The sequence below is a fragment of the Pelmatolapia mariae genome, linkage group LG20 (genome assembly GCF_036321145.2).
Source record: "Pelmatolapia mariae isolate MD_Pm_ZW linkage group LG20, Pm_UMD_F_2, whole genome shotgun sequence".
NCBI lineage: Eukaryota > Metazoa > Chordata > Actinopteri > Cichliformes > Cichlidae > Pelmatolapia > Pelmatolapia mariae.
In genome coordinates, this window is record NC_086244.1 from 25,887,346 (window position 1) to 26,429,867 (window position 542,522).

Below are 542,522 nucleotides of genomic sequence, written 5' to 3' on the forward strand. Positions count from 1 at the left end.
TTTATTTATTCGCAACAGCCTCTGCACTTCAAACATACCTCCCCTCCGCTAGTAACTTCTAGTGCAAATGAGTTCCACAGGGTACTGTCCACAGCAGAGGTGGGCCGTCTTGCTGCACACTGCACAAAATGAGCGTCGGGGGAGCTACTGTGCAGCTGTGGTGAGGAAAGGGACTGCAACAGTGGGGCCTCATCAGAGTTACAGCTTGCTCAGGGATGCCACTAAAACGACAAACAAATAAACGTGCGCTCGTGGAGATAACGTAAGCACAAAAAGAGGAAAGATTCACCTTCTTCTGTCAGTCTCAGCAAAACTATGAAAAATTGTGGGGGAAAAAAACAAGACAAAGCGTCGTGAGTCACAAGTATCACACAGGCCGGTGTAATTTGATGTGGCCTTTACTTGTGCTGTGATCATGTAGACACAGCTGCCCAACAGCTGTGCCTCCTTGTTCCAATCAGATAAAAATGTCTGCAGTGACGACTGCATCAGCGTCGTCTCGAAGCGCACTGATCTGTGTGAAGGTGATTGCGGTGTGATGCTCTAATTTGGGTGCCCATCACACTTAATGTGCAGTAAAGCACCACAGACAAAGCTTCTTCGTTCTAAATGCCCCCCCACCCGTGTGCTGCTCCACAGCTCTCACCACCAACCTACTGCTGGCTGTGTTTCCCCTTCACCGCCACCACCACCCCTTCACATCCCCTCCCCAACACTCCTCCCTTCATCTCCTCTCCCCACCAGGGGGAAAGAGTTATAGCTGCCATAAAAGGCAGGTAATGCATTGTTAACTAATTCTGTCTGCTCAGAGCTGATATATCCTCTGCTCTAAATCTCTGTTCCTCCAATAAAATGCAAATGCTAATGCTTGCCCTCCATGAGCTGATATCATTTTTAACAGGCCAGAGGTAAATGCTGGAGAAGGGTGGGGTAAGCCAGAGGTAGTCGGTGACATGGCAGGGCTTTGAGCTTTCAGGGTACACGGCTTGTTATAAAGGAGACCTGCTCCGCATACCTCCGACCAGCAAGTATGCTGCACATGTGGCCACAGGTACCACTGTAAGACTGCAGCGGTGTGGTGCAGTGCATTGAGAGGCCATGTGCATGCGTCTAAGCAGCAGCAGCTAAGCTTCTAATAGTTTAAAGCTAGTGTTGCATCTTTGTTATTTAGAAGCTTATCAGTCAGTACTCACTCACCGTCAAATAGAAAGAGGAGCCAATTTGCCTGTGGATGTAATGCATCATATTTCCATGTTAATAGTAGTGTCATACTTCGTGTAACCTTGGGCTTCTAAATATTGATCCACTTCTAGATTTTCAATTATCCTGTGCCGTTTTTCTGCCATCTGGTAAGGACCAGTGATTTGTGTTCCTTCATATCTGGAGGCTTGTCCTGTAATTAGACCATAAATTAATTTGCAGAGAAGAGAGAGAGAAAGAGAGAGCACAAAAGATTGAAGGCATTAAGTGAGTCCTCGGTTGTTGGAGACAGAAAATCATAGGAAACCACAGCACAGTGTTTTATCCACTATAGAATAAGACATTTATTTATTTATTTATTTTTTTTTTTTTGGGGGGGGGTCAGGCATGTGTCACTTTTTTTTTCTCAGCTTTTTAAAAACCATGCTGTGGCTAATGATTGCTTGTAAGTCACTCCTTCAGTAAACTGCTAGAAATCATCCACTGACATAATTATGCCTAATTGCTCGCAGTGCAATAGCAAAATAATAAGGAAAAATTGAGTGCATTACTGTCAAAATGTGTGTGAAACTTTGAAGTGAAATCTGCTGTGAACCCATCAGTGGATTGAAAATGACCCCCTGTGAAGGCAGGCAACAGTTACGTGCTTCGAACTGAGTTCTTATTTACAGCACAGCTTAAGTGGAGCTCCTAAAAAAAAGAAAGAAAAAACTGTGCATTTTTATTGATTTTAAATTGGGAGTATAGGCTCTCCTGCAAGATTATCTCATTGTCCCCTGCTGCTAAATTACACATAGAGATTGTGGCTGTCGCTGCAGAGTGTTTGAGCAGTGCAACAGCAGCTCTTTTTGCCGTGCAGAAATTCACATTAGACAAGCCTAAGTTACTCGCTTGAAGCAATTAAGAGAAAAATTGCGTAACACAATGGGCTTCACTAGGGGTGGAAAGTGCTGAATCAGCAGGGTCTGAGTTTAAAACACTGTATGAAGACATAATCTTAAGCGGTTAAGGGTAATGTGACAGTAGGCTGTAGAATACTGCATTGCTGTACCTGCTCTACATGATACCTTGGGTGCTTTAAAGCAAGGCCACAGCTGCCGGCATGCTCTGATCATATCTTGCGGGGCTCGAGAGGCAAGGTCAGCCAACACAGAGCCCACCTGCTCCCCCATTCTCCATCACAGAGTCCCTCAGCCCTGGCCTCCCGGAGGGAACATGCCTGACTGCCGTGGTCGTACAGACAGCATGTGTCCCTGAATTTATGATGGCGACTTATTGGCGGCCTTTCACGTAAAAAGTCATCTTGAGTTTCCCAGTCTGGCTGTATGTGTGGTGAGCGTTAATCCATTAACATTCAGGGCAGACACGTACTGAGTCTGGCTTTCTGCCAGCTCAGAGCCCTGACAGTCTTTGACCCACCGCTGACCACAACATTCTCTCAGCCTTAGCCAGTCTTGACATAATACAGAGCCATAAACTATCTAATGTTACCATGTATATGAATGTGAAGCATTATATGCCTGAGGTAACAGTATGCAAGGCTTATAACCAAGTGAGAAAGGCCCAGCTGCAATAGGCTCATTTTCTTAGAGTAAAGGAAAAAAATCACATTTGTCTACCGTAGAAGTTTACACATATTACAGTGAGCCAAATGATCATGAAGTTTCAGTCCTTTCTATTTTCATCAAGGATTAGAGTTCAGAGAGGCCATGAAATCCCCACAGTAGTATTTATTTCAGCAGGAGATGTGGAGGTTCGTATTAACGGATCCACAAGGAACAGTTCTGGCAGAACTTAAAATGCTGCGAGGCTCAGCCGGGCCTTAGAATTGAGAGCTTTCAACAACACGGGCTGCTCTGCTGCTGGAGGTGGCTCCTGAACTGATTATAATTTTAGTGGCTTATAAAGCCTTGATAAATACTTTATAAAGCCGCGTTCCATAACAAATCTAACATATAAAAGAAGGCATAGATGTTACTCCACACAGGATAAAGGGGCTCTTGACAGGTTCTTGAATAGGTTTTATAATTCAATATTACAACCACCATCCTTGTAAGGACCCTGTCATCTCCCAAGGCTCACAGAATATATAAGTTAAACACACATTCAAGTGCTCACGGTCCAGTCCATTACACTGATTAGCAGTAAACACATTTGTAATAAAACTAAGTGAAATAGAGGTGGACAGACTGCACACTGATTCATTGCAGAATCTTAGTGAAATATAATGTGTCCCGGATGTCGTACTTCTGAGGGCGCAGTGATACAGGGCTTTACTTGCGGGATCTGTAACGTGCACGGGACAATTTATCCAAACAGCTCATGTCTAAACATTGAGTCCTTCATCTCAACTGCTGGCCAGAAATAAACCCAGGCAGAGCAGTGTGACGGAGGTCCAGTCGATGTGAGAGATTCTAGAGCGCAGAGCAGACCAAACAGATGTCTCTCCACAGCATAGGCTCTTTTTTCTGTCTCCCTGTCTGTCCACCACTTTACCACTTTACACCCCCCCCCCCCCCCCCCCCCACACACACACACACACACACACACACTCACACACACAAATTCACTGTGCTTGTGTTGCCTGGTTTGAAATCTGTTCGCCATACACTGAGCTACACATTACATAAGTGTTGTTGGAAGGTTTAATGGTCCATTTTAGCGCAGATGGTCTTTCTTTCTTTCTTTCTTTCTTTTAACCAGGCAGCAATCATTAATGGAAGAAGAGCAGGAAAAAAAGAAAGAAGAAAGCGTGGATCACGTGTTCCCACTTTTTGACCTCTCCACTGCAGCATGTGCACACCTGGTTCAGTTTAGATTGCTGTTTCTGTGGAATAGCTGCCGGCTAGTGGTTTCATCTGGGGAGCGGAGGTCTAAAAGTCTACACTATGCTTGCTCAGAGGTTATTTTGTGAAATGTTCAGTTGTCATGTCTGACACGACCTGAGATGTAGGTGCAAAATCAAAGGTGTGTCAGTGCTAAGCCACGAAACCAGTGGTTAAGCGTCAAAGCTGAACTCTGAAAAGAATGGCTTCACCTTAGGTAATCTTCTTTTAAAAATGGTTTTGTTTGGATTTTAACAAGCAATGAAAAATAACTTTTGATAATGTTTGTTAATAAGGCTGCATTACTTAAAAATGACATCTTTAAAGGCATGTTTTAGCCCCAACTATGTGAAAATCTATGTCAGATGTGTTGCCTTGATTATGGGAAGGGCAAATCACGGCCACCTCAGACTCTGAGCAACTCATCTGTTTCCTATTGGAGGAAGTGATCCTGGCAGGAAGGTAGAGGCAGTAGATGAAGGCAGGCTGGGATAGAAAGACAGTAAAAAGAGAGCAAAGGGGTAGAGAAACAGGAAATGACAGTGTGACCCACAGGGCCCACTTACTACCTTGCCAGAACCCCCTGGTCACAGCCAGCCTACTGGGCCAGTGGTTTCCATCACCTGCTGCTTTTGGTTCCTCCACATAAATCCAGGTGCTCCTAAATAAAGCTCTCTTTCTCCAGGAGCCACGGGGAGCCAGAGAGGAGGCTGAAGGCTGGAGGGGCTGTACCACTGAAACAATGAAGCCCTGCCTCCCTGTGAGAACATGGCATGGAAAATACTGCTCCAAATAAGGCCAGGCAGAGAGAAGTAGCGAGCTGGGAATTTTTTTTTTTATCGGTCTCCTGCAAGTTAAAAGCTCCATTTCATTAAAGCTGTCTTCTAATTAAAAGAAGGAAGACCATTCAATACAAAGTTGCTACATTTTGTAATTTTTTATTTATTTAAATACCTGCATGATTATTAATATAAGCCTAGTCCAGTGGGAAGGAGAATCTCAGCACTTTCCAGCTCCTCACTGCCCCCTGGCAAGCTGAATGGACGCTGCAGCCACTGAACTGATAAACCTAGAAATCATTTCCGACTCCAGCCAGAGCTCTTTACAGTACCTTCAGCGCTCCCTGGTGATGGATTAATGCACTGTTGTTGTCATTTTATTGCCATTTTATTGCCCTGGTGCAATTTACCAGGCTTTATGTGCCTACGATGGCCGGAGAAGCAACGCGCAAGCGCAGGCGACCGACATTCCGAGACAAAAGGCCACCTCTCACCCGATATACGCGCATGCGCATTCTCCTCGCCATGGAACACACACACACACACACACACACACACACACACACACACACACACACAATAAAAATAATAAATAAATAAAACACAGTTCATTTGTACCTCACATGTGTGCCTCACTATGTGAATCATTTGCAGCCACTTGGTGGACTTCACATTCACTGCTGCTGTGTCCTACTCTCACCAGCTGGGGGCAATGTCACTCAACAGCTTCAACGTGAAGTAACAGCACCCCTCCGTTAAACAATACTACGCATTAAAATATAATAAGAATAAATGTTTCTGCGATTCAGAGCGCCTCTGTGCTTTCCGTTGGTGCAGATTTAAGTGTCACTGCAAAAATGCAAACAAAGCCTCATTTAAGCAGCTCAGTTTATATGAAGGAAGTTTTGACGTTTCAAAACTCTGCAGTGATTTTTTTAAGCTGTTAACATTTTCATCGGCCACCATTGTAAAACACAACAAAACACTTTTCACGTGTTATTGCTTCCCAGCTTTTTAAAGTAAACACGCCCGCCCACAGACGCACCGCACAGCAGCTGCTGATCGTAAGGTCCTGTTCAAACATGTGGAGAGAGGCTTTGTGAAGTCTCCTGCCAAACTATTCAATTATCTCTCATGCCCTGGAAACCAGCCACAGCCAGGTCGCTTGGATGGGAAAGGCTCGTGATTTGCATTCTGTCTCCTCTGTTGTTATTATTGGTGTAATTACATTGTTGTTGTTCCACTTCTAGCAACGGTCTTAAATCAGCACTAGATAGATTTTAATAGCTACAAATTGTTACATTTGTCACCTGGTTTGTTGTTATTGTCACCTGTTGTTTGATACAACAAACGGATCGAGTGTAAATCAAAATTTTTAAGAGCTACTTTTAAAAAAACCCCAGAGTTGCACGTTGTTTCAGAGTCGACATTATTATGCGATCATGGCAGGTAGCGGCCACCAGAGGGAGCACTGATGCTGTCAAATTTAAGGGGGGCTACCTGACAAATAAGAGCATGAAACTGCAAGAAAAGTAAATGCGTACTATTACTCCTTTAAATCAGTGTCAGGTGTTATAAAAATATTTCAGACACTTCCATTTTCCCCCCTTCTGTGTCAATCCCTGCCGTGGAAATTTACTCATGTTGCATGTTTGGTGTAAGGTTGTGTGTATGCCTCTCACATTTGCAGTGTGGAGCACAATCTACACAAGGACCTGTAACCTCAGAGTCTCGAACGCCTTGAGAGCTACTGATCCATCACCCTTAATGGAAGAGGATAAGTTTCAGCCAGTGAAAGAGAGATCAGACAAAGGCAGGACGATTTATGAGAGACGCAGAAGTGGAACTCCTGACTGTGGGCCTTGATCTGAGCTGGGTTGTGGCTAGGCTAGTTTAGGCTACGCCCTAGGCCAGGGTCACACACACACACACACATATTAGTAGAGATCAAGAGAGCTTCAGTCTCCATACCGCATCCCCAAATCCAAACCTTTCTCCTCGGCTTTTGAAGTTCTCTTGCCCCCTTCTTCTGGACTCACTTTTGCATGTCCGTCTTTTCCAGTGAATGTCGAGCTCTGGGTGGTGAAATATGGAGTGGAGACCTGTTACATGTTAGCTTAGGAGATAGCCAAGGTATAAATTATGTGGGAGTCTCTGGTCAGCTTTATTTATGAGAGGCCTGTCAGGTGTTTAGGTGTTGGAGTGAGATGTGCGGCTTAAATCGTTTACTCCGCTGTAAATCAGGTCACACAGGCCACATCTGTTTGGACAGTGTATGTTTACGTGTGTGCGCCTGTGTTTGAGTCCTTGTTTTTAGCTGGAAGACCAGGCTGCGTGAGGCCCGGTTGTGATAATGTCAAGGCATAGGTGTTAATGTGTTGTTGTGAACGTGAGAGTGTGCGCATGTGTTTTTAAGTCTGTTTTGTCTGGAGGCCATCGGGGCTATGGTACAGATGGTATGAAGCACTTGCTATTGTTCGAGTTATTAGGCTGTCAGACTAACAAAGATACCTTTTATAGATCCCCTCAATACACACACCTGCTGTCGCCATTTTTAAATTGTGAGCAAATATGAAACCTATTCAACACGTTTCATGCTTCTTTTGTGATGTCCCCTGTTTGCTTTTATCCCAGACATATCATGTAGAGGTGGATAGACCATGTGAATGTAGCCCATCTGAGGACATCAGGTATCAGTCAGCAGGTAGTTAGACCTGTCACTGGATGATGTATACAGGCTCTCAGACAGAAGAACTGCAGCAAACAGGTTGCATAGACAGTGTATTCATTACCATTATTCCCCCAAAAGGCGATGCATAGGCGTTGCAAAGCGAGAGCTTTGTGTACCCCTCTGGTTGAGCTATTGTCTGTCTCCTGAATCAGTCTCGTCTCAGCCCAACAATGGCGTTTGGGCTTGGCTGAAGGGTTTTGTTCGTCCTAAGTGGGAAGAGATTCGCTTCTTAAAGTGAGACCAAAGGGGAAGGGAGTGTAGAAAGTAGAGTGGAGGGGAGATGAACTGAGTTAAGGTTGAAAGGGGTTAAGAATATGAGACAGAGAACTCTGGAGAGAGATCGAGAGGATAAAAAGAAGGGGTGGAGAGGAGCAGAATGAAGGAAAGGAAGAGGGACAGAGGATGATGTGCTGGAGGCAGGTACATCTGCATTCTCTCCAAACCCAGCATAGGCCTGTCTTAGGTGTCTCTATCCCAGCAGTGCTCACTGGCAGATTTATGGCATCCCCTTGTGTGTGTGTGTGTGTGTGTCTGTCTGTGTGTGTGTGTCTAGCATGCGTGTGTGTTTGTGTGTAGGAGAAAGAGAGATAGGCTATGTGAGCAGAGGCGAAGGGCGGCAAGCAAAATTTCAGCAATGTTGCATTCCATCGATATCGCAGTCCCGGTTTCTGCCGTATTTCATCCTTCCTCTCTCCCTTTATCCTTCCCTTCTTTCCCTCTCCCTCTCTGTTTCATCACCCTGGTCTCCACTCACTGCTCTTGGACCCTTCCATAGCTCTGCTGGGTCCCAGGCATTATAGCCTTCTCAGGGGGAAGGGTGTAAATCTGTCTCCCTGTCTCTGGAGATTTCCTGGGGCTCAGCAGACTCAACAAAGCCGAGCCAGTGTGGAGGACCAAATGTTACACAGACACACACACACACACACATACGCACAAACGCTCGCACTTCCATCTTTTCTCATTGACATAACAGCATTCTGTATCCCCTTACCCTAACCTTAACCTAAATGTAATTCTATCCTAAATCCTATCACCTCAGACAACACTTTGAAGGTGTGTCGCACAGGCAGGAACCAGCCTAAAATATCCACACAAAGGCCTCACTCCCACTATTTCAAACTCAGATTGGTCCTCACTGAGATATGCACATACACAAACGGGCAGAAAAAAGTGATATTTGCTTGGACAGGCTTGCCTTGTTTGGAGGCTCCCTTGATAACAAACAGGTATGGCTCTTCCTTGTCTAGCCAAGCGCCTGGGAAATCAATGTTTGTGTTTGTGTGCATCCACAGGAGACCCTAACACCCCCCCCCCCCCCCCCCCCGAAAAAAAAAAAAAAACCTTTTGTTTGCAGGCGCTGTCCAGACGAGCTTGTTGTCTCTGTGTTTTCTTCCCCCCCCCTTTAGTTCCCACTTCCCTCCCTGCTTTATTGCACTTGATTCTAAGCGCGTCCATTCCTGAGATGGCTCAGATAGCAGCTGAAGCTAAATTGCCCATCATAAAGCATCTGCAATAGCAATGGAGCTCTCGGGGAGGGACCGCTGCAAAGGGGGTACGAGGCGGTTAGGGCTCACTATGAAAATACAAGGTCCTCTTTTTAATCTTTAAATGTGGAATATGAACTCTGTTTCAACATCCACAAATCATAAGGCCCTTCCTTAAACATTAAACGATTCTGTTGCATGATCGATTTCCTGAGTGCCTCCTAAATCAGTTTTATGCATATAATTTTCAGGAACATTTGGCCATTTGAGTGTGTGGGTTTTGGAGAAAAGTGACTGAAAATCAAAAGGAAAATGATCTAATGGTATTTCGGGACGCCAAAATGCTTCTGCATGATACTACTAATTACTCATACAAGACAAGCTAGTTAGAGTGAGATGCAGTGATTTATGGGGGAGCCATATATTTGGCTGTGCTGTGTTCCTGTCAGATGGTTGACAGATAGATGACTGCTGAGCCGTAATTGGCCTTCCTGTTTGTATCTTTTCTCATGTAACAACAAAGGCACTTCCCGGCCTTGACTGTAGAGGGTGCACATGTGAAAGTGCAGCCCTGTGTCAGTGTGACAACAGCAGATTTTTTTTTTTTCCCACAGGAAGAAGAAACAAAAGAGAAAGGAAGGATGAGGAAATTGCATTTAGGTGGGGAAGACACAAGGTTATTGGAGTTCTTTTTCTCCCTTGCCTTCCCTGCAAGCAGTGTGTGTGTGCATGTGTGTGTGTATCCTTGAGAGAGAAAGCAAGTCAGATCAGCTATGTTCCTGCAGGCCTTTGTATTGAGTCATATCTGAAGCAGAGCATCTGTGTGTGGCATTTGTAGTGAGAAATGTCTCACCATCGAGCCAAAAATAATCTCTAGAGATGCCAGATTGATATTAACAAAGACTTTTCTTTTTGCAATCAACACAGCCCCATGGCCAAAAGATGAAGCGATAAACACAGAGAGTTGCACTGTAGGCATATCGAAGTGGGAAAATCCCTTTCTCCTGCATAATGCCTTGTATTCTATCACAGCTGTACTATTATTGCTTCGTGAATGACAAGAATTCCGTGGGACCACACGAGCAAGACAGGGCCAGCAGCCTGCCTGGCATGAGCTCCGGTGTGATCATCATCTATGGGCGGAGTGCCGCCCCTCACTCCTGCCTCCCAGCTAGCCCTGCCCTGTGACAGATGAGCCCAATGACAGCAGGACGCAACAACCTGCAATTGAACATTCCCCTGCGATCTGTCAATGTCCGTGGTGGTGTTTCACTCTCAGGAAAGCACACAGAGACATACGCACCTTCACACACACCCTGGCATTAAGTCATGCCGCAAGTATTAGAAGAATCAGCGCCAGAAACGCCTCCTGAATGGTTGTGAAATGCTTGAGATACCTGTTGCAGGTGTCTTTTGAGGTCTGGGTAGTGGCGTGCACGCCTTATTTTGCTGATCTGCATCAGATTCTTTTGCTCTGTCTGAATTTTCCGATCTGTTTCTGCAGTACGGAACTGCCTGGATTGCACATTATATCAGCTGACCTTCGTTAAAAAAAAAAAAATCTCAGTTGAACTGGTGCTGCAGTTTCCAAGTTTGACCACAAGGTGGCACATTGCTCACAAAGAGCACTGTAGCTTCAAGCCTGATGGAGGGTTTATTTTCCGCTTTGGTGGCAGTGCCGTGGTGTATCACGGCAAAATGAAATAGGAAAAATGAAAATAGGACATAAATGTGTTTGCCGCATACAGAGCTTAATGAAGTCAGCCGTGCCAGTACATTAGGAACAAAGGCAGCAAAGAGAAAGGCACTGAAGGACAACTCACAAACAGTTCCAAAATAAAAAGGGAGATAAAGTATGAATGGTGAGTCTCCTCAATGAATAGTAGCTTAGTGCTTGTCAGAAGTGGAGATTTATTTTCCAAGCAACTGGCTTTTTATGGTCAAGCTCCTCCATACTGGCGAACAGCAGTGCGTTGTAATATGGCATGTAAAGAATGGGATTCAATAGAAGCAGTCATACATTTGTCATATTTAAGGGCATAGAATAATGACCATTGGCTGCTTTGTGCTTGAATCGCCCAAGTTGGCTTATTTTGTGTGTAAAATGGCAGATGAAGACAGATGGACTTTATACATGACAGTCTGAGTTATCATATTATGTATAACTTAAACCAATAGCCGGTAGCTTATCATTATCCTAAGCCTGGAGCAGTAGTTGGTTCTTTGCAGTGTTTCTGTGGAAATTATGAAACAATCCAGCTGTCCTCACTTGCTTGTTGCAAACTAATGATCACTTGGCTTCTCAGCCATAAAAGCACTGTGCAAAATTAATTGTTTCAATCAATCAATTGGTCAATTTCATAGCCATCAAGCTTTGCCCAAGATCATGTGCATTCTCTACCCTTCTCCTTCAGGATGGGCCTGGAGAATGCCAGATGATTTATGGCCTCTGCGTGTGCTGCATACATATATGAGTACTATACACACACACTGACAAATGTACACGCTTGAGAGGCAAACACACAGAAACGGATGCACCCACGCACACATGCCACATGTGCACATAAACATACATGTTAGCACGTACATACCCACATTCCAAGAGGATGACTCACAGCAAGGGGTGGATCATGTGAGGAAGCACAGAGGATGAGCACAGAGGGAACTCTTCACTGTATGCTAAGTATGCTGCTGACACATACAGCTAAACATAGCACATGGAAGACAATCAGCAATATGAGAGAACTCTCTTCAACGTATCATTGCATGTGGCTCACATGTGTGAAGCAACAAGCTAACAAATATACTAAAGCGACACATCCCTCTGTCTTAAGGCAGACAGCTATGCATGCCACCTGATGTTTCTGCATACATGCATGAAGTTTGCACATGTATGCAGATGGCTGCATGTTTACAAAAACACGCTCATGCATGCATGCACATATATGCATGCACAGAGCCGAGTGCAGAGGCTTGTTGTTAGCGTGTTGTTCCTGTGCTGTGGCTTGTGGGCCTGTCTGCAGGGCTGATCGATGGTCTTTTACTGCTTCCCCAGGATTATCGGTCGAGTTCACCGGGAGGGGAAGGCAATTCATCAGAACACAGCGGAGAGAGAGAGAGAGAGAGAGAGGAGAGCAAAAGAGAGAGGGGACAAAAAGAAAGGGAGAGAGGGACAGAGGTAGAGAGAGGTGCGGAGGGGGTGTCAGTATGAAAATGGAAAGAAAGATAAGGGAAGACAGAGGTAAAGGTGTGAGGAAAAACATAAGGAGGGGGAAAGAGAGAAAGAGGCTGAGAGAATAAGGAAAGCACGATGAAGACAGGAGAAAGGGAGGAGATGCACAGATGTGATACTGCATCATCTGGAAATGTATGAAAAAGATAGAGCGGCAGACATAGATGAATATCACAACATAGAACGATGGAGTCGCGGGGCAACCTCAGATTGAACCCTCCTTTTACTGTATATTCAACATCAAGCAAATATTTGACAGCACACTGTCTGCAGCTATAAGAACCAGTCGCACAAGTAAAAATGTGAGAGCTGTTGTGCTTTTATTGGAGTCGGATGCTGTGTTTTGCCTCTCGATTTATTTATTTCACAGTGGAAGAAAAATGGTCATTTGAAACCGCAGTAGCTTTTCGTAGAGTTATTGTTCTTGTGGTTCTTGAAAGATTGTGGAAATAATAATAGACTATGTAATAGTCTTACATCACGTGTATCAAACCTTAAATTAAACAATCAACCTATAGCTGGCACGACATGATCGCTGCTGTCATTTAAGTTCACATTTAAAGCACTACTGGAATCACCCCATGGAAGAAATATCACACAGATCAGCCCTGTGCAGAATCTTGTTTTGCTTGATTAACAAGGTTTCTAAGAGGGAATAATCTTGCCACACTGGATGACCTGCAGGAAAAAAATGTGTAGCCTTCTGATCCAGTTCACTTCCTCACAGAACTGCATTACTACTAATCACATTACTAACCGATAACAACAGTAGGGAGCATGTATATACGCATCAGTAACACTGCATAGAGAGTACCATTTATTCCTATATAAACCTCAACATGTGCTCGAGCTGCCTACGTGCATGTGCTGTCTAAGACAGGTTTTTAATATTCTTCTCTTTGTGCCTGTCTAATGCCTCTTTCCCCTTTGGTTTAAGAGGTTCATGTTTGCAAGTGACGACCCATGCCAATTTTTCTCCTTCTCCTTGCGTCTCTATCTCATCTCTTCGCAGATAGACTGCCATTTCTCTCTCTTTCTCTCTCTCTCCCTCTCCCGATTGATGGATGGACAGATCATGTATATCCAATCTAGCAGTGCTCCTGATGCGGTTAGGGGCTGTGACAAGTCTCCGGGCGGGGGAACCGAGTAGAGCGGAGCAAAGGAACGGGGTGACGAAGAGGACACGACATCTGGAGAAAACGCAGAAGAAAAAGAATGCAGCAGAGAGGGGGACTGCATGAAGTGCCTGCATAGCGCTGTGAGTGTGCGTTTGTGTGCGCGCTTGTGTGCGGAAAGCAAACATACAGCCTCTACCCTGCCTTCTAGGCAACAGTGTAAGTCTCTCACTGACAGTACTAAAAAGGCTCATGTGCTTCATGCCACCCAAAGATAATGATGGACAAAAAATTAAACAGGCTGCTTGCTCCTGATAGCATTGACATATTGCATCTATCCAATGGAATAGGCAGAGTGTTAGATCCTCTGCTCCATAGCTACTGTACGGACCACAAAGTGTTATGGATGGAGATTGATTGTGCTGGTGTCTGTTGACATTCACTCATGAGTTTCAAAGTGCAGTTGCAAACATTTGCCACTGGGGGGTAATGTTATCCTCACAGTATTCAAAGGAGCCACTGTGCTCTCCAGTGAAACCATGGCACTTATCTGAGGCAGAAGTGAATGATTTCATGGTTCATATTGGCAGCAGTGTTGATGAAAATGTATTACCACAGGTGGCAATATTGCAGCTTATGGTGATGTGCGCCTGGGCGGTGGTGGGTGGAGTGGTCATCTCCTCTGGTCCTCTGTTCAGTGTGCACTGTACTGTAACAGCATGCTAAATCTGAAAAGTTTATTTATTAAAAAGAATTCCTCCACATTCAAACTTAGGTCAACATAAATAAGTGTAAGTCAAGTGAAGTTTTCCGGTTCAGTGTAAAATGGTTAAATGATGTCAGCAGATTTTTTCACACTGTTGAGCAATGTAAAACAACTGTTTTGAAAGGCCCCTAGGTATGAAAGGACACAACTCATCAAGGTGAGGAAGTGGTGCTCTGAGCTAACCTGTCTGACCTCTCAAAGGCAAAAAGGCCAGGGGTCAACTCACTTGACCTCCCCAAACCATATCAACCCCTTTGACTACATACTACACAGAGGACTCCTTTCCCACATATCTTTACTCTCCCCACACAGGTTGTGCACAGTCAAGGAGAGAAACACTTTCTCCTGTGACCCCAACACACCCACAGAATCAATAAACAAAAAAAAGTGGAAGCATGTCAGACTTTCACCTCCCTTCCCCTCCCTCGCCTCTCTCTGTGTCCCCCAGCCCCTTAAGCCCCATCACCTCAGAGCACACTAATAAGAAAAACCCACAATAAACAAATGCTTCATATTTCAGAGCAAGAAAAGTCAACGTCATTTGTATTCCAACTCCATTCCAAAGACACTGGGCAAAACAGCAGTCATTTTCTAAAACGTGGAATCGCCACCCCACCCTCCCCACCTCTTGATACTAATCAAATTTGGTCTCATCTTTTCATTTTCTCATCTCTCCTCCCCATCTGTGTGGTGTAACTCCTCTCATTCTCATTCTCTCCCTCATCATCCCTCACTGTCACTCTGCAGCTCTGAGCCATTGACCTTCGACCCCTAGGCAGGTTCACCAGCGGGTCAGGAGCCAGGCGGGGGGAGACAGGGAGAGAGGAGGGGGCAGGAGGTCTGTTAGTGGGGGATGCCAGCTTCCTCCTTTGGCCATGGATACAGCCTTCACTGCTGCTGCCATAGCAACGGGACGAGACGGCAGAGAGAGCAGACTGCAGAGAGCCGCTGGGATGGAGCTCTCGCTTCTGTGATCTGGCTGTAACCTCCATGGGCACTTGCTCATGTTCACACACACACACATAGACACTCTCATATTTTTCTAGACATTATGACAAACTGGCACGCGTACACAATCCCATACGTGCCTGCAAAATTTAATCAAATTTCTTATTTGGACTGCCAGGCTGTGCTGCTGGAAAAGACTTTTTCAAGTTGGAAGATTGATGGGCTTTCTATGTTGGCTGCAATTAATTGCTGCATAATTAGACTTACAAGTTATTTATTGAAGCAATTTGGAGAATACAAGAGCCTGGGGATATATAAAAACCATTTGATCACGAGCCGCATAAACTTTAAAGATGTCCTCTTACAAGCATTATTTGGATAGAAATTAGCGATCGGATCTCCCCAAAAATGTTTCCCATGTTAATAAAAAGATAAATGGTAATAAATCTGGAGCGAAGTGAATGACACGCCCGAAGTCTCAGCAGGTCAAATAAAGGTGAAAGGCAAGCGATGCAGATAATAAAAATAGCGCAATGGAAGAGGAAAACAGCATTTTTCTGCACATTTTTGGTATAGGCAGGTGTGTCAAGCTGTGAACCAGCATGCTGAGCTTGGAGAGCCTCGGGGGCTACAGGGCCTCGGTCCAGGTGGTGTCCCACTACAAACAGAGGTGTTAAGAATCTCTGTTGCTGCTTGCTATTAATTTTCTCTCATTTGGCACGACTACTTTTTACACATTCACACCCTCTCTTCTTCTCATCTGCCTGTCGCTTATATTTGTACACTCGTCCGTCTTTAATGTCTGTATTTCACTCTGTTTATTTTCTATATTTTCATTCCTTTAAAGATGAATTTACTTTGCCTAACTTTTTCTCACAGCCTCCTCTCTCTCTCTCCGGTGTCTTCCCCTCTCTCTCTTTTTTTTAACATCTTGCTTCTCTCTGTCTTTCCTTGCTCAAACAAATATGATAAATGAGGCTATTGGTGTCTCTTTCAAGAATGAGCTGTGATCAGAGAGCCTTTGATGTTTGACAGCTTAAATGATGTATCTTGATGAATCGATATACAGTAATTTTCACTTCATGTGACACACTGTTTTGCTATTGAGCACATTCTTGTTCGGGGGCTGTGAGTGAATCTCATATGCCTGTGAGTGTGCGTGTTTTTTCACCATTTTTCTTGACTTCCACTCCTGCGCCTTGCATGTTTGGTGACAATGTCAGCGCACTTAAGCCAGCAAGCTTATCTCAAGTGCTTCAAGAGGCTCTTATCAGTTTTCTTTGTAATAACGGGATGAATTACTTTCAGCGGCGCGCGCACACTCACTAACATACAAGCTGGCTGGGTACATACACACACTCACTTGCTCAACAGCATACCTCTAGCTCTATGCAAATCATTGTATGTGAATGTTGGCATTTTCTCACACGTATCTAAATGCATGTTAAGACATAGCATGAGAAAAAAAATTATGAGATATGTCCATTTAAATCTTTCCCGTTTGACACATGACAAAAATGAAAAGCATTTGGATAATTGTATTAGCAATTTCCATGAATACTGTGTTACCTTTCACCTGCAGAGAAGAGTGTACAGCATAAATAGGAATAGGTGTGTGGTTCAACTGCGGTCTGCTTTGTTAAATGCTGTTTGATCTGGCCCAGAAGCTTAATCCCAAACAAAGTGTGAGTCATGGAAGTTAGGTTTGTTCTGCTCGCTTATGTGTTATGCACTGACTTCCCCAATAGGTGGGGCTATATACAAGAAACAGATGAGGTTGCTCTGGTCAGACGCCCTCAAGCAGCAGGAAGAGCTAATCAAATTGCCAGTGTGTCTGTGTCAATTACAGGAGGTCAACTTCATAAGAGGAACAGGCCAAAATCATATTTGCACCTGCATTCTCCGAGCAGTTCCCGAACCAGAAGCAGAATAGAGACAGAGAGGCCAGACAAGCCTCTTAGTATGGCAGTCAGATGCTCTGGTTGGTAATGATATGGAAATGGTGGGTTTCATAAGCACACATTCTTATGAGATATTAGCCATTTTTAAAATTCTTTAGATAAAGATTCTGTGCGGCTGCCTTGAGGGATGAGCTTTGCCATTTGTAGATCTTGGTGAGATGAATAGCGGAGTGAGGCTGATACTCTTACAGTGCCAAGCCACTATCTTATCACTTCCTTTTATCGGACTGATAAAGTAAATGACTTTGCTATAGGTGTGCAACTCTTCAAATTCATTATGAGCCTGCTCAGCCAGGCGACTATCGACATGGCTGGGACTGTGTGATGAATGCACGACTGTGAAATGTGTGTGTAGGCCACGGTAGTGACACACTCCAAAAAGAGAGACTGATAGGAGATAAAGATATTTCTAGGGGTGTGAAGTGGAATAGGCACCGGTGGCTGGAGAATCCTTGAGCCCCCTCAAATTGAATGAAAATGCAAATTTTAAAGACTTGTTGAGGTTAATATAATGCTCAGGGAAGCTGGGATGTTAAACCAGTCATTTACATGTTTTTTAATCAAGGAACTTGGAGGGAAACATGCATAAATGAGCAACAGGACTTATTTGTGGAGCATCTCAGGAGGGAAAACATCACTTGCTTTTTAGTCAGAGGGAGAACAGTTAGGGGGGGGGGGGGGACAGATTGGTTCCAGGCTTTCTAATTCAGTACCAATACTTAGTAGCACCCATGAGGGTGTTTTGCAGGTACCAAGGGAGTGAGAGCTGTAGTCACAGTTTGGCACAAAAACGCACACGAAAACACTAACGTTGCCCCTCTTTGAAAGCGCATGCACTCACCTCAGTGTTGTTTTCAAAGGTAGTTAGATCAGCAAAACAGCTTAGTCAAAGAACAAGGTTTGGAAATGTCCCAGGAGAAGCATCCATCTCCATGGTGAGCGGCAGGTCTGTCAATGATCAGCAGGGCAGTAATGCACTGGTATTTGGAGCCCGGGGAATGTGTAAGTGTGTGCATCTTCACCATGCAGACATTTGGCTCTCTAAACTGAGGGATGCTGTTATGGAGGATGTTGTTAAGTATAGCTGAATGGGACTGTGTTGCACCCCAATTAGAGCTCTGTCTCCTGTATTAACATTATGTGGAGCCTGATTGCACTTGCCTTCCCTGCCTCTCCACTTTCCCTGCTCTGCAACTTGTAGAGAAGGTATCTCTGTCTCTGTCTCCACTCTGCTGATAATGGTCCATAATCCCTGCTGAGCCGACCTGGCGGTATTGCCGAATTTACAGTAATAATGAGGACTAATAGAAGCAATATCCATCCATTTGACCACTAAATCAGAAATGTAGCTGAAGCAGGTGATTAATGTCGTGTCCCCCCCCCCAGTTTTCTGAAGCATAGATGATGGAATAAGTCTCTTAGATCCAGATTAAGCTCCAGTATGGGCTTGAAATTCATGTCCATGTGGAATCCTTTTTGAAATACAGTCTTGAATCTTTCAGTTTGCCTCACATTTTTGGCATTTTGCTGACTCCTGCCATCACTAAGAGTAAAAAAAAGCAATAATGATTATAAAAACTGAATATTTGACAATTTATTTTTGCTTGGATTGTAGCAATCTTGGAGGTGGCGGGGATTCAGTGCTTTGCACAAGAACATACCAGAAGACATATGTTTATTAACACAAAACCTTAGGTTCAACGTGTCTTTGTGCATTTGGTAAAGTACAGTAAACGTGTGATTTTTTTTTGGAATACTTTAATATTCACAAAACTATAAGCAGAAAAAAAAATTAATTAAATACTTTTTAGGCATTTATATTTATACTAATACCCAGAGTAAAACTAGACATTTAAAACAGTAGACAAATGCTTGGTATTATTTTGATATTTAGTCAGTCATGAATTTTAATCTTCAAGTTTAGTGATTAAATATACAGTAACTTTGGTCAACTTCATAAAGCCTATGGAAGAAGGCCTCTTCAACAGAGGCCTTCTTCCATAGTGAGCGGGTTGCTGTTGGTGCTGAAACATTTAGTTGAGTAGAAAATTCTGAAGTCAGGCCTTTTCTTATCTTCTTCTTCTTCTTTTTCAGGCTCTACTTTAGAGGTTATCACAATGGATCATCTATCTTCATCTAAGCCTATCCCCTCCATCCTCTTCTGTCACAACAACCCTCTGGATGTCCTTTTTCATTACATCCATGAAGCTTCTCGGTGGTCCTGCCTGGCAGCTCCAGCTTTGTCCACTATATCCACTATTATATTCAAACCATCTCAGCCTTGCCTCGGTAACCCATTTCTGTTTTTGCCCAGTCTGCTCTGCCATCTCCAAGTCCACTTTGTGTCCTGTTTCCCATCTCCGTCTCACCACCATCTTGTGACACAGATCTTTTCTTGCAATGAAGCATCTTTTACAAGGAAGAATTTGTAATTATAGATGAGTGAAGGAATGAACCACTGCTAAGCTCTTGGCACTCATTATTACATCTTACTGCCCAAAATGAGGGTCAACAAGTCCTAATTCAGATGAAAACTGCATTCCATAATGGATGCATGGTAGACTTTTGTAAACCTCTGCAGGAAAGTCTCTCTTGCTGATTATTTTCTTGGCTAGCACTCAGACAGCAGAAGCGCCATGCCTGCAGCAGAATGTGCCCTGCAGTGTAGAAATCCCAGCCAGCCTTCTGCATTAGTGGTGCCCCTCTGCCCTGTGGCTCCACTAAGGGTTAGGGAGGAGACAAACATGGCCATGGGTTTTGCACGGCTGTCTGCAGGCCGCAGCCACATGGTCGCACTGTAGACGCTGATACTTCCCAATGAGTGAGTGAATAGGAGACATTAGTGTAGAGGCAGACACATAAGTGGCACCAAGATGAAATCAATTAGACTGAGAGGAAGGTCATTAGGCTCCTATATGGCTAGTGGTCCAAGTGCGATGCTTGAATGCTGTGTTGTGTCAACTGTCAGTGTGCCAGTGTGTGCATTTGTCTTTACTGTGGCTCTAAGAGCAAATGCACATGTAAACCCCAATGATATACAGTCACTCAGCACATCCTGAAGTGAGTGTAAACTTGGCAGGGTCAAACCTGCTGTAATACCTTGTCGTGTTTGAGTCCCCGGCGCTGTGACGGTGGTGGTGAGTAATCACGCCGTGTCTGTGCATGCGTTGCCATTGATTTTGTCTCGGCTCCTAGCTCCCCCAATTACCTCCTACTCCAGGCTGCCAGTCCCTTTGCTGTCAGGGGGGAGGCTGGAGACTGGGGCCTCAGCGAGCTGTTTGTTTACACTGCTAATTGCTCCTGTTGTTTCCTTTCATTAGCCCAGGCTGAGCTATTGGGCTGCCTCACACAACCAAGTGCTCTTAGCCTTCTGGTCCCCATGTCTATAGTAAATATTGGTGATGTATACAGCTCCTCCTAACATATGGCTGTAAACTGGAAATGATAGGCTCTCCTGGTGCAGTAGAGTGTTTGAAACAAAACCCCCATGGAGCACTGTGCTGCTCCACTTGTGTCTGACTTACAGTGTGGTCTAACTGGAGAGCAGAGTTGTCTTTATTGATGTAAAAAGAGGCAGGGAAATCCTGCTTCACCATACTCTGGATGACCCTTAAAGAAATTCCACAGAGTATACCTGCAGGAAATTATGGGACACATTTGGTGTACATGCATTTATAATCACACTGTATGCGTGTTTGCATATGTGCTTGTGGGTCTGGTATAATGATGTGTCTTCCTATTTGCTTGGCCTCTGTGAATTATGAATCAAAGGGTTGCACGCAGGAGTCAGTCCCTGTGTCTGCAGTGCCCCCTCTCTACATCAACCCGCCCTTCTATCTGCACGCATCCACCCCCCGAGTGCACACACACACACACACACACACACACACACACACACACACACACACACACACACACACACGCACGCACGCACGCAGACATGCACACACGCGCAGGCACACACACAAACAACCGTGCAGAAGCCCACAGCATCTCAGCATACACAGCCATGGCTCCTTAATGACTGCCATCCCTCTCTGTGCCACATTATTAATTAGCTCAATGATCCTTGCCGATGGGACCTGCACCGCAGATTAGAGCCCTCAGCACCCGCACCCCTGGCTGCTGCTGCTGCCTGTCCAGGATAGGTGAAGTAGGGCTGGGGTGGGTTGGGAAATCTGTGCATACATGTATGCTTCAAGGTAAAGCATGTGTTTCACAGTAAATTTAAAATTCTTTTGTTTGTCCCTTTGTAGTCTTTGCACATCTGTGTACACGTGTAGCCAGGAAGGATCAGGAAAAATAATAGGAATTGTGAGAGAGCGCGGGGATTAATCATGTGACCATGGAGCAGGAAGAAGGGTGGGTGCCACCTGGCCCAGCTCTGTGTGCAGCATGTTCAGCTCCCCAGTGCACCACAACTCCCAGCACCACCATACTCAGCAGCATCACAAGATTCATGGACTGGCGTAGGTTCCCAGTACCAGTGATCTTGGCTATATCCTGACTTGCTCTATGTAATCTATCTAAAAACAGTAGACTCCATTGCAGTCCTTATTCTTCTTGCCATGTGTAATTGCAGAGGAGTTTTTCCTCTGTGTGTTCCCAAAAATCCAACTGTTCATCAAGGGCTTAGTCACTGTGGCATGCAAATGTGTATTAATATTTTTGTCAGGACAGAAAAAAAAGGAAAGAGGTGAGAGAGGAGGGGGAAAAAAAGAGATACAGCCTCTCCAGATGCTTCACAATTGCACAGAGCAAATGAACATAAATGTCACTGTCAAGCTGAAATGAAGAAAAAATGTGTCACGGCAGCAAACTGTGCTGGAGTTGGAGGACAGCAGGACATGTTTTGCATATGAAGAGGTGAATGCCCAAGGAGAGACAAGGAGGCTCTGCACCTGTAACAAATGACTGCCCACAATTACCCCCCGCCACCACACCCAAAAAGCCCATCCCCTTCAAAAAAAAAAAAAAAAAGTGGAGGGAGCAAAGAGTAGATATGATCTTCTGTATGGCAGACTTTTACAGAGTAAGAATAAGAATACTTTTGGATTTGGGGATGGTCCAAACTCACTTATTACCCAACTCATTTAAACAGCAGGTTCTTTGGGTCCACATTCTTCTGTTTGGACCACCAGTGGAGCAGAATCACCTCTTCCTCTACCTTGCATGTTTCTTACACTACTGCTTTACCTCTGGCCACAGCTTCTACCTTAGCGACTGTGCACAGTGCTGGTTACGAAGCAGTAAAGTCAATGAGCAGTTTGGGCATACATGAGAATAGATATGCAGGGCATGTAGTCGCTCCAAGGTGACAGTGAGGTGTGTTGTGATTATTGACTGTGTGACCTCGCACTGACCCCGGCTGTGAGCGAGTAAAGGGCAGGGAGTTAGTGTGTGCCGCACCGCCTGTCATGCCCGTCAATACGCTGATGAATGGAGCTGGCGGTTATTAAAGCAGAATTAGAACGGGGAGGGGGGAGCGGGATAAATGATGGCGCAAATGGTTGTGCAGTGGAGACTGTGGAGCCGGATGGCACAGCATCAGTGTCATCAGTCTTTATTACCCTCCAGGGAACAGAGGGGGAGAGAGACAGGGAGCGGTCAGCGCCACGCACCCCCAGCCTCCACAACACCTAGGCAGCACTTGCACATCACTGTGCTCACCAAACATCACTAATCTTTAGCCTTATAACTGGATAAATACCTGCATGCTGACTCCAGGCCTGAACAGACTTAGTTAACCTTCATTCTTTCCAACAAGAACACATTTTACAGACCTAATGAATATTTATATATATAGGCCCACATATGTACATACATGCGTACACAAATAGTGCTTCTGTTTCACTTTACCCATCACTGACTCTCTCCAGGCTTCTTTGCTTTCTCCTGTTTTCGCTCCTCCATTTTCACTCTCACCAAGGGAGTGGAGGACCCCCACCACAATCAATCATGGTGAAGTCACAGAGCACAGCAGCACACTCAGGGCACTGTGCAGATAAGCTGGTTAGAGAGAAGAGAAGAGAAGAGAAGAGAAGAGAAGAGAAGAGAAGAGAAGAGAAGAGAAGAGAAGAGAAGAGAAGAGAAGAGAATGTGGAAACACTGGAGCACCTAGAGGAAGCCTTGGAAGGAGGGGAGGTTGCACACTGGGTTCACTGCACAGTCAAAGAGTGGGCACGCTCTACACCAGGGCAAGATGGGAATGGATGGGTGAGCCAGTGCCATTGGTGAAGCCCCTGTGAGGCCCAGCCCCTCGCCAGAGAGCTGTGCCTGCATACAGATGTGAACGTCCCATTGATATTCTCCCCCCGTGCTGCTGCTCCTGCTTCGCTCTGCTTCTTTTTTCCTAATTAGAGGTTTATTTATTGATACCCCAGTTAATGTCTCTCCTAATTTTGTGATAGTTTTGTCTCCATTACCCAGGAGATTCATTTGCCGCAGTGTTCAGAGCAGTGCCTTCCCTAGTTGTGGGCACCTCCAAGCCAACCTTTCTCCAAAATCTGGGCCGTGCCCCATGTCATCCTTTGGGCGACTACCTCCTACATTAGTGCAGCACATGGGAGGCAGCAAATCTGTGGCCTGAGGTTGTGTGGAAATTGTAAATACAAGGAGCTTAAGTCATTAGATGGCTGCCTCCTATGTAGTAACTTCAAATTAAATGGGAGTAAAGATATTTGAATGTGTAGTTTGAATTCTGCTTTGCCTTTTAGCACTAAAAGGTTTCTGTGGTTTTTGTCTGCATGTGCATGAGTTTGCATGCCCCTGCGTGTCTTTGGTAAGCTTTAAAAGCTCAGAAGTACAAATTTTAGTCAAGCCATTGCCCATTTTCTTGCAGAATGCATGATGAGAACATAGTAATACTGACAGCAGACTGAAGCTTTGCATGTCAGCTTCATTGTTTTGTTCAAGCTTTTCAGAGTACCCCAGCAATGCTCACTGAAGCAAATATTGACAAATGAGGTCCAGTGTGAGCGGTAGATGACAGTGATGCTTTTCCAAACACGCTGGATGTAATGCATTTAAGTACATCCAACATTTTATCAAATAGGCTTATTGTATTACTTACCCAGAGTCAGACAAACTCATCTGTAATAATCCCATCTCTTTGGCTTCTGTAGAAAAATAGCTGTTGCGGTGCCGATAACTCCCTAGCATATTAAGAGGGGAGCTACACTGAGAGCAGCTTCATCCCTGTAGTGAGGAAATGGTCCTTCCAGCAACTTCAAGGTTGGATGGTCGGTCATTAATTTGCTTTACGTGGCCTTACATGTTATGCATAAATTATGAGTTCATTATTTTCTCTTGAATAGTGGTTCCTAGAGTGTAGGCTACCTTGTTGTTTTGCTGTTTTTGTTTCGTATGAGGTGTGGATGAAACACAGATCTCTGCTTGATTTTGTGCATTTTACAGCTTGTTTTGTGAAGCAATAAAAGTCCTACAGTTTGGGGATAAACAGGTTTTTCTTATGTGATGTTTACTCCTTTGGGTTTAGTGTTAAGTGGCCTTAACACTAAAGTTCTAACTGAAATTTGACCTGCATTATCTGGCAAATCAATCGTTGGCTCAAAGTGGCAGTCCTTTGAGTCTGAATTCTGAGGTGTTTATGTCCCACAGGTTTAGTTTGAGGTAAACCTAACTATGGCTTGAGAAAAAGCTCCTTTGTTATCACTTGCCGGGTGTCTGAATAGTTTCTTTTTGTTCCTTTTATGTATTTTTATTCATAGCTATAATCCCTTACTACACTGTCAAAGAGCAGAAAATAAGGAGTGGAAGTCAAATGTCTCTTTTATTGTGGAAATAAGTTCCCAGTAAGCTGAATCCTCTGCTTTTCAGCCATCTTTATTTACACAAACACAGGGAGGCTGTAGACAGAGCTGCAGACTATGCCAGAAAGACACAAGACCTCTTTGCACTATTTATCTCAACTTCTTTCAATTCTGGAAAATTCAGAATTTACTACTGAAGAAGATACCATTATTAGACTACACCATAACATCAATATTTCCCAATGTCCTTAACTTGCACACACTTCTCAAACCATGAAAACACAGTCATACACATAATTCAATTATAAAACACACTGAAATAAATATAAATAAAGCAAGTGAGATCACAACACTTGTTTGTTTTCAGATTTGATTTATTCTCGACTTGTCTACTTTCATGGAGTCTTGCATATGAATGTATCTGAAAGGTATAGTTTATATGAATAAAGTTTTGGAAAGCTGCCTTTAATATTTAAAAGATAAGCTGTGAAAAAGAAATCTACATAACTATTCCTTCCATAAAATTCACATTTCTATTTTGAAGGGTTACATTTGTATTTTCTAATGCTGGCTACAACCCTTGCTTGTAAAAAAGCTGTCTAAAAATTTAAAACCACCAACTACACCTCACCAAGCATGTCAGTATGAGCTGATGGTATCATCCCTCTCAGTTTGAACCCACCCTGTGTCTCTGTAAGCTGCTACTCCAAACCCAGGTGCTGCTACACTGACTAGCTCATGGATCACAATCAGCCCCCTCGTTCAACCTAGGAACATCCCTGTCAGTCTCTTCTGTCTCCCTAGGGCTCAGTCTGATCCCATTTTAGTCATAACACTGGCTACAGCTGCCTCTGGCGCCGCACTGGAATTGGATGGTCTGATGACTAGTGCGAATGGTCGATAAATGTCCGTGCAAAGTGCACACAAGACAATGAAATGGACAACCCTGGATGTAATTTTGTGGCAGGGGCATATGGTTGGTTTTCCAAATTTGCCAATAGATTAGGAAAAGATGCTAACAAGATACAAAAACACTTCACCAGGTCTCTTTGTCATAATGGTCTAATGCCCTTCAAATAGGGAGGATGAGCTTTTTGTGCACCAGGCATCGACACCAATGGGTTAACTAATGATGGCATTAGAGTGTGTGTTGGTGTGTGAATGACTGTGCCGATGTGCACATGTGGCTTTGTGCATTAGTGTCTGTGTGCTGTCATTTGTGTGTATATGTGTACATGTGCCTTTCACAGGTGATCAGTCAAGGCTATCCACTCAGCCTTTCTCTTGCAGCCCCCTCATTACAGCCCACTATCTCCTCTAAACACCTGCAGCCCCACAGCCCACCTTCAGCTCCCGGGCCCACACGTTGCCTCTTTTTTGTCCCAGTGTAGAAAGAGCCTGCCCATCACATCAATCTACTGCACTGTTTATATTTATGTACAAGAGAGAGGCTAAAAAAGGCCCCTCTTACTGTGGGCTTTATTGACTAAGCATTAAGCGGACATTATCAGGCGATAGCCTCGTTATTTATGAGGCGGTGATAAAGCCTGCAGGACTGAGTTATGTGAGAACCAGGAGCAGGATGAAAGCTGCTCATACAGAAGCACAGATACCCGACACTTGCCTCTCTCAGTCTGGGTAGAGAGGCACTGCAAATGCGCCAAACAGAGCTGAAACTCTCAGGGATTTATGGGTGGTAAATTTATGCTCTCCATAGGTCAAACGAGGGGCTGTTTATCTGAGTTTCATTGTCACTGTCCTCGTGGCACTGCGCCGCAGGTACTGAAATTTTCATATTTGCTTTAGGCATGTAGCCAAACAAGAAATGGGAGGGAAAGGGAGGGCAGGGGGGGACCTCTAGGTGCAATATTCCACTGACCTTCTGAACTTAGCTTTAATTTTTCACCTTTGAGATGTTGTCATAAATTATGCATGACAGAACATACTCCTCGGTGACTGTGCATGCCAAATGTGTGTGTATTTTAGTGTTGCATGCGGTAACCTTGCACATGAGGTCTGTGGCTGTCTTTGGAGTTCTGTGCAAAGGTTGTAGATCTGTTGTTGACATTTTGTGGCTAAATACCGTTCCACTTTTATTTTTGTGTTAAGAAGTGCATTTGTGGTACAAAACCAGTCTAAAGTGACTTTGTATCTTGCCACATTTGTATCTCCTCCTGCTCACAACTGAGGTACACGTCCTCTCTCTCCTGGCTTACATAAATCTCTACCATGCAATGACACCAAAAAAATTTGACATACATATTATTGTCACCTCTGTATACTGTACATAGCACCATCTTACCCAGCCAAAGCCATCTTTCTCCTCAATAAACCAGGTCAACAAACAAAAAGCAATTACGTTGGGCAGCTGCCGCCTGGGAGTGGGTAATTACAGTGCGGTGTGGACAGCTTCATTCTAAACAGGTACTAAAAGCATCATTAATCATCCTCCCTCTGACGCCTCACACTGGTCATGTGACACAGGCTGCCGAGGAGCTGGGGAGGGGGATCCACCTTAGGGGGGAAGGAGCAAGACCCGATTGGCTCCTTCCAGAAGTCCTTTTAGAGGTCAGCCAGTCAGCAGAGATGACCTGCCAATGACCTTGTATCACTTGACCCCTGAGGGCCCAAGGGTCACTCTCTCATATCAGTTGGAGAGCAGGCAGCAGAGGGGCAGAATGGAAGACGAATGACACAGAGAGGGAAGAGGAAGAGAAGAATGGTGTGAGGGTAGAGGGAAGGCACACAGAAGGTTTGTGCAGAGAAGCACTGGGAGGGGTGAAGATGAAAAATAAAACAGTGGGCGTGAGGTTTGATTGAGCACCTGGTCTTTCCCTTTTGCATAAAATGTCTGATGAAAAAATATGTTTTTACAGCACCAAGGCCAGCCCTGATGGCCGCTGCAAACCTAGACCCCTTTCCTTTCACTCTCTCTTTTTGAGTTCCCTTTCTTCTCCCTTTCCTTGTCCATTGTCAAGCTGTCCTCAGGTTAGCCGAAAACATCATCCAAATCTAATTAGTGAGATGCAAAAACATCTGTATGTTTGTTTCCCTAATGCTCATTAGTCATTAGCGTAAGCAACAAAATGACAAGAGACTGCAATATGCGGACACAAATTTGCAAGTCAATTTAATAATGCACATTTTGTTGCCTCCACACGTAGCCTATCATGTTTTCTTTTCTTTCTTCTTCTTATTTTTTTGGGGGGGAGGGGGGGGGGAGCTGCCTGAAAATCAATCCCGTCCCCTGTGAAATACAGCCAAGATGGCGTCTGGCAGAGTAAAAGTTCATGAACTGTTCACTCGCCGAGCACAAACTGCCACGGATGGCTGATTGACAGATGAAACACAAAGACACATCTGAAAGACAGAGCGCCAGCGTCCTCAAACCGGTACCCATCCCCTTCTCCTCTGTCTTCCCTCCACCTCACCCCTTCAGCCCCACCCCTTCAGCCAAGCTCCTCTTCTCCTCTCTCTCCATATGTCTATGAATCTGTCACTATGGCAACCTCACCCCAAGGGCAGAAGAGGAGGGTGGGGTGGGGGGTTACTTTCGCTCAGACAAATAAGCATGGCAGGGCTCATTTATGATGGTTTGTTTAGGGATTATAATACACTGATGAGAGGTCAAAATGTGTCTTCTCGCATGCACAAGTAAAAGTGTATGCTTGTGTGTGTTTGAGCTAATGGTGTGCAGCATATTGATGAACATATGTGGTAAAGCTGCACTGTAAATATTTTGGAATGGATGAAAAGGGCACAAAATATTTATTTAAGTGCAAAATAATATTGTCATTTTCATGAACGATCTCAAGAACTTACGTTTAGTGATCTTTTTAAATAAATATTAAATGCTACTTTTCTATAGAAGGCAAACAAAAGAGAGCACGGGTAGCATACTGCCACAGGACCAGCACCTTTAAATCAATGCATTATATCGGTGGCATCATTAGCAGAACTGGTCCCATGCTGTAGCTGATGTCTTAGATGCAATATCAGCAATATCTGCGGCGACTTATTACATTGTTTCCCCCCTTTTTCCCTCCATTTTATGCTTGTCTGCAACTTTTCAAAGGGCAATCCAAACTAGTGAGCAGACAGAGCTGCACTGGAGAGGTCATGTAGACACAATCAGATATGTAGCTTGATTTTCCTGATGATGTCACACAGGGGTACTAAGTATACCGGCCAGGATGCTGCCCTGCACTGCTTCGACACACAGCAGCGCATGTCTCGGGAAATTGGGGGGACTTTCCTATGCAAGCCACTTGTAACCTTGACACAGTTTCACCTCTGCGTGTACCCTCCTTCTCGCTCTTTTTGCCCCTCTCCACCCATCCTCATGATACCTTACAGTGACTCAAAGGCCACCCCTCCCCCTACTTCAAGAGCACATTTCCCATTGCAGCCAGAAGTGCTGAGTGCTGCTGTTTGCTTTGTACACAGAAATTCGCTGAGGCTGTAAGCTGTCCCCAAACATCTGCTCCCTGGAGTGGAGCAAGAGAGGAGAGGCAAGGACTGGACTGGTGTGCATGTTGTTCAGCGTCGCTCTGTCAGAATGTGTTATGTATGGATTTGTATGCGCGCGTGTGTACGCATGCGAGTGAACAATTATTCAAATAGGTGCTTTGTATCTTTTTTGAGCGCATTATTAGCAGCACCTAGGAAACCAAACACATATTTGTGTAATTGTACACAGAACATCCAAACATGCATTGGCACGCGCTCGTGCACAAACAGGTGCGCTTCATTTCTACTTTTCTTGATGTACAAATTGTTTGGTAGTCAAATATGTGAATAACGCCGATCAAAAAGACTAATAGTGCATGAAAGTCTTTGCAAATAAAGAAAAACAGTAAAATCAGACAAGCAGAAAAAAAAACTAAAGGGAGGAGAGCATTCAAATGGCCTATAATTAAAACAACAACCAAGCTATCTGTTCTGTAAGTGCTTCACATAAAGTTAGAAAAAGCTTAACGTGATCAATTGATTTTATTCCCCCGAGCTTGGTGAAAATATTACATGCATATTATGCATTAAGTTAATTTCAGGTTAACTTAGCATTAATTAGTGCAAGCTCAGAAAGAACCCACTTATATATGTTCATTTTAAAAAAGTAGTGTAAGGTATTCTGTAAGGCACACATTGCTCATGCCTCAGTGTTCCTCGGGAGGATTGTAACAGCTGCCCACATCAGCCAGCTTACAATAGAGAAGAGAAGAAATGAGAGACTGCCAATAGCCTCATTCATTATACACTAATACATCAGTGGATTTGCTTTAATATCTCAGTTGTGTGTTTTCTGTTCAGGAATACTTTAACAAAACAAGTGGAACTATTCATTAAACAAATGATTATACTTATTTTAAATATAAATAGCTTTCTTGCTGAATTAATGAGAAGAATAAAACTGATTTTAGATTGATTTTCATCATGAGAAATAACCACTGTATATAAAGAGGAAAAAAATGAAGGTGAGGAAAGCTTGCTCCAAGATGATGATGATGCTGGTGCTACCTGTGGCAGCAATATATCTGGATTTGAGTAATTTTGGCTTTAACTTTCTTCCCACTTGCCACGTGTTTACGTGTGTCTAAGCACAGCACAGCTGTCAGTCTTCCGAACCAACCGTACATCTTCAGGAAGGAATTACAGGAGAGTACAAATTCATCAGAGCAGTCACGCTCAAATGCTTTCGAACTAAATGTCAGGTCTGAACAAACAATGCAGTTCTGCTTTCATCAATTGAGACGCAAACACAGAAGCTGCCACACAATGAAATGAAGGTGATAGTTCAAACAAAATAAATCAGCCCTTTTTTCTACATTTACCTCTTCTTTCTAATTTACATTAGGTTTTTCCCTCTTTTCTTTTCCCTTTTCTTATTACTGAGCCCGCTGTGTGTTTTAGGTGTATCTATTATGCAGAAGAACATGCGATTAAGTAAGTTTGGATTTAAAAAAAAAAAAAAAGTCAGCATGCACACCTGCTGCAAGGGTCTGCTGTGCACATTACAACCTGCTACATGGAGCCCTGTCACTACATGATAAGAGTTCCTAAAAAGGTCAACATAAACAACACATTGCTGTAATAACAGTGGACATTTTTATAGTTGCTGGCTTTAAACTGACATGATTCCAACATCGCTGTGCCCATCATTATCCCTGTGACCTTCACATGCGCGCACTTTGCATTAACGAGACAAACACATTTGATGGTTTTGTTAAACATTCCAATTTGTGCTATTTTGTTTAGAGAAAGGCAGCCTTAATGGTGTGTGTTTTGTTTAAATGCAAATTCTAGATAAATTGGGCTCAACATATTTTGGCCCTGCTTACATGTAAAATCATTCATATCAATTCCGAAAAAAGAAAAGAAAAAGAAAAAAAAAGAAAACTTTTAAATGTTTGTAAAGTTGGCCCCTCTTCTTTAACTTTAAACTTCTTTTCTTTTCTGGCTTTCACTAATGAGATGCACATTAAAAACATATTGTTTGGGGGTTGGAGAAAAATAGGTGTGTGTAGGGGTTTTTTTTGTAATTCTTCAAGCAAATATGCATAAAATATATAAACTGCAAACTTCTAATGAATAGTTGTTCCAAATATTGTTTATGCTGGCTCTGACATGGAATCATATTAACTGTTGAGCATGCTCAAGTAACTCTAATATTTCAACTTTGCTATTAAAAATAGGTCTGTAGTTTATATCCAAAAACTTATTGGGTGAAAAGACTCTTTCATCCGGTTTATAAACTGAGCCAGTAGCATATTTTTTTGGCTTATTAAAATAAGAGACGGGGCAAAAATTAGGTTACCTCTAGGTGTAGGAGAAAAAAAAATCCATTATCTGGCCTGGTATGGAATTATAATATGAACAATTATCATATGGCCTACTCGCCCTTCTATTCAGCTCGATGAAATATTGTTGTGTGGACACACACACCTCACACCAGAACAAAAGCATTTGGAGTTGCTTGTTGAAAAAAAAAGAAGAGAAAACGAAAGAAAGGAAGAGAAAAGCTCAGACTTCGAGGTCACCCAAATTAATGGTGCATCTTGCTCTCTCTGAGCCGCTGACCGGGTCATCGTTGTTCCGAGGCAAGGCAAAGGTCAGGAGGTGAGAGGTGAACTCTGGTGTAACTGCATATATTAGCTTGGCCTTGCAGCCTCCATGTCTACTCTTGTGCCCTACAAAGGCGCAATTGTATTACTCTAAATGAGTATTACCAGTAGCATTTTACTTACATGACAAATTCAAACGAGAACGCTTGTCAGAGGTTTGAAACCGACCCAATTTCTTCCTCCTCCTCTTCTTCTTCATCTTTTTTTATCCTAGCACTTTATTTCTAATCTCCAACACTCAAGTTTAATTCCTTTGTTATGATTAATATCCGTTTTGGATCCAGTAACCTTCATATCCAGTGCAAACATGCTAATTGAAAGCTAAACAAAAATATTCCCTTACACAAAATTAATGTGCCTGATGGCCCATATCTTGATATTAAAGTAGACATTAACATGATAGAAACGCAGTGTGATACCGGAAACATAACAGTGTTTAAGGGCCGTGTTTACCATCATTTACTTTATATGAGATGAGATGTGAATCTGGAAGGAATATTTAGCTGCTCGAACTGCTGGGGCCACACAGTTTATTGGTTGATCTGCAAAACAGCACAGGCACCGTTTTATTGTCTCTTCTCCCGCATGAGTCTTTCAGCTAAATTATCATTTTCTGATGCATATATAGAAGCAATAAAAGACGCAACAGCTCCCGATCGTGACGTTTCTACATTCCATTAACATGCAGTTACACATGCATGCAAATGCTCCCATATTTGTGCCTCAAATGGATGGATCACCACGGATCAATACTCCAATACGAGCCCGTCAATAAATCTCTCCATCAATCATGGCATTTTAATCGTTCCGTGAATAAAGGAAACAGTGGGAGTGGATAAAACACACGACACGAAGGCAGGATTCAACGCGAAGCTAAATTAGCTTGATAAATGTTTGGTAACATAACGCGTGGGCTCTGCCTACAACAGGTGTATCTCCCCCTGTCCTCAAATGTGAGCCGTCAGAAGCAAACAGCTTAAACAGAAACAATTCCACATAATTGTGGACTTTAATTTGTCTGAGACGGCAGCTAGTTCATTTGATGGGATAATGTGAATAAATGCTGTAAAAATATCAAAATAAATAATAATCATAAATAGATCTTCAATAAATAGAAATAATACATTTTAAATAGAAACTGGGAAGCATGAGTTAAATAAATGTGTTCAGGTTTGCCGAATAAATTGTCCAAAAAAAGAAAAAAAAAGAAAAGAAAAAAAAAGAAACACAAAACACACAAAAAGAAAATACGCAAATGGACTTCCACAGTTTCTATGGGCAATTAATATGAGTTTGTATCTTCGTTTACATTGTGTAGATAGGAGCGCAATGGGATGAGTTGAATTTTAATATTCAAATCAGAGCACCAGTCTGAAGCCGGAGAGAATGACAAATCGTCTCGGCCCGTTCTTGCATGAAGAAACTTGCCTTTGCGCTTCTTGCGTTAAGCATCCATCGTTGTAAGCAAATAAAGGTGAAGCCTGATTGAAAACGATGCAAACGCCAATCAAAACATTTGCAGGCTTGCCGTGTAACGCACGATGCAGTTCAGGAGTTCAGGGGCAGGTGTTTGTTTGTTTGTTTTGATTTTTTTTTTTTGTTCTTTTATTTCTTGGCTAGGTCGGTCCGTGGAAGGGGCAGGTGTCCAAAGTGTCGGCGTGTGAGTGCGGAGCCGCGGGCCTTGGGTCGGAGAGTAGCCCGTCTCTCTGTAATTTCTTCTCCTTCATGCGTCTGTTCTGAAACCAAACTTTCACCTGGGTCTCGCTAAGCTGCAGGGCGCCGGCGACCTCCACCCGCCTGGCCCGCGTCAGGTACTTGTTGAAGTGGAACTCCTTCTCCAGCTCGGTCAGCTGCTTGGTGCTGTAACTGATCCTCGGGGCTCCGTTCATCGTGGGATGGCCGTCCGCGCAGATGCTGCGATTTCCAGCCTCCACCACACCGAGGCCCGAGTCAACAATACTGAACCCACAGGTCATGCGCGTCCTGACTGGGGAGAGAGAGGACATGAAAACCTTCTTTAGCAAGATCAATGAGGCTACTAACAAAAGAAGCACAAAACCTTTCTGAATTAAATTATCCACGCCCATATCCTCGATTTAAGCTGAACCCCAAAGCTGAAAAAGTGAAAAGTTCAGTTTGTTCGGCTATAGGTGAAGTCATAACTTTCTGTTTCCAGAAAAAAATAAATTCAGTGTTTACTGTGGAAATAAATGATATGCAGTCCAATCTCAGTGATAATGGAGAATAAATAAATAATCGTTATTTTTTTTTTTTACTTAAAGAGTAGTTCAGTATTGAAGCATTCACTGGGGATAAAATGATATAAAACTCATTTACAGGAATTGGCTCTGTGCCAGTCTAATGATTTAAAGTGCCCCCTGTATAATAAAGATGTATTCATCAGAGGTATCAGCTTTACCAAAAAGCCTATAGGCAGGGTGCAAAATCCTGAGCTGCTGTAAAGCAGAGAGGCTTGAAATTTTGTGCTATCTGCATGGGACATAACAACACAAAGACCTGTGCAGCACATTGCAGTCCACAAGCTCACAGCTTGGAAATCTATCAGATTTAAAGTGAAACTTCTGAGTGTGAGAGTTTGGATGTTTTGCAGTATTACTGGGCAGTATTATATTTTAAAAGTGTGTTCATCAAAACATTCAGCGAGTTCATTAAAAACCGTATAGAAAATAATATATGCCATATATTCTGATATAAAGCAGTCAGATGTTTGGCGATTCAACACAACTTTGTAGCATTTACAGTCCATTAACTGTATTCATCAGAATCATTAATTATTTGCCTTTGGGTCTTTCTGTGTCAATGACAGTTTAACAGTTTACAAATCCTTTCGAACGCTGCATTAATGACAAATGTCTCCATTTTTGTCCTCTGAGGTTTCTGGGTTACACATTAAAGTATCATCTGTGCTACTTATGTGCAATGAATGACAGGAAGTGCAGCTATATCTGGATTTTTCATTGCTGACATTGTGGGTAGTCGTCAGTGTGTCTTTGCCTCTGAGAAAATGGGCTGCTGCTTCTGCATAATGGAGTCAGTGTGCCAGGTGTAGAGCAATGCCTCCCACCACAATTCATAGAGAGGAAGGTTAACAGGCCTCCAGCCACTTGGAAAAGCATAGCAGATGGAAAGGTCAGTTATAGGATAAATGTCAACATCTGTGTTTTAAGAAAATGAATGCGAAGGTGACCAAGCCTGAGAATTTGAGGCCAGTGAATATGAAGAACCAATGCAGAGAAACTGTACGTAATTAAGAACTTTAGCTTTGTGGAGTGCAAATCACATGCACATTCTGATTAATGGCTCCAAAGATAATAGAATTGATGCCGGCCAGAAGGCATAAAAGAATCAAACTAAATATTTGAGGAATGACTTGCATGCTTAAAAATAGCCAGCCAGCAAAGGGAATGGAAGGCCTTCCAAGCCAAGGAGAGGGAAGAAGAAAAGGGATAGATCAATACACATTGCCTCAGTCATCTGGGCATCCAGCCCACAGTAATTCAGGTGCTGTCAAAGCATAATTGAAGAATGACGCACTGGGAGTATATACACTGAGCCAGGAGATCAGGTTACAGCAGGTCTATGGAGGCCTTTCAACATGGAAGAATACGCAAGACTTTTTTTTTTTTTTTGGTGCCAAAACCAATACAACCTCCAGAGGAAAGCATACTTTCACTAATGACTCTTTTACAAGTTACACAGTAGTCCTAATGAGTTACTCCTACAGATGATCTCCTTCAGAGAGATACAGAAAGAGGTTACAGAGATACAAACAATACTGGCAGGAAATGTCTTTTTGCGTGGGTGGGTGTGAGCAAATGGTTTTCTCAAGCACATGGATTTGGATCATGTGAGTGTGTCTCTAATGTGTTTGATGGATAAAATGACTTTGAGATCAATCAGCAGTGTGGCTGTCACCTTCTACCTTCCTCGCTTTGGCAATATATCTAGTCTAAAGAACATGAACTGTAGGTTTTTCTATTTGTTTGTTTTTGTTTGTTGGTTTGTTTGTTTCTTACACCATTTCATTTTTTATAATAAATCAGCTGTGTTTATGCCACATTTCTATTTCTGTCACAGCGGCATCTTTAAAAGAATCTGCAAATGCAGATCAGTAGCTAAGCCACTAATGTAACCAAGGATTTTTTTACTGTATTTTTTAAAAATGTAGTTGTTATTTCATTAGTTTGAGCTTGACCCATTGCCACATAGTTTTTTATTCTGCGACCGTCCGGTAGACTAATCTGAATATTGAGCAAACAGTTGGGTTCTACAGATTTTATGTTTGTTGAGTCACAAAATGATCAAAATTAAAATCAAATGTGATGTCTCTCCTTTTTTGAGAGCATACAAAGGTAGCAGAAAGATTATGACATTATTTTATGCTCAGATTGTTTGTTGCATCCCTTAAAAGAGAAGCTGGGGCCTTCTACCACAAATAGTTTTTTTTTGTTTGTTTCAGATTTGGTCACTGGATATTTGGGTCAGCAGCATTCTTACTGCAGACACAGACTATTAAAAAGAAAAGAAAAAAAACAATACTGGACCACCGCTGTTGTAAATCTTCCTCCATGTAAAATTTATGAAACCCAGCCCAAGTACAGTGGCCAGTCAATCAAGTGACATTATTGATCAAATGAAGGATCTACATAAGATACTATAACTCACATAAAATTGAGGATTGATGGGCATTTTTCACATTAGTATGCTCCTGGTATTTTTTTTTAAAGTCTGGGATATGTATTCTTCTGTGGGCTCTCTGCCCAGAACTCATCAGTCAGTGAAATGATGATCTGTGACAGCAATTATGTTAAAAAGGTGGACACATGTAAAGGTGCTGCAAACTGAAATCAATACACAAGGGCTTTCATTACAAACAGACAACTAATCAATACTCAGGGAGCACTTCAGCTTACAGGAGTAAGTTTTACTCAACTTCCTGTGAGCCTCGACAGGCAGTGGTCTGTTGCATTATTCAAAGTCTGCTGGTTAGTAAGGGCAAGGGTAAATAATTGATTGTTTTCTGGGTTGAATATACACTGAGGCTAAACAGGCTTCTCACTGTACTTCACCTTCTCCCTCTGTGCACAGTCTAAATCCGGCTTGCAACAGTAGGTGGAGCAAAAAAATGTTAAATAACCTAACAGACATATTAACATGAAACCGTTAAGAAAATTGTAAGCGACTCCTCATGAGCATATTCAAATGTGGCGTCGAGTAAGAACAGCTATAGCTGCCTTCGAAGCGTTTTGATTTGCTTTTTAAGGTGGGAGCATTTATCTTTGAAATTCATCTTTTGTTTGTTGGTGACGGAGGAAATCGTTCACTGTGACGCATCACACACGTCAGCTTTCCCCCCCTTTTTTTCTTTTCCTGCTCGAATAGAAAACTTCGATCAAACTTTCTCAACTATAAAGGGAAGTTATTTAAAAGCTAACAACCGAACAAAATAAATTCACAAATTATCCCAAATTAAATTCGCGGTTATTTCATCCCTCCCTCTCTCGCTCAGTGTCCCTGAACACACACACAAAAAACTTACCCGCCCGGTGCTGACTCCTCTTTACTCTCATCCACTCAAAAGTTTTACTCCTTTCATCCGTATCAGCTCCTTTACAGTCCGGGCTCGTGGAGCTTCCCACGGCGACGTGAATCTCGGGGATATTGTGAGGGTAAATTTGAATTTCCTCCGTAAGTGACCCAAAGCGCTGTGGCTTCTCTTTATCTGACGCGCAGTATCCACGTCCTGGAGAGCCCTGCCCCTGCGCCCTGCACCGCCAGGGGACACGGGATGAGTGGGGGCAGGCCAGTGTCGAGAATCCCTCCAGAGTCTCAAACCCTGGAGGAGGAGGGCTGTCCGAAGAGGTGCACAAAGTCAGACGCGGAGAATAAAATCCCGAGGCAACTTCCACCTCCACTTTCCCCTCCTCATCACGACCACCGAGTTCAGGATAAGACCTGCTGCCCAGGTCCTGGTTTATGACCTCTTTTGCTCGGCAGCAGCCCGTTAACAGAGGGCTATTCTCCCCTTCGGCCGTTAACTCTTGATAGGAAGTCATTATCACCTTTCCCCTGCATAATCATTGGACGGGCTTGCACTTCATGCCCGGCCTCTCATGCATGGTCAGGCGGCTGGACGACCGTGGGGACATTCCTCAGAGGAGAAACAGCAGTCCCTGATTGATGGAGATGACGTGCCCTCCCCTTCTCGGCCAATAGCTGGACATCTCTGTCATCAGGCTGGACAAAACTGATTAAGCCGAGCAAGCAAGTTGCGAGACTCGCTTAAGGTCAACATTTTTAATGGTGTCCGAGCACAACAAGCAGGCCCACAGAACAAAACTACAAACATCCTTAGAAAGCAGCAGGAAAGTCAATCATCATCACACTGAGGGCCTCTGTGGGCCTCTCACCTTCAGACAGGTAGGACACGACGCCAAAAAACACAGTTTTTGTCCATTTAGACAAAGTCATATTCTTCCTCACTGGTTATTTTTCAAGATAACAATAAAAAACTTTTTGTCCAAAGTCGAATTAGCATAATATAAGTCTACACTGATGTAGTTAATGGATTATGTAAATTTTTCAAGGCTTCTTAAAAAACCCAGGGCCCTCTTTAGCAAAGGGCTTAGGTCATGTGAAAGACACACTTGACGGGTTCAGAGGTCGTGACAGCTGGTATTTAGAAGTTCAGTGGCAGCAGATTTGTAATTAGTCTCGAACAAATACAAAAAATGGCTCCGCGTGAAGATCAAGAAGCTGTAAGTGGGAGAGAGGACGTGTTCAGCTCAAGTTTGACGTGCTCCTCAGCTGGGTTAGCAGCTTATTTTACGACTGTACTTTTCTCGTGTTTAACCGGAAATGAACTGCTGTGGGACAATTTTCGCGCATGTGTAAACAGGGTTACATGGCTGAAAGTTGAAAGAGTGACAGAAAATATATTTATATATTAAGAAGCGCAAGAAGCTGCTGGGTCTGCACTGCCCTAAAAGACATTTGGTGCAAAAGCAGATCTACAGGCACACAGCTACAGCAGCTCAGTATTTTTCACTCACAGATCAAGGAGCTCCACAGTGCAGCTGTTTGGGGTTTTTTTGTTTTCATTTATATATTTATTTATGTATTTATTTCTGGTGACCTACTTTCAAATTCACGCATCACTGTGACGCTCAGCTTGGCCGCATACATTTAAAACCATGGGAATTAATAGAGCTGATAATGCCCTGATGCGCCAGTGCTAACTTCTAATATTCATTTGAAAACCACATTTATTTTCGCTTTCACTTTGATCCCACTTCACAGCTTCTATATATCCAATATTTTGCGAGGGTATAAAAAAAGAATGACAAAAATTAAATAGCTAGCTTGTTATTTTTAAGTTTCAACGATCATGTGATTGGCACTTTTATTTATTATCTCTGTAAAAAAAATGCTGTGATCCTGCAAATAAGTTGAAGACGTGTAAAGTTATTTAATAATTTTAACACCTGTATTTTTGTTTCCCACGGACTCTTAGTTTAATTAGTTTAAAAAAAAACCTATTAATTAGTAAATTTAATTTTTATATATGCATTTTATTACTACTTAAATATAGCAACTTCACGGTTATATTACCTTTTTATTATTATCATCGCTAGTGGTAGTAGTAGCAGCATAACTGTTATTAACATTATTAATATTAGTATTATGTGCTATCTAACAGGTAACATTTAATTAAAACCCTAACCTATAAAATATCTGCCTCCGTTCTTATCGCGTTATTTTAACTATATTTCCTATGTCTTTTAAGTCTGCAGTAATTACAAAATAATTCAGCGTAATGAACAACTTCTAACTGCATTCTTACAACACAGAAATATGGTCCCAGCTGTGGGAGTTAATGGGATTCTACAGGCAGCGATGTGCTGAATGACTGAGTGCAATATATCCCTTCTCTCCATGCATTTGCATGGTGCACTGATCCATCTTCATGTCAGCTCGGAGGTTACTCAGGGTTCACGCGCTAGCTTGTTTCTCTCCTCCACACTCTAAATAAATCTCTGCAGCTTTCTGTTTACCGCCTGAATATAAATTTGTTTGCAGTCGATCGAAGACCTGTGCGGAGGTATTAGAAATTGTATTTCTGTAATGGCTTTCAGCAGAGGGAGGCGGGGGACGGGAAAGGGTTGCAGAGAGGGGAAAAGAAGAGGAAGAGGGAAAAAAAAAAAAAAAACAGGTGCGGGCAATCTCGGTTTTTACATTTGCAAATGATTTTTTTTCCTTCCCTTTTTTTTTGCTGCAGCCACAGACTATTGCAGCCTTTGGATGCATTCAAATTGCATTCAAAATCAAGTAACCTTTTTTTTTTTTAATCTCATAGAACAACAACAACAACAACCCATGTTTTATTCCTAGAAGTGCCATATGTTTGATTAGCATATATGAGGTGTTGTTCCACATCACTGCCCGGTGGAACAGAAGTTGCATGATTTTGTTTAGCTCAGACTCCTTCCTCTGGACAGCTTGTGTCCCCTTAACCACAAATTTTGCACAAGATTTAGAAAGAGTATAATCTCTCTGTTTAAATGAAATGGATCCTGCAAATACAATTCTGAATTTTAATCCCCCTCAAACCAAACTCTGCAGTCTTACACACATACCAGGAATGGGAATATTCTGCCCATAAACACCTGAAATACCCTCTTAAAACTGAGTGCAGACATTTTTTTCCTTTTCATCATTATCCCCGTAGTCTCTATTGTTTTGACTGGAGGTGAGGTAAACATGGCAGCACTTAGGTGGCTGTGTCAGGAGCCAGGAGGAGGTGGGGGGAGAATATTGACTGATGTTAATTTGTTTTGCGTCCATGTTCTGATGTGTGTCAATAGGCAGTCAAGGCCCTGGGATCAGTGCGGCCATGCTCAGATTACCTCCTTGGTTTTGAAGTGAACTCTCATCCTGCTGCTGCTGACATAATGCTGCGACCGCGGTTGACACCAGACCCTTGTGTAGCCCTGCAACACTGTCAAGTCTCATTATGTGTCAGCTCTTGACCCTCACAAGGCTGAGAATTAACCAGCGCTGACAGACGACTGCCACCACCAGCCAGATGGGTCACTGCTGTTAATGCAGTTCCAAGATGGGAAGATGACAGCTATCTATGCCATGTTTATGGTGGGAAGGCTCATCAGGCATCATGATAGAGCTGTAATATGGCAGAGGGACAAAGAGAAATAATTCAAGGTACAGAGAAAGGACTGAAGAAGAAGCACACACAGAAAGTGTGGCACACTGACCAGTTGAAAGATGGCTATCTGAGTGATTGATGGAGCCTGTCAGCTTTTTTTCCCCCCAAATATTGACATTTTTGAAAAATCCTTAGGTCAGAAGTAAGGTTTATCTTAGCGTATACCCAGACCACACACACAATCCAGGGAATACCAGCTGAAAACAAAATAACCCATCCGCTCAGTGTGAAATTCTAATAATTGTTCTTGCTTCATTGTTGAATAGCAGAAATCTGTCTCGGCACATGAGCCATAATCATAAATCCAGTGCAACTACTGTGCAAATGGCCAGGGACATTACAGATAACTGCATTCTGCACAGGCTCAACAGTGTGACAATGAAGCAATACCTTACTAATACCAGGACTTTTCAACTATAGCCTGTAGTATGTGCTGCAGCGCTTCACAGCTTCAGTGAGCCAGGAGGCTTCGAGTCGGCAGAATCCCAAACATCATGACAACAAGCCATCAGTCATCTTCCCCCCAAGCTGCTGTGCACACTTGTGTGTTTCCGGAGTTCTTACTGTGGGAAATGAGCAGGGTTAAACATGAAACAGGAGGAAATGTTCATCATTGCAGCACACTCTGTAATATTCTCCCTCATACAGCATTGTTTTAGCTGCAGGGAAAGAGGAGTTGCTTTTATTTATTTATTTATTTTTTACTTAAACATCCCCTGCTTGTTCACAGCACAAATCAGTAGTCTACTGTGCATGCTAAGCATGGTTAATAGCAAAATGTTGATAGAACAGCGATGCCATATTAATAAAACACTAATCCTCTGTTTAAGTTAAAGATAGATTATTCTTTTAGTCTTAAGTAGGAAAATGTCAGCAATGGAAAAAACGTAAAGGTTTGAAAGAATGCTGGGTTTTTAGAATATTCATATATTAGTTATATGTCTTTGTTTCTTATTAAGTAGTTTTAAAGTAGTGAAAACAATTTGTGTCGCCATGTCTGCCAGTCTGTGTCAGCTTATTCGTGCATTTAAGAAGATTTAGGTATTCAGACCTAAATCATATTTTCGTGGCTCCGGTTTTGGATTTTCATGGATCATGTTAAACAAATTTCCTTAACAGTAACCATGAAATATGTGGAAAAGTTTAATTTAAAGTTCTGTTATGAAAATTACATCAGCAACATTATTACACTGCAAAATTAATACTGCAGTGAAAATGAATGCCTGTCTTTTTGAAGTATTGAATGTTTCATTAAAGTTACTTTCTGATGGTTTCTGATGGTTTCATTGTCCCACAGTGCTCACATAAAAATAATACGTTTGCAAAACTAAACAAGCTACATGTCTACTCAATTTTCCTTATCACAATTCAGGATATAGCCATTAAATTGGTACACCCGAAAGCCACTTTATTAGGTATTCCAAGTGAAACCCAGTTGAAATAATACAAGATAAATCAAGCTGAAAAAACCTTTGGCTCAAACTGTTTTAGAGATGTGTTGACAGAGTTTTCTGGTTTTAATTATGTAAACCTGCTGTTTGTGCTGCTGTTAATAATATTTTACTGTTTACAGGACTGTGTTTTACACTATTTTAATGTATTTGCTAATGAGAGTCCAGTGAAATGGAGCTGTAAAACTTCTGGAATATCTGTTGCTATCCAGGTACTTCAGCTAAACAACCTAAAAATGAACTTTACCTTAACTCGTATATGTCCGTATTATGCATTATGTAATTGGGATATAGCAGCATAAAATCACACTGTCGACACCACCTATAGATGTAGCTTATAGGATATCTGAGAATCCGAGCCGAGTCTCTCCAATCTGAAACCCCTTTCTGTGTGTGGCAAAGGTCTAAAACATTACGTCAGTTTGCAAACTGTGTGTGCAGGCTGATAGGTAGCACTATAAAGTATTAAGGAAAATCAATTATGTTTATTTTCTTGTGCTGTTACAGATGGTCCCCTGTCTCCAGGGGAGACAAGAGACAAAACAGTGGGATTTGAAGCTTACATATAGTTCATATTTCCAGCAGCCTGATATCACTATTCTGATAACACTGCAAATCCTTTTATGTTATGAATATTAAAATGCGTTTTTATGTGAGAACAAAAAAAAAAATAGTCAATTGATTAGACCCTGATGAAGTCATTGGGTGTTGAATAAGTCTTGGATGATCAATAATGGTCAACATGTGAGATTTAGCAGGGTGACTGTTGTGATTACAAGTTCATTCAGTTACGCAGATCTCGTCTGGGGGTGAAGCGAGCTGCAGTAGGTGACTCCCTCACTGCGCTGAGTGCAGCTCACCACAGCAGAGACAGTTTCATCACCAACTTACCTTTTTATTGTCACCGATCATCCTTAACTGGGAAGCATTTAAAATGCCATTGATCTTGATAATGCTGTGCCGTAATATGACAGTAACAGTTGTATGAGATTCAGGAAGTCAAATTTCCAAGATTGATGAGTCGTAGCAGTTGAGTTATAATCCATCTACCTGAGTGATGCTCAGGCACTGTTCCACAAGAAGGAGCAGACAAATAAATAAAACCCATAAAGGTGACACAGGAAATTGATACTTAACAATCATCTTGAGCAACAAGCACCTGGAGAGACTGGTGGGCAGCACTTACTACTGTGGAGGGAGAAAGCTAAGAAGGTTAGCGGGTCATAAAAAGAACAAAACCTCCTAAAGGCCAATCATAAAAGTTCCGCGTTTTACACCAGAACTGAGCAAAGTTGTGTTTGTGACATTCACAAGTTTTTATTTTAGTGATTTACTTTAAAAATTAAAAGGAAGATTTCCCAGTTTGGTCATAAACCCTACCATTATGCTTATACAAATTATTTTATAAAAGTAGATATTAGAGTCTGACCATAAGGGTGTGAGAAAACTAGGAGAACATGCAATGCGTACCAGAAATTTTAAAGATTTTATTTAATGAAGCAGTAATTCACAGAAGCCAGTCTGTAGAACATATCCCCACCAAAGCGGAAATGACTTCTAGGACTCTGTTGGTTTTTCTCCTGCATGTAGTAGTAGTAGCAGTTTTTACCTCTCTGCTTTTTTCACCAAAACCTTTCCAATAACGTCTTTGTTGTTGAGTGGCATTTTCTTACACTTAACTGTTATTCCTGAGTCTTTTATATGTTCTTAAATATGTGTCAGTTATAACACACTTCCACATTATCGACACCGAAATCTACGAAAGACATAAATGACAAAAATAAGCCTTTTGATGATATTTCATGTCTTTAAATAGTACAGCTATCCATCTGAACTCATTTATGTAAGGAACAAAAGCAAATTCACACAAATTCCAAAGGTGTTGTTTGTTGTCCAATGAAAAGTTTTTTAACATGAATTTTATTTCTGCAGGATGGACATCGATGCATACACGCTTTTGCACAAACTTGGTTTCATGTTTATATTGTAAAGTTTTATGTCAGAATAAACAGCATGAAGAACAGTACTTTGGCACATGTATTCATGTTGTTTAAGAGACACACATACTTGTGTTGTTGTTTTCTTTTTTTTTATTATTCTTTATTCCTTACTCGAGCTCGCCTTATGATCTGAACTCATCGGTGATTGAATAAGGCCATAAATTCAGTAAATATTGAGGGTATATGCCTACTTAGAAACTGTGCCTACAGAAATATTTTCCTAAGATACTGTGTGATAATTTCAAAAGGGGATTTGAACATTTTTGTTTAATGACTTTTAAATGTAAATAATGTCCATTGTTACTACCCCTGGAGATGTTTTTTTAATCGCTATATAATGAGGAGGTTACCTTTCTTTGTGTTCTCTGATAAAGGATTGTTTACCAAAGCAAAAACCTCATAAATAAATCAGTGCTAAATAAATGGAGGTCATTGTACTGAAAAGACATCGTGCTTTTCGGTGGACACCAAGCCCAGCTTATGAAATTTTAAAGCAGGTTAGTCATTGGCATTAATTACTGATGTAAATAACCGCATGCATGGATCGTGGCCAAGGATGGGAAAACAAATTAGCAAATGAAGAATAAACTGAGGGGAAAACCTCCTAAATGGAGCTTAGAGGATTTTTAGTTACTCTCAGGCTTTAGGAATCTCTGATTTAGGCTGCAGGCCAATCAGAAAATAAACTGTTTATGGAAATATATACTAATAAGCGAAAGGGTTGACTCATAAGCATTAATTATTATCATCATCATTTATTTGCTTTGATAGAGCCCCATATAATGAATGGAATTATCACTTCTCCAATGGACAGCAGCAGCTTATGGGATGGTAAAATAAGAAGCAGCTGGCATTTGTTGATTATAGTGAAAGATACTTAAAGCAGCACATCTTTGTTAAACTTAGAGCAGTTTTGTTTTCACTGCAGCTTAAGAAAAGTCTGGATGCAGGGAGCATTTTTCAAATCTAAACCCCAAATCAGTTACACAACAGCTGCAAATTGGACAGTTGCACATCAGTCACTGTAAAGGACATAATGCAAAATTTTGAAATTAATGATGGACCGTAACCAAAGCTGGTTTCACGGTACCACGGCTGGGATCATTTGTCACTTCAAAGATCTACTTAAGGCAAAGCCCAGAATCTGGAAAAACATGTAAGGATTTTTTGGCTTTCCTGATCCTCGCCCCCTAAAAACACATGTGATCAAACGGGGCAAAGAAGTCAAGTGAGTGAAAAGGAAATAATGACTTTATGCTGCTAACTAGGAGTGACCCAGCGTGTGAACAACTGGCTAACTTAATGTTGAAATGGAAGCAGTCTGTTCGCCCTTGCACTGGGGCCCTTGGGGGAGGCTTTCTTTGACCCTTGGGGACCCCCCCTCCTCCTTGACCTCATCCACAGAATTACTGCACTTCAGTGTGTGGATCCTCCAGCTTTCAGTGGCTGGAAAAAGATCATGTAGAGGAACCAGAGGTAAAAAGTCCTATTGAACCTCAGCACCGTTAAAATCATAAATCACCCAGCATATGGAAGAATTTCAGGAATCCAGCGCTGTCTGCTTCTTCTTCCTTACACTCCCCTCCCCTCTTTCTGTCTCTTTGTAAATGAACATATTTTTTCGAGGAGAACTTTTCTTTCCATGTGTCTTTCTCTCTTTTGCCCTTTATTATATTTCTCCTAAATTACCCAGCTGTCACCACCTCTTCTCTACAGATGTGGTGTGGACGTGGCTTTATTTAGATCGAAATGTTCATAGACTTATAGGTGCTATATAACTCCCCTGACACCTACTGAGGCGTGCTGCAAATGGTGTCAAATATTTACCAAATGCCAGCTGATGAAGCAATGAATTAGGAGCAGGAAGGCATTCCATCCAGAACAACTAGGGGATCAACTTCCTTGTTACCTCCCCCATTTCATAGCTGTCAGTAGTCATCTGTGATAGCTCATTTACAGCAATACAACTCTTATACATCACATTGCATGCTTATAACTCATGCACTGTATCGACACCAGGCCTCACATTATCAAGAATAAGACAGGAATTGCTACCTTTGGAAGTTGCAATCTATCTGATAAACTCTGGAGATTCAGGAGAACATGTGACCCACTTCTGTCAAATGCGTGCATAACGCCCACCCCCCCATTGAGAGTCGTCTTTTTAAAATCAAAAATAGATGATTAAAAATAACCCTTCCATGACTCTGTTTACATTTCAGAATCCGCATGTCACAGTGACACAGTGAACGCCATTTAAAAAAGAAGTCTTCTCATTGTTCTTTAAGATAATATGTTGTCATAAGTGATTGAATGCCACTGGTCTCTGGTGCAGCCCTATGGGATGTTGGAAGGGCTTCTACGCTACACAACTAACATGCCCCCTGAGCGGGAGGCCAGCCCCAACTTGCAGCACTACAATTTGGCTATTGAAAAGGCAAAGGCTGGGAAGGAGGAGGCAAGAGATCTTGTCATGGTGCCCAATGGGTTCAGAGCTTGTGGTTGGAGTGCTGGAAAGACTGCCTTGTCTCAGTGATTAATGGTGGGGAACTCATAGGCAGAAGTGAGGGAGAGGCTTATGTGGCGGGACTGTGCAATGTGAATGCACAATACTATGGAGTTTTCAGTGAATCTAAAGCACGCCTTAATTTGATTACAGAGTCGTTCTCATTTTTTCCATTTGGGATCTAATCCAGGAATCTTTAATCATAAAAATACTGCTGGAGAAAAAAAAATGTAAGTCTAATCAGCGATGAATAGGGTAAACATTGCACAAGAGCTACAGTTTTCCCACATTCATTTATTAAGCCTGTACAGTATGTGACATCTCAATTAATCAATAGAAGTATCAAAGACTTGCCGTATCATTTAATAGTTTTAACAAAAATATAACATCATTCAAAACGAACATTAATTTGCCCATTTAACACTTACTAATATTTCACACAACCTGCTATTTAAATGAAAACAAAAATCCTAATGTAACACTTAGAAAATGACAACCACTTAGCAATTGTCTGACAACAGGAAGGCAATGGAAAACTCACTCAAAGTCTACATCATGCATGCATTAACCATGCGACAATACACCCGTAAGATTACAGAACAAAAACATATAATTATTACTTCATGTCTTGTGCATGCTGTGTGTATGTACAAAAAGCACAGCAAGTTTGAGGCCCTGCAGTCTTCAGTCACTGTGTTTGAGAAACACAAAAGATATCGCTGTAGGTTTCCTTTAATTAAGATGTGTTCATATGGTTTAATTAAAATGTTCCATGAATGCTGAAAGGGTGTGTTGAGGGAACTTCAACCCTGCTGATCAGACTCATCCTCCAGTCTTTCATAAGTAAGTGAAAGTAGATGTATCATATTGAGATTTTGATGAGCACAGGAGGAGTTGGCCATTATGGGGCCCTAGGGCCACTTTGAAATGCCAACATGGTGATGACTATCTATGCCTGTAAAGGAGGCCGATGGACCATTTGCAACAGATGGAAGTATGCAGTTCAAATGGGCCAGGTCTGATGGGTGAATATACTGACCACTATTGCTGTTACTGAAAGAGCCAAATAGGGAGGCGTGCAAGTCTGAGGAGGAGGAGGAGGAAGTTCTAACAATGTTTGCATCTGGAAAATTCAGGTGGTCTGCAAAGGAGGTTGAGCTGGAGGACAGGTTGCAGGTGGACAACTGAGATAAACTTGTCATCTTTCCATACTTCTGTTCCTTCTTGTACCTCATTCTGCGGTTTTGAAACCAGATCTTAACCTGACGATCAGTGAGCTGGAGCCCAGCAGCCATCTCCAGCCTCCTAGGACGACACAGGTAAGGGCTGAAGTGGAACTCCTTCTCCAGCTCCAGCAGCTGGTTGTTGGTAAAGGCTGTCCTCTCCCTCTTCACACTTTGCCTTCCTCTACCTGATAGACCAGCTGCCATGCCACTGCTGACTGATGATGGAGGAAGCACATAAAGAAGAGAGGGTGTTAAAAGGAAAAGCCACACATCTAACAGTTCTATCCTGAAATGTATAACCTGCACATGGAAGACTTCAAGTGCCAGGGAGGCCCGTGTTAATCCTCAGATAATCAACCTGTGACCAAGTAAGAGCCCTCAGCTCTTCCTGCGCATTCAGTCATGGTTGAGACACTATACAAGACTGGCTGTCTACTGTGTCATGTGTTCAGGGAAAGTTACCTCCCGAAGAAGCAGTCTGGGGGAAACATCTGACGCCACTACGGCTGCCTGACAGAACACATTAATCAGAGCTACACACGGAAGCAGACCTGTCAAATCCTCATCTCAGTCACTTAAAAGGTACCTTGGGACCACCACTGAAAATAACCACCATTAGGGATTCAATTTGACATGTATATGAGCAGTACCAGGCTCTGTTGATAATAATGTAACATACCAGGGTTAATGGATGCTTAATAAGACCTATAGTGAAAACTATATAACAATAATCTGCTGCACTGGAGGACTGCTTCCTTGTTATATGTTAGCATGTCGACACAGCAATGTTTAACTATTTCAAAGATTTAAAAAGAAAGAAAAAAACAGCATGATTAGAACATTAAATTTAAAAAAAAATCAAAAAGTTTTTTTTCCCCTTTTTTTTTTTAAATATATGGAGATTTTGCTCTCAAAATAAACACACTCGCCTCTATAGTCATGATGTGATAGAATTAATGAACTGATACAATCCATTTTGAGACCGTGTCAAGAGATGACAGATCGCAGAGTGCTGATTTTTTCTTTTTTTTTGTGGCTTAAAAGAAGTGTTTGTGCAGCATTTGTGCTGCGGCTTGTCTGTTTGGAACATCACTTTGCCTGCAGGACTGGAAAAACAGCCCCGTATGCTGTGAGCATGACAGTGACATTTGGTTAACTGTTCAGTAACACCAGCACTCATTCATTGACAAAGCAGAAAGAGCGCTCACATTAGAACAAAGTTCTCTTAAGTGTGATCAAGCAGATGACTTTGACCACTCCTGAAAAGTTACTTTGCTGTAGCTGTTCTGCTTCCAAGGAACGGTAACAAAGACAGTGAGTGTTTGAGTTACATATTCAGTAGAAAAAAGAAACATTTAAAAAGAGGGAAAAACGTGTGATTTTGTAAAGAGCCTAATGAAGCTTCTTGTGTCACAAATATTTTGAACACTCAGTGTTAGCTTTAAAAAGGCACAGATAATGAGCAAAACCAGTTACCAGATTGTTCAGAGCCAGTGGTCCGTGGATTCATCCAGGGAAAAATTACTTCTGAGCGGCAGATGGTGAGTAGACTGCAGCTCCTGCTCTTGATGTCCAGCTTGCCCTTGCCATGGCAGTGAACCACGGGCTCCAGTGGGCACTCAGATTGTTCATCTGGGTTCAAGCTGGAACTGACACGAGAAGAGGAGGTCATGTTTTGCTGATTAAGTTCTGCTTCTTGGCCTCCTCCTCCTCCTCCTTCATTGTATCCCGCGCTTAATTTTGGCACCTGTCCAGAGCTCATAGCAAAACTGTTGCCATGCAGCTGCAGTGGGAGGGCAAACTGTTGGGGGTCCATGGACCCAGCTCATCAAACTGTTTCAAATAAAACCAGGAGTCCCTCAACAGCAGTAAAAGGCGAGGACGTGTGTCTACCTAATATTCGATCACAATTAACCTGAATGTAAAAAGGCACGCAGGAAAGTGCACTTTGAGTAACCATTTGGAACAATTGAATAATATTTACCAGAAGGGTGCCGTGGTCACGTGTGGCAGTCCTCCAATGACGGAGCTTTGGAGTTGGAAAGTAATCCGCCGGCAACTTGGAACCCAGAGGAAGCTTCTGCCATATTTCTTCAGACATTTCTATGAGCAGCCTGCATTTCTTTACCTAGGATATTAAAAAATATATATAATGGAATATGAAAAGACGCCAAACGACTGTGTAATCAGTGTAAGAGAAAGAGGGAGATGTGTTTAAACGGAGAGAAAAACATTAGGAGAAAGGGGGGGAGACAGACAAAGCTTACACGTGCGGTGAGGAGCATTTCATTAGAAACTGGGCGCAGATTTCTTGTAATATTGTAACTCTTTTGACAGGACTCATTTTCTCGTTTTATTTTTGAAGGAACCGCCGCTCGCAGCCACACATCCTGAACTTTTTGGTGGTAGGTTTGAACAAATACGATGCGAGGATTTTTTTTTCCTCTACGCTACAATACGCGTCTGTGAGGTGGAATAAGAGATGGTTAATAACTGATTATGGATCACAGCTCATTATTCTGCTGAAGCTTTTCTAGGTGTAAAATTATTAAAAAGAAATTGCGCTCCTTGTTTGCTTGTTTGTTTGTTTGTTTTTTCCCAGTCAAACGCTATTATAAATAATGGTGCTTATTCGCGAATTTTCATTCTACTAGGGGCACTAACTGGAGTAAATCTGTTTTAAGTCTGTAAAACGAAATCATTACGCTTATTTTGGATAACTTAGTCTGAAACGTATTTAAATACCTATTATAAATCGGCGGGCTTTATAAACACACAGAGCGTGTGTTTACAACAGTGTAGCTTTGGCTTAATGGGATTCACTGGGAGTGGTCAAACAAAGACATGACAGTCATTGCCACACAAAGACAAAGGAGGCAATCGTCAAAGATTTTTTTTCTATAGGACAATTCAACGCATTTGCATTAATCAGGCATCACTGTACAGCATCGAGTCCACTGACGGTGGCTCCAGGAGGCAACACTCAAACACTATGGACATGTTTTGGAGGGGTTAAATTCCTCCTTCTGCACGAAGGCGTGAACCCAAACATGAGATGCTCAGTTAAAGGCTCTTGCGCGCCTGTTTGCAGCCACAGTGCCAAACATCCAAGACACCTGGGACTTAGCTATGAAGGCGTAAAACACCTAAATGAAATATGAATTTTTCAACTTCATTTTAAAACCCATAATAAATTTTTTTTTCTAGGAGAAGTTATTTGGGATAAAAGCTACATCAATTGTGGCCTAACTGAGTTATACTGTAGGGGGAAAAGAACTCATAAAACGTGTTTGTTTAATTCCAGCAATGCGCAATTTTATGCAAAACGGCCACATAACGAGAATAATGAATCTATCACAAAATTCTAAATAGTGCTCCCTAAAACATGTTCTAAATGAGAAGGTTTGGGAGACTATACTGAATATTCCAAGCCAGTATTAATCTTAGCTGAACCATGTTTTGGATGTAAGCTCCTTCTGGTGTTTCAGTACAAAGCTGCAAAGCTGTCGAGAAAACCCTCTTTAGATGTCTCAGAGGTGATGGATTATGCACTCAGGGTTGCATGGAAAGAGAGGAGCCTTCCTCCTTCTCCGTTTCACCCCTGCTGCCACTATCACCGATGTTTTACCTGAACCTTTAGAGTGGTGTCACATCCTGAGATTTTTTATTTTAATTTTATTTTATTAGCTGAATTTATTTTTACGTAATGAAATATTTTATATGAAATCAAGGACATGAAACAACTGCTGCCATAGCACAATGCTTACAACATTAATATAATTTCAAATTGACTGCTGTGAGGCATTAAAAATGTTTGTTGACACTAAAAACTATAGTGTTGATATTTCTTTCCCCCCCTTTTGAATTGTAGCCAGTTAAATAAAGACTGTGGAAAGGTTTAGTACTTAAATTTAAATTGGCTAAAGGTTAAATTTGTCATTTTCACTGTGAGGTAAATGTGGGCCAGCAAAACTAAATAAACTGATAAAACCCTGACATATGTTTGTATTTTCGTCTCACGCCTAAATAAATCTATTATTAGTAGTAAAAGCAGCATTAGTGTTATTATCAGCTGAATAAGGCAATGTACATCAGGACTGACTGAAAGTGGGGAAAGTAATTAAATTCGTTTTGTTTTCCTTACCTCACACCCTTGAACATACTCTCTGAATTGGAGATAGAATCTATGATATACTAGCTCAGCAAGACCATAATTTAGCTCCTCCGCGCCTCCACCACAATTCTCCGTGAACTCTGTTTGAACCGCCTCAGTGGCAATAAATCATTTTTCTCTCTCACACAAAAGCGCGCCGGTCGCTCTGGGTGTCAACCCTTTTACAATTCCTCCTTACCTTCTCCGCTCTCTTGCCTGCTGACACAAACAACCAAGGAAATTGTCTATAAACTTTTATTTTTCACAACAATAATGCAGACAGAAAAGGGTACTGGAGAATATCCGCAGCTGCGCACAAACGGTGAAATCCGGCAGATGCAACACAATTACGTTTTTCTTTTTTGTTGTCTTTCCCCATATATGGGGAAATATATATATATATATATATATATATATATATATTTCTTCCATATAAGAAAAAAAAATCTATAAATAGCTCACAAAGCACAAAGGAAGCACGGATCAGTTAATGTATTTCCAGGGGACAGAGCTCCGCAGATAAAGGGAGACTGAGAGAGAGCTGGGGAGAAGACGTTAATGGGCAGAGGATGCTGTCGGTTAAAACGGTGCATACAAATGGCGCTGTCTTGGCAGAGCAAGGAGAAGATTTATGGGCCCGGTGCCCTATATTGCTGTAAACAATGCAGAGTGAAATGAAAAGACTAGAGTTTGCAGACTGCACTTCATAAGTGAGTAAAAGACAGACAATGACAATTTCCCAAACTAGTCCCGACCTTCCTATAAGCGTGTGCATTAACATGAAGTATTAATTTGGGCCTAACTCTGATGTAAATCGTGGCCAGTCTGGAGAATAGAGACAAACCTCAGTACCGTACTGAAAAGGTGCAATTTAAAAATGCAATAATTAAAATAACATTCAAGATATTTTTGCTTGTTTTTGAGTGTTTAGGCCTATCTATCTATCTATCTATCTATCTATCTATCTATCTATCTATCTATCTATCTATCTATCTATCTATCTATCTATCTATCTATGTGTGTGAGAGAGAGAGAGTGTGAGAGTGTTCAAATAATGAAAATAATCCGTATAATAATCTGTACACTGAATGCACACTCAATTGTAAGTTAGCAGCTGATTTGTTTCTCAGGTGATCATAAACGTATATACAGAACAACCTAAAACCTGAACCGTTAACCCCTCCAGTAAGAAGATCAGGTGGCTTCGAGCTGTGGGGTAAATTTTACTGACATTGTTTGGATCCAGTTGTTACCTTAGAAGGAAGTGTGCAAAAGTTGTCCTAAGTAATCATCTTTATCCTTTGATTAACAATTTCTACCCCAATGGGGTTCTTCCAACAAGATCATTCACCCATCCACTGGGCACAAGGTCACTGAATGGTTTAGTGGGTATGAGAATGGTCTGACTCAAACTTTATCATATCAGAGCTCAAATCATCTGAAGACCTATGGGAGATTTTAGTGACCTCCACCATCATCCTCAAATCAAAAACCGGGGGGTATTAGAAAAATAGTGTCTTATCTTTCCAGCAGAGTTCCGGACAATTGAAGGATCAATGCCAAGTTGCATAGAATCTGTTCCGGCGACTAGTACCTTACTAAGACATTTTATGTTGTTTTTGTCCTTTAATTGATAAATATACATGCTTTACGCGGTATTTATTTGATTATTTATTGTATAGTTTATTTTAAAGTCCTGCATCTTAGATAACAGAGGTGATATGACCCTTCGCGTTAACATCCAATCAAATACAGTACACACAAAGTTAAACTGCAGCAGCAGCAGCTGTCAGAGTGCTCAAAGTTCTGCATGATATGCAACTGGTGGTCACACAAATACACCGGATAATCATTTTCAGAGAACAAATCAAATAAAAACCGCATCTCGCTAAACTTCTACATAATCGTGGATCTATAGTCTCAGGATCGCATATTCAGAACACTTTTGCTAATGAAAAGCGAATAACATAATCATAACTCAATCTAGTGACTGTCTGGGTCCCCTTGTGACACCTCTAACGGAAGAAAATGACTGTAATTTCGAAGGTCCTCAACGATGCAGCAAATGGGCTAATTAAATATTTCTCAGCGAGGCGTTATGATGACAGAAAGTATACTCGTAAGTTTATCCAGGCCATCATTTCCTGTGCGATGTCAACTCTACAGTGGGACACCAGTCCAAGCTGCTTCGTCGTCTCCTGCTTGAAATGTTTGCCAGCGCTGACACTAAATCATTTTTAACATTTCTGATGGCTTTTTAAAATCTAGTTTTATGTAAATTAATCAAACTCTATCTCCACCACGCATGCGCGCACACACCAGGCCGACGCATTTGCTCCCTTGAGTGAACGGATAGGAGAGAGATTTACGGATTTATGACACACCCACTGCTGGTCAATGTGAGACAGCCTCTCTATCCCTGGAAAATAGCAGCATGACCCCTGTTTCAACTCTCAGCCTTTATGCAGCTGCCATGGCTGCCGTTTAAACACACTACAGGATAACAATGCACCGGCCCCGGACCTTTTATGACAAACCAAAGTGACTGAAGAAGACACTCACCTGAGACGAGTTTGAAACAGTTTGCACTTAACCCGGCGCAGACAACAAAAGCAGGCAATCAAGCGCGCAAGCGTCAGAACAGAGGCGCTTCCGTGTTTCGTATTTGGTTTTGTTTAAACATTTCGATTGGTGTTTGTGTGCAAAGTTCTTCTTTTTTTCATACATATATCTTCACAGAGAAAGTCCTCGCCCGAGGTGCTCGTAAATCACATGCAGCCTGCAGCAGCGCAATGTGAGCTGAAATTCATGTGTGATTCAACAGTCTCAAGTCAGAGACGAAACCAGTTAGCTGAGTAAAGACTGAGGAATTTATACACTCAACTTCAAACACACAAAATGCACCAGATCCCTGAAAGGCGGTGAGTTTAAGAATAACTCATCTCAAATTAATTCTTCAGATTCAGCCCGGGGGGCGGGGGGCAAAATAAAAGTAAAAATGATCTACCATGACCTAAAAAGCTGAATGGAGTGAAACCAAAAATACTTCATTCTAAACTTAAAGAGTTAAACTGCTATCAATTTGTGCAGATCTTGTCACAGGTAAGGCCGTATCACTTTGAAGTTTATAGAAAATTATTTACTGAGTTACGCTCTTTCTTAGATCACGTGAGAAGAGAAAACGAAAATATTTGTGTACACGATGATTCATTTTCTATCGTTAAATTTAATGCAGTTAAACATTTGTGTTGCTATGAGGAAAAGTTTCCATTCTGTATTAGAACAAAGTTAAAAAAACAAAACAAAACAAAAAGCAGCAGAGTGACACTGATTTATGACTGACTGGCCTTTTGTTTGAATAGCAATAATATTAAACCGCACGTTTTGTTTATTCCCATAATAAATCAGACAACGCCTAATACAGGTGTATTAGTTAAATCCCTGGCAACGCTAAGTCAAATTGTGCCTCATACACTCTCATTCCATTTAACGCAAATCTTCAGTTACAAGAGCTCAAACAAAGAGGGACATGTCGTCATTGTTCGAAGTGTAATTCGAGCTGCACCTGTACAGACACGAGGAGGAGGATGAATTATCACATAAACAACTGACAGACGGTGAGATTAGTTTGGCTTTCAGTGTCAACTGTTTATCCTGGAAGACGGGCTGTCGAATATTTTTCCATCAACGTTGAATATTTGGTTCACACCAGAAAGATCAAAGCGCTCTAACACGCTGAAATCTGCCTGCAAAACCGGATAAGAGTTTCCGAATATCATTTAAAAAAAAAGCGGGTAGTGATTTGCCCCATCAATAATATCTCAAGGGTTGACATCATCGCTTATATTTTTGAGCATCTTCTACTTCTAACAAAACTTAATTAGTAATCTGTTGTGAAGTTCGCTCTCCTCAGTGTCAGGGAAAAAAATGCATGTGGCTAAAAATACAAGTTTGGGGAAGTGCCGAGCCTCCATGGGAAGTTTGAAGGTTTTTGAAGGTCTTTGTCCATAAACTAATCAAAATGACCAACTGTCCCAGTACTGTCAGAACATCTATAATTGGCAGCTCACTTCTGAATGTAAGTGCTGACCGGAGACCAGCTATTCTCTTAAGCCACACAGGAGTCATGTGACTGCATCAAGAGACACTCTTTTTAATGCTCCTGTTTGGGTATGGGGTCTTCAGGGGACTAAAAAGGTAGTTTTGTTTACATCGTATTTATAATTTCAATTTAAAAAATACCATTTTAAATACGTATATCAAACAATATTTCTTCCTTTCCTTCTTTTCTCAGACAGACTTAAAAAAATATGTTGTAAATTTATATATGTATGTTGCCACTCCATTAACTGCAGTAAAGTTTACCACAAAACTTTGCCACTTTGATTTGGAAACGACTTCACGGGAGATCGAAAGATTGTTAAATTAAAGAAGAAGGTGTCTGTGTGGAAATCCTGCAATTCTGCTGGGTGCAAGGAAGAGAACTGTCTGAGAGTTCAGCCCTGTCCAGTGTCGTCGTCGTCGTCCCCCGATTAACAAAGGAAGAAACACATTGAGTGATCCCCCGCAGCAGGCCTCTCTATCGGCACAACGCAGAAAAGAAAGCCGAGGCCGAAGGGGACCAGCGAGGGCGCACACAGAAGGTACACGTATAGAGAGTGAGTTGGGTCACAGGGTTGGAGAGGTCGGCCATCCAGACTGAAATGAGCCTAATGGGACAGAAAATGTGTCCCCGAGGTGAACTCGGCCTTCTACCATTTCGCCCCCAAACTTCAATAAAGTACCTTTTCAGCTTCGCGACATGGAGGCGACAGGGCCTAGAAAGAGGCTGGAGGGATGCTGGGACTGTGGCGAGCACATTAATTTCTCTAATCTGTCCAGCAACATAAAGGCTTCTGGATTCATTTTTCAGCGCCGTCTCACCACTATTCTACTGCCTATCCAAAGCCCTGTCCAAAAAGTAGGTTTGAACCTCTTTGGTCCAGCTTAAAGTCCAACTTAACTTTCACATTTGTGGGAAAAGCAGTCAAATAAAAAGAAAAGTGGCAGAGGATGCGACCCTGTATACATAATATTTGATAAGATCAAAACTGGTTGTTGTCAGAGCTGTTTTCCAGAACAGAACACAAAGCTCTATGGGGAAAGATTGATGATGGAAAATACCTCATCCTTTTGTGCTCTTTTGCCTCCCACTACGCGAGGCATTTTATAAGGCCTATTCATGTCACAATTTCAATAATCTATCAAATTCTTGCGCGTCTTTGGACTCAAGCCATTTTTAAACCGAAATCCTTCTTCCCAAAATTGTTCCAAAAAAAAAAATGGGAGGAAGAATGGGAGACAAAATGAAAGCACTTCAGGCACTTCAGTTGATGATTCAGTTAAAAAGACTTTCTTCAAATTATTGCATCAGTCCAGCAGGTTTTCAGCAGCAAAGAGTCCTGCAGTGAGTTGGTCCCCCTGCCAGATGAAAGTCGCACGATGACGTTGCACAGAGACGCCTTAGCGCCGTTTTTGAAGTTTCTACAGTCTCGCGAACTGCAGCATACTACGGAGGCAAACTGCCCACTGGGGAGTCAGCAGACAAATGAGCCAAAGTGTTTATACAAGCAAGAGTCAAAGAGTGAACAGACAAGAAAACAACAGCATTCCTTTTTGTGGAGAGGGCACTGCTTTAGATCAATTAAAAAAAATGTTTAAAAAACAAAAACAAAGGTAAGCTAGTGTACTTCATCAGCATCTTCACTCAGATATTTAACGAAGACCACACGACGCATTATACTGAATCTATCGGCAGATCACGACTTTATTTTTTTTATTCATTTCACATTTGAAAACCCAGTCGCATGGCGCAGATGACTATAGAAAAGCAGGGCAACCACTATTGATACAAAATGAATAATTTCACAACAATCTAAAATCTCTAACACATTGCAAATGTACTCTAAATTAAACGCATGCATCTTTGTGTTCAAGTCAGGACGAAGGAAGCGAGTAGCTTCTTTTGTGGCACTGGCAGAGGCAGTGCAGTGTGGACTGGAGGGCCTCAGTGGCTTGTCTAATTGAATGCCCTTCAGACTGATGAGGTTGCACGTATACTGCACAGCGCAAACTATTTCATTTTCATATTTTAGAAATAACTTCAATCCATTATGAGTGAAGCTTTAACACACACACACACACACAGACACACACACACACACACACACACACAAACCATACACACACAAACCATACACACACAAACCACACACACACTCAGTGTCTGTACACATTGCAAATATAAACACGCAAAAAAGGGAGCTGCAGGATTGACAAACACAGTTTAAAAACACAGTGATTTTTGTTTCCCTCGTGAAATGTCCAGTATTCACACATCTGTACACTTTTAAGGAGCTCCTCCAATTTGCAACAGTAGACCTCACCTTACCTAAAATGAACTTGGAACAAACGTATTTAAAACTAGTAGACACTCACTGTTTTATTGACCAATATGATTAGCACAAGTACACTAAACTCCGTTTATTGCATTTCACAATAATCTGCTTTGAACGGTCTAAAACACAACATCAACACCACAAAACTAAATTGCAAAATGAAAAAGAAAAAGAAAAATCCTGTTTCTGAAATACACGAGGTAATTCACACATTGTTATTCTCCTAAACATACAAGTTCAAGATCAATGGTGTGTTCCAGCTTTCTTTTTTTATATACCAAAAATAACTATTATTATAGTGATTTCCTTCCAGTGTTGTTTGAAATAAATAGATTGTGCATTTTACCTTGGGCAGCAGGGCAAAAGAATGGCCCACAATAACATTTTGATAAAATGTATATTTTTTTCTACTTTTTCTTCCTTCATTCAAAACATTTTTTAATAAAAAACATCATTTTAATTGAACTTCAAATAAATTAAACCCTGTGTCACGTAAAAATAATTCATCGGTATTCGCAGTAATCCATGCTATATAACATGCATTTTATATAACTTTGGACTTAAAGGAAACCGCACAAGATAGCTACGAAAACAAAATATATAAGTGTTCTATAAATAACCAGTTCTTATTCTACCCCCAGTAATGGTTCGTGGTTTTATAACCTGGTAATATCCTCGCCATGCTGAGCTCCGGTAAGTTCGTCGGGGGCCCCGGTGTTAGTGGCCGAGGCAGCGGCAACAGCGCCGGCTGCTGAGCTTGTGTTGGACCCGGAGGAAGAGGAGGAGGATCTCACTTTGGTGTTCGGGAGCCTGTGATCCTTTTTCCATTTCATCCTGCGGTTTTGAAACCAGATTTTAATCTGCCGCTCGGAGAGAACCAGGGTGTGTGCGATCTCGATGCGCCTCCGCCGAGTTAAATATCGGTTATAGTGGAATTCCTTCTCCAATTCTAAGACTTGCTGCCGGGTGTATGCTGTCCTAGACCGCTTGGGCTCCGTCCCATTGTAACCAGAGTTCACTGGAAGAAGGAGAAGAGGAGAGAAAGGGAGACAGAGAAGGGAGGAAAGGAGGGGTAAACAAGAATGGCCTCAACTGAGATATGGCTGGAAAGATTTATTGGTTATGAATGTTTAGCTGTTTGAGAAATTTAAATGGGAAGTTAAGAACTTCTCAGCGTAATGAGAGGACACTCACATCCAACTATGAGCTAAATTATTAATGCAAGATTACAAAGCTCAGATTTTTTTTCTTATTCATTTCTCCCCCTCTCTCCATCGCGCAATACATAACAGCAGAAGCCACATGGTGATACGGCTGCCCTGAGTATACCTCGGCTATAAAATTTATGGTGGGTGTAATTACCAATGCCGAGTCGTAAATCCGCCTCAATTGTGCCATTTCAAAGGCTTCCCTGCTATCGGAGCAGGGGCTGGCAACGAGATGGGAGTCAGAGGGACTGATAAAGGGAGGGAAGGGGAGAGAGGAGCATGAGGAGTGCAGGGAACATAAACACACAAGTTGCCTACCAGTGCTGACGTGAATTTTCTTCATCCATGGGTACACCACAGGCTGTTTGGAGGAGGCTGTGCTGTTTGGATGCTCCGGGGTAGCTTGGTTGCAGGCGGAGGTTGCGGCCGGTGGGGTGGCGGGGGACATGGACAACTGTGGGGTTTCACATGAAGCAGGTTGCCCTTTCCCTGTCAGTAGATGCGCAGAATGGGGTATTCCATGTCCCCTTGGCGTGTCAGGTTCAGGGATGCTTGCACAGTTAAACTGGCGCTCTTGGTAGCTCGCCCGCGGAGGATATAACTCCTGATGGTGATGCTGGTAGCCAGTGTCCCTTGCGCGGCTGTAATATTCTGGACTATGCTCGGGGATGTAGTTATTTTGCGAATATTCCTCGCATGGAGGAAATTTCGGATCAATGTAGTTAGACTCCATCAAATACGAGCTCATGATCATTAATTTCTGGAGTGGAAAATAATTTTTCTAGCTTTGTCGTTTTTCTGCTCCATAAAGCCCTCCTACTTGCGAGCAGCCCTGTAAAGTTACTTTTACCACGTGACCCAATGGCCCAATAGCAGGGTAAGAGGTAGTTCCCGGATAAGGAACCAGAGGTATTTAGCATACCTACAGTCGCCATTGTGGGCACAAATCTTTCTCTCTCGCTCTCTCTCTCTCTCTCTCTCTCTCGCGCTCTCTGGCTGCGTTACCAAGGCAATTGATCTTGGGGACAAAACTAGTAGCTAGTTGCTGACCAAGGAAAAAATATAACAGGCAAATACAGTGGTCTCAATTATTCAAAGGGACAAGGATGAGGTACAACAATGGCAAACCAGTCATTGTGTTAGTTATAACACCTTATATAAAGATGATCGGCTGATTAACAAAAACTGTCTCTGACAACAAAGCTTCAGCTGTGACACAGCCCAGGGTCTCTTCACAAGACTAAGAATAAAGTCTGGATTGCGTTCTTTCTTTCTTTCTTTCTTTCTTTCTTTCTTTCTTTCTTTCTTTCTTTCTTTCCTATAAACCATTTCAGCAGTAACATAGGTAAGACATCGTGACTATGAATGTCAGTGGAGAGGTGGAGAGGTGAATGCTCTCCAGCTTTGGAGGAGATGAAGACTGATCATTTGTGGTGCTGGACAGAAGTGGACAGAGAGAAACAATTTGCCTCAGTGGCAGGTTCTTCAACAATGAGAAATTTAGGTCTATCTATTTCGAATCCATATTAATTTCTTTAAGACTACACATTTGTATGGATTTTTTCAGCTTTTAAATGAAAATTGGTAAGAATAATCAGAATCAGAATGCTTTATTAATCCCTGCGGAAATTATGTGGCCACAGTAGCTCCAAGACAGTAAGAACAGTAACTAACTAAACTAAATTAAATAATACAGTATATTACAAAATTACAAAATATAACAAAAAAGATTTAAAAGATACAAATGGCTCAGTTATAAATATCCCAGTATATAGCATTAAGACTGGGACTGAATTACAGAAGGATTCTGTATCTGAGGTTGCTGCTTTAAAGTCACAGTAGCCAAAATCTGTTGGAAAAGCTGCGAAATGCTTTACAACATAAAAGATTTTAAGAGTGCATCCATGGTGCTTCTATTCTATCCTACAGAAAGACAAAGCAAAACTCTTTTAATCTTTAACCTTTGCTTCCATAAGGCACAACACAACAAAGCAACCATAGAAAACAAAACATTGCATAAATCCAAATTTGAATATAAACCCTGACATGCCACAGACGAAAATGTCATAGACACAACAAAACTGCAACACAAATGCGGACTAAGCAGGCGTCAAACATCCAACTGATCAAACTTACATAATATCACTAATATGATGTCACAGATCAGGGGCACACAACCCTGCAGAGAAGCATTCACCAGGAGCTCACAAACCAGCCAGCAGTGAAACTACATCACTATTATGTCACAGAGCAGAGGGTGTAATGAGCTGCTGATTTAACTGCAGGACCAGTATTGTGTCACTGTGAAGTTGCTGCAGACAAGAGAGTCTGCCGTACACACTCTTGACTAAGTGAACATCTGTCCTAAATGCAGGATAGCAATTCATGACACGTGTAAATAGAAATCAGCCACCAGTCCTTGTGATCTTGAGTGGTGCTAATTCCCTCTTCTTCTGACTGCAGTTTTACAGCTTGAAAAAGCCCTTATCTGTTACTTGGTGCACATGTTTCTGAGCTTTGTAATGGCTCAAATAAAAGCGCAGGAACAATCAATGAACAGCATCTATGTGAGGAAAAACAACACTGTTAGGCAGATGAGACAGGCCATTGAAACTACAAGAAGTGCTGAAGAAGAATTGCAGAATGCAACATCCCGATGATTAGTAAACAAACATGGTTACATAATGCTTCAAACTACAATTTAAACCGTAAAATACAAACACTGAAAGTATTACAACATTTTCTTTTGTTCAGCAGCCTTTAGGAAAATCCACCCTGAAAATGTTGCATGCTAACCCTGGCTGAAGCACTGACCATGAGCCAAGGCATACAGCACTGGTGGTCTGTTGTTTTATTGTAAACTGATACTGCCTGGGTGTATAAACTTGTCATGTGCTGGAAGCTTCCCATTGTTTTCTCAGAGTCAGCTGTAGGCAGACAGAGTGAAGTTAACCTCCCTATCACCTTAACACCCCCATGTTTCACATATATGTCTTCAGGTGGAGAATAATAATAATAATAATAATAATAATAATAATAATAATAATAATAATACAAAGATATATTTCCATTCAAACCATCACATTGCAAGTTAAGCATCTATTTTCACAGCAGCAGTTAAATAATACGGTTAAAAACGACGTGAAATTGCTTATCATAATTCCGGCTGTACTGTTTGTAAAGAATGCGCACGACATTTCTATTACCCCTAGTGAGGATGTTAGAGGCGTTTTATAGAGCAATAAAAGCCGTAAATCAGTCACTTTTAAACGACCCCTGGTTCCTAACGTGTTTTACAGGGTCTGACACAGTAGTAGCCGCACACTGCACGTTCTCTGTGGCCTACCTACACAATCTGTGGCTGTCTGAGCTATGAATACACTTTGTGACAGCGTTATTGCACTGCCAGAGCCCGTGGATGAGGTGGATGCAGGCTGTATGTATCATCGTTGATGCTTGTATATGCAAAAGCAGGAAGAAAAAAATGCCAGAGAGATGTGAAGGGAAGCAGATGCAGAACAATTCATCGACTGGCGTGGTATTTCAGTTGCCCATGTATTCCTGTAGAGACGTATTTGCGACTGCTTGTACTTCACACAAATTCGGTTCTACAGGGTATACATATAGACAACTAATGTGTTTTAGGTTAGACACTGTAAAAGGTCATCTGCCGGGCAAATATCTGTGGCAAGCAGGTTATCGTGCATTTCACAGTCGTGTCACAAGAAGCATCAGAGTGGAAATACCACAGAAAGCGTGCGTCAAAGCTGATTCTGTTTATCAGGATTCAAGAAGCAAAGCCACAAACAACCCCACTCCTGCTATGGATACATGTACAAGCAAGGGAAAACACACATTTTACGTCCTTTCTCTAAAAATAAAATATCCGTGAGTGCACACGTATGCACTCACACACACACACACACACACACACACACACACACACACACACACACACACACACACACACACACACAAAGCATAAAGACGCCGTATGCAGAGAACAGAAAGGGTCTCTTTTCTCAACATTCAGCCTCTGCCTTTGAGGTGCCTCCTATATGAATATTCAGCTACAAACACGAAGGATACAAAGGGACGGCGTGACAGCACACATGAAAAATAAGTTTCTATTGTTCCCAACCATTTCTTCTGCTTGCTATTACCATACTGACCGCTCGGTAACCTTTCTTGCTGCCACTCTGGAAGCTAATGAGAAAAGCCTCGGATGAAAAATGCAATATCAGACATGTGACCTGTTTCGGGGTTATTAAAAACAGCAAACATGCTCAGATTGTGAATCAATGGAATTGATTAGAGCGGTGATGCACAGGGTGCTTCAAACACTGTCAAAAAACATCTCAATCTACATATTTCTCCGCCAGCATCCCGCGCATCAATTTGATTTTTTAAAATTGATTAACAAAGCCTCCCGCCCCAACACACAGTGAACTCCCGAGAAGTGGTAACAAAAAAAAATCTAACTCATATTCATTTGGATTTTTTTCATATTCTCATCAAAAGACATGCTGTTTGTCGTGCACACAACCAGTGTGAAAGGAGCTACATGCACACCACCTACTCCCTCTCGCCCCATGCGCTCTGGCGGACGCATTTTAATATTAGTTAGACAGCCTGACCCGCGTTTCACCCCTCGCGTTTGACTGGTTCCAATAGTTCACTGCCAAGGATTATTGATGGAGAGACAGCAATGAATTCTTTCTCCCCACAAATGGCTTTCAGATCGTGCACCTAGTTCAATAACTAGTTATAATGTAGAAGTACAAAAAATGAGGCCCTCAGGCAGACTAATTTGATGTTTCATTTGTTCATTTGAGAAATTAAGCTTTCCCTTTTCCTCCCCTGCAAAATAACAGCCTTACAAGCGTGTTCACACATGTACATATGTAAACAAAATAAATCTGTGCAAAACTATGTGGAGGTCGTTCTGTCCACGCAGTGCTGCTCTTTTTCTTTTTTCTTTTTTTTAATTTGGTGGCCGAGTACCTGACCTGGATGCAGACAGTGCAGCAATATTGTGCTCCCTGATGAAAACGGTTACGATGCGCTTTTAATCAAACTCTTAACCTAATAGCCTTTCCACGTTTACTCTCCCCAGGTGTAATAACGTTAAGCTGTATCGTCCAGTTAAAATAAAAAGTTTTAATGAAGTGCAGACAGACTGGAGACTAGTTGGATATGAATACTCTTTAAAAAGCAGCAGCCAAGGGAGCAGAGGCGGTTTCAGAAACTAGATTCCTCACATAAACAGTTGGTTGGTTTTGAAGCAATGATGTGGTTCACAAGACTCACTGCGCAGTTAAATCGGGCTAACTGGCACTGCAAGAAGTTGAGAGTATAGGATGGTAATTCCATCTTAAGTTGGAGTTTTTGTTTAGGCGTCCAATGTTTGAAATCGTAAGAAACGAGACAAAGAACATAACGCCAGAGTGTCTGAATAAATTAATTGGAAGTGCAGATATTAAGGTGGTTGCTGTCATTGAAAAAGCAACTCCGCCAGACAAGCTTTACTCTCAAATAAAGGTAGGTAGATAAGCGTGGGGCAATGCGTAACACTTACTATTAAATCCGCAGTCTCACTCACTTTGGCTCGTTGAAATGCCTGAAAAATAGAGAGAAAGAACGAAAAAATTAAAAGGGTAATCATGACAAAATGGTTCATAAAGGTCCATAAAAAATTTTCCTCATTAAGTGACAAAATGAATTTTTGCACCCAAACTGCAAAAATAAAATTCTCGAGGAAGAAATGAGCTTTATAATTTGTTCAATTAATATTTTATTTTTAAAACATGTATTAGACGCCCCCCCCCCCCCAAAAAAAAAAGAATAGAAAGAAATTGTTACTCAGTGTTCTCTAAATTAACGAAGCAGCCTATTTGTCACGGATATCACGCATTTGAGGATGGCATAAACATATGCGGTGTCCGTACCGTATTTCCGGTTTTTTGCTCCAATTTTAAAAAGCCACAGTATAATCTAAAAATAAATCTAAATATATAAATTGGCCACATATGAATATGAAAAAGAGATGATATAATACAATCGAAAGCCACAAATTTACTTCATTATAATCATTTCCTTCGTGTTTCCTACAGTAAATCACTCAAAGTTCAAATACAGAAAGAAACTGTTTGCATGTGTTTCCTTTTTTCCTAATGACCCGTCAGTCCGTCCCTTTGCCTCTCATATCCTCTGCTATCTACTTAAGCGAGGCTGTCCTAGAAAAGCTCTGACATGTGTAGGGCTGCTGCAGAACTGGGACCGAGGGCGAAAATTTAGGACGGGTCATTTTCAGACAGTAAAAGTAAATTTACAACCATTTTGGTATTTCCTTGGGCAAATTTTCTAAGAATAGAAATCCCTGGACTTCCAGAGCCCTGTGGAATTATGGCGAAGAGTCAATAATAATTAAAAAAAAAAACCAAACCCAAAAAACAACTAGTTTGTCTTCACATTGTAAATAAATTCTTGCTGAGTTAAACAAAAAAAAACCCGATGTAATAGGACTTTATGGTTTTTATTTGGGCTCAGACAAAAGGATGTTTGTGTTCACCCGGAAATGACCTCCGAGGTTTGAATGATGACAATGTCAGCTCCACAGGTCAAAGAAAGGAATACGACAGCTCAGAACATGGCAGTGAAAACGGATGTTTGTTCCGTTTCACTTTTATTGTGATGCTATTAGAGTGTTTTTGGAAAGGTCTGTCCTAGTTTTAGTGAGGTTAAACCAGGTCTTTAATTCAAAGTGACTAAAAAGTACTGAGAGTAAAATTATTTCGATTGTAATAAGCGCCCTGTAGCCCCATGAATGTGCAAAACACACATTAATATTTGTTTCTAATTTATTGTAAAAGAAAAAATATATTTACTTGTCATTTCTGCAGGAAAACAAATATTTCCCTTTTGTTTTGTTTCATTTTAGTGCGAGAGTTATGGGAGTTAATGGGATATGACAAATGTCTGTATTACGTAAAAGAGCAATGAAATTGCTTGGGAAAAAAAGGAGGAAATAAAAAGTAATAATGAGAAGAAAGAGGAACTAACAATGCCCTGACTTGGACACGTTGCCCCCGCAGTGTATCACTCACACAGCAGCGTGTTATACAGTGCCCCCTATTGAAAGTGTATAATTTTTTCCCCTGCACACCTGAAAGCAAACCAGGACAGACTTTACGTATTCCACATAAAGAAAATATTAAAAATAGGTTTGTAAAGCCAGCACTGGAGAGATGCGGTAAGTGGTCAGCCTTCAGTGCATTTGTGCACAACCTAAAGCCTCGAAACTCCTCATTTGGAAGAAAGCTGACTCAAATACTTTGTTTTTGTGATTTTTAATTCCCACATTATGCAGCATTTATAGCCTGTAAATCCCTGCTTCACCTTGTGCCTAACAGCATAGCTGAACACACCCAAAAAGTCTTACTGTTAGATTCATCCATTTGCAGTTTCACACATTGAAGAAAGAGCAGCTTTTCTAAGCTGAACTACTTTCTAAGACGTTTTTAAAATAATGTAGCCTAAAGAAAAGCAGAAACTCGTTTAGGTTATAAGATCACATAGTTTTAAGACTGATAACACAGTGCAGAAAAAAGAAAAAAATATATAGAAAGATAAATTTCTGCAAAACATGCACATGCACGCCTCGAGCTAACACTAGTGCTGCCTTTCGTAATATTTCAGTTTGGATAATGGCATATTTGAACTGCAAAAATGCCTTTGACTCAAGCCTGTTCCTTTGGCCCAGACATGACCCTAAAACAATATGAACACCGGCTGATGAGTGCAAACAGTAACTTCGAGTCATGGTAGTCAGGTGGTTTTGCATTAATAAGCCTCTTCTTGTGGACTAATGCATTCTTTTAACCATCAGAGCCACCTTTTAGCACAACACAGAACAGCACAGAACAAATGTCACAAAATATGCTTCAAAACGCTGTGTATATTTTCAAAAAAGCGCATTTTCTTCCATCCAAGCGTCTGAAACCACGGCGCTTTTATTTAGAATTTCCGTATGTCACATGCAGGTAAGAGTACGAGGGGGATATTGGAAATGAGAGGGAGAGAGAGGGTGTAGTGGTTAGTGAGACGGGACACCAGATTATTTTTGATAGTTCTGCCTGAACTTTGCATTTTCCTCACAGTCACCTTTCTCTCTCCCTCTCTCTCTCTCTCTCTCTCTCTCTTCTCTCTCTCTCTCTCTCTCACACACACACACACACACACACACACACACACACACACACACACACACACACACACACACACATATATATATATTTTTCTCACTCTGACATTAAGAAGCAAACTGTTGAATCAAATCACATCTACCGCATGAAAATATGCGTAGGCCTATATTCTGTTATTTGCCAAGAATAAAATGCAACAGCCTTCAAATAAAAGGTTAATAATGGTTTAAAATGTGGCTCCTTAACACAAAATATCAGTGATCGATATATCCATACGAGACACTTTTTGAATATTAAAAAAGAGCAAAGATACAATAAAACGTGTGAAAACAATCATTTTTTCCGGGTAACTAAAAATATGGCACAGTTTCATAAATACTCGCTGCGAATTAGTACATAGCGTCAATTTTGGCGCTAATCTGTTTAACAGTCACACATTCAGTTGCACTGATATAAAACAAAAACTACGCAGTTCGGTACAGCTCGCAGGCCTGTAGACAAAGTAAAAACCAACTTACTGCAACAGCTCTCAGTCCTCCGCACCACTCGACTACACAGTCCAAAGAAAGGTACTGCATCCTCACTGCCACAAAGCCCTTTCTTCCTCCGATAAGGGGAAGCAGGCAGCTGCGATTCCGGACAGTTAAGATTATATATGATGTGTATATATCGAAGGTTTGTCAGCTCTTCCAGGCCATAAAACCCACTTAAATGACACCACGTGCTTCCTATGCACCATTCACAGGCCCTGCTTGAGGCAATTGGCATATGTAACCTTGTAAACTTTAAAATACCCTAAAAGAAAGACATACAAAAAGGGATTGAATGCGTTGTCCACGTATAGGTTAGGCCCAACAGAGCGCAGAGAAAGTGGACGCTGCGCTGACCGGTTCTCATAACCGTCAAGGAAGTCAATAGGAAGCTATTAGTTTAAGAGGTGAGTTGATTTTTATTTTCTTTAAGTAGTGCTAGACAGAATTACCTCATAACCTTGGGCTATACTGCATCACACCACTTCTTCTACTAAAACTGCCGCTACATTCAACAATGGCGTGATTTTATGTCCGCTATGCTACCACATAGCGATGTTTTAACAGCAGTGTAATGATAGCAGGATTAAAGAGCAAGGCGACATGACAAAAGTAGCCATATGGCCTCAGCGGTGATGACGCGCCAGTGTGCGGTCACAGGAAACCAAAGTTTTGCATCCACGTTGTGTCGTGGGCGAGTGTTATCACAGGCAAGTGCGTCCCTTCCTTCCCTGAGAAAACAGGAAACGGAGTGTGCGTGCGGTGGAGTGCTGGAGAAGGGGGCAATAAAGTTTTATGGGGGCCTTAGACTTCCGAGCGCGTTTGTGAGTCAATGAAAATCTGTTGATTTCGTGGCTCAAATGGGACAACGCATTTATAAATGGCTTTGCTTAGTGAACTGAATTCCGCCAGCCAACCCTCGAAATGTGTTTCAAATAATAATAATAATGATAATAATAATGATAATAATAAATAAGAATAATAATAATAAACGTGCATGCTGACAGCAGGGAATTCCCTTACTTTTAATGAGTCTTTATTGGTTACAATCAACGAACAGGCCATCTATCAGTTATTGTAGGCCCAGTGTTAATCAGGCACCTTAAGTTTACAAAGGAGGGAAGAGAAATTGTTCCATTGCACATTACAACATTATCACAAACAGCCACTGAATTGTACATAATGATTCAAGAGTCACAAGAATATGACAGACAACAGGGATGGTGTCTTCACACGAAATCCACTCACGAGGACATTGCTTATTGAACACACATTCAACAGCATCCTAAATGCAACATGTCACAGAGTAAATTTCAAAGAAAAAGAAAAAAATGGAGAGAAGTAGTATTTGTAAGACAACTTAACTGTTGCTAAGGATTTTCAGATAAGTCAGAATTATTATTTATTTTGACTTTATTTGATTCACTGACCCCTTTGATGCATGGTGATATAAAGTTGGGAGCTATTCAGGTTATCTCTCGCTTACATAATTTAAAAACATTTTATTTTTTTCTTCTTTTAGTATTTGTGTGCACCTTTTCAGTGTACTGCAGACCAAAGCTTTGCAGCGGGACGGTTCCAGCTCACCCTCGACCCCCTGTTCCTCTCGTGCAGTAAAGTGAGGCTATCATCGCATGGGCAGCAAATTAATTTAGAAATGTAAACCGATTGATCAAAGTGAGCGATATTCAATACATTAGGTCCCAAACTGCAGCAAGTGACACATAATTGGTGATGAAGCACACAGAGCGGTGTCATGATGTCATTGCTCCTAGCAGTTCATCCGAAGGTCAGGCGGCACTCCAGCATTGTGCAGTGAGGGGCTGAAAACGTGCTGCATGCACCGCGTTCGCTGATGCCATTTTTACTCCTTCACTTTGATTTTTGAGTCCTTCTTCCACTTCATTCGTCTGTTCTGGAACCAGATTTTGATCTGCCTCTCGTTTAGACACAGAGTGTGGGCGATCTCTATGCGCCTGCGGCGGCTCAGGTACCGGTTGAAGTGAAACTCTTTCTCCAGCTCCAGAGTCTGATAGCGGGTGTAACTGGTCCTGGACCGCTTACCCTCCGATTCTGAAGTGGTATTAAAATAAGTTAGCTTTCAGCAGCATTAGAGTGGAAAAAAATAAGTGGAATATAAATAATAGGCTAATAATATCATTACATTCATTACTATTACATGTTATTACAAAGCCTGGAAACCCATAAGCACTACAAGCAAGGATCCATTAATTTAAATCCCCTTCAACCCCCATTTAAAAGATCAAAAATCTTTATATAACCTAATTTTAACCTGATATTACTTACTGTGGACTTGTGCAATAAAAATTTATGTTCATGCAGATAAGGATGGTTAACTAGACCCTTAATATAAATATACTCAGTGCAGGGGAAGAGGGCCCACTTAATCCTTTCACAGCAAAACATAAAAAATACAAAATATTACTTAATGCATCTTATCATGATTTAATGCTTAGAATTTGATAACTAAAAATATGTGGGCCTCTCGATAAAACCCTGGCCTCGGTTTAATAACGATGCACTGGAGTAGGATGTTGTGGGGGAGAAGCAGATATGTAAACTATAAAAAAAAAGAGAGAGAAGGGGGGGGCGGGGAGGGGGGGAAGAAAAAGTGGGATGAAGAAAGTGATGTTTTCCAGATACTTTTTTCAGATTTCCGTGGGTACATGCGTGCAAAGCAACAGAGTTGTGCTTTTGGGAAAAAAAATAATTTCAACATCCCTGCAGTGTGTTTCTAGATATTTGCATATGGAGGCTCATAATAAAAACAGCTGCTTTTGCAGCAAATGTGCTCCTTGTACGTCTCGTTGCCTCAACAGTACGCCAGTGGTTTGAAGGCATAGAGAAGAAGCATGCCTATTCAGATCTTTTAGAGGTGAAAAGTTCATGATTGGGTCAGGGCATTGGTGTTTCACAGAGTTCAATTTAAGGCTAAAGCTTCTCTCTCACAGTGTGTGTGCTGATGCAAAACACATAGCTAGACCAAGTCTATAAACGAAGCATGGCAAAAACTAATACTTAATGCTGCATTTGTAATATTATTCCATAGTTTTATCGCATTTTTGTTCTCTTATCCAATTATGCCACCATAAATCACAGCGCAGATCACATCTTCACCGTAACAGAGCAGGTTTACGAGCAATGGATGCCTTTGTCATAAAATTTATGACCGCGAGTTTTTATTATTTCCTGCGTTTGGCCTATAAAACTCAAGAGGGACACTGGAACGGGCAAAAAGAAGTGTTGTAGCGTTAAGAGTGAATAAGGGAAAGCATCTTAGCTGCACTTTAGAAAATATGCAAACTTTACCGTGGCTCATGTGCAGTTTTGTCATCCATGGATAAATCTGTGGTCGCTGCTCACTGTCCTCAGGCTGATTCACGTTTGTGTTTCGTTTCACGGACTGCGTGTTATCCGCGTTTCTGTCGCTCTCCTGGCCCATGTTGCCGCCGGATTTTGCGCTTCTCTCCGGGTCTCTGCCAGCCCCACGTCCGAGCAGCTTACTGCTGCCGTAGCTGAGCCCGCTGGCGTCCACGGACGAGCTACTGGAGACCATGGTTATTTGTGGTCCTGACGGGAGTGGAGTATCCGTATTGCCACGCAGGCTAGTTTTCATCTCCTCCCGTTGAACAGAGGTCGTGGGGACGGGACAAGAGAATATCCCGTTCACATTAACACCCTCATAATGGCTGGACACGCGCCCAGATAGATCGAAACTAAACATAGTGTTAGGAGAACTTGTCTCGCTTGTTTGCCTGAGACTGGAGCTGTCAACAGAGCTCATTTCAAACTACCACCGACACTTTCTTTTTAAACTAGACAGGGCTGCGGGCTACACGTTGCGGGTATTTCCTTGTTTTTGTTGATCATTGCTTTTCTTTGTTGCCGCTTTTGGAAAATTCACAGCTGTCTGCCCTAAAAAATAATCCAGGATTTATAGGTGGAGTAGGCTTTGGTATCTTTTTTTAATTCTTGATCCGACGTGGGCTGCCCAAATATGGGGTATTTGTACGGGATCACGTGCGCATGTTGGCCAGTCATAAATTGGCTTTGATACTCAATGGGGATATTGATGAATAGGAGAAACGTGTCCGGTAAACTTTGAGCTGTTGGTTGTTGAGGACCAGGCAGGGATCTTTAGCGCAAAAAGGGCAGGACAGTAAGACAAGAGCGTCATCTGGTGTCTGGTATGGGGCAAGACGGTCAAGACCGGTCAGCTCTGTGCCCTGGACCCGCTGCCAGTCCACCATCACCAATAATAATAATAATAATAATAATAATAATAATAATAATAATAATAATAATAATAATAATAATAATAATAAAGCTAGGCTAAAATATATCTACGCTGATGGACTTGAAACTTGAACGTTGTTGGGAGTTTATATTACTACAGCTACGGGGATGTTATCGTGTTTAACAGTAGCTTAACAGTAGCTAATTCCTGTGCCATACCAATATCGGCGTCGAACAAACAGGTCTCATGTTTTGGAGAAAAAGAAATTGCTTAAAAATATATGTTTAACGTCAAATTCTCCCTTTCTTGCCTATACAGCCTCCTGACCAAACAGGCCACGACAAAAAAAATTCTTTAAAATTTAAAGAAAAGCAAAAGAAGAAAGAAATAGCAAACTTTCACAGTCCAAGTTTAGTGCGTATTTAGGAAATCTCTTCGTATTTTTATTACGTATTTAAGGGACCTGTCTTCATCTGACTCATGAAACAGACAAGACGAAGGTGAAAGTTTTACAAACATTTTATTCCGTGATACACAGTTATGACAAAACATTAATGTTTGACTCTCAAACAAAGGTGAAGAATTACTAGTGTACAAATCTATCTCACGAGGAAGCATGTTGTGTCAAATGATCAAAAAAGGGGGACTAAAGCGCAATCTTATGTTATGCAGCGTCTACCAAAGCGGCTAAATGCACATTACGTTTCCACGGGATTTACATTATATACCGTTACTTTTATCATGTACAGACATTATGAGTTTTGTTTGTTTGTGTGTGTTCGCGCGCGCGTGTGTGTGTGTGCGTGTGTGTCTGTATGTGTGTGTGTGTGTGTGTGTGTGTGTGTGTGCATGTGTGTGTTCGGACTGGAGACTATCCGTGCAACTTTTAGTTTGATGCAGGGCCCATTTTCCTGCGGACGATTCAAGTAATAGATTACATTGTGATCAAGTGTCCGCCCGCTCTTTTGCCTCCATGGAATGCGCATGTACAGTAATGAGTTTAGTCAGATCAACACTGTATTATAGTGAGGTGATCAGAGAGTTTCACAGTGATGGATGGGGTGTGTGTGAGGGGGGATAGGTAAATATACAGATTTCCTGGCATAGGAAGAAAGGTAGAAATTAATACTTCTTTTTATTTCCACAATACAAGTGTGATATTTGCAATAAAAAACAAAACAAAAACAAAAAACCCTCAGTTCTCCAGACAACACAGCGGCCAAACTGTGGCTGAAATAATTTTGGATTTCAAAGGATCAACACTCCTGTGGTTCAACACGAAATAAAATTGTTGAGAGCTGCGTGGTAGCAATCATGCGGTGAAGTCGCTCTCGAGTCCATGTAGAATTTTAGGTAGTTATGTTGGTTTGTAATGGTCATCGTGTGATTTTTATATTTTTTTTATTATTATTATTTTTAGCTATTCTTTCTTCTTGTCTTCATCCTTCCCTTCTTCCATTGCGCCATTGCGTTCCTGCTCTTGAGACGCTCCTGTCTGTTCAGTTCCTGTCACCGTGGAGGTCAGGTTGCTCTCTTTCTTCCATTTCATGCGTCGGTTCTGAAACCAGATTTTGATCTGCCGCTCTGTTAAACAAAGCGCATTCGCGATCTCGATGCGTCTGCGCCTGGTCAGGTAGCGATTGAAATGAAATTCCTTCTCCAGCTCAAGCGTTTGGTAACGAGAGTATATTTGTCGTCCTCTGCGTCTGTCTGTCCCGTAGCCGACTCCTGCTGGGAGACAAAGTAAAGTCACTCATTTAAGCGTTAACAGCGCGAAGTCACGTTTGGATTTCAAATAAAACGTGCCTCTGCCTGGAGTCTGTTCATACTTGGAGGCAACTGAGCATAAGTTTATTTTATTTTTTTTGCCTCGTTGTTAGATTCATAATTGCAATCTAAATCCACAGAGAAAAATAAACGCATTTTAACTGGAAAGGAAAAATATATCTCAAAGGATATCTTTGCTGTATTATCTAAAATTATTAAAGCTTCTTAAGTAGTCTCTCTATCTCACTCTACTGATTATGACTACTATATCATTCTTAAAATGAAAGCTGTTTGTTTGCACATGTTAAGGCCCATCTACAAGTCGAGGGGATACAGTAATGTTTTATGGGGCCATAAAAAGTAACTTGCTCTCTTGGTAAGACATATCGTAAAACTGGCCCATTTCCTTAATTTATTTGTCGTAGTAAAACTCACCGCTGTGTGAGTTCATTCGCTGCATCCACGGGTAGATCGGGATGTTACTTTTCTGCTCCTGAGCTGCTGCTCTTCCTTGATCCAGACTGTACTCTTGAGCAATGTGGCTTTGTGTATTGAGTCCCATATTTGTTTGTCTGCAGCTGGGAAGCACGTCCTTGTCTTGAAGAAACACGTTTGATCCATACTCATACTGTGCCCTGCCAGACCCAAACACCACATTATCTTGAGGAGAGTAGAAAGGTGCATATATCCGATTCTGGGTCACAGCGGCACCGTACGACGAAAAATGTCTAACTGTGTCATAGGTGGTGGAGTTTAGGGGTACGTTAGGCAAAACATCTTGACCACCGGATAAATGGCAGGAGAGCGACGGGTTTGCGAAATAAGAATTCATACCTTGCTTGTAACCCTCTCTCCAACTCTCCCCACTTCTTTATCGGTCTCTTTTCAATCTCCTTCTCAGTAAATCTCCTTCCCCTCTGTGTCAACCAACCACACCTTTCTCCAAGGTCTTCTTTTTTTCCTCGACTTTCTGCCTCTGTAACTGGACGTGAGCTACTTTGAGGATTCAATATTATTAATTTCCAATCTCCGGTTAAGACGCACAAACCCGAGTGTTATAGCCGAGGCTTGGCTCGGTGAGAGACAATATGACAATGTCAGCTGACCATTCTCAACCAATTGAGAGGCAGGAGTTGAGGAGAAACTGTAGCTTTTAGCTCAGAGCTTGAACATTACTGCTAAATGTCGATAAACACAACGTAGACTTGGAGTGGCACACTATACAGCTTGGCTGAGTGAGAAGTTTTTGGCTTGAAGTTTATGAGCATGTGGCGTTTAAGCAGAAAGCAAGATGGAAAGCGTGGCCAATGTCATTCAGGACAGAGACCACATTCAGAGGAAGGAAGGAGATGGAGAATTCTGATTAAAAACACGTGAAATATTATACAAAATGCCTATTCATTAGTGACCATTAGAAAAAATAACACGGATATTAAAGATGTTTACTAATGCAAAGCCATGAACTGTCATACTAAGTTCTCGTGTGAGTGATCGTGTGTGCGCATGTGTGTGTCCTATACCCAGTTTTATTCCATAATACAACATACACTGCTGTTTATCTCAGCCATATCAACGACTTTCCAATTTCCATGCTTTTGCAGTGAACTGGGGGAGGGTGTCGGTAGTAAGAATGCGTTTATGGTCTCTCTTCTGTGAGGGCAATAAAACAAGTGACGTTCCCCAGCTCACCAACAACTATCTCTGCAGCAAAGCCTTGAAACACAGGCAGCAATCTTTCCCGCTAAGAATCAAAAAAGCACTGCACAGCATGTGGAGGCAAAGCAAAGACAAAATCGCGTGTAGGACAGGTATGGCACAGAAAGGGGAAAAAAGAATGAAAAAAAATGCTCCTGTGAAGATGACTTCTACCACCATCTTGAAAAAAGAATCCAATCAGTTGTGCGATCGTGCAAACCTGCTTATCAATGCTCACTGCTATTTCTCAGGTATAGTCTGTTCAAACTCACAACAAAGAACACTTTACTTCAAATTAATTAAGCAAAAAAATGTAATAGGCAACATGTTAAAATGCTTATGCAGATGTTCCAGTCTCTTTTTTTCTCTCTCTCTTTGTGATCGTGCTTTGACATTCCTGTGACACACACAGAGGAAACGGGAACCGATTATTATCTCAGCACCAAATGATGGGTTTGGAAATTACTTTAGAGGCGTTTTGCAGAATTCTAGAAAAACTTGATCACGTGTTTTGACCTAAACGAGCTGCCTCCAACATCTGCATTAGACGAGATCGCAATGCGCTAATTTTCATTTTCATTTTATAAAAACTTTTCAGATGAATTAAAACTAAAACGCCACACGTGCTTTCGAAGTAGTTTTCCAAATTAATGTGGCCGGTTTTTGTTTTGTTTTTTAATTTAATTTAATTTAATTTTTAAAAACAAGCCGCATCAGATAGCAATATAATAATAATAATAATAACAACAATCAATAACGCTATTGAAAATGTCTGTTAAACGCAGTCCCACTGGCTGCAACAGCCTATTGGTTCACCTCATTGATTTCTTCAATGGAGTGAATTCGTGCAGCCTAAACGTGCAACACTGTTTGGTCTGTTGTTTGGGATCCTGAATAGCCCATAAAAGAGACAAGAACAAAGAGAAGGAAGTAGCTGGTGCAGTAAAAGTTTCCCTTCAACTATTTGTGACCATATGTGACATCCGCGTCGCACAGATTTGAGGCAAATAAAGCGCAAAAGTTGGAGCCTGCAGTTTTCCTAAATTTCCGTCCTGGGACTGTTCTTTTCCCCCTCTTCTTTTTGATATCAAGAAACGAAATCACTTGATGACGGAGGTTAAACCAACACTTATAGCAGGAGTAAACTACTCGGGGTCCCAGTTTGTTTAGTAAACTTCTACCCTTTAGTGTGGTGTAATTTCAAAGGAGACCAAATTGTTGCAAACATTAAAAAAGTCAGTTCCCCCACTTTGACTGGAACTTGAATTCCACCAACGTAAATATGAACAAAAACGCAAATAAAATTGAAGTTTGTGATATCATATTTTTAGTCAATCCGCCCTCATGATGGCAGAAACGGAATGTGCAATAGATTTGTGAAAGCTTTCCTTTGTTTAACCATTTCTGCTGTCGTCACCAAGTAGTCGGCATAATTTATTCCACACTGCAAAGTGTTTCAGATTAACACAATTTTCAGCAATCTCTGTTCCATCAAAATCCACTCGAATTATTTGAGTTCCCAACCACAGATTTTCCTTATTGTTATTTACAGAGACGCGCACACACACAGACACACACACACCCACACACACACACGCACGCACACACACACACGAAGAACAGAGCGGTCTGTAAACTTTGGGTTGTAAATAAAAGCTGAACAGTAAAGCCAATGTGTGGACTGGAGAGACTGGAATGCAGCAGAGCTTGTGTCAGTGTGCAGAATTAGAAAGGTCATTCTTTCCCTTGTGTTTTAGTGTTTTATTGCGGCCCGTGAGGCAAATTACGCGCACGGCATTTGATGCAGGGAGGAGAGGAACCGTTTGGTGCGCGTTTCCACAATTTTTAAAAGAACATTATGTCCAGCGACGAATGCGTGAACCAGGAAAAGTAAAAATATAAATTACTATCAATACCCTAACATCCTGTTTCTAACCATGGGAATTAATAAAGATCATTAATAATTAATTCCTCAGTGTTATATGCCCTGAATTTGTAGTTTTATATGGTGATGCGCAACGAAGGCATAAACTAAGCTATGATTATTATTATTGTTATTATTATTATTATTATTATTATTATTGTTATTATTATTATTATTATTACACTGGTTTAATTCTTACGCTTTGATGTGTTCTTGTGCTGAAGGCCTAACTTTGAATGCCCGCGCTCTGCAGCACAACATGGCCCATCAACATCTACGGTTGCTTCTATTTTTTTCTTAAACACAGCTTTCAATATCCAACATCACAACATCACTCAGCATTAGTTATACGGGACCCTTAAAATTTCTACATTATCAGCCATGATTAAAAACGCAGCAAGAGGGGCAAAGTCTGGTCATCCTCTGATGCTTTTTCCTCTCCCCCGCTTCTAACCTTACTAATAAGGAGTAATTCACATACTAACAATGTAAAGCCCTCTATAAGCACTTTACCATCGCTGGCTAGCCCAATTAATGTCCGGAAGTGTTCGACTTTATGCTCGTTAAGCACTCAGGAAGCTGTTGCCCAATGAGCGCATGTTGATCCACACATCATAAATTATGGCCATTAGTAGGCAAAATTTTGGTCCTGTCGGGATTTGTAAGTGAGGTTCTAAATGTGGTGATGCGGACAGATTCATGACTTCATGGAGTTTAATGCGAGCCTATCTCTGGGTTTAAAAAACACTGCAGGGCAAAACAATGGACTGTGGTTTTCCCTTATTATTTCAACCAAGATTTACCTAACAACTCAAATGGCATCTATTAAATGGGCCCTCTTTCGCTCTGTCCCTCTCTCTTTCTCTCTCTCTCTCTTCTGCAGGCATAGTGCTGGGCAGCAGCGGACACGATCCATTGCAACAGCAATGTTTCATAAGGGAAAAGCAAACAACGTGTTTAACAGTAGGTTATAAGAATTTAAAGGCTTCCACAACGAGGCTTTGCCAATAATTGTATTTTACAAGATTGAAACGCTGGACTGCTGAGACAGAAACAGATCACGTCGCTTTATTACATAAAAAAATATTTAGTCTCTACACAGAGAAGAGAGGACAATTCCTCAAGCTAAGCTTTGATGAAACAACATCGCCAAACTTCAAATGCACAGCCTGCAGTCTGACACACACACACACACACACACACACACACACACACACACACACACACACACACACACACACACACACACACCGTGTTATTTAAGATGTCTTTGGATACTTGTGCAATGGATACACTTTGTATATATTTTGTCTTACACTGATACTCCAATTCATTATCCTTCTCTTTTTTTACCGAGGCTTTCGTGGTTTCTGTCTCTCCCACACAAACACACACACGCACACACTTGACGAGTTTAAGCCTCATGCTGTGTTTTTTTTCATATGAAGTCCAGAATAACGTAAAATAATTGATCTGGATTTATTTTAATCAATGCATTTATTTAATTGTTTTAGTATTTTTAGACGAGTTTGAAAGAAATTTGGGGAAGTGAAATGTATATGATGCAATGTCCCACCATTCATGCACAATATGCTATAAACAATGCACTGTATAAACTCATTCTGTCTCACTTATGACGCCACATTTACTACTATTAAATGTCCACTGCTGTTGCTCTTGGTGTTGTTGATATTGTGAATATTTGATACAATTTTGAACTTATTACTTACTCGTCCTATTTTATTTTTTTGCCGGTGGTGTAAATAAAATGAAATGTTAACTCTCACGAATGTCGTGGCGTGCTTATGTGACAAAGCAATATCTTCTACAAATCACTTCATCTCATCATGCTAAAACGAAAACAATAAAACAGACGAATCTCATTCTCCAAAGTGACAACAACAAATCAGAAACACTCCTCGGTGTCAGGTCGAGCAGTTACTCGCTGGCAGCAGTGTATCAGCTGACATCCGCAGTGAACCGCCGCCGAAAACCAGCAGCCATAAACAACAAGCCTCAACACCCGCCCACTTCCACATATAACGCCTCTTGTCGCTAGGGGGCACTGCCGGGAGCCACCAGTGTGTCACTGTGTACATACTGTGAGCCTATGTGTTTCTCGTGTGTGCGTGTGACATAGGAGTGTGTGAAATTGCTTATAGATGTTATGCAGGCTTCTGGCAGAAACTGGGTTAAACGTGTGGCAGCAGATATGGAAACAAACCATAATTAGAGAACATCAGCCAGAAATTAATATCATTCGTCACTGCCTGGTGAGAAGGGCCTATGTGAGTGATGAGAAAGTTTACTATCACAAGGCAATCAATTACATCGGGTTGGCACAGCGCCTTTAAAAATACACACTGGATGTAGGCTGAAGCAGCCACTATCCACACAGGTGCTGCCACACCAGCCAGAAAGAAATAATGACAACCGCCCCGGGCTTCAGCACCCTCCCAGGCTACAGGTCAGGTCACAACTACACTGAATAGACATCTTCAGTTCTCATGATCTCACACGCTCATAATTTTCACAATCATTTCAACGCCACAAGGACCAGCCGATTGAGAAACAGATCATTAAACAGTTAGGAAAAGCAGCTAGTAAAGTGTATAATCTTACCCCCAGCAGGCTCTCCACAATTTCGAGCGTCACTCTGGTCCAACAAAGCAGCTGAAGGGTCACTATGGCGAGTGGGATATATCAACACAACGCACATCTCCTCTGTGCTTCTGGCTGTGTTCACATTCCGGCGATAAGCAGCTTATGGAGACAGGGTGTCTGCCGGGAAAAGTCTTTTCTAGCAGGCTTTCTTCTTCCATTTGCTGTCCCAGTGGTTTTATTGCCTCCGGTGGGGGAATAAACGCAGGCAGCGGCTGGTAGAGGCGGTGACTGTCCCGAAGATCGCTCTGTCAGGAAGTCGGGAATCGGGTGAATAACACGCGCGGCAGTGCCAAGATGACTGTGCTGCATTTTTTTTCTTTAAATATTACAATAAAGGGAAATAATATGTTTCTACGCCCCAGCTTAGTCTGCTGCTGATACAGGGGAAGGACCAGAGAATAGACAACAGCATAAAGTTCATGTTCATAGCGCCTGTGCCACGTGGCTCGCTTCAGCCAATGGCAGAAAGGATTCAGTCGTAAACTTTTATTACTCAGCTGTAAATTTCTCCTTTTAACAACCAGGAATGTTTGCACCCATCTTGTCTTTCCTCTCTTTTTTTCTTCTTCTTTTTTTCGATTGAACAAAACTAAACCACCAATAATATAATACGTGACAGCGAAATTCCCCATATGTCACATATCAGACATGTGTCAAAATATGACAGTTCCCCTGGTGGATGAGCTGTATGCCAAGATGTCCCCCAGACCAGTTGGGAACGAGGAAATAAAAGTGTGTGAGTGCGAAGGCGAGGTAGGGGAGTTAGAAAAGGACAGAAAGCGACAGAGACGCAACTAATTAAACTTCAATTAGGCTAAACTCTACTTCCATATAAGGGCCTGTGCTTCTCATATGGAAGCAAACAGATGTCAGGATAGTCTGCACCTCACATCCAATATCAAATACGCAGACACACCAGGTGCAAGCATAATATCAAAAATTATGCCTGCTGTAAGTCATTTGTAACAAAATATACATTTTAAAAAGCAGTTGAGATTTGAGCTTGAAAAGAGAACACTCTCTTATGAAAAGAAATATACATACACTGCAAATGTTGTGCAAACTTTTAACGAAAGCTAACATCAGCACACGCAGAAAGAAAACAAATTATCTAATCGTTGCGCGTAAAATTCCTTACGCATAAAGAGTTAGGGGGTTAGTTGTTTTTTTCTTGACCTTCAGCAAATATACTGTATCCTAATACTTGCGTAATAACAGAGAGACACGGATCAAGATGAAGAGAACAACAGCAGACGTATTATTTAATTTAACACCAACACGCAGCTTTGTATCTCGTAAATCCTTTTACAGGAAGTCCTCTGGCTTCGCCTTGAAATAATCACCTGATATGTCGTCTGATGACGAGTAAAGCGCATTTTCTACAAGCTAAATAACCAACAAAATTTCGCTCACTTACTAGTTTGAGTGGTGCATCTTGTCCTTCATCGCCACACGGAGCTGAGGCACACAAAAGATGCAGGCCGAGCCGCGTCTTTACCACCGCCAATAAAGTTTACAGCAGGTACACTTAACTTTATTGGTAATGTCAACCCTCTGTTAAAACTACACACACACACACAGAAACACACACACACACACATTCACACAAAGGGGTAATACGGTATGCTGGATAGCTGTGACTAAGGGACACTTCCGGAAATTTTCTAGAGACAAAGCGCACGTAAACAGAGAAATAAACACCCTGAATGAAAAGGTTGCGCTTTGGCGCAACATTGTTTGATCCGAGAGAGAGAAAGAGAGAAAAAAGTCACTGCTAGGGGGAAAGCCATAAAAAGAGGAGACGTGAAAGACTCCGACAGCTTTTGGTCTCAGTCTGGATTGAGATGAAATGGGAATGTTTGATTGAAAAATAAGTTTCCAGTTAATGTGGATAAGTTTGCGTTTTTGCGAATAATGTTCACATAAAAAGCCTTGAACACTGCTTTCGTTCTGTCTTCCTTCGTTAGGCTGTGTTATGTTGTTACCCTTTAATACTATTTATTTATATTTATTAATTCATTTTGTTAAAATAGAAGAGGTCTGAAGCACAACAAGAGGTTAGTTCGTTTTTTGTTTTTTCCTTTTCTTTACAAAAGAATTCTTAGATGAGTATAATTTTCCAATTACGAGTGTGGGCTTAAATATAAATAGTTTGAATCGCATATTTCAATATAGACACTTTTTAACTACACATTATAAAATCCCCTAACACTTACTCCTTGGCATTGCATTGTGATGTATTTGCGTCCACAATGTTCCATATATGCACTGAAGCTTATTTGAACCGTTTATAAGTGAGCAAATAAAAAGCAACAGACTTTGAATAATTTAGCTGCCTAACGCTGAAATTCGGCAGCTAAATTAAAAGTCTCGGGTCATGTTATGGTGTATTTACTAGTATTATTTACTTTGAAAATACGTCTAATATTGCATTAAACTTGCAATAAATGCATTTTTTAAAAGAAACAATATGTTGAAAATCATTCTGTTCTCAATTTGAAAAATTCAGATCCGGTTAAAAAAAAGGGGGTGAGGGGGGGAATCAAACCGAGAGAAGGGTGAGGTCGAATTTCATGTTTTGAAATAGAGGGTTCAAATTTCTGTTGAGGGCTAATATGATAGAGCAAGTACTGGTATTTTACCCCGTTAACAGCACGTTCAGAGACCCACATTGGTGTACCGTTTGATACTTATCGCAGTTTAGTCCCACTTGAGTGTGTTACTCAGATTTCACGTTGTCTGCTCATGTCCTCTGTCTGTTCCAAACCGTCATCATGAAAACCAGCTGGACTGCCAAAGAGAGATGTTACCTGTTACCTGCACTTGGCCTCCCCCGTTCGCTTTGATTTCAGCGCTCTGGTGCTTTTCCGGCGGATTGTCTGGACACAAGATTCACGCAACACCTTGCAAATGTATGGCCTCTGACAGATAAAGCCTCCCTCAAGCTCTGCCATTACTTTGTTTGATTATTAACATAGCACGTCAAATGTTTGCTCATCTCATCTCTCAAACAGCCATCAGTCATCCCGAGATTCATTAAGGAAAGCTTCGTGTCCTCCCCGAAGAGAGGAAGTTTCTTATTAAGAGGATGAATCAAATACGACTCAGGCTTTGGAGAGTAGGCCTGCTGTGAATGGGATTCGCTGTCTTTCCTTAAAAGGTAAAGGGATACATCCGCAAACGCGTGTCTGGCGCTTTTTTAATCGAACAGTTCTGAAAGTTTAAATTGGGAAAACTTTATTTAGGAGGCTTCTGCACTATCTTCCCTCCTGCCGAAGCACTTTTTGGGTGCACAGGCTGAAAATCGAGGCATCATCAAATCATCAGTTTTGAATTATTCAGGGGGCTTTTCTGTTGCACGTTATCTACTTATTGTTGTCCGTGCATGAAAACAGGGGTTCATATTGAACTCTTTACAGTGTGTAAAAAAGAAAATACTACCCTGCATATTTTCACTTCACCTATGTCTGCATTGCATTTGCTTTATGTACACGGAGAAAGGGTGGTGATGATGTTTGTTCTAACAAGAGTGCGCAGTCTTAATAAAACCAGAAATGATAGTGAGCCATCTTGTTTATTCGTGATTTTACATCAACAATGGCGGGGACACACAATTCCGTCTTTCACAGGAGAAACACCAGAAAACGAGCATATTGTTAACATCAATATATAACAAGACGTACATAAAGATTATATTCAGTGCAAAACAACTACGCTATATCACCAGCACATTAAAATAAAAATTCCCTTACTTTAAAATCGTTGTAATTGTAGCAGTTGTTATCATACACAGTACATGTGCGTTATAGGCAGTTTTAGTTGTTGGGGAAATAGCTTGCGATCAAATCAGAGCGATGCCATAAATGTGGAATATAAATTCTGCAAAGGCAAAGCTCTGAGTTTTTAGGTAGTGCTGTGGTACAATCTCAAAAGTGTTTGCTTGGCTTTGAGCTAAGTGTCTTCCCAAGACTCGCAAATTGTCTTCAACAAGTGTATACTGTTTGTTGGGTAAATGCTACATACATAACTTAATAATATAAGGTCGATATAGAACACTTTAAAATTAAAACCATATGAAATCTCTATATTCAGAAATCTCTATTGCAATTTCCCCAGGTTTAGGTAGCATCAAAGGATTCCAAACGATTGCATTTCCCTGGTAATCCTAGAGAAAGATGTCTGAGGAGCTAATGGCTGTCACATGAAAACGAGTAAAACAGTAACAGTAACAATTATAATAATAAAACTTGTGGTTTATACAGAGGCTGCTAGCCAATGCAACTGTTGCGATGATGTTTTAACACTTACTACTAAGTTATAGGCCTACATTTTTTTTACAATTTCAGAAAGGCTACTTTGAAGTGATGTCTTTTTTTAATGTAGGCTATAATCTATTTACAACACAGGTCGGCGTTGGTCATGTTTTGATCTTATTTGGCTACGTTTTTGATACAATTATTATTAAAAGCAAATTTGTAAAAAATAGCTAAGCCATTTTCCATCCAACATGCGTTTTAATTTACCCTCCCTTATTTTTTTAAAACAATGGCCAGAGTTCTATGGAAAAAAAACCGCTACAAGCGTTTGTAGCTTCTACAGAAAAATCCAAATGGTAATGCGCATCATGTTAGGATAAACGAGAGAATGGAGAATTTTGTCTATTTATGACAGCAATATTGGTGGGATTCCTGATCCCTCTTGACAAAATAGAAGGGTGGTCATAAAGTTGACGCTCTCTGCCTCCTTGTGACTCTTCGTCTGTTTATGGGACCTCTCCTTTTTTTCCTCTTTTTCACCCATATAACCATAAAAGGACCATAAAATCACTCCTTGGTCTCTTCTTTCTCTTCCGCTTCTTTCTCTTCTGCCTCTTCCCCTTCACCGTCCTCGTTCCCCTCTTCTTCGGCCTCGGCTTCGGCCTCTCCTCTTTGACCCGGAAACTTGTCTTTGTTGTTCTCTTTTTTCCACTTCATCCTTCTGTTCTGAAACCAAATCTTCACCTGTCGCTCGGTGAGGCTCAGGGCGTGAGACACCTCGATCCTTCTCTTACGGGTCAGGTAAGGGTTGAACAGAAACTCCTTCTCCAGTTCAAGAGTTTGGTAGCGACTGTAGGTTTGCCTCCCATTCCGTCTTCCTGGGGCTTGAAATATGAAATAAAGCCAGAGGTTAACAGGGCTCACCACGATTTCCCCATAAAGACATTCAGATGGCTGATAATTCTTTCTGAATTTACTCATTTCCTCTGCACAATCACTAACCCATTTCAGCTCTCACACATGCCAGATCACACTCAATGAAAAGAAAGAGCGAGTAGATGTCTTCTTGCAGTGTTAAGCTGGGTAAGTTAGATTTTCCATTAGCAGGAACATATATCAGTGTACACACATACCACCCACAATAGAGTCGGTAGTTTGCTTGGGATCTGTAAATAAATGCCTTCAAAGTAATAATAATTTACACACATGTCTGCTTCATTTACAGTTCATTCTGCAGGTCTGATGCAACTTTACAACCACATCCCCCAAGAGTTAGTGGAGTAAGATATAGTATTATTACTTTGATGTTCAATTTTTAATCTGTACATGAAGGTAAAATTGCCCTAGATCCCCCATCAATTTAATGATGTTAAAACTCTACAAACAAAATCTATATACTCCTCCATGTCAGATTGGGAGGGGTGTTTACAGAAACTACACTGTTTCCTCTTGCAGCAGAGCCCATATAAACTTGACTGACATTTTCATTCATACTCATACAGGAGGACAATAACTAGGCAGGTAAAAGTATGAGAAGACAGAGATAAAGTTGGGGACAATATTAGGATGCATGTCTCTGAGCAGAAATGAAAAATGAAGCGCACACCTGTGTGGAGCTAAAGTAGCCTTATAGCTTGGACAGAGAAATCCATGAATGGAAGGGGTAATATCTACAAAGCCCTTATGATTATGGCTGTATGTGTCTGAGCCTACAGTGGGCCTGTGGGTCAAATTACCCCCAAAACTCTAAAACCCGGATTCTGGATAATCGTGGTATGTTGTGTTTTAGCTAACCCCCCTGTCACTCTGCATGCTGCTAGTGTGTGTGGTATTATCGTATTTTAGACTATGACTTATCCATCCATTCTCATAGCACTATTAGAGTTTGTGAAATATCTTATGTGAACGATAATTGACTTCAAAGAGCGTGTCATGTGGCTGTAATCAGCAATTCAGCGTTTAAAGGCACTTTGGAAAGCAACCATTCAGCCCTGTATGGGCATGTGCTGCAGAGTAACAGCAGCCTGCACTTCAGGTTCTATGTGCCCCATCATGTTCTCTGACTTATTTCGTTTTATAGTTTAGAGACATACTCTTGTACACCCTACGTATTTAGCACACATGCACAATCACACACACATACACACACACAGGCGGATACACAGTGACACGCGCGCACCACACGGCAACACTGAAAGAATAGGAAAAATTTGTATGATTCTGACCGTGGGGTCTCATCCAAGGAAACATAAGACTGGGAGAGGAGTTTTGATTTAAGTGGCCTTGTCCTTCTCCGGGGTTAGAGCTGCTCGACGATTTACAGTCTGGGTATTGCGCTAGGCTTGCGTCTTGTTGGGTACCATAAAGCGTTTGCCTTGGAAGAGCTTCATATCCATAAAATTTCGTTGCGTCTCCGTGGCAAGCCAAAGCGCAGGGGTTTTGCTGGTATCCGGGGTTGGAGATCCCCGTGGTCCCGTGGTGAAAAAAGTCCTGCACATGATGGGATGGGTGCTGAAAGCCCGGTGCGGCTGCTCCGGGTCCGTAAACCAGCGTGTGGCTGCGGGCAACGCTTTGTGGAAACCTGCAGTCGTAGTAAGTTGGCTCCAGTGACTCGCTGCCTTTGTATTTAGAAAAAAGAGGGTTAACAAAATAGGAGCTCATGTTTAGTTAGCATCAAGCAGACGGGCTCTCTCGCAGTAGAATATCTCCTTTAGGATGATGGCAGCCTTTTGTTTAGGGTCCCAACTCGCACAGCGCACACAAGCAGACAAACCGGAACTAGGAGAAACGCTGCCCCTTTGGACAATCTACGGCAGCTCACTCTCTCTGAGCCGTTCCTCTCATCGGATTTCTCCTCGCAGTCGTGAGTGGGGTTTTTTTTCCAGGTTTTGCAGTCTCAAACCCGGCTCATGGCATGTGCTTTGGATGTATGTTAGCTAAGGTTACAGCTGGCTCGCTCGACCGGCACAGTCACAGGCGCTGCTCTTTTCTTTCTTTTTCCTTTTTTTAGATTCCCACCCAACCACCCCCACCACAGGCTCCCTCACCCTCCTCCAACCTCGCTCCCCCCCCCACCCCTTCATCTTTCCATGACCGGTCAGACGTGGGCCCTACGTATATCCACCTTGAGAAAGGCTTCACTAATCATAACCAACAATCTAAGAGGCTGTAAATATGATCAATGTTAAGTTTATCACACAAAAAAACCTTTCTTACAAGCTGAACAATTCAGTTGTGAAATGGTTACGATATAAAGACGATGAAGCATGATACATTTCCTGTGTAGTTTGAATTTATAGTTTTGCTTCTTTGTATGGAGGTTATGAGGTGTTTAAAGCAGGGAGGATTTCCCCCCTTTCTAAGCGGATTAAGCTGCTGTGATGAGGTTTTTTTATTTTTATTTTTTTTCTATCATGGCCTGAAGGTTATATACAAGTTCCCAGAAAACAGTTGGCCTTTCATGGGCTCCATTGGGTCGGGATGATATTTGGGAGTTTATCAACAGCATTAAAACGGTATTAAAAATAAAAACAACACAGATTCGGAGCTATTCAGTCCCCCGAGCAAAACACCGAATTGAAGACAAAACATTCCTCGATGCAAAACCGTGTAGAGGCCAAGGCGACACATTTGCGCCAGGCGCTCCAAAGCACCGATGCACGCAAATATAAACACGACCTATGAATGCTATAGGTGCCATTTACTGACCCCGTAAAACCGACGAGGATGGGCAGTAAATCTCACACGGGGGAGTTCATAAAATTTAACATTGAATGTTTAGGTGCAATCAACTCGCACGATTCCCAGCTCAGTACTCGCGTGGTCTCTCTCTCCAAATATGCCTGTGTGGGTTTTTGTGGGGTTACTGACGGTTTCTACACATCATCGTAAAATGTGAAAGGCGCACTGGACGAATTTATAGACCTTTCACACTCTATAAATATGCAGATTGCCAATCACTTGTTGGAGAATTTGAATTGTTGGTACAGACGTTACAACCGACACGGACTGAGGACTAAAATAGTACAGGTAGCCCTTTCTTTACTGGACATATTATTATTATCATTATTATTGTTATTATTATTATTATTGATGCAGCGGTTTATGCTGTTGTTGATTTTGTTATCGATGTGTTGCTTTGTTGCCATTTATTTATTGCACTGATTTTATGTTACAGATGCAACTGTTTAAAAACTGCTAATAAAGTAGTCTCTGGTTGAATGTGATTTTCGGCTTTTTATTAATTGTGGATTTTTTAAATACTTTTTTTAAATAAAGTGTCTCAGTCTGGTTTGAATTTACAGCTTGAAAAGCAGAGGCAGCAAATATAAAAAAAAAAACCACACAGATTATGCATTATTATGTATTATGCTTAATTAAGTTTTTGTAAAAGGCTATGAACATGTACTGCATGTATATTGCAGATATAATTTTGCGTTTTTAGAATTGAGCACACAACTACCACCCACAAAACAGCCGTATTAACTCATAAATTCACAGACAATGAAAGAAGCTACAAAAAAACGAGTAAATAACAAAAGCATAATCTTTTTTTTCTGAAGTGAAAAAAAGAATACTATATTTGCACAGATTGTTTGGCCAGCACAACAACCAGCTGGCTGCATTCCGGATTGCTGTTCTGTGGCCTATTACACAAAATGTGGTTGGTGGCCATATCTGTCATTTTGTCATCGATAGGTTACTCTTCACTCTTCAGCCAAGCCACAGAGCTGTAGAAAAGCTCTTCAACGCAGACACACTCCTCAAAACGTGGACCTACAGCGTCATCTAGTGTCGAAATGTGTCATTAAACCTGAATAACTCCACCAATCAGCGACAACTGCTATGTGGCCAGAAAGGGTTGAATGTATAGAGGATGTGTGCACCCTGTATTTTTCTTTAAATAAAGTTAAAGCAGTTAATTACTGTGGAATCTATAAAACACGTGCCTTCTGTCTTCGTCTTGCTTGTCTGCAGACTTGAAATAGTTGCTGTGCTGTCGTTTCCTGTCGTGGCAGCTGATCACTTTTATACAAGAGATAATAGCGCTCTGCAGCACTCACATTTATGCACAATGGTTATTGACTTTTCCCATCTAATTGTAGACTAATAGACGACTCATATGATGAAGTGCAGGGGGTTTTGCGGCTGGCCCAGTCAGGCAAAAGTCCCCAGAACAGTGCGCATGCTTCTCCTTTGAACGAGTCCACCACCAGCGTCCATTAAAACCATAAAGTAATTTAGCCCAGACGTCTAGCCAGTTAGTCGAGTTTGCTTTGTTGGTCTGCATTTGAGACAAACAGCCGAGCTCCAACAGGGGCTGTAAAACTGGCATTTTTGTCCAAGCAGAGCGGAAATGCAATGGATTGGGCTTTGAAATTACAGCATCCTGCCCGTATTGTTTGCCACCACAAAAAGGCAATTTAGGTCTATCCCAGGAAACAAATGCGAGACATGGGAAACTGTCTCTCGCTTAAAACGAAACTTTTCAAATCTGGTCTCAGATTTTCTGATCGCCAATGAGCCTGGCAATGCAATTAACATTTAGTTAGAAATTGTGTTTAATTGCCTAAGTGGTTAATGGGTTTTTTTTTAGTATTCTTTCGGAAACTGCACAAATGTGGTTGATAAGCTAGTTTCAACTCATAGGGCATTGACCTAATAAAGAAATAAATATGGTAAAAACCTCGTGCATTCATCTCTGTCCCTATAAGAATATTATATGAACAATTTAAAAAGGATCACTTATTTTAAGCCAGCATTTAAAATGTTTTGGTACATTTTAAAACCTTAAAGAGACGTGCTTTTGGGAGAAATTTATAAAAAAAAAAAATACTATGTATTTTGTTATTGATATAAAACATAATTAATTCTGCGTGAGTTTTTTTTTTTTTCAGGTCTACTTACTCTCCTAAAATGGATAACGTCTAAAACGGTATGAATGTGAATGTTTGCGACTAAGAAGCTGTAATTAAGACACAAGTGCAAAGCGATGCCAAGCAAAATTAAAACAATGTTGTCCCAGTAAAGCCTTAAATAGGCTACGCCAAACTTTCTATATCGCCATTATTTGTAATGGCAGAGCTCATTTAGGCCTTTAATGTAATGGGGGCACACTCAGCGGCCAAAACAGTGCGTACTAAAAAATGTGAAGGAATAGTTATTAATAAATCAACCGTCTTTTGCGTCATGTAGTTTTGGTTGGGTCCGTTTTCCTGTTGTTTTGAATTTCAGAAATTTTTGTATCCATTTACTTATTTTCTAGTACGGGGTAATATTGTTTTGGATTCCCCTGTACAGCCGTGTAGTCTGCTAAATCCGATCGCAAATACACAGTCTGCAAAGCCACAATAAACACAGAAAACAAGAGCTTGGGATTATGGTTATATTTGCAGAGGTCTATATCTACACTCTATAATTAAACTCGTAGGCTACAGTCAAAAAAAGGAGAAAGAAAATGTGCACAAATACAGCTACAACTATCACAAAAATACAAGACAGACATGTCGACCGCAGATGTTGCTGTACAAAATACTACACCTGCACAACAGCGTACAAAGGAAATAAACATGAAAGAAAACATTCACAGCATAAATTATGGTTTTTGTGAAATTCAAAGGAATTCAAGTATTCTCTTTCTCCGGACAGTTTAAGCGTATCCAAACTGCGCTTCTTTAATTTCTTTTACAAAACCACATATCTCGAAGTGAAAGCAGAATGTAATTCTCTCCTTAGAAGTTTTCCTTTTTCTTTTTTCTTTCTTTTTTTCCTACTTAAACGCTCGACACATAAATGTGCACTAAAAAATAATATTCGGCATCAAACAGTCTGGAAGTTAAGGTTAATACAAAAAATTCCAACAAAAGTGATAAATATAAGGAGGAGAGGGGCGCTTGTCGTGTGTTTTGGTACATCTGTGCTGTCCATTAGACTAGTGGTTATTGTTGGTTGTTTTGTCACTGTAGTCCACATTATTGGTCTTTGCTGTCGGTCTTTTCTTTGTTCATCTTCTTCATCTTCATTCTCCGGTTCTGAAACCAGATTTTGACCTGCCTCTCGGTCAGATTCAGCACTCTGGCGACCTCGTATCGGCGGTCTCTTGTAAGATACATATTGAACAGAAACTCCTTTTCCAGTTCGAGAGTCTGGTACTTTGTGTAAGGACATCGCTTCTTCCTTGTGGAGCGGGCGTGTATCCAATTTGCCACAGGGTTATCTGCAAATACAAACAACAACAATAATAAAGACAGAATAACAATGCAAAGCTAAATTGTGAAACAGATGACATCCGCATTAACTGTTCGGCCTTTAAAAAAATAAAATGAATGAGCCCCTGGATTTATAGGAAATCTGTGGACTCATCAGAAAGTGCAACAAACTGAAAACAGTGCCAAGGCACACACAAGTTTGGGTGTACGTCGTTAAAGCTAAACTGCCAGTTAACATTTTAAGGAAAGATTCTCAGTCTTACACTTTCCAAGCCTCCACTGATTTGCTTCCTTGTCCCCTTAACTTGTGAGTAACACCGTCGTAAAATACTCAATGCGCTTATTCACTTTATTGGCCCATAAAATGGCCCGTGGTTCAAGCCTTTACAGGTCCGTGGTGAAAGTCCTCGAGTATGTCCCTACATTCCTCAAGTTGTCTGAAAAAAAGAGTCATGTGAATTTGTTTTGGACCCAGAGAAGAGAGCAGATAGTCATATGCATCCATACACATGTATGTAATCTTTTCACTATGTGAGAACCGTTTTTATTTCATTTTATTCCATCTGGGGGTCAAACAGAGCCAGAATGTGGCTTTTCCACACAGGAAGGGCCCTCTAACAATACAGGACTTAAATTCGGCTTACAGGGTTTGCTGTGCCTTCTTTAATAGCACGGGGTCAACATAAAGTCGTAACAATTCACCATACGACGAATATGGATTCTTAAGTGAGTTTAGGCCGTTCACTTTAGAACACCTTGCATGTGTTTTAAGCTTATGCAACATCCTCCCAAATTCAACGTCTTCCTGTAGGTTTGAGTCCATGTTTACAACCCCGTCTGGTTTTATTGCCCCAATATTAGCCCAGAAGCATTTGTCTTTTATAGTTCCTAAAGCTTGCTCCCTATAGCAAGGGGCGATTCAGAGCTGAGCTGAAAAGGGAAGAATGTAGCAGTTTATAATTTTACTTTTAAGCAGGACGTTCAAATGGCTCTGAGCAAAAGCATATTTAAAGCTATCCCAAAAACAAAACACCTACCGGGCTGTAAAAAGATCGTATAGGCGCTTGAACTTACTCGGATCTAGCTCCGGTTTCTCATCTTTATGTTTTCCTGAAGCCATGAGCTCCGACTCAGGAGAGGGGAGATTCTGCTGCGTCTTGTCTCGCATGTCAGTGGATGAGCAGTACAGATAATCCGTGTAGGTCCGTCCGCTGGAGCCGAGACACTCGCCGGCTCTGTGTTCTTGAAATGCATCGGGCTTCAGCCCGTAGTGCCTGTTGTTCCCCGGATAGCCATGGAAAGGCACGGCGCCTGATATCGGCTCCAGCCATGACCGCACATATCTCGAGTCTGTGCCTAAGTGAGGTTGGTGACTGTATGGATGGTAAACCACTGATGACTGGGAGTGTACAGGGGCCCAGGAGGTGGAGAAGACGGGTGGCTTGGGTGCGAAGCTGCAGGAAGGATAGTCAGCACACTCCGGTACTAGCGACGTCGGACGAGGACCGGCTGGGTGCGAACCGGGCGCCGAAAAACGAGTTGCAGTAAGGACATCCTCGTTTTCATGGTTGATCAAGGAGTCCACATAATAATTACTTATGGGACCCGTGGTCGACATGTCGAAGCTTCACCGACTCTTTTACATGCATCCGATTATTATATGGAGTGTATGTGTACTTTTTTTTATCTAGCCATAGAACAATCAAGGCAGGTAATTATTTCTCAACGCTTCCCTGGCTGCTATTGGCTGCCTCACCAACACGTGATTATATTTACCCCCACAAAAATTGTACAGTGGATCAATGCGCCACTTATCTTGGGATACCAGTGCACATAAATCGGATTAAAGAATATGATCTTTTACTATTTTTTCTCGGAGGCACAGAAGCAATTCCAAAAACTATGTTCTTCCATGAAGAAAATACGCATTTGTAGTTCTAGTAGTGGATCTACCTCTAGTCGCACAACAGACCTGCGCACATTACGTCTAAGAGCAAGGCACTATTTGATGGTGTAATCAATCTTTGTCTGGCAAAATCTACCGTAGCGCCATGCTGTTGCAAGGGATAGTATTACAGCAAAGTGTTTACCGAATCGTTTACTCTTATATCTTTATCAAACCACGCTTTAAAGCACGTTTGATAAAGCGGAGGTGTTAGAGTTTCCTGCGGCATGATGTTTATTTCTTATTTAGGAGAAAAGCCTCCACGGTGGCTAGATATAGCTGGATTGGATATTGGAGAGACTGAATCAAAAATACGAGGATATAGCATACGCCACTAATAAAGTTTGCACTGTTTTAACGAGGATACAGCAAACATTTCCTAAATGGGATCTGCAGAGATAGGAGAGGAGGGGATTCAGATTCTTGACAAGCAGCCCACTACGGCGCGCTATATTCGGCTAGTGACCGTTCATGTTTTTATGCCCATCAATAATTTTTAACGAGGACCATTTGATTGTTCATAAACGTGTCGTTAATAAGACTGCATCCGAGTTCCTCGCTCAACATTAAACCGGCACCACCAACACCACCACCACCACCACTATGAGTATCTGAAACAATTCATATGAAACAAGAAGGGCCGAAGACAGCAGAGCGGACTTTGGAAGCAGAAGAGGTAAAATGGTTCATTAAAAGGCTAACTATGAAAGCTTTAATGACAGGGGTAATGTTACTGTTGTATCCAGTGGCATGAGTCTGCTGTTTTTGCCCTGCAATGCACATGGGTAGCTTGTCAGTTAGCAGGCAGTGAAACAAGAATTGATTCTTAAATAGAGATGCAGAGACACAGCAAATAGAAGAGGATCAACTATATGGCGATACAGGAGCAACTAAAGTAGCCACCGGCGTCATACAGAAGAAAATATAATGCATTTGCGGAGGGTGGATGAGGTAGATAATATAGATGATGAATTATTAATTCCTAAAAGCTGCACACGTTCCTATGTGCCTGCATGTGTGTGTGTGTGTGTGTGTGTGTGTGTGTGTGTGTGTGTGTGTGTGTGTGTGCTTTTACCCACAGTGTTATATTTTGCCCATATGTTGTATTTGGGCTATTTAATCTGTTTTATGTAGTATTTATTCTTTTATGTGCAACTGCAGGTTTAATGTTTCAGATAATATCGTTTCTGCTGTGGACTAGTTGTTTATAAAAGGAATTGAACTGGCAAAAAAAAAAGGTTAACTGATTGCAACCTTTAAGACAAGAAATCCATTTTGGGACGTGCAAAGCTGACAGTTATGTGCAAACGAGAAAATATGTGGTGTGGAAGAACAAGTCACACTTCACTGTGGCAAAATTATCTCAAACTGGACTAAAATACAGTTTCATGCATTGAAATATACGAAATAAGAGTTTAACAACAAAGAAAGAAAGAAAAAAGAGCGAAAATAATGATTGTACTAAAATGATAATTATCCCAATTTGCAACATCTGTAGCGTTGGCGTTTAAAAACGAGCCTTTGTCAGCGCCAGGCTAAGGAATAAATGATGCCGGTAATTATCCTAGATCAGCTAGAGTCAAAATACAGTTTTACATTTGTTGATTAACCGACACGATATTCAACATTTTAGCTTCGTGGTGTAAAACAACGTGCATCAAATCATGTACGCAGTAGGAAGTCCTACGTTTGTCCTCGCTGCTGAGTTCAGATTCAACCATGAAATTTAAAAGACCAGACGGCGGACCTTAACCCGGATAACTCCAAACGGTGTCCTGGTGTGTGCTGATGAATGCGCAGCTCTGAGCCTAGTTATTGTCCACCCACAGGTTAATCAAGACAAAGAAATTCATCAAATGTGCTAATCGGTTATTTTATTCATTTGTTTTTCTGGAGGTTTAACATTTGCAGTCTGCTGATTTCAGATATTCCAAGTATAATAAAATAGTACTCAATGAGCAATTATTACAATCTGATCGTAAAGACGGATTAGAATATATCCTGTATCGATGTCTGCAACAATGCACTAATATCATTTTTATTGTTTTGAAGTGTGCTTTTGTTTCCGTGTGTGTGTGTGTGTGTGTGTGTGTGTGTGTGTGTGTGTGTGTGTGTGTGTGTGTGTGTGTGTGTGTGTGTGTATGTGTCATTAATGAGAAGTAACTTCTGTTCAATTATCTCCCATCATCCATTTCACTCTTGTATCCGTCTTATTTTGCTATAAATAAAAAGACTGTATTTTTTTATATAAACCATTTGTTGTTTGTCGTTTCTTTTTTCTTTTTTTGAATGTCTGTCCTTAATCTCTATTCTTCCAGGGCACAACTACACTTGCAGCTGAACCAGCTGATAATATACTGTCGCAGAAAATCCCCTTTTGTTGCATGACCAAACACCGTCCTATTTTATTTCCATAACATTATATAGAGAAACACAACCTCGTGTAGCAGAAGTGACTGTTTTCGTTGAACACATGCACTCTAAAATCAGCAAATCAAGAGTGAAACTTGACAAATCAAAAGTATACGGGTATAAGTTTAACTGGAGAAAAATACAGAACCGTCTGTTTGGCTTGTTTATGGGATTTGTAGTCGTCTGTGGCACAGTTGGTTTTATATCTGAGGTTTCAAAAAATCTCATATTGGTCTAATAACGATTTGTAATCTATGCAATATATGACACTCTCTATCCACAGACTCTGTGAGATTACAGCGAGCCTACGTTTTCATTTTACTACAGTCGTTTGTCCTGCTGACATGCAAAATAATTTATCCAAAAAACGGCTTCTTGAATCAATGATGACAATACCGCAGACTAACTATAACTCCGCCAACCTATATGTACGTCAGATTCTGACATGTATCACTTACACACATTTCCCATGGACAAAAATACACACAAATACAGGTGTTGTTGCAATTTTCAAAAGGCCTATTTGTGCCGCATGAACCAAAGCGTGTGTTTGCGCGACTGCAGTGCACTGATGCTTCTTATTAATACGGACTCACAGGCATGTAATCAGTGTTTGCTCCGTCAAAATAATCTTCGCGCCCGCGTTTTTAATTCAGCATCCACCTTTCACTGTAAAAAATGATTGTAGATGAATACAGCAAAATGCTTCTCATGATAATATTAGAAGGGGAACTTCAGCTAAGATCATTAGTACACTTGCATGAAAATCGCCGTGTGTGCAGATTGCGAATTTCTCTGTAAGTGTATCTTTATAAACCCGCAAGGCTACTCAAGCTGATATTACACCCTATGCTTATTCAGATAAAATGACTCATCTTGATTGTCAAGTGAGTCAGAACTCTGTATCTGAGTCTGCTTTTATCAGCAAAACCAGTCCGGGGAGATAATAAACAAGGATACGAGGTGTGCGTTGGAACATGACTTTCTTTTATTAGACATGCCCGTTTAGTGCCAGAATGAAAGTGCATTATTTTTCCTGTTTAGAGCAGAGATACTGAAAGTAATTATTCTGTCAAATGAATGGTAAGAGCAAGATAACTAGTGCAAAATTGACAAGACATCACAAGATATCACAAGTTCTCCTTCACACGCGCGCGCGCACACACACACACACACAAATACGAAATAAACGCGCCTCATTTCCCTTTTCCAAAATTAGTTAGTCACGTTCAAATACGACATCTAGGCTATATTATCTGTTTAAACTACAAATAAAGATAATTCAAAGAAACGTTAACACAATGTGTTCATAACGCCCCAAACGCTGAATATTAAGGACCACAGAGTTGCACTATGATCTACTGAAAGGCCAAAAACTACAATAGCAAAATATATATCTGTATTTCTCCTCCTGTATTGGATGGAAATCCCAAGATAACCGCTGCACGCCAGTGTTTCAGAGAATCAATAACTGACATTCTTATTCTAATAAATTAGCTTTAAAAATGTCTTTCAAACGCATTTTGTGTCAAAACAGCCCGTAAAGTGATCAGTTCTGAAGCTGATCAATTACAGTGCTGGTGAGCAGGCCTGTGACAGTTTGAATTTTTCGCGCAGTTTATATATAAAACAGTGTGAGTCTCTTTCTCTCTCGCTCCCCCTTTTCCTAAGGCCACGAGTGTCACTTATTTACAGAAAAATTCTATTCTTATTGAGGCTTTCCTTTATAATCCATCCTGAGGCTGGAAAGCGTTCTCAGTTATTAAATGTCATTCAACAAATCCAAAAAAGGCGCATTTTAAGAGTCATTCCTGCACCGCACAAATTGGCAATAGAGCAGTCTTCACATTTTCCATTCCAAAGAAAGAAGGATAACGCCCCTTCTGAATTCAAACCCTAATCAATCTTCTTGGTAAAATGGTAAAAAATAAAATAAAATAAATTTCGAAGTGCTAATTTTTCCTCTCTATCATAAAATAAACATAATGAATGTGGAAAATGACAGTAGAAAAAAGGTAAAGGGGGAAACAAAGAAAGAAAGAAAAGCTGTTAGCATATTTGGTTCATGTCTGATCATGCCAGTAGCAGTGAGACATCTTGAGCTGTCCCAAAGGAAGCGGCTGTGTAAAGGCTTCAGTTCCTGTGCGCAACTACAAAGTGGAATAAATTACTTTATGTGTATATGGTTTTAGGGTGAATCTGTGCAGCTCTCGGGGCTGTTTTCGGCGCTGTAAAGTCTTTGTCAGTGGTGCATTCCAAGGGAGACACTCATTCACTGAGCTGAATGAAAGTGACTTTGGATTCCAGACTGTCTCTTCCACTGGTGCTACCGCTACAAGGAGGGGGCTGAGAAAACAAGGGGAGATAGTGACTAGCATAAACACTGGACTGCCTTTCCGAAAAAAAAGTGCTTGCAGAATAAGCAGCTCTTTCATCAATAAGTTATCGTGTTTCATTGACCGCTGACGTAAGCTAAAACCCCTTTCCTGACAGATATCTAGTCATTTTTGAGAGTTTCTTTTCTATTTTCCTTCTCCCCCTTTCATTAATTTTAACTATAATAAAACAATATTTATTGCAAGACATAAAGTTTTGCCAACTATCTGTGACCGTCAGTGAGTTTAGATTCAAACATAAATATCATTCATTTCTAAACACGCTAGAAATGAATGGTAACTCTGATAATTTAATTAATTTAAGTGCCATTAGTCCAAAAATTTACACTGAAAGTGTTGCAGGTCGACTCCAATAAAGATATAATGTGTGCCCATTATGTTTTGGACTTAGCCACAACACATAACAGATGAAACAGTGTAAAGCCCAGGATATTCTTCCGCATAGTGGTCCGTGGAAAGACAAAATAAAGTTTCAAACATTTAAGTAGAACCAGAGGAAACACAACTGAAAGACATAAAAGACCCAAGTTCTTTAATGCACCCAAACACACAAAGATTTTTGTAGGAATTTGTACTAAAAATGTAACATTTTGAATATTCAATGCAAAATGTGGCTAACGGAGCGATTGTTGTTTGTGTGTGTTCTAATGTTTTCTAGTAAACAGTCATCAGTAGCTATTGCTGGAAATGACAAAGTAGCTTTTTGTGTTGACGTTAGGGAGTCTATCACTGCAAAACTTCCTAGCAAATTGGAAGTTGGAACTGAACGGCCTTTTGGTTTTAAACACTTAAAAGAAGTTGTGCATTAGCAGAAGAAAGAGCTCAGATGAAGTCATAGAAGTGTCATTAGCATAAATTTCCTGTTACACATTTCTCTGATAATTTAATGAGTTAAATCCGCGACATATCCAGCCACCTATGTATTCATGTCTCTTTCTATCTCATCATAAAACAGCTGAAACAACGAAACCTAAACGGACAGCCAGTGATGACAGATGCACCACTACGCAGTCTAAAACTTTACCCCATGTTGTTTACAACCTATTCTCCTTCTGAGAGCCTCTGGGAGGTTTTACAGCCCACCACAAAAATAACAGCAAAGAAAGAAAACGTCTCTGTCCAAGGTATTGCAACTCAGTTCATTTACAATGCCATTTGCGGGGACCTGTGTGACTATAGGGGGTAATTCAGCGGAAATTGTGCCCTTGATGAAGACGAACTGACGTAATCAAGGCAGTTTCTTGTTGCCGAGCCAGGAAGCCAACCCCAACAACATGAAACTACCTAAACCACGCTTCAGCTTCGCGCAAAGGGGTTTACAAAAAAAATCCATGGAAAGGACAATGCATGAAAAGCCAAGTGGGGATTAACACTATCCAGCACTAAGGGAAAAGGCGAGTATGATACACACTGTGGTCTGCAATCATGCTGCTTTTTACACTGCCTGTAGACACATTAGATGTGCCATGACTTTTAATTGTATAGTCTCAAAAACCGCATCCATGTAATTTTGCTACTCTTCTAAATTCATAAATATTATTGTGTCAGCGCAGCGTAAATTTAGTCCATTCGTTAAGTAAATCCAGTCCAGCAAATCTCCAGAGCTAATCCAAAAAACAAACAAACAAACAAAAAAACAATCAGCAACCAGCATCGTGATTCGAGAAAGAAACTGAGTAGCAATCAGCAGCACGCTGAAACAACTTCATTCAAACTACGGACGCGAGCAGGCGTGCACCGTGCGTGCCAAATGAGCTGTCAGGCAAACTTCTCTGACAGATGCGCCACACTTCCCGAAACAGGAAATAAAAATATTACGTAAAACCGGGTCCTACCTTCACTTGCCTTCGGTAGACGCCTTCCAGATGCGCTTTGTTATCCACGTGTTTGCCGTGACGCTTGTTATTATTGTCACTGGAGCCGTCGCGGTCGCTGTCCCTTTATCCACCATCCTCCTTATCTCCTGCGCCCATGAAGCTCCACTATCCCCGGGGTGGAGGCGCCTGCTCCTGCCAGCCCAGCGCCTCTCGGCTGGGTCCTGCACACTGCAGTCTCTGCTGTGTGGATTAGCCCTCCTCCACACACACCTTTAAACGCATCTTTACTGCTGCAGCACATTATATTTGCAGATCATAAAATCCACCCCCAACGCTTTCCAGGGCGAACCTGACATTAGAATTTTATGACCTTGACTTACTGTGGTCACCTGGATAATATTTAAATCAACGTTATGGTCTCTCACTTCTATTAAAACTGCCATGATCTCCTTCTCTCATCCGCAGTGTCTCTCCCTCCCTCTCATTTTCATTACTATGCTAGGGGAAGGACAAAGTTGGAAATAGCTTTTTATCTAATTCGCCCTCCTTTCTTTCTTTTTTATTGTTTTGGAATCGTTCGCCATGACATAGTTTAATATCATCGCGCGCATGCACATTACACACCAAGGAAGAAGCAGCAGCACAAGTGGCATTTCATTCATTGAAGCTCAGCAAAATGAAACCGCTTACATGCCACTAGTTATTTATAGACTGCGTGAATGTCGCCTCCTCCTTTCCTTTGGTTCATGTTATATTACAATTAAAATTACAAGCTAATAGCACCTTACTGTTCCAGTGTCGCTACAACTGTTTACCTGGAAAACTCAGGTCTGGTCTGCAAGTTGCAGCGTTTAGATCGTTCATATAGGAAGGCACGATGTGTGCACGTGTGCTTAGTGTGCACATAAGGAGAAAGATCACTAAATAATTGCTGGATGTATCATTCATAGACACATGCATGTCTGTTGATATCTTTGCCTGGGCTGTCTATGTGCGTGATTCGGATGTAATGGATGTGATGCATGATGTGTGTGTGTGTGTGTGTGTGTGTGTGTGTGTGTGTGTGTGTGTGTGTACGGGTTCGTACTATCCTGGTGGGGACCAAAATCTGACTTTTACTATCCTGGTGGGGACTTTCTGCACCGTGGGGACCAAAATCCAGGTCCCCTCGGGGTTGAAAGCAATTTTCACACTCAAAATGCGGTTTTACTGTCAGGGTTACAATTAGGTTATGGTTAGGTTTAGGGTAAGGGTTAGGGTTAGGCATTCATTTTTAATGGTTAGGGTTAGGGTAAGGGGCTAGGGAAAGCATTATGTCAATGGGATGTCCCCACGAGGATAGCAAACCAGACATGTGTGTGTGTGTGTGTGTGTGTGTGTGGGTGGGTTTGTTTTTTTGTTAAATATCTGCTCAGGAGTAGTTGTAGACTGCACTCTGTTCCCTTTCTCGGCTCTCCCTGTTGAGCTTCTTGAGCTTCATGCGTCTGTTTTGGAACCAGATCTTGACCTGTCTGTCGGTCAGGTTGATACTCCGGCTGATCTCCAGGCGGCGCTCCCGAGACAGATACATGTTGAACAAGAACTCCTTTTCCAGCTCCAGCGTCTGATGCTTTGTGTAGGGACAGCGCTTCTTCCTTCCACTTTTGGCTTTTAACCAGCTTTCCGTTGTCTTTTCCGCGGACAAATCATCTATCGGAGCGAGAGAAATAGGACAGTGAGCAAACAGGCGGCCAAATCCCGACATTTTGCGCGGAGATCTTCAAGGCGTTGATCAGTACAGTAGATGCTAGGTACACGCCCACATCTTCTAAATGCACATTCAATACCGTTCAAAGAAATCCAAATTAGTAGTTTAAGAGAACAGCTTCACCTGGGTGCTTCACCTCCGCTCTTACTCGAACAAATGAACTACATCGAGCATCGCACCTTTTCTAACAACTCCTACTGCTTGCAAATTGCTTCTGTAAGATGTACAACTATAATTAGATCGAATCAAACGAGGGTGTGCAGGCACTTCCTTTGTCTATGTTGGACCTCAGACTCCCATAAAATTTTATTACCTTTGCACACCGGAGCCAGATATTTTTTTTATTTATTTATTTTTTTAGCTTCATCTTAAAACAAGAGGCGGTCTCTGCAGCATGATACCAGATTTAGGGGGGGAAAGGACAAAGAAACAACGCATCGAAGTACCAGCAGTGGGAAAAATCACACTGCTGCTCTGCACACTCACTTAATTTCTTGATTAGCTCGCAGACTCTAGGGAATAACGCCCCCCCCCTCCCTCCCCCCCACGCCACACACGTATAAACACAGGCAGATTATTTTAATAATTACCCTAATGTGAACAGTCGCTGTGTGCCCTACGTTTAATCATTACCAAAACATTTAATTCCGTAATTTAATTCTCACAAACACGCGCAAACACACAGACAAACACACCCACCCACACACACACACACACACACACACACCCACCCACACACACACACACACACTCTCTCTCTCTCTCTCTCTCTCTCTCTCTCTCTCCCCCTACAACCCTACAACATTGTCCAATTAAATTAAAAATAAAAGCATAGTGTTGATCTTCATCTATAAATAACAAGGTGAAATTCACTTTAAATAAGCTAATGAAAAATATGTAATAACTTTAAGATTCATTACGGGTGTTATACCAGTGCCACTACGACTAATACTACTAATACTAATGCTGCTGCTATTGCTATAACTACTAATACTACTACTAATAATAATGATAATAATAATAACTAGAAATACAAAAAAAACGATCAACAGATTGTGGTCTTACAGAATTAATTTACCTCTGCATATTTTGTCAAATATAACGTGTCAGCTTTCTTTCCTGAAAAAGTATTGTCCAACGTGTTCTTTTAATTTAAATGTTTTACGTACACCGTAAAATTAGTGGCCTTTCATTAGCTTACATTCTGTATATTTTTATTTTTATAATTATTATTATTATTATTATAATAATTATTATTATTATTATTATTATTATTATTATTATTATTATTATTATTATCATTATTATTATTGTTGTTATTATTATTGTTATTATATCCTCGATACGCTGACAAGACTAGAATTTGGGTCGAAAAGTTTAAAACTTTGGAGACAACAATTTAATACTGGCTCAATGCCAGTTTTGAGGTATGAAATGGTGCTGTTACTTCTTTCAATAAATAACCAGAGCTTGTATGAAAGAGAGAGCGGGGGGGGCGTGTTTATTCTAATGATAACTGCCCATCTCACGTTGTCACATTAATGGAAAGGTGTTAAATGCCACGAGCACCGTACCCCTCCTAGGCCAGGCTATCAAATCCCCATACAGACCATATGACTGATATCAAACACAACGCTACATTAAAGTTATTAATTATTGCATCTGTGCAATCCTTTTAGTAACACCGTCAACAAACCGCCTGCGTGTGCGCGTGAGCATTGTACTGACACATATGCACGTGTCTGAGTTAAAGTTGGGGGTGGGGGATGAGGTGGGGGTGGGCGTAAATTAGCATTCTACCTTTTAATTCCCCGTCCGAGATATCTGTGCAGCTGTCACTCTTGGCCTTCTCTTCCTTCCTGCTCTGACTCTCCTCTGTTTTGGAAACCTCTCTCGCTGTCTCCTTCGCTTTGCTGCGACTTATTGTCGATTCTGCTGATGGTTCAACAGATGTCGCCAAGTGGGTCAGAGAGAAACTGGAGGGGAACTGCCGACCATCCTGTGGCGGCCTCTCTCCGCTGTACACCTGGAAACATCCGCTGGAAGAGGAGGCAGTTTGCTGAGGCCGGCAGCTATTGTCCCCAAGCCGGATGTAAGTGGCTGACTCTGTTGTCTGTTTCCCCTTATTGCTGTCATCCTGGTAGAGGCAACAAAACGCCTCCTCTTTGACGCTACCCATTGGAAATGAGCAGGGTTGTAAACACTGGGCAACAGGTTGCTCGTCCCTGGAGGTTTTGGAGCCTGGGGTCCATGTGGCCAGTTGTGTTGACAGGTAGGCCTCATCCTGGAAGCCGCTGAGCGACACACCGCCCGGAGTAAGAATCTCGTCTCCCTTCGAGAGTGAAGACAGTCCAACCTTCCCACTGTTTCTCATCACTGAATATCCGTACTCTGCAGCTGAGTGGATGTACATTCCGGGGTTGCTGGAATAACTCTCACCCCTGAAGGAAGATGATCCTCCCATTAAGGAATCCATGAGGAAGTTACCGGGAGCTATGTTATTCGGACATGACATTTTTGCATTTGGCAACACAGTAATCGTTTGGTGTGTTCCACTGGTCTAAACTACGGGATTCTCCGGGAGAAAAATGACAGTAGGATGCTGACATCTTTTGGAGGGGGGTGCAAAAATATCAGTAACATAATTATGGATGCTCGGAGACATGTCATGTGAGTTTCAGACCAATAGCTGCGTGGAAGTGGCCTTGATGCTCCAGACTGATGTGACGTCAGCGCGGTCAAGTTGGGAAGAGTAAGGGGTTTTTGGTAGAGCAAGAGCGCCACCTAGTGACCATCTGGGGGTGAGACCAGCAGGCCCATACCAGGAAGAACAAAGGACGGCAGCTCTTGCTGCAGTGATTTTAAAGGCTCTTACTACGTGGCTTTTGGATGTTTTATTTCTAGTTTAGCACAAACCTTTAGATGCTTCAAAGCAAATTAACTCAGCCATGCCTCGAGTTTCTTTTCGCCTCGGAGCTTATGCTGTGGAGATGAAGCCGCCTGGATTTGATCCAAATGGTACAATTTGTGTATTTTCTTTTTGTTTGCTTCTTTTTAAAACTCCAACCGCTTTGTTGTTGTTACAGGTTTAGCGAGAAAAGCTGTAAGCGGGTAAGAAGATGTGTTGTTTTCTTAAACAAAGCCTCAGCAGGAATGAGGACATTTTTTTACGGTTGGAAATTTAAAGAAATAGTACAGATGAATGTGTGGAGCAGCCCAAAAAGTAATTGGCCAGTAATTTTTTGCTTTTTGCTTTTTTTGCCTTTTTTCTTTTGACCTGCTTAATATAAAACTGTCATCTTTTGGGAAAAGACTTTTACTGATTTTGTAGCATTACCACCATAATTTGGATTCTCTGATTATTAATTTGGATTTGTTTTTGTATTACCATTGTGCTCCAGCTGAAATGCACCAGAATTCATTAGACTAATCATAATAATAATGCCACATCTTTTTAAAGCAATTGGTCAACTTTAAGTAGACTGAAATACCCAACGAAGCAGCACTTAGCTGTTTAACGGGGTGTCGCCTTATAATGGGTTCAACTGTACGGGGAAATTGCAAATGGATGGCCTACAAGGATATTTATGTTGTGGTGTACAGAATTATATTAAGTGTCTTTTACGTATATATATAGCCTAATAAATAGGTATTTGCTTACTTGAGCACATATAGTATTTCTATAAATGTTTCAATTCCTTTGCACATATTTGGGTGTGTTATTATTAGTACTTTAACTGTTTTTTGTTTGTTGTTTTGCTTTGTTTTTTATTACCATTATTATTGTCATCATTATTTCACACGCAGAGTAGCAGTGGAAACAAGTATTTGAAAATAATTTCCTCTATTCAAAATACGAGCTTTGAAAGTGTTTACGCACAGAAAGTTTTTTTAATGTGATTTTGTTTCTTCTGTCCTCAAAGCTAATTAGATAATGTCTAAATTATAATAACAGTTATCATGTAAAAAGCATAAAAACATGGGGAAAAAAACATGCCGTTTTATTCAACAAAGTAGAATAAAACGGATATAAAACAAAGATAAATGTAGGCTGTTGTGCAACTTTCATATCACGTAATTTTAAGCCTACACTAAAAGTCAGAAGAACAACAGCGTTATATTTTATACCCACTCGATTGAAACTAAACCGTAGTTTAGCTAGACTGGTTAATGTTGTTGAATTTTCCTCGTTAACATAAAAAAAGCTGGCTAAAACGAGTTAGACCTCAGCATATTTTGTATTTCAGCAACTGTAAAACTTGGCTGCTAAAGCAGGCTATGTTTAAACGCTTTAAAATGTTTGTTAAAATGCTTTAACCACGGAGAGGGTTAGCCTGCTTGTTTACTCTGTGAGAGCAAATGCACGCGAGGCTGTGTTTCCAGTTCAGAATCATTTCCAAAGGCAAGGGCAACATATTTTGTATCACTTTGCGCTTTTGGTTATGTGTGTAATGTATATAAAATGGTTGTGCGTCAAGGTGATATAAAACCTTTTGTTTTTACACACACACACACACACACACACACACACACACACACACACACACACACACATAGTCAATGTAGGTGAAATAAATACTCAGAGTAAATGATGGTTGTCTTGTGTTTTTTTTTTCCAAACACGCGCCGTAATCATGAAGAAAAATTACACTGGTGCAAGACAAAACTCTTGGCTGTGTGGATACATTACTGTAGTGAACGTGTTCATCAAACACCACAGCATAAACAATACCCTGGTGTTTAGCAGTGAGGAGACAATATAGACAATATAGAGAATGAATAGAAATGTAGCCCATTTTCACACCTAAAAATTGTGCAACAAAGGCAGGTTTTTGCTTCATAGAAGGACACAATACCTACACGTTATATTGTCAGCTCATTTCACAAAGTCACACCACTGACAAACACGCACAAAAATGCTTTATGACACATTCCCACCTAGCCCGCAGGCTAACAGCGACTCAGCACAAAGCCTGAAACAGTCACGAGTAAAAGCAAATTATATGCGCACTAGTTAGATTTAATAACAGACGCATTTCACAAAAGACACAAAGAAACCTCACAAACCTGGCATTGCAGAAGAGTGCATACTGGAGTGATATGTCTGAAATGATAAAGTAAAATGACACAACGCCTGTTGTTATGGTAGTACCCAAAATGTGTGCTGGGGTGTCACAGATGGGACAGTAATGTGCTGTTGCAGAGCTGCCAGCAGCATGGAAAATGTGCAGTGATTTCACAAACCAGTCATGGAAATTGTGTTTGAGGCTATAATAACATAAAAAACACGAGCGTATGACTTGATTGTTTTTTTGTTGTTTTATTTTTTCCTACAACAGAATGCACATTGACCCTGCACATGATGGCAGAAGAGCTCCACTTGAAACAATCAGATTTGCGTGACTGTGATTATCATAAGCTAGAAGTGAGGGAAGCTAACTGTTGTGAACTACTTGCTGTAGAGCCCAAAGATTGCGGTAGTTAAAGCATAGCTATGTAGCAGGGTTATTATCCCCACATTTATGCTTTTCTTAAAAAGAAACTGAGGAAAACTTTCAATGGGCATTCATTCTTCTCTGCTTCCATAACAGAATGTTGTTTGTTTATACAGATCCATTTCTCCCATGGAAACGCGAGAACCACCTTATTTCCCAATAAGTGGTCCCTGAAAATTTCAGGATTTTTTCCTTTTTCTTTTTTTTCAAATTTTTTCTTTTTTGCAAGACGCCTAAAGCCAGCTTTGTCGTCTGGCTAAACATTTTGAAGAAAAAGCTGCCCCCCACCAAACACACACACGCACTTTACTGGCACTGTTTTTTGTTTTGTTTTTTACCATGGTCTTTACACTTGTCTAAATTTCAGCCAGCAACCAACACTAAATTATCGTATAAATTATTGCAAACCTGGAGGTTGTTATGATAATACCAGCAGGTATGGGTGTTGAATGCTGCGAGACAGCCTACATGGTAGCGGGTTTCCTGCACTAATCAGGAGCCACTGGGGCGACATAACTAATTTGCTCCTGGCGGCCACTTTAAAATATCTTTCCAGTTGCAAGTAGGCAGGCTGTGCTTTGTGAGCTCTTTCATGCTGTTGTCCACTCCGTGCCTAACTTCAAATTTATGGTGCCAGGATCACGCAAGCGCTTAATTAAATAGCAAAGCGATAACCACCGTCAAAGTACAGCAGGATTACATTATTACCTTTTACCGAATACCTTACACCAGATGCCATGTGCATGGGATTTAAACTTTCGATAAGTTTTACCAAAACCAATTTTGGTGACAACAATCCATAAATGGCAGCCTACAAAAGCGCTAATGTAAATGAAGGCGCTTTGCAAGCTAGTTGGTTGCAGCAATAGGGGCTCGTTTTACAGCGACGAACTGTTTTATGGCCCAATAGAACCGGTTAGGTGCTGAGATGTAAGTACAACATCGTAGTATAAAAGCATTCAATAGCCTATAATCACTTGATTAGAATTTGCAGGAGGCGGGTAACAAAATACCGCCAAGTATACTTACAAGAAAAATAAAGCAAATTTAAAGTCAGAACAGTTTATAGATGAAAACAGCAAAAAAAAAAGCAAATGGCTGCCTTAAATTTGTAACAAAATGGAAGAAAAAAATGAACCAAAAAAGGAAAATGTAACAGTTTTCCCCTGTATTTAAATTTTTTATTAACTTTTTAGTTTTTTACTGGTGTGAAATGTTTTCTTTTTTCTAAGTTTATGAGGGGAAAAGACACACACACAAACACACGCACAAGACGAAGACACCCTCTACCCGGTGTTATTTTATAATTTAGTTTTTGTGCAGAATAAATAAAAACATGATCTCATTACCAGTTTTCTGGCACAAAAATATTACTTATTATGTAGGCGAATTAAATAATTTTCCTCGTGCATAATAATGGACCCAGGTTACATCGTCTCAATTCTCTTTCCTCTGCTCTAAATGAAACAAACCGCCATGTTTTTCTTCACCGCAACACCCAAGTGCACAAGCCAGACTGGCGCATGGCAAGAGCCGCATTCCAGCACAGTGGACTGTCCTTCTGTCACACATCGCCAAAACTGATGTCTGCTACTATTACAACTAATAATACTACAGTGATGTCACCGAGGCATCTATATCAGGAAACGTTTTCAAGATCCCGTTGAGGAAACAAAACAGTTCAGAGGCCGGGAGAGTCCTGGCCCCCGTGTGGCTGAGAGACAACATCTGCAGGAGACTCTGCAGCACTCTCTGTTAGTGACGTTGGGTGTTTGAGAAACCTACAAATTACCACGTCACTGTCCCAGGGCCAAGGTTGGTGGGTGTGGCGAAGAGGGGCTGGTATAGCCTTGATCTGGTCGGCTAGCGTGCTTCGTCTTTCTTGAGTCAGAACAGCCCCCTGTCATCCCTGATGATATACTAAGACGGGCAGATTAAGTCTGATTTCACTTCATGCAGATAAAATACATGACTTTCTAAAGAGATGCACAAAAAAGCGCCGGTCATCTCTTTTACTCCCCCCACCCTTTTTCCCACTTTAAACCGTTTTTAACTTGAAGAAAAACCTTATTTCCGAATATAACCAAAATTACACCAATGGGAGGAAACACAACAACATGCAAACGGTGCTGTAATATTTCTGTTGACCAGAACAGCCCGTGCAGTCTTTTGTTAAGTCAAGAATCAAAGGGTAGACTGACTCACAAGGACCACACACCCACGCACTCACAAACCGTCATGTTTGCACTTACAGAACCTCCCATTACGACAAATACACTGGGACAGCCACACACCAGCACGTTTTCTTTTCTTAGAGAATACAAATCCAGATCTACAGTTTACACCAAAATGTTTTAAAACGCCTCATGCGTGAAAACGTATACATTTTACAAGGACAATAAAGTGTATTTACTGGACGTGCTAAAGCTGGCAAAGTTACCTGCTGTAGTTTAATGCGAGGGGTCAAAGTTGTTCTCTGTACACATTCCATTTTCTGTTCCCACTCACTCTTATTGGCCCATTCCGCCGCTGCACACATTTCCGGGCTAAAGGGGCTCCTTGATTCCACTTTATTGCATCGGGTTAAAGGTGAAGGCCTTGACATTATGGAAGTTCAAAGACTACATTTAATTATAAATTGTACTTAATGCACACGTGCAATCATCATGCGCATATGTTTAGCGAACACGCACACAAACTAAACACACATGAGCTCACATAAGCCACACACCCGCAAATATATATATAGCAGTTTAGCATAGTCTGCTCAATGCAGGGGGATATATGTTTCACAGACATGAGACAGACATAGACCGAGTTCACGTCGAAACCTCTTTGCAATGTTCTTCGGACATGTAGTCCTGCTTGTTTACTATTTACTGCGGAAGTGAACGCCATTTCCCCCGAACAGACGGTGCAATTAAGAGAAAAAAATAGGCATTTAGTGCCTGTGTCTTTATGGCAGTGTCTAGACTACAAGAGTGGCGATTCCATTTAGTGGGCACTAAAAGAGGTTATCATTGAACCCTTCTTCTCTACATTTCTAAGATCTGAGCTTTACCTCTCTTTTCTTTTTTCTAACAGTTGTGCTAAAATTCAAACATAATCCTTTTTACACCGGTGTAACCTTAAAATTGTCAAAAAGCCCTCAAGTGTAGCCCCTAGACACTATTTCTTATTTTCCCAATCGCCACCAAATCCACCGCACCAAATGCGTGTAGACTCGTGAGCTGGCAATTAACAGAGGTTTAAAGTGTGCACATGTTATGTGTTCAAGTCAGCAGCGTTAGGTTATACACACATTTATGAGCAGTTGGTATTTCCAAAAGGTTTTGACTCACGACCAAGACAAAGTAACAAATATTGCGCCTGTTACGAATAAATGCACACAGAACCACTGGTAAGGGTAGTAATTAAAAAGACAAACAGCACAAAGTCATTGTGATTTGCCTATAGGTTTTCTGTTTATTTCATAGGTATTATGTTAATGATACACAGGCCGACAATCTGCTCCTCCTCTCTGGAATCGAAAGCAGCAACGTTTTAAGCAAATAATTTAACAAGTGTTGGCGTTAAAGCTGTTAGAGTTGAATGGGCACTGTACTGAAAAAATAGCAGCAGGGATAGCGGAAAGGAAATTCAACATACGGTTATTTACAGTCATGATAGCACATTGCATAGGCTACTCTGTACAGGGGGATATACTTTTTTTCACAGATTGGACGTCACAGTTCTCAATGGCGAAATATGCAGCTTAATTAAAGATTTCCTATAATTTGTTCGTACTCCGGTAAAGAAATAATTAGATGGGGATAAGCTATATACAAAGACCAGAGCTGGAGATAAGAGCTAAAAGTTGTCTGCGCAATAAAGGATTCAAAATGCTTGTTATATTTCATATTGTTTTTAACAAATATTTGAACAATAGAATAAACACAATGAAGAATCATGATAAATAGAGGGACATATTCAAGAACAGCATATAAATGATTATTCTAATCGTGTAGGCCTTTTCTGGGGACCAGCTAGAAATTCAACGCCGCCCGTAGGGCTATAAGAAAATGGCGATTTTTATCCCATGCAGGCCTATTTCTGCCACTGTCCACTTTAGCATTGCACTGTTGGTGATGTGGGCTGCCTTAGAAAATGGGTATGCCCACAGTGACAACTCAGTGAGATAAGAGGGGGCCTAAATGCCACCGTCCCAGACTGTGACACTCTCTGCTCCTGCTCACAATAGGGGATTTCCAGAGAAGTACTGGAGGCGATCTCTGCTCAGCTTCTTCTCTTTCATTCTTCTATTCTGAAACCAAATTTTAACCTGGCGGTCGGTGAGGTTTAACATTCGGGAAAGTTGAAGCCTTTTCTCTTTGTTGATGTAAACGTTAAAGAAGAATTCCCGCTCCAGCTCTCGAATCTGAAACTTGGAATATGGACACCGCTTCTTCCTTGTTCGAGGAGCGCCTGGAGAAGAAATAAAAGTGAAAAATAAAATTCAAAATAAAGTCGAGCTGTCACGGAAAATTATCAGCGGTGTTACATTAATTAACAGCAACAGCAATGCGTTTTTAAAGGGGGTCACAGGAAGCTTAAGTGCTGAAGAGGCGACAGACTTGCCAGATGCTAAGAATTCAGTTTCAGTGGCATTAGTACTGATAAAATTTCAGTCAGCATTCATCTAGTGAACTGGCTGAAGCTATCAGATAAACCAACCATAAAGAGTGTTAAATATCCGAATCGCTTGGAGTAAATAATATCAACTTACAGCCTTTAAGTACGTGTTTATCTGTTATAAATATACAACAACAAAAGTATTTCACCGCATTATGTGCGCCACATTCCCCTGGAGCTAAACTAACAATTTACACAATCTTTTGGCAGTGGGTTTAAATGCACTGCCCTTGCCTGCAATGCTATACCAAGACCTCTGTGGCCCTGTAACGTCTTATCAAACAGGTGACCAGGGAAATGTGTGTGTTTTTTATTGTTTTTTATGTGTGTGTGAAAGAGGGCTAAACACGGGTCTCAGCTTGTGTTTGTTCCCTAGCTGAGCTAAAACAATGCACGTGAGGCTAAATATGTTTTGAACACAAGCACCAAATCTCTAAAAATTTCCTTTTAAAAACAAAATCCATTTTTAGATTTTTTTATTTTATTTTTTTAGATGAAGTTAGTCATTAATAGAAATGACAGGCGACCTCATGCAAATCATTAGGAGAAAAGAAGCCTAATGTGCGGAAGGAAACATGCACATTAATGAATTTAAGCTTTTTCCAGCGGATTGTGGGGAAGTGGAATAATGTGCAACCTATGCAATCTCCACATACAAGGGAAAACACGATTAAGTGTGCTCGTAAATGAAGGAAACGCTTCTAATCTATCATCAGATAGATAGATAGATAGATAGATAGATAGATAGATAGATAGATAGATAGATAGATAGATAGATAGATAGATAGATAGATAGATCGCACGCATTTAACCGTAAAGTGTGTAATACTCTTCGCAGCATGTCTTTTGCGAGCAAACCCTGTACTAAAAGAAAATTCACAAGACGCCAAAAGCAATGTTCTGCCCAATTGGTTTTTACTCTCGACAGCCCAACGAGAAAATCCCTTAAAATGCCCAACGCAAGTTCATGATCAAAGTTAACATTTGTCACAATAGCTCTCTCTTAAAAATTTCACAGACTCTCACCATAGAGGCGTCTGTGTATAACATCCCCTTTTTTTCAAAGCGCTTTCCCATCGTAAAAATTCTTCTCGTTGCAAGAAAGAGCTTTGTAGGGTTATAATAAAATCGTTTGAATGCTTATAAAACTCCACATAAAATCTGACCGACAAAACACCGGGCTAGTCCCCTTAACCTTCCCCCATTTTACAGCTCGGTATACCTACTCGAGTGGCTGCTCTTGCTGGCGTTGCCGTCCTTGGTTGTTGCAGAGGAAGACGTACATGAGCCTGAATTTGTATGTTCCTCCTCATCTTCTGGGTCTTTTTCCTGCTCCGCGGCTCCGGGTACAGACGCTGTGGGCTGCTGTTGCTGTTGCTGCTGCTGTTGGGAGTCGCTTTCCAGCTTCCCCCCTTCGCCCTTTTGTAAACAACTGTCTGACTGATTGTCCGTGCTGCTGCAGTACGCCGTCTCAAAAAAGCGATCGAAACCTTGCGGGAGGACATTGTTTTTCCCCACGCCGGAATAAAAACCTGTGGAAGGGTGATTGGAGCCCGGATGGGTGTGATGGTGATGGTGGTGGCTGTACACACTCTCGTTCTTCATAAGCATTTCTGTCATGGTGGATGGTGGAAGACAGTCTCTATGCACCAGATCCTCTCCCGAGTAGCACGACGCATAGTTGCTTCTGTGGTGCCATTTACTAGCAGGGTCCAAGCCGTATGAAACTTCCCGTACCGGCTGCACTTGAGACAGATTTGTGGAATAGGGGTAGCTGATTTGTCTGGAAGGGGCCTGTGGAAGAAACGAGGAGACGGCAGAAAACTCGGGGACGTAGTAGGTGCAGCTGGGGAGGTAGATATTGGACGCACAGCCCGTCCTGTCCCCAAACTCGGATGTCCGGTCTTTGCGCGTCTGGGAGCAGAAGTTGCCCAGATTCACCGAGTTAAACATCTTTCTCTCTCTCTCGTGCTCCGTACTATAGATAGATGTTTTGGATAGGAGCTGCAGCAGAAGGGAAAAATTTGGGAAGGCGAGATGACGCGCAATCCGTCTAAGTCGCCCCGCAGACACGTGATCGAAAGTAGATATTGTCATATATCAATTTGGAAGAGTTGGATGTGTAGGAGTGGTTGGCTTTAGGTAAGATCGAGGAGGTTCAAACGAATAATTTCCAAACACCACGGGACCACTAAGAAAACCAGTAACAGATTCCTGTTTGTTGGCTTATGACAATTAGAAAGATATGTGCTGTGCATGTTTATGTTTATGGGCTGCTGGTAGGCTAGCTAAACAGCTACAGCTCCTTAAAAAGGCATAGCACAAACTGCAGAGTCCACTCAATGGCATACTTTTCATAGTGTTATGGCGTTTTACAGGTAAGATTATTACAATTAATATTATCATTGCAATAATTACGCTCACTCTCACGAGTGAGTACTACTGGATTAATAGCAATGTAAAAGTGTTGACCAATGAATTGCAAATTATGAATACTGATCTTGCACACAACACAAAAGAAAGGAGGATAGTGATTAGCAATCACAGAGAATATAGCCCATATAAAGCATAAGCCCGTTAAAAAGCAGCCCCATGAGCTCAGTCAGCGCTTCAGTATTTATAAAAAGTTGCACAAATCACAGCAAATGACTCGTCTTTTTACGCTTTTTAAGAAGATTATGAGCTATTATTTATTTTTGATGCATTTCCACTCGTAAGTGCTTATCCGAGTTCGCTGCACATAAAATCGTGATTAATAAACAGATGTGTGAATCATTCATGGTTATGTTTTTAAAATTATGCAGCAGCCTATTGCATTACTTTGCCGTTCGGTTATTTAAGGTTCATCAAATGAAAAACGGGGAAGGAAACCGTAATTACACTGCAAGGTGAAGCATGTTGGTTGAGCAAGTTATTCGGTCCACACTAATTATTCCATTTGACTCTGGATAGTGACAGAGTTCATAGAAGACAATCAGACAATTCAAGACCTTGATCCTGGAATCCCTGCAGGACCATGGGCCATGCATCTAACCCAGACCAAAAATGTGCCCCAATATATATAAAAACACACACACACACACACACACACACACACACACACACACACACACACACACACACACACACACACACACACAAATAATTAGTACCTCAAATGACTGGCTTTAGTATTACTCCAGTTTGGAGTGGTTATTGGCAGCACTCCTCAGAATATTCAATGTGTTGAATAGCTTACACTTTCAAAATGTTCTGATTTATAAGTTTGGAAAAGGTGTGGTTGGACTTTATTGGCATGAAAATCCTTCTATAAGTATCTATAAGATGCAGAGCAGAGCAAGTATTAGTCTTTTCACTAATGCGCTGCGCTACTTAAAGGCCTATTGACCGAGTAGTAGGAGTGCATCCGACGTTTCCCTCTAAAATTAAATAAGTCCCAGCTGATGGTCCAAGCTGCTCTGATTATTTTATTTTCACCAGGATGTCGACATTCATCTGTGCGTGACAGACAGGGACGTGTTCCTCGAACTTTAAAAAAATTCCAATAAAATGAATTGTTTGGAGAAAAGATGCGCCTGCGTGTGATTTCCTGCGTCATTGTAAACTTTTAATTGTACTGTTGAGGGCCATCTCAGAATCTTTATAGACTAACTGATACTATCTCAAGGTGAAATTAATATGATGGCCCATTGTTTATGATTATAGGCTGCTTCCTAAACGCTGCAATAGACTCTCAAATTATTACCCAATTTTCCAATAACACAATATCGTTCTGTTGCAGTATCTTAGGGGACACCTGTGTTGCTATACATATATAATTTCAAAGAAAGTTAGTGACTTCGGTGATTCCCGACAGCAATGGGAAGAAGAAGCAACATCATCCGACCCCAAGCATTGGAAGTGAGATTCCACTGCAGGCGAATTTGTGAAAACGTGGCAATGGCATTAGCTTGTTTACTACCCCTACAGACAAAAGGTTGCCTCACATGATGCATCCTGAATCCAAGTACAAAGAAAGCAGACAGCTGTCCAGACACAGCACTTGAATTTGACCACTAAAATCCTCTCTACGTCCACCATAAAACTGCGAATGGCTGTAGTAACGCTAAATCCCTTTGTTCCATAGAAAACCATAAACGCTGAGAATGAGAGGAATCTGCATTTCAGGAAGTGGATATTGTGCAACCTTTCTACAAAGAGGCAGTGAGATTAATTTTAGTTTGATTTTTTATTTATGTTTGTTTTTTTGTTTTTGTTTTTACTTCGAGCCGGCAAACGCACTTAAGAAATATTTAAGAAATCTGGTCTTTTGTTCCACGAATATCGGAATAAAAGTTTCAAATCTGGCGTTTGGGACGTTTGCGAGGCAAAATATCTAATCAAAATTACTCAGAATAAAATATACTGAGATAAGCAAAAAGAAATAGACAATAAGAATTTATTTGTGATGCGTGAAGCCCGGCTACTGTATTTTTTTGTTTTTTTCATTAACAATCACAGCTCTGGAAATATTTGTGTAAACACACTGGCCCTGTGGCCTATATGGACACATGTTTGACACATGCTGCTCCATTACTGTTGTGCTGCTGTGCAACAACAATAATAATTCGCGCATCAAAATGTCATTGCCAATATTAACACTATGAAATATACAGTGCACTGTGTGATTAAAAATAATAATAAAAATAAACCCAAGACTTGCATTTGAAGTTGAATTTCTAAAACCCGAAAAGCCGCCATACTAATTGGCCTTGGCTGTAATAAGGGTTCTGAATTATGACATTTAAAATGCATCCTTATGTGAGCATCGCTCTGATCATAATATCATCCAAGAAATAAAGAATAAATAATAATTTAAAAAAAAACAATAAATAAATACTCCAAACTTTCCTTTCAGCGGGCAATAACAGAATCGAGGCAGACAGTCCAAAACAATACTGTCAATTCATTTCCTCATCATAATCATTTCAATGATGCGTAATAGCTCGGCATAAATAAGTAATGCGAGGGTATGAATAAGCGATGCACTAATAAAATTTAAAGGTTAAAGCTGCTGATCACGACAACAGAAACACAGAAAGGCTTCTCTGGACTCAAGAAGTATTTCTACATTTAAACAAATGGAAAATAGCACTCCTGGTTGCATTTAAGTTGCGGTAATTGTCATAATATGGAAAAATATGACCAGCCAGCGTCCATCACTTGGCAATATCCGCTTCATGAGGGTTCAAACAGTAACTGCTTTCACCTTGGTGCGCAAGGAACAAAAGTGAAAGAATAGGATTTACCATGTGTTTATTTCACTGGATGTGGGAGCCGGAGCAGAAATTCCGCTAGCAGTAGGACCCAGGAAAGTTTGATAAGGCTGCACCAAATGAGCAGGCAAAGCGTATGCAGAGTTTTAAAGCAAAATGGCCTGTATCCCAGATATGTCTCCTTATAATTCTAATTAAAAATAACTCAGACAATGAAAACATTTTAAGTGCACGTTCCAGTAGTCTTCAGACATAATGTTCAGTTTGGTGCTTTACTAATACTCCCTTAAATATCACTGTCAAAGCACTGTTATAGCTGTGTCTGAGGAATTTAAGCTATGTGTTGCTACCTAGCACCAAAATTACAACTGTTAGCCTAGGCGTCACCTTTTTGTAAAAAAAGAAAGAAAGAAAGAAAGAAAGAAAGAAAGAAAGAAAGAAAGAAAGGGGTTGCGCCAAAGTGTCGATAAAGCCATTGCCAAAAGATGCAAGTTTCACCACAGACACAGAGCTACACACACACACACACACACACACACACACACACAAATACACAATGGGTGCAGTTTACCAGGACACTGCTCTACAGTTAGCTGAAGTCAAGGCTAAATGTGGGAAGCCTGCGTAATCATATTACTGTCCCCTCATGGCCTAGATAAGTTTAATTGGATGTAAGCCGGGCAGTTAAACTTCCCTGTATGAGCTGTGAAGAGTTCCAGGCAACACTAAAGAGGCTTGTTTTTCTTGTCTCTCTCTCTCACTCTTTTTTCTTTTTTCTTTTTTTTAACTAAGATCTCCGTGAGTGCACCTAGTGTAAAGCGTTTGTGGTGACAACAATAGCTGACAAGATAAGGCTGTGTGTTGCTGTTACATTTAGAGCAATCTCCAGAGTGTATTTCACTTTCAACCACAAGGACATAAAGCTTTCACAACAATGTGTTAACGCTCTTTTTTTATTAGAAGTATTAAATGATTGCACATCACAAGAAATCGCTCAGTATAGTGACTACTGGATTCAGCTCCCATGTGTTATTTCGACGCCCTAAAAAGCACAGAGAGAGAGAAAGAGAGAGAGAGACCTGGAAACCATTTAAGCAGAGGAACAGTGAATCGTGTCTATCTGAACAAATTCTAGAGGAACTAAAAGTGAGCTTCTATTTGTGTTTTGCTAGAGGGACCCTCGGCTTCACGGTTAATACTATTCTACAAAAGTCAGAATAAAGAGCATTTTATTTGAAGAGCCTACTTGAGGCTATGGTCTGTCACATGCTGATATATTTAAAAAGATATTTTTAGGCTCGGCGTGCACTGGAATCTTCTATTTACTAGAGTTAATCTTCTAAAATACCTAAATTACCTTTTTTAAAATCACATCATATAATAAGAAGGGGAATTTACAAAATCAAAAAATGAATAAATACGTTTTCTTTCTTTTTTTTTCTTCTTTTTTTTTTTACCACGGTTACAACATTACGCATTGGACGGACCCAAGCATGACGCATGTGTTTATTTTGAATTTGCTGACTTAAAGATAATGCATTTTGTTTGGTTTCGTCATATTTTGACATAACTTTAGTGTAATAATTATACTATTTTCTTTTATTTATTTATTTATTTTCAAGCGTTACAAGCAAATTCCTGAGGTTATTGGGTTTTTAAAACAATATTTGATCTAATCTTTTCTGATGTTACCAAGCCCAACTGAGAAAATGTACATATCCACGCATACAGCAGGGTAATAGTGATAAAGTTTTGAACGTTAATGCAAACTGAGACACGGGTGGCTGATTTCTGCGTGGGTGTCAAAAGTCGGTTTTGTTTGCGTTAGTCTTGCGAAAAATGGTTCAGTATGCCCAAACTAAAAGCGACGACCTTCCTGCTGTCATCTCAGATATGTTTGAAATACTTGCTTAAACTTGGTGCTAATGTTGTGTTAGCTCTGATATATGCTTGCTTTTTAAGGAGCCCTTACATTTACACCGTGCCAATGCATATAAAATAATAGATGGTAATATAGCTCAAGCTACACCACACATGACTTGAACCGACGCTGATCAAACTTGAACAGGTGACACAAAATTTTTCACCATATATGAAACAGTTAATGCAGTTCCATGCTTGCATACTTGACCTTCAGTGGGCACTTTAAGGCCCTTGGAAAGAGTCGCCCTTAGAAAGACCAGTCCTCTATCAAAAATACGGAATGCCAATTAAAACGCTTTAAGTGTCCTCGTCAGAGAGAAAATCAAACAATTTGTCAAGAAAAAAGAAAGAAAGTTCAATCAAAATACCGGCATTATATAGCCCAATACTGCATAAACACGAGCTGACCAGCGCTGTGCACAATGTTTACATTCTTTATATTATTGCGAAAATATAACATAAAGCCCTGCCGTGATAATATAACTGGTTGATCAAGAACCATTACAATGACTTCAATCAATTCTGAAATGCTTTGCCTTTCTTTACACCAGGGACAACTGGTCTAAAAGGAATTCGGCTCTTTTGAGACAGCAATGAAACCTTCACACCCCGTATTAAGGGCTGTTGGAGGCGCGATGCTATTGAAAAACAAATTGATACGGGCGTGCATTTCAGAAAAAAAGCAGCTAGTGGCGAACTCATTTCAAATCATGTCAAAATCAATATATAATAGTTCTGAAAGACGTAAAACGATATAGATCTCTTACGTTGAGCATCCTACCTATCTTCTCTTTATCACATTAACAGTCTCCTTTAAAACACACACATTCACACTCACGCACGTCCACACACTCCACACTCCCCCTCTGCCACACACTTTAGTAGGAATAACAGAGTTTTCTATTTCTCAGGCCAGCTTTGTACCATAAACGACAGTGGGGTGACGGGGGACGTAGACCACACTCCACACAAGTTCTCTGCGAAGGGCACTGTGAAGCTCAGTGACCTTTGGGACGCGGAGACAGGCTGCCATAAACAGATTTAGCCAGTCTCAAAGTCAAAAGTGCTCAAGAGCTGTGAAAGACCTATTGTAAAATCCTGCAAAGCCAAATATCACCAGATTGTCTGGAAACGCAAAGTATATCTTTGATTGTTTTTGGTTTTTTAAACTCACCATTTTGTAGAAAGGGAATTCGATCACTTTAGAATGCAGACAAGACATGTAAAGGCAAACTAAAATTAGATATTACGCAGTAATCATTTTTAGCCTTAGAAGAACAGAGTGGCAGGTAATGGCGTCGTGAACTGGTGTTTCTGGACGTGGAAAACCTTCCAAGCAATGATAAAGTAAAGCAAAGATCCTCTGTCTAAATAAACAAGTTACAAAAAAGTAATAAATAATATTAGCAGATAACTCTGGCTTGAAGTTCAAGTTAAAATTCCGTGTTCGGCATTTGATTCGACACAGTTCAAAGGCCTGATTGTCAAGTTAACGAGTCCCAAAAAATCCAACCATTTTACAAATGACGCACTGAACTAGCCTCTAAATACACACGAGTGTTTGTGTCATTTAGTCATGACACTAAACGCATTCACGCTGTGCTGAAAGTAGACTTGTTTGGGTCCTTAGTCTAATTACGTAGCTGTCAAAATACATTCGAATTAACGTGTTATGCAAATTGTCGCTGCTGTGAATTGCACTTTACTCTTTCTTTGTTAAGTGAGCGTTAATCTACCGCAGTTTGTTACAAACCATGGATCCTGGTTCATATCTATTGCTTCTCGCCCTCGTTTTCATGTCAGTAGGTTGTTTTGCGGGTTATAGAAGCAGATCCATGGAACCTTAATGAGTTTCTGCTAGTGTTGTCAGCGCTTCATGGCAGGTTTTCCTGAATCCTTCTAAAAATATATTTTGTAACATAGTATGGCCACGAAGGTTTGCAATTAAACAAAGCAAGAAAGACGATGGTGCTTTTTCCGTATGCCATTCTCTTCTTACCAATTTAACAAGGCAACGCACAAACATAAGATACAATTTTATCTCCTTTCATGGTCAACAACGCGTTTGATGACCTGAAAAGGCTGGAGCTGTTATGAACGACGTCCTCTCGGTGATCAAATTCAATAAAGCCACTTTAAGATCACCTGGCATTATTTCATAGTCTTAGTTAATTATTGCAACAAATACTAGGTGCGCTTAACGAGTAATGTTTTGCATCAGATTGGCGTCGCTTTGTGAATATGATGCACTGTGTATTCATTAAAACATACGCGGACATATGCGTGTTGTCATCGCTGCGTAAAAAGGAAAATATGAGAATATTACGCAGTGCTTTCTTGTTTTAAAGGTAAAGAAATGATTCAAATTCCGTTGCCGTGATATATCGAAACGATTTCAAATCACCGTTTTATCAGGTAGGCCTAAGCAAAATCTACATGATGCCAGCATGTGCCTTTCATTTACACCTTCCCTTGAAGTGTCATGTATTTAAATTCATAAACAATTGGAGAAGTGTTAATTACATTTACTAGGGTTACTTAAAAAATCAGCATTTAGATTTTTTTTTCATATCCGCAAATACATCGTGCCCTTTTTGAAGCAGTGTGTACAGACAACCTCACGGAGGACCGTACGGCCGTTATATTTATTAAATCATATGTAGCACATAAAAGTACAAAAATAATTCTGAATTGATGAAAATATTAGAAGGGCTTTTGTTGCGGTTTAAGATCCGCCTAACTAAGGAAGGTGGTTGTCGGTATTAAGGTAAACAGGCACACATATCAGCTTCTTTTACTTGCATAAACAGCAATATGATATAGCTCCGGTAACACTCCTGCAAGACTTTTATCAACTCAAAATAAACGTTTCGAAATTTCAAAAGCTCACTGATATATCTTAAATCATAAATATCCGAGGCAATAGTTAATCGAACACCAAGGGGATTGTGCCAAGTAATGAGCTCACGCCATCTTACGTTTGTACATGTATGCCTGATCACGCACAGACCAAGTCAGGAATGTCATTCAGTCAGGCGGCTGCAAGGAGCAGACGTTCACAGTTCACTGAAATGGCAACATCTGATTCCAAATGCAGACAGCACAGCAGTTTCCAGTGAACATAGCCTACTTCACCATAACTCAGACTGCAAACTGTTGAAGACAAACGTACAATTGCATGTTTAGATAGCTGACAGGACAACGCTGCACTGCCGCGCATTGCTTTACACTAATTTGCCAGTAGGGAGAGCCTTGAGGATTTTAGAAACGGTTCATTGTAAAGGAGTGTGTGCGTACTGTGCATGTCATTTAAGGGAAGAATGTTTATTTGGTCTGCGTGCATGTTATAATGAACTTTACTTTGATATATAATTATCACACTTATAAATCCGCACTGCAAGGCAGAAGATGGGATACACAAGGAAAAGGCAGTCCAAAGGGCTTGACTATATGGAGCACTGGGGTGTAACCCCATTACTGCTTTACAGAGCTATTGCGTGTTTAGCTGCGCCGTTATAGGCTTGTAGCATACCAGTGACATTGATTAGGTCGAACTTCAAGAGAAACCACAAGGACGGAAAAGGGAATTTTACTTTAAACCAGTCTAGGTGTTTTGTAGTTGTTGTTGTGTCCCAGGCTTTATAAACATAATATTCAGTGTTAGTTTAAAATATGCACCTGGATGCAATTCTGCATTTTAACCTATTTGCCTATAACCTACCTTTGCATCTGTTGCGGCAACAATAATAAAAAAAAAAAAAAAGCTCCCCCTGTGTGGGCTCTATTTTCTTACGTTTCACAGCATGTGCAATTAATGTGCCAACAAAACACTCTTTCAAATGCTTTCAAATGTCCTATTAATGTTCAAATCTTTATTTCAGTGTGGTGGACGCGTGTAGCTTTTAAACCGTGTTACAGGTCACGTCCAATAAAATAATCCCCACAGTTATCATTGGTGTTGAAGCAGAACATTCAGATAAGCAACATAATAACAGGCTAATACCAGTAACCTTTTCAGTACTGTGTTTTATTGAAGACCTTACGCATATACATTCATATCATTATTACTTTTACAAGACAACGTTGCAATCCTTACAAGCGCAAAGAAAGGAATGCAATCGGAGTGACATAAAATAACGATAATAAACAACTACTACATTGAAACGTCGTTTCTTTAAATGTCATGAATGGTAAAATAATAATAATAATAATAATAATAATAATAATAATAATAATAATAATGAAAATTTTTAAAAAATTGTAAAATTTTAAAAAATTAAACAAATCTTACATACCATTTCTTACCATTCTTGACACTATACACTTTTGGCCTACATTTCCAGCCCTTACAACCACAAATAGGCTATAGCCTATGGAATGCGATATTGTTACAAGACGGTCAATAACATAAAGCACTAGCCTATTACATAGCGATAAGGCCTCCTCAAATAGGATGCAAATACCAACATATGTCATTTCATTGAACAAGGTTGTACACAAGTACAGGGTAAAGAAAGGGACAACACTGAGCACATTGCAAAAAGCAAGTACATTAATAGGTCTAATAGACCGTCCTCTCTCCCTAATAATAATAATAATAATAATAATAATAATAATAATAATAATAATAATACATTCTTTGAAGACGTTTGAGTCCAAAAAGTTTTAGTTTGTTGGCTTTTGTTTGGAAGAACAAATATAAAAGTCACCTACAGAAAAAGTGTCCTGCAGAACATGACTTCTGATTATTTCACATCAATAACATGCTGAGAACATTTCACTGCTATAGCTTACTCATTGTACATGACGGATAATGCACTGCATTCACTCTGAGTTAAGGGAGCACACACATAAGCCTATGATTACATTTTTTTTTAATTTTACATATTGATTTAAAAAAAATCATAAGCACCGAGTTTCTGAAATGCGCTTTCCCCAAAAAACAACTTATTCTCCCGCTGTTGCAACTTTAGGCGGGTCCCTCGCTGTAACCGAGTTGGCCTTGAACACAGTTATGTAGTACTGTTGAATCTTTCCATTACAGGTCCTCGCTAGTTCATTGTAAAATACACTTTGTTTGACTGGTACAGTCTGGACTTAAACTTTTTATAGCAGCTCAAACCCGTTTTCTAACGGTGACCTCACTAAACGAAAGAAACGCAACCCATGCAGGATTCAGTGGTTGATGTTAAGACACGTTTAAAAGCAATAAAAGTAGGGGGGAAGAGGAAAATACCTTCAGAAATCTATTTGCACATGAACAAAGTCATGGCAATCAATTTTCAATGCGCAGTCATAAAAACATTGATATGAAATACACTGCGGTTTTAGTTCTCGCCTCCTCACGCAGACTCCCAGACTTCCAGATCTGCTGCCCGTGACCGTGAACGTGCCCATAAACGTGGCGAAAACTATGGAGACAAGATAAAGGCGTTGTTCCTCTTACCTAACAAAATATGGCATGTGGAGGTAAAGGCGACCGAAACCGAGATTCTTCTTTATCACTTTATAACTTCAGACATTTCTTTTTGCACTGATTCGCTCCAGTCAGGCTACCCTGTCTGACTTCAGTATTATTTTTAGGCCTATTTCGAGGGCTCGCCGACTCTCCCGCCTTATTTTCTCTGACTAAAACGGTAACAATCCTGATGTCGTCACTATGTGTCAACCGAAAAAGATGTTACACTAAAGACACATTTAGGCCGTACACTAATGTCATGACAGATCGGGATAAAGTAAAACACACGCACACAAACACATTCTCACAGCTTCTTCTGTGCGATTATGCCAGAACGTGAAGACTCACTGACGTGTATAGCTTTGGATGCCAGACAGCGGCTTGTTTAGGGTTTTTGCAACCCGCACCTTTGATATAAAAATATTAGAAATAAAGTAGGGTAATAAATGCTTGCAATGTAAAAGATGGATAGATGGTTGCATGCACTAAAAGAAGACCTAAGGGAGCGTAGAAGGCTTGGCTTTTTCTTTTCTTTTCTTTTTTCTTTTTTCTTTTTCTTTTTGCTGCCTATCGATTCACCTTCTGCCGCATCTCTAAAAGTAGGCCAAAGCTTGCTCCCTCAGCATGAGTCTCTTCTTCTTCATCCTGCGGTTCTGGAACCAGATCTTGACTTGTTGGTCACTGAGGTTCAGACGATCGGAGAGTTCCCTCCGCCGCTGCCTGGTGATGAATTCATTCAGCATAAATTCACCTTCTAACTCAGCCAGCTGAAGCTTGGAATAAGGTTTGCGCTTCTTTCTGGTCCGAGTGTGCATCGGGTACCACGGGGCACCTGGAGAAGAGGGGAGAGGAGGGGAGCACACAGTGGATTAGTCACCACGGTTGCAAAATCACGGTCACCTCCAAGGTTATGGGGAACCTACTGGGGCATCAGCTGTCCACGTCAAGTTGCCTCCCTAGTTAAGTCAGTATGCAATGCGCCATGTTAGAGCAAACCTATTAAATAGCATTGTGATAAGGCGCTTTTCTAAATATGTATATATGTAAATAAATGTATTATTTTGGTTTAGCTGGAGTAAACTGATGTGATTTGCTACACATCCATGATGTAGGGCTTGTGCTTTATCTTAAACTGAGAAAACTAATGCCCCTGGAAGCTGTCATTCCCTGCACATGTACCATGAATTTGTTTTGGTCTCTGACTCAAATCCCAATATTTGTAAATAAGGACTTGTCCAGTTTCGTTTCATTTTTGTTCCCCACGTTTAAAAAAAAAAAATCAGCCACCTTTATGGAGCCCACCAATATACCGCGGTTTGTGTCACAGGAAGTTTTATTGTTGCAGTTAAAGCAGCATTAATGTGATAATTGAGCCGTGCTTGCAAATACCCCGTACTTATTTGTGACTTTCAAAGCATATTAAATGACTCCTGAGTCTACAGCGACAGATATTAATTCTGTTTACGAGTCATTAAAAAGAAAACTGTCTCTGTTCGATGCAGTCAACCAAAGCGACTCACTTCTTTAAATCACTGCACTGATCTGTGTGAGTGCGAACAAAATAGACCAAAGTCAACCGTTTATATGTCTAAGTAACAGAACCTCGCCTAAGCTATAAAAAAATAGAAGACGGAACTAAATTGTTTACTCAAACGCTGCTGGTGATATGGATTGTTGGGGGTTATCTCTAACTGTACACACACACATGGCGCATGGAGTATTTTAGGGCAACCCCTAGTGGCGTTTGCACACCACGCAAGTACCCTGCAGGCTAACCTAAGCTGCATGTTGTGCATCAAGATAACGAGCTCTAATGACGGTTTAATACCGCAAATGTACGCTGTGCGCAGCCTGTTCTTTCTTATAAATAATGTGAAGGTGCGATTGTTTGAACTGTGGTTAAAAACAAAATACGCTCACCTCCGCCTGCGGCTATGTTGCTGGAATGGCTTCCCGGTGACACCAGGGTCTGTGTGTCGCTGGATGAAGGCTTGCTGCCCTCGTTGAGCAGAGAGGAGCTGGAATCGGACTCCATTGACTGACAGGATGGCGGGTCTTGCGTTAGCTGCTCGGTCCCATAATCGTATTTAGAAAAGGCAGCCGTGCTGCCAATTCCACTGTGCATCCCGTGGTCAGATGTTAGGGATGATGTGTCTCTCGCCCTATCCTCTCGTTTGAGACTGCTGCCACCTGAACAGGTCTCCCTATTCCCGTTGCCATTGTTGTAATAGCATTTGCCTTCCTCTGGTCTGGTAATTTCACACGACCGATTGAAGGAAGGGTTAATAGACACGGGGCTGCTAAAGTAGGATTGAGAGTATCCATTGCACGGCTCCGAAGGATTCCACGGGAGGGAGCAAACGTTGTCCCTTCTCGGGTACGAGAGAGACGGTAGCCCCGCCAGTTGTCCCCCTGAGGCTCTAAAATTCGGAAAGTAAAATGTGTCTCCAGTGTGGATGTTTACTAAAGGTCCCACAAACCCTGGATTAAGGAGATTATGCTCGCCCATTTCCGCGGGCCCGACCAACAGCTTCTAGTTTATTGCAATCTGACATTTAACATAGTTAAACCTGGAGGAGCGCCTGATTGGTCATTCTCAGACCACGTGTCCAGGCTAAGTTCTGCTACACATGGTACCACCCACTTGGTCCATCTCAGACAAAACAAAACATTAACTTCTGTATTACTGAGGTTTATATGCTTTTTAAAAATACTATAAACCTTTTATTAAAAATGTAGAATCTTGTTTTTGCTCACTCGAGCAACGCCGAGTCCAAAAGGAGTCCAGACTGCTTCTCCTTTTACACTCGTGGAACTGTCCATGGCCTCGTTTAATATCTTTATAAGCTGGCAAAAGTTTTTTAAATGCTATTTCTTATGAAAACTATTTTTTCTTGAAGGAGAGAGTGCATATGACATCTTGTTTTCTAGCAAATTATGGTCGAATTCCGTGTCATATAAAGCTGTGATGTCCCAATTTTACAAGCTTGTTTTAAGAAAAGACTGATGCTCATTGCCGCACTCTACTCATATTTACAGTAACGGGGTCAGCAGGTTGAAGCCACTGGCTCTGTAAAGGAGGACGATATTCTACAAGGTTACTTTAAGAGGGTATATTTCACATAATATTCTCTAGTACACCTCACATGAACAACTTTAACAGATACCGCCAATAAACGTTCGCAGCCAAACTCTGGTGGGATTGTTATACCTCTCACAATTCTTTTATATGAATTTTACAAGATATCAGAGGGCCCTTAGCTGATTCAATCAGCCGAGAGCCTCTCTGCTTTATATCGCACTAATTAGTTGATTTGTGGATGCAGCTCGGAAGACACTGAACAAATATGAGATATTCTGTGATACCGTCATCCTATTTTCTGACAAAAGCGCTCTCTTTACGCACGCGCACACACACGCAAACTTTTCAGACTCCACCAAAGTGCAGTTTCTTTCAAAAATAATAAATAAAAAAATCACTATCATATGCACATGATTTAGGCATTCTGCAAACAGCTGGCCCAACTATTTCTAATGTGGTCTATGGTCATCAAATTACCATAATCCTCGTACATATTCTTATAATTGATCCATGGCTTTTGCATTCCCCTCAAGGATACACAGGCTTCTTATTCTTGAAAATAAATAAATAAATCTAAGAAGACTGCACAGTCGTTTAAACTCTTTCAGTATTATACGGGTCCAGCAACAGTTTATTGCAATCGCCCTGCAAATTCAAATTTTGCTACCACCACCACTACCAAAAATCAATTTATATAATTACTAAAGTTGTCATAATCCAGTCTCCGCTTATTTCAATCAAGGTGGTTTAAAAAGTCCGACGACATATATTTAAAAAAAAATCATAGCTATAACATAGCCCACTTATGTCATCGTCAGCCTACTCAAGTTCACGACACAAGGTGGGATGAACTTGATGTTGAACTTTAATACTCCATTAAAATAAAGGAATAGATATGAGGTTCAGCAAACTTCAGTATGTATTGTGAGAGTTGATATCGCCATTAAATTTAAAGATATATAATCCGTATATTTGATAATGCACCGAATTCCATGTTGCTTATTAAAAACAAATGTAAATATATCACCCTTATTAACATAGCACCAAGAAAAGAAAATCTATTGTAAAGGTCCAAATATAAAATATATTAATATTCCTTTTATTTATTGACAGCAGCACTATGAATTTATGCATTAACAGAAATGCGCCGGCTTACAGAAGCCTGCACATGCGTGCTGAATGTCGCTAGTTGCCAATTAGAAATTTGCCAATGAGGTGTTATGTGAGAACATTAGCATTCACTTAAACACTGGTTTGGGAACGATTTGCAAGTCAGCCGATATCTGATAGCTGTGTCCGTAACTTGTGACCATGTATCCAATCTAACCGAAAGGCACCGGGCCTCGCTCTAGCCTTAAATAGAAAGAACAAATATCAAATGTTTAAACTGGAGAAGCTCTTGGGGATCTGTCGGGGTTTATCTCTCTCCCTTGGTCTCACTGCCTCTCCTATCACTGCACATTCTTGCATCTAGTTAGGGAGTCTCGCAATGCAGCACAACATCAATCCAGTATAATATCTTAGGCCTCGGTCTTATGAAAAGCATTTGGGTGCCTCGCTATCACTTCACAGCTCCTCATGTTATTATAACAGTTGACAAAAGCAAAACAGCACAGTGTGATGTTTACAACAAAATGTCCCGGACGTCCATGCGTTAAGTAATGTGCAGGCTTAAGTCGCCACTTTACCTCGGAGAAAGAGGCCATGTGTTGCGCCTCCTTGCCTCGTCTCTCCACGCCTCTGATCCAAAGTCTCCCACAGATCCGGATTTCACGTGCAAACAACTGCCCGTCTGTTCTGTGCATCTTTAGCTCGACGATGATGTCATATGTGACCGTGGGTTATAGGCCTTGTGCTCTAGCATAACGAAAATCTATTATTTAAAAAAAAGAACTTATAGCATATAGCACTGTCAAGGTCACTGTCTAGTACACTGTCTGCTCGATATTGAAAACAGTCCCGTGCAATCCCCGGGTCCCTGTCCAGACAGGGCAATAGCCTAAACAAAGGGCTTTTCTTCCCCTTTTCTCTCTTTGATTCTCGGCAGGCAGGTTGCCACAGTTATAGCTATGTGCAACCCCTTAAAAGCTTCCTTCAAGAAAAACTAACCACCAAGGGAAGTATAAGGAACCACAAAGGCGGTAACGTTTTAGATGAAAGGTTTTGGAAGAGCTTTTTTTGTTTGTTTGTTTGTTTGTTTGTTTGTTTGTTTGTTTGTTTACAGCAACACACTATGTTTTATGCGGTTTTCTTGCAAAAATAACAATATCCATTCTGACTAAGCTTTTGATAAAATACGAATTCTGCTATATCTAAGCTACTTGTATCTCCAAGAACAGCGCATATCATTCCGAGGCAAAATGATATTATTATTATTATTATTTTGAATTTCAAATTAAGGAAGCTAAAAACAACCCAAATAGAATACGTATTCATTATAATTTAACCCGGAGATTGTTGTGTGAAAATAAAAAAAATAAAAATAAAAATACGCAAACTAAGGATCAATAGCAAAGCTTCACTTTATAGAAATCAATATCTGAACCTGCCCGTCACTTTGTGCTTAGCTGTATCGAAAGAAACTGTCAAAAAATGTTAAACAAGAATATTTTTTCTTTGATTTCTTTATTTTATTAGCTGGTTTAATTTTTAATCCAAACTTGACAACTTTAGTATCCTGTGCGCCTGTATAGTAAAATGTTTAATCAAAAAATTTGACTATAAAGTGTTAATTAACTAGGGCTGTTTATGACTATTAGATTATGAATTTTCGAACAAAACTTGGCTTGTATGCCTAGCGAGATTTAATTCACTTGTAACATGTTTGAACAGTGTGCAGCTTTTTAAAAAATATGAAGTCGCCTTTTTTTCCAGTGAGGTCAACAAATAAATGCATAAATAAATAAAACAACTAAGCGCTGAAAGTCTCGGTAGCCTTCTGCGTCTTACATTGATCGGACATATTATGCCTAGAATACATCAAATAACAGATTTACAGACATCAAATAATTTTGCACTGATGGTATAATATAAGGTTTAATTCAGACAGCAGTGTCCTTGCAAAATAACTAAGATAGAAGTGGCATTCTGTCAGCTTTAAACGTCAGGCTTCAACTTTAAATGCTGACAGAAAACTTTCCTTTTTTATCTTTTTTACATTAAAATAATTGGACAAAATGAAACAAAGGTAAGCTCCGTGTTCCGCAAATATTGTCAAAAGCACTGAAAAAAAATGTCAACCAGGCGCTAAAACTAGACATGAACGAAAACACATTAAAAAAAATGCTGTTGCAACACTTCCTGATATTTTCCTCTGGTCACCACCAGAGGTTATCAGCCCCCTTTTTCATAGCTGACGGTGGCCTGCTGCTTTCACACCTCCACATACAGCAAAAAGCAAGGGCTGCTTTTTTCTTTTAGTTTTGAAGCAGTTTTGTATGGTTTAATGAGATTATATGCTGCATAATTCCCCGTTTGGCACATAAAATACTAATCTGGCTATTTAACATATTTGGGATAGATGTCGATTTGGGCCTAAAACTGAGCAGATGAAAAAAGGGGAACCGTGTAGCTTATTGCGACGCTGATACATTTACACATGAGTTGTATGTACTGTACCATTTCTCTTTCTTCATATATGTATATGTATAACGCTTTAAAAACATGATTGTTACAGCATTACACACGCGTATGTTTTAAAGCGCATTTTCCGCTCGTCTCACTGCATTTTGCTGGTGTAGATTAGCCAACTTATGTGGCAAATTACTGGTCGGACTTTAAATACACAGCTAAATAAAAAATATTTAGCGCATATTTTTGTTCTAAAACAAAATACATATAAACAGACGTGCATTTTTACATATGAAAACGTTCACGTCGTCGCTGTACGAAGTGTAGCTCATCGACAGAAATAAACCACATTTAAAAATTAAGGTTATGCTTGTCACAGCATATTTTTCCTTACTTTTGTTTTTTCAGTGTACTTTTTTTTTGAAAGCTACAAAATGTCCTAAAACAAAGTCCATGTAGGCCTACTGCCATATTAGGAAGAAAACAGCCGTACCTTTAATTGTTTTATTGTGGGCGACGTCGTATAATTATTTCCTCTTGCTGTGTAGGCAGTATGGCTGCTTGCTGAGGGTTACTGATGTTGGTGTGAGGCGTCAAAAGTTCTACCTGTCCTCCGTGGTCAATAACACACACACCTCATGATGAGTGCATGAAACCATTGGTGGTTTGGGAGGTATGGGCTAGAACAAGTACTTTTAGATGACTTCTTTAAAAAAAGGGGGGGGGGGGGGGTGAAAGAAAAGAAAAAAACAACTGAGCCAAAATGTTAATGCACAGCTCTTAGAGATGGTCAGAGTCGCAGGTCAGAGGATATCGCTACACTTCCCCTTTTTATGTATTTATGGCATGTCATTAAGCCCGTCTGTCTAGACTGGGAAATAACACCTTGTTTGCCTACAAACAAACCGTCAGCAGTGGTGTCCAACCCCCTATTTATTATTCACAATCCGCTGTGATGTCAAGGTCAAAGTGACTGCATAGTCATGGTCAAGGGTAAAATAGAGGAGCCGGAACTTTCTACAGGGACTGAAAATCCAGGAAACGAACGAACAAAAGTTGAAGTCTGACGGCTTAGAGCCTCAAGTCTGACACAGCGCGCCAGAAATTTGCACATAAAGAAATGAAAGTGAACAGCAAAACTTAGACTAATGATAAATTAGCTGGATTTGTTTGTTTGTTTTTTGGGGGATTAGCTTTAACGTTAGATTTAAAAGGAAAGGCCTCAGACGTTAAATGCTAAGACTAAAGAAAGGCACAGAAACCGTTTTCATGCTTTACATCTCACATGAAGAGTCATATACCTTGGTTTTAATTCAGATAAAACATTTAATCACAGACTTGATATGGGCTAGTCACCAGGAGCTTAAAATAAACTGACCGCATCTTCAATTATTCTCAGGACACTCGTGTCTAACCGTTTATGTCCGCGTACTATTTTTCTCCAGTCATTTCCTGTTGCACAAGTAGCATAGCCTAACTTACCTTTGAGAAATTCATGACTAAAGTCTGCATGTGAAACAAGTGGGCGCATGTAAAATACAACAAAACCTTCCCTTTAAACACATAAAAAACATGTACATAAACAAAACCACACAGACTTGTAGCATAATGCTGCCTTGGTGGGGAATTGTGTTTTTAGCGTCAGTGCGTAATTGACCTACTATTAAGACGCAGATAGACTGTGTGTGTGTGTGTGTGTGTGTGTGTGTGTGTGTGTGTGTGTGTGTGTGTGTGTGTGTGTGTCGGGTGAAATGGCTCCTCAACCTAACTACAACTGCAACCTGCGTATAGGCTTACCTGTAACAACTCCGTACTGCAATTACAGCAGGCTCGAGCCTGTACACCGATTCCAGCGAAGATCCAGGACTAAAACTACATTTACCAAAGCAAATGCTTTGCCTTTTAAATCTACTCAGGTTTTGTCAGTATGTTGGAAAATATTAATCAGCAAAATATGTTATGAATAAATACTCTCAGTACAGATGGTGTCTAATTAAGACAAAGGTTGCCGGTTTTTACGTTTCCGTTAGACCCACAAAACACTTTTGTACCTGTGGACATAAAATAATAAGGATTGAAAATGATAACCCGCTAAATGTTCGCGTGAGAGGGGGTAGATAAGCCATTTGATTCGTTGAATGTCAGCTATTCTGAAACTTGAACGAATGCTAAATAACAGAAAAAACAGCACTGCTTTTAACTTTGATGGAAATTGCGGTGGAATTTTACGGTACAAACTTCATGAGCACATTTCTCCGTTTCTCAGAGCTGATCTATGTAAATAAACGGGTCCTGTAAGTCTCAACATTGTAGTTCTATGTGGAAAAAAGAAGTAAATTCCAGCATAGTTATTCATTTATGTTTTTCTGACTTTGCAAGTGCCAGTATGCCTTGTTGCGCACTAATCGTGACTAATCACCGTATCATCCCTGCTTGCCAACAAGATGACTCCGGGTTGCCCAGTTTTTCTTAATCGAGTATTGTGCGAAATAAAAATCTGGACTCGCCCATCCATTGCTGGGATATTGTAGAGGAAAAGCGATAGTGGTCTGGGTCTCTGCTACTTAGTAGCACCGGTGTAACTTGAAACGAAAGGAAATGCTGCGAGTAGGGTGGCTGATTGACTTGGATATTTGAGCATTTTTATAATCATCATTTATTTATGAAACACGTTATCAGTACGTAATTCAACACCACAAAACAGTTCACATACTGCACCAAAGTAGAAATTACAGGCGTCGTACAAGGCGTGTGATCATCTCCAATGTTACACTAAAGAAGTCAAAACAAGATAGAAACGATTGTGCATTTATGTGTAATACTCACTGACTTTAATGGTTTACAATCATTCCGGTAGCATGACAGAATCCTTCACTGATAAAAGGAAAACATACAGGTTTGGGGGATATTCCAGTTTACATTTCCGCCATACTAGATAATGTGAATTAAATAAGAAAGGCATTGCACTGTACAGATTAACGACATAGCAGCCTTTGTTTTACCCCAGGCTTAACATATCCCACACACATAGCTTTTGAAATTCAGACGGAACATTTTTTTTCTTTTTCTTTCTTTTTCCCCTTTTTATTTAAAAAATTATTCTTTCTTCCGAAAGTCTTTTGTTGAAGACGATAAAATCTCAAGTTCAACACGTCTTTTCGCCACCGCAACCATTGTCCATGCGGCGATTACAGTTCAAAAATGACATTAAACCGTGTCCTCTGTTTTGATCAGTTGCAAGTATTGAAATATCATCAGTCCTTTTGAAATCTTAGAAAAAGGAAACAGAAAAGGAAACACACAATACTTGTCTTTGAAATACTAATATCGTTTTAAATATTATATATTTATATATGTACATTCCTATAAAACAAAATGTGAAGTGAATTTTTATATTTTCACAGTTTTTAGAGCATTATCTCTAAATTGAAATCGGAGACCTTGGTTGCGTGGTCGGTGGAGTTGATGATGGAAATTAAATTAAAAATACAAAAGAAATTTCTTCAACTACGATTGGAAGAGGTAAATATATGGCAAGATGATTTGGAAAGTGTGACTTGCAGTTTCAAGAAAGTCGCTCATCCATTCAAGTGGTGTGCATATGACTGTTCTTGGATTTACTGACAAATTTCTTCTCCTTGACTCGTCGGTTTTGGAACCAGATGGTGACTTGACGCTCTGAAAGGTTGGTGGCGGCCGAGATGCGCCTTCTCTTGTCTTTGGTGATGAACTTGCTCGCTGCATACTCTTTCTCCAGTTCCTTGAGCTGGATTTTGGTGTAAGGGACACGCTTTTTACGCCCTCGACGATAACTGCTGACCTCGGGCTGCAATGGCACAACATCTGCAAGAAAATAGGAACAGTTCAAGGAAAATATTAGTCGCTGTGCAAAATAGCACAATGTTTCATTTCACAAAACCAGCAATGCTGCGTTTGACAAGGCCGGTCAAATTTGGATGGACTCTACTGGAGTGAAAATAGGAAAATACTTTTGTTTTCACAGTCTCTCTGAGTGTGTGTGTGTGTGTGTGTGTGTGTGTGTGTGTGTGTGTGTGTGTGTGTGTGTGTGTGTGTGTGTGTGTGTGTGTGTGTGTGTGTGACGGGGATGGGGTACAGAGTTAAAATTTTCTGGAAGTCAGAATCTCTGGTGTGCTGCACCTGACATGTTGAGGGGTGACTGAATAACTTAGAGTTGTTTCTGCAAATGATCTTTCAATGTCAAGTGACAGTTATGGTTCATGCTAATACTTAATCTGATCTCAATGATAATCTGTGGACCAACGTAACTGCGGTTATTGTTATCTTAAACGAATCTCCCGTTGACATGTAATCAAGCTGTGGGGTAAGACTGATAAGTGTAATTATATTTGGTCCTGTTGTGTGTGCCGTACACCAGTCACCAGTAAGACACATGAATCACAATGTGGCATCTAACTTGAAGACAGCTGGCAACTTTAAGTTTTTAATTTTTACAATAAAGATAGGCTTTTTTGAAAGATTCTACGTTTTACTCATATTATAAAGCAGTTTTCTTTTTTATATTCTATTCACTTTTTTTTGTTAATTCCCCATAGTGCTTTTTTTAAGTTAACCTAACTTTTGTGACTAGTCCCTTTCGTCAAGAGTAAAGCTAAATGCAAAACAACCGTGCAAAAACATGACAGGACAAGTATGGCAATCTTAACACAAATACTGGCAAGCTGTAATACATGCAGTTTTTCACCCCCTATAATTTGCAGCAAGAGATTGTTACGATACACTATTCTTGTGTAAACATGAAATGGGGAAAAAAATCCACATTATTTAAGCTAAAGGATTTTAAAGCAATGTCCTAATATTTGGCTCACTGTCCTCAATCATTCAGTTATATCTTGTCATTAAATTGAGGATAACCGACTGGATATGAGAGTCACTGCATGTGTTTTTAGCTGCAAGCAAATCAGTTGATGCGTGTGAGAGGACATCAGTGTATGTGTGTGTGGCTGAAACAGCACAGAAAGGCAGCGCGCGCTTGTGTGTTCGTGCATGTGGGTGAGCGCGTAACTGTCTGCGTGCCCGTGCTTGCGTGGCTCGCTCTTGTGTATTTATAATATTTAAAAAGCAATGGGGTCCCTACCAGAAATTAAAAATAGCTACAGATTTCAAAAAGATAATAAAGTCATAAGCTAAACAAAGTAGCCTAGTAAACACTCTGTAAAGTGCATACTGGCGCATGCTGTTGATATGAGGCATGCTGTGTGATGGCAAACAACGTAAAAGGTGAGCCTGTCCGTCTTTTTGAACCATTTATACGACATGATGCAAAGATCTGTATGTAATGCAAATGTTATAAATGAATCCTAATATATGCAAAAGACGCACCACGGGGGCGCTAAGATTTATTGGCACCATCCAAACGCAGCAGGCTAGCTAAGCCACTATATTGTCATACAAGGGGCAAAGGTATGCAGTGCTGTTCCTTTCTGTTCTACGTGACGAAACTTAACTATTGTCATCATATGACTGTCAAAAGCAAATACTCAGAAAGGATGGGCTCCAGAAAACCCACCTTAACGTGGGATTCCAATTTACTTTCAATTTATGCATATTTCAAAGAAATGCATGGGGATTTGTTGAACTTCAAACCATAAGAATATCTCCGAATAAAATGAGAGATGCAGGAAAATTACACGTGATGACAGACACAGGAATTTATAGTTGTGTGTTTATTTATCAGATTTAGTTTCCCGTGGCTCATTGGTAAGTTGATACGGAGACTTTAACACAATAAAATTAGATGACCACAGTACTTTAGATAGACCACAGTAAGAGAGCAAAGTAAACTATCTGCCTGCATTTTAATAGCCCTGATGCGGTGACAAAAGTATTAAAATACTGCAAGCAGCTGGACTACTACAGAAATTCCAATCTACCAGAACACTTTAAAAATCATTATACTTTTCCATACCTGGGAAAGGTGATTTCCAAATATGAGTTGGCTGTGTTGGCTCTTTGTAGCCATCCCAGCTATTAGGGAGAGCCCAGTGCTGGTAGCCCTCCATGGGAATCAAGGCGTCGTGGCGCGGTTCAGGGTGGGCACTGATACTGGGCACCACCGACACGTCGAGATATCCGGGAACAGCCTGATACGAGCTGGCGAAACTCGGATAGAAGGCAAACTCTTTCGCCCTGGTAGACAGCTCTTCCGTAGGCAGCGCTGTGCTGGGCTCGGCATATTTCTCTGCGGGATGGTACGAGCAAGGCTTCTGCTGCAAGTTCACGTTGTGCGAATGAGATAATCTGCAGCCGTAATATGGGTTTCCAAAGGGATAACCGTAACTCAAAGATGCACTTGATGATGTTTGAGAAGCGGGACACTGTCGGCCAGTGTCTGTGGAGGAAATATCCGAGTAGACGGAGCCCTGGTGGGTCGCTATGGTGCCAGAATGTCGTCCCAGCGCGGGGTGCGACATCAGGTCCCTGCAGTGGGTCGCAGGGCAATTACCGCTCAGTCCCTCCATTGTTTGGTTTTTATTCTGGTTGTTTTCATTCGGGCTTTTTTCATAAACGTACATCAAGGTGTCCGCCCAGCGTGGATGCAGAACTAGCGAAGTCGTCATATCACGGGCTGCCGATGCTTTTTAAAAGTCGACTACTCCAAGACGGACACCTCATTTCCAACTACAGTTTACACCGAGCGCATGCGCACATAGTGCTCTTGTGTGTCCACTTCATTAAGAATCTGGCACGTGATACGCTAACAAGTCCTACGAGATTGAGCTTGTGAGCAGGAGCAGAGCAGCCCTTTAAAGACCCACTGCCTCAAGTGTCACCGTTTTTCCTGCAGAACACCGAGTCATATCATTGGCTTAAATCACCTAGACCCACACCCTTAAAGGGGAGTTTGGATACGTTCGCGATCTGGAGCAAACGAAAGCAACCTGTGAAATTTAGCCGATTTCTGAAGTTGCCAGGGGATATAACATTGTGCACAGAGAAAATTAAAATAAAATATTTGTATTTACATTTGTGAATAGTATTTTCAGCTTCATATGACACAAACTCTTATCTCTGTCCATTACTGTGTGGTGGACATATGTTGCGTCTGGGGTTTTGTTTGAAATATAAAAATATATAATATTACAGAACGATAATGCAATATGGAATCTTAATTATGTAGTCAACTTAATCTTTATTATCTCATACTGGTCTTAGGTATATGTGGGACACTATATATGCATATTTAAACCTCTTATCAAGGCTCCTTCCTAGAAGTGCGCATTTAGATCCGTATCTTCTACTAATTCGTACATTAATATAATGAAGAAATTCTGTTGTTTTTTTTGCAGCAGGTAATAATCAGGATTTTACTAATATTACATTTAAGATGTTGAAATTGTGAAAACTATAGTATTTTATTTTATGTATTTCTTTTCTTTTATTTAGTTATTTTTTAGAAGGAGGTAATTATTTTTTGCAGCTTATTGTTCTTAATTAAGTAATTATCTACAGGTTAGCCGGGTGTCTGTGTGTGCGCCGTGTGTATGTGATGCAGACCTACCAGGCTCAGTTTTAGGATTATCAACCGTGAATGTGCTGAATGACTGTCACTGCACCGCAGTACCAGCCGCCACAGGACGAGATGAAAGCCATAGCAGGTAAGACGCCGTCATTACCAAGTAAGCGAACAGTGTTTTGGTATTTAAATATATAAATGCCGTAATTGCCCATACTGACTGATAGCGTTTAGTTTATATAGAGTTGAATCCGTTATATGTTTAAGTAAAGATATATTTAGTTTAAACATTCACTCTCAGGCCCAAAGTGAGTTTCAGCGACAAGAAGATAATCAGAGTCACCATTAAGCGAATTCATGTGATGTTTCCGTTTCACTGTGCATTTCATTCATACTCTATAAGTGGATGCTGACGCTTCCAGGGGAAAATAAGAACAAGGGCCGCTTTGAGCTGGACTGTGTTTTGGCTACAGAGCTTATTTAATTATACTCCATGATAGATATGCGCACCTATTTCTTCCAACAACTCTTCCTCTGTTGTTTTATCCGCGTCTTCCTTTAGATTTGTAAGACCATTCAAAAAGTTTTAGTTCTTCTTATTACCACCAGGTTCTATAAACCCCCCCCCCCCCCCCCCCCCACACACACACACACACACACACACACTTTCTTCTGTTCTGCATTTCAAAAATTACTTCTGAGCTAATATATAAAACTTTACTGTATTTTCAAGTTTCAAATATGGCCGATAGGCTAGGCCCACAGTGAATCCATAAAGGCTTTTTGTAATGCCTGTTCCATGAGTCACTCATAAAGCAGGCTACAAGCTGCCCTGTAAAGTGCGGATAGTTTATCAACATTTTTGCTCTTCTGAGTTGTCTTAGGAATAATCGAGCAACCGTTGCGCATTTGCAAACAGCACTGGGGAAGCCGGACCCCTGTCGTTCCTCGGACAGAGACTTTAGTTCTTTGTCTCAAGGAAATTACAACTGCGAAAGGCTCATCCAAGCGGCAGCTGCACGGAAGTCCAAGGTCAAGGTAAAAAAACGCAGACAAACAAGGTCGTAATCAGAGTCTAGACAGGCAAGAATGAACTTCACACTGAAGTATGCATGCAAACTGGAAGTTATTTGGAGTACCTTACTCTAAAATATTTGCTATGTGCGAAGAGGGGGAAAGAATTCCAAATACTATTTAGTTTCTGCTTGAAAATCAGGAATTTGACAACATTTGCGCGGCAGAAAACCGGCACCTTCAAAACTAAAAATTTAGCTCCTTTTTATTATTAATGACCGTATATAAAAAATCTTCTTTAATTGTTAGTATTTTTAATCAATGCTGTCTCCTATAACAGATACAAGTGCATATTTCTTGCTGATTATAGAAACAGTTCCTCCAGACTGATGATGTAGCGTTGGTCGAATAGGCAGCCTAATAGTTGTACACATTAAACAAAGCAAAGCCAAAAAGAGAAGGAAAATCGCAATCAACTATCTTTTTTCGTATACAAATATATAAATCACGTGTTAATCTGACCTGTACATTCCTCTAAAATAGACTGGAAATGTCCGTTTCTGATTTTATCAATCATTTCTGAAAAACTAGACTAGATTACATTATCACAGCAGATTAACATCTTAAATATACGGGTAACTGTTGAATTCGCCTTTTTTAACCTTTTGTAAGTAGGAGTAAGTAATACAACTATCACGTTTATGGTTAGGAGAAAAAGAACAAAAAAATATAGATTGGATAGTATGTAGGCGTTTAAGGAACAATAGCAAAGATACCAGTAACTCCATGTTAGCTATAGTGTTTAATTAACCCCTCAGAAAATATGTTAACGTGAACTTCAGAATTCATTATCTTTCATTAACCCTTAACCTGCTTAAGATACACAGATTCTTATAAATATTTTCCGCAAGTTTCCGCATGCCTAAGTTTCACATTGTATTTAAAATTTCAAAGTAATATCATCCGAACTACTCATTCACAGTGAGATTTATAAATAATTAATTGTAAAATGAAGATTGCTATTTTCTTGCCCACGCTGAACCCTAAACTTGAGTTTAGGGTTCAAATGAGTTGCGCTGGGTAAGTACGCAAACTTGTCTCTTATGCTGGGAAATCAGACTAAAATTAATTCGCCTAAGTGGGTTTACTTTTTTCGTCACCGCATATTATAGTTCTTAAATGTACTTATAATGACAAGAGAGAAGGAAACGCTTTCAATCAAAGTCGCGTAGCTTGAAGGGGTATTATCCAAACTACAAAAAAAATAAATAACTAAATAAATTACGCAAATACATTTGCAGTCAGAGACAATAGTGAAAAACTCTCACTGCTCAGTTTTAAGCAAAGTATTTTAGAGGGGTTCTGGATACTTCTCCTTATTCGGTTTATGGGAACTTCGACCAGTAAAATTTAAAAAACATGTAATTTTACAAACATTCATCCATCTTAAATATTAAAACTTTTGTTTAAAAACTTAGAAGGATCTGCAAGGATGAATCAAATACTCTTCACTGCGAAAGTGGAGGAAGTGTTAATAGAAACGATTATCCTGACCACCAGCAATGATGCCTCGCAGTAAATACATTGACAACCAGACATCACGTCCTGCCAGACAGGCCCTGTCAGGCGGGGAGAGCGCCTGTCTGGTGCATTGGTTTGTGGGGGAGGGGAACCTTCCATCCTCATACAACGGCTCCCTACCTGCAGCTTCCGCTCTCAACTCACTGCATATGCACACGACTTAGCCGATGGCTATTAAGCGAGAAGAGTATGCGTTTACAACATGCACCGAGCGCCATTTTGACTCTGCAGTACAAGGCTGTAGTGTGTTATTGTACAACCCCATTCAACCCAATCCCATTTACCGCAGGCCCATATCTTATTCAAATAATAATGACACTGCCATCATAACCTACAAATTAATCTTTTGAGGTGGAGACAAATTAACATTTCCACCTAAAGCTAAGCCTAAGTGAATTATTTTTCATCTATCTATGAAATAGTATCTTACCAGTTTCATTATGATGCAAATCCTTGGATATATTTAAGAGTTTCCAATCAGCTGCAGGCTGAACCAATGTTATAATGAAGTTAAAATCACTGGTAATTCAACTGAAAACCACACGTAGACTATGACAAACCAAAAACCCAAATAGATGTGCGCAATATAGTAAGGAGCCCATGGAGACTTTTAGCGGCTTTAAGTATACTGTATATGGACTAACTAACTGGACCCAAACTGGATTGTGATATATACATAAACATGACAGGAAACTGAGGCTCATATTAACTTGAAAGCATCGTGTCAGTCACAAGTTACTGCTTGAGTCGCAACATGTACTTCCATGCTTGCATTAATCTTTGTTCGTCCAACATTTTCCTCTGAAAAATACAGCGCTTCTCCTCCTAGGAATCACTTGTGCTGTGCGCGTGTGTGTGTGAAGGTGGACTGTTGTTCTGGAAGCAGGACAATGCTTTCCTGTCATGAAAGCATTCCTACAAAACTAAAACAGCATCTCAATCTGGTGTTTTCCCCTCCGAGCTGCATTTAATTTACGATCAGAAGAGTTCGTAAGCATAGAAGCCATGACCACTGACTTTCTATGCCAACTGTCAGGGCATAGGGCAGCATGTGATTTTTGTCAAGGTCTGAAATATATAACTAGGCGGTGCGGTGCTTGGTGCGTGACAAAGAATGAATTTGCAAAACAGTAACATAAAATGTTAATTTAAACGCAATGCTAAATAGATCAGGGTACAGCTTTTAGTTTGCTAGAACCTAGGTCAACAAATTAGCCTGGTTCTTGCATTTTCTATATTTTGCCGCATAGGGATGAGCAGCTGATACTAGGAGCCGAACCTGGATAAGGCATTTGTGACCCCAATCTAATGTAAACTACGTGGCAGTCGCCTATACGTTTTCAGGAGATAAATCTACTGCTAAATCGTAGTCTAATTTCAGTGGTAGGAAGACATGTTTGCCAGGCAAACTTAAATTACATTTAGTATTCGTGAAACAGCATACAGTGAACAGAAGACACAAATGTATTGAGTTTAGACAATACAGTGCAGGGAGTGTCCCAGCCCTTTAGATTCAAACCACTAATACTTTCTTAAATAGACTCTTACCAACTTAAGGTTAAAGATGTAAACTACTGCAAAGCTAAGTAACAAAATATGGCTGATGTTTGGAAAATTAGTACGTTTCGCTTGAAGTTGGTCATCTTTAGGATAATCACCGACAGGTTTGGCCATTTTACGCGTCAGGGATAGCACAGTGTAGAGAGTGGCTGTATGTCATGACTCTTTCAAACACGCTGCATGAAAAGGACTACATACACATACATATAAATTAGGCATAATTTACTTCAGATTTGACTCTTTTAATCTCACCCAAAGCAGGTAGACTATGAGAGGATGGCCGTGGACTAACCGCAAAATAAAGGAGGCCAAGCAGAGCCGCGCCCACAGAACAGAGGGTATGGCTGGCAGACCACCGCTCCAGCTAGGCCAGATGGATTTGCAAAATACAACGCAGGCTTTACAACCCTTTTTTAAAAGTGTACTTATCATATTCTCATTACATTGTCCATTGTTCATCATTCGTTCACTGCACTGAACTGATAGCAGGGTCTTTTACAAAATTCGAGAATAAGAAATTGTGCAGGTCATTAAGTTGCAATGCAAAGTGTATTTCTGAAATGCAATAAATTCGTCAGGAATACAGCACCGATTTAATGGGGAGCATGTAAGCCGCTAACATTTGTAGAATTTCGCACAATTCAGATGACAAGCTACACCAGCATCACCACAAAAACAGACGGATAAATAGATCTGATAAGGTGGTTGGTGTAGTTACACAACAATTTATGATTTTAGACAATATATTGCTGTATATTAGGCTTCCTGACGTGGATAAAGGCAGTTTAGCGTAAACTTGCGCAATTATCTCTTAAACTCATCACAAAATGAGTACTGCCACTATAGATTTAAGGTTTTTATTTTAACTTCTGCAATGCATTATTTGATTTGCTATTTACTTTTATAACGACACATGACACCAACACGTTACTAAGTCTTATCTCGTCCAACACTGCAGGCCCAAATTTTGACCAGGTTTTGCCTTTATGTGCGCCGTTAATAAAATATCTTTTTGTATATGCCAAATCTTTGATTTACCACTGTTTAAGTGGTAAATCAAGTTTTGCAAGAGGCACTGCTTAGTGTTCCTGCTGCAGTCTAGAGGGTGGACCGGTGAGAAAGCTGACAAAATAAATCCACAGTTTGACGCGTCTCGTCGGAAGTCCAAGTTCAAGTTAAGAGAGGCCGTCGCTCCATCTGCCCAGACAGCAAAACAAAAGACACACACGTTCATCATTAATCACCTCACTCCTTCTCTCAAAGAATAAAGCCCTTAAAACTTTTTTCTGCACATTTCAGACTGTCACTACACAAGCTGTCCCTTAAATGAGTTCTACCCACGCCAGAAGTGTGTTTAATATGTTTGAAGCTTCCCAATTGTTGCCGAAAAAGATCTTTGCGAAGCTATTTTTCTGATGAAGAGCTATTCTCCTTAATAGCAGGTCTGAAAAAAGAACAACACAGTCGTCGGCGGTTAAGCACGTTTATTTTGAATGTGATTATCGCGAGGAAACTGATCCAAAATATGTTTGGCCATTTAAGATATAGAAATATGTAATCAAACCATCTTCAAGGGCATCTTGCGGTTTTTCTTGTGGACTAGTTTCTGCGCCACCAGCGTTCATTACAGTTTCTAACACTATGCAGTCTTCAAAGAGCTCTTATATAGAAAATGTGTCAGAATGCAAACAGAGTTCCGAGGACACGCGCTCGGAATATTTTTGAGCTTAAGACGCCACTATATCAACTACTGAGAGGGCTGCCAGTTGTATTAAAAACTGTTTCTAAACAAAGTTTATACAGAAAAGCCGAATTAAAATAATCGCTTTCTGATCAGTAACTAGTGAGGAAACGTGCACGAAGGACCGAACGCTGCAGATCCAACTCTGCGTGAAGTGTTTCTTTATAAGTATGTAGCTAAAATAACATATTTTACTTTTTGCTCCACTTAAAGTCCAAGTATCCAGACTAAGATGCAAATATTTAATTTGAAGTCCTAAATGTACCTACACGTTCCTTATCATTTTCACAGTGAAATCCATGCAACGTGTGAAATGCACTATATACTGTAGTATTACTTATTTTCAAAAGGCGAAACATGCAGATTGCATTTTGAGGTACAAAATGTAAGCAGTGGACTCGGTTGTAATATGCACACGGCTTGTTTGGATAACCCACCCTGTGAAGCTCACTTTACTCTAGCACACCAAATAAAAATGCGGGAAATTTACTGGAAGAGATTTTTAGAATAACTTCCTCACCTAGTCTGCAGCAGTTCAACGGTGACTGTATCAAGAGCTTAAAATCAAATAGGCTGTTGGTTTGGAGGAGCTGCGGACTGGAAAATGATGTCAGCACCTGCATGATGTTGTGATGAAGAAAATCTTGAAGTGAAACGGTGCACTTGAAACCAAACGGAATCATATGTGTAAACCAAAAAATATGTATGTAGGCAACTACTATATAGATTTAGTTTAATTATGAGTTCTTATGAAAGAAGTGAATCATAATCAAATACACCAGAAGCGCGTGGCTGTGTGTTTTTGATGCCGAGGTAACAGATTAGATATGCAGAGGTGGTTATTTTTGCCCAAGTTTGTCATCTGAATTTGAGAAACCGACATTAAACTACTAAAATTACTCTAAAATCAGTCATTTATCTTTGATTATACAAAGCAAAATTTTTCAGTTTCACTGAAGGGGGTAGCTTAGTAGAGTTTATAGGGGGTAAAGTGCTTTTTATTTGCAGTTAAACTAATAGCTAATGTATGAATTTTGAAAAATTGAACAGTCCTTTTTAACAAAAAAAAAAATGAACAATTGAAAAACTGCCGCAGTTTCGATGGGCTATACCTGAAATAACATTGCTTAAAATAACTCCAGAAAAGATTTTGTGTGGAGTGCGATCTCTTTCATCGCTTCTACCTGCAACCTACCCCCTGTCTTTACATCAACAGGATTACTTTACTGTGCTGATACATTGGCAAAAACAGCGCGGAAATCTAATAGTGAACATGTAATGAACACAGACATTTTTTTTAATTATGACGGAAATCTTTTACAGAGCTCCCTCTTTGTGATAACAGATACTAAGTTGAATATGTCACAAGTGTGACTATTTGAATTCTGCTCAAAGTCAAATGATCTTTTCTGCAGAACTACCGCTGACCCTCGTTCTATACATACTGGTCCATTTGACCGTTTAAGAGATAAACATAGCTGTCCTTGAGAATGGTTGTTCGTGCAAAACTAACATTAGGCCACACCTGGAGCATAACAGAGAAGAAATTATAAGGCAAACCATAGATAATCAAAGAAGAATTGATGGAGTTACACATTGACTATGTCGTTCACTGTCTAGGTGCGTTTTTCGGCTTCAAGTACATAGCTTGGATGGGCGGTGGAGAGGATAAAGGAGAGAGGCAGATCAATTCATGGACCAAAATCAGTTCTGGCTCATTTGTTCCGGTGTATTGCGCACATAAAGATGAGCAAGGCGAAGTTCAAGTTCAAAGTCCCCGTGCTCAGACAGAGCTGTGTGTGCTCAGGAGAGGACACTCCACCTCTCTCATAAACCAAAACAGTAGCCGTGTGCATAAACAGGGTCCAAATTCGAGAAAGAAATGTCTCTCATATAACTCGTGAGCCAAAAATATAATAAAATAAAAATAAAACATAAAAAAGGAAACGAAACTGCGAACAATCTTATCAACCCTGTCATAAGGGGTTAATCTATTTTTTGATCTGTCCTTGACTCGCTTTTATCTTATCTGTAGTGATATTTTAAAGCTGTTGGCTGTAGAGAGAATGTCTTCTTATCAGCTCGGTGCTAGGGCATCTTATTGACTCGGGTTTTCTTTTTAAGTCTGAATGATATTACGAATTCTGGCTGAATTGGGCCACCCCTTTCACCCAACTACTTAAAATAAAAATAAATAAATAAATAACACGCCGGTTATCAAACTTAAATCTGCAAATTTGATCACCTGTCCTCATCTAATATTTCAAAAGTCAAAGCACATACTTTGTCAGGCATCATATCTCAACAGATGAGGATGCCAAACCTTCTGAACCTTATGGTGTCAATATTAATTCTTGAATTCATTCATTATCCCCGTTTGAACCCATTAAAAAGTCATGCATAAAAATAAATTTTTATCAAATATGTCGATATCGAGATATTTGTGGAATGTAACCCACGTAAATAAACGAAAAGAAAATACAAATAAAGTAAAAAGGAGCCCTATTTTCATAAAAACAAAAATTATTAAAAAAAAAAAAACAGATCTCTGTAGCGCTGATTTCTTGCCGTTTTCTTTTATAATGTTTGGCTTAAAAACGTGTGCCTCCTTTAAGACACGAATTACTTCATGCAAATCACGAAATACAAACCAAACTTAAGAGTTTATAACACTTTTATTAACATATTCGAGGACTAATATAAGGGATACATGACCACATTCTCACACTTTTCTTCACGTGGGATTTTTATGAAGAAACCAGCAAATTCCAAAATTTCGGACCTTGAACTGCACCTCTGTATCACCAGAGGACTGCATCGGCTTAAGGGCTTTAATTAATTTTCAATTTAATTGCACAATTAACGACTGGAGAAGCTGTAAAATAATCCGCATCGCTAAGATATTAAATGCGTGAGAGCGTTTTACATGTTGTTATGGTGATTATTTTGAGAGTCGGATACAGCGTACAAATTAATATAAATATCAGGCCGGCTGACTGACTGTGAACAGTTGACTAATAATGTACAACGCAAACAACAAAAACACGTTTCGGCAACATTTAGTTCTGATATTATCTCTACCTAAGAGGAAAACATGGCATACGAAGAAAAATGTAAAAAGTCTGTTTCTAGTGGTATAAATGCAGTCAAAATAGTAAATACAAATAAACAATTGAAAATCAACGCATTCAAAACATATTCTTAACAATGGGATCGTGGGTGGGGGGTCATATTCATTTAAGAAATTGGAATTATGTATCTCTGTTGCACCTGCTATCGATGCTGTTTGTTTGTTTGTTGATGGAACTTTTTGACTTTTTGAATGTATTTTTTTCCAGCTTTTTTTCCCCTTCATTGTTCTACAATTACAGCTTTCATATTAAGCAGCTCTTTATTATACAGCACCCCAGAAGAGAAAATCTGGTAAAGCCTGAGTGACTGTATCGACACACATCAACCTATAGTTTCATATAATAACATTTAATTGCAATATCTAAGCATCTATGGAACTTTTTAGTCAGGATTCCTAAAGACCACAAATGTAATTTCACAATATAACTAGGAGTTTAACCCCAGTTTTGGAAAACATGTTTTCAAAAATCTTTTTTTTTCTCAGTAAAACCAGGTGAAAACACCTCACTGAATCACCTCCCTTGCACATTCCTGTGTGTAAATGGTTCTCCCAAGCCTACGTTGACTGTTGTGGAATCCTGGAAATGACCCAAGGTAGAAACATTTGGTCACAGCCTTGCTCAAGGTCAGAACAAACACAAAAAGACCATTTAGTTTGGCTGAATTTGGGCCAGTGTGCGGAGAAGTCTATCCCAAGAACCAGCAGAGATGTACAACACATCAGAGGCAATTCAGTGTTTATTTATCCAACCTTTCCATAGGAACTGCAATTAACTGGCATTCCTAAAACAGCTAACTGACTGCATGCGCTAGCCCTTAAAGCTAAGAAATTGGTCCAGGCTTCAGTTTTAAGCTGGAGCCAGATGTGCCCTGGAGGCAGTTAAACGAGCCTCACTGTTTTAAGTCTGTGACTTTCCCTGTCCTCATATGATGCAGTTTTTATGTTCATATCATTCCTTTAGCAACGTTTAAATTACAACAGGAATAACTAGAAACTGTATACACATAGGGCTAGTGCACCATTTTTCTTTTTTATGTTATTTAGTCTTTGAGTAACATACTGTTAGTATGATGATTATACAATAACAAACAATATAATAAGAGCCATAAGCAACAGCATTTCATCTTTATTACTAACTAAGATTTTGAGGTGAAATGTGATAAAATTAAGAAAATTATGGCATTTCTGAATAAACTAATAATTCTCCTATTTTGCCCTTGAAAAACTGCATCATTAATGCCACGCATCCAGTAATGAGGAAAGCAACATCATAAACTACTAGTAGTTTTTTGTCCTCTGACATTACTTACATTGCAGAAGAATGTTTCAGATCTTACATCGGTATTTTGTTTATGCATTAAAATGGACAATCAATAAATAACAGTGACACATTTTAGACAGCGCTAAAAACATTGTTTCAGACACAGTACATGTCTGAAAAACTGAAATGCCTATTTTCAGTGTGACAAACTAAATAAATAAAAAATAATGCATACAGTAAATTGTGGAATTTACAACAGTTACCAAATATTACAAAGAGTGAAAAGACTGTTGGTATAGTATTTGTCAAATTTGTACTGTTTTCAATTTTGTCTGCTGTAAAAAGCTGTATTCATTATATAAGTATGTTCTGTTGAAAAAAAAAAAAAGATTTGCAAATACAGATAAACTTTTCAAATAAAGGTCTGGATTGTTTTTAGAAAAAAAAGGCTGGGGGGGTTGCTTTTTTAACTAACAAATTAAAATTCCACATTCCATTCCTTACTCGTATTGCTAAAATAAAAAACAATTACAAAAATAATGACAGATATTTTACAGTAGGCTGGGGAGGGAACTTGGTGGGATAAAACAAAATTACATGACATTTGGCACGTACTTTTTTGATGAATGGATGTTTTGATTTGCAGCACAAACACTAAAGAAAGCAAATTATATTTTTTTAAAAACATAGTAATTTTCGAGACCACAATGGAGATCCACACAGTTCTTACAGCCACGGTATTGCTGTATGTGAACGCCCTGAGATGACAGAGCCGTCTAAAGGACCGTGATGGATACTATGCATGTACGTTTCTGAAAATCAACTCAGAAAAGGAAAATACCTTGCTCTCATTCTACATGAGGGTGTATGTTTAATATTCAGGAGAAAAATAAGTCCCACAGTTTTTCAACATGTGGCAAGAAAAAGAAACAGCTGATGTAACACTTTTAATAAAAAGTTCAAAAGTCACAGTTTTGTTTCGTGTAGCACAATTTTGCCATTGTCTGCATCTATCCCCGTCAAGCATTCTGTATAGGATGTTCTTTCACCTTAATACCAAAACACAAGCAGTTAAAAGAATAAACATAAGTCTTTGCCAACTATAACTTTTCCTTGTACTTCTATTTTCTTTTTGTATGTGTTAAGAAGATTAAAACAAAGATGTATTTCACATCTTTTAACATCCTGTATTTCACTTCTCAAAATATTTAATATAGTGATACAGTTTTTATGTGTACAATTTTGTTATGCAAACCTATACAAGTATTTAATGCATGTACAGGAACCCTGCAAACCCAAATAAAATCCCTTCATATTAGCCGATTTACTGCACGCTACATTAAGTGCCATAACAAAAGAAAAACGTTTAAGCTTTAAAAAATCTGCATAATTTTTAAAATGTTATCATATTTTGATTCTAGTTCAACTAGAATCAACCTTTTTTTCCCCAGTGTGTCTTATATCTCTCTCACATTTCAGGATTTTTAACATGAATTGCTTTTAAAACAATAAACCCTATCTTTTCTGCTAGTTTCCCATTAGATTTTTCTCATCATCATTTAGCATATTCTAAAGAAAATATTAATGATAATTTCTACTCTGCGAAACTGATACTTAACTAAACAATTTACATCAGACCTTTAGTACTCAAAGTCCAGCTGAGTCAGTTTCGCTGACAACGCCTTCCAAGTGGCTACAGCAGGTTTTACATCCATTTTATGGTCCAAAGACAAATAAATCCTGACTGGGTTTTTCTCCCCCTTCTTTACCTTACCTTGCAGTCTTCTATGCTTTTGTTTCTTCTCCCTGTTAGGTGCAGACGTCAAAACAAGTCTAGTAGTCTGCCTTCTTTGTCACTGATATCCTGGGCTGTGAGTTTGAGCGGGTTCACTTTATGAGTAGCGGATTTATAAAAAGTGCACTCCAAAGCCTCCAAAACTGCAGTTCTAGCAATAAAGCATTTGTGAAAAGAAAGCCTAGTATGCTGTATAGTTTGTTTTTTGTTTTTTTTGTTTTTTTTTTTAAAAAAAAGATCTTTTCCAGTGCGCTGGTCAGTGTTTGAAGTCCGTCTCTTAGTACCTTTAACTTGAGGGAAGCAAATTGAGATTGTGAAGGTGAGGTGTGGACACAAATGCTCAGACTGAAATAAAAAAACAAAAAAACAAAAGGTAAGCCCTTTTATTCTTATACTCTTATATCAGTGTACAAAATAAGCAAACTACAAACTCTGAAACCAACAGAACAAAACACAGGAGCTCACTGACACTTGCAGGATATAGGGAAGCAACGACAGCAGACTCTTTGACAACAGATAAAGGGAAGAGAGGGCTATATACAGACAGACCAATTACTAATAAAAAAAAAAAACAGGAAGGAGAGGAACGCACATGAACACAATTAACAACAGGTGAAACTAATCTGGGAATCCGGGGAAGACAGACAGGAAATAAAACTTACACAGGCCACAAAATAAAATAAACCTTCAAAGTAAAACAGGAAAAGTCAAGGGAGACATGAACACTAACACTAAACAAAATGTAAAGACAAGGAAACAAAAGAGACCAAGGTACAAACAGTATATGAAACAAATGGATGTGTAACAGAAACACCAAAGAGGCAACTTCTAATAAAAACACACACACACACACACACACTAACAAAAATGCAAGAAACCTCTCTGGAATTGATATAAAGTAAACATAATAAGCAAAGACTGAAATGGAAGAAGATCCAGACAATAGTAGGATAATAAGAAATCACAAAAAAAAAATCACCAAATGTAAAATCAGACTCTCAAACACTAAAACAAAAAACATCAAACATAAATGAAGATATATCCTAAGAATCAAAAACAAAGAATCAAGAATTTAAAAGGGAAGGAAAAATACATTCAGGGACCATGACAATAATGCTATTTTAGCTTTAGAAGATAAATAATGTAAGATAAAAGATCGTGTAAATACAACTCAGAACCATAAAAAAAATGTATTCTTTGAGCCGATCTGGGGCAGTTCAAAGATGAAATGTCTCAGCTGAACATTTTTGTCCCAGGCCTTCAGCAACAACAGGAGCAGCAGCTTAAAAGAACTTTATCAAACATTTAGACAGAATATACTGATTTACTGGACATTTTTTTAAGTGAAGCAAACCATGAGGACATGGGACATATACATGCTACTGAAATGAACTGAGATCACAAACATCATTTTAGCCATGGAAAAGGGTAAAAACAGAACCGGCAAAGAAGAATGGGAATGGAAAACACAACTGGAGCACAATGGTCATGTTGTATTTACAGTTCTTTAAGCATATTATAGTACACTACAAATTACTAGCATACAAGTTCATACAATTAATTACAGAAGAGTCATCGCTTTATGTTAAAAAAAAAGTGCAGCATTATGCACTATTAACTTGCAAACTATAAGTTAAAAGAGCTTTGTAGCAAACTATGGGGCTGTATCTGTGCTATGCCATAGTCATATGCATTTCAGCTGTTCCCTAGCAGTATGAGGTAACAATGGTTTTCCAACATAATTACAAAGGGAGACAGCATAGAAAATGTCTCTGGATGCAACCAGGCTGTTCTGTCACCAGAAATGTACTGATTCAGTGTACACATTTTAATGAAAAAAAACCTGTTAATTTGTTAAAATCTTGCTACATTTGGTTGTCAGAACATTTGTATTTTCTAATTCTGCAAATTAAGTGGAGGGTTTTTTTTTACCACTCTATTAGATGTTGTATTGCATTTAATATTTTTGTACAGAAAATAGTGACTTTAGTGATACTTTCCCTATAGCCACCAGCAAGTTAACATGATTGGATTTTAGAGAAATGTCACCACAAATATTGCATAGACTGGCATTATATTTAAAGCTATCCATTGCACCAAGTGGAAATACCATTGCAATTCTTATATGTGCATGCCAATTGCTCTCTGATTATCTTATGAGTTTGCCCTTAAACGTTTTCAGAACCTTCGACCTTCAGCATTTATTGCTGTTTTAAACTGAATAGTTTCAGACTGTTCACTATGGGCTGGCAAGGACACTCATCAAAGTTGATTCTGTTCATCTGGACATAACATTTTTAGTGGAAGAAAAGTTTCGTGACTCATCCAAGTGACTTCTTCAGTCTCAGCTGACTGCAGGTTTCCCCACCCTTATAAACTGTATAATGCATAATGAATGATATAATTTACATAATGAATGAAACTAGCACCACTGTTGAGCAATGTGAGGCTGTGAGGTTGGTTTCTTGATCATTAATATGCAAACTGTCATCACCATTAATCAACAACCGCTGATCAAAGACTATTGATCAATGGCCATAAGTACCATTCACAGAGAGTTGGGGAATGTCTGCAATCACAGCATTGTAAGATGCTGAAAGATGTACCTTTAGGCCCCCTCCTCCATTCAGAGATGGTCTTTCCTTTTTCACGTATATTGCCTCCTTGACTCCACACTCAAACCAGAGTTCCTCATCATTGAATGAGTGGCCACTGGGCTGTAGGTGTAAATAGACTGCAAGTCTGGCCTGATAAGTTAGCTCTTCTGTGTTGTGCCAGCCACTTAGCCAGAGGTTGTTTGGTTTCCCTGATATAAATCATGGCAATCCTCCTGGCTTCCAACAATGTACACTATATTACTCTGTGCCGGGGGACCGGATCCTTGGGGTGGACCAATTTTTGGTGCAATGAGTTTTAGGGTTTGAAAGCCACAGAGATGCAGTGTTTAGAGAAAATGTGTCTCAGTTGTTCTGATAGTCCTGAAACATAAGGGATCTCTAAGGGTTTTTGCATAGGTACCAGTTGTCCTCCTCACCTGGAGCATTCTTTAGGTGCTTTCCCAGTTTTGACATATGTTCAGCTGGGATAACCACATTTACTCAGGGCCTTCTTGACATGATGTTCTTCTGCTTCACTGGCCTTACCTGGCCAGGATGATAAAACACAAAGAGAACAACAAAACTGAAGAAGCTTCTCGGATGAGAGGTGAAACATCTTCAAGCAACTTAAAGAAGTCCAGACGCTTTTCTTTCCAAGCTCCTTAGACAAAGAGAACAACATCCTCACCGTCCTTGCTTTCACCAATATAAATCTGTTTTTGACTAAAAAAAAATCTTGCAGATCACCATTGAAAGTGGAAGTCAAAATCTCAACAAGTCCTTAGATAGCTTCAACGAAAGCAAATTTTCACAACTAGAGTGTTTGAAATTATCAAAGCAAACAACCTTTTGTATCTGTTTCTACAGGAAAGCAGCGGGCTCTGCTGTTGAAGTAATACTTTGTAATGGTATTAGGAGAGCTATAAAAGTGTCAGAGACCTGTAAACAGGCAATCAGAGAATGAGCCATGGTCTGTTGCTTTCACGGGCATCAATCACTAAGTAATGAATGTGAAGTCTGAAAAACAGGCATTTGACGTAATGGAATAGGTCTACACTGTAAAAAAAAAAAAAAAAAAAATATATATATATATATATATATATATATATATATATATATATTGGTATTTTAACAGAATGTTTTCTATTAATTTTAGAGAATTTTGCTGTTATCTTTCAATACATGAAAAATTTATAAAATTACAAAAATAGGCAAGTAATCTACTGTTTTTAAATTATTTTAAAAACCTATCATTTTGAAAAATGTACTGTACTTTTACAAATACGCAATGTTTATTAAACAGATAATTAAATAATTAATACTGTAAATATATATGCAAATTTTTTATTCATTGAGACAAAATTAAAAACAAAACAAGTTAAAATTATTTAAAGTAAAAGCAGAAAAGAAGCAAAACAACAATAATAGAAATGGGTCTTCTGAGCCCGTTCTCACTCCCGAGGCGTAACATCCCGACGTTTTGTCACGTCCTGCGGCGTTCCTGAGGAACGCGAAAGGTGACCTTCCACGTTGTTATGGTACGCGGCGGTTTCCAGCCCTGTACTGCAGCCCTAAACTTAACCTTATCACTAAGCCTAACCATAACCTTATGCCTAACCTTAACCATAACCTTATGCCTAACCATAACCGTATTCCTAACCTTAACCATAACCGTATCCCTACGCCTAAACCTAACCTTATCCCTAAACCTAACCATAACCTTATGCCTAAACCTAACCATAACCGTATACCTAAGCCTAAACCTAACCTTATCACTAAACCTAACCATAACCTTATTCCTAACCTTAACCAGCAGTTTAATGAGGTGAAATAGTGTTTTCTAAAGCGATTTTAAGGGAAAAAGCGAAGATGTGTAGATTGAGTCCAAACAGTTCTCATGTGTCCGCAGTTTTCCGATGTCGTGACGTAGGAACGCCTTGGGTGCCCGAAAACGTAATATGTTGACGATTTGTCACCTAGCGTAAAATGTTACGATTTGGGAGTGAGAACGGGTTGGTCTTCTACATAGATTTATATTTAAGGTTAAGAGTTTGAAGAATAAAATGTTAAATGTCTGTAAAATTAAGTTCCTATAAGTAAAAATACAATTAATAGCATCTTTTCAGATACTTCCATTCATTCTCTCTGCTTATCAAATTCCTTGTCGTGGGGGTCTTTTCAGATATTTCTCGAGTAGCACTGAGTAGCATTAGCTCGCTAATATAAGAAACAAACCTCATTTGAGCACGGTATTAAACATCTGTTAACTATATGCAATATGTCTGGTCATAGAAGAGTCAGCTAACTATTAAGCAATTAAACTAGCGCTTAATAGGCGTAGCTTATGTGCTGATTAAATTCCCCCCAAAAACTACCTCAGTAAAATTTATTTATATAGAATTTTTCACAGACAATTCACAAAATACTTTACAGAGCGAAATAACAAGTAAGTCAAGTATGTAGTGGATTCTACATTTAATTACTGATTGCTGATTGTGTTTATTGCATTGAGTTTAACATATGAAAAGATGTACTCCAATCAAAAGAGAAGAACATTTCAAGAAAGAGGATGGTAGCACACTCATACAAGCCACTATTTCCCTAATTTTTTAAGAAAAGGCAGAGACCCACTGAGCTGCACATCTTATCGACCAATATCACTCCTCCCGGTAGACGTTAAAATTCTCGCAAAAATTCTAGCCCGGCAATTAGAATCGATCATGCCCTCAATTATTTCAGAGGATCAGACGAGATTTATAAAGGGAAGACGTTTACATTCCAACATAAGAAGACTTCTTGGTGTCATTCTTTCTCCATCATCTTCTAATGTTTCAGAAGCCATAATATCTCTTGACGCCGAGAAGGCTTTCGATAGAGTGGAGTGGGCCTATCTTTTCTTCTCTCTAAGACAGTTTGGTTTTAATAATAATTTTGTCTCATGGGTCAAACTAATGAGGCACAGGGAGAGGAAAAGAGTATACTCTTCTCCTCTCCCTGTGCCTCTGTCTGTACAAATAATCAACGCTCCACCCCTTTCCCACTTTTTCGGGGAACAAGACAGGGGTGCCCATTATCCCCGTTACTATTTGCATTAGCGATTGAACCACTTTCAGTAGCTTTAAAAATGGTGGAAGGATTCGGAGGGATTGATAGATGGGGTATAAAACATCAGGTGTCGCTTTATGCAGATGATTTGCTTCTTTATGTGAATGATCCTTTATTAAATATCCCACACATTTTGTCAGTATTAAACTCATTCGGATATCTATCGGGATATAAGCTTAACATTTCCAAAATCGAATACTTTCCAGTTAACCAAATGGCTGCAGACATACCTACATCAACTATACCCTTTAAAATGGCTAACTCAGGGTTCAAATATCTCGGCATTGCAATTACATGATCTCTGCGATTAATGCGAGAACAGAATTTTACCTTACTTACAATGAAAGTTAAGTCTGATCTATAAAGATGGAACTACCTACCGCTGTCTTTAGCTGGTAGGATTCAAATTATAAAAATGAACGTATTACCTTGATATCTATATGTTTTTCAAAGTTTGCCCATTTATCTTCCTAAATCATTTTTTAGAACTATAAATGACGCTATTTCATTGTTCATTTGGGCCGGTAAACTTCCAAGGGCTAGTCGTTCGCTTCTCTATAGGGATAGATCAGCTGGAGGATTAGGACTGCCTTATCTAATTGGGTATTATTGGGCATCCAACATGTATAAAATATTATCGTGGTGTACGTCTCCCCATACTAATTGGTGTCAGAGCGAAGCGGCCTCCTGTTCCTCGTTATTACGTGCTTTAGCATGCGATACCTTACAATCACCCTTATTAAGCCTGCCTTCCAACCCAGTTGTTGCTGGAACATTAAAAATTTGGTCACAAATAAGACGCCACTTTGGATGGCTTACCCTCCCTCTAGCAACCCCGATTTGCAAAATCATTTATTTGTTCCAGCAAAGATGGACTCAAGATTCTCTGTCTTAGAAGATAAAGGACTTTGTAGTCTAGGTCATTTATACGTAAATTATGTTTTTGCAAGTTTCAATGAATTAGTTACTCGCTTTAATTTCAATAAATCCGATTTTTTCCGGTATTTCCAGTTGCAACATTTTGCAAAGAAATGTTCAACTTTATTCCCACAAATCCCAACTCCCAGTGGAATAGACTTGGTTCTTAGAGCTAATACTTTGTCAAAGGGCCATATTTCCTACCTTTACAAACTAGTTTCTCCACCTAGTGAATCTCTTTTACGTAGGACCAAGATGAAATGGGAGTCAGAACTCCACATAAGTTTTTCTGAGTCTTTCTGGGAGGGAGCTGTAGGGGCCATTAATTCGTCTTCTAGTTGTGCCAGACTTTCATTAATACAATTTAAAGTTTTCCACAGACTACACTACAGTAAAGAAAAAATGTCAAAATTATATCCAGATAAATTTGATGATAAATGTAATAGATGCTCACAGACATCTTGCAACCTTACTCATATGTTTGGGCGTGCCCCAGGCTGTCTGAATTTTGGCATCAATTCTTCAAAACAATTTCAGAGATATTAGGTATAAATCTAACTCCGACTCCACATATTGCTATTTTTGGCAAACCACTAAATAACCTTAGTATCATCACAGCTATCCAAAATAACCTTATTGCCTTTGCTTCTCTTATTGCCCGAAAAAGTCTTTTGTTGTTGTGGAAATCATCTCAGCCACCATTAATCAAAGTCTAGTTACATGACATCCTAGGACTTCTAAACTTGGAGAAGATAAAATTCTCCCTCAGAGGCTCGTCGAATAGATTTTTTACTTACTGGAAACCATTACTTAAATACTTAGAAAAGTTACCAGCACGAGAAATCTCTTTGTAGTCCACCATATGACCGTGCACAAATTTTCCTGCTATTGCCGGCAGTGGCTGTTCCACCTCATAAGACCACTTCATTTAAGATATTCCAGCATTATTAATTTGCTGCAACCGAGGAGCAAGTAGTCATTAATATTAATATTAACTAATGTTGATTAATGTTAATATTAATCTATAAGCAGTGTTGGGGAGTAACGGAATACATGTACCGCCGTTACGTATTTAGAATACAAAATATGAGTAACTGTATTCCGTTACAGTTACCGTTTAAAAAGGTGGTATTCAGAATACAGTTACTTTGTTGAAATAAATGGATTACACGGCGGTACTTTCCTGTTTCATATTGTCGCGGGTCAGGACTGTTTGGGTTTGTTCGACAGCTACGCTCTGTTGTTCCAGGCGGCAGCGTTACGGTTGCCATGGTTACAGGGTGACGCTCTCTCTCTCTGCGTGTTTCCTGGGTGAGAGAGCGCGTTTTTGTTGTTGTTGTTGTGCTAAGCTAAAAGACAGAATGCTACAGGCATGGCCCTAAAGAATGTAGCCTCATGGGCAGTGTAGTCCGTGCTGCAGCGAGAATGGACTACCATACACGTTATGTGTCTGTGAGCGAGCTGTCACGGAGCAAAAACGGGAGCTGGAAGCATGTAAATATAATAATAACCACTGCAGCCAAGAAGAGTGCCTGACGAGCCCATTTGTAAGTAAGATATTAAGACTCAACTGTACACTGTGTTCGTGTTTTCCTCCGGAAAAAATAAGTTCCGTTGGAGCAGCTTTTCAACGCCTCTCTCTGTCTCTCGCTAGCAAACTTGACCCAGACAACAAAGTAAAGCTATTTTTCGGCTAAGAGCCCGACACGGAACCCACCGTATTAGCCAGATGTCCCTTTACTACGGTTCGGAGCCGCGGACCTTCAGTAACAGTAATAAATCACAGCAATAGTACATTCACGTAGTTGTAAACAGCATGATAATATATTAAGTAATCCAAAGTATTCAGAATACGTTACCCTCATTGAGTAACGTAACGGAATACGTTACAGAATACATTTTGGGGCATGTATTCGGTATTCTGTAATGGAATACATTTTAAAAGTAACCTTCCCAACACTGTCTATAAGGATAAGCACTAGCACTTTATTGTTGATTTATTGTTGTTGTTTGTTTTGTTTTTGTTTGTTTTTTCTCTCCTTGTTCTTTTTTTTTCTTCTTTTTTTCTTCTAAAAAAAAAAGTTTGGTGGTCTTTCGGTGCTAACAAAAACTGCGCAAGCCTGCTCTCTACGGTGGTGGGCTGTTGGCACAGGTCTCACTAAGAGAAGTTGGGCTCTGATGGAGTCGGTTTCTGACAGTTTTGTCAGAAACATGCACATGAATAGCCTCCTCACACAAAGGAGGAGATACTGATCCTGCTGCTGGGTTGATGCATTTCTACAGGCCTGTCCTCCTTTCCGCGTGTAGCAGTCTGTGTGCTGGTCTCTCTACCACACTCTTTACTGGGAGACACGGCAAGACCACATATGAATAGGCTATTCTAGAGGACCTGGATTAGGTAAGCAATCAAGATAAGGACAATGCTGGATACCTCCCACGCAGTCCATGACTAGCCACATGGCTAGCCACAGAAGCACGTTCAGTGAGAGACTGAGATTACCAAAAATCACCACTGAAGGACACAGGAAATCATTCCTGCCTCTGGCCATGTCCCTTTCTACTTGGTAATGTTGCTGTCTATTTTCTTGATATTCATTTATAATCACATCTGTCAACCCTGGATATTTATTATTTGGTGATTTGTTTATAGTGTATATATTGTACTATTCCTTATATCTTGACATATTGTATTGCTAATAGTCTAGTCCAGTGGTTCTCAAACTTTTCACAATGAGTACCACCTCATAAAATATATGGCTCTTGAAGTACCATCCTTATGACCGACATTAAAGTACAGTAGTATAGGCCTATTTAACACTACATACAGTTTACATGAGTCAATTTTATTTCTTATATGAATGTCATTTATTTTTAATATCATAAACAGGATGTGACAAATGATAATAATAACAACTGTACTGCATTAAAACATTCACAACAGGTGGAATATCCAATCTTTAAGTGATGACCTGATGAAACCTGCTTCCGAGTCCAAACTACTCTGCATTTATTAAGGCTGTTGTGTTTTTAACATGTTTTAATGCTTTTATTTTGTTCTATTTAATCTGAACAAGCCCCTAAAAAGGTCAGTGATCACTGTTGGCCTCTCTCGGTTTTTATCATCACTATTCATTTTAAAGCTCCGTTTTTAAAACCTTACGATGCAACTACAGCCCAGCCCATGCAGCAGTATATTAATGACTAACCTTATATTGCACTTGTTCTCCAGACTGAAGTTTGGTCCGTTAACAGCATCCTGCCATGCAGTTACATTTGTTCCTAACCATCGGGAACCCTCACTGAGTGGAAAAAAAAGTTAGCGTTCATCCTCCAGCTTCACTTCTCACCCAAGGGAAATACACCGCTCTCAAGGCGCTGCTGCTGCGGCGCTACTCCCTCTCTGATGCAGAGCGGCCGAGAAACTCCTCTCTCTCTCTCGGGCCTGGGTGATGGTACCGCACTCGAGCTCACGAAGAGCACACTGTCCTTGCTAGGAACGGATGACGGCAGATTCCTCTTCACTCACATCTTCCTCCGACAGTTGCCAGTGCGAGCTGGCCTCGACAACTCCCCGCTGCTGGCCACAAAGGATTACCACTCACTTGCAGAAGAAGCGGATCGCATTCTCCTGGCTACTAGGGGCTTCGGCACCCAGGCGATAGTTTCCGACTCACCGACGGCCCCATCGATTCTCCCGGGGGCCTCCAACTCATCAATGGTGGCTGGGATCGCAGCACGGTGGCTGTGTTTTAACCATCAGCGTGACAGCGCCGTGGCGCCTTTGCAGGGAAACGAACCCGCCAGTGCTCCGTAGTGGCCACGACCCCTTGTGATAAGGAAAGGCTACTCTTTATAGAGAACTCAAGCTCGGGGACACGTTTTCTGGTTGACTCCGGCTCCCAGAAGAGCCTCGGGAACTCTCGTGTCGTCTTTGCATACCTCCACAATGGTATATTATTTGATCTTAAAAAAATTTGGAGTTTTCCCGCGTACCACACTTTGAGACAGACTGGTCTAGTCTGTTTTTCTTAATGTTAGTGTACTGGCGCAACCGTAACCCACATAATTTCCCTAGATATTAATAAAGTATTCTGATTCTAATTTATTCACTTTACTTGTGAACCTTCGCTGTACCTGTTGTGAGCTGTACCTGGGGTGAAGCACAAGTTTTTAGTCTATAAGTGGCCAGAATTCTTCCGGTATAGGCAGCGCAGGGAAACTTGTCATATTCAATGTGATTCAAAGTTTAGCGTTCCAGGTTAAGACCAGGAAGTAATTATGCCCAAACTGTATAAGAGCGGTCACCGTAAAACTAAATCTCATTGTTCAATAATTTATCTAGTTCAACCACAGCTTCAAATGTGAAATATCTCCCTGTATAAATAAGTAAAAATAAAGATGAAGACAAAGTGATGAATCTTTCAGACCCCATTTCTTCAAGACTGCTCAAGGACCATTGAGCAGTCCTACCATTAATTACTGCTTCAGCCTTAAATGATTGATCTATCTCTATTAATGGGATATGCACCACAGGTCTTTAAGATTTCAGTAAGTAAACCATTACTTAAAAAGCTATCATCTGACCCTGCTATCTTGGCCAATTATAATCCAATAGCCAATCTTTCTTTTACTTAAAAGATTTTTTGAAAGAGTACTTGTAAAGAGTTAACTGATCATCTGCAGCAAATACTGTTGACCAAAATATTTTATTACAGCGATTAGATTATTCCATAGAAATAAAAGGTACTCCACTGCAGTGGTTTGAATAATAGCTATCAAATAGATTTCAACTTGTTAATGTAAATGTGGAGTCCTTTTCATACACAAAGGTTAATTCTGTATACATTATACATGCTTACCTTAGGGACTATAATTCAAAGGCATAGCATACATTTTCGTTGCTATGCAGATGATACCTAGGTTTATCTGTCATCGAAGTCGGATGACGAACACCAATTAGTAAAACTGCAGGAATGTCTTAAAGACAAAGACCAGGATGACCTCTTAATTTCCTCAGATAAAACTGAGGTAATTGTACTCTGCTCTAAAAATCTTAAAAACATTGTGTTTTTAACCAGGAGAAGTCCTTGACTGCTTTCTTGTGTAATATTTTTAATTTAGAAACATCTAGTTTCAGAGTGATGCTGAAAAACTAGTTGATGCATTTTTTTACTTCTAGGCTGGACTGTTGTAATTCATTATTATCGGAGCTGTAATAAAACCTCATTGAAAAGCCTTCAATTGATCCAAAATGTTGCAGCGAGAGTACTGAGAGGGACTAGAAAGCAAGAGGATATGTCTCCCATACTGGCTTCTCTTCATTGGCTCCCTGATAAATTCAGAATCTAATTTAGAATCCTTCTCCACAAATACAAAGTCTCAAATAATCACGCCCCTTTTTATTTTAAATACCTTATAATACCATCTTGTCCAAATGGGGTACTTTGCTTTGAGACTGCTGGTTTACATATTTTTCCTAGTGTTTAAAAGTAGAATGCACAGCCTTCAGCTCTCAGGCCCTTCTTCAGTAGAACCAGCTCCCAGTTTGGACTCAGAAGACAGACACTCTCACTACTTTCCAGATTAGGATTAAAATGTTCCTTTTTGATAAAACATAAAACACATCAAGTGATCCCAAATCCTCCTTTAGTTATGATGCAATAAGCTTAGGCTGCTGGGGTCATCCCATGATGCGATGAGTATTTCTTCTTTACTCATCTGTTTCTCTCACTATGTGTTTATAAACCACTCTGAATTCAGTCATTAATTATTATTAATCTCTATCTCTCCACAGCGTGTTCTGTCCTGTCTCCCTCCCCTCCCCTCCAACTCATCACAACAGATGACTCCCCCACCCTAAACCTGCTACTGCCAGAGATTTCTTCATGTTAAAAGGCAGTTTTTCCTTCCCACTGTTGCCACTGTGCTTGCTCAAAGGGAGTTGTTTGTTGGAATTTTCTCTATTATTGTAGGGTTTTCCCTGACAATATGAAGTGGCTTAAGGTGACTGTTGCTGTGATTTGGTGCTATATAAAAAATGTCCTTGAACTGAAGCAGTCTTACAGTAGCAGTCTAAGGAGCTTGGGAAGAAAGGCATCAGACGCTTTTCTTTCCAAGCTCCTTAGACTACGATGACCAGGATGACTGATAACCTTCACAGACATCTGACAGTAGCAGACTTTTCACATTGTAAAATATCACTTTACCTGACATTAGCTTAATTACATTGCATACAATGCTACTACTGCACATTCACCTAATGTATATAATATATAATGTTCTTCCTCTCTCCCCCCCTTTTGCACAAGTCGAGGAGCGTGTCAGGTTACATTTCACTGCGTGTTATACTTGTATAACTATGCATGTGACGAATAAAGAATCTTGAATTATAGATCAAGTACAAAATAAAGTTGCACTTTATATTATCTGTAATTAAGAGTACATTGTAATTGCAATAACATGTTCTCTTACATATATTTATGGCTATATAGTAATATAAACTACATATTATAATTATTAAATCATTAATGGAATCTATAACATTAACAGCCATAAAATTAAATATGGATCAAATGTAAAAAATATTCAAATAAAATGAAATACAAAACACAAATTATAACAGTGTTTTTTTTCTGTGATATTAAGCCTGATTATTTGTATTACAAAAGTATTTGATTTTTTTTTAATATAAAGATATTTATATACCTTTTTTAACATATATTATCTGCTAAACTCACAAGAACTTGTGTAATTTAAAACTCTTAAACTGTATTTTACAGTTTTGTGGGTAAATGTCTGTTACTGTACAGCATTTATATGGCATCCCGGCTGCAGAAATACTAAATCTTTTTAAGATTTTTTTCCTACTGTGTACACTTTTTGGTTATACTGAAGAGTAATGTTTATTTCTCTTTACTTTGCCACAAATGTCTGTGTAAGAGTAGTGATTCAGACAAAAAGACAAACATAAAAAGGACATTATGAAATTCGAAAGGAAATTTTACAACTGCTGAGCATTGTTGTGTTTTGCCATCCTTCCTTTAATGCAACACCATAATTATGGAAAGTAACTGGCTGTTTCATATTTTACTTGTCAACACACTGTTTCTCCTTTTACTTCCAACAGTTTGGATATGAAATGACAAATGTAATTATAGAGGAAAATACATGCTCCACTCCATCTTTGGAGTGGCGGTCAGGATTTTCACCAAGAAGACTGGAGTTCATGTATGACCATTGGTTTTAGACTGATGTTTTGTTTCCACTCACCCTTTGTTTTTTTGGTTTGTTCTTTATTGCACTTGGTACCATTTGGTGTGGTTTAGGAAAAGATTGTGATTTCTGCTTAATACATGCAAGCATAAAACACCCACAGGTTGCTAGTTTATCACAGAGCTAACACAAAGAGAGAGAAAAATAACATTAACACTCACATCCACATCTTTGGCCCCTTTAGAATCATCAGTTAACCTCACAGCGTGTCTCTGGACCGTGAAATCAAATCATAGCACAATTACAGTCTCAATAATGTCTTTTTATCAGTGAAACTTTGATCCTGACTAAAAATTCTCAATGAGTGTTACATGGTACATATTACATGTGTTAAGATCTTCACAGATCATAAGCCTCTGGTGTTCCTGTCTAAGATATATAATCATAACCAATGACTTTTGCCTAAGTCCCTGGTTATTCAAAGCTATGTCCCCATGTCCCAGACATCCATTACAAAAAAGGTTCACAGAATATTGTAGCAGACGCTCTCTCTTGTGCTGTCTAAAAGATTGTACCCAACCCTGGGTTTGGTTTTTAATGGGTGTTACATGCCAGGATAGGTGGCACGGTTGTTTTTCTGTCTCTCTTTTCTCTTCCAGGTGTAAAGCTTCCACCTACTGGCCTATTCAAACTTTATTAGCACATGCCTATTGGCTGATCTGGGCACAGGAGACCAATCACTCACCAGGGATCATCACAAAAGGGGCAGCTCCTTGACCAGCTGGGCAGCTGTTAACACTGTCTGAGTAGTGTTCTGTATTTTCTGTGCATGGGTAATGTGTTTGTGGTGGGAGGCTGGATAGGTTTATTTTGTGGTACCCTATACATATACAACACATAGACACACGTTAGAGACACTAGGTTATGTGGTTGATGCCACTTCTGTATGGGTTTTGGCTAACCTTTTAGTAGACCAGCTAGATAGGCCTTTTTATTATGAGTTTGTTTGACTTAGACCTTAGAGAGGCTGTAGGCTGCTTGTATTTTATTAATTTCTTTTATTTGGTGCAACCACTTGGTCCTCCCCCCTCACCCAGTTTTTATCCAGTTGAGTATTGTGCTAACATGCAGTAAATAAACACTGCATGTCTTTTACACTTGCCCTCAACCCTCTCTTTCATTAATTTTAGGTCGTCACGTGCTACTGTGTCCTTCCTTAGCCCACTGGGAAGGGGCCATAACAACCAGTATTAAATAATTACCAGAAATGGTACCTAGCAAACAAACTGCAATCACCACATCATAAAAATGTGTTTCTATGAGCTTCAGTTGTACTTTGTATTTTCTGTCTAAACTAAAACAGTGTACATTTTACCCAGTAAACACAAGTGTGTTAAAATTGTCATTGTGCTCAGTACAAATACAGAATAATTAGCACAGCTGTAAACACAATGCTAATCTTTTCAAAGAATATGTAAGAATGTGTGTGATATATAACACTTTTCTAGTCTTACTGACCACTTGAAGCAATTAAGACTAGTTAAATTTTAACTCTACATTCACAGAGCACTTATTGCATGCACTTCGAGCACTTTATCTACCTCACATCCATGGCAAAATCTCCATTAAACTTACCATGCATATGGTGTGGAAGGAAGCAGGAGTACCCACACAGGCATAGGGAGAACATGCAAACTCCACAGAGAAAGGCCCAACTGGCATTCGAATCAGGAAGCTTCTTGCTGTGAGGCCACAATGCTAACCACTCCACCATCATACTGTCCGTAAAATCAAATAGACAGCAAGAACTTTGCTTATGTATACACAAGAAAAACTACTTCAAAATCTTCTTTGGAAACTGGGTGTTACAGAGTGTTCATAGTGGACCCAAATATAGAAAAAAAGAATCATTGTCTCCAGGCCCCCCTGATAGCCACCATCAAAGTCTTTTGGTACTCTTGGAGCCCTGAAAATATATGCCACATTAAATGGGAACCTTCAACTTACTTGTGATGTTAAATGGAGTTGCCAAAGTTGACCATGAATTTCTCTTCCAAAATGTAGCAGCAATCTTTCAAATAGTTGAGATTTTTTTAGTCTGGACTGAAAAGGTAAATAAAAGAAAAGTATACTGACCAATGGACAGAATGAAATTGTAATCTTTGGAAATAATTTACTCTGACTTAGCTGTGTACACCGTTCTAATGCAGAAATCCAGTGAAAAATTCATCAGTTATGCGCTTTTGATTAAATGTGCATACATAATATACATAATATTTATTATCTATCTATTTAAAATAATAACCAAAGAGAATTTAGAGGAATATGTAGAAATGTGAGACATATTTCTTCCTTGCTTTCTTAGAGAAAAGGGGTTAAAGAAAGGGTATTTTTAACATATTTGGACAAACAAAGATGTAATCTTCTTTACAGCAGTCAGGATTAATAAAGAGAACATAATCCCCACTAGCTTTCAATTCCATACAAGATTTCAGATTGCGAGCTTGTAATTACAACCTCTTTATAGAGTGGAACCCATCTTATTTAAACCTCAAATTTACCTACAAGTAATAAGAAATCACCTAATCATTGAATGGATTTTGAACAATGACTGCTGACTGGTTATGCCTGGCTTCTCCAATTCAGCCCCAGAACATAACTTTAGATGCAAAGAGAAGTCAGGTTTTTCATTTCAAGATCTGCAGATAATTCTCAGATTTGTTCATGTCCCCATGAATACTTGTACAATCAGTAAGAGCAAATACACAAAAGGGTATCGTGTGTTTTTTTAATTGAAATGATAATTTCATCCTTTAAACTTTGCCTTTATCAATACTTCATTTGTAGCAGCCTTTCAGTCCCCATGCCTTCTGAAATAACTCCCACAAGTTGGACTATTGTGGGGGTAATTTCTTTAATCCTAAATAGTTTTGAACAGAAGCTCAATAGGTGTATGACCTGGTGATCATGCTGTTCACCCAAACTAGCTATCATGTAGTATGAAGCTGTGCTTTGGCTAACTGTCCTGTAAGGCATCAAGCGCTTAGACCTCCTATGATGGAGATGGGGGCACTGACAAAAAGACAAGAGGTATCAGAGTTGATGTTTCAATTTTTCCTGTTAGTTACCAGAATGTACAATATTATAAAATAATATATCAGAGGAACAGCTTACTTCAAGGATTTTGGAGACAATGTTAGAGAAGGTTGAGGTTTGGACATGTTGGATAAAGAAAGGCAGGGAGAAGAGGAAGACTACAGAGAAGATGTATGGATACAGTGAAGGAGGATTTGCAGCAGTCTGGTGTGACAGAAGACGATGCTAGGTATAGGGTGAGATGAGGCAGATGATCCAATGTTTTGACCCCTCAAGGGGCCAGCTGAAAGAAGATGAAGATTTTACAACTCTGCAGCTGTAACATAGTGCAGATGACGGAATAGTCATTTGACTAAGCCTCTATTCAGCACTGTTGTTCATGTCTCTCTCCTAATGTCTGGGAATCTACATTCAAGGCAAGTTCATATTAACAGTGACTCTCAGGTCTGTATACTTTTGTAGCTGCAGTTCAGACATATACATAACTTAAATATTATTGTCATGGTAGTGCCTTAAAACAGATTTACCCATAATTTAGAACTATGAAAAACAGCATTGAGTGACATAGACACATATAATTTTAACAAATCTGTTATCACTGAAGTGTCATCTTCCTATTGCTCCCCATCTCCCCCTTTTTTGTTGGTTTGTTATTACAACACTTACAAGGACAGCGTTTGGTATTTTAGACAGCAGTGGGTCAGTAACCACAGTCTGACCTCCAGGGCAAGATGGCACCAACAAGCAGTTCACAAGCCCAGATGCAGTGTCTATATTTATACATCTATGTGATGTAAATACTTTTCCCAAAGCCACAATCTTTTCCTGGACCTAACCAAGTAGGTTTTGGTGCCTAAACCTATCCAGTACAATGTCAGTTAAAATTAAAACAATCAGTGAGTGAAAACAAACAAAAACAAAGTGCAAAACACAAATCTCCCAAATGAGATGCAAACTGCAGCTTTGCTGGCAAACTAGTGATTAGTGGCTATATTTAGAGGATTCAAACAAAAACATACTGGAGTTGGAACAATCTTTTAATTATCATACTATGCTGCAGTCATGTGGTCTTCTCCATCTTTCAGCAGTCATATACCCTCAGTCAGGTGACCAGTGAGGATTGATCAAACTCCTCATTGTCTCATGACACTATGCCACCCACAGTGGACTACTCCTAACTGCTTCTGCTGACTAAGTTGATGGTCTTGTTAGCCTCTTGACTACTGATCCAATTTAAGCTCAACATGTAAAAGGTATTGCAAATGGATGAAGTCCACACTCTCTGCATCCCACCACAAGTTACATTTCCTGCCAGCTGTTGTTTTGATATTTTTTCCCTAGCTCAACGTAACTGGCCCTCTTCCTTTCATCCCATCATGTTTTAATCATATGGTACTCCCAGGGAACAGCAAGTTCTAAAAGAATGATCTGCATACAGGCTTTTATGATCAGCACTATGTACAGTCTTACTGCTGTTACAACAGCAGTGTCTGTTTCCCCCAGGTTAGCTTTCAGGTCTCAGTTTTGTCCTATTTAGAGATTAAACAACTAGTTCTTTTCACCACAGAGCAGACAATAGACAATTGTGTCATTAATCAAGCTGGTTAATGTACTGTAAGTGCAATAAAATCTTCTCAAAAAGTGTTAAATCTCACATTAAAGATATATAGAGAGAAGATGACACTGTCAGCAGTGTCAATGGCACAGTTAATCAAGCAGTGGTCTGAAAAATAAAGCCAGTGTGGAAGTGTCAACATCTGAAGATCCCCCAAAATTTACTTAAAGCTCACCATGAGTCCCATTTTAAGATGTCCTACTTTAGAGCAAAAAGAAAAAGAAAGAAAGAAAAACACATCTTTACAGCCCAACCCAAAAAAATGGGTTTAGTCTTTATAGCACATTTTCCCCTTCATTACAATTGTATGGGGTGCATTTTTATTTGTTTTTATAAAGCTCACCCTTTTAAACTGTACAACAACTTAAAGGGGGTGGGTGTTAACACATGAGCCTATAGCCACCAGCTGATGGCTAGATGACACAGCAGCTAATTTCACTAACTTTGGTAATTTTGAATTTATATTTCCTGCAATTTTCTAACATAATCCTTACCACCTGGTTAACCACTTAACCATAAAATATCAATCACATCACCATGAACTAGAATAGTAAATACTGAAACATAATTTTTTTAAGTTCAGATCAAATCTTTCAAAAGAGTCTATACACTTGTAGAGTCAGTCGATCACAACAACATGTATCAGAACACTGCAGTCCTAGTTCAGCTCAGATCTTCCTAAGCTGTCTGTAGAGCAGCCAGGAACAGCCATTTGTAATCTGTGCTTCACATCCTGTCTTCCTACAGGATCCTTATAAACACAACTGTACCAAAGGACCATCACAGTAAGGGCCACATATGCCATTCTATCAAAAGGATTTATCCATTCAAGCAGAGCTAAATTATATAGAAGCCAATGAAGATGTGACAGGTTTCACAACAAAGCCAGGATATAGAAACCACACATCCAGCCAATACACACACACACACACAAAGCAAGAAGGCTATAAATGCACATAAGAGAGCTAAAGCCAGCTGCAGAGAAGCATAAATCAACAAGACTGATTTCTATGGTTTTTATTGGTTTACAGTACAGATAAACAGACATACAGAGATAGAGAGGGAGATAAATAGATACAGATACTTGAACTGCTTTAACTGCGCAAGTCTAACAAGTTAGTGCGCATTGGCTTCTTTTGCTATTTCCACACAGAATGTATGAAAATTGAAGGGATTGCTTAGGGTTAGGGGTTTTTGACGAAGCCATTAATATTATTTACAGTTATTATTTTTAATTTAGCTTATATCTAAAATGTTTTTAGTTTATTCTCTATATTCAGTGTAAATTCCGACATATAAAAAAAAAGAATGCATAAAGAAACAAATTGGGTTGGAAGTTCATAACCGTATTTATTGGACACCAAATGTGAATCAAATGTTTAAGAAAGAGAGAAAACGGTTACTTAAAAACACATACTTGTGAGATACATACACAGTTCTTAATATTTTACACCTGGACTCTTTGTACTTAAGTAAAGAAGCTAAGCATGCCTTTATCTGTATATCTTTATTCCTACTGCAGAAATTAGCTGAGTGATGGATCTGCACCTGGAAAAGTCTTTTACCAGCATTAAATGTTTCACTGATAACATGGAATATGTGTTATATTTTGTGTCTCCATTTAAAATTAAGTGCAACAAAATTTATTAAATTTTGTCAACATTATGAGTATTTATAGATACTTCATGAGCCATAGCTTTCACAGTTTTTTCATCACATCGTAACTTAAAACTAAAGCTCTATTTTTTTTTTTTTTACTAGACCTTTAACAGTCAGTAAAGTGTTTTTTTTTTAATCTTGTTTAACAGTCACTTACTGTCAGTTATTGTATAAAGAACTCAGGCTATAAATTTAGGAATGAAATTTACTTTCAATCCCTTGTTTTAACTTTTGGTGGGAGGTTGACTGTTTATTTATGAGAGGGATTTGGCACAGATCCTTGAAGTCATCAAAAACTGTAGAAGCTGTGAATCAAAATCACTTTTTGCCACTGCTTTACCTCTTAAGTGCAACCACTAACGGACATTTGACATGGTCTTTAATTCTCTTCATCTAAGCAGTTTTTTCTTGACTTCAGTGAGTTTTCCATGTGTGCATGAGCACACACCCCTGTCTGGTGCCTTAATGTGTCCCTGTGAATAATTACGCAAGTATATGCATATACCATTGTCATAAAATTCTTGCAGAAGGACAACAGTATTATTTTTAACCAGACCACAAAAGCCTTGGCTTTGTAGTAAAGAAAGGTGAAGTATAGCATGGCTTTTTGGACATCTTTGGTCATGTAGGTGGAGTCCAAACTCCACGACAGAAAAGGATGTAGTATTTCTTTGCCACTTCTGACCAAATGGAGGAAATATGCCTCCGCACAACATGTCTCCTCCAAAACCTTTCCTGCCACGATCTTCAATGATTTTTCCATCGATATTATTCACAAATGTTTCCCGTCTTTCAGTTAGACATCTAAATCTCCAATTTCATGACGGTAAATACAGATAGTACGTAATTAGACTTCATGTGTTTCCATTTACGTATGCTGATTTCACTCTCTTTTACTACTGCTTTCCAACACTTTCCAACCATGATGACTAACCACTGCAGAGCAACATGGAAGCGATTAGGTGGTCTCTAATTAAATAGCCAAAATGCTTCTGTCACTATTCATTTTCTTGCAATAGACTGCATGGGTTACATGTCAATGTATAAATTTTGCCAACTGTCACTCCCAAGTTCCCACCTAATCTATAAGTATATTTGAAATTAGTCCTTAATTTCCCACGAACATACACATAATTTAGAGCTACTGTCTGAAAATGTATTGACTGCTCTGTCTCTTCAGTTGGATTAAACTGATACAAAACTTCAAGCTAATATTTATCTCTCAGTAGCTTTTATAGTTTTGTGTGTGTGTTGGAGATTCTGCTTGTCTTAATCATTTTTCCTTATGTCAGGCCTTGCTTAGGTACTGACATCTGGGCATTTATAGTGCTGGCAAGAAATTGCTGCTGGCTGCAGTTTAGCATACTTCAAGCCATACCTTAGAGGGCTAGGCAGGGGTTTGTTCAAATGAGCAGATATTCCAGCTCTAATTTAAGTGAAATCCTGAGACAAGGCAAAAGTTTCCCAGTTTGGATTGGCAGGGGTAGCAACAATATCCTCATACACAGACTTATTTAAGCCTATACTAGCACAAATGTCCAGAAACTGCTGATCATAAGATTGTTTTGTAACCTATTTGAAATATAAGGAATTGTATATTGAAATATACAACGAAATGTACATAATATGTTAGTAAAATACAAAAAATAAAAATGCTTTTTTTGACATGGTGAAGAAGACGATGATTGTAACAAAGGTGTAGTTCATGTTGTGAAAAGTCACACACAGACTTTTTACTCTTATTCTTCACTGTGGTTTCAATCGCTGAACCATATCTACTAGGGTATTTTATAAAAATAAATACAGGCATGGTAAGGCATAGCATTTGACAGCAAATATGTCTTGGTCAAAAAATGTAAACGGTAATGGAAAACTAAGTGAATTATTTCTCTGTGTTTTGATGAGATAAGCAGGAAGCAATTGAGATAAAGAAGGAGGGAAGCGTGAGATCATCTTTAGTTCTCGGTTACCTTGCAATGTCTCATTTATGCACTCTACACAAAAAAGACTAAGCAATGTAACAGAATAAACAATAATATGGACCTACAATTACAGTATACTGTTCAGCACTTTATGCAGCAGCAATCAATAGATAACTAACATTAATTAAATATAGTGTTTGAAATAAACCCTAAAAGCTACCTCACGAAGAACATTTTCTCCTTGCATTTAATCACCAGCATTGACAGAGAGACTGCTGTGATTATGAAATCCACAGCAGTAACCAAACCTGTCAGAGAATGCAGCAGCAAAGGCATAGCATACAGGTTTAATTTATATGTATACTCCTACAGCATTATGATTTCTATCAAATAAAGATAACATAATCAAATGAAATTCATTATAGGAATTCAATTTTGAGACTTCGGTTGATTATTAAGTTGTCCTTGGCTCTAAGAAACAAAAGACCTAAGGGTCAGCAATAAATCAATGCAGACCTTGTTTCCCCTAGGCTATTGAGCCACTTGGGGTGTAAAACACTCAAAGGCAATGAGCACTTGAAAGTCTGGAGCTACGGACACATTCTGCTCACCAATTATCCTGTCTGCGTGCCTTCTAAACACTGCATACCAGATATGTTTGGGCCTCTTCGGCCAGTTATGGAGACACAGATGCTAATGACACCATATTTTCTGAACTGCATAGACAGAGGGCCTCTGGCCATCACTTCTAAAACACATGCCACACAGCCTGCACCACCCACACCACACAGACATGTTATTGATGACCACTGACAGCTCTCCTCTTCACTCGACTCAGGGTGGCTGCCATAGGCAACAAAGCAGTAAATACAACTTGTCAAGGTAACATAACTTACTGATAACTGCTTATCACTTACTTACACTTGTTAGTGAGGATGAAAACCATATTAAGATTTGTTCATTTAACTTATGCAATTTCTCTAGCACTGGTAACCTTGCACTGTTTAAAACTTTGTGCTTCTTTCTTTTTTTAGGGTGCTGACCAGTGAGGCGCTGACTGACAACCACCTGTCACATGGATTGATGTGCCCAGCTGGTGAGCAAGAGGCAGGATAAGAGACAGAGCAGAAGGAGCATTGCATACGAAGTCTCATTGTCAAGATAAGAGGGATGTGGCTGAGACTTGAGCAGAAGGTTTGAAGGTGATAGAAAGATGAGGTAAGATAGACAGTGGAAGGGAGGGCGAATTGGAGAAGGGATGAAGGAAAAGGTGACAGGAAGTGATAGTACCTTAGATATCTTCAAGGTGACTCAGCATGACAGATCATTCCTAAGGGTTTACTACTGCAAAGAGAAATAGACAGACAGAGACAGAGAGAAAGAAAGAGAGGGAGAGGGAGAGAAGGAGAGAGAGAATTTCAAGGTGCAAGAGCTCTTTGCAGATGTCCAAATACATAGTAAATCACTCCGAGGACCTGAGGGTACTCAAATGCTTTTTGACTGAATCTGTCTCCCAGCCCAGCGGCACCAGAATGACTAAAACATTAACAGAAGTCTTCACGGCAGCGGCAGTAGCTCGCCCATCCCCCACTTGCAACTGCACAATCCCAGGACTGTGCAAACATAAAGCCAAACCAAAATGGCCTCCGTTCAGATGTTGTCCAAATGCATGTTTTGTTTGAAACCAGGGGAATACTCAACCTGGAAGACAAGCTTGTACACAAACTATCTATTTAGCTGTGTGTCCCCATTCCCATGAGTCATGGCCCTGGCATTTGAGTAGAGAGGTCTGTGTGTCGAGTTACAGGTGTTCTTTTTAACACGGCTACTCAAAAAAGAAAAAAGAAGAAGAAGAAAAAAAGGTTTATGGCTTTTTTTTTTTTCTATGGAGGCCTAAGGAAACAGCAGCGACATTGGGCTTAAAAACCAAGTTTAGACCTAGGATGTAATCACATTTATAGCACAATAACAAATAAGGTTAAACAGGCTACTATGAACTCACAGCGAACACTTCCTGACATTTCATTAAGCCTAACAGCAAAAATGCTGATGAGTAGACAAATTAATTCTGAATGAAAACATGAAAGCAATAGCAATATTTTTATTTTAATATGTTCTATAGTAAACATACAATGAGGAATTACAATAAATATAAATAATAAGAAAAAATGAAAAGTACTTCCAAACTAAATCGTAAGTGGTCTGGAATCATAACTTGATTTTACTTTTTTGGTTAAAAATAAAGGGAAAACACTGAATGCTCAAGAAGAGGTTTAGTGCAAAACCATTATTCAGAAATGCAGTAACATTAATGTATCTATTCTTATTGCTCATAAATGGCTGAGTAGGAAAATGAGTGGTAGTGAAATGAATAAAATTCTTTCAACAGTTTTATTGGTACAAAATTACAACTCTCCAACTTAACTTCATTGAACTGTAGCTGGCAAGCTTACTTATGAGAATGAATATATGTTCTTGTTCTTGTTATGTATGCTGTTTAAACTTGTTGAACGTTTGAACATAAATTTGTTGTAATGCACATGGAATATCATCACGACACCACTGCATCACCATATTGTCTCCTCTGACCTTCAAATAGAGAAAATGACAGATATAATTAATTCTAATAAAGCGAACATGAATAGGTAATATAAACCACAGTGTCTATAATTGAATAGGCTTTACAAAATTATATCCATAATTCAAGTCAAATACATATAACAGCAATAATATGAATACGTTTGCATATTTATTTAAATACCTTCAGACTCAGAAACAGAAACAGCAATATTACCACAAAAGAGGGAGTGAAGCTCTGCAAAGGCAGGGCTGCATGTGGCTCTCTACTGCCTTGATGTGTGTGCTTGCCTGCCCCCTGGCAGATACAGCTGTCACTGCAGTAACATGTCAGCAGGAAGAAAAACCACTCCCTAAAACAGTGTATTCCACAAAAAGGTACTGTGCTCACCCATACCCACCCGGCAATTAATGCCATCAACATTATTTGGGGGACCATGTCAGGAGTAATCATCTAATGATTCAGGAGTGATAGAAAGAAACATACCGTCTGAAACTTGCAGAAGTTTTTCTTTATGAGGAACGGGACTCTGAATAAAAAACATATGACGCATAATGGAATTCAGAGCACTGTAAAAATGGAAAAATCTTAAGTGGAGACCAGATCTTGTCAGTTTACGTTTCACAAGTTTTACATTAGGACTCACTCTAGCCTAGATACACGTAAATTAAACCAATAATACATTCCTAGTCTCTGACTTTGTGTATTAATACATGGAAGTAATCTACTGCCATTCAGCTGAGATTAGAGTCTTTTGTGTTCAAAGTAGCATGTCTGGAAATGTCTAAATGTCAAAACCTATAACTGCTAGTGCTGATGCAAAAACTACACATGAACAGAAAAAGGTTCAAATCTGTCCTGGGGATCGGTGTTTTAACGATGCATGGAAAAAGGCAGGCTCACAGCTTTAGCAGCAACACCATGAGATATCTGAATGCACAATCTTAAGTTTAAAAAAAAAGTCAATAAAATGCCTAGCTAATACAAGGCAATACCTGAGACACACATGATGCAAGACAACACTGCTCACAAAGTTAGTTGTTTTCAAATCACACTCACAGCATGGAACAACTTAAACATTTATTCTATGTGACAGCCCCTTTTAAACAAAGTCTGCATGTTCACAGGTACACTAGCTGTAATGCAGTAAGGTTAGATGTGTTGTTAAACTACCCTCTGTCACAAACAGATGCTGTGTGACTAAACTGCAGAATAGCCCACGTAGAGAGATGATGTGGAAATGGGTACTGCATTACAGTACCTCAGGCTAACTAAAGGTGGCAGCACAGCACCTGACACAAGAGTTGGATAACTGCTCACCATCAGTACATCTTTAATGTCTGAGCATAAACCCACCAGAACCACAAAGATCCACCCTGTAGATGATCAACGACTTTGGTGAAGAAGTCTTCTGTGAAAATATTAAAAACTTTACAAACGCATCCAGAAAACAACAATACTTTATACATAATATGTAGAGTCTGTACAGTAGTTCCTCCTCATAATTAATAAAATGTAAAAAATAAAATTACAACTTCCACTTCTTAGGTAGTGGTTCATGCACAGCAACACCTTCCCGTGATATATGGTCACAGGGCAGGACATACTGAAGGGGCCACTGCAGATGAACATGCTTCACTGCATTCATTTCACAATGCTTAAAGTCAGCTCAGTACAGAATGACATCACTCATCCAAGACCACTGGAGCAGAACCAAAGCCTGTAGGGCTATTCAAATTAATTAACAAATGACCTTAGATTACAGGGGGAGTCACAGATCACACAATGGAGGCATTTATCAATTCAATAGGCATGGATACTCTCACAGGATGCCTTTATATTATTTCTACGCACTAAAGGCACGTACTCCTTCATACTGGTGCAAATAAGACACATTCTTTAATATATATAGTTTAAATAAAGAAGCTATAGGATATTGCATAATTTGCTTTTGGATTGCGACCATTTCAATAAAGACCTGACTTGTAGTAGAATGCCTCAGCATATAAAAGCATCACTGGTTGTTTTTCTACTTGGAAAAAATCCCCAATAAAGAAGCAACCAGGAATCCCGTCACAGTGCTGTCTGATAAAATGTGAAATAAGCTGCAGACAAGATGGCATTTTCTTTTATTTCAAGAACAGACTATATCGGAACCATCTCAGAGAGACAGGTCAATTTCGGGGTTTACTAATACAGTCCCATGGACAAGAGATAAATCCCTGCTAGGCAACAAAAAGCAGATCAATAAAGAAAGCATGTAAACAAACCACAGTGTAAATGAAGCTGAGACAGATAGAGAATGGGGAAGTGAGAGTAACCAACAGTGCTTCGAATAAAGAACATCGCCAGGGACTGAAAGAAGAATAAAGGGCGGAAAGCCAGGGGGACCGTCAGGGTGGGAGTGCAAATGAGGAGAAGAAGATGCACAGCCTTGAAGTACAGAAAGAAACAGTGAAAGAGGCAGAGCACAAGTGTGGGGGTGGGGGAAGTGAGAAATTGAGGGAGAGGAAAAAAACGGTAGTGTAGAAGTGATTTATGGTAGTTGTATAATTTTCTACAATGCTGCCCCCACACCAATGCACCCCCGCCCCCCCTTGCTACGGCTCTTCTTGCCTCCTCCATATCCCACCCTCCCACTAGGGTGTGCTCCTCCCCACTGTCACAGCGAGGAACAGTCCCTGACCACACCAGCCAGTGATTAAGATTCTGCAGTGATGCGACTGCAGCACTTCGCAAATGGAAGACTGGACATAATTTCCCTAAAATGCTGTTTTTTATCACCTATTTCCCCTTCATCAGCTTGCCGCACACGATTGATAGCTGATGGCACCTCTGACAACTTAACGTTTTTATGGCTAGATTTATGGGCTATCTGCTCCTCTCCTTTTACAGCTCAAACTCTGTAAAAATGCTTATTTCTCAGATAAGGAGAGGGAGGGTGTGTGTCTATGTGTATGGAATGGTATCACACCCAGCTAAATGTATGTATGAGAGAGAAGGGCCCCTCTCACTGCATTGCAGTCGAGATCTGTGCTAGGCTTCCAGCACTTTATGGCTACTCTGAGACTGAAATTACCTCTGCATAGCACCATGGATTAAATAATGTCTCACTTCTTAGACACAACTAGAACTCTGATCACCTCATTAGCAGCAAACATTTGCTGTCATCCTCCTTCAAGGAAATAATAAACACTTGAGCACAAATAGAAACTCTTCTTGAGTCCAACGATATGCGTATTCATGCGCAGACTATTTGCCCACAGATACAGGCCTATAATCATTTCATTTATTGTTTTAACAGGAGGCAAAATTGACAGTATTGCAAAATATTAACAATAACAAACACAGACACTCTGTAACATGTTAATCCTCTCAACCTTTATATAAAGAGACAGAATGTCTCCATCAAAATACCTGGTGCACATGTAAAAAAAAAAAAAAAAAGAGTCTAAAATCCCATTCCTTGGGTCAGGTTGCAACAGGATTAAGTTAGGTTAACTTTGAACAGTAGGAGAACAAACCCTCGTTGAGTACTTGTGTGAATGCATTTGCACATGCAGACGGATTGTAAGCGTCTTAAGTGTACTGGGGGTTGGGGGGAGGAGAGGTGGCTGCTGAACTTACTGGGCTGCAGTGGACGTGTGGCCGCTGCAGGTTCTCCACCCTCCCTGGATTTACAGCCAGTAAGGGCTCCCAGTTAGCCTTCTCCTCTCCTCACTGATGAGCCTGGCAGATCCCAGACAGACGCCCCAGGGGACTGGACGGTGACAAGCAATGGGGGAGGGAAGCACACAGGGCGATCTGGAGGGAAGGATAGAGAAAGAAAGGAAGAGAGAGAGAAAACCAGTTTGATGAGATCAGTGATTCATAGACACCCAGGAGGACATACCGTGGAATGGGGTAATACCACACATGTTTTAACTGGGCTGGCCCATAATTCATTAGGGTTACCAAGGCTACAAGGAGCACCTTAGGAGATAGGCCTCAGAAATAATCTCTGCATGTTGCTGGATGCAGCCCATATAGAGTGAAGATTAACATTCACAGCTCACCCTTACTGGAGAGGACCAATCGTGATGATTTCTCCATATTTCCATATCAAGTCACAGGTTACTCTGCAGCTAAGGGTGTCAGTGGAATTTTTATGACATGAAATATGTAACTGGAAAAAGCACAGTTTTAGTGAGCTTAAATTCCACCATCTTCCCATGCTATAATTCCAGTATGCCCTAACCTCTTCCAGAAAAAAAAAATATGCAAGTTTGCAAAGAAAAAAGAAATATGCAAGTTTGCAAATGCCACTGTGCTTTGTGCTTCATTGACAGCACAACGCACAGTGCTCAACACAAGGGAACACTTGGTTAACCTTTGATTTTAGTGTGATTTTGAGTATGTCTGTAAAGATTTTCACCATGAATATTTCATTCAGATGTCCAACTTAAGTGTTCCCTTAATTTTATGAGCAGTACAATAATAACTGTACACTAGGAGTAACAAGCTGGACCTTGACAGCAAAACAAAAACAATAACCTCACACACTATAATCTCTGTTGATTAAGGTCTTCTAAGAAAACTGCTACTTTTATATAGACCCTATGCAGCCTATGTCTTCATCATCACATTTCATCTAAAATACAAAATTATTTGCTTGGATCTCAGCACAGCACAGAATACTGCAAATAATATAAAACAATATGCTCTGAAAAAATTAAATTGCACCTAAAAAGAATTTACAGGATTTGCTTAACACATTACTATCATTTTTTAAACTACTCAATATTTGGAGAAAATGCAATTGTTGTCTTTTATTGTGCTTTTCTCTGCTGTATCCATTTTATTCTTGCTAAAAAAAAAATCCTCAGTCTCAAACACAAAGGTTATTTAGATATGTATAGATAAATAAATGTTTGTAATACATTATAGTGAATCTGTATATGTATCAAAAGTAAACATTATAATTTCTCACCTGAGTATCAGTGCAAGACACTGATCTCTGCCAGTAGCCACTAAAACCATAGTTTTTAATGTAGCTCAAAACAGTCTTGAGTCCTCACTGAAAAGTTTAAATGCTTTAATTACTCCGTATAATTGCTATCACTCCCTCTATTTTGAGTTTTATAAGGTTTCAGTGAACAGGTGAGGTTGGATTGTGACCAATCATGTTTAAATTCAAGCCATTTCTGTATTTAAATTATTCTGGTTCCTCATTTCCAGGGGATGGTGGTCCTGAGCAAGTCATTATGCTTTTACTCAGCACCTGGGAGGTCCTGCGTGACTGTATTGCATTGTGGTTTATGATAACCTGATTTCCTAACATGGCCCAAGCCTATTGACATCATACTATAAATTCTGCACTAATATTAAGACAAATGCTGGACTACCAGGTAAAAGAACTATGACCTCAGCGCAGTAAGAACTATTTATCATTTAAAAGAAATTTTAATAGAGGCCTATTAATCACATAATGCAAAACATTGGTCTCTTCTAAAAGGCCACAAACTGTGTTATTCATTGAAAAATGGTCTCTTTCTGATTAAGCAATCATAATGCAAGCACTGGATGCCCAGATTTCATAAATCACTTCAAACATATGTGGCATTTAATTAGACCCCATTAGCAATGAGCAACAGTATGTGTATGACGTGCATGTCGGGAGGCACATGCATATGTCTCTTCTCACATTTTCCATGGTCTGCTCTTTAGGATGTTCCTCATTAGTGTGAATATTAATGCAACCAGAAAAGGAGGAAGAGGCAAAGAAAAATGTAAAAGGAATTTGGAAGAGCTTTTTAAAGGGGCCATTTCATCAGAATCGTTATTTTTTTGCGGTTCTCTGAAGGCTCGTAACTGGCGATCTATGAAGAGAGACGTGCCGCAGTGGGGCTTAATTTAAAACCAGAAAGGTCACTGCACCAGGAAAGGTCCTCAGCTCAGCCAAAAATATAAAATGAAGAGGAGAAAAAGAAAGCAGTGGGGGAGGAAGAGTGGGCCAAGAAAAAGAGCAAAATGAAAGGAGATTAGAGAATGCCGACAGGGAAGGGGGGAACCCAAGCAGGAGGAAACACGTTCAAATAATTTGGAATGAGTGTTATGGAAGGAAGGACAAAAACTCTAAAGTACTGAGGAAGGAGAAAACGGAGAGGATAATGAACTGAGTTGCAATTGAACTGGAACAAGTTTTTGTTTACTTTAATGGTGTTTTTGCAAGTGATTTGTTATAATTGTGCACAATTTGAGGGAAAAGTACTGCATCAACACACAGTGAAGGACTGCCAATCTGTCCAACAATCTGTGTTGGCAGAAACAACCCTCCCCAAGCCTTTGCTGAATTAGGCTCTCCATGCTTTGGACTTGACCAGAGTACTAATGGTCAGATGGGAAATTAGCTTTGCCATATGCAACTCAGCAAAAAAAAAAAATAGGTGCAACTCTGAAAACCGTGTCTCCAGTTCAGTCTGTCTACGTGTTGTGTCTTGATCTGGCCAAGAGATGCATGTCATGTGTTGGACTCTGCCTTGTTAACAATAATAAACCACTAAAGTGTCCCTCCCCCCAACACACAGGGCATTCCACAAACTAAGATTCTGGTCTTCAATCACTTCTTTATCTATCAGCTCACTTTAATTGTCCACTGGGTTTTTGACTGCACCACATTACATAAAAGCACAGTGGGGCCTCATGGCAGTAGCACGACAGCCTATGATGTAAAGCCTCGCGGTTTGCACAGATAAGACGAGTTCAATTTTAATGTTGCTAGCACACCGAGACGCACCAGGCTCACTTGTAAAACAGAATGCCCCCTTCGCTTGTAAACGCAGCAGCCCAAGAGGAGGAAAGAGATGGGGGTTGGGAACGCTGAGGTGGGGCTGAATTAAAACGACGAGAGGTATTCCACTTGTCCAACTCCAGCAATCCATCCAATGGATCAATTTTTTTTCTCTCTCAAATTCCCAATCCACTCACCATCTCTTTTAAAAACTAATACCCAATTCCAATCACAGCTGCAGTAAAGCATATCTTGTAAAAGGTCATAGTGTGACCTCTGAGTTCTCTAAATTGGATACTGGTTGGCCCACTTTTCTTTGAAATACCGCACAGCCTAATATAAAAGTACCCTGTGCACATTCACATTACCAGTGGGACCTGCATCCAGCACATCAGTAGGTGTTCACATTGATGTGAAGTGTCACAGCACAGAGAATTTTACAAGATATTGGATGTTTTTGTTGAGGGAAACGCAAACCAGAACCTAAACATAAACTACAACATGGGGGGCCCAGGAATTACTCTGGGATAGGTGTATCTGTGTGTGCATGTGTGCTTGCCATAGGCAACATACCGGCATATAGTGGAGCATCTCTCTGCAGCCAGCCAAGGGAACTGATCAGATGGACGATCAAACACTAATCATTCCCTCACGGCCCATACCGAGTAAAGCTGTCATTAATTTTGCGGAATTACATCAAATCTGAGACATTCTTTATGTGGCCCACGGCCTGCAGACAGTTATACGACAGGGACTGCTGCGCTAAGCAGATGGGGCAGCTTGGCCGTGCATACTAAATATCACCGTCCCCCATTTCTCTATCTCCACCCTCCCAACACTCTACCCTCCTTCTAGGCACTCTGCTTCTGCTCTTCTTTCTTTGTTTTCTACCTTGTAATGCCTTTCTTTGACTATATCTTAAAACAAGAAAACATTACTACAAAACACAGTAACTACCATTATTAAAGTCAAAACTGCCCGTATAGTTTTAAGAAATACCCAGCCAGAAAAAAAAATGCCGCCAACTTATATTCTCAGTTTTATTTCCACGCAAGACACGCTACCCATTAACTTAGTATGATGAGAAAATAAATTGTTTACTGACATAAATCTTTAATGTTTGTCTCTTGGATCTTGACAACTCTAACAATTTGCTTGGCTATACAAAACAGAAGGTCATAATCCCATTTGAGGTTTCCTTGGCAACTGATTACTGCTGAAGGCTAGTTGAAATTTATGACTAGTGACACATACCTGCCATTCCCTTTGAATGAGACATGTGGTAAGCTATATTCAGACAAACCACCTCAGGTAATAAAACTGCAGTAGCACTCAGGGGCTATACCATTTTCTAGCATTGAGAGAAATTCCAAGCCAAGCTGCTAGAAATCAGCAGATGACAGGGATTAAATTTGTGTGGAGTACTTCCACAACAGATAAATAAACAACATGTTGAAAGTTTTGTGCCAGAACACTATTTTTTCCCCCAACCTAACGCCTCAAAGTGTGAATGTTAGCCATCTCCTCCCAAAAAACAAAAAAGAGCTGTAAATTCACACGGTCAGCATAACTGCATGTGTGCGCAAGTTTGCAGGGTAGAGGTGGGATGTTATGATAGGCAGAGGAGCCATAACAGCAGGCAGCCAGGTCAAGATCAAGCAGTTTCATGGACAATCCACTTTAAGTCTAGTCTCTATTATGGTGAAGCCTTCACATTCCTACTGCACGTCTTCTAACTTTACACAACAATGACGCTTCAAAGTCAAGGCTATGTGAAATCAGACACAACACTAAAATAAAATAAAATAAAATACAATAAAATAAAATAGGGTGGCACAAAGCCAGTAGAAATAACCATATAGGATTAATTCATAAACAATACTTATTATATTGGTATATCTGATTTTTCTGTGTTCCAGGGAACTCGTGATTTTAAAAAATGGCAAAAGCAAGACATCCACACTGAATTATGTTGAAGAGTTCAACAGAAGAAATCTTTTTCTTTAATAATACCTAAGGCTAAACACACATATAAACAGTGCCTACTGAATAAGCCAGTCATCACAGTAGAACCTATTTAATTATCCCACTGTGAGAGCGAGCCACTATTTCCATCACCACTTTGCTCACACAGGCTCAGCACACTATTAATCCACTTAAACACAATTTATAGGGTCTCAGCATTGACTGTCCGTCGGCATAAAATTACATGAAGCATCCTTATAGTGTCGTCAACAGACTAAATTAGCCAAACTGGACTTACTAATTGAGGAGGAGTAAAGTATTGTGTGACTGGAGTGTCTCATCAATGAGCAGAGATAAATAGGCTGGCTATGGGCAATGAGGTACCATCAATAACTATAATAATACAGGCTGAGCATTATTTAACTTGTGGTTGTGGAGGACTAATAACCTTTAATAGAGAATGCTAACTTTTAATTTCCATTTCTGTTAAATAGGTTTTTGTTATTGATGGCTTTTTGCAGTTAAAGACTTCTTTGCCATTTTTAACTCAAATTTAAATTTAAATCATTTAATAAAATCAGTTCAACTAAAACCAGTATTTTAATGTTTTTTTTAAATTAAAAATCTCAAAATAACACATTGTGAACCCAGATAGACAATACTACTACTGTAGCCTTGAGACCTATCTGCACAGCCATATTTGCATTTCTCTTCTGATATATCTGCAAAATCATAACTATGAATTAAGGCAAAGCTCGAGATGGTGAACCCAGGCTTTGTTTTTAAAATTTGCAGCATAGAGAGACAGTGTATCCCCCTTTATCTTGTATCTAATAGTGAAAGGACAAAAAGGCTGTGATATATTTTCATTGTGGGCTTAAAAGACCGCACTGTGTGTTTAGACTTGCATGTGTAATTTTGGTTTTCAAGATGGTATACTGCCATCTGCTGCCCAGCACTGTAACCTCGTCATGCGCTCTATTTGTCCTCATGTTTGAAGACGTTGCGGGATATCAGGCTTATCCTAAAGAAACTGCCAAATTGGGGCGCTTCCAAAATGCAGGATCACTGGATTATTTGGGAAAATGTTTTTGGCTAAAATCCGAATTCCCCTCCATCAAATCTGGAACGTGGGCTGACGTCAGAGGATCTGCGGTGGTTCCTGATTTTCCTCATCAAAGTACAGATAATACGTGAAGTGGAAAAGGCTCCCGTGGGACACTGATTTAAACTAAAATAAATAGGCAAACACTATAACCTGTAATACTTTACCATCAAATTAAATAACCGTCATAGTGCGAAGTCTACCAACTGCATGGAAAACAATGAGCAGATTTGTTTACAGCGCAATATAGCAAATATTTATGAACTCGAACAATCACTGCAAATAAAAACATCCGTTTTCATTATTACATCCGCTACGGGTGTCTTCCTCTCATCGCAAATAACACACACTCATTCCATTGGTGAATGAGCAGGACAGCCGCGGTTTGGCAGATATCCGATGCGAAAAACAACGGCGGCCGATGAGACGCGTCAGATTACATTCAGCGGATCTGTTAGTCTACTGTGAGCCTGGGGGTTGTAGTTTAAAACGGGGTATCTCGGCGTAGTTTCAGCTACATCGTGAACAACAGCTCCCATAATTCCGCGGTGCAGAAGAAGCTGTCGTGCTTGTGTTTTGCTTTGGCTTTTTTGTTGTTATTTCGCGTTGTTGGTCCAGCTGAGCTCCGTGAGGAAAGCGAGTCTGCATCGGCCGTGTTTTTTCGTGGGTTTCTTGAGGACTGTCAGTCCGGTACCTCGCACATAGAGGGCTCCTTTAGACCGTCTACAGAGGGCTGAGGACCGTAAAGGTAACAAAGACATCAGAAACGGGTCGAGATAATGTGCGCAGATCTCTTTTGGTAGTTAACAAAGCCCTGCATTGTCTCTCATTATTTGCATTTCCATCAAATTAACAAATATAACTAACGTGCACGGATTCAGGTCTGTCCGTAATGCCTGTGATTGTTTGTTTGTCATCTTAAAGCTTTCATCGACGGGCATGACACACTGTTTTCTTGACATGTGCTACTGTTGGGCCTTAAGCCTCGTGCCATGTAAAACGAGTCCACGGAAAGCTATTTTGATCACTGGTGTATTGTTTTACGCGCTGTCTGTATTTTATCTTGTCCGTATTTACATGAGAAACTATTCGTACCTTATGTAGGTTTTGGGTGTTTCGCAAAAAATAGAAAACTTTTATCATCTGTGATTATTGACTGTACCACAGGGAATAAATGTAAAGTACAGAAGAGTCAAAGTTAATCCAAGTTTAAAGAACATGCTCGCTGTAAATCCTCATTGGGTTTATCGTGCGCTTGCTTTATTTTTGTTCCTTTTGAAAATCTCATCATGCTTGTCTCTACTGCTCTATTAAAATGTATATTTACCATGTGTTTTGCCCTGTTTGTGTAACAGTGTACCATCACATCATAAATGTTGCCTATACCATAGTTATTACGCCACACACAAAAATAATGCTTTCTGTAGGTAGGCAAGCAGTGTGGTTAACTGCAGAGATACCACAAATTCGTGGGAAGTAACCACTAGTGGAATCTGAGCCCATATACTGCATGCTTACACGTGATGCTGTATAATAGCAAATGATTTTGAAGATGACTGAAATAGCCCCTGGTGAAAACCTGTGTAACGTGTCATGTTGCCTTAAGACCATGCTGTCACTGAGGATTAGTTGTGCATCGGTGCTGTTTCCTTAAGTGTGCACTCAGTCTAGATCTTACACTGAACAAAAATATTCACACACTTGGGGCCTCTTGTTTGTTCAGCAGTGACCACCTCTTACCTATATTCCAGAAATAGCTGTGTAATGTAATCTGTAATGTAACTGTGCATGTTGGTTTCTAGGTTGATTTGGGGTTTGTTTGTTTTTTTCCTTCTTTCTTTCTTGTAGGTGCAATAGAGCATTTGTTTTGTGTTGCCATGGACAAGGATTGGCAGGTGGAGTTTAGAAACGTGGGCTGCAGCTACTTTCCTGAGAGCAGAGTCGACTGCCACTACACGCTGAGCTCACGGCACATATGGGCCAGTAATGATTGGATAGGGCTCTTCAAGGTATTGCTATTCTGATGAATTTCTCGAAAAGCAACTAAGTAAATAATATCCAACTGGAAGTTAACACTGTGCACACATTTTCTTCTTCAGGAGGGATGGACATCAGTAAAGGAATACCACACCTTTGTATGGGCGCTAGCCCCGGCTGACTACCAAGAGGGCACAGATGTCAACTGCTGTGTTCAGTTTCAGGGTATTCATACCTTTGTTTTCTAACTGTGTTTACTTCCCATAGTCACACAGGATCTGTACTAGATCAGCACATAAAACCTTCAGCAGGAGATTGATGCCTCTGTAAAATGAATTGCTCTGTTGTTTACAAAATGCTAGTGAATCACATACTGAGTGGAAGCAAATGTTTATTTCTATCTTAAAATAATTCTTCAGCAGAAAAAAGGGGGGAAAAATCCTGTGCACAACAAAAATATCTAACTTAGCTTGGTTTCTAACAGAGACACTCTCTGTCATGGTTTGAATTCATTTCTTTAGTAAGCAGGAGGTTGAGTAATGAGGATGACAAAGACAATGGCCCAAAGGCTGCTCTGCTGACTGCTGCTGCTCACTGGAGAATACAGTGTTCACTTTGTCCTGTGTGTCAGGGGCAGCTGATAAGCCTGATTGAGGGTGAGGGGCACGTGTGCAGCAGGTGTGGCATTGACCCCTGGTAAAGTGATTTATCGCTAACTTAAACATACTGTCAATGTCATTCTTCAGTACAGAGAAAGGAAACTAAAGAAAGTACTGATGGTTCCTTATCAGCAGCAATGCTGTGATTTAAAAAGAAGGTCGCCTCTTCTGTGACCTTAGCCGGTGCTCGAAGTTGAAATACAGCTCATAAACTTTACCGTATGTCATTCCCTCTGTCTGTTTTCTATCTTGGCCCTTTGCTGTAGGTGTATTGTGAAACAGTAATTCTAAGTAAATCACTCCAAACATGAAGCTATGGTCTGTGTGAGATAATGATATTAGATCAGCTTACTTTATAGGCTGGAAGGAGTCACAGAATAAGGCTGACTGCTTTGTGGTCAGTGCGGGAGGCAGGAGGTGTATCATCATCAGTTCCAGTATGCTTGGTTAAAGGTGCATGAAAAGGAAACAGATTCAGGAGTTTGGTGATAGTGAAAGTCTTAACGTTATGCAAGTAGCACAGCTGGTCTGAAAAGCAGTTATTTTGCTCTCAAAATTTGTAAGCCTTCAACTTTATGAGCGACAGTCTTATGCCAAACAGTGATTGCTGATGTGTTTTTATGACTAATATCTTTGCTTATATTGGTAGATAGGCTGTAGTCAACAGGATTTATGAAGTGGTTACGTACAAAATAAAGCAATGACCTGTTCTGCAAGTGTCTTTTAACTCAGCATTATCATACCCACTTTGTGCTCTACATTTTAATCAATCCAGTCCTGTTGGGCCACTTAAAATATCTTTATAGAACTGTTATGTTATATTTGTTGCAATTTCTCCTGCCCTCTTGGCCAGCTCTCTTTTGAAGACGTTTTTACTGTCAACGATAGTTTTTACATCGATTCATAAAGGATATATAAAAGTCACTTTGCCAAAAACTGATTGTAGCTTCTACTTTGTGACAGGAATTTTCTTTCTGGCACATAATGACTTGATATCCTTCATGAGAGATACGTTTGACAGATTATAGGCCAGCAAGTCATTTACAGCGGTTTAAATACCAGGAAAACATTTTTTGGCCGGACAGCTGAAAGCATGGACCGCGTCATTAACAGGATGTTTGTTGAATTGATACTAGATTAATTTCTGTGGTTTCAACAGGACATAGCAGCATAGCACAAACAATCGAGGCGACTGCAAAGCTATTTTATAATGTGTTATGTAAACACGTGTTGCTTAATGAGCGTTTAGCTTGCTGGAGCTAGCTGTTTTTGACACTACAGGACAAAAGCAGAACATACAAAGTTGTTTAACTGCTTCTGTTACGCCGAAGATGTATACAAAAAACATATAAATAAATGGCGCAGAGAAGCTCAACTGGCAGACCGCTTCAAGTTTTACATGAAAAAAAGCACCAAACTGCCCCGAGAGTCACTTAAAACACCTGTTTAAGACTTTGGCCAGCTTAGCTAACCAGAGACGCTCTGCTATTTCAGGTACTCTGCGGTTTTTCACAAATGATACAACAAGAACTCGCTCAAGAATGAATAGACGCTTACAGACCTCAGCCCCTGCCCTGGGACACAAGTTACATACAAGACGTCATCGTTTTGTCGCTCACCTGCGGTGAATGGCCGCACTGCTGCCACTAGTGGCCAGAAGGTGTATCGCAACATTGTGAACCTGGTGTTACTGAATTGTAGTATTATCAGACATTTTCTAAGACTAAATAAAAAAGATAGCTTTATTTAATAAATGTTTTAGTTTAGCAGTGGGCTTAATCCAAGTTTGCAAAGTTAGGCCATTTTAGACTGCAGTAAGACAGATGATGAATTAAAGGGCATTAAGTTTACAGCGAGTAGTTTTTACATGAATTTGTCACCCGTCTGTGTATTTTTAGTTGTCACAGTAGGGGAGGAGCAGGTCAAAGTAATGTTTTCCTAGTTCCATTAAGTTTCCTATTTCATGGCAATAAAACAGAATGTGCAAAAGGGGGACCTCCCCTAAGTGGAATACAGCCATTATTCATACACTTTCCCTACTTTGACAAGTCAAAATGTTTGCTGTAAAAAGGGTCTGTGAAATGGGTTTTTGATGGCAAACACATCATCTTAACCAGCGATATAATACAAATAAATGTATTAGACTCATAGTTCATATTTACCAGAACATTAATTTAAATTGTGATTAGATGTTCCAAAATTATAGGTATGTAATTTAGACTGTCTAAAAGTCCAACTAACCAACAAAGGAGTATAATGGGAAGTAGGGTCTAAATTAAAGCATGGCTACTGTGAAAAACAATTATTCTTCTCTGCAGATTGTAATATAACCTTTTGCTTTTTTTCTTTTTTTTAAATCACTGTTTTAGCTTCCTACCTACCCAAGCCCAGCTCCCAGGAGTATGAGTTCGTATATATTGATGCTAAAGGGAAGGTGTGCTCTCGCAGCTCTAAATTCACTTTTTGTGCACCAAAGCCACTTGAGGATCTGGTGACTCTTGAGGAAGACTCCCATGGAGAGGAGGCAGGCACAGATATGCTGCTGGTAGTCCCCAGGGCTGAGCTGCTGCAGGTGAGTGGATAAGATACTGCATGGGAGAGTGTGTTTTCAGTTTTGTAAAATTAACGAGTGCTTACGTCTTGATGCATTCGCAATCATCCAGGAAAGTAAATCTCATCTAAGTGACTTTCTCCCACAAAACGCTACGTCCAGATGAACAGAATCAACTTTTGGAGAGTAACGAGTGCTTATAAAACACATCTGCTGGGGGGGGGATCAATACTCTTGTTTACTGCAGTTACACAAAGACGAGCACACAATCATGCTGCTTGCTTCCTCTGTTCTCTTTCTTGTTAGAATCGACTGCAGGAATGTCTGCGAGAGCGCGCTGAGCTTTTGCAGGTGCAGGAGGCGGTTAAAGAGCAAAGAGAGAAAGAGAAGGAGGAGTACAAGCGAGCGAGAGAGGCCTGGGACAGAAGACGCAAAGAGCTGGAGGGTGATATCGCCAGGCTTCAGAAAGAGCTGAACCAAACTCTAGAGAAGCTTGATGAGCTGGAGAAGAAGCAGAAGGTGATGTATGAAGCTTATGCAAATGATTGGCACAATCTTTTGATTAGAACCGATGTGCCTGCTTCCATTTCCCTGCAGCAGTGCCCTCATTCTCAGATAAAGCATTTCTGCTTAAATAATGTCCCTGTGTGTTAAGTGTAAAAAATGTAAGCAGGAGACATTTAAGAAATTGCCTGAGTTATTATATTAACACAAAAATTAAACACGCCTCTGGTCTGTTAGGAGGAAAAGGCATTAGGAGAATCACTAGCCCAGGAGAAAACTGCTTTAATGGATGCCAGGGAGGCAAGCAAAGCACGAATCCGAGAGCTAGAGGACGACATCAAAACCCTGGCACAGAGAGCTGTGGAAAAAGAGACAGAGTTAGAGAGGTTTGACATGGTTTTCTCATTTGTCCTTCTTTTACTTTTATGTGGGTCCTGTGAATAGTTTTGATTGTTCTATAACAAAATCTGTATGTGCAGAATTAAGGAAAGAGCCAGGAGGGCAGGAGCTCTGAGAAAAGAAGAGGAGAGTGAGAGAAGGAGCCTGCAGGTGCACTGTTCAAAACATACTGTGTAACATACTAAAACATGGTCCTTTTCCCCCCAACATCTCAGTTTTCCCATCTTTTGCCTTTTTTTTCCTTAGACTAAGCTGGAACAAACAGAAAGTGAGCTCAAAATCCTGTCAAAGGAGTTCCAGGGCCTGAGGAACTCCCTCGCCCAAAGAGACACCAGTGTCCTGCAGCTTCAAAACACCATCACCACCCTCACCCAGAAACTCACCACAGCCCACAGGAAAGAGGTCAGATCATTTATGGAAAACAAATTACTGATTAATGAATGATTTAGCAGTTGAAACTCGACCAGGATGCTCACTCAGAGGATGTAAAAATAGGATTTTTGTTTGTTTGTTTTCAACTCGACTCTTGTTAAATGTGTTACAAGTATTTGGACATAAAATCAGAATTGATTTTTTGGGGAAAGTCATCACTGCTACTTTATTTGGAACATGTTTTTTTGTATTTTAACTAAGCAATTATGTTTTAAAAGAATTACAAACAAACAACAATGACCATTTCAAATTCACTCTTAGATATTTCTGGGTCTGGCAATATACAGAAAATCACCTAAAGTATGAGATGAGTAACCAACATGGTTTCTTGGTCCTTTATGTACAGGCGGAAAATGAGGCATCTCTGAAAGAAATGCGTAGCCTGCGTGAGCGGCTGCACATGAGCGAACGAGCTGCTGAGGGCTTGAAGAGTGACCTAAGCTCTATGGTTGCCCAGAGGGATCAGGGGCAAGCTGAACTGCATCAGGCTCGCCTTCAGGCCGCTCAGCTCACCCTTCAGCTTGCAGATTCCAGTCTGGCCCTGAGAGAGGGAAGAGCCCACTGGGCCCAGGAGAGGCAGAACATGCAGCGCTCGGCTGAGGTACTGCATCGCTGTAGAGCATGAAATCTGGAAAATGTAGAATGTCACTAATAAATGCCACAAGGTTTCAAAGTGAAATATTCCCATGGCATTAATAACAATTGTATGCAACATAATAAAAGAAGAAAAAACGGTCAGTTTTTAAATGCTTAAAGAGAAATCAGAAAAGGGAGATTTTTATCAATATTAGCAGGTGCGACATTATGTTGATATGAAGGTGCAAGGAATACATGTATAGAATATTTTTAAAAAGGGAGAGGATAGCAATATATTGCTATTATACATCTGAACAGTTTGTTTTATTTTTGATAAAAATGGGTTAAGCATGTCACGCCCAGTAGACCTGATTTTATTTTTACAAGTCTTCGTTTTGATTCAAAGTTGTTGCGGGGGGGTTTTCTCTCTCATCTCTTTTAGTATGTGTGTATTTGTAATATTTGGTATATGTAACATTCGATGTATGAAGTGGATATTAATAATAACGAGAAAAAGAACAAAATGTTCTATAGTTCTCAAAATGGGCCTATATGGCTGGCACTACTAAAAGTATTGGGTCACACCTCTGACTCCTTGAATTCAGGTGTGTTCAATCCTATTGCCTGATGTGTATTACATGAAGTACCTACTCTGAAGAGCTTAAATTGAGCGTGGTACCCTAATATGATGCCACCATTGCAATGAGTCAGTTTGGGAAATTTCTTCCCTCCTAGATATTCCTCAATCAACTGTAAGTGGTATTATTGGAAAGTGGAAGCATCTAGGAACTACAGCAACTCAGCCATGAAGTGGCAGAGCATGTAAAGCTACAGAGAGCAGGGGCCCCAACGCTATTCTGACCCAATAACTCCAGAGTTTCAAACTCCCTTAATATCAGCATGGAAACTGCACCAGGAGCTTCATGGCATGGCTTTGCATGGCTGAGCAGCTTCTGTAGGTGTTGTGTAGGTGGTATGACATCGAGTCAATAGTTTAGTCCATAACCTAAAGATCTAATGGCAGAGGCAAATAAATTATATATGAAGTAAATACAGTAAGTAGTAGTGTCTGTGTGTCACCCTCATAGAAAGACCATGAGCGTTTGGAGAAACTCAGCCAAGAGATGCAGGCGATGGAGGAGAGGCTGCAAGAGGAAAGGATGGAGAGAGTGAAGCTAGAGGTTGAGCTTGGAAGAGAAAAAGATTGCAACCGGGTGAGAGAAGCTGCTTCATATACATTATAGCCTACTCTGTATCTGTGTGACAAATAGTTTTGTATGAACTGGCAAAAACAAGGTCAAACTCAGTATGAGCATCATTTAGATGTTGGCAAAAAAATACCCTGTTTACTTCTAGAACATCACACAAAAGTCAAAGTGTCTTTCAAGTGGTTCTAATATACCCTACCCTGCTGTTTTGTGATATCTGGCTTGTAGGTTCAGCTGAGCGAAACCCGTAGGGAGCTTCAGGAGCTGAAGGCCAGCCTGAGGGTTGCCCAAAAAGAGAAGGAGCAGCTGCTTGCAGAGAAACAGGTTAGAAACATTGTCTGCCACGGTGGATGATTTGAATCAGTGCTGACAGAAACTATTTTTAAAAAGCAGCGAACGATAAACTCTGGGTGGGTAGTGTACTTATTTAACACTGTGCATGTGTGGTGTCACAGTTAAAGACTTTGTGCCATTATCAGTTGCTGAGGTCTCATGGTTTAGTTTTTAAATGTAAATCTAGTTTAGTGTGTGACTATAAAGACTGGGCACACCCCTGCAATTTTTTCTAAAATCTTTGTATTAATAATGAACGCATATCCTTACTGATATAACAACAGTAATACTCTTATTGTGAATGACCCTGCTGTTGGGAATCATCTCCCTGTGGTTGTCCTCTTGTTATTGTGCAATATAATTTGTTTACAGTGCAATATAAATCGGTGGATTTCAGGGCAGTCGGTGCTGTTGTTGTTAAAGTGCCTGCAGAGTTTTGTTGGCTAACTACCATCACATTTTCAATCTGAAGGCAGAAGTAAATATTCAATTCTTTTTCTAAATTACTGTCCAGCCTAATTATAACTCCAGCCATATCTAAGTACAACAGCCAATGTGTGGCACATGAGAAACCAAGGAAGGACTTAAATGTTCATTGTACTGTGATAACATTTGTATAATGGCAAATGTTTCCATTGTGTTTTAAGAGTGCAATAATGTTATGTAGTGCTGGTTTGAAGAGGTCAGACATTTTGAGGGTTATAAGGGTGATGACTGCATTTTTCACCACAGGAGTTGATGGAGTACATCTGTCAGCTGGAACAGAAGATGGGAACAGTGGCAAGCGCCAAGTGGAACTCGGCCCCAGTTGCCTCTACAGGTGAATTGAGCTACACATCAATCTACTGTATGCCCTGCAGATGTGAACAATAAAAGTGTTAACTATCATTCAAGAGCCACACTAAATTTTGTTCAGATTGGCCTGTGTTGTGGACGACAAGAGCAGCACTCTGAGGAAAAGTGACCGCCATTTCTTAACTAATGTTTCTGTCTGGCAGGCCGTCCTGACAGTGTGTTATCTGACTCGGAGGATGAGAACCCAGAGGCTTTGCAGATCCTCCACCCACCGAGGCCCCTGGCACACTACAGCCTATGTGAGCAGGGGCAGCCTGACTCGTTGCTCCTTGCCACCCCTCCTCTCTCCCCCAGGGAGGTAAGCAGGAGGGAAGTGGTCATCAACCAGCCGGCACCGCTCTCCCTTCCACACCAGGCCACCGCTGACACTCTGGCACACAGCTCTGATTCGGTGAGACGTGCACCATAATTATATGTGATATTGAAACTGAGCTATGCCTTCATGCTGATAGCCATGCACACCAGTTAAACACGGGCAGTGGGTCGTTTGATATAGACATTATCTCCTAGTACCAATTAGGCTGCTAGTGTGCAAGTTATTGGATGGTAATAGCTGCTGGATAGATATGTGTTAAGTGTCATCCTGTGCGTGTGTGTGTGTGTTTTACTGTATTAAGGAGGAGGAATGCGATCCACGTGAGTGTAGAAGGAACAGCTCTGGAGAGGAAACGGCTCTTTTGTTGCCTGACCCCATGGATACTTTTCTCAGGTACAGCTTTCCACTACAAACACGTACCCTTATATGTTTATACATGTAAAACTTACTCTTTATACCCATTACTGTAAAGTATTAATGGAGTAATACTCTTTTTCTTTTCTTTTTTTTAACCAATATTAAAGTATAAACTTTATGTATTTACAGAAAATTAAGTTAAAATGTTAAAAGCAAAAGTTATCCTTTTGATTTTGATCAGCGTTAGGATAGGGTACGATAGTATAGATCATAGAATACATTGCATTGTTAAAAAGTCATCAGTATTTTTTACCAGTGAAAGAGAGACAAAGTGTACAATATATAAAGAAGCAAAGATTTGTGATTATTTTTCTTCTTCACTTGTAGTCTTTTAAACACTTAGAAATCATTGGCTGAAAATACCTTAATTCACAAACAATACCTCCACACTGACATGTACCATGCTATTTTCAGATTATTGCATTAGTAGTAACAATCTATTAATATTATATCTAATAATATATCAGTGATGAGGGCCATGCTACTGCAGACATAGTACTTATATTTTGCTTATATGTGTAGTACGGGACAGTTTTGAACAAAGGAATTTTACTCAAGCATATTTGTTCTTCAACCGCTTCCTTTTACTATTACAAGAAAGTATTTAATGTCGCAGATGATATAACAGTTTCATAAACTGCTAGTGTTATAGCCTCTAAAAGTCAGAAATAACTTCTTGTCGGCACTCAAAATACACTGAAGGATATTCTCAATAAAGGGTGTAGGATTGCTAAACACGTGAGGGATTGCAACAAATTGTGCACAGGTGAAGATTTAAGGTTCAAAAAAGATTTGCATTGCTGACTGCATATGGAAATGAAAATTTCTCTGAGGCAAAACAAGCCACCAGATATCACCCCGTCATGCTGGCTGGTTTTAAACTCTAGCATCGTCTCTATATTTTATGAGCTCATGACTTGATTTGTGTGTACAGTCTTAGTCGGCAAAGTAATTAAAGAACAAAGCCGCTATAAAAATGCAGTGGGGTAAAAAGTATCGTATTTCTCCCTGGAACATAGAAAAGTATCTCAAAACTGGGGAGTGAATTAATGTATGTATGCCTGAGTAAATGTACTCCGTTACTTTCCTTCACTGGCTTCTCGCAGAAATGGTTTGATGCGTGCACAATGAATTCAAAGGTATCTAATGCACACAGACATGTGCAACTAGTTATTTATGGTGGCACGGTGAATATGACTCGAAGATGGAAGTTTTGAATACGTGGTCGTAAAAGAAGTTGAGTCAGGGTGAAGCGAGGGAGGCTGTTTGAGACACATTCGGGGCATGGGAGGGGCGAGATGGGAGGACAAGGGGACAGACAAGTTGACAGCAAGCTGTAGCAATGATTTACCTGAGGGGTGTACCGCAGTCACGGGCCAATTTTCAGCATCATTAAGGCTCTCGCTCTCCCACTCACCCACTCCTTTCGTCTCGCCTGCTCTTTCAACCAGAATGTGTGTTTCTTTCCATTTTTTAACACACTCACACACACACATCCTTTCTCTCTCCTTTGTTTCTTCCTCCAGTGGTTCAGCTGACACCTCGCTCTGGTAACCAGTGGACACCTACCCACAGCAAGTGATCAAAAAGGGAAAGAGGGACCTTGTTGTTTCCGCATTACTTCCTATAACAAGCACAAATACAGCTTATGCTCTATACACAGACAAAATTTTAATATGCAATTATGTTGTATCTGCCATAAACCTTGTTTTTTGTCCTTCTAGATTGCTGTGTTTTTACCCTGACTGTTTTTGCCAGCGGTGGCAGGTCAACACAATGTTTATGACTGACATAAGAGTGGTGCACAGTTTGAAGCAGCAGGCTTTTAGACATGGGCTCTGGCATTTGAGAGTTTGCAGGCTGTAGCAGAATGATTTCTGTTGAATCATTGCTATGTCGAGAGCTTTACGATGGATGTTATGTCGTTTTTATGGCATTTGTGATTAGGAGTCATGACAGGCACTGTAATTATGATGTTTTGTGCAGGCCCAGCTCCGCTGGAAATCATAGCAAAACTCTCTTCCAGCATTAAATTCTCCACAGCAGCTTCGAACACTTTTCATGGCGGCATAAAGTAATGATACAGCATCATGCTAAATTATATTGCAGTAATGTAGGTCTATGACATCATATTTCTCCTCCATTTACTCAGAACTAAGATTTGATTTGCACTTTCTTGTATGCATTAGCAGGTGATTGTTGTCATGCAGATGCAGTTAAGGTGATTTAGGGATGCTGACGCTTAGGACGAGCTTTTGAAATAGAAAGCTTTTTCAACAGATTGTGCTTCAGGTCTATTTAAATAGGGACGACATGCAACCTTCTACTTGAGTAACTTCACATAATCGTTATTATAAAATTAATGTTCATTAGCTTTACACTGCAAAGCTGCAATTTTTATTTATTAATGAACCTGGGTTTATTGAAATTCTCTAGCTCCTCATTTGGGATATTTAGCATCAGCCTTTATTACAGCTAGATTGCACAGAAATCATTGTGATGCAGTTCTAAATTTGTGCCTAAAATAATGAAGTAGAATCATCTTTATAGATCCTGACATCAGAATCATGGTGTTGATACTTTCCCCCAGCCCTATGGTAATATACTGCCTAATAAAAGAAATGCTGCCTACGTTTTAATCAATATTATATGCATTTTTCATGATTTTCTATTTATAATTAATTTGAGTTATGCTGCAATTAAACTATATTCAGGTTTAGTTTGAAACAGGTGTACAGTTTTCACAGTTTGTGCAATGTGTAACAAAATTTTCCATGCTTGGCTAAGAGAATTTACTAGATACCTTGATGCTTGATTTTATCTGCTGTATTTGCACCCTATTTTTACTAGAGAAGAGTTTTTAGATGAAAAGTTGATATTGATACTCACCAATATGCCATCTGTGTCCTTCATCATTGTTATCATAACCATTACCCACGTGTGTTGTGTTTACTCACGTTTTATCTATCTTTTCTATTTTTACTTTATGTTTTCAAATACTTTAATGGGTTGTTTAAAGGTTATGTTGTTGCAAGGTATTGGTGCTAATGGAAGTGAGTGATGCCAACATCGTATGGTTAAGGTAGATGTAAAAAAAAATACATATGGAAGGAATTGATCCTAATGTTTAAGTTTATAAAATTAGGAGTGAAAGAAGTAAACGTCTTTCCGATGCCTCATTTACCTTGTGTTACACTACATCTGTGGATGGTTGAAAGGTTTTAAGGAGCCCTGTGTTCTTTCCCAGAAGATGGCACACTAAACGTATTCTCAGTAGTCCTTGTTTGTAGTTGTAATCTGACTTTATGTCTCAAGGAAGTTATCTTTTTGTTGTTCCACTGAGATCTCCAGTACGAGTGCTCCTCATCAGGACACTGTCTCACACCGCAATAAAACTCCAGTGGTTACGGTTTGTTTTGAACTTCTGTGTGTGAAGGTTATCCCACATGTACACTGTGTATTTTCTTACCAGTCATGTAATGGGGTTTGGGTGGGGTTCTGCATAATAAAAAGGTTTATGTATCCATTATTGGGTCTAATGTGTCTTTTTCTGGCCAATGATTATAGCAATATTTTGATCCTCACATGACATTTCACTGGTAATTAACTATGCCATTTCTTTTCACACGGCTATATAGCCTATATTCCCTTTTGGCTCATTGCCTGTTTCATATACATTTCCCATTCTGGTTTTTTTTTTTTTCTCTCCTCACCTTTGACTCTCCTGCAGTCCCCCCTCAGGGCTGACTTCCTCATCATCTTCATCCTCCCCACTCTACCAGCAGAGTCGCGCTGCTCTGTCTTTTAAGCTCTCGTCGTGCCCCTCTACCACACTCCCTCCATCTTAAGTCTGGGGTGACGATAGCTAATTATAAAATCAATGATGCCGGGCTGCCTAGTTTACAGCCCCCTCTAAAACCTTAACTGGGAAATCACTGTGGGATTGATGACTCCCTCACTCTTTATCTCTTTTAATTAGAAATGTAAAAGATATGAAGACCCAGAGGCCAGAACACATCTCCTAGTTTTTATGACCCCGACGCCTGCCCGCCCGCCCGCCTTCCCAGTGCTTGCTCCTCATTCCCAAATCGCCCCCACCTCTACCTGGCCTTGTTTATTTCCTCTGGCTCCCTTCTGGCACGCCCTCCATTCTCACTCTTGTCACAGATACCTTTACCCGTTTCTTCATCACTTTCTCCATTACCCTTTCGGTAAGATGGCCCGTCTGCCTTCTTGCTCGTACAGGGGAAGGTGTTAAATTTATGGTCTTTGCACATGAAAACGTTTCTCACCTTCTCCTCACCTCTCTCTTTCTCTCCCTCCTTGACTGTGATTCTCAACCCTCAGTGGATTCGCCGCATATGTAACAAATGGCAAACGTGTCCTTTTTGTCTGTTCTGACCCAACCAGGAGGTACACAGTAAATGATGTGGTATTTCACATTATGACCCTGCACCCAGCTCCATGCTTCCAGCACATGACATATGCACCTCTCTGTCTTGTATATAGCTTCAGGTGCACACAGAAAGACCCTACAGTTTTTTATCACATCAAACCTGGGTCACATGCACCAACACTCTCTGCCTTTATCACACCCCGAGCCCAGCACCTTCCTCACTAACTGCTGCCAGAAGCATTTGGGTTCACTGAGCTTTATCCTGCAGATCACTCTCTGAAGCCCTGCAGCTGCTGCTGGTCCATTATCTCTCCTGTGTGTTGACCGAGTTGTAGCTACAGCTCAGATGTGCAGCGGGATATCAGTGTGGGTTTAAATATTCAAATGATATTCGTTGGTATGCCACACTCATGGCCTGCTTTTATGGATTCTTTACTATTTTTAATAATTGATGTCCTTTGGTTGTAAGAATATTACAAGGGTGATTTTTTTCTCACACTTTATTAAATCATTGTGAAGTTGTACCTCTAGGTGTCACATTTCCATTCTTTAACTTCAAATGAATAAGCCTACCCATCTCAAGTAATTATTTAATCAACCGTCACTAATGTGTGAGGATGAGCATATAGAAAACTAAACCGGCTCCTTTAAATTCCCCCCAAGCATGCCCAAACCTTCGCATGGGTTCCCATGGCAACACCTTCCAGGGTTCAGTATATGAGGCAATTTGATTGTTCCTTGTAAAATAGTGTATAATGTATGGGCCTTATTTTAATTCCAGTCTGGTGTTATTGATCTGTCTTTAATGATAATTAAAGCAATCATATAATTGATAGAATCTCATCTCTGTTTATCACCCTGCTCTGATTCTCTCTTTCTATTAATGAAATAAAGGTGTGGCATTAGTATCAACTTGGCACGGTTTTAAAAAGAAAAGGTTTACTGTCAGAAGCCCTTTATAAAGAGGATTCCCGCTCTTGTGCGAGTGAGTGATCATATCAGCAGCAGTGATACAGTAAAGATAGGCAGTATAACCTTGACACAGACACACGGGCTGATTTTTGGTCCTCTTAAAAAAAACCTCTTCTTAACAAGGCCTTTCCTTGTTTTATTTATTTGCTTGGTTTAAAGTTTGCACAGCATACTCTGACAAAGCTTTTGATTTGAGTTCAGTGACTGAATGTCCTTTCACAGGCCATTAGCGAGTGCTGGATCACTTCTGCAAGTTCAAATTTCACACAGTTTCAGTATAATTTGAGCGCACTGGCTTGAACAGCTTACTGACTGTGAAAGAATCGCTTTCATTTCCTCCAGCAGACCTCTAACATGAGCCACATTAACAGCTATGCAGAAGCTAAATGATATTTTCATTATGAATGGATTTTATGATTAATACTTGGGCGTAAAATTTTTTTTTAAACATGCTTACCACAAATTTGCACAGTCAAATTTAATTTTATCTTATTTCATTTGAGCCAAAGCTTAATAGCACCAAATAATAATTGATATATCATGTAATGCATCTAAAAACTGAGATAATTTATTGTGCTGTTGCAGCCTTCTCATACAGCTTTCATTAAAGAATTCATGGCTAGATATACTTTAACTTTCTGATCACAGTGAGATGAAAGCAGAGGAAAAGAGTCGTTCTCTGATGATTTTTATGCTGCCACCTGCACTCCTTTAACTGCAGAGTGAACAAATCTTAGGAACAGACCTTTATCTGATGTCCTTGTTCAGCAGGAGGCTGTGATTTATTAGCCTCTGCACCCACAGCTCTCCATGACCCAACAGACCCTGGCCTTATCCTCGAAGCAGTAAACGCAGCTGCATGCAGCACACCCTACAGTCACAGTGCAAGAGCTCCCTCTACTGCTGCACCCCAGTAATGAATGATTATGTTCATTCAAAAGTGCAGCTTACTGTGTTTCATAAGTTTGACACTGGTATAAGCGAACTTACGCATCACATCATTTTTAGCACAAAGAAATGGTAATAAAGAAAAGTCCAGGAATCTCTCAAAAGTAGTTTATTGTGCCTCTCACTGTTTATATGGCTTTTCTTTGTATGACAAGAGTTGACATAAACAGAGGAAGAACAACACCTTGGCCATGTTGAAAAAAAAAAACAATAACATAACACATAACATAATCTCAAAGTTTTGCCTGCATTACCGTCACTATCACCGTGACGGCCTAGCAGAGAGAGAAAGGATGAGGTCACACAAGAGTTTCTGTGTGACAGCACCATGCCAAGGACATCCACCCATGACTGAAAACTTTCTAAAGCATTCATACTCATGTGTACACCCACGCACACATACACACACACACACACACACACACACAATGAGGAGACCTGCCCATATTTAGAGGATGGGACCTCTCGCTGCTACAGAAACTATGTTCGTATTGCTTCAAAGAGGGAGAGAAAAAACCTCTGTACTGTATATCAGCCGTGCTTTCCAAGCTGATCGCCCACTGTGACATTTTGGCAATAAAGAAATGATACATGAGAACACATAATCCTCCACTGTTCTTCTTCTTCAAAAAAGTGAGAATATACACAAGAAGACAAGATGATATAATGGCTTTTTGGGATGAGAGGGCAGTTTCCTGCATGGATACCAGTGTGAACGCAGGTGGGACGGTGATTATGATGAGGATGACGATGATGGTGGTCCCTCCTCGCTCTGTGGAGAGTCAGACTGGTATCCATGCTGTTTTTCAGACTTGTCATCTTCTATTTACACAAAGTGGGGTTGAGAATCGCATAGTCAAGAATGCACGCATAAATATTGCCTGTTTCTAGCATGCTGGGAAGCAGCTAGGGTTTGGTCCTTACTGAAAAGCCCTGAGTCTGATTCCAAAATGTCTTCCATAAAGATTCCTGCTTTGCATATGCCTTTAATGGTTGTGTTGATGCATATGATACTAGTATGTTTGGATGTTTTTATCTGTGTTGAATGAGTGTGCTAATCTACTGATATCATCAGGGAGTGCTCTAAGATCCGTCGTATTTAATATGTTGATGTTACCATCAGTTTTGACATGCTAACTGGGATATATGCTCACAGACAGCTGCTCTATACTTAATGGAAGAGATGTGCCTTGCTTAAACAGATGATCACAAAAGTGCTACATATATAGGGTCAAGTCTAAATCTCCGATCCCGGCACTTTGTGCCAGGTTGGCACATCTGCTACCACTCAGCATAGAGCGAAAGGAGTGTGTATGTTTGTTCTGCGCTTTTGTGGATATTCTGTCCAAGATAATTAGAGTGTGTTTTTAGTGCATATGTGAGTGAGCATTCTGCCATGAGGACCGCTGGATTGTATCTGGAGTCCCTGCCAGTAGTTAAACTCATGCTCCACAGATGACTGTTCCTAACTTTGGCACAAAGATACTTACTTCCTGCACTGACAGCACATGCTGGCCGCAACAACAGCATAAAAGAATAATGCCAATTACCTGATAACAGAAACTGGTTAAGTCACTGCAACAAAAAAGAAAGTCCTGGGTTGATTATCATCCACAGTGAGCCAAAGTGCTCCAAGAAGCCCGAGCTAAGCATATGTAGCTGATAAGGAAGACCCAGCCAGTTCTGATTACCCTTCTTTCCCTCTGAATATCTTCTCAGGAAAGCTCTTCAAAGATAAAAACTTGTCTAAAGGATTCATATATAAAACCAGAATAACAAATAAAAAACAAAATATAATGGTATATAGATATGTATGGACTTATTCATAAACTGAAAAAAGGAAAAAAAAAGAATGAAAACAATCTTTAAAAATAACAACAAAAGAGTTGCATACTCAATTTGGCTTTGCCCTGTACTCTTGCTTTTCGTTTGACAAATGTGCTTGTTGTAATCAATCAAAGTCAACTGCTTAGTTCTGGTGTCTAGTTTGGAGGCTCCCCTGTTTAGATATAAACAACAATAGTAAGGGGGGTAAGGGGGAGAAAACAACAAACATTTAGCTTTCTCAAAGAGGTTATGTTCTTTTTGTCACGTTAACTTCTCTCTTGGCCGTGCCAGGAGTTCATCTGGTTTACCGTCATCTCTCCCTTGACCTCTCATTTTTTCTGCATTTCACTTGTCATGGACCGTGTGGCCTGAGTTAGAAATGTCTATACGCTTAAGGCTCTGCTGTGCTCAGTTGAGGAGGACACAATGATGTGCAGTCAGGAGAGAGAGAGGGAGAAGGGAAGGCCAGCATTTTCTTGAGGTGGAAGAGTGAATGAGGTTGTGCTATATATGTGTATGTTTACTTATATGCTTGTATGCATGTGTGTGTGTGTGTGTATGCGTGTGATGAATCTGTGTGTCTATGTATGAAATGCTCTTTTCACTGCGCCCTCCGAGCAAGGCCTTTCCTCAACCCATCTATGGAAGTTAAAACACCCAGGGCTCCCCGTCACTGTCCGAGCCCCTGTCTCGATCTTCATCTCCCACATCGTCGTCGTCGTCTTCATCCTCCTCTTCTGGTGATGGCTCGCTGCCGTTTTCGGTGGCCCAGCTGTCGTCCTCATCCTCAGCCTCCTGCTTTAGAACCAGGGCTGGAGGCGCGGGTGGTGGTGGGGGCGGTGGTGGAGGCGGCGGGCTCTCATTGCTCTCTGTTTGGTCGTCGAAGGCCTCCGGATTCTCGAGCATTTCCCTGATCAAAGGAGGCATCGGCCCTGGGATCTCCATCTTCAGAGTGATAGCTCTCTCTGCACCTGAAAATAGAAGCAAGGCGTTTGTGGATAATTTATATAATTACCTCTCAAAATACATGGACACATCATAAAGAATAAAACGAAGAGTGAAGCTGAACTAGTAGAGTGTCCTGTAAAAGATGTATTCTTCTGGCAAGGACCTTAGGAAAGTGTACAGAGTTCAATCTTAGAAAGCACTCTCTCCATTCTTACCCTTCGTACTGATGCCCCTGAGGTCAGTGATCTTCATCAGCATGCGTGGGAACATGTGGGGTTTGTTGGGGCGGCGACGGCGGGCATAGATCTTCAAAGCCTCAAGCAGAGGCTCCTGTAGCTTATCCACTTTCTGGGGCTCTTCTAAATCCATGCGGTCTAGTGAAAAAAGCAGCAAACATATGTTCTCATTCTCTCTTTTTTTTAAATAAATGGCACAGTTTTAAATAATCTCTTACATACAAAAATCAATTATGTTTAACTTTTATTTTGTTAAAGTCCTTTCCTCTTTATAACAGACCAATCAAGAGTAGGTGCATGCTGCGGTACCTCCACAGATGAGGCAGATGGCGCTGAGGAGACCGGTTTCTGTATCATCCATCTCCAGGGGTAGAAGTTGGCCTGCAAAGGCAAAAACCAGGTCTGTAAGCGGTCCAAAGCCCGCATTGTGCATCTGAGTCCGGTTCAGAGTCAGGCCATCTGAGAACGTCATAGTGTCCTGTTCTGGAGTGTAGCGTGTGCAGATTCTCAGCATCTGAAAAGCAAAACAAGGTGTAAAACTTTTTGAACATTAAAAAATTTAAATAAAATGTAAAGTAGTGTAATATGACTTCTTACAACACTAAAAATATCTGCAGTAGCTAAAAATGATAGCCAACTACTCCAGAGGCAGTCTGGTTGTGTATATTTATATGATAGATTTTGCATTATCTGGGCAAACTTGAATGCACTGCCACTTCTTACCACCGGGTGGAAGCATACCCATATTTCAGCATAAGCTTTGACAGAATCATTTATTTACAAAAAGTGAGTGAAGAGGGCAGAAGGGAAAACAAAAGCTCCTCACCAGTATGTCCAGGCAGGCGGACTTAAGCAGAGTGATTTGGTCAGCAATGGTGAGGCTGGTGAAACCTGGCAGCCGCTTGGCAAATTCTACTATCTTGATGATGCATTTGGTGGAGAGCTCACTAAACTTGTCCCATAGCCCTAGATCGAGCTGGACTCGATGGTCCGAGCTGGAGTTCTGAACAAACAAAAACACCCACAGTTCAGCATGTCATGCAAGAGGAGGTGTGCAACCACGTTTGTATCAAAGGCAAGATTCACCAAGCCTCACATTTACATTTTACATCAGTCAACTGTGGGGAAAGAATTCCATTTACATGTTGCATCAATCATTCCGAGGCCACACAGATGGCTAAATGGGGAACTGCATTAGTTAAGCCACCACTATGTTGGGAAAGTTACTGCGAATTTTCATAAGCATGCAATCTGGGAGCATTCACTGCTGACGTAGCTGAGAGAAAGTTTCCAAATGCAGCAGTGAAAGATAGGGGTTTATGTGCACGACTTACGGTGGTGTATTTGCCCAGTTGGCAAAGTGATGGGAAAGTTTCTTGGTGAGCTTTGCTGACTTTATTGACTAGCTCCTCTAGCTCTCCACTTAGCTCATAGCTCTCCGGAAGAACAACCTCCTCCTTCACATCTTTCTTCTTCTTGTTTCTGTCATTGCGCACCGCTATGTAAAGGGGAGAAAAATAAACAGTGGTTTGGAGACATATTCGTCACTACCTTGTACAAAATTTGTTCCACATACAGTGTTAAAGCTCATACAGAAAGTTAATTTAATCTATCTGTAATGACATTTGAAAACAAACTCAGCATTCATGTTTAGTGTCTTTCACCGCTGCCAAGGAGATGTTACACGCTAGTGGAAACCAGAACCTTTCTGCTCTTAACAGCATTAACATATTTCCTTGAGGCCCGGCACGGACACTGGCTATCTCCTTCTTATCACCCGCTGGCTTCCTTGTCCATCTCTCTATCCACTTGACCGGTGCACATAAGCCAGTACGCTCTCTCCCTCTCTCTGCCTCTTCTCCCACCACCTCCTCCTCCTCCCATACTTTCCTTCCTCTCAGGATATCCAGTAATAGCAGAGGCACAATGTGATCCCGGTCTTAACACACATCCCACACAAACATTACACCCACATACATGTCCCCCGGGCTTCATGAAGGGCAAGAAACTGCCACTTACACGCAGCTGGCTACACAAAAGGTTGAAATAAAAAGCCCCCCCCCCAACAAGCTGGTGTTTCTGATTACGCAAATGGCGTGAATCCTGTTCTCAATACGTTGGTCAAAACTCCCAAATCTTGTTTTCTCCCGTGTTGTCTTTATGAATGAAAGCAGTGTCTGTGTGCTGGCCAGAGGGGCGAGGTTTTGTGGTGAAACAGGAAGTCAGATTCATTTTGTAAAGGGATTAGTCATATGATTGGTACAGTGCCCAGCCTCACCCTGATCACCACCCCTGGTAGGCTCATCATCTGCTTCTGTCTTTGCTGCCTAGTTTCTCAGTCTCTATGTGCAAGTGAGAGAGTGACCCTGTTTTCCAAACGGGTCTCTCTATATCTTCAACGCTGGGGGACTCACCTTCCTTGGACATGCCGACCTCGAAGCACTTCTGCAGCCTGCAGTACTGACAACGGTTGCGTGTGACCTTGTTGATCTGACAGTTTTTGTCTCGGTGGCAAGTGTACACCATGTTCTTCTGGATACTGCGACGGAAGAAACCCTGGAACATCAGGAAGCAAGACACAAAAGGGAAGAGAGCAAGGGAGAATGTGCAATACAGTTATCATTATAAAGGCTGTGACATATCGCTGTATCTCTTTCAGCCTGCCCTTTGTCCATCCCTCTTTTATCATGTGAATGCAAAACAGAGAATCAAATTTTTTTTTATTTCAGAAAACCCAGTGTTCAAAAGATTGGTTCTTCTCACCTTGCAGCCTTCACATGAGCTGACCCCGTAGTGGTACCCGGAGGACTTGTCCTGGCACACAAAGCAGGGCTTGTAGACTCGAGGTGGGGGAGGTGGAGACGGAGAACTGGGTACCATCTCCTCTGAGCTGTTGCTCTGGGTCTCCACCGCTGTGAACATGGAAAGAAAAGACAGTGGAGCACATGATCAGTTACTAGTCATTATCTTACAGCTATTACTAACTCTGCAAATGCCACATGTGGAGTTGTGAATACATGTAGCAGATGTGGATAGATAACCACACTAAGAAATGACACGACAGATATGACTGAGGTTCCACCAACAGACACTGATTAACAGTCATGCTCGCTTGGTAAACATTTTGCCTGGACGTGGAGTGAGACACACTTAAGTCTCAAAAGATAAATAACATATGAACTATCAAGGAAGTGTTCCTATTTCCTGGTACCAATTATCATTAAGGAGCCAAACTCAGGGGCCCTTTGGGGATATCGCATAGAACATATTGTCATATTGTCTTCTCTTATTTATTGTCTATGTAAAGACAATAAATAAGAGAAGAAGGGCTCTTTGACAGCTGTGAGAAAACTGCTTTTTACATCACTAAGATGTAACTGACAGTGTCTGACAGGTTCTTTGATAAGGACAGGTAACAGAGCGAGCTAATGAGTTGAGAAAAGTCAAGAGTCAAAGCTGGCTTTTCCTCATTCCACACATTGACAACAGCTCATGTGAACATCTTGCACGCACAGCACAGGCACATGACAAATGCACGGACACGCAAAGCTGGTGCAGAGCCCTGATTCTATGTCTCAAAAACTGGGGCACAGCTGTGACATCAGTGCTTACTCGAGTCACATACTTGATATGGTACATTACACTTATATATTCCAAAGTGGACCCCATATAGGCTCTTTTGGAAAGTTCAAGTGTGCAGGGTATGGATTCCATACTTCCCCTGAGAAATATAAGATGCTAACCACACATGCTAGCCTGCACAAAGTCACGGACACACATACACCCCCCCCATGCACACACAAACACACACAGACACATACTTGCACACAAACACTTTCACCCTTGGTCACCCTCTAACTTCAACCCCCTACTCTGCATCCCACCACCATCCCCTGACACACAAACCCTATTTTTCTCGTTTCCTGGCCCTAAATTCCTCAGTGCAGCCCTGCCAGGTTTTAACAGAGGACTAGGCTCGTAAGTTGGCTTATAAAGGCAATCCCATGGCTGGACTGGAGGCCCCAGCCCGGCTGGCCTGCACTTTATTGGGACTCGGTCACCTTGGACAGCTATTCACACCACCAGCTGTAGCTCACAGCCCGTAAAAAGAGAGAGAGAGAGAGAGAAAAAGCCAATCATAAAATAAAAAACAGGCAGGCTCTAAAATTCTAACTTTTACTGCCCCCCCCTCTCCCCAGCACCTTCAATGGAAAGCACAGAGGACTTGCCTAAACTTAACCTACAACCCCCCCCCCCCCCCCCCCCCCCCCCCCCCCAACTTGCTCCCCCCTCTCACACCCAAAGCAGAATCAAAAGCCACCAGCATGGCTTTTTTTACTAGAGAGAGGAGACTTCAAAAAGGAGAGAAAAAAAGAGGGCGTAAAAAGAGGAATTTGATATAAAACAGAGAAAGGGGAAGAGGAGGGGAGGGAGAGGGGGAGGACAAAGTTGCTCCTGAGGGCAAGTCTTGTTCAAGACCAAGTTGACGATTACTACTACTTCTGCTGTAGCTGCTCTGACTGGCCTGCAACTACCTCATTAATGATAGTAACAGAAATACGTCAGACATTTTTTATTTGTTGCCTGCTGCCTAAACATCTGTTTTTCATATGCATTTTTAAATGCGACTCTTCAGAAATCCACAGTCCTCCTTTGAAAACCTCATTTTGCTGAAGACAAAGATGTTTTCCATTAGTTTTTAGACCAATCCCAAAGCCAAATGCACAAATCAATCTAAAATCCAAAGTTTACACCCCCTGAATGTTTCTACAGCAAGTCTCATATCTCCTTGGCCAGAATGTAACAAAACGGCAGGGTCAGTGGGAGAACAGAAACCCTCTGAACGCGCCATGAACCACTGTTTATGCAATAATAACAGCAGCAAATGAGGCTCCAGACGGAGCGCTGACAACCCCTTAGAAAAGGACAAACCATATGTGGCGTCAAGTAACGAACACTGACTGACACCGTCTAAATGGATAAAGAAAGCGGGCCAAAGAGAGAAAGTCCATCTTGGAGAAAACCCGGGCAGCGGTGACAGAGAAAATACATCAGGCTCTGTCAACACGTTGAACCTGGGTTCTGCCAGAGAACATGACTCCTGAATCCGCCTCCAAGACTTTGCCTCATTCAGCCTACTCCATCCAAATCCCCTGTACCACTTACCCCAGGGCGCCACAGTCAGAGGGCCCATTCAGACAGCTACCCCGAGCCCCTTTTCTCAGTCTCTTCAACTCAGCTCATCACTGTTTAGAAAACAAAGCCCAGTGAAATGAGAGGCCCTCCTTATCAGCGCTTTGAGGCTTGGGGCACCATTTGCATGACAATCCGCTGTCTAAGGCCTGTGAGCTGATGACAGATAGATGAGAAGAGGGGTAGGTGGTATGGGTGCTGCTGTTGGGGGAGGAGAAGAAGAAAAAGAAAGGCAAGAAGAAGGTATAGTTAAGTTATCAACAGTCACTGTTAGCTTCCTGCTAAGTATCAGTTTATTCTCTGATCCCGTGTTGCATTGCTGTGCACAAGTGGTCCCGCTGCCACTGAGCAAGTTGGTCCCATATACACACTCAGTGGCTACAAACTACAAACACACAGCAACATTACACTAAAATACTTCAGCGTGAGTGGGATGAGCATTGCAGCATTCACCACAGCCTCATTAGATGTGAAATATAACTGCACGAGACAGAAATAGCTGTGCAGCTGAAGGTGAATTCAACTAGGTCAATTACAGTGAATTCTAGGTCAAGTTAACCGGGCCAATCAAACTCCCTTTAGTATCAAGAGATCCAACAAAAGAGAAAAGAAAACCAGAACAAGGAGAAATACTAAAGAAAAAAGACAAAAATCAGAGGACTTCCTGGCAACACTGAGGCTGCCTGCTGTTCACTCAGCTGGAAAAAGGAGTGTTTCTAATGTATGTGAGCAAACGCATGACTATGCAGCTCCTGTTTTGTGTTGCAACACACTCCTTTTAACTGAGTAGCATATGACATTCTGGCACTGTAACAAGTATTCTTTCACAATAGGCTTGCAGATTTTGTGTACGTGACCTGTTGGAGTGATTGAATCTTCAGTGCGACACTGTTCCAAAAGTTCTAGCCTTGGCATGTGAGAGCAAACGCTTAGACGTATTCTGTCTGGGCACAGTGCACTCACAGTGCAATACATCTGTAGGATATGTGTAGGTGTTGATTTTTGTGCTTGTCCAGTATTCACGTGCAGCTCCAGCCAGCGGCTCTGCTCTGTCTCTGTAGTGTATATTTCACTTGCAAATGCCCGGACTGTTTGTAACAGTGCACCACTGAATTCCAGTGTTCCCCATTAAAACACCCCCTCCTCTATGTGTGCGACTCACTCTGTTGATGTTTTCCCTGTTAGTGCTAAACTACAAGCACGGGCATGCATGGCCTTTGTCTCCACCTCTATTTTCACTAAAGATCCTGTAAAGTTGTACCTCTTGTCGAGACTTTGAGGCAGAGGGGGAGAGAGGGGCACACAGTAGGGTTCAATGTGAAAAGAGGGTTGGGGACTGGGCAGAGAGTAGTGGCAGAAGGACAGCAGATTGGGAGAGGATGGTGAACAGTGGGCTGGGAGAATTGCTGGCACACTAGGTGGGGCTTTCAAGGGTGCCTTTGGCCCTCTACACCATAGCAGAGGCTACAGCACCATAGGGTACGACTGACTGACCATCAGCACACGAATAGGTTTCTGTAAAGAAGTGGGTTTCATGAAAGAGGAAAAGAAAGTAGTACCACACCCTTGTCAGTGGTGCCAGCACATAATACTCTCCTTCTCTGTTTTGTTTTTGCCCATGTCTTCCTGCTATCACTCTTGAGGCTTCTGCTACAAGGTCCCACACAACAGACCTGCTTCCTTCCTCTTTTCAGTACCAGCGTTTCCGGAGGATCTTCGTCACTGGCTTTTGTAGCCACTTCTCAGTATCCCTTACTGCTACACCTCCATACATGTGTTCTCATTTCCCATTGCTATTCTGTTTAACCTATATATAACCCATATGAGTTACACAAGCACTCAAAATGGCACTGGGCTATAACCGAGAGAAACAAAGAAGTGGAGGAAAAAAAACACTGAGAAAAATGGGAGGAATTCCTGACTGTGTTGACAGGGGAGGGGGGTACTTTCATTAAAGGTGATGAGCAGTAGCAACGCCTTTCAACAGCTGTCAGAAAGCTCATCACCTGGTCTCCCACAGACTGACACACTAACACGCCTGTAAAGAGGCATCACTATGCCGTCATTAGAAATGAGGTTTATAGGAAAAGAAGACGGCCGATCAGGAGATGGCTCGGGTTTGAGATTTGAAAATAGATATTAAGAAACACATTCCTTCAGGAATTTAACCCAGTCTCTGGGAACCAGAAGAAAGCAATGAGAGAAACATCGATGAACATTTGTGACGCACGCATGCGATCTGACGCCAGACCAGTATGTTGAGTAAAAACATTTTCCCATTTGCTCATGGCTTCTGTGAGTACTAATGACAAAACTGTGGACTTTTGGAGAATGACACAATGTGACATGGCCCACAAGCTGCTGCCAAGGCACATTTTTATCCTTTTTTTTCTTTTTCTTTTTTACCCCTTTTTCCTTTAAAAATAAAAAAAGCAGGAAAGGCAGCAGGTGGGACAAGAATGTATCCTCGGGGCATGTTTTAAAAAGTGGAATTACCCTTGGAGTCTGGTGGTGTTCTTAAAACACCTGGTCTTCTTTACAGCACCTCATAAAGGGCCTTTTGATATTTTCTTGATGGAGTCAGCCAAGCAAACATTTGGCAGCGTGCACCCCCCTTTTCCTGCACCACACAGCCCTGTCAACAAACACACAAGCTGCTTTCAAACAGCCAAACTCGTCTGCTGAGCCGCCTGTCCCCAATGAACCCAGCAAATAAAGTTTCCTTCAAATGTCCTTGTACCAAACCAGTGCAAGAAGATAGGAAAAAAATGAAGAAAATATAACGTCAATAAAAATATTTCAGACAGTCAGTGGCCTTTTATGACCAGCGCTGGAAAAACCAGACAGTCAAGTGCAGATCTGTGGAAAAAATGCACCCGCTCATCCCTGCCGTGAGCTCCAGCTGACTCTTCATCTGCCCACCACAGAGGAGCACAGCTCACCTCCAGTGACTGAGGAGTGAACCCAAACCTGGCAACCCAGCACAGTGCTGGGCCATTGATCATGTCAAGAAGACAGGACAGTTCACAGGCAGGCAAGGGAGCAGACAGAGAGCAGAAACAGGCGCGCAGGCGAGGTGAAGAGAGAGGAGAGGAGAAAACAGTCATCGAGGGAAACCCTGAGTCTTTGATCCTCGGGTTGTTTCTCGTCCTCCCAGACTTCCTCTCACCATCTGTAGCCCTGGCTCTCACCTGCCTGTCTTTGGCAAGGCCACTAGCGCTCGTTCAATTGCTATTGCTTCCTCCCCACAACAATAGAAACCTACAAAAGTAGAAGTAGCCCAGCCGTGGCTGCAGCCTTGCTCTGTCAGAGGAAGTGAGTGGAAAGGCGGATAATGTAAACAACAACAGTAGTATTCACTCCGGCACATTGGGGAAGCACCACACACCAAAGCATGCAAACGCAAACCTCCTATTGGAAGGAACAACACGCCCACGACTAGCAGCACACAGTTCATTTCCACTCAACATGTAAATGTCCATGCCAAAGAGTTTGCACACACTACACAAAGCGGTTTCTCTTGCCTTTTTACTTGGCGTTACATAGGATGCAGATCACTGTTAAAAAAAAATTTTTTAAATCATGCACCCAGTTTTTTAACTGATTGCTGTTGTGATTTTACTCTGCCAAATACACATTTATCACAGCATTTTCCTCTATACAGTCACTTGGAAGAAGTTCAGAAGGAAGAACTCAGAGAGACTAAGATCAAAACTGGCAGAGCAGTGACAAAATGACTGTGGCTTCCTGACTTCTGAGTGAGCAATCCATGCATAAGTAGTAACTTTTGGAGAATCAGCAGTCCCCTTCAACTGGCATAAAACCACAGAGTCCTGTAAGGTATTAAAGCCACTCTGAGAAACTTCTGCTTTGAGTGTCTCAGTGAAGCAGTGATGCATATCAGAGTTTTTCACTTTTGCTTGGCAGCAAACCGCCAACAGGTTGCCCAACTCCGTTTGGGTGGAGGCGCTCAGATCACTGATGTGACAGCCAGATTTTGAGCCACACAGTGATTCATTTCCTTCCGTTACGGTCTCTAGAGGTGTCACAAAACAAAGTTCCACATAAGACTAATACATGAAGTATTAAAGGTACATTTTGACATTTTGACAATTACCACTGAACGAACACATCACTGGGAACGTAAGCAATACCCAGCCAGTCAGTTCTCTTAACAGCAGCTAACCTGAGTCGATCGAGCATTCCTAAACAGGCGATAAATCATCCCAAACAGCCCCTAATTCATTTGCTGGATTGTTTCCTGTCAAACTGGCTGTCTGTCTGTCTGTTTGGTTTTGTCTCTAGTGTTTTATGGCAAATGGGAGATGTTCTTACCGTGAGGCAGAAGTTTATAAATCCAGGCATGATAACAGGCTACTGCAAGTACCCATTCACTCACAGGTCAAGCTATGGTGGAGACATGGACATATTATCTGCTCCTGTGTAGCCACTGAAGAGCATGTGCTGCTTTTTTTGTGCTTAAGGGTGTCTCTCACGTGTCTAGGTGAGAATGCACTTCTTGTGTCAGATTTAGAGCAAAACATTGACTCTAGGGGCCCAGAGAAACAGTAAGTGTGTTAACATTACTTTAGTAACCTGGTAGTAGTTCTTTTTCTGGAGTAACCTGATTTTGAATGAAACCTTATTTTGCAGACACTAGTTTACACTTAAATGGATTAACAGGATTAACAGGGATATTACAAGTGTGCGTGCCAAAGAGGGAACAGGGAAACAAGAAACGCAGCACTGGAAAGGCAATACAGTGGGATGAAAGAAAAGATGAATGCTGAAACTGTTCTTTTATCCAAAGTATAAATATCCAAAATCTGCCTAAAAACAAAGCTACAATGAATAAGTCAGAGCAGCTAAAAGGCAGATTATTCCTAATACTGAGAGACATGCACACAGCAGGAGGAGAAACTGTATAGCGTGATGGTATTAGTTAAAAAACACAACAGAGCAGAGAAATCTGATTACTGACCAGCTGTATGTAAAGTTCTGATAATGTGAACACATTCTCCTGTTTCCTGGTTTAACCTGATTTCTTCCAATAACCTGGTTTCATGTGCACTCGTAAATGCACACACACGCACTCAAACAGACATCTGTTAATTTCTCCACTGGCATTCATCTTCTTTCTGTAAAAAGTCCCAAACTGTCAGCTAGGCTCACAATTACAGGCATGCCAGCTTACACGCACACACACCTGTTCCTCCTTAGAGCAAAATACACCCACAAGGAACACAAACAATACAAGCTAATGCAAGTGTACACAAATGAACTCATGCACCATTTCCAGAAGGATGGTCATGTCAGTTGCACATATGCGCACTGGCAGAATTTGACTAATGTCAAAGGGAAAAACAACACCGATTTGCCTCCCTCCCTCCCTCCCCTCGGTCCTCCCCTCCTTCCACCCACTCTAGGCCAAGTCCTCATCCATCTCTCTCCACCCCTGAGCCCAGATAATAGCTGTACTACACCAGCCGCTCACCACTCCCTGCCAAACGCTGTCGGCTGCGTAAACACAACCCATTCACACATACACAGGAGGAGGACAGTTGGACTCGTCTGGGTTTCTAGACCCGACTTGGCTATACGAGGGCTCCACTTCTTCTAACGCCGAGCCCCTAGCAACACTCGAGCCAAGCCGTCAGTCAATAACACGCTGGTAACAGAACTGCTCGCTCCACAGCCAGCTCACACACAGCTCTGAGCTTACATGCACACTCTTCTATGCTATAAACAAACATGCTTGTGCAGTGGTACATCACATGCTCACCAGTGAAATAAACTCTTTCAGGTGCATGCACTAATACAGCACACACACGCACGTAAGTATGCATAGTTTGCCAAATGCCCACGCCTTTGTGCAACGGAAAATGTGCCTGGCAGGCAAAGAGCTGTTCTCAGTAAACAGCTACAATAGCAGCAGCCAGACACGGGTGTTAGGGTGGGCAGCCACAATACCTCTGGGACCAGCAAACTATTGTGAAAGAACTCACAAAAGTCCAGATTTTATACTGATCTGGAGCTCACTCAAACTGCTAGCCCAGTTGCCTCATAACAGTCACGTTTATCATGCTGCGATCCACAAATCGTCAGCTCATCACGAGTCCACGTAAAATTTCAGAGTACTCGCTCTTGTGAAATACTGTTTAAACACGACGGATAGGAAAACAAAAACAGCCCTTTCAAGGACTCACATTCGGTTGACGAGTTTTATTTACAGCGGTGCGACTGACGCTGCTGAGGGGCTATAAACTGCTGTTAGAGCGGAGCCAGATTCCAGCACAGGCCTGAGGAATCCAGCTTGGCACACTGTCTGTCTCTGGTTTTGACACAGCAGTCTGGGTGCCCAACAGCAGCCAAGTGGACACGTAAACTTGAACTGTACATACATTGATCAGAGGAGTCCGCATACAGGCACCACACACACAAGCATAGGTTAACTCTCTGATTTATGCATAAGTAAAACCACGCACAGGAGGGGGCTCTGTGGAAAAAACTTGAAGCAACTGCTAGGATTGAATCTGTTTATTTATAGACAGCGCTGCCTATTAATGGGCTCAGCTATTACTGCAGGGCTGACAGAGATCTGTGAACAAGGTGGTGTGATACTGCAGCACAAGCAGGTCTGACACCAAAAATGGCTTCACACTATTAAAATGATTTCCACAGCGTAATATAACATGTAACATAAACTATTGTAAGGTTAGAATGAACCAACAGGCCTGCGATTTTATTTAATAACTATCTTGGCTCTGATGCTATGTATTATTTATTACAAAACAAGGAATACTGCAGCTGCCTGAGCTACTGTATTATATCACACAGGACACTGTATTCCTCAACACATTAATAAATAATTTAGAGCCTATTACAATGTAGTGCAGGCCTAGATATAATGACAGTTTAGAGTGCACTTTAAATGGGGTACTTTTTATAATTAAAGCTTGCGATCAAAAACCAAAAACAGACTTTTCTTTGATGCCAGTTTTTTTTTCACATTTCTAGCTTAATGTTTTTTTTGTTTAAAAAGTTAATTTAGTTGCAACCTGCTTAACGTTTTTTCCCTCCCTCATATCAGTTACAACTCATTGACCCTGGACTGGCTTATTCCTTTAAAGTTGAGCACATTGTTTTGACATTATCTTGAGAAAATCAGCTATATAAACACATGACGTTAGTGACAATGATTAGAAGTGTAAGTATGGGTTCTTTTTACTCTCCCTCTTTCTCTCTAACACACACACACACACACACACACGTCACCCACTAACCAACATACCACCATCTATTTCCAGCCCTGCCCCCTCAGGCATTCTAATCTTTTAATTGAATCTTTTGTAATTATAATGAAATAACTGCAGACTTCTATCAGGGAGAAAATGATCGGGCCAGAATGTGCCAGCGGTCACAGGAAGCTCTTATTTCTCTACCGCTGCTGCCGAGATCTATACCCCCCATTTCAATTAGCCCCTCAATTCACATTTGAACAGCACATTAAGGGAAAACAAAGAGGCGTGTGTGCCCGTGTGTGTGTGTGTGTGTGTGTGAAGGCACACATAGTGACAAATTGCTCAAGCAATCTGTTACTGTCATGTCCAGCTCTTATATATACCGTTTGTTAGACTTACAATCCAAAGTGTGCTCAAAAACATCGAGCTAAGAGTGTACTTTGGTGAGAAGAAAATACTTTCCCTTCTTTTGACCCTGGAGAACTGCTAAACGTAATTGCCTCATTCTTCTAAGCAAATGAACATTGACAGAGAGGGGATTTGTCGGCATAGGCTGTCTCAAATGGCTTCCCTGGCAGTTGACTAATTCAGTTCTCATTGACGTACGACTAAATCAGTGTCCATTATCCTTATGTGTAGGCCAGCTCAGATGTAGTACCAGCTCTGTGGCATAAGGCACTTAAGAGCATTACACAAGCCAAGCTGGTTGAAAGAGTCTCCTTTTCAGCAAGCTGACAAGCTTACCACACATGCAGTAGATCTGACATTGGCCAGGCTGTAGCCTCTGCCTAACCTCTGACATTAAGGTCTCCCACTCCTGAACAAAAAAACAAGAAAACTGACCACACACTTTTAAGTCCTCTGATTGTCCCTGGCTAATGGCCAACAGCAGTGACACTTATCACCGCTGAAGATTTACTGCAAAGAGAGGAGGTTATACTCATTTTGTGAAAGATTTAGGGCAGACAAACATTTTCTCATCACATTCTCCACACAGGTTATCAGAGAAATGCAGTTTTTGCATTTTTGGTAAACCTTGATTTTTTTTTATCCTCAAATTGTAGAGTGCATTGCTAAAGAGTTGAATTCTATTTACAAATGGTAAAAAAAAAACCTGTGTGACAACAGTATATTATTGTATTAATCCAGGGCCAGGTGACTTGCTTTACAAACACAGTGGCTATTTTGGTGTGCAGTGTGCGTGCTTGTGTGACTGTGGCATTAAGAGCCAGACAGGTCCCTCTGTTGTGCAGCTGGGCTGGCTTAATGAGATATCAGACTCAAACATCAATTCATCAGCTTCATTGATGAGGACAATGAGAGGCAACTGCTTCAGTAAAGAGGGGCATTATGGCTCCTTGTGCAGGGATAGGACAGCTTTGTTTACAAAGGTTATTGGGCACACTGGGTTTGAAACAGTACACCACACCAGCCACTTTGCTCTGCTCTGCTAACTTAGATCTCTCACCCTCAGGGCAGCGTCCCTAGACTTTTTTTTTTCCCCCTTTCCTTTTTTGTAACTTTGATTGTGTGGAACAAAGACCTGAAAGAAAAATATACTTCTGGAATCTGAGCCCTAATTTTTAAATGTGTGTATGTGTGTGAATGGGTTAAAAGGAAAGGACCATAGAGGCCTGATTGATTAAATAAACAAATCTCATCTTGTTATCATCAGGGCTCCCCTAGCTAAGCAGAGCAGGCTGGCTTGGCTGGAGTCCCCTCTGGCCTCAGCCTCCACTGACAGGGCATCTGTCTTCATTAAAGCTCAGCCAGTGTGCATGACGGCCACTGAAATGCTGGTGTCTTCACGATTAATGAAGACAGATGACACCCCCCCCCAAGGAAGTAAAAAGGCACAAAAAAGAAGGGAGGACGAACAAACGGAAAAGCATGAAAAAAAATTGAAAACACTTTCAAGCAGCTCTGAAAAATCGAGAGCAAAGTTAAGCTGCTTATCTGATCGCTCCGGCTCCTCTTATATTCTTGATTGTTTTTCCACTGTCATATCTGGCTTGGCTCCCTCCACACTTCTCCCACCATACCATGCATACACACCCCACACCCCCACTCCTTTCCACTCTCACACACTCTCTCACAGCAGTAGCAGCCCCCTGGAAGTAGATGAAAATGGACCCCAGTTGTTGTTAGAGTCGGAGCCTTGTCTGAAGTCAGCGGCAGAAGAAGGGAGAGGGGGAAAAAATGAAGTGGATAGATGCAAAGAGCAAAAGAGAGAAGAGAACGTTGGCCAGAATATATCTCTGCTTTCTTGAGATTTGTATGTATTATTATTTATTCATACATTTATCTGCTAAATAATTAATCCGCTTACTAATTCATGGCTGTTTGGCTCTGGAGGAATATCATTATCCATCTAGTATCCAGCAGCATAAACAAACCTCTGACCTATGAAGACTGCAGCAGGCCCAACAAAACTTATTATTAACTAACTGTATTATTAAAAACAGGCAACATTTGTCATTAACTTTTCATGTGAAATTCATCAGAGACCTCATATCTAGTGTTAAACTCATGCTGTGAATAGACAATAAACCAGATAGAGTACATCTGACACATCACTGTCATCTCTTCCTGTCACTCACCAAAACCTTTTCCTTTTTCTAGTATGCAGCACCTGGCAAGGTCAAACCCCAGGTGGCTAACATTGTTACTGAAACTTGACTCTGTGGGCTCAAACTCACAAACGTGACCACACAGACGAATACACACAAGCACATTTTTTTTAAAACCCAACATACACACAGTGCATATAATATCATAGCAGAGAATTTTTTTCAGATGGCTGAGCTGCTCAAACTGGCTGTGGGCTAGGAGAGGAGAGGAGAGGAGAGGAGAGGAGAGGAGAGGAGAGGAGAGGAGAGGAGAGGAGAGGAGAGGAGAGGAGAGGATTGTCTCTGTCTTTTCCTGTGTTGCTCTGTAGCCCCTGACAGCAGCCCCCTTGGCCGAGCCCTGAGGGGTAAACAAGCCAGCAATGAGAAAATGAAGGAAGGAGTAACCGAAAGAAAAGGAGAGGGAGAAGAGAGGGGGAAACATGATTGTGTCATAGAAGAAATCCAAACAGGATGCCACTTACATTGAACACTGGCAGTGCTCGTCCAAGCAAAGGGGTCCAACCCGGCAAAAAAGGGGTTCGCTTTCCGCAGCATGCATGCACCACGGCTGGTGACATCATAGAGCTGACGGGGGCCCATTCCCAGAGCCTCCATACAGTCAAACATGGTACCCCCCCACCCTCGGCAAAAATCAGTGAGAGCCCTCAGTCCTGCCTGTGTCCTACCCTGCTTCCACTGCTCACGTCACTCACTGAAGCAGTGACAAGAGCACACAGCAGCAACAGCTATCTGGATTCACTACCTTCCTTTCCCTCCCTTCACTTATCTCGCGCTGTCACTCTCTCTCTGCTGTCTTTTCCTTCCGATGCCGGAGTTTTCCTTTTTCCCTCTCAGCTGGAATGCAGATATGGTTCCTGACTGGCTGAGCTGAGCGTGACTCTGACTCTCTCCTCTCCCCCCTGCCCCTGGGTGAGCTGCTCCCAGTCTGCTGTAACAGACCTAAATAACAGCCTCTCACAGCTCTCGCTGAGCCCCAGACACGGCGGAGTGAACCAACTGCTTTGGCATGACGCTGCAAGAGGGGGTGGAGAGAAAGACAGAGAATGCCAGAGAGGGAGGGACAGAGAGAGAGAGGAACCCAGGAGGAGGAGGAGGGGAGGTGTAAGGGGCCGTCCAGCAGAGTCTGCACTGGAGTAAGAACTGATCTGGCTAGAGGACAAAACTTTATTCCCCATTCTTCTTGTGCTTTTTTTGTTTGTTTGTTTTTTTGAACACACGATTTTTTGTTTTTCATATTTCAGCCCAAAATGCAAACAGTGCCCCCACCTACCCCAACCCCATCGTCTTCCATTCAGATCTGGTCCCTGTCTCTGGCTTTCTTTACATTGCACCTCCCCCAGTTCCCTGCAGTAAATAAGACCCCCTTTCCCCCTCCCTCCCTTCACTGAGCCCCCGTCTCTAATCATAACCATATTAAAGTCCAGCCACTGGCCCGGGTGTGTATGTGTGTGTCAAAAAGAGAGCCAGAGAGAGAAAGAGAAAGAACATTGTGCTGTGGCTGAACCCAGAAACCAGATGCCAGGGTAAATCCCTCCCTCTTCTCTGTCTGTTTGAGGGAACAGAGGATGGGCAGTTCTTTCTGTCGCTCCCTCTGGAAGTGCTTTAACAGTGATAAATGAGGGCTGCCTTGCTCAATCCCCGCAGTGCATTTACACAGACAAATATCTCCAATATACAAACACACCATGTGCTGGACACACTTCTCACAGGTTTACTTGACCTTGTTTGTGATTTATATCTCGACGTAGAAATAGCAAAAGACGTCCAAAGAAGCAGCGTCGATGAGGTTGTTCAAGCAATGATTTTAATGCAGTAAAAAAGCCTCTTGGCAGCTGAATATTTTAGTGGTTGTGGCTTCACGGTTAAAACGTATACCCTACACATTTAACCTTCATTATAACAATGGTTTTTCTGTGCACTGATTAAAAAAAAAACAATTCAGCTTAAAAAATTGCAGTGCCCTCAGAGTGGCAGTAAATCAAAGGAAATCAATGGGCAGTATGCGGTCAATAAAAAAGCCTGTCACTGGTCCTAACTGTTGCTCAGCAGAGGGATGGACTCTGGCTGGGCTAAAGCAAACAGCGTGATACAATGGGAGATATATGATAATAGAATAGCTTCAGTCTGTGAGCTCCTCACATTCATCTCCCCCTGTCAAAGCAGTACAAGTGGTACAGCCCAGCAGGCAAAAAAGACACCATTTCCTGTCAATCTGTGCTGCTGGCTACGCTCTCCATAAACACACAGCGTCCTCCCTCCTCCCTCCCTCCTCCTCTGTCTAACATTTCACTCTTTTTCCTGTCTCATGAAAGAAACCATGCTTTCACATTTCTGGCTATTTTGAATGATTTTCATTACTATGTTTATTGGTTTAAAAGCTATTCCTCCAATGGAGACTTCATGTTTATTTTTCATAAGCTGGCACACACACACACACACACACCTGTGAGTTGAGATTCACACACTCAATCTCGCAAACTGACGCACGTTTAATAGCTCTTTTTATTTCATCAAATAGTAAACAACATCAGTAGTTTTTATGTGCTTCTTCATACAGCTGTCAGGTCATAAAGTGAAAGCTTTATGATGGCAAGAATACAACACAGGGATAACAAACTGGTATCTATCAGAGATGCCAACGCTTAGCAGAAGTTTGTTGTTAAAAAAAGGGGGGGGGGGGGGGCACTTTTCCTTTCTCTACCTCTCCACCCATTTTCACAATAATTCAAAAAATGTCTTGGTCTGGATACATTTCAGATTAAATCATCACAGCCTAGAGTCACATTTTTATGATCCACAAGCATTCTTCTCACACTCGTCTTTCGTCTCCTTCCTGTTTTCTTTTCCTCGCTGCTAGTTTCATACAGCATCCTGGAAACTAAAAACTGGCTAATCCCCCGGTGCTCAAATGTTCTATGTAACATCAGCGCGGTTTGCCAGGGCTGCTCTGTGGACTGACAAGCTGCAAAAAAAAATCTATTTAAAATATCATGTGTTCACACTCTTTTGTTTTTAGAGATTTACGAACCTTATCCGGTTCCACTGGTTTTGACATTTCTTTTTACTGTGTTTGAGACTATAATTCAGACCACTAACTCCAGGTTCTCCAGTTATTGGCAAACTGCACTGTGAGCTGTGAGCCTTCCAGGGCTTCAGAGGGTTTGCCGAGTGAGTTTAGACATCTAATCTACACATACTCCATACTGCTGCTGACCCAGGCTGGTCCCTGCCTCCCCTTCTCTCCCCTCCCTCCTTCCCTTCCTTCCCCAGCCAGAGAGGCTGAACTCTGGAAGAAACCCCCACTGGGCCACTAACTTTCCCCCCAAACTTATCCTGCCCTCCCTTCTTCTCTCCCTCACTCACTGGCTCACAAGTCTCTCCATCTCTCTCCATAATACCCCCCCCCCCCCGTTTCTCCAAATACTCTCCCCATTTCATCAAGTTCCCTATGGCCACTTTTTCCTGACTGCGTGATTTGTTTTAGTTGACAAAGTTCTCTGCTTTTGTTTCTGGTTTTGGAAATGATTCATTTTCAGTGGCTGCCAACTCACTGGCCACTCCATGTTGACGTCTGCTTTCAATCATGTTTCATTTAAGCGATTAGAACAAATCTGAGCACACGTTTAAAATGTTGAAATAGGTTTTGTTTTTTTAATTACAATTTTATGTGTGTGTCTCACGATTTTATCCAGTCAGCTGGATCTGGTCTGCTTACTGCTCCACGTGTGCTGGAACCCAGGAAAGTCAGGCTTTACTACTGTCTGACACTCTGATGCCAATTACAGATAAGACGTATACAACACATTGTTGCCACTTCCTCTGTATACAGTCATTCAGGTTCTAGCCAAGCAGTCAACAACGCAATTGTGTGTGAGGTAATAAAGACAGAGGCCTTTGCACTAAACGCAACAGAGTCATTTTGAAAGGAATGTAAAGCTTTTCCATTTCTGATGTGGGCATGTGTGCAGCGTACGGACATGCTGAAACAGATTGCTGGTGATGATAGAGACACTGAACACCAGCCCAGGAAGCCTTCCCACCACAGCCAGATTCAGGTTACGCAGAACACGCACACTTAAAAGTGCACACATCCCATTAAGGGTTGTTTAGTAAGCAGAGCAGAGTTTCTTTTTTAAACTAAAAAAGTAGCATCTTATTTATGTGATACTGTGTTTTTGTTCATCAGCCAAAAAAGAAGGACAATCCTTGTGTTGTTGTCCATTTCATCCATCAATTGCTCCACCAGTCAAAGATTTGACACATGCTAAGGTCTTACACTCTTGGCCATCTTTCTGCAAAGTCTTTTTCACATTTTCTCTCCCTCTTTCTCTCGCTCTTTCTGCACTGTCATGATATTCTGCTACCCATGTTTTCTTGTGAGAAAAAGTGAGATTCGGCCAAAAATGCAAACCCCCGTCTTGTTTTCATGGGCACGTCCTGGACCTGTGTGCCCTCCCACGTCTTCAGAGAAGCCAGCCTTCTTCTCTCGCCATTGCGCAATTTTCATCCTGCACGTGCCCACAAAGACTGTCTGAAAACAGCACCCTCCCACTTTTGATAGTAGCATGTTTATCTTCATCTGTCATCATGTCAGAGCTGTAGTACACTTTGTGGTCCCTCTGTTATCGGCAACCTTTGCTGACTTTTCAGATGCACACACACACACACACACACACACACACACACACACACACACACACACACACACACACACACACACACACACACACACACATTTAAGTCATGCAAAGTTGCAGAAAGTTTCCAGCACTTAGGGCAATCTGGCTCCCACTTGCAGTGAGGGATAATGAGAGGAAATCCAAGGTAAAGGCAGAGGAGAAAAGAGGGAACCGAGCAAGAGAACTCTGAAGTGCATAAGCCAGCGGGGTTTAGGTGGATATCATCACGGAGCAGCAGATATTCTACTTACTATCATTTTTTACGGTGTTGTTGCGGACCTATGCTCCACCAGGAGTCTACAGGAAAATTGATCATTTTTTACACAAAAAAAATCAGCACTACAGAATCAGGGCTAGCGTTAGTGAAAAAATAATAAGTGCAACTGATTGCCAAAAAGGAGGGGAGCACCTTAGAGAGCTATCATTTGAGGCCTGTGATCGCCTAGGGAGATAAAAGCAGGGATGTCAGACAATGCAGAGCTGTTTATTACAGCCAAGTAGACTCCAGTCTCACTGACAGATGAAGGACAAAGCCAAACAGCGCTGCACATGCTGTCATCACACACAAGTATAGTCCAAAATGGTCCAGTGCTTGCATTGCTAATTTGCTATGAAGATCATGGTCACAGGAGCAGAGATGCCAGCGAGCAAACAGCTATATGAGAGCTTTTTTTTGTTTAGGTGTTGACACTCACGGCATTTAGTACCAGAGTCAGAAATAAGAAGAGCTAATAATGACTTAGTGTGATGATCAAGCACAAGAAAAATTGTTTTTGTTATTATTAGTAGTAGTAGTAGTAGTATTTTTAGTATTATTAGTTTTTCCTTTACACTGTTGCAAAGTACTTACTTGTAGGGGGTCATCTGATTGTTCAGATTTTCACTCTATTACTGTCGAGGTTTTACCTAACAATATAAAGTACATCTTTCACAATTCAGAAGCTGCAGCCAAACTAAGATTATTGTCTTTGGCAAATGAGTGTAGTTCAGTATATCCATCCACCTGCTCTCTTTCAATGGCTGACATGATCTGGTATTTATTTCTTGCATGGTTTTCGTTTGGTCTTTGAAGAAACACAATTTATGGGAATTTGTCTGGATCCACTCAAAGGAAAGATCACGGCAAATGAATACAAACTTGAGTTTTTATCCTACGAAGAAACATTTCAATGCCGATGAGAATGGATTCTTCCAGAGCGACAATGGTCAAGCACAGGGGGTGGGAGTGGGGAGCCACAGAATGGTTTCATGTGGATGAAAATAATGTGAATCATATGCTGTAGTCTTCAACCCAATATAACATCTAATGGAGATTTGTGACCAAGCTGATAAAACACCACGATCAAATCATGTGTGTATGTTTAAGAGAGAATATTTTTTTAGAAGAAAGGTGTGTCATCCTTCCTGTAGAATACAAGCAAAATCAATGCAAAGGTGCACTGAAGCCATTATAGTGATATGTCGTGACCTAAGCTGTTGAGCCTTACTAATGAGGAAATTTTGTGTTGTGTTATTCCCTTTAAACCAACACCCAACATAGCAAAAAATGTAATGTCAATTATTTATAGCTGTTCAAACAATGAGAAACACAGATGAGTGTTTGGTTTTCCTGTGTGTGTAGGGAAATATGTACCTACAAGGAAGTATTGGGTTGCGGGGCTGCAATCATCATTTTCATATCGATACATAGATCACGTCATCTTTTTTCTCTGCCCCTTGCTTTTATCAGATATGTAGCATGCCCACATTAGTATACACATGTGCACAGAGGCAAATCCTACTAATCCTACTCTACACCATCAACAACGTTCCTACCTCGCTCCATCAAGGCTAGGCTTAAACCCAGCACTTCAACCTTATAAAAATAAATAGAGATTCAATGTGCCGTTTGTGCTCTGCTTCACCTCCAGTGGAGAAAGTTTCACTCTGCTAGCTGACATCGTTCCCTTGTCCCTCGCCTCCATTTAAAGGTTTGCTTTAACGTTCCCTGCCGTACCACATTTCCCACCAAAATGGCTCCTTTACGCAACTCCCTTAGCTCCCTAAGCCAACATGACCTCCTTATGTGTGTTTCTGTGTGTGTGTGTGTTTAAGTATGCAAAGAGTGTTTTTAATTATGTCACTCTGCGTGTTTTTTTTTTCTTTTTTGTTTTGCTGGAACATTTTGGCCTTTTTCACTAGATGTTTTGTGTTGAACTGCATATGTGTGTGTGTGTGTGTGTGTGTGTGTGTGTGTGTGTGTGTGTGTGTGTGTGTGTGTGTACGGGTTCGTACTATCCTGGTGGGGACCAAAATCTGACTTTTACTATCCTGGTGGGGACTTTCTGCACCGTGGGGACCAAAATCCAGGTCCCCTCGGGGTTGAAAGCAATTTTCACTCTCAAAATGCGGTTTTACTGTCAGGGTTACAATTAGGTTATGGTTAGGTTTAGGGTAAGGGTCAGGGTTAGGCATTCATTTTTAATGGTTAGGGTTAGGGTAAGGGGCTAGGGAAAGCATTATGTCAATGGGATGTCCCCACGAGGATAGCAAACCAGACATGTGTGTGTGTGTGTGTGTGTGTGTGTGTGTGTGCGTGCGTGTGTGCATGCGTGTGTGTGTGTGCGCAACCGCAGATCCATGCATATGTTCTACACTGCTTGTATGCTAATGCTGGTGCACGAGTCCATAATGTCTAACAGACACTTTAAATGAACTGCTATTGCCCTTCTCTCCACCAGAGGCACAAAAGAGCAAACTGAGCCAGCTTTTACACAGGTTTCAACACGCTATTCATTCCATTCTATTAATACAGTGCTTTTGATTTCATCCCACTGTGATGCAGCTCACAGCTGGGCCTCTCATGGGTTTTCTGTATTCATCACTCAGCATAACCCTACAAATTATGGTATGAATGGAAAGTTTGAGCCCAGCAAAGGACTTTAGATTTTTCGGCCAGGCCATGTGGGCTGAAGGAAATGACCTACTAGCTTTTCAAAACATCCCCACGGCTGAGTTTGAGGCCAGCGCTCTGGCCCTGATTGGTGAAAGCTTAGCGAGGTGTTTCAGGGCTCAGTGACGATGTTATCACATAATAAGTGGCCTTAATGGGCTTCCAACTGTTTGTTTGAAAGGCTCCCGTAATGACAGGGATCAACTGATAACAGCCTCAGCAACACACTGCAGAGAGCCATCAGACCTTCTCATAGATGAACAAACGCCATTGCACGCTTATTCAGATATCAGCAGCTAAAGTGGGAGTCTGCAGCACACCCAGGTTGAAGAGAGGCATTGAGGTTTTCTGGATCTTCCATTTATGCATTAAGCAAAAAGAAAAGCTTACTATGCGGACATGTGCAAACACAGTCGGCCCACCCCTTCCCATCCCTCTTCTGTCTCTTCCCATCTCCTTGCAAAACAGGTATTTCCAAAGACACTCTGGTGCCAAGACAGAGCACCGCCATGGGAGGTGCTCTGGCAGGTCAGCACAGTGTGCACATCTAAACAAAAGGTAGGTGTCACCCAGGGTACCTTTCTTACAACAATTACGCAAAAAACTCTGAAGTTGTGCAAGCATGAAGAGCTACTGACTACACACACACACAAAGATACACGGTGAAATTTCCACAGTGCTACTCCCTTTATGTGAAAGGTATTTTCTCAGTCTGGCCTACAGACAAGCCTGACAACAATGAGCAGGACTGTTAAGTCAACTCCTGAAGAAGTAGAAGGAGAAGAAAAACAGGGCCTGGGGAATGTCCAAACCGAGGCCCTTTGTCTTCCCCGCTAACATTTAAGAGAGCGGGGAATGAGACTGCTGTCAGCAAAATGACTTGTAACATTCCTTGTCAAGGGATACACCAATAGGATGTTTTAAAAGCAGATAAAAAAAAAACAACAGAGAGTTTTCCACTGAGCTGCCAGCATTTAAACTGAACTAAGATGTATTTTTGTACAGTGAAACGCAGAATTAGTCCAGCAGGCAATTATTTTATTATTCAACTGACAGGCATTTATTTGACATTCAAGCAATAGCTGCAGCTCGTAATGTAAACATAATGAAATAGTAAATTGCGTATAAAACCTTGATAGTAAACACCATTCAACCAGCACGGCTATGTTAATATAGAGACTCTTAAAAAAACATGTCAGTCTCGACAAATTGAAGCTAACTGTCACTGTGATCCTGACTTGATCTTTGTCCCCAGCTTTTCTCACACTCTGACCCAAAGCTTAAACCAAATAACTGCAGTCCTTAACCCCTGTGAACGATACTACTGCCAGCGTGGATGTGTCAGTACAAGCAGTCATGTATGAAGCCCCAGTGCATGTGGTTGCCTGCGTCTGTTTGTGCTTTGATATTTGTTTTTGTTTTAAGTCATGCCAGCATAAAAACCAGAAAGAATCCATCTGTCAGCGTGGTGGGATTTCATTCTGCGTCAGGGGTATGTTTCTAGTTTTTAGATGAAAGAACTGCTCTGTGTGTGTGTGTGTGTGTGTTTTTGTATGTGTGTGTGTGTGTGCGTGTGTCTTCATGAGAGAGAACCAGAGAGAGAGCAAGAGAAACTGAGAGGGAAGAGTGTCTCTGAGTGCATGTTTGCCTGTGTGTATATATATATGTGTGTGTTTTTTTGCTGGGTGTGTTCTTGGATTCCACCACACCAGGACATTACCCCCAGGTGCTCTCTCTCTCTCTCTCTCTCTGGTTCTGTGAAAATACCTTGAGGATTAGGTGGGCAGTGGCAGTGAGAAGGAAGAGAGGGGGTGAGGTAGTGATTGACGGCTGAAAGGCTGGAGAGGTGCTCAGGCATGCTGCGGTGGTGGTGGGGGGAGTAGGGGGCTGCACACACAGGCAGGCTCCGCGCTCAGCTGTTGCCACCCACACCCATTATTACTCCTCTACTACCACACACCACCACCACCTGCCGCCCCTTTAACACTGCACCCAGATCAGATTTCAAATAACTTCTGCTTACCTTTACCTCATGGCTTAACCTCAACAAAAGTGCTCATTCTTTTCTCTTTCTCTCTCTCTCTCTTCTGGCATTATTATCATCAGTGAATTATACCGCAGTGGTTCCACACAAGGATACTCCCTGACCTAGAATCCTGTTGCTGATTAGTGGTTTTGAGACAAGCAGGTGTTTTGAACAACGAGAAATGTACGTCGGCACCGTGCGTTTAATCTTGCTAGTTTTTGCACAACAGAAAAAGACTCTGGATTGCCAACAATCTCCTCTTTGTGCTCTGTTCTCTATACATCATCCCCATCTCAGCGCTTCAGAATGTAACAGTGCCCCCTATGGTCAAGCATAGAAGTACACAGTTGACAGGGGAACGCTGCTGTGAATCAAGTCCAGTGTCTAGCTCACCTTTCATTTTAATTATACAGTCAGTCACCCCTGTCCAAATCAAATGTTTGAACTGCATTAGTACTCATTTTTAACTATTTTGATGCTCAGTACTCATCACTTAATACATAATTCAATGTGTTTTGTCTATAATTACAGACTTGTGCATTATCTGCCTCACAAAAGCTCTGTGAGAGGTCCAGGCATGCACACGCGCACGGATACACGCACGCATCACGAAGCCAGAGCCAGAGCTTGCGGTCATAACCACACCATCTACAAGCATGAAGCATATAAGGAAACCACAGGAGCAGAGTAATCATTGTACTGATGAAAGTAGACTTTTTCCTCATGGTCTCTTTGGGGGATTTTTTTCTACCACTGGTCCTATATCACAAACAGACGCTAAAGTTTTCCATTTCCACAAAATTACACATAATGTAGTGCAATTTAAATTAAGCCATATTTCCCCTTTTCCAGTAGATGGTGTTTAATGCGACCTGACTAAAACTAAAGTAATGGCCGTATGCATACTTGGAACTGAGATGGAAAATGAGAGGAAAGGCAAGTCAAGCACAAACACACAGAGTAATGAAAATGACTTACAGAGAGCAGCCATCTCTTTGGGCAGGTCAGCCCCAAATCTCCCAAACAGGCTGCTGTTGGCCAGCAGGTCGAAGGGGGAGTGGCTTCTCATGGAGTTGAAGGGAAAGGGGTACACAGCAGGTGGGAAGCCGGTCATGTGACCCACCTGCTGTTCCCTGTTTGTAGCCATGGCGACGGATCACCCAGGGTCCACAGCAGGCGGCTGGCTGAAGGTAACGGCTCTTTCGACACCTGGAATCCTCCACAAGGCTGAGATGTGTGTCCGTCGAATATTCTTAAGACGTGGAGAATGTATGGGCGACAGGGGGCCTCGGAGGTACTGAAGGATAGGTGGACTCCACTTTAGAAGAGTCCTGCTGTCTCTTTTCTGCAGATGAGAGGGTAAGAGTAAATAATTTCCTATTAATTTAATTCCACATAAAATATAAGAATAAGTGCTTTTGATTGCCATGAACATGATGATACGATTAGTGTTTTGTTTGATGCTAAGATCTGCTCTAGATTCAACAAACAGGATTCACCTCACATCAACTCTGATTCCATCTGGGTCGGATAATAGTTCATCCACAGTTTAATGCAAGAAGGATGTGTAAACTTCATACCAACAGGTATGAGCGAATGGGAAGGAAAGAGGAAGTGAGGAAGGACGAGATGGCGAGAACCATAACAGATAGAGACGGGAGAGAAAAAGAATGAGTAGGCTCTAAGAGGGAAAAGCCAGAAAGAAAAGAAAAAAAACTGGGACTGGGTGAGGGGAAAAGAAAATAAGAAAGAAGTTTGGAAAAAGTTATAACAGTGAAGAGTGGGAAGGAAGGAGGGAGGAGGAAAAGAGAGGGAGAGAGAGAGGGAGCTCTTGTACAGTTTTGAAGAGCTTCCAGACTTCTACAGTGATTCCAGGCTATACCATATGATTTAAATCACCAGAACTCTATTATAAAGAGCTCCTCTGTTCCTGCTGCCAGCCTAGCACAGCAGCCTGCCTCTTTGCCTCTTTCCCCTAGGACCAGAGGCCCAGACACGGGGTCCAGAGCATGAAGAAGGGAGGAGGGGGGGTCGATGAGTAGGGAAAATGAGATCCACTGATTGCTAACTGCTGCTGTCACTTCCAACTATCTTCTCTTGAGGTCAGGCTCCCATCCCACAGAGTCATTTTGGCTGTAGCCTCCTGCAGCCTTCTCGTCACTTTGACACCACACAGTGGGCATAGACAAGTCAGGCTCAAGTGCAGACAAGGCTGCAGTTATGCCCCTCTGTCGACTCTCAATAAAAAAAAGGGGGGGTGAAATATAAAAGGGGCCTCCCATTTTCTTTTTCATGTTTTCCTTTTGCTTGTGCTTCCTTAGTGTGATTTCATGAGTGGGTGGTGTGATCAGCTTGTTTTTTATATGTGGCTTTGAAAAAGAGCAGAGCCAAGGAATTTGGAACTGCTGTGGCTTGTGAATCTGGGAGAAAAGACAGGGAAAAAATCCTGGTAATGAATTCGGTATAAACAAAGAAATGGAGGGGTGGGGGGGGGGGGGGGGGGGGGGGGTGGAAAGATCTAAGGCTAAACCAGTGAACTGCTGAACTGAGCGAAAAAGCACAGTGGAACAGTGACAGGGTCTGGGCACATGGGGGCACTAAGAGGTGGCGCCATGCCCGGGAAAAAAGAAGGGAGAGCTTTCCAAGAAGCACACATATGCGCCACACACGCAATCAAGCACTCAAAAACTCCACACATCACATGTGTGAGAGCATCCCCTAACACACGCACACATATGAACGCACACACACCTCTCACCCCATGCCTTTTTCCAGGGCTCTGGCTCCCTCCCTGCCTCTCTTTCTGGCTCTTTCTCTTTCAACAGAGCCAGTTAATTACACCCTACTGCTGCAGGCAGCTTCAAACCACCACTAATTTAGAGTTCCATTACAGTAAACTGTTCCACATGTGCATCCAGGGCCCAGGCAGGCTCGGGTGGCCACGTTTCAGGAAGGAGCAGCCGCGGATAGGCACCCACCCCCATCCTGCCAACACAGCCATACTGCCATCTTTCTTCTTCTTTCCTTCTTTCTCTCTGTTTTACGTCTTTACTTTTTCCAGTATATTTCTCCTCCAACCTACCTTAGACCCCACCCCACCCCTTCCACTTCTGACCCGCCCTACACCTCTTCTACATAATCATATCCTTATACCCAGTCTTATCCTCTGTGCCCCCTCCCTCCATCCTTCCACTGCTTATACAACTTGTACCATGACCCTGCGTAGTGATTCCACTGTGCAGCCAAGGCGCAAAAACATTACTGGAGACATCACACGATTTCACACTGGGCCTAATGAGAGAAGAGGTACAGACTGCAAAAACAAGACTGCCAGCAACGCGTAGCCTCATAATGTGCATGTGTGTGCGGATTATGAGTATGTACTTGGCTAGCGTTCGGGCCATTTGGAGATCTGCTTCAAGAACTCAAACCAGACCAGGCCCCATAGAGGCAGCACAATGTGTCTGCAAGAGCTGGAAGAGAGAGGAGGATAAAAAGAAATGGGTGACTGTGTGAGAAAAAGAAGACTGACAGCGGAGTTTACAAATCAGTGCGCGTGATTATGTATTCTGACAGGAGGAAACCGTGGCATATTAATTCAGAAATTAAGTTTAAAATGGGTCTGAGAGACAGTCCAGAGGCTGAATTCTACCAGAATAAACCACAGCCCCACTCCACATTCAAATACGTGTTGCAAAACAAAGGCATTAAAAAAAGAAAGAAAAAGAACACTTAGAAGGAAAAGAACTAAAGCACAGAGCCTTTTAAAATAGAACCCAGTAACTTTACGCTCCCTAAACACAATAATGAATTAATAAAAGAGTTGGCGCCAGTGTTTTTTAATGAGTCACATCAGCCCAGCAGCTTTTTACAGAGCCATTTATGTTTTATGTTGGGTCCTGTGGTAGGCTCACTTCGCCAGCCCGTCTGGGGCTATAAGGGGATAAGGGGAATTTGGAGTGACCTCATCCCCTGTTAGCCAGGGCCAAATGGGCATGGAGGGCCTCCCCACTTCCCCTGAGCCTGGGGGGCACACAGGAGGCAGCAGGCAGCCAGGCAAGCAAGGAGCACCAGGGCCAGCTATGGGTGGGTTTACGGCTGCTGCTGGGACTTTCCATCATTGCCTAAGAGAGGTGCACTGTAGCAGTTTAAATTTGCTTTGGTTTGTTTCTGTAAATAGTGAAGTGTCAGAGCTCACTGTAGTCCATCATGTTAGACTAAAGTCACTGGTTACACTTGAGATAATCCAATGATTTTCATGTAGCAAATGAAGTGGGATCAATCAACCTGGCAATATGGAGACAATGCAACAAGATCAGGCATGCTTGCGGAGAAGGAGATTCTCTTGTTTGCTGAGGAGTTTTGCGGAGGAGATGGAGCAAAATGAAAAATCAAGTAAGAGTTAAAAAGACAGAGAGAGAGAGAGAGACAACAGTTCCCACAGATTGAATGTCTGTCAGACAAAGGGTATCAAATCCTCTGTGAGCAAAACAACAATTGTGCCTTAACTGTTGTGACAGAGCCCCTCAGGCAATAAGAACTGCAGTCAAACATAACAAATAAATCACGGCATCTCAGGAAGCTCTGCACCACACTACCAAGCGAGGCAGTTGTTTTTTTTAACTCTGCAAAAGAAACCACAGGTGATTACTCGGCATACGCGAGCAGAACTCTGGATGCCATGACTTTCCTGGTTTGTTTACCGGTTGAGGTTCTTATTCCAGTCAGTGAGAACACAGAAGAATATTCAGTTATAATTTTATATTTGTACGGCTATAAAGTCACTTTTTTCCCACTCTTACCACACTGACACAGAGACCTCTCTTTGTTTCATTTCTCCAGAAACTGAACGAGTTCACAGATTTTTTGTCGAGCTTCATCAACTCAGCAGAGGGTCAAAATATACATGTTTCTGTGATGTAAAATGAAAAACTGTGGAACTACCCTGTGCAGAGCAGAAACCCAGCGCCTTTACCAGAAGTTCTGAATTGTACATTCACAGCCTCAAGATAAATGAACTGTGCCATCTATCCTGGCAGGGAAAACATCCTCTCACTCTTTTTCCATTTCTGACTTGCCCACTCCTGTCAGTTTTTTGACAGAAAACTGTGCATGCCTTCCAGGCACTGTCTTTAAACTGCTGACATCACAAAGTGAGTTATGTTCATTAACTCTATAAAGGAAATGATGTGTTGCAAAGAGATATATTTTAAGTAGTTTGTCCACCAAGCTGTTAAAGAATGATTTCAAAGTCCAGGTGTCCAAACTGCACCAACGGACCAGCGTTTCAAACGGCTCGGAGCTAAAAACACGTTTACTGTGATAATCACTGCTTAATATGCCCACATCAAGCCTTCAAAAGCCGTTTATGGATTCAGAGCTGCACAGGCAAATTTAAACGCTCCTATTGAAACAGGTTCACAGGTGATCTTGTTGCAAACGTCAGCAGTACTTTACCTGAGAAAACAATAGCCGTGACGCTTTTATCTGATGCAAAGCTGACAGCTTCCACTCTTTCAACAAGTAGCTGGTTAATGGCTCCAAAATGACAGACGCTCCAAACACAGTTGCATTCCATCACCTGAAACTTGTTTGACATCTGCCTGCTCTTGGCATCACACAAATACCATTTCCTTGAAGCAACAATGCAAAGAAGCACCTCTGTGTAATCGTTTGTCACTTACAAAAAGGGATTGGTTTTTTCCTCTTTTTTTTTTTTAAAGAGCGCCATGACTCTCTCTGTCACCTAGTCACTAATTTAAAATAATTTTTCCCCTCTCACTCTCTCTCACTTAATCATAATGTCACATAACGATCTGAGTTGACATGCATTTGTGAGAAGAGCTATGGAAAGAGTGAGAACACACAGTGAGACATAAAACACTTTGCGACATGATGAAGTCATCCTGACTGCTTGCCGTTTCCATGATGCGCCTCTCTCTGCAGCACACAACACAGAGACTTTTAGCAGTTGGTCAAGCAAAACAAGAAAACATGCAATGATGAGGAAAAGGGCAAGTGGCAGTAAGAAAACAAGACAAATATAGAGAGAGGCGGAGAAAAAAAAGGTGAGGGAAGAAACTTTAAAATAGCAGCAGTGTGAAAGTCAAAGTTTGTGCTGCTAATATGTCTATGTAGGAAGACGTAAAGGAAGAACTGGTAAGGATCCACAGAGGCAACAATGGAGGTGTTTCCCTTCCTAAACACACACTGAAAACAATCCTCTCTCTGTATAGAGCGAAGAGTAATGGATGGGTTTCACCACTGATGCCTTTAGCCGCAGGACTCAAAGCAGCAGTCAGACACATGCAGGCCCAAACACACACACACACACACACACATAAGCGAGCACAGCATTCAAAAGGCCACACTTTCACAGTTCAACTTTTTTTGCCATTGCCACAAGCTCTTTTAACGAGAACTTGGGTGGAGGCTTAGATGTAAATCCTGACATCAGAATGGCACACCTGCAAAAATAGACATAGGAAATGGCGTGCAGATAGCTTCCTGGTTAATTATAGTGCGGCAGCAGAGAGCCCCTCGATTTTCCTAAACCACCTGTCTAACCCCTCCCCACCACTTCGCCTTAATTGCTAAAGAAATTCCAGAAGAAGACAGGTATCAACAACTCCCTGATTTACCACTCAAAGTCATGTCACAAAGAAGGATTGTTAGCAGATTTTGCAATGCAGACGATTTCATGGCTCAACTGCTATTTCAGTAATTCCACCAAAACCAAGGATTTATCAACAGCACCTACACACAGAAACACACACACAAAGAGACATACACACACAGCTTTGGCATTACTAAACTTTGACGGATTTATAGGAGATAAAATATTCATTTATTGCTGTATACCATACTTAGAACTAAAGAAATTACCACTAGCTGTACAGGATAATAAAATGTATTATCTGCTATGTATTAGTTTTAAAGTTATTACTTTAATTGAAATACAGCATATTGCACCAGTATATACTGCTAATCAGTAATGACAGATGATACAGCATGTGAGCAATATTGATATTGAGAGGATGTTTTCAAGGCCAGTGATGCAACACTGCACACAGGTATACTGAGCTAAGGCACACACTTATCTGGTGTGCATAACAGCAAACACATTAATAATTGATTCCAAACTGTCATGGAAGACAAGCAATTTGCCGTGGCTGTGCACCATGAAGGTAAAGCTGCTTCTGTATGGGTACCCTGTCCTTGAATAAGGCCCAAGAGCGCTTTGCTGAAGGCGAAAAGTGCTGTGACATTTTTCTGCCACAGAGATGAGCTCGGCTTCTTCCACTCCAGATGACACGACTTGTCACACTGATAGACCAAAGTGGAGGGGAAACATAGAAACCACTGGCCTTCAAGCTGGCATCCCTCACTGGGCCAAGTGGCTGTTTATTTCCAATTCACTTTAATTAGCCTGTTCCTCATGCGAAATACATCCAGTTCACCGCCGAGTGTCAGCAGGTGGAAAGCCAAGGGATTCGAGGAAGGCAGTTTACCGTGGCTTTGTTGCTCACCAGTGGAGCGACAAAGCCAAACACTGTGGAGGACACTCTGAACTCTATCTGATATCCAGATCACACAGCATTAAATGCACTGTGTTACACATGGCTGTAACAAGCTGAACCTGTTAACCTAGCACAGATGCCAGCATCAATAAATAATCTTCTCTGACATCATAGCTAAATAACTGTGGGAGCACAATTAATAAACATCCCCAAAAACTAAAACCGGGGTTACGGGCACACCTCACTCCAGAGGAATTAGTCTCCGTTGTTTAAAATATGGAAAACAACACTCGTATTTTCCAAGTGTTCATATGGTGGTTATAAAAAATGAAGAAAAAAAACAGGTCAAGGACTGGTGACTCCTCTAGTGAATACACATCAAACACATGCAATTGTGTACACACTGACACACACATACACACGCTCACATATGCTAATAATAAAGAGCTCCACAGGCACTGGGTAACACTTGAAACACTCGCTAATAAGCACATGTGTGCACATGCAGGCATACACACATGGTTGAGTATGTTTTCACATAAACTCTGTGTCACTCTCGTGTTTATGAAGCACAAAGAAGCAAACATACTGAAACAGGCGCATCCAAACAAACACGTGTGGGGACGTTTTAGTGTTTACACATGAAAATCTGCTCGGACTTTGTAACACAATGATTAATTGTCTCAAAGTCTCTCAAGTGTCTTGCACATTCGGTCTCTGTCTTCAATTAAAACCAATGAACCAGTCTCAGAAGAGAATGCACTCTCTCACTCTCACACACACACACACTCACTCTCTGTTAGCAGTAAAAGAGAGAGAGAGAAAAATAAAAAGCAAGCATCCACGAAAGTTAGCGACTCTAAACTTTTAAAGTTCAAATTACTTACGAGATGTCGAGCTGATGATGCAGACGGGGAGATAAAGCACTCGACAAAATGGTCCGATGACCGGAGCGAGCCAATGAAAAGGAGAAAAGATGTGTGCACATTCAACAGAGTCCTTCTAACAGCAAAGACAGAGCAGCAGTGAGTCTCTCCCTCTCTCTCCCTGTCTCTGCCTCTGGCACCCTCCTCCTCCTCCTTTTCCAGTCTCTACCTTTTAAAAATCAGTCTTTCACTCTCCAAATACAGGCACACACTCTCTCACTCACTTAGAAATAATTATACTCTGATTCATAAAGCCTTCCTTTGTCACGTGACCCCGACGCTTCAAATATACAGCACATTTTTTCACAAGCCACAAAATGCCTGGAGGGAAGAAAAGGGCCCAGAGAGCTTAAGTTTCTGTTTTTAATTCTCTCTCTCCCTTCTTTGTCTCTTGGGTGAATTATTTTCTCCCCCCCCCCTCTTAACTCCTTGGCTGAAGAGTCAGTTTACCTACAAATTGTTTGTGCATGCTGAACCGCATGTCGTGATCTTAGATCATTTGTGTTTCATCAATAAGTTAAGTAGGTTTATTAGGAGAGGATGTTTTAGTATCCCGAAGAACACAGATCATCCACTTTATATTGTTTTGATTTAACACAGACACTGTTTTAATAGCGAGCCAATCTGTTTATCCCTCTAAGAATTTCTATGATGTTTCACTATGTAATTTATCCCTGGTGTGATCAATTTATGGAACAATCTTAATGGACTGTCTGCTCGGCACAGGCCCACACTGAAGGTGCTCCTTTTGTGTGACTCATATTTGCATTGGCCTGCGTTTTACTGCTTACAATGTTTCTGTGCCAATCTTCCCACAGTTGAGACAGTAACTTACTACTATTATTGCTATTACTAATGCTACTACAACAACAGCACTTAACATTAAAACAGCAAGCATGAGGAGCCCTTTGAAACCCATTAAGCCAGTATTGAACACCAAATAATTAATACAATGACATTTGGCACTGGGATTAAATAAAAACCAGAACTGGGCCTTGACCGGCATGATTTTTTTGGGGGGGATACATGACATTTGCCTAATTACTGACAAACTTTATAAGGAATAGTTTGGGGGTTTTTTTGGTTTGTTTTTTAAGGCAGAAAATGTGTTTTTAAAAAAGCAGACCCATCTCTCTAAATATATCACTTTGGTTCCTGAATCGAAACTAGCATTGGCACATAAGCTGCAAGGAAGTCACGAGTGAGATGGCAGGGCCGTGCAGCGACAGCAGCAGATCTGGGTGTGCCCCTGAGCGTGCCCCTCTCTCCATATGAGATCATATGTTTCAGATCTGTGTTTATGTGTTTGTGGTTCTGGGCGTGTGCCCTGTTTTTTTCTGAATGTCATGTTTCTCAAGTTGTTTTGGTTATGAGGAGCACCTCAAACCTCAAAACTGGGAGGGGAAGGCACACCTCAACTGGCACCTAAACAGGCACCTCTTCATATCGACTATGGTTTCTCAGATTACCCCACACACACGCACGCACACACACACCCAAAAAAAAAAAAGAAAAAAAAGGAAGAAGAACAAACCACATACGGTCAGTGTAACTACATGCCTACTTCATTCAAACAACAGATAAGGAACACCTAAACAAAGCAAGTACAACACTAAAAACAAAATTAAATCAGAACTAACCTATACATGTAATACTTACTCTGGAACTTCATCTAAAGTCATGACTTTCAGGCCTGTTGGCCATGCATCACGGCACAATCCCCTAAATAAGATAGAATAGAATAAAAATATCCTAATTTGTTCTTCATTGGGGAAATTCATGAATCTCATAAAGCTCATAAATCTCGTGGTCTGAACCGGAACTACCAAACATTGCAGCATGTGGATTTTTCTGTTTGTCTCCAAAGCTACCTGCACATCCACGGCCGTCTGCCTATTCTGTTTGTAAACCTCAGCAACTGGCCTGATGCGGAGATAGATCTTATCCTCAAACACATTGACCCCAATATGTCTCCGGGATAAAGTCAAGCCATCCTAATGAGAAAAAAAAACCTTTCGGCTTTACTCTCGTTATTCCTGTGAGCTTTCGGTCTTTACAAACACATGTGGTCTACAGTAGCCCACCAAACTGTTCCTCCAGACATTTCTGATGCCAGTACAAAGTCAGGGTGAATGAATGGATAAGTGGCGAGAGGCACTGTTGCCTTTTTGCAGAAACCTTATGTTCAGGAAGCACAGATCTAAGCCACACTGCAAAAAAAAAAAAAAAAACTTTGGCTGATCTTTATCTTGTTTATATTTGATTTATGTGCTGCTTATGAGGCTACTAAAGCTGATAGAAATCCCTTGACTGTTTATGAAGCACTACTAAATCAGCAGTTGTGTAATATAAAACAAGAAAGTAAATATAGCCATAGGATGCTTAAGAAAATCACCAATTCTAATATGAGCTTTTCAAGTATATGTGCAGCCATCAGGCCGACTTAGACCATGCATCTGTGTCAGAATGTGTAGTCAAGTGCATGAAGAGTATTGTGTGTGGCGGTGCACGGAGCATGCTGTGGCCCTTATTAAATTATGACAGTGAGCTTGGGGGGGGGGGCATTTGAGCACTGTGTGTGCACAGCCTCGCAGCACGCATGTCGTGCAGTTGTAGTAAGTGTGTGGGCACCCGTGTCTGCGTGCATGGATGAGTGTGTGTAGGCAGTAGCAGTGAGAAGGTCAGAGGTTACTAGTGTTTGTGTTTCAGTGTCAGTGAAGTGTGCTCCAGGCTGAGATTTATGATCATTGTGTCTGGGAGGCTGCAGAGTGGGGGGATAATGAAGACAGATCAGGGTGCTATCTCTCTCTCTGGGCACCACTGGAAACATGGCCTATGGCCCTTGCCATTCTCGTATCATTAACTTCAGCCCGTGACATCATAACACACTGCCCCTGACATCAATCCTAACACAGTGTGCTCTCACAAGAAGTCAAACACAGAGAGGCAATTCCTCACAGGAAGTCATCCGGCAAACACAGGCATTGTTGAGCGCATAGCTTTGCAGTTTCTCCGGGTGTGTTTATGAAGATATGAAATATTCATGGAAACATCATACTCGGGCGTGTGTTTCCACTTTAGATTCCACGTATTTGCATTCGCGGAGCAGAGGAGTAGAGGCCTGGGGCTCGCCGGCAGAGGAAAGGGAGTAAGGGCAGAAAGGAAAGAGGAAAGGGGGGATGATGCAGGGTGCAAGAGAGGGAGGAAGTGAGGTTAGAGGGGTTAAAGTGAGATATGGGGGGGGGGGGCAGTAGTACAGGGAATGTGAGAGAAAGAGGTGTGAAATAAAAAGAAAAATGGAGGGCCGGTTTGAGACACAGATGGATGTGGTGGATTGGGGTAGGTTGAGGGGAGCATTGGCGGTGGGGAGGTGAGAAGGGGGGCAGGGAGTCGGTGTCAGTGGCGGCGGGTTTCAATCAGTAACAAGATGCCTATAATGAGATCACTATTTCCCCACATTCAGATTGATGTCATGAGAAGTTTGGTGCCGCGTTGAGACGGGCAGGGGACGCAGGGGCAACGGCACACAGCAGCTCATTTGCACAAACACATTTATGCACACACAAATGTACGCACGCCTGCTCTTTCTTGGTTAGAGTCTTATACACACATCCTGTGAAATGAAGGAGCTCATTCATCCCACCTGGCAAAGTGCGCTCATTTAGAGTCCAGCAGCCTTGAAGTAAAAACATACACAGAGGAATACTACTCACAGGAAAATGAGTTACTCATGAGCAAAGGAGAAATGTATGTGCGAAGGACCGGAGGGCATATACCAGTATGAACTCCTCTAACACAAACAAATGAACAAAAAGCTTTGAGCAGAGACAAGAGGGAGCCAAAAAACTGTTTTACTACTACAGAAGAAATAAGGGGGGGGGGGGTAAAGTGTGTGTGTGTGTGTGTGTGTGTGTCGGCACTTTTTGTGCATAACTTCGGGTGCATCCAGAGTTTGTCGACACAGCTACCAGCGTGTGTGCCAGCACATGAGCGCTCTGCCTGATCCCCAACATGTGTGTCCAATGAAAGGTGAACGGTTCTCCTGTCTATACTTTCCTCAAAAAAAAAAAATACAAAATCAGCCATGATGTCACCATGAACCCATCTTGAACCCACCTCTGTCAAAAAGCATTACTCCAGCCCTCCCTCTCCCTGCCTCATTTTCTGTTCCACCTCTCCCTCCTTCACACTCCGCTCCTGCCTCTCAAATTCTTCACTGAGCTCCCTTTCTTTTTCATATTTCCGTATTTTTCAACATTTCCCCTCTCTGGTCCATGTCTCTTCTTTTTTTTTCTCTCCCCCCTCCCTTCTCTTCTCATACTAAAGAACACAAGCTCTTTTTTTTCTGGCAAGCATCATCTAATTGAATCACCAAAATGCACAACTGATTGCCAAAAATGCCAGGATGTTCTGATTATCATAAACTTTGTTTAAGCTGTGGTTTTTCAGGGAGAAAAAAGAAAATGCTCCGAGTGCACGAAGAAAAGCCAAAAATAAAATAAAAAAATGAAAGCAGGAAAAAAAAGAGCGATTGGGGAGAATGCAAATGAAAGAGGGGAGAGGGAAAGAGAGAGCAGTGGGGAAGAGAAGGGTGGTGGGGGCAGCCAGAAGGCAGCCAGAGAGCCACATATGGAAGTGATTCTGTAATTACTGCAAATCTGTGAGCTCAAAAGAAAAGGTCTTCTTTTCCATGCCTCCTTCCCTGCATATAAAACTGCCCTTGTGAGAAACGTGGGCACTAAATACTGCACAGGGAGAGTGAACAAAAAAAAATACAAGTTTTCCTTTTCTTGAGCACTTAGGCATATGTTTAGTATGCTGAAGTCAGATAAAGGTCTAGTTTTGTGTATTTCTGTACAGAAGGGGGAAACAGAACAAAACAAAACAAATCATGAGGCTAATTCCGCACATTCTGCTACTGGAAAATTTTCTGCATTCTTTGCTCATTTGGCTTTGCACTTCTGAGCTCAATCAACCATCCTGGACATCAATCTAAGACTACTTTGGTGGTTCATTCTGGAATAAACTTCTCATCTACTACACACCCGGCGTCATTCACATAACACGCAACAAGATGTGTGTGCGCGCGCCCGTGTGTGTGTGAGGCAGGGAGGGAGTGGGCGGTGGGGAGCCGGGTGACAGACGAGGTACGCACAGGCAGAAAGACTGTAAGAAAGTGATGAAGACTGTGTTTTAAGCCTCGGGCAGAGCAGTGCTCTCTGCAGGTGTGTATGTTGGCAGAGACTTCTCTCTCTCACTCAGTCCCCGAACAGTTTTAGCAGCCTGTAATTATCCCGTGCCCTGCCGTAACGTGTTCTAATGATGAGTGCGTGAGTCTTCGCATACATACAGTAAACACACGCCCGGGTTGACGCAGTTTGAGCTCCGTTTACTCTTAGACACATGCAATTAATCACGGCGGGAGATGATTTATGTAAAGTACACAGTCTTACCTTCTTCTTCTTCTTCTTGGCCTTGAGAAGTTTATGCTTCGGCTTCCAACGCGAGCTTATTTATTTCACAGAAACTTAGAAGACAGAGGTTTTCTATGAAGGAGACAAAGCAAAGTGAGTTACAGTCTTTAAAGGTGTCCTCTTTGGTGTTTGCTCTGCTTCAGGGATCTTTCAGTCATTTGTCAGATTACGATCCTTTGCCAGTCGGTCACTGTCGCGGCAGCAGCTTCAGGGGCGTCGATGGGAACCACCGTGCGGACAGATTTATGACACTACTACTCCACCTAGTGTGCGAGGGGAGGAGTGCAGCAACACTTCCGCTCAGTACGATGGAAACCACAACAAAGGTGAGCAACAAAAAAGTACACGTGTCAAAATAAAATAAAGAACACTTCAATTTGAACTTACAGAAGCTAATAAATACTAAACCTTTCCTCGTTGCCTAAGATGATATCCAATTTGAAGGAATGCAAACTTGCTATTAGCCTACTACTATACTACTACTATTACATTCGTGCAATGTTATAATAAACATAATAGGCTATTTAATACAGTTTTCCGATGTTAACATTCTCCTTATTGGGCTAATAGAGTCAGTTAAAGGGCCATTAAACAATTAACTCAGTAGGTTGGCTGCTGAGAAAGACTAAAGGGTTTTTTTTTAGGTTAGCAAAATGGTCAAATAATTTTCATTACATGTTAAAGCAAGACACTTCTTCCTATAATAAAATCCATGATAAATCCGTTTATTATTATTATTATTATTATTATTAAGAATAAATTAGAAATAAACTAAATGTTTGTGGACTTGATGGCTTGTTTGTTTTTATTAAAATTAGCCTATGTCTAGGGTTACTTTAGATATTTAAGCAAACAATAAAAACGTGTTTGCGGCATTTTTAAAAGTAGGTTTTCTACACAGTGGAATCACCGGGAGTCACGTGCATTTGTGCTTGTGATCTAAAACACTTGTTAAACGTTAATGCTTTGAATTGCCACCGAGGGGCGCTTTCCACAAGTTACCTCCATATGCGCCTGCTTGTTCAAAGCTAATGTTCAAAGACTGCACTATCGACAATTTTTTGTCCCCAAACAAATTAGAAACTTATTTTAACTATTAATAATAACAATAATAAGGCATTGATGCAATAATTCACCCTCACACGCAAGCCACGTGCAAAAAAACAAAAAAAACGCGAATATAGCCTATCACAAGTGCACAGGATCCACATTTTGCTGAAATTCCAATTTTGACAAATGCTTTGTGTTTGCACGTGGTCTCCTCAATGAGCATGTTGTTCATAAGTCCACTCGCGCGTCTACATTTTCCCCTGGCACATGCGTTTTGGACTTGGCACTTGCATGATGTTTGGCATGTCTCGGTGTTTACCATCCGTTTGCAGCGCTGCTTGTCAGAGCAGTCACGGTGAGCCACGCCTCTTGTCCATGTGCTCCATCCTCCAATCTCTCCATCCCTCCTCACCACACGCTCTGTATTTTGCATAAAATGTGTATCAGTAGGGCAGCGCTCTCTCCGGCACATGCACCGCGCACATGTAGCGTGGCTTTACTGAACACACACCACACTCGAATAAGCGCATCAAACTCCCCTCAGCCCCGGATCCCCGCCAATGAAAACGCACAAGAGCGTGAAGGAGAGAGAGGGAGAGACGGGACTCCGCTACATACAAAGAGTGAGCCAAATCCTACACAAACAGCCACAACACAAGTTGGGGAGAACGGAAAAGGCGGTCACATTTCCTACTCACCTGCAACGTGATTGATGTGGGTGTTTGTATCAGTGGGTGTGCAGCTTGTGTCAAGTCCGACAGTGTGTTCAAGGATATGCTGACTCCACTTTCCTGGAATTCGTGAGAATAGTTTAATCTTCGCTCGTGCAACATCACGCGCGCTAGAGCTAGAGGTGCAGTACTCAGAGAGCAGAAGGTATCCAGGTACCATTGGTGGAGACCAGTGTGACTAATTCAGATCTAACAGAAAAGAGGTGCCATCTACTGAATTACCTACAGATTACAGAAGAAGAAAAAACAACAACAACTTCACCAGCACTGGACTCTTTCCAATCAGTGCTTCCCATTTTTGCGCTCTATGGAGCAGGTGTTTTGCGCAAAACTCTTTTTTGACTTTCTCGCCTGCCTTCAAAAGACTTTTGCTCCAGCCTAGTGACGTGACATTCACGGAGGTCTGCTATCAAGTTTATCCAGAGATTTAATCATCCACAAGAGAGAAATGGATAACAGCCCCGGCGGTGGTAAGATTTTATTTTGTGTTTGGCGTGCTGCAAATGTCTATGACAAAAGTTAGAACTGAATGACTGATCGATGTTTCATTCATGTTGATACCAGCGATCAATAAACGATAGCAATTCAGCTCGATCTGACCATAATGTGTTATTAAGTGTAAAACAGAGCTGATTTTGATTGAAATGAAGCAGAGCTTAAATGAATACATCACAGAAATGCGATATCCCACTGATTTAATAATTGTGCAAACCTCTGATTTATTTATTTATTCATTCATTTTTACTTGTGGCGATTTTTTATAATTACATGCAGCAACAAGTGGGTGAACTATAATTTTGAGGGTTTTGTATTTTACTAATTTCTGAGCTGAGTGGTTTTAATTAAGACTGTGAATTTAAAGGTCAAACAAAACCCGATTTTAAAGTAAAACTTCATGCAAAGCTACCAGGACGTTGCTGTGCTGCGTTCAAATGTCCGAGCGCAACAACGCCTGGGAAGGTGAGCCGCTCGGGATTGAAGGGAGGCTGGCCACTTCCTGTTTCTCCCCACGAAAACAAACTCACGTGGAGTTACAGTATGTTGGCCGGCACTGTAATCATAATCTGTCATGCCAGAATTTAAACTGCAGCCCTGTCATATCATGCAGAAAAACACTGTTTGGCGTAGGGGGCGTGCCTGTTTTCCTTTATCAAAGCCATTGCTGGAGTGCCTACAGTATAAAGGCTGATAATGGAAGGACCTTTATCCGTTAAGTGGTATTAAGCAGCGTTTTCTCGAGATCAGTCAAGGGTGCACATGCTCTCTGCTTCCCTCTCCTAATTGACGGTGAATCATTTACAACAGCCACGGTCACGTTCTGGCACAGGTGATGGGCGCACCCTGTGCAATAGATCTGGAAACGAACCCACTAACTGTGCTATGACTTTGAGATTTCACTGATAAAGTGGGCCAGAGTAACTAGATGAATAATCATATATTAGCTGTAGTATTACTCAGCCGATAAAAACAAAGATTGGGGTGCTGGGTTTTGTTGTTGATTTTTCTTATTTATTTGTTCAATTAATAAAATAAAATGTATTTAGTGACATCCCACTTTTATCCTCATTTTGTAGCCCTTATTACTTCAAATGGTGACCACATTGGCTTGACCTTTAATATTTCAATAATGTTATTGGGACCAAACATAATTAGATTTATGAGTTCAGTCATCTAAACAAAGCTATAAACATTATTATAACCACATGCCTCCAATTGCCAAGGCTGTTGAAGAATGAGTTACAGACTTAGTGAGTGAGTTGTTGCATGTGAAGGAGGCATTCACCCAAAGGTTAATGTAATGATTTATTCATACATAAAAGATCTTATAACTCAAATAATAGACCCAAATGCAAGATATATAGCTTAGCAGGCTTGTTATGTAATACTAGTAAACATAATGTAGGGGAGTAGGCTACAGTCAGCTGGAACAGGTTACACAGGGCCAATTATTGGGGAAATATAAATCAGTAAAAACTAATATTTGGAGTATATAATAACATACAAATGGTTGGAAACGCATTGGAAAGTATTTATCAGCATTAGTATTCACATCAGCTTGTACTGCATATCATTTTTTTTTTTAAAGGCAGTTGGACCAGGGTGTGGAAGTCAGAAAACGTTTTATGACACCTGCAATGACAGCTCTGTAGCACTATAATAGTACATAGCTGTAATGTTTGCTCGCATTTAGCCGTCAAATGATAACCAGATGGTGTAAGCAAAATTGGAGAAAAAGAAGAAGTTCTATGGCCTTCACTGCTTAACTTCACGGACTTTAGTTTCCTCTCTAAATCGTCCTCTGGCACACCCCTGGTGGAGATCTTCTGCAATATTTTCAGCATCATTAAAGTATTCAAACCATTTTTCGCCATTGGCTGTAAAAGAGTGCGTTGGTGCTAAGGCTCACTAACTGGCAAACATTCAGACAAAAAGCCCCGTTTTTGTCAACATTATGTCCTCAGTGCTTAAACATTTGCTAGATAGTAATCCAACCCCATTATTTTTGAAGTATGGGGGGAAAATAGGCCATATAAATAGGCTAGAAGACGTTTCAAACTCAGAAAAAAATGTGTATCCCAAAGTAATACACCTGTGTCCTCAAAAATATGAGTAGCCCTATCACAATATAGGCCAATTTCTTGTCAGCAGCCTGTATCGCTGCACCACTCAGAATGGAAGATGCTGAGTGGTACAGCTGACCTGAGTTACAGTGAACCAGTCCTCTGACTGGTTATAAATTTAGACTGAGCCAAATAAAAGAAAACAATTACATTTAACATCCCAGGGCATGACTAATCACAAACAGATGGATTTTGAATTAATCGTGTTTCTATCTTCATGCGAATTTTCTCCCCGATACTTTGGTCTGGTCACACACTGACACACAGTTTTCGCCCTGATGTTTTAAACTTAGTTGCACCGCCCGGCTGTGCTGCTGCTGCTGCTGCTGCTGGTGGTGCGCGGTCAGACCACCCTGCCGCATAACATGCTGCTCTATTTAATTTGGCTCTTTAATTATAAGCCTCTGGCGGACTGTAGAAGCTCTGGCTCCCGGCTGGAGCGCACGCTTCACATCTTCCCGGTGAAAGCCCTGTCAAAAAGCCCTCCTCACGTGGCTTCCCTTACAGAGCCGCGTGCGACGCGTGAGATATCCGGGCCCTCCTCCTGCCGCTACCCCGCTCTCACGGACGCTTCTGTGTTGACGATGCCGCCTGCGGTGGTGGTGAGGCAGAGCTTGGTCAGTGGGTCAGCAATTCCACGCGTTAACTCTTTTCTCTCTGGTCACGTTTCCCCGCCTCATGCACCACTTGCTTCTATTGAACACCTCCCCCTCCTTTCATTTAAATCAGTGCGAGCTTGCAGTGTGGTACAAAGCTGAGTCGATTTTGATTCTGCAACATCTGTCCCCGACCCATCGGTTCAGGCCACTCGTGCGTTCAGCGTGCGTTTGGAGTGGAACGTGACTGCTAAAATGCAACATTTTCCCATACGGGCTTGAAACACACAGCATATGAAAACGATGCTGAAAGCTTGCATAGCAATGAAACCGACGCTTTATCAAGACCACAGAACAGACAGAAACAAGACAGGATGTTAGACGACGAATCATATTCTTGGGGTCTCTAAAATAGGCCATAGCCACCCACTGTGATACTCTAATACAGCTCGCCCTCTTAATTGCATGAGCCAGAGCTGCTGTGTGATGCGGCACCAGTTTCGAGAGAGATGCTAGAGGCACATAGACACAATTCTATCAAGTTCCTGCGATATTGACCTACTTTCACGAGCCCGAGGTAACAAAGTCTTCTGCAAACAACCCAAGTAGAAACTGTGTTCAGCATAGCACAAACTCATTTCATTGGCCGCAGAGACCTACATATTTTCTGTTTTAGAATAATAATAATAAAAAAATAATATTTTCCCAGAAAGACAGCATCTATATTTATAAACTTTACCCCCAGGGGAAAAATAATGACTGTAGTCACTTTAACTGTGGCTTCTATCCACTTCAGCCAGTGAAAGTAAGAGATAAAGAGGGAAACAGAAGGGAGAGCGAGACCGCCTGTGGAGGATCCAGTGCTCACGTTTCTCTGCCTGCTTTCTGGTCCCAGGCAGATTAGCGTTTGCACGGGTACACTAAACTTAAGATGGGCAGTGACCGCGTCCTCAATTAATGCTGTCTGCGTTGACCTGAATTGTGGGAGTCTTGTGCACGTTGTAGCAAGGTGCATGGAAATCCACTGAGTACGTGGGAAATCCTGTGCAAGACACAGGATCAGACAAAACTGGAGTTTGGTTCAGGTGTTTTAATATGGCATGTAGCCTTGCAGGAGTTGCATTACCTGTGTTTGCAATCAGTAGATCAATACATTCCTGTATGTATTACAAATCTTTAATAACCCTCGTGATGGACTATTTGCATAAGATGAAATATAGAGTTTAGTTTAAAAGATAAAAATCTATGTGTAGAACAGAAATGAATTACAGCAGCACTTCACAGCCTACTTGGATACTTCCTGCACCACTATTCAAAAGCAGAGCTTTAAACGGATTATTCATTAACAGCGTTCACAGTACAGTGGCTCAGGAGGGGGTCATTCATAAACACAAGGCTACTGTACATGTGAGTCTTCAGGTGGACATGCAATGTGTTTGGGTGGAGTGAGTCGGCGTGGGCTGGGCATTCACTGTCTGCGTGTAGGCTCACAAGGAGGTGAGGCTCAGGTCTGGTCTGCTGGATCTGTCTATGACTCTGGCATGAGTCAACAAATCCTCCAACACGTGCTGGTGGAAGGATTATCAAAACATTTGCGCTAAACAAATGCTGTTCGCAGCAAAGGGATAGGTCTCCAGGCACATTCAGCGAAAACCAGCGTGCCACTCTCAGCTGCATGTGCAAGTTTGAAAAAAAAAAGAGTTTTAAGTTGGAAACATATTTTTTAGACTGCTTTTAATACTGAAATAAGTGCGTACATAGCCTAATTTGTAATCTTGAATGTGTCTCTAGTCGACTCTGCTGCACACTGCCTTGTTATTACGGCAGTCCAAACCACAAAATCGAGGTTTTACCTTTGCACAAAAAAAACCAAAACAAAAAACAAAACAGAAAACAAAAACGTGACTCACATTCTTCTACTGTGGAACGACAGTAGCAGAGGCTCGCTGCTACCTCAAGCTCAGTGAGTGAGGGTGGCGGCGGTTGAGGGCTGTCCCATTCAGCGTATGTTTATAAACACAGATCTGACTTCAAATTGTGTTAGATTTCAACACGAGACTGCGGATTTGGTTCGGGCAGTAACCGTGTCAGGAGTCCACGCATGTGAGGCGGCGGTCAGGTGTCGTGCTGTTAGCTGGCGCTGGGCACGGTGCCAGGGGAGCGAGGCTATTATTGGAGCGGAGGAGGCAGCAGACCCCGCAGACACGTGAGGTCGTGTCTCCGCTCATCCACAACGCCTGACTAGAAGTGAGAGAGAGAGAGAGAGAGAGAGAGAGAAACGAAAGTTCGGAAACAGCCACAGTTGAATGACAAAAAAGAATCCGCTAATATTTACAGGTGCTTTAAGATTGCAGGACGCAAGAATTATTTTTTTTAAGTGATTCTTCTAGTGTACGTCTCTCTGATTCGTTGCTGTGCCATCGGCAGTATTTTTAGCGCCCACTTTATCCTCTTGAGCGCACCATTACGCCTATTACACTCAGCATGCAGCAACGTCGCTGCAGATACTCAGAGCCGCTGTCCACAGATTGTGCAACATTACATCACAACACATCCATAGCTATAAAGTAGCCCTGCAGGTTTTCTAAGCAATTATGGGTAGCCAGATTAATTTTTTTTTAAATTTATAAATCATCTAATCTAGCCAAATTTAAACAAGGCTATATATTTTTTTTAAAGTCTTTTTATGTGAACATCTCCATTCTTTCTCTTCAGGAGGAGTAATCCTGTATGCCGGCTCCTCTGGCAGTGCCAGTCCCAGCCCTGGCAGCCCTTCCAGTGGATACCAGACACAATCACCTTCTTCACACTCCCAGCCCTCATCTCCAGAGGAGGTTACCTTCACGGAGATTGGGGCGTTGAAGCAAAGGGCAGCTGGGTGCAACACTCCATCCTCCAAACTGGTGTTCCAATTCCCCGAGGTCTATAGTGGCCCCTCAGCACCAGCAGCTACTCCACAGCATTCCTATGCACACCCCATTGCGGGGAAAAGGCCATGCGGATTCCCGGGAACTTTCACCAGTAAGTTTTCCTAACTGTCGATATGCATAAATATTTATTCCTTCATATACATATGTGTGTGTTTTTGCAGCTTATCTCACAGTTCTCTTTCCTTCCTCAGAGACAGGTGGAATGGTCTTGCTTTGCAAAGTCTGTGGCGACATTGCATCTGGTTTCCACTATGGAGTGCATGCATGCGAGGGATGCAAGGTAAGGCAATAATCAAAAAATGTGAAAAAACTGTGGAATATTTCATATGTGTGTTGATTTTTTTTGTGCCCTGGTTTCACATGGTATATATGTAAACATGTCTGTTTGTGTCAGGGTTTTTTCCGACGCAGCATCCAGCAGAACATCAACTACAAGATGTGCGTGAAGAACGAGAACTGTCTGATCATGCGCATGAATCGGAACCGGTGCCAGCACTGCCGTTTCAAGAAATGCCTCTCTGTTGGCATGTCAAGAGATGGTGAGACATCCTGACATATTTTTATTTTATTTTACTGAAATTTCTCCTCTCGCTCTTCTGCCAGAATACCACAGTGCTCTGATTAGCCAAAGCAGCAGGGAAATGGGCACACAGAAAGTGGTGCAGTACTGATATGTAGGTCTGAGTGAAAAATGTAATGCGGGAAGACTTTTGAGGTCATCATGCCAGTAGCTCAGTCATTCAGTTTGTAGGAAGACTTGCACCTGTCTTGCCCTCCTACTTTGTCACTGCACTGCCTGTAAGTACCATCTGGCTTTGTATCACTCTTTTTAAGTTTCTAAGTGTCTTTCTGCTGCCCTTTGCAGCATCAACCAACACCTACCTCTATGCTCTTGTTCAGTGCAGCCCCTCCCCCTTATGTGTACCCACTATGTTCCCTCAGCTCCCCTTACATCTCTCCCTCAGACAGTGATTTATGAGTAGAGGAACCTTGAAGTCCCTAAAGCTATCTATCATCGGGAAAACTGCAGCAAACACAGGAATTATTTTAGGAAATTGGAACAGGGTCAACGTGATTACCTTGTGTATGCCCATAGAACATCTTACTGCAATTAATAAGGGACAGGGCAACAATTAAGCAAGGGATGCAGAAACCATCGTTATGACAGAATTTTTCAGGAGTAACACTCCTTTCACCTCGTTCTGGCTCTGATAACTGAACAGTGATTGATCACCTATCACCACAAATTAAGAAAACAGTTGGGCTGACCTAGAAAAACAATACAGAATCAGCCCTATAGTGTACTCATACATCATGACCTACTTGGTGTAGTTTGCCTGTTTTCTTCCTCTCAGTATGGTTTCTGCTTATCTCCACCCTCCAGTACTCTGCATTGCCTAATCTAGTAAAGAGGTTAGTGTTATTTCTGCATGTGCTTGACACTTTTGGTGCACAGCAAAAAAAAGAAAGAAGGTGGCAAAATGCATCCAAATGAGAGAACATTCAGGTTGACCCTCTTACGGGAGATTTTTGAATGCGTTAAGGACCACAACCTAGAAACCCCTTTTTGCTCAGTTTCAAGCATTACGAAAACAGGAAAACCGCAGGCAACTGACTGCAGCCCACAATAAATAGTACACCCTGATTTCACACCAGGCAGCTGTGTGACTCTGGCGCTGCAATATAGGCAAATATTTAAGTCCGTTGGCATGGTGGCACACTTTTCTTCCCGTAATCAGACAGAATACAGGAAAGTTTCTTTAGGTTTCTTCCTTCAACCTATCTGGTTAGATTTTAAAATGCCTTTCAACATAATTTGCATATGCAGCTCAGTAGTGTGCATTTGCTTCTTTTTAAACCATGATGACAGGGATTAAGCTCTTGTTACGTTATTGGCCACATCCTCATCAAGTTACTCTGCAAATTACAAAAGCTTCTTTAGTATATACTGCAAACTACTACTACTACTACAACTACTCTTGATCGCTCAGTTTTGCACAGTTATTGTCATTCTGCTTTTTATTCTAAATTGTGGTTGTATGCAGTATGCAACTGAAATATATATAAATACATATATGTATACACCACTATACCACTTATATGCTTTATAAAAGAAATCGGGTGTGCTCTACTTTCAAGTCTTTGAAGATGTACCATTTTTATCCTACACACACCTCTTCCTTTGCATTCGCTTCCTGGTGACATGCACTACCCAGAATAGAGAATACAATAACCACAACTTGCTCGGTTCAGACCTTAATCCTCCCTTCACCTTAGTCAAATCTTGACCTTATAATTATATGATTTACATGATGAGTACTTTTGTCCCCAAAAGGGAGGCAAGTCCTCACAGTTTGACAGTGTGACTGCACAACAGGAGCGCCACACACACACACACAGTCATTTTCCAGCATCACCATCCCTCGTGTCAGTCTTCTTCATGTTCTCACTTCTGTCTCCTCAACTCTTCAAGCCCACCACTCTCATACTTCTCCTTCTCACGATCTCAGTGCCAGTGACATCATGCCGATGTTGCCCCACTGCCCTACTTACAAATGGAGGGAGGGAGCAGTGGAGGAAGGCGATAGTGGTGGATAGAGGAGAGGATGAGGCAGATGGCAGCAGGGGGTCTATAAATAGCCTCTCCAGCTGATGGTTACTGTGAGAAGGGGGGTGGGGGATATGGATGAAGAAAAGGAAGTTTTCATCTCCCCACTTGTGTGATTCACCTTGAAATCACTATAAACAGTTTAAGCATGTTAAGCTGCGAGTTATACATCTCTTGATAAAAATGAATAAATCTATAAATTCATTTGTAACTTTCGTTGTTGTTGAGCTGGTGATTTGGATTATTGTATTTGATCTTTGTTTTCAATTTTGCTATTTCACAAAAAAAATCTATCAAACAAAATAAGAAAAAGGATTACCACTTATTTAGAAAAAGACAAGAACGGAGAAATGAAAAGCAGGGCACAAAACAAATATTTACTGTGATTGCCCGTGATGTCAGTGACAGGAACCTAACCTTTTCTCTTCCGCTTGTATCTTCCTTAGCGGTGCGTTTTGGCCGTATCCCTAAGAGAGAGAAGCAGCGACTTCTGGATGAGATGCAGAGCTACATGAACAGCCTAAATGAGTCGGCTGCCATGGACATGGACTCCCCTTCAGTGAGGGAAAATCCCACCAGCACAGACGACGGTACCTCAAAAGAGGCCATTGGAGCCATTTCCAGAGCCTATCGTAACATCTTCACCAGCAACAGCAGCAACCAGGAGCGAGCATCCAAGTCAGCCAACATCATCTCCAACAACAACAACAACACATCTCCCTTTTCTCAGGATGGCAATTTTCCTCAAGTCTCATCTCACCCCTCCTCAGCTCAGAGTTATCAGTCTTGCCCGGTTACCCCCGCCAGTGTATGCCCAGTCTCCTCTAATCACAACCAACCTGCATTTAACAATATGGACAGCAATCGCTATACCTATTTAGTGTCATCAAATCAGAATCACAACAAGTCAAATGCTACAATACCTCAAAGGGGAAGCTCTGCCAATCATGACAGTTTCCGCATTGCAGGCAGTACCCAAAATCAGCCCTCCTGCCCATGGAAGTTAGCTCCAGGAGCTAAAGTGCTGGTAAGTACAAGACGCTCGCTGAATTAGGACTGCTGTACGATTCATTATTCGACAAGCTATTTATGACTTAGTGTTTTTTGTCTTTTCAAAGGCCTGTCCTCTCAACGCGTGCCCTGTGTCAGGGGCAGAACGCACAAGTCAGGAGATATGGGAGTCTTTCTCTCAGTGTTTCACCCCTGCTGTCAAGGAGGTTGTAGAATTTGCTAAAGGCATCCCAGGATTTCAAGAGCTTAGCCAACAGGACCAGGTCATGCTGCTAAAATCAGGCACCTTCCAGGTAATGACATACATTTTCAGTTATACATTTTGTTAATCATAAATGCATCCTAATGTGTCCAGATGTGTTTTTGGCTAAAGCATTTGTCTCACGTTTATCTTTTTGTTCTCATCTCTTTTCCCCATTTCTTGTGTGTTAAGGTTCTGATGGTGAGGTTCTGCACCTTGTTCAATGCTGGGGAGCACACAGTGACATTCCTGAATGGCCAAACTTACCCGCTGCCCACTTTGCGGGCCTTGGGCATGGGCTCTCTGCTGGATGCAATGTTTGAATTCAGTGAGAAGTTGGGTTCTCTGGGACTAGAGCCTGATGAAATGGCTCTCTTCATGGCCGTGGTGCTGGTCTCTGCAGGTTAGAGAGCAACAGCTACAAATGCTGCATTGCAGTGACAGTTTGATAATGAATCCACAATGTGCTAACTGTTTCAAATCACTCACACCAGTATCCTCTGTGTTCCTCAGACCGTTCCGGCATTTCGGACACAAGGGCCGTGGAGCAGCTACAGGAGGGCCTTATCCGCGCCCTGCGTTCACTGATCACTCGCCGTCGTCCAGATGATACCACCCTCTTCTCCAAGCTGCTCCTGCGCCTTCCAGACCTCCGCACCCTCAACAACCTGCACTCCGACAAACTGTTGGCCTTTCGCATTGATCCTTAAGAAGTCCCCTCTTTCACAGAGTGCACAGGAAAAAAACTATTTCACACAGAAAAATACACAGTACATACACACAGATATTATCTTCCAAGGGCAGGACTTCCTTCAATATTGAGGAACAAGGAATTGTGCAATCTGATGAGTGTTGTTTTGAAAAGGATAAATGAGGGCTACATACATATTTTTGACTTGCTGTTGATCGTCATGCAATGTTTTGAGAGGAAAAAATACAATACAATAAAAACAAACTCATGTACACGCATAAACCTCCACACCTCTTGAGAGACATTGTTCAGTTAAAAAGAAAAAGATTAAATCATTGTGTAGAGTTACTAGTACCGTTTTGGAAAAAAAAAATCATTTGTGCACTTGCTCATTATATCCTGTATACTTAAGAATAAAAGCCAGTTCACTTCTGTTTATTCCGCAAGTCATACAGTATTAACAGACCATCACTAAGCAGCCGCTAAAAGATGGATGTTGTATATGAAAAATTTTTTACTTAGGGACCACTGGTGATGATTGACCATGTGTCAGTTTGTGTTTAAGAAAAAGGGAATCTGTATATAATACATAGTGATACCTGAAATGTTAAGGCACTTGTGTGTCACTGTTTTACAAACATGCCATCTGCATTAGTACTGGAATGGGATCCCTGCTTTAACCTGTACATGACAGGATGCAGTCTCTTTCTAAGTTTTGACTAACCTTCCAGAAAACATTTGGCTCACCTTAAATTTAAACGTGTCATCGTGATAAGACAGCACGATTATAATATTATTTCACAAAAACATAATGTCTGTCACTGTACTGTATCACATCTAGACTGATGGAGTGCACATGGGGTTTTGTAGTTCCTGTGTTTATTTTTTGTTGCTGTAAATATTATGTTACCCAATGTTGATGTATTGATTACTGAACTGATATGATGGATCAGACATATGAGTTTGGTGTAATGAAGAAGAATGTAATGACCTTCCTGTATTTGGTGGGGATCTGGCTATGCCAAGGGAGCTTTGCTCAGGAGAATGTGTAGTAGGGATTCTCAAACAGCTTAGACACTCTTCCTGCTATATTAGATGATGTAACAAACCAGCATAATCCCTGAAATCACCAGCATTCACTCCACACGCACCCTTCCTCTGGCCCCAATGTTTGTCATACAAACACGAGAAATATTTTTTTTTTTTTTGGGTGAGAGATCTAATTTGATTGGTCATCTCACTGTTTGCTTGTTTGATTATGGCTGATTGAGCACATCTTGTACATTTTGTACATTTTTTCTTCCTAAATAGAAATGATACAATGATATAAAGTTGGAATTATGTATTATTCTGCCTCTGTGTCATTTTTGTAAACAATTGTGGGGGAAATATCAGTTTAGAAAAAAAACAAAAAAAAAACATAGGCTATGTTGAGTAATTAGGCCCGTAGTTGTGCAACACTGTACACTGGCAGTATGCTGCCAGTGTGTTAACCAAGTTTATACATTGTGCAATTATGTGAACGTTAGATAGTTTATTGCTAGCAGACTGCATTAATTAATTAGGCTATTATTACATTATGTTGTAAGCAACTTTATAGTACCTATGTAGACTCTCAATTGCAATGGAAAAGATAGATTATAAATTTGCAATACAAGATGTCTAGAAGCACAAACAACCTTCTCCCCAACAAAGTGAAGTAAGGGTGCCACCTTCTGGTAAAATAATGTACAGCGGATCCCGGAAGCGGATGGTGTGCTATCGAGTGCTCACTTCCACGTATCATTTGCTGTCACTTAATTGCTTCACATGCCATCATCGTTTTACGCCTCAGTAATAATAATATGGGACCACTGTTAAACGTTACGGTAAGCTCTGTCATATGAAAATGATAGAATAGAGCAAACGGGGGGAAACCCAGCACGAGCAGGAGCTGTTGATATTAGTGGCAGGTTAGCTCACAGGCTAGCCTTAGCTAAATAATAATAGCATGCAGGTACATCTGTTTGCTGATAATTATCTGCTTGTTTTGAGCGGACTTAATTGTCGTAAGTTAGCGGTTTAATCATTGACGTAGGTAAGATTGAAGTTACGGTGCCATATCTACCTGGAGCTGTTGTTGTTGAGTTGTCAAAATGTTTTGGGGTTGGGTTTTTTTTCAAGTTAAGCAAGAATGAAGATGCCGAGTTCCTGACTCATGAACACTCGTCTGTCTGTAATAATTTGGCCACTTTGTTTGTCCGCAGGCGCTGAGAAACAGAAAGAAAAGTGCTGTAAATCCCCCGAGACCTCAGCTTTGACCTCCAGTGGGAGCATTTCATGACAGCATGTTGGTGACAGCGTATCTTGCCATAGTTTTCCTGCTTGCCCTGTGCGTTGGCCTCGAGCTTACGGCACGCCGCCTCACCCCACCTCAGTCCACCCCTACAGCTGTAGCCAACCCAGCTTTCCGTGGCTTCCAGACAATATTCCTCAGGGCATACCTTCTGGCTTTGTGGGCAGACTGGCTCCAGGGTCCTTATCTCTACAAACTTTACCTCCACTACAGCTTCCTGGAATCCCAAATAGCCATTTTGTATGTATGTGGTCTGGCCTCTTGTGTTCTCTTTGCTCCTTTTGCAGGCTGGCTCCCTCAGGCTTTGGGCCGCAGGCAGACCTGTCTTCTGTTCTGCTTGTCATACTCTGCTTGTTGTCTCACCAAGCTTTCCAGAGACTACTTTGTTTTGATTGTGGGCCGCATCTTGGGAGGACTGTCCACATCCCTGCTAGCAACCGCATTTGAAGCCTGGTACGTGCACCGACATGTTGATGTCCATGATTTTCCCAAGGAGTGGATCCCCAGCACCTTCACCAAAGCTGCTACCTGGAACCACGGACTCGCAGTGGGTGCAGGGCTGGTGGCTAACTTACTGGCTGAGTGGCTCCACCTTGGGCCAGTAGCCCCCTTTCTCCTGGCAGTCCCCTGTCTGGCTTGCTGTGGCTGGGTAGTCCTGACTGACTGGGGCAAAGAAGAGGCTCAAGGGGTTCCTGAAGTAGACAAACAGACTCTGCTCACTGGCACTCCAAATGGAGGTGTGACCCATTTGTCTGCAAAAGCACGGTTCTCACGCAGCTGCCACGAGGGGCTGCGCTGCCTACTGTCAGACAGGAGAGTCATGCTCTTGGGGGGAGTCCAGGCTCTGTTTGAAAGCGTCCTCTACATTTTTGTTTTTCTGTGGACCCCAGTACTGGACCCTCATGGGCCTCCTTTAGGAATAGTCTTCTCTTGCCTGATGGCTGCCAGCATGGTTGGGTCCTCGCTATACCGCCTAGCCACCTCAACCCAATACCGTCTACAGCCTGGGCACGTACTCTGCCTTGCTGTGCTGATGGCCTTCTTCTCTTTTTTTATGCTAACCTTTTCCACTGCCCCAGGACAACCTAGACCTCATGAATCCTTTCTGGCCTTCCTGCTCCTGGAGCTGGCCTGTGGTCTCTATTTCCCTGCTGTCAGCTTTCTTCAGGGCAGGGTGATCCCAGAGGAGAAGCGGGCCGGTGTGCTGGCCTGGTTCCGGTTGCCTCTGCACCTGCTGGCCTGCTTAGGGCTGCTGGCCCTCCACGGGGAGGTATCAGGAACAGGTGGAGGGGAGGGTGGTGGGGGCACCAGACACATGTTTGGAGGCTGTGCCGTCATGATGCTGGCAGCTCTGATGGCTGTGGTCAGTCTTTTCACCCTGGGTAGAAATGACACAGATCTGAGACTGGAGGGAAACAGAGCAGAATGGGAAATGTAACAAGTCGATCGGCCACATGTCCATTCCTGCTTGTCTGGCTTAAAATGTATTATCTCAGTTTTGTCTAACTGAACCTAGAGACATCATATTTGACCAGACTACTTTTAAGTGCACATTTTGCCAAAAGCAGAGTTGAATGAAATTGTGGGGTGTTTTGGTAAAAATGTTTAACATTTTATGTCATGTTAATTCCTTATTGTTTATTGGTTACAGACTTTTGTTAATGTCTTTGGGAACATTTGTCAATTAAACTGTTGAAAACTTGGCTGATACTTTTTGTATCAGTCCACTAATTATTCCAGATGAAATGTTTCTGTCTGTAGGGATGTGGCATTTCACCTGACAGAATCCCAAGAAGATTTGGTGATGTTGAGCCTTCACCTAATGCTTAAAGACAAATTTGAAAACATTTTACTTAAGAGACCTGAATGGATATTTGAAATTAGGTCATGGCTAGTAACTAGACTAGTAAACAAATGTTAGTGTCTACTATATGTCTTTTATTTCTTCCACAGTGCATTGCATTGGTTCCTGTATGTATGTTGAGCAGGATCTGTTTTGTTTTTTTTGTTTTTGTGTTTTGTTTTGTTTTTTGGGGGGGGGAGGGGGCTGGTTGTGCTTTAAACCAGGCAAGCAGCAGCTTTACTTTGAATGTCTTTCCTGTGTCATCTGAAAAATGCTCTGTTTTGATGTTCTTTATATGGCTCTTTGTGTTACACTTTTAAATAAAAGTGTTTGTAATATGTTACATTATATTGGGAGGGAGTTCTATTTTGTGGCATATGGTTGTTTTTATAACATTTATTCAACAGGGGTTTACAAATCATTATTACAAATCATATAACATGTCTATTTTGATGTTTTTGAGAAACCGCTTTGATTTGAGTATTCTTCATTAAAAAAATCTCCATTCAGATTCAGTCAGAATCGTTTTAACTAACTGTTAAGAATACTGATGGTGTGATTTGAATGTCATTGTCAGATGTTTACTAAAAGCATGTTTGACAGCATTCAGATGCAAGAAAAAGAAAGAGAAAATCTTAACTGGTATTGAAAATCTGGAAATTTCACTGTACCCTGCAAACCCCCCGCTGTCCTGGTTCTGCTGCAGACCATATTTCCAGATTCGTCTGGACTTCTGTCCTCATAGCGCATCATGCAGAGATCCGTACTCCCTATTTTTCCCGGTGCTGTGGTACAGTCCCAGCGTTTCTCTATGGTGCAACTTCATCTGGATGCTGCTAGAACATCCCTGGGTGGGTGAGGGAGGGGGGTGTCTGCACGAGTCTGAGCGTTGTTTTTGGATTACATCACTGTATCGTCAGAGGTTGGGTATTCAGTCTAAAGAGGCGAGAAGACCACATCAGTCCCAGTCCTTTCTCACAGCTGTCAGTCTTAGTCTTGCCAGACTCCGAGAAATATCACAATAAAGAAGACCCCACCGCGCTATTGTGTGTTTGGAATACGCACCGGGACTACCTACTGCTGGACAATACACAGGCATCATGACGCAGGGCAAGGTATGAGCTTTAATGTCGTTATTCAGTTAGGACTTAATTAAGACGTCGAAATCAATATTTTTTAATGTATTTACTGTGAAAAATTTCATAACAGTTAATGTGAGTGCCTACCCAATCCATTTAGTCCCATTATTATCAGGTGCGTAATGGCAATGCGGACTTGTAGATGAAACTGGATTTCGTCATTTTCAGTAATCATAGAATCACTTGAATAACTAATTTTGCGCCCTGCACCGTCACATTTTCTGCAGGACTCGAGAGCATGGGGTTTCTCATTAGTGAGATGTTAATCTACTTAATTTATTTTTTTCTTTTCATATTCAAAGTGTTTTTCACATTTTGTGTGCCGTGTAAGTGATACTTTAGCAAATGCGTCACATCACCATGACAACCTTTATTTGTGTAGACCTGGCTGCATGGTTACATCCAGACGGTTACATCAGTCATTGAGGATTCTGGATTATTATTGTTTTAAGCTTAACACTGTGCATCTTTTTTCTTTAACATCGCCTGTCTATTATGTTTTCCAGACTAACGATATAGATAAGAAGCACCCACGGGAATAATTCATATCTTTAAATATAGATCTTGACAGCTGAAGGCTTCATGCGCGTAAATCTGTCAATCAAAACCTTTTGTAATCCGTTATAATTACAATTATTAAAACTAAAAATGGGTTAAAACTTGACGTACCCCACTGAAATTGTGACGAGGCAGCCTGACGTGCCCGGTGAAGTGTTAATTATTAAGAGCAGCTGCTATTTAAGCTGAGGGTTAGATCATCGGTACTATGAGCTGAGGTTTCATTTACATTTAAAGCACCAAATTAAACTTTAATGGGAAAGTGAACAGTTTTACACTTATATAAGCTGTTGATAATAGCTGTTTACTATTTTTATAAACGATATTTATTTATGTTTTTGTTATTATTATATATTTCTTTAGTCATTACTCCAAATCTTTGGCACAGTTCATCCTGGTATAGTACAACACCTATCAAAAATCTACAAGTCTTCACTTTCATATCAATATATGTATTTTGTTGACATTAAAAACTACAAATTAAAACCCCCTTACCCCAGTCATATGTGATTCCAGATATGGAACAATTTTCACGCAAGATTAAATATTAAATAAAGAGGCCAAACATATGGGGATGGTCAGAAAAAAAAATGGTTTGCTAATCGTTGAAATCAAAGTGTTAAGTTGAAGATAACAAAGTGTTCGTCTTGTATCCAACCAGCTGGCACTTGCAAACAAGACCACCAACGGCTCTTCCAGTGGAGAGGCCTTGGTGGCGCCTGCACCTCCGAGCTATGAGGAAGCTACTGCAGGTATGGCTGCTTTTTATCCCTATATGTAAAATCATCAAAGAGTCTTCATCTTACATTTTAAAATATTTGCCAGGTGTTGAATTCATGTGGTAGTGATGGGATTACATAAGCAAATATTGTCTAAAACATGTGTTGTGATGATCCCTTTAGGCGTCAGTGCTCCTTGCTACAATGATGTTGAGATGCTCACAGAATTCAACTGGGATGATCGCAACATCAGGAGGGTCTTCATCCGAAAGGTGTGAAAAAGCTTAATTACCTAAAGTGCTTACTGGTGATAACACTGTGACTGTGAATGCAGTGCATCACTGATAATGTGTTGTTCAAGTGCTTTTATATACTTTATAGGCCAGTACATAGAACAAATACTTTCTTTCTTTTTTAAGGTGTACAGCATCTTGATGATCCAGCTCTTGGTTACTCTTGCGATCGTGGCTCTGTTCACATTCTGGTGAGCGTCTGGTGAAAGCAGATTTTTTTTCCCAGTATCCTCTCATGTTGAATTGTATAAGCCTCGAATGGTAGCACACTTACCTGAGCCACTCTCTTACAGTGACCCTGTGAAGGACTACATTCAGACTAATCCTGGGTGGTACTGGGCCTCTTAGTAAGTAACACCATCCCTCAGAAGTGTACACTTATTTTGTATTGATGTCTTTTCTGTCTAAAGACATATCAAACAATATTCTTGTTGTTTTGCAGCGCTGTTTTCTTTGTCACTTATCTGACCTTGTCTTGCTGCTCTGCACCAAGGTGAGGCAGAAGTTATCAAAAAGGAAATGCACATCATATGGAAACAGTTAAATCACATCAAATATTGAAACACTGGTCTTTGTTTACCCCTACAGGAGACAGTTTCCATGGAATCTGATTCTGCTTGTCATCTTCGTAAGTATATCGCTGATATGTGTTATCTTTTTAATAAATATGACCTTGCTTACACATGGATGGGATTCTCTGATTATTATTTTTTTTATAGCAGTAAGATATAACTCATTATTTTGTGCATTTGAAAGTTGACTTGCAAGTTAACTCTGGAAATCTAACAATAAATATATAGAGATTTTTTTTTAAGGTGATGTTATTTGTTGTGCTGTTATTTGCATATAATGCCTACATTTTCCGACTGACTGTCCTATGTTACAGACTCTCTCGCTCTCCTACATGACAGGGATGTTGTCCAGGTATATTTTGCATGCCTTCTTTAGATTGTCTTCTTGTCTTCTTAATGGATTTTATATTTAAATAATTATAGCCAGCAGTGTATTTTCTTTACAGCATGTCAATTTAAAATTAGCATACTTTACTTATTTTAGCAGAATAATCCGATCTGTGCCAGTGCTTTTTAGGCCACCTAAAAAAAAGTATCCTGAACCCCCTACCCTGTGGTAACAATTGCATAACATTTTACACGTTTGCTGTTTTAACAGCTTTTATAACACCAAGTCAGTGGTGATGTGTCTGGGCATTACAGCAGCAGTCTGTCTCCTGGTCACAGTCTTTAGCTTTCAAACCAAGGTGAGAAAACCAAAATGCTCTTCTTTCTGTGCACTTGTGAATCTAACTTCCCTCTATCACCTTTTCCTACATGTTGACTTACATGTCTGATTTGATGTGCTTTCTTCTTTGCAGTTTGATGTGACCTCATACCAAGGTGTGCTTTTTGTCTTCTGCATGGTGATGTTCATCTCTGGCCTGGTGCTGGCCCTTGTCCTCCCTTTCCAATATGTAAGTGTGATCAAACTAATCCAATAATCACATAATTTTTCTGTCAGGTAAACATGAGTTAGCTGATTGTACCAGAACAGCCAGGATTTAAGACACAGGACACAAGTTTGGACCCAACTTCTCATTTAAGGTTTTTTCAGTTGTTATTATTTTCTGTCATGTAGAACAGTAGTCTACTGAAGAGATTAAAAACACGTGGAATTCGGTGGTTAATAAAGAAAAAATAGTTTCACATTTTAGATTCTTTAAAGCACCTTTTGCTTTGACAGGAGTTTTGCACACTGTTAAAATTTCCTCACCCCTCTGCATGAGGTAGATACCTGGTATTTTCAGCAGTATAGCTAACTCTCAGACATCCTTTGACTCTAGTAAAAAATCTTCTTGACATATTTTTAGATTACCTAACCATTGTGTCTTAAAAAACAATAAATAACTACACATTTCTTTTTATTTATTTTAGCAGTTTAATACAGTAGTCAAATAGGGCTGGTTGTTTTTTTTGCTTTTGCTTAAATTTACAGTATTTAAAATAGTAAAAATGAATAAAGTCCCTCAAATGAGTACATGTTTTCAAACTAATACAGACTCAACTCCAAATTGAGAGCATATAATAAAATATAATAGTATTTCAGCTGATTGCTTATTGTAATTAGTATATGGAATCACAACTAATAAATGAATATGTGTCATTCAGGTACCATGGCTGGATGCCACCTATGCTGTCTTGGGAGCTATACTGTTTACCATGGTGAGCATATAAATACAGATGAGCTATTACTAATAGGCCCAGTCACATTTAATAGAACACATGCAGTAGGTGCCTACAAACAGTGTTGGGGAGTAACGGAATACATGTACCGCCGTTACGTATTTAGAATACAAAATATGAGTAACTGTATTCCGTTACAGTTACCGTTTAAAAAGGTGGTATTCAGAATACAGTTACTTTGTTGAAATAAATGGATTACACGGCGGTACTTTCCTGTTTCATATTGTGGCGGGTCAGGACTGTTTGGGTTTGTTTGACAGCTACGCTCTGTTGTTCCAGGCGGCAGCGTTACGGTTGCCATGGTTACAGGGTGACGCTCTCTCACAGTGTGTTTCCTGGGTGAGAGAGCGCTTTTTTGTTGTTGTTGTTGTTGTGCTAAGCTAAAAGGCAGAATGCTACAGGCATGGCCCTAAAGAATGTAGCCTCATGGGCAGTGTAGTCCGTGCTGCAGCGAGAATGGACTACCATACACGTTATGTGTCTGTGAGCTAGGGAGGGAGAGAAAGGAAAAGTCCGAGCTGTCACGGAGCAAAAACGGGAGCTGGAAGCATGTAAATATAATAATAACCACTGCAGCCAAGAAGAGTGCCTGACGAGCCCATTTGTAAGTAAGCTATTAAGACTCAACTGTACACTGTGTTCGTGTTTTCCTCCGGAAAAAATAAGTTCCGTTGGAGCAGCCTTTCAACGCCTCTCTCTGTCTCTCGCTAGCAAAGTTGACCCAGACAACAAAGTAAAGCTAGTTTTCAGCTACCAGCCCGACACGGAACCCACCGTAATAGCCAGAGGTCCCTTTACTACGGTTCGGAGCCGCGGACCTTCAGTAACAGTAATAAATCACAGCAATAGTACATTCACGTAGTTGTAAACAGCATGATAATATATTAAGTAATCCAAAGTATTCAGAATACGTTACTGTCATTTAGTAACGTAACGGAATACGTTACAGAATACATTTTGGGGCATGTATTCGGTATTCTGTAATGGAATACATTTTAAAAGTAACCTTCCCAACACTGCCTACAAACAATATAAAAGTTGAGTTATTTGTTTTTGCTTTTTTTTAAAATTATTATTAATATGTGTTGCAGTTTTTGGCATTTGATACCCAACTCCTTATGGGGAACAAGCGGTACACCATGAGTCCAGAAGAATACGTCTTCGCCACTCTCAACATCTACCTGGATATCGTCTATATCTTCTCCTTTTTCCTCCAGATCTTTGGAACAAAGCGAGAGTAAACCTGTCGACAAGAGCTGCACCAATTACAGAAATGTAGTCAAACATAAAAAGAGTCTTTTAAGCTGTTGTTGATAGTGGTGATGAGGCTCCCAGTTAACAGCTTTATTTATTTATTTTGCCTTATACAGATGAGGTTGTCAATACTTTGTACAAGTAAACACCAATTTTGGGGTATGTGAGTATTCACACATAAAATGTCTATAACCTTTCCATCGTCTCTAGCATGTTTGTGAACCCATGACCCAAACTATGGCCTATCACCCAGAAACACTCAATAATCAGTGATCATCTTCATTTCATGTAGCGTTATCAAACTATATGGGTCTCTTATTGTCATGCTTGCATAGGTATAATAAATTTCCTGCAAATAATAGATGTTGATAGTCATTAGGAGATACATTATGGATGACCCTAAAAAAAATCTAACTATGCCAAATTCAGTCATTATATCATGGGACTGTTGCTGTGGGTTTTCATGTGGATGACTGGAAGCACAAATGAAACTTTAAAAAGGCTTAAAAGACTTGAATAATTTGCCTGTTTTCAGTCGTATCTATTGTTGTCTTACTACTGTGAATTACAAGAAACCCCACTGTGTCTAACAGTTTGAGGGTAGGAAACACGTTCTCTGGATTTTGAATGACAATCTAAAAAAATTATTTATTCAACGTGGGATTTTGGTGTTGATTTCTGCCTTGACTTGTTGATTTATGTTAATGTTATACACTGTTTGGTCAGTAAGATATTACACTATATTCACCTTGTTGTGTTTATGGTATGTCATTGCATTTGAATCTGAACTCTTTTAAATCATGGTTTTTCATGAATAGTACTTAGTTTGAGGAAGCCTTCATTTTCAGCATTATAGTTTTTGGGGGGTCTGTATGTACACTTCTGTAGTTGGTTTGAAGTGGTGAGAAATAGTAAAATATAAACATAACAGTGCCATATGTGCATGGATTGACTTTTATTTTTGATAAGGCCTGTACTTAGAGAGGGATTTGAACACTATATTTCATAAGATTTGAAGTTTATTTTTTTAAGACAGAAAGATGTATTTTAGAAAGTGTATGAGATAAAATGTGTAGCGAGCTAGATGCTTAAAATAAATATATAAGTCTTCTAAAGTGGCCTTGGATAACCTTTATTTGATTCCATTGATGCAGTTTCACGTTTTATCAGGGCCCTGCATTTCACGCTAGATGTTAATGTTATATAGGGTGAATGTGTATGACTGTCATCATGGTTCTCTCTGATTAAATAAATTGTGCTAAAAGTATCTTGTTGTTTCATCTGTATCAGTTAAGTCTTTGACTGAACAAAGGGATTCATGGGTTTGGTAGTTTTGGGTATCCCCTATACTGAGCCTAAAATTATGTGAGCCTGGCAGCTGGGAATGGGTTAAGTAGCAAATGCTAAAAGAAATTATACATTGATTTACCAATATATTAGGTACACCTGTTCAATTCCTTGTTAATGTATATATCCAATCAGTCAAGCACATGACAGCAACACTGTGCACTTAGGCATGTATAGATCGCCAAGATGACCTGCTGAAGTTGTAAATGACAGTCATAATGAAGAAAGAAAGGTAATTTAGGCATTTCAGAAACTACTGATCTACTGGGATTTTCCTACACAACCATCTCTAGGGTTTACCAAGGATGGCCCAGAAAAGTGAAAATATCCAGTGAGCAGCAGTTCTGTGAGGAACTGCCTTGCCTGATGTCATGAAAAGACAGACTGCTTTAAGCTAATATGAAGTCAAAAGTAACTCACATAACCACTTTTACAACCAAGTAACGCAGAAGAGCATCTTTCAATGCCCAGCATGTTTAACCTTGAAGCAGACAAGCTACAGCAGCAGAAAACCAGATGCCACTCCTGTCAGCTAAGAACGGAAACACAGGCTGCTCTTCACATTGGCTCACATAAATTGGATAACAAAAGACTGGAAAAAGATGCCTGGTCTGATGTGTCTCAATTCTTAATGCAACATTTGGATGAATATTTGCTGACCATATCCATCCCTTTATGAAGCAGCCATCAGAGAAGGCTGCTTCTACTGGGTCACAAAGCTCAAATAATCTCAAACCAGTTTCTTGGTTTCAGTCACCAGATCTTGATTCAGTCAAGTGACTTTGGGATGTGGTAGTATGGGAGATTGAATCAACTGTGTCATCCTATCATGTCAAAATAGGCCAAATTGTCTGAGGAATGGTTCCAGCACTTTGTTGAAAAATGAAGTCAGTTCTGAAAGCCAAAGGGGGTTCAACTGCATACTAGCAAAGTGTCCAGTGAGTGTATGGGTTGATAAAGACTCATATTTATCATTTTTATTGTACAATCCCAAGGTCATCCAGAAATAGACAATCCACTTTTACAGTTCACTTGTGATTTGCTGCAGAAACACATACATTTTAAGGAAATATCCTTACTGGTGTATCTCTCATGGAACAAATCGGTTTATTGTGTGTTGCAGAACTTTCAAAAATAGCATCTGGCAATTTAAGATAAAAAATAAAAAGAAACGTGTGAAATTATGGCATTTCATTTACATTTATCCACTTGGGATAAGAACAGTTCCGAAAGTGCAATTGTTTTGTTTGTTTTTTTCTTTAAGAATAGAACAGAATAGCCCTTTATTATCTTTGTACATGTACAACGAAATTATGGATAACGAAATAACTCTCATTCACCATTGTCCTTGACCTCATTGCTTTTTCCATCGAGGTCAAAGGCAATTGTTCAGTAAAAGAAATACACAGGATTTAGTGCGCTTTGATTGTATCCACAAGTCGAGTCCTACGGCTGTGACGTAGGACTAAACGTCAGAGACCCTCCGTTAAACCAGAGCCCTAAGGCGTCCCACCATTCTGCAATCGACCAGTTAGCCTTAGGTACACTGGAATTTACAACCTCCAATCACCCAATCACAATGTACGATGGTCAGACGCTCGGTTCAGCCATGTTGTGGTTTTGAATGAGGAAGAAGCGGGAGATGTTATTCTTCAACGAGTTTATTTACAATTTATTGTCACGTTAAGGATATATAAATGAGTTCGGGTGTAACCCAACATGGTTTTCGTTTTCCTGAACGCGTCGGTTGCGACTTATCGCATTCCCGTTGTAATTTAAACATACTTTCATAAATTAGCCGTGTAGCTAACAACGTTAGCTAGCAGGGTAGTTAGCCTAGTTTGCTAGTTAGGTAGCTAGCTAATTGTAAGCTAAATATCAGGCGATTTTGCGAGTGTTCGTGTGGTAATAAAATGGCATTTGTTAGGAGTGTTGGTGTTTGAAGCAGTCTCGGCTAAGTTTCCCCGGTCGAAACAAAGCACATTAGCTTAATTGGGTTTGACTACACTGGCACTCAGGCTGACTCAAATCAGTGACAGCGATTTGTCTTGAAACTAGCGCCGTTATTTCCAAAACTTTTGAGCCATGTTGAATAAAATCTGCGAATGGATAGAAACGAGCGTTGCCAGTCTTCGCAATGGTGTACCAGCTGCCGAACACCCACATGCTCAAGGCACACCAAGAGATGGTCAGATGAGGAGGAAAAGACCCTTTGAATGGTACGAGCAGATATATCTGAACTCCCTTGGTAATCAATGCCAAGAAGCTTAAAACCAGACAGAACTATGAGTACAGTGTTTGTGTGACCGCAGTGTTTTAGCTCGCTGTCCATTTAGCCGTTATCTTAAGTTGGACAAAAACGAGGTAGCGTGTTGTTAACAGGATACTGTCTGTTTTTCTTTAAGTTTGGAAGATGGCCATAACATCGACCAAGATGGCTTGGTGATAAAGAAATCACGAATGGGTAAGTAGAAACTCACTCACTTTGTTACGTATGTTGTGCATGTAATTGTGGAGAGTATAGGCACACATTATTTTCTGTGTGTTTGAAATTTCTAAAGGGGATCTTATCGACACAGTCAAGAATGCAGCTGAAGGGGTTAAGAATCACAGCTCCAATGTGGCTGCATGGATGAAGAACAATGTAAGTCCTGCCTTGAGGAATATGCTGACTACCTCCCCTGGTTTGCCACCTGAAGAACCTCATCCGCGCCCCTCAACATCATCAGCAATTTGGACAGGGAGGCCGGTATGGTGCAGATTTATGGGTGTCCCTGTAAAGACTGTTGGCACAAATGAATTTTATTTAACTTGTATGTGTTCGGATTTAGATCCTTGACAGGAATTCTCAGAATGAGACATTTGCTGCTCCCTCAACAACTTTGGAGTGGAAAACGTCAAAATCTGGTAAGCTTAACATTTTAAACATCAAAAGTTTTTGTATTAACACAACTGAGCTGAACAGAGATGGGCATATGCAGCATTTCCAAAATTCCACCCTCTGGGAGTGCCTGTCCACTCCAAGTAACTATGATTAAAACTAAAAGGTTTTAAAACATTCACTGGGTTTTGGATGTTGTGGCACCAGTTGAATTACAGTGTTTTCCAGGACAGTGCTGTTGTAAGAGTTTTCAGCTTCCAAGTATGTCTTTTAAAAATGTCTGACAACCTTTATATTTTGCGATTATATTTGTGGGCTTTGTGATTTTCATACTCCAGTTCTGCTCTTGTACTACTTAATTGCATAAACACTAATTTGTCATCAATCTCAGGTATGTTAGGTCCAGAGTATTTGGACGGTGCCACAGTGACATTAGTTTCAGCAGCATTGCGAATAATTTTTTGATAGCAACAATACAACAGTCCTTGTTACATAATAAAATATAGCAGTATTAGTATTAGAATGTAATGCAGTATTAAGGGCTGATTTAGACTTCTGCTGGGTATTTTTGTAGAGCCTATGATGTAATCTACCTAAGTAGCCACTGTTGTTGCCAGCATTTGTTTTTGTGCTGGTGCATTACGTGTTAATTACCTTATAGTCATGTCCCGCTGTTTCTGAACTTAAAAAAAAAAATTGCTGGGACTTTGTTCCCTCCTGTGTCCCCAGTCTTTGTTGTGGTTAGTGGGTTTTGGGGGGTGTTGTTTATTTGGGGTTTTTTCTCCTCCAGTGCAAACATATTCGTCCCTCCACTTCTTTGTACATTCCCTGACATCCAAACCGATAGTTCCAGCAATCGCCCTTCCTTAATTTGCTTTTTTGAGTCCTTATATTCACACTGTAATTGTAATTGCTTGTACTAAAGGGATGATTGTTATTCTTTGTGATAAATTCGGAGGAATCGATGGTGATGAATAGGCCAGTCACAATAATTGCGGGCTACATTGAACCGACATGTAGTTGGGTTTCTTGGAAGATGCACGTCAGGTTACTTAATAGGTTATGGAGTAGATTTTGCACTGAAGCATATATCAGGTGTAAGTCATGATGATATGTGATCTGCATTTAAGGTTTCAAAAACCTGTCCGGGCTGTAACTCTTACTGTACTTTCTCCCTGTATTCCAGAGTGGTTGCGTAATGAGAAGTCAAATACGGGATCAAAAGTTTGTAGACGACAAGTGTGCATGAGTCCTGTGCATCGTGAGGTGCCAAAAACAAACGGGCATTCGGTTAATTTGCCACCCTCCATCACCCCTAAATGGCAGCCTTCTCCAAGGCTAGGCAGGCCTTTAAGTCTCCGAACGCATGGAACTCAAAGGTATTCTTGTATTGCTTACATCTTTTGTGTGTGTGAGTGTCTGTCTGTCTGTGTCTGACAGAAAATTCTTTTTCAGCAGTTGCTGCTTGTTAAATTATTTATTATTGTGACATGTAAGCAATCATTATTATAATTTTTTTTGTAAATCCAAAATTTTGTCTGCAGTTCGTGTAGTGGAGTAGGTGCAACAAGCAGCTCTTGCACCAGCATGTATGAGAAGACTTTTCCCATCAAAGTGGTGCAGAGCCCAACACACAGTACCTCATCAGGCCGCTTAACCAAGACCAGGCCCCGCTGCACAGCACAGGAGGTTATTTATGAAAGCAGTAATGAACTGTGTGATTCCTTCATATCTATTTGTTGCATGTCTGTGTATTCATACTGGGGTTTTTCTTTGTTTAACAGTCTGTTCGAGAGGAGGAGAAGGAGGTCTACAGGCAGCTTCTTACTATGGTCTCTGGTGGTCAGTCGTCTTATCTTCACAACGGCAGCTCACACACTATTGTGAGGTCTCACAGAGATTTGTACGTATTGAATCAATGCCATGTTCCTGTTACAAAAAAATGTGTAATGAGACTTTTTTTGGGGGGAGGAGGAGGAGAAGCATGAAAGGTGGTTTTCGTATCTTCTTATTTTGCATAGCATGGAATGACATGGCTTTCATGTGCATTGAGCCAGAGACTTCAAAGGGGATCATCTTTTTTTCCTGGTGTGCACAACATCATCATTAGTGTTAGTAATAATTCATAAACAAAGATGTAGCTATGGTATGTGGGAAACAGAACAACCTACCCCACTTTATCATGTTGTTGTAATCATGTTGTTTCCAGACCAGTCACTCATTGTACCATTCTACTTGTCATTGTCCCATTAGCACCAGCTTCCTGACCACCAGCCGCAGACTGCTGCAGTTCTCTTCTCCAACTGGGTCAGCAGCAGGAGAAACTTCAGAGGGGCCCAGCAGTCCCGCCAGCCCCAGGGGAGTCTCTAGCCAGTGTTCCAGCAACCTTCCCAGTCCACTGGGGGCCCCCAGCAAGCCAGGGATCCAGACATGGTCCCTGGACAGGGACCTCAGTTCCGGCAGAGGAGCTACTCTCATATCAACTCCTTCTCCATCAGCTCTGCAGGATAACTCTTCTCAGGACACACAGTCATCAGGTAATCATACTGAGTACTTGATGGAAATGGGGAGAGCGTGGAACATATTATTTTAAGTGAATTAAACGTTACTTGGTGGTTGTTCATGGGTCTTATTCTTGCCTTTTCTTACAGCTCATGATGGCGACTCTGTAATTATTGTAGATGAGCAAAAAAGTAAAAAACAAGACAGCTTGAGGTTAGTATTTCTTTTGGTCAGGCTTGCTATTTGAAGTGTAATTTGGTTAAACATAATACAAATAGAGGCATATATAGCCAAACATTTCAAGTTGTTTTCTTATTTTGTTTATAAATGTGTATGTGTATTAAGTGTTTAGGTAGATTTTGTAAGTATTTCAGCACAACCAAGGTTTATACATATCTCATCACGATAAATTTCTGTCTTAACAGTGTGCCATGTTTCCAAGCTGAGTTATGGATCAAAGAATTGTAAGTGTACTAAATTATTTATTTAATTTACACGACATTTGAATAGTGCAAAAAGACCTTTTTCCTTTTCTAAATTCTTCCTGTAGGACAAGTATGTATGACTCCCGGGCGAGGGAAAGACGGAGACAGATAGAAGAGCAAGAAGCTCTCGCTGCTCAGTTGCTGCAGCAGGTGAGTGGTCAACTCACAAAACCTTATTGGGTTAAGATTTGGCATGTTCATTATTTTTCCTTTTGCGTTAATGTGCTTTGTAATTTCTGGTTGTCAGCGCCTGTCTGACGAGGAGCAGCGTAGCCCAGATGTCGAGGTCTGTGTTCGAGTTCCTTTGGAGAAAGAGCTTCCTTTGAGTCCTATCATAAAAGAAGAGACGTCTTTGGAAGAGAAACCAGAATTCCCTGAACTTACAGAGGTATGGAAATTGTACCCTAATGTACTTGCATAGCTCATTATATATATATTTATATGAGTGACCATAACAGACTGTCACAGGAAAGTATGTTTTCTAACTAGTATTTATCTTTTAAAAAGTAAAACTGCAACTACATTTTGATGATAGATGTGCAGAGATTTCTTCTATAATCTTTTGAAAATTAAGTGCTCTGTGTTGGTTTTGTTAAGTTTCCTCATTTAATCTCATTTATTTATCAGTAATATTCTGATTAAGAATATGAAGGGACTTTTACTTTTAATTACTGTCCTTGCATATTGTCAGACTAATTTTTTTTATCATCTAAATTGCATTCAGATCCATATAAAATGTAAGTACTATTTCATGGTTTTATACATGTATACTGTCTCATTCTTCCTCTTAAGGAAATGGAGGCTGAAGTGAACAGGGTGCTGAGAGGGGGCAATCCTCATGAAGTGTTAAGCGAAGGTTTTGGTCTCAGCCTTACACGTAAAGACCTGCAAACCCTGAGCAACCTCAACTGGCTCAATGATGAGGTGCGTAAATGTTGTATTAGAAATGAAGGGAAAAAATAGGGAGATCTTATTGACACAATTAAGAATCACAGCTCCAATGTGGCTACATGGATGAAGAACGGTGTAAGTCCTGCCTTGATGAATATACCGCCTACCTCCCCGGTTTACCAGGCGGAGAACCTCAGAAGATGTACAGAAAAATAAATTATCTGTTTCTGTACATCTTCTATTTAAAACAAAAAACAGTGCATGATTAGATTCATAATCCACAACTAAACAAGTGCACATGTCCACTTGATCTAAACTGTCTCTCTTTAATTTCCCAGGTGATCAACTTCTACATGAACCTGCTGGTTGAGCGCAGCAAGGATTCCAACATGCCAACAGTCAATACGTTCAACACTTTTTTCTATCCCAAGCTGCGCAGCAGTGGCTATTCTGCTGTCCGCCGCTGGACCAAAAAGATGGACATCTTTTCTAAAGACATCTTGTTGGTTCCTGTCCACTTGGGGGTGCACTGGTGCCTTTCTGTAAGTCCCAATGGCTGTTGTAGAAAGTAATCTAAAGGTTTAAGGATGAGCATAAACAGGCCTACTTTGTCAGTGTTATACATGCGTTATGTCAGTGTTATACATATGTTATGTCAATGTTATATGATATTATAAGCTTCAAGATACATATTGCAGTTACACAGGGAACCATGTTTAAAAATGGCTGTAGTTCCTCAATGATGTTTGGTTTTTCTGAATTATCTAAAGCTGAAAGTCTTCACTTTGAACCAACATTTTACAAATAAATACACCTTGATTTTTGGACCTAACTGTGTAATAATACACAGTATAAAAATGTACATAGGCTCTTAGTCTCAAATGTGAAGCCAATATGGAAGACGCACCTTTTCAGAAAAGACATTTGGTCCATTTGGTACAGATTTTTTGCCTGATTGTTTGAAAGTTGTTGGGCATAATGGATGTGATGTGATGTGATGTCGTGAGGGGAAAAATCTTTATTACCTGAGTGGTTGGTGAGTGAATTCTGGAAGCTGTGAGAGATGCTAAATGAGTGGCGGTCACAAGATGGCCAAGCCAACTTTATTTCTAAAGCACTTTAAAATAGTAACCACTGACCAAAGTGCTAGACATAGCAACAAAAATAGAAATTAAATAGATAAATATATTGAAAAAATGAATAAAATTAAAATGACAACAGAAGAGGTGGGGTCTTAAGAGCAGATCTAGAAATTGGGAAGAGGCTTGTCTAATGTGAAACAGCAACAAATTCCACAATTTGGGAGCCACTATGGCAAAAGCCCTATCCCATCTAAGCTCACTTCTATTCAGGCAAATCCCCAATAGAAGTCTAGGGGAGCACAACTCTTGGCCTTGCCCTCAATAAATCACTTTATGGGCTAAGTCAGTCATTCTAGGTCACACCGAATACTTGTGATTATTATAGTATAGTATAATTTAATATAGTATAGTATTTTTGCATACAATCCCTTTGAAAACCAAAAACCAATAGTAGATTTATGCTATCTTTAGTCAGTAATTTAGGCACAGCAACAGAAATGCATCTTCTGTTAGTGTCTTAGCGTTTTTGTACATTGAAATTACAAGTGCCTTTCAAATCATATTTGAATCACACATCGGAAAAAAGCATTTTGGAAGCACTCATGGAGACTTTGATTTTGCTTTCAGCATTATTTCCATTATTTTACAATAAAGCAAATAATGAAACTTCATAATGTTGGACTCAAACTGGAAACAGTAGGATCAGTGTGATTACAATAACCATTGCATTCTTAATAATACATACTGTTCTGTCGTGTAATAAAATTATTGAATTTATTGTTGTTTTAAGAGTCAGTTAAAATGTGGATATAAATATTTGGGGATTTATTTAGCATTTTGTTTTTTTCAGGTGGTGGATTTTCGCAAGAAGTCCATCATGTACTTTGATTCTATGGGAGGAAACAACGATAAAGCATGTGAAATATTGTTGTAAGTTTCTGTATGAGATGTGCAATATTTGTTTAAATGGGGTATGTGTTTTGAGAGGTAAATATAACTCACTGAGATTGCACTTTTGCACTTCAATTTTGTTTTCCAGTGAATACCTGCAACAGGAAAGTAAGGACAAAAAAGGCAAAGAACTGGATACCTCAGGCTGGATTCTGCACAGCAAAACACGCAATGTAAGTTCTACAGACAAGGTTGTTGTGACAAGTGTTCAAATTACATGGTTTCAGGAATTTTAGATGGGATTTCATTATCTGCCTCACAGTATAGTTTTATTTATTTGGCATTTTACTTGTTTCTCTTTTCTATCAGACACTATGTTCTACAGTTGAATCGGATAGCTGTAGATCTATAAAGTTCTTTTGGTTTTTTTGTAAAGCCCTCACTAGGTTTCTGGTAACAAATGGTTTCAAAATAGTGACAAAAAATGTTAGTAGTCCAGTCTGAGATTTTAAGTATACAATGTTTTGCTGCTTTTGTAAGCCTCCACAAGATACGAAAGCCATGTTATTGGAGCGTGGATTATTTGAAATGTTTAAAGAAGATCCAGTTTCTTATGTTTGTGGCTTTTGTTTTCTGAATTTTCAAATTAGTTTCTCAGCAGCTTTTACTGTCAAGACATTTTGTAGATAATTTGTCAAAGTGTCACATGTCATTTTGCACTGTAGGTTAATCAAAGTTTGATTTGCACATTCAAACTTGTCTTCTTTCTTTTCCTGTTCTTAGGAGATCCCTCAGCAAATGAATGGTAGCGACTGTGGAATGTTCACATGCAAATATGCAGATTACATTACCAAAGACAAACCAATCACTTTCACGCAGGTAACTTCAAACAGCATCAATGAGAGTATCTTTTCAGTAAGTAGTCATAATGAAGGCTTAAAAATGTCTATCCTCTTTTGTTTTTGACAGAAACATATGCCATATTTCAGAAAAAGGATGGTTTGGGAGATTGTAAACCACAAGCTGTTGTGATGTGAGGATGACAATTGTGAAGTTGTACAGTTGCCTCACACATCTTGATGATGGTTGAGTTTTACTCCCCAGGAAAAGACTCACAGATGGGAGACTTGAATTCTGGGAACAACTTTCACACCAGCTCATCTGATCAGGAACCAGCTCAGCGATTTCCATCCTCGGCTAAAAGTAGCTGAAAGGATGTTGCTGGAGCAACAAATCACTGCCTCCAACTTCTACAGTTTTTTTGTGTATGTGTCAGACAGCAGCTCAAACGCTTTGATTTGTATGTTCCAGTCAGAACTGTTTTTGAAATTACACTTGTGCAAATCATACTCTGAAGTGGAATGTTCATTACATGTTTTTGTGCCACAATCAGTTGTCATTGATCACTCATTGATTAACATGTACTGTGTTATCAGTAAAAGTGAAAAAATTGTTTCAAAAGCAGATTACATTCCCAAATGCCAAAGTCTTTTTTTTCCCCCCTGATCTTCACGCATGAGAATTCCACACAATGGTGGGACAATATGGTAGCACACACGAGATTACACACATCAGACATAGTGTTGCTATTAAAAGTGCTCAGTTTGTTTCAGGCAGGCCTGCCTGGATAAAGCATGTGGAATATTTGACACCCATTGGTTTGCTACACATTCTCCAGTTACCTGCTGATACACTGGTTTTCTGTTAGGGATCTGGAGCTTAAAGACATTTGGAGGTCTGACTTGGACTTTTGTGTTACTGCATACAGCTTTGCTGTAATGTCTACAAAGTTCAGGGTTGCAGCTTATGTGTGACAACAGCTGTGTGGATTTTACTTTAATAGTCTGTGTTTGGGCCAGAGAATTTTGATGTTATAAGGTGAAACATTTCACTCAGTTCTTTATGACATTTTAGTAAAGCTGAGAAATTAATGTGACATAACCTCAGAGTATGATTTAGAGTGAAAAAAAAAACATTGTTTCTCCTTGACGCTGGTTTGCAGGTGTAACCAAACAATTACACCGTAAGAGAGTACGGTAAAAGTTTTGTCATTTGTTTATCCAGTTTTCTTGATGGTGTAAAATAAGGTTAAAAGTCTATTTTATGTATTTCAGTGTCCTTTTGTTCAACAACCTTTTGGTATATTCAGTATATTTTGAACTTTGTATATACTTAAAACATATACAGCAAACAATGTAAAATACTTTTTTTAAGAACGTATTTCCTATCTATTTTATCTAGACTCAAGTCTGTTTTAGAAATAAATTCTCATGTATTGTGGCTTTTTTCTCCAAATACTTTCACATAAACTCAAACTAATTTGTGGTTTCAAAGACACGGGTTAAAGCATGAACCTCTCTTTGGTGTTGAGCCACCACAGATTTCTTTATATTTTACTTCTAAGGAGAGGGATGTTTTCAAAGTGCTCTTGAGCAGTAGTTCTATCATTCTGAAGGTCTTTCAAAGTTTTTTTGGTGGGGGGCATTGGCTCCTCTGACCATTTCAAATGAATGTTTGTTTTGTTTGTTTAAGCCACTTACATTGACTATGAATAATTCAAGTATAAAAAAGCCGCTCAGCCCAAAATATAAACCATTGGCATGTCTACGTATAACATCAAAGAACCCATTTTAAACTGCTACTAGCAGCCTGTTGCTAAAATACATAATTTGTTCACATTTCTTTAGCTGGATCTTGAAAACTGAAACATAAGATTAAAAAGAAAAAAGCAAAATTATTTATACCTGCCAAAGTGCGATTAGATGAAAACATGGTATATCGCATAATGTCGTCTTGATGCATGCTCAGTCGTCCAGTTAAGTAAATCCCAAAGCATTGTTTCTGGATGTAGCATTTTCAGTGGGAGAAACATTTCATCACTCATCTAAGTGACTTCTTCAGTCTAGGCTGACTGCAGGTTTCCCCAGCCTTATAAACAGTACATTTGCACAATGACAAACTAGCCTATTGAATGAACAATGGGCTGTGAGGTCAGCTCCTTGATCATTAATATGCAAATTTCCATGACCACTGATCAACAAACACTAATAAAAGACCAGTGACAACTGATCAAAGATCAGTGGTTGTTGGTTGGGTTTCAGCCACATGGCATTTAAGATGCCTGGATTATGTGTAGGTTTTTCCTCAGCATGCCATAAAATTTTTGTCATGGTCAGCACATCCCATGTTGTCTTCAACCTGCTAAGGGGACTTTAGGTAACAAACAAACAAACAAACAAAAAAAAAAGCACTCAGTCACAGTGAAAAAAAAATTTATTTAAAAAAATGGCAAGTTCAAAAATCAAACCAGGATGAAAGTTTAAAAACTGAAGGGATTTCTTCTCTATGAAGGAAAAAAACAAAAAGCCCTGCATCATGGCACAAAGACTTACTGAGGAGAGGTTGATGCACACATTAAACAGAAAAATTTATGGACACTGATGAACTGGTTACAAAACTGACCCCATTTTTGACTTGATATATTAAATGACCTTCAGATGAAATAATTTAAAAATTAGCAGCAATAAGCCACAATTAATTTTTTTTTGTCTTCAATATATTTGGATTAAAATCGTGGAATGGTAAACACACAATATAGTGAATCAGCATTTAAACATTTCTTTGCTTCATAGATCTAGTATCTCAAGGAGTTTAAAAAAAGAAAAACTTCAACAGTTTGCAGTGCATGAAAACAATTCCAGTTAGAGATAAAGCCCAACACAGCTGAGTAGCACTTCACACTCCCTTCCAGTGAAATCTAAGGCATTTCTGTGAGGTTTATTTGTCACCTGGAAATAAAAGGTTTTGTAGTTAAAGAGGAGGAAAACAAGTAACAGCTAAGAAAGAACTAGATAGGACAATATTTATCCAAACCGTAAAAGTCAAAAATGAGTGGAATGATGAAAAACAATGCTATGGTGCCTGTGTTTAAACTAAACTAAACAAAAAGTGGCAACGTGCCTTCAAAACATATGGAGAGAGAGGAAAAAAAAAAAAGAAAATCTGCCATATTTATTTATTTATTTTAGGAGTTCTTACTTTCCCTACAGTCATATTAAAACAACCGCATTTTGGTATGAAAAAGTTCCCTTTTGATGTTGCAATTCTGCTTACAATTAATGAACCATAGACAAATGTATCACAAAAACCAAACAAAAATTATTTAAAATGAAAAGAGAAAAGCCACGTCAGCCAGAATATAAAGTCACTGTGAGGTGATCCACTGTCGTAACACGAGGTGTCTCTTGGATATTCGTAGTATTGCATTTGTAAGGACAATAAATTAATTGCATAGATCCACAGACCTTGGGGCATGTTTTCCAAACATTGGACGGAAGAGTTAAAGGATGTGGACACAGTACCAGCTGTGATCAGCCATGAGACCTACTGTAGTTGGTTATTGCCTGTGAACATTGAACACAAACTGAATCTACATTGCTCTGGCAGGATGAGGTAAGTCAAGGTTTTCAACATAAATTGCTCTTACACCGATCCCAACTGCGTGCGGTGCAACTCTGTAACAATGCATCTGAACCTAGCATACATGTTTCATCCATCATGAGAAGTTATGTCTAAAAGTGCCAACACTGGTGACACTGACAGAACTGAAATATTAAAGCCTCTTTGACATCAACACTGAAACCACAACAAAGCAAGTACGCAAAACACAAAGAAAAAAAAAGTGAAAACATCTATTTCTCACTATGAAGCACACAACACACTATCAAAAATAAAAATCAAAGCTTCTTTGAAAAATAAGATCAATCTTAAAAGTTTTAAAACTGAATTTAAAAAAATGAAACCTTTAAATAATGTTTAAGAACAAAAAACAAAAACATGACGGTAAAAACCAGAAATGCAGAAGAAGATTGCAAACACACAGCAATGGCCAGTTTCAAAGCATCCATAGCCTGGCCGTTATGAATCACCTAAGTAGTGTTTTCTGCAGATATAACAGGACAGATTCATGCGTCACCAGTTAATCTCCATGTCTGTGTAATTACATCTTTATACTTTAATAACAACATTTCATTCCCGCTTCAGAAAATTTGATTTTTTGGGGGGATTCAGGGAAGAATCTGCATCCTTGTTTACTTAAACAAAAAAAAAAAAAAAAAAAAAGGGGGGGGGGGGGGGGGCACAGCAACACATACATTGTTTTGTATGCCATGTTCTAATGTTGTTATTAAAATAACTGACATATTACATCACATGTATCAAGGAAGTCAAGCGAAAGTGTGAATACATTTCAATCTATTTACAGGCAGCTCTGAGTGAGATGTGATCCCTGTTAAACAACTTTGGATTTCATCACGTGAAGCAGCTCAAAGTGAACCGATATTTAAAACTCTCGGATAACAACAACTGGAATGCTTTAAATCTATTCATCTCTTTTAAAGTAGTCCGCTCTGTGAAATATTTCGGCAACAAACATCAGCTTAAAATGTTCTCTTCTGTGTAATCTTCTGATTGTCTGCAGCTTTGTTGAGATTGTTGGAACTAAACTTTTTTTTCCTTTTAAATATATTTAAGTGCCAAAAACATTAAGTGAGACTGCTTCAGGTAAGGTTTCATACCTGACAAACTTGCTGCCTTTTTGAGAGAAAGAAGCTAATCGATGTCAGCACCGTATCAGTCTTACAATATCAGCTTTTTCTAAAAGGACTTCAGTTTTTCTGCTTCCGAATATTTGCACCAATCAATCAATTGGACGAGGCTAGAAACACACAAAAAAATAACCAAAGAACTATTTACAAAAAGGCAGGTTCAAAGTCTGAAAGCATCAGTCAAAAAGGAGAAAAATTAAAAAAAAAACAAAAAAAAACTGCATATCTTACAAAAACAGAACATGACCTAAAACATGGTGTTGAAATGTTCTTTTCCTGGTTTCATCCTTGCTCCCCGGAGTAGTGTTTTGAAGAGAGAGAGAGAGAAAAAAAAAAAGAATATGATCAATGGTCATACACTACACATTTAAAAGCTTTTTGAACTTTTCTTGACCGTTATCAAAATAGATGCTCATTGTTCCATTCTTCCATTTCCCCACTGTCTGCTGTCCTCCAGCTTTGCTTGTCTGAAGTAAAAGAGTTTGTTTTAAAATCTGAGTTCATAGAAAATATCTTTGTTTTTGTCCTTTCTGTGGAACAGTTTGTGTTCCTGGAGTGTCTAGTTCTTCACACAGGGAATATCAGCTCTTGGGACCCCTCAAGAGTCAGTCGGGCCCCAGATGAAGATCTAACGCAGGGTGACAAGATCAGCCAATTAGAACGCACGCACGCACACACAGTCACTTGGGGGAATCAGTCAAAACCCACCTCTTTACTTGTTATGCTGGTAAGAGTAGGTTGCATGTTCTGTTGGTGTCTCTATGGCAACAGGTTGTTGGACGGCACTTTCCTGAGAAAGAAGCACCAAATATTTAATTAATCTGCAGTTATGTAAAAGTTTGAGTGGTAAATGTTTCCAAAGGGAGGGGAGAGGTGGAGGGCAGTACCTCAACTGAGATGTTGGTGGCAGGCACTTGGGTGTACTGGGGTATGTAGGTCCCCTGCATAGATGTGTTTGCAGGCATATACTGGAAGAGAATGGAAATTATAAGTTCATTAGCTGTGTGAATCTGCACCTGGAGAAGAATTCAATTACAAAAAAAGAAGCTGAAACTCAAAAGGCACAAACCACACAATTCTTACCCTGGCCTTTCTCATAGCCAAATACTGTGCACTGTACTTACTGTACCACTGCTGCCCATAGAGAGGTGACTGAGCTGCTGTGTTAGAGGCCCCATCATTGATGCTGGCTGGATGGACATGGTGTGGTCCATCCCAGGTGTCAGGACAGCTCCCTATGGGGGGGAAACAAACAAACAAAAAAAGAAAATACTCTTTATACAAACATCAAGAATCAAAGCTAAATTAAAAGGGTCTTGAGAGAAACAAAAACAAATAAACTGCCAGATACTCACTGTGGGTGGCATTATGTATGACTGGTGATGTAGCCAGGACGGGTTGTGTACCTGCAAGAATAAGAAAGATGTGTCAGTCGATATAAAAACACACATGCAAAAACATTACAAAATAGTTGCAGAAAATAAAGAAGAAAATATGGCTGAAATATTAAAAACAAAATTTTCAAACCAAAAGCTATAAAATTGAAAACACACAACAACCCCAGTACCTGATAGGTGGACACAGGTGGATGCATATATGGGGAAAGGGAGGTTGGTCCAATCATCCGATTGGGGGTAATGCTATAGGGAGAGGAGTAAAACCTGCAGAAAGAGGCACAGATTTCTTAGTGACCACAGCTTACACCACCACTCCTTGGGGCTATACAAGAGATTAGCATGAGCCAGCATACTGACCCATTCTGTAAGGCTGTGGTTGGGTCATAAGTGAGTGTCATTCCTCCCTGGAGGAAGAAAACAAAAGAGCAATGCATTATGAGGGAGAAACATGAGGTGTTTGGATTCCCCCCCCCCCTCCCCCCTACAGGCATAAAAAAAATAAAATAAATAAAATAAAGCTCACAGTCTCTCCATCTCTTGTCCAGGGCCGACCATTCTGCAGATATTTCCCCTGGCTCTGGCGCTTCTTCTGGCCTCCATCAGCAAATTTACACAGCAAGGGTTCTGACGGTGCTGAACCAGAGGTTTTCCAAACAGAAGATTTTACTCAGTTTTCAAACACTGTTTTAATACGACTGTTGGCTTGATGCTGAAATATGCTGAATAAATAAAGACAGTCTACTCAGCCACAAATTCAAAAACAACAACCCCCCCCCCCCAGAAAACTCACCTTGAACTCCAGGTGGAGTCTTGATATATTTCCCATTGAAATGCTGGATGATGGCCTCGCATTTTTCTGTCGACTCCATCCTAAGGGACATATTTTGTGCTTAATAAAACTGTAGAGTAAGTGCCAATCCATCACTTCTTTGAATGGCAGTTTCTGCTTGAAAAGTTTCTACCTATAATGACCACCAGAGGGCCCACTCACCCTGCATTATACTAAAAAAGTTGCTTTGAACTTTAGTACTCCCATTTGACTTGAGATTTTCTTAAATACACACAAGGTTACACCACAACTAGTCAACTTCAGCCAGCTGTCCTAAAACATATGATGAAATATTGAAAGCGTGTACCTGGCAAAGCCCACTCCTCGGCTGGTTCCATTGGCGTCACGGAGGATACGTGTGGAAATGGCCTGACTGAAGGGCTTCAGCATGTTCTCCAGCTCCTGCTCGTCCATTGACAGCGGCAAGTTAGAGATGTACAGGTTGGTGGGGTCTTGTTCCTGTTGCTAACCACAGAGAAGCCAGGGGGAGATGAATGAATTGGAGCTCTTGGTTTCCTTGTGACAGAACAACAGCTGAGGCATGACCATAGGAGCGTTCCAAGAAAATACAGCAGCCAGTAAAAATAAGCCAGCAAACATTTGGGAAATTTACATAACCTTTGAACAGGAAGTGTGTGAGATGACTGATATTTGGGAAGGATGTAAGGCAGAGGACATGAAATGATTAAAAAAGAAAAAAAAGAAGAAGTAAGAAAAGGTAGAAGGTCTGAAGCTGAAGTCAGATTTCATTTTGGACCTGTGAGACGCCTGGAATGAGGTCTGGAGAGAAAAGAGACGGTGAAGAAAGTTCTGGCTGGATTTCAGCTGAACTCTCTCATTTTAAGTCAAGTGAAAATTTCAGTTCTATTTCTATAGCTCACTATTACAAATTTAATCTGCGCAGATCTTCATTACACTCTTCTTATTTTCCATCACTTATATTTTATTTCCAAAGGGTTACAAAGGGGGTCATTGTTCAGAGCCAGGACCTTAAGAGGATGAAAGCACGCGATTCAGCCACTGTGATATCAAAGCATAATTACATTTCATATGGCTTGCCATCCCTGGATGATCTAAAGCGATTACGTGCTCTCCCTTTCTCTCGCTTGGTGGAGAGAGAGAGAGAGAGAGAGAGAGAGAGAGCAGTGACATTTTGGACAAAGACCTTTGGGAACAATCTGGAGAACATCTCAAGCATTGTGCTACCAAAAACGTGGTCGTTCCGTTTCCTCGATCATGTTACTAATGCACTGCTTGCATTCAGGCAGCTATATTCATGTGGTAATCCTGACCTTGAATGCAGGCACAGATGCTGGCTCTGTCGGCTTTTATAAACCAGAGAAATTATGCAGCGCTTCCAAATCTGAATTTAAAATGATTAGAAAACATGCTGAAAGAAACTCAGAGTCCGACAGTTTCACTCTAAGCAACTTGAACTGTTTTGTAGGCTTTTCCTCCCCTTCCAATTTCCTTTGTGCCCTGCTTAAAACAAATTTAATTTGACCGACGGTATCTTGTGAGATGCTCAATCTGTATCGCCCTCTAACCATTATGCATATTCATTATCTCAGAGTGCAGATGTGATTAAAAACCTGTAAATGCAGCGCGAGTTAATTTCCATGCCATGAATAATGCATGTGTAATCGCTGCGACCTGCGATGAAGGTGATTTCTCCTTCACCTTCCTCCCTCCCCGCAGTGTACACTAGCAATGAGGCTTGAACCCATGAGAGCAAGCAGCAGAGAAGCCCCAGTTGTGGATTTCATCTGTGAATGAGTCAGAGTGAGTCAGAGAGAATTCTGACGCAAACACACAAGTCTTGTTGTAAACCCGGGCTGAAAGGGTGACTGAAATCAAGTTATTTTGCGAGCAAGAAGCCGTATGAATGTCAGTGATCCAGCTTAACGAGAGATCAGCTTTCCCAGGGCGCCGGTGGTGTGCGAGTCCGTGAGAGCGTGTCATAATCCGGTTGAGGCAAGGCTGCTGAAGTGCGTGTGCGATTGTCAAGTGGGCTCTGTGTGTCTGTGGGCGTGCGTGTGTTGACAGGGCGGGTGGCTGGGCACTGTGCCCTGCTGACTGGGGAACTGCTCAGACACTGAGTCAGATGCCACTAGGGAGAACAGACAGGTCCTTTGTGCAGGGAGCTCAAAGAGCAGGCTCTGGGACGTGCTCCCCAAACACCATCACCACTATAAACACATACATACATGTAAGCATCCGTGGACTCTTTGTGCACAGAAATAGTCTTATAGTGCACTATTATTGTGACAGCGCCGCAGTGTGCTGGCTTCACCTCTGAACAGCACCCTGGTTACTTTTCTGCAGAAGTTGTAACACTGCTGATGTTATGAAAGCGTTTAGACATAAACCACCTACATGTTTAAGTTTCCAAATGCCGTCTTTTAATCATATGAGCAATGTTGCATTGAAGCTGTGCAACATGTTTGTTGAACTCAAAAAGCCTGAGGTAAGAACATCCTCACTAAAACAGGGCAGATGATTTTTTTTTTCTCTCCCTGTTTAGTAATTGGTGTTTGGATGATTCTCTGGTTTAAAAATCCCAGCAACCCTTTCATTCTCTCTGTTACATAAACTAGTAACAAAAATCTGAAACTAAGTCACTTGATATACAGTCAAATGTCAAGCACATGACATGTGTTCCAGCATTACCATAGGGTATGTCTGGATGAAGCTGCAAGGAAAATTAACATAAAAATGACCCGTTTCTGAACAATGATGATTGATGAAGCCAGCAATTTTATGTATGAAAAAAGCGGATTTAAGCATAAAGGAATATCTTGTGATAGATTTTTTTTTTTTTTTTTTTAAAGAATGGGGCGCTACAAACAGCAAGAGAGATCTGTTATTTCTTAAGAGGCAGAAAAATCCAAGGAGCGACCTTTTTCCTCTATGATTAATGACTCAACATTTAATGTGAAATTAATGAATCAAATCATTATTCAACATTTTTGCTGAGACACTGATAAAGTGCTCTTTCAGGCTAAATTAAACTTACACCAAGCCGTTATAAATTAACCCACCGAATTTTGATACCTCAAGCTGAGTTCTCACCTTGGCCATCTGAGCCTGCACTCCGCCAGCCTTCAGTGCCGTCACTGCCTTCTGAGCCGAGGCTGGGCTATCAAAGTCAACAAAGCCATAGCCTGCAGGGAACAAAATATATGACAGTGAGATGTGCATACTGCAGGAGAGGTGCACAGTTTAAACTCATGAGGTACTCATGGTAACAGTGTATGAATCTGAAGAGACAGCTGGCTAGGATTGGAATGTGCGTCCCTCTGGGGGACAGATGGAGGACGCTGCCCATATTAAAAATCACACAACACACACCTACTCAGTAGGTACAGTGTGAAGCTGACCGCTTCATGCACTTGTCTAACAGCTTTATTGACTTTATCAGCAGTATGCTGTAACCTTGCACATTACCGATACCAGCCATAGATTCCACATCGCACCAACATCTTTTTTTTTTCTTTTTTTTTTGGCTTCCCATGAAGTAAAGGAGTGATTTCTATAAACTATCAGACACCAGACCCTATATGATCTTGCTCTTTTATAGATTTCTGAACTTTGGCATCTCGGATCATCTGATCACGGTCTCTTATTTATATGCAAGCCCATTCGCCCAGTCCAAGGTTGACTGTGCTGTGGGCTCAGAGTAGTCCCCTCCTTCTCTGCTGGATCTGCTGACGTTACAATAATTTCTCAAAAACAGTTTTTACAGAAACTCTATTCCCTCTAATATATTCATATTGTTTTGTTTTTTTTTATTCATTTTCTGTGCAGCGATGTGTAACTATGAGCATTTTCACACATGCAAGCAAGCCTGGACCATGTTTTAAAAAAAACAACAAAAGCAAAACTGTGACGCAAGGCAGGATGCAAATGTCTGATACAGTCAGATCTGACAGTGAATCTACAGAGACCAAATAGGTACCAGTTGTGCTGCCTCCCCCACATTCTATCAAGAAAGTATCTTGCCTAAATAAAATGAGGTATTTCTCCTCCTCCCACACATTTCAGTAAAAACCATGATGAGAAACTAGTTTCATATTTGTGGTGTAATTTTACCACTCGATATGCTGCACAATTATCAGCTGACTAGAAGAGGCGTTAGTGAACTGAAAGGCCACATTTCAACAAATATTATGGATGGGCATGGAACAGCTGTGTTTTTTCATTTAATTTAAAAAAAAAAAAAAAAAAAACACACCTCACCTTTGCATTTGTTGGTAGTCTTGTCCAAGATGGCCTTCGTGGACACAATTTTCCCATACCTGAAAAACAGTGAGGTTTGCACTCAGAGGTCGTCCTTCCACTGTGTATAGATGTAATACTCTTGATAACTAAATTGTAAATCATCTAAAGATTTCAATGAAGTTACACAGTCACCTCATCTGATAATAAATTCAAGACAGGGCAAATTCAGTTAGAAAAAAATGATACTGTCCCGTGGGCTTCTGCATTCCAGGAGGACTATAGATTTACCATATCTTATTCATTCTAGCTCACACACAAATGTCAATAGGGATCATATCTCCAGGGAAATCCAACATGCTGTGGCAAACTGGTAGATATGAATCCCCCCATCAATTTTTTCAGATTGCTTCATAATTCACCATAAATATGAAAATTCTACATTAACTATGCACACCCCTCACCCCACCTAGCCGTAGATACTGCAAATACATAGGATAGTGTTCGACTTGGGCGAATGGTTCTGTGCAGCAGGGTCTATCAATTCCCATCTCTCCAGGCATGTGCATGCAGTGTAATCTGATATGCCTCTCCTTGGCTGTCCTGTCCAATACTGGCTCCCAGCCACACTCTCATTCTACTAACCAGCTTCTCTCTAGGCAGCCTTTAACCCTCCACTGGGTCTTAGTGCCCCCTGAAATGTAATTCAACTTTCATCTAGTGCCACAGCACCACTGCCTCACTCTGAGATTGAGAAATCAATTTCATAAATAATTTGACTTTTGTAAGTAAGGATTAGCTGATGACCTGTTAGCTGTAATCTGACAGTCTAACATATTCTTTTTTTTTTACATTTAAAAAAAAAAAACAAGCCTGCAAGCATTTCCCCCACTTTTTTTAATGGCTTAAGGTCATCTATGTAGGATGTAGGACAAGAAGATCAAACAGTCATATAAATTCACATTACAGAACATACTTCATCTGATTATTCTGTTTGATTGTGCCAAACTCTCGAGGACTGTAAGGGGGAAAAAAACAACCAAACACTTTTCTACCTTGCAAGCAAATCACAATCTGAATGCTGATGTGGCCTTGTTCTTTGGATTTTCCTTGTTCTTATAACATGCACGAGAGCATGTTGGGCTGTGTTAACAATCACACATTTTGATATTTTATCTACTATAACAGAGATATTTCATGTTACAGTCATTCATTTGGTCTATTTTCTGCAATCCCATCCAGTGTGTATAAGCTGGAGGGCCATTTGCCCTCATATGCAAAACCGCAATTTCACAATGCATTTCTGACTCCAAGTGACAAAATGCCACTCACTTGACTGGATGGATATGCCAGCATTGCGTTCCTACATTTGCATATACACTATATGGCAGTGCCATCAGCCTGCTTATTCTCACAACAACTAGCATTTAAGTTATGAGCTCTTCATGCTGCACACTTGCTGCATAACCAGAGCGGCAGCAAGGCACCCGGAGACACAAATGCAGGGCCCGGTGGCCGATGGAGAACCAACCCCCAATCCCATCCCCTTCTCTCATCCCTCACTCGGTACACAGTACATCACAGAGCTTGCATGCAACAACTCTCAGTGTGGGGGAGGGGAGCTTTGGAAGTGCTGCGTCCTCAAAGTATACGCAGATTTACGGTTCCAACTAGAGCAAAGTAAGTCAGAGTCCCTACATGAGTAGTCTTCCTGCTGCTTTACATCCTCATCTACAAGCCGTTACCCTTTTAACTATTATTGGACACAATATCCTCTTTCATTCTAGTTTAACTGAAAATTACATCAGCCTTAATGTGCTCTGCTAAAAGGCACATTTCATGCAGTGATTTTTATCTGCTCCGTAAAAGCAGAAATATGAGAACTACCCCCACAGAACACCACCTGACACACAAACCCTGAACTCCACTCACTTCTCCCCCCTGATCCCCCCCCCCCCCCCCCCCCGCGCCACTACCATTGCCCTTGTTTGTCTTTCCCTTTCCCCTGGGCTTGCCGTTTCCTGTAGGGTTGGGCTGCCTCATGTGAGCCATAGCTTCCAGACAGCTGTAAAATAGCAGGCCTCTCCCTCCCTCATTCAATCTCTCTAGCCCTCTTTTCCCTCCTTTTCTCCCACTACTCTCCTCTGCTCTTCTGGTTCTCATCACCAGGCTCCATAATTCAATTAACTAAGAGCAGATCATTCATCTCAGCCCTGCATGTTTTGATGTCTTCCACTGAAGGCCTAACAAACATATCAGATGGAATGGATGATGCTGCTGTTTGATGTCTGACTACATGCTGTCCACAACAAAGTTCTCGAAGACTCACAGTCACACTGATGAGCAACATGGCGTGATATTTATAGTGCAGAAGTGACGCTGTATTTGGATGACAGGGCTCACTGTCATACTGTATCGCGACTAAAACATAAGAGCGAAAAAAAAAAATCATAGATTAAAAGTGTATGAATGAGCACGAAAAGACAGAATGAATTAGCATGAGAGAGTGAGACTAAACATTCTGTACCTAGTTGTTGGAAAGTCTGTACTCAGCTATGTCAGGCTGAAAGGTCTTAGTTTGCAGCCCCAGTGATTGTTAGTTTTTCCAAAAAGCCACTACATGATGTGTTAAAAAAATGCATGGATAAAAATGTGGCCCTCTTGTACATTACATAAATACCAAATATGGTATGGTTTAGTGTTCCTGTGCACTTAAGTTGTATGGAAACTATACATCTACTTTATTTGCCAAAAATAGAGATGCAAGCCTTTCATCCTTGCAGCCGACCAGCCATCACCCACCAGTCACCCATTATAATCTAGTCTGCTCTAGCCGGGTTCATGCTTCCTCAGACAGCCAGAGAAATTTATTGGGTGTAAGTGCACGCTGAAGTAAATGTGTTTTAGGTGACTTACGGCTGACAAAGTTTGACCAGATCCTGGTCTGTGGTTCCTGGGTGGAGGCCACGGATATAAAGGTTGGTTTTGCTCAGCTGCTCTCCCCCGCTGCTGCTGTTACTGCTGCCATTGCTAATTGTGGTGGTGTTGCTGTTGGGGCTTGGGGGAGCCATCTGATGATTGGACGGGGACACATATGTCTGCTGTGGAGGGAACAGAGGGCTCTTTTTAGGTACATGAAATTGGATGTACGCATGGATGCAGTCATTAACTTGAAATAAAAAACCAACCAGTTGAGGCTAGAGAGACACAGACAAGATATCAGCATCAATTTAATGCTTAATCTGGCTTGACAGGTCAGGCCAGTCAGATAAATATTATAACAGGTCACTGTGAGGGAAAAACAGAAATACAAGTAAGATATAACAAGTATTACGATTACGCAATTTATACTATTTATATGAAGCAAAATATGAGAAGAAATAGTATGTACCATTGTAGTATTTGCAATAAACAGAAATACTAAATAATAAAAGTCAGATTGCATTCATATACAAAGATTCATTCAATCAGTCATGTATTTTCCACGTTTACTAGGGTATGCAAAATTAATATGGAGACATCTTAAAGTGCCTGTTTTTATTTGTACATTGCATATTTTCATGTACGTTTTGGTGAACTGACTTTTTAACCTCCATCAAAACAACCATCTAAAGCTAGTTCACGAGTTCTAAAGCTAGCCAGTGCCTCCTCTTAGCACACTGTGCTGTGGCTGCCATATAACAACAGAATGGACAGGTTGGCATGAGTATGTCTTTGTGCAGATCCAACTCTGCAGGCATCTCTACAAACCATCAATGCAAGAGCGCAGGATTCACAGATGGCACATAACTCGTGTTGGGAAGATTGCTAAAAACAGATGGAAAAGATGACTTTCTCCAGCGAACAGTGGAAAAATCCACAGTTAGCCAATCAGACTGAATGGCTTAACTTTGTGTACATTAATTCTTTAATTGCTATTCCTGCGTACCTTTTACAGAAGCACCTTTCATTTAGCAGAAGACTGCTGCTAGACAGGTGCATTGGAGAACAATGACGGCTAAAAAAGTGAGTTTCATGCACAATATCCATTATCAAAATCCTTGAGGACCTACAGAGGCCTCTCCAAAACTACAGAACTTGGTTTAAAAATTTAACTATATATAGAAGCAAAGCTGAAAAGCTTAAAAAGACACCCTAATTTTTTTGCTGTTTTGATGAAGCAAACTTTGTTCACTCAGAACGATACTTTTACAGACTCTTTTAGGAAGTTTTATAAAGCATTCCTTTTAGGTGGATATTGACAAAAACCTGCTAAAACTAAAGCTTTCTATTAAGCAAAAATGGGTGATTGCATACATTTCTGAAAACATACTTAAGCTTCCCATCAGCAGCAAAGTGGTTTAAAAAAAAAAAAAAAACATTATACAAGCAACTTCTAAGACCACAACGGACTCATTTAACTGACACATGACTTTTTTGAATGCCCGGAGTGTTGTCGGTGGCCAGATAGCAAACAAACAATGACAGCTGTATACAGTGCTACTCCAGCTGATCCCATCTTGTGCCAACCAAATTAAATTAGTAGGGAAGTGAAGTAAAATGTATGCAAAATGCCAGCTACGCTTGGCCTTGGTGTTGCCTCCCCTCTTACTGCTGGAGGAGGAGGAAAAGTTTGATTAACTGAGGTCAGAAGGTCAAACCACAGAGAACAATGGGGTGGCTTGTAGCGGTGGGTGAGTCACAAAATATAGTTTTAATCCATTACCAAGCAACAACACACAAGCCATGTGTATTAACCCTTGCCTAACAGCAGGCATGTTTAAATATCAGAAAGTTCTGTCATCCGACAGCAGCAGAGATCCCAATCCTGCAATAAGAAGGAATGTGATGGATGTATTGGATCGATTAAGCCTTGTATCCAACTCAAAGTAAGACTTTAGCTATATGCGGCATCTTTACTATAAAGGGATTGATCTTCCTGCACCAATGGCTTGTTGGACCTCACAAGGTCACCCTCAGGCCATCGGCTTATTAACAGAAAGGAAGAAAGACAGCTGGAATCAGCTTAATTATGACCCATGTCTTCTTCCCTGAGGATGTGCTCTTAAATACCAAGGGTAACATTCAACAACCAACTAATATCTCTCCAAAGCTTTTAACAGTGGTTTAAAAAAAATGAATGAATGCACATCTATTGAAGATGTAAGTGAAAAATATTTTTAATGCACACCCATGATGACAAACATAAACTCTGTTATTCCGATGCACTTCGAATTTAGCCATTACCTGAACGATCTTGAATCCGTACAGCTTTCACCAGACAAACATGCTTAGCTAACCACCACGCTCAACATTACCATACAGGAAGACAACACTGCGGTATGCAGATCTCAGTTTCATAACTGTTAGATCCCTACATTTGTAGGAGTTCAAAATTCAGCTTTGAGTAAATTGTACCAGCCCAGAAATACTGAAACAGTCTTACACATATGGGCAAGAAGAGCAGAAAAACAGACAATTAATGGCTGCTTCAACAAACCACAGTGACAGGACTAATAGGGGTGCACTACATTTAGGACTGGTCACATGCAAGCCAACACAGAAATATTGCTGTTTAAAGCAGGAAACAAGGAACAGGAAGCAAGATAGCTATATCAAAATTTAGTTTGGTGCCGTTTCTGTATTTCAGCAATTTTTTAATGTAACATGAATTCAAACCAAGGGGTTTCCAAGCTGTGAAAGAAAGGCTGGAGGGCCTCTGTTGTGTTTTGTTTACACTGTAATGACACACTATTAAGGATCAAAGAGACACATTATATAAGTGGCTAATGGTACAGCATTCTACATGAACTTGATTATATAGAGTTTGAATTTTTACAGCATTAGAGACTTAAAGATGTTTCCTATCTGTGGAGCCTTTATTTAAACTATATTTATAGCAACCTCTGAACAAACTAGATGTATTTCAAAACCAAATCTTTAGTCAAGCTAACAAGAGGCTACAGGCATATAAAATAAATGAAAGGATATGAAGTTTCTCCTAGTACAAACCTTGCCTTATATAGTGATTTATGTGCAAACTTTTATGCATCCCCACTACTCAGCTGCCTTATGATTTCCAAACCGATATGGAGTCATCCTTCTGAACTTGAAAGCTATCTTTTTATTCGAGCTGAGAAAACCACAGACCCCATTCATCTTATCCTGCTTCTCTAATCTCCCTCTCTTCTTTAGCATCAGTACACTGTTTGTTTTTCCACAATCACAGTCTTTTCTGGTGCTTTCCCTCGCCTTCATGATAAGCGGCCTGCACAGGCTGTCAGGAGGGATGCACCTGCAAAGGTTTGGGGAGATAGGATCCGACGGGAGACCAAGTCCGGGCCCGATTCTGGCAAGCGAAGCCTGACTAATTGGGATCTGAGCTTGTTAGCGGAAAGTGCTAATCCCTCTCATGTGCTCTCCAGTCAGAAGGTAGTGTCTCATTAAGAGCGCTCTGCTAGGCTCCATCTGAAAAGAGGATGGCAGTGAGTCAGCTCCACACCTACTCCCCATCTGCCCCAGTCCCGCTCCAGGTGTTTTGCCACCCATGTAAGGTAATTTCCAATGTAATGGTGAAAACACATGAAAATATGCATGCAAAGGGTAGCCTGTGACAAATACCTTTAATTCAAATGATTAGGAATTAAAAATCTCATTTTACAGGCTACATTTCTTCTCAGTTAATCATTACACAAAACCTGACTTCCTTGCATACCGCTGATTTCCCAGCTGCAAGCATGTTATTTGTCAATCCACAACCGCTGACATACAGTATCTGTTTACACTGCTCCTTATATCCATAACAGTGTCAGCATTCTTTACATTCCTCTGCAGCACATCGATACAAGGAGTAATGAGGACCATGGGTTCAAGATTAAAGTTCATTAAACTGAACTACATTCCCAGAATTCACGTCTTTGAAATGTTGATCATGAGGTAATATATATAACTGATTCATACACACGCACATTGAATGAAAAATACATGAGGATGTTATTTATTTATTTTCACTATATATTAACTAATTAATGCTATCTGCCTATGAACAACTGATGCTCCGTTGCTTCCCTATGCAGTCCCCACTTCCCAGTTACTATACGATTATCTCTTTACAGCCTCAGAAAGATAAATCAGCTCTGTGTGTTGTCACCACAGCTGTGCAAGCAGCATAACTACAAAAAAAGGGGGGGGGGGCTACACCATGTTGCAGAGAGCAGCTAAAGACCGATGAGGTGATTACAGTTGGAGGGAGCACAGGTGATTCCTGTAGGGAGAGCAGGTGACTCAAGGACTTTTTCACCCAAGCAAGAACAATGAGTGCTAAATGAGGCAGAATGGATGCTTTTAACTGTACGAGACTCACTGTAAGACGCTTTAATGCTAAATCTGTTGATACAGAGTATGTTAAAACAAAATGCAACATCGGTCAGACACCACATTTAGTTCTTTTGTTTGATTTAAGTTCATATTAATCACAAGATAAGCACACAGTAGCCTATAAAATCCCAGATGAATTAAACTGTACAAGCAAAAATTCATTTTGCTTATCATTAAATGCATATTTGCTTATTTCTATTACCATACAGTAGCCTTCGATCTATGCACAAACAAACTACTAGCATGACAAAGTCGATCATGTTTGCACTACGCAACAACAGCATCTTTTATAAATTTATGATATATTGTATCACAGAAAGATAGATCCATCCTACCTCCTAGGTTAAAGAAACCTTAGGTGCAGTGGAAACCATTTTAGTATTACAGATGCAATCTTTTTATATTAAATTTCTGTTGCTTCAAGCAAAAAGAAAAAAAAGAAGGTGAGAAAAACAGCAAGGTGGAAAGAACCACATAAGAAAAGTGAAAACCCTTGATGATTTGCTCTCCTCTTCCTGACTAAAACCTGGGTTCATCTTAACACTTAGACAGCCTGTAAGGCTAAAATAGAGAAAGTTTAAAAAAAAAAAAAAGGATCAGGGAGTTAATCAAAAGCAGAGGAAGAGGGGGGTGGGTGGGGTGTCTCTTAATCCCTCTCTTTTCTCCGCCCTGTTTCTTGTAGTAAATGACACAGACCAGGGGCTGCCACTTGACACTGGATTTACAAGTCCCTTTCTTTGTGAAGGTGTGTGTGTAGGGGTGGAAAAAAAAACTGTGTGTGCATGTCTTCTTTCAGCAAAAAAAGGGTTTCAGTTTGCAAAGCACCTCTAGAAGTGAGCACAATGTCTGAATCCAGGATTCCAGGAATTCCAGATCATTAATCTGAGCAATCTGAATTCTTTCCAGTCTTCTTGAGGCAGGAGAGAGAATGACGAGGGAAAAAAAAGGGAAAGACGGGAAGCGTTTCAGCTGTTTCACACGTTATTCTGAAAAAAATGCCGTTTTATAGCGTGCGGGCATATTTTTATATATATGCCTATGTAGAAATATATATATAGTGATGCAAAATACCTATAATACCAACATTATAAATCCAAAAATTGGGGTTAAATATTAGTTTTAAAAAATTCTGCCACTATCACGAGCAAAAACAAACAACTAAAGCTTCAAATCGTTGACTTAAGTAATATTTCCCCGTGACTACAAACGTTTATATATAATCTTTACACATGTGCGAGTTCCAGAATTTTAATTAAGAAAAATCCATATAGCCTGCACAGAAAAGTGGTTGGACGTCACCTCATCAATTACTTATCTCAGTATGCAAAATAATCAACATTTAAAAACTTTTTGTCATTTTACTGAAAAAAAGAGAAAAATCAATTGCACTAGACTTCTTTCGTGGGCTCAGTAACTTTCCTTTTCCTTATAGTGCCATCAGTAATCATTTGTAAGACAGAAGGGGTGGGGCATGCTGGTGCGCGTGAAAGAGGGAAAAAAACTTTGCTAACTTGTGGTTAATTCAATGAGAGGAGAACTTAGCCGAATATATATGAAATTAAAACCCGGCGAATCCATATTAGAGTCAAATATGCTTAGTCTTTATTAGCTTATCCTGAGCCTAGCGTGCCTCCACAACACATTTATAAGCTGTACTCTGTGCAGGCTCGGTATAGGAAGCGAGCAGACGCCGTATCAGAACAAACGAAAGCAAACTGTAGCCTGCTACTATTTCACGAACAATAACGTAACGGGCCCCGTTTTAATGTGTAACAGTTTAAAGAAGAACAAGCAAAAAGCCGGAAACGAACACCGCAATGGCAAGTATGCGAGTTTAAACGTCGCCTGTGATCCACTTTCAAGGACACTGCAGCTTAAACAACCGAGCAGCTTTTAACTGGAGAGCCAGAGCTCGAACAACACCGCATCGAGAGGGGAAAAATGACTTACTTTGAGAAAGACGCGATAGAAGTGGCCGGTGGTGTCGTTATTTACCTTCTTGGTGTTTTTGCCGTTGTAGCTGTTGTAAGGGTTGATTCCTGTCCTTGGCGGCACAGAGAGCAGCATTTTTACTCGGCGCTGTGTCCGGAGGAGCGGAGAGTGGAGAGAGCCAAGGCAGTCAGCTGACGTCAGCCAGGGAAATTGAGCCAGGAACAGCGGTAGTGATTGGAGCCGCGTTTCCCAGCACTCTCATGTACTCCGCTCAAAGCACTGGGCTATATGCTTATTTATAACTGACTTCATCTTCCAGTTGTGCCTTCTCGCCAACTAATAACACCTTTTACGCAGGGAGATAAATAACCTACCTGGCAGACTTTTTTTTTTTTTTTGCTTTAACTTCCAGTGTTGTGCTCATTTAAGTCATCCCTCTAACCCAGTATGATTAGGAAGAAGAAATGCAGAGCTGCCTGTGCTTAAAGTGTACTTTGAAAAATGGGAATGGTGATTTAGATAAGGTGATCTCCCTAACAGTAGACACTTTTTATTGGCTTTTTTCTTGGCTCAAGCCATACACAAGCCCTGGGTCAAGTACCTCTAGTGCATATGAAATGAGGAGGACCAGATCACTGCTACTATTTCCTGAGTTGGAAATAGACATTGAAATACAGCAGCTTACTGAGATTTTAAAAAAGGGAAGAAAAAAAAACTGGGACGTGTTGAGATAATGTTTTTGCCTAAGGCCAATGTAGATGGAAAGAGAAGCATTAATTAGTATTCTCCTTAATTATATAATTAAAGTTAGATTGACTCTCTAATAACGTTTTCAGCCATCCCTTCTTTTCTCTATACTTTTGCCAAGTGCATTTCCAAACCTTTCAGAGCACCAGGCCAAATTCACTAACAGAAGTTGACCCTTGTCATCTCAGGAAAATGAAGCCCACACATCAAATATGTTGTCTTACACAATCACTTGTCCCATCCTTGCCTTATTATCTGGCCCTTTTTCTATTAAATTTTAACTTCAACACCACACCAAGATGTACAGGTGCAGTAAACAAACACAGCCAGCAGCTCTTTATTAAGGCTAACTATTACCTACCAGCTCTATGAACCACTGCTCCATATTCAAGAAAGTTGGGATCCTGTGTAAAATGTAAATCCGAACAGGATGCAGAAATTTGCAAAACCTTTAAACACTTTGTTTAACTGACAATAGTAGAAAAACAAGATGGTACAGCTGATGATGTTTACTTCTGTGTAATCTTTTTCCTTTTCTGCTTGAAATAAATTGCTAATCAGTTCAGGGGAGTCCATCAGAAATGTCACTTCTTACTGTGTCAGATCTTTTCAGTGGGTGACAGGTCTGAACTGTAAGCAGGTTACTATAAAACACCCAGGTTATTGCACAGTGGAGACATGCTGTTGGAACAGAAGCACGGTTAAGCATTGTCTTGCTGAAATAAGCAAGGCTTTCCCTGAAAAAAACAACATGCTCCAAAACCTCAGTTTAATGTTTGGTATTCATGGTACCTTCACTGATGTGTAAGATACTCATACTATGTACATTATAATCCATACTCACTATTATATGCCAGTATATGATCCTGGCTTTTGAACTGTGAACTGATAAAATGTGGGATTGGAATGGACTCTTTTTTTTTTTTTGCCAATCTTAATTTTTTTTTAAACATGAGGCTGACATCTAAAGTGTTGATGTTGTTCTTGAAATAATAAATATCAGCAGTATTGTAATATTTCGTCTTAATACTTTTTTTATTATTAAATATGGTGGTTAAATGATTTTCACATCATTGCATCATTCTGTCTATATGTAGATTTTTACAGTCTTTCAACCATGTTCAAACTGGTTACTATTGGTTGCAATGGGTTAAAATTCTTAAATCATTTTTACATTAAATCAAATCTTATTTAAATTTTAAAAAATAGGTGAAATAGGCAAGATGATATCTACTAAATTATTTGCAAAATTTATACGCAACTGTAGTCACAGAGGGATCCCTCAACAGAGGAGAGGAGGGCTAATATTGATTATTGAGATTAGAAAATGCTGCTATGCCAACTTTTGTGTCAAATGGGGAAATGTAGTCATTAAATAGTGTGTGTGTGTGTGTGTGTGTGTGTGTGTGTGTGTGTGTGTGTGTGTGTGTTTAACGGGAATGATCTAATGATAGGTTATTGTCATTAAAAACTTGTTGGACAATTGGAAAAACTAATTGTTTCCATACTTCTGTATTAAAAATAAATAGAAAATGATGTCAAGATTTTCTAAGTAAAATGAAAATGAGCTCCCACCCTTCTATTAATGCATCTTCACAATACATGATAACTGTTTTTATTAACACAAGCTGCTTGCCATATAAATCTTTTTACCCCCAAGCCTTTTCTTGTGTACTCTGATTAATCCTCATGTTTGCAGAAAACATACATAACATCAGCTATATTGTTTCTTACCTAAGTGTCGTATGTGAATATTACATCTCTGACTGTAAAATTCAGACCGAGCCCGTAAACTTAGGTTGATCTACATGCACAAGGGATTTCATCCAGATTTCATCATGATGGTCTAGTCAGACAGACGGGAGAGGCTCAGCTGAATTCATAATCTCTGTGTCTCTCTCCACCCTCTATCGCTGTCTCCCAAGTATGTGCATGCGTGCAATGTCAAAACTTGATGCATTGGTTGACAAAATAACATTATTCTATGTATGGCATCATTCTCTCCAGCCAGATATTGACTCTTTTTCGACTGGACCAGTTTCAGACCACAACTGGGTCACCCATAGTCATTTACTTCCCCTGCTTAAATCTATGCAATGTTTTGATGTGTGTGTGTGTATCTGTGCAAGTACTCAGCCAGATGGGCTGTGAGTTCCACAGAGCTCAAGGACAGTTTGGGGAGTGACTCAGTCAGCAGTGTGCCCGAGCTAGCCAACACACACTGCAAATTCACCAGTAACGGGAATAAAGGGGCCTGTTGGGAAAGAGGAGATGGGGTTTTTTTTGATAGGATTTTCCTCCACACTAAGAGAAAAAAAATTTTCATTGATTTTTTTAATGAAGAAGTTTAATCTGCAGTAACCTAGTGTTGATTCATATTTCCTGGTAGAATCACGTCAGTGCTGCGTATAACATCTGCATCTACGATCCCTGTGAAAGTAGTTGCTAGCTGGCTGCAATGGGGGAGGGTTACAGATGGGGGAGAAGCGAGGTGTGGTGAGTGGGGAGAGGTTGGTGGGTGGTTAGAAGAACACAGCCCAGTGCTGCATGCTTTGCATTCCTCAGGTGTTGTCAGCATTGCTTGCTCAGTAATTACCTTTTAGCAACAAAAAAGAAGAAGAAGAAGAAAAGCACAGCGCCACATTCTACCAGTAAACCAAAGGGCAGAAAACAAGAAAAACCTTGAGGGGAGCTTGATAGGAAGTGGGATTGCGTGTGTGTTTGAAAAAATGTGTACATCGGGGTAAAAATGTGTGGAAAATCACATGCATCTGCAGCCATAAGGCATGCATACATTAAAAAAACGTAGACTGTGGCTAAGTGAGAGTCAGCAGCTTTGTCTATGCAGCAATCCATCTTCTCTCAAGGATACAAGTAATGACTGCAGCCAAGCAGACCTCGGCATGTAAACTAACGGTGTGATACAGATGTACAGATTTGCAATGATGGTGGTGAGTCCTCAGCCACAAAATTTTACTTCTTTTTCAAACTGAGTAAATTTTTGTCTGTCTGTATTTTAAATTTCATCATTTCTCTCTCGCTCTCTCTGTCTTTTTTGTTTTGTTTTGTTTGTTTCTTTAAGTCAGATGTCATCACTTTCATCACTGACACCATGGTACTTTTCACATAACAGATAGGTTCTCCCTGTCTGGGAACGCTTTTCTCTCTCCCTTCTCCTTTCCCTCCTTTGCCCCGCTCTGTCTCCTTGGCTCACTCGCTGAGAGCTGAGGGATTGTGTGCAGATGTGCCTGGAGAGAAGCCAGCCCTTCTGCCCTGGGAGAACATGTGGTCTGGGAGTGTTTACGCTGGCACTCTTTCAACCTGTCTCCCACACAGCATGCTGGCGTCTGTCTCTTTTAAATGACAATGCACAAACCTCCTTTCACAAAAGGTGGAGGTGACACAAGGGTTTGTGGTAATTGAGTGCACTGACAGACAGGATGTACAGCAAGTTTTTTTTTTAAAAAAAGCAGACAAATTTGCTGGCAGTAAATATGTTTTCCAGAAAAGCTTCAAGGGAGCATTACTGAAATACATGCAATGCGTGGCTGCAAAACAGTTAAGTTACCACTACTGCATTTCCTTGCAAACTTTCTTTGTATTTATATTCAAGTTTCATGCTTGGACTGAAATTAAATATGCTTGCTTTAAACAGATATCCAGAATTTTCAAGCATGTTTTTCCACAGATTCTCTGCATACTTGACATTCTCTCGTGTGATTCGGGCTTCGGGTAAACATCTGTAAGCTGAACACCCCTGAAAAGAAATTCCTATTCTTAACACTGGTGGCAGCAAAATGACCGTCAGTTTGGGCAGCGAAATGCACAGCTGTTGTTTTTAGTACCCATGACTGAATGCCAGTGGGAGACATCCACTGCATTACCCACCATACACTTAGAGAAAGAGTCATTTATGAGCATTTTTCGCATTCAGAGGCATTTTATTCTCTTTTTAAACAAGCGGTTCTTTGATCGGACATTTCTCAGATGTTCTATCATGTAAAATTTACCAACCATTGCATCAAACTGCTGGATTCTATTTTGTTTTGTTAGTGAATTGAGTTAGTCTGCATGCCTCTCTCGAAATCTAAGTTTCCAGTGCCCCCTGTAGGTTTGGATGGTTAATGAACCTATCCGGCCTTTTCACAAATTGAAAGAATTAAAAAGAAAAAAAAGCTTTGTTTAAAAACAGACAAACAACCCAAAGAACAAAAACAACAAAAAACATTCTGTATGTTTTTGGAAATGCGTTTAGTCTCATTGCTCATTGAGTAAAATGGTGATTGAGATATATATATATATATATATATATATATATATATATATATATATATATATATATATATTTACATTAATGGAAATTTGTACTGTAATTTATTTTTTTAGTTTTTAAATGCAATTTAATTATTAACTTTGGTAAAACATATCACTTACACACATAGATACTAAAAGTACTTACCCCCCCCCCCACGTATTTCATAACAATCGCATCGAGTTGTCATTTTTACGTGCCACCAGGGGGCATGATTTAGTAACGAAACCAGAGGTTGACGTCTCCCCCACCCCCTCAGGCTACATAAAGTACACGATTTATTGCACTCAGACTTCACGTCTTTGACTTGTAACCTAAATAAAAATGTGATACTGGGATAATGACGAGAAAACCGCGTTTACATTTAAAGGGAAGGTTTTATTTCACTCTTAATTATTTCTTCTACCTGTATAAAGTTAATTACCTTTAAGTTATTTGGGGAGGGGGTATACTTTAACCCAGACGTTGCGTTCAGCAAGTTTTAAAACAGCTTGCTGTTTTTCTAAAAAAAAAACAAAACCAGAACTTACTGCGTTACTCTAACTTTTTGGAGAAAGAAAATTGAGCCAACATGGCTTTATCAGGGGGACAGTTGCAGCTCCACCTCTCTATCCCACCTCCACGGTTGATGAAAAAGCCCATGAAACAGGGGGAAAAAAAGAGTTGTGGTGGGGCATGCGCAGATGGGTCGTTTCCCTCTTAGTTATCCCTTTTTTTTTTTTAGAGGAGTCGGTCGTTACGTCACGGACTCATCCACAGTGCTGGGGCTTGAGAGGCTGACCATCCACTCATGCTGCCACAAGCACAGGGAGACGTTGGCGCTTAGTCGGGAAAAAAAGATTTTTACCATTTCATTTTTCTTTTTTTTTCTTTTTTTTTTTTTTAAGTTTAGCACGGAATGAGCTGAACGGAGTCGGCGGCTGCAGAGCTTATTCTATACAAGCGGACGATTCTGGTGGCATGGTGTGGTGAAACAGAGACCCCAGCAAGCACAGGGAGACAGAGGGTACACTGTGCATCATGTTTGAATGCCGATAATCAATTAGAAATATACATGACTGTGCTGCAGCATTGCCTATAGCCTCATCGGGCTGTAGCAAGTCTCCCTTTATTGCAGAAGCCCGTCTCGAAGCGGCCAGCGTGCCGGACAATCTCACCCGGACCACTGAGAGGGTTCGGATGAGGTGGCTGCTTGGTTTTAGAAATCCGGCCAACTTTTTCATCTATTCCTTTCTAACCAGCAGTGCCATCGGGCAGTTCATCAGGAGATGGCGATGAGGTTGTTTTACTTGGGATTTATACTCTGCTTGGAGATCGCATCTCCTAACGGTGCGACCGTAGGTAAGAAAGCCTGTTGTGTTAATCTTGCATTGTGATACTCGAGAAAAGCATGAGCACTTTTTTTCCTCCCGTCTGCAAAGCATCTGCGCACAGGCCTGCGTTCACCAGAGTTGGAGCGAACACCATGAATAGGTTGCCGTGATAATAACACAGTGTGGCTCCTCGGAGGAGGAGGAGATCGATCGTTTTTTGGGAAGCCTTTAAATGAGAGAAAGTAGCGCACGGATAAAGCGGTGCTGTGGTTGTTTTTGGCCTAAAATCTGGCTGCGTTTTTTTTAAGCAGAGCCCCTGTCTGAGCAGACAGAATGGGCCTCCCTGTAAGGATAGGAGACAGTCAGGTTAGTCACTGCTAGAATATGAAGCAGGTAAAAGGCTATCACAACACTGGCACGAGCGACCTATTTTCTCACTGAAGACGGGATTTCTCACTGGCTGTGTCAGAATACCTAAATCCACCTTACATTTAATAAAAAAAGAGAAATAAAAGATATATATTACATCTTACGGTTTTCCATTCAAACCAAATCGGCTGGTTTTTTTTCTTCTATTCACGAAATCGGTACAGCACGACTTCAATATCAAGCCTGTGGGGAGGCATCGTTTAGATCAGTTTACATGTTTGTTTTCAGGTACTTGCCACAAATGCAAACAACAGTTGTGTCTACTTGCTTAATGGCGCGGCTTGCCCCGACGTGTAGCGTTTGGAGATGCCTGGAAATCACAGTATTTGTGACAGCCAGATCCTGAGTGATAGTGAAACGAACAAAACGTGCATTTATCCTGTTAAGTCTCAGCTCCCCTACTGCTCCCCACATTTTTCCCTGATGGCAATAATGAGCTATCAAATGCGCCAATGCTCTTGTGAGAATGCATTGCAGACCTGTTGAGCTGACAGATTCCCCTTTTCTTCTTTCTTTTCATATTATATATTGAAACTACACTCATATAATATAAAAGTCATTCACAGGTGGTGCCATCATCCGCCTCTGGCCTGTTTATTTCTCTAGCGTAAGCTTACTTGAGTGCCCGAGAGTGAAGTAAGGCATTAACATCTGTTAATGCTACAGAGGTCAGCTCATTGTTTGGAGTTCTTATATAAGTTTCATCAGATTTTTTTGATGGAGGCTGTCCAGAGAGAAAGGCATAGCTGAGGTTACAGGAGGGGGCAAGCTCCTCTTCCCCCTCCTCCATCACTCTGTAACATCTGGACACAGGGAGGAGACCATTAATCCAACTTAAATGTGACTAAAAAGGAGGGGAGGAGGAGGGGTGTTGTTGCTGAAGAGCTGGGAGGGTGGGAGGGTGTAGCAAAAAAAGGAAAAAGAAAAAAACTTCACCAAGAGTCACATACCAATGAAAAATGCGATAGTCTGAAGTTAGCACAAAAGTTGCATCACAGGGAATCAGGGATGGAAACCATGGAGCTATATGTGTCTTATGTCATTATTAGCAGTTGATTTAGCTGAGGAACTGTGTTGGGCCAAGGGGAGGGGGGGAGCCCTAAGGCAAAGTTTTCAATCCTTTTTCTTATAGTGAGTGGGGAAAAATGAACAATTAATCATCTGGACAGATCCCTTTGTTACTGATCTTCTAATGAATCCATGATTTTGTTGGAGAATATGAGGAGGCACAGGCTGAATTTGAATTGATGCTTGCTCCAACTGTGTGATCGCTATGGCTGTAACAAATGGATATTTTCATTAGTGATCTGGCATTTGAAAAAAAAAAAGAAGAAGAAGTCTCTTACACAATTTATAGGGCCCAAACTGTCACATTCAAATGGCTTGTTTAGTCCATGTCTCAGGCCTAAACCCCATTGCTGTGTCAGTTTGCTGTGTCAGTCAGAGCAAACAAACAAAAAAAAAAGCAGCTAATTCTAACATTTGAGAAGATGGAACGTCGTACGCTTTGTGTTTTGTGTAAAAGAAAGTAATCAGCTGAGATGTGAGAAGAAGAAGAAAATTGAAGCTCCAGGTTTTTAATTGATGGTTTTCTTGGGCTGTTTATCAGCGTGGTTTTTAAAAAATCTAAAATAAGCCAGCTAAAGTTGCCAAATCGTGTTAAGATTTTTTAACAATCTTCTGACCTTTTAATAGTCTAAGTGATGAATCGGGACTATATGTGGCAAACCTAACTGATTAATTGGTAGAGAATTGACTAATCATGTCAGCTGTAATTGACATTACAGTAAATGTAGTTTAGAATTAAACAGGTTATTACTTCATTATCTGATTCCTTTTTTTAAGGGTTTTTATGTTTCAAAATAACAGATTTCATCATGCTAAATGATACAATGTTAAATAAAACCTTAGATATTTTGAACCAATTATAGAGTATCCTTTCCAGCAACACTCCTGTGAGGCCAAAGATATTGAGAAATGTTTAAATGTGGGTCAGAGGCGGAAGGGGTTGAATTCCTGAGGAGTCTAGAGTGAGTTTGCCTGACCCTCGTAACGAGACCTTTTCCTCTGAGCTGTCACTGGAAACATCTGCTGGAAAAATTTGGCGTCCTTCGTACAAATTCAACAGATAATAGAACTTGGATTGCTCTCTTCAGCTCCTTCAAGTGGAGGTCACTGGGGAGTGGGTTTTGTAACTTTGTACACCTGAGAATGACTGTTGACTGCAAACCCATCTGCTATAGATATCCCTCAGAAAGATTTCCTGCCATTCAGAGTCTTGTCAAAGAGAATTTAAAAAAAAAAAGAAAAGTAAAAAGTAGGAGTAAAATAAAGCCAGATGTCCAGACTGTATACATTCTTTGATTTCTATGTGAAATTTAATGTAAAGCTTATGTGCAGGAGGTTTTGCATTTTGGTCTTCTGGTTTGAGCAACAAATATTTGCGAAATGACGATAGCTGAAAGCGGTGTTCCTGATTGTAGTCGGTGTGAAGATCCACTTTTATCCTCCCACTTCCTGCGCTGCATCGCAATCAACTGTGACTGGAAGGTAAAACGAGATTAACACAACTGTCTTCACTGTTATTGCCCACATATCGAAGGAGTCAGACCACAGTGTTTGTTGACTATGAATAGCAGGGGTGTGCTGTAATTGGTGTTTTCTACAAGTTACATCACTGTTTATTCTGTTTGGCTTCTAAGAACACAAAAAGAACCGGATTGGCTTTTTTAGCCAAATAGGAAGTGTGGGTTTGTGGTAATTAAGATCTGTAAGATATACTGGTTTTTTTGCTTTGTTTTGTTTTGGGGTTTTTTGCGACAATTGACTCAGGCAACGTGTTTTAATTTGCTTTCGGTTCCCGTCCAGTGTTACTATGATAACTCTTAGAAATGTCATATTTTTTAAACCTGCAGAACATGAACAAAACTGCAAAAGATTAAAACTTTTGTTTTACATCTGGCACAGCTGTGAGACTACTGATCCTACAAGCTGAACACCTAGCTTGTCAGCTTTTGTTTTTTTTTTTGTTTGTTTTTTTTTAGAGACTTCCGATTTGTGTGTCAGTATTGTTGGCATGCACGCTAAGACGTTGGCAGCGTTACTGTCTTTGCGCTTGACTAGAGATCCGATCGATCGCAGAGACACTCGGCTGCTTTCACACCTGGGAAGAGGAGTGGATCTTTATAGATGAAGAGAACGTCCCAATTTCATGGCTTGCCTCAATTTATTAAACTTGTTTACTTTAGTCTCAGTGGTTTTTTTCCACTGGACGGTGACAGTACATGCAGAAAACTTTCATGGCATTCATGTGTTGTGATGGCAAAGGCACATCTACTGCTAGTTCCATAGTATGGTGTTTTACACATTTATCTTACAAGATTTCCCGGTTCAATGCCAAAAAGAGTCACAAATCCCTTTAGGATTGCATCAGGAAGGGCAAAAAACATATGGAGGTACCTGCAGTGGCAACCCCTTGTGAATAAGTGAGCAGCAGAAAGTAGATTTTATGCAGTTGTTGAAGTTAGTTAGATATTTGGGAAATCTCATTGTTGGCAGGGTAAATTTGCTGTCATATGCTTGAACAGTTGCAAAGTACAAGCACTTCTCATGATGTTGCAGGGAAAAACAATTAACAGTGGTCTTGCTGAACTCTTGTGTAACTCTTTTAACCTGTTGCAGTTTATTCAGAGAATACTTCGACGACTGAACGCTAAGTGTAGTATTTGACTTTAACTGTTTTTGCAGCGATCCATAGCTTTTTATGACAAGTTAAAAAGTTTAAAAAGCTGTGTCCTTCTGTTATTCTGAAGGAAATTTATAATTGAGACTTTTATTTACAAGAGACAACTGTTCATTAGCTTTAACTAATCGATGCTGGTGCTGAGGTACCAGCTGTGTTTTAACATCTTGAGAACATTTTGTGAAAACACACACAAAAAAAAGTTGGGATTTCACAGCCCGGATTGATGATTTCACCACTGACAAAGAGGTCATCTGTTGAGATGTGAAGTGGATGACAACTCATTTGTGTATTGTTTGTGACTCATTCCAGGCATTTATTGAGCCAGTAACATTCCTCCCTCCTGTCTCCTTTAGTTTAATGAGGGATTCATAGCAATCCAGTCACATTAAATCAAAGAAACAATCATCTTCCAACTCATGTCAGCCCTCTTGTTTGTGGCCATAGTGAATTGGTTCCTTATTCCTACCTTTCAGGATTTGCAAGCATCTGACTTGCAGTGAATGCCTCGATTTATGTGGTCCAGCATTAATTTCTAGCTCGCAGATTCTGTTTTCATAACTGCTGAATCTGGGTTGACTTTTCCTCTGTGGCTTCACGGAGCTGTGTTCTGCAGAGACTACAGGGTTTAGAAGAGCTTTCGTTCGGCAGACTCTGAGCCTATTTACATTTTCTTTTATATCCATCAATCAAATTAAGTCAATGCATGTCTTCTACTGCATTGCATTTTACTGTGCAGGCTTTTGAAAACCTGCAGAACCTCATCGGGTTACATGTGAGGTCAAAGCTGTAGACTTTTGTTGTGCAGTGGCACAACAACAAGCCTCTTAGGCACTAGAGAGAGGCTAACTCTGACTCGGGCTTCTGCTGTTCGTACATGTTTAGCCTCAATGAAATGCCTGGTGTGGTTTAGATTTTGAATAGCCAGTGGATACAAATTCACTGTGAGCTAGTTTAAGTGCTTCAGCACAAAGCTAAGTTGTTGCCTCAAATGAAAGAGGCTGCTTCAGTGGCCTGTGAAGGGCCTTAGGTTAGATTGTGTTTATCACCATTGTATTGTTCTGTTCTATACATATGAGGCTGTACTTTATTTTCCACCCTCTTCTCACTGAAAGTGCACTGATTTTGGTTAGAAAAAAATGCTCTCTTCCATCTGAATAATTAATGGAATACAAAAAACATAGGCTACTTGATTTTCATTTTTTACACATAATGCAGGGATTCTTGCTTTGACTTCCTGCTAAACGAAGCACAGAAAACTTGCTTTAAATGTGGCCTCAAGGCTCTAATTACAGCCTGTAGTTGGGTTGTGTGTGTTTTGGAGGTTTTTGTTGTTGTGTGTGTTTTTTGTTTTTTTCTCTCTAAGCTGCTCTGAAAGGTTTGTGCGCCACATAGAAGGAGCGGGAAGGGCAGAAGTGATGGGTGATGAGAAACAGCCCTGGTTTCATTCCCACTTTCTCATGTCACTGTCATAACACCTAGTAGCCCAACTGAGACCCAGAGTCCCATTTATTTTTCATTCAAGTCATTTCACAATAAAATCCATGCTCTATTGCTCAGCCTCAAAATATTCCACAAGGGCATTGATTGGGTTGAACTCTGGGATGTGCTCAGTTTTAGATGCATGCTTGTGAAACAAAAGTGCCTTTTAATATATCAAGCTGTTTGTTTTTTGTGCCTATATAGGACAGTCCGTATAGCGGTGATATACTGTTTTAATTATGCCAAGTTTTTGGTACATAGCAGTCAAACTGAACTTTTTTAACCCTTTGCCACACTTTTGGGCTGTTATTCTCTAACCGGCTAGCAAAGAGAAACAACCAGTTTTTCTCTGGAATTCAAAATGAAAACTGTAAGGCTCCTTTAAAGTCTAGCTGTTCATCTGTAACTGATTGTCTTTTTGAGGCAAAGCTATACATATGAAACCAATTAGAAGGTGCTGGAATGTGCTACATGGATCTGGAGTTGATCTGTACAGCACGGATGGCCATATTGAGTCAGACAGATTGGGAGGGACGAAATTGGGTCAGTGTGGCGCCCCAGCTGGTGATAGTGTCTGGAGGCCTCCATCACTTGGCAGCTGAATTGGTGCCACAGCACCATTTACTCACCACCACATCCTGTTCCATCCAGCGAACTTTCTCTCAACCTTAAAGTTTTTGGATTGGATAAAAACAAAGCAACACGTACGTTTCATCTTTATAAAAAGCAAAACAAAAAAGGGAGTGAAAGTACTATATTCTTGTAAGGCACTCGGGAGGGATGTTTCTATAAGAGCCAGGCCCTGTATACATTCAGGTATTTGCTCATTCGCTCGTATTTAATGCTTTTTCCTATGTACAGTGCTTGGGGGCAAGTCAGTGTGTCCTGTTTAGACAGCGCAGAGCTTTAGCTGCTCAGCATAAGGAAGTACAGTGTGGGCTCCATACAAGTAATGGTATGCTAGAAATCAAACCCAGTCAGCCAAATGGAGCCTGAGCATCCGCATGGGAGGAAGTAGCTCAGTGATTTAGAGCATTTTGTGGGTGTCAACACAGCATTTGTTTAAAAACTTTTAGTGACAACAGTGTGGAGGATTTTGTGACAGTCATGCTTAGTCCTTTGGTCTTTCCTCACAGCACCAAGGAAGGAAGGTGCAGTTAAATTATATCAGTGAAGTAAAATGAAATTTGTGGTATTTGCTCAGTTGTACAGTTAGTTTTCATTGACTATTAACCAGAAGAAAACCCTTGAATGTTGTTGTTGTTGTTGTTGTTTGTTTGTTTGTTTTTTTATTGGTAAGTAAAATTGCATAGCACACAACATCACAAATATCAAGGTAGAATTAGTCTCTAATTTCTAATATTTCAACCAAGATCTTCATTTAGTGTCCGTACAGTTCTCCTTCACCCCCTAAGAGGTTTATAATTATTGATTTTTTTTTTAAAGAAAAAAAAAACTAATCCTGTTTCTATTGGATGAATATTAAAGACACTTTGGTAGCATACAGGCCTTCACTTCTAGCCTTATGTTCACATGGAAAGCTTTTAATATCTTTCTCTCTACAAAGATTTCTTCAGTGAAACACATCGTCTGTGCAACAGAACTGAACTATAATAAAATAATAGACTTTAGTTTATGTGGAAGTAAGCTTTTTTTTTTTCTTCTTTTTTTAAAATGCTTTAAATAACAGCCAATAAATATTTTTGCACACAGTGTAATTTGTCTGCAGAAGCTTGTTTTCCTGTAGAGTTTCCAAAGTTGCAAAAACTGAGCGATGGTATGAAGTTCTAAACTCTTGAGGATTTCAAGTTAGGCTCGGAAGGTTATTTTTCTCATGTTTCTCTCTAATTAGATGAGTTTTTGCTTTAGCAGATACCCACAGGATGTTTTTTTTCCTCAAATTACCTTTAGCGTGGAAGGATGTGGTTGTCATACCTGATCTTTTTAAAAGTTGTGGAAAACAGAAGTGAGTTGTTGTTGTTGTTTCTTTCTAAAATGTGATATTCCTCTTGTTTTGTGGTTGAAATGTATTCGATGCTGTTGAATTTTTTAGTATTTAGTCACAGAGGTTTTATGAAGTTGCTGTTAAGCTCTGCCAGGAAAAGCTTTAGTTGGAATGGCATTATCGGGAGGGAACTCTGTTGAACACTAGCCTTGTACAAGCTCATGAAAGTAGAGTATATTCATTGATTCGGTGGGATTCAGGAGGCTAAATAAAAGGTGTACACATGACTTTTTTTTCATATGAGTACTAGTACTTCAACAGCCCAGTTTAATTTGGACCCTCACCTACCCACCCATCCCCAAAACTGGCATTAGCTGTGGAAAAAAACAATGACTTTGAAGCCTGAATTAACAATTCACATCTCTGTTTGAGATATTTCAGTGGGCTTTGAAAAAGCACTGCTGAAGGGGAGGGTTGCCAGCCTTCCTCTCCTTCTCCAACCCCTCCTCAGCCACAACCTCCAATTAGACTCGGAGGTTCTCCCCTCTGCGGTCATTTCATGCTGGTGCGTAAAGGGATGATAAAATTAGATCCCACAGAATTTTATTTCCAGTTTCATGTCAACTCACAGGCAATAACTGGATCAGCTTAGCTGCTTCACACAGCGTCTAAAGTAATACCTTAACATAGAGGAGGTTTCAATACTTCAATTCATTTCAGCTCAGCTCAACCAGTAATGCTATTTTTGGGGTGTTGGCTCTCTAGATAGAGTAAATGAAGACATATGAGCACAGGCTAATGTGTGTTTTTCGCCATCCAGAATGCACCAGGGCATCAGTAGGCTGAAAGAAAACAAAAGTAACAGGCTGGCCTCAGGCCATGGCTAGCTTCCATCTCTCATGGTCTCTGTCCATTCTTATACTGCTCCCTTTCTCACCCTTATCTCAGATTTAGCCTCCTATCGGAGCCTTGTGACACTTAATAGATTCTGGAGCAGGGGTGGGCAATCTCAGTCCACGAGGGCCGGTGTCCCTGCAGGTTTTAGATCTCACCTTGGGTCAACACACCTGAATCACATGATTAGTTCGTTACCAGGCCTCTGGAGAACTTCAGAACATGTTGAGGAGCTAATTTAGCCATTTAAATCAGCTGTGTTGGTTCGAGGACACATCTAAAACCTGCAGGGACACCAGCCCTTGTGGACTGAGATTGCCCACCCCTGTTCTGGAGTATGATGTCTTAAAGCTACCTTTAAGTCTTGTTCTTCTGCACCACTTGAAACTGTTTTTAAGCTTTCCTCCAGCCTTTTTTTAAGAAGAGAGAAGAGGAAAAAAACTCAAGGCTGTAGCTCTGCATTTTAAAATCTAGCACTCTCTCTTTATCTCCTTGAGTATCAAGGTGTTGCTCGTATAATGGGAGTGCTGCAATTTGATCCCTGCAGCCCTTTAGATTCTTATTGTAGTACAAAAACATGACACTCAGAAGTCTCATTGCTTTACTTAAACATACATTGTCCGATGGAGAGAAAGAAAAGTCCAGTTCCAAAGCCTTTAGTCTGACAGTCAAAAGAGACGTGATTGCAATGATACACTAGCTCCGCGCTCTCTTGTGATTTCAGTCACATCCTGGCCCGCTTGCGGTACACCCCTCCACCACTCACCCCAAACACCTCCCTGCCTGCCAAGTACATAGGGAGGCAAGTCATCCAGGGTGAGCGAGGGCTCAGTCACTGCAGAGAATCACAATGAGACTGTTGGTGCTGTCCTTCTCAGAGCATTGCTGCACAACAGTACAGTAACAACAACCTTCTCCCTGAAATGGCCATTGTAGTCTCTCTCTTTTTTTTGACCACTCACATAAAAGAAAGCAATTCCTTTGTGCTTTTCTAGCTACCCATTTTCACTCTTCTGTATGCTGAGAGGAAATGTTTGCACAATTTCAGCTTTCTCAAGGTTAACTAATATATTGAAGAATAATGATGAAAATCGAGTTTGGTACTATAAGCTTAAATGAGCTAAATTACAAAAACTAAACCCTGGTGGTGACTTGTGCTGTTACTAGTAGCAGGGGCGTCTGAAATTAGGAAGCCTTAGGTGCCCCCACCCCCTTCTGTCTGCCTTTGGTTAGGCTACCTATGCTGTACTGTTCAAAAGATCCTGGAAATATCACTGCCAGGTGAAGAGAATTCCACTGATAGTGTGTGATATATTTAACCTAAATGTTTTCAAAGAGTGTTTTTGTTTAGTACAAAATAAAAAAAACCTTTCCCACACTCCGAGCAAAGTTATTATTTTTCTCTTTTAAGTTGGGGAAGAGCGAGGACCAAATATAATATCAAAATTGTTCCTGTGGCTTGATACCACTAAAATATGTTTTGAAAATCCCCGTTTTCAAGCAGCTTGCTGTAGGTAGAGCTCTGTTTGACATGGGTTTTTGTAAATTAAAACATGTCAGCACTGTCAGACTGCTGATGTGTCAGGAGCATTGCTGTGGTGTGGCTAGCCTGTGTGGTACGCCTCAGCAATCTCTGCTGACTTGCTGCCCAGGACTACCGTGTTCTGCAGTTTCCCATGGGTCAGGCAGTGATTAAATGCCCAGTTGTGCTTGAGCCACGACACATGAAAGAGCCTGTATAGTGAGCATTAAAAAAAAAAAAAAAACACCGCTTCAATAGTAATTTAAAAATAGTAGCATGCTGTTTCCTCTATTGCGGAAGAAGAGGGAGAAACAGCAAACAAACATAGAAATACAAGGCAACACTGTTGGTTGTGGAGCTTTTTTTCTGAATGTCTTTTCTTTCTTTTCTTTTTTTTAAACTTTGAACACAAAAAGCACAGTTGTAACTTTTACATGTTGCTTTGCCCGGCTGAGTTAGGATCTATGCGGTTTGAATTCGGAAATTAGAGTCTGTATGGAGGAGAGTGGTTTTTTTCTACTTTTATCCATTATAAAAATAAAGTTAGTCTGAGGTTACCAGTATTAGAATTTCATTCCCTTTTAATGTGATTTTTTTTTTCATTTTATAATTCTATGACCATCACCTTTCTTTCCTGCTTTTCTTTTTCAGCTCCCAGCTCCAAAGCAGATGAGCAACCCAAGACTTGCAGCTCTAAACAGTTTGTATGTAAGGACCAGGTGACCTGTATCTCCAAAGGCTGGCGCTGTGATGGGGAGAAGGACTGTCCAGATGGCTCAGATGAATCCCCAGATATCTGTAAGTATTCTACATGAACAGCTACCAAAACCTGTGTGTCACCTGCAGTAAGGTTGGGCGATTGGAGAAATATATTGACTATCAACGATAGGCTGAGGCTATCGATCGTTTTTACAAGGGCGATTTATTTATTTATTTATTTATTTGCCCATGAGTAAGTTTGCTTATAATGTTGGTTGAAGCTAACAGAAGCAGTCAACAGAAATAAATAATAGCGCTGTTTTAACGGCACTCTCCTTCAGCTGCGAGCAAATGCACCCTCCTGAGAGTGCAGCAGCGATTCATTTACTCAAACTCATAACAGAAAGAAAGAACGACAGTAGCCTGTTTTCAGAAAAAAAACCCCAAACATTTTATTTAAATAAAATAAAAACACAATGGTGGGGAAGGAAACAAATAGAAACTTGCTTATTTTTTCCAGTATAACCGTGTTTACAGGCTGTTCCAGTATTTGTCTGTCTTACACACTCAACCAAACAACAAATAAGTTAAAAATCAAAATGTCTCTTCCAGCGAACATTTCCGTGCCATGTGTGACATCAATGGGAAACGTTTTTCATGCATTTTCCACCAAGCCAATTAGGTTGTCCATGTTTGGACTTCTTTTGTGTTCTAAGCACGCAAATCAGTCCATGCATGATTACATTGCTACGCCCATCAAAAAGCCTGCGCATGCGTAAATATATCACTTATCATCAGTTTATTGGACTGACGATTGTGGGTTGGAAAGTTTTTACATATCGCCCAACCTTACCCTGCAGCCATATTATGGTACTTTCCTGCTTTGACTCTTGAGCTGGTGTACTGTAATCAAAATGAGGAGCCTTTTGGAGAAAAAAGTGACCTTTTTTATAGCCCATGCCATCACGGTGTATTTTCTGCATATGATGTAAGACATCAAAATGACTACCCTTAAATGGCTTTGAAGACACAGCAGTGCAATGTTCAGACAGTTTAATTTAGGACTGAATAAGGAGGCAGGTTTGTCCCTTTCTGCAAAGAATGCTGCTCGGCTGAATTATGGCTCTTCTAATGTGGCCTTGTTTAGTCTGAATCTTCAGGGATGTGTCTGCTCTTGTCTGGACTCTTGCGGGATCTGTCCCAAAGACTCTTGTCCCAACCACTCACATCTATCAGCTTCTCCATCCATAAACTCTCTCTGGTAAAAGCCTTCCTGCTGTTTATATGGAGACGCTAATGATAATATTATTGTGCCACACCTTACATCTCTCATACCACAAGGATTCTCACCGTATACTGGCATGCTGTGATCTCCTATATGTAAAAGTGTTGAAATGGAGAAAGTCAAAATTAGCTGGTAGTCTCATTTTCCTTTCCTATAAAGTAGAAAGAAAGAGGAGATGATCTATTTCTCATTCAAACTAAAAAGAAAGTATTCTCTCGTCTACTTCATCTGTCACGACCCCATATTTAAAGATTCATGCACATTTTACCGTGAGAATTTACTGCTAACAGCCAAACTCTTTCTTTATTAGTTTAGCTAAGGACTTTATTTTTTTCTTTTTAAAGACGTTTTGGAAAAACAAAACTTGTGTGGTCCATCTAATTCATTCTAGCAAGATGCAGTTATTCAATTTCTGCCCTTTTCTACCATGCAATTGAACTGAGCGAGGTCTGCAAAGCTCTTATGTAATTTTGGTGACACAAACAATGGTGTGATTCATCTTCTGCAGGGAGAGATGGAGAGCAGGGTTTCACCAGAACATCAAGATATGTTCTGCTCAATTACCCGCTTCCCATGGGCTCTACGCTGCCTCTCGTTTTACCTTTTAGTTAAGGCACTTCTTTGCTCGCATTCGGGTTTTTTTTTTAAAGCATCCTTAATAAACATGTTACTGCAGTAAATGCACGTTCTCTCTGTGCCGCTCTATGTGTTTGCAGTCTAATAAGTAAATTAAAGGCCGGGCGCCTTTTAAGTATCGCAAAGAAAGGCGGCCAGACTGTGATTTTATCCAAAGTCTTTTAGTTGAGCCATCCATTAAATTTGAGTAGTGTTTAGAATAGAGGGCTGCAGATAAAGCTACAGAGCGAATGGGCCTGAGCCAGCAGAGATGGAGTCAGAGACTCTGAAAGAGTATGGCTCTAAAGGTTATTTAAAATCCTCCTCTGACTCAGAGGAATGGAAAAGTCTTTTTCCCTTTATCCTGGCTTTTCCATTCACGGGGTGAAACAGTTTGCAGGTCATCGGTCTGGTTACTCCCCTACTGGAAAGCATCATAGGATGATCTTTGCAGCTGGCTGTAAACAAGGCTGCTCACAAGTGAGCTGTTATGGAAATGGTAGATAAAAAGGAAGGCAATGATCCATGTAAAAGGGCTGAAATCTGGATTAACTGCAGAGGCTTTGTTTAGGTGCACTGTTTTTATGTCGAAAAGTTCACTGTAGCCTGTGTTTATCCACTGCTTTATTTTATCAGCTTCAAAGTTTACAAAAGCAGTCTAACTTTTACTTTCAAACTTATGTTGATGGCAGAGAATTACGAGAAGTTCCCCTCTCTCTAGACTTGCGTTTCGACATGCCTCCAAACCACAGTCTAATTTTGTGTGTTAATGTTGACGCGAAATAGAGTGGTGCACGCTACTATAATTACGACATTATCTACCGTTTAAGTTAATTACCATCTGCACACTTGGTCTACAGAGAACACTTACAGGGATATCGGCTTAGAAAAAAAATCATTTCCTCCCAATCTTCCCCTTTTTCTTTGCTTTCTAATCATCTGCTCCTTGGCTGTGCTTCTATCCCGCTAAGGGATTGCCCCACAGTCTGTCCATCCTGTAAATCAAACAGTGAGACTGCAGGCAGTGCACACAGCCACATATGAAGCTTTTCAAAAGTTCAAGTAAGAATCTGCTTGGCTTATTCTACTCATCCTATTGCTTGTTTCTTGAAATGAAATTGACACCGGTCCAGCTAATTGGACTGATGCATGTGTCGTTTCTTCTGCTGAAAATTACACCTGCTTTGCTTACAGTGATCATGAATTCACTTGCTGTCAGAGTGTGTGAGAGGGGAAGTTGTAAATGTGTGTATTTGTCTGGATCTTTCATCTACACCTCAAGTATCCTTTCTGGAAGTAAGGGTGCTCCTCAGTATCATACTGTCTGGAGGCCTAATTGCCTGTCATTTCCAAGCCACTCATCTAGGCTGTAATTATGTTGAGAAGCTAAAGACGAGCTTCACCCACAGTAGCAGGGTAGTAACACTGCATGAGGAGCTAGCTGTGACTGGGGTGCTAGCTTGATCCAGGTGGGGGTGTCAGTATTGTGTGTTAGCGTTATTAGTCTGAGGGCTTATTTATCGCAGTGGCATTGAAGCTGAGTAGTGGGGCGGTCCATGTATGAACATGTGGTTTTTGGAAGCGGGGTGGGAGGGGGTTGCACATGGAATTACGCAGGCTTTCGGTGTATGGGCCAGTGTACACCTCCCTCTCAAACATCCATCATGAGGTTGCCTGTACAGACTCCTGTCTGTCAGTGTGACCCTGTTAGCCACTCCCAAGGACTGCACTGGTTCCCCCTCACTGCGTGGCTTCAGTTCAGTCCAGACAGGCCATTTCACCTCAATTACATACAGGCTTAGGTCTCAGGAAGTCCCTGACATGTGGCCTCGGGGCATGAGTTTGTACTCTGTGTGTCTCGGCGATGGTGTTCTGTTTAGGACTGCTGCTTTTTAAATGTTACTATAGGTAGTTTTAGTACATTGCAGAATTGGCCCTATCTGGCAGATATAAAGTGGTCAGGGACTGGTGTTTGGGCTGTTATATCAATGCAGGCCTTTAAGTGCATAGAACTGATGCAGTGTGGGATAAAGAGATGTGGATAAAAGCTTGCTATCACGCTGTGCTTATTAACCATCCAATTTACCTTTATGCTTGTGCACACACTTCCACACGAGCGGTATTTCTTAGAATACAAAGGTTTATATAACTAGTTAGTACCACAAACAAAAGTAAATCCTTTGAGACATTGTTACTCGCACTGTCACTGACATTCATTAGTATTCCTGCTGGTTCCGTTCAACAGCAACAGCAGCTTTTTTTGGCACTTTTCTTTTTCTTTTTTAGTTTTAGAGGGATGGGGAAAGCATTTCACCGAGGTCTTGAGATTTTACAGCAATAACTGACTGACTAATCTTTTTTTATACATGACAATTATATCTTTCATTTCAAGCAGTCCTGGTTAGGGCTTATAGAGGATGCTGCTGGTAAAATCAAAAGTGCTGTGTAGTTACTTTGCTTCCTTGTCACAAGCACTTGCTCTAAAAAGAAGGGGAAAAAAAGACTCCTCCTCTCTGTATGTCAAGTCTGTATGCAATTATGATTCTTGCATGACCCACATTCAGTGTGGTTGAGCCAGAGAGTGGGAACAGATGTTTAAAGAAGTCTAGCATGTGAGCACTTTCTCAATCACGAGAAGCACTTTCCATGCAGGAATCCCTTTTAACATCAGAAAACTGGATTTAACGATTGTCTGCCTCTAATTTGGTAGTTTGGTTTTTTTTAAGTCTTCTGATTTAACATGAAAATGTTCACAGGATGACTATAAAGAGGCGGTTGAATTGCATCTCAGTCATGCAAATACACAGCTTTTCTTTCCTCATAGGGTGTCATCAAGTCCCATTCAGGGGGGAGAAAATGACCTTTTAATTGAAAGTAGTTAGCTCTTGTAAATATTAAGATACTCCCTGTACTCACACTATCAGTTTGGCATGGTAACTGTCCCCATTGGCTTATTGATGTGGCGAGTATGTTGTGTAGATGCAGTCAGACACACACGTTGATTTGTTTTCCTTGTTGATGCCGGAAAGTAATTTTGAGGGGATATGCCTTGGAATGCACTTTCATAATGAAACTGAGGGGCCCTTGTCCAAAGAGGCTAAAGATATTTAATGAAACTATGACCAAATCTGGACCACAAAACACACACTCCTTTCTATGAAATGTTTATTTCAGCTTATTATCATATTATCTCATCTTGGGTGTTTTCACCATTACAGTTTGCTGTAATGAACATATTGGAAACTCCTTCAGAGACTTTGATGCAATGGTGTAGTGGCACAGTGCTGTACAACGCATAGTACCTCACAGCATATAGTTTGCCTCCTAGCCCAAACACTCTGCTCCATGTCAGTGCATGCTGTGGCCTGGGGCCGAGCTAATGAGGAGGTCTGATGGGGAGATTGAGCTATCATCTCCACGCAGCTGCCTGAGGCGGCTGCAGGCCACACAACAAGGTTATCTGTCCATCTCTTGCCCTTGCGCCCCCTCTGGATGCTGGCCAGCCTAGTCCCTTGCCTGTCATGCATCAGCAGCCTCTCCAGGACAACCATGTCTTGGCGGCCGCTGTCATGGTGGGATGGGATGCAGGCATGGAGTCATGGGAAGAAGGAGCTATTCCTACAGAAAAAGCCTTTGTATAGGAGAAAATGAGCAGATTAGCATTTAGGCTGAGGAGGAAAATGGAAATGTCTTTTTAAGGCTCTGATCCTCTTTCTGTTGAAACAGCCTTTTACAGTAACGTTTGGGGGGGGGGGTTGGGAGGGGATCCTTTCATGGCCTATAATCAGTCATGTAGCTGTAGTCACAGGGGGCACTAGGCAGGGGCAAGAGGGTCTGTAGTGGCAGTGGCTGACACACTGCTTCCACAGAGGAAGGAGAAAAGCCCTGTAAATCCCTCTGGTCTATAGCCCTGAGCCCTCCTCAGCTTCACCAGCCTATCAAAAGACCACGATCGCAGGGCTTTCACACACCACGCAGACACCACTTCCCTTTCTCTGCTGTCTCCGACACACCCTGTCTCCTTCCCAACATCTTTCTCTTTGTCCCGTGTCTGTCCGTCTTCCTCCCTGTCCGGTGGCTTAAGTAGATTCATCTCTGTTCCCTACTCTTTATGGTTCCTATGCAGTCTCTTTTGCTTGCGGAGATGACTTTTTTGCAATTTCTTTGTAAATATTTTTTTCAACAGCTTTTATACAGCAATGGTTTCAGTGAAAAAACCTATCAATTATGCCAGCACATTTGGGTAAACAAGGAGGTGAATAGATGTGATGTGCTGCTTTACTCGAAGAATTCAGCCTGGAGAAATAATCCACACAAGCTTGGAGGGTTGCTAAAATAGTTGCAGTTTTTAAATCTGTGGATTAGTTGTTTGATTATTATTATTTTATTTAGGATATTCATAGGGCTAAAGTGTCCATAGCAGGAATAACAAAATCTAAACTTCAACCATTTTCCAAACTACTAGTTTGACCATGATTTTCTTCTGTCTGCAGGCAAATCCTGTGCTTAGTCTGTGTTTTAGCTTGAAATGGATAAATTTACTTTTTCCCAACAAAATAGTGATACTGAAGCAAAGTGTGTATTCATTTTAACGCTCAGTGACAATTCATTGGAACTTTTGGAAGAGAAGTGTTATTTTTTCCAAATATGTTTTGCTATTTAATATGAGTTTACCGTTGCTGAACCCTTTTCTAGTCATGTCTGTGTGCATGATACTCAAACATGAATTTTGGGTCATTTGCACACGATCCTTGTCAGTATCTTGATTGTACCATGCAGAGAAAGGCAGAGGTATTAGATACACAAAACCTACAATACAATTCAGTTGTGGCATTGTATTTATTGTACTGTTTCATTACAATTGGGTAAAAACTAGCACACAAGTCTGCTCCCAGTGGAGTTCTCCTCAGTAGGGTTTGCCATAGTCATGTGCTCATTTTGTATGCCGCTGCAAAGTGTGACTCCAGAGTGGGGAGAGTCCATCAGTGGGCAGGCCTGCCTGTCACCCTGCGTGACATATTAATTCGAGCTGACAGCAGACTGTATGGGAGTCAGTCAGGGGCTACTATGGAACCCAAAGAGCAGGAAGAAACGCGGGCTTTTATGCGCAGAACAAAAGATCGACAGGGGATCTAAATTTAAGGTAATTGCATAACTACTGAGGATGGGGGATGGTTGGATCTGAAGCCTGAGGTGTAGGAGGGAAGCGCACATTAGGAAAGACAGTCTTTCACTGGTGTCCATCAGTAAAACCTTAATGGAACCCACGACATACAAGGGATAGCTGTGCTTATTTTTGAAGGTGATGCATTATCTAAAGTGTGCACTGTGCTCTTGGTAAAAGTGTAATATTGCCTTTTCACAAAGGCCTATTCCACCCCAAAGACTGTACACTGCAACAGAAATGCCGTGAAAGTTAAACGGGTTTGGCATTGCAACTCATAGTTTGTTTTAATCACGATGAATCTCAGATAATTTTTTTTCATATGTGATACATAGAGAATGAAAGAAGTAAGTCATGGAGAACAGTTAACAATAAAGATCCCGGAGGCCGCTGTGAGGTTATGCTTATATCACTGTTAAATGATCCTGATGTTTAGTGCAGCAATGTAATGATCCTCATTCTGCTTGCTAATAGGTGTGGGAGTTGTAATTTTCCCCTTCTTTTTCTGTCTCAGTAAAGAATCTCTGCAATCTCAGAGTGAGGTGGCTTAATAACGATAATGCTAAAGAGTAAAAATGTCAGTAAAATTAATAAAATGTAAATGACAGCTGCAGTGCGATAGAACTGCAGAACTGGTTTCATAGAATTGAGGTATTTCTTTCTGTAAGTTGACAGCTAAGATGGGGGTTTTTTGGCGGGGGGGTTAGGTGGGATAACAAAAGCATGAGGGACTTAATCCAGCCAAATAAATTGTCAGTTAATATTCTTTTTTTGTTAAAGAAAAAAGTCGGGCTTGACCTCACCAACAAGCAAACAGAACAATCAACAGTCCCTTGCTGTGAGCTGTGTTGTGATTGAAACTGATGGAAAGTTGGCAACCATAAGACACACTGTTGTGCATAACAGTGAAAATAACTGCTGTGGAGAGCAGTAAATAAATTATGCTGTGAGAATGTGAATAAAGTGGAATATAAACTGCAGGATCAAATGCAAGGTAAGGCTGGAGATACGGTAAAGTTGTTTTGTTATGTGCGAACCTCCTGGCAATCAATGAATAAATTAACTAAGACCTAGGGCTTAATGTAGAAGTTTCTCTGCTCAGAAGGTATGTGTTCCTGTTTTGTTTTCACAATCGCTGCTGGGAAGCTTTTCATGAAACTCCTCGCCTTTTTATATGTGAACGCTTGAAAATGATGAATCAGGTGAGGACATTGTTACGACAAGTTACGTTACTCCGTCTCAGTGCGTCAGCGGCATTCTCGATGCTGGAAACACTTCAGAGACGTATTGTATGTGTAAAAAATGAGCACGGGCAAAGGAAATACCCAACCACTACAGACTTTAACACCGGTTATCGTAAGAGTAATAAGCCATAAAGAAGAAATGAGCCCTTGATTCACAAATTGCAACTTTTTACATACTAACAACATGGATTTAGTGATCTTATAACACAGAAACGGCACTTCTGACTTGTTTACATCTTTACATCAGTGACACCACATAAGTCTGTAAAAGCTGGGTGCAAATGAAAGGCCATCATTTCAGTTCTGGGCTCGAGCAGTGAAGACGGCTCCTGTGTTTGGTTTTCTCCTGTCATGGAGCACTTTTTTTTTTTTTATTAATCTGTTACAAATTGCATTTCATTTTCATCGTTATTATTGTCATAGGAGTTTTTGAAAATTTTATTATTTTTAAAGACAATGCAGAGTCAAAACCATCTGTGAGAACCAGTCAGCGTAATCGGCTTCGAAAGGTCACTAACAATTAGTCATGCCTGGGAAACCAGATTTGAGATTAGAAACCATTCAAACTGAACAGTAGATGGAATTAGTCACTGAAAGCACCGTGTAGGCCGTGTAATACTTTGAAGTACTTCAAACCAGAATGGGATCAATCCAAATACCCCTTTTGTTCATATAATGTATATTTTGTCATTGTACAGACAAAAAATTGAACTGTAGTTTAAGTACGACAGGTTATTTGATACAAGAAAAAGTAGTTCAGCTGTTACAAACTGGCAAAAGCAAACAGCTAAGAAACGCCACCTGCTGTTGTCTTACTTCAAGGATTCAGCAGTTGCAGAAAACCTATCCAGATAATGTTAAAGCAGCCCACTGATGAGATGTGTTTTACCTGCTACCTGGTTTACCTGGTCTAAGCAAAAAATGCTCACATGCACACCAAAAGCTGCAGAGCTGTATTAAAACATGTTATTTTCCCTTCAGCTTTGCAAAGTAATAGAAAATGGCTGCTTCCAGTAAAAGCATTGGAATACACTGCCAACAATTTCCCATACTGGAGCAGCCGGTACAGGGTTCATATCTATTGTCCCCCACAAGTTATTTAATCCTCCATATTGTCTTTTCTATTTAGCTTTCTGCTGCCGGTCGTTATTCAGCTCCTGCCAATGTATTACTGTGTTGTGAAACACAAACAATTCAGTCTTTTTGATTGTTGGCAGTTGTTAGTGTGTTTTCCAAAAAGTTCTGCTGCTTGCTGCCCTGTCAGCAGAAGTAGAGATGTGTGTAGAAGAAGAGCCTGTTGTGGGTGTGATGGAAAGCAGAGATCAATCTTTTTAGTCTCTTGGTGGCCGTAGAGCACAGAAATCTGATTCCTGGTTTACTTTGATTAGCGAGTATGTGAGTTTACCTGTCTGCTCAGTCGTCAGCAAATCACATTTCAAGAAAAAAGCTCCCTCGACACACAGTTGCAAAGACACATGTTTCTGCTGTTGGTATAATTCAGATGTCTTGCACTCCGACTCGTCTTTTATACTCCCCCGAGAACTGTCGACAAATGCTAAATCCTTGGCAGGTTTCTTTTCCAGTGTACATGGCAGATTATTCCTGGTACTGTCGTTTATGTAAAAATCCCCACATTGGCAGTGTGTTGAATGTAAATCAGGCTGGCTTAGAGGCCAAGGCTGTAGGAGGGCTGCTAATATGCTAGCATCCCCCATATGGGAGAGCTACTCTCCTCCCTAAGCCAGATGTATGAGAAGCTAATTCTAAGTTTGAATGTGGCACATTTTCCACGCAGGCTGCTGATGTGGGATCGTTATGGAAGCTCATGTCACTTTAAGGCACTTGTTTTAACAGAGTTAAATGTGATGTTCAGTGTGTGGTTACTAATCTCTCTTGGATGGATCAGGGAGCCTCAGAAGGAATGCTAGTGGTTTTCATCAGGGAATGCCGACATGCAGGCAAATATCCTTTCTCCCACATGTATGTTTTTTAGGAATATACACTCTCTCTCTCTAATAAAATGTTATGGCTTGTCTTGGGCATTAAGAGACGTGTAACTTTCTTTTAAGACTCAAACGATATGCATTATACAAAGATATAACACAGCAAGTTTTTAAAAACTATGTTTTCATTCCCCTGCATTTGCTTTGCTGGGTTTACAATCAGGAAAGCTGCAACTAGTGTCAAATAAACTGCAGTTTGGCTGCATCAGCTGGTTAATATTTAGAAAACTGAGAATTTGTGTATGCGAACATCTGAAGCAGGTTTGCTGCTCGGGCTATGTGCATATTCAGATACTGTCCTCTGAAAACGTATCCCAGCACAACATGTATTCTGCAGAACTCTGCAGATCGTTTCCTGTGAAGGAGGTGAACTTTATTTTTTCTGCTTCAAGTGTTTTTCTAAAATGGGTCAGCAGATGTTAGAAAGAAAGAAAGAGAGAGAGGTAGAGGAGGAGGAAGAAGAAGAAGAAGAAAAACAGCCAAGGCAAACTGTTTGCTCTGCAGTGTGGGCTGGGAGGAAAGCTAGAGAGAGAAGAAGAGTGGGAGAGATTGAGGGAAGAGAGGCTGCCTCTGCTGTATGTTTTGGTCTTTTTTTTTTTTCTCTTTCTTTTTTTTAACTCAGCATTTTCTAGGCCAGAGGACATTATGGCCTCTGTCCTCTGCACTCCTTAAGATTCAGTATTTATCAGTGTTTTCTTTTAAAAATTTCCTTCAGTGTCTGCCAAGTGATCTTATGCTGCAAACTCTGTTTTAATATGTGGGCGCATTAAAGGTAACCGCATGTGTGCATGTGCTGTATATCACTTGTGCTGTAACACATGCAGGAAGCCTTTAGTGTCAAATTTGCACCTAAGAAAAAAAAAAACACACACACACTGTGCACCAATTGTGCAACTTGTTGCCTACTGCAGCAAATCTAAAAGCAAAATGAAGTAATTATGGCCTGTAAATATAGACAGCAAATTAACTTTAGGCCCTTTTTATAAAGCTAAATGTTGACGTTTAGTTCTCTGATAATAGAAGTGACCTAAACCAACTGGAACTCAGAGTCAACCATAGTAAGTAATGTGAGCCATTTAGAGTAAAAGATAAAGCATTTTTATCTGCAAATGTTTATTGATGTTAGCCTTATCTCTTTAATTTTAGCCCTTCTATGTAGCCAGAGACGACTGCTACACCCTTTTTCTGAATTCTGCCTCTCTGGCACACAGCACACGTGTGATACTATTTTAAAACTCTATTATTAGTATATAAAGCCCAGAATAGTTTTAATATATGTTGTTGTTTTATGATGGCTCTATAGTGCAGCGGTTTACACATTTGCCTGACAAGCAAAAATATTGCTGGTTGTGTCCCAACAGGAGACACAAATAGGGATTGGAACTGAAAACCGGTGCCAAATTTTCAAAGTGTTGGAGCTTATCAATTCCTTTATCAGTGTCCGCAGGTGCTGGCAATGCACACTGATTGCAAATCAACAGTATTGCTACATGCACGTCTAGTGTTATCAGAAAAAGGGGGTCACGGCAGAGAGGATGAAGCGATCCAAAGCATTGCTTCATGCAGAAACGTGATAACAACTTAGTTGTAATGTCTTTAACATCATTATTGAGGTGGAAACGCCAGAAACATGCTGAAACATCTCCTGCAACACAGGATTCACTTGCTCAAGTGTCATGCATTTGATGCGATATGGATGAGCACCACAAGTGCTACCAACCGAGCAGCTCGTCTGTACAGATGCTTAACATGATTTTAGTTGACTTCAAATAAAGCTTTCAATAAATGACATTATTTCATTTCTTCATCTAGCATTAAGCGATAGTCTGTTTGGGATTAAATAATAAATAAATAAATAAATGATAAAGTAGTTGTACTGCATTGGAAATCTGCAGGCATACTTGTTTTCTCATATAAAACTGGGTCAAGAATCAATAAGGGAATTGGATTGATTAGCAAATTCAATAATGGAATTGGTATCAATAAAACCTCATCAATCCCCATCCCTAGACACAATTCCCTTTGGGGAATCTTTCACCTGTGATGATCTTAAAGGTCGTGGATTTAACTATAAGGGTTTTGTCCATATAATACTAGGAAATAATAATCACCAGAGTAGTATGCAAAACTAATGGACAACAGAGGAAAATACACAGTTTTATCTTATCACTGTACAGTTTCTCTTTGCACATGATAGCCTTCTCAATAAAGGTTATAAAATTAAGCAACATTAGAAGAGTTCTTTAATGAGTCATAAATAAATTTAATTCTTTTGATGCCAGGAATTCACTTTTAAGTATGTAAAATGCGTTTAATAGTTTTGTGAAGCCTCATTAAGCTCAGTTGGGAATTTACGATGTGTTTTTGTTTTTGTTGTTGTTGCTGGGTTTGTTTGTTTGTTTTTGTTTTTTTTTGGGGGGGGGGGGGGGGGGTTGTTAGATGCATGCATTATTCTGCTTAATCTTAGAGTTTTACTGCCTTAAAATATTGCCTTATACATCTGCTTTTACTTAAAAAAATCTTTTGCATGTTTTCCAGGCACACACAACAAAGTGAACCAGTGTCCTGTCAATAAATATCCATGCCTGGATGTGGAAGTGTGTCTCCATGCAAGCAGATTTTGTAATGGAGTCCCTGATTGCACTGACGGCTGGGATGAGGGGCCTCACTGCAGAGGTAGGAAACAAACTGAACCACACACACACACACACACACCTTCTCCTCTGTCATACTGTCACTTTTGCCCTTTGTTGTGGGTCAAAATTAACCAGACAGCTTCTGTTATAAAGAAAATGTTCTTGTCTTTCCATCCCAAACCATCATTTTTATCGAGTCATCCCCTCTGTTGGGCAATTTAATGAGTTGGCCTGTTCTAGCTTGTGCAATTACTATGGAATTTCTCTTTCAAGGGAAAAAAAAAGTCATTAATTTATCAATCAGCTCTGCTATGAGGCTGTTTCCCCCAATCCTAGCAGGAATAATAAGCATTCAGACCAGATGCAGCTGAGAAAAATCCCATCACATCCTCCCCTATTAATTAGAGACAACAGAAGAATGAGTGATGGAACATATTGAGTCCATAGTGTATTTCTTTGTTGCAGCTGACAAAAGAGCAAACACTGGCTGCCTTTTGAGAGCTGACTCAGTATTCTGCAAGGTAGTCCTCAGATATCCTGTAACTGTCTGAAGTTTGGCTTTGTCACATCTGCCAAGAAGGATAGGGTTTGGTTTTTTTTTTTTGGTTGGGGGGGGGGGGGGATTGTTTGTGTGTCAGCAGAATTATTTGGAGACTAAGAAACTTGGTAGTGAATCAGAGCGATAATAAAGGATCTGGATCAAGGGTGTGGATCCCAGCAGTTTATATTCACTGTTCGGTTATACCAGCAGCCTGTCAACAGACATGCCAATTCAATTCAGCTTTATTGATATAGCGCCAAATCACAAGGTGCTTTATATTGTAAGGTAAAGACCATGCAATAATACAGGCAGACAGACTTTAACCACTCCTCTTTAAACTACCTATACACCATTTGCAATGACAGTGCAGTAGAAAAGCTCCCGAAGGGGCCCCACAGGGGGGTGTGCAAGGCACAGCAGCTGTTTGGAGAGAGTGGGGCAGAGTTCTAATATGCATTATTATGAGCTGATATTTGATGTAAACTCTTAGTTCAAGTAGTCTCTTTGCAGAAGTGCATGCACGGTGTTTTTCATTATTTTTGAATAAATAATTATGACATTGGATCAGAGTATTGGCCTTGACAGAGCTCTGACTCAACGCTGGGACACGTACGTTCGTAATTTTGTGCCTCTCCTTTTCCATTGTGCCGTTCTTTTCCTGGAATATGAAATTACTAAATCTAAATCAGATATTTACCATCAACAGTAAAGTTTCAGAGTATCAGAGACCTGGATCAAGGGTGAGTCTGCTGAACTCTCAAACATTGGCTAATCTTTGATCAGCTGATTTCTTTTGCCATTTAAAAAAACATATTAACCAAAGCGTCTGATGTCTGTTCCACTATCAGCAACACAGAGATCTGATCTCTTTATCATTTTATTGGCTTTATCTTTGTATCAGTTTACAGCTTTAGGCATTTGATGCAAGGTTCTATCTCTATTTTCAGTTTGCTTCCCTCCATGTGCTCAAAGAGTAATCGTGAACCACTCTGTATAAATATTAATCCGTAAGTCCTCCACACTGAGTTGAGTCATTACAAAAAAAAGTTTGTGTGATTAGTTGAGACCAGAAGAAAATGAGATCTGTTGGACCACAGTGTGGGTGAAAGTGTTAGTACCCACACAGCGGTCATCACTGCTACACAAGCCTTTTATGCAACGCGGTGATGATGTCATCCCGTTACAACATGCACTGCCTGTCCCTGAGGACACAGGTCCAGCTGTTTTCAGTAAGGCAGCGGTCTACGCACATAAGTACTTAAACACACCGGCATGTGTGTGTGCCTGTAATGCATACATGCATGCCCTCACATGTGCACACAAATATACACTCACAAAGTCACATTCTTACTCATGCAACCAAACACATGAGCTGTGTGTCCACAACTTTTGGCATTTGCCATTTGTGAGACCACCTCATTTCAGGGAAAAGGCTTTCACAAACTTCGTAGTGTTTGCTCGTACAAACTGCCAGGTTGTGCAAGTATACCTGGCCACTGATATTTGAAAGCACACTTTGTCATTCAGCGTTTCTGAGTAATTCGGTCAAAGTTGTTGACAAGCGGTTAGAAAGGGGAATGCTGCACGGTATTTCAAGCTTTCTAAAAAATGTTTTCTGTTTTTTCATAGTGTGCGGAAAGCCTTCAGGTTAAGTAGCTTGCTTTATGTACTGGAGTGATAAAAGGGAATTAACATTAGTGCTTTGATGGGACGTGAATCAGACAGTTAATTTGACACCTGACTGTATGCAAACATTTATAATTATCAGTGAAATTATAACACAAATGCATGAATATACTCTAATGTTGGTCGCCTTGAAGTTTGATCTTGTGTGATTATACTAGTTGGAGCAAATTAGAAAAAGATGATATCATCCACCTTTATATACTGGTCATCCCATATTAAATCTAGGAACAAAAGTAGGTTTTCAAAGAGGAAGGTCACTGTTAAATTGATATTGTTAAACTGCATAAATGTCTAATAAGATAATAAAGTAATTGTGATCATATCGTCTGATAAAGTCTGTGGCCGGAGCCTTCACTACATGGGTACACAGGTCTATAGATTTTGGACAAGGACACACAATTTGAAAAATGCCCTTTGAAATAAAGCAGTCAAGACATCTCAGCTTTAATTCAGGATGTTTAACAGAATATTGTTCAGAAAACTTAACTGGAGCATTTACTAATAAGTATGTTCATGGCCAGTTGTATCCAGTGTCCTCGCTATTTCATATATTAAAGACACAACAGATCTGGAGTTGATTCCAAGTGTTTCTAACTGTTCATTGGACCTCTTAATGTGCAGGTATTTAATGCAAATGAGGCCATCCAAATTTTTGAGTGGTCAGAAAATAACTGCAACTTCCAAAAGTTAATTATTACATTATTTTGTCAAACCTCTTGAAGACTACACTTCAGTCATTATACTGTTTGCTTCATTTTGAATCCACTGTGGTGATCTACAGAAGCAAAAATATGAACACTGTGTCATTGTGAGCTGAATGTATACCATGAGTCTGCAAAGACATAGATGGACATGGAAGCTTCACTAGCTAATTGAAGCATACAACCTCAAGATAGTAGGTCTAGTTTATTGTTAATATTGCTGATAAATGCGACGTATAATATTTTTATGGCCATGGGTCCTTGTGCCTTGCTCAAGAGCATTTGAAAAGTACATTTTACCATGTGGCTTTGCGAGAGTTCAAACCAAGTAAATGAAACCTGTTTAATCAAATAGACTGTTGGCAGTTTTGAAATCCTTCTGTCGTATAGGTGATTGATTTGCAGGCCTGCGTTTCTCTTTTCTTTGAGGGTGAGGAAGCCTCTCTTTCAAGACACAACTTTAGACCTGCCTCTTAGATGTGAATGATTGACAAGGAAAGAAAAAATGGGGTCATGGCAGTGTTATTGAGACTTTTTTCCCCCTCTCTTTTAAGGCACCCCGCTGGAACCCTGATTATTGTAGTGACCTAATGCTGTTGTTTATGCAGAGCTTTAATTGTCCTTCACGTTCCATTGTGTAACTGTGCAATGACAATCGGTCACGGGCTACTTGAAGCTGCCTGTGAAAATACTACATTATAAGCTTCATTCATGAGTGGGTCTTGACCTAAATTAGTTTATGGGCTGCAGTTAAAAGTGTAAGTAGAGGCTCTACAGTGCTGTAAACTAATCATTAATGATCATAGGCTGAAGATAAAAGAAAATGCATGTATTGAATTTATTTAGCAAGTTGTGCTGCTGCCATGCACGGGAATGTTTTGTGCTACAGCAGGTGTACTTTGTGAGTCGTTGTACATTTGTGTTTGAGTATTTGCGCAAGTTTAAATTTAGACATGTAGGCAGCATACTGCCACTGTTTGGGAATAAGCTAGCTACTGTTTGCTCATTACTCAAGCTGCACTATGTGTGTTTGCAAATGGTTACTTTGCCCTATTTGATTATCAAGCCTGCAAACAACTGGCAGTAGATATACTGTATACTCACTGACGTATAGCTTTATAGTAATGTTAGCTTTTACCATCAGCTACTACAATATAAAGTGTGTGATAGAATCCACAATTGTAATGCTCATAGTCACAAAGTAGTTTAAGGGAATGAAGCAGATAATTGTTGTAGGTACAGCCTGATTTTAGAAGAAGCTCAGGCGTCTTAACTCAAGATACAATAACATCATATTTAATGTGAACTGCTAAAACGTGTAAGGTGCACATATAGACAATTTTTAAAAAGAAATCTTCAGATTACCATAAAAAGTGGTCAGTGAACTTTTTTTTTCTTAACAAAACATGGGGCCAAAAATGCCAAGAGTGGAGCTTAATGGAAGTAAATTCATATGTACTGATTTATTTGTATTTATTTATGTATGTATTTTTTTTTTTTGGGGGGGGGGGGGGGGGGTTATATAGACTCAAAGGAGAAATGCCATGATTTAATGACACAACGTAGGATAATGTGAGGCTTCCGTCTGTGGCATGTAGAAGGCAAAAGCATGTGTAAACTTGTCTGCAGACAGTGAGAGCACAAAGAATTTCCTGTGAAACGCCTTTCTTTAAAATGTCACTCGCTGAAATTGCCTCTTTATACAGTTATGATATCATGTATAGAAATAAAGGCTTTTTATAAAATAAAGCTGATTCATTTTCAAGCCACTTGGTGGATAGATTATGATAAATTGTCTTTTTTTGACATTTATTAAGTCACTCATTTGTTTTGTAACTCTATGAACTCAACACCAAAATGTGTTTGTCTCATTCAGCCTGTGTCACTGCTGTAGCCAGCCTGTCAGCATCATGATTGGGTTTTAGAGGAAAATGCCAACTTTCATAAATTTCCTCATGGGCTGAGGAAATGAGTCCAAGGACAGTTCTTCCCTTCTTTCCATCTCCGCCCTCTCTCCTATTATTATTCATCATATTCATGCTATTGTGTTGTGCTAATCACACCATTTACTCGTGTGTGTGTGTGTGTGTGTGTGTGTGTGTGTGTGTGTGTGTGTGTGTGTGTGTGTGTGTGTGTGTGTGTGTGTGTGTGTGTGTGTGTGTTAATTGAAGGCAGGCCCTAATTTAGCACAAATAGTCAGAATACACATATTGGTGGGATTTTGCTGAAACCTCAGAGAGTTCAAGTGGCAACCTTTTCTGTCATTACTATACATGAATCATATTTTCACTGATGCCTTGAGTGTTTACATGAATTTTAAGACATTCAAACTAAATTTGTTGTTTAAAAACTCTTTAGCCTACTAGTCCTCACATCAGATGTCTCCCTTCTTCCACATAGAGGTCTATAGTGAAATTGAGGGTTGCCATCCTTGCAGTAACAGGATCAATGACTCTGGCATGCTGATTTAAGACTGAAGGTCTCCAGTGTGTCACTGTGTGATTTGTTTGCTTCGTTCATTAGCTCTGGTCAAACGTCTGACATACAGCTGTTGTTTGTTTGCTTAGGGCTGGAACGTTCTAACCTCATCCTCAAGTCCTTTATGCACTGTTTACACCTCCAGTCTTCTCCTCTCCCTTCACTTTCTTGTTTTTCTTTTCTTTTTTAACTGTTTCTTCAATTCTTTCTTCATGCATCTGTTTTCCTCTGAGGTTGGATCAAGTACGTTTTTCATATTCACATCCCAGAATTTTTTTTTTTTTTTATAAATTGTGACTAAGGTAAACATATTACATTTGTTCAGCAATACATTAGCCTTAATTGTCATTTTGGTTGCATTTTAACATGAATTATCTCTCCACTTAAATCCAGAACCTACTTTGACCAAACTCTGTCAAACGTATGAAAATCAAATCATTCTTTTTAATTCATAGGACCGTTATTATAACGGATCATTACAGATTTTACTTAATAATTTTTCATTTGTTGGATTTTATGAATAGCATTTATGGTATAGAATAGAATATTCCTTAATATAATATATAATATTTAAGTATAATGTCACTTTGTATCACCCAGCCTTTGCTAAATGGAATCCATGAACCTGGGCTGTGATAAACATGCTGGGTATTTTAGCTCTCTGCTTGCCTGTGGTCTCTCACAGTGTGAGCGTTGCTGAATGGATTCGATATGGGCCACAATGTTTGCTGGGAGACTCTTCCTTTCAACGGGGCCACAACAAAAGAGTCATTATTGCCTAAAGTGCCACAGGCTTTATATAATAAGGGTCCTTCAATTGGTCCAGTCTCCACTCTTCACAGCCATGCCACGACTAGCTGCAGTACACATAGTGTATGAACAATTACAATTTTTTTTTTTTGTTGGAGGTTGGGCTAAATGTCTTTGTACTGCTAGAAGCCTCCTTTTTACTTATCTTTTCTATTTTGGGGGGGAAATTTGCTTTAACCTTAAGTTTTTTTTCTATGCTCTCTCTCCTCAGTCCTGCTGTTCATATTGATATGAGGTTAAAAGATGAATTCTTATCTAGCTAATAATCAGTCCTAAAACCAATTTTAAAAAAGAATTGACTTGTTAATCTGGTAATCGAGCAGCCCGTCTTTAAATACAAGCAAAATAAGTAATGACTTAAAACAGTGGTTGGAAGTTCCTTTACCAAAATGTTTGTTTTAATGCAAATAGTGGTACGGTGAACACTGTGATTCATCTGTGTACTTTACTTTGGAATATGAAACGATTTATATGCGTGTCTATGCTGAGGGGGCTTTGGAAATCCTCACTGAATGAGGAAAAAGTCACCTTAAAGCCAGTGGCACACCATGACAAACAGTACATACTGTTTTAATGTATTTAGTACTGGACTCATGAACAGTGTCATGTGACAAGAATCTATCACAGCCACACAACCCTGTTTATGCTCTTGCCCCGACACACACATCTGCATGCACATGCACACCCTACAGAGGCCATGATGAGAGGATGTGCGGATTCCCCTCTTTCATTCCATGCCAAAAGGATGTGTCCGTGAGTTCCCTCTGAGGCCTGAAAAGAAGAAGCTCTCTAATGTGTGCACATTCAAATCACCCCGTCTGTCACATGCACAGATGAATACACACGCTTACCCACAGTCCTTTCGTCTCTCATACACACATTCACATGCGCTCGCAGTCTTGCAGTCCTGTAAGACAGGATAGGATTGGACACGATAGCATGCCTCTGTAAAGACTGGGACTGGGATCATCCCTGCTATCCTTAATAGTATTCATGTTTCAGCAGTATTTAACACGCTCTATGTTGCTCTGTTTTCCCTGGTTTAGCAAACGCACCAGACTGTGCCTCCCATGGGTGCGAGATTGGCTGTGCAGTGACTCATGATGGGCCTCGTTGCTACTGTGGAGATGGTTACGAGGTTGCTGCAGATGGAAAGAAATGTAAAGGTGGGTGGTGATTTGGCAAATTCATTTTAGTTTGGCCTAAGACAAACTGAAAGTAACCATCTGGTTGCTTTCTGTTTGCTGACTGCAGGGGACAGCATGTAGAGGTGATTCAACCAGCCTTTGGAAGAGAAGAGAACAGAGTACTATCTTAAAGTTTCATCATTTACTGTGTGTGTTAATGCGCTTTTGTGTTTCTTTGTGTAGATTTCAATGAGTGTGGTGTGTATGGAACATGCAGTCAGACGTGCACAAACACTGAAGGCAGCTACACCTGCAGCTGTGTGGAGGGCTATCTCCTGCAGCCAGACAACCGCTCCTGCAAAGCCAAAAATGGTGAGGGGGTGGACAGGAATCGACAGAGCCCAATGATTATAGTTCATGCTGAACCAGGAAATGGATGGCCAAAAAATTATGCAGGAGATCATATTCCTTCCTAATATTTTCTCTCCTCTACTTAAAAATTTGTTAACCTCATCCAGAGCCTGTGGATCGTCTGCCTGTTCTGTTGATCGCCAACCTTAACAACATCCGATGCACCTCCCTGAGTGGCTCCGCGACCCGGGTTCCTTCCATCGCCACCAAACAGACCATGGCTATGGACTTCATCTATGCGGAGGAGACTGTTTGCTGGATAGATGTGGGTGATACCCCCGCTGCCACCCAGCTTAAGTGTGCCAGCATCCAAGACCTGAAGTCTGTCAGTAACAACCGCACCATCAACATCTCTCTCAGCTTGCACCGTGAGTAGAAGTTTACAAACAGGAAAAAAAGAATTTTTTTTTGTTGACATAGTTTATATTTTCCTGTTTTCTTTAAAAGTGGTCAGCTGTGGGTTTGCTAGCTCAAACTCTACTGTAAGCTTGTCTCCCAAAAGCAGCTCAAACCAACTTGAAAGTGCCAAGAAGAAATGCTGAGGCCAACTTTATTTTTCAAAAGATTTTTTTCCTCTAAAGAGCAGGGGCACCCTGACACACCACTAAACTATCCCATAGAAGCAATGTGTGTGTAGCAGCCTTACAGTTATATAATACATAAAAGGCTGCCAGCATGCCTTTAGTTATTCATTTGCATACTTCTTGACAGGTAAAAGCAACCTACTGGGAAGTTTGATTCATGTACTGACTGTGCGGAGCTTTTCAGAAGCCTGGAAAAGTATTTTTCCGCTGCTTTTGTTTGACCCATGCTAGTATGATCAGACACTGGTCTCTTACGTGATGGTATTTGGCACTAGGGTTTGCCAGACAAAAGTGCTCTCTGCCTTTTTCTAAGTCTTTCCCAGGACTGTACATTTTGTCCTCTGAGATGTGGTGGATAGGCAGCACATCTGTTTTGTGAAGGTAGCATTGTCGTTGTGCATTGTCTGAACTCGCAGGCTCCGAGTAACAACCAGATGCACACAAATGGATGTGCACAGTATATGATTACTTCCTATTGAGAGACTTAGTCATATAATGCTGAAATGAATTATCTGTGATTGCAAGCCTGCCAAGGTCTGTTTTTATTTGCCTGGCTGACAGAGCCGTTACTCTCTAAGAATGGGGGCAGAATTTGCAGACAAAACACGAAAAGCGAGGGCGTGGTTTGCATGCTCGTAAACACATACATGCATGTGAGAAGCTTTCCCTTGAGAACCTGGCCCCAGGCGAAGAACAGCAGACAGGAAGAAAACAAGTGGAGGATTCGGGGTGTGTAGACCCTGAAGTGTGGGACACAAAACCTGTGTCATGATTGAAAGTGCCTTGGCTCGTATCCACTTCAAATGAAGCTTGTGTAATAGTCGTCACTGTTGACAGCCGGGGCAGAGGCTAGGAGCTTTAGAAACTCTGGGGTTTTTCCAGTCTATTGATTCAGTCATGAGAGTCCCTCATATCCCATCTCTCCCTTATTGTGTTGGCTTTTTGCTGTTGCTTTTTGGTCCAGTGCTCTTTTGAACCCCGTCTTCTTGAAAGCACAGCACAGTTATATCGGGGAAAAACATTTCTATCAACCTGAAGAAGCACTGCTAATAAATGTATTTGGCGAGTGTCAGATATCAGATGTCATACTGAAGATACCTGTGGTATACTCACTGCAGCTCTCGCCTAAATTTAGGAATCCGTGATCTGAGTTGATATAGAAAATGTCCACAGTCACACGGAATATTATTATCATTTTAATAAAAGAGTCAAAACTCACAACTGGTCGTGGCAGATGGCTCCTTATTCCTAATCCTGGTCCTCCGGGTTTCTTCCTGTTAAGAGGGAGTTTTTCCTTCCCACTGTCGCCAACTGCTTGCTCATGTGGGATCATCTGATTTGGGGTTTTCTCTCTGTTAGGGTCTTTACCTTTCAATTTAAAATGCATTGAGGTGACTGTGGTTATGATTTGGCAATATATAAATATAATTTAATTTAATTGAACCACCAATTTTTCTATTTCTGGTATGCAAACCCGAGTCCGTGCTCTCTGATAATGTGCTCTTTTAAGTGGTCTAAGGGATAAATTATTGTGAGGTGTGGAAGCGGGAGAAACACCAAATGAAATTTAAAGGGAAGGATGAAATTGAGAATGAGAAATGGAAGGTAGTTATATGATACACCTTGAAGCAATATGTATATGTGAGTGGTCATGTCAATGGTATTTACATTCCTCTGTTGGTTAATGTCAGCCTGAACACCCTTTACATTCTTCGAGCTGTCTCAAGTCATGTCCAGTCAGGTCACTTCAGCATGCACACACACACAAACCTAAATACCTTTGAGTCATTTAGCCATTACTTAGTAACATATTATGTTTCATATGAAGTGAGATTTGACACTTTTCATCCATTCTTTTGTTGGATTTTTTTTATTGTATATTGTTTTCCTCTGTATCCTTTTTACTGCGACGCTTAAAAAAGAAAGCATTTTGAGATAAGAGCGCACCCATACGACCTCCTTCAACTCAAAATCGGCTCATAAAACTGGTCCAAACCTGTTCGCTATAGAGGTTTTAACATATTCGCTTCTGCCTTGAACTTTTCCAGATGCTACCCAGAGGAATGTTTTGTGACAATTAAAATAGGCGAATGTGTCGGACCAGGCTTTAAACAAATTTTATCCTTCCAGGTCCCTTAGTGCAGCGTCTGTGTAATGTACATTAGACTTAATAAAGGAGGTGATTGTCCAGAGAATAGACAGTAAGGACGTGAGCGTGCTGCTTTGTGTCATATCCTGTGAAATCTGGCAGCAACCGTCGCCTAAACCAAACATAGTATTTCAGGTAATAAGTATCTCTCTGACATGGACAATCTCCTGCTGTCCGCTACATGTGTGAAAAGGAAGCTGCAGACAATGTCTGGACCTGATTCACTGGACATTGTCTGGAATTCATGTGTATAAACTGCTTATGTCTGTTCTGTTTAATAGAAGCAGGGATCAGGTGCTCTAGTAATAGTACGCTGGGCAGACTTAGGGATAGGTGTAGGGTTGATGCAGGGTTCACATGAACTGGTTGATTTATAGCTTTTGGGAGCCTGAAAGAGAAGCGCAGAGAAGTATACAAAGGTTCCAGATGTGGCCAGCTCTGTCTGCATGTTTAATTCTCCTACTGTGAAGATAAAAGGAGAGCAGAGCTGACCCGTCCCATCCTCTCCACCCTCTAAACGGAACTCCACAGCAGGGACCAGCACATCTCACCATGTCTGTCTTTCTGATGTTTCCTGTCTCCTTCTAATTTCTCCTTTTTGGGCATCTTTTTCAGAAGGTTTCATGTAAGGTTTTTGTCTTTCATCAGATCTTCTTATCTAGGTAATTACATCTCCTTTTTACTTGTTCCAGGGGGAGATTTGCCATAGTATAACTGCCTCTTAAATAGAGGTCAAATGTCACATCCCTGTAGACAAGCATAATCGCAGTACTCCCAAAACTCTGCTCTTTAGGGGTCAGTGACGTTTTTCTGCAGATTAATAGGATCTTCTTGGCACAAAGAGGATTATGGTAGCTGAAAAATCACCATCTTTCCTGCTTTGTACTGACATGTAAATATAAGAATACATTTGTCTAGTTTGAAGAACTGCTAAGGCTGTGTCCTTGTATGCTTCCTATTTTTTTTTTTTTTTTTTTAAACCTTTCCTCCAAGTGCTTTAAGCTGTAGGTGTAACAGGCAGGAAGAGAAAAAGGGGGTTGTGAGGGTAGAGTGGTTAGATGAGAAGAAAGAGGTGGGTTCATTCAGTTTCCCAGCAAACTTTCCACTTACCAGAAGCTGCATCAGTGGAGACGTCAACAGACTGCCTGGCTCTCTGGAGTAAGGGGCTCCGTAGGTTGTTACACAACGCAGCAGTCACTGGGTTGCACAACTGTCTCTGTACTCTGTATATGAATCTAATCAATGCCTTGTGCAGGCGTGCTTCCAGCTGGATTTTTGTAGAGGAGTTGGGTTTTAGAAGAGATACCAATGGGAATATCACTTTCCCTTTTAACTTCATGAGAAACTTTTTCTTTTGTCAGAATTCTGGTCCTGGTATTTTTGAAACACCCAGGACTGCTGAACTGTTGCTACTTGCCTATATACTTTTGGCCTTTTTTTTTTTTAGTTTAGTTAATGTATAGTCAGTTTTGATGAGAGTTTTGATGGTCAGAGTTATCAATTTTCTCCTCAATCGCATAAAAATGTGTTATTTATGGCATTTCATCAAGCAAACTTCAAATCTCATGTAGTCCTTGCATTTTGAAGTTCTGTGTAGCTTTGATTGAAGCATTGCTGCAGCGTTCCAGTGCAGTTATTTCTTTAAATGCTCAAAGCTTTGGGAGAGGTTGCTGGCTCACTTTCAGATGTGTAAATGCATACAGCCCAAATTAAAGTTGTCGCTTTCTGATTTTGGTCCCTTTGTTTTGGTCATGATGTGGTCTCCATCCAAAAACAGTTTTTGGTGTCTAAGATGATTAAATGGGGACATGTTGGCAATTACAAACAATTAACTGTGATAGATTGGCAAAAACTACTGATTGACTCAAACTGATTGCAACATTCTGACAAACTGTCTGCATTTACAAATTGGACAACAGTTATTTACAAACCTTTGCCAATCTGTCTGAGAGGGATTGCAGTCAGTCTGAGTCAAAATGTAATTGTTTGGAGACAGGTTGCCTGGAACCAGGTGACCACTGTATGATTGTGAGTGGTTGAATGTGTTGCTCAAGAGTGTTGCATGTTGCATGTGGTGACCAGCAATGCCCCAACTGGACAACCAGTTGATCACCACAGCTACTTGCAGTCTGATTGCAAGTAGCTGTGGTGATTGTGGAAAAAATTCAGTGCCATCAGCAGGTAGCCACCAATTTATTTATTTAACTCTACGTAGCGAGGATATTGCCACCCTACTTTCGGTCTAGTGTAAGAGAGCCATTAGATTTGATCTGTTTACATCCTTTTTAAAAAAATTTCTTATCAGAGTTTATATTATAATCTAAATGCATATAATGAAGATTTGGAAATTTTAGCAGAGGTTTGGAAAGGCACCTCAGGTTAACACACTTGAAATGGTTAATGGGAGCATATATAAACATGAGCAAGTGTGGTCACTTTGATAGTCTGTGTCTGATTAGTGGATATGTATGTATGTATGCAGTGATCTGGTTTGCTTTTAAAGAATATGCAGTGGAATCTGTTAAAACAACCATCTCTTCCCATTAGAAATCAGTGCATCCATCTGCAAAGTTCCTTCCTTAAACTGACTTAAAGTGGATACAAAATTTTGACATCCTTCATGAGAGGTGTCGCAAGAGTTTCGGGTCAGTTTGACTCATATTAGCATTAACAATCATGTAGACCCTTGTGCACTGGACTGAACACATGCAATTAATGGGTCAGTGTCAGCTTAATACTTAATAATCTTACTCAAGAGCATGTCTTCAGACTTGAGGTTTGCTAGGGAATTCTGTCTTACTCACTGATAAGAGTTTACAAAGTTTAGAAAGTGCTGGACTTCACCTCTAACTCTTAACACAACACCTTTTCCTTTCCTTCCCCGCACTCTACATGCCTTAATCAAACACAAGTGGAATGTTTGTAATGGACAACCTGCAAGATTACACAATACCTAACATCAATTTATTGCTGCTATTTGTTTTGGTTTTTTTGTATCAAGATAGCAGGTATTCTTGGAACGGTTCATGATATCATAAAATTAAGAGTATTTGGATTTATTGTGGTTTATGACTAAGAGTTATATGACTGTACTCCCACAACCCTGTGTTTTTTCTTTCTTTCTTTTATCCTTTCGTTTCATCCTCTCCTCTCCCTTTCTCTCCTCTGCGTCCATCAGATGTGGAGCAGATGGCTATAGACTGGCTGACTGGCAACTTCTACTTTGTGGATGACGTGGACGACCGGGTGTTTGTCTGCAACAAGAACGGCAAAACTTGTGTGACCCTACTGGACCAAGAGCTGTACAACCCTAAAGGCATCGCCCTGGACCCAGTGATGGGGTCTGTATTTGCCTCCAGGCTCCTTGACTTAAGATTGCCCTCAGTCCTGTTTTAGCACTGCTCAACAGGAAAATGCTGTCTTATGATCAGGCGACATGCTGACCAAGCAGCCAGGCGAAAATCAAAGCCCTTTCTCAAGACACAGACCTAGACGGGATCCTTCTTTCCGACATAAATACTTCCATGTTGGTTGTTTCAGGTTCCTGATACTGACAATCTGTTATCTGGTGTAGTTCCTTTTAAAAGGATCATTTCTCTTTTTTGCGAATGTCTTTAAATAATTTTACTTAATTCCAATGTCTAATACAGTTGTCCTAGTTGTGGTCAACTAAATTTATCTAGTCTATTTCCTTTTCTGTAAAACCTTCTGTAATTTAAATCTATCCTCTTCCCCCTGCTACAGAAAAGTGTTCTTCACAGACTATGGGTCTACACCGAGGGTGGAACGTTGTGACATGGATGGGCAAAACCGCACTAAGCTGGTCGACAGTAAGATTGTCTTCCCCCACGGTATCACTTTGGACCTGGTGAACAGGTTGGTGTACTGGGCTGACGCTTACCTGGATTACATCGAAGTGGTGGACTATGAGGGCAAGAATCGGCACACCATCATCCAGGGTCTGATGGTGAGGATTTGAGGATCAGTGTAACCATAAGAAATACACCTAATCACATGCAAACGCACTCAAGAATAAAGGCTTCTACATGCATCTTATCAACCCAGCTTAGTACTCACAAAACATCTGTTTTCCATATCTCTGATTTAATCGTATGTTTGGAGACAAAGCTCTTTTCCAGTTGTCTCCTGTGTGTCCAGGCAAAGAGTGCATGCCTCTCCTGGGGATAAGTCCTTTTTATTGCCTTGATTGATATTACTTAAAGAGTGTGTGATTTTCCTGGCTAGTGCCTCGCTAAACATATTAGTCTAGCCCTAGTGGAGCTTGGCTCAAACTTATAGGGAAGTAATGATCTTAATGAAATCAGGACTGTGGTGGTGGTGTGTGTTTGTGTGAGAGGTGGAGGGAGGTAATATGATCTCAGCCCATACATCTTTCTGACAGTAGAGGAGAGCTGCACAGAATAGACCCTTATAAAAGTAAGACCCCTCTCTCCTTTACAGCAGATGGGGAGTGGAGCCTTTGTGCTGCTCCGTGCCAAGTTTACTCAGACACTCGCTCTTTATCTCCCTCTCTGTCTGTCTGTCTGTCTGTCTGTCTGTGCTTCTCTAGTTTTCTCTGTCTTGCAGAGATTATTCACATTCTTAAACTCCATAATTTAAACCGATCAATTACTCAATAGACAAGTTGAATTAAGATGGATTTGCAGGACAGTGTTGAAGATAAACAAACGATATTGCCCAAACTATTAGTCAGCCACCTTGAGCAAACCCTTTTGCTAAGAATGCAGAGATATTATGTCTAACATGCAACATCCCTTTTTTTCCCCTCACTGTTTTTCTCCTTTATCTTATTTCAGATCGAGCATCTGTATGGGCTGACTGTATTTGAGAACTATCTCTATGCAACAAACTCGAACGAAGGCAACCTCAACTCCAAAACGACCGTGATTCGAGTAAACCGTTTCAACAGCTCCGACTTCCAGGTGGTGACCCGGTTAGATCGGGGAGCTGCGCTGCACGTGTACCATCAGAGACGTCAACCTCAAGGTGCGCAGTGAGACTTTTATAAACGTCCACAAATAACAGTTACTGCCAGGCAAGTGTATTTTTCAAAGCAAATCGTTACATAACTGTTGTGCGCTTGTTTTCTCGCTCAGTGCGTAGTCACGCGTGTGCTTTGGATCAGTTCGGAAAAGCTGGGGGCTGCTCTGACATATGTCTGCTGAGCAACAGCCACAAGACCCGAACCTGCCGCTGTCGCTCGGGCTTCAGCCTCGGCAGCGATGGCAAATCCTGCAAGAGTGAGTGAAAAAATTGATTCGACAAAGATGAATACCTTTTGACTTGATGATGGGAGATGGGAATGAAGTAGTAGTGGTTTGAAAATCTCTGACAGAATAATAGTTCATTTATGATGCTTCTCTGCAGAACCCGACCACGAGTTGTTCTTGGTGTATGGCAAGGGTCGTCCTGGAGTCATCAGGGGCATGGACATGAACGCTAAAGTGCCCGATGAGTACATGATTCCGATCGAGAACCTAATGAACCCCCGAGCATTGGATTTCCACGCCACCAATGAATTCATATACTTTGCTGATGCCACAAGCTACATCATCGGGCGGCAGAAGATAGATGGCACAGATAGAGACGTCATACTGAAGGATGGTAAAGACTGAAAATTCAGGCTACTAAAAAGAATTTGGGGATAAAAAAAAAAATAATGAAGTCAGCTTATTTCAGATTCAGTTCTATTTATTCTTTTGGATTGGACAGCCAGTAGCTTTTTCACACTGACTACTTTTGCTTATCTCAGGTATCCACACGGTAGAGGGAATAGCAGTAGACTGGATGGGAAATAATCTTTACTGGACAGACGATGGACCAAAGAAGACTATCAGTGTTGCCAGGCTGGAGAAGGCTTCACGGACCCGCAAGATTCTCATTGAGGGCAAGATGAGCCACCCTAGAGCCATTGTTGTGGACCCCCAGCACGGGTGAGACTTGAGGGAGGGTGCTGTTAACTTAATGAATGTTCTTTCCATCAGCATTCGGTTGAGATGAAGTATGTTTTGAGTGACTTGCAGTTGTGTGGGCTGCTTACACGGTAGATTTTTGTTTGACTCGCTGGTCACATTTATGTGTGTAGGAGCTGGCAAGTTTTCAAGAGATTCTTTTCTTTTAGATACTCCCTCATTTGTTTTGTTGTGGGATGTTGCATCAAAGAGCATCACAGCATAAAGCTATATTTAAGAGGTTATGCAGTTCAGATCCAGAAATGTCTCACCTTTCGAATGTGGTAATACCTCACCTTGTCTCCCAGATGGATGTACTGGACTGACTGGGAGGAGGATCCCACAGAGAGCAACAGAGGCAAGATCAAGAAAGCTTGGATGGATGGTTCCCATCACCAAGTGTTCCTCACTAGCAAAACAGTCCTGTGGCCCAACGGGTTGAGTCTGGACATTCCCCAGGGAATCCTGTACTGGGTGGATGCTTACTACGACCGGATTGAGATGGTTTACCTAAACACCACTGAGCGAAAGGTTGGTGAAACTCTGGGACTATGTGGTATTTGTTGTCTGATTACAATTTTATCCTACTAGAATTTGAGATGGCATTCTCGATTTAACAGGTGGTGTATGAGGGGCAGGAGCTTAACCATGCCTTTGGCTTATGCCACTACAAACAATTTCTGTTTTGGAACGAGTACCGTGGTGGCAGCATCTACAAACTGGACCAAGTCACTAAAACAGTCACTCTACTCCGCAATGAGAGGCCGCCCATATTTGAGATCAGAGTGTATGATGCACACCAGCAGCAAGGTATGTATTCCTTCTACTTATTTTTTCCCTTTTCCCATTAAATATAAGATGACGTGACACTGTTTTGCGTTTCTTCTCACTTTGGCTTTGTGCAGGAACCAACGTGTGTCGAGTTAACAATGGCGGCTGCAGCAGTCTGTGCCTCGCCATTCCTAATGGCAGATCCTGTGCCTGTGCTGATGATCAGATCCTTGATGGCGATAACGTTACTTGCAGAGGTACCTAGCTGTCTTACCAGTAGAAGATGATATTGCTTGGCAGTACAAGAGATGAGTTAAAAACAAAATCCACACTTTGCTTTCAATTTGCAAGATATTTTAAATGTTAGTGTTTCCAAATGTGTGCAGAAATTCTGACTAAGCTCCGTCAATATTTTTATAACTTTAAGAGCTGACTAACAAAAGCCGACTTGGTCACTAAAAAGCTTTTGTTCACATGCTCGCTTCTTGTCTCAATGGCTCATCTGTTCCTGCTCCTACCCCTGATCTCCTCTCTAGCCAACCCCTCCTACGTTCCCCCGCCCCAGTGCCAGCCTGGGGAGTTTGCTTGCAAGAACAACCGCTGCATCCAAGAGCGCTGGAAGTGTGACGGGGACAACGATTGTCTGGACAACAGCGATGAAGCCCCTGAGCTCTGCTGTAAGTGTGCCGCATCATTGTCATGGTTACACAGCAACACAAAGATAAACAAAAGGGTGTTTAAGGGTCTTAGCTAACGCAACCCGACAGAGGGCAAACTAAAGTTTCCAACATCTGTCTCTTTCCATGCGCCGTTTACGTGGCTGCTAACTTTGACATCATGAGTCGATACCGAAAAGCGAAGGGTCACATTTGACTCGAATGTTCTTCATTTGCTTCATTGACAGACTTTGACAAACTTTGAACCGTTTTCTAAGATTTTGTTCTTTTCTGTTTCTTCCCCCAGACCAGCACACCTGCTCAGCCGAGCGATTTAAGTGCCAAAACAATCGTTGCATTCCCCTGCGATGGCTGTGTGATGGTGACAATGACTGTGGAAACGATGAGGATGAGTCGAACACCACCTGCTCTGGTATATACAAGCTGAGTTGCATCTAGTTCGGAGAGCATACAGAGAGGGAGAAAGAGAGTAAATTCCAGACCATACAGCTGTGCTCATATCGGAAAAGAGTAATGCAGTCATCAGAGGATGACTCCGCTTTAAAACAGTTTTAATTAGAGGAAGCATGTAAGAGTAAAGCGATCCAAAGTGATCTGTTAGTTTTCATTTAGTCATGCAGCAGATGCCAGCAACAATCTACAAAGAGTTCAGGAAGATGTATAAATCTTTTGCACCATTAGTTAAAGCTCTCTGAGTGTGTCAGATAGATTGAAAGCGACTGTAAGTACTTTTTGAGGCGATTTCACATGGTTTGGGTCTGTAACAGCGCAGACCCTAAAAAATAAGGAGAGAACAAATGTATAATTTCCCCTTTCAGCTCGCACATGCCCACCTAACCAATACCCCTGTGTCAGTGGGCGTTGCATCCCCATCTCCTGGACATGCGACCTTGATGATGACTGTGGCGATCGCTCAGATGAACCTGATTCCTGTGGTGAGTCTTTATTGCTCTTTCATTTTGTTGCTCTTCGTTGAATATCACATTTTTCTCTATAAATGTTTTTTAAACACACTCCTCTTTTGCTCCCTTTCCGCAGCATATCCAACCTGTTTCCCTCTCACCCAGTTCACCTGCGCCAATGGCCGCTGCATCAATATAAATTGGCGCTGTGACAACGGTGAGTATCATCCCTCCCTTCCCCATCTGTCACGCTGTACTGTAGAATCCAATCTAAGAAGTAAATGTAAAAATCTTGCGTGTGTGCGCCGATGTACAGACAATGACTGTGGAGATAGCAGCGACGAAGCAGGCTGCAGCCACTCTTGTTCCAGCGTCCAGTTCAAATGTAACAGCGGCCGCTGCATCCCAGAATACTGGACCTGCGACGGCGACAATGACTGTGGAGACTACAGTGACGAGACTCATGCCAACTGTACCAACCAAGGTAATTTAGCTCAAACTGAAATAGCCCTGCTCTAACTTGTTTTTGTTATGGTAGCGTCTGCTCTCCGCAAGTGTTTGTAGATGGAAATTGTGTTTGTCTTGTAGCTGAGTCAAGTTCTCATTGTCATTTATCAAAGATGCTATCATTATATTTACAGGTTGCTGTTTGCACTCATGAAGGGGTTGTCACAACGTCACACAGGCAGTGTTTAGCTTCTCCCTATCCCACTTCCTATACTCTACATGCCCCTACATGCTCTCCAGCTTCCTCTGATCCATTTCTGTTGCTATGTTTTGTGGTTAGATAACAAATCTCAAAACTCTTTCATGGTGTCGTGCAACTAGCACAGATGTTTTGACTGTGCTGTCATGAACTTACATGTTTGGAGTGTTTCCTCAGGGTGTGCTGCTTTTTCATATGAACGACATCACATCTCAGTGTTGCACATTTACCCTTAGCCTTGCTCTGCCTAGAAGCCCCTGTGAACTGTGAGTGTCCGATGTTGTATGTACCGTTTGATCTATGCCAAAATGCTGTTAAGTCCCAGCATGCAAAATCCAGGCCCAGCGTGACCTGCTGGTCTAATGAGCAATCTGTGCTCTGTTGTGTGTGCCCGGCTGCGTGTGTTTGTGAGTTCTCTTGGCTGCCATCTGGAAGTTATTAAGTGAAATAAAATAAAACGGTTTCATCACTTTCCCCTATTATATATTGTGGTCCTGTGCCGCGAGGAGTCCAGTTTTATTTAGCTGTGCCGAACGCTTACCTTCCCCTGTCATAAGGAGATGTCACTGTGCCGTTTCTGCAGCGGTGCATTTAATCTGTCTGCTACACCAGTCAGTGAGCCATGTGTGTTATGGTTATTTGGGTTGGCTCAGAGTCAGGTTGTCACCCCAGCATCCCAGGATACCTCCTCAATAACTAATGACTGTAACGGCCTATTCTTTCTCATCCCAGTTTTTTTGTTTTTGTTTTTTGGGCATCTGTTTGTGTGGTCTTTGTAGCTGTGAGCTGTGATTTCCGTTTTGTTCGTGTTTGATTGCTTCTCTGCACACACCATCACTTTTGCTGGCTAACTATGACATTTTGTCTCTCTAGCAACCCGACCTCCAGGTGGCTGCCACGGAGATGAGTTCCAGTGTCGCATGGACGGCCTGTGCATTCCCAAGCGTTGGCGTTGCGATGGCGACACAGATTGTATGGACCTGAGCGATGAGAGCAACTGCGAGGGCTTCACTCAGACTTGTGACCCTGCAGTCAAGTTCAGCTGCAGGGACTCTGGTAAGGAATTTGCCAGATGCTAGTCAAGGGTGAACTTTTTGGACAGTATGAATAAAAGATGTAATTATTTTTTGTGCAAGAAAGCAATCAAATGCTTTGTCACAGGAGGAAGAGAAAGTGGAAAATCTTACTCATTAAGATTTACTGACTGTCATGGATAATGTTTGACTGTTGCCACTGGTTTCCATTTTGTCATCAGGATTACATAAAAACTGTTCTCGTTTTTTTGTTTTTTGTGCTTGTGTCAATATAAATGCTGGTGTGACTGCATTTAACTGTAAACTGTATTTAATAGAGGAATATAATAGAGATTGCCTCCAGACATATGGAGTGATGTAAAATAGCAGTGCTTTCACTCATAAATGATTTTTGGATTTTCCTACAAGAAATGTGAGTTACATAGAGATTCTTAAAATGTATTATAAACCTAATTTATTAACCGTATTTTAAATTTCAAAACTGCTACATATAAGATTTGTCCTTAATATCTAAAAGACTTCTCTTTACTTTGTGGACAAGTTGCAAGTTAAACCACGATTTGCTGTCAAAGCAGCTGCGATGTCACAAATATAGCTTCCAGATGTAAAGTTTAGTGTGCTCAAACAAAATGTACAAGTTTAAAAGAAGATCATAATTCTGTCCGCTCAGTGCTGAAGCAGCATTGACCAAAATGTATTTTTGAAGGGTGCGCTAACTAAATGACACAAGCTTAAAAAATTGTATTTTGTGGTCTTTTTCAGCTCGCTGCATCAGCAAAGCCTGGGTGTGTGACGGTGACAGTGACTGTGAGGACAACTCGGATGAGGACAACTGCGAGGCATTGGTGTGCAAGTTGTCTCACCACGTGTGCGCTACCAACGACTCCATCTGTCTGCCTCCCGAGAAGCTGTGTGACGGCACAGACGATTGTCCGGATGGTTCCGATGAGAAACTTTGTGGTAAGAATATTCTGGAAAAACTTTGAACTCAGAAAGCACAACATCTGTTCAATGTTATGTTGTGATTTAACTTACAATTTAACATTCAAAACACCTTTCTGGATAAACTCCAACCCTTTCATTTTACTTCTTGCCTGCAGACTTGTGTTCGCTGGGCAATGGGGGTTGTAGTCACAACTGCAGCATTATTCCCGGGGAAGGCTTCATGTGTTCTTGTCCCCTGGGCATGGAGCTGGGAGCTGACAACAAGACCTGCCAGATCCAGAGCTTTTGCGCCAAACATCTCAAGTGTAGCCAGAAGTGTGAACAGGAGAAATCTAGTGTCAAGTGCTCCTGCTACGAGGGCTGGGAGCTGGAGTCTGACATGGAGAGCTGCAAAAGCACCGGTAAGCCCCCCCACCCCACCCCCCCAAAAAACAGGGACTTTTGTCATGCAGAGATTTTTGTCTCACTTTGCTTTAGACTATTAGAGGATTTACTCCACTAATAATGTTTCTTCAGAAGGCTGAGCAGCAAGCATTTTGACATATTTATAACTAGAAATGTTATATGTAGCAAATGGGTGAGATGTGACAGGATTTGATCCATGACCAACATGGGGTTTTCGTGAATTTGGGATTTGGTTTTTCCGTACACTTTGCTGAGTGAGATTTCTTTTCTCCTTCAGATCCCTTCAAGCCTTTCATCATCTTCTCCAATCGCCATGAGATCAGAAGGATTGACCTTCATAAAGGAGAGTTCAGTGTGCTTGTACCAGGCCTTAGAAACACCATTGCTTTAGACTTCCATCTCAACCAGAGCACCCTGTACTGGACTGATGTTGTGGAGGACAAGATCTATCGTGGGAAACTGTCTGAAAATGGAGGTGAGGTAGCTTGTTGTGTTCTCTTTTTTTTGCTTTGAATAGTCTGATTTTGTATCTTATAATCTTTTTGTTAAAGTAAAACAAAAATCTTGCAAGGTGGTGATTACATAAGCAAATCATGATTTTGACCGAGCATTTCGTGGAAATTAACTTCCGCTGAACAAATACGCTCTAATTTCTCAGAGCCAATTGTTTTTTAAAAGAGGCTGTGGTCAGCAGTGGTGGTCTGTGACCCTGAATAAATCCCGCAGGTCATGGTCAGCCTTTCGTGCTCCAAAAACCCAGGTCTGCTCGCCAATCAAATTGTGTTCTCAGCACAGCACTAAGGGGGCACACGGAAGGCTTTGTCTCTTCCTATTTGTCTCAGTACTTGCTGTGCCTGACTGCAGCCAAAACACTGATGTAGCGTAGGAGGCACAACACACTGCTGTTCCAGTTCCCAGCCCTCCAAGTTTAACATTAAAACAAGGTTCCTGAGCAGGAACATTGTGACCAGCTCATAGATCACCTCCTGCTGCTTGTTAAGTAGGTCATTTCAGCAGCTCCAAAGTAGTGGGCATAAACTGGGTAGTGCCAGCGCCTTAATAAAGGAACGCTGGGCCACACAAAGACACATAAAGGCAGATATCACTCCACTGTTCTTTCAAGCAAACTGCAAAGACATACCCGTCTCGCTCTAATTACTACTGGAAGGCATTTTGAATAAATGTGTGCTTTAACCCTGAGCCAAAGATTGATCACAAGTTGTGGTTTTGCACTTAGTTCGCACTAAAGCCAAATGTTTGTGGGAAAATAAAAAAAAGAAAAAAGAGGGAGGTCTTGTGTGTTTTCTTAGATGTGGGGTTTGTTTTCTCTTCAGGGGTGTTTGTGATAAATGTGCCATCTTGAGATTTTCTCTCTTTTAGTCAAAGTAACACAAACCATGCTTTTTTCCCCCCATTCTTAAAACTTTACTAGCATTGAAACCTCACATGCTATAAAATTGTCATGTTTGATGTGTAGCTTTAAAATAAAAAAGAAGCTTTTTCAAATTTTCTGTACGGATTTTCTCTGCTCCGGTCAGCCCTGACCAGTTTTGAGGTGGTGATCCAGTATGGGCTGGCTACTCCAGAAGGCCTAGCTGTGGACTGGATAGCAGGAAACATTTACTGGGTGGAGAGCAATCTGGACCAGATTGAGGTGGCCAAACTGGATGGGACCATGAGAACGACCCTGCTAGCCGGCGAAGTGGAGCATCCCCGGGCCATCGCCCTAGATCCTCGAGATGGGTAAGAACCATATATGGATGGATTCCAAACTTGGATATATATCTGATGGATATATTCATCCTACTGTTTCTTTCATTAACCAGTTCTCATGCGATGATGCTGTACACATCTGTAAAATCCCTCCTCACATTGATCATTTTCTGTCGCCAGTATCCTGTTTTGGACTGACTGGGATGCAACTCTGCCCAGAATTGAGGCAGCATCTATGAGCGGTGAAGGCAGACGCACCATCCACAGGGAGACCGGCAGTGGTGGGTGGCCCAACGGACTCACTGTGGACTACATGGAAAGACGCATTGTCTGGATTGATGCCAGGTAGCATCTGCCACTAGATTCTAAATATACAGCTCAGGTTGCACCGCATCTACCCACTTGCTTATTCCATCACCCACTCGCTCAGTTTTCTTCATCTCTGGCTGCTACACCAGTGTTCTGTTCTTTGCTCACAACAAACTACATATAAAGAGCAAATAAATGAGTAACATGAACATACTTAACCTGATATGTCTCTGCTCTTACATACTATACATCTCTCTGTTGTTTCTCAAGGTCGGATGCTATCTACTCAGCAATGTACGATGGCTCGGGGCTGATTGAAGTATTGCGGGGTCATGAGTATTTGTCCCACCCCTTTGCTGTCACTATGTACGGAGGCGAGGTCTACTGGACTGACTGGAGGACTAACACTCTGGCCAAAGCCAATAAATGGACAGGACACAACGTTACTGTGGTGCAGCGCACCAACACGCAGCCCTTTGACTTGCAGGTCTATCACCCATCCAGGCAACCCCAGGGTATGTAGCATACCAGATAAAGAGGCATAGACATTCACAGAGAAACACATGCTTGCATAGGGAGAGAGCGGCCATGTCACACATTTACCCCTGCTTGTCAGCATGGCTGAATGTTTTTGGGCTGTAACTCTTAAGGAGAAGGGTGGTGAGCTCACAGTTCATTGCTCCCCATGTTATTCATGGCTCCTGTTCCCCCAAGACAGCTGACCTTTTAGAGCTGCGAGACTTCTTGTCTCCTCACACTGTGAGCATTTTGGACACCTCCCACTTTTGCCTTGTTGATCAAAAAGTCACCTCACTGTTTGGCATTTCCCACGGCCCGGGTAGGAAATAAAATCCTCCCCCTGCAACTTAAATGTCATATGTTGATCTGATCTCACAGACACATATGATTGACAAGATTACAAAAGGGTCGTCAGATTTATTTTTGAGCGTTTTGCCATGTCGCACTGTCACCTTGTTTAGTAGCCAGTGGTTAGGGGATCCCAAGGGTATGTGGGCAGTAGAGAGGCACCGGGTCTGTAATTGGTGACAGGGAAAGAGAGAGCTCACAAAACTGTTGATTGACAGTTGCAACCGATAACTATGACAGTGACGAGGCAACAAGCTGGGTTGACAGATCTGGGAGACAAAGTAAATGGAAATGGGAAAGTACTTTACACTGCGGGCCACCTTTACCCTTTCACACACACATTTATACACCACTATGTGTTAATAAATACAGCTCTTGGCCCTTGGAGGGGTCGGGGTATTTCCATTGTCTTAAACTGTGTCTGTTTAGGCTGTCCTTGATAAATAATAACCAGTGTAAAATAACTGTGATGATATTGCTTCATACCACTGGTCACAGTTTGAAATTTGCAATTGTTTTATGACGAATGATAGCCTGAGCCCTGAATTTAGGATGACCATCTCACACTATGACTGTTGCTGCTACCTATGTGAATGAAATGACTATTACGAATGCAGCATGAAATGGCAATCTAACCATATCTACGGTGCTATTGTGGGGGGGGGGGAAAACTAAACTAAAACCAAAGGGATTAGATGGAAATAAAAATGGAACAAAAACAAAATATTTGGAATTCCAATGCAGAAGAATGTGTAGCTGAGTTCTAGCAGAAGAAGCCTTGTTTGTACAATGAGTTCTCCAGCTGTTATCATAATCCTGTCAAGAGGAAGTAGCTTAGAACCAAATAGTGGAGGATCTGCAGCTGTGCATTCTAACCCACGATCTCACTGTTACACTGTGCATCTAACTTCATGTCCTACACAAGTTGAATGATGCACATTGTAATGAATTTATACGTTTGTTATAGTCACACAGTCTGTGGACTCCTTAAGGCACAAATCTTTTTTTTCCCACTTAATTACCTTAAAGGCCAATAAATATAGAGTAAAAGGTTAATTTAATTCCTCTGACACAAGCAGGCTCCAGCATGTCTCAGTGTAATACCACAATGCAGAGTTATTAGTATTATATTCACTCAAATCTTCAAAGCTCACTGTGAGCCTCCTCTTCCTGTGTTTCTCACAAAACACATCTCATCTGCATTTTTGTGTCTCTTGCTTTCTTGAAACATCCTAATTAATGTTTTTCCTTTCCTTCCTTTCAGCCCCCAACCCATGTGCCACCGCTGACGGTAAACCCCTTTGCTCCCACTTGTGTCTCATCAACTTTAACCAGACCTTCTCCTGCGCCTGTCCTCACCTCATGAAGCTGCAGCCCGACAAGTACACCTGCAAAGGTAAGGATAGACCCGTTGTTTCAAAGCAGAAAAGCGCACATCACCCACATTCTTTTTCCCCTTACCTTTTCAAATCCGCTGTGATGGAGGATATACAGACAGTGCTGTCACATATAATCCATTTCATCAAGGAGGGAGAGAGGGGCTTTGTGTTTGCTGGAATCTTTTCATGCAGTTGTTTTGACTGCTACGGTGAGCCGTGTTGCTGAACAGGATATCTTTTCTGATAGAAGATCTGATTACGTCGCCTCCGTTTGCTCCATATTCCCTTCTTAGCTTTCAGTTCCATTTAATTTCATATAAAATCCTGTCACTAAAGATGAAGGGAAGTCTTCATTCGTTGCAGTTTGATTGCACGAGTGGGTTTCATGATGGTTTCGAAGGGTAGCTGTGGGGAATTTTTGTACATGTGTGCAGACGCTCTCTTTTTCATCACCTCATATTTTAGCATTTCTCCAGAAATGATCCAAACATGAGCCATTTAGATGTAAAAATAATTGGATTCACATTAAAACGAGAACTTTAATTAAGCACTTATATTTCACTCTGAACCAAATAAAATAAGTTTTGACCAAACTTTCTAATTCAGTGCTTAAAATCATTTGTTGTTTATGCTGATTATGCAAATTTTCAGTTTAGCAGGTGATATTTTATCTCCACCTCCAATCTCTCTTAAGTATAACAAGTAAAAACCTAACCCTGCCTAATTCCTTATTTAGAATGTATGTAGCTGAAAAAGGGGTGTTTATGCCTAATATGAAATTTCAACTTCAAGTCATTCTAAATCTTTACTGACGTCTTTATTTCCAACATTGGAGTTGGAAAAACTGACATGTCTAATTTTACAGCCTGAAATATGCATTTTATTCCTCTCTTTCTAGTTTTGTATTCCTGCTAGAATAACGTGCTTTAGTAGATGCAATAAAAGGACTCATCTCATCCAGTGTTTGTTTCTCTTTTCCAGAGTCTCGCAAATTCCTTCTTTACGCTCGTCAGATCGAGATCCGAGGTGTTGACATTGACAACCCCTACTATAACTACATAATCTCCTTCACCGTGCCGGATGTAGACAATGCGACAGTGGTGGATTATGATGCTGTGGAGCATCGGATCTACTGGTCAGATGTGCGAACACAGACCATCAAGAGAGCTTTCATCAATGGCACAGGGGTGGAGACTGTGGTCTCTGCTGGTAAGAACAGTCTTAGGAATATCCGTCAATCCGTGATTTATTTACTTCTTTGTTTTTCTTTGGTTTTTTTGGTTTTTTTAAATAAGGCTCATAATTTAATATTCGCTGTAAAGTATAATAAGAGGGTTTGGGAAGATAAATAAAAACAGTTTTTGTTAGCACGCTGCATGTTCTAAAAATCTGCAAAGCTTCATTTTGCTTCTGAAATTTGGCAGACCTTCCTAATGCCCACGGCCTGGCAGTAGACTGGGTGTCCAGGAACCTCTTCTGGACCAGTTACGATGCCAATAAGAAGCAGATCAATGTGGCCAGACTGGATGGATCTTTCAAGAATGCCGTCATCCAGGGACTGGACAAGCCCCACTGTCTAGTGGTACACCCTCTGCTTGGGTGAGTGTTCCCGGCACTTAATATGTCTGCATTCAGTTTAATATGTCAGTTATTTCTCCTAATATTACTCACTTAGGTCTCTTTTGACTTTGAAGACAAAGATTGAAAGGTTTTTCTTTTGTTGTTTACTTCTTAGTTATTTTTTTTATTCCCTTCAAGTTTATTCTTAATCTTTGATCTACTTTATCCTTGTTTAGTACTGTACTCTTCTTGCCTCTCTCCACATTTCATAATATTCACACTCCCATCACAGGAAGCTTTACTGGACTGACGGTGACAGTATAAGCATGGCTAACATGGATGGCAGCAACCGCACCACACTTTTCACCAACCAGAAAGGACCAGTAGGTGAGCAGATGTACCCCTATCTCAGAAAATAATACAGATTCTCTACAGAGTAAAAGTCCAGAACAAACATATTAGTGTAGCACATATACTATACATACATAACAGCATGATTTTTATTTGCTTTCAGGCCTCTCTATTGACTATGAAAAGGAGCAGCTGTACTGGATCAGCTCAGGAAACAGCACCATTAACCGCTGTCAGCTGGATGGCTCTAAACTCGAGATCCTTGAAGGTGTTAAAGGCAAATTGACCAAAGCGACTGCACTGGCTATTATGGGTAAGAAGAAAAGTGTAATACTTTAAGTTTATCATCCTTGTCCTCTGTATATTTATCATTTTTCTGTTGGCTTATATTTTGGTTATCAATTATGTAGGAGACAAGCTGTGGTGGGCCGATCAGGGAACTGACCAGATAGGAACATGTGACAAGAAGGATGGAGGAAACTGGAAAGTTTTGCGAAACAACACCTCCCCAATAATGCACATGAGGATCTATGATGAGGATGTGCAGAAAGGTAACAGAAAAAGAGTTACATGTTCTGAAGTGGATGTAAAGTCTCCTGCATTTAATGCAAATACTAGTAAAGAAAATGTTTGTCTTTGTTCCGCTGATCTCTTTTTTTCTTTAGCCGGTGTCAACCTGTGCAGTAACAACAATGGTGACTGCTCACAGCTGTGTTTGCCCACCTCTCCGACAACCAGGGCCTGCATGTGCACTGCCGGATACAGCCTCAAGACGGGCCAGCAGTCCTGTGAAGGTAAGACACGGCTACAGTAACTAGAGTAGGAAAACTGGGAGAAGTGCATCGTGAGGCGAGCAGAAAACAATAACCTAATCTCTCTGAGCAGGCATGGGCTCTTTCCTGCTTTACTCTGTTCATGAGGGAATCAGAGGAATTCCTCTCGACCCAGCAGACAAATCGGATGCCTTGGTGCCGGTTTCTGGAACCTCTCTGGCTGTTGGCATCGACTTCCACGCTGGTGAGTGACTCTAAGGGACGTCGAATAGATAAACCAGCTTGAGTGATATTTTTAAACCCGTTTTTGTGTGGTCTTCAGAGAATGACACAATCTACTGGGTGGACATGGGTCTGAGTACCATCAGCAGAGCCAAGAGGGATCAGACGTGGAGGGAAGATGTGGTAACCAATGGTATTGGCAGGGTGGAGGGCATCACTGTTGACTGGATAGCAGGTGTGGTCATGCAAAATGGCAATCAAAATTAAACTCGCTCCAACATTTGTGCTTACTGATTGAGCAGAGATAAAAGATGCAGACTGAATGATGGACGTGTTCTTTTACAGGAAATATTTACTGGACTGACCAGGGCTTTGATGTGATCGAGGTGGCCAGACTGAATGGCTCCTTCCGCTATGTTGTCATTTCCCAGGGCCTGGACAAACCCAGAGCCATAGCTGTCCACCCAGTGAAAGGGTAAGGCTCCTCGCCAGAAGATTAATTTTGCTTTCTGTAATAATGCTGCTTTAAGTTACTTGGAGTGTACTCCCAAGCATACTTCTTCCTCTGACGAAAGTTTCAAATAATCCCCTGCTTCTTTGGCTGCAGGTATTTGTTCTGGACTGAGTGGGGTCAGTATCCTCGTATTGAACGCTCACGACTGGATGGCTCCCAGAGGCTGGTCATGGTCAATGCGAGCATAAGCTGGCCAAATGGAATCTCCATTGATTATGAGGTGTGAACAACAACTGACCGCACTTAAAATCTTTCGAAACACACTTGGCTTTATTAATAGAGGGTGTTTCCAACATCTAGTGTGCTAATTTATACTGTGATAGATACTTCCAGAGACTGGACTGTTGGTCAGCTGATCTTTAAATGGATACACTTTCTTATGCCAAAAAGGTCTTTGTTTATTTTGAATATTAAAGTGGTAAAAATTAAAATACAGAGAGACAACAGAGATAAAAAATAAAGAAAACTAATTTTAATCATCTCCTCTTATTTGATCATTTCTAATCCATATCTATCCAAAACATTTTTTAGATTTTGAAAGGACTTTCTCTTGGATTCAATTTTTTTTTAATAAAGTTAAAAAAGGATCTTTAAACCTTTTTTATTCTTTGGAGCGTCTTATCCAGTTTGGGAGTTTTATTAAAAGCCTAAAAGCTGTTAGATATTTAAAATTATAATTTAAACATTTCTTTATGTAAATGGTAATAATATTTTAAAAATAATGAGAATTTATTTTTAAGTCGGACTCACCTAAATTCACTTGATATTCACTAAAAGATTACATTACAAACTGGTTATCAGCTAACTGGTCTCCCAAATACAGGTTCAGTTTAACTGAAATCTTAGAGTTTTGGTCTTTCCTGAATAATCACAGTTCTTGTTTTTGTTTTTTTACTTTCTGTGCTCAGGAGGGTCTGCTTTATTGGTGCGATGCCAGGACAGACAAGATCGAGCGCATCAACCTGGAGACTGGAAAAAACAGGGAGCTGGTTCTGGGCAACAACAACATGGACATGTTTGCTGTATCTGTATTTGAAGAATACATCTACTGGAGTGACAGGTCAGTCTTTACGTTGTTTTGAACAATACTTTGTATTGTAAGAGTGTTCATTTACTGACTGTTTTATTCTTGTTCTGGTTTTTTGTTTTTTTAGGACCCATGCAAATGGCTCCATTAAGAGAGGCAGCAAAGACAACGCTACAGATGCTGTGCAGCTCAGGACAGGCATTGGTGTACAGCTCAAAGATATTAAAGTTTTCAATAGAGCCAGACAGACAGGTAAAAATGTGCACAAACACATATTATCATAACCTTAAAGTCGATTTACTGTTGAAAATGTCCTGATAAGATGGCAGCTGCCTAACACAATGACAAAATGAATCACCACCTTTAGCATTTAACCATGCTCAGTGTTCGTGTAACAGCAATGCTAATAAACTGTGTGACTCTCTCCACAGGCACGAACGTCTGCAAAAACAACAACGGCGGCTGTGAACAGCTGTGTCTTTTCCGTGGGAATGGGGAGCGCACCTGTGCCTGTGCTCATGGCATGCTGGCAGAGGACAACCAAAGTTGCCGTGACTATGACGGCTACCTGCTGTACTCCGAGCGCACCATACTGAAAAGCATCCACCTGTCCGACGAGACAAACCTCAACGCGCCCATTAAGCCGTTCGAGGATCCCGACCACATGAAGAATGTCATCGCTCTCAGCTTTGACTACCATGGCGGGGGAGGGAGGGGAGCCAACCGCATCTTCTTCAGCGACATTCACTTTGGCAACATCCAGCAGATCAATGACGACGGCACAGACCGCAAGATCGTGGTGGAAAGTAAGTGCGGAGTCATCAGTTGCATTTCGCTTTTCTGTCAAAGTGTCGGGAAAACTTTAAGTTTTGCTGCTCTTAAGACTTCCCCACCTCTGTTGACAAATATTTCTGCTGCGTTGCTCTTTGCTGCCATATTTTTTTAAATTTTCTCCATTAATAATTGAATGTTGTCCCCTCTACGGTGTCAGCAGACATAATACAAGCATCTGGGAGGATCCGGTGTAATGAACACGCAGCTGTAACTTCTCAACCAGTAGAGATTGACATCACTTCAGAGCTGCTACTAAAGAATACACGCTTGTGCACACCAACACACACGCCCTGGTTTTTGCTTGTTTCACCACTGAAGAGCCTTTTAAATCCCGCTCTCTTTAAATAATTCAAGAGTGAAGTATCATATTTAAAAGCCCTGGACCAGAGCTGTTCACATCTAACAAGATTCAAAAAATGAATTATTTTGTTAAGTACAGCAGGAGAACAAGGAAGGTGCACAGGGTTTGTGTTTTTACTCATTTTGCATTGAGAACAAGGATTTGAAGCAGTTTTAAGAATGACGTCTTACATCGTGTACTGAATGCAGAACTTATTCAGCTCCAAATAAGCTCCAGCTGAGGTTAGAGGAGTGTATTTGTCCAGATGAGACTGCACACCAAATCAAAACAATCATATTAACTTTTGACATGATTACATAATCACATTCTGTCATGTTTTAGAGAAGTCTGTTGTCCAAGTTATTAACTTTTAAAAATGCACTGTTAATGAAACCTCCAAGGCTAGTCCTGTTTCCACATGTGCTAATGGAATAAAGTCAGTCATTGCTGGATGAAAAACGAATGTGGAAAAACATCAAGAAAGTGATCACTTTGGCAATCTGCAGTAAATCTCTTACATCTGGAATTAATTTTATTATATTTAACGTCACTGAGAGTTTCTTATGTAATATTTCAGCCTGTTTGGAGGTATTAACTAGTCTTAATTCCAGATCTCCTTCTGTAAAGTCAGTTTTGGCCTCTCCCTGAGGTACTGTCCTCCTCAAAAGGCCGTACCATGTCTCTGCTCATTGCATAAGGGCAGCCAATCACACAGTTTCTGCACCGTGCCCATTGCCTTCTTCCAAGCTCTAGTAAGTCTCGCCTAAACTTCTGAGACACAAAGCCGTAGAGTAGAGGGTTTACCACACCCACTGAGGTTGCCAGCAGCCTGGCCACGATGGCAAATACTTTGTTGCCAGATGAGTGTTTTAAATGTCCTCCAATTAAGGAAAACATGAGGACATAGGAGGGCAGCCACAGGATGGTGAAGACGGCGACCAGTAGGGCTGAAGTGTGAGTGACTTGTCTCTGGTAGCGTTCTAGCTGAGGGGCATTCCCCACCTGGCGTGCATATCGAAGAAAACAATAAATCTTTGCATACATCAATATAATGATGCCTAGTGGCAGAGCGAAGCCAAACAGGAAAAGGGCGATGCTGTAGACCAGCTGGCTGAAGTCAGACAGGAAGGCGAAGCACTGCACAACACTGGACACGGTGACTGTGCGAAATGCAAACTGTGGTGCTGCCAGAGCTGAGGCAGGGACCCAGAGCAGAGCTACTGTCAGTTTAATGCGCCTGTGCATTCGCAAGCGGAAGGCCCAGGTGGGGTGTACCACTGTAAGGTAGCGAGTCACAGCCAAAGCTGCCATGGTAAATACGGAGGCAACCGAGCAGGCCACGCCCAGGAAACTGATAACTTTGCACAGGAAGCTGCCGAAAGGCCAGAAGCCCAGGGTGATAGCGGAGGTGTGGAAGGGCAGGCAGAGTAAAAGCAGCAGGTCAGCAGCACTCAGAACCAGAAGTAGGATGTCTGTGCCGTGTGGGGGCTGGTTCTGTTTCCTCCTCCTCCTAGTAAGAATGATGATGACCAGAGTTTGCCCTATGAGTCCAGTCAACAGAATCAGCCCATCCAAGATGGGGACTAAACATTTAATCAAAACCTCATCTGTTCCATTCATTTTGCCCAGATCGCTTCTGTTCATCTGCTGCCCCAAACTCTCCATGCAATCCCCGCCGTAAGTCTGCTAAGTAATTAATCTAATATCTTGTTAATGTTAAGCAGCAGAACAGCTTGTTCATGTAGTCTCTGGGTGTTACAGCTGTTGGCTCCAGTTCACGTCTTTAAAAAAAAAAAGAAAAAGAAAGAGGAAAAAAAGACTCCGCCGAGGCAGTTAGTGGTTTCATGATGATAGTAATTAGTTAAGCAGATAAGATCACACTGGTCAGCTGGCTTTCTCACCGACTCACAGGAAAAGGGGAAACAAAACAATGTGCCTCGTTTGCTCAAGAAGAAACAGACTTGACTATATCTGGCACTTGCAAAGTCTTTTTCACACTGTGACTCTTATGGTTTCCTAGCCGCTTGAAGAAATGTAAATCACTTAACGATGGTTGGATATGGTATTCCCCATTTCTGGGAAAATGGATCAGAAAAATGCACTGTTGTTATGAAGCTTTTCTTTTCCTTTTTCTTTTCTTTTCCAGAAAACATGAAAGGATGACCTTAAAGGGCAGTCTTTGCAGAGTTGCATTTCCTTAGCTGCATCAGCACGTCCTTTATAATGTAGTTACTCTATGGCTGTATTGATTCTTGAAACCAGGCAACAGTGGACGAATCCATCCCAGTAGCTGCTAGTTGGCATTCCTCTCTAAAGGCAGTCAATGCTACTTGACTTAAGTATTCCCCTCAACCGGAGACTCATTGTCCATGTGAAAGCTCTTCAACCTGTAGACTCCGCCGGAAGAAGAGTTGCTCTGCATCTAATGCGGTGCTAAATCCGTTAAGGAAAAAAAAAAAAAGATGAGGCTTGATGAAAATGAAGGGTAGCTAACGCTTAGTAATTCTCAGGCGTCACTCGCCCTGCTTTTGTTCTCCCTCGTGAGTGTTAGAAAGACTCTGTTCTGAGAGGTAATCATCTTCCTGTCAGGTTTTCTCTGTTGTTTGCACAGTCACCAGGGGCTGAGCTGAATTACCCAGTGGGAGGGTGGGCCCGGGTGGGCCCTGATGTTCCTTATTACGTAATCCTGGCTTGAATCAACTTTACTCATCACTCTTACTTGTTTGTGTGACTGTATTTGGCCCCAAGCTGCTCTTTTGGATTTATTTAAGTCTGTTAACAATGTGTTCAGCCTCAAAATTGTCCTGCATTACTGCTGATTATGGCACTTCGACATTTGTCTATTAAAAGGCAATTAAAGGCTTTCAGCTGAGAGCAAACAGTTATGTAGAGTATCCCTTTTTTTATTGTTGGCTGTAAGTGGTCATAAATGTGGTTGCTAATGTAACTAAGCAGAGATGAATGCACACCGTGGAGCCTGCAAGGCTGCAGCACGGTATTCTTTTCCATGATGATGTGTGTCGCGTGGGTACCGAGAGGGGGGAAAAAAGAGGAAAAATCGATGCAGGGGGAAGCTCCTTTGTCTTTACCCTGGCCTTTATCCCTAAAGTGACTCAACCTGTCCCAGTTGCAATTTTCTTCCCAGAACAAGAGTTCAGAGCTTGAATGAGAGTATCCACAAGAAGCTGTGTTTGTATGTGCAGGCGGGTAGCCATAAAATGACACGATGAGACAGACTCTTTAAACTCTGTCCAAGAACAACAGCTGTGACGCACACTCGGTTCTGTATGGCATCACTTCCATTTTACTGTTCCCTGTTTCACTGGCCTCTGCTTCCCCTCTATCTTAATCTCCGTCCATGTTTCACAGTTTATTAGATAATGCATGTGGATGGGGAAACCTTAAAAGCTCCACTTCCTCTTTAGTCTCATAGGTGCTCCGTGGTAACACCCTGACAGTGATTTATGATGTGTTGAATTCTCTTTAAAACTCCCACTAATGCCTCTAAGAGGTGATATTTTTTTAGTGTAATCTAAAGCATTTGTTAAGCCTTTTACTTCTCAAAGTGTTGGCCTGACAGCAGGAAAGAACTAAAATCTGAAAAATCATGGGTCCAATATATTATAATCCCTATCACAGATGTTGGGTCAGTTGAGGGCCTGGCATACCATCGTGGCTGGGATACACTCTACTGGACCAGTTATACAACGTCCACCATCACTCGCCACACTGTGGACCAGAGCCGTTCTGTGGCCTACAACCGCAACACCGTAGTCACCATGTCTGGAGAAGACCACCCTCGAGCCTTTGTGTTGGACGAGTGTCAAGAGTGAGTCATTAATATTGAAATTTGCTGCTCTGCACTAAATCAGGGCCCAGTTCCAATACAATTATTCTTTTTGTCTTAAGCACTGGATTTATTTTGGCTCAGTCAAGTGTAACTTTTTTTTTTTCTTTTATCAAGACATTTTGGGAGCTCCCACTGCTCTTAATTCTTGTTTTCTGTTTGTTCCCACCGTAGTCTCATGTTCTGGACAAACTGGAATGAGCAGGCTCCGAGCATTATGAGGGCCTCTTTGAACGGAGCCAACGTGATCGTGATCATCGGCAGCGACATTAAAACTCCCAACGGCCTGGCCATAGATCACCGTGCCGAGAAACTCTACTTCTCTGACGCCACGCTGGACAAGATTGAACGCTGTGAATATGATGGAAGCAACCGTTACGTAAGGCGGCTCTTTCCTTTTTGTTTTTGTGGGTTTTTTTTAACTTTCCCTAAAACATGGACTTGCACCTCGTGTTTATGGAATTACACCTGCTGTTTTTTATGCCTCAGGTGCTGCTGAAAAATGAGCCCGTCCATCCATTTGGTCTCGCTGTGTACGGAGATTACATCTTCTGGACTGACTGGGTGAGGAGGGCTGTCCTCAGAGCTGACAAGTACACTGGAGGAGACATGAAAGTGCTGCGTGCTGACATCCCTCAGCAACCAATGGGCATCATTGCTGTAGCTAATGACACCAACAGCTGTGAGTATCACCAGTGCTGCAATTTGGCCCCTACCCCGGCATTGCCATCAGGTCAACATTTTAATTTGCCCAGTAATTTGATTTATGTTTATATAACTGCGAAACGAATGAAATTTGGCTGTAGTTTGTTTAGTGTATGACACTGTGGCAGGTATCATGTTTACTGTCTACATTATACCTGCATGTGCACACGTTGCCAGGCTGCTAACACTTAGCTGTAAGCGGAGGTATACAGAGCTGCTGCCATGTCTACTGCCATGTATATAATAAAAACCCAACTTCCACAGGCTTTTAAATATTGCCAAGCTAGAGAGTTCATGCAAATGTTCATAATTGCAAGAAATTTAATATCAGCATGCTTGTCAGTCATTCGACGTGCAGTTTAAAGAGCTTCTAAAAAAATTCCTCAGGTGAATTTTCTCCTTGCCGAACAAACAACGGAGGTTGCCAGGACCTGTGCCTGCCTACGTCTGATGGCCGGGTCAACTGCAGCTGCCGTGGAGACCGGCAACTCCTCGAAGACAACACCTGTTCTCGTAAGAAAGAGGAAGAATTAAACTTCATAACGTTGCCGTCTTCATCAGAATGGATGAATGTTTCTGAATTCAAACGTTTCTCCCTCACCAGCTCTGAACGTATCATGCGGAAGCGTCGATGGCTTTGAGTGCGGAAATGGTGATTGCATCAACTACAGTCTGACCTGTGACGGCATGGCCCACTGCAAGGACAAGTCTGATGAGAAGCAGTCCTATTGTGGTGAGTTTTTTACAGAGCAGTTAGGTGGTGAATTTAATTTAATGAATAATTAGCTGCAAGAGATGTTTTAAAAAAAAAAACCCTTTGTGCCTGAGCTAAATCAGCTGGTCCTCCTTCACAGCCAATCGACTCTGTAAGAAAGGCTACAGGCGCTGCATGAACGGCCGCTGCATTGGTCACCACTTCTGGTGTGATGGCACAGATGACTGTGGTGATCATTCAGATGAACTGCCCTGCAACAGTAAGTGGTTTGTTTCCAAAGTAGCAGCTGCACAAAGGATAACAGTCTTTCTCAACTATTTCTAAGTCTAAACATTCTCATAGTTTGAATAGTGTCGACATTTTTAATGACACCTCTGTTCTGCCTGTGGGAATGTTTAAGGAAATTATAAAATGTGCTTAACGGAGAGTTTGTGTGCGGTTTTGAGGATGTATTTTCTCTCCATTTGTCATTTGTGAAACTGCTGTATGTGCTTGCAGTGACACTTTGCAAAGCAGGAGAGTTCCAGTGCAAAGATGGAAGCTGCATCTCCAACTACAGCCGCTGTGACCAGGTGGTCAACTGCGAGGATGCGAGCGATGAAATGAACTGCCGTATGTAACTGCCACGATTTTCAACAATATTTCTTCTTCTTTTTCACAAGTGGACTTCTTAATCAGTATATTAATATAGAATTGACTATCTACTTCAGTGCAATTTGTGTGAAACAGTCTAAGATTTATTTTGCAGAATTTAAAGGGTAGCTCCTGAAATTTGTTCTTGTTTTTTCTCAGAACCCACCGATTGCTCCCGTTTTTTCCGGCTTGGAGTTAAAGGAGCCTCTTTCCAAAACTGTGAGAAAACCACTCTGTGTTATCTGCCCTCGTGGGTGTGTGACGGCAACAATGACTGTGGTGACTTTTCTGATGAAAGAAACTGTCCAGGTAAGTGCTATCTTTCACTACCAAAAGACATTCAGCTTTTCTGAACCTACCAGAGGTTCTTGATTATGTTTTGTTTTCTTTTTTTCCTCTGTTGTGTTGCAGATAAGAGGAAGCTTAAATGTCCAGTCAACTTCTTTGCTTGCCCCAGCGGTCGGTGCATTCCTATGAGTTGGACCTGCGATAAAGAGAATGACTGTGAGAACGGGGCTGATGAGACACACTGTGGTCAGTCTTCTGCGAAGTTGTCCTCTAATACCCCTATCTTTATCTTGAAAACACACAAATCATACCAAAAAGAAAAAGAAAAGAAAGCCAGACTGTTTTTCTTTGGGCTTCCCACTGCAGATGGAAAAACACAGCTTACACAGCTTAAATGTAATAATGACTGTAAAATGCTGAATGCTCCCCACCCTCTCTTGCAGACAAGTTTTGTACATCCACCCAGTTTGAATGCGGGAACCATCGCTGCATTTCCAGCCACTGGGTGTGTGACGGCTCCGACGACTGCGGCGATGGTTCTGATGAGGACCAGAAATGCAGTATGTGACATTTTGCTCGCTACTTCTCTTCTCACATTTATATCAGACCTTAAACTCCATGACAATTCCTGACGTCCTGTCCATGCATGACTTTTACATGATGTCGTTACAGAATCCAAAACCTGCAGTCCGGAGGCTTTCCAGTGTCCAGGCTCCCATATGTGTGTCCCGCAGCGCTGGAAGTGTGATGGAGACAATGACTGTCCTGATGGAGCTGATGAGAGTGTGAAGGCTGGCTGCAGTGAGTGACACAGTTAGCAGATTGAAGAAAAAGTGCAGAGAAGCGATACAGTTCCCCATGCATTAAAAAAAAATGTTTCCATCTGCTTCCAGTGTACACCAACAACACGTGTGATCCTGAAAACGAGTTCATGTGCCAGAACAGGCAGTGTATCCCCAAGCACTTTGTGTGCGATCATGACTTTGATTGTGTCGATAAGTCGGACGAATCCCTCGAATGTGGTGAGCTTTCGCTCCGCTTTCAATCCTGGAAGCTTATTTAGCCTTTTGCTTGAAAATGAATGTTGTTTTTTGCTAAACCGCCAACTGAAATTGAGATTAATAACGAATGCGTTTTGATGTAGAATATCCGCCGTGCGGTCACGATGAGTTCCGCTGCGCCAATGGCCGCTGCCTTAACCAGAAGAAGTGGGAGTGCGACGGAGAGTTTGACTGTCAGGATCGTTCCGACGAAGCCCCCAAGAACCCTCGCTGCACAGACTCTGGTATTCATTTCCTCTCTTTCGCTACATCTTTTATTTCTCTGCCAGCATAATAAGGTGTGAATCATATGTTAAATTTCTTGCTCATAAAGACGTAGCCACATCCCGCTTCACGCTCTAATATAACCTGCTATTTGTCTATGATTTCAGAGAGGACGTGCAATGACTCAGCTTTCATGTGCCATAATAAAAAATGCTTGAATGAGACACTGCTGTGCGACCGCAACGACGACTGTGGTGATGGCTCCGATGAACTCAACTGCTTTATCAACGAGTGTCTCAACAGCAAGCTGAGCGGCTGCACACAGCTCTGTGATGACCTCAAGATCGGCTTCAAGGTAACTAATTCATTGTTTTATGTCAAAAACAAATATCATGACTAATGAAATTATTGCACAGGCTTCATTGGGCCAAAAAGTTTTACTAAAATTCATGGAGTTAACACAGAAAAACAATGTATATGCCAGTAATGATGAGTCAACGAGGAGCTGATTCTAAAAGGTTGGGATCCACTCACTTCAGGCATGCAGTTATGCAAGACGAAAACATGTTTTGCCTCATCCTTGAAAGTAGGAGGCCAGTCCTGGAACAGGTTGAACTCTGCGTGAACTCCTGTGTCTGTGGTGGCGAGGTTGTGGTCGGAGCTTAATTTGAAAATGATAAGATTTTGTTCACCTCAAGAATCCATTTTGCTCTGGTCGGGATTTCAGAAGTATTGCAAACTGACTAATTATGATTGCACAAAACGTAATTGTATATATTGAAACTTTGCCATCGGAGACTTTTCCACAAATGTGGCTTCCTCTGTGTGTATTCTGGATTGGTAGACTGCAAATTCCCACATGATGGCAGAGCAGAATTTGTGTGTGTGTTCTTTCGAAACATAGATGTGTTTATTGGAAGTGACAGTTAAAACGATTCCGACTAGTAATGAATACGTGTTCTAACCGTTCCTTATGCTGCGATGATGTTCATGCCATATTTATTTTAAACACATATTAGATGTCAGCTTATCCTTTACCCGCGTACTGTGTTGGAAGACGACTTTGCAAATGAGATTTGCAGCTATTTACGCAGCACTTTTGACAGCAGTAGCTGGATTTCGTTTTCAGAAAGTGAGCAGAAATAAAGCTTTTGGTGAAAGGTAAAGAGCACATGTCTGTGGCCGATTGAGAGCTGATTGAGACACAGTGGCACGCCTTTGTAACCGGTCCAGGCTAAATGTGAGAAGCGGCCAGATCCGTCGGCTGTGAGATTTTGACACATCTCCTGTGCTTTTGGCACCTTCAGTGCAGGTGTCATCCTGGTTTCCAGCTGAAGCGTGATGGGAAGACATGTGTGGATGTAGATGAGTGCACAACCACCTACCCCTGTTCCCAACGCTGTATCAACACACACGGCAGCTTCCACTGTCTCTGCGTCGACGGCTTTGAGCTCAGCCCCAATGACCCCACTGTTTGCAAGTCCACATCGGGTAAGGCACACATACGTGAGTTTCAGTGCGTCTTCACACCAAATGCACTCCTAAAGCAGTAAAGTATGTTTTCTATGTGATATATGCGTGTAGATGAAGAGCCCTACTTGATCTTTGCCAATCGGTACTACCTGAGAAAACTGAATCTGGATGGTACCAACTACACTCTTATAAAGCAGGTAAGACACATAGATGACAGTTTAAAGAAACATTCAGTGTTTTTCTTCTCTAGATTCGTTTTTAATATTGCTCCTTCCTTTTTTCCCCCTCAGGGTCTTAATAATGCAGTAGCACTGGACTTCCACTATGCAGAGCAGATGATCTACTGGACGGATGTGACCACTCAGGGCAGCATGATTCGACGCATGCATATGAACGGCAGCAACATGGAAGTGAGTGAGAACATCTGAAATCCTTTCGTTTTGATTTGATAGTCGAGCAATATTTATTGTGGAATGCTGGATTATTGATGCAGCGAACTCGTGATGAATCGCGTTCACTTCTTTGTGAGTCTCTGATTGGGAACTACATCATCATCATCATCTTACTTATTGATTGATAAACCTGGCAGGTTTTGCACCGAACCTCTCTGAGTAATCCTGATGGCTTGGCGGTAGACTGGGTCGGTGGAAACTTGTACTGGTGCGACAAAGGCCGAGACACCATTGAGGTGTCAAAACTTAATGGGGCTTACCGAACGGTGCTGGTCAACAGTGGCCTGAGGGAACCTCGTGCAGTGGCTTTGGATGTACGCTATGGGTGAGAAGTTACACTGCAGATCATCACCAGCTACACTCACTGTTTATATAACTTAAATGTATAATTTCCTAATTATTTTTCATCTTAATTTGATTTAGATTTGAATGTACAACTGTAATTTCAAGATTGTCTTTCTCCAATCTTAGTTATCTTTACTGGTCTGACTGGGGTGACAACCCTCATGTTGGGAGAATTGGGATGGATGGCACTAATAGAAGTGTCATCATAGAGGATAAGATCACCTGGCCCAATGGATTAACCCTAGACTTCATCAATGACCGTATATACTGGGCTGATGCCAGGGAAGACTACATTGAGTTTGCCAGCCTGGATGGCAAGAACAGACACACAGGTAAACAGAACAGTAAACACATTCACTTTTTTTAAACTTTTTGCCTGGTGGTGCCATATCTTCTAAAGTTATGAGATTTCAATTGTTTGTTTTTGATTGTTGTATTTGTCTGAAGAAACACCGGCTGTGCATTATCACACAGTCTGAACCCACTCGTCATTTCTTTGTATTTTGCTTCTTGTAATTTTTCAAAGTTGTCTTGAAAGTAAATATACAAACTCAAGTTTTGCCTTATGCACTATGTTTCCAGGCGTGTTTGCATGTTTCAATAAATCACAGCACTTATTTCCCATTTTCCCTCAAAAAAATAAAGAAATACGGGGTGGTTCAAGACTTTTGGAAAGTACAGCATGTGAGATTCAAAATACTCTCATCTTTAGTAACTTTTTTTTTTGTTCAAAGACTAATTATGTAAAACCTCTCAGTAAAAGGCAGCAGCGTGCTATTAAGTGTCACAGTTTCTGTCCATGAATTGATTTAATCTTTTAAATAAATGTGTCAGGGAGCTGAGGAGCTTTAAGTGGTTTATAGCTTACTCATTTAACAGGATAAACTGTTTATGACAAGACCATAGTGGTGATTAAAGAGGGGTTAGGTTTTCCTGTGAGTAAATTTTGCAGGTTCACATGGTGTTGAAATCGGAGTGACTTTCTTCCGTATACACACACACACACACACACACACACACACACACACACACACACACACACACACACACACACACACACACACACACACACGTTTGAGAGCAGGCAGGTTACATGGCTGTCTGCTATTCTGGAGTCCTGCAGCTCAAGCCCAGAAGACACAAACTGTGAATAGGACAGATTGTTCTGGTAGGAGAGGCCTCTGAGCATGTGTGATATCTGCATAGTGCTCAGTTGTTTAGTACATGTACTACAATAGCTGGAATTGTTAAACGGCTTAGCATGCAGGAATTCTGGAGTGCATTGGTCATCTGCATTGATACTTCCCACATTTTATAAGTTGTGCTCAAAACCTATAGATAGCATAGGGATAGAATCCTTTTTTCTTTGTTTAGGCATATACATTAAATTATGGGATAGTATACAACTTACAGAATAGACTTCCAGCAGAGTGTTGTGCTTCATGAGCATTTTTGATCTATCAAGATGAATTGAAGCTTTTTGGCATTGAGAATTCATCATAAAATGTCATTGACTTCTTTCGGCTCAGTGCTCTAGATTTAATGCATCCTATAAATTATTATTCACCCATCCCTGGATACACATATGCCATAAAACACCAGTGTGCCTCTGTGTGTCTTTGTGCAACAAGACTTGGCCTGTTTGAATTAAGATAAGGATGGACCAAAGGGCAATTAATGTTAATCTCACCAATAGCTCAGCTCAACTTGATGCTATAAAAACCGCTATTACATCACAATGTCAGTCGTTTAAGGTGCATTATTCTTTAAAGTCAGCGCTGAAGCTACGGTCTCTTGTTGTCGAGGTATTTTGAACTTGTGCCACACACACAGCATTTGCAAATTTGTCAGTATGTGATGCATTGCTGCGGTGTGCTTCCATAACACACAAACACTGAGAGTGAGCATAAAACATATTATACAAGAGCAGGAAAAGTGGTTAATAGTGTAAAACCTAATGAGGTGTAGAACCTATTATATAACACAGAGATATGGTGCATGTCTGCGCCCCACCCTGCCTCAGTTTGCCATTAACAGTGCAGGATTTTATCAAAGGTTTCTCTTTGCAACACAGCAAGAGCTTCAAATTCTGAATATGTTGACATATTCACATGTATATTTGAGATACATAACATTCACATATTTATTTGTTAACTGTATTATATGTTGTTTTAAGGCATTTCCTCCAATCAGCCTACTGAAGGCTGCAGTAGGAAACATCCAGAATGATTTGTCTTCAAATATAGAGTGCGATTTGTTTATTCTTGTGTATCCTCACAGTTCTCAGCCAAGACATCCCTCACATATTTGCCATGACACTGTTTGAAGAATACATCTACTGGACCGACTGGGAAACAAAGTCCATCAACAGAGCTCATAAGACTCTGGGTACCAACAAGACGACCCTGATCAGCACCCTGCACCGACCCATGGACGTCCACATTTACCATCCTTACCGCCAACCTCCGGGTAGGAGGAGTAAATGTGGTCTTTTGAACAAGTTTACAGTCTTAGTGCGCAAACTGTTGGTATTTACTGCTGTTAAATAACATTTCAGTATTGATTTAGTTTCTGTCTGTGGTGTAATAACTTATTTTCAGTATATTCAAATATATTCCCTACATTAATTCAGATCTAAAACCTAAGGGTTGGGGGTGGGAAAAAAAAAAAGTGAACCATGTGGTGAAAACATTTTCCCTCTTTATCTTTTCCAGTGCTCAACCACCCGTGCCAGATAAACAACGGTGGCTGCAGTAATCTCTGCCTCCTTTCTCCTGGTGGAGGTTACAAGTGTGCCTGTCCCACCAACTTCTATCTGGCAAACGATCAGCGCACTTGCATGTCCAACTGCACAGCCAGCCAGGTAATGATGTAAACATCATTAATGGAAAAATGGCCCATTGATAAGTGGCTTTTCATATCTCAGTTCCCCGCTGTGGCCTATTTGATAAACTACTCATGCCTGGTCATTGCTTATTGACAGTTGGCTGGCTGCCCGGTGATACAATACCTAGCTTACGCTTTTGTCAACGACAAATGAGCCAGTGAAGCCCTGATATAATGCCCTATCATCACTTTGATTCACGTCTCTTCCTGTTGCAGTTTGTGTGCAAGAATGACAAATGCATTCCTTTCTGGTGGAAATGTGACACAGAAGATGACTGTGGAGATCGTTCAGATGAGCCAGACAACTGCCGTAAGTGTTTGAAGAAGATAATTAGGACGTGATGGCGTATGACAGTCATCTAGCATGCTTTATGCATGCTATACCTTTTGATCTTACCTCAGCCCACAATTCAACAGTGAAATGTTTGTCGGTATGATCTTGAAACACCGTGTGACTACTTCTTCTTCCACGACAGCCGAATTCAATTGCAGGCCAGGGCAGTTTCAGTGTGGTACAGGCATCTGCACCAACCCTGCATACATCTGTGATGGAGACAACGACTGCCAGGACAATTCAGATGAGGCCAACTGTGGTATGTGTCTGTTTTTTGTAATATATGTTCATTTATGTACAAAAATTGTCAGTTTTATTTGAAATTTTCACAAGAAGTCCCAGTATAATACAGAACAGGGACTGACAGGAAAAACAAGAAATTTTGATAAATAGATAACGTGGAGCAGCAGGAGTCTAAAACTCTGACAAAATCAACATTGACAAAAGGAGAGAACAAGAGAAAGTCTGGAACATGAGGGAGTTGAGATGATGCGATGATTTGACAAAGACTCACACTTTATACACACGAGGCACATGTGAACTCAGTCAAAAATAAAGAAAGCTACATGAGGAACTAACCTTCAGAATTTAACAGCAAATAAATTGGAAAAAATTACTTTAATGTTATTTGCTCATTCATTTTTAATCTCTTTCTTATCTCACCGCAGACATTCATGTTTGCCTGCCCAGCCAGTTCAAATGTTCCCACCCCAGCCGCTGCATTCCAGGCATCTTCCGCTGTAACGGCCAGGTCAACTGTGGAGAAGGCGAGGATGAGAAGGACTGCCGTGAGTATACCTACTTTTTCAGGGTTTTTTTTCCCCTTTTTCTCTCTCTTTTTGTCCACACTTAATGCAAACCTGTTATTCCCCCCCATCTCCACCCCATAGCTGAAGTCACATGTGCGCCCACCCAGTTCCAGTGTGCCATCACCAAACGCTGCATACCTCGTGTCTGGGTGTGCGACCGTGACAATGATTGTGTGGACGGATCAGATGAGCCCGCCAACTGCAGTAGGACTCGCAGTTTACTCTGCATGTTGTTTATTCTGAGTCATCCTAATTAGCTTTAAGTGTAACTGCCCCCCATATGTTTCCCTTTGCAGCCCAGATGACCTGTGGTGTGGACGAGTTCCGATGCAAAGACTCCGGCCGCTGCATTCCTGCTCGCTGGAAGTGTGACGGCGAGGATGACTGCGGCGATGCATCAGACGAACCGAAAGAGGAGTGTGGTAAATATTGTGTTTTCTTTTTTAAGTAAAAATTCTCTCTCTATTTTTTTCTCTGTTTTTGATTTCATTGGCAATAATAATTTTGTGTCTTGGACAGCTGAGAGGACGTGTGAGCCATACCAGTTCAGATGTAAGAACAACCGCTGTGTGCCAGGCCGCTGGCAGTGTGACTATGACAATGACTGCGGGGACAACTCTGATGAAGACAACTGCAGTAAGTATCACTTTGAGCTTGGAAACAATCCCTCCATATGTCATTTTACCTTGTCCACTGTCATTTACACTCATGCCCGTGTCTTTTTCACTGGTAACAGTCACTTTGCACCTTTTTAACTCTTAACTGCTACAGCGTTTGTTTGGTGCTAATTCATTGCCCATTTCTCATCTGATTATTTGTTTCATTTCATACTGTCCTGTTGGCATGAGCCAGAGGTAAGTTACTTCATCTCCATAAGAGAACCACTCCCATTTTGAGCACCTCTCTGTGTCTGTTATTAAATAGTGTCTTCATTCACTGTCCCTCTGACCTGTGAGAGTCTGCAAGCTGAGCTCTGTACAGACTTCATCATCAGTGCGAATTGGCTATCGCAGCAAATATAACCACAGAAAAACAACAGTTATAAAACCAGTTATATTGACAATAAATTGTAATAAAACAGCTCCTTTCACTCTCTCACATTACCTGCAGTGTCTATAGTCATCCCCATGTAATTGTTACACTCTTTGTCTTGTGCTGAAGGGTAAAACGGCCATAGCTCACCGCAACTGTGCTCATGTTGTCAGTGACACAAGCCTTGTGTTCTTCTGTAGTGCCTCGACAGTGTTCAGAAAGCGAGTTTGCCTGCACCAACGGCCGTTGCATTGCTGGGAGGTGGAAGTGCGATGGAGACCATGACTGTGCGGACGGATCTGATGAGGTTGGATCTGTTGAAATTGTTTGGAAAAGAAAAAAAATCCTTTTTGCACTTCCTGTTATGTCTGTGTTTATGATGGACTATGATGTTTCTTTAGCATGGCTGTGATCTGAAGTGTGACCACGACCAGTTCACATGTAAGAATGGACACTGTATTCCGATCCGCTGGCGGTGTGATGCTGATCCTGACTGCATGGATGGCAGCGATGAGGAAAACTGTGGCAGTGCTGGTAAGCATATTTCTGTGGGTGTGTCATTTTTAAGAGAAAAGTAGATCCCAGATGCCTTAAAGCTGACTCCCAACAAATGAGCTTGTATCAGGTTTTACACGAGCACACACCGGTAGTAAAAATCAGTTTCTTCCTGCAGCTGGCCGTCACTGCCCTCTGGATGAGTTCCAGTGTAACAACACTCTGTGCAAGCCCCTCGCCTGGAAGTGTGATGGAGAGGATGACTGTGGGGACAACTCTGATGAGAAACCCGAAGAATGCAGTGAGTCTTGCCGTCTTGCTGATCACAATCATGTTGAATTCCTATTGCATTTTTTTTCTTCTCACCTATTTTTCTTTCCTCTTCCCTTCTCTTTCCGTTCAACTCTTAGGGAAGTTCCAGTGTCCGCCGACAAGAGCGTTCCGCTGCCAAAATGACCGTGTGTGTCTGCAAGTGTCAAGGAGGTGCGACGGCGTTAATAATTGTGGAGACAACAGCGATGAACTGAACTGCCGTAAGTTAGGAAGTTGTTCTGGTTATAAAATCTCCTACTTACTCATCTTTGACTGAGGAGATGCTGACTTATGTCTGCATTTTTGTCAACAGTGGCTCCTCCATCTGTTCCCACGTGTGAGAAAGACGAGTTCTTGTGCTCCAATGGCAGATGCATCAGCTCCAATCTGCGCTGTAACTTCTTTAATGATTGCGAAGACTATGGCTCTGATGAGATCAACTGCAAAACGGGTAGATCTTCACTCACTTCTGCATAACTGACCATGGACCTAAGGTCTGAAATGTTTACCCTTTAAATCCACAGGCTTATCTTTCACTTGTGTTTTTTGTCCTTTAGACACAAAGCTAAACGACTGTCGGAGTAACACAACTCAGTGTGGTGATGGAGATGAGGCCCACTGTGTCACCAATGGCACAGACTCCTTCTGCTCCTGCAAACCAGGCTTCCAAAAGATAGGACACCACACCTGTGGAGGTACACACGCAGAAAGTGCATCATGACAGCTGTTAACCCTCAATGTAGAGGGTAAGAGCTGGGCAATATTTTTAAATTTCATGTGACTTTCTTTTTCTTTTGGGTCTCATATTTTTAAGATAAGAACGAGTGTCTGCAGTTTGGAGTCTGTTCCCACATCTGCAATAACACCAAAGGCTCCTACAAATGCAGCTGCCACAAGTACTTCACCAGGATAAATGACACCTGCAAGGCTGACAGTAAATGCGCTGCTTATTTTATTAATTTTTTTCCCTCAAGTCTTGTAATAATTGTTCACTTCAAGGTGAGCGTCACTGCAACGTTTTCTCTCTCTTTCCTTCCAGACATGAACAGCAGTCGGCAGATTCTATACATCGCTGACGACAATGAAATCCGAAGCCTTGACCCCGGCATGCCCAACTGGCGCTATGAGCAGACCTTCCAGGGTGATGCCAGTGTGCGCATTGATGCGATGGACCTGCACGTCAAGACCAACCGCATCTTCTGGACCAACTGGCACACGGGGCGCATCTCCTCCTACGAGCTTCCAGGATCATCCTCATCGTCATCTTCTAGCATCAACAACCTGCAGGTAATGCTGGTCAAATAATGCAAAATCTCTAGAGCACCAATATACATGCCATCACTCAAACACCTCAACTTTGTGCTTTTATCCAGATCAAAGACCTGAAGATGCCCCGTGGTATTGCTGTGGACTGGGTGGCTGGTAACCTGTACTGGACTGACTCAGGCCGAGATGTTATTGAAGTGGCTCAGTTGTCAGGCCAGCATTCCAAGACCCTCATCTACGGCATGATAGACGAGCCTTATGCCATTGTAGTGAATCCACAGAGAGGGTAAATGGATCATTCTTTTAAAGATTTTTTTTTCTGTTGTCTTATATTTTGCACATATGTGTTCTGACTCTGGATTTTTTATTAGTACCATGTACTGGGCAGACTGGGGCAACCACCCTAAAATTGAGACGGCCGCCATGGACGGCACTCTAAGACAAACACTCGTCCAGGAGAACATCCAGTGGCCGACAGGTAAGTACTGCGTCGAGACTGAATTTATTTGAATCCAGATACACATAATTATTTCATCCACATAGTGCAACATTCTCATTAAGGCTCTCTAATTGTGCCTCTGCAGGCTTAGCTGTGGACTACTTCAATGAGCGTCTTTACTGGGCAGATGCTAAACTATCAGTCATCGGCAGTGTTCGTCTGGATGGCTCTGACCCTGTCGTTGCTGTCTCCGGGATCAAAAACAGTTGAGTTTATTCTGCAACTTTCCAGACTACATGCAAGTTTGCCAATGTGACATTAACACTTGCCCGCCCATATGTATTTTGCCTTTTTTCCCCTCTAGATTTGCTCCATCCATTCAGCATAGATATCTTTGAGGACTACATTTATGGGGTCACATATATTAACAACTTTGTCTTCCGGGTCAACAAGTTTGGTAAAGGCCCTATGGAGAATCTCACTACAGGCATCAACCATGCTACAGACATAGTCCTGTATCACCGTTACAAGCAGCCGGAGAGTGAGTATCAAACATATTGCTGGTTGATTTGGCCGAGGATTTTTCTTCACACATAGTCTGCTTCAGTCTTAATTTAAAATGGACACCACACACCTTGTTTTGATGCACGCTTTTTGGATTTTCTCACTGGTCATGTTTCTCTCTGCACCAGTGACTAACCCGTGTGACAGAAAGAAGTGTGAGTGGCTGTGTCTCCTCAGCCCCAGTGGGCCGGTGTGCACCTGCCCTAACAACTACGTTGCAGACAACGGCACATGTGCGGAGAGACCAAACCCCACCCAGTCACCGTTCTGTATGTACACTACATAAACAAGTGGCTTCCCTTCTAGCAAGGTTAACATGTGCACACTAAATTCAAAGTGCCGTGTCCTTTGACAGCCCCGCCCTCAGTTCCGTGCGATATCCAGTGTCAGAACGGTGGGAGCTGCTTCTTCAACGACCGTCAGGTGGCAAAGTGTCGCTGCCAGCCCAGCTACATAGGCGAGAGATGTGAAATCAATCAATGCAGGGACTACTGTAAGAACGGAGGCACCTGCACTGCTTCTCATGCCGGTAAGAGATTCAATTCAAGGTTTATCATACGGCACCAAGGCACAACAATGGTCGCCTCAAGGCATTTTTATACTGTATGGTAAAGACGCCACAGTATAAGGCAATGATGGCTCCGGAGATAGTAATGTTGGTCTGTCTGATTTGTGTTATTCAGGACAAAGTATCTCAACAGGTTTTGCACGAAATAACATCAACATTTACATTTCTCATACCCAGAGGAGAAACTCTCCTTTGGAAATCCAGAGCCGTTTTTTCTTCTTCTTGTGCCACAGTGAATTTGGCCAAACTATTGAAGTGCTTGCCATAAAGTTTCTTCTAGACCTTAATAACACAATCCTTTGACATTATCCTTCTTCAGGCTAAAAAAAAAAAATTCAGTTGATCCAGTGCTTTGGCTGACGATCATCAGCCTGAGCTGTACCCTGAGTTTACTGCTGATTAGCAAATGTTACTGTGCTAATCAGGTTGAATTTGACGTGCCAAGGCTTTTGATCACAGGAAAGAAGCTTTTTTTTCACCCCTATTCCAAGAATTGTTTAAATCATTAAAAAAAAATCCACTCTTTTGATGTCTGTGAGAGTATTCTTGAGTACTCATTAGTGATAGCAATTACAGGCTGCAGCAGAAGGCATGAAGCAGGGGAATTCCACATATTTCCAAACCTTCGTCTCACTGGCACTTCATTTGATCTATCATGTGTGCAAACCAGTGGAATTTCTAGTTTAAGAAACCTGAGGAGGAACTGAGTCAGCAGTTTTGGTTGTGTGTTTGTCAAATGTTAAATGAAATGTAGTACTTAAAATTTCAGTTTTATTCAACATTTATATCTTTATATATTTTAATTGTGTATTCTAGGGTTGCCAACTTGCAGATGTCCTAAAGGCTTCACAGGGCCAAACTGCAATCGCCACACTTGTCAGGACAACTGCTTGAATGGAGGCACGTGCTTGGTCAGTAGGGGCAACCAGCCAACCTGCAGTTGCCTGCCAGAGTACCTGGGAGACCAGTGTCAGTACAGTAAGTAAAAGCACCTGAGGATGTTTCTGTTTTTTTAATAGATTGCTAAGCAAGGTATTTTGCATCAACAATATGTGACCCTCTTCTCTTTCTTTGCTGTCTTAAGGTAAATGTGAAGGCTTCTGCGAGAATGGTGGAACCTGCTTACAGACCTCCAACGGCACCAAACTTTGTCTGTGCCCCACCAAGTACATTGGGCGCCAGTGTGAGCTGGACAAATGTCAATTCTGCGGAACGGGCAAATGTTTGACTTCAGCCTCAGGGGAGGTTTCCTGCAGGTGAGTATCGTGTGGGACGTGGTTACATCGATTAGACTTGGATTTGTAAATATTTGCTGGCTTTTATTTTGAACTGCCAGAATATTCTTCACCCAAGGTCACCCAGCAATCTGTGGATTTTGTGCTTCCTAACAGTGCACAGCATGGAATATATCATTCTGAAATCGTGGGAATCATTATTATTATTATTGTTATTATTATTATTATTCTGCTGCATTAGGATCTGCTTTAATATTTTTTTCCTGTATGTTTGAAGCTGTCCAAATGGTCAGATCCAACCCAGCTGCTATACCTGTTCAAACTACTGCGCACATGGACAGTGTTCAGTAGACAATCGCACACTGCTGCCACAGTGCACGTAAGATCCTAGTAGACATTAACAGGCATATATATACTTAATAATATTTTATTGTTTTAATATCCACTGTGTACCTCTGTACCCAGGTGTGCTGTTGGTTGGAGGGGATACAGATGTGATATTACAGCGCCTATAGAGTCTCATACTTCTAGTGGTAGTAAGTCAGCCACTCCCTGACAAAATCAAAGTTTGTTCATAGAACGTGCACTTTGGTCCTATTTGCTTATCATTATTTGTTCACTCATAGGTACTGCGTCAATCATCGTCCCAGTGCTGCTGCTGCTGTTGCTGGCACTGCTGGTAGTTGGTGCCATCTTGTGGTACAAGCGGAGAATGCGTGGGTGAGTACTAGTTCGGGACGTTTTTTTCATCTTTAAAAAATTCAAACTCCATTTGTCATCTGGTCCTCACCGTTCTGGTCTTTCTTTCTCTCTTACCTTTTGATAACCATCTATTTCCCTGTCTCCCAGGTCTCTATGCCCGGGCAAATCTCGTTCTCAGTGCTCGCGGTAACTTGATAGGGTTACATAATTCACCTGTTGACCCCCAATTCCACTCCTTTCCCTAAAATATAGTCAGACTGCCTTTGCTATGCTTTTTGTCTGTCCTTTTGTCCATTCTGTCGTTCAGTGCCGAAATCTTTCCATTGTCCTTGCTTGCCATCTTCTGTTTGGCTTCCATGGGGTTTCCCACCCAACAACACAGGGGGCCTACTCACTCTGGAATAGCTCTGGTGATGCACGAATAGTTGAACTTTTGACGTCCTCCCAATGTCCTCCATGCCTTTCCCTGTTTACATTTGTAAATATTAGGCTCAGGCAATGTGCTTGCAGAGTAAAATGTATAACTGTGCATCTATGAAAAATGTTTATATGCTTGCAAACAGCCGAATATTTGCAATCTAATCCAGCATTCTCCGTGATGGACATGCTGCAGTATATTCGATAGGTTTGATCAAATGGCCTTTTGACACAAAAGCTCATTTGAAAACCTTTGATATATGTTGTCTTGTTCTTGTCAGTTGTACATAGCCAGTGTTGAGTGAGTTTATGATATGGGTTTATGATAAGACACCTTTTAGTCACTCTAGCTTTCTTCTGAGGTTAGCACATCATTTCTTTTAAACAAGGGTCTGAATCTGCTTCTAAGATAATTGTTGATCTGTTTCTCTGCAGTGCCAAGGGCTTCCAGCACCACCGAATGACTAACGGGGCCATGAATGTTGAGATTGGAAACCCTGCCTATAAGATCTATGAAGGAGATCCTGATGATGATGCTGGGGAACTTCTGGACTCCGACTTTGCTTTAGACCCAGACAAGGTAACAAAGCTTAAAAAAGCCCTTCCGTTTCATTAAAAAATATCCACAAATACCTGGTAGTGGCTAACCATGCAGATATTTCCACATTTATGAGTCCTTTGTGAGTTTTTTTTTTTTTTAATGAATTGGTTTTGGTTGTGGAGTCATCATAGACAGTAAATAGACCCTTCTATGTGATCTAAAGAACACTGGATGAAAGTAGCTGGGTTTCTCAATATATTCCTGTCCTTTGGAAGTCTAGTGAAAAACAGTTTTCTGTCTTGACTGATCTGTAATCACTTTTCTACATTTATATCCAGTTTTTTTGCCACCAAGATAGCCACAGTCCAAATGCAAAAGCTTTAAAGCAAGATTTAGGAAACCAGTGGGTGTCGTTATGGTATTTACTTCTGGCATCTGTAATGAATCTTGGAATGAATATTGTTAGAATTATGTGAATCATATACTTTAGTTCTGATGAGTGGCTCCATAGTCTCATGGTTTACACATTGTGGCTCGAGTGGTAGAGTGGTTTGTATACAGATCAATGCTTGGGCAAGATACTGAACCCTGAGTTACCTCTGTGTGTGTATGTGACTGTGTGTGTGAATGTATTCAGCAGATAAAAGCACAGTATGAAGGCACTATATAAATACCATTTCTTTTACATTCACCTAAGAAGTGAAAAAATCTCCAGTTTAATCCCAGCTGGAGACAAAAATCCCTTGGGGGTATCAGGAAGGGAAATCTGTTGTGAATAAGGGGAGCAGCTGAATGAAGCTTTTATGTTGGAGCCCTCATGGTCGCTATATTCAAACACTTTTCACCACAATCATAAAGCATCAAATGAGGAATCCATAAAGTCCTGAGTGCTTAAAAAGAAGTTGCAAGTTCTTCATTGGAAATACACCTACTGGTTTGTTGGGGGCAGATGATTAGTGCCCAGACTTTCAGAAACAAATAACCAAACACAGAAAACATAACAAACCACAACTATCTGCCAGGGTTTCAGCACTGATCTGGGAAACATTTTGTTATTTATGCGAGCTGAGCCTATTTGAATAAGCAAAATACTGCTTCTTTCACAATATACCAAATCTTTTCATTTCTTTTGCCTGAGTCACCGAGTAATTTTCTTCACTCCGCAGCCCACCAACTTCACGAACCCAGTGTATGCCACCCTGTACATGGGTGCCCACAACAGCCGCAACTCTCTGGCGAGCACTGATGAAAAGAAGGAGCTCCTCTCCCAGGTCGACGAGGACATGAGCGACCCCCTGGCATAGACCTCGGCATGGACTGAACTCTGCCAACCTTGCCCTGCCTCGCCCAACCTAGAGCAAGCAAGCTCTCTCATTTTATGCCTTTACCAACTGAAAAGAAAAGCAACAAAAAAAACAAACAAACATAAAAACGAGAACACTGTATAAAATGTATAAAATGAAGGACTACTTTTTTTAAGTGATTGCAGTATTATATTTTGTTCTTTGACAAAAAGGAAAACAAATCCTCTGGTGACGGAAAAGAAACCATTTTATAGACATTTTATTCAGTTCTTTTTCATTTTGCTCACTTCCTCACAACTTTCTCTCACACACACACATACACACACCTCTCTCACGCATATAGCCACTACCTCTGTGCAAATGTAAAAGATACAAATGGCAGTGGAACAATTTTAATTTTTTTATTTTTGTATAAATTGTATAGGGGAAAAGAGAAAAAAAACATTTTTGTTCCATCCTAGAAAATGTTGCCAAGTCTTCGTTGTTCATGAAAGAGAGGAGATGCGTCAGTGCTCACCACGAATGCTTCCTGGATGCTGGCTCACATTTTGTGTATATGTATGTTTGCTACTGGAGGTCTTAGAGGGAAAGGCGAGGTGATGTTTAACTGCACGTGTATGCACAAGAGACTCGGCATCTGTTCTGTTGTTGCAAAGAACTACATTCAAGTGATTGTCTTTTACCTCCTTGCACAGACTAAAGTTATATATATATATATATATATATATATATATATTATAAATATATATATTTCCATATATATGAACCTATTAACAAAGTGTCTTGAAAATATACCCAGGAATACAAACATCAGTAACAAATAGCAGTCTGTACTTTTTAATGTTTTTCTTTTGTTTTTTTAAGTCATTGTATAATTGACATACTTTGTGTCACCGATGAATGAATCATGGCAGTGTGTTAGTGTGCGCTGGATGAAGATGATTGTAATTAAGTCCACATTCCAGGATGAAAAAGTCTGGGATGAAATCCGTGGCCTTGGCTTAACCTACTGCAGGACACCCTGGACAGGAGCTGGGGCTTTGTTCTAAAACTCTTGGAGTAGAGACAAGCTTCTGTGAATTTCCGGTCATCATCTAAAAAAAAAGAACCTGCGACCAATAATTAGCTGAGAACGGTTGCGTTCAACTTTTGTTCCTCGTCTTTTGATTGTAAACATACTTTCAGGAAAGGCCAGGGAGACCGTCTGATGGTACGTACTTCTGTGGGAGATTGGATTTTTTTTTTTCTTTCCTTCACTGTATGTAATTACATGGACATGTAATTTAGGTTAATGCTCATTGTTAAGTGCATTCTCAGGAAGGAGACTGATCGGCTTCCTGATAAGCATTCCTTTCTCCATTCCTTTGCTTTGCTGCTAACCATCCGTCTCGTCAGGCTGGATTTTTAGTCTCGGAAGTGTGGCTCTATGTCTCACTGCTCACCGTATTGCTTTTAATCACCTCAGCTTGTCAGCCATACCTACCATATCACTGCATGGTGCTCACACACACACACAGACACACTTAACCAAGAGGAAACTCTGGCTTTAGTCCTCAAATGTTAACAGTATTCATCACATTTTTTCTTTAAATTCTGGGCTTTTTTTTCTTGTTTATTTGTTTTTAACATCCTGCTCTGTTAAATCGCCATGTAAGTTAGAACAATCATATTTCATTTGGAGAATTTCTTTAACTGGCAAAAACCCACGTTTGTGGTTCTGATTGTTTTATTATAATTCAATTTCTTTTTGATATAAGGAATTAAATGGATTTTTATAGTAGAAATGTACGATGGCCGTGTCTGTCATTTGGAAAGATGGAGAGGAAAAGCAGTCTACTTCATACTTCAGTACATTAGAAAATAGCCTCACTTATCATTAAAGAATTAAGAAATAAAACACAAACATGTAGAAAGCACTTGTTTGGATGTTGCTTAATCTGGAAAGGCTTCTGAATTGTAATGAAAGTCTTTGGTCTTGTTACATAAATCATCATATTTATTAAACAGGAAGTGTTGTCTTTCAGTCAACAGACAATCCCAAGAATAGCTTTTTCTTAAAAAAAAAAAAAGTATGTTTCTTTTGATTTCAATACACACAAGAATAGTGTTTTATACAATCTTGAGCCAAATTTAAGTAGTGTTAAGATGTATTGCTCCCTTTGTGCCAATGTCATGCAAGTCTCTAAAGCTGTTAGGAGGAATAATCTGTATTAAAACGGATAAGAAAAAGAAGCTTTAAATGCACTTCATCCTTCATCTGTTAATACATTTAGAGCAGGCTAACCAAACATCAAGTGTGCCTTTTAAGCAGTAGTCCACCTGGAGTCTCCTTCATGCGTCTGTCACCTCCTAACTGTCACGCACGGTGTGACAGGAAGTGTTGTCAAGGCACGTAATATTCTGTTTTTAACCACCACTTGGTCAAGGCCCAAAACTCTGGGGACTCTCGTGTCAGCTGTTCTGAACTCTAAAGCCACTGATGTACTAGAGGTAAAAAGGAACTAACCTACCTTTAAGCTTTTTTTGTGCCTTCAACTTGCATATTGTTGTCAGGATTATAAGGCTAATGTTATATTACAAGGCGGTAAAAAATACAATCTTTACCAAATGAAAGACGTAAAATAAACAAATTATGGCTGACTGACGAGAAATAACACTGTTCACACAAAAAGGCACTTCTTAAGCATAACATCAAACTTTGGAGTAATTTGGTTTGTCTAGCTTGACAAGAAGAACCAGTACAGTGATGGTCTTTGCTCCCAGATACAATCAAAATAAACAATATTAAGTCTGATTGAAAGCGTTTCGAAGACTTGGCGTAACGCTGTGAAACAGTCCACGAATGTCTGTTATGACATCGCACCTCCTCTGTTATTTGGAGGAGGCTTTTGCAGGTGTCTTTAAGGCAGACGTCCCAGCAGCAGCAGAAGAGTTGGCAGTTTATCTTGGCTGCCTCCCACTTTAAATCCTGCTATGACTGCGTAATCTTCGGATATTAATGGGTTTTAGGAATGTCCACATTAAGATCCACATGCTAGCAGGCACTTGTTAGTGAAAGCACAGTTCCTCCTCCAGTCCTCAGATGGCCTCACCTGTGCTCTGGTCATCCTCCCAAAGGTCAGTGCCGACAGAGCAGGGAAAGCCTTCTGCTCGAGGTGACAAAGGAGTAGTAGCGCGTTGTGCTTCTGTAATCATGCCTGCTCATTTAAAGTGGTTGTAAAAGGGCATCCATAAATAAATAAATTACCGGGCTAAAACAAGGGCTTTGTCCTGTCCTCCCTTTTCAGTCTTTGTGATCTGCAGCCTCAGGGTTGAGATGCGCCACTGGGACAAAGGGAAGGGTTACAATAGGGAGGGGACTATAAGTGACGAATAAGTGGTTTAGGGTCTCTTCCAACCGCTCCGGATCAACGCGTCCGCTCGCAGGAAAGGCTGGTTTCGGAGATCTGTGAGTAGGCATGGAGATGGGGGTGAGAGACAGGGGGACACACATGTTAGACGACCAAGAGGTCAATCTGGACATTTGCTTCTGTTTACATCTCAATTTCTTAAAAGAGTATTTTTAAGCAAGAAGAGCAGAGGATATACACTCAGTTCTCACTTTATTAGGTACACCTAATTTATATCAGTTGTTCCACCTCATTTCTGTAAATGAGGTTAAGCTAAAAAAAGAAAGAAAATAGGAACACCTCACTGTATAATGCAGTACATGAAAACAGCACCACAAACCACATTCCCTCTTTTTTACAATGAAGATGAAACTATGAAAAGTAGCCTTTATTGCAGGACTGTTGTTAGTCTGCATTAGTTTGAGCTCCCTAATAAACTGACAACTGAGTGTTTATTGTTATAATTTTCAAAGTAATCCAGAAAATCTGGAAACACTTGTGCAGTTAAAACTTTGGATTAAAGCTGAAAATGTCCATTAGAGCTACAAAATTAGCAAATGTGGCAGGAATGCCACATTCCCATAGCCTTGTATTTCAACTGCTAGTAGTTGTGCTTCAAAACGGAGAAATTCAAGGCTTTGAGAACGTGATTTTGGCAAATCTGTAACACTAAACAATGAGGACGTTAAAAAGTAACCACTGGGGTTACGATACAATGGTCAACAAGCTCTTGAGATTGCAGATTACCAAACAGGATGGCTGTGACATAGGAAACAAAAGTGTGGATACAGACTGTGTTCATATAAGTTTGATTCTGTTTTCTTCTAGAGCCTGTTGACCAAATAGCTGTTGAGCACACTGCAGATGACATTTAGCACAGACAAACATGGCGGACGCTGCCGACAGGTGAGAGGTAAATAAACAATGGACAACATGCAACACGTAATAGGAAGGGGTGAGGATGATACTCATTTCTAAGGACATAAAATGCCACTGGTGTTGCTTCTGAGGTGGGCTTTGTAGACACTTAAACACCTGAGTTCATATTTTAATTGCTGTTTTAAAAGCAGTTAAGTTGTTTCTTTTTAATACTATACTGACTTCTTCTTTTTACAAGTTCAACTTTGTGTTGTTTGCTAGCAAATTTTATAGTGTTCTAAAACTTGTGTGTGTGTGTGTGTGTGTGTTTCTTTGCTTGCATCTGAAGCACTAGCTGAAGCAGCTGACATCACTGTAGCAGCACACAGGAGCTGGAGGGCCAAGCAGGCTGGGTTTCAGCCAGGCTACCTTTCTTACCCTCTCTTAGGAGTGGGAAATACTGTCATTAATCTTCTTTTCAGCTGGAGGGGGGTAGAATAAACAGTGGTGGTTGAGGAAAGAAGAGTCACATGTTAGCCGGAAAACCAACACCAAACAAGTTAGTCTCATGGAACAAGGCAGTGCTGATAAAATAAAACAGTCTGCTAGCCAAACCTCTTTAGATTCAGTCCGTTGGTGTCGGATAATTTGAAAGAAATATGGCATAATAACGCAAAAGCCTACTGTGTCATGCATGATGTCCTACACGTGATCACAGTCAGGACTGTACTGCAAGCGTGTCAACATATTTTACACACAAAAACATATTGACACTCAATGCAACTTTCTCAGCTCCAGGCAAAGAGGTTTGGCTGACTCCTATCACCAGACACCTGATAGGAGTCTTCTCAAGTAGGACACAAACAACCAGTGACGGCCCAAGTTAGTCATCAGTAGTCATAGTTGAGGGTGGGGTGGGATGACAGGAATCATGCTGCATGCACATGGAGGTAGTGGTAGTGGGTTGCGAGGGAGGGTGGGGGGTTCAAAATGCGTATGAGAGAAACCTGGTCAACCTTGGCATTAAAGGGGAAGGGCTAGCAGTTGGCGTCGTCACAGAGGTTGGCTTCACAGAAGAAACGTGAGCCGCGTTTAGCAGTGCGGGCCGTGAAGGGCACGCTCTTCAGTACTGGGGGGAGGAGGGGGAGGAAGAGAAAACATGTCACACCTGAAACACTGCCCTAAGGGGGAGGGGCAAACCTTGTGAAAGCCTAACGTTCTTAATAAGGTTAAGGACATGTCCTGAAAGCCGTCCACTGGATAAAACACAGTTAGAGCTCTGATAGTAGTGACACACAATTATTCCTATTATTAACACTAAAGTAATTATAATGAAGCAACATTCATATTATTTACACTTTAGACAGTTATTAATGATCATCACAAAAACATCAGTTAGTTTATGTGCTACGCTGAGGCTGTAGATGCAGGGTTTTTCTCCCAATAAAGGCTTAAAAATACGTAGGTGTGTTGTAAGATGATTTAACTTTGGCATCTCCAAAAATTAAATGTAGGAAACGAAATTCCACACTGCCCAATCACTTTCCGCTCTTTGCAAACAGAATATTATGCTATTCTGCTCGTGTGCAGTTTATATCCATGTCTGTCCAGACTGGTATAGTACAAGCAGTGAAGACTTTAGGAATTTAATAGGTAGGCAGGCACCTACCTACCTCCCAATCTCCACTTCTGTCTTACGACATTCAAACAGTGGGCAGAAAAGTATGTTTGCCCAACATTATAATGTTGCTCAATCACAGCTAAGTTAACCTTTTGATCTTTTGGATACAACATGTCATCATTTTATCATTTTTCCCCCAATTTTGTCATAGTTAGACTTTAGTTTTGAGCAAAAATTTCATATGAGGTCACGGCGATCTTTGAAATTCTAGTACAAGTGACTTTTTTGTGCCAGATTAGAAGAAATTAAAGAGAGAGATATAGAAAGCCAAAAACATGATCCCTCCAGGAACAGCTGCTTGAGGCTGTCGTGGATCCTAATTATTAGTATCTCAATTTACTTCACTTCTTGAGACCTGGCCTTTCTGAAAACACACACTTTGATACCCAACAGCATTTCCCCTAACAGACTAGACAGCATGGCATGGAACAACGCTTGCTATTTGCTGTGCTCCAGATGTGCTGGTGTCTGAAGCACGTAGCACAAGGTACACTTCAAAGGAGCTGAGCAGTCGATGACCACAGTCATCCTCAGCCTGGGAACACCGGGGCTGCTGGCACGCACATGGGTTCTTTTAACAATCCTGTCTGGCCCACCTGTGATAATGTCTTCAATAGTGCCATCCTTGCCCTCGTACACAGGCCGGTGGTCTTTGGCTTGCCGCCTGCGCAGCTCTGCGATCAGCTCCTGCTGCTGGTGCCTCTTCTTCTGGGCCTGAACCTGAACCAGTGGAAAGGATATTTGTTCGTTTTCACTGTGATTCTTGGCCTACGAAAAAGCTTTATTTAGCACTGAGTAAATACGTGATAGAGTTCATCCAGCGGGGCTGCACCTTAGGGTCATGCTGCTTCGCCTCCTGAGCCAGTAACTTTTCTCTCATTGCTTCCTCTTGCTTTTTCCTCTGTTCGTTTTCTTCCACTGCATCCTGTTGAGAAGAGAAATAGATGACACATCTGTGACAAGAAACTTCAGTGGAAATAAACCCAACAACGTGCTTTTGTGTGGCCATGTGAAGCAAAGAAAAAACAGTTGAAAAGCTGGGCATAAACAGGAAAGCCACGCTTTACTAAACATGACCAGGACCACGCACAAGCTTAAATGAACAGTTTGACATACAGAGAAAGATAAACAAAGGGATCAATAAGTATGGTAAATATGACACTTTAGATAATTATAAATTAGCCAAGCTGGGCAGAAATATTAAAAGAAATATTAAAAACAAAAGCTACCCTGACTTGAATCAAAATGAACAAAATCTGACAATGTGTTTCGTTTTGTTTTTTTAAACCAGATAATCTGAGCTGATCTGCTGTGGATGACAGAAACAATAGTGGCTTCAAACTCTCTCCAAGAACACAAATAATCTCAGCGATAAGTTGTTCCTAGGCCACTAAGAAAAAGCAGGTGATTTCACAGTTAGCAACAAATTATTTAAAGATACTCTTTCTTCTTTAACGTCTTTAACTGACTGACAGTAAGCTCTACGGGACACAGAACATTTTCAGCCCATTTTCTTCCAGTTTTTCTCGTGTTAATTTGAAGTTTGGGCTTGAAATTGTAACCTTCTCTTTCTCGTTAGTTTGTTTAGTATTGTGGCTTTACGGCAACTCCTGGCTGTTCTGTTTATTTTGGCTTATGCTCTCACTTAAGTTAAATTAAAGCTTCTATGTCTGGCAATAAGAGGCCTTAAAAACTGTAGAAAACTATATTCTATTACTCGAGGCAACAAGTGTTTGTTAAACAGTTCCTTTAGAGCACATGCGCACACTCAGACACACGAGTCCAGAAATCCTTGTGTTGCACATTTCCTTGAGCAGATCCCATAAATCTAGATGGAGAACAATCTCAGGAAGCGTGCTGTGTGTTGGGGCAGGGCGAGGCAGTCCGGAGGTAAAGGGGGGGGGAGGGATGGAGGGGAGAACGAGTCTAAACACCACAGCTGCAGCTTCTAAAGTCAGACCCAGCTGGCCTTTCCTGTTATTTGGCCTGGGAGTATACGCCACGTCCTGTGCCACAAAAGCAGCCAAAGCTCTGCCCCGCTCTGCTCTCAGCAAGGCTGACAGCAAACCAGGGAACTTCCCAAATGACCAGCTGAGGAAGTGAGGAAAGCTACAGAGATGTAGCTTCTGCTTGGTGTCCTCACCTTGTACGCCTTGATGAAGCGCACGAACACAGGGAAGAACACGGAGGGTGGAGCCGTCTTGGCACTTTCTCCAAAGTAGCTCACCACACTGTTAAAGGCTTCCTGGAATTGGGAAAGAGAATGTTTGTAAACACTGTCGAGTTAGTGGCTGCGCATCAGATGTCAGTGAGATGAATGAACGAGAAAGGTTTCATTTTCATTTGTTCCAGTGGATAATTTGAGGTTTTGGAGGTGAAGACGTTGTCGGATACCTCTGCCATCTTGGCGTCCTTCTGTAGCTTGTCCAGCTGTGAGTCACTAGCCTGGACAAAACCTTTCAGGACTGAGTGGTCGTGGAGACTGCACTCTCTCCGGATGAGGTCCATGCCTTTCCCCAGCTCTCGAACATCCAGCAGGACGTTTTCCAGAGACACTTTGCACGCAGACATTAGAGCACATTTTAAGTATATTACGTAGCGTTTTATCCAGATGTTAACACCTGACCTTTCTGTGAAAATACTGCGTCTCCACACGGTTGCTGACAGAGTTTAATATTTGGTGCACGCTCACCTGCTGCAGCTTTGTCCACAAAGTGCAATTCATTGTAGAAGTTGGCCAGTTCAGAGTACTTCTCTTTCACAATAAGAGCTATGTAGTGGAGCAATGTCATCTTTCTGTCTGTAGACTTAGTGTCCAGAAGCTGTGTAAAAAAACATTGTTAGGAAAAGCAATTTAATAATAAGCTCTACAGCACACTTTTGTGCTGACTGGTATTCCAGTAAACTTCACTACTGATTACTCACCAGATCAAGGCTTTGTAATTTGAAACCATAAACGCAGCCTCGTTTGCTGCTGTTCATGTAGTTTCCTAGGGCTAAGATGATCTACGAGTAAACCAAAAGCACCGAGTGAATATATGCATTAAAAAATACAAATGCTGCTGCTGTGAAAGTCAACAAACACATCTCACTTCGAGCATCCTCTTGAGCTTTGGTGCGGACTTGATTGAGCCAGAAGCAGCAATGATGGCGTTGAGCTGTGGCGTGAGCATGCTCACGTTGTCGGCAAAGTTTCCAACAAAGGTGATAATGTTCATTCTCTGCGTCAGCCTCTCGATCTTGCTGAATAACAACATGAAGCGATCCTCCTCCGCTAACTGATCCAGCGGACGCCGCTCGCGCTCGTACTGACGCAGCACCTTCACTTCTGCCTCGGTAGGCAGGAAACGCATCAGGCACTCCACAAAGTCGACAGGTAAGGCCTTGAGGTCAAACCTGAGTGAAGATAACACGTTATCTGTAACTTGTTCCACAGAAAATTCTTAAAGTATGTAAAGTTTACGTAAAAGACAGGTGCATACTTCTCTATTGCTTTGCAGATCTCTTCTGTTGTCTTGTTAGCCTTTCGCAGTGTGATGGCTAAGTTCTTGGAGCGATTGGCGTCCAGAAGTGTGACTTTGTTTGCCACCTTATTGGCTACTTTGCTCTTTGTGCAGGAAAGATCCACAACTGGACCCTGGGCTCTCGTCTTAAATAGCTCCTCAAACCTCTCCAGATCCAGCTCCTGCATGTGAATAACAACTCAACTTTTACTTGTTCTAAATTTATGTTAAAAGTCCTGAACACATATGTGTGATAAGTGTTATGGTGTTGGTATGAAGCTGGTTATTTCGCGACACAATTCTCTTATCATTTTAGTTTTGTTTTGCTTTACTTTTTCCCCTTATTAAGGTTTGAACTCAACTGGAAGAGACTAGAGAAACCTGAGCTTTTGACTATGGAAAAGTTTTACTGAGATTAATACTAATTTACCATAAATTCAGATTTGACACATATTAACCAAGACCTAAATCTTAACATGAAAGAGGTTTTATCTTCTTGATTTACCTCTAGCACACGTTCATCATCGATCTCGTTGAAGACTGTGCCATTGATCTGATTGGGCTTCAAGGCCGTCCAGTTAAACACAGGCAAGCGGAACTTGGTCTTTATAGGCTTCTTGATCCTGATAGCTGTGGTGAAGAAAGTGTTAGTTGAATAGTGTTAGTTGAACGGTACTTATATACCACTTTTCAACTCAAAGCTTTATTCAGCCACTCACACATTCATACAACCATCTTTTTCTATGGCTAAGTGATTTTCGCCTATCGTTCACACACTTATACTCCGACGGATGCATCTTAGAGTTCTGGACACTTCAGCACACAGACTAGTGGAGCCAGGGATCAACCTACCGACCTTCAGATTAGTAGACAATCCACTCTACCTCCTGCCACCCACAATCCTCTGATCTAGTCAACCTTGAACATCAAAATCGAAGGCAAAGACAACCAAGTTTAATTTTGTGTGCACGCTCACCTGACAGACCTACGCTCAAGATGACAGAGGGGGAAGCTTCTGGCAGAGGAGGAGCAAGGGGAGGAGGTGGTGGTGGTGGGACTGGCACAGTGTGTCCTGTAATTAATGCAGAAGAGTATTTTTATTGCATGTTTAGTAACAGCTTCGTGTTCTACGTGAGGCTGCCACCTTGGCCTGACAATCGCTGAAAACAGATTTTTAAAGTTAGTGAAACCTGATAAAGTCTAGTTATGATAAAAGGCTGGAAAGTGCTCCAACAGTCAGTGCGGCCTTTCCGGAGACAAAGGAAACCAGCCTTATGTTTCCCTTTCCTGTCTGGCTTAGAAGAACACTGCTGTGACCCATCACTTGGTTTGGCACGAATTAACAAATATAGGGAACTGAAAATAGATCTGCTCTGAGGGTCCACAGAGAGAAAGTCAACTTTCACATACATATACATGAATCACCAGACTGCGAGTCACAGTATTGTCATCACCTGAAGCAGATGGCAGGGGAGGGGGAGGGGGAGGAGGTGGTGGAGGCGGAGGTGCTTCGCTGGCTGGTGGTAAACTTGTGTCGGGTCCTCCTAGTTCTGTCAACCCTGCCGTTGAACCCAAAGACAGCTTTCCGATGTTTCCCAAGGGTATCCCGGCGCTGCCGACGCCCAGCGGCTCGATGGCGATGTCTCCATCGGGTTTCTTGTGCAAGCGGATGGTCCCCTGCTGTTCGAGCTCCAGCAGACGCTTCTCAATGTTGAAGTGCCTCTGAAATGCAGCATCCTTCTCCTTGATCATCCTCCTCAGGGTGTTAACCTGAGTGCTGGTTGACTCGTAAGTCTCCTGAGCAGTCACCAGGGGGTGATAAAGAGCATAATGCACAATGACTCCACAAGCTAAACAAACATCCTGTCTCTTTGTGACCTAATTTGCTAATACAGCAATTTAGCCACAAGCATATGAACCTGATCTCTGCTAACACACGCGGAATCTGAAGCCTTTATGATGCGAGGAGAGCAAGAAATATCACGTCAATAGGACTGTGGCTTACCCGTATTACGTTCAGCTCCTTGTCTTTCTGAAGGAGCAGTTTCTCCAGATCGGCTACTTTCATCATTGTTTCATTCTCAACCTCCAGAAGCTTCTCAGTCACCTAGAAGAGAAGATGGAGCAACACTGAGACGAGAGAAGGAAAGAATTGATCCACACAGTGGGCATCTTTCCCAGCTCCACTTCCCCATCTCTCCTCCCCATACACTGCATCATCACTAAGAAATAAGATACAGCAAGCAGCATGATGCAGCAATAACATGACACAGCTCTCAGTTTTGATTTTACATTACACATCTTTGCTAAGGAATTCAGAGAGAATCTTCACCCTCTTCCTCCCCCATCATTTCTGACCTCTGAGAGCAGAGTTTGTTTTCAAATTCCAAGAATGATGTCAGGGGCTGCCTACGACCTTTCCATGTGAAGAAGGTCTTTGCAAAGCAGCGTGGGATACAAAGGCAATAGCCCAGAAAGACCGAGCCAACACGAGAACAATAATAAGATTGTTTCACGCACTCCATTTTCCAGCATTCCCCACCCAATTATTATCCTGAACCACTTGTGAAGTGCAAACACCGAGTAGATTTCTAATTGCCATGTAGAAACAGCCGACTTAAGTACATAGCTGGTGAACCACAACAATCTCATAAATGTGTATAGAGAGCAGTGTTGGTGGTCCAGACTGGGTGGTGCACTTACGTGGGACAGGTGCTCCTCTAGTTCCTCCACCTTCTCCAGCGCTGCATTCTTGGTTTCGGCATCTTCTAGCAGGCCACCCACATCAAATACGTTATCAAGGTAAGCCTGGATCTGAACCGACAGCTTGTCACTCTCCGTGTGTTTAGATTTCTGGCATGAGAGAGAATAAATTCAACATTAGTGACACTCCACGAATAGTCTCCTCGTAGACAATGAGAACGATTGGCCCAGTTTAAGCACAACATTATTTCTTTACCTCCAAGAAGTCATCTAGTCCCAGTTTGGTGAATTCATACTGCAGATGCACTCTGAAGTTCATGTCTTCAACTGAGTGGACCACAATGTTGATGAACTGCATGCAAGCAACCTGGAGAACAAATGCAAACAGACACCAGCTCATTAATATTCTTTATATACTTGATACGTATAATCTGTATCAGGATATTTTACCTTAAAACTGACATATAGTCCACTGGATTTTGCATTTGCACCTTGTATAAAAGTGTGTTTTCCCTTATGCAGATAATAATAAAAAATACCTTTGGCATTTGAGCCAAACATTTTTATTTGTATTGATGGATGTAGTCTCACACAAAAAAGACACATCTGTACGTACCTAAACGCTTGTCTTACCATGAAGTCAATGTTTCCCTCTTCACTGCGGAAGTAATCCATCAGTCTCTCGAAGCGATGCTTCTCTTTGCAAACCTGAAATACATCAGGTGAAGCAAAACAAAGATTTTTTTCTCTGGTTTAAAAAGTGAAACAAAAACTTTGTCCGACGTAGACAAACAAGAGACCCGAGACAGAGAGTTTTAATTGAATGTCAAAGTGGTACCTTAGGGAAATATTACCTATATTTATCAACTAAAATCAACCATACTACATGTTTTTTTGTCCATGGCACTTTACAAATTATTTATTTATTAGTTATGAAAAAAAAATCATGAGTTTGGAGCAAACCACAATGCTGAGGTGTTCATGAAGTATGTAGCAAAAATCAATGAAGCCAATGGCTTCATAATGTCGTGCTGTATATTTTTAAGTGGGCATAACAAATATCTGATAAACTGCTGGTTTCACTGATATGTTACAAATCCATCAACAAAAGCATAATCAGCATAAATGAACAATTTCTTTTATTCTGTTTTTCTACTTGCAAACAACATAATCTCAGTGTTTGATTTATGTTGTTTCTTAAGTTTATGAAATAAAAATCCTTTACATTGCACACAAACACTGTAGCTGTGGATCTAAAATTTGACGACTAGTACAGCTGTTATGATTTGCGGTCCTCCAGTTGGTTACTCAGGATTTTCTCTGAACTTTATAGAACAGCATTCTCTTATTTTGCACCTCGGTCATAGAATAACACTCAGAGCAGCTGAATGCTTTTGTTTCCTTGGGAGAGTTCAGAGCTCTCATAAAGACTTCTGCAAATGAACAGCACAACTGCTATTGATATGGTGGGCCTTGTATTTCTATTTTTTTGACTCTAACTTTAAGTGTTTTGATGTTATAAATGATTTTTAACTTCTTGTAACATTGTAATGGTGTGCCTTCTTGGCCAGGTCCACCTTGACAAAGAGATGTTAATCTCAAGAGAATTCCTGGTTAAATAAAGGTTGTATAAATGAAATGAATAAAAACATAGAATGAATAGCAAACGTGACCTTCTCTTTGTGAGATCTCAGACGTCTGTCACTTTGTGTTAATGCATAATTTTGGAAAAACAGCAGTACTATGTTGTTTTCCACTAGAGAGTTGATTAGCTCTCGCGTCTCGCTGAGGCTTTCGACTGTAAGGCATTTTGTCTGGTTCCGGAGTTTAGGTGACTGTACGAGCAAAAAGTAAAAAGGCTAAGCAAATCTTTCTGGTTCACTGGCTCCCACTGGGGAAGTGATCCTCTGATTATTGTTCAAGGTTACTTAACATCTGATGTCTTAATGAGTCCAATAATCTCAGACACGCCACCATAGAGCTTTGCTTGCAACCTCAGTAGATAAAATCTCTCAGAGCTTCTCAGTTTTCGGCCCGCTGCACTTGACCTTTATGCCTTTATGCATACCAGTGATGTGGGAAATTAGGGCAATTATATTGATGTTACTTAAATTTTGATTAGTATATTCAGACATAGCTAGGCTAGCAATATGTTACAACTTAATCCTGAACATAACAACTTGAGAGCTTGTTAAAAATTCATTAAAAAGTTGCATTAGGCACCTCTTTGAAGTTGTCAAATGCTGAAAGGATGATCTCATGACCTCCTCGGACAAGACAAACAGCAGCCAGCAGCTCAAGGACCAAAGCTTTTGTCCTGAAAATGCACCAAACTTTCATCAATACAACTCTCTCACTTATTATTGGAAAAAATACATTTTTTAAAAAAGTACAGTTTTATATGTTCTATCACAAAATTCAAGCATCCTCAAAATTGGTGTAGATATTAACATACAGGGCTCAAAAGTCATAATCTGTATTAATGTCTGAAGCTTTGGTGGGTGTTTCCATGGTTTTTACGTGTTTACCCTCATAGACTTTATTATGAAGTAATCAGTCTCAGTGGTTTACCACAAATCTCCCTTTAGAAAACATTCCCTTAACGACCCATGTATACACCTCTGATCCTCGACTTCAGAGAGAAGCAGAGGCCCACGGAGAATGGGAAGCATATCGTATGAACTGGCTGCAGGGTTTCCCCTATTGTTTGGCCCAGCCCTGCTTTTATGGAGGTGGGGTCCTGAGTTCTTACCGTGGGTTCTTATTGTTCAAGCTGAGAGCAATTTCATTGACTGCATGTGCATGAGACATGACCATATTGAAACCGTACTGCATGGAGAGAGACAGAGAGACAGAGAGGATGTGGTCAGAAAACCTGCATAAAAGTTCAGCACTTGACTGCACAGGAAACATATCATGCTCCAAGTTTATGAGACATATCTGATTGTGGGTCGTGGGTGGTTCCTGGTACCTGGTAGTTCATGATTGCTCTCAGGCACATGATGCACACATGCACATCATCTTTTTGACTCACGAGGCGGGAGTTCTTGATGGTTTTGCTATTCGCGACTGAGCCGTAGCTGCAACAGATTCAGCACATTAAAGCAAATTCAGCAATCAAATTCATGTTCTGGCTTCTATTCTGTTAGTCAAACAGAGCTCTGAAGTGTATCTACTGTTTTCTATGATTTTTGTTTTAAGTGTGTCGCAGCGAGAGACAGAAAGAGAAAATTACAGAGAATGAGGTCTGACAGAAAAAAACTTAGATGGCTTTTGAGGTTACAGATGCATTATGGGAGATGCCTGGTTTCCTTGTTGCTGTTCACAGACTGCTATTATGTAACTATATTGCACAGTCATTTCATGGTAACTGTTCTGGTAAGGTTTATAATCGGGATAACCATACATCAAGAATACATTTTTTTCCATACTTCGTTACAAATGTGGGCGGAAAAACTTTTTATACCTTCTACCAATAACAGTTCAGTAGTAATTTATCTGACAATATATTTATATAATATTTATAAGTCTAGAGTCTGTTCTTGTGGACTATTTTTGCGCACCCTTATATAATATCTGTTTTTCCGATCAGACTTTACACCCTATCTGTCTTTAAGTCATGTCTCTACAGTGGTGAAGAGGAGAATCACAACTGTCCAACATATGTTGCTGCTCACAGCTGGATCTCATCTGTTGACAGTGCAGACGCACATCTGGGCAGATGAACGAGAACCGTTAACAAAGAGAGACAGATAGCACTAAAGGTCAGAGACTTTTTAGCACACCAGTACTAAGACAATGGGCTTGCATGCAAATATAGCATTCAAGGTTAGCAGAGCAAGGCAGTAACAGAGGAAGCTAATAGCGGGGAAGCTTGCTTAGCAATACATACCGAAGAACAGACTGGCGGGCAGAGCGCACCAGTGTGTTGCAGAAGGGTTGGGCGTTCGTATGGTGCAGATCCTCTATGGACCTGCTCCAAGATTTAGACTTGTCCAAGAAGCTATCCTCCCCATTTTCCAGCCCCTCAAAATCCAACCTGGGCCATAGACAAACAGAGAAGCCAACACAGAGGCACAGGGGTGTAGATGAGAGGCATGGGGGAGGTTAGGTTTGCAAGGCGGCTTAGTAGAGAGCCAGGCATTATCACAAGAACTGTCATCAAGCTGCACGATAAAGCTCAGCACACAGATTCTGTTCCAAAGTATAGCTCAGCACTCAACCAGGTAGCATCCGTCCAGAAATGCATTCACGTTACAAAGTATGCAACAAGACACAGGAAATACATCCAATGAATGCAATGTACTAATATCACAGGCTCTAAATGACACAATGTGTTAACTCAGCAGCTGGATTCACAGCCCAACCCAGTTCCTAAGGAAAGGTTTGGTCAAGAGGTGTGTATGATTTGTGTGTGTGTGTGTGTGTGTGTGTGTGTGCGTGTGTGTGTGTGTGTGTGTGTGTGTGTGCGTGCGTGCGTGCGTGTGTGTGTGTGTGTGTGTGTACTTACATGACTGCACACTGAGCAAAGGAGAGGTACTCTACAAGGACATCAAGACCTCTGTTTTCATCATTGAGGAACTCCCTGACCCACCTGTGACGCATGAAAGCAGAGAGAGGTTAGCGGGGCGCCAGATCCAAACACACCCTTATCCTTTAGGACAGCCCGTTACCGACTAACAGAGTAGCGAGAGAGAGAGAGAGAGAGAGAGAGAGAGAGAGAGAGAGACATAAAGAAAACTAGGATTCTTCTTATTCTGAAGCCTTCTCATAAATCCTTTTGTACTTAAAGAACTTAAAGAACTGGTTTGTAACAACTCAGGTCTAGTTTTGGCTTTTCTGCTGATCAATTGTAATACCAGTTATTTGTCCTTTTGGGTTTGCTTTGTTTTGCTTTTCTTTTTTAATTTATAAAAAGAACAAATAATAACTGAAATAAGGACAGCTAGCAGAGCACATTACACAAGAATGAACTTTAAAATTCTGAGGGAACATTTATCACTGTACTGTGTGACGTGGAATCATAATAGCAACTGATAAAACAAATGTGTACAGATGTATATAAGGAAAGGCTGTGTGATAATATGTAACTAGATGTAGAGCCCCAGTACTTCTCTCAACTGCAAAGAATATCAATGAGTTTTTAAGCAACTGTTCTAATAAATTAGTAAATTACATAAGTGAAAGGAAGATTCTTTATATTGTCTTTCTTTTTCTTATTGCTATTTATTCTTTAGTGGATCTCTTTATTGTAGCTTTAAATGTAATTGTAAATCATGGATAGACTAGCAGGCAGGTTTAAACAAATTATTCATACACTGGTTCAACTTTGGCTGAACTTTTCATAGTTGTTATTTAAGTAATGCTGGAAGTTTTTAGAGGCATTTAAGCTTTCATATTCCGCTTCATTCACATCTAGCTGAATTTTCTGACTTTTGTTTCCGACACATCATGCTCCTTGTTCATCTGATTTGTAGTTATACAGATCTACCATATATCCAGGTAATGATACTTTGGTAACTATTATAGGCAACATAATTACAAAAAAATGAGACGAAAGTTGTAATAAATGAGAATTATTTGGGATGACGGCTCTTCAGACCAGATAGGTCTAAAAGAAAGTGGAAAAAATTCCATGGAAAGTAAAGCAGAGCAAGGCTTCAGTTTTCCTCACTCCAGTTTTCTCCAAACAAAGGAATTCCCATTGCAACTAGAGAAAGAATGTGGAGGGCATATGGCTAAAAGAGCTGGGCTCAGGAAGAACCCCTGACACTCAACAGTATTTAGTCTGCCTCCCCCACAGACCCCTTTACCTCCTCCCCATTTTTTGAGGGAACTCCAGGGGGAGATGGATTGGGGTAAAAGGTTCTTAAAATAGTCTTGAAATGATGGCTGTGATGACAGATTGCTGGTCAGCCAATGGCAAGTTAGGCAGGAAACCAATCAGGACCCTGACAGCGGAGGGAAGGAGGAAGAGGGAAAAGGGAAGAGAGGTGAGCAGAGGAGCAGAGGAAAGCGAACAAAGCAACTAGACCGGGTCCAGGAGGGAGGAGGGGGGACGAGGAGGTGGGCTTGATCATCAGCTTCCTGCCCCCCCTCCCTCGTTGCTGTGAACCCTCACTCTTTCCTCCCTGTACTTCTCTCCAACCAGTTGCTATTTCAGATTTTCTTGGCAATCTCAGGAATAACACACCAGACAGGGCTGAGGATTCAGACACACAATAAACCGGCATCTGTTACACTTAATCCCACCCACAAAAGTCTTCTGAAAATAGAGCTCCTTTTCCTTTGCCTGTGAGCCTTTCTGGAAACTGCATTGAAAAAGAAAAAGTCCTTTATTGATGAAGGCAAACTGTATAAGAGTTATTCACGTGGCTCAATGAAGTCCATAAAAAATGAAGGCATGTTTTACTTGTTCGACTTTGGTTCACAGAATAAGTGGCAAGTCACTGCAGCACCTCCATGACTACGGATTACAAAGATCATGTCTGCGACACTGAAGGCTAGGAATCGATAAAATAGCATCCACGTGTGTGATGGGTGAGGAGGAAAATGTACTGCTTTTGATTCTGCAATGCAAAAATGTGGTCTGCTTTACTATGCGAGACTTCTGTAAACATACATGTATCCTTGTGTTTGTTCTTGTGCTTTTCACTGGGTTCAGCAATGGTCAGCCGGGCTTCCTGTCCCTCTGGCATACAACAAAGCTTCCTGCTGCCTTCTACGGGGGAGTGGACAAGGCCACACAATGGCTACCATCTGGGCATTATGAGCACCAGCTCTATGAAGTGGAGCTGCAGAGCTTGGCAGTTGGAACAATAGGAGGGGGGAATCTGGGCACCAGAAAAAGCTCTGGATCCCTGCAGCAGCAGCAGCAGCAGCAGCAGCAGGGACACACAATAGAATATTCTTTACCGGGCAAAACAATAATGTGGTTTCCTTGAGCTTTAGATGAATAGACGTGCGTAATTCACCAGAAAAATAGAAGATAAGACGTGATTACCCAATGTGATTTGTCCTCAGTGAAATCTCCAGTTCCCTCAGGACTTTTGTAGATTCCTGCACACGCCTGCGAAACTTCTGTAAGACACGACAAATGCTGGTTATTACAGGTTACATTGAAGCTGTACTTTCTAGGCAGTTTTCATGAGAACTTTTCAGTTCCTTAAAAACAATAATAATCCTACTCAGCAGATTTAGTGTTGCCCTCATCTTCAGGCTGAACTGTAAAATAGAGGATGAATAAAGGAGAACCAGAGAAGTCAAACACCCTGCAACCTGACCAATGAACTTCTGATACTTTAAGCTGGTAACAACTGATAATGCCTCAAGCAGAGATAAGGAGAAGGTGCATCAGAGCTGTCACAGAAGTTGTGTGTGTAACCTGTAAGTAGACTTTGACACGCATCAATCAGCCGGGTTCTACTATATAATTTTTGTACGGTCCCACCTTTCGTGTTACTCCAGGATCTAAGTACCCGCGAAGCTTCTGGATGTAGGTGTGAGGAGGATTCTTCACCTGAAACCTCTCCTGAAGATACACAAAAGAGCGGCGTGATGTAAGTTGCTGCAGTCAGCCACAACAAAATGTGGACAGGTGTGTGTAGTGTTACAGCAGGTTTACTAATTTATGACATAAAGTTCACAAATTCACCTGGTCGCAGATCAGGTCCCACTTCTTCTCATTGTCATACTGTCTGAGGAGCCGTGCTTTGTCTGGAGGCAGGTTCATAGAATTCTGGAAAACAGAAAAAAACATTTAAAAAATGTAAGCATTAGTTTCATTCATACCACACTATTTCCCCTTTTTTTCAGGTTGACTATTAATAGTGGCTTTGACTAAGTCTGTGTCAGTGTCTGGCGCTTTATGAGTCTCTGGCGCCATCAGCAAACTGATGACAAAGTTTTCAAGACTTATACCGTGACCTCACTTCCTGTGTTGACATTTGGCATCCTGTTGAAGGAGACGATGCGCATCTCCTTCTCACTCTTTGGTCTCAGTATTGTTCAGGCAGCACATTTCTTCATAACACAACATGCTGCTATCAGGGTACCGGCCTATTACTGGACCTGTCATCAGACTTGTTATGTAAACCAGCAACACTCGAATGCCACACGAGATGACCTGATGCAGCCGTTTTTCTGGGCTCAATTTAAACCCCATATTATGTAATGTGTATTTAGAAACTAAGCACAAATTTAGGATCTCATGTCCTCATGACCGCTATAAAAAAATAACGCAAGCTGTATGACACTAGTGTTTGACTAATTACTTCCTCCAATGACACAAATGCTTATAAACAGAGGTTGACATGGAAATCTTAGATAGGAGGAAGTGCAACAATAAGGAGCAAACTAGTCACTGAAACCGACTGCCTCACTGATTCTCTTTGAAGAAATGTGGAATTTTTTTTTGCACTCAGACCCCTCATTTACAACAGTGTCAACAGTATCCCATAAGCTCAGCCACAAATGGCCCGTCAGCTTGACTTTTAACCTGCAGCTATAACTCAGGCTGCTGTCTAAAATGCAACAGCTTGCCTTTTTAACCCATCCCACCAGGCCAGATGTGATGTTCATGCTGGCATGTTCCAGTGTGGAAAACAACACATACTTGTTTCTATGGTAGCAACTCAGTCACCAGAAGTGGTGGAAATATCACACGAGAATATATTAAAATGACTTTTCCAAATCGGCATCGGATTGCTCACTCCATCACAGCGTCATGAATCATTTTGTCCTTGCAAGCGCCAAATATGGAGGCAAATAATTTCTATACATGTTCACAGCTTTGTGATCACAGATTGCAGCACACATTCAAAAATCAGCGAAACAACTTTGAGCTGGCAGTGGATGCCCAAGAATAGCTATAAACAAGGTAAACTAAGAAAATGCAGGGCAGATCTATAACAGGCTATCACCAGAGTGGAAAGCAGTGTGAAGATTTCACATATGGCTTATTTTGACTAACCCAAAATACCCACGCTGGAGAGAAAAAAGAAGTAACATGGGTACCAGATGTTCAGAATTACAAGAGGAATGTGTCCTGTTTATAGTAGTAGTTTATAGTAGTAAATTTCTCTCATGTCTGACCCCCAAGCTGCTCTCTCCTCCTTTGCCTCTCCTGGGACAAGATTTACCTACAAGACCATCTTTAGGAAGGCCATAGATCTTCCACGTGTCTTTAATAAATGGTTTGTCTGAACTTTTTTGGTTTTTCCAGTGATTTGACATGAACTCTAAAAAACAGATCAATAATTTTAAATTTTTAATAAGACGGTTGTTCCAAATTGCCTCCTATCACTGTTCACTGATTAAAAACCATTGTATATTTTTGAATAATAATCTACAGCTGGTCATCATAGGGCAAGAGAAATATATATATATGTATATATTTATATTTGCTGGTCAGAGGATGAATTGAAATTTATTTTGATAATCGTAGAGATGACAAACATTAGCTTCTTATTTTGGAACGTTTTTGTGATTTTCTTCCACAAATAAACACATATGATTGACAGGATAGCTATCAAATTAATAACTGATGAACACAATCATAAGCAGCAGCCCTAATTTCCTTTATCGTACACTCTTCTGTGAAGGTAAGGTAAAGAGTTAAGCGAAATAGTCACGACTTTTCTATGGTCACACTTTTTTGACATAAAACATCCAAAACGTTACATTTAAAAAATAAGCCTGGATATCAGCTTCGGGTTGTACCCCGGCCCCAAAGCCGCCTTTGGTTTCTCAGTCAGTGCACATGAAAGTAGAGCAGAGAGACAGGCTAAGAGCAGGGTCTCCTTTTTGTACTAATTTAATTCTGAATTACTGGAAAACATGCAGACCAGATGTATGCACAGATACTCCTTTTAGTAATGAAAAAATAAAAATAGGAACATAATTGATTATAGTTAAAAAAAAAAAAAGAAAGTATATTTTGCTAAAGACAAATAAATGACCAGAATCCCTCAACTCACCGAAAAGCTATTCTGAGCAATGGGACACATTACATACTGTTGTTTAATGATGTTCAACTGTCACCTGAAGCCTCGGGTGCTATAAATAAATAGCGGTGAGACTCTGCAGATGTCTGTTGAGCTGCAAGTGTCAAAAGCGACTATAAAATGTTAGTGTGAGCGACAGAGGGGCAAAAGGCGGAGGGAAAGTTTCCTTTTCGACCAGATTTGGGTAATTTGAGCCAAGTAACCCAATTTAGCTAATTTCATTTCACTTTCTCCCACAGTGATATTATCGCTCGCTTCCTGTGTTTAGAAGAAGCTAAAAGAAGCTAAAGGAGAGGGGGCAGGAGCCTTTTATAATTTCGAAATCACTGGAATGTTTTAAAGGGAAAATACTACAGCTATGCCAAAAATGTTTTGGCGCTCGTTGCCCACATATTCTCTCCTCCAGCATGGCCTTTCTTGTTTGACCTGAGACTGGCATGACAAAGGATTCAGTGTGGAGCTTTGTTTTGATTCGGTGCTGTGCCATTCCCATCCTTTGACATTTGAGCCAACTTTTTTCCTCTCATAGAAAACCGCTAACAATGGCTGGTGGGCAGGGTCAGTGTATGCCCTCTGGTGCTGTGTAAAGCAAAATCCAGCTGAACACAACACCGATACACTTCACAACCAGATGAACTAGTTCTATTGTCACTGCTATCTGACAAATCATTAGGTCCTAAATGTGAGCAAAGGGTGGAGATTCCAAACACAGCCATTTGGGAGCCCGAAGACAAAATCTCAGTGCATTAAACTGTTAATTTACTGAGGTTAAATCAGTTAAATGGTAAAAAAAAAAAGAAAGTGAAATACAGACACCATAACATAAATGTGCAAAAGTTCTGTCTTTAAAACATTTCTTTTGGTTTTCTTTAGTGTACATGACTGTAAAGTAAACAAATAAAGACGGAAAACTCGATGGTGCATAGCGGATCTATTGCAGAGGTCAGCCATGAGGGGATAAATTCTGAAACAGGCATTTCCGTCATTAACAAAGGATGACAGAGGTTTTAAAGCGTCAACAGTTAAAGTAGTTCATGGGGTCATGTTTCTGGTTAAGGAGAGTCCAGGAGAGCTATGAAGTCCTAAGCAGAGCGCTCAAGTCACACACAGACCCCCACAAGTGAGGGGATGTTTTGAAGAGCCCATGGACCTTTGAGAAATTAGAGTCACCAGGGCAACTCCATCCTGCCCTACGCTGGACAGCTTCCTAATCCAAATGATTTACAATTGGCCCGATGTTACGTTATTGACCTGCAAGTCCCACCAGAAGTCCCCAGAGATACCAGTCTGAAAGCACGACAAGATGTTTCCTCCACGGCTTTTCTCAGTTTCTCTCACACTTACAGTTGGGATAGCGCGTCACACCAGTGTGCACAAAACTAAATGATTTTTAATTGGAGAGCTCTGCTTGTGGAATTTCCTCAACTTGTTTGTTCTTGCAGAGGACAACATGCTGCCTCATAAGTTGTTCCCAGGTACACAACAGACATTTACTCTTCAAGTCTCTGGTGCTAAAAACATGATGTAGGATAAACTGCTCTTTATTTTTTTTTGTGAGTTGTCTGATAATATGGATTTAAATTAGCAACCCTGCAGTTTGAGAGCAAGACTGCCAGCTCTCAGGCTTACTTGTGGTTCCTAAAGTTTCTAAAAGTAGAATGGGAGGCCAAGCCTTCAGCTATCGGGCCTCGGTCCCGTGGAACCAGCTCTCAGTTTGGATTCAGGAGACAGACACCCTCTCTAGTTTTGAGATTAGTCCCAAAAATTTCCTCATTTTTAATAAACGTTATAGTTAAGGCTGGACCAGGTGGCACTGAACCATCCTTTAGTTACACTGCTATAGTTTCAGACTGCTGCAAGACTTGATGTGATGGACTGAACACTTCTTCTCCACTCCCCACATGTTTATATATCATGGCAGCATGTCATTAAATTTTTGTCATCTCTTTCCCTTAGTCTGTGTTTTGTCCTGTCTCCCTATGACTTTTTTTTCTTTTCGCTTCTCTTCTGTCTCTTCTCTTTCCCTTCACCCCCCAGCCAGTCGTGGCAGATGGTTGCACCTCCCTGACTGTGGTTCTGCTGGAGGTTTCTCCCTGTTAAAAGACAGTTTTACCTATGCTTCCACATAGGTGGTCTGTACTGTAGGGTCTTTATCTTATGGTGTAAAACACCCTGAGATGACTGTTGTTGTGATTTGGCGCTTTATACTTTTTTAACTGAAATAAGTAACTTACTAAGAAGATACATTCAGTGTGATTCTTTCTTTTGTGGTCTAGCGGTGGGATGGAAATGCAGAGTCTGTGTCTTTTATCTGCTTTGATAGGTTTACACAGAGCAGACAGTTATCATCATCTCACAGGAAAATGAGTGGGTGGCTAAAGAGCTCACTGCAGTGGATGGAGCCTGTCGTAGTTCAAACATGGAGGCCCAGACGGCCCTCGTTCCCCCCAACCTGTCTGTCTGGTCATCAGGGTGGGGTCCAGGAAAACGGGAACTGTGGCTTAACTCAATTGCTACCATAATCAGGGCCGACAACACACTGACCCTATTGCAGGACAAAGCAAGGACGTTTTCAAAATGTGTCTATGCATAACAGTTGTTTCACAATGACCAGTCAATGACCTTCAACAGATTCTACCTAACTAATCAGCTACTTACTCTTACTGTTCATGAAGCCATCGATCATTAAATCATGCACTTTACTTCATATGTGCATTCTTGTTGTCTTATTCTTCTGTTTTTTCTGTGCAAACTATCGCTCCCAAGCAACACAGCTGAATATGAACAAGAGACATCCTTCAATAATCCAGTAACACAAGGAAGATAATGAAACAGCCAATAAGGGTAAGATCAGACCTGGTCCTCATTATTAAAAGGTGCTGTGTGAGGAGGGTGGTAACAGCCAAACTACTGACTGTTACATCCAGCAAGGGGGCAAAGAAAGCACAATGAATAAAGAACCTGGCACAAGTGTGTTTCCCTTAAGCTTATTAAATGCATAGCTTAGATTTAAAGTGATGCTCGGAATCCTACTATACCAGAATATGCTGGACACAGTTCAAGATAAATGTCTCCTTCAGGAAAAAGAGAGGTTTAAAAAAAACTGACTACATCCGAAGTGAACGCGAACATACAGAACCAAATGGATAACTGCCTAACATATTATACTTGTCATATACATGAAATAGAGTTCTACAAGCCAGAATTGTTTATAAGACATGTGGTAAAAACAAGCATAAATCAGACTGGCTGTTTGTGACAGAGCCTGTAGCTTTTTATTAATGAATGTCGCTGCCTGGGCTATTGTTGAAGTCCTCCCTTTTTCTTGGTAGGGAAGCACAATAAGAGGAGACAGGATGAGTGGCTCAGCTGTTGTCGTCACTGGGCTGCGGACACTTCCTCAACTCTTCAGGAAATCAAAAACTGCCCTGGGTATTTTTAAATTTGTTGTGTAGCTGTGTAATTGGAGCCTGACCAGTATGTAATGTTTGGAGCTAGTAGCAATATTTGGGGAAGTAAAAACAATTCCACTATCAATATAATGGGGTTTTTAAAAAAAATATGTATATGTTCTATTGAAAAGAGATCATGAAGGGAAATCGTTTAATTACTTTCCAGCAATCTGTTTAAAAAACTACTTTGCGACTTAATGTTAAGATCCTGCTTGACTGCACCACTGTCAGCTTACTCTTCTACATAAGCTTGAGTCAGATTAGCGCTGCTGAAACACTGTTAAATTTACATTAAGAATTTTTTCTGCATTGTATTCTGCAAAAATTGTTTTTTTAAAAAGTAACCTTTTGGTTTCAGCATCTTTCAGCGGAACATATCACAAATGCCGATATTTCTGATTGGCCGGTACTAGCCTTCATCCAATATATCGGTCGGTCTTGGTCTACATGTAAAACGAACATTTGTCTTCTATTGCATATTCACTCAAACAATGTATTTACGTATGCAGGTAAAGCTTAACTGATTTGACAGGAAGAGGAGCAGAGTGTGAGAAAACACTGCCCCCCTTTGTCTACGAGATATCTGATCACCTGTCGCTCTTTTTGCAAGGTAACCCAAACCGGGCAAGCGCAACAATGCGTAGGTCCTGCACAAAGATCCTGAAAGACAGAGGGGCCAACAAACCAGCTGCTACCAGTTCTACCAAACACAGACTGAAAAGAGGAGGGACAAAGAGTGGAGAAGGGGAGATGCATTTTCTTGAAGGCAGGGCAGCAAAAGTTTTCTTGGGGTCAGTGCCCCTCCCTGCTCGCCGCTCATGATGGTGGTTTGTGTTTACAAAGCAAATATGAGCAGGCACAGTCACAAGCTTCTTATTAAAACATTAATGTAACAGGTAGGGCAAAGCACCTCATTTATGTGGCAACACGGTCTCGACAGGCAAACCACATTCTCACTATGCAAAACCTAGAGCATGTATTTTAAGTGAAGACACAAATACGGAAATCACCTGCAACTGCTTTCGATTTTCCAACACTTAATCAATACAGTTAGAAACTTCTCTTCTTAATTCCCCTTTATATATAACTAGTTCGACAAGATTAAAGCCTAATCTCAAAACCCATTCATCTATAACGCCACAAAACCGAGAAAAGCAGCTGATTCTCATTTATGTGTTAGGCTGGAAATAGAAGTAGACGCCATTTCAATTTGATAAATGACAAAAAACAATTAAATTATTATCAGATTGATTCTTGATTTCTCTGTCTATTTCTACACACATAAGGCACATAAGAGCAGACAGATTCACTGGCTGAAAAGCTGCCTAAGCAGTGTGTTAAATCCCCATTAGATCAAGACTTAAAGGCAACAGTTTGCAGCTGTGGTGTAATATTTTCAGCCTCTTTCGGACTTATCTGTCCTCATTCTAGTCACCGGCCTTCCCATCTTTAGACCGAACACTCTCCAAACCCTCCCTTCTTCGTCATTGACCTCTGGCTCAGTCTGCTGAGAGATATAACTTTCCCTCCAATCTGCTTTTCACAACACTCAACAAAATAACAGGAAATTGGAGAAATGCCATTTCCAGTTCATAAACCCGGAGCTACCTCCCAGAACCCTTTTGTTAACCTGATTATTTAAGCAGTGATGCAGCGGTGATCGACAGCAGTGATAGCTGGGTTGAAATGAGAGGCCTTTATCATCACAGACTTCTTTGAAGGCTGATTCACAGTCAGAGCCTGAGATAACAGCAAAAATGTCCTGAGCTCAAGGTCTTCTTAAAGACAGATGTTCCAAACGGTTCAAATATGACCTCATGTGTAATGCAAACTTGTTTACAGGTCTCCAGGAAGTTGTTGTGTTCCAAAACAACAGTGATGTAAAATGACTGCAGCAGCACCGATATTGTACAGTTTATTTACCGTATCTAGGAAATGCGACCACAAAGATATGAGTGATGTAAGAAGACACAAAAAAATACAGCAATTAGCCATTAATCGGAAGCAGGAGATTATTGCTGTGGAGAAAATATCCTGTTAGTTCATCCCTGTGAGTTCATGCAAGAGCTGTGAGCACACCAGCCAACAGGCGATATACACAGTGAATGCCAGGAATGCAGGTGCATGAAGGCTTCAATAACTCATGCCAGTGTGGCCTTTAAACACAATGCCCAGCCCAAATCTGAGCCTGAGCTATGGAGAAACATTTAAAAGTTTTCTGAATCAGACCAATACTTGGAGGAATTGCTTCCTCAAAGGGAAGGTTATGTTTTAAGAAGAAGTGGTGCAAATAAAATAAAGCAGAAGCAAAACCAATACAAAATCAAGACTCCCATCAATAACCGTAACTATTAAGAAAGTTTCCCATTGTTTCTCAATATGACTTCATTAAGTTCAGACTTAACATAAAAACAGAACTGTGATCGTAAGAAATGAGCACATTAAGGAAGATTACTAAATGACACTGAAGATGAGCATGAGACATTATTCATCATGTTACTAAGGTAGGTCTATACCAGAGACAGCATCAAGCTGTACTTCTTAGCATCTGTTTAAAAAAAGGATAGCTGCAAGGTCAGGGTTCCCACTGTACTGAAAAGGAAACCACTTCTTCAACCTACAGCCCTGGTGCAGCTGCGTAAGCGGCACATGCAACCCCCCACCAAAACCCCCCCCAAAACATTTAAATAAAAAAATTAATAAGTAAACTACTTGTACAGAATAGTATAGTATTTTGGGGCAATATACTTATTTGAACTATCAGTAAGTTAGCTAAATGTGAAGCTAAAGCGAGCAGAGGGTTAGCTTGACGTAACCAAATAGCTAACGTGGTTCTGTCACACCACAACACTTCATTTTTATTTTTAGTTTGTTTCTTAGTGAACAAATATGGGAGGTGTAACACATTAACAAGAAAACCTCAAAGCCTTTGAACTTTATAGAGACTTACAGTGCTGTGCAAAAGTCTTGAGCCATCCCTCATGTCTGAATATTTTGTTTCCAGGGAGCCAGACCTTTTTTTCTAATTACGTAAGCTAGTTAACAGCCTTTTTCACAGTACTGTACATGCTTTAAAACAAAGTAGCCTTTTAGACTTGATCCTTTTTATGCTATTTATGCTAACAACCCTTATCTGTGGGGTCAGTATTCACATATAGCTCTAAGCAAGCATTGAGCCAAGTGACCAAAATGCCAACTTTTTCTTAAAAAATCTGATCTGATCTATATGTACATATTATATCACCCAGCTGTAACTTAACCCTTGCTTTCCAAAATAGCTACTAGGAGAGAATAAGTGAAGCAGTAAAGCCCTGAACCAGACTGGAGAATTGTAGCCTCAGGGTGCAGAGAGCCAGGTGGATAGCCTTGTGCTGAGCCCCCCACCCCACCTGCTTGGCTGCTCTAGGACTAAGTTATTAGTGTGCACTCAACTCCCATAATCCCTTTCTTTCTGAGACAGAGTGGTGGGTGGCTGAGCCAGATGTATATAATGAATGCAGCTTTTCCCTCTGAGAAAAGAAGCAATGTGGAATAGGGATATAATAAAACTCAAATTATCATCAAACAAATTAAAATGATTTAGGTTTTATGTCCGATAAACACATCACTCAGCTTGAATCTATTAGTTCCTCTTAAGTGGAATCCAGCAGACACTACGGCTTCCCTTAGATCTTCCCCATCAAGAAACAGTGATGTAAGACATGGCACTGGAGTTACATTGTCAGCATTTCACTACATCTGACAAATGACACAGATCTAACCTTCTCTTTAGTTTTCCCAACATTTGCTGCTGCTTAATCTCAAAACCTCTTTCATGAGCAATCAAAAGACGAAAGAAAAACTGCAACAGCACATCCACGCATGACGCAACTTGATGTCAGCGTTTAATAGACACGGAGAGCTGAGCGGAGCAAGATGAATGGTTTAGGGCGGTTTCCAGCGCAATCAAGAAGTGAAAATAATCCTACACTGCTCCTGTAACAGCTCTTAAAGATGTGTGCGGCGTTTAAAGATGTTGGTAAAGCCATTATAACCAAGAACAGTGGCAGGCCGCCAGTTCAAAGGGAATTTTCCTTCTTTTGAGGTCTCCTGTGGCCTCAGCCTAGACCAGGCCACAGGAATCCAGCAGTGGATTGGTGCACAAACCTGGAACCTTAAAAGATCCCAGGCTTTGAAATGCCACTCACTCATCTCACATTATTTTTATAAAGACAGAGTCATATGGAGAAAGTTACTGTGCAGGGCAAAGCCACACTGAGAGTGAGTTCGGGGAATGGGAAGGTAGGAAACACTGACTGGGTGAGTGAATGAGAGGCTCCATATCCATCTGGAATTGCACAAAACCAAGGATAAGTGAGAGTTACCAAGGACAAAGAGGGGGTAAAAGGAGCCAAAACTATTAAAAGAATTCTACCAATGACCAAGATATAATTTTACAAATATGGCTTTGATGTATTTACACTTGTCTGTCTGTGGGGTCTACAAAGATCTGTATCGCAAGCTTAACTTAATGGCAACGTTATGCATCAGTAGCAGCATGGAGGGAACACAGTTCTCATTGTAAGGCAAACCAACCACAACTACCACTGGCTACAATGCAATTTCCCCTGTAAAATACAGGAAGAAAATACCAGGCAGCTGTTTCCAGCCGCACAAAACTGGGCTGAAACTGTTTCTGAAGATGCTGGACAAAAGAGAGGAGATGGAGTGAGAAGATGCTTTTAGCACATGCAGCCGGTTAAACCTGACCCAGGCATTTTATTAGCAGACCACATGAACTAGTCGAAGCCAACCCAGGGGTCTCGCCCCTCCTCCGCCGCCTTCAACAATCTACAGTAGAGAAATTCTGTTAAAGTCATTAGCCCACGCATATTACTACGCTTGCAAAGGCTGCTGAGCCCATGACATCATTATGGGCTGCTGTCATTCCAGTGGGATGTCTGTGTGCTCTGTCTGAGAGAGAGAGAGTTGGGCAGTCCCAACCATTTGCACCAGCATGCCATCATGAAGCACAGAAAACACAGTGGTCCAGAGGAGGGGAAATTACCCATTTCAAAATATCCATTTATGGAGCGCTGAAGCTGAAGCGAAGCCAGTTATGTCTCTGCAAACAAATACTGAAGAAAGAAATCAGCTCAGTTTAGAAAGAGTGATGTGAAGTGTCTCAGATGCTTGGCACATGCGGTATGATACTATGGGAAGTGCACCTCGGGATCCAGCCCCAGACAGCCAAGCCATGAGGTTGCCTTCCAGAAGAGCTCTAACTGCAAAATCAGAAGCCTTTGATGTAGCGCTATCTCACAACAAACAGCTAGCAGGGCCGAGAGAAAAGCGCTGTCTGATAAGGACTTGAATATATAGAAGAACGTTGCACTTTCCCACAAAGTAAAGGAAATGTGGAGCTATTATGGGCCAGAGTGAGGTGGAGGTTGGAGAGGTTGAAAACTTTTCCCACTCGAAAACACAACTGAAATGTTGAGTCTACTGCTCCACGCATAGAAATCATCTGCTCTGCACGGCTGAACATAATAACAGGGACCGATTTGTGCTGCAGTACTTTTAAACAGCTAGACTTTTCCTAGGCAGGATGTGTTGATAAAAAAAATATCCAAAAAGTGTTTTTATATGTGAAATACGAGTGAAGTTCTTTTTTTTCTGACTTTTTTTTTTTTTTTATAGCCACTCACTTCATAAAGAAGTTATCTGCATCAAAGGGACATGCTGTGGGCTGTCGTAGTAGAGCTTGTAGCATAGCACAGTATGCAATTGTCGTAACAGCTGAGATATAGCACAGCATTCAAAATCAGGGGCTGAATGGCTTCTTGCTGCGTTAGTCTCCTCATACGAGAGCTTCACTCCGTGGCTGCTGATTGCTCTGGCAAGCAAATAATGGCTTCATTCCAGAAACATGGAAGGTCCAAGAAAGAGACCGTCTGAGTGATGCTGCGAGGATCCACTCACATCTTCGGTGCTTGATGCTGTAATTAGGGCCTTAGACAGCTGAAAGTCAGCGCTGGGTGTGGTAATGTTGAAAATGTGGAGTGAGGAGCACAAAATAAGCACCCATGGGAAATTAGGATGCTACTGTTTGACAAGGAAAATAAATAGAAACAGAAAAAAGTCTGAATTTTAGATCTTGGATTACTCAGATTTCAGCTGAATGCTGTTATGTGTCAGTATGATAGGCAAGGAGCCAGGCGGAGGTGGAAAAAGTATTCAAACAAGTAGTTTAAAGAAGTCCTGTGAGTAATACACTGTGACTACAACAGCTAGGAAGGAAACATGTCCTGGTGATCGTTCCAGTACCAAAGTTCCCTTCAAATGTTGTCTCAGATACAGTGCTGTGCAGAAGTCTTGAGCCACCCCTTACTTCTTTATAAATGGCTAGGAATATAGGAAACTGACATAAATGAGAATGCAGTATATAAGGCAAAAGATTTTGTGCAATTCTAAAGAGTTTGAAAGTCAATATTGGTAAGTTGTCTTCATGAATATTTATCCAGGCTTCTTCCTGGTTGTTTCAAAGCTCTTCTTTGGTTGTTGGCTGCTTTTTGTTTTTATTCCAGGGCAGAACTCTCCAGTGTGTTAACAGTGGCTGTAGACACCCGCTGTATAAGACCTGTTGCAGCTGATTTTCAGTCCACTTCTTGTGTAATTTGGCTCAGCTGAAAGCCCAGGTGCATCTCTCAGGTCCCCTGTCACGACTCAAACACATGACTTCCACATGTTTCAGAGAGTTTTTAGGCCTGCAACTTTTTCCTCTACTTGTTTCCACAGGTTTTCTCAATTTTTCTAAGATCACGTTGCACATTATGGTGAATGTTTTCAGCTATTAGCTCTTTTGAGATCACCTTAATGATGCAAAAATACTGTTTTATGCCTGTGAAACTGTGTTATGTTTGGCATTTTTTTATAGATTCAACCAATGAACCAACCTGGAGAAATATTGTTCAAGACCGCTTTAAAAAATGGCAATAAAGTCGGGTTACTTGGAAGTCAAATATACAGAAATTAGAGATGGCTCGATACTTTTACTGTATTTCTATGACAAAAGTGGACTGAAGTAAAATCTTCCTTTGAACCCTCATCACAGCCTCAATATTATATCATACTATAAGGGCTCCATGGTTTGCGACCAGCACACCCGGGCTGTCCCATCTAAACTCAAAGTTTCCTGGCACACGCTTACTGGCTTCCTTGTTAAGATGAGAGGTTAGATGAGAGGGCTGTCACCACTCATGCACGACAATGTTTAAGTCTGACATGGCTGAACAGCAATCTCACAAGATGTGTGCAGGAAATGAAAGTTTCAGACCAAGTCTTGCACATTAACCCTGATAAAACCACAACTTGTTGCCACTACTTTTTGAGTTTGTTAAACTGAATTAAAACGTTAAGTAAATGTCATGAAAGAGATTAAGGGGGATTCTCTGACAATGAGAGTTTGGAAAACTTTTTAGAGTAAGAGGCTTTACATAAAGAGAAAATTGAATAAAAAAAAAGATGGACGGATGGAAACATATGTTTTCTTATTTTTTCATCAGATGGCACAATACGAGACTTTATGTGGAATACCCAAATTAAAACTGTCAAAGTCGAGCTGCTGGCTGATTACATTCCGCCCACCTAAGTGGAAAAACCCCCCAAACAAAACCAAAATTTTCATTACAGCATCTCCTCTTCACTTCAGCGCATGAATAATAAAGGAATCTAGACACGCGATCGTGCTTGAAAGAGAAAGTAGCCGTAAAGTCCCGCTTTGTGATGTGCTGAACACTGAAATGCCCCCTCTGACGCATAAATGACACCCTGTCATCCTTGCTCGACTCCGCTGATCGACTGGGAAGTGGGTGTCGACGGTGTGCTCACTATTACAAAGCGTCTAAACGCCTAAACTCAGGCCTGATGTGGAGGGTGTAGGGAGGAGGGGAGGATACTTCGGGTGTGGGAGTTTTGGGGGAATTCAGAAAATGTTGTTTTTTAGATGAGTCGCCTGCAGCGAGAGGGGCTAAACTAAATAAACGCAGACGCAGAATGCTGTGATGTTCTCCGTCAAGGATATGCAGGAAAATGTCCTCCATCCTGTAGAGGAGAGGGGAAAAAATCCCGTTTACCTCTCCCCCTACCAAACACCACCACCTCCACCACTCTCGCCATGCCGCGCTCAGTATGTGCCACTTCAGCCAAACGCTGAGTTGTCTGACTTTTGGAGAGACAAAAGAACCGCAGGAGTGGGGAGAGAATGAGGGGCGGGACGGAACGGCACAGGTCGGTTCATTTAATACATCAGCAGCTCATAATGGTCCATAATAGTCCAAATAAATAAACAAATAAACAATAAATAACAAATAAACAAAAAAGAGCAAGAAATAAACTTTTTTTCATATATAGAAAGAACAAGACAGTCCACTATATGGGTTGTTTATAATTGTGATCCAGTGCTTTAAGTGAAAACAAACCCACCACCGACAAGTTTAAAAGCTCAACAAGTTTAAAAGCAAAACACATACAGCTGTCTACTCGACTATTCGACCGCACCGTGGCAAAAGTGCGGTTATTAGCCCGTTAACTTACCAAAACAATGGCAAATTTCTCCTCCAGCTCGGTGGGGTCAGGCATGGGCACCTTCAGAGGCATGATGTGCTGCTTCATCTCCGACTGGCCGTCCACACTCTCTATATTACCCATTTTAATGCCTTATCCTGCCGTCGACTTGAAACTTGCCTCAGCTTCTTACGGCGACAAGAATAATCCAAGTAAAAGAAGCAAAAAGAAAGAAATCTCCAAAGTATTCCGAGAGTCTCATCCGCGATTTAATCCGAATAATCCACTTCTCTCCAAAAACAGATTATTGAAGAAAAAAAAAGGGAAAAAAGGCTGACACTGCAGTAGTCCCTAAATGCCATTTACCCCTAATCACGCGTTTAAGTTGACAGTGTTTTACTCTAGTCTCTTTTTTAAAAGTAAGAGTGCAGCTGCTTCATCTTCCAGAAAGTAGCCTCTGTTTTGCCTGGCCAATCCATTACTTACAGCGAATTTTCCCCAATGACAGATAACTTTCAAAACCCGACCGACAGTTACTTTTAGGTGCTGCTCAACTTTCTTGGCTCCGACGTGTTTCCATTCATTATTGTTGTGTGATCCTGATTAAGGTCTTTGCTGTTGCCTCCACTCAGAGCTCAGGGTTTTCTTCTAGAGTCCTGCCCGCATTGGGGGTGGCATGCCTCCTGTTGGTCTGACTGCATGTCAGTCATTGCAATCTGTCTCCCTCCCTCCCGCCCCTCACATCTGTAAGCAGTGAGCCTGCATACAGCTGGACGGAAAAGCCATTTGTCAGCACTTTATCGCGACCTGCTGGCAAGAAATTGCCATGACAAGAAAGATCATTAGAGAAACAAATAGATGACAAAGCTGGCTTGATTCACAGGAGTGCAAAGTTTAATCAACAGCTTTAGCAGATGCATGATGATATGTTGAAATTATCAAAGCACAGCAGTTTTCCTTTTTACTTCTGACACTCAACGCTGTTTTTTTTTCACCCTTTACCACAAATCAGTGTCTAAGTGTCTGCAGTGAGGTGAGACATTATGGGACATGGAAGTTGTCCTGGAACAGGTATACAATAATCTGCTTCTCATGAGGTCAAAACAGGTTTTGCGTGTAAAAATAAAGCATAAACATGACTGTAAGCCATCAGCCATTTGCATTTAGGACTACAAACACATGAAAACACAAAGGAGCTCTGGACGAAACATCTACAAAGTTTTCTCTTTGTAAAAGCACAGTGATTAAGACTGCGTACAGTATCGTACCTCTGTTCTCAGTGGAAATTTGACGGTGAAGGCTTGTAACACTTTGATTTAAAAAAATTAACATTCAGAAAGTTCTGGTTAAAACATATAAAACTTCATCTGGAACATATTTCATAAACACTGACAAACTGTGCACAGTTTTGAAATACTTAAGGCAGTAATATAAACCCACATAAACAAAGCCATAACAGGAACTATTTGGAGACTGTAAAAAATAAAATTCAAATAAATGTTTTTCCGTTTTGGTGGATGCTGAAAATCCATAAAATGTTGTCGTACCTTTGGAAATTGGACAAATATATAAGCCCTTTTAAACCTAAAATGCAAGAGGACTTTTTGCATGCTTTAAACACACATAACCTTGGTTTGTTTTGCAACATAGTTGCATTATTATCAAATATTTATTCAGCCTAACTATCTGCCTGAGACAGAATGGATTCAGCACAGTTATCACTTTACGAATATTTAGCGACAAGTAAACTTTTGCTCATAAATACTGATGGACTGTGTTTTTCTGGAGCAGATATGTCATTGTTTTTTTTCTTCAGTGATGGTGGAAATTTTCATTTAAGCTGAATATACAGACGCACAAATCACAGATCACAGAAGCAATGCTTATGTTTGAAAGTAGATGCCTGAGGATCAGGCGTTGGTTCTTCTAGTTGCTCTCTGCTGCCAAGTCGTACCTGAAAATAAAAAGAAAGAAAAGACAATGCATTGTTTTTTGTCATGCTTAAAGAAGAATAAAAACACTTCACTGTGGTTCTTATAATTCATGCATGAAAGGGTTAAATAGTTACCACTGTGTGACACCCGTCTTGAGGTCAATTTGGTCCAGGTCCAGCTGCAACTGAAGGCAACAAGAGAGAGAAGAAGAGTCTTGAGATTAAAGCCAAGAATTCTACACAACCTTGGGCAAAGACGAGCTGAATTTCAGACATGACCGATTACAAATACCTTGCCGATAAGCTCCCTCTCTCGGCTGATGAAAGAGACACTGTTCTTCACAGACAGGTCCAGTCTTCTCTGAGAGGATTCCTCGACTGATAAGTCAAAGTCAAACCTACAGAAACGAGCAAGATTAATGTGGGAGAGGTCAGCCTCTCATCCTCAGACTTCTTTCGCTATAATCACAGCCCTATTTGTTTGTCTTGCCTCTCATTAAATTCTGGGCTGAGGTCTTTCTTCTTGGTCGCAGTTTTCCTCTTGGTGGTGGCCTTCTTGTCAGGCAACAGGATGAAGGAAACATACGGGTCTGCACCATCCTTGGAACGCGCTACCAATGCTCTGTCAGTATAAAGAGATCACATCCACAACGTATGATGGTTTTTCTGCTTAAAGTGTGATGATGATGATGGGATGGGTAATGTATGGCATATAGAAACCTGCAGGAGTGAACAGTGATGAAAAGCCGGTTTTCCTCCATGGAGTAACCGATGGTAAGCTTCACCTGTCCTGCTGAGTTTGGGTTGTCACTCACCCTAAAGACACAGATGAGAAATGATATTTATTTACATTTGGGTGTCATTTGGACAGTCACTTAAGTATATTACTGCGCTTACAGTGCAGGTATGTACCACACAACAGGACTACTATACCCCTATGTGTGACTCACATGGAGAATCCAGGTCTGTGTCTGAGGTCCAGATGAGAAGGATCCCATTTAGGGATGACGTCATCGACACCTGCCTCCCCTACAGCCCCACGACACACTGCCAGCTGAGTGTCCAGGATCTGCAAGGTATATTAAAAATAATCACTGAATAAAAATCATGACTCAATAATTATGACTTAATAATCATCATGGAGCAGTTTAGATAATGGCACACAGTCAGTAAGCACTTAGTATAGCATTGCTCCAAGAAAAGCTACTACAGCACAGTGAAAATAAGCAGCCTGTCTGCAGTACCTTAAGTATGACCCTCAACAGTATCTGGCTCTCTGGCAGCGCTCCATCCAGATTGAGCCAGCGGTCCAGAACCAAGTCTGTCTCAGCCAGCACCTCCTTCAGAGGAAGCGTCAAAGAGCCGAGAGCCTGGCCCCAGCTGTGGGAAAGCTACAAGGAAACAAAGACATATAAATAAACGCACACATTTTCTACTTCTTTTATTTGTGTAAAATGTTTTAGTTTTGACACGACATGACCTAACAAATGGTGTGAATCAAATGCATCTACTTTACATCCTCATGATTCAGATAAATATAGATAATGACTCGCACCTTGACTGTGAGTATTTCACTTCTGGGGTCACTAACCAAAAAGTGAAAGCCTTCATCCCATCGAGGGGACGTGGATCGCTCAGAGATCTTTAGAAAAAACAAACAATAAATGTATGACTTTTGTGAAACACCATTTTTTTCCCTTTATTTTCAGTGAACATCTTTAGTGAGTTAAGAGCCTACCTTGGTTTTGTATGAAACATTTTTAAGGATAATCTCAGCTCCAACTTTTGGCTCCTTTCCACTCTTCTTCAGCTGAAATAATGTACAAATGATTACACTGCACTACAGGAACTGTAAGCAACAGCATCAGCGTGGAAATATAAGACAAACAGTTTGTCTAACCAGCTTGAAAGTCAATATTTGGTGTGACAACCTTTATTCTTCAACACAGCTTGAACACTCTTAGGCAAGCTTTCTTGTCATGTCTTTAAGTAGACTGCAGGAATAGTTCTCCAGGCTTCTTAAAGGACGTTCAAAGCTCTTCTTTGGATGTTGGCTGCCTTTTGTTCTGTTCTCTGTTGGTACATTTCTGCATTCATAATTCCACAATTCAGGAACATCCCCAACACCACTGTGTTTTAAAGACAACTGTAGACACTCACTGTTATACCGCTCTACTGAGCAACACTGTACATGATTTTGGCATGCCACTTCCTCTTTTGTCCTCCACTTGTCCAGTTTCCTCAGATATTTTTAAGGAGACGTTGTGCCACCATGTGAAGACCTGCCAAGTTTTCAGCTAATAGCTCTTTGGGAATCACCTTGTTGATGTAAAAACACTATTTTATAACCGTTTTTCTTAGATTAAAATAAATGGGCTGCTAGTCAAGAAGCTCCCACAGATACAGTTTAAAATCGGTTCTGTTAAAGCAAATTGTTATCTGTTATAGTACGTGTAGACACAACTGCAGGGCTGTAGCTCAGGAGTTAGAGCAGGTCACCTACCAGCTGGAACGTTGGTGCCAACTGCTTGCCAAATATTCTTGGCCAAGATACTAACCCCAGTTTCCTCTATGAATGTGTGTGACTGTTAGATAGAAAGCACTTGGTTTTGAAAAAGCATGTGAACGGGTGTGAATGAGACTAGTTGTATGTAGCCCTTTGAGTGCACAGAGTAGAAAAGAGCTATAAAAGCACCAGTCAGTTTACCATTTAAAATACTGGTTCATCCTTGAAATAGGTACTTTTTTATGCTTAAAACATAGACAAGTGTTTGTGGCTAAACAAACACAAAAAGGCATTCTTCCGAAATGACCAGGCACAGCAAACTGAAAAAGTCTGAAAAAAACAGCCAATGTCCAAAGAAAAACTTTTTAAGACCTCCAGAAAGTCTCTAGAACTATTGCTCTTAAAAGAAATGTCACAAGAAAGTCTGGCTCATTGGAAGCAAAATATTAAAAAAATGACCATAAACACTCATCGATATGGTCTCACCGGAAGGCCGTGGGCACGCTCCACATACACAAACACCAGAGCAGCTGACGGCACCACCTTGTTTTGGAAAGACTGCAGGGACTGGTACTGCAGGATCTGTAGAAAAAAGGGGCAAAGACAGGAGAGAGAGAGCGTTTCAGGAAGACACTTGAAATAGGAAACTTGTGGTTCATATTTCCTTTGCAGCACTAGCTTTAAGTTTAGGACACAAAATCTTTTGTGTATTTTATTTAACTGTAAGTGTATTTAGCTAGGTGCGTCCAAGTCATTAGACAATGGAAAACAGAAAACTCATACTGAACCTGCTCCAGTCTGGATAGGTCAGAGACCCTCGGCAGCCACTCCAGCATTAGGTGAACTCGACCAGACTTCACATCATTTAGAGTGTACCACTAAAACAAAAGTATTACAAGAAATGCACGTTATGATAAGAATACAAATGTAAATATTTGCTATATTATATGGTCATGTCTTTTTAATAATGGCACACACCGTATCGGTGTATTGTGCGCTGATGATGTCTCGTAGGCTAAGTTTGAACCTGCAAAAAAAAGGCACAAAATTTTATCCTTCATTTTTCAGTAGGTTTAAAAACAAACTAGTCAGAAATGTTCACGTTTTTTTGTGTAATGTCAGGACTCACCTTCCCAGGAAGTCATCCTGATCAATGTCCTTATCAAACAACTCAAACTGGATTTCTTGACCTGGAAGCTGGGTCAAAATAACCTAAACAGGAAAAAAGAAATCAAGTATTTGTAATCTAAAATTGAATGATCTGATCAGATGGATAGAATAGCTGACTAAGTGAAACTTTTAAAAGTGATAGCACCTCATAGAGTTCGTTCCAGACAGGGTTGAGGTTCTCTTTGATGGTGTGGCTGCGGAAGGTTATACCACCGACACGAATCTTGACGTAGGGGTCGCTCTTCCCCTTCATCATGCCACCCATAAAGTTGTCCTTGGCAATCAGGTTTTGGGCCTCCACCAGATGGATTCGCAACACTCCCTGCAGGCAGACAGTGGGTGTGGGTGTTTTTGGAGTATGTGTATTAAAGTGCTGTCTGCAGCTTTTTCACTTTATTACCTCAGTTCCAAACTCTGGATCGGGGGTGGTGTGCTGTGGTCGTGTTGGCTGAGGTTTAGTCGACCCACCGGGTCCTGAAGGGTTCTGGTCTGATGTAGTTCCCCCCTGACCTGATGTAGACCCAGGGTCTGTGGGGCGAGGAGAAGGAGTTGTAGGACTGGCATCGTCACTTAGCCACAAAACCTAGCAGGAAACAAGAAATATGAGCAACAATGAGAACCAAACAGTGATGTTTTATTCCCTGTGATAATCAAAAAAGAGGTTCACAGCTTTATATAGAATTTCTGCCACTGAAAAAACATTTTTCTGCTTCCATAAGTCAAAGATTTGGCTTATTATATCAAAATTTCATGTTGTTTTCTCAATTTCAAGTTATATTCTCATAAAAAACAGATAAGAATTTCAACATTTTTAGATAATAACCCAAAATTCTGACTTATGGTGGGAATTTGCTTTGGACATTTGATATGAACATTGGAGTTCATATCTCACTGCTTAAGGCATCTTCAGGTATTAATTTATTACAGCAAACTACCCATTAAAGTCTGTGCACAAAAAAAGTGCTTAAGTGTTTGTGTGTGTGAAATACCAACCCTCAGAACAATTTTGATGAAGATGCGGCTGGCTGAACCCGAATTCTCCAACTGGAACCACTGATCCATGGTGAGCTCGGGCATCCCCACAAGACGGGCCAGAGGGATTTTTAGACTGCCCAAGGACAGAGCTCGGTCGTCATCTTTTACCTGATTGAAACACATCAAAAAAGGTCGAGTTAGGGTTAATAGCAATGAGAAAGGCAAAGTAAAGAGGAGAGTGCAGTTTATAGAAAATACATCAACTCTGAATTTAAACAGATGGAAAGGTAAGCTATAGTGAGGTTTTTAGGTATTAGGTATATAGCTATACCTTAACTCTCATCAGCTAGCTGAGTGAGTTCGGTTGCTACTGAAGATGACTCACCTGAATGTCGATATTTTGTTTGTGAGGATCCTTAATGAAGAAGGTAAAAGCATCTTCCCACACTGGGCTGGTTGTACCGTAGCAAGTCTGCAAATGCAAGAATAAATCATTAATAATGTCCAGAGGCCGGAGGGAGGTATTCATCACTAGTTTTGCCTCTTACCTTGCTCTCTTTAGTTTTATCCTGAACAGAAATCTGTACCATCGGGCTTGGGTCCTTATTACCTTTTCTCATCTATGACATTTGAAACAGATCAGTTTGGGTAACAGAACAAAACTGAATCCCACATAAATCAAACTGTGATGCTCTTACAGGCAGCTGATAAGCCTGATCAAGATAGACAGCTAGGATGGCAGCAGACGGAGGTTCAGCCATCTTACTGGTCAAATTCTGGTTCTTCGCAATCACCTGGTAGAAGAATAATAGAAAAACATGTGAGCAAAATTATGTACAAGTCCAGTGTCCTACCAGTTGTTATTTTTTAAAACATCTTTCCTATTATTATATGGGTGAAAAATAGCAGTTTGATGTGTCACAGTATTTTGTTCTAGTGAGTATGATTACAAGTTAAACTTTTTATTTTGTGATCTGTGATGGTTAATCAATAAATAACTGGATGCTTGGGATTCTTGTAGTTGTAGTAAACGTGCAGTTTAAGACAGCAGACGACTCATCTGCGCTCATCTCTAGTGGTTCCTTTGACAAATTTAAAAAATATTAATAAAGGGAAATCAGCAAGGTTTTTTTTTTTACACTTTTATCTATGATTGTGGTTCTTCCCATTCTCCATTTGTTTTTTCAAACATTATTCTATTATTCAATTATTAGTATTTTGAATTTGACAGTAGAAACAACAAGAAGGTGCATGCATTCAGCATAGCTAGGTGACACGTATAGAGTGAATAATAAAAAAATCTTTAAAAAAAATTATATTAAGAAAAGAATACAGGTCTTCCTGCCACTGACCTACTTCAGTATTATTATTCTTCAGAAAATTACAGATGAAATTTTTTCTAGCTTGTTTTTTTGTGCGGTTTTGTGCACTCACTTCGGTTATTTCCTTAAGCAAGTGTGAAATTACACAAGTTGTTTGTTTCTTTCATGGGAAAGCTATACACAATGTGGCAAGTAAAGTCCTGGCATCACAAACCCTCTGCACAAATATTCAATAAGTTCAAATTAGGTTTAAGAGCTATCTCTTCACCAGTGATCTGACTACACATATATGTATGTGACGTCTCTTTCCACATACAACAGAACAGAGAACCCTTCTAACAGTTACATTTAATGTAAGCATTGGGGATATAAGGGTTAAAGTCAGAGCAATGTGATGACCAGTTATTCATTTATACTGCAGTCATTTACAATGTGTGTTCACAGTTTGGGATTGAACTAAAGAGCAAGCTTGGAGCCATTCTTCCATAGGTCAGTTATCGTTCACATCTGTTCTCCATGCATGCAGTATATTCTGCCATGACTCTTTACACTCACTAACAGCTTATCCCAGATGTCATAGGTTGAGAGGCAGGGTACATCCTAGACATGTAAACAGTCTGTTGCATGGCTCACACATAGAAACAGACACTCACATGCATGCCTATGGCTAACTTTTGTGTTTTGTGGCTCCAGTCAAACTGCTCAAAAATTGATCTTTTGATAGTAGAGGCCGCTGGTCCTGTTTACGACATGAACCATCTAACCTTAGAGTTCTCAGGCTGATCGTCCTTTCCAGTCTGTATTTCCAGTTTATTATCATATTATGAAATAAAGTCAAAGATTACATGGCAAGAATATAAGAAGACGGAAAAAACTACGATCACTGTCACTGCACAGCACTGAGAAAACAAGAGCGTTAGACTCTGCTCTAGCCTCACCTCACTCAGTCTGTCAGCAGAGGACAGCAGAGAGAGCCACTCAAGCCGGAGGTGAACACTGCCAGATGCGACGTCCCTCAGATCAAACCACTGTGTAAAAAAGACAGAGGGCTCATTACACAAACATTTTTTTTTATCTGGCTGAATTCTTGAGCCTGAGCAGGATGGCAGAACTGAAGGTGGCGTAACAAGAGCAGATCACGAGGAGGCACGTGGGTGTCTCCTGTGTCACATGCTAACCGTTATGCTGCACTGTTTCATCACATTTTTCAGGCCAAAACAATTTCACAATTTGTTTACTGAGAGAGAGAAAAAAAATGCAATTTTTAAGTCAAAAACCTCCCAAGCGTCGCTACTCACATCATCCACAATTCTGGCCTTCTTTACAATATCAAGATCAATTTTGACCCTGGAAGAGAGACAGATAGAAAGACACAGAGAAGAAAATTGATAAATCCCAGAATAAATGAGACCAAGCTGTTCAAATTTCAGCAGAATCGTGGCCCGACATCGCAAAAGCAGTTATGGAAATGGCATGAGGAGCACATAGAGACAGAGTAAATGAATGAAAATGAATAAGCTACCTCCCCAGGAAGTCATCCTGGTCTGGGTCTTTGTCAAATACTTCCACTTCCAACTCCTGACCAGGTACTTCATGGACAATCACCTGACACACATACACACACACACACATAAATGGACAAATACACAACACACACAACAGATACACAAATATATACACCAATCAGCCACAACATTAAAACCACAAGCAAGCGAAGTGCGTAACAGCGACCATCATTTCATTACAACACAAGGTTCTACTGGGAAACCTTGGGTTACTTTACTATGTGCTACCCTCTTAAATGGGTCCCACCCCCCAGCCAGTGCCAATGGTAGTCTCCAACAGTGGTGGTATTCCCGAGCAGGATAATGATTACTGCCACACCACAAAAGCTGCTCAAAAATGGTCAAAAAACAAGAAAAATTAGGGCCTCTAAACTCCCCATATCCCACTCCGATCAAGCTGTTCCAGGACAAATCCAGCCCCCACCCTTAAACCCCATATTCCAAAGGATCTGCAGCCAATGTCCCAGTGCCACCTACAAAGGTCTAGTGCCCAATGTCCCAGTTAGAGCTCTTTATGCAGCACATGGGGAAAGTGCACAATATTAAGCTGGTAGTTCTGATCTTGTGCAAGAATGGCATAGATAAAACCACATATCGCATACAAAAGAGCTTGCAAACAACACAATGGCAAGAACTCTTCACTACTGTGGTAGGTAAATATATGTATATAATTTCATATCTATTTAGTTCATGGCTTGAATTTCATAAACAAAGTGAAAAAGATAAACATGTTCTGAGCAAGCAGTTTTCACAATTCTTGCTTATCTGTGACACAGCAGCTTCCTGCAGAACTAGATAAAATCTCCACAAAGCTGTTTATCTTAGAAGCACCAGTGACATACCTCCTATCAAGGACTTACTGCAATCCCTACAAAGCAAGGACACCAACATGAACCTATAGCTTTTGCCACATAAATTGGTTGGAGGAGCTGTACTCGAATGTCAAGGCAAAGCCATATATCTCCTGTTTCTTTACACAGGGCATATATTCCATACTCGCAGCCCTCTCACCTCATACATCTCCCTCCACTGCGGGTTCAGGTTGCTGTCGACGTGATGAGAGGTGAAAATCTGGGTTCCAACACGCAGCACAGCGTATGGGTCTGACTTCCCATCGATTAAGCCCTTGATGACCGTGTCCTTGGCGGTCAGGTCCTCAGCCTCCAGCAGGTGAATACGCACAACTCCCTAGCATGTGCGTAAACATGCAAAGAAACCAAAACAAAACAGGGATACAAAAATAAAATCAAAAGGTTTGTTGACTGGTATCGCCACAAAATTCGATTGCATGCGTTATATTTACTATGCGACTTACTGTACGGCCTTAAGTCTATGTGTTTGCAGCTAATATGACGATCACACACATCTGCATCAGTCTATGTAATTTGAAAAGGTCATTCGTCACTGAGACAGTTACCCTTGGGAGAGGGGAGCGGAGTTGCGCAACGTGCAGGTCGGCCACCAAGGGAATAGTGAGACGATTGGGGAGCACCAGGTGGGAGGCAATTGCATCCATTATCATAGTGTCCGACATGGCACTGCAAATGAATGCAAGGATGATGTTGGGCACGCACAGGGAGGCACATACAGACACACACACAGGTTATGTGCATCTGTCCATGCATAAAAAGAAAGCATGAAAACCAGCAACAGAACAAAACAGAAACACCCACTGGTTAAAGATGAGGAGATTTCTTAAAGTTATGTAGACTGAAGGATTAAAAGCATTGCCAAAGGGAATACTGACGCTGTATCAGAAATACATTTAGGCCTCTGACAATGCTTTAATCCTATGTTTACTTTTATTGTTTGGTCTTTTTTTTTTGCAAAAGTACAATTTACTGTTTATTCCACACAGAGCAGAATAAACCAGCATACACATAAGCACACTGAATATGAATTGACAATCTATCCCACAGGTGAGACTATGCCTTCTATATAAAACTATACACAGTACATTGTGATTAAATTCTAGAAACATAAATAATGAGGTTGTTATTGTCCACATTTTTGTCTGATTGTTGCTGAAAAATTCCCAGAACAAGACTTGAAATCCCCCAAATATAAATGAAGGCACTAGTAGTTGAAAATCTTTATTGATGTATTGTGTAGTTTGTTAATGAATAAGTACTTTTTAATGCTCTTTTCAATACTGCACCAGGAACGTCTTAGAAGGAATTACTTATAATAAGATGCACTGGCCGTGTTTGTTTTAGAGGAGTAACATGTCAACCTACCCAAGAACTGCACACACTGATGTGTTTTTTTAAGAGTTTTGGACAGCAATGGATATGCATAGAAACAGATGAATAAGCTACAGTGGATAATTTACTCTTTTTTTCCTTGTAATTTCATAGAGTTTGCTGACAAGAATAAAAACTGAAGCTGTTACCAACATTATCCTTTAAGGATGCGACCACACAGAGCTGCCAGTGAACAGATAGGCTCTTTAGCTCTGATCTGTTTGTTTTGGAGTTCAGTTTAATTCCAAGAAAAGCCTCTGTACTACCAGCGGCTAAATAAATAATAACCTCTCTGAAACGTGTAAATAAGATCCATAACGTGCAACTCCAACTTTTTCGGCAGGTTGCACAACTCGAGTGAGCATAAAGATCAACTCCATCATATAGACTCACTTCAATCCAGGGATATCCAAGAGGTTGGTAAGTCCAGTCCAGTTGATGTCCAGTTTCTACACATATGATACAGATAAATAGACATGAATAAGTAAAAGGCCTTGCATTACTGCAAAGTGCAAAGTCATTAAACAAAAAACCACTCACAGGCCTGCGAATGAAGAACATTGTGACAGCTCCAACCAGCGGTATGTTTCCAATCAGAGGCTCAAGGATCACACGCAGCATCCCGTGAAGCTGCAAAGAGAAAATTAGATTCTGAAAATGTGTTTTCAGGCCACTTAATTACAGCAGCAATGTGAGAGTATCCCAGTGATTCTTCTCGTACCTGGACTCCTTTTACTCCAGCTTTGCAAAAGTACTTTTTGATTTCAACATTGATCTCAACATCACCGGCATAGCTGTAACAGAAGGGAAGCGACAGATCTAAAGATAAGTGTTTAAACAAAGGAAACAGCTTGTGCAAGTTATGACGGAGCTGTTTTCTTTCTGTATTAAGTAAACACTGTTCTGTTGTTCAAGACAGGGCCAAGCCCTTGCAAGAAGCTTTAGAACACTTCAAGAACATTTTAGCATTTGACTTGACCAACCTATTTAGGCAGGTAGACAGAGGGATAACAATTAAAATTAATCACAGATGTGTTGGATTACCTTAAGTACAAATCCAACATAACTTGTCTCTTATCATTTTCCGTATGAGCCTTTACGCCAGCCACCTTCAGCGCCTGTGAACACAGCAGCTGCTATTAAACAAAGCAAACAAGACTGACAGAGACTTGATGACACAGCATTAGCAGAAAAAGTCAACTGTAATAAACTGAAATTGTTGTGTGTGGGGGTGTGTGTGACAGGCCGCTCAGATACCTTGTCGCCTATGTTAACCTTGGTGAAGCTCAGAGTCTGCAGATGAATGCTAGAAGTACGGATGGCAGGAGCAATGATTTCCACAAGTAACTTCTCCAGATACTGGCCAATAAAGGGCCAAGCCTGCTGCAGGATCTGCAGAACACAACACATGGCCACTGGAAAGGTTTTTATGTTTCAATAAGGAAAAGAAAACCTACCTCTAAAAGAGCAGTATGAGATTGCATACGTACACTGAGGAAAACAAAGCTCCCTTCACACCACGCACTGAGGATTGCATACATTGAAGGACATCTGGATTAAGATTATTTTATATTTTCCTAACAAGACATCAAACAATGTTTCCTATTTTTTCATTTCTTCACATTTCTGTCTGATATGCATTTATGTAGATATTAGGCATAATGTCCAATAGTGCCCATCCTTGCAATTATGAAGACACAATTCTAGATCGAGATCACATCTATGTTTAATCGAGCCCCACCTCTGCTAACAAACCGACAAACCACACCAATTGCACAACCTCCTTGTTAATCAGATTAGAATGCAATCCATATCAATGTAACAAGTTCAAGTGAGGATATGGGTTGCATTCTAATTTTATTAACTCTGTCAGGGAAGTTATGTAATTGGTTTGATTTGTCTGTTCATAAAATAATTTCAAAGAAAACTGATGGGAGTAAAATGAGAAAAAAGTGTATTTCAGCTGTAATGGGACAAGAGGTAGACTAGAGAGAGAGAGAACCCGTGCAGACATGGGAAGAACATGCAAACTCCAGGTATTTACATCCAGGACTTTCTTATTGAGAGCCACCCAAGTCTTAAGGAAATAATTCATAAATTATTGGTCTGTAGAGTAAAACATTAGTGCAGTAAATTTCATTTAATATATTTACAGGGAGTCTGTGTGATGCCTTACTTTCACCAGTCTTATCAGTCCACAGAGCATCACACTGGTGTTATCTTCAGCATTTCAGTGAAAGAAGTGCAGCAGTGGTGCTAAATCCTTTTAGCTACAGTTTACCAATCCTCTGACCTCTACACTGTGACTACACTTCACTAGTCATTACTAACATTTTGCAGCTCACCTGTGCATTATTTATGTTACACTCATGGACATGCTTATAACAGTGCAACTCTGTACGTTGTTTTTCATATGCACATGCACTACTTTTTTAAAATTCACACATGCAACAAAAGGTGAGAACATTTTGAGGCTGCCTCGGCTTCTTTACAGCTGGAAGTGAGGTGCTAGGTCATGTGTCAGGAAACCTGCAGGCGAGAGACGTGGGCCGGGTGACAGATGAGTCCAGCAAATTGCTATCCCACAGTCTGGGCTTCTGTCATCGAGTTCATTGTATTTTTCCCCCTCCAAATGGGTGTTTTGTATTATTAGTATTCACATCCACGCTTTCTCTGTGCCTACGTGAAGCTGCTGCACTGACAGAGACAAAGAAGCTGCGATATGATCCCGGCCACTCTCACTGCCTCTTAATCACACCAGCAGATTATCTGGACTGATGGAGAGCATGCAACTGGAGCCGGGTCCCTTAAAGTCCACACAAGCGCTCTTTATCTTAATATTAAATTGGAGACACTGAAGCTAATATACAAGTTAATCAAGTGAATCGTGAATGCCTTATCTTCAGTTTGGTTTTTTTGCAGCTTCCTTTGCTTTGTTAAGACATCAAATGAAGAAATCATGCAAAGAGTTGCATGCTGAACCCGATATTTCGAAAAATATGAATTTCTCATAGAAATCAACACATGCAAAGTTATGCAGGAAATAAAAAAAACATACCTTATTGACCCACTCAACTTTTTCCACATCTGGAAAGTTGACCTGTGAACAATAGTGTAAATAAAATATTATTGTTTTTGTTTACTTTTCTATTTGAACAGAAATTGATAAAAAAGAGTTTAATTTCAATGCACTTCTTCTTTGTTACATCATCTTATTTCTACTAAGAGTGTGTACATATATGTTAAAGCTAAAAGAGAGGAAAAACAACAAGTAACACTGATATTGTCACTAAAAATATTTCAGGAAACCATAAACCGCATGATGCACATTTAACATCACAAGGACACACACACAGACACACACACACACCCTCCAGCTCTCTTTCCAGATATGGTGGTCTTTGCTTCTGCTGTGAATGTTGTTTATGACTCATCAGGTTTTTTAGGAGCCAGATAAGGTCAACAGTAGCGAAACGGGAAGAGGAAAGCCCACGGATAATTTCTCATACCACTGGATGAAATGACTTGTTCACTAGAATCACAGATTGCTGTTGCTGTTTCACAAGTTCCTCTAAAGCTCACTGCCAGGCTTCCACCTTTCTACTACAAAGTCATCATCATGATATGTTAGTTCACATTCTGTGAGAAGGCAGCAGTTCAGACTAATTCCCCAGGCAGTTCACATGAGGAATGTCTAAATATAGGGAAATTAATAAGAAGGATTCTCGTTCACATATCAACATTATTAACTATCGCTTCTATTCGTGAGAGTGCCGTGAAGTAAAAGTCGACCTGACTTTGTGTTTTCACTTGAAGAATTATAAAAATGAATAATATTGCCACAAGTATCAGCCTGACATTTGTGGCAGATGTGGCGTGTGATGCACTCTGCAGAGAATGACTATAACAGAAGGGGGGTGTCAGTACTCACCCAGGGAGGCAAATCTCTTTTGGCTCTGAAAACCGTTTGAGTGGTGAATTCCCTCTCGTTCTCCAGGAGGTACATGGCAGACTTGAGCCTCATCACTTTCTCTTGTCGCCCGTGTTTCCATCCCATGTAGATCACCAGACCGAACAGAACAATGCTGACACTGAAGCCATAATATCCGGCCAGGTACACTGGTAGCAGAGCACCCAGGCATTTCCCAAACGACCACAGCACACTCACTGCGCGTTCACCCTGGGGTTGGTTCTCTGAGACCGGGGCTAGAGGCTCCGTGCCGATGCCCGGCTCTGCATCCGCGGTTGGCATGGCAAGATCCGACTTCACTAGCTCGATCTGGTCTTCAGCTTTTCGGCTTCTTCTTCTTCTTCTTGAGTGGCAAGGGATGGGGAACACTCACTACCGTTTCACCGCGATAACCATGGACAGGTCGGCGATAATCGGCGAGCGTCGGACTGTCACTTCATGGTCACTTTTCTTCGACGTGCACCGCGCAGTTCCGCAGGGCACTGAGGGTTATTCCGTCTTGCATTTACGTGTAAAGCTCCTGCAACTAAGTCTCGAGAGGGCGGGCTTGGCTTCAAGCCCTCCTTCACATCCAGTAGAAACCCATACCCTAGAATTTACTTGTAGCGTCATGCACTGCTCAGGCGGAGCGTGTTACCGATACGCAAAGCGAACGAATGTTTATCGTGTAGGAAGACACCACGGGACACTTTTGATCAGAGTAGCAGTTAATCCAAACGACACACTGCTACCAGAGCACAGTAGTATGTCTAATGCACAGGCTGCTCACCCCGTTATCTTTCTTTGCATGACCGGAATAAATCCTCCTGCTCGCGCAAGCGCTCATCCCCACTGCAGTATGCAGCAGCAGCTTTAACAGATGATCATGAAGGCACCAACAACTGATAAACATGTGCTCAGTTCCTTTATCGACAGGTCTGTATCAGCTGCAGGAGGTGTTGTTGTTGTCGTTGTTTTTTTTTGTTTGTTTTTTTTTTGGAGTTTTTTTTACAAGACTGGGTCCAGGAGGCACAGTCGTGACACCTAAGGGATCTGCGCCATCTGACTCTGGCGTAATAATTACGCACCTGTTTAAAAAAAACCCCAACAACAACAATAATAATAATAACTAATAGTGAAATTTTCATGTCATGTGTTTTTCCACTCCCACTCCCTTTTTTCTTAATAGCTTACATTTATGGCTAGAAAAACAGGCCAGGTTTTAAATAGCCCCCTTGTTGCCTTGGATACAGCCAGTTATCAGTAGTTGCTTGGAGGGATACGGATTTGATGATCCTTTGTGTACATAGACAGGAAGAACACACTGTCAATAAACAGCCAAGTCCTATAAAGCAACAAAATTTCACTGTGAGAGTCCACGAAATGCGGAGATCATGTTTTATGAAGCTTGTTATTCTCAGAATTTGCAGGGTTTTATTAGAGCCACAATTTCTGTTCTTATAACCGCCACAAACCACAAACCCTTGTTTATCACTTACATTTCGATTTTGGCATGTTATAGCTTGATATTTAGACCCAATTTGCCCCCCCCCCCCCCCCCCCCAAAGATTTTTACTTTCCTAAATACAAAGCACAAATTCAGAGTGTCAAAGTGCAAAATAGTTCCAGACTTCTTTTCTTTTTTTTAAAATAAATTGCTCATCTCCAGTGTTGAAGATAGACCATCATGCATTGCATACTCTGGAATATTAGAGCACACATACAACGTTCTTTTCTGCATGTGTATTTAGGAGTGTTTATTTCATGTTTTTAGGCCTGTGTATTTACTTGTTATATACAGTGTATTAAGATGTACCGCTAAGTGAAATGTATACGTGAATTTGCTGATGTAAAAGTAATCAATCACAAAGTGAAACAGCCATTAACAGTATATTTGAGCCATCCGTGAACTATGTTATTTGTTTCAAACAGTGTTTCTTATGTTCACAGCTGAATGTAAAAATCATCAAAATGTCCTCAAGTCGTCTCCACAAAAAGGAACCAAAAACAATAAAGAAAACAAGTGCATGATTGGATCTCGGTAACGTAAGACAAAAAACTAAAAAGTGCTCTCTAGCTCTACAGCAGAAGCAGAAATAGTGGTCACAGGGTGATGAGTGATCTATGAGGAAATGATGTGGGCAGAGAAATGCAAGAAGTGTCAAAGTTAAAGCCAGCACACATCTGATCGTCTGTTTGGCTCTCCCAAGTTCTTATCAACATTACCAGCGTGAGAACAGACATGTTGCATGTTATTGTTCAAGTAATATTCGAGCTTGTGTAATCAATATTTCCCCCTATACAGGAAATTTCCTAATTACAGAAGATGCCATTTATTTTTTAAGGTCATCATCTTTAATAATAATTTGTAGATTTGTAAAGAAGGGTTTTAGGAATCTTTAATGAGCATACTGCACCTACATGTCTTATCTTCTTGATTTAATTGTTAAAAGAATGATAACTGCATGTTCTCTTCCCACAACCTCACTAAACATGTTCATTTCCTTCCTCCTCCTGGGGACAAACCTTGTTTCTCTATTGTGAGCTGAGTGGTTTCTGTCATATTTCAGATCTGTTACAAACAAAATGACGAGGTGTGCATCAAGAGTGGGAGTGCTTATACAGCTAGTAGGGCTACCCTTGGACAAACTCAGAACAAAGCTCATCAATATGGTCGTTGGTCTTTATTGGGGGAAAGAGCTTTGCCTCCCTACAATTTTGTGATCAGGACTGTAAGCAGTGAGTGCTTCTCCAATTACATTTACTCCACACTATTGTCATTTGCATTCTCCAGCAATGGCCTCATTATACTTCACCTTGTAGCCAAGGAGAGAATGAATTAATGGACTGGCTTCAAGGGTAAAAACATTACAGGCATATTTCACAAGTTTGTCCTTTGAGTCAGCTTTGTCCAAAGGTTAAACATTCACACACCCACTTAAATCATGGTTTATGGACAGCATCTAAAATGATTTACTTTCTATTTTAATTATCTGTAGCTTTGCATTGCAGGCCTGTCGGTAAGCAAGTCAGGTCCCTAGATATGCACCTGCCACATGATCTGAACTGCAAAACTGAGAAAAAAGTCATTCTAGAACAGGGGTGTCGAACTCCAGGCCTCGAGGGCCGGTGCCCTGCAGGTTTTAGATCTCACCCTGGGACAACACACCTGAATCAAATGATTAGTTTATTACCAGGCCTCTGGAGAACTTCAAGACATGTTGAGGAGGGAATTTAGCTATTTAAATCAGCTGTTTTGGATCAAGGACACATCTAAAACTAGCAGGACACCGGCCCTCGAGGCCTGGAGTTCGACACCTGTGTTCTAGAAGCACGGCCTGTTCATCTTGAAACATCCCCAGGCACTTATTTCAGTGGCCACCGGGTAAAAATTGCATGTACAGAATCACGTGTCACATCTTTTAAAAAGTTTGTTTAAAATCTATTTTGCTTCAATAAGGTTTTAAAAAACTTTCCTGAGTTGTACTTCTATCCCCATCTTTGCTGTTGCAAAATCTTCCATACATTTCCATTCAGCATTCTGAGTGCCACCTCTCTTATGTCATAGCTTTAGAACCACTAAGTGAGGATGTTAATATCTAATGGAAAGTGACTTCTTTTTCTTTGTCAGACTTACTCATGAAAATGTTAGAATTAGGGGAGATAAAATTTAAATATCTTTGGTAGATCAGTTGTCTTGTCATTCATAGACAAGTACATATATACAGGATCCTCGGGTTTTAAAGAGTGATGACACAGACATATTTATTGTACATTTACACAACTTTACAAAGAAATGTAAATTTTTCATAAAGTTGCCCAAGCACTAAAAAAATCCCACCACTTTCTATACAAGACCTCTTTTTACCTACATTATCTTAACCCCCACCATTCTCATATGGTTAAGTTTAGGCTGGATTTTAGCTACAGGCACTTTTTTTTTTTTTAGAAAATGTTCTCACAGTTTGAAGGTTTCTATTTGGCAAAATCTAATAAGGAAAATGTCTATATAAAAGGGGGGGAGATGTGAACCTAACACACTTCGTTCTCACCCTTAAGCCAGTCCCAAACCTTAAAATGCACAAGCAATACTCCAAAGTATGAAACATGAGTTAGGAGGTCATCTTGTATTAAGATGCCTTGCCATCCTGAACTTGAGTACTACAGGTTGATCAGTCAGTGCAGTTTGTAGGTTTACTGACTTATTTCGAGACCCTTTAGAAAAGATTGCTTAAATATAAAGAAAGAACATTATTCAACTCTTTTTTTAACCAAAACCTTTAATCACAGTATAAACAAAAACATATGACAAAAGCTGAGGAGTTAAGAACAAAGAGTTCAGAATGTCCCAGAGGAAAAGCCGTTTGATCACAGCTCCAAGCGTGAGCCAGCAGCTGCTGCCTCTGGTAGAAGTGGATGCTCCAGGTCTCAGACTTCAGTGGGGAGGGTCCTGGGTCTCCAGCTGTGCTCACCGGTCCCGTTGTTGTTGTCGGCATGTGACGTCACAGCCATGGCGGAGAGCACGGTTCACTTGGACCTCTGCCTCATCTTTCTCCTTTTGCGCTTCAGCCTGTACAGAAGTCGTCACAAAGTTCAATCACACTTTAGGTGCTATAAAAAAATAAACATAAACGGGTGTGAATGCAAAAGGGATTACTGTACGGCTATAAAAACGGACTCTTACCTGCGCATGCGCTTCTTTCGCCACTACGGAAAAGAGACAATGTTCAATTAGCTATAACACATTCATAGAAATTGGCCAAAATATTTCATAATGGGCTGCAGCTGCCAACATCTGTGTAAGCATGACTTTAAATTCTGATGGCTGTGCTAGCCCGTCAAACTGCACAAGCTTGCTGACTAGCTAACAAATGTAGCCCCGCTGGGAACTGTATTTATCCCATCACACAGACACAAAACACCAACCTTAGCTCTCATGTCGACGAGGGAATGCTGCAAACAGAAAGAAAATGTTACGGATACTTTCGATTGATTTAATATCAAGACGATTAACTTGGATTCTTACACTAACAATTCCCACTCACCGATCGCTACGGAATCGTCTCCACGAAGGACGTCATAACGCTGAGACGTCCCACTTATATGGCCTCCTACGTCATTCTCAGTGGACGCCAGCGAAACGTGGGAAATTGAGTTTTCAAGATGGCAACGATCATGAAATTATTGGATTATTGGACCATTTATTTTTAAATAATACTTACACACCGCGCATGTGCGAGAGATCGCATCAAATCTTACTTATAATAGACTCACTCCCACCTCTGCACCCGTCCGCGATATTCCTACGTTTAAACTCTCTGCCACTGAACGTGCCTTCCCCCTTTTCTCCTCCGTCTTTCCCAACAGTAGCATATTTTCCACCTACAACCTGCTGGTTTATTGCACTGGTAGGCATCATTGGAAAACCTTGCCTTGGTTGATCCAGTATGGAGATCTCATTCTTGAGGATTTACAGATTTTTATGTGCTGTCACAGGAAGGTTTGTTCTTTCTCCTGTAGATAGATCAATAGATGGATCCGTATCTGCTCCTTTGTACATGGAGGAACAGGTGTAGTGCCAGATCCCTTCAAAATGACCTCCAGTGGGCTACTTACACCGGTCAAAAGTTTTAGAACACCCCAAACTTTCCATTTTTTAATTGAAAATTATGCAGTTTAATGTGTCATTGCACTCTGAAACGAAATTATAGCACAAATAAGCAACTGGAGTGAAAAACGATATCATGGAATCAATTTATAGACCAAAGTGTATTCTAAACTTTTGACTCGTAGCCACCTTTGGCAGATATAACAGCTGAACACGCCCGCAAAAGCTCCCATAAATGTGTTCAGTTCATCCCAATTCAGCTCGATAAGATGCATATCACGCAAGCTGTAAACTCTCAGAAACTTGTCCTCTGATTCATTTGTGGCTTTGGGTTTGCCAGACCTCTTCCTCTGTCAGTTTGCCCCAGTTTCTGAGTGGCTTTTGATGGTAAAGGAAACTGTACTCACTGACAAGTTGACTTTCTTTGCAATTTCTCTGCAGGAAAGACCTACATTTTTAAGTGTTATCCATTGTTAATTGCCTTTTTCTCGCCATTTCTGTAGCAACACACTAATTTCTGCAGTACAATACTGTTCAACTGTAGCTACCACAGTGTGTTTCAGACAGAGGGGGTTTGTAAGTAATCCAGAAAAGTTGGAACCCCTGCAGGAATTAGTAGCACCCGCCTTCAAGGCTTTATCAACCTCCATTGCTGCAGAACAGCTTTACATCGGTATCCCATTTTGTGTTACCTGAAAAAGGCCTTTTTGTATAATTCTGAAATGTACATTTTCAATTTTGGGTAACATTACCTTTTTTTAACCTCTGGCATTTCACCACTTACCTTTGTACCATTTTAAGCTAGTGGACTTGAACGACTTGAATTGTAATAAATAACTGGAGGGTGGGGTGTTCTACAACTTTTGACCGGTAGTGTGTGTATACTCCATGAAGAGGCATGGGGGTCCTGTGCCCGGACCCCAGCACTATGGAGTCACCAGAACTGGCAGGTCTACCAATAATGCCCGTTCACTTCACATATGAAACACTGAGCATGTGTGACAGGCATGAAAGAGTCTGCCTGCGACATCATCCAGCATGACCAGTTTGGTAGAGGGTCAGAGGGTGAAAGGTTGCACAAATGTCCACATGCTAATCTATACCAAACCCAGCCTTCTGTTGTTCCAGTCGCAGTAATCCTCCTGGTATAGGGTAAGACCCAGCCTCACATGAACAGAGGCACAGTTCTTGGATAACAAAGTCACTGGAGGTTCACATATTCAGATCCAAGTCTAGGAAATAAGGCCCAGGACACCATCTGCTGTCTCAAGAGGAGCATGTCTAGGTGTTAACAGAGTGCACACAGGCACATGGGGCCACACACTACTGAGCATCATTATGATACAGGAGTGACTTTGAATCCAGCCCTCAAAGACTTGGAGATTCTCTCAACAAATTACACAATATATACCAGTAAAGATATTCAGCTTGTATATTTGATCCATCAAAATCAAATGTGATTAAATTGTTCCCTCAACTTTTCAATGCAACTACTGTGAACCAAACACAAGATCTGTCAAACATGTGGGCATAATTTAATCCTGATCCTCCAGCATGGCCAGTGGCTCATGTCCCAACTCTCTGGGATCAGACCCTCGATAAATAAGATGGAATAAAGAGCAGAACTACTCAGAACGGTTGTCCATTAACCTTCTTAAAATGTAAAAACACTCTTTTATTCATGAATACACCAAAACAGAACACACACAAATGATGTCAGGTGGTTTTTTAATGTTTCCAAAAATAGTCTCTAAAAGTGGGATTTGTTTTACAAAAGTATCCATATATTTAACAGGTATGGACTTCTTATGTAAACACAGACTGTCAGACTCAGTGGTGAACCCTTGGCAGGAGTTAAGACCATCCACAACTGAGGAAAAGAAATCAATTTGTTTTTACTGGTTAGATGTGGGAGGTCCTAAATGTTGATTTTAGAAACTGTTAGGAGTAACTTATAGCAGAGGCTTACGAGCGTACACAGCGGAGCACAAACCTAAGCAAGAGCGGTATAAATGCTGCAATTAAACTGAATGATGGGGGATGATGTGATGAATCGGGACAGACGCCCACATTTATGCCCACGACAAGTTAAACTCATGACAGAGGCGTGGCTTCACTTCAAAGACCTCAAGAAATGTATCTTAATGTCACACAATTACACTGACGCAGTACTGTGCAGTCGCCATCCTTGGCTGCTCGGTCAAACTCTTTTTATTTTCCACATCTTTCACTACAGTTGGAGAATGAATGGAAGGCTCAAGGTCAGTCAAATGGTGGCATTTTCCAGTGAGAATATGCCCTTGTACAAAATATCCTCTCTGGTAGCAGACCACTGTTAAGAGAATAAGGATGTCTCAAAGGCAGTAAAATTTACTAGAGATATAAGTGTGTGTTTTGTAAGAGAGAGTGTGTTCTAGTGGGAGTGACAGATTTAAGGAGCAGCATCATCCCAAACTGACATCAGTTAGACTCAGAGGTATTTGCAGCAGTTTGCCCACAAGTGCCTCACACAGCTGGGACAGAAGGATTCGTGACGTCTGTTCTTTGGATCATCAGATGTCTGTCACAATTTATTGGAGCATCAATTTATTCTGCGGCCTCGGTCTCCATCGGCTGTCCTGTTGCATTCTCAACTGTCTTTGAAGCCTTTTTTTTTTAAAGAAAGGATCGACGTTAGAGCAGACACTTGTCAAGCACTCTCACAGAAACAGCATTAAAGTGAGATACAGAATCACACCGTCCTGGATCTCACCTTCTTTTTCTTCTTCTTCTGAGTCTTACGGCTGGCTGAGCTTTGAAGTAAAGCCTTTAGTGGGAGAGGGAGGAGTAGACAAATATGACTTTCACAACCCGATGAGCTACAGCATTAAATACATCAACACATAATGGTTTTGCAAGTGCGAAGTCAGCTAACAGGCGAGACACAGCAGTCCCATTAGTCTAATCCTTCTCAGGAGGAGGACTGTGTATAAAAACCATGTATTACCTTCAGCTCTGGGTCCTCCACCTCGTGCTCAGACTTGTAGAGTTCTGGCTCAAAGAGGCTGTTGGTGATCCGCAGAGGTCCGTTGGCCATGAGCAGCACGGTGAACTTAAACTGGGCAACGAACTCGCCTGAACACAGAGGGTTCACAGTTATAGAAGTAGTAGTAGTAGACACCTCCACAGTTCCTGTTTTTCCATCATTGTTTGTCAACAGAAACATCTAGTGGCCAAAGAAGGTTTTTTTTTCTTTTTCATTTTTGATGTGCGACAGAAGAGTGAAAGGGAAGGCTTACAAGATGATAGTGAGACCGATACGGTTTGGAGATGGTGGCACTAACAAAAACACAGGAGGCTGAACTGGAGGTGGATGCTGAGATTTTCATTGGACGTGATCGAGACGGGCAGAATTAGATGTGATTATATCAGCTTAGGTCGAGCAATTTGGAGGCAAAGTTAGAGAGGCAAGGCTGACATGGTTGGGACATGTGCAGAGGAGCGAAGATCACAGAGAATATTCATAGATGTAGTGAGGGAGGAGGGTTGGCGTGACAGAAGGATGACAGTGACAGGATGAGATGGAGGCGGGAGAACTATTGTGGAGACAGGCAAAATTGGTCAACAAGATCTATGCAGAGAAACTTAAAAGTCATAACAACGCTTCCTTTACCTAACACACTAAAAGACTGTTAAACTATTGCCTGTTGTCCCTATACTGCAGAGAGTCTATCACTCGGAGCTGACCAGCCAGTATGCAGCCACCTGGACCTCAGTTTCTCCCACTGCACTCAGACGTGTAACGGGTGAAGGCCGTGAAGTGGCGGAGCCCGACTGCTGCAAGAAGGGCTGCACAGTCAACACTCATGCTCGTCTATGCCTAACTCCAAAGCAGGTACTTCCACTTTTTGTCTCTCCATTTATGTCTCTTTTTAAAAATTTTATCATTTACTTTAACTGCAACAGCAAGTTTTTATTACTTGTTGGATTAGAGACGTATTGCTAGTGCTAAGTTTGCACACCCCTTTGAAATACCAGGAATTCTGACTGGATTATTATAATACTGGGTCAGAATAAGACATGAACCCAATCAGGCTAAACAAATAACAGCTGCATGTTTTCACGTGTCGTCGCTGAACACGTCGACCGACCACTTATAGTGCACGCTCACTCCTAAATACACAGTGGTGCTCACCCTCTTTCTCTTGCAGTACAGTGAAGGGCTGCACCAGCTCATGTTTGGCACACTCCACCACCCCCAACCTGGCCTTGGCTTCATCCTCAAACGCTCTGAAGACAATGGAAAGAAAAATAAGTGGATGAAGGTGCAAACCAATTTCGGTAATAATAAAATGAAAAGGCAAAAATACAAGAAATCTCTAAACTGGGGTTAAAAGATGCTACCTCAGAGTGAAAGGCATGGTATCGAAGCGTCTCTCCATCTCGCTGAAGAATGTCCGAGACGTCTTCATCTTCAAGCCGTACACCTTGTTGGGGTCTCGTTTGTAAACTGTGGTCCTTTGACCTCCATCCTTTGCCTTATTTAAATAAATAAATTAACAAATTCTTCATACTGAGCAGAAAAAAAAAACAAAAAACAAACAAAACATTTGACCATACACTTCAATTCTTCTCACCTTTCCCTCTCCGGTGCTGACGAGCACATCCACTGCGTATACTTCATGCACCTCAAACTCGGCCTTCTCGTGGTCCTTTCTGCAAATACCACACAACGAGGTGAGCTACTGGTCAAAGACGACACATCGACCACTATACGCACCGGCTGAGAGAACTCACTTTTGCTGGTCCGATGGATTCTGGATGATCGTTTTCTCCCCGTCGATTACGTGCTGTTTGAGCTGATGGGAGAGCATGCCTGCGGACATTCAAAAACTAAAATGAGTCAAGTGGGCCAAAATCACATTGAGAAAACGTCCCATCTAGAAACCGAAACCACAGAGTGTTCACAAACACTCACCCTCAATGGGGGAGCACTTGAATGACTTTGCAATCTTGTTCCAGGCTTCCGTGACCTGCGTGTTCTGATGAAAAACAAACAGCGGTGATTATGAGAAGAGGTCTAAACGACTATCTGGTCACACAGATCTGGTCAGTGGGAGAGCTTTACCTGGCTTCCTGGCTTGACGAGGCGGAGAGCGGCTTCAGCACAGAGGTGAGCTGCCTTAATGACGTCCGCCTTACGTCCTGTCAGTGGGTTGTCCTGCAGAGGCACGAAAGGTAAGTTAAAGACCTAAAGACCTATTGGGATTATTGGAGGAAATCAAGCGTTTGATTGCTACAGGGCGGGTGTATTCCTCATACCTTGGTCACGCCGACAACGAAGCTGTGAGCCACGTTTGAGATGAAGCCGTCGACGTGCACACCGAGATCACTGCACGCAAACAGGAGGTGGTTAAATTTCGGCTTAGTTTATGTTTTCAGTGCTTTTTTCCCACCTTGCCGTAGGATGGGGAGCATAAAATCAGAAGCTTACATTTTGACAAGATCGCCATCCTTCAGTATGACTTCAGGATCACTCTTCAGAGGGGAGAAATGGCACACGCAGTTGTTAACAGAAACGCATGTAGGAAAAGCGATACCTGGGAAGGAAAGAGAGTGAATGAGGGAGTGCTGAGTCAGAGTCAGATTGGTGACTAATGAAAAGCCCAAAAGAAAGAAAGAGCAAGAGAAAGAAAAAAAATACCTTTCTTCATTTCCTTTTCCCTCTTGAAGATCTTTCCAGTTTCTGCCACAATGAAGGCATCTCCCTTTTCGCACAGGCTGAGCACGGAGACGCCAGCTTTAGCTGCCTCTACTACAGCCTTCAGAGCTTCTGCAGGGCAAGAGATAAGAGAGCCATTAAACTGGTTAATATGGTGTTTAAATAACAGAGGGCAGACAAGTGCCAGGCTGAAATACTGTTTTCATCATAACTTTACTTGCCGATTAATCCCGGGTCAATCAGCTGTTTAGGCCCACGAAACGTTTAGAATTAGCGGGAAAGACAGTGTTCCTCTTGTCATCAGAGGGCACAGATAAACCCATTTCACATTTGCTATGAGATTAACGTTTGACAGACTGCCTGACAGCTGCGGGTCTGCCCAAATCTGCGCAATGACGAGAGTGAATTAGGTGTCTTAAATCAAGATCAGCTTATCATACATAAATCATAATAAGGACATGCTGCCACTGATGTAAAGGACCAGCATATCATGTGATCTCGTGCATCATACAGAGAAGGGCTGGGGATGGAAAACAACCAGTCTCTATATTAAAAAAAGGATCGTGAACAAATGCTTTTTTCTTCTTTTTTTCCCAACATCAGGTATGTTTATAAATGTTAATGTCTGATAGGCAGCCTAGGATTAATTAGATTTGTTTCAATCCTTAAAGCACAATTAATAGTGCCACAGAGAAAGTCGGTTTAAATGGTCTCTGCTTACGCCAATTATTACCTTTAATTACATCGTATAAGTCAATCAGGTCACCAGCAAAGTTAAATTAAACTTAATTTGTACGGATCTGAATTCACTGCACACATGCGTTTAAATGTGAGCTGCCTTATTTTGAACCCTTGCATGTCATTTGTACTTGCCATTGTTATCTGTTAACGTTAGCAGTTACAGCTAGCTAACGCCTGATAGCCAGCTAGCCCAGCCACATAGCTTCCTAGCTTACCGGTGTGCTGCTGTGACAGCTACATGGCGCTAAACGTGTGCGGATAGCTTTGAAAATAAATCTAGGCGTAAATGATCATAAAATCCGTATTTTATTTGTTTATTTTAAAAAAGCCCCCGTTTCCTAATGTGATCTTCCTGTTATCGATGCACTGCTGCGGCACATGGCATAGCTGCTGCCTGCATATGACTAGCTGACACTGCTAGCTAACATCAGGCACGTCGCTGGTACTTGTAAGAGATCAAAACGCCTCGTTAGCGATGTATTTACTTACGGTTTGCAATCTCTGCGCCCATCTTGTACTTGGTAACCACCAAGTCATCGGCGATGGTTTGCTCCTGCGTCTCATCATCTCCAGACATGTTGGCAGTGTGTCCGCGAACTCGAGAGTAACTTTTTCCCCCGCGGGTCTCAGTCAGGCTCAGGACGGACCACGCTGCTCTGCACACCGGCCCGCCCGACTCCGGCCGACAGCTCACGATCAGCAGATCCCGCCTGCTGCCAAAGACACACTCTGCAGTCAAGATAGTTCACTTCCAGCTCGGTGGATTGACCGATGGTTGACGGTTTGCCAAATTTACTAGCTTGTTCGTCAGCTTTACGTTTAAGTTTTTGGGGGGCTTTTTTTTTGTTCATATTTTATTCGGTTTTTTTAACATAATATTTGTTCACTTTTACTTTACTGCACCCTAATAACATTATAATAACATGATAATTAGCTCATAAGAGGGATTTAAATTGGGAGATATAACTACTCTGATATATACAGGTTTAATTGGTACATGCACAATACTTTATATTTTCTTCACATTTTGCTAAGAAAATGGGAAGTAGGTGAAGCAGTTTATTGAAACGTGCGCACATACATGGAAATGCAGAATTTAAGGCAAAACTTTGAAACTTTCTGCGCTTGAAAGTAAACATTTGGTATGACCACTGTTATTCTTCAACACAGCTTGAACTCTCTTCATATAATTTCTTTAAATAGTCTTCAGAAATAATTTTTCAGGGTTCTTGAAGGATATTCAAAGCTCTTCTTTGGATGTTGGCTGCCTTTAGGCTATCTATCTATCTATCTATCTATCTATCTATCTATCTATCTATCTACACACACACACACAAATACACATTAAGAAAAAAAGTTTATTTGGGGAATAAAGTTAAGATTTACTTTTTTGTTTCAAGAAAAGCACGCTCTGAAAAATACGGTGGAAATGAAATATGCCCATTAGTTTCACGGTTTCTCTCGCCACTTGAACGAAAGCGGAAAAATGTGACCGTTGACTCTCACTTCCGTCATCTCTGATCTGCATCTGAAAAAAAAAGTAGCGCGAGCGCGTCACCAGTGCCGTCTCTCGCCTTTTACATTTCTGCTCTGCGTAAAACACGTGTCCCCTATAGCCGGTAAATCTATAGAGTACAGTCTCTTTAACTCTGTCATTTTATTGAATGACTGAGCAATCAAATAAATAAAAAAATAAAACAACCACAAAAACAACGTTTTATTGTTTTATTATAAAAATGTCAACATAATGTAAAAAAGGCTTCTGTTCACATATAGATGACAAATGGTAGGATAGCTGCAAACTAGTCACTTGAATTTATATAATAATTCATGTTACTATAAGAAGTACCATAGGGAATCATCTCATGTTACTGCATTCACTGTGATACGAAGGTCACTTAATACATGCTTGAGGACACCCTCCAGTTTGTTGGCTTTGTACCATCTCACAGTTGGTTTTCATGAATTATTATTCACTGAATAAAGAAGTAAGAAGTAAGAATCAAAAATATTTTAAATATTCTTCTTCCTCCTGAAACTTTGTGGCTGAAAAGAACCCATAAAAAATTGAAAAAAAAAAAAAAGGTGAACATGAATATGAAACAGCCCACATTTATGACAGCAACTGCAGCAGTTTCTGTGACTCTGTCCCTGGCCGCATTATTAGGTGCGCACAGCATCTGGTTTGAGGAACAGCCTGCTGTGCCAGTAGTCTGGGTTGTCGAATGATGTGTTGCTTGCAGGTTCCCCCACACCAGCGCACACCTTGATGTATTCCCCAATCTCTGTACACCTGCCACTGCCCATCTCCTCACAAATAACCCTCCCCTTTACTGGGAGGTTCTGGTATTCTGTTTCCTTACATCTGCTGGGCACCACCCCAAATCTGTTCATCTCCTCATACTCCTCCACCTTTTCTCCTCCACCTTTCAGCACATCTGGCCTGGGCATGGCCGTACTGCTTAGAGTGGCTTTCTTGTTTGTGTTCTGGGTTTCCTCCTTTTCCTCTTCCTCTTTGTGCTCCTTTTTCAACACCTCCACTGTTTGCTGTATTTCCTGTTCTTCTGCTGCACTCTTTGCAGATGTTTGACTCCCACGTCTCTCTTGTGATGATTCATCTCCTTCTGTAGAGTCAGAGTGCCTGATGTCCATGTATTCATACCTGCCATTCCCTTGGGCTGGCTCTCCTGGGTCATCCACAGCTCTGATATCACCAGTGAAGTCACTAGTGAGCGGCTGTTTCTCTGCAGAGTTTATTTGCTCTTCTGCAGTTCCTTCACAAGCCTCATGAAGTGGATTCCTCCTTACAGCTGAGTCTGGTGGCAGAGTTTCTTCGTGTGCTATGTCCTCTATGGGTAACAGAGCCATGAATGTTGGGGAGGGTAAGGGTGGGGTTTTGCAGCAAATCCCCACAGTGGGGTCGTCTTCCTGTCTTGAAACGCTGCTGGCCAAGCGAGGAGGAGCGCTCTCCTCTGTGTTCATGATTTCATATTCCTGGGTGGGATTTATCACCATGAAAAGAATGTTATCCTTGAGCCTTGAGTTTCTTTGGCCAGAATGAGAAATTCTGGAAATTTGAACTGTGATAGGGTGTAAAGAAGGAAGAAGATTAGGAAAGGCGCTTTGGTTAAATACATGGTTTAACTATTTGAACCAAAATGTAACAAAACAACAAGGCACTGTTCCTATTTTACTGCTCATAATTTACCTCTTTCTGGTGTACTAGGTGAGCCAGGTAGGACATAGCCATAGCTGTCCACCTCCTCCTCTTCCTCTGCCGTCCACACCTTGTACGAGGGTGGACTGGAGGCTGTTGAAAGTTTTCTCTGTTGGCTGATCGGTACGCGACGAATACTCCTCTCTGAGCCAATCCTGGCCCGGTGAAGACTCGCCGTCCGTAAGCCTTCCTCATGCACCTCTGCCTCTCTGCCACTCCCCCTGACCTCTAACCTCTCAGGCAGAGTCCGGACTGAGCTCAGACGAGACCTGTGAAACCACAGCTGGGACAGAAAAGCAAAGAGGGATGGATAGTTTGTTACTTCCTGAGGAGTGAGAGAGGTATGAAGGTATGTAGGAGCGCAGGTAGGTAGGTATATCTTGTTGACCTGCTGGCCGTGCCACCAGTAACATACTTATTCAAAGTGAAGTTCTTTGGAAATGAAGCTAATCATATCAACTTTGAGCAAATCAGAAATTAGGAATGTGTCTTTGCATTTATTTGTGTGCAAGTTTGTTTTTGTAAAAACCTGGCGGAAGCTGTCTGCTGGGCTCGTGGTCATTGGTAGGTATCCTATATTTCCAGGCTGATATGTGCCACTCTGCAAAAAAAGAAAAAAAAAAAGAAAAAAGATTGGTGTGCTGATTCTGCAATTATCCTGTAACAACAGTGCAAAAATCCAGGATGTCCTTCTTTACCCTGCATGAATTAATCCGAGAACGAGAAACACTCCACGACGGTGAGTGCTGAAGAGGAGGTGTAGCCAAACCTTCCTCCAGTCCCTCCTCATCTTGGTCTTCTAAACCTGGATCCAGAAGTCCTCGCTCTGACTCCCTTCGATGGGTTGCATCTGGGACAGGTTCTTCTCCTTCCAGCTGCAGGGTAATCAGGAATAACAGGCATTAAGATTAAAGACTATATTTCAGAACTAAAAGTTGTAAAATGAGTAGCCATCATAGTCTCACCTTGATGACAAGGTATCTTGGTGGGTCCCTCGCCATGCGAGTGAAGTCACTGGCCAGTTCTTTGAAGGTGGGCCTTATATTTTCATCAATCATCCAGCCTAAACATTACAAGAAAAACACCAATTTTTATTATGTATCAGAATGTATTTGTGAATAATACCTGAATAAATGGTAAATATAGCGCTCTTCTACTTTAATCACTTAACTTGATTACTCAAAACACTTTTTACTACAAGCCAATCACACACATTCATACAAGCATTCTTTTTATTTTTATTTTTTATATCTAAGCACCTTGTCTAACATCACTGCACACTCTTACACTTCAGTTGCATCATGGGCAATTCAGGGTTCACTATCTTGCCCTGGGATACTTCGACATGGAGACTGAAATAGTCTGCTCTACTTCCTGAGATATATGTGTGTGCGCGTATGTGAGAGAGAGAGAGAGAGAGAGAGAGAGAGAGAGAGAGAGAGAGAGAGAGAGAGGGAGAGAGACTAATGTTTTGACTAACATTTCACCATGACCATGTACACGTCTATAGTGCAGATGTGGGGCTGTGACAGACGTTCGCCCTTCTCCAGCAGACCCGGCACTTCCTGAGGCAACACGGATGCATATGGCTCTGCCCCAAATGACATCATCTCCCACACTGTCACCCCTGTCCAGGAAAAGAGGACAATTTAAATGCTCCACGCCAAAATTCACAGACAGTGACGTTTCAAGAGGAAGGTTAATTTATTAGTGCATACACCACAAACAGACACACACACACACGCGCACACACACACACACACACACACACACACACACACACACACACACACACACACACACACACACACACACACACACACACACACACTGACATCCTCATACCATAACTCCAGACATCACTCTGATGAGTATATCTTCGAAACAAGATGCTTTCGAGTGCCATCCATTTTATTGGTGTCTGAATAAACAGAAAAAAATGCAGACAGTCTACTCAAATTGGTTTGTGTTTGATTGCATTACTGGAAGAGACAATAAAAGCTGTTTAACAATTCAGTGTGTATCGCAAGCTCAGTGACTCACAACAACCTTTGTGTCTGTGTAGACGTATTTCTTGTCATCAGGGTAAAGGAGGTCTGCTACGCCGTAGTCGGAGATCTGGACCTGATAGTCATTTTTCAGTAAGATGTTGCGTGCAGCTAGATTCCTGTGGACCATGCAGTGCTCTTCCAGATAGTACATGCCCTGAGAAACAGATGTGTAGTCCTTGTAGTCACAGATTATTAATATATTTGCATGGAAAAGCAAATAAAAAAAAAACTGTCCTCACCTTTGCAATCTGCACACACCAGTTGAGCAGGAGCTGGGGATCCAGGCTGTTCTTCTTTTGCCTGATGTGCTCCAGCAGCGAACCCTGTGAACTGAGCTGGGTCACCAGTTGCAGACTGGCACCTGGGCAGATGCCCAGCAGCCTAACGATGTAAGGGTGGTCCAAGCCGCCCATGGAGAGCATATGCTACACAACAAACAATGCAATGATAATGTGATTATTGGGCATCTTTTGGCATATGATAAAAGACAGGCATTCAATCTTTACATTAACTTCTGTGTGTGATGTTAAACCTTTTTTCAGAGGAGACTCACATCAGTAATCTCAGTGAAAGTCTGTCGGCCTGAGCTATCCTGGATTGTCTTAATGGCCACAGGTATTTTTACTGTCTCTCCTTCTGGAGTCCAAAAGCCCTTAAAAACAAATTAAATATAGAGCTGCACACAAATCTGTGGATAATCAGTGAAAGTCTAACAAATCCATGCCAATTAGTACCTTGTGCACAGTGCCAAAAACACCCACGCCAAGGGCTTTGACTTTTTTCAGCTCTGAGGGCCTCAGAAGGCGGGCATGAACCTTGGTGCCTTTCTCTCCAGGATCCAGCGGCTCAAAGCTCTGCCACAAACAGAGCAGTTATTCCAAGGTGATTTTCATCATCACAACAAATGCAGTTAAATCAGTCCAGAAGATATAGTTGGGTATTTTGTAAAGTCTCACCTCTCCGCTCTCCAGGTACCTCCTCATAGCCCTCTTGCGACGGATGGCAAGTCCTCTGTGGTAAAGCATGCCCAGGAAAAACAACACCAGGCAGAAAATTAAGCCAGCTGGGACACCCAAGGCTATGCCTGTGATCTGACCACTGCAGACAGAGAAATAACAGAGTGAGCACATCAGCTAAAAAGAAAAGATTTTATGTCATGATAACCCAGCTTACTTTTGGGGAAACTGAAAATTACCCTTTTAGAAATAAAGTTTTCGAGTTCAAATATTTTTTTTGTTATAACAGTGCAATGATTTGTGATTTAGATTTGCAGTACACTGCAATACAAATTGCAGTGTACTGTTTTATGTTCACCAGCAGGAGGAAACACTAACCTACTAACTGCCAGTCTGGCTGTCTCTAAACAGTCCATTAATCCTGGGCCAATGCATCTGAAAAATGAAAGACAAAGTTTTCTTTATTATGCAGAGATTCAATAACCTAATTGGGACACTTCACTTTGGGGAAACATGTGGGCATATATACTTTTTTAAGTCCAGTCTCACCCCTGTGTGCAGTTGTGGTGACATGGTTGACAATGACCCTTCCTGTCGGGGTATTTGAAAATGAGTCCCTTCTGTCCATCATTTATCCCAGTGGGACAAGAGGACATGCAGAAAGGACCATCTTGAAAACTGGCACAAGCCACGCAATCATCTGAACCCTACCAATGAGAGAGAGAAAGGAGGATCATAAATAGAGACTATGCGAGATAAACTCTGCTAGAGTGACAATGAACCAGAAATGAACCACAACAGTGATGCCACCAATATACGAGGTATCACAAAGCCCTATAAGAATACAATGTATAAGAAAAAGAAGAAAAAAAAATACAATAATCACATGTTTGTTTAGAAGTATGCAGAAGAGCATTCCTGAATGCACTACAGCAGCAGGAGACCGCACCAGGTGCCACTCCTGTCAGCTAAGAACAAGAAACTAAGGCTGCAACTGTCATCAGAATTGGACAATAGAAGATTCAAAAGAAGATTGCCTGGTCTAATGAGTGCTGATCTCTGCTACAACATTTGGATGGTAGGGTTAGAATTTGGTATAAACAACAAGCGCTTTGTTGAATCAATGCCACAAACGTTAGTTCTGAAGGCAAAGGAGGGTCCAACCTGACACTGGTAATGTGTACCTAATGAAGTAGGTGGTGAGTGTGGAAGTAGAGAGTTTCTAAGTACCTTTCTTGTTTCATGTAGATTTTAACAAATGGACTGCTTATCTATTTTATGTAAATAATCAAAATGCAAGCTAGAGTTCATATAAACTACTGTGCTACAGTGTCACTGGATTATCAAAGCTAGTGATTACCGGTCCAGTGCAGGTGACTTTCCCACTCTGAGTCTTGCATTCTGGATGACAGGCGGTACACTCGCCATCAGGACCTGCAAATTCCCTTGGTGCCCTGCAGAAATATTATCCAAGAAGCAAAACAAAATATTATATATACGTTCAACATACACACATGAATCACAAGAATGTAAACTCACAACCACTGACCCGTTGTAAAAATTACAGCTGTGCACACATGTGCCGTCTCGACTGTAGTTCCTACAGGAAAGACACTGTTCAGGCCCTGGGCCCCAGCATCCTGCGTCTGAACATAGCGGATCACACACGTGGCCTTCTGCAACTACATCACAAAACTGTGTAAGAACAGCACTGATTAGTTGCTTACAACATACAACACAATAGTGAATTCTGAGTTTAATATGCTCAAAATATAACATTTAGAATATAGTGAAGTTTATCTGTTAGTCCATCAGCTCGCCTCACCACACTCTGCCAATGGCTTGTTGTTGCTGAGGTTGTTGCCTCGAACTCGGCGGCCTCTGAACAGCTTCGTCCAGTTTACAGTGTGGTGGTAGCAGAGATTGCTGTTCAGACTGATGTACATGCTGCCGTCACTGATTTCTTTCAGAGAGCGCAGACCCAGTGAGGTAAGAGTGGGGACACGCATGACCGTCAGAGAAAAATGGCTTTCGTTGGAGGGTTGGAGGATGAAGAGGGGAGAAAAGGATGATTCAAATGGAAAAACATCAGATTGTCTGTAACAGATTATGTTGTAGTTCCAAGCCTGTTAGGTAATGCATTCAGTCTCACAATGAAACTGTTGGAGGTTTCTTCCCCTTAAAAAGGAGTTTTTCCTTCCCACTGTTGCCAAGTGCTTACTCATAGGGGTCATCTGATAGCTGAGGCTTTCTTTGTATTATTGTAGTCTTTACCTTACAATATAAAGTGCCTTGAGGCAATTGTTGTTGTGATCTGGAGCCTTATAAATAAATGAGTAATTCAACAGACAGTCCTATAGATAGATATTAGTCTGAGTAAGACGAATGCCTCCATGGTTTAAGAGTAATATATTTCCCTTACACACAAACATAGTTAGTCCCTCATTTTGGGTCATATTTAATAAAAAGTCAATTTTATAATTCTTAGTCAAACTCTGTTTTAGAAAGCTAAGATTATCTGGGGCACAACATAACAGGCAACCTGACAAAGAATGAATGACAGCAGACCACATAAATACACACGGGGATGATGAGGGAAATGGAAACGCACGGGGAACACAGCTGATACAAATGAGCATGATGCCACAGGTGAAGCAAAACTAAACACACTGAACATGGAACACAAGACTTTCAAAATAAAACAGGAAACATGGAGACGTTAACTGGAACACCCAAGCTTGACACCAGACAGCGAGAGAGAGGAAAACATAACCACAGTGGACACGAGAAAGAGGAAACTAGACATCACTGGCTGCAGAAACATACATGGATACACATGACAGACAGGGGAGACATGAAACAGAACATGGGGAGGAGACGTAAACAGGAAAGGGACACATGCACATTAACACAGACACACAGAGAGGGACACAGAGGAGAGAGACATAAGGAGAGTATACATGACAAATCGGGGAGATGACGGGAGACAAAGACATCAATGAAACATATAAAGGGCGAGGGAGACTTAAACACAGGGGACTTGACAGACTCACACACTGAAGACAGGACACCAAAACCAACATAGTGGGGAAGACACAGACATGGGAAGAACCTAGACAGAGGAGAACTAAATAGGGAATTAGAACTCAATATCAACAGAACTGACTAAAGCTTAAATTTTACAAACAGGAACATCATAATACAAAAGGGCATGAAACTCAAAATGCTAGGTCAAATGACCCAGCCCATAACACCAAATCACACATTTGAATCCATCAGCTGTTGTGATAAAAGTATCCTGCTCTGGCCTCTCACTGACACGTGTACAGTATAATCTGCAGTCTAGTCTTACTTGTAGAGCGTCCTCCCTTGAATGGTAGTGAGGCTCGAAAAAACAGACAGATCATTCAGCTCTTTGGGCCAGGACTGGATGTTTAAAAAATCTGAGAATAAAACACAGTGATTATATTAAGGACGATAGAAAATGACACTGTGCATAACACATCGCAGATAATTTGGATATTTGTTTTCCCCCAAAGGAGAGCATATATCATTTGATGGATACAACCTTTATGTGCATTATCAAGGGATAGAAGACAGCCTCATATGTGACAAGAAAACCAAGCAGTTTAATGCTAATTGTGACTGTCACCTCACAGAAGTTTAAATGGATAGTTTACCCCAAATTAAACATGAGTATGCTATGATAATCGAGAGAAAGGAGACATCTTTGCAACCAGTATTTCCAAAGGCAACTCACACCAAACATGGATGAATAGCACTACAGGTCCAGGCAGGAAACATGCATACTTGATTGTGAAATTTAATATAAAAAGCGGTCAACTGTTACAAACCACATAAGCACACCTGTTATTTCCCTGACTGTGCGGAACACTTCCAACTTTTTGGCATCCAGTGGTGGAATGTTTTTAAAATCATCTCTGTGAAGAAAAAAGACAAAAAAAAAAATACTATAAACATACCAAGTGTATGGCACTATATCCTGAGACGCTTTAACTCATACATACTGACAGTTACCCCATAATCCCTGTGACCAGGAAGTGAAGGCTGCCCTGAATCTTGGTGCAGTTGATGAAGCTGTTGATGTTGCTCGAGTCCACAGTCTGCCTGTCTTCAGCACCAGTGCCTTCACACACTAAAGGGATGACCAGAAACAATCACATCTGACTATTGAGATATAATCTTGGTGGAAGAAGTGAAAAATCGCATTTGTATTCATTTCAACCTTTTGGGCAAAGTCCGCTGCAGAGCTCACACTTCCTCTGGCCTTCTTTCTCCACCTCCATCTTGTCTGACGGACAGGCGCTCACGCAGGAGCTACCATCCACCACAAAATGAGCTGTGAGGAGGAGGAAGAAAAGAAAACACAGGGAATATGTTTTATTATACACATGCAGAGGAGCAAATAAAATAAAATGATTCACGATACGACTCTAACATTCTTAAAGCCTACCACCAGCTTTTACCAGCTTTTCTCTATTCTCTATGTCTCCTATCCACCCTAGACTCCTTCCTGACAATATGGGACACACATGAACACACCAGATCCAACACAACACCTGAAAACTTCTGTTTCCTGGTTAGAGTTGCTGTACCTGTCCCATGTTGTATTTAGTTTTTGGCTTTGTTACATCTTCTGTCTTACAGTTTAACATGGGGACTAGCATTATGTTAGATCTGATACCATATATTAGTGCTGGCTGCAGCTTCATGAACAGGCTCAGTGTGTAGTATATGAAAAACTCCTGGGGAGATTGGTGACTGAGCTGAAAGTTTTCCACTTGTGAATAATCTTTCTTGTCGTAGAATGATTGACTTGTTTGGAAGTGGCCTTACAACCCCTCCGAGACTGATGGACAGCATGATCACTTCTGATGTCTTTCCTCCTTGGCACTGAATGCTCCAGACCAGAAACCGCCAAAACGTTTGTTTTTATAAATGTGGTCATGCTTGCTAATGACTAATTAATGGCAGCTAATTACTTAATCCTTTCTTAATCCCTTTTCTCTTTATCCTTTTGGAAACAGAAAGAGTGTACTTTATTTTTCACATGCTGCTTGTGCATTTTGGCCCAGTGTAATATGTCATGTGTTGTTGCTAATGTGAGGTTGTTGTTAGCCTGCCATGGACCAGATGATTTTTATTATTACAACCTGATGCTTCAAACCTTAGAACTGAAAGAGACTGTACTGTTGTTGTTTTTTCTTCACATGGCTGAAAAAGTAACAAGAAAACTTTTAGACTTGTAAACACATGCAGGCCACTCACTGGGGCACTGAGAGACACAGATGGATCCGTATTGGTATTTGGCATTAGGGTTGGTTTCCATTTGAAACGTCTGCTTGTTATAGATCAGAGCTCGGGGACACTGGGGCACACAGGCTCCGGAGTCATTGAAATGACGACATGCCTTTACAGGAACACACACAGAAAGAAGAGAATCAAAATGAAATACTAAAAGCCCATAGGTGAAGCTGCTGAAGTACATCACAATTCAAAAGACATTCATGGCCCGCAGAGGCTGAATCATACAGATTTTGGTTATAAATGACTTTTCTTCTAATGACACCAAGAGGTCAAGAATTTTGTTTTTGAATAGTGTGGATAATTTTTTATGGCATGCTGTTATATTATGTGCAACTATGCACTTCTAAATTTAACTTGATGTTAAACCTAATTTCATCAAAGTAAGGTTGTGCGAGCCACAAGCATGAATATAAACTCCAGTACAAGAATGTGCTTGCATGAGCTATTGTATTTACAAGCTACATCACATGGCAACAATTAAAGGCAGACTGACCATCCATACCACAGAAGAACAAAGGAAACAAAGGATTAGTTTCCCTTAAACTCTGGAAAACCTGTTCAAGATTTAGAATTGGGCCCAGGAAGTAAGGAAATATTCCCAGCATGAGACACGGGAATTTAGACTTAAATCCTCCATGCAATTAAAAAAAAAAAAGAATAAATAAAAAAAAAAGAATAAAATCATTTTCTTGTTTCATCAGCAAACCTCTCCAAAGAGAAAAAGATTATTCACTTACAAAGCAGTCCACATCTTGGGGGCCTTTACATCCTGCTGCACACTCTATGTGACAGCAGTCCCTCGGGCTTGTGCCAAAGCAGCGGCCGTTACACTGTGGAGCGCACACCGTCTTAGTCACTAAAACACACAGGAGAGACGAGTTCATCAGAAGTCACATAAATGTGTATGCGTGTTGAATCTTTGTGTGCGTGTCTGTCTCTGGGTATTTCTGTGTAGCTTTGAAGAGATATAATGAGGTGAAGTGAAGAGGAGGCAAAGGAAAAACAAAACGTGGGCGCTCACAGATCTGGCATTGCTTTTCGTTTGGTCCCCAGCAATAATCTCCGCAAGATTTATGGCATGGGCCTAAAAAAGAGAGACACATAGAAAGATAAGTGTTTCTTATAAAAAGAGATGATTTAGAGATGAATTGGAATACGTATAGCAGACCAGTAGTGACCTTTCTTTCCATTGTATTTGATATCAATAGGAGCGCTGCTGTCCCGGACAATATCCTGCCAGAAGATCCAGGGACCATAACTCAGGTATTTGTTATTGATAATCTGCACCCCTCCCTCCAGAATCTCTGTGAAAACATTAGTGAAACATAACGCAAGCTAGACAGAGAAAACGGTTCAGCAGATATATCAGTATCAGAGGTGAATCAAAATATACACTTTAAAAAACAGTATGAGGATAATTTTTTTCATGATGTTTTTTAAGCTTCCAAGAAAATACTAATAAAGTTTGAAAGAATTAGACAATAAAACCAATAAAAGATGCAGAATTTGGAACAAGGTAAAAGAAATGATCTCTCAGGTCATTTCATTTCAGTTTTATTTATGTAGCACCAGTTCACAATTGTAACGTAAAAATCAATATTACAGTTTAACAGATGTGGTGAGAAGTTTATTTCTACTCATCATGGGCCTGAATGTCATAGTAATTTTGGACTGATTTTTTTTAGCTGTTTTTTTTCCAGGGTGAAATGATTTTGCAGCATACATCTTTAATGTCTTTAAAAAAACAAGAATTAGGTGCGCAAGTTTGATTTTGGGGGGATTTTCTCTAAAATATACACATACACCCTTTATATTTGGTTAAATGTCCTTTAGTAAGTTGTACCTTGTCGAGATACTTTTGGTAACCATTCAAAAAGCTTCTGGGATAATTCTAGCTGGACATTTGACCACTCTTTTCAGCAGGTCTGGTAGAGATCATTGAAATTGTCACTCCTTTGGCACCAAGGTCTAGAAGATGACTCAAACTGTCACTTCAATTCTGCGAAGAAGAATTATGCCAGAAACTTGCTGATGGTTGCCAGAAGCATCCTGATGAGATGATTGATAGACAATGTGCTGAAGGACCATCCATCCATCCATCCATCCATCCATCCATCTCTTCCACGTATCTAATTCAGAGTCACAGGGGGGCTGGAGTGCATCCCAGCTGCCACAGGGCAGACACAGGGTACACTCTGGACAGGCTGCCAATCTGACTCAGGGCTAACACAGAGACACAAACAAGCATTCAAACTCACACCTACAGGCACTTTAGAATCACCAATCAACCTAACCCCACTAACTGCATGTCTTTGGACTGTGGGAGAAAGTCGGAGAACCATGCAAATACAGCAAGAACATACAAATTCCACACAGAAAGGTCCCGGTCAATTCAAAGGAATCATTTAAAGCCCAGACTTCCCATGACATTCATGCCTATCTTGAGTGGATGTAAACTTCTGACCACTGCTGTATGTGATGGAAGGGACTTCCAGTAGGACCAGGCTTGATCTGAGATGTTGAGTTTAATTGTTCCATTTTATGTAATGCACCACTCCCCACTGTTACAAACACCTTGGGTTTCAGAAAGCATTTTCTTTTACAGAACAAACATTGAACGTTTTCTTTCTCTAATATCTGTTTTTCTGTTGTTCTTCTAACCCGTCAGGTTTGCGAGTCCCAGCTGCTGTAGGCCGTTGGAGCCGTCCTTGGGGTAGTTGAGGAAGATCGATAGAGCAAAACGTCTTTCATACAGGCTGTTTCCTCTGATGACGCGCAGTTGGCCCAGAGGAATCTCTTGAAAGTGGTTCATAGCAATAAGGACATAGCCAGTCACCTCACGGATTCTCTAGAGTGAAGAAGACCATTAATATAAGAGGCAATATAAGAGGCTACTTCTCCAATATACTCTTCACTTTTTAACGCTTTTTCCAAATGCAACAACTGGAGGACTGGAGAGTAAGGAAACATGACATTTACCTTGAGGAAGGAGAAGTCCCAGTTACTCTCAATCTGTGTGATCTCCAGGTTTCCCATTACAATCTCACAGCCATAATACCGGTTTCTAATCAGATTGTACTGGTTCTCCTGAGAGCCTGTGGAACTGAGTCCATTCTGCGTCCCTGGACACACTTCTAACACACATAGGGAATAAAGATGAAAATGAACGTAAATAACACTGGGAAAGTGAGTACTGTGGGCTGTGTTGTGTCTGTGGTATTTATAGGGTTGGTGACTCTCTCTGATGCTGTGTTCATGCCTGTGCTGGCTACAGATTTTGATGTGAAGCAGAGAGAAACAGGCAGGCTGTTACCCGCTTACATGGAGCAGTCCAGGCCTGGGGCTGATGAAGAGGAGGCCAGGGGGGTCAGAAGAGAGAGTGACTTTTTTTTTTTTTTTTCCCCTCAGACAAAGTGCTTCATTGTTGTAAAGCTATAAATGTGGACAGTGTGTCTCAGTGAGTGATGAGTGCTGCAGTGACAGACAGTGCTTCTGTGTATGCGTGTGCATGTGCGTCTGCAAGCCGCGCATTGCTGAGATCATACCAAAAGACAATGGGCCGTGTGTGAATGGGACTCTCTGGCAGAGGGAAGGGAAATATCGTGAACGGAAGGTGACATACACACCATCTCTGAGTTCCCAGCAAAAAAACTGAGGAACTGGTCCTTTAATGTGCAAACATTAGCCACCTGCAGCACTCACTCAACACAAGTCATATCTCTTGTCTTCGTTATGAACACATAACACACAGCTATAGGACCCTGAAGACTGCTGCATAATAACAATGGAAAGTTACATGCTGACAAAGGACCGTTGCCTAATGCACATTTATATTCATACATGGCAATTTTAAGCAAACACTGGCCCTGAAATATTCAGCTAATCTGGGAGGACTCAATAATATTTAACTCATACTTAGGATAACTCAAAAACAGGCATTAGTACTTAAATTATTTGTTAATATTTTGTATTTATATGAAGCATAACACATTCATGAAAGGGCTCAGTGATTGGAAATTAGTAAGTGAACAAAAGCTCCTGACAGGAAAGAAAAACAGTGTGATTGTTTGACAGCTATCTCAAAGGGAGATCTGAATGTTGGCAAAGATTGCACATTAATGTCGTTGTAACTGCAGAAAACCACATTAAATTTTATTAGAAAGAGTTTACTGACAGCGTGACAATCAGTTAATGGTAAATAGAAGTTCTTAAAGTGAATCTTTGCTGTTTGCTGTTTGCAGATTTTTAAAGTGCACTGCAAGGGCCTGGATCATAACAATAAAAAAGCTTTTAAGGAAGAGTGGTCTGCTGTGAACCAAACAAAGGGAGGCTGAGGTTTATCAGTTTATACTACGACATCTTTAAGTGCATACAGTTAATTCTATTCTATGGCTATAATTTGTCTGGTAATTTCGGTATTGTCTAAATTTCACGACATCCAAACTTAATTAAGAAAGGATTTCAGATATAGAATCACGTATGTCCTCACCCTCATGCGTTTGGGATGATGTTCGAAGCCTCCAAGACAAAATCACTCCCAGTAAAATGACTCGCCACTGCTCCATGCTGATGTCCAGCCTGTTCACGGAGATCTCTGCATATCAAAGCGGTTTAGGTAGTCCTCCGAAGAGCCAATATGTATTTCAGGGGGAAAAAATCGACTAAAGAATATACAGTAATGAGGGTATAAAAGTTAAAAAAAAAAAAAAAAGTGTCTATGAAAAGGAAAATCAGATCAAGTCAAAGTGAAGGACAAGTGCAACTCCTTCAAAACACCTAATAAGAGCGCAAACATCCCTCAGACTACTTGCAAAACTGAAAACAGTGAACAAGTTGTAGTTTATTGTGATGAGGGAATTTCCCTCCCAGATGGGGACGTGTGATTGGCCAACATCCCGACCAATCAGCGGTTTGTCCGTCATTTCGAGCTGAATCCTCGGTTGTTACACTAAAGCAAAGAATTCTGCTAAATTTATGAAGCCCTCGAGAAACGACTGACTCAATAGCACTGACAGAAATCTTAAAACATTACAAACACCCCTACCTAAAACATTATAATAACAAAAAAGCTGAATGACATACGAGCCAGTGAGACAGACTCAGTTGACTAACAAGTACAGGTCGTTCAGTGCAGCAAATAGCTGATTTTGGATGTGAATATTTGACGTGTGCAGCAGTTTGAACACCAGTTATTTTTGTTTCATGCTGTCAGCAGTGGAAGCAGCGTTTCGGTCCCCCCACCCAGTAAGAGCCCAGCACTCTGAGTGGCCGCACTGTTTCCCCCCGTAAAGAGCAGTATTGTCCCCGCAGCCCTGTCAACTGGTTAATCACCTCTTTGATGCGTGTGGAGCAGCCTGCCACAATGGCCACATTGTCAGACAGTCAAGTGACTTCTGAACCCAAAACAAGAACATGCTTAATTTGAGAAAATGGCCTCGGAGCAGACAAGATTCCTGAACACGGAGCTGCGGGTGAAAACGGGCCATTAATGGATGGAAATCATTAACCGCTTCTGACAGATGTACTGTTAATCTTATTTTTGAATGCGGCAGGGAGGGGAGAGCCGAACAATCCACAGTTTGTTTGCAAGCATCCATGTGCAGGAAATGGGAAGAATGGTGAGGTTGAGATGAACTTGGATTTTAATGTTCGTCTCAACAACCTGATGGTAAATACGCCAAGAAATAACACCACAGCTCGGTTTATGTGTACAGTAATTAATGTCTCTGTTGTTCATCTGCCTGGACTTTTAAGCATGAGTCTCAAATGCCCTACTCCAGCCTCTTTTTCTGTCCAGCAGGAGGAGCCAGAGTCTGACACTTCGCATCCGAATTCACAGCTGCTACAGGGCCCTGTGATGGGTAGACTCGGCGTTTGCACATGGATGGCTATTTTTATACACTGTTTATTGGACATTTGATCCAATCTCTAATTTCTTCTAATAAAATAATGAGCCTTTAATCCAGTCAGTCACTGAATAATGGAAAACTTTGGGGGGAAAAAAACACCATTGCCCAAAAACTGTTGGAAGAAATCTTGAAGACTGAGTCAGTTGTTTTGTTTCATAAACAGCAATGTGAAACTTTCCTGTTGCTGAGTAAAACGGTGTAAAGTGTAAGATTGTCACCAGATGCAGTTTTTTTTTGTGTGTGTGTTCATTTTTCACATGAGAGTTTCTCTGTTTGCCCCGTCAAGAAAAAATAGCTGCCTATAGTATTTACAGAGCTTGGCACTTTCACAACGCCACCATGGTGTCAGTCTCTGTGTCAGCCCTGGTGGCCCTGTCCCTTCCAAGGGGAACTGTGAGGGGTGCCTGCTGTGGCCTTTTGCAGTTGCCACTCCCTTCAGAGATTGATGAATTGATTGTGGGGCTGCTGCCAGTGTGTCTGTGCCCTGGGCGAAGGTGTCCCGGTTACGAGTGGGAATCCCAGCTATGGCATCCGCCCTGGGGCCACTATTGTAGCGATCCTGCAGGGGGCCAAGGGGGCTGGTGGCCCCGGGAGCAGCTCCGACTCACATACTGCTGTCACACCCTTGGAGACACAGCAGCACTCTCCCCTACATGGACCTCTGATTGGCTCAGACAAAATGACTCTCTGTGAAGTGCAGCAATTCCACAGGCAAACTACCTGATTGTGCCAAACTTCTCTTGATAACAGCAGTTAATAAAGGACAAAAGAAAGGCTGTGTAGAGCCAAATCCCACAGTTGTGTAATATGTGCTGTTAGTCTGATTTTAGTCTTAGCTGATGACTGGTACGGTAAACAGTTTACGGAGTTAAAACTATTCTCGATCAGCTCCCACTTCATGTAAAAAAAAACGAGTCTAACTCACATTTAGATTTTTGACCTTCATTGTGCAGGGTGATACATCCGTCGTAAGGGATGTCAAAGCTGTTTCCCATTAATCTGCTGAAAATAAGGTCCTTCTGGACTCACCTTAAATCAAAGTTCAACATGTGTAGGCATAAGAGGATATTGTGACATCACAACCAGTTTGGAGGCCAGATGTGCAACTTAAAACCTCCGGTGCACACATGAAATCGATTGACTTTCCATTGAACATATATGTGTTGAGGCAACAGTTAGAGTTTTAAAATGTTTCACTGTTTATTATGGATTCATCAATGAAGGAGAAGTACAGTTAGGTCAATAATGTGTTGTGCAAAGACAGAGTTTTTGTAGTGTTGCCTCTGTACACCGCCACAGCAGATTTTAAATCAAACAGTCAAGATGTGACTGACGTGCACACAGGCCTGCTCCTATAGTGTGGTCTTGATCTGGTTAGATGCTGTGAAGCTGTTTTTCTTAACCATAGAAATAATTCTGTCATCATGCACTCCAGTTGTCTTCTCTGGTTTTTCAGGCCTGTTGGGAGCTGCTGACTTGATCACTGCATTTATACTTCTTAAGAATGTTGTTTCGGCCATTCCTAATTATTTTATTATCACTCTTATTTATTTGGGTTTTTCAACCTAACGTGGTCTCCCTAACTTGCAATGACATCTCTTATGAGCCTCATGTTTTAAAAATAACAATAAAAACTATAAAATAAAAATTCTACACTTTGAATCAACCTCAGATATTATGTTTAATTTGTCCTTTGACTTAAAAATGACTGTACAGAAGCAAAACTACAAAAACAGTGTCTCTGTCCAACAAATTGAGGATCAAACTGTTTCAAGAAACCTAGCAGGGCTCTTAGAATTGCCTTCGTTCTACCGCATTGCACTCACCACCCACATCAAACGTAGTGTCTTGGTGCTTTGAGCACCAGAAGTATACTCTGTAGCTTCCTTTTATTCAAGCAGACAAACATCTTCTAAACTGGGCAACTTATCCAAGAACAATGATTGATAAATACGGACTCGCACATTTGATTCTGGGGCGAACTGTCAACTTGAAATTGAGTTTGAGCCACAGACAAGAGAAGATAAAAGCAGCACGCTCGTAATTGTGATACGGTTTTCGAATCATGACCGACATGTGCGACAATAAACAATAGCAAGGAAAAAAATGAGCAAGGCAAAGCAAATGTATACTCTGGTATCTTTATTGATTGATGTAGTGTCAGGAATAATTAAATCATTCAACACTTTTGCACCTGCTTGGGTTTTTCTGTCTTAAATTTCCTCCTCTTCATATTATACTCAGTTTTTTTCTCAGAGCAAATCGCCAGCTGGAATGTCGTGCAGCCTCATTTACTATTTTTCTTTATTTGAAAGTTAAAATCAGAAAATAGTCACTGAAAGAGGGAGGGATGTTTAGCCACATCAGAACTGCTAGTGCATCGGTGTCACAGATCAAAGGTGAGATACTTGAATGCTGGATATTTCTTACATATAAACCTGTTATCAAAGAGAAATGAAACCACTGGCTAAATAAGGCCACGAAAACAATTTTCACACCAAACCGAACGGAATATAATGCACGTCACACACGCACACACAAGCTGCTGTCAGTTATCTGCCAACACGCTGACCCCATTATCTACAGGTGTATCAACAGCGCTTTTGGTTTCACCTCGAAAACCACGGTTCCACTTTCCCGGTTACATCAACATATATACAGTTGCGCCAACATAGAAAAGCATGCTTTTGCATATTAGAAGGTTGTTCGGTAAACTTTACACTAAATCCATAACATTTATTAGTACAGCATTGCTCCAACCAGCAGCAGTGATTAAGACTAACAAATATAGTCTGAGGAAACAGGCTATTATAATTCGCTTTTATTACAGATCTTGTACAGTATTAACATGCCTTACGATGCAGTATTACTATCATCCTCTCTCCTTATTTTATTTTTTTGTGTGTGAAAAAACTCCCCAAAATAAACCCAAAACAAAAAATGCAACAGTCTGATCTAATTAGCTAATTAAGGAAAAAATAACTCAACAAATTAAAGAAACACTCCATTAAAAAAAACAGACAACACCTTCTATACAATAACAGTGAGTCTAGAGTAATTTTATGCAACATGAAAAAGTGAAACACGCATAATGTCATGCCAATTGAGGGTGGATAAATCAGCATGAGAAGCGATGCTGCACAAACGGATTGAAAAAAACAAAAATAAACATTCAAAACTATGTAAGCTCTCTTAATATTGCCAGTCACATGCTGTGTTGCATCACTCTCCACAGGGCAGGCCAATAGCAGCATTTTTTTTTCTGAGCCACAGAGCTGGTACAGAGTGCCTGTTTTGTCATCTGTATCACTTTAGATATCACACCTCGCTGATGCCAGACAAACTGTTTTAACCCCGTCTGTGCCAGGCAACTCAACTAGAACAAATCTTTATTTACAGCAGCGGCCTGTTACAAGCCCACGAGCCAGTACTGGGATATCTCCATGCAGATTGGGAAGCAGTAATGTACAATGATACTGGGGTTTCTTTTCTTTTTCTTTTTTAACTAGCTGCCTTTAGCAGTAAATGCACATTAGAATAAAGAAAAAGAAACTATATGACGCAAAAAAATCAATAAATATCGATATTAAATATATTGTTTCAGACTGTCCAGAAAGTTGACACATTTTGTTTAATTCAACATAAATAAAACTAAATCATAGCTAAAAGTTTTGATCTATGAAGAGCATAATTTGGTTGCAGTATGGACAGTTATATTACATTTATCTGTACGAGTATAATAGTAATAGTACTCCCACTATAATATTATGACATTCTTTATAATAAACACCAGGTCTTTAGTTTCTGAGGGAAGGCTGCTCTGCCGTCACGATTTGAGATCCATCACAATTGCTGAGCTAATTAAATGTTGGTGGAGGTCTGCAAAGTAGAGCAAATTCATATACCTTTACAGTAATATTATACAGTACATATTTATTTGTTTATAGATTGTAAATAACTTAGATAAAGTTTGCTTGTAAATGATTAAAAATGCTCACCACAGATTCAAACAAATCAAATTAATCAAAGAACGGAAAAAAAATAAAGAAGTATTTCGAGGGTGGATGGTGGGGGGGAGATGGGGGGAGGGGAGAAAGCCACTGAGAGTCACCCCCTGGGAGCTTTTCAGCATTTTTCTTCTCTATGTAAACACAATGGAACCCCTATAACCACAACCTGGAGCTGGCACCCAGGCTCTTCCCCACTTAACTGACCCGGCCCTTCACTTTTTGTTCTTCAGCTGATTGGCCAGCCAGTCCAGACCCTCGTACAGGCCGTCCCCACTGGTGGCACAGGTGGCTTGAATGTACCAGTTGCGGTGACGTAAGGAGTGCAGGCCCAGCTTGTCTGTGATCTCTGCGGCGTTCATGGCATTGGGCAGGTCCTGAACAAAATCACAGAGGACAAAGTGTCCGTCAGGAAGTTGGTGAGGCAAGAGGCGTAAAAGCAGGGGGAAACGTAATCTGGCGCATACCTGTTTGTTGGCAAAGACTAGAAGAACAGCGTCCCTCAGCTCGTCTTCAGCCAGCATCCGCATCAGCTCCTCTCGAGCTTCGTTGACCCGCTCGCGGTCATTGCTGTCCACCACAAAGATCAAACCTGCAGGAATAAGTTTAAACCGAACAAAAACAATCAGGTCACATCACATTGTTAGGAAAGCATATTGTCAAAGCATGTTTAATGGTTGTCCGGGATTTGAACATGACTAAGATGATGATAATTTGAAACATCTGGAGCCTGTATGCAAATTACATCATCTGAAGGATTAGTCAGATTTTGTCCTCAGGTGCTGGGGGCGAGCGTGCGCTCCAGGATCCGCAGCAGGACTGGAGAGGCCTTTTTTTAAAAAAAAAAAAACTCTAACCATGCTGGCTGGTCTTTCACCTAAGATGCTTTTGATGCATCTCACCCTGGGTGTTCTGGAAGTAGTGTCTCCAAAGAGGACGGATCTTGTCCTGGCCACCCACGTCCCACACAGTGAAGCTGATGTTCTTGTATTCCACTGTCTCTACATTGAAACCTGGGGTGGATGGGACAACAAGCAAATAGAAAATGGGTCACATAATCTGGACAATCTCTAAGACACATGTTTTTTTTTTTATTTAGAGGCAGACAGTCACACACCAATTGTGGGGATGGTAGTGACGATCTCCCCCAGCTTCAACTTGTACAGGATGGTGGTTTTCCCTGCAGCGTCCAACCCCACCATGAGAATCCTCATCTCCTTCTTGCCTATCAGGCTCTTCAACAGGTTCCCAAAGATGTTTCCCATGATGACTCGGGAGGAGAGGAGGTGGGGGCACAACTGCAACAAAACTGTTACACGGGCTGCTTTGTTGCTATACATAGCAACAAGCAGCCAAAACAAACCGTGAACCACGTTTAGAGAGTCGAAACCACACATGCGCGCACACACAAACACACACACACACACACACACACACAAAGAAACATGTGGTGTGACAGTAGCTGTTCAAAAACACATCTCAGCATTGGCACCTCCCTTACGGCTCGCAGCCGTGCCCCCTCAGAGGAAAGCCAGGAAACGTATACTTCACACCCCGGCAGGCAGCTGACCTGACTCGAAAGCTGCTCCTTTACAGTGACAGCTCACTGGGAAAAGAGGCGGCCATGCTGGATCTCTGTTATGTGGCTCAGCTTTCATGTGGTGCTGAGTAACCACCTTTTTATGCTCTTTTTAGGCAACTGAAGATATGCCAGGGTAACACTCATTTCATATTACGTTATTATGACACATAACCTAAGGCTGTCTATGGTTGCACACAGTCAGGCTCACAGAGCTGAGGGAGGAGGGTGGCCCTTCAGTGGTAATGGGCCCTTTACAGGCCAACCTTGCCTGTTAACTTGTGCTAACACACACTACACGGGTCGCATTGGTTTTTAGAGGGTTATTTTAAACTAGCCGTGGCAGTCGTCTGTGTGGCAGTGAAGTATCCCTCTTGTCTGTTTTAATGACTGGCCGCTTTACCTCTGACTAGTTAGGTTTCCATTCATTTCTATCAAAAGCACGGACAGCAGGTGCTAGCGTAGCCCGTTGCAGCTGCAGTGGCCGCACATCCACACACATCTGTCATAATGCGAGGCGAAGACGGCGGATGCTGCAGTCGAAGCAGGCGATGAATTTTGAACCCAAATCACGTTTCTTTCGGCTCGATAACATTCACTTTTCGAACATAATCTGCTTGCTATCCCATGAGCTAATATCGTCGGTATTTAATTGAAAACATAAATAAAATCTCCGGGTCAATTTGTGTGCTATAATCCCCCCTTTTACAGTCACGACAAACGCGCCAGTCGGCCTCATGTCGTACATTAAGGGTCGTTCATTTCCCCCCTCGCAGCATTTAAAAGGCAACTCAAGCGGTGATAAATTAAACCACCTTTTTAGCGCTCGTATACCTCTTCCAGCAATTTCACCATTTGCATCTCGTTCACACTTACCCGTCAACGGCAGGAAGGGTACCAGCTGGATTCAGACGAAGGACTGGATGATAGTCTCGCGATGAGCTGCAGCTGTGACACTGCGCGTTCTCGCGGTAGTTGGATTGCCAATCTCTCATCGCCCGGCGACTTGTTAAAAGCCAGGAGCTGCCGTCTCCAGCTCTGAAAAGGTACTGTATGCACCATCACCTTACAGCTTATTTGAGGCTTATCTTGCTTTCTTGAGGGATATCAAAGAATAATAAATAGTTTGATAGCGTTATTCCCACTATCTCACATATGACATACACGTTTTAGAGGGCCCAAACCAGTTTTAAACGAGAGCCTGCAGGCAAGCACGCTTGAATAATTAAAACAGGAATAATCTTAATGAATAAGTAAATGGCTGACTGTAACAGGATGCCAAGTGATACTTCCTGGCAGTGTTTCACAGATAATGAGGTGACAGGAGGGGACAAAAGCATAGACTGAATCGATATTGCAGTTGGTTTACCTTTGAGCATTATTTTATTTATTAAAAATGTCAAATATTTCTATGGCTTTTTGGCGCCTATGCTATTTAATGAGATTGCTTCATGCATGTGAGTCCAAACCACTGCAGACTCACTTCCCTCATAGTTATAAGATGTTTTTCTTATTTTCTGTAGCCATCTCTTTAAAATAAAAAAAGGTTTTGAATGAAGTTAAATAAAACCAAACCTGGGGTCAATGCCTTCTCTCTTTCTTGTTATCTGTCATGCACTTTTGCATTGTACACTTGCAAACTGCACTGCACTTTGAAATTAAAGGACATTTTTTTAAAAAAAAGAAGCCGCCTAAAGAAGAAGCCAATGTGAACAAACGGCACTCCTTCAAACCGGCCCTGCAGCCATAGGTGAGTCCAACATTTGCCTCATTCCTCCTCCGTGCTGCGTGCCAGTCAGTGGTCCAGTAATAGATGTGTTTATCAATTCAGCGGTGGAGGCAGCGAGGAATAAAGAGGGGAGCAGATGTTTGCAGCTGCAGACCAGATTACGGGGTGGAGTGGATGGTGGGGTGAGCATGCAGGAGTTTGTGTGCGCGGGGAGTTTGGAGAGGGTTACAGGGGGGTTAAAGCGGGCCCGGGTGGTGGCAGGAGAGGTAGGGTGGGGAGTTATGACTTAAGGGAGCCTTTCCTCTGAAGTGTCTGCCAGCGTGCACCCCAGCAAACACAATCACAAGTCTCGTTGGTTCTGCTAGCTGAACTAATGAGGGCCTGCACGTTGAGGGCAGGGGCTTTGATGTTCTGGGTAGCTGGCTCCTTGTGTTTTCTCTCCCGCTCTCCTCTGCCTGTCCCACATCAAAAATGAAAGGGGAGTTGAGAAGCAGATGTTTCGAGGCATATATTTATACAGAGTACACTTTATTCACCCCGTTCGCCACACTCTATTTGTCCTTTGCTTGTGCATCTCTGCCGTATGTGCAGCAAGGATCTATCTCGCTATCTTCATATCCAACTAAACACGCTAAATCGCCTTATTTATACATATAATCATGCTGTCAGTCAAAGTGGGTAACTTTTATCTCTCCTTACTTCCTCTCTCTCTGCCTGCCTCTCTTTAATTTCAGCCCAGTCTGGATGTCATTACTGCTGGGGGGGTGAGGGCAGTCAATGTGTTGCTATGTATGTGTCTCTGTCTGCAATGATGAAGGGGAGAATGGGGAAAGGGGCGAAGTAAGTAAGAGAAACAGAGCGAGAAAGCAATCCCAGGCTGTCCACCAACCTCTGTCTCACACATGGTTAGAAACAGTGACAGGAAATTCCCTTTTGCAGCAGCTCCAGGGTGAAATGATAAAGGAATGAAGAAATCCAAACCAGAAATCCAGGCCCTTATCATTCCATACCTCTTCGCTGTCTCCTTTTTTTTCTTTTACTCCTTCTCTAAATACCAAAAAAGATCAAGTGCTCAATTCAGCCACTGGCGCTGTCATTCCTTCGGAGTCCAGGGATATTTACCAAAGTCCATGCAAACAGGACTTAATTGGCATTAAATCCTATGTGGCAAAAAAAAAGCTTTTCCCAGCAGGCCAAGCATGGAGACGGTTTGGATTATCTAAGATATCGAGGAATGCTGCTATCATAAATCGAGTCAAGTGGCGACAGGAGCATTTTACTAAATCTACAGTTCATTTGTGCGCAACAACATGCATGTTTTTGATTGAGCGTCGGGTGCCAGCGTTCCTACATGTCTTGGTATGTAAACCAACCCATGCAAGCATTTATGTGCATGTGTTTATATTTGTGTAGTCTGTCTCCCAGGTAACAGGGATACAGCGTCCCCAAAGCACGTGGTTCAACAAGTCCCTTCCTTGGCTAGGAACTCTGGACAGATGATCCCCTTAGATGCTCGCACAGCAAAGACTGGTATAATCACCCCCATTCTCTGCTCTCTTGATGCTTCTCTCCAGTAATAAAAGTCATACTTTAAGGAAACAATATCCTGCAGCCATAAAAAGTCCTTCTCTCAGCATGAAGTGGCCATAAAAAAGGCTCTCACCTCCCAAATCTGTAGTGCACAGAGCCTACCCCCCATTTACACAGCAACAGACGCACACACATTTAAACACACGCACACCCTTCAGCGTCATTTCAGGACTAAAGTAGGTCCATCTCTCACTTTGACATGTAGTACATGTGGGAAGAATCTAAGGAGTGCTCAGACTGATGAAATGGACAAAAGCAAGCACGAAATATCAAGAGCCCAGTCACAATTTCATAGGAAAGTGACACAAATCACAGTACAGTTATAACCAAGAGAGAGCATTTTTGCTGCCACAATAATGATACAGAGTCATAAAAAACATGACCACTAGCAACCATTCTCATGAAGTGATTACTATTGTTACCATTATATAAATATATAAATCTGAATCATTAGTCGTACAATCTAGAGATTTGAGGGATCCGATTTGCTTCCAAATCAGATGTTGCTTCCAGTTTCCCATCTTGAGTTTTACAAGTGTACAAGCTTGGACGAGCATCTGAAAGTCCTGCATGTGAGAAAGCGCTGTGTCAAATTCATTTGCCCTTCCAAAAAAAATTGTCTTCTTTGATCAGTAAAGAGAGATTGTGAGACAAGTTCCCAAATTAGTACTTTTCAGAGTCACACATGAGTATTATTTTGGTGCAAATGGAGAAAGAAAATTAGACTGTTCTCTCTGCACACTGCTTCACCATGCTGAACCACATGGCCACCATCAATCTGTCATTCACTGAAAAAAGACAGGCTCTAGTACAATATTAATATTAATAATAATACATTTACAATTATAGACATACACATTCAAATAAACTGTTACTGTACAATAAGATGAGTCAGCTTGTAGACACTGAAGCTCCTCTGCTGTTGCGTTTTCTTTCTTTCTTTTTCTTTGTGGGTCTCAAACGATGAAGTATGGGCCATTTTCATGGCTGAAAGGCCAGCGTCTAAACAGACCATGGGAAGACAAATGACATGAGTCACCTCTTCAATCTCTGACTTGGCATTTTGAGAATAACAGCGTCTACAAAAAGAAAATAGATCCCAGATGATGGACTTAAAAAAAGAGGGGGGGTGGGGGGGTAAACAGGATCTCTGGGAGAGTTGCACAAGGAGCAAAAACAAAAGCGCGAACAACATGAGTGGGCGAAGGGACAGGCTCGCCATCTTGAGTCCTGGATGAGTAAAAGCCGCTCGAACTAAGGGGGGAACAGACTGACGTCTACTTGCACACGTTGACCCACTCTGTGTGACGACACTCCTCGCACAGCACGTAACAACACCAGTGAAATCTGCAATTGCAGCGCTCGCTGCGCGTCTGTTTCAGGATGTTGTGTCCACGGCCGCAGCACAGCGAGCTGCAGCTGTCTGTGCTGTAGCTAGTTTTGTTGCAGATGCGTCCCTGTGTTCCCGGAGAGTCTATGGACGCGTCGTGCTCACAAAAGTCAGGAGACTTCTCAAAGTACACCAGCTCTCTGGACATGATTCGACGACGTCCTCCGCCGAGACCCCCTTGGGTTCCACTGGCGCCGTTTTCTGTCCGAGGGTTGAAAACCCCATTATTCTTGTTCTGAGAGTTGACAAAAATGGCTGTCAGGAACTTTTCTTTGAGTATGGAGCCCACAAGCCGGAACTCTGGAGATACATGCCAGCAGGTCTTAAACTGACAGCTCCCTGATGTGCCGTGACATTTGCATTTCCTTGTCATGTTGTCAGTCACTATCTGTGTAAAGAATAACACTGTAAGCAAACTCCAACAACGACCAAAATGATAATGAGTGAGTGCTGAAGGTCGGAGAGACAGCAGCTGAAAAGCACAATATTCACCTGTCGTCCCACACGGTTGTTATGTATCCTCATGCGGGCGTGGATATCTCTTGGAGACCCCCGGGAGTCGAGCCAGTCCCTGGAAAAGCGATCCCCGAAACGGATGTCATGACTGCACCCCCCCCACTCCCAGGTGTCTTGCATAGAGCTTAGCTCATCCGGTAAGGGCTTGAGAAGGGCTGAGGGGTGGGCTGAGCGCAGGTTAGTGGGCAGGCTGCCATGATGACCATTCAGCTCCGAGGGTAATGACCGTGTTAAGTCGATGCCTGCCCCACCCTTCTGAAGCGTCTGCAGCTGCAGCTGTGTGAGTTTCAGCCGAATCTTGTCATCGTCCTGGCGACGCTTGGCCTCGCAGCCACACCCCCGCAACTTGCCCATGCTGCAAGCCGAGGCCACAGAGTGAGCCACGCCCGCCGCCAGCAGGGCCAGAGAGAAGGCACTCTCCCGAAAACCTAGGAGCAAGAGGAACACACTCAGAGAGGTTGAAACCATAAAGACTGCAGCTCTAAAAATGTCATTTACCTGTGTACAGCACAATCTGTATTCTCATACCTGCACTTTTCTACCATAAACCCCAGGATCACATACTGACTATCATTAGCCTGCCTCAGACTCTCACCCCTGTTGAGGATGGAGTTGTGGTGCGGCAGCTTGCCAAAGCCCTCCAGCGAGGAGCAGTTCCAGCGCTGATCCCGGAGTTGGTGCTGGCATTCATGGATGGCCACTTGGATCCCCTGCAGAGCAGATGCTGTCACATCAGGGTTCCTCACACACATCCGCATCTGACGTTTACTGAGGCCTGCCAGCCTGAGGCACACAGAGTTAGGGGTTAGCACTGGATCTCCTGCCACCTTCAGGCTGAGGATATCATTACACAGCACCCTGCAGGGAGAGTGGGAGAAAGAGTGGGGGAGTGAGATGGTGGGGGGGTGTCATCGGAGATGGTCAACAGTTCATTAGTCAAGCCCAGAGGAATATGAGGCAATGGGAGGGGGTTCAGTACACTTAAGAAAAATACAAACACAATAAATAATTAAGAGAGATATGATATAATTTATTCTTTATGGGAAATACACCTACCAATAAAATGCATCCAAAAGTATTTGCTGCACTGTTTCTGTTCCAGTGTCAGTTGGTTAAAGGAGGGAAAATATAATTCTAAACAGATTATCCAGCTGAGAAGTATCAAAAACAGATTTAATGGCCAAATGCATCTTATAAAGAAATAACGAGATTGAAAGTGAAATCATTTTGGAATTATTTTGACTCGTTTAAAGCTAAACCACTCAATTAACACTGATTGCACTTTTTTTATTTAACTTTACACGAAACCAGACTTCGAAATACAATGACTAATAATTCGTTTTTTATGTTTTTGTTTTTTTAAAATAGCTAAATTATTCATTTAAATAGTAACCTATGCAAAGAACTTCCCGCAACTCTGCCGAATCTCGTGCAGCCACAGTCTGCAACTCTCCTGGCGCTCTCAAGTGCACTTACGTGATTACAGGTGACATAAGTGCCGCTGCCAAAATCAGGAATTGGTCCCAACGGAGTTTGTTTGATAGCTCCATTTTGTTGTGCGTCTTTCGCGACGTGACATTAAAACACTGGTAGTGATGGTCCGCGTCGAATAAGAAAATCGAAAGGACGATGTCGGCAGTATTATCGATGCACCGCCAAACGACCGAGGAGTGAAGACGGAGAACAGAGGAGGTCGGAGGAGAGAATAAAGTGGAGGAGGAGGGGGGTGAAAGAAAGAGGGGAGGGGAGTAGATGCCTCTACAGGCGTCTGTTTGCAAAATATTGGCCAGGATGAGAACTGGATCACCAGTTGATACTTTAATTATTCGATAACGGGATCATTCACCCAAGCGTAAAATGACGTCTCCAACATTTTACGCACAAGCACTTTACAAGCATTGCGGGACAGCGATTTCGAATTAAGCAGGTATTTAGAAATACTGGATCCAATGATCATATTTATAAGGATAAAAAAAATACATATACATATGCATGTACTTGTTCCTACTCTCTGTTGGTGTGATGGGAGGAATAAGGTAATTTGGTCCTACATTTTGGGGGAGAACAAAGAAATCCTCGATGAGATGAAATATGGAAACTCAAGGAAGATTTTGTTCATAAAGCGGTGAGTTATTTTAAATAATGAAGGGGGAGGGGAGAGCTGCTGGTTCCACTGTACGACAGGGAGGCAGCAGCAGGCAGGCGGCTCCGCTAACAGACCCTCCAACAATACTGTTTTTAAGTCTTGTGCTCCCCCTTCCTCCCACCTCCATCAGAGCGGCTGTGCCTCATTGTTGTGCTTGAAACAACTTCACATTGTCAATCTAAAGTCTTTATTTCAAAGCAACGAAAGAAAAAAAATGGCTAGAGTAACAGACTGTTATTTACAATGTTGTGCAATTACGACCTCTGACAAAACTCTAATGACAAATTATTTTTAGGGATTCAAAAGAACTGACAGACTAAAACACCTTATTGGAGACAACATATTTATTAAAAATCTTTTCTATGGTCACTGTTGAGTAAGCTTATGTAGCAAGTTGCCCGGGCCTTCAGTGTGGACGCGAATCAATCGGTATATCGATCCAGGTTATCCAAAATTAAACATAACATTGCTGCTGGGAGCGAAAGGTGCTTGTGTGCTACTTTCATAAAATTAAGTTAAAACCCCCCTCGAACACGGTTCGCTTAGTGACACCAATTCATCTAATCTCCTTCCATTCCCTAAGCTGCAGCAATGAAAAGTGCATTAGCATTCTGCCTTGGTGTGTATATCTAAGTGGCTTAAAAAGTGATTTGAAGTTGATTTGTATATAAAAGGCCCCCTTTATCCGGATTGAAGCTCTAATCTGCTCGGTGTCGCATGACTGCTCCAGGAAACCCGTTTGAGCAAATTCATATGAGGCGCGGGTAAAAACGTAGGGTGGCTGTCATTAAAGCCTTTTTTCTCTCTTTTTTTAAAGCCTACTTCCTTTTACTGTCATCTGAGGGAGAGACAGAGAGGTGCAGAGGAAGGGGGAGAGATTACTCAACCTACAACCTCTGCAATGACTAATGTGGAATATGCAAATTAGCAGATAAATGTCACAAAATGAACCAATATGGAGAAGTTTGGGGACATTTAAGCTTGCTCCTAGTCTGGGGTTTGATGGAGATGCCGCAAAGTGGCTCAAGCTGTGATTACACTGGGCTACATTGCGTCGAGGGAGGTCTGCAAGCCAGATGTTTGGACTGGTTTTTATCCTTAGTCGTCCCCCTCTTTTCCTGGTTCATCATACATCAAACTTCTGATTGGAGGCCATATTTCATGTCTTCCGTGTTTGAAAAATATTTAAGTAGCCCAGCAGGCAGTGTGAGTTATAGGACAATTACGAGCTTATTATTGCTTCTGCAGGCATTCACGTTTCGCTGTGCGTGTGCGCGTGCGCTCTTAGATGATAAAGACGGCTGATAACACGTTTTATTGCGAAGAAAGTAACCTTAAGGGATAACATTCACTTTTAAAAATACATATATATTATTTACATGTAATAATGAATAAACTCGATCTGTAGGGGTTTAAATGTGAAAAAAGAACATGTGCAGAAATGGCCTTAGTCACTGCACATTTTGAGAGCGCATTTGGAGAGAGGAGGAGATGCGGTTAGGGAGTAGGCTAATCCAACCACCGGGTAAAAAGGGCAGTTTCAGATGGCTCATATTGCGCTGTAACTATACTGTACCGTGACACCAGCTTTGAGCAGCGGCGAAGCACCAAAGCGGGCGCACCCACAGCATCTGTACCAACTCATCACTGCTCCAGGGCTCCGGGGGAACTTCTCTCAGCAAGACTGGATGCGGAGGCTAGCTGCGCGGTCACTGAAAGGGGAAGAAAATACTTTCAGCCGTACACGTTTACAGGGAATCGATTCTGTGATGACCGTGAGATTCCACAATATGCGTAACACCGTGGACTGCCCTGCTTTTCTCTCCCTCTCTCTCTCTTCCTTTCTTTTTTCTGCTCAGTTGTTTCCTTATTCATTGTGCGCCCTATGAAGAGCATTAACTATCCCTCCCTCCAATCCTATTGAAAAGGCTCCGAAAAAAAAACAGAGGGAGATGAGAGCAGCAAATCCCTTTTTTATTCCCCTCGTAGCGCTCAATAAGAGAAGAATGTGTTGCCTATCAGTCACCGAGGGGATCAAGTCTTCGGAACTGTCCCACGCGTTCAATGCGCCGTGCAAAGCATCACTGAGAGAGACAGAGTGAAGAGGACTGCAGCAGCAGCAGCAGCAGTAGCATCCTGCCCGGACACCTCACAGCAACCTGTCTCCACTCAAGAGCCATTTAAGTTAATTAGGACTTGCCGGCGTCTCTCACCTTTCAAGTCCTCTCCTTGGATTGTGGCGTGGTGAGTATATCCACCTTGGAACCTGCTCATTTTCAAAACTCAGAACTCAAAACTTGATCATTAAGATAAAAGTGACACAGTATGTTTGCATGTTTGAAACAAGAAACAAAAGGTGTTGTATTTTCTTGTTTTTTCATATATATATATATATATATATATATATATATATATATATATATATATATATATATATATATATATATATATCACCAAATAATGACATTCTCCTCCTCATTTTTGAACTGAAGTCACGATGAGGAGTCTGGCGCTGCTGTTAGGGGTGAAAGCCGCTTGCATCCTCTTGGTGTCTTCGCTCTCGGGCACAGGGGCAGTCAACAACAGCGGCCGGTGGTGGTGAGTTGAGCAGATACTGATGATGCACTAATCGCGTTATGCCACTGGAAAACCTCATCCGCAAAGTTAAGTGCCAGCTTATAGGAGCCCTCTGGAAAAAAGGGCGCTTTATTGAGTTGCCACATTTCGTGCAGCTTGATCGAAATAATGCGTTGGTTTTGGAGCCGCTCGCAGCTTCTGTTTGAAAAAAAGAAAAAGAAAAAAAGAGCAACCATATAGGATTGATGCTTAAAGCTTCCAGGTTGCTCTATACGTGAGCTAAACAGCCCCCAAAAAATTTAGGGTGTTTTTTTTCCGTCTTTAATTTATTGTGCCTCCAGTGAAATTAACCACAGCACACAGTTTAACAATAAAATAATTACATAATAATTACAGTTTAGCATTTTTATTTGCGGTTGATTTAATTCCCTCTCTCTCGGTTTTTCTCTGGCTCCTTTTTTGGACACTGCGGTTTGAACACGAGACAAGATTTTTCAGTCCAGTGTGGAATAAATTGAATATGGATTTAGTTCATAGCTGAAGGAGTCCTATATATATAGAGGGGTTCTTTTTATTTGTTTTTTGTTTCTTGTTTTCCGGGGACACGTTGATCTAATACTGGATATAGTTAAGCGATCATAAATTTGCGGCAACGGTACAGAATTTTGATTTTTAAAACCAAAATAAAACCGGATCTGTATAGCTTCGCACATTTTCTTGTTTTTAACAAAAAACTGTGGGTTAGGGTTTGTTGAGGTAACGATTCAACAAAAGGTTTTTGCGGTTTTATTAGATGGACAAGGTTTTCGCAAAGTGGCAGTGCGCTTTCAAGCATTTGAAATCTCAGTTGGCATCCAAAAGACGCCTAGAAAGCACACATAAACACACACACACACACACACACCGCTGACTTTGGGAATTAAGAAAATATTCAGAAGATGAGATTATTATTTAAGTTCCCAGGCCTCTCACCGCACCACTGTCTGGGTCAACCCTCTAACAGGCCCAGGCTCGCCCGCTTTTCCGGATGATAATGCTGAACAGCAAAACGCCGCCAATACACGACACATGAATGAAAAATGTTGACACATAAACCACAGAAAATACCAAATAAAGTGGATAATTTCACAGCCTGTGTGCTGAAACGCTAAAAATGTTCTAAAACCATCAAAATGGGTGCATTTAAACCCCGTTCAGTGATCTAAGATTTGGATAAAGCTGAAGACGCACAGGTGCCACGTTTGGGCACAAATATGGACAGGACACTTAAAAAAAAAAGCAAAAAAAAAAGAAGCAACATCTCTCTCTCTCTCTCTCTCTCCCTCTCTCTATGCTATAGTAATAAATAATTACAGTTATTTGTTTTTATATGCTGTGGATGACATTTAGCATAGCAGCATTTTTTATAGCTTTTTAAATATTTGGCACAGAGGAGTGTTTAAAGGCCTACATCTTAATGACATTTTGACAGAATGGACATATTTTTAGCTGAAGTTGCACCTTAAATCACATTTGGAGGAACCTTGTATGCTTATCTTTAATGTGATTTAACATATATGTAGGGAATCTTAACTGTCAAGCTAATAACATTAATTTGATACTACACAGATAAGAAATCATTAAGGTGTGTCCTGAACTGTCTATTATTGTAATCCTTTATTATTATTATTATTATTATAACATAATGGATCCTGAGTATTTAGCAGACAAATGTGCTTACATATTCTAATTGTGAAACTGACAAGTAATCGCAGCCGGTCCAAGTTTTTATGAAGACATAAAAATAGCTTCATGTTATCTGCCAAGAGTGAACTATACACTGTTAGTCAGAGACAAAGTGTCTTCTCATGATCTTGGAACTGAATGTGAGACTCTGTTTATTACTTTAGCACATAATGAAAACTGTAATTTCAAAGGAGCAACACTCATTTGATGCCAAGAGCCATCAGTTAATGAGTTTAGAGGGTCACCTAAGGAGCTTCATGCATGAACTGCCAGCTCCTTGACTCTGAATTCAATTGTCCTTATGTTGCACCAGGGGTATTGTCAATGTGGCTTCCTCGTCCAACCTCCTCACCAATTCCAAGAACGTGCAGTTGGTCCTGGACCCAAGCCTGGCCCTTCTGAGCCGTCGCCAGCGCCGGCTGATTCGGCAGAATCCTGGCATCTTGCATGCCATCGCCGCTGGACTGCACACTGCCATAAAGGAGTGCAAGTGGCAGTTCCGCAACCGCCGCTGGAACTGCCCGACCACCCACAGTCCAGCAGTTTTTGGCAAAATTGTCAATCGTGGTGAGCCCCTCTTGTCTTTCTCACCAGGAAATATTTGGACAATTTTGGACAGGATGTAACAGAATCTCTTGTACGCATTTGAAAGGCTTTGTCTGTAAATGATTTCCAATTTTGGGCAAAAAAGAAAAAAAAAAGGCAAATATAAAGTCCAAAACGCTGGATATGGTTCTGATGGGAAGTTTTTATGTTGTTTCTTCAGGTTGCCGAGAGACCGCATTTGTATTTGCCATTACCAGCGCAGGAGTGACCCACGCTGTGGCTCGTTCCTGCTCAGAGGGGGCCATTGAGACGTGCACATGCGATTATCGCCGCCGAGGTCCTGGAGGACCAGACTGGCACTGGGGGGGCTGCAGTGACAATGTGGATTTTGGCCGGATGTTCAGCCGTGAGTTTGTGGACTCCAGTGAGAGGGGCAGAGATCTGCGCTACCTCACAAACCTGCACAATAACGAAGCTGGCAGGATGGTAAGACTTGCTTTACTCGTCTACTAAGACTGTTTGTCCGAGTTCTACTTGAAATGAATGTATTAATGAGTGAGATATCATGAGTAATCTTTGGTCTTCCTTTCTCAGACTGTGTCATCAGAGATGCGTCAGGAATGCAAGTGCCATGGCATGTCTGGCTCCTGCACAGTGCGCACCTGTTGGATGCGCCTGCCCAGCTTCCGCACAGTGGGAGACTTTCTTAAGGACCGGTTTGATGGCGCATCCAGAGTTGTTTATGCCAACAAGGGCAGCAACCGTGCCTCTCACCGAGCCGATCCACGCCATCTAGAGCCTGAAAACCCAGCTCACAAACCCCCTTCGTCTATGGATCTTGTCTATTATGAGAAATCACCCAACTTCTGCTCCTACAATGGCAAAACTGGCACTCTGGGAACATCGGGGAGAACGTGCAACAGCTCTTCTCCGGGCCTGGATGGCTGTGAGCTGCTATGCTGCGGACGTGGGTTTAAGTCCCGGACTGAGAGCGTGACTGAACGCTGCCACTGCACATTCCACTGGTGCTGTCATGTCAGTTGTCTGAACTGCACCAGTACAAGGACGTTACATCAGTGTCTATGATCAAACATGGGCACCTAGGCAAAGACTTAGGAATATACAAGGAGCAAAGAAGAACATAGGTAGCTGGTTGAGAAAGCCACTAGCACTCATGTGCTTTAAGATGTTAGGCTGAAGCTGGAAAAGGTTCAAGGCGGGTAAACTAATACAGGGAAATTCTGGCACAAAAATTCAATCAGTGTTTTTAAACTTAGGAGAAAGGGAAAAGCACAAGTATGTGAACAGGGTATAGAAGGAGTGTATGTCTTACTCTTTAATACTTAACCTTAAGTAAATTAACACTACAACAATACTTGTAGAATGGGAATTGTCCCTCAAGTGTTTACATGCTAGATAAATAGGAGTAAATGGACAAAAGGATGTGGTGGAGAATTGATCGTTGTAACCAGGTACCACTAGGGCCTTGTTTTTCCCCAACAAAGGGCAGAAACTGGACACAATGTTTCACAGATGTTTCTGTGGCCACAGAGCCACAAACATATGCTCTCATAAACTGGCGAGGACCTCTAACAAGAGGAAGCTTATTTAAAAAAAAAAGAAAAAGAAATCTGTGTTTTGTTTTCTCTTGCTGAAGTTTGGCGTCCCTCCCATGAAACTGGCTGAAGTTTATCTCCCTGGATGGGATATCTGTTCCATGCTTGTGTACTTAGGAATTGTATGCAACCCAACCACTTCTAGTTTCCCTGCCACATTTGCCCATTTTGTTTAGATTTATCTAGATCTGAATTCACCTCAGCCACATGTACCACTCCAGCTTGCAACAGGATGGTCCTTATTTTACATGACTAGGAGCAGGGAGCACAGAAACCAAGTGAGTGAATCTTAGTGAGGCAATGTAATTTGAATGTATTATCAATACACTGAATATCACGACGTGATTTAAGCAAATCTGAGGGATCAATACGGAAAATATCATAAAACACTAATAAAACAATGAATAGAAATGTGACCAGTATACAAATTTCCCACAAATGCATGCATGAAGGATTAAAATATTGCAGGTTAAAGTAGGCAAATGGTGCGTTGTTGTTGTTTTTTTTTAAGTTAGGTTGAATGAAAATATTTTAAAGAATACAGACTAAAAAACAAACAAACTGTGTATCAGCTAAGAGGACCAAAATCTGTAAATATTAAAATATCTGATTATATTTATAAAGATGTCACTTGTATGTTTTCTAAATGATTTATGTGCCTGTCAGTGGCTGGAGAATATGCTATCATTAGAGTCAGGTCAGAGGATGTTTTCATCTTTTGGCTCTTTCTATGTAGGTGTAATGTAGCGGATTTAAAAAAAAAAAAAAAACTCTTGATAGAAAAAGACTGTTATCACTTCTTTGCTTATTTTCTGTAAAAAAAACACTCATGTTTGGTCATGCACTGAATATTTCCTTCTTTTTTTTTTTTACTAGTGTAAATATATAAAATATTTATTTCTGAGGATTTTTATACTGTTCTAGAGAGTAAGAGAATACTTTTTTTTTAGATTTTAATCAAAAGACTTAGGTTCCAGTTGGTTTTGTACTGTACGATAGAACAATAAAGTCTATATTTTCAATTAAGCTGCCCTTGTGAATGTGTCAACATTACAACCATTATGTGTGTTGTGTTTGCTGTATTCGAGAGAGTTTTGACTATGGACCGAGCCAACATATAAGCCTGTCCCTGGGTGTCCTTTGCTTAATCCTATTACCACCACCAAAGCAGCCTCTTTCTCCAGCTCCACAAAACATCCCTGCATCTGTGCTACCAACCACAGAGACAGACTGTTTATCTGCCCACATACCTTATTTTATACAGTATATGAGTTGCTACATTTGCTTAAGGCCTGAAAGAAATATGAAAAACTTCAACACCTGGCAATGTAGCTAACCACAGGAGTTTGGAAAGCATCACACTTCTCAGTTCACCACAGAGAAGGAGCAATCAGGGTCATCCAGAAAGGGCAGAGTGGAGGAAAAGCAGTAACATGCAGGGATGAGAGTGCTTCTGAATTAGCGTCGTATTACAGTGTTGATTTAACAGGGGTTCGTGGGCTTGTGGCATAAAATTAGAGAAAACATTATAAAAAAATAAGAAGAGAATGGCTACAATATTAGATAAAGTTGACGGTTTACTTATCTGGAAGAACAGATCAGAGTGAACAGAACTAAAATACTGCAAATTCAGAAGTAAAGTGAGGAAATGTCTATAAATACAAAAAAACAACAAAAAACTAAAGTGATTAGAAAAAACGTTGTTGACCTATACATAAGTAAAGCTCTGTCTTCTATCACTGGAAAACAGGGGTTAACACACCAGAACATGATATGGCTTACTGTGTAATAACTGACAAACTGAGAGAAAAGTCAGGAGCTGACGAAGTGAAAACACACGCAAAACGAGGCAAATCTGGCTGGAAAGAGAAATAATCAGCAATCATGGGCAGACAGAAACAATAGAAAGTAAAAGTGGTTGATTTTTTTTTTTTTCAGAGTTCAAATCCCAGGCATGAGAGTGAGGTGGGAGAGTTGGTGGAGAGTGAAGTGGAGGGGGCGCTGCCTGTGGGAGTGCTAAGGAGTCAGTGATAATTAGCTCAATTAGTGACAAAGGCAGTGTAATAAATACCGACTTAGTGTCTGGGTCCCTGCTGGCCTCTCCCTGCGCAGCCTGCGATGTGGCTCTAGCCTGACGGACAATTCATTAAACTGACAAAATACCCCACCGTCCAGGCGTGACGCAGCGAGTTAGCCCCCTACAGGCCCAGCTCATTGTTCTAATTGTCTGGCCTGGAGTCACTTTGTGGCCGCCTCCTCTTTCACCCACCCCGCCTTCACACTCTGCCTTCAGAAAACCCATGGAGTTAATGCCACTACCTTACTCTGCAAGTAGGTGATCGGCAGGTTGGAAAAAAAACAGTAAGAGTTCCTTGGGGTGGGGCTGCTGGGAGGGGGGGGGCGGTGGGTAGGCAGTGGGATTAGCGAATGGAGGTTGCCTGGGAGTGCTGGGAGCAGCACTGATCGGAATGTAGGAGAGATGAGTCCAGAAGCTCGGATGTGGGACAAAGCGAGAGTTAATAAGGAAAGATTGAAGGGGCTGGCGACAATGGGCTGCCACCCGAGTCGAGATGAAATTGCTTCCGAGGATTATTGGGAGAGGGTGTGAGCGTTGTAGGGTTTTTGTGTGAGTATGAGTTTAGTTGGGTATTTGTGTGTTTGTGCTTCAGTGTGTGTGCAGGGGTAGGGGGAGCGCTGGATTGATGGCTGCCCCTCTGGTTGGGGAGCAGGGGACCAAGGAAGGCTAACCGGCTGTTCCCACAGTCTGTTCTGCTGTAGCCACCTTTGACACACGGAGCTGTCAGGCGGCAAGCAGGCAGCTATGGTGTATGGTATGGTGAGAGGGGCACAAACAAAAACAACAGCTCCACTACACAAAAGTCACTTGCTTTATGGAAGGCCAGTGGAGAAGCGCAGACTTGGAGGAGGGAAGGAGGACAGGAATGTGTGACAGGGAGGATTAAAAAAGAAAAAAAAAAGAAATAGAGATGGTACAAAATTGTACGGTTGAGTCCCATTTTGGTTTTGGTTCCTGCCAGCTACTGTTTTGCCAATATCTGGAGATAATAATAACGCACTGACATCCAGTCGCAGCCTGCTCATAAGTGAGATACGTGGTGCATGGAAATGTTAGTTCCTTTACACTTTGTTCCCGTGGCTTGCTCATGGTTACTTTTCCCGTCGCTGTAAATTCGCTTTCTATTTTTTATGAGAAAAAAAAAGTATCTCTGGGTAGTATCATAACAGGCCACAGCAGGCTAAAGGGTGAAGGTTAATGGGGCAATTTTGCTAATTATGTAACTCGACAACGAGAATTAAAAAACCACGCTGCCTGCAACTGACCTGACAGCCACGAGAAATGCTTTTCACGTGCACAAATCCAGCAAGCAGGTCACATGCAAGAAACATTGCATACTGAAGGCACAGCAGCTTTATATTAAAATTCCTGCTACAGCTAGGAAAAATGTTTGGCCTGTTGGGTGGAGTTGGCTGTTAATTCGAAGGCAGCATGATAAATAATTTATAATTGGGGTTGGGCTACGGCACTGAATGAAAGGCTGTTTACAGTGCTTGTGATTGACAGTGCGGTGTGGCATGAGTCTGGCACGCAGTAGCGATTTGATTTCTGTGCTCGCTCCATGTCTCATTGTAATCCTAGCATTCAATTATGGGTCAATTTTAAATTAATTTGGGGCATTGTTATTATAGGAACACCCATATCAAGCTTGTGTAATAATCAGAAGAATTGAGTTTGGTGCCATTAGGTGACCACAGGGGTATTATGTAACAAGATGTGCATTTACAGCTTCGTCACTTGGATATTAAATAAAGAACTCAAACTTGCAGAAAACTACCAAGTGGATTAATAGCGGTCAGTGTAGTGGGTCAAATTTACTCAGATTCAATTCAGGATTCTAGGAAGTGATAAAAAAAAAAAGAGCATGCGTGTGCGCATGTGTTAAGTTTGTGCACACAGTCGAGCCAGTGTGTGCGCGTGTGTGGGTGTGTGGATGGCAGCTGGGAGGCAGACACGGTCCAGGAGAAGAATCATCCCCTAGCAACTGACCTTTTCGCCAGATGGCAGCTCCGGAGTAACAGCCACCCAGCATCACAATGGCCGTGGCCTCCTAACATCTCCATCACTTCATCATCTTCTGGCCTTCCACAACCTGTCACACAGGAGAGGAGGGAAGGTTAGATTCACCCCAGCAAATATACAAGCTCGAGCGTCCAGTTTGTGCGTCTCCTCTCGCTTCAGTTCCAAAAAGTTCCAAAACATCGGTTTGAGCCTGCGTTCGCTTGTTCCCATGTTTCTGGGGTGTGCGGTGGGCCAGTGGAAGGCATGAGAAGAGGACTGATTTAGGAGAGACACAGCGAACGCTCACTGCTGTCCGCAAACCTTCAGACACTCTGAAACCACTGTTTTCCGTTGTTGGGTTTTGTGCACATAGTGAATCAGGGTGGGAATGTGGACAGACCACTCGACCATGGTGAGCAATCAGTATGATGTCTGTGGTCAGGCTCAGTGCCCCTATGGAGTGAGATGGAGAACTAGCCCTGCAGTTAAGGTGGGAGGGATATAACTGTGCAGCATGTATATATATATATTTATATACACACACACATATATATATATATGTGTGTGTATATAAAAGTGTATTGGGGTCTGTGTGTGTTTAATAGGCCAGCACTCTTCACACGTGTATAAAAATGTTTTCAATTGCGGCCTCCTGCATATGAACACACATGAATGAATGTGCTTGGGGTGATAATATATTTTGAGCTATCATCACGCTCACACGCATACGCACACTGCAGGGCCTCTGGATTGTCTTGGCTTGATGGCTTTTTCTCTGCTGGCCCATTTTTTGTTGATATTAAATTCTTTGCTAAACCTCAAAACTCCTGAGACGAAAACTTCACCACCATGGAACATCACCTCTAACTAAACACCAAAAAGTGTCCCTAAGTTAATCTAAACCACTGACATGCCAGCTTTAGGTACCATTTGAAATGCACAGGCAATGATTCGGTGAGAAGGATTATGGAAGAAGAAAAAGTAAAACTCTCTAGTTACACATCTGTGAATGGTTAACCTGGCAAAGCCAGATATGTGACAACAAACAGATAAAGTGCCATGTCAGACTGTGTCCCACTGAAATTAAGCGTTTCAGATGGAAAACTGTGCGTCAGAGTGCGACTTTAAACCGCGCCGTACTCCAGGGGAGACAATATGCTAGCAAACACTGTAAGAGCTCCCGTAAACAGAGCCGTAATGATAGGGAAAGACTTTGGGAAAGGACAACCAACAGTAGAATATGTTTACAGACATCTGACAATGTACGGGTACAGCGCAGCAACATTTCAGCTCTGAGATCCACATGAAACATGAGCACAAACTGTGGTGGAATCCATGTGACACAACATGAGCCTGTGCATAATTTCACCTGTCAGCATGGATGAAGCACACATTCACTTAAATTAAATAGACAAGCCAGTAATAAACTTCACCGAGATGTGTCTGGCTACGCTGAACGTTAACACTTCTCCTCATCCAAACGTATCTTCGCGAAACTGTCCGCTGCTGAATTTCTTTTACTTGCCTAAGTGCGAGATCAATGAAATCTGAGTGACCACAGCACGGATGGAGTAATTTACTGCTCTTCACTTAACCAGTAAAGATGAGTCAGCTTGTTTTATTGTCTGCAGGCCATTGTCTGAGGCCCAGCATGGCCTCATTTGAATCAATAAACAACACTGAGACATTTTTGACGGCATGTGCTAATTATCTCTGTTCTAGTAATACTCTTGGGGACAAAAAGAAGAAGTGCCCTGCTTTTGGTTTTAATTCCGAGCTGTGTTTTACAGCGACAGTGGGCGAGCGCTCCAGCACTGACACAGCAGCAGAGGAATGTTTATTTGCTGCAGTTTAGGAGCTGGGTGGCTTGCAGGAACTATGACACATTCCTGTGTCACCGGCTATCCCGCTCACAGACACACTTTGACATTCACACATTGGCGCCCCATGTGTTCATTCACAGCTTCATACAGAGACATAGACACACACAACTATTCCTTGCCATTGTGTTTTACCCACGTCAATAAAACGTGGCACCTCTGGATTTTGAAAGCGTGCCCAATCTGCATGCTCATTCACTTACTACTTAGTATGACATGCCTTACTAGGCCTAACACTTCCCCTGTGTGTAACAGAATGCATGTGTGGCAGTCATACAGTGACTTGAAGATGAATTATTCACAGCTTACTTCAGCGCTACAGGGGACCGCTGCCCACAAAGTCTGCTAGCGTGCACGTGTTTGTGTTACGTGTATGTGTGCACTTTGGTGTTTGTGTGGCTGGCTGAGCGCACCTCTCCATCTTTCCCTCTGCAGTCCTATCCATTATCCCCAGCATCTGGCAGCCAAAGCCTGTAAAGAAGACATTTCTCTTGGCAAGTGTTTTTTAAAGGCAGTGACACAGGGGACAGCCAACCACAGGAGCCACACATCTTCCAATCTACATTCATACTGAGAACTGCTTGCATAAGAGAACCGCCCCAGTCTCCTTCTCTTGCTCTCACTCGAAACAAACGCACACACACACACATTCTCTCATCGTGTCACACTTAAAACACACACAAGATACTACTCCCACCCGCTTCTGTCTCTCTGCAATATATTCACCCAACCTTTGAGGTCTAATCACTTCCAGAGCCACAGCTATCCTACAAAATGTGCCAGCAACCTTTCAATACTTTTTACACTCTGAAAAGGTCCTCGGGGGCTTTTAAATGCATATCATTTTATTGCTGATTGTAACGTGTGGGCCGGCTATTTGGTTTAGAGACATTAAATATCGCATCTTCGTGACATGCAATACCCAAGGTGCAAATTTAAATGAAGATAATTGAGCTTTAAATGTCATCGTTTGGCATGAAAGGGCCCTGAACCAACAACGCCGTCTTGAAGAGGTGAATATTGAAAGAATAATTACACCCTGAGAACACCTGAATGTGACCTTGCTCGACACTCATCTGCTCCATAAACACATTCTTAGCATAAGTGAAATGGCACAATAAGAGCATTAATTAATACCACATGCATCTTGTCGCCTGTTGAGGGTACAGCTGCAGTGAGGAGCTTCTCTGAACAGCAAGCATGTGGGAAGACACTTTTGCTTTACTTGGCGCTAGTCGCAATGTTTTCTGGCATCTGGATCTTTTAGAACACAAATGGGTGTGTTAGCTTGATAGAATAATGATTCTGATTTTGATAGGCTACCAGCTACCCATCTTTCTTGCAAACAGATGATTCTGATCATAAATCTTCTGGGATAGAAACAGCTTTGTTTGACAGCAGCTTGATTCACTTTTTAGAAGATGGATGACTTATGAAAACCTGCAAGTCAGGTGAATTGCTGTTTTCCCTACACACTAGCCTAAGTTTAAATCTGTGGAAGTGTACTTCATATCCGCCTGAAGATAAACATATCTGCCTGAAGAAACTGAACCAGTACTCTTGACCTATCGTGTCTCTGAGGTGATTCTGTGGATAGGATGCTCTGTGATTGTAACAAAATAAAAGAAAAAAAACTTGATGGTTTTCTTATGATTTGTTCAACGTGAATGCACAGATGTCAAATGTGACTGCTGATCACATCCTGGGTTAGAATACATGTCTGAACTAGTCTTTGAAATGAACCTCTGCACTGAGGCACAATGTGAGAAAGCTAAGAATAACATGTCTTTGTGCATGTCTTTTTTTTCTTTTTTTTAGTGCTGTGTATATATAGGTCATCTGTTATGACGAATGCTTTAAGACAGTACCGTTAAGGAACAAAAGCCATTCTAATCATGTAAGCATCAATGAGCTGTGCCGACCTGGAAATTGATAAATGCTGCCATCTAGTGACGACATTTCCAAATTACAAGCTTTAATTTGGTTTGTTCAATTAACTTGATAATATTCTGATAATATAACTTGCCTGACACTTAAACTTGCTGGTACCAGGTTGGACCCCCTTTAACCTTTAGAACTACCTTAGATTTTCACAGCATATATTCAACAGTGGAAAACTAAAGGCGTTTTTTCCCACGTTGACTTGATAGCATCATGTCAATGAAGCTGTCGTTGACATGATGAGAGAGATTTCCTGCACATCCATGTTGGCAATCTCCTGTTCCACCACATCCCAAAGATGCGCTACTGAACGCAGATCTGGTGACTCTAAAGCGTATTTGAGTACAGTGAGATGATTTGAACTTTAACATCTTATCCTACTTGAAGCGGCAATTAGAAGGTGGGTACAGTGTGGCCATAAAGGGATGGACATAGTCAGCAACAACAAGGCTCATCAAGATTTTTCCAATCTTCTACCGTCCAATTTTGGCGGGTCCGTGTGAATTGTAGTCTCAGTTTCCTGTTCTTAGCTGACATGAGAGGCACATAGTGTGGTCTTCTGCTGCTGTAGCCCATCTACTTCAAGGACTGACTTTTGCATTCAGAGATGCTCTTCTGCATAGATAGATAGATAGAAAGATATTTAATTTATCCTAAAATTAATTTTAATATAAATTGGATAGTCTACAATAAAAATAAGACTACAGTGTGAGGTAGCGCAGAATTTTATATACAACAGTGATCAATCTAGCAATGAATGCTTGGATTTGTAGTGCAAATGGTCATCATAAATAATATGTACTTTATACATCCCAGAAAGACAACCAGGAAGGTTTGATACAGAAAGGTGTGTTCACCTGTCACAACAAGGACACCTGTTGTACAGCTTCACAGAGAACAGGAGGACTGGTTCTCTGAAGAATTCTTAATGGCAGCCAGGAAACATAAATCTGAGAGAGAGTAAACTGCTGCCTCAGTAATGTGGAATGGAGTGGGTGTGGTGTGATGGAGAGCAGTTTGTTCAGTGACCTCCTGTCTCTCGCCGACTCAAACACCCCCAGATTCTGGTCAGTTATGATTCCAGTCTCGTTGATTAGTTTTTTCATCTGCTGGCATCTCTGGCACTGTTGCTGCACCCACAGCAGACAGCAGTGAAATACTCACTACCACAGACTGGTGGAAGATCTCCAGTATCTTGTTTCACGCATTGAGCCTCCCCAGAAAATAGAGTCTGGTCATCCTCTTCTTGTACACAGCATCACGGCTGGCCCTCCAGTCCACCTTGTCATTCAATGAACTCCCAAATACCTGTAGCTGTCCACTGTTTCCACCTCGTCAGCCATGTTTTTAATGGGCTTAGTCACATTTTTTCCTCCAGGGAGTCAACCACCATCTCCTTCATCTTACAGACATTCAGAAGGAGGTGATTTCATTCAGGAGACAGGACTGTCTCTATAGTGCTAACCAACTTAACCACAAAAGTGATAATTAATGGGTATGAAGTTAGCTATTAGCTAACAGAACAGTATCCAAAATGTCTTTATGACTGTGAAAAGAGCAGGCTAAAACAGACAAAGTGAAAACGTAAATAAATCAGTAGGATGACTTATTTAGCTGTAAACCATTCATATCTATTAAAAGAGGGGTTGTTAATTTAAACCTGAAGTGCCCGAAGCTCCTTCTCCTTGGAGAACTGCTACAGTCTGCACCAGCCGGTTATGCTAAGGTAAGCTAGTAACCTTCCTGGAAGCAGCTTTAAAACACAAAATGTCATCCCAAGTAGATCACGTTTTTTGCAGATAGTTAACACAAACTGTCTGCAAGGTATCTCCAAAATGAGCTCACTCTGAGATCAGCTCAGTTTTATAAAGCAGAGATGTTTAGCTAGATAATAATTCATATTCAGCTGCACTGTCAAACAATAACAATAAAAGTAACAAAAATAAAGGTTAGACTAATTAATATTCGCATTTATATTAATTAATTAGTCATCGTGTTGTTAACACAGATTAATTATGTGTCTGAATTATATGTATTATATAAATAATGCAATAAAAATGACGGAAATGCAATAGACAGCTGTAGTGATTTACTGGAAGTGTGTAAGGTGGGTAAAAACGTGATAAATAACCATAATAGAGAATCAAATGACAGTGCTGACTGAAAACTTCCTGTTGAAGACAGGTGGCATTTCTTTGTAAATTCACTATAAGGCAGAGTACTCGCTCAAGTATTGTAAGCAGACTGTTTTCTCAGAATTGTACTGCACACCACAGATATATGATGTTTTTCAAGTAATTTTCCATAAAGAGCTTGTGCACTGATGCACGGAAGCATTTTTGATGAAATCAAAACCATTTTTAAAGCATTCAAAATACTGCGCTTGGTTAGTGGACATGATGATGTAGTATTTATCTTTTCCATTTAAAAGCTGAAGATTACAAAACTAATGAGAGGATAACTAAGAAGTGGTTTTGAACTGCACATGCAGTCAAGGGTTAAAGTGACAAAAACTCCACCTGTCAATAATGACACTCTGCACTCTTCTTCAACATAACAACTGCCTTCATCAGAGAGTTTATGGGTGCAATGACATTTGCCTTTTTTTTTGTTGTTCTGCTTTTATAGCAATATCCCTCAGTATATAGAGAGCTTTGCAGTTTTTATATAAAATAATAACTTATATTAACTTGTATAACTTAATCAGTACACATCAGAGCATAATCTATTTAAGTTAAAAGATAACTTACCAACAATAAGTTCAAATCTTGTTTATTACTTTTAACATTAGTTTACAGAAAAACATCTATACAAAACATTAACTAAGGGATTATTTAATCCTTTGCACTTAAACGTTTTTTGACACACATACTGATTGTTTGTGTCATGTTATTATTTGTATAGTTATAGTGTCGACTTTGGCTTTTATTTAAGTAAAAATTCTGTTTCAGCTGCACCTGGAATTTGTATGTGAAAGCAGCCAAAATAGATTTTCCTTCTGCAAAGGACAGAAAAGGTTAAAACTAACCTGAAACAGGAAAAGCAAAGAGCTGCGATATGGGCGCAAAGGTCACATGAGGAGAGAGCAGTAATGTTTAAGGTTATCCCTGCTTAAACCTGCTGCAGGTGTGCTTTAAACAAAAAATACACTGCTTACCCTATGAAGGCAGAAAAAAAACAGAAAAAAGTGCCATGTATTGGATTTTAAATCTAAAATATTCAACTTTTTGTGTCATGTAGTAATATTAAAAACACGTGTTTGAGGGTTAATCTACTCTGTAATGTACAATATAATGCACCTCCTGTGCTGCTAAACTAATAAAACATTACAATTATAATTATATAAATAAATTATTGTTCTTTCTATCCACATGTTTTTGTAACACCTGGGTTATACAATTTTAAGTGATGCTCGTGTTTGATGCTGATTAAAATTGATGGTCCTTTACTTTACAATCCAAACAGACTGATTTGTCCTTTTTCCCAAATTTTGAATGTTAACACTCTTCATCAGAGCTTGTGGCTTCTTGCAAGATGTCATATTGTATATTCTGTCATTTTCATCAGTCATTCAGTCAAGCTAAATGATCAGATTCCCCGCCAATAGTAGACCAATAAAATATTACCATTAGGCTAATACGTGGAGGTTCTATTGTGTGAACTACAGCTGATAAAGTAAGAATTCAATATTTGCTTTAGCTGTTGCTATAATTAGATTTTTCTACTGTCTAGATTTTGTTTTATGCAGACAGTGATCGCAAAATCACATAAGCCCTTCCTGCATTAATAACTTTGTACATCGTACAGATTACTAGAAGTAATTTCTGTGCTGTCTGTTGCCTAAAATGTAAAATGGACTGATGAAACTTGCTGTGTATATTAAAATACGAAAAGGCAGGCATGACACCTATTTCAGTATAATTGTTAAATGAATAATTCTACAGTATCTCTTGATCAGTTAAAACAAGTGTGTCTGAATAGTCGTCTGAGGCCACGGCACCTGACCTGCAGAGCAACGAAGTTCACCTTTTTTTAAAAGTCAGCTTAAGACGTGTCTGTTTACTCGAGTACAATGTATTTGTAACCTGTTTGTACCAGTTCTGCTTAATGCATATTACATTTCTGCCTTTTCATTCCATTGTCATAAATCCACTTTTATTTATCATGCATATCTTTTTTTTGCTTTAAATTAGAGCAGTTTTTTTATTTATTCCATGTTCTTTTGTTTTTTCTTTCATCTCCCATCGTCTTCTTTTTATTTGATTATTTCTCTGAAAAACACTCTGTGACTGTCTATGAGCGTTATAGAAATAATTATTGCGTGCATCCTTGGATAAATCTATAAAGCGATATCCTGTCAGTCACTGATAAAAATGTTTTTTTGTTTTGTGTTGCATACTTCAGTTGCTCAATTCTAGTCTCCTAGCTTTTGTTCAAATGTGACACCACGAAACACTTCAAAAGCTGGCTTTTAATTTATTTATTTAGAAGCATATGATAAAATTTAGTGCGATGTGAGAAATGTGTTTAAACAACCCAAACTCGCTGTCACAACATAGCCCATTATAGGGCATCTAGTTTTTAGCCCAGGTAGAACAGACACTATATTTAACCTCTGGATCTGTTAAGCGATTGGAAATATTTAAGATCTACAACATCCAAACTCAGACATTGGAATGTCTTTGAAGAATGAAGGCATTTAGTTAAAGCTCAGAAGTTTTGCAAAATGACATCGACGTAGTTAAATTAGTTTAATTAGCCCCCCACACAAACACCCGTTAGAAATAATGAATTAAAGAATTCACATTACAATCTAATTGCATCAAACAATTCTGGAAAGCAACATTTCACCAGCGGATTGCAATTCACTCAAATGGTGAATACACGCCTCAGATTAACATTTAAACTGGTTAATACAAACATATGTAAATCGTGTCAAGTTAAATTGTATTAAAACTACACTGTACATATTCACTAAATGTATTGTATATGTCTAGTATAGTCTGATCTGAATTTGATTTGTATCCAAAAGAACACAGCTGTAATAGATAAAATATTAAACTCGCCACTAGAAAGGATAACGTGTATCTTTGTCATTTTGTAGTTCAAATCTGTATTGTACCATTATTGTTCAAGATTAAAAGAAGATATTCTTGAGAGGAAAAAAGAATGTAAAAATCCCATTTACAATAAATGTAACTTTATTGACAGTAAAAAGTTTTTTAGAATATCGAGGGGCGCGCATTTGTAACTGCAAGAACATCTTTGAAAGCAACATGACTTTTTTTTTTTAAATAATGAGGCAGTTGTACATCTTGAACTTTGAGGTAAAGTGTTTTGTCATGTTACATCATTCACAAAATATTGTATAACATTGAGTCCACACAAGGAGACAAAAACCCATGCCTCACTTTCACTTCTTGAAATTACTTCACATTTCAAAAATAATTCACAATTTAGGTAAAAGCAGAAAATGACAAGCACACATGCTATATTCCATTCACACGCACACACACGTTTCTCTACTTATCAAACCAAGTGCATTTTTAGATTTACTTTTTTTCTCAAACAGTTTCAAGTACATTTTGCTTGCTATTAAAGGAAATCAAGTTAAAACTATGAAGCAGCAAACCCACAATAACAAGTAAGAATACTGAGTTTGGTCTCATTCATGTTCCCAATATTAACATTGTCAGATAACTCACCATACTGTAGCAATAAGGTATTTGGGTGCTATAAAGAAGCAGGAGGTAACATTTCATGGACTTGAGGAATATGCTGGATAAGTTTTGGAATATAGCTGATTAAATACACCAAGGCTGAAACAAACAACACTAAATAGATAACCACAAGTGACAACTGAACATATCCAAAGTGATTCGTTGTTAATTAATTTTTAAATAATTTATTAACTCACTTATATTATGGAAACTGTCTAAAATCTCAGCTTTAACCGCTGAGTGCGAAACCACAAAAGGATGGTTTTAGTTGAACTGATATTTAATTATCAGTCACACAATGCAGCAAACTTGAGTGCAGACCGCTGTAGGACTCTGTAGAAGGCCGGCTTCGTTAGAAATATACTGGCGTTGCAAATTAGAGGACCAGTTGTTGTGAGTAATATGCGATTCATCAGTGCAGTCGAACAATCAAGAACAAAAATTGTAAAAGCCATCAAGTGCTTCAGCAAAGATGTTCATATATAAGCAGGGAACCTAAAAGTGCAATCCTGTATAGGTATAGCACCCTGGGCTATCTCAGTCGGGCTCTTAATGTACACTGCATGGCTCATGGTCTGATCTGCACCAGTCTTCTAAGGCTCACTTTAAAATCCAAAGCCAAAGCCTTTTTAGCTATAATTCAGCCCTGAACTCCCATTTTTGAGTTCATTTCTTCTCCGATTTTCCTTTGAGTTGACTCCACAAACTGTTAAAACCATGCTGTAAACAATATGTATTCCTACAGCAGCGCACCACTGTAGGAGTTAAGGCAATCCCTTTCTGTGCTTTGTCTGTGACCAAAGCTCCTCCTGAACATAGAGGCACAAAGCTCTCAGTGCATATTAAGCGTACCTGACACAATTCACAAAATACCCTCTGCAGCAACAAAAATGAAGCTCTTAGTGCACGCTAAGCAATATATTTCTTAAAATGTACATGCCATGTTTTTCTTAACCGCATCTCCTAAAAGTGCTAACTACTTAAAATCACTTAGGAAAAGATGGCTAGTCAAGATTTTTGAGCACCAGACCCCCCCCTAATTTTTTTTTTCACTTAAGAGGAAATCCCCAAAGAAGGCACTTTTAAAGCAAAACCAGGGGTTTTGCAGTATGATTTGATATGGGAGTGCAATCAATCGTAATTTGTCTCTGCTAAACTTTGACTGGTGCAGTACTAAGTTTCTTCACTCGCGTCTGCCTTGGTACAATAAATTCTCTTACAATAAAATCACACAGGATTTAAAGCAACTGATCTGGTGCAGAACAAACGTGAGCCAACAACTTTATAGAGCAGCAGTCACCTCTCCTCATCCTGCCAGCGTCCCCTCTCCTCAGCCCACCTGGTGCTCTCCACGGCTGATGTGAGATGAGAACTCGTAGCGGTCCTGGCTGCGGTGGCCACAGATGTTGCACTCGAATGGCTGGCGGAAGCCATGGCAGCCCATGTGGATGGTAAACATGACATGGTCCAGAAAGAGGATGCGGCAATGCCGACAGTGGAAGGAGCGCACCTGCCTGCCATCCCGGTCTAACACCTGCACAGTGTCCCTGGAAGAAATGGGTGAGCCAGGGCTCCTCTTTACTATGGTGGGGGGCACAGGACACGCTCTCTCCCACCCTGGGTCCAAGTCTTTGGCCTGGCTGGGGCTGGAAGTGGGATGGCTGCGGGGCAGTGCTGAGGTTTGGTAGTGGAGGTGGTGGTTGTTGGAGGTACTTGTCGGGGCAGCAGCCCTTGTGCTCTGCTCTTCTGCTGTGCTCTCTGTGTCTGTGGAGTCGGGGCAGCCGTTGGGTGAGGTGGTGTGGCTGTGTGCTGTCAGCTGGTCATCGCGGCCTTCACCTGCCTCCCGCACAGCCAGGCTGAGAGACATTGGTGCCAGCCCACCTCCGCCATGGGCCCGAGGGCCATGAGGGGTCACTTTGCTGCCGATGGAGCCCATGACTGTGCGGAGCTCGGACAGGAAGGTGGGATGGAGCTGAGACAGAGCAGGCGATTCGTGGTTCTCACCTTTAGCCCTGGCACAGTGTAGCTGTGAACCGGCTAGCACAGTTGAGTCGCCAACAGACTGTGAAGTCATGAGGTCTCCCTCTTTTTCAGAGCCAGACGACAATTCGTAAGGTGCTTCGGGTGGGTCAAGGTGCATGTGCTTTTCGCCTATGAAAAGAAGAAATATCGGTTGAAGCAAAGCGTCCCCCAAATTGTTAAAAAAAAATATTTGACCAGCTGTCTTGGCACAACTGAATCCCAGTGTCTCCATTTGGCACAAGGATGTAAAACTGCTTAGCTCTTATGAAGCTAAAAATATATGTCACTTGTACTGAAGAAATATAACAAAGATATCCAACAGAATAAGAATAGGCTTACTAATATATTTCTACTTCTACTTCACTCAAAAAAAAACTCACCCAAAAACTTCTGTGGCGTTGACCTCTTACGTTTCGTGATGCTTATAGCCAGTCGATCCACAAACTGGATTTTTTCATTGGTTGGCTGGAGTGCAGGTTTAATAGCTGTCCCCATATTTACTGACTCTTCACCTACAAACAGAAAACATCAGTCAAACATTAATCTATTGCCAAATTATGTGTATAATTATGCTAAGCTGGCATTTACAATATGCATGAAGTCAGAAATTAGTTAGTTTTATGTAACAATAGTGAGTTTTATGTTATATGCCATGTATTACCCTGTGCTGTCTGTGTGTTGACAGCCGCCTTTTGGTCCAGACTCTTTTGATAAGTATGGCAGCGCTCCAGATGTTCCTCCAGTGTGCTTTGTTGCTTGTAGCTGCGGCTACAGTAGCTGCACTTGAAAGGTTTTCCCACCGTCGGAGAAGGAACTGTAATTCAAAGAAAAAAACATTATATTGATTTCATCTAGAATAGCTAATAAGTTGCCATAGCTGGTGGAACTTGTTGAATAAATATAGGACTAATTGTTGTTTATTTATTTATAGTTGGGGGAATTTTTTTGAATGAAAAAAGGGTTTGGATTTCCCCCCTGACTAGCAATTCCTGAAACTGACCTATGTTACTTGACAGAAAAAAACGCCTAAACCTTTACCGCAAGGTTCCACCCTAGTAAGCTGTCGGAAAGAATGACGTCAATTCACTGAAATCCAGTTTGTAATCATCTTTTCTTCGAAAATGAACCTTTTGAGACCTGAGGAGAGCGACCAAGACCTACTGTAACAAGACTGTACTTGAACACCTGTGAATATCTGTTCAAGAGCACCAGCAGGATTTCCTGTTTTGATACTGTTAAATGTCATATTCTGTCATGTGTTTTACAGAAAACTCTCATAAAGACCTATTTCCTCTGAGATAGAAAGAAGGGGGAAATGGACCTTTCTAATAGAGCTCCACTTTTACTGCTTACCTCTGTGTCACACATCGCACGTGTTCACGCTATGGAATCGTATTACTTTGCAGCAACAATAACTAAACAAGTACATTTGTGAAAAAAATCTCTCCATGGACTGTATATGATGTGTTAGGTGCTGTTGTATGGCTATAAAAGCCCAGAGCTCTCAGCTGATTCTGGCTGTTCTCCATGCTATCCATCAGAGTTGTCTGGCCAGATTATGTATGTAGATTCCAAACTGTCCATATGTGATGTGAGTGTAGCACTTGACAATCTGGTTCAAGTGTTAAAGAAGAATAATTTTGCTGTCTGGGAGGTCACTCATTTACCTGCATGTGTGCGCAGATGTCCAGCCAGTGCATCTCTCCGACGGCAAGCGTAATTGCAAACGGGACATTTGAAAGGCTTCTCTCCTGAATGCAATTTAATGTGGCGCAAGAGGTTTCCCTTCTGGGTGAAGGAAGCTCCACACTGGTTACACTGGAATGGTCGCTCCCCTGTGAACACATGGATGGAAAGAGGATGTGAGAGGCAAATCCTACTAGGCATTGCACTCAACTGATACTTGTCTTTCATTTATTTAAAAACTGCCTTGCTGGGAGGGGGGGGGTCTCCTTTTTTTCTTACCTGTGTGGCTACGCTTGTGCACCATCAGCACGTTAGGTCCAATGCAGATCATCCCGCACACCTCACACTGGAGCTTCCCATTGGGCAACCTGATAGGTCCTGGTGAAGCCGAATTTGGACTGGCCATCTCACTGTATAAGCTTGCTCTGTCTCTTCCAGCCCCAGCAAACTCTGCAGTGGCTTCTTCCATGGGGTCTCCCCGGTCATTATTCCCGCCGTCGATCCTCACAGCCTCTTTGTTCTCTGGCTGTGGAGCGCCTGATGACTCGTCATCACTGCACAACTCAACCTTGATGGAGTTTGCTTTGTAAAGAGAGAAGGAGAGGAAGAGATATATATTTACTTACTTATGTAACATGAAAAAGGTATTCTATACAACCGTATGGCTGCAATGTAACAAAGGAATGATAACTAACCACTAAGGGAGCGGTGTGGTGAGGACTGCTGGCTGTTTGGAGATCTCGCAGAAGGGCCCTGCAGCCCGCCATAAAAATCCTGTTCTGTTGATGATTCTCCTCCATTACCTGAAATACAAATATGCCCACGTTATTAAAGTAAACATGAAAGTCTGTAGACAGCACACACCAGCGTACAGTAGTTTTTCCTTTATATCTACAATTACCTTGTGTGTATGAGCGTCCATTGCAGTCATCAGCATTCATTCTCTCACCAGATGCCTACAGAAATACAGTTTAAAGGCAGACTGTAAATACTATGGTTTGCCATTCATAGTTATAATTTCTGAATCAAACAGACTGAAATTGCATTCCCGTAAAAATGCTGTATCACACCTTGGATAATTATATAAAATGTACTTTTACACAACAGCCTGTTGCTTCAAGAATATGGTTCAAAAATAAATAAATAAATGTATGCTTTCTCTAATAAGTTCACTTAAAAAAATGACAAAGTATTATAGTAAACTTCAGGTCTCCCCTACGACGTCTGTATCCTTTCGATTCTTCTCCACCAAGCAAATGACTATGAGAGGCTCCACATTTATGGCCAAGAGAGCTGAAGGAGGAGTTAAAGCTTGCAGAAGTAGAGAGGATAGCTGCCGCGGCTTTAACTATGAGGCATTCCAGTGTGCAACCACAACAAAACTATGTGCCTGATTTGATACTAACAGTGCACTGTATGTATATTATATTACATTACAATGTTGAAGTTATATTGCATTATGCTGTATTACATTGCATTATGTATGAGATACAACATAGTTACAATATTATTTTTTTATTGATGGATCAAGTTTGTCAATTTGCACTTATTATTATGATGATGATGATGATGATGATGATGCAATAGGCTGAATCTATGCCAGGCCTCCATAAAACGATTGTTACACAGCAAATAAAGTGAGGTATGCAGACTACACCAAGACCAGACTACACAGGCGTTGCTGAGTTACAGCGTCTTCAGACATACAGTAGCCTGTGCTCACTGTCATTGACCAGAATAGGCGATGCTTTAACGATGAACACAATTTCAAAGACGAGATAAGCAAAAGCACAAGACGTTCAAGGCTGCACCTTTTTGCTCAAATGGATGACAGCAGTGGACAGAGGAGACTTTGGAGTGATCGTGGATGGAGGGGGGCGGAGACAACACATCACAGGAAAAAAAAAAATTAATATCCTGTCATTGGTCGGGCATGGGGAGCAACAGGCACTGATGCAGCCGGGAGACGCGCCAGTCACACCAGGGCACGGCGATTAAAAAAATAAATAATAAATAAAAGAAAAAGAATAATAGAAAAAATTAAGGGACGCGCACCATTGCCGCCCCTTGCTTTATAAACCTTCCTGCCCCAACCCGAGCGACTATGTGCAATAAAACATATACCTGCATTTACAAATAACTGCCATGGCTCTCCACACGCAGGGTAGCTACTTGTTTTAGCTGCTCGCTGGATTTGCTTAGTTCTGACAACAATCGGCTCGCGGACGGTCGAGACAACAACGAGACACAACGGCAATTTGTTGCAAGAGTTGCGATTGTCCACATCCTCCGCATGAACGCGGCTGTCATCCAACACTGAGCACGTCAAAACTGGCCTGGGCTATACAATGTTTCTCATGAGCCGTTGCTATGGCACCCGACCACACGACAAATGGCATTCACCCTACCAACTACTAAAAAACATGCCGTACCTCCAAATTAACACCGATGGATGGTCTTACCAAGAGCCGCAGCGGAGTCCACGAGCCTCTTCCTTACCTGGCGACCGATCGGTGTTTTCCTTTTAACTGTCTGAATAGCTGTTTGTTTTCCCAGGCGGCGACAGCATCTCCGGGATTTTTTTTTTCTTTTTTTTTTCTTTTTCTTTTTTTCTTTTCTTTTTTTTTTTTTTTTTTTTACCTGGGAATCGGAATCCCAAACAACTTCCGGGCCCATGCTGGGATACAGACCAAATAATTGTACAACAGAGCTCCTGATTCGGTGATTGCCGAATTCATCGATGCGTGTCTTCTTTGCGGAGTTGTGGTCATAATGAGGGTGAAATGTGTGCTTTTAGACTCTGCACTGCAAATTGCTGCTGCGCATGAATATATTTTGTGAAATACTTGCTGCAATACGCTGAGTGACCCTCAAATGTTTAATAAAAAACAAAAAATGGCATATGTAAATATACAGTGCGCCTGTATAAACACTACATGTACACGCGTCTTACAGAAAGCAAGCAGATATTAAAAAAACAGGAGGTGAAAATTGTTATCATGAGGTGGTTTACAATTACACTTCATCTTTAGCCCCAGGAGGTGGCAGCAAACCGCTGCTTGGTCCAGAATTAAATAATGGACTGGACAGCTGTGAAACACACAGTCGATAAGTGTTATAAACTACAAAGTACAAGTGTCTGTGCGTGCGCTTCATTTATTTTTTCATGAACAATAAAAAATAATGACAACGCAAGCAAGCCCTTAATGAATAAAAGGCAACTACTTGAATCGATTGGGCCTGTGCCAACGTAGAAGGACCTCATAAGCCTCCTGGAGCTTCACAAATATTTCCTCAGCATCCTTGCTGGGGTTGTGGTCTGGATGCCACTTCTTGGCCAGCTCCCTATAACTTCGGGATATCTCCTCAAGAGAGGCCTCTGCTCCCAGAGACAATATCTGCAACATAAATACAGTAAATCCAGATGAAACAGGCTAAATGGCAAGCAGAAAATGTAGACCTATTTACAGCATGCATTTCTTACCTTCAGTGCCTCTTTTTCTCTCTCAGTGTATTCTTTGAGCAGTATTTCTAGCACCTTCCTCCAGGCATCTTCATAGTACCCTCCTCCAGTAAGCACACACAATATCCGATATGGCATTAAAAGAAGGTACTCCAACACACTTCTGAGCCAAGGCAGGAACCAGAAAATATCCAGCAGTGCTGCTATAGAGTCAGACAGATAGTACAGGGTGGCTGTGGTGTTGTGGAAAATACAGTAAGCCAGCGGGGCAGAGAAGGCCAGCCAACCTAGACCGATCCTATAAAGCCGTGGACCTGAGGTTGGAACAAAAAAAATTTAACTTCAGGAAGCCACTTAAAACTGAATAAGAATGATTATTATCGACGTGCATAGTGAAATCATCCAATCATCTCAGATTGGTGAAACCAGCCCACCTAATTTCTGTTTGCTCCCAGGTGTCCGTGGAGGTTTGAACGTGCGGTGCTTTGCAGCAGTGACACTGGCAGCCAAGCTTATAGGAAGAGGAGATAATGTGCTGCCATAGAATAGCAGGGAGGTTGCGAGACAAGAAGTCAAAGTCTTTTGGAGATCGGATGTCTGCTGGCCAACATTGGACACCAGATGCACCCCTGCACCCACACATAAAGGCAACACAATCAAGTAGAAGAAACTGAGGGAGTTCAGTCCTATCATGGCCACAGTGCCAAAGTAGACTCCAACACACACCTGTCCTGCAAATCTGACAGGACTCACAGGAGGAGGGATTGAGGTGGGAGGCCTTTTTCTCTCTTTATTTCCTTCTTGATTGGCCTCACTAACATAAGCAGGGATGCGTATAAATTCCCTGACCCACCCAAATCCAAATCCTCCTAGTGTTAGCATCCATAGCAGAGCATGGGTGTCTCTACCTAAGTACAAATGGTGAAGGCCCAAAGGCCCACCTACTGCCCACAGGGTGTAGGCAACAATTATACTTTTTACCATGAGGCCTCAGTAGATTACCTCCTGTACAGGTGAATATTAGTCATCCTTGATACATACCTGCAATAGAGTAACAAAAGTGTTAGTTATACCTCCAAACCTCCATCAGTGTTTTATAATTATATTATACTTTAATCAAATAATTAAAATGGAAATGTTCAGCTTATAATTTATTGGCTTTGATCTTTAATCCCATGCGCTTACATCGCCTGCTAACATTTTATTTATTTATTTAGTTTCATAACTATACTGTGTTACACCCTCCTCTGTGATCTGTCTGTTGGTCTTTGCCAGGACACTCAGATTTTTAATCTCTGCTATCCACTTCACTGGTTAAATAATATATTATATAAGGAGGATTTATCTTAGCTCATGCTGTGTATTGTTAGTTTTACTCAACTCATTATGTGATCCAAAACATGCCATTTTTGACAAAGAGTGCAACTATCTTTTCTGATTGATCGAAGATATTTGCTGTTCTTATACAACCAAATTGTATTTTAAAAAAGAGTTGGTTACTTACTGAGCCCGTAATTTCAAATCCTTATCCAGAGAAATCCTTTACCAGTGCTTTCCGTAGTTGAAGTTGCTGCATGTTGTTGCAATAGTTGGACTTTGGATCATGACAATAGGATTGCGCAGCAGCCTCAGCGCATAAGGCGCATCAACATGAGCCTGTAATCATTTAAACTGATAAGATGAGTAAAAAGGCTAAAGGCGACATTTATGAAGAAAAAAGGACACTGTTGACAATGCTTCAAAGAGGGCTTGAGTTTATTTTGTAAGGAAAATAAGGACATAGCCTTAGGCCTGTATGCTTAACTTCAGCATAGGATAAGAGTATAATCCTGCTCCCCAGTGAAGCCTAAAACAACTTCACTACAAGGTTTTTCTGTACAATTTTACTTAACGGTGTATAATATAAGCTTAAAGTATAAAACTTAAGTTATATCGTATTTTTTTTAAATCAAAGCAAAGCACTTTTAGTTTGTAAAGTGATATTCATTATCATATAAGCTAAAATATGAGATAAATATTATTAATACATCAGTATTACTTAGCATTATGCCTGATTATGAGGCTAACTGTATGTGATATAAGTAGTATCCTTGTGTGCTGGAATATATCTGTTAATTATAATAATTTAGAAATAAAGGTTTAAAACTCATTAAACTTTTGCCTATGATGGTATTGTTTAGCCTTCCATCAAAGAATTGTCACCAGAACTATAATAGGGAAACAACTTGCTTGATGTTCAATTTCCTCAAGAATAAAAACATTTTGTTTTGGAAAATACACATACTTCAGTGATGTAACCTAACAAAGGCTCCTTACCTTAACTATATATTGACCAGGGGTATTTATGTGTGCAGAACCCCAGTGACCACTTATGAGCCAAGAAAAACCCCAATTGACCCTGATATTAATACCCCAATAGTCAGAAAATGTTTGACAATTTATTAGGCACACCAATCTAAAACAACCACGTGCATCTGAAATAAACCTAGTTTTCATTAAGGTCATATTCCGTTTCGTTAAAGGTGTCTAGGAGAGATGATTCTCATTTAATTTTTTAATTTTTGTACGTTCTGTGCACCCCATTTATATCAGTGAGGGTAAGTTAATGCGACCAGCATCTCTCTAAATTAGTTTTAGCCAAGTGTAGCTACCTGTTCAGTCAGTGGGTGTGAACCACACGCATACCTGGAAAGTAGGCTAGGTCCACATTAATATTTCAAATCGCTGGACTGCCAACACAATAAGCTCCCGTGGCCCCGCCCCCTGCGACCCCTCCTTTGCTGGGCTTTCGTCGGAGCTGAGCAGCCTTGCAGCAGCAGGTTAGCTCTTTAAAACCGAGCGAGCTCTGCTAGCTACACATCAACAGCATATCCAGAGAAGATGCAAAGTCGTTTAACTTTTTAACTATTCCACCCGCCTCCAGCGCTTTTAAGCCTGAGGACACTGTTATGGTTTCGGAGAATGGAAACGGACGACGTGTCGGTTAGAGAGCAACTTTTCCACAACCGTGTCCGGGAGACTATAGTAAGTAACGCCGAACCAACCTAACCGTCAGTTACTATGCTTATGAGCCCCCCCGCAAACAATGTAAGTCGCATCACTGTAAGAAAGCCTCAGTTAACGCTGTTTATTTCACTTTACCTAGCGGTAGCACGACTTTTGTTTCTCAGCTGTAGACTGCACGTCTTACTTTCTCAAGCGATAACAAGTTTGAAGTCACTTAAAAAAAAAGTGATGATAACGATTGAAATTTGCTCGGTCCCTGGGCTAGCTTAACCGATGTTCAAACTTTAACTGTTGCACGGATACAGCTGGTAAGCAGGCAGCAGAGAGGCACAGCATTTTGTTACTGTTGATGCTCTGTTTTTTTCCCTCTGCTGTTTTATCGCAGTTTTGTATAAAAGCAACAGCAACTATTTGAACCTTAGACTCGGTTCAGTTACAGCAAAGCACACGGCTTCTGACCTTTAACCCTCACATCACATCAGACAGGGGCCCGACTACTGAGATTGGAGATTGCTGAACCAGCCTGTTATAAAAGCATCGTCAGGCAACACTTTATCACCTTCATATCTTAGCATCAGGAGTTGATTCATCAACTTGCTTTGCTTTGCTCAGCTCCAAGTAGTTCGTTCTGGTTTGCAGAAGATCATGAGGTGAAAAATTTGTGAGGTTTTAAGGAACAGCAAGTGTGTGTGTGTGTGTGTGTGTGTGTGTGTGTGTGTGTGTGTGTGTTTGTTTATAGATGCGTTGTATAATATGAAAAATAGTGATTCCTGTGGGAGATTGAGTCAGTGCAGCAGCAAAGAAATCAGAACAGGGCTTACTGAATCCAAAAGAGCATACATTAAGATTGTGATCAGTTAGACTGCTTTTATTTGTATGACGAGTCAAATTCTTGCTTTTAACTGTGAAACCTCTAAAGAATGTAGGTTTTTTTTCCAACAGACTAGGACCCCCCCCCCCCCCTTTTTTTTTAAGTGGTAGGCTGAGATATTTGCACATTAGGGCTGTTGGTGGCTTTTTTGTCTGCCCACATTAGGTATCAGAAGCAAGATTACATCCTCTGGAAAATATCACTTAAAATAGCATTCTACATTTGGTAGGCGGTATATATTTTCAGTGATAGATAGGATGCAGTTATTAATAAACCAAATGAACAGCAAATAAAGTGCTTGCATTTCTTCTAATGCCCTTGTTTTGTCATTGTCCCTTTCAAATACCTAATGCTATTAGCAAGTGGCAAGTCTCAAGTCTCCAGCTTACCTCCTCATCACAGTACTTCCTCTCAGGCTTGTCAGCTGCCCCAGCACCTCTGGTTATTAATGGCTTTAGGCCAAGCCTATCTTTAATCAGCTTATTTTAAAGTCATAAACCTGTGGCAGAAGTGCATGTATGCTAGACCGATAATAATATTTTGCCCTAACAAAAAAAGGCTGGATATGACATTTTTTTAAAAGTAGAAGAGCAGCTCTTTGATATCCAAAAATAATTAAATAAAAATAATTCCATCCATCTTTTTCCACTTATCCAAGTCAGGGTTTCAGTTGAGCTGAAGCCCATCCCAGCTGTCATATGGTGAGAGGTAGAGCTAACTATTTACACTTATGGCCAGTTTACAGTCACCATTCAACCTAACAGGTATGTCTCTGGACTGTGGAGGGAAACACACACAGGTAGAACAGAGTCCACAGCCAATGGATTCGAACCCAGCACCATCTTGCTTTGAGATGATGATGCCAACCATCGCACCACCATGCTGTCATTTTACTGCATTGTATTTGTTTTAGTTATCAGTTAATCTGGTGATTATTTTTTTTACAGTTGTTTAGCCTATAATGAAATATTCCAAAAGGTCTTTGAGAAGCTAAACTGACTTATATTTGTTTTAAAATAACTGAAATGGCTATCAGAACAGCTTCTGACTGAGTTTCTGTGGATAAACTAATGGTTTACTTGGCTAATTATTGTAACTCTTATTCATAAATAATATAATAATAGATATGCGTCAATTGTGAGATGCCAAAAACTAAACAAAAGAAAACGGTGTTTTAAATTCTTTCAGTCTTTTACAGTTCTGTATTTGAAGCTAGTGTAAAACTGATGTTAGACTACAGACTACAAACATCAGCCACTGATATTTCTAAATGTCTGTTTATTTACCAATAGGCCAGAGGCAGTCAACGAGGCCTGTATCATCCAATAGAGATGTTTTTATACCAACATGTCCTTAGCCGATGCATATAAATGCTGGTTTAGCTACTGAGAATGCTTTTGTATTAGATATCCAAAACATGCAAGCAGCTGCACCATTAGTGCTTCTTTTTTGATTCTGAGGAAATGTGATGGAAAAATAATGCACTTATCAATGCACAGGGTAGATACATTTTTCCATAGGTGCATGACAAAGATATGCTACAAAGACTATTTCTATAGGCAACAAACATGCTTGCAGCTATTTGCCTGTCATGAGAACAAATGAGATTAGTTTAATAATAATAATGATCAGTTAGATATCTTGTTGGAGTGAAGACAAGTGGTAAAATTCTGTGCTTGACTAAAGGGGGGGGGGGGGGGGGGGGGGGGACGGACGGACGGTATTTATGTGAAGTATGACACTTTCTGGCTTCTGGTCAGAAGCCTCCCAGTTGGACCAGTTGGTACCGGATTCCTAAAAGTCGACAGTAATTCCAAACAAATTCTAATTCGATGAAATGTACTATACCTGTTTGGCCAAAGGCATAATAAACAGTTAATAATCAGTGGGAAAGTGCGATTACAGCCAAGTGCATGTCTTCACTTGAGCTGATTGTGTTCTTGTAAATCATCTTGGGTATCAGCAGATAGTAGAAAATTGAAGCGTAGAGAGTTGGTCTGTGGGAGATGGGGTAAACAGCCGAGCTAGGAGTACTCATCCACAGACCGCAGCCTGAGCCTAGTCGGATCAAGAAGGATCAGTGTCTAGCACGATAAAAGGTCATGATGATAAAATCTTGCAGTAGAGAACTGGAACAGCCAGCATCAGCACACACTGATATCTATTCCCCGCTTAGAAAAGAGCACTGTAATATTTGTATAATACCTGAGTCTGAAAACTATAATAGCACAGAACTGATGGGTTTGAGTCTTAGGAGTGACTTTCTGCAGTACTTTTGAGAGAAGGAAAACAGTGAGCAATGTTTATTTCCTGATGGATTATACCCCCCCCCCCCCCCCCCCCCTTAACTTTTTAAAAAAAAAATTTTTAGTTTATTTGTTATTGAGAGACTCAATATTGAAACACTTAAGTATTAATTAATAATTATTGCAGACCATTAAATTGTGCTTAAGGTGTCTACTTTAAAAGTGAGTCCAGTTTTCCCATATGGAAAAGATATATATATAAATCTTATAAATTTTCTATTTGTCTTGTGTGAAACTTGTATGAAAAGCATACAAGAGTGAAAACAGATATAAGATCCCTTGAAAAATTATATAAATTAAACTTGTATATTTTGGATACTTACTAAAACAATATATGAAAGTAATGAGAAAGTGGCCACTTTCATGAGTAAATCATGTAGGCCTTATATGATTTACTCATGAAAGTGGCCACTTTCATGAGTAAATCATATAAGTTTTACTATTTCTTTTCCATATGGGTTGGAAGAGATGCTTTGTCTTCGTTCTTCAAGGATTCAAGGAAACTTTATTGTCATTCACATCACATGTTTACATGAGGTGGAACGAAATTACGTTTCTTTTTTTTTTTTTATTATCTCTTTTATTGAGACAGCAGTTGAACATAACAGTAGTATGCCTTTTTATACTTTCTTTGCTGTCACATTTTTAACTTATAATTTAAAAAAAAAAAAAAAAAAAAAAAAACAAAGAAAGGGAAAAGAGAAAAAAATTACATTTCTGCTCCTTTGTAAATTTTTACACAAACTACACGGCTGGGCAAGATGAGAACATTTGCACTTCAGCTGTTTTTTGTTTTTGTTTTCTTCGGCAGAACAATTTTTGAATTACTCTGTGGATTGTGAAATAGTCTGCATTGAGACTTTGTGTCACGCTAGAGCCTGAAATTCTCTAAACTTTCCCCTCAGCAGCCCTCTGTGGCCTGCCAGCTCTCAATATGGCCAATTTAGCACGTGTCCCCCCCCCACCCCACTCTACCTGTTTCTTACCCAACCTTTGTTTTCTACTTTTCTTGTTGTTGGATTAACCATAACAAGGTCCTTTCCAAATCACACTGCATTATTCAACTATTTACGCAGACTGAGCTGATTAGTTGTTGCGCACAGTCGTTTGTTTTTTCCATGGTGCAGCTTTTGTGCTGCCACTGATCATTTCCTCTCGCACAGACTCTCAACTGTTTTTTTTATCTCACACAGCAAGTGCAAGATTAAACTAAAATAACAAACTTTTGTGTAAACTCGATTTAGCAACAGGTTTTATACAACGTTGTATTTCTGCAGAGAGCCTCTCCCTCTGGGTTTGTTGCTGTTGTTACCTTAGGGACAAACGTCTTCATTGTGCTGTGCATACAGGGCTCCCCAGAGGCTCTGGAACAGGAATGTTTTCATTGATACTTGTGGTTTGGCAACATCAGTTCATTCATGACTCACAGCAACACTTTGTTGCACTGATAAAAATGTATTGACATGAAATTAATGCCACACAGTTTAGCTGTCAGATAAATCAGGATTCAGCATTAAACAGTCACATCTTCTGCACGTTCAGCAGCTAGCTTACATTGCTGAGCTTGTCCAAGTTGCTCAGGTATATTTTATACTTGAGTGCGTTTCTGAGCAGGAGCTACCATTGGTGCTTGCTTATTGTCTTATCTGTGGCAGGCAGCGGTTTGATCCATTGTTGTATTAATGTAAAGAGATTTAATTAGAGTTGGCATGTTGAGGGCTTTCCCATACAACAGATTGCTGGTGGAAGACTGGTTTAACCTAAATTTGTTGCTTTAATGTAATGGTAAGCAGTGTGGAGGGGGATCACTCACTCACTGGCATTAACCCTTCTCTCTTTTACTCTCTCATAATCCTTCTCAGTTTATCACAGTGACCTTTTTGTTTTGTTTTTTTCTTGGACCAAATGGGTAATCTTCAGACTTAATCTGTGTCTCTCTTGGCGTAGGCAAACTTGCATAGCCAAAATGGAATGCATTTGGCTATGTGAGGAACACATTCTGTAATCCCCAAATGTCTTTTCTCTGCTTTCTCCCAACTTACACTAAACCAGACATGTCAGCAGTTTAAAATAAATCTATTGCTCATTGACTCATTGATTAACATAGCATGACAGGTGGTTTACATAGCTAATCTTATTTATGTAAAACACCAGTCCCTTTTAATGCCTGTCCTCGGACCTTTAAATGCAAAAATAACACTAGAATTTTCTTTGTTTCTTCTGCAGATCTGTGTTCTCCTGTTTACTTGCCTTTACATGCTGTCCTACCTCATCCTTAACCAATTCAGGAAGACTGCAGAGTTTGTCACCGGTGAGTTTTCTGCAACACACGAATACTGCTCTGTGAGAACGTTTTCTATCAAAAGCTTCTAAAGAATTGCCTGCAGCAGAATCAGTGATGATGTTGACAAGCATACTGTCTACATTGGTGAGTGGGTGGAAGTAGGCAATACTTTTCAACCAAGCACAGGTGTTGTTCAGAAATTACCCTTTCTATTTTGAGCAGTCTTTGTTTTCTAGTTTGTGTGCAGGCTGCAGCACACAAACTGCAAAAGAAAAGGATTTTTCTTTTGAGCTTTATTTGAAGAGTCTTCAGAAACCTGAATAATGCTCAGGCAAGCAGTAAAATCAATATTGTTTGCATACATGAATGTACCACATATGCACCCTAGCAGGAAGGCAGCTGTGAGCTTAGGGCTAGAGTAACTTAATGCATTCACCTCGTTAGGCTGAATGCATGTGAACCATACACATGACAAAAATGTTTGCTTTTTGTTTTCTGACTTTTCGCTGTCTGGAAAAGTGTAGTAAGATATGTTTTGGTGAACACAGGCATTATAAAAATAGCACTATAGCCAATAAGCAACCATACTTCATGTAGTTACAGTTAAGTAATAACTGTTGGTTTTATTGGTAGCTGTACATGCCCATGTCATAACACTGCCTCCACCATCTTTGTGGTGTCCTAAAAGTTTTCACCTTTTTGTGAACCCTCTGTATTTTCATGAAGGTAAATCTGTATTGTAGACACTGACAATACCACTCTTACCTCTTTGAGAGTGCTCTTGAATTGTTTAGATGTTATGAAGGTTTTTTTGTTAACCATCAAAGTCATTCTGTATTCATGGACTTTATTTGTCTTCCCGTCATCTTTCAGGCCTTTTGTTGGTGCTGAGCTGGGCAGTAAATGTATTCTTTTACAATAGCTAAATAGCTGAAAATCTACAATTAATTCACAACTGGATTGTTTGATTTAAAATCCATTGTGTCGATGTACATAAGCAACATTATAAATAATGTTATTGTAAAAAAAAAAAAATGTTCTTAATGTTTAACACAAATGTTGGAAGTTCTGAAGTGTGACTGGAGAACTTTAAACAGTTACACAATAAATCCAATAACTTCCCACAATTGGAAGCAGATGTGGGATGTCCAACTAGTCAGGTCTCTCTGCTCCACTATGATTGGGTGGGAGTCTGGGAGATGGCCAGATGCTTTTTTTTTTTTTCTAAAAAAGGGAGAGAGGAAAACCTGCTATATATTAGCTCACTGCTGAAAAAGTCTGTGCATCAACAACAATGGAACAGTTGTGCCCTGCAGCTAAATGACAATTGTGCAACAGCACTGCACAAAGTTGTTTTTGACTTTAAAGAGTCAAGAACTGGTTTTTGCTCCTTAGGCTTATCTTCATATTTCTCCTCTGTGCCAATATTCACACAGTAAGGAAAATACTGTAGTACTGAGCTACAGAAATTCAAATAGTGAATTTAGACATTAAGTTTGTAGCAAGATCTTAAACATTTATTTATTTTTTAAGCTTAAAGAGGAAATGGAGACATTTATAGAAGTGTTTGTTTGGTATTCTTAATTCCCCACTCTTTCTGTATCCTGCCTATAGGTAGTTCAGTTTTATTAGAGTCTTGGTTTTGCTTGAACAGAATGTTCCAAACATACTCGTCCCCCGCTTACTCCCCTTTCTGAAGCCGTTGCTTTTTGCTGCACTTCTACACACGCCCAAACACACGCACACTGTATGTGTTCTGTGCTTAGGCTTTCCTACAATGTAAAAGTCAGGTAGTTACATGTGAAAACAAATGGAGGTCTGTCAGTTGTGTAATGAGTGTTGCTCTGTTCTCTTGTAGATGATGTCGAAGATGCCACTGTCAACAAAATTGCGTAAGTGAAAAACACAACTGATTAACTAGCTGGTATCAGTCTGTTCTCCCTCGCTTGTAGTGCCACTCCATATGATTGAGCAGATACCAAGTCAGTGTGACATGTGTAATACCATTTGGCTTTGGATTTATTGCCCTGCCTTGTCTGTGTGTGTGTGTGTGTGTGTGTGTGTGTGTGTGTGTGTGTGTGTGTGTGTGTGTGTGTGTGTGTGTGTTCGCGCGTGTGCGTGCGTTTGTGTGTGTAATGGTGTGACTTCCATGTCACTCTGCCCTTTGTCCTTACACGCCGGCACTATATTACCTTATTCATGGCCACTGTAGCCTTTCATCTGCGCTGTGGTGTTTGAGGCTAAACATAAATAAATGCACAACACCCACAAATGGTCTTTCTTCTTTTTCCAGGCTGTGGCTGTGCACATTCACCCTGTCTGTTGCAGTCTGTGCTGTGCTCCTTCTCCCCATTTCCATTCTGTCCAATGAGGTGCTGCTCACCTTCCCACAGAGCTACTACATGCAGTGGCTCAATGGATCTCTTATTCATGGTACATCTGTCTGTTTTGTTTTTTTTTAAGCAGGGATGACACCAAACCAAACATCAAATAGAGAACTGTTAAACCAAGGAGGGCATATCTGTTTTAAAACTGGAACAGAATGAACAGTAGTGATGCCCTCTAGATCAATATTAAACAGGCCTGTGTCCAAACTGATAATTATTACTGACAGAGAAGCTGTGACCTCACGGTTCAATTCAGTCAAGTTTTCCAATCTCAGTGGAATGCCAGTGTCTCATTGTGAAGAATTGTAGTGCTGTTTAATGTGACAGTAACCTTTGCTTTAATGCTTTTAGCTTATTTTGTTCTGTAATTATCGCACATTGCAATGTATGTATACAGTCTTGGGAAGGCTGAGCCTCATGGTGGCCAATCTGGGTACTGCTAAAACTAATGCTAATGAGTGTTTGCCCCCAAAATAACAAATGAAAAATCTGTCTTGACAGGTTTGTGGAACCTAGTTTTCCTTTTCTCCAACTTGTCCCTGGTCTTCCTCATGCCTTTTGCATATTTCTTCACTGAGTCCGAGGGATTTGCAGGATCCAGAAAGGTAGCATTTTTAGCATAAGCTCACATTAGAGACTCAAAATGATTTATAGATGCGAGTCCAAAGTGCCTGTTTTCACACCCATCTGCTCACACATCATCTGCTTTGGTTGTGTAGGGTGTAATGGCACGAGTTTATGAAGCAGTTGTGCTGCTGTTGCTGCTGGCCCTGCTTGTGCTGGGCATTGTGTGGGTGGCATCAGCCCTCCTACATGACAACATAGCCCGGAAGAGCCTCTACGGTGAGTCAACCACAGATTCCTCAATGACAAGTAGTTTTTATATGTTTCATATAGCCACTTATGATGCTCTCTCTCTCTCTCTCTCTCTCTCTGGATTTCAGACCTGTGGGAGTATTACCTTCCCTACTTGTACTCGGGGATCTCTCTCTTTGGAGTGCTGCTGCTTTTATGTTAGTATATCTCATTCACAGTTGGTGGAGTAGCTATAAACCTGGTTCTATGGCTTTTGCATATCATCATCTCTGTGCTTCTCTCCTCAGTGTGCACTCCCTTAGGGTTGTCACGAATGTTCAGTGTAACGGGCAGCCTGCTAGTCAAACCACGGGTGAGTCACAGGCTCACTGTCTTGAATTTAAACAAGTCTCGTTGTCTAAAGCTATGCTAGCAACCCACTGAGTCAGTACAACTTTTCTTCTAACACAACTTATTCCATCTTCAAAATCCACACTTCCTGCTGGTTCCAATCATGTTGTTAATTTGTAGTGTTTATTACATGAGATGCAACTAAAGAAAGCATACTGAATTATCAATTTTGAGTGTGCTGTTGATGCACACTAGTCAGGGGAATACACAAAGTAAATGAGCAAGCTACATATAGCTAGTAAACAATTAAAATGAGTTGGTTGGTTTTAAAAAATGGGAAGCTTCTGAAACCAAAACCTTTTAATGTCTCTAAGGTTTAATTAATAGTTTCCCAAAGTCTATTAAAATGCAGAGCACCATGACTTAGAATAAATGTACATAATTGGTTTATACTAGTCTCTTTAAAGAACAGTATGTACTATTGTTTGGTCATGGCTTTACTTTAACATGCTGAACTTTCCCAAATAGCAGTGAAAAACTGCTATGAATGGCCTAAATGTCTGCTATATTTCACTGCAGTGGTGTCAGAACTTTAGCTCCTAGCACACCTGAAAATGACCATTTTAACTTGTGCCTGTGAACTCATTAAAAATTGAATTGACTGACTGGTCCTGTCCTCTCTAGCTGCTGGAAGATGTTGAAGATACTTTGAGTTGCACCACATTTGAGGAAGACTCTCTCTCCAGGAAAATCAACTGTAAGTAGGTGATCGTGTTCACAAGAACGTTTCCTCTGGTTACTTCTCTCACGATCCAAAGACAAGCATGTTAGGTTAATTGGTTATTCAAAATTGGCCATGGATGTGAGGTGTTTGAAGACTATAGGAAAAAGTACTTTATCAATGTATGGTTAAAATGTGTAGTCTGGAGTGGTCATTAAGTGTAGAAAAGTGCTATATAAATACATTTATTTGTTTGTTTGTTTTTATATTCAACCTTAAATTAACTGGTTGACGTATTTTTTTTTCTTCTTCTTCTTCCCACCATCATGCGTGTGATTGTAGGTGGCAGTACATCCTGCTGGGTCAAGCTGAACATGGAGGCTCTGAAAAAAGAGTACCAAGCCGTCCAGAGTAAGCGTGTCGCCCTGGGTAAGACTGGCTGAACAGGCTGTCTCTCTGCTGGAGTTCTCGCACAGTGATTACAGAGTGTAGTCATTTGTTGTTGTCGCTTTTCTGTCTTTCTTGTTTTCCCCACAGAGATGCGTAGGAAAGCGTCCCCATGGCAGCGAAACCTGGGCTACCCGCTTGCAATGCTTGTGCTTCTCGCACTGACGGTACTTGCATGACTATCAATATAAGCATCAATTCTACTTTAAGTTTGATTTATCAAGACCACAATTATTTTTTGTTTTTTAAAGTATTATTTTGTAATTGTCTCTTGTGTCTGTAGGTGATGTGTGTACTGATGGTCTGCTTCAACGTGCTGGAGTTGCTACTGGATGAAACAGCCATGCCCAGAGGAATGGAGGTGAGGTTTCTGCCAAACAGAATTAATAAATGCGGCCCTTTTAAAGGTTTATGCGCTACAGCTAGTCGTGATCATATATTGAGGATTGTTATTTTTATGTGTTGTAGGACCCTCACCTTGGGATGGCCTCCTTTTCAATGTTTGGCTCACTGGGTGCTGCTGTTCAAGTAGTCCTCATTCTGTATCCTTTTATCCTCCTATCTTACAATTGGGTGCACATAGAGTTAATTAGTTGTCTACATTTGGCGCAGCCACTCACCAGGATGCCCTTGATATTTCACCAGGGCGTGGGTGATGTTGACTCATTCTGTCACATTCACACATTGGAAGCACCTTTCTTTTTTTTTTCTTTTTTTTTAAATGTAGCCTACTTCTTGGGTGCTCTTTACCACTCTGCCTTCCACTGTTGTCCTTAAAATTCTTTTCAGTTATCTGATGGTGTCCTCAGTGGTGGGCTTCTATAGTTCCCCTCTCTTCACTGGCCTCCTGCCTCGTGCACAAGACACCAACCTGACACAGGTACCCAGTGGTCAGCAGGTTCACATATTTCATCCAGAAACTGTTGTTTTCACTAAGGATGGTAACCTCAAAATTTTTTTCAGATAATCGCCAACTGTGTTTCACTGCTTATCCTGAGCTCTGCACTGCCTGTGTTTTCACGCACTCTTGGTAAGCATGAAGCACAAATGAGAAGTGGGGCATTAACATTTCAAAGTTTATAGCCTTGTCCACAGTTTTGCTCCTATGTAATTCTGTGTGTGTAGTGTGTGACTGAGCATATAGTCGATGCATACCAAACCTTGGTCAGTATTTGAATGTCTTATGTTTGTGCAGTGTACATAAACATAAACATAATCTTAACAATCCACTGTGTACATGAAATACTAATAAGTTAGTTAGAATGTAATGGAAAACAATAACATTGTGTTTTGAACAATTGTCTTTGACGTTACATGAAATAAAAAGTTTACCCTGACTCTGCTTTGACAGGGCATCTATAAAATGGAAAGCGTTTGTGTAGTTTTAATGATGTCCACAGGAGGGCGTTTGTATGCCATGAATATTGTGCCTGCAGGTGAATCTGGGCTTTGGCACATTTTTCACAAGTGGAACTTCTTTCTTTGTTTTGCTTCTGTTATTTTGTGTTAGGGATCACCCGTTTCGACCTACTGGGAGACTTTGGTCGATATAACTGGCTTGGGAACTTCTACATTGTATTTCTATACAACATGCTGTTTGCTGGCCTCACCTCTGCCTCCTTGATAAAGACGGTCACCTGGGCAGTACAAAGAGAGCTCATCCGTGCCTTTGGTCAGTCTACTTTCATTTTGAATTTATGAAGCAAAGTGAAAAACGTTTGTAAGCATATACATTTTTTTTCTGTCAGTGAGACTGAGCTGTGCTTAAATTCATTGCACTTGGATATCTCTTTCATAACTTTCCCCACCTTTGGCCCCATTTCCCTATGGGCTGGTCTCTCTTCCTCAGATAGAAAGAATACAATTCTTTCAGGAAATTGTAAAGGGACAGGAGGAGAGTCAGGTCTCCTTGGGGACCTTCAGGCACACCGCCCTATACCCCTCACAGCACACACACACACCCTCCAAACCTCCACCCAACACAAACAACCACTCGGAGCATGGGCACGCCAAACTCACACATGCATACACGCAATCCCCTTCCTCACAGTCCAGATAGCATCTCTGCGCTGTGGCAGCTCTGCTGCACTTTCCCATTGCCTCCCAGCATACTTTTGTTCTGTGATTAATAGACTTTCAATTCACCTAAATCACCATTTTTCTTAGCTTTGCAAATGTAATGCTCCACCTTTTGATTGTGTGATATTATAGTCCTTTTTTCTCTCTCTTTATAGGTCTCCACAGACTACCTTTAACTGTGTCACGCTCCACCGTCCCCTTCAGGCTCCTCCTGGCCAGTGGATTGTCTAAAATCCAGTGACCTTTTTTGTTTTTTTTTCTTCTCACCACTGCCTTTCCTAACCTTTAAAAACTGAGCCATTTCAGAGGTGTACCCGGTGGATTAAAGGCATTCACAGTTCAGTCTCTTTGCCAGCTGGTACATGGATCAGGTCACCACGTGTGAAGAGACTGAAGAATGTGAGTCTGTTTGCACTGTGTCCAGTGGGAGCGCCGCTTGATACTGTGTTCAGTGACCAATATATCAGGGTCCAAGTTTATACTGCTTTTTGACTGCAAAGGCAAATACTGGTACAAGTGGTTACTGAGTCACAGGTGTGACTGGATCAAGGGGAAAAGGGATTAAAGCCATATTAGCAACGATAACAGAGCAATACCCCCTGCAAAGTCATGCCTTGTAAAAAGAGGATCCTTTAGCAGCCGTTTGTCTGACATATGTGAAAGTCAGCAGAGTTATTTTGAAATATTACATTGTAGCTGTGACATAATTTCCTCTTCCTTCTTCAGGTCGACTGAGTGCTCTCTCTTTCTTTGCGGCTTCCCCACGCCTTCCTCTTTAAGTACCACCACTATTTTAAGATTGGAAGATCTTCTACTTCCATGTGTTTGGATGTTCCAGTCTGCACCAGTGTTATGTTGGTTAATAAAAGGAAGTCGTTAGTGGGGAGCTGATGGGACAGAAAGCACTTCAGTTGTCTGTGGATCTGCGGGTTACACACAGGGAATGTGAGGTTGACTTGATAGTCTCAGTGTTGGAGCTCTTTTTTTTCTTCTTCTTTTTTGTCTTTTACACATTGAGTTTACCAGTAGGATTAAGAGCATTTTGTGCGACGGCTTGACTTTACAAAAAAAAGCAAAAACAAAAAACTGAAAGCTTTACACTTTGTCTTATAAAATGTATTTGAATGCCATGTGACACTCACTAGTGGGAACTCGCTGCCTTAAAAAAAACAATCAAACTGTGAATCATTAAGCATTTGTGTGGGGAAAGTGCAATATTGTATATGTAAAAGCACACGTTTTAACTTTACCAATTTTCTGTGATGTTTATTTTGCTTTCATCTCATTCCTCTGTGTCGGAAACTGGAGTGAATGCATCAGATAATGTCAGAATATTTTGGAACAGCTATGTGGCTGTCAGACTTTTTTTAGAGGTTAGATCATCTACTGTCAGCATTATCTCATCATCCGATATGTGTTGGTGATCCTGTGTCACAGGTTACTTTTGCTGCTGTATCAGCAGGTTATTTGCTGTTGGTTTGACCAGCAGGGGACACTATCTCTTAAGTCCAATGGCAATATAACCCCTAACTCTGTCTGGTTAGTTATTGTATGCATTATATGTGGACAACTCTGAGGTTTACTCATTTCACTTGTTCTGAAAAAGTTCTTATGGATTTTTTTTAAAAATGTATTTTTCTGGAAATGGCATTGTGTGTTGTTTTTATTATTTATGGTTGTTTGGGAATCCATACTTTACATTTTGATTTATTACTACTCTCTTTTCAAACAGTTAAAGAAAATGTTTAGTTGTTCTGAAAGATTTCGAAAAGAAAACTTGAAATGCTGTTGTTTCAGATTTTCCTACGTACTACTTTTTTAAACTATTATGTGAATGTTTTTGAACAATAATCAATAAAAATGTGTTTTTGACCTCTTTGTATGTGTTTTGTTTTTTCTTTGAACACACATCAAGGTTATTATTATTTATTCATTTCTTTGATGCAGTTACATCTTCTAACATGTGGCCTGTAGTGGGTGTGTTACTGGTAAGAGACATCTGTCCTCTGTGTCCCTCCACCCTTTAGTGCACTTCTTTAATCAGCAGCAGAAGAAAGCTGTATTTGGGCCTGTCTGTCAGCGGTGTCCACCCGCGACGCCACTGCAGCCGTTGCCCATGCTTTCCCCACTTCGATGCAAATGCCAGATAACCTTCCAAATCAGGAGAAGCGGCGTTCACTTACGATCACTCCTTCACATCCCCACCACCCACCTCCTTTGTTTCATTCCTTTTTCCTTGCCTATTGTTCATTTCCTATTTTTCTTTCTTTTTTTCTAAAGTCTGTTCAAGAAAACCCCAGCTGATTAATTTCTCCCTGTTGATTTTTTTTTTCTTGCATCTCTTGTTTTGCTTCTTTGGATGTTTTAATTAAGATTATTTTGTTTAGGTTTTGTTTTTGAACTTCATTTCCTTTGCTAACAGGAAATGAACTCAGATGTCGCCGTAACATTACTCGGACATCTGCAGGCCGGTTACTCTCTGAGGCAAGTGACACTATAGGCAGTTAAAAGGTGCATACGAAAGAACTGTTGCTGCGATTTCAGAAACAGGGTGAAAAATTAGATTTTGTTAAATGTGATTTTATATTTGAACAAACCCAGTCTGATGCATTTAATCATGGGGCTAAAAGTTGGTGATTTTGAATTTACACCCATTATTCTCTCTTTTCTTTGGATGTGATTAGAAAATTGCACTTAGGACTTCTGGTGATTGATGCTAAACATGTTTTTTTTTGTTGTTTTTTTATGAGGGTTTTTGCCCTCTGTGTGCTCCTGAAAGTCCTTCTTGACAACAAACAGTTTTGCACCTTGGAGAAATGGTGCAGTTTGTGCTTGAATCTTTTTTTTTTCTTTTCTTTTCTTTAGCCTTAAGAGCTTACCAGCTACAGCCCAACTGGATTGAATGATTTGTCTTACTGGAGCACTGTGTGCACACATTTGCATCGTAAAACAACCCTAACTATCACTGTCAGCCTTGAAAGTGGTTGGTGTAACACTAAGATATCACAATTCCCCTGTAGCAGAAAGTAAAGCTTGATAGCGATGCAATCAAAGTGTCTCAGCGGTCTCTTTCGGTAACACACTATAGTAATGCATGTCGGGACTATCAGGGAAAAGGCGGGAAACAGCCAGCTTGTTATGGGATGAGATAGGCTATCTTTATTGTCAAAACATAAGAATGAAGTGGGGGGAAAAAGACACAGAGTAGCTTTCCTGACAGTCGGTCATTTGAAGTTTGTGCCAAAGTGCATTAAGGGCTGTTATTCCCTCTTTTCTACACTTGCAAATACAGAATCACTCCGGAAAAGGCGAGACTTGCTCGCTAATCAACTGATAATGGGCCACACTGTCCACTTGCTATAGCTGCCCGCCATCCTGTGTGCACACTCACGGCACACTTGCTTCACACAGTCGACTGCCACAGGCCTTTTGTTTCATCGGGTGAAGGATGCAGCGTTGAGCTTTGTTTTTGTGTGAATGGTTCAAAAACCTTATCATCACAATTTACACTGAGAAATCCAAGTGAACAGTATTTAATGCACAAATTAGTGTGGAAAAGTCTTGAGACACCCCTCAATTCTTTATATTTTGTGCAAAACAAATGCAAATGTAGTGCAAAAACCGAGATTTTTACAAATCTAATGGACATGAAGTCTATGATGCTGTGACTACTTTTATTTTTCGACACAGTCCGAACTCAAGCTTTTTTATTATTTCTTGAAGTATTCTTCAGAAATAGTTCTCTGCTTCTTGTTTAATTTGGCATACCTCCGATTTTTCTCCCTATTTCCCTTCCTTAACAATGACAACCTCACAGCCACCCTTCCAGTGAGACAGCTTCTGATGAGGGTACAGTGAACGGTGGATCTCTCAGGTCCTGTGTTAGGCCTTGCTGGATTTTCTTTTACCTGTTTTTTTGTGGACATGGCTTTCAGATGCTGTTCATCTGCTTCATCTACTTTAGGCTTCCCACTACTTCCAGTTTCCTATTTTGTTTTTTATTTTAGGAAACTGCACACCATACAGAGATATACAGCGATAAGTTTTTGGTTAATAGCTCTTTGTGAATCACCTTGTTGGTGAAAATACTATTCTGTGTCTGTCAAACTCTGTTATCATTGGCATTTTTGTAAATTCAGATAAAGAAATGGGAACAGATTACGTGTTTCTGTGACATGCTTCTGGTAACAATGTGCTGAAAGACTAATGGCTCTGTGCTAAGTTGTTAGCTGAATAAACACAATTCTGTTTCATCCCTTGTGTTAAGAGCTTTTTTATGCTTGCTTAAAACCAATATTAAGTGGATTAACAAACAAACAAACAAACAAACAAACAAAGAAAGAAAACAGAACCATTCCTCCGGTTAGGTAAGAGGACTGGACTGAAATCGAGACAAGAAAATCTGGTTCCTTGGGAGGAAAATATATAGAAATGAGGGGTGACTCAAGTCTCCCGCACACTACTGCACAATGTAAATGAATTTTGGGGATGGAATTAGCAGAAGGTATAGCATCATGTTTGACCTTTGACCTGCTTGTCAGCAGCCAGGAAGTTCCACCCTTCGCAGTCTATTGTCCACTTTTGCGCAGCATCGCCTCAACTTCACTGGTACTCTGTTTATTTTGTATTTTGTATTTTTTATGAGCTGCATCCCAACCACATCAGGCATGCTTAATCTTAGCCATAACATGCTAAGGTAGACGTCTTACATCCCTATATGTGGCACACCTGAATTAAACATGAAAACATGACACAAACTGATGTGTTAAATACAAAACCAGAGTTACAATACAGTGTGTGCAGCTGCACTAGAATGCACCACCCTGTGCTTCCTGCACTGATAACACAGTGACAGACAGTGGTGGGCAGTGAAAACGGGTGTGTGAGAGAGGGGGGAGACGGTTAGGTGTCAGTTCCTTGACTTTCCTTGCCCTCACCCCCCTCGGAAACCCTTCTAATGGCCTCCATCTGAGGAAGTGGATCCTGCAGAATGTCTAATCAGCTCTATGAGACAAGACTAACACTTGAAAAGTCAAAGCTGGCATCGTTTAAAAAAATGCTACTTCTATTTTACTGAATCCTAATTTCAAACCCTTGCTGCATTCTGAGATGTCGGCTATTCGTCGAGTATGACCCAAATTCACAGCGCACCTGTAAGTGCAAAGGCACTCAGTGTGACCACCAGCTCAGGTGCAAGCACAGCCGTCTGTTTGGAAGAAACAAAGCAGGGTAGCCTAACCCAAGCAGGAAAGATCTCGTTTTCTGTGCTGTGGCTTTGCAGGAAACTGAACCATTCACCCAGTCATGTACTCCCATCCTGAAATGGGGGAGTAAAATGCTAAGAGCCAGAAGGAGGCAGGGGGAGGCTGGAGGATGGGGGCACCAAAATAAAAACTAATAATAATGACCTTTTTTTTTCTCTTCCATCTCCAGCCCACAGATGTTTGCTTCCTTCCTTTCCCTTTCATGTCAGATGGAAATCTTTTTTTTCTTGTATAGCTTTGAAGAGAAACACTGATGTGAGTAATTGTAGATATGAAAGTGTTTGTTACTTTTTTTGATTGAGTTATTCCCTGCATTTGTTACAAAGGCCGATATCTCTCATCTGTGTTGCCTAAGCCAGACTTGAACCTTTCTCCATGTTTATCATAAGGACAGGAACATGCAGCTTCGCCTTACCACCCCTCCCTACAACATCCTGGGATCATCTAGAAACTTCCCCCAGCGAGAGTGCATTTCCATGGGCAGTGTGGAGCTCAGTGACCTGAGCTCCATCACTGTGCAAAATGAAATGTTTAGGGTACAATAAGTCACTTTATAAATAAGTCTTTTTTTTCTTCTTTTTCTTTTTTAAAAATTATTATCTTCAGTTACCATCAAGATATATACTATTTGAAACATTCAGTAAGGACAGGCCACCACTGCTCTGTTTCCCTGAAACAGCCACAGTGCAGAAACAGGCCTGATGTATTAGGTCCAGGAAGCCAGAGATAGGACAGTGACATGCACTTTGACCTTTAATCTGCCATTAATTTAAGCTTCCCTCTGCGATTACAGATGTCCCACCCTTGAGATACGGTGATTACTTTCTTTTCTGCTCCCACTTTGGGCATTATCAGACACATTTTTATAATTCTCGCCGCTATTGTTCTAGGGTGGATAAAAATAATAAATTGATGATAGGGCCAGCGGGTGTTTCCACCAAAGAGGTCTTGGGTGCGCTTGGTTCAGGAGGGTCAGGCTAGTTCCCCAAACACAGGAAGGCAGCACTGTAAGTCATAGTCTGTGGGTGTCAAGGCTGGACACTTGTGCTCCATCTTTAGGTCCTCACCTTCAACTCTTGTCTATTTATAACAGAAGCATGAGTGTGCAGTGGGAGGGATGAGCAAACAGAGGCAAGGACATGTTGGCTCAAAGCAACTCAACTGACAAGAAACTTTGGAAATTTAAGCTACTGTAAAAGCTCCATATGAATCCTAAATTTTGTGTTTTTAAAGCGTATTTATAATGAATAATTTGTCTCAACCAAAACATTATTATCTTTGTTGCAACTTTTCAGTTTTTTTATGCCTAAACTTTACAGTATTTTGATAAGGGGGTGGGGTTCACGGTGTTAACATAAGTGGCCAAATGATGTGTTCTTTATATGGATGGATGGATGGAGGCGTGTGCTGTCGCGGTGGGAGCGCGCAGAGGAAGGGAGGGCAATCTTGTCCGGACTCTAATAAGAACCAATGGCTGGCGCAAGGTGGCCAGGAGCGCTGAAACGCGACAAAAGACGGTGGACGAAGGAGAGAAGGAAGAAAAAAAAAGTGTCGGTAGAGGCATTACTGGATGGACAGCAGGGATGAGAGATTCATTGGAGCGTCCAGAAAAATCCCAGAGTCAGGCGGCTATCGGGCTTTAGGTGTGCGTCAGTTTGTGTGTCCAGTCCAGGAGACGGTGTGGGGGAGAGAGAGAGAGAGACAGAGAGGGAGAGAGAGAAGCGGTAAGTGAGCAGAAATCCACCAAAACACCTGCGTCAAGACAGGCACCTCTGGAGGATATCTGAAGATGACTCTCAGATCACAGGAGACGTAGTTCCCGCTGATACGCACTGAAATTTTCAAAGAGCCTTTGTATTTCCACATTTTCATTGACCTAACGCATGCCAGACTTCAGCCAATCAGATCGCGCCGTCACCAAAACAGTGAAGCACTTGCTTGGTATTTTAAAACTTTTTTTTTTTTTTTAATTAAGGCGAAACACCGGGATATGAAGTAACCTACGTGCCCCGGAACTTTATTAGTCTCTGGGCTAAAAAAATAAATAAATAAAAATAAATAAATATCACCTCTAATGATCAATGATTTGGAATGGACCAAAATCTGACTCTCATTCACTTGCTGTCACACACCTGGAGCTATCACACCTGGGCTATCGCCGCACACATTGCGAGCCACTGACTTCTGGGAGACCCAACCCTCCTCAATGAAGCAGTTCTGGTGGGCCCACCTGGCACAGCTCACCTTGGTTGCTGTGTGGACTTTTATATGGCTGGTCCAGGGATGCGGACCGGGCCCGCGGTACGGCACCCGTCCGAGGCCCAGAAAGCTCACAGCCATGCGCCTCAAGCAGTTTTTCCCCAACTTATCAGAGAACAACCTGGGGGCCAGTGGGAGAGCAGAGGGCAAGATCGCACGCAATTCTGAGCGTTTCAACGAACTTGTGTCCAATTACAACCCAGACATTGTCTTCAAGGACGAGGAGAACACAGGGGCTGACCGCTTCATGACTAAGGTGAGACTGGTGTCGAGCTGGGTTAAAATCTTAGATTTGTTTTATATGAATGTGATACAGTGATAACAGTCGTTTTCATTGCTTCCCGTCATCGCCGGTGACTGTTGTGTAGTAAGTCCAATAAATGCCCAAAGATGCAGCACCAGATTGACTCAGTGAGGTGATGCTCAGACTGACTTCCCTTTTCAAGATAGTTTCGTTGTTGGATGGTTGATCAGCTACATTTCCCTAAATGGACAAACTGCTGTTTGCACCTTCAGAACAAATCATATAATCCCAGTCATTATCTACCTGCACTTGCCAGTCTGTTAATAGATAAAAATGCTCAGCACTGCCTGTGTAAGCTTTAACCAAACCTTACCTCACTTTTTTTTTTTTTAAAGATAAGAAGATAAGGATGTAATTCAACACTACCCTTAAGTGGCTGAGTTTCTCTACAGGACCATTTCCTTTTAATATTTAACCAAAGTCTTTGTTATTTGAAATAAAACACTTCCCATGACAGGTTCTCAGTGTGCCCAGCAGAAGACAAATCCAGGCAGGGCACTTAAATTCCTGATTGATTACTAAGGATAGGTAGCCAAATTTACAGTGTCTTGAGAAGGCAGTCAACGTCCTCAAGGATTTAAGATCTGGGCCGCATTAAAGAACTTTCAAACTACCCATTTGGAATGCCACACTTCTGAATGTGAACACAAGCTCCATTCACACTCAGATAGTCCACGGTTTTGGATACCATGGTCTTGTGTGATTGTTTAGGATATTAATCTGTGTCCCTTCTCCTCCCGTAGTGATTGTATGTGAGGGAAATCTGTGGTTGTATACGTGTGCCCTCCTGATACCAGTTTGAATGTGTGTGTATGTGTGCATGTGCCCCCTTTTTTGCCCAGATGTGAAAGACGTTCTTTGTGCGTCATTTGGAGACTCAGAGGGGTCGCCTATACAAAATTCCCTCCTACTGAAGTAATGGCACCGTCGGAAAAGCGACTATTGTAGTTGTGACAATGAAATGCCTCTCTTCAATGGCATTGCGAGATAAATGTACCCAGTTTGTTTTCTGTCCCTCTCTCTTTTTCTCACTCTTGCTGTCACATTCCCAAGTCCATGCCCATACATTCTTCCCCTCTGCCCTCTCTTTTTAGTCCCAACCTCAGGCCTTTGCTACGCCGCTTTCTTCTTTTCCAACTTTAGCTCCCATGGTTTTCTGTCACTTCCTCCTTCGCTGTTGATCCGTTATGTATTCGAAATGACCTTTACTGCCATAATTATAGGTTTTAAAACCTGCCACAGCACAAATCACGAGCCAGCGCCGTTCAGTAGCTGCATGAGCGTATCACCTCGGATGCTGACGTCATGATTTTTCAGCCTGCTATTTTGCGACAATGCTGACACAGTCTGTAACATTATGGCCCACGGGGGTGTTAGGAGTCACTGTGCACATATTTGATCACATGTCTCAGGGGTGAAACTGAGAAACTCAAGTCTGGAACAATCTGGAAAGGCAGAGAATGGCCTTGATTATTCTGTCACCCTGTTGAAAAGGCCAAGGAATGTGCCAAACTGGCTACAGTAGGGTTTGTTCTTGTACTCTGATTGTTTGAGCAAGGTTGAAATGGCCTTTAGCAGAGTAGAGGAGGAACTGTGTGATGATGCCAACTGACAAACAATCATAACCTGGGAGCTGGAGACAGAGCTGAAATACTGGAATCATTTTCTGCTGAGGCGCACTGAAATCAGTCTACACACTTAGTTGTAAAAAAACACATTTTTCTTTTTCTGCCTATTGTTAGAGAGTGGTAATATTCACAAGTGTCTGTCTCTTGAACATCTCTTGTGTGCTGATGAGACTGAGTGACTTGTTTTTGGAAAATTAGGAACTCTTTAGATTCTACAGTTTCTACTTCTGAAAACTAACAAATCATCATCTGTTAGTTTGGGTTTCAGAGGAAAAACAACACTGAGTCAAGTCAAGGTTTTTCTTCTGTGTTGCAATTTTTTGTTGTAGGTAGGCTGAGATGGGTGCTCATGCTGATAAATTTGTGAATATATTTACAAGTTTACTGAAGTGCTCCAAAATGAATATCTGCCCTCTTTCTTATTCTGCCCCGTAGCGATGTAAGGAGTGCTTGAACAGGCTGGCTATTGCAGTAATGAACCAGTGGCCAGGGATACGCTTGCGTGTGACAGAGGCCTGGGATGAAGATGGTAACCATCCTCCTGGCTCTCTGCACTATGAAGGCCGGGCTGTGGATATAACAACGTCTGATAGAAGACCTGAAAAGTACGGTCTCCTGGCCCAGCTGGCTGTGGAAGCAGGCTTCGACTGGGTCCACTATGAGTCCAAACATCGTGTCCACTGCTCAGTAAAAGCTGGTAAGTTTAAGAAGGTAGCTGCCATTAAAAGCCATGCTTGTATCGTTAAATTACTTTACTTCAGTGTGAAATGTATCAGGATATTAAAGTTTATATAAAAAAAAAAGGGAACACAATTTGTGTTTACTCATCTTGGCTTTGCCTGCTGATCCTTCTGCAGATCATTCTCTTGCTGTGGAAAAAGGTGGCTGTTTCCCAGGCTGGGCCCGGGTAACTGTGGCTGGAGGGATGCAGAAGAGCCTGTCGTCACTCACTCCTGGGGACAGAGTCATGGCCATATCTGGGACAGGCCAAGTCGTGTATAGCCAAGTCCTCTTGTTTCTCCATCGGGATCAACAAAGCTGGTCTGCTTTTCTGTCTCTGGAGACAGAACATGGACATAGATTGGCCCTTACTCCGAATCACTTGGTCTTTTTAGACCCGCACTGCAGACAAGAAAACAGTGAGTACCAGCCTCAGTTTGCAAGCAGGGTCAGACAAGGAGACTGTGTTCTCATACATAAAGCAGAGCAGCAAGTGCATGCATCCCAAATCATCTCAGTTTCACTAACGGAAAGCGTGGGAGTGTATGCACCCTTGACAGACGCTGGAACTTTGTTTGTTGATGGCGTGCTGGCATCCAGCTATGCGCTGGTGGAGGACCACAGGCTCGCGCACTGGGCTTTTGGACCCCTGCGACTTCTCTTCTCATTCAAGCAGCTACTTTGGGGAGAAACAGCAGAAGAGCAGCAGGATACTGACATTCAAAAAAGTTGTACTAAGACTCCAATGCATGTTAGCACTTTGCCTACAAAAGACAAAGCAGGTGTGTATGTGAACAAAGAAGTCAACGTGAGTGATGCCCTGAGGATAGAAAGTAAAGAGAAGCACTCCTTGCAGACAGAGACATCAGAGGTGCACTGGTATGCTAGACTACTCTACAGTTTTGGGTGCATTCTTTTAGACTCCGAGTCATTTCATCCTTAAGAACCAAAATCTATGCACACTTAATAAGTGCCATAGCCTACTGCTATGTTTATACAATATGTTAACACTTCCCATTTATTCCTTAAAGGATTGAAAAACACTGGAAATGCTTGCTAGCTTTTCTATTTTTGTAAAATAATCTGCCATAATGTTATACATGCTAACAAATGTTTAAGAAACTGAACATAATGAGACACTTTGAGCAAGTTAATATAAAAATGGTAATACCAAAGACTATCATATTTTTGTTTTGTCTTTTTTGTATGTATTTTATTTCAGCTATATATGTTAAAAAAAATAAATAAATTAAAAAAAATGAAATATATATATTCTAATGAGACAAGAATGAAATCCCTGAAGAACAGAATCTTTATTTTTGTACTTTCTGAATCATAATAAATAAATATATATATATATATATAAATTTTTCATTTTATTATAATATCTACTACATGTGCTGTATGCCCTTGCTTGTTTTCATGTCATAAATCAAATTAAAATTGTACTTTTATGAAACGGCAGGCTACCTTTTCTTTTCAGCTGTGGTGTAGATTGGTTTTGCATCTTAGGTTAATTGATATTTTTACTTACTAAACAAAAATTAGTTGCTCAGTGTGGAGGTGGGGGAAGGGATATGACAAGGAAATGATAGATTCCAGCACTTACAGTTGAGTTAATGTATGTTGTGTAACCCTGTGTGGAAACCCAGGTTAATGAAAAGCCCAGAGTACTTAATATTCCGCCACAGTCTGCAAACACTCTGACTTTATCTCAGTCACAGATCTCTGCTTTTCGAAGCCCACTTTAGGGTTTTGTTTTTTATCATCAGGTTTTTTTAAAATCGTATTGGCATTGCATCATTTTGCGTCACCCTTATCTGCTAACTGTTGCACATTACAATGCCACTTTCTATTCTGTTACATCCCGCTTGCGCATCCCACCCAAAAATCTAGTCTGGCCTATAAAGTACAATGTGACTTCCTACAAAGACAATCAACATTACTACTAAACATCTAATTTTTTACTGGTTTCAAGTAAACAAATGTTTTAAAGGTTCATAATAAAGTGTAAGGTTCTGTTCAGCACTAGTCTGAGGTTATACACCCCCCTTGTGGAGGAACTGATATCATCCCACTGAGTTGTATTTGGTACCATCTAAATTAATAAATAGCAAACACTCCTGATCCTCTCTTTAATTTAGCAGGCCTCAATTTGATTCAGAACATTTATGATAGAGTATTATGAGTTAAAATGTTCATAATAACCTATCAAATAGGAGGACTTTATGCTGTTTTTCCAGCAGACAATATGACAAGGAGAGAGCTCCATACCAGAGTAACAGGAATCTGAAATCAAAACCAGCTCAATATTAATAAATCAAACCACAAAACAGGTGAAACTCTATGCGATAAAAGTAACTTGAGCTGTTTATTTGAACCATCATCATTACTGTTATATCAGAATATATTCTTGTCTTCCAGTTCTGTTGTAAACATCTGTGAAGGTATTCCAGGGGATTATCCTTGAGATACAGGAGGCAGATGGGGGAGAGCATCCGCTTCACCTACCGCCCAATAGGAGAGTCCCGGTGCCCTAATACCACCCTCCCTGTGCATCTATCAGCCAATCAGCAACTATCTTCCAGCCAGTCTCAGCCGACCCAAAATCTAATCCAATCTTACTAAAGCTGAATGGGGAGTTAACTAATCCTGTCAGGGGGACCAGTAATAACCTATTTTCAAAATGGAAACATGCACTCCCCACAGTTGTGCACTGAAAGAGTCAAACAGAAGTTGAATGAATATTACCATTTTAACAGAAACAAGTGTCAATGAGGACTTTTCATGGCTACATAATCTATCAAAGGACATTTTTCCCAACATTCCTTCCATTTTTTTAAATTAGCAAATGGATTTAAGTATTTTTATTTTCGTCAATGCAAATAAGTCCTGTCAACCATGGTAAAAATGGCTTTATTACAGCATACCACAATAAGTAGGTGTGTTAAGATGACTCCTGAAAAACAATAAGAAATTGTAATGTTTTTACAAAGAAACAACCCCCCCCCCCCCCCCAACTCTTATTGGAGTAAAAGGTCACACTCAGAAGACCATTCCTTATTTCTATGTGTTCACTCAGCTTAAAATAATTTCAGCGGCCTAATCTAAACCCCGAGGTGTACATATGCCTCTCCACATATGAAATTAATGCATAAATGTACCAGTGCAGGGTCAACTGTGGATCCACCTCCTGCAGCAGGTGCATAATGCAATATGTATGATTGTCTTTATTTGTAGGTAAGGACCATTAAGAACTCAGATCACTCACATTAATTTCACAATTGTGATATTCGGCCGGAATTATTTTATTCTTTTTTTTTTTTTTAAAGTTACTTTCAGCTGCTTCCTTATTCACAAGGGGTCACCACAGCACACATGTGTGATGTGGCAGAGTTTTTACTCCAAATGCCCTTCTCAATGCAGGAATTTCTGTCCTCGGCTACTTAAAAATGTAGCGGTACAAGCAAGGTTCCTACTGTACCTGTAACAGTTGGGTGTTCTGCTCTAAGGCAGAATAAGAGTTAAACAGTAGATGATTAAACCTATGACCTTCTAGTAATCGGACCCACTGCTACCCAACCTAATTTTCTGTAGGTTCGCTGGATCATCTCAATGACTCTCGACCTTTACTTTGTGTTTATACAGCCTCAGGCCCCTGGTGTTTCAGCATGGGCTCAAGAAAGTGTGACACAAATAGGTCAATGTCTTGATTTAATTAGAGCTACACATATATAATCTTTACAGTTAAAAAATCCCCCAAAATGACAACTTTTTCACAACTTTATAAATAAAAGCTTCCTGTAAACAACTCTTTATTGTCGTGCAAAGTTTATTAGATTGTCTTGTAACTTGCCATCAGTCAGTCAGTGTCAGTGTCACAGCAGTTCTCAGGACAGCTTTCTTGAACCTATATTGTCCTGGGTTATCTATACCACTGTAGTTTTCTCACAGTGATAAGGCAAAGATAAAGAAAGAAAACCTCTTTACCCACTCACAGGAACTGGGGTTTGGTCACCTTCCCTGACATTACCACTGCACTTTAATCCTATCTGCAAATCAAATTTGAAGTTGCATTACAATGATAAATATTTTAATGGAAAGGTCATACACTCAATGTGAATGATCAGATAAGAGATTTAAAATGTCTGCTTAAAGGCTGGGCATTTTAACACAAAAAATTATTGTTATTCGTCCTGTTTTGTTTGTTTGTTTTTACTTCTTCTTCTTTGGATTCATTCTTCCTTGAAAGACATTTATCTTGCAGGCATATTGCAAAACAAAACAATGGTGTAACAAATTGCACGATTACATGATTTCAAAACGCGCAACATTACATGACCCGCTAAAAATGTATTTATTTATTTTTTAGATAATCGATTACAACCCATCGGTTTCAGAAGCTCCGGGCAATGGCCATCAGAAAAACAGAGGCGGAAAAAATTAATCGTTAAACATAATGAACACATTTGTTAAATCAATTACAAAAATAAATTTGCACCACGACAAATTTAACCTAATTGAACCCACACAGATCGTGGCCCATCATTTAAACAAGCAAACCATTCATCAGCAGACATGTGCACAGCAGCTGTATTCTTACAATCATAACAGTCTAATGAAAAATGGCCTCCCTGGATCCGAAAATCAAAATGACCTAATATCTAATATCCACCATATTTCACTGGTCAGCGCTCACCAGATTAAAATCTTATGTGGTAAAAACTATTAGCCTCGCACAAGGTTGTTCGACGATTTACTCGAGGTTTAAAAAGTGTAGTAGAAACTAGTAGCAATTATAATTTCTGCCCCTTGGTTTGCATGAATTATTATTTTTGACGTAGTTGTTATTAGCTGGCACGGCTAGCAGCAGTTAGCCACTTGGCAGAACAGCCGTTTGAGGACGCGAAGTGAAGAAGAGATGCTATTGACCCACACAAGGGTACCCATGCAAAGTTGACTCGCAAATTTAGGTAGATGAAAAGTCTGCGGTCGACTGACGCCAGACACCAAAAAATATACTTTTGGTGGCTTGTCAACAAAGTTCAGCGCTGTAATTTTCGCATACACTGTTGTGGTGCAAACTTGCAATAGCTTATCACGACCTCGCGAACGAGATTCCAGAGCAGAGCAAAAGCTAGCTGATGTTAGCCGTTCCAGCTAAAACCCAGAAGCAAGGAAAAGTAGTTAGTTTCGATTCGCTGTATGAAGCCGGGGAATCTTTACTAGACTTGTGTCTGTGACTAACAGTTCCCCGGTAGCGTACGACCACACTCGACACAAAAGCTCAAGTTGCCTGTTAGCTAATGGCATTATCCATCTAGCTAGCAGCATCGCTCAGCCTGCCTTCCGCCGACGTGCACTTCCCCCCACTCTGACTCCAGCCGGCTAGCCGTAGCGTTAGTCCGGTACATAAAATGAAGCGACCATCAGCATTTTGGGACGCTGCGTGGCTCTGTGGATTTTGCTGATACATGAGGAGACGATATTGTTTTTGTGAGGTGAGCTGCTTTGATTATGGCTCCTTTAAACCTGTTACCTAAAGACACGCCAACCCTGACCTTAGACCGGGTGTTAGCTCTACAGTCGGTAGTGTTTAGCTGTTAGCTTCGAGTGGATGGGGGCTGTGTAATTGCTGGAAAACTAGCAATGTTACCTGGGAGCTAACTTTAGGTTGATATATGTTGCACATCGACTGTTTCCGCGCCATTATACGCAGTGTAGCAGGTTAACATTTTTAAAGGTATGCCCATGTTTGTGGGATTTTGTGTATTTTATGTAGTTTTTTCTCTTTCCAAGACTTTGCAGCTACGTCACTGTTGGTAGTTTTTAGCTTTTCCGTTTCAGCCTGCCGCCAGTGACATGGACATGGCAATTTTCTGGACAGAACCAACCCTTTGAAGTCGATGTTTACATTGAGAAATAGTGCTTAGCGCTGCAGTTGTTCAATTGTAAAATATCAGTAGCTTTTCTGTTATTATTTACAGTGACTGCAACAAATCGTTGTCGCTATTTGTAAAGAGTATAAACGAAAAGCAAACACCTCTACCCTTAAAGTTAATTTGTAACGTTAACACTTTTAACGTCAACTTCGCTAGCCAGGATGTTAAGACGTTAAAGCACTCGTCGTGTTATTACTTTTGCTTTACGTGTTAGTAACTGTATTATTGAGATAAAACATATGTGGTATCCACATGAACTGAGATATGAGGCGAGTTAGATTAGAAAGCGCGTTTCTGGTGCCATCGAGTGTGTTTAATACGGACATGCAACGTTAACGTTTCATTTCGTGCAGTAGCTCAGTTGCATTCTCCAGCTAGCAACGTCTGTGCAATCTGCTAATGATGCACCACCAGGCAATGTGATAGTACTTTTAATCGCGTTGAGTTGAAATTGTTTGGGAGTTTTTTTGTTTTGTGTTCCCACTAATGGGAAAGACATGCAAAACAACCCTGGGTAATTTTGACAAGGATTGAAATACTTTTGATACTTTGTGCTGTATTAAATGCGTTAAATTCGGCTTGTAATAACTGATGCTTCTGTGCATGAACCACCAGAAAAGCCCAATCGTCCTCGGGCTGGGATCCGCTTCCAGCTGCCCCAGTGAAAATGAAAAGGAAACATTACCAAATGGGTATGACAGCGTTAAGCCACAGGAAGGCTTTTTCCTCAAGTATGATGGCACAATTTCGATTTTGTAACTCCTGAAAAAACGCTCTTCTGTGTTTGATTTGTACTTTGAAGCCATCGTCACGTTATTTACCAGCATCGCACTGATGTCGATTGTGCGGGTGTCTTTTTCGGTTTCGCGATCATACTTATAAATCCTAGCGAAGCTGTAATATAGCAAAACATATGGGCTACTACGCGAATTGAAGTTGTCCGACCTCGTTTAAAATGCCTGTTAAGAGCTTTAAACGTTACACGCATGTGAATGGGTCCTTTGATTAGCTATGTGGGTAAAATATGGTGAGGCCCTCGTTGTTTGTTTTACAGTATTTTTGTTAATGGCGTGAACCTCGCAGCGGAACTATGATGCTAGCGACGAGGTTCTGCACGAAAGGAGCCCCGCTGCAACAGGAAGCTCCACACACGGAAGTTGTATGTTCTTTGTGTATCCCGATTTATGGTTGTTTTATTTAGCAAAACACCATTTTAGTTTTAACATTTCGCGCTTTTCCACCAAAACTGCCTGACCGATTTGGATTATGAATTGCTGGGTAAATAACTTGAGTTGTTAAAACGTTGTCGGATTGATCGTGCTCTTATAACCTTAACGCTGTTTTTACGAGTTTGCGAAAAAAGCTCGATTGTACAGGGATAAATACAAGGAAATTATCTTAAAAAAAAGAGGGGGAGAGGGGGGAAAGAAACAGTAGACAGTATTTAGTAGTTGTGTTGTTGGCTTTTATGTAAAAGTGGGTTTGGATGCGTAGAGTGTGCATTTTGTGGTTAAGATGGCTTTTTATGTTTAATATGTTGGATTATGAACATTGGAGTTTTCTGTCTCAGCAAGTGAGAAACTGGAGATCACTTTACTGTTCAGTTTTATATAGGAGAAAATAAGGAAAATCTTTCGGTTTTTTTGTGTTTCATTTTTCTTTTTCTTTTCTCTACATTATGTGATGATGATGACATTAGCATTTTAAAATAGTATGCCCAGTTTTTTTTTTATTTATTTTTTATTTACAGTATTGTGGAATTACCATAATAATTACTATGACAATGATTTGCAAACTGGTGCTAGTTTACATTTTTAAATTGCAGATCTCTGTCAGGGAGGTCAAAATCAGTACGGGGGATGGACGAGCAGAAATCAAACTGCGAAGAGAATGACTCTGAACCAACAGGTAATGTTTTCTTTGCTTTCTGGACTCTCTTCTGCACCTTTATAAAGATAATGGTGTGCTTTTTCCCTGTAAGCTGTGGCTACCATTGTGAATAAGGGAGCTATTTGTGTGTTTCATGCAATTATTCTTAACATTTATTTTTAAAAAAATTTGCCTTAAACATTTTTTCCTTTTGTCTAGCTGATGACAATGCCACTGCAAAGCAGCTTGTCTTTTCTGACGGGGAGTCTAAGGCCATTCCTGCTGCGGAGGAGTCGAGTGCTAGTGCAGCCTCTTCTAGCACATCTGTGTAAGCCCTTTATTATATAATAAAACCTGCTGTGCTTCTTGCTTTATCCAAAGAAGGTGCTTTCAACAATTTCTCACCTGTGTACAGAGAGAGCGTTCGAGCCTGTGCGCTTTGTAACTGTGTGGAGCGGAGTCTGCATGGACAGCGGGAACTGAGGCACTTTGGACCATTTTCTGAGCGGCCAACCCTCAAGCCATCAGCTTCCCCACTGCCACAGCCTGGAAATGATGACCTGTCTTCCATTGGATTTCCTGATTCGCCTTGTCTGACAGCACTCCTTGATGACTCAGGTTAAAGTCTAAACAAATATATATTATATTAGGGCTGGGTGATATGGCCTAAAATCCATATCACGCTATAATTTGAAGCATGTGCGGTAACGATATATATATCGCACACACTTAAAATCCTTTAATTTTCTCAAAAATCGACGGTGTGCCTTATGTATGAATTCTGGTTGTGCTTACTGACCTCGAAGCGATTTTATGTAGTACACGGCGCGCAGAAATCTGTCAAAAATGTTTTAGTACGACTTTGGTAAGCTATGAAGGTGCACCGCTTGATGGATTGCCGGAGCATTACGGCTGCCGTAGTCAGGAGCCTTGCGGAGTAATCTGGGTACATCTTTACCAGGTGTAACAATTAAGTTTAACATCCAGGCATCCATGAATACAGAATTTATTAAATTCAACGGAGTTAGAAGTTAGCAGGAAGTTAGCTCTCTAGTTTCCATCTAAACATGATATGCCATGTTCTGACTGAGAGATTTCTGAAAAAATTAAAACGTACAGCACTGCTATCACTTCCGACATAAATGAAGACAGAAAACTAAACAGCAGTTACTTTTGTAGGGTTACTGAAGTTGGACTAGCTGGTATATAACGATGTCCTACGTGATCGCTAGCAAAACAGCTACGTTAGCATAACATTAGCACAGTGAAGTTATCGCGGTAGAGTGGTATAGTCAAAATCTCTACCGTTGGCCAAATTTATATCGTTTATACCACCCAGCCCTAATATATATATATATATATATATATATATATATATATATATATATTTTAAATACTATATTTAATTTGTGTTAGAATTATTTGAAACATATTAGGTTCTATCTTACAGCTGGGCGATAGAACGATAACGATATGTATTGCGAAATAACTTTTTCTCGATAGAAAAATTAAACTATTGCGATAGACCTCATCTCTCTTACTCTCTTAAAAAAAAAAAAAAAGAAGAACTGCCAATCCAAATTAAGTAGCGCAGAGCTGAACCAATCACAGCCGCAGCGTCACGTCACGTGACTTGTTACGTACAGCACAAGTGCCAAGACGCACATGTGTATTTGTTTGGGAAGCAGCCAGCCGCCATGCCGCCCGGGTAATGGAGGAAATGAGTGTGCCGACTAGAGAAAAATCAACCGAGAGCGTGACCGAAGGTTACCGAAGAGAAAACAGATGATGGTTCCAATGCCGGAGAGATTGTCGAACGGAAGGGCCATAGAAGTTCCGTATAGTGTGAAGGTATTTCGGCTATTTCAAGTCTGACAAAAAAACAGAGTAGCGCGCACTGTAAATTGTGCCGAAAGCAAGTCTGGAAATACAATAAACCGGTGCATGCTCAATCTCTGAGTGAAAGCGCTAATTCGGCTTTTTGTTATATATATATATATATATATATATATATATATATATATATATATATATATATATATATATATATATATATATATATATATATAATTAGTTGCACCTTGGATGTGCACCTAGGATTTGAAGAATGTTCTGTTAGCATCTTTATTTTAAAACTGTTTGAAAAGCTAAGCTATACAACAAGGAGAGATTGAGAATTTCCTTTTAGTTCTCAGTTTATTTGATATTGACAAAAGTTAGTCAATTTTGTCTGTTCTTCTGTAAATCAAACTAAGGTTTTTTTTTTTTTTTTTTAGTATTAATATTTTGTTTCTAAGTGTAATTGACAATTTAGTAGTCTGTTTTGTTTGTTCTATTTTGAAACTTACACGCTTTAGCGGCTGCCTTTTATGTAGTTTGCAATATTTGCCTATTTATCTGAAAAAGTCTCATGTTCCTTAAGTACATCTACCCTGTTGAACTTATTATGGGAAATAAATATTTAAATCAAAACAAGCTGCAGATTATTTCACATTTTACTTGTGAGCAACGGCACATTTAAATCTTACAAATATAGTTATTTGGCTTATATCGTGATATATATCGTTATCGCCTGAAATGAAAAAAACATATCGTGATATGAAAAAATCTTATATTGCCCAGCTCTATTCTATCTACTAGAGCACACTGATGTAGAACAGAGGTTTGGTTAGATATTTTACTAATGTTGGGCTTTATTATAAACAGGGGGATGTTGGGTTCACCACTGGTGTGCAGTGTGGTCAGAGGGAGTAAAGCAGACAGAGGATGAAGAGTTGGAGAATGTGGATAAAGCTGTTATCTCAGGGACACAGCGGGTAAGTGTAGTTTGATTAACATGGATTAGATGTACTCGATGAAAATATAAAGACAAACCAAACTTGATACCCTTGGCTTGCTCCAGATTTGCGAATACTGCAAAAGGCTGGGTGCAACCATTCGATGCCATGCTGAGGGCTGTTTGCGGTTCTACCACTTTCCCTGCTCAGCAGCCAGTGGATCCTTCCAGTCTATGAAACAGCTGGTCCTCCTCTGTCCAGAGCACATAGATAAGGCAGAGGAGTTGGGTAAGTGAAACAGAAGCCTTTGTCAGAATTGTGATGACTTTCTTACACAGTGTCAGACTAGAACTTTACACACGTATGATGTCCTGCTGCCAATCAAACAGCAAAAAAGTAGAAAAGCAGCATATTGTTTGGCTTGGATATCTGTTATGCTCCATGTATATCTGGCTCATCATCTGTGGACTAGCAGTTTAACAAGACTTAAAGACGTCTTTATTGTTTAAAATGTCAGCTATCTGTATAACTTAATTTCTTTTTTTTCTACTTTTAACTTGTCTTTCTTAAAAAGCTGAAAACTTACTAAAATTTAAACAAAACATGAGAGTTAAGTGCTAGTTTCCTACCTTGTTGAGTCTCATGATAATTTAAGGTGAACTGAGAATATTTTTATGAAACCTATTCATATGGGTTTTTTTTGTTTGTTTTATGCAGCTGGTGAAGAGTCTTGGTGTGCAGTATGTGACTCAGCAGGCGAGCTCACAGATTTGCTCTTCTGCACGGGTTGTGGTCTCCACTACCATGCAGCCTGTCTGGAGATTGGAGCCACACCTATCCAGAGGGCAGGATGGCAGTGTCCAGAGTGTAAAGTGTGCCAGACTTGCAGGTGAGTCTAACAGTCTAGCATCGTTCTTTTTTTTCTCAGATGTGTGTCCTGTTTTACTTTGTTTTTATTTTAACTGATTATTTAATTATTTTATTTGAATTGATTAAATCTCCCTTTTCCACTTATTATTACTTTTTCTTAGACAACCAGGGGAAGACTCCAAAATGTTGGTATGTGATGCTTGTGATAAGGGATACCACACCTTCTGTCTCCAGCCAGCCATGGATTCTCTTCCCTCTGACCCATGGAAATGCAGAGTAAATCCTTTTTTTTTTTTTTTTTTTTTTTTTTTTTTTAAACCTCTATCCAAAAAGATTTCCCTATATTGAAACTGGACATTCACTTATTTAATAAAACATAATCTTACTTATTTTATCCAAATTGTTTCTGTTTAAAAAGACATTGGTAAAAGTTTTTTTTGTTGTATTTAGTTTTTTTGTTTTTTCCCTGTCTGCTTTTTTTGGGTAATTTTGCTCTATAATCTTTATTCTATTAGAGGTGTCGTGTATGTATGGTGTGCGGAGTCCGTGGACTAGTGCTGCCAGGCTCAGCACAGTGGTTTGATAACTACGCCGTGTGTGAGGGATGCCAGCATCACCGCAGTTCTATATGTTGTGTGTGCAGCAAAGCTGCCAACCCGTCTGTTGCTTTGCAGTGTTGCAGCATGTGCCACAGGTTAGTTTAAAATATAACACAGCTTGCCATGATGTGTGACCATGTCAGTGTTACGATCATTAAAAAAAATAATAAAAATCTTAATAATCTTTTGTCTCAGATGGGTTCACAGCGAGTGTAGTTCAGCGGGGGAACCCCCAAAAGCTGAGATCATTTGCCTGCTTTGTAAGGAGGGTCAGCGGCAGCCAGTTGCTGAACCATACACAGCAGACACTCAGACCACAACCTCCCTTAAGGAAACTGAAGGAGACAATAAATTGGTGGAAATGCCAGTCCAAATGGATACAGACTTATCAGAAGTGACACCAGGACAGAAACACACATTAGAAATGGGACAGGCTAAAGATGAGGCTGATAAAGAGACACCTATGGACTTTGGTAAGTCATTACTGTACACTACATTGGATCAAACTTAAAAGAAATGCCTGTGATTTGCATATGGCTGTCAGAGCATTTTCTGTGTGTGTGTGTGAGCAATGTTTTTATTTAGTTGAATTATTTTTCATCTTAGGGATGGAGTTTGCAGCTGTTCAGGCAACAAACACTGTGGAGAGAACAATGAAGGGAGAGCCACCCTTACCAACAGAAGCTTTTGGTTCTGAGGGACCAGCTCCTCTGCTTGAGTCTACAGGTAAACCAAGGTCACACGATAGATGTACTATATATGAAAATAAACACCAAGCAGAACTGGATTTTTTTTTCCCCAATGTGCTTTGTATCTAATAATGGATGTAAAAATGACAGTGCTGATAATCACACATTCCTTCATTTCAAATAGGCTGTTCAACAACAGAGCAGAGGGGCTCTTGTCCACCCGCTGTTGAAGACGGAGCCAAAGAGGCACAGAGTCAAGTGGCAGCTTCCCAGGATCCCACAGCAGAGACACAGTCTAACAACAGCTGTGAAGTAGAACCAACACCAGTGTCACAGCAAGGCCCTGAAAGCATGGAGGTGGATGAGGAGACGCAAGAGGCTCCTTCCTCAGTTAAACAAGAACTATCACAAGAGTTATTGAAGAGTGCATCTGGTGACATCTGTATAGGACTGTTCTGTAACGATCCCCAGAAGTTACCAGCTTCCACAGTCTCTGTGGTTAAAACGGAGCCTTTGTCTATGGATGAAAAGCAGGAACGAAGTCCATGCCATGACTTCCAGTTGCTTTCTAATCGTTCTTTATCAATAGACACACAAGAGTCCCTCTCTGCAGCTGACATAGAGGGGAGGTTATTACCTCACTCTGAGGAGGAGGAAGAAGAGGAGGATGAGGATGATGACCAAATGAAAGGACACAGTGAGGACATCAAGAGAAAACTACAAGAGGTTAAGCCGGAGTTGTTGCTGGATGAAATGTCAAATATGAGCCATGGTGATGAGAGCAGCAGTGGCTTTCTAGGCTCTCCAGGAGAACCCGACCCTCAGCTTTCCATGGAGCTTGGCCTTGTACCTTCCAGCCGCTCGCACACTGACATCTTGCTCACTGAGACCGATGACTCTCTTCCCTTTGAACCTCTCAGAAGTGACAGAGAAAAGGCCAAACGCAGAGGGTCCCCAGGCCGCTCAAGGGTCAAACAGGTGAGGTCACCATGTACTAGTTGATATATATTTTTTGATAGCTGGCACTAATTTAAGTCTTTGTTTTTAATATGTCATTGTTATAACGTGACTTGACATTGAAAAGGCTGTTTCTGTGAATTGCAGGGACGAAGCAGTAGTTTCCCTGGAAAGCGTAGACCTCGAGGTGGTGGTGGTGGTGGTGGTGGTGGAGGGAGAGGGCGTGGTGGGAGGTCACGCCTTAAAGCTATGGCCTCCTGCATTGACGCCTTTTTGGTGAGCTGCACTTTTTGAGCATGTGTTTTTGTTTTTTGTTGTTGTTTTTTTTAATGTTATTTAACTTTTTTTAATATTTTAGTAATATGTAGTTCTCATAATTTTCATAAATTTGCTTGAAATAAAATACTTCTGCAAAATTACTACAC

The 542,522-nt window shown here is 41.1% G+C and overlaps 32 protein-coding genes and 1 long non-coding RNA gene across 50 annotated transcripts in view; 10 read left to right on the forward strand and 23 right to left on the reverse strand.

Moving 5' to 3' along the window:
- Positions 1-33,550: 33,550 nt before the first annotated feature.
- Positions 33,551-38,011, reverse strand: LOC134619259 (homeobox protein Hox-D1). Its single transcript, XM_063465027.1, has 2 exons — positions 37,495-38,011; positions 33,551-33,921 (listed from the first exon to the last, which is right to left on the reverse strand). Exons 1-2 carry the CDS (start codon positions 38,009-38,011, stop codon positions 33,551-33,553), a joined length of 888 nt encoding a protein of 295 aa, XP_063321097.1.
- A 10,035-nt stretch (positions 38,012-48,046) lies between these two features.
- Positions 48,047-50,177, reverse strand: LOC134619260 (homeobox protein HOX3-like). The gene is made up of 2 exons (XM_063465028.1): positions 49,838-50,177; positions 48,047-48,576 (listed from the first exon to the last, which is right to left on the reverse strand). Exons 1-2 carry the CDS (start codon positions 50,175-50,177, stop codon positions 48,047-48,049), a joined length of 870 nt encoding a protein of 289 aa, XP_063321098.1.
- Positions 50,178-59,607: 9,430 nt separating this feature from the next.
- On the reverse strand, positions 59,608-60,913 carry LOC134618643 (homeobox protein Hox-C4a). The gene is made up of 2 exons (XM_063464129.2): positions 60,478-60,913; positions 59,608-59,969 (listed from the first exon to the last, which is right to left on the reverse strand). The coding sequence occupies exons 1-2, from the start codon at positions 60,911-60,913 to the stop codon at positions 59,608-59,610; spliced, it is 798 nt and encodes a 265-aa protein (XP_063320199.1).
- Positions 60,914-70,757: 9,844 nt separating this feature from the next.
- Positions 70,758-72,698, reverse strand: LOC134618808 (homeobox protein Hox-C5a-like). The gene is made up of 2 exons (XM_063464389.1): positions 72,224-72,698; positions 70,758-70,966 (listed from the first exon to the last, which is right to left on the reverse strand). Exons 1-2 carry the CDS (start codon positions 72,696-72,698, stop codon positions 70,758-70,760), a joined length of 684 nt encoding a protein of 227 aa, XP_063320459.1.
- A 1,873-nt stretch (positions 72,699-74,571) lies between these two features.
- On the reverse strand, positions 74,572-75,750 carry LOC134618698 (homeobox protein Hox-C6a). 2 transcript variants are annotated; one of them, XM_063464215.1, is made up of 2 exons: positions 75,357-75,750; positions 74,572-74,879 (listed from the first exon to the last, which is right to left on the reverse strand). In XM_063464215.1, the coding sequence occupies exons 1-2, from the start codon at positions 75,748-75,750 to the stop codon at positions 74,572-74,574; spliced, it is 702 nt and encodes a 233-aa protein (XP_063320285.1). The 2 variants fall into 2 exon arrangements, with proteins under 2 accessions (XP_063320285.1, XP_063320284.1); XM_063464214.1 differs by having other exon boundaries at positions 75,354-75,750.
- A 10,274-nt stretch (positions 75,751-86,024) lies between these two features.
- Positions 86,025-88,118, reverse strand: hoxc8a (homeobox C8a). Its single transcript, XM_063464107.1, has 2 exons — positions 87,683-88,118; positions 86,025-86,341 (listed from the first exon to the last, which is right to left on the reverse strand). The coding sequence occupies exons 1-2, from the start codon at positions 88,116-88,118 to the stop codon at positions 86,025-86,027; spliced, it is 753 nt and encodes a 250-aa protein (XP_063320177.1).
- Positions 88,119-92,428: 4,310 nt separating this feature from the next.
- On the reverse strand, positions 92,429-94,283 carry hoxc9a (homeobox C9a). Its single transcript, XM_063464143.1, has 2 exons — positions 93,740-94,283; positions 92,429-92,673 (listed from the first exon to the last, which is right to left on the reverse strand). The coding sequence occupies exons 1-2, from the start codon at positions 94,281-94,283 to the stop codon at positions 92,429-92,431; spliced, it is 789 nt and encodes a 262-aa protein (XP_063320213.1).
- An 8,363-nt stretch (positions 94,284-102,646) lies between these two features.
- Positions 102,647-105,497, reverse strand: hoxc10a (homeobox C10a). The gene is made up of 3 exons (XM_063464396.1): positions 104,822-105,497; positions 103,358-103,369; positions 102,647-102,924 (listed from the first exon to the last, which is right to left on the reverse strand). The coding sequence occupies exons 1-3, from the start codon at positions 105,495-105,497 to the stop codon at positions 102,647-102,649; spliced, it is 966 nt and encodes a 321-aa protein (XP_063320466.1).
- A 7,211-nt stretch (positions 105,498-112,708) lies between these two features.
- hoxc11a (homeobox C11a) lies at positions 112,709-115,245 on the reverse strand. The gene is made up of 2 exons (XM_063464439.1): positions 114,375-115,245; positions 112,709-112,941 (listed from the first exon to the last, which is right to left on the reverse strand). The coding sequence occupies exons 1-2, from the start codon at positions 115,243-115,245 to the stop codon at positions 112,709-112,711; spliced, it is 1,104 nt and encodes a 367-aa protein (XP_063320509.1).
- Positions 115,246-126,377: 11,132 nt separating this feature from the next.
- Positions 126,378-128,293, reverse strand: hoxc12a (homeobox C12a). Its single transcript, XM_063464678.1, has 2 exons — positions 127,705-128,293; positions 126,378-126,616 (listed from the first exon to the last, which is right to left on the reverse strand). The coding sequence occupies exons 1-2, from the start codon at positions 128,291-128,293 to the stop codon at positions 126,378-126,380; spliced, it is 828 nt and encodes a 275-aa protein (XP_063320748.1).
- A 7,729-nt stretch (positions 128,294-136,022) lies between these two features.
- On the reverse strand, positions 136,023-139,035 carry hoxc13a (homeobox C13a). Its single transcript, XM_063464475.1, has 2 exons — positions 138,384-139,035; positions 136,023-136,279 (listed from the first exon to the last, which is right to left on the reverse strand). Exons 1-2 carry the CDS (start codon positions 139,033-139,035, stop codon positions 136,023-136,025), a joined length of 909 nt encoding a protein of 302 aa, XP_063320545.1.
- Positions 139,036-187,099: 48,064 nt separating this feature from the next.
- On the forward strand, positions 187,100-200,313 carry calcoco1a (calcium binding and coiled-coil domain 1a). Its single transcript, XM_063464363.1, has 15 exons — positions 187,100-187,305; positions 188,406-188,566; positions 188,657-188,759; positions 191,563-191,765; positions 192,051-192,263; positions 192,486-192,634; positions 192,728-192,797; positions 192,894-193,049; positions 193,426-193,680; positions 194,744-194,869; positions 195,092-195,187; positions 195,929-196,016; positions 196,195-196,442; positions 196,669-196,760; positions 198,311-200,313. Exons 2-15 carry the CDS (start codon positions 188,435-188,437, stop codon positions 198,336-198,338), a joined length of 1,959 nt encoding a protein of 652 aa, XP_063320433.1. The 5' UTR covers positions 187,100-187,305; positions 188,406-188,434; the 3' UTR covers positions 198,339-200,313.
- A 2,881-nt stretch (positions 200,314-203,194) lies between these two features.
- rarga (retinoic acid receptor gamma a) lies at positions 203,195-244,875 on the reverse strand. 3 transcript variants are annotated; one of them, XM_063465407.1, is made up of 9 exons: positions 244,712-244,875; positions 231,791-232,157; positions 208,875-209,023; positions 208,526-208,667; positions 207,446-207,609; positions 206,938-207,114; positions 206,421-206,625; positions 206,091-206,249; positions 203,195-205,898 (listed from the first exon to the last, which is right to left on the reverse strand). In XM_063465407.1, the coding sequence occupies exons 2-9, from the start codon at positions 231,957-231,959 to the stop codon at positions 205,576-205,578; spliced, it is 1,488 nt and encodes a 495-aa protein (XP_063321477.1). In that variant the 5' UTR covers positions 231,960-232,157; positions 244,712-244,875; the 3' UTR covers positions 203,195-205,575. The 3 variants fall into 3 exon arrangements, with proteins under 3 accessions (XP_063321477.1, XP_063321478.1, XP_063321479.1); XM_063465408.1 differs by lacking the exons at positions 231,791-232,157; positions 244,712-244,875 and adding an exon at positions 221,637-222,120; XM_063465409.1 differs by lacking the exons at positions 231,791-232,157; positions 244,712-244,875 and adding an exon at positions 211,278-211,293.
- A 1,390-nt stretch (positions 244,876-246,265) lies between these two features.
- Positions 246,266-258,559, forward strand: LOC134619534 (nuclear receptor subfamily 1 group D member 2-like). The gene is made up of 8 exons (XM_063465406.1): positions 246,266-246,983; positions 252,446-252,751; positions 252,852-252,940; positions 253,055-253,199; positions 255,715-256,295; positions 256,387-256,572; positions 256,713-256,923; positions 257,034-258,559. Exons 1-8 carry the CDS (start codon positions 246,962-246,964, stop codon positions 257,228-257,230), a joined length of 1,737 nt encoding a protein of 578 aa, XP_063321476.1. The 5' UTR covers positions 246,266-246,961; the 3' UTR covers positions 257,231-258,559.
- Positions 258,560-258,957: 398 nt separating this feature from the next.
- mfsd5 (major facilitator superfamily domain containing 5) lies at positions 258,958-261,793 on the forward strand. Its single transcript, XM_063464095.1, has 2 exons — positions 258,958-259,079; positions 259,458-261,793. The coding sequence occupies exon 2, from the start codon at positions 259,539-259,541 to the stop codon at positions 260,982-260,984; it is 1,446 nt and encodes a 481-aa protein (XP_063320165.1). The 5' UTR covers positions 258,958-259,079; positions 259,458-259,538; the 3' UTR covers positions 260,985-261,793.
- A 477-nt stretch (positions 261,794-262,270) lies between these two features.
- Positions 262,271-268,843, forward strand: LOC134618368 (protein lifeguard 2-like). Its single transcript, XM_063463734.1, has 12 exons — positions 262,271-262,504; positions 263,748-263,838; positions 263,989-264,077; positions 264,225-264,289; positions 264,392-264,445; positions 264,541-264,591; positions 264,687-264,726; positions 264,985-265,022; positions 265,269-265,356; positions 265,471-265,566; positions 266,261-266,314; positions 267,427-268,843. The coding sequence occupies exons 1-12, from the start codon at positions 262,490-262,492 to the stop codon at positions 267,574-267,576; spliced, it is 831 nt and encodes a 276-aa protein (XP_063319804.1). The 5' UTR covers positions 262,271-262,489; the 3' UTR covers positions 267,577-268,843.
- Positions 268,844-270,548: 1,705 nt separating this feature from the next.
- Positions 270,549-279,911, forward strand: senp1 (SUMO specific peptidase 1). Its single transcript, XM_063463864.1, has 18 exons — positions 270,549-271,155; positions 271,342-271,400; positions 271,498-271,685; positions 271,768-271,843; positions 273,004-273,196; positions 273,362-273,506; positions 273,602-273,720; positions 274,071-274,354; positions 274,469-274,532; positions 274,745-274,783; positions 274,870-274,954; positions 275,052-275,192; positions 275,597-275,728; positions 276,034-276,237; positions 277,628-277,707; positions 277,817-277,901; positions 278,452-278,547; positions 278,638-279,911. Exons 1-18 carry the CDS (start codon positions 271,022-271,024, stop codon positions 278,698-278,700), a joined length of 2,187 nt encoding a protein of 728 aa, XP_063319934.1. The 5' UTR covers positions 270,549-271,021; the 3' UTR covers positions 278,701-279,911.
- Positions 279,912-280,923: 1,012 nt separating this feature from the next.
- rbms2b (RNA binding motif, single stranded interacting protein 2b) lies at positions 280,924-299,183 on the reverse strand. Of its 4 annotated transcripts, none has more exons than XM_063464601.1 (14): positions 299,070-299,183; positions 292,635-292,816; positions 289,740-289,798; positions 288,573-288,664; positions 285,808-285,965; positions 285,462-285,541; positions 285,195-285,304; positions 285,029-285,075; positions 284,842-284,935; positions 284,630-284,680; positions 284,399-284,509; positions 284,162-284,242; positions 283,983-284,064; positions 280,924-283,902 (listed from the first exon to the last, which is right to left on the reverse strand). In XM_063464601.1, exons 1-13 carry the CDS (start codon positions 299,139-299,141, stop codon positions 283,987-283,989), a joined length of 1,215 nt encoding a protein of 404 aa, XP_063320671.1. In that variant the 5' UTR covers positions 299,142-299,183; the 3' UTR covers positions 280,924-283,902; positions 283,983-283,986. The 4 variants fall into 4 exon arrangements, with proteins under 4 accessions (XP_063320671.1, XP_063320670.1, XP_063320669.1 ...); XM_063464600.1 differs by having other exon boundaries at positions 292,635-292,819; XM_063464599.1 differs by having other exon boundaries at positions 280,924-283,561; positions 292,635-292,819; positions 299,025-299,183.
- Positions 299,184-304,870: 5,687 nt separating this feature from the next.
- Positions 304,871-385,303, forward strand: lrp1ab (low density lipoprotein receptor-related protein 1Ab). 2 transcript variants are annotated; one of them, XM_063463062.1, is made up of 90 exons: positions 304,871-305,406; positions 316,044-316,190; positions 328,941-329,078; positions 336,301-336,420; positions 336,625-336,753; positions 336,900-337,160; positions 342,704-342,866; positions 343,270-343,492; positions 344,343-344,532; positions 344,643-344,786; positions 344,914-345,150; positions 345,299-345,479; positions 345,806-346,028; positions 346,118-346,307; positions 346,403-346,525; positions 346,805-346,945; positions 347,232-347,357; positions 347,764-347,880; positions 347,984-348,064; positions 348,164-348,331; positions 349,427-349,609; positions 350,350-350,547; positions 350,688-350,933; positions 351,215-351,412; positions 352,476-352,680; positions 352,831-352,995; positions 353,230-353,474; positions 355,091-355,222; positions 356,187-356,414; positions 356,630-356,804; positions 357,058-357,152; positions 357,280-357,429; positions 357,527-357,667; positions 357,782-357,910; positions 358,002-358,133; positions 358,212-358,346; positions 358,457-358,586; positions 358,719-358,845; positions 359,534-359,685; positions 359,780-359,904; positions 360,084-360,458; positions 364,466-364,655; positions 364,848-365,052; positions 365,163-365,355; positions 365,766-365,891; positions 365,983-366,111; positions 366,233-366,352; positions 366,592-366,705; positions 366,886-367,035; positions 367,138-367,260; positions 367,458-367,574; positions 367,687-367,815; positions 367,908-368,036; positions 368,159-368,299; positions 368,447-368,634; positions 369,587-369,770; positions 369,864-369,949; positions 370,043-370,162; positions 370,342-370,529; positions 370,676-370,881; positions 372,830-373,018; positions 373,264-373,412; positions 373,652-373,745; positions 373,912-374,028; positions 374,438-374,557; positions 374,660-374,782; positions 374,875-375,000; positions 375,098-375,214; positions 375,811-375,917; positions 376,012-376,144; positions 376,284-376,406; positions 376,516-376,638; positions 376,731-376,868; positions 376,975-377,112; positions 377,232-377,351; positions 377,457-377,704; positions 377,791-377,969; positions 378,055-378,161; positions 378,268-378,387; positions 378,487-378,663; positions 378,815-378,955; positions 379,042-379,215; positions 380,071-380,232; positions 380,339-380,510; positions 380,767-380,868; positions 380,955-381,025; positions 381,116-381,209; positions 381,339-381,377; positions 382,044-382,188; positions 383,316-385,303. In XM_063463062.1, the coding sequence occupies exons 1-90, from the start codon at positions 305,334-305,336 to the stop codon at positions 383,451-383,453; spliced, it is 13,665 nt and encodes a 4,554-aa protein (XP_063319132.1). In that variant the 5' UTR covers positions 304,871-305,333; the 3' UTR covers positions 383,454-385,303. The 2 variants fall into 2 exon arrangements, with proteins under 2 accessions (XP_063319132.1, XP_063319133.1); XM_063463063.1 differs by lacking the exon at positions 381,339-381,377.
- Positions 361,446-362,491, reverse strand: LOC134617967 (galanin receptor type 1-like). Its single transcript, XM_063463070.1, has one exon. The coding sequence runs from the start codon at positions 362,489-362,491 to the stop codon at positions 361,454-361,456; it is 1,038 nt and encodes a 345-aa protein (XP_063319140.1). The 3' UTR covers positions 361,446-361,453.
- Positions 385,304-385,428: 125 nt separating the features above from the next.
- On the reverse strand, positions 385,429-418,189 carry fmnl3 (formin-like 3). 5 transcript variants are annotated; one of them, XM_063463068.1, is made up of 26 exons: positions 417,618-418,189; positions 403,242-403,325; positions 403,038-403,118; positions 402,591-402,667; positions 400,098-400,181; positions 399,480-399,626; positions 398,559-398,667; positions 398,340-398,416; positions 397,811-397,904; positions 396,221-396,295; positions 395,844-395,954; positions 395,588-395,737; positions 394,890-394,991; positions 394,339-394,681; positions 393,861-393,956; positions 393,390-393,514; positions 392,864-393,066; positions 392,474-392,777; positions 392,307-392,387; positions 392,074-392,203; positions 391,776-391,936; positions 391,525-391,626; positions 390,214-390,306; positions 389,978-390,101; positions 388,139-388,182; positions 385,429-386,899 (listed from the first exon to the last, which is right to left on the reverse strand). In XM_063463068.1, exons 1-25 carry the CDS (start codon positions 417,729-417,731, stop codon positions 388,145-388,147), a joined length of 3,105 nt encoding a protein of 1,034 aa, XP_063319138.1. In that variant the 5' UTR covers positions 417,732-418,189; the 3' UTR covers positions 385,429-386,899; positions 388,139-388,144. The 5 variants fall into 5 exon arrangements, with proteins under 5 accessions (XP_063319138.1, XP_063319135.1, XP_063319139.1 ...); XM_063463065.1 differs by lacking the exon at positions 388,139-388,182 and adding an exon at positions 388,717-388,829; XM_063463066.1 differs by lacking the exon at positions 388,139-388,182 and adding an exon at positions 388,708-388,829 and having other exon boundaries at positions 386,814-386,899.
- Positions 418,190-418,459: 270 nt separating this feature from the next.
- Positions 418,460-434,036, reverse strand: esyt1a (extended synaptotagmin-like protein 1a). The gene is made up of 31 exons (XM_063464429.1): positions 433,233-434,036; positions 432,360-432,401; positions 430,559-430,693; positions 430,346-430,419; positions 430,023-430,095; positions 429,842-429,931; positions 429,695-429,750; positions 428,476-428,596; positions 428,070-428,246; positions 427,016-427,098; positions 426,792-426,840; positions 426,432-426,521; positions 424,870-424,965; positions 424,720-424,791; positions 424,557-424,643; positions 424,190-424,339; positions 423,597-423,779; positions 423,342-423,518; positions 423,156-423,238; positions 423,005-423,053; positions 422,815-422,904; positions 422,513-422,608; positions 421,259-421,330; positions 421,076-421,162; positions 420,765-420,911; positions 420,471-420,589; positions 420,241-420,336; positions 420,011-420,142; positions 419,813-419,918; positions 419,656-419,705; positions 418,460-419,541 (listed from the first exon to the last, which is right to left on the reverse strand). Exons 1-31 carry the CDS (start codon positions 433,551-433,553, stop codon positions 419,514-419,516), a joined length of 3,231 nt encoding a protein of 1,076 aa, XP_063320499.1. The 5' UTR covers positions 433,554-434,036; the 3' UTR covers positions 418,460-419,513.
- Positions 434,037-437,510: 3,474 nt separating this feature from the next.
- LOC134618930 (uncharacterized) lies at positions 437,511-438,358 on the reverse strand. The gene is made up of 4 exons (XR_010091943.1): positions 438,296-438,358; positions 438,177-438,203; positions 437,935-437,957; positions 437,511-437,820 (listed from the first exon to the last, which is right to left on the reverse strand). It is a non-coding gene; the product is annotated as an uncharacterized LOC134618930 (long non-coding RNA).
- A 2,211-nt stretch (positions 438,359-440,569) lies between these two features.
- Positions 440,570-445,996, reverse strand: pa2g4b (proliferation-associated 2G4, b). Its single transcript, XM_063463177.1, has 13 exons — positions 445,790-445,996; positions 444,542-444,670; positions 444,332-444,437; positions 444,160-444,229; positions 443,966-444,058; positions 443,816-443,879; positions 443,635-443,713; positions 443,475-443,553; positions 443,242-443,375; positions 443,033-443,127; positions 441,845-441,972; positions 441,611-441,664; positions 440,570-441,504 (listed from the first exon to the last, which is right to left on the reverse strand). Exons 1-13 carry the CDS (start codon positions 445,875-445,877, stop codon positions 441,445-441,447), a joined length of 1,179 nt encoding a protein of 392 aa, XP_063319247.1. The 5' UTR covers positions 445,878-445,996; the 3' UTR covers positions 440,570-441,444.
- A 1,048-nt stretch (positions 445,997-447,044) lies between these two features.
- On the reverse strand, positions 447,045-461,550 carry erbb3b (erb-b2 receptor tyrosine kinase 3b). Of its 2 annotated transcripts, none has more exons than XM_063463176.1 (28): positions 461,342-461,550; positions 459,832-459,986; positions 459,514-459,700; positions 458,031-458,156; positions 457,874-457,936; positions 457,590-457,708; positions 456,814-456,955; positions 455,771-455,884; positions 455,563-455,680; positions 455,392-455,465; positions 454,877-454,967; positions 453,350-453,552; positions 453,074-453,206; positions 452,885-452,978; positions 452,074-452,231; positions 451,903-451,959; positions 451,525-451,666; positions 451,303-451,422; positions 451,122-451,220; positions 450,808-450,993; positions 450,567-450,722; positions 450,363-450,438; positions 449,998-450,144; positions 449,483-449,580; positions 449,216-449,392; positions 449,047-449,118; positions 448,509-448,800; positions 447,045-448,380 (listed from the first exon to the last, which is right to left on the reverse strand). In XM_063463176.1, exons 1-28 carry the CDS (start codon positions 461,415-461,417, stop codon positions 447,464-447,466), a joined length of 4,392 nt encoding a protein of 1,463 aa, XP_063319246.1. In that variant the 5' UTR covers positions 461,418-461,550; the 3' UTR covers positions 447,045-447,463. The 2 variants fall into 2 exon arrangements, with proteins under 2 accessions (XP_063319246.1, XP_063319245.1); XM_063463175.1 differs by having other exon boundaries at positions 450,561-450,722.
- A 3,344-nt stretch (positions 461,551-464,894) lies between these two features.
- Positions 464,895-469,308, reverse strand: arf3a (ADP-ribosylation factor 3a). 2 transcript variants are annotated; one of them, XM_063463215.1, is made up of 5 exons: positions 469,224-469,308; positions 467,886-468,077; positions 467,671-467,781; positions 467,236-467,360; positions 464,895-467,145 (listed from the first exon to the last, which is right to left on the reverse strand). In XM_063463215.1, the coding sequence occupies exons 2-5, from the start codon at positions 468,031-468,033 to the stop codon at positions 466,984-466,986; spliced, it is 546 nt and encodes a 181-aa protein (XP_063319285.1). In that variant the 5' UTR covers positions 468,034-468,077; positions 469,224-469,308; the 3' UTR covers positions 464,895-466,983. The 2 variants fall into 2 exon arrangements, with proteins under 2 accessions (XP_063319285.1, XP_063319284.1); XM_063463214.1 differs by having other exon boundaries at positions 467,886-468,100; positions 469,224-469,292.
- A 3,548-nt stretch (positions 469,309-472,856) lies between these two features.
- On the reverse strand, positions 472,857-475,122 carry wnt10b (wingless-type MMTV integration site family, member 10b). The gene is made up of 4 exons (XM_063464457.1): positions 475,049-475,122; positions 474,168-474,430; positions 473,549-474,000; positions 472,857-473,444 (listed from the first exon to the last, which is right to left on the reverse strand). Exons 1-4 carry the CDS (start codon positions 475,120-475,122, stop codon positions 472,944-472,946), a joined length of 1,290 nt encoding a protein of 429 aa, XP_063320527.1. The 3' UTR covers positions 472,857-472,943.
- Positions 475,123-478,215: 3,093 nt separating this feature from the next.
- wnt1 (wingless-type MMTV integration site family, member 1) lies at positions 478,216-481,652 on the forward strand. The gene is made up of 4 exons (XM_063463213.2): positions 478,216-478,316; positions 480,334-480,587; positions 480,787-481,052; positions 481,161-481,652. Exons 1-4 carry the CDS (start codon positions 478,216-478,218, stop codon positions 481,650-481,652), a joined length of 1,113 nt encoding a protein of 370 aa, XP_063319283.1.
- Positions 481,653-486,252: 4,600 nt separating this feature from the next.
- Positions 486,253-502,076, reverse strand: ikzf4 (IKAROS family zinc finger 4). 4 transcript variants are annotated; one of them, XM_063463972.1, is made up of 9 exons: positions 501,972-502,076; positions 500,411-500,465; positions 500,205-500,312; positions 499,789-500,091; positions 499,491-499,658; positions 498,485-498,637; positions 498,204-498,335; positions 497,102-497,952; positions 486,253-486,351 (listed from the first exon to the last, which is right to left on the reverse strand). In XM_063463972.1, exons 2-8 carry the CDS (start codon positions 500,448-500,450, stop codon positions 497,132-497,134), a joined length of 1,725 nt encoding a protein of 574 aa, XP_063320042.1. In that variant the 5' UTR covers positions 500,451-500,465; positions 501,972-502,076; the 3' UTR covers positions 486,253-486,351; positions 497,102-497,131. The 4 variants fall into 4 exon arrangements, with proteins under 4 accessions (XP_063320042.1, XP_063320039.1, XP_063320043.1 ...); XM_063463969.1 differs by lacking the exon at positions 486,253-486,351 and having other exon boundaries at positions 495,327-497,952; XM_063463973.1 differs by lacking the exon at positions 486,253-486,351 and having other exon boundaries at positions 495,327-497,952; positions 501,942-502,069.
- Positions 502,077-502,730: 654 nt separating this feature from the next.
- dnajc22 (DnaJ (Hsp40) homolog, subfamily C, member 22) lies at positions 502,731-503,956 on the reverse strand. Its single transcript, XM_063465349.1, has 3 exons — positions 503,407-503,956; positions 502,994-503,286; positions 502,731-502,907 (listed from the first exon to the last, which is right to left on the reverse strand). Exons 1-3 carry the CDS (start codon positions 503,954-503,956, stop codon positions 502,731-502,733), a joined length of 1,020 nt encoding a protein of 339 aa, XP_063321419.1.
- Positions 503,957-505,761: 1,805 nt separating this feature from the next.
- lmbr1l (limb development membrane protein 1-like) lies at positions 505,762-520,071 on the forward strand. The gene is made up of 17 exons (XM_063464611.1): positions 505,762-505,996; positions 511,382-511,466; positions 513,298-513,331; positions 513,733-513,872; positions 514,328-514,431; positions 514,546-514,669; positions 514,771-514,839; positions 514,930-514,994; positions 515,657-515,729; positions 516,036-516,122; positions 516,231-516,307; positions 516,424-516,501; positions 516,609-516,682; positions 516,930-517,020; positions 517,104-517,170; positions 517,651-517,812; positions 518,375-520,071. The coding sequence occupies exons 1-17, from the start codon at positions 505,934-505,936 to the stop codon at positions 518,458-518,460; spliced, it is 1,479 nt and encodes a 492-aa protein (XP_063320681.1). The 5' UTR covers positions 505,762-505,933; the 3' UTR covers positions 518,461-520,071.
- A 5,735-nt stretch (positions 520,072-525,806) lies between these two features.
- On the forward strand, positions 525,807-529,337 carry dhh (desert hedgehog signaling molecule). Its single transcript, XM_063464440.2, has 3 exons — positions 525,807-525,998; positions 528,110-528,371; positions 528,532-529,337. The coding sequence occupies exons 1-3, from the start codon at positions 525,822-525,824 to the stop codon at positions 529,335-529,337; spliced, it is 1,245 nt and encodes a 414-aa protein (XP_063320510.2). The 5' UTR covers positions 525,807-525,821.
- A 2,860-nt stretch (positions 529,338-532,197) lies between these two features.
- Positions 532,198-542,522, forward strand: part of kmt2d (lysine (K)-specific methyltransferase 2D) — a 32,703-nt gene continuing 22,378 nt past the window's right edge. For both annotated transcript variants that reach the window (XM_063464226.1, XM_063464227.1), the window contains exons 1-13: positions 532,198-533,895; positions 536,162-536,244; positions 536,425-536,533; positions 536,621-536,823; positions 538,912-539,021; positions 539,108-539,270; positions 539,700-539,871; positions 540,014-540,128; positions 540,368-540,546; positions 540,647-540,924; positions 541,058-541,177; positions 541,325-542,118; positions 542,245-542,373. In XM_063464226.1, coding sequence (XP_063320296.1) covers positions 536,196-536,244; positions 536,425-536,533; positions 536,621-536,823; positions 538,912-539,021; positions 539,108-539,270; positions 539,700-539,871; positions 540,014-540,128; positions 540,368-540,546; positions 540,647-540,924; positions 541,058-541,177; positions 541,325-542,118; positions 542,245-542,373 — 2,421 coding nt within the window. In that variant the 5' untranslated portion in view covers positions 532,198-533,895; positions 536,162-536,195. The remainder of the gene's footprint in view (positions 533,896-536,161; positions 536,245-536,424; positions 536,534-536,620; positions 536,824-538,911; positions 539,022-539,107; positions 539,271-539,699; positions 539,872-540,013; positions 540,129-540,367; positions 540,547-540,646; positions 540,925-541,057; positions 541,178-541,324; positions 542,119-542,244; positions 542,374-542,522) is intronic.

Bases quoted from the DNA above. Each gene is read 5' to 3' on its own strand.
- LOC134618643 (XM_063464129.2), bottom strand. From the start codon at position 60,913: ATGATCATGAGCTCGTATTTGATGGAGTCTAACTACATTGATCCGAAA. The intron at 59,970-60,477 runs GTAGGCAACTTG...TCCTTCTTCCAG, and splicing joins GAAAATTCACGTCAGCACTG to TGAACTCTGGTTACAATGGG.
- mfsd5 (XM_063464095.1), top strand. From the start codon at position 259,539: ATGTTGGTGACAGCGTATCTTGCCATAGTTTTCCTGCTTGCCCTGTGC.
- LOC134618368 (XM_063463734.1), top strand. The intron at 264,727-264,984 runs GTAAGTATATCG...CCTATGTTACAG, and splicing joins TGATTCTGCTTGTCATCTTC to ACTCTCTCGCTCTCCTACAT. The intron at 265,357-265,470 runs GTGAGAAAACCA...TCTTCTTTGCAG, and splicing joins TCTTTAGCTTTCAAACCAAG to TTTGATGTGACCTCATACCA.
- arf3a (XM_063463215.1), bottom strand. From the start codon at position 468,033: ATGGGAAACATCTTTGGGAACCTGTTGAAGAGCCTGATAGGCAAGAAG. The intron at 467,782-467,885 runs GTGTGTGACTGT...CATCCACCCCAG, and splicing joins CACTACCATCCCCACAATTG to GTTTCAATGTAGAGACAGTG. The intron at 467,146-467,235 runs GTATGCGCCAGA...GATTTTGTTCAG, and splicing joins TAGTCTTTGCCAACAAACAG to GACCTGCCCAATGCCATGAA.
- rbms2b (XM_063464599.1), bottom strand. From the start codon at position 299,141: ATGCTGCTCTCTGTGCCGCCAAGGACAGGAATCAACCCTTACAACAGC. The intron at 285,076-285,194 runs GTGAGCTTTATT...TTCTTCCTCCAG, and splicing joins GGACAAGAGATGGAGAGACT to GGAGGAATGACACTCACTTA. The intron at 284,243-284,398 runs GTAAGTACAGTG...ATTCTCTTCCAG, and splicing joins CTATGGGCAGCAGTGGTACA to TATATGCCTGCAAACACATC.
- hoxc13a (XM_063464475.1), bottom strand. From the start codon at position 139,035: ATGACGACTTCGCTAGTTCTGCATCCACGCTGGGCGGACACCTTGATG. The intron at 136,280-138,383 runs GTATGGAAAAGT...ATTTTCTTGCAG, and splicing joins TTGGAAATCACCTTTCCCAG to ATGTTGTGCCATTGCAGCCC.
- ikzf4 (XM_063463972.1), bottom strand. From the start codon at position 500,450: ATGAATGCTGATGACTGCAATGGACGCTCATACACACAAG. The intron at 500,313-500,410 runs GTAATTGTAGAT...TTTGTATTTCAG, and splicing joins TGGACGCTCATACACACAAG to GTAATGGAGGAGAATCATCA. The intron at 498,638-499,490 runs GTAAATGAGTGA...TTTGAATTACAG, and splicing joins ACATCTGCGCACACATGCAG to TTCCTTCTCCGACGGTGGGA.
- dnajc22 (XM_063465349.1), bottom strand. From the start codon at position 503,956: ATGGTAAAAAGTATAATTGTTGCCTACACCCTGTGGGCAGTAGGTGGG. The intron at 503,287-503,406 runs GTGGGCTGGTTT...TTCCAACCTCAG, and splicing joins TGGGAGCAAACAGAAATTAG to GTCCACGGCTTTATAGGATC. The intron at 502,908-502,993 runs GTAAGAAATGCA...TTTATGTTGCAG, and splicing joins GAGAAAAAGAGGCACTGAAG to ATATTGTCTCTGGGAGCAGA.
- lmbr1l (XM_063464611.1), top strand. From the start codon at position 505,934: ATGGAAACGGACGACGTGTCGGTTAGAGAGCAACTTTTCCACAACCGT. The intron at 514,995-515,656 runs GTGAGTCACAGG...TGTCCTCTCTAG, and splicing joins GCCTGCTAGTCAAACCACGG to CTGCTGGAAGATGTTGAAGA. The intron at 516,308-516,423 runs GTACTTGCATGA...TTGTGTCTGTAG, and splicing joins TTGTGCTTCTCGCACTGACG to GTGATGTGTGTACTGATGGT.
- hoxc9a (XM_063464143.1), bottom strand. From the start codon at position 94,283: ATGTCGACCACGGGTCCCATAAGTAATTATTATGTGGACTCCTTGATC. The intron at 92,674-93,739 runs GTAAGTTCAAGC...TTGTATTTGCAG, and splicing joins GAAACCGGAGCTAGATCCGA to ATAACCCTGTGGCAAATTGG.
- fmnl3 (XM_063463065.1), bottom strand. From the start codon at position 417,731: ATGGGTAATATAGAGAGTGTGGACGGCCAGTCGGAGATGAAGCAGCAC. The intron at 403,119-403,241 runs GTGAATTTGTGA...GTGTATCTTCAG, and splicing joins GGGACCTGATCTGCGACCAG to GAGAGGTTTCAGGTGAAGAA. The intron at 402,668-403,037 runs GTGGGACCGTAC...CGTGTCTTACAG, and splicing joins ATCCTGGAGTAACACGAAAG to AAGTTTCGCAGGCGTGTGCA.
- LOC134618808 (XM_063464389.1), bottom strand. From the start codon at position 72,698: ATGAGCTCTGTTGACAGCTCCAGTCTCAGGCAAACAAGCGAGACAAGT. The intron at 70,967-72,223 runs GTAAAGTTTGCA...ATACCACTTCAG, and splicing joins AAAACTGCACATGAGCCACG to AATCGGAGGGTAAGCGGTCC.
- wnt10b (XM_063464457.1), bottom strand. From the start codon at position 475,122: ATGGAGCTATCAAACAAACTCCGTTGGGACCAATTCCTGATTTTGGCA. The intron at 474,431-475,048 runs GTAAGTGCACTT...CTCTCCCTGCAG, and splicing joins CTTATGTCACCTGTAATCAC to GGTGCTGTGTAATGATATCC. The intron at 474,001-474,167 runs GTGAGAGTCTGA...TCTTGCTCCTAG, and splicing joins CAACTCCATCCTCAACAGGG to GTTTTCGGGAGAGTGCCTTC.
- LOC134619259 (XM_063465027.1), bottom strand. From the start codon at position 38,011: ATGACTTCCTATCAAGAGTTAACGGCCGAAGGGGAGAATAGCCCTCTG. The intron at 33,922-37,494 runs GTAAGTTTTTTG...CTCTCTCCCCAG, and splicing joins GAGGAGTCAGCACCGGGCGG to TCAGGACGCGCATGACCTGT.
- hoxc11a (XM_063464439.1), bottom strand. From the start codon at position 115,245: ATGACAATATCTACTTTCGATCACGTGTCTGCGGGGCGACTTAGACGG. The intron at 112,942-114,374 runs GTAGGTATACCG...TTTCTTCTCCAG, and splicing joins CAGCAAGAGCAGCCACTCGA to GCGCTCCTCGAACAAGGAAG.
- erbb3b (XM_063463175.1), bottom strand. From the start codon at position 461,417: ATGGAGCAGTGGCGAGTCATTTTACTGGGAGTGATTTTGTCTTGGAGG. The intron at 458,157-459,513 runs GTTAGAAGAACA...ATGTTTTCACAG, and splicing joins GGGACTCGCAAACCTGACGG to AGATTCTGGAGGGAGGGGTG. The intron at 454,968-455,391 runs GTGTGCTTATGT...TTTTATTCTCAG, and splicing joins CACAGTCAGGGAAATAACAG to ATTTTTTAAACATCCAGTCC.
- wnt1 (XM_063463213.2), top strand. From the start codon at position 478,216: ATGAGGAGTCTGGCGCTGCTGTTAGGGGTGAAAGCCGCTTGCATCCTC. The intron at 478,317-480,333 runs GTGAGTTGAGCA...ATGTTGCACCAG, and splicing joins AACAACAGCGGCCGGTGGTG to GGGTATTGTCAATGTGGCTT. The intron at 481,053-481,160 runs GTAAGACTTGCT...TTCCTTTCTCAG, and splicing joins ATAACGAAGCTGGCAGGATG to ACTGTGTCATCAGAGATGCG.
- rarga (XM_063465407.1), bottom strand. From the start codon at position 231,959: ATGGCTACAAACAGGGAACAGCAGGTGGGTCACATGACCGGCTTCCCA. The intron at 207,610-208,525 runs GTGAGTCCCCCA...CCCTTTACATAG, and splicing joins GGTCGGCATGTCCAAGGAAG to CGGTGCGCAATGACAGAAAC. The intron at 205,899-206,090 runs GTAAGAATGGAG...TTCTATTTTCAG, and splicing joins CAGGGGCATCAGTACGAAGG to GTGCAGAGAGAGCTATCACT.
- LOC134619260 (XM_063465028.1), bottom strand. From the start codon at position 50,177: ATGGACCCCCAACAGTTTGCCCTCCCACTGCAGCTGCATGGCAACAGT. The intron at 48,577-49,837 runs GTAACTGGTTTT...CTCCATCATCAG, and splicing joins CACTGGCTCTGAACAATCTG to TCAGCAGTGGCATGGCAGCT.
- lrp1ab (XM_063463062.1), top strand. From the start codon at position 305,334: ATGGCGATGAGGTTGTTTTACTTGGGATTTATACTCTGCTTGGAGATC. The intron at 347,358-347,763 runs GTATATACAAGC...TTCCCCTTTCAG, and splicing joins GTCGAACACCACCTGCTCTG to CTCGCACATGCCCACCTAAC. The intron at 350,548-350,687 runs GTAAGAATATTC...TCTTGCCTGCAG, and splicing joins TTCCGATGAGAAACTTTGTG to ACTTGTGTTCGCTGGGCAAT.
- LOC134617967 (XM_063463070.1), bottom strand. From the start codon at position 362,491: ATGGAGAGTTTGGGGCAGCAGATGAACAGAAGCGATCTGGGCAAAATG.
- pa2g4b (XM_063463177.1), bottom strand. From the start codon at position 445,877: ATGTCTGGAGATGATGAGACGCAGGAGCAAACCATCGCCGATGACTTG. The intron at 444,671-445,789 runs GTAAGTAAATAC...CTTGCCCTGCAG, and splicing joins GGGCGCAGAGATTGCAAACC to AAGCTCTGAAGGCTGTAGTA. The intron at 443,554-443,634 runs GTGAGTTCTCTC...TGGTATTTGCAG, and splicing joins AATCCATCGGACCAGCAAAA to AAAGGACCACGAGAAGGCCG.
- LOC134618698 (XM_063464214.1), bottom strand. From the start codon at position 75,750: ATGAATTCTTATTTCGCAAACCCGTCGCTCTCCTGCCATTTATCCGGT. The intron at 74,880-75,353 runs GTGAGTTTTACT...GTCTCCCAGCAG, and splicing joins GCGAATGAACTCACACAGCG to GAGTCGGCTACGGGACAGAC.
- LOC134619534 (XM_063465406.1), top strand. From the start codon at position 246,962: ATGGATAACAGCCCCGGCGGTG. The intron at 252,941-253,054 runs GTAAGGCAATAA...TGTTTGTGTCAG, and splicing joins ATGCATGCGAGGGATGCAAG to GGTTTTTTCCGACGCAGCAT. The intron at 253,200-255,714 runs GTGAGACATCCT...TATCTTCCTTAG, and splicing joins TGTTGGCATGTCAAGAGATG to CGGTGCGTTTTGGCCGTATC.
- dhh (XM_063464440.2), top strand. From the start codon at position 525,822: ATGCGCCTCAAGCAGTTTTTCCCCAACTTATCAGAGAACAACCTGGGG. The intron at 525,999-528,109 runs GTGAGACTGGTG...TCTGCCCCGTAG, and splicing joins CTGACCGCTTCATGACTAAG to CGATGTAAGGAGTGCTTGAA. The intron at 528,372-528,531 runs GTAAGTTTAAGA...ATCCTTCTGCAG, and splicing joins CCACTGCTCAGTAAAAGCTG to ATCATTCTCTTGCTGTGGAA.
- hoxc12a (XM_063464678.1), bottom strand. From the start codon at position 128,293: ATGGGCGAGCATAATCTCCTTAATCCAGGGTTTGTGGGACCTTTAGTA. The intron at 126,617-127,704 runs GTGAGCGTATTT...CCTCTTCTCCAG, and splicing joins CAACATAGCCGCAGGCGGAG to GTGCCCCGTGGTACCCGATG.
- hoxc8a (XM_063464107.1), bottom strand. From the start codon at position 88,118: ATGAGCTCCTATTTTGTTAACCCTCTTTTTTCTAAATACAAAGGCAGC. The intron at 86,342-87,682 runs GTCAGAATCATA...TCATATTTCAAG, and splicing joins TCCTTGGATGAGACCCCACG to CCCCAGGAAGACGGAATGGG.
- calcoco1a (XM_063464363.1), top strand. From the start codon at position 188,435: ATGGACAAGGATTGGCAGGTGGAGTTTAGAAACGTGGGCTGCAGCTAC. The intron at 194,870-195,091 runs GTGAGAGAAGCT...TCTGGCTTGTAG, and splicing joins GAGAAAAAGATTGCAACCGG to GTTCAGCTGAGCGAAACCCG. The intron at 195,188-195,928 runs GTTAGAAACATT...TTTTCACCACAG, and splicing joins AGCTGCTTGCAGAGAAACAG to GAGTTGATGGAGTACATCTG.
- senp1 (XM_063463864.1), top strand. From the start codon at position 271,022: ATGTTGAATAAAATCTGCGAATGGATAGAAACGAGCGTTGCCAGTCTT. The intron at 273,721-274,070 runs GTACGTATTGAA...TTGTCCCATTAG, and splicing joins GTGAGGTCTCACAGAGATTT to CACCAGCTTCCTGACCACCA. The intron at 278,548-278,637 runs GTAACTTCAAAC...TGTTTTTGACAG, and splicing joins AACCAATCACTTTCACGCAG to AAACATATGCCATATTTCAG.
- hoxc10a (XM_063464396.1), bottom strand. From the start codon at position 105,497: ATGTCATGTCCGAATAACATAGCTCCCGGTAACTTCCTCATGGATTCC.
- esyt1a (XM_063464429.1), bottom strand. From the start codon at position 433,553: ATGCCAACCGCGGATGCAGAGCCGGGCATCGGCACGGAGCCTCTAGCC. The intron at 432,402-433,232 runs GTGAGTACTGAC...TATTGTTCACAG, and splicing joins AAAGAGATTTGCCTCCCTGG to GTCAACTTTCCAGATGTGGA. The intron at 419,919-420,010 runs GCAAGACAAACA...TCGTTTCTGTAG, and splicing joins AGCCCAGAATTTAATGAGAG to GTTTGACTTTGACTTATCAG.